Genomic DNA, 440,629 nt, shown 5'->3' on the forward strand with positions numbered 1-440,629 from the left:
ATGTCATATGATTTTAATAATTTGTTTGTAATTGTGAGATTGTTTTTGAGTTATGTTCGTTCATTACTAGAGTATTGTTCAGTGATTTGGAGTCCAAGTTATGAGAATCACAAATATCGAATTGAATCGATTCAAAATAAATTCGTTAGATATCTGCGGTATAGATTAGGTACTAGAGGAATGCAATTGAATTCCAGTCAGGTCATGCAGATGTTTCATTTGCACCGTCTAGAGGATCGCAGGCGATACTTTGACCTTAATTTCGTATTTAAGGTGTTAAATGGTATTATTGTTGCACCTAGCATTCTGGGTCGAATAGATTTTTATGTTCCAGCTAGGAATTTGAGAAGATGTCCCTTGCTATCCGCTAGATCGTGCAATACACGTCATGCAGAAAATATGCCTTTAAATAGAATTGTTTCTAGTGTAAATGAGTTTCCAAATATAGACTTTATGGGAGTCACACTAAATGCTTTTAAAAGGACTATTTCACGTGAATTATTTTAATTTGATTTTTATTTTTTGATGTCGTTAGTTTAATTGTAAGTAATGTAATTTAACTTGTGTTCAATGTTTAATTTTGACTTTTAATTTTAATTCTAAAATGGAGTTTTCCGTCAATAAATATTAATTTAATTTAATTTAAGAAAAAATGCAACATCCTGTATCTCGGAAACGAAGCATTTGCAGACATATGTTTATAAATCAAACGGTCATTATTTTTTCATACAGAATTACCCCTTAAAGTTTGTCGCACTTATTTAGAAACACCCTGTATTGATGAAGAACATGGCTAGGTGTCAAAGTACCTAACTTTTTCATTATCCAACATAAGTGAATGAGTCAAAAAGCAGACTGTTAAGAAAGGCTAAGGCTACAATTGAGTTTTAATTTCAATATTTTTTAAATGCTAGAATATTCCACAGGGTGTTACGAACTTTCAGGAAAAAACAGTATTATTGTTACACCCGGACACCCCGTATACAGTTACATTTACCTGTTCAGCAACACTATTACTACATCGATATTCTTAGAGAATAAGGCTACAAGATATTAAAAAAATGACTAAAATCGGACAACAGGTTTAGGAGATTCGCAACATCAAAAATGACCCATTTTTAAGGTGTCCCGATTTTTTTGGCCAGGAGTGTAGTTCGTTGAATGTAAAAAAAGGAGAATATAACAATAGATAGAAACCAGTTGCTAATCTATGATGACTATGATGCATCACTTTTTAATCTGGAGCCCACCTCTCCAAGATGACCAAGTATTTTTTTATTCAAGTTGTTCAGCCTTGTTTTTATTGATCTTTCTTTTAAGTAGGGACGGATTTCCTACGCCTTTCTTTAAGTAGGGAACATGTCACTGAGACCTCTCAAATCAGAAGTGAAGTCATTGATTGAGATTATGGGGTTTGATAAGCCAGCTATGTTTTGTAGGAGGAGGACTAATTGATCACTGTTCAGCGGAAATGGTGGTTCGTGATTATTGATGAAGGTTTTGACAGGATTTATCATGGAATATATGGATACATTTGAATGCGTTTTTTCAAGTTTAGATGTCTTTGGCTTCTTACGAGTTCCTGTAGATTTTGGTACTGTAAATAGGTTTTCTTGAAGTGCATTGTCGGTTTCTGGAGATGCGACTTCATTTATAGAGCGTTCTAAACGAGTTTCTTTGTTTTTTGTTACTTCTGTATTTACGTTTGGTAATTTTGACTCAGTATGTTCTGAAAAGGTACTTTGGTGTGATGATGTGGTTGGAGCTTGATTAGGTTGGGACGTTTCAGGTTGGTTAATCGTACAGGCAAGGGTTTGCGTAGGAATCGATGCTGTTTGCTGTTTGTGCAGCCGAATCAGCTACTGTTGTAGTATTTGAGGTTGTAGAGCTTAGTGGAATTTGTTGCAGTGGAATATGTCCCAGTAGTGGAATATGTCGCAGATATATTTGTAGGTTCGGTGCAGGTTGCTGCCATGTGTTCTGGTTTCTTGCATTTGAAGCAGACGTTTCCATCTTGAGAAAAGAATATTGTATAGTTTGTGTTTTCAAATGTTATTGTTACGGCGCTTGGGATGGTTAAAATGTGAGGGCTAACATATACTTGCCGTCGAAAGCTTAGGATATGGCTGTACTCGGGAAGATTTGCGCCAATTTTTAGAAATGTTATGAGAGATTATTTTTAAGAACATGGTGTGGAATGGTCGGGCATACATTTGACATGACAATTCTTTCGGCAGGTGTTGTTGTCTAGCCTTTAAAATTTCTCCTCGGATAGTGATTTGGCCATATTTATCTAAAAACTCATCTAGAATATTTTTATTCGAAAGGTACATGCAAACTCGGTTGTTGGAAAGGCGGGAGACGAAAATGATATTTTTAGGTTGAATAATGTTACCAAGAGGGATTAGATAGTCATGAAGTGGAGTATTCTCGATTGCACTAAAGACTAGTGCTTGTTCTTTTGAAGGGAATTTAAATTGATTTGTCACTGCTGAGTAGCTTTTTGGTGAATTTTTGTTGTGTTGAGATTGTTGATCCATGCTTGCTTCGGAGATCATTTTAGAAGAACAGGTATCACCCGCAAGAGTGAGTGCGGCCCTGTCCCCCTATTGGGAACCGACTCCAGTTGTTGTCAGTATAAACCTCAATAAGATTGAAAATGTGTTTAAAATGTTACTATGTTGTATATACAATAATTATTGTATATTATAATACAATAAAATATTTATTATTTCAAAAAAATTACGTGAAAAGTAGATAATATGCCGTATATCACTAAAGCCTTGGTTTCCTCGAAAGCGGCACCGACAAACTGCGACCGTAACACTGCGATGAATGACGTCAAATTACGGTGAAAAATTTTTCACTGCGGCAATGAAATGTGTAAACTCAGCAAGCGGTGGCTTCCAACGCATGCTTGGAAACCACTGCTATTTTTTTGCGTGGTACAGTTTTTTATGACGTCATTCATCGCAGTGTTACGGTCGCAGTTTGTCGGTGCCGCTTTCGAGGAAACCAAGGCTTTACTGCCTTTTTACTTGTTTGTACCACTTTCACAAAAAACTTAACTTATAAAGGGTGATTCATTTGGAGGTACTTTTTTAAAAAAGAAAAAACAATGAAAAAAAATGAATTTTGTTTGAAAATCTTTATTATCATAAAAAGGAACCATTCTTTACAATTACTTCTTAAAGATAATTTCTGTCAAATGTTGATCATGACTGCGGTTAAGATGGTCCATTCTGAAGATCTAATTCTCGATGACGCGCTCGAGCTTTTCGATTGGTATTTGACCAGTGACTCGAGTAATATTGACCTCCTATGCGTTAATCGTAGCCGGTTTATTCATGTAGACTTTGGACTTTAGGTAGCCCCAAAGAAAAACGACTAGGCGTGTGATATCACAGGATATAGGCGGCCAATTCACTGGTCCGAAGCGTGAAATAAATTGCCCAACGAATCGTTTTTGCAGTAAAGCCATGCTTTTGCCATGGGATATATGGCCGTTGGCGCCACATTTTTGGAACCAAATTTCTATTCAAGATTTATTTAAATGAAGCACTAAAACACTGGAGAAAATCTTGTTCAGGGATGGGGATCCAACTTGACGATGATACAACATTGTATACTCTACATTTTGCGGACGACCAACTCGTAGTGGCAACAGACAAGGAAGATTTAGAATTCGTGACGAGACAATTATTTCAAAGATAAAGAGTGGGGCGTTTCTGTAAATAGAAACAAATCAAAATACTGCATCGGGAATGAAGCAGAAGATCTAATGGTCAACGAACATGAAACAGTCAAGAACTGTGAGGAATATATTTATATATTTGGGAACAACAATCAACAAGAGTGGGCGAAAAAGAGATAGAGCAAAGGATCGTAAAAGGAAAAAGGGCTATTGGATGCCTAAATCCGATGTTATGGTCAAAATGAATGCAAAACATTGCAACTTACTAAATCCCTGGAACGACGCCTACTTGCATTGGAAATGGATTTCTGGAGAAGATCAGCTAGAAAATCAAGACTTAAATGAATACAAAATGACCAAACCAGACATATCATGGGAGTCAAGTCAATTATCATACATGAAATTCAAAGGAGACAACTGATCTGGTATGGTTATGTAGAAAGCATGGACGACGCCAGGCTGCCAATACAAATTTTATAATGGAGCCAAGGGAGAGAAGGAAGAGAGGAAGGCCGAAACAATCCTGGATAGGCGGCATTCAGAAGCCAATGTTGGAAAGGAACCTTCGCCCTGGCGAATGGAACGACCGACGAAGCTAGAAACTAGGAACGAGAAGGCGGAAAGCGCTATAAAAAACCAGGATAAAATAATAATAGAGACTTGACTAAACATGACCCAGAAATATTTCAAATCAGTCAAATCTTGTTAATCTATTTTAAATGTTACTTAAACACCAAGCAATGTAGACTTACAAGGGTTATTGTTAGGCTACACTAAAATAAACGCCATAACGAAAGAGGCAATGGAGTATAATTCGCAAATAGAGAACAATAATACTGTTCATGTAGTGATATAAATAGAACAAGTAGACAAACAATAATTTCGAATTTATTTATGTATGTAACTACATAAATGTCAACTATAACCTTAAAATAATTGATTAATCTTTTTAGGTATCCGAATTTGGACCACTTGTAGTATCAGTAGTCACAACAACTAGAAAATTCTTTACAGTTCTGGCTTCCGTCCTGCTTTTCGGCAATCCCATATCTAGTAGACAATGGATAGGTGCTGTGATAGTATTTAGTGCGCTCTTTTTGGACGCCTTCTACTCCAAGGGCGCCGCAAAGAAGAAATAACCTACAAATAAAGCATTCCTAGGCAATTTTAAGAGAAATGTTGCGTACTAATTTTGACATTGTTTTTATTTATAATAATTAAGTAATGAAATATGTTTATATTTATTGTATTTATTTTAATACAAGTTTATTGTGTATTAAAATGTATAATTGGTAAAAAAAATATCACCAGACTTTTCCTGTAATTATGTGATTTTTAAATCCTCATCATTTCTGTACATGGTCAAAGTAAGCTATGACTAATTAATTTTGGTAGCCTGCTTACATTCTGTTTTATTATTTATTTAGCATAGATCTTTATTTTTTTCATATAAATTTCAGGATAACTTAAAATTTGCCGTTCAGAAATAACTGCATGATGGTAAAATTAGATAATAGTTGAGATAATTCTTCTTTTTTAACCCATTCGCTGCCGATCGAAGAGGATGGAACTCGGACACTCGAACCAATGGACAATTCGATGTAAATATCAGGATCGAATTGTTTTCTAATGCCCCTTTGTCCGATTCTTCTCGATCGACGATGGTAAATAAATGTTGGAAGTGTGGAGTAAAAATATGGTTTTATTGACAGCTACTGAGTATTACACTATAGATGTAATTCAGGTAACTTTCTATAATAGACTGCCAAACTGGTAACCGTATCACTCGCTGGCACGTGAATGGCACCTGACTGAAGTAACCCATCATGCGCTGATGCGTGATCGGCAGCGAATGAGTTAAGAAGGAAATGGAAATTTCATTTGGCATCTGAAGCACGAGCAATGTTTTTGTTTTATTTTTTTTTTGTTTACTAGAGAAGAAGCAAGTCAATATAACTCTTCGTAACAGATTGCTGTGGATTTTTTTCTACTTTAACATGTTTATGCCTAGTTAAAATGATGCAACTCATTTATGTTATGTACTTTTGGGCAGCATTATTAATTAAGGTATTGGCCCTTTCTTGATTTTTTCCATCCATCAAATGGCACTACAGCCCAAACCGGGCCTTGGCCTCCTTTAGCAAGCTTCTCCAATCATCTCGATTTACTGCTATTCTTTACCATGAACGCGTTTTTAGGAGGTTTTTGGTATCCTCATCGACTTCGTCATCCCATCCCTTTTTTGGTCTTTATCAGGTCTTTTTCCTTGCATTTAGCCATTTTCTGAGGATTATGTTCTCATACATGCGGACCACGTGCCCTTCCCACCGTAGTCTCTGCAGTCTAGTGTATTGTGCTAGTGTTGGTTCGGTATATTGTTCCTATATTTCTTTATTACATCTAATTCGCCAGTTTTTATTTTCTCTTATTGGGCTCAGTATCCTACGTAATATTTTTCTTTCGAACAGATCTAATACATTGACATATTTCTGTGTTGACTAGTGTGACCAACTCCAATTCAGTCGAATTCGGGACAAGGCTGACAAAAATAGCTGAAATCCGGGACTTTTCAATGAAAATCGGACCATTTTTTCGGGCAGCTGATTCATGTGTATAGATGAATTGTTATTGAATCGTCTTTTCAGAAGACAATAATTAAAATACGCAAACGAAAAATAGCCCACAGTTTGAGTTTTCGTAGAACTATAATATGTACCACGAGATAAAATGCATGCGTTTTGGATGTGATATTAGTATTACACTCTAGAAATTGTCAACTTTCTTTGTCCCACCAATTCAATTTGATGTGAAATCTTAGAAGAATATCGTATTCAAAATTTCAAAACAGAATTTTACCAAAAACCAAAAAAACGTTGAAAATTCGGATGGCCCGGAAGCCTTGTCCGGGACACCGGGACACGACTTCGTAATTCGGGCCATGTCCCGGATTTTTCGGACTAGTTGGTCACACTAGTTATAACCCATGTTTCACACTCGTAACCTACTATGGGCCTGATTATTGTTTTCTAGACTCGGAGTTTTGTTTTCCGGTGTACGTCTTGCAATTTGAATATGTGGCCCATCGCGAAATAGGCTTTATTTTCCAGCATAATTAAGCTTTCTAATTATTTCCGGATCTTCATTGTTTGCAACCAGGTCCATTTTCTAAGTACGTGAATCTATTCACGAGTTCTATATCGTCTATAAAGTTTTGTTGCGCCTGTCTATTTGATCTGGTTTGTATGAGTAGTTTTGTCTTATTTGTATTTATTGTTAGCCCTATAACTTCTCTACGTAAACTCTGTTTCAACTCAACGTAGGTTTCTTCCGCCACATTCTTTGTTTTGCTAATTATGTTTATGTCATCTGCGTATGCAGCTATTTGGGTAGATTTGTTTGTATGTTATTTCCGCTCACCGTCAACCGTCTAATTACATAATCAAGAATAAGATTAAAAAGTGTTTGAGCCAGTCCGTCGCCTTGTTTCAGTCCTTGCGTTATCATAAACGCATCAGTAATATCAACGAATATAGTGCTGGATTACGGACCCGAACACTGCGTTTGAGCTCATACCATAGGCGCTCGATGGGATTCATATCCGGACTCAATGGAGTACAGTCCATTATTGTTATATTGGTGTTGCCAAGGTAATCTTTTGTAATCTGCACTGTGTGACATCTAGCGTCATCATACATTAGCATGAAGCCGTCGTAAGGAAGAGCATGGTCTTGGAGAATATCCGTAATGTAACGATCCGCTGTCAAACCCCTCTGCGACCACCGCCGGGCACGAATACAAGCTGTTTTTCCTTCTAAAGATATACCACCCCAAAACATACACGAACCACCTCCATAGCTTCCTGTTTTGCCACTTTCTGATAGACGCTTCGTCTTCTGTGATTGCTTTACAAGCAGATATGACTCGTCTTGTGGAGCTTGTTTCTGACGTGCGTTCAATTTGGGATCTGTGTTAGCTTATCTGGTAGTGAATGTGGCAGCCTTAAGTCTTCTCCTAACTATCCACTGAGTGACGGTTAAACCTACACCTCGAACACCTCAAGGATTTTTGAAGCTCAACTGTTGTCTCGCCTCTCTGACATTACAAGTCGCCGACCCGAACCTGGTCGTCGACTATAGCTACGCTACCGGTCTCTTGGTATCGATGGTAAGCCTTGAGACTGCAGAATGCGTCATAAGGAGGCGACAGTTCTCTGACTATGACTATGGCGCTCTCGTATTATACAATTACCTGGTCGTCTTCACTGGCGAAGTGAAGTATCCATTTATGAAATATTCTCTAACTGCTTTTCGGAGTGTACACCTACATCAACGTTTGAAAAGCGAGTGAGACGACCACCGGCAAATTCATAGAGGTCTAAATTAGGTAGGATGCCCGTTACAATGTTTGCTGCATTCTCTATACTCTATATACTCTATGCCATACAACACGATGCCAATTAGCATAAAACAATGATTTTTTAGAAGCTTTATAATAGACAATATTTTTTTATGTTAGTTGTTTTAATTCAATGAAGACATGAAATTACTATATAAGCATATATAATTACTAGATATAAGCATATACGTATATACAATTATTCATGGAATGAGTAGATTTTTTTGGTCGCAAGTGTAGTTCACATCATAATATGTACCGGGTGTCCCAATAAGAATGGCTCTCGGCCATATCTCAGGAACCGTTTATAGTACATCTTTGAAAAAAAAAAAAATTTTATAACAAAAGTTGCCTCAGGAAAAGCCTGGAAATTATTTTCATAATTGTAGGTTCACCGCTAGAGGGCGTAATTGAATATCAAAAATTAAAAAATCAAAATTTTGCAAAATTTGCCCAATGAAAGGGCACTGGAAATTCGATCATCGTATTCTTCATAAAATTCTGCGCATATTTGATTTAACAAGTTTTAAGTCTATCTTTGCTAATAAGAGGTGGGGGTGAGTGGGAACCTTGTTATGAAAAAATAGCTGTAAGTCCGGTTCTGCTAAATCGAATTTTGCAAACTTAGTCTTGTTGAAAATAGCTCTTTTTCGTCAATGTAAGAGTTATAATTTCGAAACAGCCTATTAAGTAGTATGCCAGCTAGGAGGCGTTATTTAATTATTTTCATAAATCTAGTTTTTTTGTAAAATATTAAATACAAGTATTCATTTTTAATCCTGTATTACAAAATTAGATCAAATTAGCCACAGAATAGCGAAAACTGCATGTAGATACCTTTTTTCTGTCTCGAGATATCTTAAGAAACGTGTAAATTTTAAACCTAACCGTTACTGTCACCGGTAAACGAAGTTAAGGAAAGGTAGTGTGCTGTGGAAAAAACAAAGAAACATTTTCCAGATCTCAACGTATATAATTTATTAAAACAGCAATAAGACAAACAACATTCTAAAATATAACAAAGAAATAAAAACAACTACTTAGTGACGACTTAAATGTTCAAATTATTGCCCATCATTTTTTATTCAAGCATATTTACTCTTTCAAGAGTAGATTGAACAGCAGTCTTAATTTCTGCTTTCGAAATGCTTTGAATGGGGTTTCGTATTCTCTGGGTTTTCTAGCTGCAAAAACAAGGTCTTTAATCCGTCCTCATACCTAAATAAAAGTGAAATACCCAACCGTCCCTACACCAAACAATTAAATCTGGTGATAGTCAGATAATTAGACCCTTTTTTTTTTCGATAATGCTATTATTGGTGAACACTATCTAATTTTTTTAAGGAATGAATTGCCCCTTCTTCTGGAAGATGTACCGCTAGCAGTTCGTTTCGTAGGTCCATGTTATTTCAGCACGATGGTTGTCTCGCGCATTTTTCCAGAGTTGTATCATCTAACATTCGCTGATAGATGGATAGGACATGGTAGCCTATTTTTTGGCTAGCCAGATCACCAGATTTGATTGTTTAAGACTTTTATTTATGGGGGCGGATTAAAGACCTTCCTTTTGCCGCCAGGCCCGCTACTCGAGAAAACATGATCCAGACAGTAGGAAACGCCATCCAAAGCATTGAGAGAGCAGATATTGAGACTGCTGTTCAATATACTCTTAAAGAGTAAATACTTGTATCGAAAATTATGGGTCATAACTTGAACGTTTAAGTCGTCACTAAGTAGTTGTTTTTATTTCTTTGTTATGTTTTATAGCGTTGTTTGTCCTATTGGTTTTTTAATTAATACACGTTGACATCTAAAGAATGTTTCTTTGTTTTTTCCACAGCACACTACCTTTCCTTAACTTAGTTTACCGGTGACAGTAAAAGTTATGTTTAAAATTTACACGTTTGTTAAGATATGTCGAGATATAAAAAAGGTATCGACATGCGGTTTTCGCTATTCTGTTGCTAATTTGATCTAATTTTCTAATACAGGATTAAAAATGCATACTTGTGTTTTCCAAAGAAAACTAAGATTTCTGAAAATGTATGTAGATAAGGACACACCATTAAACTTGCTAAAAATAATAAACTTAAAGATAAAACCCATAACTAAGTTAAAATTCATGGTGACGTTTCAATTATTACTTTAATCATCGTCAGAATAATAAGTTTCTTGAGCGGATGCTTTAAAATAATTTTAAAGGAACAAACAATAATTAATGAAAACGTAAAAAATGACATTGACAATCATTGGGTTAAGTCAATAATTTCAAACACGCCATGTCTTGTTGCGTGTTTAAGGGTGGCTTCACAAGAAATATGGATAATGCTTCCTTGATGCTGAGTTCCGTTGGAGAACTTGCATGACCAATGATTGAGAGGTCCTTACTACTAATAGGGTGGTCAGAATCAGTCATATGTTGGAATACCGCTGAATTTGGAACTGTTCTTGATCGTCTTCCTAAGTGAGGAGTGACACCTAAGTGTTCGCAACATCTGACATTAAAGTGACGTCGAGTCTTCCCGACGTACGTAGCTGCACAGCTACTACATTTGAATTGGTATATAATGTTAGATGCCAGATCACTAGGAATCATGTCTTTCACATGGAAACGAGATCCTATCCTTTCTAAAGTCGTGAAAGCAAATCTTAATTCTATAGAGGGAAATGCTTTTTTAATTGTTCTACGGATGTTGCGTCGGATTTGTAAGCTGTGGTAACTAGTATATGGAAGTTTGATATAGATCTTTTCTTTGATTTCTTCTACTTTGCTGTTTGGTTGAAATTTGTTATTGAAAAAACGTCTGATGTATCTTTCTAAGAATTTCAACGAAAAACTATTTTTACTTAAGATCACCTTTATGTTTTCTAACTCTTCATGTAGGAATTGGCAGGTTGAACAGATAGTGAAAACGCGGTGAACAAGTATATTGATTAAACTTGTTTTGTATTTGTTGGGAATGAAGCTATCTGCGTTTATATACAGGCTGGTGAAGGTTGGTTTTCTGTATATTGAAGTGGAAAAACCTGAAGGTGATCTGAAGATGTTAATTCCTAAGAAGGGCAGATTTCCATTGACTTCAATTTCACTAGTAAATTTCATATTGTGGTGTTTCTGGTTGAGATAATCTAAAAAATGTTGAATGTGGTCGGTATGTTTGAAGATGAGAAAAATATCTTCCATGTATCGTCTATAAAGAAGTGGCTTAAAATCAATTGGACAGTCAGCTAACCATGTTTTCTCATGGTGACATAGAAAAGTGTTCGCGAAAACTGGTCCTAAAGGAGAGCCCATTGCAATGCCATCTATTTGTCTATACACTTTTCCGTCAAAACTGAATAGACATTCTTTGGCAGCTAATGTCGGTAGATCTTTAAATTTTGACTGCTTCATTCCTAAAAAGCTTGAATTGGAACTTGGAAAAAGTGAATTTATTATTATGTTGATGGTTTCATCTAAGGGAACGTTTGTAAATAGACTTTCAACGTCGAAACTGACCATAATTCCATCTTTGTGTCTGTCTTGGTTGGTAATTTCCTTCGCAAATGAAAATGTATCTTTTACTGTGAATTCGTTTTCATTTCAAAAATGAACATTTTCATTTGCGAAGGAAATTACCAACCAAGACCGACACAAAGATGGAATTATGGTCAGTTTCGACGTTGAAAGTCTATTTACAAACGTTCCCTTAGATGAAACCATCAACATAATAATAAATTCACTTTTTCCAAGTTCCAATTCAAGCTTTTTAGGAATGAAGCAGTCAAAATTTAAAGATCTACTAACATTAGCTGCCAAAGAATGTCTATTCAGTTTTGACGGAAAAGTGTATAGACAAATAGATGGTGTTGCAATGGGCTCTCCTTTAGGACCAGTTTTCGCGAACACTTTTCTATGTCACCATGAGAAAACATGGTTAGCTGACTGTCCAATTGATTTTAAGCCACTTCTTTATAGACGATACGTGGATGATATTTTTCTCATCTTCAAACATACCGATCACATTCAACCTTTTTTAGATTATCTCAACCAGAAACACCACAATATGAAATTTACTAGTGAAATTGAAGTCAATGGAAATCTGCCCTTCTTAGGAATTAACATCTTCAGATCACCTTCAGGTTTTTCCACTTCAATATACAGAAAACCAACCTTCACCGGCCTGTATATAAACGCAGATAGCTTCATTCACAACAAATACAAAACAAGTTTAATCAATATACTTGTTCACCGCGCTTTCACTATCTGTTCAACCTGGCAATTCCTACATGAAGAGTTAGAAAACATAAAGGTGATCTTAAGTAAAAATGGTTTTTCGTTGAACTTCTTAGAAAGATACATCAGACGTTTTTTCAATAACAAATTCCAGCCAAACAGCAAAGTAGAAGAAATCAAAGAAAAGATCTATATCAAACTTCCATATACTGGTTACCACAGCTTACAAATCCGACGCAACATCCGTAGAACAATTAAAAAAGCATTTCCCTCTATAGAATTAAATTTGCTTTCACGACTTTAGAAAGGATAGGATCTCGTTTCCATGTGAAAGACATGATTCCTAGTGATCTCGCATCTAACATTATATACCAATTCAAATGTAGTAGCTGTGCAGCTACGTACGTCGGGAAGACTCGACGTCACTTTAATGTCAGATGTTGCGAACACTTACGTGTCACTCCTCACTTAGGAAGACGATAAAGAGCAGTTCCAAATTCAGCGGTATTCCAACATATGACTGATTCTGACCACCCTATTAGTCGTAAGGACTTCTCAATCATTGGTCATGCAAGTTCTCCAACGGAACTCAGCATCAAGGAAGCATTTTCCATATTTCTTGTGAAGCCACCCTTAAACACGCAACAAGACATGGCGTGTTTGAAATTATTGACTTAACCCAATGATTGTCAATGTCATTTTTTACGTTTTCATTAATTATTGTTTGTTCCTTTAAAATTATTTTAAAGCATCCGCTCAAGAAACTTATTATTCTGACGATGATTAAAGTAATAATTGAAACGTCACCATGAATTTTAATTTAGTTATGGGTTTTATGTTTTTTATTATTTCTGAAAATAATTAAATAACGCCTCCTAGCTGGCATATTGCGTAATAGGCTGTTTCGAAATTATAACTCTTATATTGACGAAAAAGACCTGTTTTCAACAAGACCAAGTTTGCAGAATTCGATTTAGCAGAACCGGAGTTATAGCCATTTTTTCATAACAAGATTCCCACTCACCCCCACCTCTTATTTGCAAAGGTAAACTTAAACTTGTGAAATTAAATATACGCAGAATTTTATGAAGAATACGATGATCGGATTTCCAGTGCTCTTTCGTTAGGCAAATTTTGTAAAATTTTGATTTTTAAATTTTTGATATTCAATTACGCCCTCTAGCGGTGAACCTACAATTATGAAAATAATTTCCAGGCTTTTCCCGAGGCAACTTTTGTTATAAATATTTTTTTCTCCTCAAAGTTGTACTATAAACGGTTCCTGGGATATCGCCGAGAGCCATTCTTATTGGGACACCCGGTACATATCATCATAATCGAGGTTTGTATACTTTAATTTTAACGGAAGTACTGACTCAGCTCTCCTGATAAAATTAAGAATGCAACCGTTGAAGCAACCAATCTTGAAGAGGATGAATCACTTTTACAAACGAAATCCAATACCCTGAACTGTTGAATTTCATATCAGCAAGTCGTTAATTTATTATTTTTTTGGGATTGAATTTATTTTATCTACTAGAAATTAATTCCATAGTAAAAAAATTGGTTTCTGAAAATTATAGTAGACTTAAGTATTATTGTAAAGGCATGATTGTACATAGTAAAAAGGAGTGGAATAATACTATAATTTTTATAGTATAGTTGCTGTAGAGGAGCAAAGTATGCTAAATGTGCAGTCACTCGAGCGCTTTGGGGACCTATTGGGTTGTGAAGAGTAGGTCCTAAAACCAAAAAAAGTTAAGTACATATAGTTTTCCATTTTAGTATTAGTGGGGACATCTCCATTTTTAATTTAATTTTCCATTTCCAACAATCGTTAATCCATAATTCGAAAAAATGTCTCGAATAAAAGTTACTTATTTTTACGTAAGGAATCCAAATCTGCAATAAAAATGGGGTCTCCCATTTAAGATTTTAAAGTAACCCCCACCCCACCTCCGTGGGGGGTCGTGTTTGGTGCCATTCAATAGATTTTTCAAAAATATTAAATGTGTATTTTTCAGTTTTTTGATCTAATGTTCATTTCGCGAAATATCGCGGGATTCGTATTTAAAATATTAAATTTACCCCCCACCCCTCTCCGTGGGAAGTCGTGTTTGGTATCATTCGATAGATTTTTGAAAAATATTGAGTATGTATTTTTTAGTTTTTCGATCTGTCATTCATTTCGCGAAATATTCGTTTTTTTCTTGTGAAACTTTGGGACTCACCCATTCCCTTACGCCCCGCTCAAATCGTCAGATTTTTTAAATATACCGTCAGTTACTTACTTAACTTACCTTATCTGAATCTGACGATTTCGAGTTTTTCTAAGGATAGATTTTTTTTCGACACCCCTTAACGAACTCCCCTTCATTAAGAGCCAATATATTATGGTAGAGGTACATTTTCAGGGTAGAAGGTTTCTCCCCATGTAATAATCGGACGAGCTCGAGTAACTGCAAAAATCCCCGCTTGGGCTCCCCTACCATATGCTATACTGGTCTGATGGGACTGAAAACGTTTTAAACTACCTATTGTAATCCGTTTGGATTTTTAAATTTTAATATTTGTTATGAAACAAAATGTACCAATTACATTATAAAGTTTTTACTGCACTGTAAAGTTTTTGACTATTATGGTATACAGACTAGTGATGTAACGAATATTCGTATTCGCATTCGCGAATATCCGCATGTATTTGCATATTCGCATTCGCCTTCGCATAATTTGTGCGAATATGAATATCAGAAAAAAACATAATTTGAAAATAACGTTAGATTAATAAAATCAAAATCTATTCTCTTTCTCATCTTTTTTTATTAAAAAAAGGTAACTTAACCTCGTATAATCAGATTATCAGCCTTCACGTTGTTTTATTATTTGGTATAATGTAATAAAGCTTAAGATTCAGATTGATTTATACTAAATGTCAATTAACTTCTCATTATAAATTTAGAAAATATTTCAAAAATAAAAACAAATTAAAAAAACTGAACATTCGCATTCGCGAATGTCGTTATTAGATATTCGCATTCGTATTCGCGAATGTTCAAAAAACGACATTCGTTACATCACTAATACAGACAACCACTGGGAAGTTTCCAATTTTAAGCATATGGCAATCTCTCCTATTAAAGAATAATGCATAATCTATAATGATTTCTATTTAGATGCAGCACTTTAACAAACGAAAGTCCACGCAAGGGAAACGGAGTAAAGCAGATTTACCATTTACTAAAGGTGATTCAATATACAGAGGACTATAATAAGTTTCTTTAATTATTCATTCCTCGTAAAATGCTCGAGTACAGAATCAAGAAGGGAGCAGTGAAAGTAGAAGCCATATGGGGCAGCCTATATTTTTGGAAAGGTTAATGAATCATATTAAATCTAATATAGAAGAGAATGGATTTCCTATGATATGGATGCATATGCTTGTTTTCAATTTTGCCAAAAAGTTGGACGGAGCACAAATCAGATTGGATCCAGGAATGGCCGTGAATTGTCATATTTTGAGACCTGCGCTCTCAGTTAGAGTGGCAGGGAGTGTACGAAGAGGTCTGTAAGTATGTTCAACCTTCTTGAGTCTATTAAAGCACCGGGTGCTCTTTGATAAACCTGCAGCTGTGTTCAATGTTGACGAAACTAGGCTTCAATTAAACAACAAGCCTGCTTATTCTAGAAAAAGGATTGAAGGCTGTATCTACAATTATTTCTGGAGAGTAAAGGGAAACTGTGACAGCTTTGCCATGTTTATTATTACTGAGGAATAATTTATTATTCCGTTTTTTTATCACGAAGGCAAATAAGAGAAGTGGATATGGGATGCTATTTGGTTTGTCCATAAGGATTTCTGAAAAATCAGCTTACGTTAGCGGTAATAGTTAGTACCAGTGTTTCTCAACTGGATTAACCATTAACCGATGCTTTGGGGTAATCAGTTAATCTGATTACACTGGCTTGGGGACATGGTTTGTTCGCAACTTCTTTAATTACCCTACTTTCTGAGACACCAGTTACTTGCTCTATTAGAGATAAAGGAGTTGTGCAATATTTAAAATCTTTGTCCTGTTTCATAAATAAATAAATGTAAAAGATAATTTGCCTCCTGTCATATTCTGGAATATAATGGTGTTTCATTGTAGCAATAGATGTTGTATAAAATAGTCTTCATATGGGAAAATCACCAAGAACTTTTGAGACCAAAATATATTGTATTAAGTATTTCATGAAGTAAACATTTTTCACCTTTTTTGCTGTCAGATATCCTAACAAGTTTTGTATAAAATAGCTTTTGAAACATTTTCTACGTAAGTTTCATTATCTATGAAAAATATCTATGTGTATGAAATTAACCTTCCAACGGGCGAGCATTGTATGTAGTAAATTTTATTCAAAAGCATGTGATCATACCCCCTACTCATAACATACGTTGAGTACATCAAATTTCTAGATTTATGAGATTCGGTGTGTTCCTAAACTAATAACCTATCAGATGTACTCACAGGTGTTTTGATAATTACAAAATTTCCGTTATTCTTAATAACGGAATATTAATTCTTAATAACGTTATATTAATAATATTCTTGCAACTTTTTTCCTATGACAATATATTGATTACAATGAAACCAAAGGCGGAGTGAATACTGTAGACAAGATGTGTGCTATTTACTCATCTTCTATAATAACAAAGAGATGACAGTGTATAGTTTTCTACAGTGTGATAAATATTAGCAGCATAAATGTTCAAATTTTGCTGATATTCCAAATCTATTTGCAGATTATTTTAAAACTGTTTACTCAACAAAAGATTGTCATTGCTGTTGAATCTTTATCCTTTAATGATATCAGTATAAATAATCTTCATATCAGTATATCAACAATTTATGAAGAGATTTGTAATCTAAAAACCAAAGAATACACTTCCACACAAGGTGTGGGTGTGTATTCGTTGCTAAAAACTAACAAGAATCTAGGGCCAGATGGAATACCTCCCATTATTCTAAAAGCATGTAGTTTCATACTTTCTCGTCCTCTCTATATAGGTAATACTCAACTCTTCTTTAAAGTCTGGTTATTTTCCTGAGTTTTGGAAGACTAGCTTCTTGACCCCCATATACAAATCAGGGAATAGAGCTGATGTGTGCAATTATAGGCCAGTTTGCAATTTAAATGTAGGGTCAGTCAGGGTAATTGGAAACAGGGGTGATTGGAAACAGTACTCCCTACGGCTAGAAATGAAATATTCCAACAATATCACATACACAGAATTACAATTCCATCTTTGCTTACTGTGTGTATGTCCATTCTGTGCAATTTAAATTTGATTGTTTTTAAACACATACATACATCGATTTAGAACAGTGCCAATATTTTACAAATTTTATCTCTCTGTATTAAGTAGGTATACTGATTACATAATTTATAGCTACTACAAGAATATTTATATTGCCTACAATGTTAATTTGAATGTTATTTACTACAAGAAGTCAGTACAGTAAGTGTTCACCAATTACCCCCTTAAATCTTGAGCATGGGGTAAATGAAAACACCTGTTAGGGGTAAATGGAAATCAATTTTCAATGTTAAGGTTACAGGTCTTGCCATTTTTAAAATGTTGAGAAAGTACATACGGAAGAGAGAACCAATTAAATACTCTTTGAATAATTTAAATATGAGGTGACAGATGTTAAAACAAAAAAAGTAACATATAGGGAGGCTGCTGGTTACTACAGTATTCCACATTGCGTTATTTACAACTGCATAAAGGGTAGAAACATACCAACTGATAACATGGAACTAGTGTGTCTACTGCATGCTTAGCCAAAATTGAAGACCATATTGTTACGTGTTTAAAAGCCTGAGATTGTTGTTTACTTTTACCCCATTTTTTAGTTTTTTTTTTTCAAATTTCTGGGTAAATGGAAACTTTGAATATTTTATTTTTTTAATAACTTTTTCTTGCTAGTTTTTAAGACATTCTACTGTAGACTTATTGTATAATAGCCAAAAGCTTTTATTTTATTGGTAATATAAAACAGTATATTTTTAAATACATTTCAAATGCTTAGATATCATGATTCATGATATTTCAAATAGTGTTTCCAATTACCCTGACTGACCCTAATTCCAAAACTATTAAAAAAAAATAGTAACATTTAACATCTTTATATAAATGACATGGTGCCCTGTCAAAAAAGCTCCGACATAATATCCTGCACACAAAATAGCCGCAGAATAATAGCTCGCCCACAAAAAAGCTCCCTTCAGAATTTATCATGAAATAATCCCTTAAAAATACATTTTTTTCGAAAATGGTAATTATCCTCTATTCAGGTGTTTATCAACCACATTAAGTAAATAAAAATGATCTTTTCAGAGAACTTAAACCCTGTTTTCTATTTCGATTAAATGTGTTCTACTTTTTGATTAAATTCAATGTTCAAGCCAGCTCCCGCCATTCATCTGCCTCTTGGAAGTTTGAACATTTAATTTAAGCGAAAATCAATGTTTATTTGTGATATAAACATTTTTGTCGGATTTCTGAAGCAGTAAAATGTATTTTGAATTAAATAAATTACATACATTTTTCTTTATTTTGTCAAATAATTTAAGTTAAAAAAAGTTTTTGGACACCTTGTATAAATACTTATTGTAGCAAACCGAGCCGGCCCTGTCTTTCCACACCACGGCATGATCGACGGTGTCGATTGTACCCGACCCCACTACCACATGGACTCGAGGTGGTGGTAGGTACTCGGAGAGAGGCCAGGGCATTTTCAGTCATTCGACAATTCAACATTCGAATCCAAGACGTTGAAAAGTGAAGACGTGTAATAAAGACTTTAACTCTCAACGTTTCTTTAAATTTCGATAACTTAATGTTTTTTTTGTATTAAGATTTTAGACTCAATAAAGTTTTAATCATAACAATTACAACTGGCGTCCAACGTAAAGCCTTTTTAAAATTAATATCGTCGTGTTAAGAAATAAGAATTGCAACGATTCTGCTTAACATTGAACACGTGCAGATTTACGGCAAAACATTCGCAAAGCAGGCTTTGTTTAGTTCACTTATCCGCATTGAAAAAAAATCCAATTGAAGACACCCGACAAAACATTCGCTTTATGGAGCTTTGTTTAGTAGTTGTTTTCATAGGAAATAATTAGCAAATTCTAAAATAAAGGTAATTGAAGACACCCGACAAAACATTCGCTATCTACGGCTTTGTTTAGTAGTTGTTTTCAATAATAATAACAAATAATATTCAAACTTGTAACTGAATAGTAAATTCAATTGAAGACACCCGACAAACATTCGCCTTTGTGGCTTTGTTAGTAGCTGTTTTTGGAAATTTTGAAATAATTTAATAAACGTGTTGAAGGCGACCAACAGAACATTCGCACTTGTGGCTTTGTTTAGTAGCGTTTTCAATACAAAAACGAACATTTCTACATATTACCTATTAACAAATATTTTAAACGTGTTGAAGACATCAGACGAAATATTCGCCTTTCGTGGCTTTGTTTAGTAGCTGTTCTCAACATACATTATATTATATTCACATTTTACTTTGGCTTGCAGATCGTGCAATAAAACATTCGCTAGCTTTTCATTGTTTTGTCAGTTCTGTACGTTTCAAACAAGCGTCGACAAGAATTCGCTTTGCGACGATTTGTATAATTGTGATAACCCGTAAGCGACGACTACACCAAACGTGGCCGATCCAAATCGAAACGCGACACTTAGAAGAAGTCCAAGATTTGCTGAAAAGATGACTACTATAACTATGTCTGCGGATCAATTTAATGAATTACTTAGAACAGTCGCAGCCAGTCCAGGCACCAACAATTCCAGCGGTAGTTTTAGTAAATGCACCGCACGTTTTAGCGGTAAACGATGTCATAATACAGTTGAAACATTCATAACAACGGTGTCAATTTATAAAGAAATTGAAAAGATTTCAGAAGCAGACGCACTGAAAGGGTTACCTTTACTGCTTACTGACAATGCAGCTGTATGGTGGCAAGACGTCCAGAACGAAGCCAAAACCTGGAACGACGCTACCCAATTACTTAGAACAGCATTCTCACCATCTAAACCTGCACACCAAGTTTATGTTGATATATTTAACAATAAGCAACAATCCAACGAAACCATTGATGAATTCGTTACGCAGAAGAGGGCGTTACTCGCTCAACTGCCCCTCAACAGACACGACGAACAGACCCAATTGGACTTAATATATGGATTGCTGAGTCTCCACATACGGAAAGAAGTAGCCCGAGATAAAATAACCACGTTCAGTGAGCTTTTAGATAAAGGCCGACAATGTGAGGAGATTCGCAAAGAAGCTATCCCAGATAAAGGAATAGACGAGAAACAAGGCACTTCAACAAAACGCAAGCCGGCACGATGTGGATTTTGCCACTTCAAAGGCCACACAACTGATGTGTGTAGAAAGCGGCAGACTAAAGAAAATGAAAAGCATCCCGGTACCGACAAAGCACCTGATACGCAGAATTCAATGAAAGAATTGCCCCAAACCAATAATGGTATCATATGCTATGGATGTGGCAAGGCCGGTTACTACAGAAGCAATTGTCCAGTATGTACAGCTTCGCGACCTAACGTAAACACCCAAGCTGTGAATTTTTACTCCTTCAATACACTACAAAGCTTAAGCACTCAAGTACCGACAATACCAATAACAGTACAAGGCATTCGAGGCATTGCGCATATAGACACTGCAGCCAGGACATCTCTCTATGAGTGCTTGAAGAAGACACCATCTGTTATTTTCAAGAAATCGGAAGCTACGGTAACCCTAGCCGATGGTTCTAACCAAATGCAAGAGCTGCTTAGCACCACAGTTGAAATAGATATTGAAACCAGAACTTTTCAAATAAACTTTATAGTTCTACCGAACGCTTCAGATAATCGAACACTTCTGGGAATCGATTTTCTCGAGAAGGCGGCCATGACCCTACACATACCACAAAGGTGCTGGTCTTTTGCTGATAAACCAGACCAATTTTTTGAGTTTTTGGAAACGACGGATCATACTCCGAATGACAGACAACAAGCACCCTCAAAGAAAACTGTATATGCTACAGGGGTTAGGCAAGTAAGGTCACCGTTTCTCGACATTTTTACATCGCCATTACCGGAAGAGCAAAGTTATAATCTATGCGAGCTAGAACTACCAAATGTACCAACACAGATACCATTAAAAGAAGTATTTCAACACAATGACTTATATTCGCCAGATGCTATTGATAAAATATTCAAAGACTCGATACCTCCCCTATATAGTAGTCCACCTCGTGATCCTCGAAAAAGAAGAAGGTTCGAAATATTTGGCATAGACGTTGTATTGAATACGGAAGAAGCCTCCGGGCTGACCGAAGGACAAAGGGACATTTTCAATACCACGCTGTTACGGTTCCAAGACATCTTCGCTGAAGAAGGTCCGCCAACGTGCTATGCTCAGCACCGGATCAACACAGCAGATCATGCTCTAATAGCCAGTGCACCTTACAGGCTGAATTCATCCCGCCAAGCGATCCTTCGCGACAAATTAGATGACATGCTAGCAAAAGGCATTATTGAAGAGAGTGACACCCCTTGGGTATCTCCAGTGGTTTTGGTTCCCAAAAAGAACAACGATCTTAGAGTATGTGTAGACTACAGACGCCTGAACAGTATTACGATCCCGGATCACTACCCGTTACCTAGAGTCGACGATCTATTACACGCCGCAAAAGGTTGCCCATATATGTCAAGCCTTGACCTTCAGTCAGGATATTGGCAGATCGAGATCCACGAAGAAGATAGAAACAAAACAGGATTCATAACTCCATTTGGAGTCTACCGCTTTAACCGAATGGCATTTGGTCTTTGCAATGCCCCTTCAACGTTCCAACGACTGATGGACCGTTTTACAGCCAGTCTGCACACAGTGTCACTACTAACATATTTAGACGATTTAATAATAAGATCTGTTAGCTTCGAGCAGCATATCTGCGACCTAGAATTAATTGGTCTTTGAACGTCTTAGACAATATAGACTTAGAGTAAACCGATTAAAATGCAACTTTAGTTGCGCTACTATCCCATACCTGGGACATATAATAACAAGAGATGGAATCAATATGGATCCAAGTAAAACGGAGGCGATCGTGTCGTTACCGGCACCAAAAACCGTTAAACAACTTCTTTCGTTTATACAAACATGCTCGTGGTATAGGAGATTTATACCGAACTTCGCTCATATAGCCCGACCATTAACCAATCTCACCAAAAGGAAATCCATCTGGAAGTGGGGTGAGCAAGAAGGGAGAGCCTTCGATAGTCTTAAGATGTGCCTGTCCACGTCACCTATTCTGAGACAAGCTGATGATGCTATCCCTTTTATAATTAAAACAGATGCTAGTGCCTACGCAATTGGAGCAGTTTTGGTCCAGGGGGAGAAGGAGGAAGAACATCCCATAGAATATGCAAGTCGCTTACTCACCAGTGCGGAAAGGAACTACTCGACGACGGAGCGAGAAGCCCTCGCTATCGTGTGGGCTGTAGCCAGGTTTAGGGGATATATAGAAGACGCAGAAACCATTCTCATAACCGATCACCAGCCGCTTAGATGGTTAATGACACTAAAGACTCCCAGCGGTCGATTAGCAAGATGGAGCTTGCAGCTACAATCCTACAATCTAAAGATTCAGTACTCGCCTGGTAGAACCAATACTGTTGCCGACTTTCTATCTAGGCCGCCATGTTCACAGCACACTGAAAACTGTAGCGTATGCAGCGTGCAGATCGACTTACCCGTACGAAGCGAAAAAGAGATCCGCGAGGAGCAATTGGCAGACGCCGAATTGAAAATCATAGTGAATGCATTAGAAAACATAGAGGATTTGGAGGCACACCAAAAATGGTTCAATCGAGGATACCTGTTGCATAGAGGCGTACTCTATCGATACAGTGAAGAACAGGAAGACGACGACGCCAGATTGGTAGTTCCCGAATCCCAGTGGAATAATATTTTACAAGCATACCATGACGATCCGATAGCAGGACATTATGGTGTTGAGAAGACCTTCCATAGAATCTCAAGACGGTACTACTGGCCGAAAATGAGGCAGTGTATTACCAAACATGTTGCCCACTGCCTAGACTGTCAAAGATATAAATTAGCCAACAGGAAACCCCCTGGACATCAAACATCCACAACTAACCAGAGATTTGAAGTACTAGCCATCGACTTATTCGGACCTCTGCCCACATCCAAAAGAGGCAAACGGTGGATTTTTATTGTAGAAGACACGGCAAGTTGCTGGGTGGAACTATTCTCGTTGACCGACGCAACCGCTGAAGCTTGTGCACAAGTCCCTTTGGAGGATATATTCCTGCGTTATGGTCTACCCCGCAGAATTTTAAGCGACAATGGGGTACAGTTCGTTTCGGCCGTAGTTCAGCAGCTTACATTTTGTTTGGGAATCAAACAGTCCTTTATTCCCATGTATCACGCCGAAGCTAATCCCGTTGAAAGAAAGAACCGAGACTTAAAGGTTCAACTTGGAATATTGGTTGGAAGAGAACACACAACATGGTGTGAACACATACCCGCCATACGTTTTGCCTTAAATACAGCAAACTGCCAGAGCACAGGCTATACTGCCGCCTACCTAACTTTCGGACGCGAGCTCCGAACTGTGCAAGAAGTAACTAATGACTTAAGTGTCATAGTACAAAACGAAAACTTCGTTGCAGAGATTACCCCCAGGGCCCGGATTCCGTGCACTGTAGATATCTACACCTCGCTTTCTATAGATGTCAATTTTCGTAAAAATATTTGAATTTTTAGCTTTAATTGAATTATTTTCTAGTTTTGCTAGGTTATACTCTAATTGATGCTGAAGTGACACTTAGTAAAACAAGAAAATATTTGAATTAAAACTAAAAATTCAAATATATTGACATTCATAGAAAGCGATCGGTGCGATGTCAATATATTTTAATTTTTAGTTTTAATTCAAATATTTTCTTGTTTCATTAAGTGTCACTTCAACATCAATTAGATTATAACCTAGTAAAACTAGAAAATAATTCAATTAAAGCTAAAAATTCAAATATTTTTACGAAAATTGACATCGATAGAAAGCGACATGTAGATATCTACAGTGCACGGAATCCAGGCCCAGGTTGCAGCAATTAGCAACCTCACTTAAGCTTGCACAGAGTATTACTGAAGAGCGTCAAGATCGTAATCAAGCATATGAAAATGCGAAACGACGGCCTGACCCAAAGTATAAACAAGGTGATAAGGTGTTACTACGCTGCCACTTCCTCAGCAATACGCAGCAGGGGTATTCTGCTAAACTTGCCCCTAGAAGGGACGGACCGTACGAAATCTTAAAGCAGCATGGGCCTACAAGTTATACAATCGTAGACCCCAGGGATAAGAGCACCCCACTAGGTGTATACCACTCTAGCGCCCTTGCTCCATTTCAGGAGGGCGACACTATTACGGCTGAGCCCGTAAGGACACTACGTAAGCGAGGACGACCCAAGAAACAGGGACCAGCTACCCATACTCCTACAGAGTCTTCTCGAGCTATTCCAACTACTGGCGACTCGTCGAGACGCCTTCCTCGCCAGAGGGGGAGACTGTAGCAAACCGAGCCGGCCCTGTCTTTCCACACCACGGCATGATCGACTGGTGTCGATTGTACCCGACCCCACTACCACATGGACTCGAGGTGGTGGTAGGTACTCAGAGAGAGGCCAGGGCATTTTCAGTCATTCGACAATTCAACATTCGAATCCAAGACATTGAAAAGTGAAGACGTGTAATAAAGACTTTAACTCTCAACGTTTCTTTAAATTTCGATAACTTAATGTTTTTTTTGTATTAAGATTTTAGACTCAATAAAGTTTTAATCATAACAATTACATTATGTAATTGTTTATATTACTGAATAGATAATTAAATAACCTTTCAAATGAGCTAGCACACGACCCCTATTCTCATTTAAAAAAATCATCGATTACGTCATCACGCCCAGATGGATGACGTCACTAGTATGACATATATACCAAAATATCGTAATTTAAAAATAAAAATCGACCTGTTTCAGGATTTATCCTAAACGTCGCGGGTTTACGAAATAACGAATTTATTCCTTTCATTTGCACCATACTGTATGTCTGAATTGCCGATATGAATGAGTCAGATTAAATTAAATTCTTAGAATTTTTTTACTAAGTAACAACATTTTTTAATTTATTAATATTTTGTATGACAACGACGTCTGAAGTGGGAGTCGAAACGTTAATAAAATAATTTTTTTAAGCTAAAATGTGGCTTATTTCCCAATTAGAATAGTGCTTTAAAATAAATGGTACTCCGTTAAAAGGAAAAACTTTTTATGGGGGGTGTTTTCGCCGGAGCTGTCTTGACCGGGCCTATTTTGTGTGCGATCTATTTTGACGGATCACAAAATGCTTCAAAACTGTCTCTTCTACTACTGATTGTATCAACTTGCAGTCAGATTTGTCCAGACTTGTGTGAAAGAAATTGCATGGATTTAGACCCAAACAAATGTCTTACTATGTATTTCTCTAAAAGGCGCTTCCTCTTGGCTTTTTCCTATGCAATTTCTAACACCATCCTGATCAATATGTCAGCTACTAAGGATCTTGGAGTCTTATTTGACAATGCTCTATCCTTCAAATTTCATATCTCACAGATTGTTTCTAGAGCCCTTAAAATGGTTAGTTTTGTCAGGAGATGTACAAGAGATTTCCCAAATCTCTCAGCAATCCGTCTATTGTATTGTTCATTGGTCAGGCCCCTTTCGGAATATGCTTCTTCAATCTGGAATCACCTCTATGCATGCCATGTACACAAGTTAGAACAAGTGCAAAGAAGATTTTTGCAGTACTTGGGCTTTAAGGCTGGAGTGGATCCCCTTGATAACTACCATTACAACTATGATTCACTTCACACGAGATTTTCTCTCCCTCTTCAGATTCGTAGACAATGTAGGGACTTGCAGAATCTTTACAAAATTTTTAATGGTATTGCTGATTGCCTATATCTACTGTACTCTATTGGCTTGGCAGTGTAGTTAAGGAATACTAGATTTCACCTAATGTTCCATCAACCTTTATGTAGAACTAATGTAAAGCATAATAGTTTTAGTTCAAGGTCTGTAAGGGCAGCCAACAACTTATCTCCAAACATTGATTTCAGTGTAACTCAAAGATGCTTTATGTGCTTTATTAAGGATTTAATGCTCAGGGCAGAACACCAATTTATAAGTATATATAGGTAGCTAGGTGATTTAATGTTAAGTGGCCAAATAATTGTCAATGTTTAATATTGTGTGTGATATGTTATCATTTTGTGATTTAACTAAGTGTAGTTACATATTTTTATAATTTATTTTGAGGTTATAATGTATATTTGAGCTTTTATATTATTTTGTAATAATGGGTAAGGCCCTTATATAAATTTTATTGAAATTTGCCTGTCCAGCCAAGGCTTCTAAAATATCGAAGAGTTTTCCTGAAAAATTTGCAGATAGTTACATCAAGATATAAGTGCCCTCAAGGTTGCTTATGGTCGGGAGGTTAAACCTATTGAAGAAAAAAATAGAAACCTTCCAAAGTGTGGTGTGTGCACAGATCCTTATGCTGGATTTACACTCAGTCTTTGCCACTGCTTCTGCCGCTGCCAGAAATACAATATTGACACGAGTGAAGTGTTCACATCAGTCCTCACAACTCATTTATCGAATGACCCCCAAGGATGGATGTGACGACAGCATCGTCCTGCTCACTTGCCGGTGGCAAGTGTGACTGAATATGATACACTCGCTCTGCATATCCTTTGTGCCTATCCTTTGACTTCTGTCCCAAAAAACTGACAATTGAGGGAGCGCCGTGCAGCATGAGCAGTTACAGTACGAGTGACCTATTTACAGACTCATGCTGCCCACCTCCATGTCCAACTGAACTGAGTGTAAATCCAGCATTAGGTTCAATGCAGTGTTGCCATTATAAATCATTTATGTGCAAGAAGCATTCTGTGATGGTGAGATGGTTTGCAATTATTGAAAGAACTATAATGTTGATTTTGAACAATAGTCAGATGCTTTTGTTGTTTGTTTTGTAAACAAAAATTAAAAAAAATTAGATTAATATACTGTAAAACATAATTTTTTTTATATCCTTACAATAATTTCCAAACATTTATTTAACGAAAACATCAGTTAAAAAAAGACATAAAATTTACGACAAGCATCTGCTAAAGAGAAATTGAAGGGCGTACCTACTGGAAGGTTAATAATACGACTAATATTAACAAGATTTTTAACACATTCAGCCCCAGCATGACATCTTTTTACTGGGGACTGGAAATTAATTTTACTTAAGATTATCAATTATGAGCCTTTAAATAACCCACAATATAATTTCCATTTAAATTTAGGCAATTGTGTTTCATTTATATAGCAATAAAGTGATAGACACAGATGGCTCACCTTGCCTGGAGTATAGATGTCATCAATGATTGTTGGTTCTTATTTGACTAAATCAAGGTGTTGAAGGTTAGTTGTGAATATTGCATTACTTTACAAGTAATTGTTGAACACATAATTTGAAAGTTGTATAAATAGCGTAGTACCTATATCTTTTTTTTAAGCCGAACAAGAGCTGGGATAAAAAAACTATACCATGAGGTGATGTTAGATGAAGATATTAATAGCCTGTTTGGGAGCAGTGATTTTTCAGATGCAGACGATTTTACAACAATTATAAAAGCAAACCTAAGCTTTATTTTTGTTTAGAATAAATATTTGTACAAATATAAATAAATATTGGTACAAATATTTGTACATAAATATAAACATAAAATATAAATAAATATTGGTACAAATATTTGGCACCAATTGATGCCAAAATGAGAGAGCATAGGTTAAGATGGTTTGGTCATGTTCAACGTCGAGACGTTAATCACCCAATACGAAGAATAGCTGAAGTGCAGATTCCTGGAAGGAGTAGGAGAGGAACAGCAAAGAAGACCTGGGGGGAGACGATAAGGCAGGACATGTTGGTAAAGGGGATCGACATTGATATGACCCAAGATAGAATTGTGTGGAGAAATGCAATTAGGGAAGCTGACCCTGCATAGGGATAAGGCAAAGAGAATGATGAATGATTTGTACAAGTCCATAAGGCTGTTTTTCATGATTCATAACTTGCACCTGCTCACGCAGTCTGATGTAAAATGTAGCTGTGAGACACACCCAGAAGCTCTCGCAGTCCAACAAGATCACAGCACCGTGAGACAGCATCAGTGACACACAGGTCTTAATGTGTTAACAATACTACTATTAAACATATTTTTAAGTAATATAGCAACTTGATACCTTTAGTTTTAAAACAATCAAATTAAAACATATATTGGTGAAACAGGAACAGGTTGGGATATGGATATAAAAATTACATGAAACGACAAAAATGAAATATAATACTAAGAGTCTGTAAGAAAGATAGTTTAATGTTTAGTTATTTTGGGTCCAGTTTGCATAATGAATCTAGTATAAATAATTATTTATCATATTAAGCAAATTTTTAAGTAAACATACAAAAGAAATACCTATTAACACATTTGTTGCCACTTATATTCAGTTACTTTTATATGGAGCCAATACGAAAAGAACTCTATTTAATTCCACAGGTTATGAATTTATGAACACCAAAAGGTGTTCAGTGGCACCTGACTATGCCTTTTGGCGACAGTGGCAGTGAATGTGTTAACAAATTTTAAATTCTACAGTCTTCTGAAATATGAAACGAGTTACAGAGGTTTACTTACTTAATATGATGTAAATAAGAATATCTGTTAGTCTCCTCCACCCAAAACAACTTTCAAGTCACTAAATGATACAAATTTTTTTAAAAAACACTACTTATTTATAGTCAATATGAAGAAACATCACATTAAAACAAAATATATTATTATAACATTTAACATGTTAATACATAGTATCACAGTCAGTCTTGTGACATTATTGGAGATTATTCCATAGCATACAGTCTTGTCCATTCCTTCGCTTTGAGCACTGCATCCTGTTCTCTACTTTTCCACATATTAGCAACATCGTTTGCAAGAGGATCATCAGGATTCGGGCTGCTTAGTAATGCTTGAACAGATAAGAGAACTGTTCTAACTTGAAGAGCTGGCGACCACTGGTCCTTTAAAATATCTAAACATATTCTTCCTAGCTTATCTATATTAGGGTGATATATTTTTGTCAGAAACCTCACATTTGGAGGGGACATTGGATAGTTCTCCGGTAAAAATAATTCCAACTTAAATAACCCACCTTCGTAAGGGGATCCAGAAGGGCCTGCCATGACTACATGAAAGTATCTGCAGTTTGATTCATCAGGTGTTGCACTAATACCGGGAGGAGGGTCTTTCGATAAATTTTTTGTTTCTACCATAATACGCTTTTTCGATCCAAGAGCCATTGTATCGACTAAAGATGCTTAAAATTTGGTACTCACTTTGTAATTTACCTTTATTAATTAAATCATCAAATGGTTTATCTTTACCGGAAATTGCACGAATGCACGGTCAAATGTCTTCAAATTTTATTATGTCAATTTTATAAAACCAGAAGAAGAAAAATTGACTTTTTACTATGGCTATTTAGCGACCTTCTACAAATACTATTTTTAAAGGGCCCCGTCCAATTCACCTAAAACCTTGAACTTGTCAAACGTCACGCGCATGTCCTATCCGCTGGGAGCGTTAACTTGACAATAGGTCACGTGGTACATTCTGAAATTTTGGGGGACGACCTTATGTGTATTCCTTATGGGTGATTTACAAAAACAAGAGATTTTTTAAAATTTAACTACTGATTTTGTGCTAATGTATCAATACATTAATAGAAATTTACTATAAATACTCTACCTATATGGTAGAAAATGTCTGATATACTACATAAATATAATTTCGATATTCAAATTTAGGAAGAGATTTTGAGGTTAACAGCCGAAATGTGAGGTTGCGACCGTTGCGACTGATCATTTTGTAAACAAAAGTTGAAAAGACAATGTTTGTCCTCCTAATCTTAAGTGTTTTTAATTCCTATAATGTTGAAATTTTGCTTTCTCTATTTAATTAGAGTATTTTTTAAGATATCACCGTAATTCGGTCTTAAATTTCGATGAAATATAGTTTTTTAGTGATATTCTCCAAGCAAAAGGGTGAACTTTTGTAAACCATTCTATTTTTTATAATAAAAATGATAATTTGCTTTGCCCCGGACTGTAAACACTATAATGAAAGATGGTTATGTAGATTCTTTATGTTTACAAAGGATCTAGTTGAAAAAAAGAGGTAGATTTCATTACTAAGTAAGAAAATATAGTGATAGTAAAGAACTGAATTTATCCCTTTATTACTATTGACTCACAGACGGAAAGATAGGGAACCATTCTTTAGTTTGCTGGTGCCACTTTGTGAATTCTGACCAACAAAATGACCAAACATTTTTAGAGCATATCAAGCCAAAGGTTTTTTTGATGGACAATTAACCTTTACATCTAAATTAAAAGAGTAAAGTAAGTAATTTTACTTGTGTTGAAATATCTATTTCAATGTTTTAGCATGCCAATCAGCTGTTCTCTAGAATTTATTTTCAGAGACCCTTTTATTTGCTGTGTTCATTTTCTTATTAATATGATATTTATTATTCAGTCAATTTATAATATGTTCTTTGTCCGCCCGGTATATAAATTTTCAATTTTATGATAATGTAGATAGTGATGCTAGATTCAAATTTCAAAAGTTATTTCCATTATCTCAAATAGTATTTATTGAGAAAATACTGTTAGTTTGCCATTTTCATTTTAAATTGTTATATTTACAGTAAAACAGTCATTCTTTTTAAATTATTGTAGCCTAAGTTTATTAGTCTTAACCCTCTAACTGGCAAGAGGTCACTGAGGGTCCCTTCACTTAATATTTATTTAAACTACAGGTAAAATTAATATAGCCACAAACTGTTTTGAATCTTCTTCTCTAGTTCTTCTAGAGACGTTTCAAACACATTCTAAATTCATTACGTCATATAATTACATTTCTGCCTCAGTTTTGTGCGACAGGTTGAGGTGAATGCAGAACAAATATCTCTCGTTAATTTTTTTTTTCGAAGTAAAATTTTGATACTGCAAGTACTCTGAATTTAGTGCAAACATTTTATTATGAATGGTTTACAGCTTCGAGTTTCACTATATATTGGAATTATTACAAAACAAATATTCTGAGTGTGGATAAATAACGAAAATAGAAAGGGTTCCTCAGGGACACCTTGCACGTTTATTTGAAGTTTCGTCTCAATTTATTGTGTGTGGTTGTGCTATTATTTTCCAACATTTGATCACTTATTTGTAGGTATATTTTGCTTCTTGAAATGGCATTCAATATCAACTTGAGAAAGAAACAGTTTGATTTGTTGGTAATGACCGAAGATGAAATCCAAGAACTTATGGATTCTGTTGAAACTGATTGGAAAAAAGCAAAACATCCCATTGATGACATTCGCAGTGACAGTATTGATCACTTTCCACTTTAGCTCAGCAAAGAGGATGGTAAAAAAATGTAAATTTTGCAATGTGTTGAAAATTCAATGTATGTGTAGCAAATGTGATATTCATTTATGTTGTTCTAATGCCAGAGACTGTTTTTATAATTGTCCCATAAAAATAGTTTACACCTATTCTGTTCTGTTTGTTTATTTTAGTAAAAACCGCTCAAATCAATGTTCCGTTCAACCTTTATATTTTTCACTTAAACCGGCAAGGGGCACCTGAGGACCCCTTTACTTGATTTTACCTGGGAGCCAAACAAAAATTGATAATTAAATTTTAATAGCATTTCTAGGTTTCTAAATACATTATTAAACTTGAAAAATATACCCAGCTAAATAGAATAATTTTTAGAATCTTGCCAGTTAGAGGGTTAATAAAAATACCTACCTAGTCATTGTCTGTTGTATATTGATCTTAGGTAAATTCTTTTGCTCATATAAATACCATGCTGGTCCCATTCAGGTTCATTTGTAGACTCAAAGTAGGTGAAACCTAAAGAGACCTAGTTAGTAAGTAGGTTTTCTGATTTTATTGATTAATTTTCGAATTAGGTAAAGAAAATATTTTTAGGGTATTTATTTTCCGTGAATGCTAATTCATTGATATATCAGCAGTTGTGTTAAACAATAATAATTATTTTCAAGTTTGATTTATTAGTTGGAAAATTTGTTAATTTTAAAGAAATATTTGGGATTCAATTAATTTAAAAGAGAATTGTTTTTTCTGATTAAGGGGTATTTAAGTTAAATCATTTTAGTTATAACTTTAGTTCAAAAGTAACTTGTAAATTTTTCTGTACTGTTGACAAGGAATATTATAGTTTTGTAGACTTGGGTGGTAGCGACCCTTCATAAATTTGTGCTGCAGGTTGTCTACATCTCTATTTCTCTTCTAGGCAGCCAGGAGAAGGGCATGGCTCTAACCCTCAACAATGAGCATTACAGAAAATTAACAGTTCCCTAGGTAACCATCCACTGAAAATCTTAGATTCATCAGGTAACCATATTGTCTTATTTGGACCTACCATCTGACCCCTACTGAAGATTGTAAAGAACTCAAGACAGCACCTTAAGAAGCCTTCAGACCATCAGCTAAGATCCTTAATAAAATATATAGCTGGCCTGTAAACATAGACTATTTTTATATAAAGTAACATCATAAATTCTAAAATGTAGATCTTGAATTGTGACCATAATAAAATGAGAAAATAAAGCATTTATACTGAAGTTCATTCCTTTTTACTGATGCAGAACAGAATACAAGGACCCTAAAAGTTTCATGCTCACTGTGTTGATGTTGGCAATGTTATGTTAAAGTTGTTTCTTGGCTCAATGTTGGCACTTGGAAATGAATTGAATATTTCATCATCAATATGATCACAACTATTGAAATTTTGCAGAAATCAAATTCAAAATGTGGAAAATGAAACATTAGTCAGTACTTTCCAGGAGTCCTTACCAAAACCCAGTACCTCTCGTTGCAAGTCCACCTACTTCCCCAGTGAGAAGTGAAGAAGAAAGTCACGACCAATGAAGCTACTCAGATTCCTGTGGTTGCAACTATGGAAGGTGAAAATTACTTTTTGAGGGACGTAGAATGTCAAAGAACCTCAGGAAGCAGTAGATAGTGCAAAGAAGTTGTCTTCTTGTTTTTCATTTTTATGCTTTATACTGGTTTGCCATGCAAAGATGTATTTACAAGTACCTATGTGTTTATAGGAGTTAATGGATTTATGCCAATTAAATTATTATCAATATTGGGCTGTGGTCAATATAAACTAAATCTTGTGAATGAATTTTCTACACCTGTTATCCACCCTACATGAAATATTATTTAAAAATATTATGAAGGAAAATCCCAGCAGGAATAAAAATAAACTATTTATGCCAACATGTTTCAAAAATTTTATAAGTTGTAAAATATTTTTAGACTGCACAGAAATCTATTGTAACCAACCAAAAAATAGGAAAAACTTATAGAAATATTTTAAAATGTCTAATTGGAGTGACTCCCAATGGAGTAGTTACTTATGCAAGTAAGATTCAGTGTTTGACAAGAAAATACTGAATTGAAGTAAAAAATTGTGGTATATTAGAGCAGATGGTATCAGGTGACTTAATAATTACTAATAAATGATTTTTAGTTTCCCATTTGCTTCCTCAATAAACAATAATTATATTGTTGTTTATATTACTGAATAGAGAATTGAATAACCTTTCAAATGAGCTAACATGTGACCTATAGTCTCATTTAAAAAATCATCAATTACGTCATCACGCCCAGTTGAGTTTAATATACAGTCGAACCCGCTTATTGGAATAGCCTTATGCAAGGCAAAAGTATTCATATGAGATATTCTAATAACCGATCACTGGTGGCTAGTAGAAACGTTTCGAGACCTCAAATTTCTATTCCTTAAACCGAGAAATTCTAATAAGCGGGTTCAACTGTACCACCTTTTTTAACAACTGCTCAATTTACACCACAACACTTGCTAAAACAAGAATACATGTAAGAAAAATCATAGCATGTGATTTGACTTTAAAACAACTACCACCAGCAATGATGAGAAGAAAATTCACATGTTTAGTGACCATAGTAAATCACGAGAAAAAACTCAACGTTGCTATCCCAGTATGGTAAGCATTTGATCCTACATTTAGTTTACTCTCAGAATTAACACCAAAATCTGATTTTATAATACATGTATGATATTTTAAAATATAAATGATGATCTATCCTTGATATGTTGTTTACTTACTAATCGTGGCATTTTCTTTCTATTTATTCCCTCTTTTAATTTGGATAATCACATCCTAATGCATTCTGCTGAGGAATTTGCAACGCAATTGGTTTCAGTAACATAATTAGAGCAGCTTCTTTGATTTTTCTGTTTTTACCATTCATATTATTGAAATAAATATTGTTGAATCAATGAGTGAATGAATTAGTTTCAAGTAACATTATAAAATTAAAACTTTAAAATTAAAAGTCTTTCTACACATATCTGCTAAATAAAGATATTAATATTCTCTTTTTGCTATCTTCAATACGTATAATGTTTAGATACACAAAATAAACAAAAAAATATTTTAAAGTGTTTTGTTTCCACATGAAAATGCTATAAATACAGTGGAACCTCGATTATCCGTCTCTCCATTAACCGTCACCTCTGTTAACCGTCAGGGTACATACAGACGTTGTATTGATTACATAAGCAAAAATTTTAATTTAAAAAAATAAAAAAAGTTAATTTGATTTGTGATGAGGACACAAACGGCTATTTATTGCTGACAGATAAAGGAATCATTGAAATGGCAACAAAGGCGGACCAAACAGATTCAGAAGCTGACACAGACTTGTAATTTGATTGTAGATATGTTGATGAACCTATTGTAACTGACAAAGATTTGCCTCAATAACCTAGAGAAGCTGCATTGCACAAGTGGTATTCTCAACAAGAAGAAGCCAATAAAGTAGATTGCATGTGATCTTACGCTGATTAAGAAATTCAGCCGTCGCAAAATGTGAAGCAACAGTAAAACAAACAAAAGACTTCAGAATATTTTAAATTGATTCGATTGTACAACACAAATCCCTCTTATATTGTCAAACAAAACATACAACTGAAATTTGAAAGTTGTACTATGAATTTTTAATTTTTTTTTAATGTTCTGTTAACCGTCTTTTCAATCATCCGTCATACCCTTGGTCCGGTGCCCTGACGGATAATCGAGGTTCTGCTGTATACTTATTTATTCAAATAAAATGTTTTTAATAATATTATATTGTTTTCCCAGAATCTTTCGACACTGACATCATACATGATCGATTCTGAAGGCATTAATATCACTAAGTGGCACACCTTCCTTTTTGTTAAATTTGCCTTGAATTTGGTTGTATTAACCGCACTTTGTGTTCAGTACTACTTGTATTTTTTTTTTCATTAACATATACGATATAGTTCCTATAATACATATCATTAACCAAAGATTTGTTGGACTCCCTCAACTTGTAAAGGCACTTGGTGTTGATGGTAGTCATCTTCACATAATCCATCAGGGCTGCCTCCAATAAATCCACACTTATCTAACCATATTCCTATAGAAATCTTTGAAGAGTTCATTTCAATAACTTTTTTAGCACTGCGTTCATTCAATCGATTAAACCTGCAATTAAAAAGAGTTTATTTCAATATTTTTTTTGCACTGTGTTCAATTAAACCTACAATAATTAAAATATTAAAAATAATAACAAATAACCTTAACTTTTTTCAAGAGTGTTGAAATTTAGTATTACAGTTAAACCTCTGTTAACCGAAACATCGTTTAACCGAAACGGCTGACAGTTTTAATAATTTCATCAATAAAAGTAAATTTTTATCGGAAACAATTTGATGTTAATTTGTCAACATTGCTTTCATACAACTAAAGATTGCAATTAATATTAAACATATTACAAAATCACCTCATAGTGTTTTTAATACCAACTTTGACCAAGAATATACTATGTAATTTGATACAAGAAGAATACAAAAAACAATGTTATTTTTAACCGAAATTTTTGTTATCCGAAACTGCCTCCTCCCCCCCCCCCCCATTAATAGGTTTTACTGTAATAATCAAAATTAGGTAATTAAAAATAGGAAAAAGTTTTTATAAAAAAAATACCTCCAAACTCCAAGGCTGAAAAAGAAAAATCGAGAAAATGGATTTTGTACGCAATATTCAACAACTTAATGGAGAAATGGACTGGCCAATGTGGAAAAGTAAAATGCACGAGACATTGAACTACCATGAAGGCTGCTTAGATGTGATAGATGGCAAGTTAGTGAAACCTGAACCTATTACAGGAACAGCAACTGAAGCTGAAAAAAAGTGTATGAAGCCAAAACTGATTTTTATAGAAAAGCAAATAGTAACGCAAAAAGTCTGATAACTAGTGGTATCAGTGACATTTATCAGATTTAGACGGTATCAGAATTATGGACAAAGAATTGACTTTTGATCCTTGGCTCTCTCTTAAGCAATAGTTTGAAGCCTCTTCCAAAAATCAGTTGTTTAAACTTTGCTGATATTTCTTTTCTTTATTGGGGAATGTTGGAGATGATGTGTTATGTGTCAACACACATTGCAAAGTTAAAACAAATTTTCAATGAGCTAAATAACAGACTTGAAATGAAGGAACTAAGTAAGAGACCAGATGTAATGATTACATGCAAAATTCTACATATTTTACCTAGTCAGTATGAAAGCTTCAAGTCTAGTTGGATGCTATTAACTAAAGATAAAGACAAAACTCTTGATGAACTAATTTCTCAACTATGTACAGCTGGTTCCTAAAAAAACTGATACGACTCTTAGTAAGATTTGATCATTTTGAGCAGTGTATGATTGGTTTGACATTATATTATATTTATTATGACAGACAAATAATAAAATAAACAAACAAACAGCCATTTTTATAACCCAATAAAGGAAGAAGAAGAAGAAGAACAGCCATTTTTTGAGGTTGAAGTTATCTGACAAATTTTAAGATTTGGCAGTGACAGTATGTAAATAATAAGTATTTATCCTTCAAAATATAATAAATTAAATATAATTAAACTCATATTCATTATATCACACCTCACCAAAAGCTTTTTACAAGAACATAGTCAGTGATTTTGATATGGCTTAGAGCCAGACTACATCAAGATCGTGCTGGTAATCGCCTTGCAGTAAGACCAAAAACAAAAAGAAGAAGAAAAAGAAAATACACTGCTCAATTTTCTACAAAATACGCTTTAAGAGTCGTATCAGTTTTTTTTTGGAACCAGCTGTACATTTGAAATAAATTTTACCAAAAATGATTGTAACTATAACAATTCAGAAGCTCTAGTGGTTGACGACAAACCAAACAAACCCATTACATCCAATCGTTTCTGCAATTACTGTAAAAATAAAATGCGTCAAACTTTGCAGAAAATGGATAGCAGATGGAAGACATTCAAAAACAAAGCCATAATTCTGCCAAGAAAATGCTAACAATATCAAGAAGCATATGCAGTTTCAGAAGAAGCATAGTCATAGTCATACTTTATTGATCCTTTAAGTCTTTAAGACATTCAAAATAAATGTATAGGATACGTCACTACAGAATTCAGTATAAAAAAATATTATTGTGTATAATACAATATTCAATATTACCATATGAGGTAAATGAAAATATTTTTATTAAATTAATCAAGATATTTGATAAATAAATAAATAAAATGTTATTTGGAGTTAGAGAAACGTGGATATGTCAGTTAATTGGTTGAATACCTTTATTCATTGAATAAACTACTATTTGTAGTTGGTAAAACCAGCCAATAGTTATTTTAGTGTGACATATAATAATTTTAACAAAAACATCATTATTATAATGTAATAAACAATAATGAAGAGATTTAATTTTCATTACCTGTTTAAAGTAGCATCTGGATTAATTATCTTTGGTTTGTAATCCTTTGGAAATATTGTTGGTACATAACTGGGATGAGATCATTTGATGTCATATTTCCAACAAAATGTGCACTGCATATTCTATCAGTATGTCTTGGAATCCAGTTCGCTCCATATAGACTAAAATAAATCCAATGTATTAATAAATATAAGGGTAAATAATAAAAATAAAGGTAATTTTACCCTCTGGTTGCCACATCCGTTTAAAGTAACATGAATGGACACACTGCAGTACCTAATGTCACATATATAAAAAACAAAAAATGCAATAGCTGCAGGTAGTATTTTAAAGATAGTCACTCACACATATCTAAATAGTTAGTGGTGTGTAGGAAAGAATATTAGTAAAACTTATTAAAATGCGGCACGGTGTACAGCAGTGTCGACATCCGAGGGTTAATAATAATTTAATATAATACAATTGTAATTTGATATAATTTAAATGATATACATGCAGTATACATAGATAAAAGTAAGGTTAACAACGTACTTTTGTTTCCGAATAGCTTTAATCCATTTATTTCTTTTGTCTATCCTCATTTGGGGTTTAGAGTTTAGGAAAACGAAAGAATTTCACTTCACTATTTCTCCATGTAAGCAAACAATCAATTACTGCACAGAACCGTGATGAGGCATTTTAAAAGAAAATAAGCCTACAAACTACTAATTAAGACTCTAATTAAAGCTAATTAGACTCTAATTACAGTCTAATGTATTTGCTACAAGTACATTAATTATAATAAAAAAATAATAAATAATTCACATATGACATTTGATGACATTTGTCATGTCAATGTCATGTGCGATTTTGGGGGACGTTTAGTTACAAATTCTGCCACCATGAGAAGGACGGTCGAGATGTGATATCCCCTCCATGTCAACCCTCCCAGCGGATACGCTCCAACTCGTATACAGTCACTTCATCGAGAGCCCCAACTCATATACTTAACATTTCACATACTCTGGTGAAATTGAAATTATTCGTTTTAGCTTCGTTCATTTCAAGCTTAATTCCTTAATCGGACTAGACCACTATTATTGACAGATGACAGCCTAGCTTGGAAAACAAATAATAAATAAATTTTTATTTTTAGTGTTTATTTATACATAATATTCATTCTACAACATAGAGAAATAAAAACAAGATTGTTTTTATTTCTTGTTTTTATTCCTTGTTTTATTTCTTGTTTTTATTCCTTGTCTTTATTTCTCTATGATTTTTGTAATAATCCAATATAATCCTAGGAAATAAAGGATAAATATGAAAGCAGCCTCTTTTATTAATTAGACTAGTTGATGATTGAAGTAAACAAAAGAAGCACAGCACCTAACCCGTTTTGCGATGCGTCTACTGAAACTACTGTCTCTATCATCCTTGATTGAAATATTGATATAGGTCAATCAAGGATATCATAAAATTGTAATACAGGTTTATTAATTAGAACTTGTCTTAATTTTTCAAAAGAAATTTCATGTTCATTTTCCCAAATGAATTCATTTTTTTTAAGTAATTGACGTAGTGGATATCGGATATGTTATGTCTGAGAAATTACCAATAAATTTACTTACATAAGTCAGCACAGTGACGGTTTAAGGCATCATGGGGCCCTAGGCGGCCATAAGAAGTAGGCCCCTTTATATCGACCATTTACTTAAAACAAATTTACAGATAGGTATTTGTTGTTTTGGGAAGTAGTTACTCCAAAAATAAATTACGACAATGTAAAAAGATCATTTTTCTTTTTTTTTACATTTCGCAACAACTGCTCATTAATATTCAATATATGCCAAAGAAAAAAAGGGATATTGTGTCGATATGTGATTTTGCCCTGGGTATGAGTGCCACCCCTTCGGGGGCAAAAAAACATACATTCAAAATAATGGATAACTGATTAATTCTAAGTAACTTTTGTTCTATCGAGTTTTTTCACTAAATTAATACTTTTTGAGTTATTTGCGAGTGAATATGTTCATTTTTCAACATAAAAAAACACCTTTTTAGACAGTTTTCCGCAAATAACTCCAAAATTAAGTATTTTATCGAAAAAGTATTCTTAGAAAACATATAGCCTATACAAAATTTAAAAAAATGGTGTATGCATGAAGTATGTAGACCCAGTATAAGCAGAACTGTAGCTAATGAAAAGTAGATTCTTATTCGACAAATTCCAGATCAAATATTTCAACGTAAATTACCAAAAAATGAACCACTTTTCGGTGAAAAATCATCATATTTTTTTTATAGTGTTAAAAAAAGTTTTATTTTTGTTTTTTTTTTAATAAAGTTTCAAGTATCAAAATTAAGTAAGTAAAGCTTAAAATAATTTTGATTTCCTTTTTTGACACAAAAATCTTGAAAATTTATGAAAATCTTGAAAAAACTTATAAGTATATTATGTATATATGATCTATAAGTTTCACCGGTTCACAGTGCTTATATTTTAAAACATTGGGATTTAAAGTAAAACAAATTTTTTGAAATTTTGAAAAATAAAATGTATTTTTTTTCAAAATAACTTTAAAGTTATTAGTGGTACCAAAAATCTTAAAGAGTAAAAAATATAGGTTTTGATTTTCTGAATATTTCAGATTTTTGCTTTTTTGGAAGATAAAAATTATTGGTTAAGATATGACTGTTCAAAATTTGCATACCCTGGGTACAGAATTTTTCATTTGTTAAAAATTAATAAATGAAAATAGTTTCTATCCTTGTGGGATCGGTACTCACCGGAGGGACCGCAAACGTTCGGATACAATTAGCGTCTGTTTGCAAGAACAATGACGACTTTGCTAAGTAACAAGACATTTACTCAACACACACACACTACTCACTACACTAGGTACCTGATTGGAAAAATCCACTGTACCATGCCAATGGCCATTAGTTGTCGAGGCATTAAGCTAAATAAAAAAAATTGCATACACTCGTGATTAGTGACTTGTTCAAGCCCTTTCTACTACAGCCCTTTTATAAATAAGCACTTTATACCGATGAAACTTACAGAGCATATAAACAATACACAAGTAAAGTAGCTTGTGAAGCGGTAAGGATTAATTTCATTTGGGATGCTAATTAGGGAGTTATTTTCACCAGTTTTTTTAACCCACAAAATGGGATAAACTTTATTCTGAGCGTATCTTGCTTACTTTTTATGATAGAAATTTTTTAAAAAACAAGAATCATGCTTTTTTAAAACATTTAAACAAGTTATGATGAGTTTCCCATGAAAAGTGCTTCATTTTTTGATTATTTCACGTTGAAATATTTGATTTGGAATTTGACGAATAAGAACCTACTTTTCATTAGCTACAACTCTGCTTCTACTGGGTCTACAGACTGCACACATACACCATTTTTTCAATTTTTTAAAAGCTATATTTTTGCTAAGAATATTTTTTCGATAAAATACTTACTTTTTGAGTTATTTGCGAAATACCGTCTAAAAACGTGTTATTTTTTGTTGAAAAATGAAGATATTCACTTGCAAATAACTCGAAATGTATTGACTTGATGAAAAAAACAGGGTAGGCAAAAACCAAAGGATTTTTCAAAAAAAAACCAAAATTATCAGGATTTTTTGTTTAAACCAGGTTTATTTGGTTTAAACCAGGTTTATTTAGTTTAAACCAGGTTTATTTGATACAAAGTATCATAAGTCTAAATACTTTAAAAATGAATAAATTATTTTATAAAATAATAGTAATAAACAATAAAAAAATGATTAAGACAACTTTTATTTTTATTTACACACACAAAAAATTAAAATAACAAAAGAAACGCATTCAAACGTATCAAAACATATTCAAAATAGCTAAGTTCGAAAGTAAAAAATAGAATTTATTTATTTTAATTTTCTTCATTTGCGACAGCTGTATAAAAAAAAACTTTAAATAAAAACACCAGTTTGGAGGTTCAGTAAAAAAACCAGGTTTTTTTCTTAAAAAAACCAGTTGATTTAAACCATGGTTAAACCAAGGTTTTAAGCATGTTGGTTTACCTACCAACCCTGGAAAAACTGTATTGAACAAAAGTTGATTAGAATTAGTTAGTTTATCCACTTCCGGACGTATTTTGACAATATATTTTTTCACCCCCGAGAAGGGGTGGACTCAACCGTAGAGCAAAAACACACATTGGCACAATATCACTTTTTTATTTGACATGTTAGCTATGCTTATACCAAATTTCATGTCAATCCAAGCTCTTGTTTCAAATCCAAAGATTCTTTCAAATCCGGAGGTTTTGCAATATTTTACCGTGAGTGAATGGACTATAAGGCCCATCAGTGGGTAGAAATTGAAAAACAAACGCAACATTTTAAATTTTTTTTTAAATAATTAAATATTAATTAACGCATTTGTGTGGGATGCGGGCCCCATCAAGTGCCTGGGCCCTTGGTTAATCCGGCAGTGAGTCAGCATACCTAACAGTCTCTGAACATCTTTTACAACCGATTCTAGAAATTAAATGTTACTGGATATGTTCAAATCATGATAAGCAGTTGAAACAGTCAAAACAAAAAGACACGCACTCATCAAAAAAGCATGTGAGATTAAACTTATATATTCTACATTTACTGAATCGTTCCAGGAATATTCAACTCAAACTAGTAAGAGTTGATTCTATTTTTCCTGCGATCTACTTTTACCAACAAGGGCTAGGAAGAGTCTACTTCAACTAGTAAAAGTTGAATTAAATTTTTCAAATCAACTCTTACTACTCGTTTTAGCTGACTTGAACCAGTGGTGTCACAGCAAAATTAGCAGGGTCGGAAGGCACTTTAAGTTTTTTACAAGTAAAATATTACTCTATGCTTTTTTAATACAAGTTACCTACATCTGCATATTTTAAAATGTATATATGTTTTCTATAATCCGTGTTTTATTTACAAAACCTAAATTCTCTATTTATTTTTTTTTCTTTTCTTAACCAGTGCCGGAACGGCGTTCCGGCACCATGACACCACCGACTTGAAGCAGAAATAGTCAACACTAACTGAGAATCAACTTGAACTGTAACATATAATATTTGTAAAAAATATGTAAAAATAAAAAATTAATATTACCTACTTGTTTCAAATGCATGTGCGCTTAGCGCTTGACATTGAAAACATCCTAAAAACTAGTTCAGCAAAAATCCACGGAAGGTCATCGTTGTGACTGACATCACAACTATAAGTACAACAAACATAGCGATTGTCATTTGTTTCGAGCTTCTCTCACATTTTGTATAATTCGAGTATATTAATATAGGGCTTTTCATTCACAGTCATTTGTTTCGAGCTTCTGTCATGTGTCACATAATATTAATATATCTATGCCATATGTTATTGGTATATAACAATGATACAAACCAAAGACGTATGACGTAGATATATTAATATTATGTGACACATGACAGAAGCTCGAAACAAATAACAATAGATGAAAAGCCCTATAATACACGGATTATACAACATATGATAGGAGCTCGAAACAAATGACAATCAATGAAAAGCCCTATAGGGCTTTTCATCGATTGTCAGTTGTTTCGAGCTTCCGTCTTATGTTGTATAATCTGTGTATAATATTAATATACCCGGATTATACAACATATGACAGAAGCTCGAAACAAATGACTGTGAATGAAAAGCCCTATTGTAACAGTCTGAAGCCATTGTTGCTTCTTTTATTTTCTCCATGTATACCTATTGCTTTGCCTGTTTCCTCATTCTTTATGATTAGTCTAGCATTTAAATACCCTATTACTATGAATAGGTAATTGTTTACAATCTCCATTACATACCATTAATTTTAAGAAAATGTTTTTCTGATGAATTTTCATTAAGATTTATTTATATAAAGGATTCACCTCCATGTTATAAATATTACAATGGTATACATACCTATATTTTCAGGGTATAAAATTGCAATTGTATTTACATAAATCGCACTGTCTTTAGAATATGTATATTATAGTACCTATAATCTATTATAATTAAAAATATTTATTGTGATTATTTACAAATTTAGATACAATTTGATCTAGATTTATTAGATTGTAAAAATGAATTGAATTATTGTAACTTAAATGATTACTGTCCATTTCAGAAGTTTCCAAACTACTGGCAATCTCCACTGCTCCCTCCAAGTCTAGATTCCTGGTGCCTGGTGCCCAATAGTCTTGCTTGTATTCTTTTGGAACATAATCCAAAAACAAATTGGTTCCTTATGGCAGACTTTAGATGTGCTTGAAAATTTCAATTTATATAGAAATTATTGCACTGATTCTCCTTCTACTTGCTGTCTGCATTTAAATCTGTAAGTTTCAGCAATTTCCAAAGGAACAGGATTGTAAAAATTGTTCATTTTTAACAACTTAGTCCTATATTTTATCTATCATCTGCTGGTTATACACATATTTTAGAAATATATACTCTACTTTTCCAAAAACTACTTTATATTTTATTTTTATGATCTATTTTTATTATATATCATTTTAATAGGTTAGGTAGGTACTTAAATCAAATCTTCTCTTTTTCTTCCCATTTGTAATACAAACTTATCCAACAAACACAAAAGTATAAAATACTGTTTATACTCTTATATTATATTTGTGGGATAATACATGTTCTATACTTTTTAATCGATATAATACATATAATAACGACATCATTAATTCAATTTTTAATTATATTATGTATAAATATTATTCTCAATATGTATGTGAGTTGGTGTGCATAGGGTTGTATCCAGTTGTATCCAACTTGGCGATTATGCGTTTTCGTGACTATTTCTGTGTTACCGACATTTCACAGTTTAGGCGAATTGGGGGCGACCCATTTTTAAAATGTATCTTTAGTTCCAGCACCGGTTCCAGTTCCCGCGATCTTATCAGTTTTAAACTTACTTTTTTTATTCGTTGTAAGTGTAATTTTTTTAAAATAAAATTCTCATAATATGTATCGCATATCATGTGGTTGGTTAACTTAAAAACATAAATTCTTCAAATATGTCAAATTGTCAATTATCAAATGAGAAGATGAAGATGTATTATTATATTATTTTGTAATGTAGGAAACACAGTACATGATGTACTGTGGCTACTATTCTGTCATGTACTGTGGTAGGAAATAGATTATTTAGATTAGATTTATAATCCAATTAATCTTGGTTGGCAAATTATTTTAAATAATTTAAATTTTAAAATATTATTAGACTTTTCATTTCAAACATTTTTATATTTTAAAGTATATTCCTTCCTAAAGTGCTAAACTTAAAACAAAACAAAGCCATCATATACCAGGGACTTCCCCCTTGATGTCATATTAATAATTTGAATTTGAGGCAAAGGCCCATTCCATTGGCTTTGATTTAACTATAAAGTGCAGTTATATTTATGATAATATATGGACAATAAAATGGGTAATCTCCTAGAAAACTTAAATAAACAATCAAGTAAGTATGATGATACAGAAGACTCATCTACATCTACAGCACATTCTTCTACAGAAGATTTAGAATATGGTGGCGAAGAAAGTAGTAAGTATTTTATTTCATATAATATTATACCAAACAAACATATCAATGGTATGAGGGGTAGACAGGTATTTCATTCGAAATTCTAATTTTCTAATAATTGTATGTTCAAATATATTGTATATTAATCACTGAAGAAGAATCCATTGATATAAATTTCAGGTTTGTAGAGATCCTACCTTTTTATTAGACTAGTACTAACAATTTTTGATGAGAAGCACAAAATCAGGTTAATTGGTTGTTTTTTGTTTTAGTTGACGATCAGAATGAAACTATTGATGCAGCTATACGTCCCTCTCTCTTTGTATCCCTCCCAAGCCCACAAGATATTCTAGATCTTGACAAAGTAAAGGAGATCGAAAGCCAGTTAGATTCGAATGAAATAGTAAGTAAAAACTTTTTGAAGTATTCTATGCTCACTTGTTTACACAACTACTTATCACAAATTTTAAGCAACTTTCCAATTCTTAATTGAAGAAATTGAACATTTTTGTTGGAAATTATATATAGATCCATAAGCATTTTTCTTGTTCATTTGAATGTGCATTGTAAAATTAAGAAGTGTAAATTATTAGGGTGGTTTACAGATACTTAACCTGTTCGCTACCAACCGACTCATATATGAGCCACATCGATTTTTCCCATAGATCAACGTCTTACCTGTGAGCCGTGGATCACACTGCAACCTGTGAGCCGTGGATCACACTGCATATAACGGCAATTTAAATAGCTGTAGTCTAGTTCTGTAGTTCTGTAGGAAGTTACTTAAATACCCCCATTGTTAGCGAAGGGGTTAAGTACCAAACAAACAGATAAAGTACAGAAAGCACAATCAATGTCAGTATCCTTGCAAATGCAAATATATGGTGGTATAATCTAAGTTTAGACTGTATACCTTCAACAAACAATTTAATACTATTAAGATTTTTAAGAGATGTAACATTGACATCTGATGTTTATAAATTTTATAAATTGTTCGAATTCGCGATTGCAATAAGTAAACAAAACAAAAGTAATAATTAGAATAATAACATAATTTTCATTCAATATCAAGCAATCTCATGATTTCAAAACAGAGATTCTTTTAGTGCTTGAAAAATGTATTAGTAGTTGAATTAAATTAACTACTTACTTATCCATGTTTTTATTTGGACCATTACTTCTTATCCATATTAAAGGGCCTAGCCGGGTAAGATGATGAAAAGTGCCCCCAACTCGATTCGAATTCCATATAGGTCACTGTTTAGCATATATAGTGAAACTAACTTTCTGAAATTTTTAGCCCCCTAGGTGGTCATGTGACCCACCTAGAGCCTAATTAGGCTTTTTAGGTTTTTATTTTTTATCTCAGCCGCATCGAGAACTAGAAAAAAACTTTAAATAAAAAATTTGTAAGATTTAAAAAATTCTGTGCGAAACAAATTTTTTTTTAATTTTTGGCGGGAAATTTAAATTTTAGAATGATTTTAAAATTTTAAATGAGTATAAAAAAAAAACTAAGACATTCGTTTTCACGAAAAAAATATATAACGTGTATTTTTGCATAATATTTCACCCTGAATTTTTTCAAATTTTTAAAATTGGTGAAACGCACCTTCAAAAATAAAAAACCGCATTTTTCGGTTTTTTTTTTCGTTTTTTGATACAATTTTAATACATATTTTTCAAAAAAGGTAACACCGTCACTGGAGCAGGTAAAAAATTTAAAAAGAATTGGGGTTTGCTTAATAAAAATTTTTTGTAACACCATCCATTTTCAAGATACAGGGCGTTGAAGAAAACAAAATTTTACACATTTTTTACGATTTTGCCGAAACTACTGGCAACATTGTAATAAAACTTGGAGGGTTTTAAGAGGTAGTTATTGTGCATGTTTTGACATACAATTAAGGATTTGATATTCATCATTGGCGCACTTAGGGGTAATGGTCTGAACTTTTCAAAGAAACAAAGATAGTACGCCACTGACATATTTCAAATTAACAATCATTTTTAAATTCCTCATTCAATTTGCGATAAAAAAACTATCTTAACATTTTTTTATACGAGGCGCTGTTTTGCTGCAAAAAATAAAATATCTTAACGCTTCCAAAGTATTCGAATTAGTTTTTATAATGGACGTACGAGTTTACTGTTGAGTCCGCGAGTCCTTACCCGTGCGTCATTAATACCTGGCGAGATAAAACACATACTTTTTATCTAGCATCATTCTCTTCCACGCATGAAACTCATGACAAACCAGCGGACGTTTGTTATTAAGTAAAAACACATGTTATTTTTATGAACCATCTAGACTCAGTGCATTGAAAAGAGATAGGTACAAAAAAGACGATTCGGTATGTTTTCATATTTTAAGCACAATTTGTTTGACGTTTCTGCTTTGTTTAATTTTGTGGCTGTCAGTCAGTTGAATTTTTTGCGGTTTTTGTCGAATTTTTGCGTTTTGAAGTTTCTTTATATTACACAAACAGTTGTTTTCACAACTAATTTTATATTGGGCTTTGAAATTTTAAGGTAAATAATTATATTTTGGCAATTAATATTTAAAACATACAAAGCTAACGTCATTCACACAGTAAAGAAATGACTGTGTTTAAATTTCCGTCAAAGTGAATAAAATAAAAATAAAATATGTTATTGAATTTTTTTATAAATTGTTTATTTATTTATTAATCAATAATAATAAAATAATTTATTAAGCTACTTCAAATGTAGCTGTAATTCTGCACAAAAATTTTGAAGCAAAACTTACATTTGACATTTGATAACATCAAATTTTATAATAAAACCCGTAATCGGAATAGTAGCCACTTTCTGTCAGTTGTTGTTGCGTGAAATAGATTTCCGACTTATTTCGTATGCTTTAAATGATGACGCACGGGTAAAGACTCGCGGACTCAACTGTATGTATGTAGATGTAGAAACTACTAATAGAAGTTCGAATACTTTGTAAGGGTTAAGATGTTTTATTTTTTGAATAAAAATGGCGCGTCGTATAAAAAATAGGAAGATAGTTTTTTTGTCACAAATTAAACGAGGAATTTAAAAAGGATTGTTAATTTGAAATATGTCAGTGGCGTACTATCTTTTTTCTTTAAAAAGTTCAGACTATTACCCGTATACGCGCCAATGATAAATATAAAATTCTTAATTGTATGTCAAAAAATGCACAACAACTACCTCTTAAAATTCGCCAAATTTTATCACAATGTTGCCAGTAGTTTCGGCAAAATCGTAAAAATTGTGTAAAATTTTGTTTTCTTCAACGTCCTGTATATTGAAAATGGATGGGATTACAAAAAATTTTTATTAAGCAAACCCCAATTATTTTTCAGTTTTTTACCTATTCTAGTGACGGTATTACCTTTTTTGAAAAACATGTATAAAATTGTATCAAAAAACGAAAAAAAAAACCGAAAAAATGCGGTTTTTTATTTTTAAAGGTGCGTTCCACCAATTTTAAAAATTTGAAAAAATTCAGGGTGAAATATTATGCAAAAATACACGTTATATATTTTTTTCGTGAAAACGAATGTCTTAGTTATTTTTTTATACTCATTTAAAATTTTAAAATCGTTCTAAAATTTAAATTTCCCGCCAAAAATTAAAAAGAAAAATTTTTTCGGACAGAACTTTTTAAAGCTTACAACTTTTTTATTTAAAGTTTTTTGTTAGTTCTCGATGCGGCTGAGATAAAAAATAAAAACTTAAAAAGCCTAATTAGGCTCTAGGTGGGTCTCATGACCACCTAGGGGGCTAAAAATTTCAGAAAGTTAGTTTCACTATATATGCTAAACGGTGACCTATATTGGAATTCGAATCGAGTTGGGGGCACTTTTCATCATCTTACCCGGCTAGGCCCTTTACCAGCATTTCTACACTTGACCGTTCTGTAGCTTAAGACTCGTCTATGTACCAGGTGTAACCACACAGCCTGGGTTGTATGTTTCCTCTGCCCCTCTGTAAACATTCTTAAGGCCTGTAGGTATGTATCATATTATGGTGAGAAGTCATCTATACTAGTATATGGTATCCATTGAAACAGTGCCGAAATCATTAATGTTTTATCTTTTATTTTTTTGGTTTTATGATATAATTTATAGTACGCCCCTGGCATCGATACATTTATCATTCCCAGTAAATTGGCAGATATAATGTTTTTTCGTTGAAGGACTGTTGAGTTAGATCATCTGTGATTCTTTCCGTTTCTCACAACATCGAATATTGTGCTGTTTATCTAACTTATGTTCTCTGGAATTTGGAGTAGGTATCATAAGTACCTGAAATTATTTATTATATTCTACAGAGGATGCGGTGTTAACTTCAAAGAGCTAATTCGTGAGAAGGTGCCAGGATGTCGCTGAAATGTTTATCTTATCGGATAAAGTGGTTCTAAGTTTGGTTGAGAGTCCAAGTGTCTTTTTCGTTGATTTGGCACTTTTTCTGTGGGAATCAGGAGAGCCTTAGCTGATGTGGTTCTATGATTTGGATTCATCAACAGAAGATTTACGAGTTTAGTGGGCTGTGACTTAGTAACATATCCTGGCTATTTTAGGTATTGGTAGAAGAAATACTTGATTTCTTTTAATTGGATAACTATCTGATGATTGCCAAAATGGGAGGCAATTTCTGTGTTTGAGAAGGAATCTTGTCTTGAATTAGGAGAGATCGAAAAATTAAGTTACGTTTGAGCTGTCAAGTAGTTACGTTTGAGCCATCAAGCAGTTACGTTTGAGCCATCAAGCAGTTACGTTGGAGCTGCAAGGAAGTCAAGTTTGAGTTAGCCTCGGAGGTCTGCAGGGTTACAGTACCTGAAAGGTTGAATTTCCATTTTAAGTTTGTGTAAGGTGAAGTTATTGTGCAATTTTATTGCAGAAGTCTTTGTGTTGGAGCTAAAGTGTTCCACTATGGTCTAAGCAAGTTAGACCACCTTTCACTGTTTCTAGGCGAAAGCGACTACTTATACATACCAGTGCGGTATATAATCTTTTCGAATGCAAGCAGGAGTTGCTTATATATTTTTTTTGATTCCCGTTTATTATACGAAAGGACTAATGAGTTCTTAAATATTTTTGTTCGAGCAGTGCCGATTTGTTTTAAGAAGTAAATGCTGAATTTTTCTATAAACTATGGAAACAACCACTCATTGATGTACTTTTAATGTATCTATTCCTTTGTAATGTGACATTTAGTGAAGTGAACTGTGCCTTGGACTTAAAACCAACCAAGAGAAGATACAGGAATTTATTATACAAGGTATTTTTTTGTAAACTTTTCATTTTCTTTTTGGTAAACATGATCTCTTTATGTAAAATCGCAAAAGATCACAGATTTTTTAATTTTATTTTATTTTGTTTCAATAAAAAAAGTTTGGTTCATTGCAAAATACTATTTATTATTGTCTTTTCCCTTTCTCTTGTTTCGTAAGTACATACAACAAAGATTTAGCTGAGTAAAGACATAGATAGGTAAGTGACGCCATAAGTATTTATACTCCATATTTAGTATTGACTAGGTTTTTGTTTAATTTTTGATGTAGCTATCTTTTCTTTTACGTTTCTATTTTTGTCTATTTATGGTTCCCACAAGCAGGAGCGTCATTTGAAATTTTGATAGGGGGGGGGCAAGCATTATATATACAAATTTTTGCATATTTGTTTGCATATTTATATGCAAACATAATACAAAATTGATCTATTTTTTGTAAATTTCAGTAATTTTCAGGGTCAGGGGGGGGGGGCAAATGCCCCCCTGCCCCCTATCAAATGACGCCCCTGCCCACAAGGAAACCAGTGGCGCCCAATATTTTATTTCTTTTTATTTGATATTCTTATTTGATTTTTCTATTTTTTTTCTAAGCTAATAAGAGAGTCTTAATAACATCCCGTTAAGAACAATCCCATATCTCTTCCGTTACTGAGCAACCGAGGACATGTTCTTCAAATTGTGTAACACGTTTGCATCCCCTTATATGAGATATCAACATCTTGTCAAATTATATTTTCCATTATTCCTACAGTGTGAATTTCTTCTGCACATATATTTTTGTCGCGGCAACGTGTCAATAGTGTTATACAAATAGCGCCCATTCGTGGGACTGCTATACCATTGGGTTTATTGAATAGTTTGTCTTAATCAAGGGTGAGAAAATATTTTTTTATGTTTTATGTAATGTTGAGTTTAAGTACCTACTTCAGAAAATGATTGGCTACCTTTTAACCTCTAAGTAGTGGCGTGTCTTAAGTGACTTAAGTACAGTCCGTCCAATATACTCACCATTGCACGTCATCCACGTCATAGCCCGTGACGTTACATGATACCAACACGAAATATTTAGGCGGTAGGTCTGTTCCTTTTTAGAATCATTTAGCCGAGTACACGGGAATTACAGCCACTAGACATATTTTATTATATGTATACGCGTAGAAATAATATTGGAAGATTTCTATTAATGTACATTTAAAGAACCATACCCTAACTTGTTTCATTTAATTTGTTTAAATGAAATATAAAGCGTTTTTATAAAGCACACTTGTTCGGATGACACTCTAACTGCGATCTAATATATATTGCTCCACAATATTGATATGATACGCAATTATTATATAAAGGCAAATTTAATTAATTGTATTTTGCTTGCAGTACTGCATTTTAATATAGTATTTTTACTACAAAAGCGATGTTACTTAGGTCAAAATTTTTGACGTAAGAGAACTGTCAAAACATTAGAATGTGACGTTTCATTATTGCCATGTTTATTAATAAACATGGCAATAATGAAAAGTCACATTCTAATGTTTTGACAGTTCTCTTACGTCAAAAATTTTGACCTAAGTAACATCGCTTTTGTAGTAAAAATACTATAACTAATTTTATTTACTACATACAATTGTTTACGTTTTAATAACATAACCTGAATCTTATTTTTTCTTATTCTTTTTTTGGGCTATGGCCTTGACAATTATCCAGTAACCAAACTAATATAATTGGTCAATTCGCAAAATTAAATTCCAACAGAGGGCGCTCAAAATTTCAAAGATGGACGACAATGCTAGGAAAACAATTCATTTTGTCATTTGAATTCACAGTTCTAAAACGTTAAATTAAAATCATTTACAGGAGTGTTTTGCCAAAGTAACCACTAAGTTTGGCAACTAAGACATCTTATAACTTAAAGACGACTCAAAATTATGTTTAATCTGTATGCATTCATTAAAATTTGATGCTAACTACTGATTTGTTTTTACCTTTTTTTCATAAAAAATCTGGCCCCCGATAATCACACAGCGTTCTAAAAATTATTAATCTATCTTAGGATTTCTAATTTTGTTTTTAATTTAATTAATAGGTTTACTACAGTTTATTTTACATCGACAGATAACAATTTTTAATTAAATAAAAACTGGAAACTAAGTAGGTGAATTTATTTTATAATAATTGTGTTCTGGAAATTACGAAGTGGTCGGGATATTGTTCATAACAATGTACATTCTATGTACAGAATATATACTACATTTTATTCATTTATTTAATTTTGAAGTCGCTTAAACATTAAAAAAATACTACGTTTAATACAAACGTTAAATTAACAAAATGTGTGATTTGGCATTGCTTAATTTAGGTCATTACGTAAAATATAATAGGAATGAATACTGAGGAACACTGAAATAGTTTTTTTAAGTCGAAATTATTGTTAATTACAACATAAACTGACCGCAAATATGTACACAAGTTAATGGCAAAGTCAATGTTTTCCTTGAGTTGATGCTTTTCAAATTCGCCACCAGGCGTCGCCCACTTTGCGGTTCCTCGCCAATATAATTAAAAGTGCGAATAAAGTTGCAGAGCTTAGAAATAGGTGTCGCTGTGCCGAACTTGCACGGTCCCAATAAGTATTTATTGTTGTATTATATTTACTGTTTTTTTATTTACTTTAATATAAGATTATAACTTAATTCTTGTTTTCTATTTCTAATGTTTTTATTTATTTACATTGAATATTAATTTGTTTTGTTGTACTTACATATAATCCACGTCGCAATAATTATCTTTGATTTAAAATGGATTCAAGAATGTTTTGTAATTGGGCAACAATGTCAACTTAGATCTCTTGACGTAAATAATGATTAATGATGTACAACGGTAAGTATATTGGATGGACTGTAGTTGTGTGCCGACGTTTGTTGCTAGTGTAATAAAGAGGCATTGTTTACGTCCTTTTAGTAATTATTTACAAGAATAAAAAACCGCTAAACGCCGTAAAAATGAGAGGCGCATACAATATTCCAGCTACAAAAGATCTGATATTAAAATTACGTGGCGCGAAAATGTATTTTCATTTTGATGCAAAACAAAATTCTAGTTTTATTTTAAAAGATTTTTCCATAATTGCTAAATTTGAAGTAAACGCGCCACAAAAGAGTAAATTTGATACAGTTTGAATTTTGAAACTCTTTTGTGGCGCGTTTAGTTCAAATTTATCAAATATTATGGAAAAATTTTTTAAAATAAAACTAGAATTTTGTTTTGCATCAAAATGAAAATACATTTTCGCGCCACGTAATTTTCATATCAGATCTTTTGTAGCTGGAATATTGTATGCGCCTCTCATTTTTACGGCGTTTAGCGGTTTTTTATTCTTGTATCAGGAGTTTTTCAAGGTATATACAATTTAAATGTATGAACTTGAATGCAATTTTTCTCGATTACACGTTAAGCTTTATAAATGGTCACCTTTGTCGCATTATCTCCCAAATGATCTAGTGTCCATCGAATGTACACTAGATTTTTTTTCTAGTCGAAATAGATTGAATAAAAATATTGGGATGGCCGGTAAATGAACTCGGATTGCCCGTTGCAGATCAAATTTAGCGTCGTAGCCACTACAACTACACAAACCATTTCGGGAATAATCGTTAATTGGATTATACTTTTGTAGCTTAATAAATTCTAAACGGCTTAACCGATTTTGATCACTAAACATGAGTTTGAAACATATTGACAAGTAGTATCTGATTCATCCAAGATCAAGTATGATAACTGAACGTATTACAGGAATTATTGAGCTTGAAAAACGGTTTTTCCCATAAGAAATAGATTTGATCATACTTATGAAGTCTATAACTAAAAAATTCGAATTTTCCCAGATATGAGATATACACCGTTAGACGCGTCCTGAGTCCTGCTACAAACGCTTAGTTATTGCCGCAATTCGTAGGTTGAAATTTTGAGTAATTGTCGAAAAACCAAAATTTTCAAAGTTTAATTTTTCAGTTTTTCGGCTATGGTGAGCAGTGTGTATGTCTCAGGTTGATCGCTTAAGCACCATTTGAAAGCTTTTTCTTCTCTTTTTTTAACTCTTTTTTTTTCTTCCTTATTGGCTTTGGAAGAAAAAAAAGCTTAACTCAACCCTATTGATTTGGTGTATTTGCGGTTTTCCTGTATCTCCTTGAACCTAAGATATTTACGCCCAAAAAATATGCTATTTTGTATCTACCTAGTCCTCTAGCTGGCTACGGGTAGTCAGAAGTCAAAAATTAGACCGGTTCTGAATCGGCCCTCACACCCTCTTGAAACACAGAAAAAAAATTCAGATCGGTGTAACTTTTCCACACACATACATACATACATACATTACATACATACATACATACAAACATTTTCCCTTTTTTAAATAAAAATTGAGACATACTTCTGAGCTCGATAACGTTTGAATGGTATAACCGATTTTCAAAATTAAACATGCGTTGGAAAGGTAATGATCTGTGCTATCAGAAGCCGCAAAGGTCGGGCTTAAGTTTTTAAAATTTTTGGGAGTTTTGGGGACGAGAACTAAAAACAGACTCTAAATGGGAAGGGCCGTAAAATCTACACCCTTGGACCAAAATAGAGATGTAACATATGGATGGACGAGTCTTTTCCTATACTTTAAGATGGGATTTGGCCCAATTTTCAATTCAGTCAGGTTTAGAAAATCGAAAATTTCGTGTATATATAGTGTCGCTTGTAGGGGTGTTGTGCACCACTGGTGAGAACTGCCGTTCTCTGTGGATTTCTTTTACACTATTATAATATTGTTTAATACATACTAGGCCTGGATCCCACGTACAAAAACAAAAGTTCATTATTAGCAAGCTGAAAATTTGTTAATAGCTTAACAGTGTGTAGTCGAACAAACTTTGATGTACGGGAACACTGAAATAGGGGAAGTTTTAAGTGTAGAACAGGTTACAGCTTTCGAATATCAGACTATGAGAATGTCCCGTGTATTTTGTCAGAAAGAACTTCCAATTGATTTGTTACCCTTTCATTAAACTCTCGCGCAAAAATCAGACTGCTATTTATAACAAACATATATAGTTCCTATCATTTGACATGTTCTAAGTGTCAGACTTATTAAAATGCTCAAAATTTGGTACGCGGGATCCAGGCCTATACAGTAATGCAGAATGGTTAAACAAAATGAAAATCTATATAAATAAAAAATGAATGTTTGTATGAATGTACCTTATAGACTCGCAAACTATGCATTTGATCACGTGGTGATCGTAAGCAAAGTTGTTGTGCATGAACCCGGGAAGGTTTCTGAGTTGGTACGACCAACCTAAGTGAAAAGGGGGGTTGCCCCCGACATGTTTAAATTTTTTTTGGATAAACTGTTTTTTCTTAATTTTATATGATGTAGAACCAAAATATACATTTAACCCTAAATTTTCATTTTTCTATCCCCAACCGTTATTTTTTAATGACCATCTAAATATTTGCCTCTTCTATATAATTAAAAATGAATGTTTGTATATGTATGTACCTTAATTATAGACTCGTAAACTATATGCATTTGATCACGTGATGATCTTAAGCAAAGTTGTTGTGCATGAACCCGGGAAGGTTTCTGAGTTGGTACGACCAACCTAAGTGAAAAGGGGGGTTGCTCCTCCGACATTTTTTAAAATTTTTTTGGACAAACTGTTTTTTCTTAATTTCATACGATGTAGAACCAAAATATACATTCAACCCTAAATTTCTTTTCTATCACCAACCGTTATTTTTTAATAGCCATCTAAATATTTGCCTCTTCTATATAAATAAAACGCTGTGTCTAGGTACACGCTAACGTGTACGCAAATAAAAAAGTTAGGTATTACCTACACGCGAGCTAAACGTCATCAAGTCAGTCACGTCACTATTTAGCGTGCACTGTTACTGGTTTTTGCATATACGCTAACTTGAGCCGCGTGTATGCTGTAATAAGTACTGCGAGTGTCAGAGTGAGGAAAGAATTTGTCTAATCACGTTGTGTTTACACTTTAATATTGATTAATAAAGATATTTTTCTATGGATGCTATACAATGCGCAACTTCTCTCACTACTTACATACATTCAAAACGAACAATTTCTTAGGAAGTGAGAAAAGTCGGCCATTGCAGTGAGAAATATTTTTTCTCACGAGTTCTCCGTCGGTTATCCTAAATATGATCGCCGTTTCCATGGTAACAGGCACAATACAAACACAATTGAAGTTGTCAAAGAAAAGGTATTGAAGCAAAACTTATCAGGAATTACCCTTCAAAACTGTTCAAAAATAACTGTTAATTAGAATTAAAAAAAAGGTATGTAAATTTTAAGAATATTAAATACCTACATACATGTATGTAGTTTATTTCAATTGATGCATATAATATACCAAAAAGCACCTAAATTATTTAATTTTGAAGTTTGAACTCTTGACAAAACCGCACCCATAGAAAAAGTACCTACAGTGTACAACACATGAGAAAATTACATATTTCTCCCTCGCTTGATTTGCGGCCCTCGCCTCGTGCCTCGACTCGTGCCAACAAACTTCTGCGCTCGTGAGAAATATGTCTTTTTTCTCACTTGTTGTACAATATACTATTCTTATTTTTTATTTGTTTAGTAGTTTAGTGTTTTGTTTTTAAATTAACTATGGATAGTGGACAATTATTTAGTTCCTTTATGAAAAGATAAGAGACTATAAATTAATATATATTTTTTTAGTTATAAGTGAAATAGTATAACCGTCCAAAATTAAAATAAAAGGAAGACCTAAAGTTTTCACAATAATAATTAACTTACATATAAAAATTATTTTAATGTCCGACTGGTATATTATTTGACAAATAATGACATGATTTCGAAGTCAGTTAAGTATGATATAATGCCCTAGGGCGTTATTTTGAAAAATAACGCTCTAGGGCATTAAATTTAAATAACTAGTTAAATACTGTCAAGTTGACAAATAACAACCTAAGTAAAACTATGGTTACCACAATTAGGTTACGACTAATTAATTCAAAATTCATTCAAATTTTTTGCATATACGCTGTGAGCTTCGCTGGTGTCGCTCCTAGCGGACTACTAATTCAACTTTCACCGGTAATTTTTAAATTTATTATTGAATTGTTATCGCTTAATATTTACAACGCAAAAAAGTAGTTAAATTGTAATCGATTTTTTTAAGATTTTGCTAATCATTTTGACGTTCTATTGACAAAATATGAATTTCTTACTTGGGATAGTTTCACAATTATCGTGTAGATGGCGCTAAGATTAGTAGATTAATAGATTAATAGAACATTAAAAAAACTTAAATTCAGTATTTAAAACGTAAGTATATTTAAGGTAAAAATATATACCACAACTTTGACCAACTAATATTTTTTATAATTAATGTTTTTAATTTTAATTTTAAATTAATCACTTTGACATTTATGTCAAATTTCCGGTAAAGGTTTACAGACTTGTCACTACTGGCGCTCGCGAATTTGTAAATATCCCCTTTACGTACCTAAAGGGGATATTTACAAATTCGCGAGCGCCAGTAGTGACAAGTCTGTAAACCTTTACCGGAAATTTGACATACCTAAATGTCAAAGTGATTAATTTAAAATTAAAATTAAAAACATTAATTATAAAAAATATTAGTTGGTCAAAGCTGTGGTATATTTTTACCTTAAATAGGTATACTTACGTTTTAAATACTGCATTTAAGTTTTTTTAATGTTCCGTAATATGTAATTATAAATTAATCTCTTAATCTTAGCGCCATCTACACGATAATTGTGAAAGTATCCGAAGTAAGAAATTCATATTTTATCAATTGAACGTCAAAATGATTAGCAAAATCTTAAAAAAATCGATTACAATTTAATTATTTTTTTGCGTTGTAAATATTAAGCGATAACAATTAAATAATAAATTTAAAAATTACCGGTGAAAGTTGAATTATTAGTCCGCTAGGAGCGACACCAGCGAAGCTCAGAGCGTATAAAGAATAATTTGGTCTGGCATTAAACGTGGAAGACACCACGGGTATTATAGATAATAACGCTTTCAGTCAACGTATATCCCTCGGGCCAAAAGCCTTCGGTATATACACCATTGACCTCAAGCGTTATTATCTTTATAATACCCTTGGTACCTTAATAACTATAACAATATTTTGTACATGTCATGCCAACTAAATACATATTTATTTTGCTAACATGAATATATATTTTTGTATACACATTGATTTATCACAATTAAGTTTGAAACATATGAATAGTTCTGCTTCCCTTCCCATTCCCTTAATAACAAGTATTTTTCTTTGTTTACCAAACTTTGGTCTTATGTGTATCATGTATAGGAAATTGTTTATTTCAGATTTCTCTGATATATTTATTGATTGAAGACAGAACGGAAATCGATGTTCATCTTCAGACTCTCATTTTATTAATGGAAGGTGGCAACCGAAATGTTTTGTTCCCATGGGCTGAATATCATTCACACAAGGGACATATGTGGCAGAATAAATTGATTGAGGCCCTGTGTATCATCAAACATTACAAAATTTTAAATGAATTAGGTAAGTTTGAGAATAACCAGAATAAGTAAAATATTTTTATATCATATTAGTTAATTCGCATGAATGGGCTAATTTTTAAAGATATATAAGTTATAATATACAATATTAGGATGTTTCCGCGGTTAATAGGTACAATGAAACTTACAGCTAATAATTATAATACCACGTTTTTATTATTTATAGGATACAATGTAAAATTATAGGTAAACTATTTTGTTGATTCAATTTCTACGTCATAAAAGAATTTTGTAATCGACTTTAAACTCATATAAATCAAAGAAAATGTTTTACACACAATTTTAAGGGGAACAGTGTGACACACAATGGGATCAACAGTGACGAATTTGACATACTTACTGGAGTCAGACAGGGAGGCGTTCTTTCTCCGTTTCTTTTTAACATAGCTTTAGACTATGTTCTCTCCAAACTAGACTCCGACACAAAAGGGATACAATGGACGTTAACCACACGCCTACGCGATCTAGAATACGCCGACGATATCTGCATGTTAGGACAAAGGTTCCAAGATGTAGCCGACCAATTGGAAACACTTTCCACTGAAGCCAGTAAAATAGGTTTGAAAATCAATATCAATATAACCAAATATATCAGAATAAATGCAAGGAACAACACGCTATTTACTATCGACAACATGCAGATTGAAAATGTGGAAAACTTCACGTATCTTGGAAGTGTCATAACATAAAACGGAGGTACAGAAGACGATATTGGTATGAGGATACGAAAATCTCAACAAGCATTCAGCATTCAGCATTGCTCAACCCTGTTTGGAGGTCCGGCGAATATAGGTACTACAGGGACAAAAATCCGAATATTCCAGTCAAATGTCATGTCTGTTCTACTCTATGGATGTGAAACCTGGAAAGTGACAAAAAATGATACTGTTAATTTTGAATAAGTACTTTAGTTTTGAACAGTTATTATCCTACTGTTTTGTTTTAATTTTTAGATACTTTCTTGATTTAAGTGATATATTTTTTATTGACACTTTATTATTTATTTATTATTTAAAGATGAATATTCGATGTAAACTATTTGTCACAAATAATAAAAAAACACTGAAATGTTAACATTTTACCAATTTAGATTAAATAATGGTATTAATTAAAATTAAGTCACATTTACCCGTGTTGAGCTGCCCCCCCCCTTACTTGCAAAAACCAAAAAACAAATAGCCCTGATTTATGAGCTATTTATGAGCTCTCATATTCCGCAAACTAAAAATTTTGAGCTCGTTCCACTGAGCAGAAATTTGATACATTAGTGGGAGGGGCTGAGTCAGCCCCCCCACTACTTAAAAATAGGAATATTGAATCGGTTTTTGCGGCAGAATTACGAGCTATTTATGAGCTCTTGAAATTATATAGTTTCGATTTTTGAGCTCATCCCCTTCACCCCCAAACAACCCTTAGTTGATTTAACTTAAGAGAAAAATGCTGAGAAACTTAAAATATATCGTATTGCGGATATAATTCCTATAGCTTATATACTCTAAGAATAAACTATTAAATCACGTGCATTTCGATTATTGAGCTACAACCCCTTCGCAATAAAACCACCCTATCTTCCCGGCTTAAGAGAAAGTTGTACTTAAAATGCATTAAACTAATTATTTGGCGACTACATATCATTGAATAATTTATAAGCTTCCAAATTACGCGCATTTACATCAGTAAATTACAATTTATTTTGTATAGTGCAGTCACTGAAGGTAAAAATCAACGATTACCTTCAATTTCGGTGAACCTTCATCGATTTTCACGAAAATTGGTCAGTGGTTAGAGGATACGTCAAGAAACAAAGGTGACATGGTACCACCTTGCGCCTTTACCCTGAGGGTGGATACCGCCCCTTCTCGGGGGTGAAAATTATTTTATTAAAAATAACTACACAAATCAATAAAAGAACAATATAAAAGCAAAATTTATTATATAAAGTTAATAAAATAAGTCAATACTTTTTAAGTTATTAAAGATCAAAGATTTTAATTATTCGTGAAAAAAATGCATGTTATGAAGCGGTTTTTCGTAAATCACTGAAAAACTGTAAGTTTTTACAAAAAAGTTAATAGTAGTTTAATTCGTATAGCTTATATTCTAAGAATAAACTCTTAAATCACGCGCCTTTCGATTATAGAGCTACAACCCCTTCGCAAGAAAACCATCCCATATTCCCGGCTTAAGAGAGAGTTGTACTTAAAATAATTTAAATTAATTATTTGGCGACTACATATCGTCTAATAATTTATGAGCTGGCAAAATATACGCATCTCAATTATTGAATTGCCATTTTCTTTCTATAGTGCAGTCAATGAAGGTAAAAATCAACTATGACCTTCGATTTCGTTAAATCTCCATTCATTTTCACGAAATAACAATAACAACTTGGGGTTTTAACCTGGGGTATATGTCACCCTTTCTCGGGGATGAAAATTACTTTATTAAAAATAACCCCACAAATCGAGAGAGGGACAAATTGTAAGCAAAATTTGTTATATAATGTGATTAAAATAAATCAATACTTTTTGAGTTATTAAAGATCAAATATTTTAATTTTTCTGAAAGAAAATGCATGCTTTAAAGCGATTTTTCATAAATAACTCAAAAACTGTAAGTTTTTACAAAAAAGTGATCATCACTAAAAGTGAAGCTAATAAAAAATATAATAAATTGATTACTTGAAAAACCCTTTAATGTTAATTTAATGTAAGTTATTGGTAATTAAATGTAGGTATATTTTTTTCTGCGACTGTTCAAATCTATGGATTCAAGCTTAAATAACGGGAAAGAGATTCATTTTATAACACTTAGGTACTAAATACTTGTCAAAATACTTAGAAATACCTATCAAAAATTAGCTCCAGAAAAAGTTGATAGCATCAAAATCCGCTCACCAATTTTCGTGAAAATGAATGGAGATTTACCGAAATCGAAGGTCATAGTTGATTTTTACCTTCAGTGACTGCACTATAGAAAAAAAATGGCAATTCAATAATTGAGATGCGTATATTTTGCGAGCTCATAAATTATTAAACGATATCTAGTCGCCAAATAATTAATTTAAATTATTTTAAGTACAACCCTTTCTTAAGCCGGGAATATGGGATGGTTTTCTTGCGAAGGGGTTGTAGCTCAATAATCGAAAGGGGCGTGATTTAAGAGTTTGTTCTTAGAATATAAGCTATACGAATTAAACTACTATTAACTTTTTTGTAAAAACTTACAGTTTTTCAGTGATTTACGAAAAACCGCTTCATAACATGCATTTTTTTCACGAATAATTAAAATCTTTGATCTTTAATAACTTAAAAAGTATTGACATATTTTATTAACTTTATATAATAAATTTTGCTTTTAATTTGTTCTTTTATTGATTTGTGTAGTTATTTTTAATAAAATAATTTTCACCCCCGAGAAGGGGCGGTATCCACCCTCAGGGTAAAGGCGCAAGGTGGTACCATGTCACCTTTGTTTCTTGACGTATCCTCTAACCACTGACCAATTTTCGTGAAAATCGATGAAGGTTCACCGAAATTGAAAGTAATCGTTGATTTTTACCTTCAGTGACTGCACTATACAAAATAAATTGTAATTTACTGATGTAAATGCGCGTAATTTGGAAGCTTATAAATTATTCAATGATATGTAGTCGCCAAATAATTAGTTTAATGCATTTTAAGTACAACTTTCTCTTAAGCCGGGAAGATAGGGTGGTTTTATTGCGAAGGGGTTGTAGCTCAATAATCGAAATGCACGTGATTTAATAGTTTATTCTTAGAGTATATAAGCTATAGGAATTATATCCGCAATACGATATATTTTAAGTTTTCTCAGCATTTTTCTCTTAAGTTAAATCAACTAATGGTTGTTTGGGGGTGAAGGGGATGAGCTCAAAAATCGAAACTATATAATTTCAAGAGCTCATAAATAGCTCGTAATTCTGCCGAAAAAACCGATTCAATATTCCTATTTTTAAGTAGTGGGGGGGGGGGCTGACTCAGCCCCCCCACTAAAGTATTAAATTCCTGCTCAGTGGAACGAGCTCAAAATTTTTAGTTTGCGGAATATGAAAGCTCATAAATAGCTCATAAATCAGGGCTATTTGTTTTTTAATTTTTGCAAGTGGGGGGGGGGGGGGCAGCTCAACACGGGTGTCACATTTTAATTTTCTACTTAGTGCTCGCGCATATCCCCTAATTTCAGAATTCAAATTCAGAATTTTACCAGAAAAATCATTTTGCCGAAAATTCAATATGCCACTAAATTTTGTTCTTCATACTCTTTTCAAGTGCAAAATCAATTAAAAAAATAATGTACAGGGTGTTTTTTTGGGTCAGAACATTTTTACAATGTTTTTAATCCGGACAGACATTTTTATAATAGTAAATAAATTAATTGATTGGACACCATAAGGGGCTATCCTAGTGTAAAAGTACTGAATTCATATACTTTTTTTGGGAATTTCTAAAATAAAAAGGATTGTACCAATTATTGTTTTAAAAATTTGCAGGAGCATTTATTATAAAAAGAAGTACATGTAAAAAAATATTCATAAAAAAATATTGAATATGAAACGATTTAAGCTCCATTTACTGGCACCGTGAAAATAAAAACATGGCCCCTCTGCTGCAGTGTTGGGAATAATAAAGATACTTAAACATAAAATTTTGAAGTGATTATAATCACTTAATCACTTGAAGTGATAATTATCGAAATATGAGTTATTGCCTATACCATCAACTAGGATTTTTGAAAAAGATTAAAATTTGGAAAAATGACTAAGTGTTTAATTTTCTTTTAAATTAGCTAAAATATTTTCAGTTTCAAAAACCGCCAAATTGGCATTTTTTATCCGATCAAAAAACCACTAGTTGATGGTATAGAAAATAACTTATATTTCAATAATATCTTGAAAATTTTATGTTTCAGGATCTCTATTAGTCCCAATCACTGCAGCATGGAGCTATGTTTTTATTTTCACGGTGCCAGTAGATGGCGCATAAGTCGTTTAATTTTCAATGCTTTTATGAAAATTGTTTTGCATGTACATACTTCTTTTTATAATAAATGCTCATGCAAATTTTCAAAACAATTGGTACTGTACTTTTATTTTAGAAATTCCCAAAAAAGTATATGAATTTCGTACTTTTACACTAGGATAGCCCCTTAAAGAATATTCGAGTGTTAAATACAAAATAAATATACAGTGTGGTTAAGAAGTTGTAAGTTGTATTTCAATTTTTTTCTACCTAGAGCTCTCGCAATTCACATAATTTCAGAATTCAAATTCAAAATTTTACCAGAAAAATCATTTTGCCGAAAATTCAAAGTATGTATACCACTAAATTTAGTTTGTCATCCTCTTTTCGAATGCAAGATCTATTTTTAAAAAATTTAATGTACGGAGTGTTGTTTTTGGGTCGGAATATTTTTCCAATATTTTTTAACTCGGACCTTAATTTTGTAAATAATTTAATTGAATGTACACCGTAAAGAATATTTGTTTGCCAAATATAAAATAAATATACAGTGTGGTAAAAAAGTTATTAACCGAATAAGAAAATTTCAAAATAGATAAAACACCCAGTGTCTTTGTTATTAATGAAGTAAGACCCATTAAGTATGGTATTTTTGAGACCGCCTTGTGTCCTCTTTCTACATTTAACGTATGTACTTTCACAATGAAACACCCTGTATATTTATTTTATCTCACTAAATACATGTTAAAATTGTTTTAGGATACAGTAAACAACTGGTTAAGGATCATTATTTACCAAATAACATCCAATCATTGCAAATAAATAAACTGAAGAAAGCAGTGTATCTAATTTGTGATAATTTTGATTCCGAAGCAACGAAAACATTTCTGAAGTATATGAGACAAAACTTCATGAATAGACAAGTACAATTTAATGAATTCGACGTAGACGACAATCTTGAACTTTATTTTTTGAATTGGGAGAGCAACAGACAGCTTAATTTTGAAGAAATCAAATCGATTTTAAAAAAGATGGAACAATATCGCCTGTATGATATGCTCTGCAGTGCTCTAGCTGAGGTAAAATATTTTTAAAATAATTTATTCATCTATTTTAATACTAGTGCAGTCACCAGGGGGAGAAAACGACATTCTTTATTTAGATGGACTTACCCAAATTTTTTTAGGTATGAGGTAAATGAGTGGCGGAAACAATAATTTCCAACTTCAAAAGAGCTGATATGAATATTACGTGGCGCAAAAGAGTCTCAAACTGCAAACTTTATCAAAGGTACTCTTTTGTGACGCGTTTTACTTCAAATATAGTAAATACTATGGAAAAATCTTTCAAATGCATAAAACTATAATTTTATTTTCCATCAAAATGAAAATACATTTTCGCGCCACGTAATATTCATATAAGATATTTTGTAGCTGGAATAATGTACGCGCCACTCATTTTTACGGCGTTTAGCGGTTTTTTATTCTCGTATCAGGAGTTTTTCAAAGTTTTTTATAAATTAAATTGAATGCAATGTTTCTCGATTACACGTTAAGCGTTTATTTTTTCAATGTTATTCTTTGTGTCCATCGAATAGATTTTTTCTATTCGGAATAGATTGAAAAAATATTGGGATAGCTGGAAAATGAACTCTGATTGCCGGATCAAGTTTTGCGTTCGTAAACACTATAACCTTATAGATAGATCATTTCGGTGATAATGATTAAATGGATTATACATTGGAGCTCGATAATTCTAAACGGTTTAACCGATTTTGATCACTAAATATGTGTTTGACAGGTATTTACAAGATTACAAGTAGTGTCTGATGCATCCAAGGTCAAATATGCTATCTGAAGGTATTGTAGGATTTAGTGAGCCTAAAAAACGGTTTTTCTCATCGGAAATGGATTTGATCATACTTACCGGTATGTTATACCTATAACATAGGATATATAATATTTATGTTATACCTGTATATTTCTTAAGTTATACCATCCTACCAAAAACCAAAATTTTCAAAGTTAAATTTTTCGGTTTTTCGACTATACGTCCGATCCTGACCACTTAGGCACCATTTGAAAGATAAACTCAAACGCTACTGATTTGGTGTATTTACGGTTTTCCTATCTCTCTTTGAATCTTAGATACATTCACCCGAAAAATATGCCCTGTTGTACCTACCCAGTGTTATAGCTTTCTTATGGATGGTCAAAGTATTCGCTCTTGGCAGTCGCGGACTCATCGTAGTCTACTTAGAAGTTCACAGTTTTTCAATAACCACAAGAAAAATTCAATAAAGAAATACTTTTTTGCCTCCTTCATAGTCAAATTTTTCAACAAATCTCTTAAAAATTTTATGTATAGTGAGCACTTGTTCTTCAATTATTATAATTGAAAAACAAGTACCCACTAAACATAAAATTCCTAACAGATTTGTTAAGAATTCGACTATAAAAGAAACAGAAAGTATGTTCACCTATTTCGGTCGGGGAGTAGATCTTATAGAAAATTTTATATACTGGCGTCACGTTGCTGCTTGGAAATATGAAAGAGGAGTTGAAAGGGTTAATAGGGTCGTTTAATTATACAACTAAATATCACAAATTAAGTAACGTGAGAGGTACCTTTGTTTTAATAATCAGCCGAGCACTTTCGTTTATTGTCTAGAACAGGGGTCGACAACCTTTTTCGGATGGCGGGCCATGTTCAAAATAAACATTTTTATGCGGGCTGCATATTCAAATGTAGCTTAAATAGTCTTCTTCTTCAGTCTGTTTGCATCCATCCCTGGACAAAGGTCTCTCCATGAGTTCTTCACTTCTCTCTGTTTTGTGCTATTTAGTGCCAGTATCTACCCATTTTTGCTTTGACGTCGTCTAGCCATCGTTTTTGTGGTTTGGCTTTAGTATGACCGGGCTCGTGTGGTCCCCAATGTACAATGTTTCGCGTCCACATTTCATTGCTTTGTCATGGCCAGTTCAATTTTATTTGCGCAATTTTTCCAATTGCATCTTCCACCTTCGTCCTGCTTCACACGTCCTTATTTTCGTTTATGTCCTTTCAGCTTAGTCCTAACATAGCTTGTTCGATGGACCTCTGTGTTGATATTAATCTATATTCATCTTTCATCTATTTTAAGGCATTTAAAACGTCCTCGTTAGTAATTTTGGTAGTTCAGATTTTAAATTTAATATTTCCATACCGCGGTTTTCTGGTTTTTCTATGTTGAACGAGTATAATTCTGTATAAATATATACATTCTGTATATATATTTTCTATGTTGAACGACTATAATTCTGTATAAATAGTAATATTCAATAATATTTATTAAATTATTTTTGTCATTTATAGTGATTCCATTTATATCTGTTATCAGGTGTATTTGTTGTCGGTCTTTCCTATTTGGCGTTTTTAACACTTTCATACTCTTGATTTTCCCTATAATATTTTCGATTTGTTCGGTATTTTAGTCCCTGATGTCTTGTCTTATCCTTTTTTTTATTGCCTTATTAAGTTCCTTATATTTTAGTGAATTTCGTTTCCATGCAACTGTTGTCTGCAACTGTTGATTTTTCCTAAAATTACATTAGTGCATTGACGGGCCGCGCAAAAAGTTTCAAAGGGCCGCATGCGGCCCGCGGGCCGCATGTTGCCGACCCCTGGTCTAGAATACACGAAAAATCAAAGTTGTTTGGTCCGCGACGTGTCCGCGTTCTTGTGTGTGCGGGTACTATACAGGGTGTTTGGTAAACAATGGGCCATAGCTTAACCTTTGATTCCTGAGCGTAAAATAGGCCGATTTAAGCTAACTTACCTTAGTACGAAAGTTGATAATAACTGAAATACAGGGTGTCAAAGTTAAACTTTTATTTTATTTATTCTTATATTTCCTGACAGGCATGGGACAACAACACGAAATTTGTTAAGTGGTGCTGGTATTGTACAATCTACTAAATTATGTTAAACAAACGTTTCTGGCTACTACTAGAGGCGTACGACGGGGGAACGTGAATGGTTGACCCTTCCCAAATTCTACGCCACTGGCGGAATTTCTATTTTAGTGCAATTTTTGAAGATATTCTTCTTTAGCGGCGAATCGATTGAGGGTAAAATTTGATTGACCCGCGCGCATGCGCACACCGACAGTATGGTATTAGTTGTTATACGGGCTCTGATTGGGTGTTGAAATTTTGAAATGATCTGTCAATAATTGTTCAATATGGAGGTTATCGGTAAACAAAAATATTGTATAATATTAGTTTTTATTGTTGTGAGGACAGAAATAAAATCAAATTTATAATTATAGTGACTTTTTAAATAGTTTTGAAAAGCCGCAGGTACGTAATTCTAAATGTTTCAGTTGGAAATACCTAATAGTTTCAATACCTATCTATTTGGAAAATGTAAACAAAATAATGTAGTTACCTATTAGTAGGCAATGCTTTAATTTACATAATCTGATTCTGATCATGATCATGATCTCATATATCGTTTTCTTACTCTATATTTTGTTGTATTTTATTTCGACAAAAATCAAACTAATAATTTTATTAAATTCATATAAATTTATGGTGTAAACGTTTAGTTTGTGTATATTCCCACATGACGTATACGAGAGTTTGGTGCAGTTTGAAATGGTGTCAACTTTCGTACGGCGCGGTAGACGTGAAGTGGGTTCAAGCCCCAAGCAAATTATTATTTTTTTTATAGATTTTATGATTGTAAGTATATTATTATATAATTTTTGAAGATATTCTTCTTTTTTGAAAGTGGTAGATAAGAAAGTTAGTTTGATTTTTAAATAAAATAAGTACAAATAACCTTTTAAGTATATTTACTTCGTTTAAATTACCTATTATATAATAGAAGAATATCTTCTTACGTGCGTACAAAGTACACACACATTATTTTTTTATTCTCCAATACGTTCTATGTAAATAACATACTCTTCATTCGTAACGATAAAGTCATTAGTAATGATAAAGTCATTAGTTTTCGAGATATTTGAATAGAAGGAGCATAATACATTAATCAAAATAAGTGTGCCTTTTCATTTTTAACTTCAAATGTCTCGAAAAATAATGACTTTATCGTTACGAATGAAGAGTATATTATTTGCATAGGAAGTATTGGAGAATCTAAAAATTATGCTAAAATAGCAGTTTCATCAGTGGCGTAGAATTTGGGAAGGGTCAACCATTCACTTTCCCCTGTCGTACGCCTCTGGTATTAACCACAAACGATTATTTAACATAATTTTGTAGGGTGTACAGTACCTACACTTTCTGCCAAGTATCATAAGGATATGTCAAATAGTTTTATAGTACCGGGCACACATAGTTCTTAAAGTTTTAAATAAAGAATAAATTATTTAAAAAAATAATACTTTAAAATAATTTGACATATCCATTTGATACTTGACAGAAAGTGTAGGCACTGTACACCCTACCAAATTATGTTAAATAATCGTTTCTGGCTACTAACAGAGGCGTACGACAGGGGAAAGTGGATGGTTGACCCTTCCCAAATTCTACGTCACTGATGAAACTGCTATTATAGCATAATTTTTAGATTCTCCAATACTTTCTATGCAAATAATATACTCTTCATTCGTAACGATAAAGTCATTAGTTTTCGAGATATTTGAAGTTAAAAATGAAAAAGCACACTTATTTTGATTAATGTATTATGCTCCTTCGTTTTTAGCTTCAAATATCTCAAAAACTAATGACTTAATCGTTACGAATGAAAAGTATTATGTTTTTTACATAGAAACTATTGGAGAATCAAAAAATTGCACTAAAATAGCAATTCCGCAAGTGGCGTAGAATTTGGGAATGGACAACCATTCACGTTCCCCCGTCGTACGCCTCTGGTAGTAGCCAGAAACGTTTGTTTAACATAATTTAGTAGATTGTACAATACCAGCACCACTTACCAAATTTCGTATTGTTGTCCCATGCCTGTCAGGAAATATTCAAAAATAAATAAAATGGCACCCTGTATTTTGGTTATTATCAACTTTTTTACTAAGGTAAGTTAGCTTAAATCGACCTATTTTAAGCTCAGGAATCTGAGGTTAAGCTATGGCCCACTCTTTACCAAACACCCTGTAGATTATAGAGTCGAGGGCTTGACAAAGCGCGACCGAGACTTATTGAGATTCTCATCAAAGAATGAATCTGAGCTAGACTAGTCTGCGACTCTTTAATATTGCGTTCTATGTTCTATTAATGCGTTATTCTGTATTTAATTTTTAGAAAACCCCTGTTCTGCCAATACAAAGCGGTCAGCTACAGAGGAGTATTTCCCCAGCAATAACTGCTAGTAGTTACGAGAGTACCCTAAACTCTGAATTACCAAGATACGAGGATGAAGCAGTTACACGTGTCCGAAAGCCATCATCTGTTACTAGTGTAGACAATCAACAACCACAATCATCTAGACAACGTATCGATGGAGATGATCCCTTACAAAAGATTGCTTTGGAAGATATTCTACGTCGCTCTACATCACCTCTGGAAATTGGCATCATGGATTACCAGAATATTTTCGTTCCAGATACTAAAGAAGCAGAAACAAGCGAAAAAGCAACTAGTGATAAAAGTTCTCTCGACAGATATGAAATTGATCTAAACCGACCAGGTGTAGTACTGATCATCAATCAAAGAGATTTTTTTACTGAGCCTAGAGATGAATACCATGTAAGTACAGTCCATCTAATTTACTTACCGTTGCACGTCATTATCTACGCCAGAGATCTAAGTTGACATAGTTGATAAAGTATAAAAAAATCCTGAAGCCATTTTAAATCAAATAGATCACATAATTATTGTAAACGTGGATTATACAACAAAACAAATTAATATTCAATGTAAATAAGTAAAAACTTAAGAAATAGAGAACCAGAATTAAGTTACAATCTTTTAAGATTTGCAGTGCAAGCGTTTTTGCACTGCATTGTTAATAATTAAAAAACGGCTCCGAACTCTTGGCATGAAGCCGGTAGGTTTCTTTGTATTTGTCTACAATAACAACTAAAAAAGTTGTCAGATACCTCGATTATTCCAAGTCGTGATAAAATTAGGTGAAATTTATATTTTTATACTAGAGGATCTTTTTATAGTAAAGTAAATAATGAAAACAGTAAATATAATAAAACAGATACTTATAGTAAAGAATATAAACAAATATGAAGTGTCATTACCGCAACTGTCAAATAAATGTTACCAATTTATTCTAAAATGTCACCTTCGTTCGATTACAGTTACAGGGTGTTCCGAACAAATCTGCTTCATAAAAACGCTTTATAATCCATTCATACAAATTCAATGAAACATATTATTGTGTATTTCTTTAGGTTAACATAAATATAAATCTTCAAATATTATTTCTACGCGTATATAATAAAATATGTCTAGTGGCTGTAATTCCAGTGTACTCGGCAAAGTGATTCTACAAAAGAACACACCTACCGCCTAAATATTTCGTGTTGGTATCATGCAACATCACAGGCTATGACGCGGATGACGTGCAACGGTTAGTAAATTAGACGAAGTATATACAACATTTGCCAGTGCGTTCTCTTCGTAATTCTTTAGAAATGAATAAATAGTGAATTTCGATCCATGCAGCTTCTGTGCTTAATCATCTGTTGTGTTTCTTTCTGTCTTTAATTTATTATTTTTTGGGTTCGGCGTCGTATCGGTTTTTTTACTTATACTCGTTTTTTATTTATTTTATATAGCGTATGGCCTACACCACAGAATAGATAATTATTTAGATTTATGCATTATACAATGCATCACAAACATATGTCCAGTTTTTTTATATATTCGATTGACCCATCGGTTGCCATTACAAAGTCTATAGGGTCGCCTGTGTATGCTCTGTGTGGGCAGTCCTGAACTATGTGTCTGATCGTCTGTCTCAAGAAGGCGAGGGAAGTTTACCCCATCTGTAGAGGGAGTCGGCGCATCTTCCACAGTTTGTTCTAATTCGAATAAGGGCTGCCCAAATGTTACGGGGACGTTCAAATTCGCCTGGTTTTTCTATGATGTCCAGTAGACTATGGTAATGCGGATCAGTCTTAATTTCCCAATCTTCTCTCTATCGGGTATTTAAGTCAAAGTTGGATTGCTGCAGCGCTTGAGCAGATTTTAGAGGGGGTAACCTGGTTCGGAGACGGTTTCCAAGAATATCTGGGATGTCGTTGTGGACTAGAAGCTGGCGACTGTCCATTATTCTGTTATATTCTTTAACCAATGCATGTAATGCAATGCAATGTAAGCCAAGGAAGACCCCTAACGCGGCCCTAAGAGAAGAAGGGAAACATCTGGAGGAGGCCTATGTTCAACAATGGACAAATCAGGGCTGATTGATGATGAACTAGCTTAAGTCGATATACAACACTGGTCTGAAACAGATTTAACAGAATGACAAATTCCTATGACCACACATTGTTATTTACCCCTCCCACATACTTAATAGGGAACTTGCATAAAATTTTAAATTCGAAAAAAATGGTATAAATCACAACAGAACATAATTTAGAACTTGTATCAAAAATAAAAAAGTTATAAAAAAGTTTGTCTTTCGTTTGGCCCCTAAAGACGACTAAAAATTCAACTTATACCAGCCACCCCAAAACGCGTCGTGACGTCACGGGGTTGTATGTTTACATTCTACACCAATTGTAAATATAATTTTAAATTAGACATTATAAACGTCAGTAGAAAATACAGTTAGGGTAGCAGCACCATTTTTGGCCATCTTAAGGAATTTCTTGGCCTTAATAAATCATTAAAAATCAAAAATTAGAGCTGCGGACTTGTAATTGAGCAAACGTATGACGTTAACTTTGTTTGATTTAATAGCCACTTACGTTTGAAGTTAAATTATAAGGACATTTTGTTAGGTATTTTTAATTCAGAAAGCATATAAAAACTAACTTTGTACCATTTGTGACCACTTTGCTCCTAATGTGGTTTATTCAGAAACCATTTGTGGCCATTTGTTTAATTCTACATAGATAAGGATGATAGTTTCTAGTATTTTTAGTTACCTAACACATTTTTTTACTAAAGGTAGAAAAATTATATTTAATTACTAGAAATGTTAATAAAATTACATGAAAAGGATAGTAGTTTTAATAAAAAAAATTGTTATTACAACAGTTTTAATCAACACGAATTACTAAAATTTATAATATTTATTGATCTCTTCAACAAAAAAGTAACCCCTTGAATTTTTTTTAAAGGTGGTTGAATTTCTTCCATTACCTCATCCTTTTCATACCAAATTTCATCCTTTTTTTGTGGCCACTTCCAATCATTCCCATAGTTTTCCATTGTGCTGATTAAAACCTTGCCATTTTTTTCGTCAGTAATTATTCCTGGGAAAAGCTTACTTTCGTACTGTACAATTACGTATGTATATACTTTGTCCGCAGTACATATGTCAAGAGGGTTCTCTTCAACTACATTCTGTATATTTTTGGCCTCCTCACAGACAGGTTCCTCCCCTGATTCTTGTGTGAGATTGGTCTTTTCTAACCCGTTTCCAATTACTTGTTTTACATCTTCAGGGGCCTTTACATTACTCACGGAAACTGTTTTGTTTATTAGTTCGGTTTTTTTTAGTCTCTTTAGATTTTATCTTAATTCCATTTTTCCTAGAAGTTTTTTTTAGATTCTCTTCTTTACAGGCTCTTTTCGCCTCTTTGTCTTGCTTCTTTTTTTCTTTTTTTCCATTTCAAGTTCTTTTTCTTTTTCTTTAGCCACCGCAAGTTCCAACCATGTATTACATGTTAGCACAGAAGGTAAGATTTCACGCTTTCTGGTTTTCTTGGAAATGTTTTCGTCACTGGGATAAATTAGAATATTACTTAATAGGTCTACAAGCCTTCTTTTCGGAGTATAGACAATGGTAGTACCAACAGATGAAGTCATTAAGTCAACATTTGAAGGTATAGGCGAGTCCGTCAATTTATTAATAACACTGCTATTTTCCAATAGATCCATCGATTCATTGTCCATAACCACATCAGAATTTTTTGCTAACTCTTTATCTATTAACATTTCTGTAGCATTGTCTATGAAACTGCTTTCTTTAAAGGAAGGATTATTATACTCTGGAAAGTCAAATTCTACAATATTAGAGACTGTTGGAGTTGATGTTAGTACATTATTATCTTCCACTTCAATTACAATGGAATTGTCTACCATATAATGGTTAGGAATTTCCTCAGCCGACAATTTGCTGACACTCTCAATAGGGTCTTGTAATAAATCTTCTTCGTTTTTAAACTGTACCCATATATTGTACAATGATTCATCAAAAGCATCGTATTTGGACTGTTTGAATTGTTTTAAAACGTCGGGATGAATTTTAGACTCCAAATATTTTAAATGTGTCAGACAAGTTTTCGTTTTGCTAGAGACTACTATGGGTTCTTTCTTTAATGTGATTTTAGAATAATCTACGTTATTAGCAGAAAACGGAAAAAGTCCACATGTTTTAAACCCATTTTGTAGAGATTTAGTAAAATCAGTTTCATCCATAATTTTTTGAAGGAGTTGTGGAAAGTCATGTTTTTTGACATCTCTGCCGTTGTGAAATCTGTACATTTTTACTTCAGTTTTCCACTTACTTTTTAACGGAAAAAAGAAACTGACATCCAACGGCTGAAGGATGTGTGTCGTATTTGGATGTAAACACACAACTATAATTTTATTCTCAATGCACAATCGACTTAAAGGCAAACTTAAATGCGAGGAATGTCCGTCCAAAAAAACTATAATCGGCAACGCAATATTACTTTCGTGAATAAAAGGAATAAACACATTTGAAAAGTATTCGTAAAAACACTTTGATGTCATCCATCCTTTGGGTGATTTTCCAACTCCCCAGTCTCTTGGAATATTTTTGCAGATCTTCTCAGGAAGCCGATCATATTTAAAAAGTGTAAGGGGTGGTGCCATTTTCCCTAAAGCATTTGCTGTTATTAAAGTGGTTATATTTTCTTTGTCCGAGGAGGATGAAGTATTGTAAACTGGAAGACCTTTCTCCGCTAAAATTAAACCGCCTTTTGGACATAAATAGAAAGACGTCTCATCCATATTCCAGATTCTTGCCGGATCATCCAAAACATGCTTATCATCTCCAAGTAAATCCAAAGTTTCTTTGAACCAGTTTCGGATTTTTTCTTCAGTAATTAATGATCTGGCTCTATTTATGTATTCAGACTGCTTTAATGAGAGTTCTGGAAATCTACGCATAAATAGATGAAACCACTTCCTCCCAGGAGTATTTGCTTTAAAAGGGGTTTTTAGTTGACTGTCTTCTACCAGTTTTTTTATTGAAAAATAAAGGCCTTCTCGACAAATAGGAAAACCCATTTTAGCTGTAGTTTTGATCCAGTGTACCAGCCGATCTTCTATGATCTTCCCTAAAACTGGACTTCTTCCGACTTTGCCTGATGTTTCTGGAGCTCTTCCACTTAACTTATTGCGTATTGTGGAACGGGGTACTTCATACAAATTACATGCTGTACTTACTTTCATTCCACCTCGAATAGCTTCCAATGCATTCTTTACTTGCTGAGGTTCGTATTGAAAAAATGTTCGTTTTGGTCGTTGTCGTACATTATTATTTTTTTTCTTGATTTCAATTTTCTTTTTACTCCGTGCCATTATCTGTAATAATAACAAACATTTATAAATAAATTATTAGTTATATTTTTATGTACATGATGTTTTACCGGTAACGGTATGGTTTCTTATTTGTTTTAAATAAATGTCAATGTATAGTAAATGCATACTCCAGGGTTCTCCATAAAAAAATTATATTTTTGTTTTACAACCCCATTTTGGGATACCTTGATTATTACAAAATATTTTTAAATCATTGTGTTAACGAACGGTCCGTTGCGAGTAAAACACCCTGTAGAGTATAACTGGCTACTATGGGAACACGCGTGTTTTTAAAGTAGTCAGTAAATTATGTCATATAACCAAAATTGGATTTAACTGTTCCATTAGTAGCCACTATTAAACAGTTGCTGTGGCCACAAATAGGTCAGAAGTGTTCTAATAGTAGCCAGCAAATGGCCATTAATGGTGTGAATACAAAAATAAGTGTTCCATTTGTGGCCACCCAATTTAATAATGTATCGAGATAAAATAAGGAGTTTAAAAACAGATGAAATCGTAAAGAAATCATACCCAAAACTTAAAATCATACGTTGATCACAAAATTTTAATATTTGGCTTAAATACAGCTTAAATAAACTTACCTGTTTTCTTACGTATATCGTTAACAGAAGGTCTAATACACAGTGTCACCTACTTCAAGAATAAGTAGAAACTAACCTGTAAATCAGAATAAGTCGCAAATTGTAGAGCCATCGTGTTAGAACGAATATAGTCGAAATTCTTCCGATTTCCGTAAAGGCGGTAAACTCGGACCTTATTATATTAGATTATTGGTTTAGGTGGCCACTAACGGTGAAATGGCCAAAAATGGTGCTGCTACCCTATGTGACGTTACAAATGTTTTTGATCGTTTGAACTATTCATAGAAAATTTGTACTTTTACAAAATGGTTTTATTTTCAATAGTAAACCTTCTTTCCTTTCCTTCAAAAACTGTATCAAACTGCAGTCTCAACAAACTGGTATATTTTATTACAATGACATACGATAAATGTCATTAGAATATAAATATTTTTCCTTTATTCCCCGACGACGATCTGGCTAGTAGGTGGAGGCCAATAAACTAAAGAAGAAGAAGAATATACGTAAATATAACCATAAACTGAACCACATAGTTAAACTCTGTGACGTCACGGGTCGTTTGAACTATTTTAAGATAAAGAAGACTTTAAATTTGTACTTTTAAGTTATTATGAGTTTTTGAAGCGTGAAATTTTGGAAATCTCATTTTTATACAAAACAACATTATTATGCAATAAAAAAATGTGCAAGTTCCCTATTGCTACCTTTACGCAGACGCTTGTAACACGTACTATAGGCTGACGAGCCTCCAATAATGTGGACAAATATTGTATCTTTGGACATCCAATAAAAGAGTCGTTTGGTTTGAATTTTGTGAATGGCACTAATATTGCATTGGACATACAACATTTGTGCACTAAGTTTATGGTGTTATTAATGGACATGTCTTTAATGCACTTTAGTAACTAGTAAACCGTTCTTAGAGGACATACAAGATTAGAGCACAATACAGATTTCATCTCGATTGGCATATACCAGGTCATATCTCATTTTATATAAACAAAAATTGACATACAATATATGTCCTCTTAACCATCGACATAAGAGTTTAAACTATTTATATTTTTAGAATTTGCTACCCCGTAACGGCGAAAGATTAGAAGTTAGAGAAGGTACTAACAAAGATCGGGATAATTTGATAAACACATTTATACGACGTGGGTTTAAAAATATTATCGTTGCAAACAATCTTAATCATATTGACATGTTAGAAAAAATTAAGGATACAGTAAATAAAACAACCAACGAAAGCAGCTTATTTGTCTGTATTCTGTCACACGGGAATGAAGGTAAGTAAATAATTATATTGAACATTTTTAACGTACCTATAAGGCTTTTTCTAAAAATACCCTACTTAATAAAGAACTTAAATTATTTAATAAAAATTTGTCAAAACCATCGTTCATTTCAGTATAAGATATGTAGAACTACCCCTTATAAACGTATACTTGTTACTATGAAAGTCCTAAATTAGCCCGATCAGGGAACACAAAATTTTACGAAAACCTCCAAAAAAATAAAGGAAGGATGAAAATTTGGGAATAGGTAGTTGAAATCGTCTATTATTATATAAGACAAATTTTACAATTCTACATCCCCTCAATTTTACAAAAATTGGGAAATACGGGGTGAAAAATATTTTCTCGGGGGTGAAAAAATATACGTTCAAAATAAGTCGGAAATAGTATCAAATGACTAATTCTAAGTAACTTTTGTTCTATAGAGTTTTTTCACTAAGTCAATACTTTTCCAGTTATTTGCGAGTGAATATGTTCATTTTTAACAAAAAAAACATTTTTTGGACGGTTTTTCGCAGATAACTCAAAAAGTAAGTAATTTTAGCGAAAAAATATTCTTAGCAAAAATATAGCTTATAACAAATTTAAAAAAAATGGTGTATGCATGAGGTCTGTAGACCAAGTAGAAGCAGATTTGTAGCCAATGAAAAGTAGGTTCTTCTTCGTCAAATTCCAAATCGAATATTTCAATTTGAAATAACCCAAAAACGGAGCTCTTTTCGGGGAAAATTCATTACAACTTTTTTAGTGTTTAAAAAGGTTTATTTCTGTTTTTTTTTTTAAATACTTCTAACATAAAAGTAAGTGAGTTACGCTCAAAATATTGCTGGTCTTTTTTTTATTTTTTTTATTCAAAAATCGCGAAAATCGCCCCCTAATTAGCTTCTTAAATAAAATTAATCGTTACTGCTTCACAAGTTCCTTTACTTATGTATTTTTTATATTATCTATAAGTTTCATTGGTTCAAAGTGCTTCTTTTTGAAAAAAAAAACTGGATTTAAAATAAACCATTGGAATTTTTTATGGAATTAACTTAAAAATTATTAGTAATAAAAAAAATCTCAAAGAGTAATAAAATGTTCGTTTTGCTTTTCTGAATATTTTTGATTTTTTGTTTTCTTGTTAGACAAAAATTGGTTATACTATGGCTGTTCAAAATTTTCCTAAACTCGTGATTAGTTACTCGTTCAAGCCATTTTAACTGCAGCTTTTTCAAAAATAAGCACTTTGAAAAGATGAAACTTACAGATCATATAAATAATACATAAGCAAAGTAACTTGTCAAGTGGTAATGATAAAATTTATTTTTGATGCTAATTAGGGGGTAATTTTCGCTATTTTTTTTTACGAAAAAATAAAAGGGATCCACAAAACACTTTAAAAAAGTTAAAATGAATTTTCCCCGAAAACTGCTCCGTTTTTGGGTTATTTCACATTGAAATATTCGATTTGGAATTTGACGAAGAAGACCCTACTTTTTATTAGCTACAACTCTGCTTCTACTCGGTCTACAGACCTCAGGCATACACAATTTTTTTCAATTTTTATAAGCTATATTTTTGTTAAGAATATTTTTTTCGATAAAATACTTACTTTTTAAGTTATCTCCGAAAAACCGTTCAAAGACATGTTTTTTTTTTATTAAAAATGAACATATTCACTCGCAAATAACTCGAAAAGTATGACTTAGCGAAAAACTCTATAGAGCAAAAGTTGTTTAGAATTAGTCATTTTATCCAATTCCTTGAATGTATATTTTTCACCTTCGAGGGGGTACAAAAATGGAGGGGATATAGAATTGTAAACTTTTTCTTATATAATAATAGACAATTTCAACTACCTATTCCCAAATTTTCATCCTTCCTTTTGGGGTCAGATTGTTCTTTGATCGGGCTAAATCCAGTGAATATGAGATACACCAGTGAATGTCAACATTCACCAAGTCGCTTGGCGTATGTCCGAATTATTGGTTAAATTTATAAATAATATTTATATTTCATTAATAATAAAAAAAAACAATAAACTCCTAACGCCGTCTTCTAACGCATGAATAAAGAATACCTTGTTCATTTTGACAGAACCGTCAAAATAAAACTAAATATTAATATAACATACACCTAATTTGTTTAAAATCAAACTAATAACTACATAATAAAATTTCTTTATTCAATTTTAAAAATATTATTTTAATATAACGTACCTATATAATTTGTTTAAAATATAAATAATAGAATTATCCGGTAAATAAAAAAATAAAATGACGTTTATTAAACATAGAATCACATAACACACATAATGATTGCACAAATACACAAAATAATCAGAATTTGATATATCAAAGCATAAAAAAAATCTCTCCTCATACCTCTTTAGCCTAGCGGGCTGTTGCCTACAACCAGCACAGGCAAAGTACAATATTTTCTCTTTTCTAGTTCTAATCTCTCTCTCTTGTCGTTTCCCCATTACTGAGTATCGTGATTTCTTCCAATATTCCTAACAATGTTTCTCCAGCTGAATGCTTTATTTGGTCAGACCATCTACATAGTTGGTGATTATCCTCTTGATCTTCTCCCCGGAACGTTTCCAGAAACAATTAATCTCTCCAAACTGTCGTCACCTCTGCGAACCACGTGACCAAAGAATTGCAGAATTCGTTGCAGACATATTGTGGACAGCCTTTTTTTAATATTGAGTTGGTTTAGAATGGAAACTTTTGTCCTATGAGCTGTCCAAGGTATGCGCAGCGTTCTTCTCCAGCACCACATCTCAAAGGCATCAATTTTTTGGCGCTCGCATGCGCGAAAAGTCCAAGTCTCTGCTCCGTATAGAAATATTGAGAATAGAAGGGCATTCACCAGTCACATCTTGATATTTTGAGAGATAGATCTGTCTTTCCAAACTTTAGTTAGGCGACCCATCGCATTTTTTGCCATACCAATACGTCTCCGAACTTCTGCTTCACAGTTACCAGCGTTAGTTATACTAGACCCGAGATAGATAAAGGAGTTTACTATCTGGTATTCCAGTAACATGTTAGTCAGTTGAATAGTGTCGAATCTGTCGACCACCATTATTTTTGTCGTAGCTTTATTGATTTTCAGACACTTTATTGCTTTCGTACTCAACTCTTCGCAGAAGATCAAGCATTTCTTGCTCATTTGCTGCTATAAGTGTAGTGTCATCAGCAAATCTTAAATTGGAGATTTTCCTACCACCTACTGTTACTCCACCGGCCCATCCTTCTAAAACCATCCTCATGACATGTTCACCATAAATGTTAAATAAGTCAGGTGACAACACGCATCCTTGTCTAACACCTCTCTCGGTCTTGAATTGGTTTGAGAACTTCTGATCTAGTCGTACTGTCGCTATATTAGACTGGTACAGATTTTTAATAAGTGTCACCAGGTGCATTGGTGCGCCCATTTCTATTAAAATTGACCACAGATTTATCCAGCTTACACAATCAAATGCCTTTTGGTACTCAATGAAGCATATAATCATAGGTATTTGAAATTCTCTAGACTTTTCAATGAGTTGTCTCAGGTTCAGGATTTGTTCCCTTGTACCTTTACCCTCTACAAACCCCGCTTGTTCCCGAGGTATTTGGTAATGTAGATAGGTTTTTAATCTGTTTTTGATGATATGCAACAATATTTTACTAGCATGTGTTATTAGTGACAATGTGCGGTAGTTTTCACATCTGGTAGTAGTTCCTTTTTTGTGTAGTGGGATATAAATTGAGGTACACCAACCACATGGCCATTTTCCTGAATTTCAAACAGCCACACAGATAGAATGGATGATATGTAACCCTTTGTCACCTAGTAACTGTAGTATTTCACATGGTATTGAATCAATGCCTAGGGATTTATTTCTCTTTAGTAATTTAATTGCATCTTTGACTTTTGCAGCGAGTAAGACAGTAGGTTCTCTAGGGTAGTCAAAAGGCCACTGATTTTCTGCTGATACCTCGTTATTTTTATATAGGTCGCCACAGTAGTTTCGCCATGTTTCCAATATTTCATCAGTATCGGTCTTTAAATTATCTTCCTTATCTATTACAGACCACGTTTGAGGTTTAAATTCTGTGGTAAGGAGTTTGATCTTCTGGAATAAGTCCCTCGGTTCATTTCGACAGCCATGTTCCTCTATCTCTCTGCATATTTGAGAGATGTAATCAGCTTTATCTTTGCGGTACTGTTTTCTGATTTCTCTCGATAACGCTCTTTATTAATCGTTTGTTCCGTATCTAGTTTTATGTTCTTTTCTGCGTTGAATCACAGTCCACGTATTATCGGATATCCACGGCTTACGGCCAGTGGAAACCGCTGCCTCACAGTCTTTTGCAGCCTCGATTACCTTATCTTTGAGATAGATCCAAGTACTCTCAGGGTCACTATCTACTTGGTCTAAAGAAAGAGCTTCTTCTAGGTTTTGTTGGAAGTCATTGATTTTTGATGGATTTAGAGACATGACTTTTCTCTCGGGTCTTCTTTTGGGGACTTTAAAATGAAGTCGAACGTTCAATACCAGGAGTTGATGATCGCTTCCACAGTCTACGCCAGGATATGTTTTACAGTTGATGGACGACGACTTCCATCTTGATCTTATTAGGATGTAGTCTATTTGATTCCTTGTTCGTCCATCTGGGCTGCGCCATGTGTATAATCTCCGTGGATGATGTTGATATAACGTGTTTGTAATTGTAAGATGTTCTACACAGAACTCCACTAGACGGTCGCCATTCTAGTTCTAGTTCTAATACTTAAACTAAATTTAAACTAACAACTTGCCTGTTATGTCCTGAATATTAGGTAAACGGGAAAATATTATTTACTCATACACTACTTTGATTATTACTTTTATTTAATTAGTTTATACATTTTAAATTATACGACATAACATGAGTTGTGACATAAGTCAAACTGGGGACCTGGCTGTCAGCTGCGTTGCCAGACGTCTTTGATGACCTTGATATATGACACGCCCCTTCTAAAAATAAAAATTAAATTTAGTATGAATACTATTACAAACAATATGATTATAAGTTTAATCTTTCTGGCTGCTTTATAGTACGTCCACTTCTTGTGAATCTTGCATTTTCTTCTCCTTTTTGGTCGTTTGGGTTTGATGTTAGTGCAGTTTGGTCCCTCACTTGAGAAGTGGGTTGGCTTGGCGAATGAATAGTGCAAATAGGGGAATTTTCCACATGGATTTGAGGGGTGTTATTGTTTTGGTCTTCAAGGTGATTTCTGATGTTTAGTGGCTTTAGAAACGATCGGTTTCTTCGATATTGGCCATCACCTGCCTGCACTATATAATCTCCATGGCTTGATTGGTGTTTAACAACGGCTGGTGTCCAGTCTCTGGTTCCTTTTTGAAGTAAAATTGGTTGATCAACTTCAAGGGTTGGGAGCCTTTTCGTTCCTTTGTTATAATATACCCTTTGTCTAGATTGTCTTTTTTCGAGTGCCTTCTTTACACCAACAGTTGAAAGTTAGGTTTAAGGACATCAGTTTTGACTGGTATTATTGATCTGAGCCTCCGACCCATTAGTAATTGGCATGGAGCAGGTAAATCAGACTTGGGAGTTATGTTGTACTGTAGGATGGCTAGAAATGGGTCTTCGCCTTCCTGATAAGCCTTAGTTAACAAAGCTTTTATTGTTTGTATGGCTCGTTCGACCATACCATTTGAGCGGGGATATTTGGGACTGGAAGTGTTTAGAAGAATGTCATATTTCTTTGCAAATTGTTGAAACTCGTACGAATTGAATGGAGGACCGTTGTCGGAAAAGATCTCTTGAGGAATTCCATTGATTGAAAAAATATTTTTTAGGGTTGACAAAACAGTTGATCCCCTTTTATTTGTTAACTTGTTGACAATAGTGAATTTGCTGTAGTAATCTACAAGGACAATGAAATCCTGCTGGCCTAAAGATTTAAAATCCATGTCTACTTTTTGCCAAGGTAATATTGGAATTTCATGAGGGGTCAGGGGTTCCCTAGGATTTGAGACTGCATACTTCTGACAAGTTAAACAATTTGACACAATGTTTTCAACATCTACTGATAGACCGGGCCAGTATACACAATCGTTTGCTAATTTTTTGGTGGAAACAATGCCCTGATGAGTGCGGCAGCTTGCCTGGAACATAGGATAATTCAAAATCGTATCTTAATAGTCGAAAAACTAGTCGTTGGATTCGGGGAGAGAGTTCATCTAATGGTTTTTTAAGTAATCCTACTAGCGGGCGGTGATCAGTTTCTACCTTGAACCTACGACCAAACAAATAATAATGGAATCGCTCACATCCATGTACTACAGCCAATAATTCTTTCTTGATATGATTATATCTTTGTTGACAGCTGGTTAGTGATACAGAGGCAAATTCAATAATATGGTCTTCTTGGCTTATCATGGCGCCTAGACCGTAAGGACTTGCATCAACAGAAAGTGTGACGGCTTTATTTGGATTGAAAAACGACAGGACTGGGGTTGACGTTATAAGTTTTTTAAGTCGTTCAAAACATCTTGTTTCATTAGCAGTCCACTGCCATACATTCTTTTTACTCAGAAGTTTTCTCAGCACTGCTGTTTCAGATGAGAGGTTAGGAATAAATTTTGCAAGGTATGTGATCATTCCCAGAAACCTTTGGAGTTCTTTACAATTTTTTGGAGCTTTCATATTTACAATGGAAGAAATCTTTTTTTCATCTGCTTCCACACCTTTTTCACTAAGCACATGTCCCAGGAAATTGAGACGACTAGCACAGAATTTTGATTTATCTAAATTTAAGGTCAAGCCAGATTCTGAAATTTTATTTAAGACAGCGTTTAAGTTTTTTTATGTTCCTCTAGAGGTCTTCCAAAAATTAAGATGTCATCAAAATATGCAATTACACCTGGAAGCCCATCCAAGGTTTCTTGAATAAATTTTTGGAATATTTCGGGTGCTGAAGAAATGCCATAGGGTAACCTCAAAAAACGATATCTGCCAAATGGGGTTGCTATTGTGCAAAGAAATGAGCTATCATCACTAAGCGGGATTTGCAAAAATGCAGAAGAAGCATCAAGTAATGAGAAATATTTGGCACCAGAGAGTTTGCTAAACAGAACATCTTGAGTGGGGATTGGAAAATTTTCCCGTCTAATATAAACATTTAAGGACCGAGGGTCCATGCACAACCTAATATCGCCGTTGGCCTTGGGTGCTATTACTATGGGGTGTACCCAGTCCGTTGGCTCACTTACAGGTACAATAATTTTTTCAGCCACCATTTCATCAAGTTTTTCCTTCACTTTGGAATTAAGAGCAGCAGGTATTTTTCTAGCACCAGAAATTCGGGGAATAGCATCATCCCTTAAGGCTATTTTGTAGCACCTATCAACAAGTCCTATACCTGAAAAAACTTTTGTATGTTTGCACAGAATGTTATTTACACTAGTTGGAATGGGAATGTGTTTGTCGGAGTCTATAATAGTTTCACAATTGTTGCCATTCAGGTTTAATATTTTTAAATCATTAGCAGCACTAAGTCCCAGAATAGAACTAGGGTAGGGGTCCCTTAGAACATAAAATAAAAGTTTTTTCTGGATATTATTATATTCACAATTTATATAAATCTGTCCGATAGTGTCTATTTTGTGACCAGAATATGATGAAAGTTTTACACGTGTTAATGAAAGTTTATTAGATGGAATATTTAAGTTTTTAAAATCACTAAAATTTAAAATGTTACATGACTGCCCGTATCAATTTTGAAATTAGTTTTAGTACCCATGAGAGATATCCTCTCAAACCACTCAATAGCATCAACTGAGTCTATTGTCCACACGACATTTTCGGAACAGTCAATAGAGTCTATACGCACTTCTAATTCCTCAGTACTGTCTTCCAGGTTTTCGGAAATTTCGTGTACTCTATTCATGCTGCGGCAAAATTTACGATAGTGACCCCTATGGTTACAGTGGCCACAAGTTCTATAAAAAGCAGGACACTTACCTCGTACATGTTGAAGACCGCAGTTCATACAGTTACCTCCAGCCGTTCTGCCACTCCTAATGTCAGCACTTTTACTGTTGCCGCTGTGCTCTGCTTTAGACCGAAACTGTTCATTTTTCTGAAAGTTGCTACTTGTTGCACTACGAGCACTATCACTATTTGGCATGTATTGTTTATTAATTGCACTTACGGATGCACTGTCTGCCGCTATTTGTCTCTGGGTTAAAACACTTGATTCCATTGACCTGGATATGTTTATAGCTTCAGCTAAACTAAGATCTGGCTTTTGTAATAATTTCTCCTGTATTCTTTTATCTATAACTCCAAGGACAATCCTATCCCGTATCAATACATCTTTTTCTTTAAAATCTCATGAATTTGCTAACTCTTTCAATGACATGACAAATTGTTCTATTGTTTCACCCTGTAACTGGTTTCGTTTGAAAAATTTGTAGTGCTCAAATACCTGATTTTTAAGTGGCTCACAGTATTGATCAAACTTTTCCAATACTACTGAAAATTTGTTTTTGTCTTCTCCTTCTTCATACTCAAAGGTATTATAGATACGGATGCCCTCATCTCCTAAATAGTTTAATAGTACTGCTATTTTTATGCTGTCTGGTTTAGTTGACTTCCCACTAGCCAATATGTAAATATGATATTTTTGCTTCCACAACTTCCAGTTTGCTGGGAGATTGTTACCCTTGAATTCGAATTGTTCAGGGGCTCTACACTGTTCAGATGACTCGGCCATTTTAAGAAAGTAAATTCTACAGCTAGCTAGGTATTATACCACCTTAATTGAATGTGTTTTTATCAGAAAAAACCGAAAATGTTTTTATGATTACCGCTAAATCACGCCGTTGACATAACCTTTTCACACAAAGTTATTTTAAACATTAGTTTTCCGTTTACCGCTGCCACCATGTTATGTCCTGAATATTAGGTAAACGGGAAAATATTATTTACTCATACACTACTTTGATTATTACTTTTATTTAATTAGTTTATACATTTTAAGTTATATGACATAACATGAGTTGTGACATAAGTCAAACTGGGGACCTGGCTTTCAGCTGCGTTGCCAGACGTCTTTGATGACCTTGATATATGATTTATGTTATTTCACAGCCTACCCTAATTACTATTTTTTCTATGACTATGGAACAACTTTTATATCTATTGATATTTTTAGGTGTTGTTTATGGCTGTAATAGTTGCCATGTTAAAGTGAGTAAGATACAAGAAATAATGTCAAACAAGAATTTTAACCAAAAACCGAAAGTTCTGATCCTACAATCGTGCCAAGGGAGGGAATGCCTTAAAGGTAAGCTTTTCTATAATCAGTTGATGTTTGTAACGATCCAAAAAACTTTTATTTTTTTTTAAATTGGATTTTCTTCAGAACGCAATTACTTTTATGTGACTCTGTATATAGTTCTTCCACTCTAAGTATTCCCATGCATGAAATTATTCACAAATTACTTTTTTCTACAACTATTCAAAGTGCACTTTTCTGCACAGTTTTTTGTTAACAAAATTGATATTTTATCACAGTATAAGATTTATGACATTAGTGTGCAGAAAAGTGACGTTTCTGTGCAGAAAAGAACTTTCCGACACAGAAACGTCACTTTTCTTCACACTAATGTCATCAATCTTATACTGTGAGAAAATATCACAGTACCATTACATTCCACAATAAAATCATAAATATAATTACATATATACCATATTTAGATGAAACGGTTTTATTTAAGATACATAGTAGATTTGATAGTGATTTTCAAAAAAGAACCGATTTAACTCATGTCGGAGAAATCTGCAAAATTCGCTACTTTATCACATTATTTGAACACATTCTTTGGTATTTTACAAATGACTACTTCATTCTGAGTAACGTTATATATTCTGTTTATATCTGTGGTTAAAGTGTAGACAAATATACAACCTGTAAGACAATTATTATACTTAATTATCGAATAGAAATTAAATTATGGATGTTACAACTGTTTTATTTTACAATTTTATTCTTTATAAACATGTTATAATTATCAATTAACCAATAAGGATTTAGCAACCTCAGCAAGATACGTCGAATGAAGTAGGTATGGTGTAAATCCGACAAGAATCTACAGGTCGAGCAAGTCTCGTAAATTTCACGATTGCGAGCCACGCTTCACGCAACCGTGTTTGCGTACTTGTGTTTCAAGTTGCGTGGTCGTACGGAGTTATATTTACCAAATTTAAATATAATCGTTTTCAAAATTAAATCAAAATGGCTACTGGGTGTAAAAGATAAATCTTATTCTATCTGTTCTTAATGAGTTTTAGATAATTTTAGTTGTATTTCTTTGTAATTTTGTGTTGTACAAAGATTAATTTAACATTTTCTCTGGAAGTATTCATTTAGAAAGATAATATGCTTCATTGGTGTTGTGTTTTGAAGTGTGAAATGTGATAAAGTCAAGATAAAGTTCACTTTTAAACTGAACTAAATAAGGTATCTGAGAGACAACAATGGTTAAATGCAATACAATGTACAGGTTTTACTAGCGAAATGAAAATTTTCCTGTCCTGTCTGCTGTAATCATTTTATATCTGGTAAGTTACAATTACAACAGTAACGATTTTTGAAGATGTTAACATTTTAATCTTATAGGAAAACCAGCCGACTTAATAGATAATAACAATCTCCAGATTGGGTTCCTTCAATAAATATGGTCTATAAACACAATGAAATAAGTTCCCCAAAATCTAAAATGGAGTGGTATCAAAGGAGAATTAAAGGGAAAAATATTCATATTGAAATTATTTATAAGGCACTGGACTGTCTTAAATTCTACAATAATACTAGGTGGGTAAATGATTTTAGACATTTTTCATTAAGAGTAGATTAAGATTAAGTAGATTTTCATTCAGTAGATTTAAGACTTGTTTACACGGGTAGAGTAATGATGCAAGTACTTGATAGAGTAGAGTAACTCTACCTGTAAAAATGCTCAGCACAGTAGAATAGCTGGTAGAGTGTATAGTTGGAGTTAAAGTAGAGTGACTAGCAACCTATGGCAAAGTAACTACTCTATGACCACCACTACTGCCAAAATGTCTACTCGGCTGCACACTCTACCCATGGAACACGCTCAATTATGGCAGAATAGAGTAGGTAGGAGAGTACATGGGGGCGCTGTCATTCTGGCTGGAATTGTGTTTTGTGTAAATAGTGAAAATGAAGTTCACCGAAGATGAAACTTTAAAACTTGTAGAGCTATAATACGGCGAATACCAGTGTTTATGGAATTTAGGTAGTGTATACTACAGAAATAAAAGTTTGCAGCAAGCTGCGGAGGATGAAATCGTCGAAAGAATGGCAAAGGGGGCTTTGGAGTAAACAAGCTTAAGCAAAAAATTAAGAATTTAAGGTGCACTTATAATCAAGAGTGTTTAAAAATACAAAAATCGGTTTCACTATACTAGCATCAGTACTATACTTGTACTCTCCTCACGTGAATGGTATCAAGCCATTTTTGGTAGAGTACTACCACTACTCTACTCTCCTCAAAACTCTACCCATGTAAACAAGTCTTTAGAAACAGTGGAAAATGAGGTAGCTAGTAGAGTAGTAGTAGAGTAAAATATACTGGTTTAGCAAATTGCAATGTTTTAAGGTAATACAGTAGCGATAAACAGGTAGCCAAAACGTGTTCTAAGATTGTCACTGTAATTTTGAATATTTTTTCGAGGCATTTGGCACACGTATTCGTAAAATAATAAAGAATGGCGGTACAGAGCCCAATTTGAAAAATATATTAATATGTGGAAATTACTCTGTAATTATACAATATTTAAAAAATGAGCCTGTACCGCCATTAAGAAGAACAAAAAAATACACTTTCTTCAAATAAACTTTTTTATCCGATGCCTAGATTTTGTGTAATTTTGGAACTACTAATGAAATAAAAAATTTTAGTAGTTCCAAAATAACACAAAATCGGATAAAAAAAGTTGTATTTGAAAAAAGTGTATTTTTTTGTTCTTCTTAATGGCGGTACAAGCTCGTTTTTTTTATATTGTATTTAATTACAGAGTAATTTCCACATATTAATATATTTTTCAAATTGGGCTCTGTACCGCCATTCTTTATTATATTACGAATATGTGTGCCAAATATCTTGAAAAAATATTCAAAATTACAGCCGCAATCTTGGAACACATTTTCGCTACCTGTTGATCTATACTGTTTCCTCTTAAGATAGTTTTAATAGTTATTTATGATATAAGTATTAAATTTTAAGACGCGCATGTGAAAGTTAACTTGAAAAAATAATTTTATTAATGTTTTGACTTCCACATCAGATGTCATTGTCAAAATACAAAATATTCATTATTATTAGGTTTGTTCTAGCAAACGGTCAAACTAGTCAAAAACCATCAGCAAACAGTTGGTCAGTAAAAGAACATAATACAGTCACCAGTGCGATCCCCTCTACTCGCGCTGGTCCACTATTCGCTGATGGTTTCAAACTGATGCTAGAACAAACCTATTATTATTATACATATCATTATCTGTAAATAATATTTCTTCTGATTGTTAATTGTAAAGGATAGAAAAATTACCATTTATTTTATTTTTTTTAGAATCAGCTGAGAGAAGTGGTCTACAAAAAAACCAGGAAGGAAACGGAATATGTGGCTACGAAAGGCAAAAGAAAGGTTTACAAAGCAAATGTGACACATTTTTTTGAAATATTTAGGAATATCAGTAAATTGCATTAAAAAAATGTATGAAAAGATTTTGTTCAATAAAAATGTTTATATTTATCAAGGATGTATTATTTGGTATGGCCACATATCGTCAGTGATGTAATAATACATCCTATCTGTTTTTTCATGAGTTTTGTAAGAGAGACTAAAAACTTGTCTTAGGGTCACCTCCTGTTTTCATATGATATTTTTTGACTTGTTTTGTAGTAAATTAAACTATCTATGAACTACAAAACAAGTCAAAACTTACATATGAACACAGGAGGTGACCTTAAAACATGTTTTTCCATCTCTCATACAAAACTCATGAAAAAACAGATAGGAGGTATTGTCACATCAGCAAGGATGTACAGTGATGAGTGCCCTAATAACCGGCAAAATATTTAGTTGTGAGATAAAAAGAAATGAAACTAGTCGAGCTGGGAAATTTAGCGAAATTAACCTTTAAATTTACGTTATATTGATCCCACCTTTACACATATCGGAGGAGTATGTCAACTAAAACTGTCACTGTGACAGTGGTAGTTTCCAAACTCGTCTGATACGTCTGAAGGTGGTACACAATCAATACAATCTAAATGTATAAGTTAATATCGCTAAATTTCCCAGCTCGACTAGTTTCATGTCTTTTTATCTCACTACTTAATACATCTTTTGTGCTATTTTGCCGGTTATTAGAGCGCTCATCACTGTATTTCTGGTATATCCAGGGAATGTCTACAAAATATATTTTGAATGTCCAGAGAACATTCGTGGACATTCATGGAATGTTCCAATAAGACATTCAGGTAATGTTTAAAATGCTGACACAGGATTTTCCTGGGATGTTCTCAGGGAACATGTTTTCGGGGATATTCCAGGAATTTTTCAATGTCTGTGTACCTTCTATGGACCTATATGGAATATTTTGGTGTTATTACCGCCGCACTCCACTTGCGATTTGTAATCAGGAAGATTGAACACATTGTTTCAAATACAAGTCAATCCATTTGTGACTAAATAATCATGGATTGACTTCTATTTGAAAGAATGTGTTCAATCTTCACAACTACAAATCGCAAGTGGAGTCCGGCGCTTAGGGCTACTTCCTCTTCGGTATTATGTATTATACTACAGAAATCAGGAACTTTCCTTCTAAATATATGTATGCATCTTGGCCATCAAACATATTCTTCCAAACATTTTTTTAAGGGGTCTTGTGGGTAAAAAAAGTGACTTTTTAAAAAAATTATATCTCGAAAACTAAAATTTATTTTTATTTATAATTGGAACATGTAAAAGTATAGTACTTAAGGTAGTCTCAAAAAAAGTTTCAGCCAAAAATATTCATTTTTGTAGAGTTTAAGTTTTTTTGCGTTGGCAGCATAACTAAGTCCAGTCTCATCTGAAATCAAAAAGTTTCTTGTAGTTTATACCTCTGGCTAGAATATGAACGAAGGAATTAAAAAAAAATGAAATTTGAAGATTTTACATAAGTTTAAACACATTTTTGACCCCAATTTTTCTCATTTTTAAAGTAGTTTTTTTTATAAAACAAAAATGACCTCATCTAATAAAAAATCCTTTGTTGATTCACTAGCCAGAGGTATAAACTACAAGAAACTTTGATTTCAGATGAGACTGGACTTGTTATGCTGCTCACGGCAAAAAAGGGCTGTTGTCGAAAAATTGCAGTCAACTCTACAAAAATGAATATTTTTGGCTGAAATTTTTTTGAGAGTACTATACTTTTACATGTTTCAATTATAAATAAAAATAATTTTTAGTTTCCAAGATATAATTTTTTAAAAAGTCACTTTTTTTACCTGCAAGCATTGATTATAAATATTCCTCTGCAAGACAACAACTTAACAAATTGTTGATTTCAAATTGTAACATTTGTTTTGCAAAGTATGCTGCCCTCTTGTATTTTCTGTGTTATCTTCATCATACAATTACTTCATCTAAAAACTTTCTGCGATATATTCGCAACAACAAAAACAAACAAAACAAAAAAAAATAAAACAAAAGTTTAACCACCTTCACACCACAGAATCAAGCAATCAAGTTACACAAATTTTCAAACACCTCACCTGACACAGCGTCTCAAGTACGATTGCGCGAATTGGTAAATATAACTCTGCACGACCACGCAACTCGAAACACAAGTACGCAAACACGGTTGCGTGAAGCGTGGCTCGCAATCGTGAAATTTACGAGACTTGCTCGACCTGTAGATTCTTGTGTAAATCCGTGACTGCATAAATATAACGTCAAATGTGACATTATTTTGTAATCATTATTTAAAATAGTTTAAATTCAAACAAATTAAGTCAGTGCATTAATTTTTTAACTGATTTCTGTGTAATTTGTTTGGGTATAAGGAATTTAAATTGATTAGTATTAATCAAATACAGTTTAAAATTTATAATTTATTATTATAATAAATCTTCGTTTGGAAATTGTGATTTTTATTTTTAGCAAAAACTGTGGTTGTAGAAAAAGTATAGTGTGTAACACGTACAGAAAGGTAATTTCTCACTCTTTTGAATTGCGGCACTCGCTTGTGCTCGTACCGCAACTTTTCAAACTCGTGAGAAATTAGTACCTTTCTGCACTTGTTGCACAATATACTATTTATACTAAGTATCTTTTTTACGCACAGAAACTAGTATCGCAAAGTTAAATTGCTTGTTCATAGGAACCACAATAAGTTAAAGCCATCGGTACATAATTCGCAAATATTTTACGGCCATCCCTACTTTTTCTCTTTTTACACGGCAAATTATGTTTAGTACGTTTAGTAAAATTCACACTGATATGGATATGTAAACATTACTAGAATGTCATTCTACTTGGCAATGTCATCATTAACTTTAAAGAGATGGCTTTTGAATGTTCTTGGATAACTGTTAAATTTGTATAATTGCAAATTATTAATTCAGTTAATAAATGTGATCATTTTTTCACTAACTATGTATTCAGTGATTGTAATAATTTATATGTACAACAAAAACTAATACTCAATCGAGAAAAGAGGAAAAGTGTTAAAGTGATTTTTTAATAATATATTGTTACTATGGAACCCTTACAATTTTGAAAATCTTTAACAAAAAATACTTGTATCACAGAATATATTGTATTCTTTGCTTGGATCTTCCATAAATAATACACAATAAATAACTTTTTATTAAGTTCACGTCTTAAATCAATTATTTATCAAATACACTATCAATAGTATTTAAAACAACTCAAAATATTCCCGATGTCATGTCAAATATTTAAAACTGCCAGTGTCTTGTCATCATATTCTATTTGATTCGATTTGGAAAATATGTTCGATATTTTCGATATAAGAATATGTTCCATATAAGATAGCGAATGTTCGATTTGGAAAATATCACCACGGACTTTTTTTTTCAAACCCTGAAAAAACTAATAATTTTTTTTTTTTTTTAATTTAAACGCTGAATGAGAACTAAATTATTATCGAGGGCCGAAAGTCCCTTAGAATAAATAAAAAGTTTCTTTTGAATGAAATATTTGAAATTAAAAATTACACTACATTTTCCCTTAGTTTTTCACCCCTGTAATTTATTAAAATAAACATTATAGAAGTTTTCAGGGACTTTCGGCCCTCGGTAAGAATGTAATCTTTTTCAAAAATACTTATTAGTTTTCTCAGGATTCGAAAAAAATTAATCTCTATTTGAATAGAATTGCAGCCGAAAATACGTAACCATCCCATCCCCTTAAACAAGGATATAAACAGCATGGCATATCCCTGATATCTTGTTTACTTTGAATTTTGACGTTTATGATTTTAAGTGACAGTGACATTAGCACATTTTGTCGTGTTTGGTTTATTTGCATTTATTGTTTATTTGGTTTTATAAGTCAATAAAGGTTTATTTATTTATCAGTAAAGTTTATTGGACTTCATATTTATGAAAAATAAATATAATATTTCAGTTAAATAAATGAAAAGTTGCAAATCTGACTTTTGGGTCCCCCAGACAAAGACGAGTATTATTATTATCGTAGTGTTGATAACTCAATTTGTAAAAAATTTGCATTTGTATCACTGTTTCCCCATAGGTTTGATATATTAAATAGTTATTTTCCTAACTAGTGCGGAAAGTGATACTTTCACGCACGAGACTGCCGTTGACCCGAACGACGCGGTAGCGGAGTTCGGGCAAGCAGTCGAGTGCGGGGAAGACACTTTCCGCATGAGTTAGGAACAATATTTTTTCTAGGGCCGTATGTTTGGAAAAAACCACAAAAAATAGAGTTATATCAATTTTTATTTAGAAGTGAAAATACACAAATTAATTCTTTGACAAGGTTGTCAAAACCAAACTTTCAATATAATGGGTTACCACGACGACGATATTGGTTTCCATGACGACGATTCAAAACCATTGTAATTGTCTACTGATCTGACTTTTAAATATCATGTCAAAACAATTTTATTTCATCGAATTATCGCGCTAATTTCATTAAAACATGAACATAATAAGATAAATTTGAAATAAATTAGTAAATAATATCTAAATATTAGTTTATTGCATCTGTTATAATATATTGTAATGTCGTATTACAAGGTATTTTACTTTCCCGCACGCCGTGCTGGAAAATTTACTTCAACGCACGCCGTGCGGGAAAGTGTAACTTTCGGAAACGAAATGCGTGCGTGTAAGTGGCTCTTTTAGCACGGCCGTAGAAAAAATATTAATTGTTTTTTATGTAATTCAATCGATAGTTTTGTGTTTCTCAACCATAGGTAATATTAAATCGTCGTAACAATATTATCTTTGTTGTGACTTTTTTAATTGATTCGTTCTATATTTATCTTTAATTCGTAATAGTCTGTATGGTGGCTAAGTAGTCCAAGTAATGAAGCTTAAAATAGGAAAAAACCTCGCAATTTTTACAGAATGGATCAAAATCTATATCATGTCAAAAGGCGCTTTTACAATGGGGTTGGTTGCCACCCCATCTCGGGGGTGCAAATTTTTTCTTATATTTTAATGACAAAAGTTGGTAAAAACGTTCATTCTAAGCAAAAAGCGTTCCATACATTTTTTTGATAAAATTGGTAGTTTTCGATTTATTCGCTATCGAAAGTATTAGTTTTATATCGAAAAAATCAATGTTTTTAATAAGTTTTCTGCTAATAACTACAAAAGTTTTCGTTTTATCAAAACAACTTTACTTAACAAAAATGTACCTTTTAAAAAATAAACAAAACCGTTTTTTTTTTAATTTTCTTTAAGGCCAATAGTAATCGAGCTATACTATATTATATGTTGGCTCTTTTTCGTCAAATGCTAAATATTGTAGTTTCAAAGTCAAAAGACGAGAAAGCTGTGCATTTTTCGAAGACAACTTGTTCAAACTAATTTAAAGTACTTAAAAATATCTATCTCCAGGAATAAAAAAAGTCTCTAGCTCAATAATTAAGTTACTTATAATGAAAAGAATGTCAGTCCCTATTTTTTTTTCAGCGAAAAAGTGATCGCAAGCAACCCCCTAATCACCACCCTAATTAAAATTAGTCATTGATCTTATTTAGTCTTTTTATTTATGTATTATTAATAGGTTCTAGAAGCTTGACCGGCATGGAATGATTAGTTAAAAAAAAATGGAGTTTAAATGAATAACGAATTTTTGTAGTTTGGAAAAAAATGGCCTTTTCTTCAGAATAGCAAGATTAGCATTAGAGATACGAAAAAATGTTTAATATTAAATTGTAGCTTATTTAAGAATCTGGTTTGCAAAAATTTTTTCTGCAGCAAAAAATGAGTGAGCTATTGATAATTAAAACTTGTAATAACATGCAAAAACCACCTTTACCAACCCTTTCAAAGTCACCTCTTTTTGCGACCGAGGATTTTAAAAAGATTTAATACTAATATTGACTTATAGATCTTGTAAAAACCTACAAAAATATTTTTTACCAAACTTTTTAAGATAAAAAATAAAAAAGTTATGGTTAAAAAATCAATATATTTTTTTGAAAAAAAAAAAAAAATGAGAAATGCAATTGAAAGCATAATAATGTAAGCTAGCGGTGTTTTTAGTCATTGGCCATATTTATTCTTATTTATTTATCTATTATTAATAGATTCTAGAAGTTTGGCTGGCTTAGAATGATTAGTTTTTAAAAAACTGAAGTTAAAAGCGAATATCGAATTTTTGTAGTTTGGTAAAAAAGGCCATTTTCTTCAGAATAGAAAGATTAGCATCAGAGATACAAAAAAATGCTTAAATATCAAATTGTAGGTCATTTAATGAGTAAGTATATCGAAAAACATTGATTTTTTCTATACAAAACTAACCCTTTCGATAGCGAATAAATCGAAAACTATTAATTTTATCAAAAAAATGTATAGGGCATTTTTGCTTAGAATGAACGTTTTTATCAACTTTTGTGGTCAAAATATAATAAAAAATTTCCACCCCCAAGACGGGGTGGTAACCACCCCCATGGTAAAAGCGCCTTTCGGAATCATATATATTTTGATCCTTGGACTATCCAGTACTTATTCTCCAATTTTCAAGCAAATAGATCCATTCTGTAAAAATTGCGAGGTGAAAAGCTTCGGTTCCTGGCCTAAAGCTGTTAGGCCATTAATCTCCTCAATAGTGAAAAAAGATACCTACTTCAATAAATTAACTTTATAAAATACGTTCACGTGATTCACGGGATAATAGTCATATCCTAATTATTACCCCTGACACTTTAACAGGGGTCTAGGACGTTTCGCCGCGAGCCCGTTTCGCCGCGGGTCCCTTTCTGCTCGAGAACCTTACTTGCTAATTGAAGAAACGACTACCTATGTAATGCTCACACATACAGGAAGGTTTGGTAGTTATAATTAATACATATACGGATTGATATGGAATTTTCACTTCTAATAATTTTCGAACATAACCACAAAGTTATACTTAATTTTATTTCCCTCTATTTAAACTTCCCTTCACACTTAACAAAAAGTACTTCGTCAACATACAACAATAATAAACTTCATTTTACTAGTTTACTTAGAAGCTATTTAAATCTAAAGTTTTCTACATCCTAAAAGTTTACATCATCCGCTGTTGGTCATTTACCGTTATTCAAGTAGGTACATGGTATTTTGTTTTTAATAGTATTAGAATAATGAAATGCCACAGTCGAAAGTAACCACCAGATTAGTACTTGATTAGTACTTAAATTTGGAGAATTATTTTATTCAAAGGTTAATATTTTTATAAACTGTGTAACAAACATCTTATAATCTTCGCGGTGTGCAAGTACTTGGAGGGAATACGAGAAACGATCGTGCGCGAATAGCGGATAAATATTGCAACTTTCTTAAATAATTCATATTGTCAATTGAAATTGTCAAATTGACGTATATTTTATACCTACTGTCATTGAAGAAGGAAAATTATATATTGCCTCACAATATTGATATGATATGCAATTATTATATATAGGTAAATTTAATTAATTGTATTTTGTTTGCAGTACTGCATTTTAATAACTAATTTTATTTACTACATACAATTGTTTACGTTTTAATAACATAACCTGAATCTTATTTTTTCTTCTTATTATTTTTTTTGGACTATGGCCTTGACAATTAATCCAACAACCAGCACCATATGATTGGCCAATATAATTAAAAGTGCGAATGAAGTTGGAGAGCGTAGAAACTAGGTGTCGCTTTTCCGAACTTGCACGGTCCCAATAAGATAATATTATACATAACAGAAATAAGAATCAGGTACTACTGCGAAGCCAAACTATAATATTAAGCGTGGAAAAATTATAAGTATTTTATGCAGAAAAGTAAGGGTTGAAAAAAAATGTTGGAACTTCTAACGGGACGCCATTTTTTAGGAAGAAACATTGAGTTTCTCAATTATTCTCTCAAAATTAGCTCGCGGCAACGTCCACGGCGAAACGTCCCATTCCCCTTTGACAGTATGTATCAATACTACACATCGACGACGTACGTTTCACTTTATTTTTTGATTTAACTTGTTTGGAAATGAATCGTGACGCATGGGAAAAGGAGTGGAAGAACTATATCATAAAAATCAATATATTCATCACTTATTCATCCAATACTTTCTTCTAGTTGACTCCAAAGATGATGATGATTCCAAGTCCCTAACAACCGATGGCGGAGGTACGACATATCGTGACATGTTAACATTTTGGGCCACCTTTCCCGGATATGCAGCCATACGGAACAAGCAAACGGGAACGTGGTTTATCCAAAATTTGTGTCAGGCAATACAGGAGGATGGCGATGAGTAAGTACCTATACATTTATAAAGTGTCTTTTCTATAAAAGATTTTTCGATATATTCGGTCCGTTTCATTATATTCACAATGTACCCCTCGGACCAATTTGCAGTAGCATGGATTCTCCTTGCAACATACTGTCAAAGTTCCTTCTAGACATAATTCTTCTAGCACATAACACTACCTCTTTTATCAAAAACTACCACTATTTAGAAAATATATTATAATTTTATATATGCTATTCAGTTTTGACATTACGAGCCTTTTCACCAATATACCACTGGAAATATCTTTAAAAATACTAAGAGGCAAACTAGAAAGGGATGATACATTGAAAACAAAAACCAAACTGAATGTATCAGCCATCGTAGAGAGAATAATACTGCACAGATAATACTTATTTTCAACTAGACAATAACTTCTATAAACAAAATTTTGAATTAGCTATGCGCTATTCCTTGTCTCCATTGGTAGCTAATATATTCATGGATAATTTTGAACACAACAAGTACACAAACAAGACAAACAACCTAGAGTATGGTGGAGATATGTAGATGATGTGTTCTCCATTTGGCCCCACGGACCAGAGGCGTTGAACAAATTTCTGATGGGCATCAACAATATAGACCAGCGGTTCCCAACCTTTTTTAGCTTGAGACACACTAACTTAAAAACTCATTCAGCCACGGCACACTTGGTAAATAATTTCTATAATGAGTATAATCATAATGTATTGTTATGTGATTTTATTATGTTACTTTCTTTAAAAATATAATTTAAAACATAATTCATTGAGTTAATGCTATATTCATTATGGAAACTAGTAAAATTAACAAAACAAGCGGTAATATGTTTAACTAACGCACATCTGCATACGATACTGCTATTACCGCATTCTGTTGGTCGAGTGTTGAACTATTGAAACAGCAGACAAACGCGGAACAGAAGATTTATTCAATGAAAAATAGTCGGTAAAAGTTATTATCACGGCGAATTAAAAAAGAAAATACTAGTAAAAAAGACAGTAAAATTTCGCGGCACACCTACAGGGACTTCAAGGCACACCAGTGTGCCGCGGGACACTGGTTGGGAACCTCTGATATAGACGAATCCATTAAACTCACCATAAAACAAGAAAACAATAATTCACTTTCTTTTCTGGTTCTGCTAATTACAAAAGAAGAAACAATATATGCAACCAAAGTCTACAGAAAACCAACCCACACCAACTTCTTCTTTTTCTTCTTCTTCTTCAAGTGCCATCTCCCAACGGAGGTCGGCAATCATTATGGTTATTCGGACTTTGGAGACGGCTGCGCTGAAAAGTTTATTTGTTGTACATCCGTACCATTCTCTCAGGTTGCGCAGCCACGATATTCTGCGTCTCCCTATGCTTCTTTTTTCCTTGAATCTTTCCCTGCATAATGAGTTGGAGCAAGTTGTATCTCTCTCCACGTGTAATATGTCGGATGTATTCCAATTTTCTGGTTTTGATTGTATCTAAGACTTCCATTTCTTTATTCACCTTTCTCAGAACCTCTTTGTTTGTGACGTGTTCTGTCCATGATATTTTTAGAATTCTTCACACACACCCACAACTCGAATGATTCCAGTTTTTAATTGATGTCGCATTCAAGGTCCAAGCTTCCACTCTGTAAAACAAGGTCGAGAAAAGATAGCACCTAGCCAACCTTACTCTTAGTTCTAACTTTAGATATCGTCGCTGATTTGCAAAAAGATGCCAAGTGACATTTTATTCAAAAGAGATAGGTAGGTACGAAGATTCTACCTATTCTGTAAAAAGTGGTCAAGTATATTACTTATTGATGTTGAGATAGTCTCATAATTTTTGGTGCCAAGTAACGTTTTTTGTAAACTGATTGTGTAAAAAGGAGCTAAGTTCCACTCAGTAAAAATATAAAAATGTTACTTGGCCCCTTTTTGCAAATCAGCGACGATATCTTGTGTAGAGCGCTTTTCTCATTTTATTAAAATTCGCTCTAACCTTTTCTATTCTAATTTTAATCTCCTGGAAGTAATCATTTGTGGAGTTGAGCATTGTTCCAAGATATGCATATTGGTCTACTCGTTCGACATTGGTTCCGTTTATGAGCAGATTCTGGTTATGTCTTTAAGTTTTAGATATTCTCATCAATTTTTTCTTCTTGATGTTCATTGTTAGACTGTATTCTTGGCTTAGACTGGATTCTCGTTATGACTTTCAGTTTTAGATATTCTCATAATTTTTTTCTTCTTGATGTTCATTGTTAGACTGTATTCTTGGCTTAGACTTAATTCTCGTTATTTCTTTGAGTTTTAGATGATCTCATAATTTTTTTCTTCTTGATGTTCATTGTTAGACTGTATTCTTGGCTATATATCTCTATTCTGTTCACCAGTCTCTGAAGATCTTCAATATTTTCGGCTGAGATGACAGTGTCATTCGCATACCTAATGCTAATGGGAACTCCGTTCACCTTTATTCCAGCTGTTTCACCTTCAAGAGGGATTTTTAGGATCTCTTCCGAGTAGGCATTAAAGAGAACTGGCGACAATACGCATCCATGTCTCACCCCGCGTCTATTGTCAATTTCATCTGACAGCTGTTCGTTAACACGTACTTTTGCTCGCTGCTTATAGTATAAATTAGATATGATTCTGAGGTCATTGTCGTCTATCTTCTTTAATTTCACGAAATTCATTAATTGTCCATGTCGTAGTTTATCGAAAGCTTTATCATAGTCAATAAAACAGATTTATTTAAATTATTTCTCCAACCACAACGTAAATATCAAGAAAGAAATGATCAAATCCCTATGTATGATAGAGCCCGAAGCACATGCTCCAATAAAAATGCATTCCAGGAAGAAAAAAACCTACTAACACAGGTTTTGACTAAAAATTACTACCCGTTGTTATTTATAAACAAGAAATTCCACACGATTGCAGAAAAGAAACAGCAAAACACTCCAGAGACATTCACAAGAAGCAAAGATCACAACAATACTATATGTAAAGGGTTTATCAGAAAAATTGAAAAGAATAAGAAATAAGTACAATATCATAACAACATTCAAAACAACCAACACTCTGGGATCTATCCTGTCCAAAACCAAACCCAACAACACACAAGAAAGATCCAAAAACTGCATCTACAAAATACCCTGTGTATGTAACAATTTCTACGTGGGAGAAACTGCAAGACCACTAAGTGTCAGGATAAACGAGCAAGAAACATAGATCAAGAACGAAGACTTCGAGAAATCCCCGATATGCAAACATACCTTGGACAACGAGCGAGGACAATAGAAATATGCATCAATAATCATAAAAGAAACAGAAATAAAGAAGAGAAAAGTCAAAGAAGCAGCCCTCATTCTACTTAACGATGAAAAATGGTAGCAAACAAATGCAGCAGGCTTTGGTTGCCAATGCTAAAAGAAGTGAATAACAGGCACATACTAACAATTTTTTTCTTTTTTTGTTTAATGTTTATTTTGCAATCTGTTACATCATATAATAACAATAAGCATATTATATGTTGATTGGTACAATGTCGTGAGAGAGAGAGTTTGTCCAATGATCCACTCTCTGTATGCACTTTTACATTCTTACATTTATGTTAAAAACAATAAAAATTTGTAACTTTACATTATTACATCGATATTAAAAAATAAAATAAAACTATCACAATTTAAAATTAATTTCATATGTACAATTATTGCTGTTAGAATGGTAGATCCAAGGGTGTTCTTATTTTCAGCCTTCGGGTTTCTTCACTGTTGTCAAACAGATTAATTGCCAGTGTGTTTGGATGTTGCTCTAAGCGTCTTGGTAGTTTGTGCTAAGCTGTTTACTCACTGCAGTAACCGTTGGCATCTCTAGATCATTATAAATGTCTCGGTTTGTTACGAACCAAGGAGCATCTACTATACTGCGCAGGGCTTTTGACTGGAATCTCTCGATGATAGCAATGTTCGATTTAGATGCTGTTCCCCATAACTGGATTGCATAGGTCCATACTGGTTTGAGAACTGTATTGTAAGCTAGTAATTTGTTCCGCAATGATAATTGTGATTTTCTGCCAAGGAGCCAGTATAGCTTTTTCCATTTAGTATCCAGCTGCTTTCTTTTTTCCATATGTGGGTACGCCATGTTAGATGTTTGTCCGGGTGTATCCCCAAATATTTTACGCTGTCTGTTTTAGGTATTCGTTCATTGTTGAATGTGATGCTTGGCGTTTCACCATGGCATTTTGTGAATGTTATGTGTGCAGATTTACTTTCATTTATTGTAATTCGCCATTTTCTTGCCCACGTTGCTATATTGTTGAGACTGGTTTGTAGTGTTGTCGCTGCTACTTCAGGATTTCTGTTTACTGCTAATATAGCTGTGTCATCAGCAAAGGACTGTGTCATCAGTACATGGCAGATCAGCCGTGAAGAGTAGGTATAAGACTGGACCTAAGACACTTCCTTGTGGGACCCCTGATTTGATGATGCGTAGTTTAGTTACTTCATTTTCATATCTGACTCTGAAGTATCGTTCTTATAAGTAGGATTTTAGAATCAAATATATTGTTGTTGGTAGCTGCGTTTTTAATTTGTAAAGGAGTCCCTCATACCACACCTTGTCAAAGGCTTTGCTGACATCTAAAAAAGCTGATTCACAGTAACTTTTATCTTCGAATGCTTTGATGATTGTGTTAACAACACGATGCACTTGTTCTACTGTCGAGTGTTTCTGACGAAACCCAAATTTATAGTCTGGGATTAAGCTTTTTGCTGCGACAGTTTCCATCAGTCTCTTCATCAGTAACTTTTCCATTATTTTTGACAAGACTGGTAGTAAACTGATTGATCGATAGGAGCTAGGTTCATTTGACTGTTTTCCCTGTTTATGAATTAATATGATTTCTGCTACCTTCCATTGTGCAGGGAAGTACTTCAGTCTTAGAACTGTGTTGAAGAGTTGCGTCAACATAACGACCGCTTTTCTAGAAAGTTCTTTTAATATTTGGCCGGTAACCAGGTCATAGCCAGGTGCCTTCTTGGGGTCTAAGTGATTTTTTATAACGTCGTAAGTTTCTTGTATTGTGAAGTTTTTAATAGGCTCCATTTGTTGCTCGTTTTCCTCAAGGAATGCATATATTTCGTCGTCTTTAATTCTGTTTGCAGGTGGTAACGGTTGAAATACTTCCTCCAAATATCTACCGAAAACTTCTACCTTTTCTCCATCTGTTTTGGCCCAGGCACCATCAGATTTTCTAATTGGTGGGATTTGATCTCGTGGCTGTTTTAGGTGTTTTGTGGCTTTCCAGAGACTATAGTTAGTATCGGCTGAGGGTGATAAGTTTTGTAGATATTCTGTGAATGATTTATTTTTAAGTCTTCTAAGTGTTTCTTTTAGCTGCCTTGCAGCTCGATTGTATTTTCGTCTATCATCTGGGTGCCTTGTTCTTTGCCAGGTGTTTCTTAGTCTTCTCTTTTCGTTAATAATCTCTCTCACATTTAAGGGGCAGTTTTCTTGTTTTTGCTTTGGTGTTGTGGTAGGAGTTGATTCCCATGCAGCCCTTTGGACCAGTGTTGTGAAGTACTCCACCGCATCTTCGCGTTCTTTTGCATTCTTTAAGGATCTAGCTAGGTTTAGCTTTTCTTCAATTTTATCCCGGAATAGATCCCAATTAGTTCTGTTATTGCATAAGGTTATTGGTTTTTCTTTTAATACTACCGAAGAGTTAATTGTAGCAATTACTGGTGTATGATCAGAGGCAATATCAAAATTTGACTGTATGTCTAGGTATCCTTGTGCAAAACCTTTTGTAATGAAGAAATCTAGGCAGTCAGGTATTTTTCGATGATCTGTTGGCCAGTAGGTTGGTCGATATGTAGATAAATGGTCTAATTTTAATTCCTGTTTTACTTGATGGAGTATTCTGCCTCTACCGGGTGCTGTAAGCCGAGATCCCCAGCTGGTATGTTTAGCATTGTACTCACCCCCTGCTAGGAATATATTGCCAAGACTTTTGAAGAGGTTGGTGAATGCTTCTTTGTTAGGTGGATAATTAGGAGGGCAGTAGGCAGCTGAAACCGCTATTGGCCCTATCCAATCCTCTATGACTAAGCTGACTGCTTGGAGGTATATTTCTTCTACTTTGTTAGCCAAATGGTGTTTAATGCCATCCTTTATTAGGACCATGGCTCCTGCTCTTGCTAGTCTAACAGCATCGGGGTGCGCTGTATTATAACTGGTATATCCATGTATCTTGAAACTAGTGTTAGAAGTTAGGTTGGACTCTGAAATTAGCATTATATCTATTTTATGAGACTCTAAAAATACCTGCAATTCATTTTTATGGTTCAATACACCATTAGCATTCCAGAGAGCAATTTTGAATAACTGTGTCATCTATACTCTAGTTTCCCTGTCTTGTTTTACCTCCAATCTTAGGTTTTTAACCTCTAGTATTAAGTCGTTGATTGAAGCTTGTTGTTTTTCAATAGTTAGCTGCAGTTGTCTGTTTTGTTGCTTCAGGTAATTGATACTAACAATAGCTGAATAAAGGAAGTCAAAAAACAAATCGTCGAGACACAATACATATGCAACACACAATACACGGTCACACAACCATGGACAAAGTTAAAAAAATAATTTCAACAATCACATCTACGGTACAGATTACACAAACAAATTAAGACACAAGAACACTCAAAAAACAGTCAGAATTTGATATTCCTAGTTCAATAATATTACTTTTAAACAATTCTTTCAGCCACACATTGCTGTGGCCAATAAGATCTAGGTAAATTTTGACAGATACAACAGATAAAGGAAAAGAAGACAATTTCACATTGGAAGTACATAGAAGGAAAAATACCTGCATGTTCAAAAGAGTTTCAAATTTACAAATCCACAAGGAAAAAAGTTTTCCTGTAGCTGGCTGTATACCATATATCACAAAAAATTAAATTAAAATCCTTTATAAAAGGTATATACAGTGGTACCTCGATATACGAGCGTCCTAATATACGAGTGTTTTGAGATACGAGCCGCCGAGCGAACGATGTTTTGCTTTGAGATGAGAGCAAAATTTGAGATACGAGGAAAAGCTTTTTATTAAAATTCTTGCCTCTTTTTGGCTACTTACTTGTAACTTTTATTATAAAATAAAAGGTAGTTTTACTAGTAATAGATCTTTACGGCCCCGCCATAAAGATCATTTTACGAGTCTGTACATGACTATTACTTGGACCGACAAATTAAATAGACATTGTAAATTAAATCCAACAAAAAATTTGTATTCCGTTATTAATAAGAATTATTGGTCAGGCCTGGCTAGGTGTTACAACAAGGACCTTAACCTCTGCAAGGACAAAGCTGTGGCCTGAGACTTTAGATGAAAACGTCTGCAAAGAATTTGAACCCGAAGTGTCAGTGGTAGATGAGATTGTTTCTCTTGGAAAATCCATGGGTTTGGAAGTGGATGAGAGAGATGTGAACGAACTTGTCGAGGATCAGTCACAGGAGCTGACAACCGAGGAGTTAAACGAACTACATTCGCAACAGCATACGGTGGTTCAACGAAAAAATAGTTTTGAAGAGGAGCCCGAGTTAGAAGAGGTTGTCTCTACAAGATATATAAAGGAGATCTTGGGAATGTGGGGGAAAGTTGCAGAATTCGTGGATAAAAATCACCCCGAAAAAGTTACAACTGGTCGTGCATCGGAGTTGTTCAACGAAACATGCCTAACACATTTCCGCAATATTCTGAAAGGGAGGAAGAAACCAATCTCTTTGGACAGTTTTTTTTTAAACGAGCTGCAGATGAAATGCGCAAAGTGTGACAAAAAAAGCGAAGACCACTGACGAATAAGCGCTTCCGTAAGCACCTCACTTTTTCTTACGTTTTTACAGAATATATATGTATTTTTTGTTATGTATAAATAAATGTTTATTCTTGTAAAAACATTTTTCTTGTTTAAAAACACTTAACAAAAACAACTAAGGTGATTTTTTGGGACTGGAACGGATTAATGGCATTTCAGTTAATTTCAATGGGGAACATTGCTTTGACATACGAGCAATTTGACATACGAGCAAGAACCAATTACCCTCGTATGTCGAGGCATCACTGTAATTTATTAAAACTCCCTTAAATGGCTACATTTTAGGTTCAGCACTGATTATGATCTCTAATATGATCGAAAACGTTCTGCATTTGTGATCTAGCCCTTTAAGGGAATTTTAATAAATTATATACCTTTGGGATTTAATTCAATTTTTGCAAATTTACTTACCTTGGTGTAAAATTAGATAAAAATGGGCATGAGGAACGAAAGATACAGGCAAGAATAGCAAAAGGAAACAAAAAGTATGGAGCATTGAACAAAATACTTTTATTGACAACTTATTACAAGAAGCCGTTTTCATACATATGTAAAACCAATTCTAAACATTTTTGTTTAATTTTCTCACTATTTTCATTTGGAACTTTTTCTTGGTCTTCTTCTGTTTTACTCATTTGAGCCATTTCTTCCTGATCCATATCCTCCGATAATTTGGTACGGATCAAAGACAAACCAAGTATGAAACCGAATTTGCTATACTCCTTCCACTCCGTTTTCAAATTTTCAAAAGATATGAAATCCTTACAATCAAATCTGGAACAGGTGTCAACCAGGCTTTCGTGGTAAATTCGCAGGTAACGATCTAAGTCGTCGAATATTTCTTTAGTTCCACCTGCATAAAGACAGTATGATAAATCATTCACTACTGTGCTGACATTAGACATTTGGAAATCGATCAGTTTCAGGTCTTCTAATTTACTGTTTTCCTAAAATTAGTAAAAAAATAAGAGCGTGGCACTTGCAGAGTGCCGACAGAAGTGAATGCTTCTTATAAATTCGATTATAGTTGATTAGATTCAAACTGTTCCGATTCGATTTAATACAATTCGATCCCATTAGATTTATTTTATTTAATTTTAATTTATATCATTTATCATTTTATCTAATTTTATTTAATCAACACCAATAGGGTTAAAACCGAACTCAGTCAATAATAGAAAGTTCTGATCTATATCTAATTTTACCATCGAAAAATGTTTCGCACTGTGTTTCGAAAAAACTGAACAAATCAACCCCTACTGGGTTAAAACCACCCCTAAGCTAGTCAAGAATTGAAAATTCCGTATCTATATTTAGTTTTAGTATAAAAACATGCGCCGCTCTATTTTTTTTTCGAAAAACTGAACAAATCAACCCCAATAGGGTTGAAACCACCCCAAACCCAGTTAATAATATAAAATTTAGGATTTATACTTGAAGTCACCCTGAAATTAGTCAAATAATAGATAATTCGGGATGTGTACAGTGCACAGATTCTAAAGGTGTCGGTGGGGGATGGCATCTATGCGCAGTATTATAGTCGGTGTATGAGACAGAAAGTATTCGAAATAATGAAATAACAAATAATATCAAATTTGTCATTTTATTATTTCAAATACCTAGACATTGGCATAGACGCCATCCCCCCACCGGTACCTTTAGAATCTGTTCACTGTACTTATTTTACTAAGTTAAAATAGGTATAGATAAAGGGGCCCACAAACTGCGTTATTCCTCGACATTTTTGTTCAACGAGCAAGTTGGTTCGAACTAAAATGACGAAAAACGGAAATGTTTGGGTTGAAAACTGTCGTTGTTGTTGGCGTGCAAAAATGATGGAATCGAACTGTCGAACTTGTTCGATAAGCACCTCAATTGACTGATCTTTGCCAGATGAGTAGAACGTTTTTATTAGAATTTACATATATGTTTTCCACTTTTTTGCCCATTTTGTTTGTTTACGTTTTGTGTTTGATTTTATGGCAAACGCCGCCGCTACTGCACACAATAAAATTTATTTCATATTCAGACAAACTACTAAACAAAACTGAAGTGTGTGTGCAACTCGTGTTGTCATTTTTGTTGGAACAGGCTTGCTTGTAGAACAAAACTGTCGAGCAATAACGCAATTTGTGGGTCCCTTTAGTATGTTACGGAATACCGCAAATTACGATTTACCACTCGCGTCACGATTTTTGAATGACGCCAAATACGATTTTAGTCCCGTCAAAATTCCATACCGACCGATAAGAAGTATTCATTTCAAAAAATACTTAAATAGATTAATACATAAGAAATGTATTAAATGAGACGTAGGACCTGTACAAGATTAACGAAGAAGCTGAATAAGGTCCTCAAATTTTTTATTTATTCGTTTCAGTAAAACTAGGTGGTAAGTAAGTAACCTCCTTTAAAATGGTTTTTCCAGAAAATTCTTTTATTTTATTCAATATGGTCTCCGTTTACCTCAATACAACGATCCCAGCTATTTTCCAACTTCTTTATGTCGCTCGAATAATATGATTCTGGAAGATCTGTTAAATAGGCATTTATTTCATCAATAATTCACGAGGAAAAAAGTTTTCCTGTAGTTGGCTGTATACCATATATTACAAAAAACAAGTAAAATCCTGTATAAAAGGTATACAGTAGAACCCCGCTGATCCGAATGTTCGGCAAATCCGAACCAACGGAAAGTAAAAAATATTAAAAAATTCAAGACAAAAACTTAAAAACATGTTTATTATACAGAGTAAAACCAGAAAATTGAACAATGTAGGATTAATAGGACTTTAGGACATTTAAAATTTCTTAAAAATAAATACGTACTTTAAAATATGTAGTGCTTATACAGGTTAAATATAAACTTACTTTGGTTCTCTCGTAGTCAACTTGAGTCCAGACTTATTGTCCACACTCTTGTGAGAACGTTTTGTGACTCAAAATCAACGACAATGAAAGCTTTAAATTACTAGTTAGGCTAACTTTCGGATAATCCGAACTTTTCGGAATCCGAACAGGCTGTCCCCCCAATTAGTTCGGATTTTCGGGGTTCCATTGTATTTATTAAAATTCCCTAAAAAGGGCTACATCGCACATGCAGAACGTTTTCAATCTGATAACAGATCCTCTTCAGTGCTGACAAGATGCTGACATGCTAACTACCAAAATACAAAAAAATTCGGTTAACAACCCTTTAAACTTGCTCTGTCATGGAGACATTGACTAAATTTGTGAAATTAAACATGGATGCACAAAATATCACATGTATTGTGCTCAGTGTACCATTTGACCCCAAATTGAGTTGGGCACATGTTGAATGGTTCGTGGCAACTCGAGTTTGGCATAATACATGTGATATTTTGTGCATCCATGTTTAATTTCACAATTATAGTCAATGTTTCCATGACTGATCAAGTTTAAAGGGATTTTACTTTAATATTTTTGTATTTTGGTGGTTAGCATGTCAGCACTGATGATGAACTGTTATTAGATTGAAAACTAGTTCTGTTTGTGATATAGCCCTTTTTAGGGAATTTTAATAAATATACCTTTTATACAGAATTTTACTTGTTTTTCATCAATAATAATTATCTCTTCGTTCCAACTCAATTTTTTTATTTATGAGCCATCTCCTCAGATTTATGAATACATATTAATCGGAGGGGGTCAACTCAGGAGGATAAGCGGGATGCGAAAGCATTTCGAAGCTTAACTCATGAATTATTGTTATTGTTATAACGCTTTCGTAAGCCGGTGAATTGTCTAAGGGCCGGTTGTTCGAACGCTAATCAAGAAGTTGATTATAATTAAGTCCCCTTAACAACCATCAAATAACAACACCCCTCATTCGTACGTCAATCAGTTGATTGTAATCAATTATGTTAATTATCATTATGATAATTAACATAATTGATTGATTAATTAATTATGAATTATTAATTAGCCTAATAGTTATTAACATTATTGATTAATAAATCTCATAGTAATTGTAATCAATTATGTTTTCAGCAACCGAAACAAAGTTGACATTGACAGTTGGTGACAGTAATTAAATATTTGATAATGATCAGTTGATTCCATTTTTCAGTTCTTCTGCATATGGGGCCGTTTATTACTGAGTTCCTGCTTCAATTTGACCAATAACATTCTTCATCTTCTTTTGGCATCATAATCCTGGATGGGCCTTTGCCTGTTTGGCCATATACTTTCATTCAGATTTTCAGGTCGTCTTACATGTGGCCTTACATCCAACCATCTCGTTCTGAGCCTTCAGTTTCTTCGTCTTCCTATCGGCTTCCACTGTAACATTTTCTTTGCTGCTTTTACATCTCCTTGTCTTTGAACATGTCCCAGACATGACAATCTTTGACTTTTCACAATCTTACAATTTCATACCCTTCATTCAATTCATTAACCTCGTCGTTTCTCCTAATTCTCCATGTGCCGTCTTCCTCTTGCACCAGGCCATATACTTTTCTCAGTATCTTTTTCTGGAATGTCCTGAGTTGGGCTTCACCTTTTTTTGTCATTACCCAGGTTTCACAACCATTGGTTACTACGGGTCTAATCAATATTCTGTATATCTAAAAAAGTTATACTTTCTAAAACTAACGTTTTTTTTTGAGATCGTAGCGCCCTAAACCTCGAAAGAGGTTTCTTATCAGACCACTAATGTCTGTCCCACCTTGACTTTACAGTACACGAACATATTATGGCAATGCAATCCTTATGGGAGTTTTTAGCGCGGCGATGCCGATTTTCTTTAAAAGAATTTTCAATCGAACATTACCAGGGTCCTAAAAATGTAGGGCGCTAAAAATGTTAAATTAAAACAACTCGTTACAGTCAATAGCATTGTAGCAAAACAATATTTTTCATTGTGTTTTGTGAGTGATAGTCATTTTCGAAAAGTAATCAGCAATTTTATAATCGATATGCGTAATATTTTTGGTTAAGAATGTTAGAATATCCAAGATTAAAAGTGGATGTTGTTCTATGGTTGTTAATAGGGCTTTTCATCGATTGTCATTTGTTTCGAGCTTCTGTCATGTGTGACATAATATTAATATATCTACGTCATACGTCTTTGGTTTGTATCATTGTAAAATACCAAAAATGGTAGGGGAGCAAAGTATGCTAAATGTGCAGTCACTCGAGCGCTTTGGGGACCTATTGAGTTGTGAAGAGTAGGTCCTAAAACCAAAAAAAGTTAGGTAAAGTTTTCCATTTTAGTGAGCGCTTGCCATTTTTTAATTTAATTTTTCATTTCTAACCATCGTTTTTTCCGATTATAGCGCCGCCATCTATCCATAGTTCGAAAAAATGTTTTGAATAAAAGTTGTTTATTTTTACGTAAAGAATCCAAATCTGGAATAAAAATTTGGGGCTCCTATTTAAGATTTTAAAGTAACCCCCCACCCCACCTCCGTGGGGGGTCGTGTTTGGTACCATTCGATAGATTTTTCAAAAATATCGAACACGGATTTTTTAGTTTTTCGATCTAACGTTTATTTCGCGAATTATTCACTTTTTTTTGTGAAACTTTTTAACTCGCCCATTTCCCTACGCCCCGCTCAAATCGTCAGATTTTTTAAATATACACTCTTTTGCATGTACTTAACTTACCTTATCTTAATCTGACAATTTCGAGTATTTTTAAGGATAGATTTTTTTTTCGGACCCCCCTTAACGAAGTGTTACGAGCCAATATATGGTAGAGGTACATCTGTAGGGCACCAGGTTTCTCCCCATATGATAATCTGACGCGCTCGAGTAACTGCAAAAATCCTCGCTTGGGCTTCCCTACCATAACGTATGACGTAGATATATTAATATTATGTGGCACATGACAGAAGCTCGAAACAAATGACTGAATGAAAAGCCCCTATTTATATATTGACAGTATGTATATGTATAGACAGTTCTGAAGTAATATAAAATAGATTGTCAGTCAAGTTTAACTAAAGTTTTATATTGTTCTACAGTTGAGAATAAATAAACTATTGTTGACGGTCAGTTCACCTAAATTAAATTATAACAAAGACTATCAAATAAGCTAATAATAATTATTACTGATAACATTGTATTGAGTAACTCATTGCTTATGTGGAAAATTTGGATCCTAATTGCAGTTTATCGTTATTCTTAACGACGTCATTTTAATGTGTTTACACCCTCATTAAATTTAGTATAAATTCTAAACTTGAAATTAATTTTAGTTAGTTCATTTTTAGTTAGTTCATTCGATTCGTTGAAGTTCATTTTGTAGTTAGTTCATTTGATTCGTTGAAGTTCATAGACCACGAAAACGATGGAACGACAACTTACTAGAGGCACATTGAAAAAACAGACAGAGTCATGTCGATACAAAAAGAAGAAGAAGAAGAAGTTCATATCGACTATAGTTATTATTGTGGTATTTTTGTGTTACAACGATTGAATTTATTAATGGAGAACAGTTACTCTGAAACATCCCCATGGGATATTTAATATTTATGCGCTTAAATACATTATGTATTATATAAATGTATACAAAATTATTTTTATTTTATTCACATAAAGGTATTTTTTGAAAAAAAATGTTTTAGAACCCCTGACAGCCACAAAATGTCAATAATATTAAAAATCCCCGAGGAAAATAAAATTCCTGTAGCTGGCTGTATGCCATAAATCACAAAAAATACAAGATCCTTTGTAAAAGGTATATTTAAAAAACCCCAATAAGGGTTACATCACAAAACAAAACGTTTTCAAATTAATAGGTAATCCATCATCAGTGTTAAGCCAATAGCATGCATACTATTGGCTTAACACTGATGATGGATTACGTATTAATCAATAATTACTTATTGGGGTATTTTATATATACCTTTTACAAAGGATCTTGTATTTTTTCAATAATATTAATTCCCAAGTTATTTATAGTTATCCTATAGAAAAAAGTATATTTGCTTAAAACCTGTTTCTGATAAAATTTGGCATCACTGTTGGTCATAAGAACCTGTACTGTAAAGTCAAGGTGGGACACACATTAGTAATACACGATTTTTCGATAGTTTCGACAAAATAGGAAAAACAAACATGATCTTAAAAACTGAAAATTCTAGGCTGTGACAGAAAATAGTGGGTAAAAAGATTGAAACTCTTAAATATGATGCATTCATAAAATAGAACAAAAGGATAAGAATAGTACCTACTTTGCATTTAAATAAAACATTGTTGCTCCAACAGTCTCCTTGCACGATTACTCCGTATTTCCCACGGTACGTTGTAGAGTTTTGAAATACCTGAACAACATTTTCTAAAATACCTTCCAATTTTGTAATGATGTTTCTTTGTTTTTTATAATCTAAGTATGTTAAGCAATCCTTCAAACCTTTTTCCATAACAAATTTAAACAACTCTGCCTCCGACATCATTTTCCAGCATGGTATTAGTTCTTTTGATAATGTTTGAAATTCCTCAAAATGTTTTGATTTATAAGCAAAGGAGAGTCCGTGAAATTGTCCGTATTTTTTCAATACACTTTCTACTTGATTTCTGTCAAAAAATTGATCCTTTTTTAAAACGAAGTAACCCATAGCATTCAGATTTTCTAATACAAAGCTTTCCTTTCCTTCATCTAGGTCAGTCTCGTAACACTTGGCTATGTTATTGAAGATTATACTTTGTAAATGATTCAATTGGAGCTCGACAAATTTAGGCCAGATTTGTTTGTAAAAGTAACTTTCATTAAAGCAAATCACCTTCACAGGAAAGTTTTTTCTGACATATTCCGAACTCGTAGACTGCTTTACAACTAGCTTCAAGTGTCTGCTACTGTTTTCGTCTGTTATATTTACATAAAAAACGTCTCCCATAAAACCTTGACCCTTGCCAATTTTCCCACTACACTCTATTTGTGGCTTTATAAAACCCTCTTGCTGAGAAATTTTTTGTAGTATATCTCGTACATTTTGATATAGGTGATTCTTTTCAGAGGTCATATTTGTTACTGACTTTGTTTTTTTTTCCTAAAACAAGATAATATCATTAGATTTCAAGTGGTTTGTATCATTTTTAGATAGCACTTATACGTAGGTAATCCGATAAATACTTGTAGACCAGGGCGGATCTGTGAAAAAACGGCTATTTTTGGATGTGCGAGGTGGCATTCGGATTTTTGCAGATAACGTTAGGTGACAACTTCAACAATAATAATTGACTTATGCTCCTTCTCAAATATGCCCGAAACATTAATAAAAAAATTAAAATATTTAAAAATTTCGAAAAACATCGATTTTTTTCTACTTTCTTTGCTTATAACTTTAAAACGATTCATTTTGGAACAAAGTCGTAGGGAAATAAAATAAAGATAAATGAATTTTGTATGATAAACGACTGGTTAAAAATGTCTTAAATTATTACCCTTTCTGCAAAATAGCAATAAATACCAAATAAGGGGGCAAAATCAGCCTGTTTTTATTCAATGTTTTTCAACCACTTTGGTTTTACTTAGAACTTTCTTAGTTCGCTTAGAAAATTCTAGCAACATACTTAAATCGTTCACCAAATTTCATTAAAGTCCACCTAATATATTTTGCAGAATAATTTTGCAATCTAAATTTTTTTTTAAAAAGTTCAAATTTTTTAAAAACTTTCTGAAGAAAAAGTAGACCATTTAGAAGTTTGCTAATTTTTTTACATATAAAGAGGTTCTCTACCTATCTAATACACTTTACAGAATTAAAATCGGATTATTTAACCGGCCTCAGTACTGTTCTAAAGGTATAAACAATTTTTTGGCTTATAAACAAATACAGTGAGGACGTTTAAGTTGGCATAAATTCATTTTCTCGAGAATAGGCGTCTCTGGAGATAAATCTCGAAACAGGTCGATTTTTATTTTTAAATTCTAATTTTTTGGTATATATATCATACTAGTGACGTCATACATCTGAGCGTGATGACGTAATCGATGATTTTTTTAAACGAGAATAGGTGCCGTGTGAGAGCTCAATCAAAAGGCTATTCAATTTTGTATTCACTAATATAAACATTAACATAATCCACAGAGAACGACAGTTCTCACCAGTGGCGCACAACACCCCTACAAGCGACACTATATATACACGAAATTTTCGATTTTCTAAACCTGACTGAATTGAAAATTGGGCCAAATCCCATCTTAAAGTTTAGGAGAAGACTCGTCCATCCATATGTTACCTCTCCATTTTGGTCCAAGGGTGTGGATTTTACGGCCCTTCCCATTTAAAGCCTGTATTTCGTTCTCGTCCCCAAAACTCACAAAAATTTCAAAAATTTAAGCCCAACCTTTGCGGCTTCTGATAGCACAGATCATTACCTTTCCAACGCATGTTTAATTTTGAAAATCGGTTATACCATTCAAAAGTTATCGAGCTCAGAAATATGACTCAATTTTTATTTAAAAAATGGAAAATGTTTGTGGATATGTATGTATGTATGTATGTATGTATGTGTGTGGAAAAGTTACACAGATCTGAATTTTTTTTCTGTGTTTCAAGAAGGTGTGAGGGCCGATTCAGAACCGGTCTAATTTTTGACTTCTGACTACCCGTAAGCCAGCTAGAGCACTAGGTAGATACAAAATAGCATATTTTTTGGACGTATATATCTTAGGTTCGAGGAAAGACAGGAAAACCGAAAATACACCAAATCAATAGGGTTGAGTTAGGCTTTCAAATGGCGTGTAAGCGATCAAGCTGAGACATACACACTGCTCACCATAGCCAAAAAACTGAAAAATTAAACTTTGAAAATTTTGGTTTTTCGACAATTACTAAAAATTTCAACCTACGAATTGCGCCAATAACTGAGCGTTTGTAGAAGGACTCAGGACGCGTCTAACGGTGTATACCTCATATCTGGGAAAATTCGAATTTTTAAGTTATAGGCTTCATAAGTATAATCAAATCTAATCAAATCCGTTCTCCGTATATCATAAACCTACCCATACTGACACAACTATACACAATTCATCATCACATCCTACACAACAGAAATTAGCAGCCTACCATAGCATGATACATAGACTGACAGAAATTCCCATGACAAAAAATAACTTCGAGATAGAACTAAATAAACATCATTAAACAAATAGCAGTAAACAACGGCTATAACGAACAAACAGTTAACAAAATTTTAAACCAAAAACTCCATAAGAAAGCCCTGAAAATAGTGTATCCACCACCACAGAAAGAACCCAGTACCTTCTGCTCTCTCACATATACTGGCAAGATAACAACAAAGATAGCCAGATACATAAAAAAGAAAGGAATAACACCAGCTTTCAGAACTAACAACAACTTAAGCAAATATATTAAGAACAATAAAAGCCGAAGGAGAAAGCAACTACAGAGTGGTGTGTACAAACTAACTTGTGGTGACTGTCCGAAAACGTACATCGGTCAAACTGGCAGAACTTTTGACAAACGGATAGCAGAACACAAAAGGGCATTCAACAATAGAAAAACAGACACTTCTACATACGCACTTCACCTTCTAGATCATAATCATTCTTTCAATGAAGAGTTTCAAATTCTGCATATTCAAAATAAAGGCCTTAAGCTATCTTTTTTAGAATCTATGGAAATTAATAAACTGAAAAATACAGATATAATTCTGAATGACCAACTCGAGACAAACAGCTCCCCACTCCTCAACCTCTTCAGTTGAAGACTTAAAAAGGCAAACACATTGTAAACTATATCACTTGAGAAAGGCACTCCGCCGAAACAGCTGTAGTCACTTAGTTATAATAAATTTTGTGGAAGTATAGAAAACAAACGTTTTCAGTGTTTTATTGTTAGATAATCAAATCTATTTCTTATGGGAAAAACGGTTTTTCAAGCTCAATAATTCCTGTAATACGTTCAGTTATCATACTCGATCTTGGATGCGTCAGATACTACTTGTCAATACGTTTCAAATTCATGTTTAGTGATCAACATCAGGTAAACCGTTCAGAAGTTATAGAGCTCCAAAAGTATAATTAGTCCAGGAACTGAAATTTTTCACTTCGCAATTTTTACAGAATGGATAGATTTGCTTGAAAATTTGACAATAAGTAGTGGATAGTCCAAGGATCCAAATCTATATGATGCCGAAAGACGCTTTTACCATGGGGTGGTTGCCACCTCATCTCGAGGGTGGAAATTTTTTATTATATTTTGACCGCAAATGCTGGTAAAAATATTAATTATAAGCAAAAAATGTTCATTATACATTTTTTTGATAAAATTAATAGTTTTCGATTTATTGGTTATCGAAGCTGTTAGTTTTATATCGAGAAAATTACCAGAGAACGGTAGTTCTCGCCAGTGGCGCAGAAATACACCTCCCTACACGCGACATTATTATATACACGAAATTTTCAATTTTCTAAATCTGACTGAATTGAAAATTGTGCCAACTCCCATCTTCAAGTTCAGAAAAAGACTCACACATTCATATGTCAACCATCCATTTTGGTCTAAGGGTGTCGATTTTACGGCCCTTCCTATTTAGGGTCTGTTTTTCGTTCTGGTCCCCAAAACTCCCAAAAACTTCGAAAATTAAGTCCGACCTTTGCGGCTTCTAACAGTACTGATCATTACCTTTCCAACGCATGTTTAATTTTGAACATTACCAGAGAACGGCAGTTCTCGCCAGTAGCGCACACCCACACCCCCCTACACGCGACACTATATATACACGAAATTGTCGATTTTCTAAATCTGACTGAATTGAAAATTGGGCCAACTCCCATCTTAAAGTTCAGAAAAAGAGTCACCCATTTATATGTCAACCATCGATTTTGGTTTAAGAGTGTAGATTTTACGGCCCTTCCTATTTAGGGTCTGTTTTTCGTTCTCGTCCCCACAACTCCCAAAAACTTTAAAAATTTAAGTCCAACCTTTGCGGCTTCTAATAAAACTGATCATTATCTTTCCAACGCATGTCTAATTTTGAAAATCGGTTATACCATTCAAAAGTTATAGAGCTTAGAAATGTGACTTAATTTTTATTTAAAAAAGGGAAAATGTTTGTGGATATATATGTATGTATGTTTGAAAGTTAAACCGATTTGATATTTTTCCTCTGTGTTTGAAGAGGGGGTCAGGGCCGATTTAGAACCGGTATAGTTTGTGACTTTTGACCACCCATAAGCCAGCTATAGGACTTGGTAGGTACAAAACGGCATATGTTTTGGGGGTATATATATTCAGATCAAGAAGAGCCAGGAGAACTGCAAATACACCAAATCAATAGTGTTGAGTTAAGCTTTCAAATGGTGTCTAAGCCGTCAGGATCAGACATACACACGGCTCAGTATAGCCGAAAAACTGAAAAACTAAACTTTGAAAATTTTGGTTTTTCGACAATTACTCAACATTTCAACCTACAAATTGCGCCAATAACTTAGCGTTTGTAGAAGGACTCAAGACGAATTTAACGGTGTATACTTCATATCCCGGAAAATGTGAATTTTTTAGGTTATAGGCTTCATAAGTATGATAAAATCTATTGCCTGTGGGAAAAACGGTTTCTCAAGCTCAATAATTCCTGTAATAGCTTCAGTTATCATACTTGGCCTTAGATCCATCAGATACTACTGGTCAATACGTTTCAAACTCGGTTACTGATCTACTACTCGGTTTCAAACTGATCAAAATCGGTTAAGCCGTTTAGAAGTTATTAAGCTACAAAAGTATAATCCAATTAACGCGAAATGGTTTATGTAGTTGTAGTGGTTACGACGCTAAATTTGATCTGGCAACGGGCAATCCGACTTCATTTATCGGCCATCTTAATATTTTTTTTTCAATCTATTTCGAATAAAAAAAAATCTAGTGTACATTCGATGGACACTAGATCATTTGGGAGATAATGCAACAAAGGTGACCATTTATAAAGCTTGACGTGTAATAGAGGAACATTGTATTCAACTTCATACATTTAATTTATAAATAACTTTGAAAAACTCCTGATACAAGAATAAAAAACCGCTAAACGCCGTAAAAATGAGTGGCGCATAAAATATTCCAGCTACAAAAGATCTGATATGAATATTACGTGGCGCGAAAATGGATTTTCATTTGATGCAAAACAAAATTCTAGTTTTATTTTAAAAGATTTTTCCATAATATTTGCTAACTTTGAAGTAAACGCGCCACAAAAGAGTTTCAAAATTCAAACTGTATCAAAGTTACTCTTTTGTGGCGCGTTTACTTCAAATTTAGCAAATATTATGGAAAAATCTTTTAAAATAAAACTAGAATTTTGTTTTGCATCAAATGAAAATCCATTTTCGCGCCACGTAATATTCATATCAGATCTTTTGTAGCTGGAATATTTTATGCGCCACTCATTTTTACGGCGTTTAGCGGTTTTTTATTCTTGTTATTTATACAGGGCTTGAATTAAAATTTTTTTTAATTAAATTAATTCCAATATTTACATTACATCATCACACCCAGATGGATGAAGTCAATAGCATGATATTTATGCCAAACAATTATAATTTAAAAACACAAATCAATCTGTTTCGGGATTTATCTCCAGAGTCACCCATTCTCAAGAAAATGAATTTATTCCTACTCAAACTTCCTCACTGTATTTGTTTATAAGCCAAAACATTGTTTATATGTAATTTTAAAACAGAGCTGAGGCCGCTTAAATAATTCGATTTTAATTCTGTAAAGTGTATTAGATAGACAGAGAACCTCTTTATGTGTAAAAAAAATTAGCAAACTTCTAAATCGTCTACTTTTTGTTCACAAAGCTTTTAAAAAATTTGAACTTTTTTTAAAAAAATTAGATTGCAAAATTATTATGCAAAATCTATTAGGTCGATTTTAGTGAAATTTGGTGGACGGTTTAAGTATGTCCTGGACTGGCACAAATGTCCACGGAAAGCGCAATAATACTTTCATTTAAAAAAAAATTGATAGGAAAAATATTATATCACATTCTGATAAATTAGCTTTTATCAAACTTACAAACTTTAGCATTTGTCCAAAATCCTCTTATGCTACGATAACGGAGTTAAAATTGTCTCCTTTTGAACATCTTTGTGTTGAATTGGATCGGAGAACAAAAAAAGGTTCACAACACAAGTGGTCTGCTTTGAATGACCTGGAGAAGGAAGACATGCAATGCCTGGAACAGTATTCCTCATTCTTATGATCAGCTGAAAAAGCTCACGTTTGCTGTTCTTTACCTTTTCGGTTCTACATATCAACATTTAAAAAAAAATTGGAAATTGCGCCAAAAATTTTGTAAAAAATACAGTGTTGTAGGAAATAAAACCCTACAAAACGAAAGAAAATAGAAGTTTCTTCGATGATTAGAATCGAAGATATCGGCAAAAAACGTAAAAACACGTTTTAATTTTTTTGGGGGTTATGAATGGGGCTAGAGGTTTAAAAATGTTTTTGGTCGAATACTTTTTGAAGGAGAACGTGTGGTCTTTTTTTATTTTTGGAATATCGTTGGAGGAGCATTTTTCACTAAGGGTGAAAAACCTTATCTTAACCGACTAGATCCTTTAGTTTTATTAAGTGTAATCAAAGTTTGCTGAACAAGCAGATTTGACTCCCAATTTTTTTTTTAATTATTATAATATTCATATTTTTTGCCTCTTTGGCTAAAAAGTTTGCCGACCACTGTTCTAAACGAATTATGAAGGTTCTATGTGCAACCAAAGTGGTTGAAAAACATTGAATAAAAACAGTATTTTTTGCCCCCTTATTTTCTATTTATTGCTATTCTGCAGAAAGGGTAATAATTTAAGACATTTTAAACCAGTCGTATATTATACAAAATTCAATTATCTTTATTTTCTTTCCCTAGGACTTTGTTCCAAAAATTATTCGTTTTAAAGTTATAAGCAATCATTTTAAAGTTATAAGCAATGAAAGTAGAAAAAAATCGATATTTTTCAAAATTTTTAAATATTTAAATTTTTTTATTAATGTTCCGGGCATATTTGAGAAGGAGCATAAGTCAATTATAATTATTAAAGTTGTCACCTAACTTTATCTGCAAAAATCCGAATGCCACCTCTCACATCCACCTCAAAACAGATCCGTTCTGGTCTATTAGCCTCTCCACCCGATGGCGCTACTATTTTAGTAAAAATACATATACTATAGTATAATACATTCTTGTAATCGGCCTGTCAAATGTCAAAATCTCAGCCAAATCCGACTCGTAGTTTTGTTTTGATCACATGTGGAAGCGGGCGTGTCTGGGGATTTTAGAAAAATGAAAAAAGAGCAATATCGGTCGGTGATTTGACTCCTGTTTTTGGAAGGGAAATCACTCAGTTTAATCAAAGAGCTCTTGAATACTGAGTACGTTGACTCTTCTCCTTCGATGGCGACCGACAAAAATTAGTTTAACCTTCCGATGACCAACCTTTTTTTGTTACACGGATGACCAACGGGGGTAAAAAATGACCCCAGGTCAAAAATGACCTGGAATGAATGTTTTCAGCATTTAAAAATTCATCTAACAATACATCCTCGTTTTCTGATACTATTTCGTCTTCTATATCATAAAAATCGCTAGCAGCCTGTAACTCAGTCTCAGTAAGATATTTGCGGGCCATATCTTATATGTACACAAAATACTAAGAAACTATAATAATATACGCCAGGAAATAATAATAATGACTAACTGTAGCAAACAGGAATGTCATGATTCGTACATAACAGGCACCACAGTCTAAAAATAGATTTTGATAACGCGCAGTGTAAAATTACTTGGAATTCCACATAATAGACGGTATTTTACTAGACATCAACTTCAGAATATATTTTTTATTCGTAAAATATAGGGAATTTTTTTATTTCAAAATATGAGGAAATCTAGAATGATATTAAAGTCAAATAAAAAATAATGAGTTAAAAATTGAAAATACTTTTGAATTTATTAAAGAAAACATACGCCGGGGTCCAAATTTACCCCCATGGTCATCCGAAGGTTAACTAGTTTCACCGTGATCGCACGTTGGTTTTTGATAAGTCACGCCCAAGTGCCCCGAAAACTGCTACCACGGAGGAGAACGTGAAAGAAATTCACGATCTCGTATTGGCAGACTGCTGACTGAAGGTTCGCGAGTTAGCTGACACAATATGCATATTAAAAGATCGCATGGATTATATCCTGCATGAAATTTTGGGTACACGATAATTAGACTGAAATCATTAGACCAAAAGTAGTAGACCGAACAGCATTAGACCGAAATGGTACATAAATTAAAAAATAGTGCAGTAAATTATGCTAAGATTTTGTATATCTGTCTTTTTGTTTATTGTATTATTAAAAACGAAAAACTAAACAAAAAACAAAACAAAAGAAACAACCTCTAAACTATTTTTAGTATTGTACATAATAAATAAAAAATAAACCCAAAACAAATAAAAAGAAAAAAAATAAACAAAAAACAAAGCAAAAAAACAAACTTTAAACTATTTTTAGTGTTTATTTTTTAGTATTGTACATAATATATAAAAAATAAAGCAAAAACAAATAAAAACAAAAAAATAAACAAAAAGCAAAGCAAAAAAAACAACCTCTAAACTCGCCAGTACTTTGTGCTGCCAGTCCTAAGCCTGGATAAAGGGTTAAGGGAGGCTGGTGTTACCCTTGCTCAGATTACAATCCTGTTTGAGCATCCTGTATTATGTACCTAATGCTTTTCGATCTCTTGCTTTTCGGTCTAATGAGTTCGGTCTACTGATTTCGGCCTCTTTACAGTAAACCGAAATTTTGGGCATGAGAAAGCTGTCGGCGCGATGGGTGCCGCGTTTTCTCACTCATCCCAACAAACGCAGCCATGAGATTAATTCAGAGAAGTGTTTGAGGCTGTTTAAGCGTAATTCGAAGGAGTTTCTATATTTCTTCATAACCGACGACGAAACATGGATCCACCCGTACTCATCAGAGACCACGGAACTGTCGATACAGTTGACGTCACCCCGCGAACGTGCTCCGAAGAAGGCGAAGACTGTTCTATCGGCCCGAAAGGTGATGCCCATCGTTTTTTGGGATTAACGAGGTGTGATCTATACCAACTTCCTGGAAAAGAGCAAAAGGTCACAGGGTTTTACTACGCCGCATTATTGGGCCTATTAGACGGCGAATTGCAGAAAAAGCAGCCACAATTGGGTAAGAAAAAAAAATGCTCTTACCATGACATTGCACCGGCTCACGAAATTGGGTAACTACTCTGGGCTAATTAGCAAGATACAAGGAAAAGTTATTTACCAGCAATTGAAAAATTGAATTACTGCGTAGGGATATTGGTCAAGTCACAGAATATATAAGAGGTGTAACAAGTAGAAAAGTCATTAAAAGAGCTGAAGAAATAATGCGGAGCACTGCAAGACACTCGAGATACGATCCAGAAAATAACACAGCCCAACAGTGTCTGGATACATTAAAACAAAAACTCTCCGTCTATTCAGGACGATTAAGAAGGTATAAAGTTAGTAACAACCGAAAATGTGACAATGCACTTTTTGAGAACTCTGAGAAGGCGTTCTACCGAAAACTCAATTCTACCGTAGAAAGTGTCGACAAGTCTTACCCAAGCCAAGAAGAAATTCATGAGTTTTGGGGAAATCAACTTTCCACACCAGCTGCTTTTAACAACAATGCTGGCTGGATAGAAGATACGACGCACAACTGTCACCACTACGTCACTGCTAACTACGAACCATTCACGACTGAAGAAGTCTCAAATGTCATCAAAGAGCTTCATAACTGGAAATCTCCTGGACCAGACGGAGTTCAGAACTCCTGGCTTAAAAAGTTTTGGAGTATTCATGAGTGCTTATCAACATTAATCAATCATGTTATTTCTAATCCGCAGGAATTACCGTCATTTCTAACTCAGGGAACTACTTATTTAATACCCAAGGATCAAAATAACACCCAAGATCCATCCAAGTACCGCCCAATTACTTGTCTTCCAACTTTGTATAAATTGGTCACATCCTGTGTAACCCGGCGTATCTACCAACACTGTGCTCTAAACAATATCATAGAGCCTCAACAGAAAGGATGCGCTAAGGGTTCCATGGGTTGCAAAGAACAGCTTATCATCGACTCAGTCATTTCTAACCAGGCATTCACTAAAAAAAGGAACCTTTTTACTGCTTTTATTGACTATAAAAAGGCCTTTGATTCAGTACCGCGTGAATGGCTAATAGATATATTGAAAATATACAAAGTAGATGATAACATAGTTACCTTTTTAAGGCATACAATGAGAGATTGGAAGACTAAAATTCACCTCCAAATACCTGGTGAAATCAATATCGAAACCGAAAATATCGCAATCAACCGGGGCCTATTTCAAGGAGACTCGTTGAGTCCATTGTGGTTCTGTTTAGCTTTGAATCCCCTTTCCCAGCTATTAAACTCCACCGACTCAGGTTTTAGCATTAAAAGCAATAATACTGTGCTAGCGAAGCTCAATCATCTGTTGTATATGGATGATTTGAAATTAATGGCTTCCACTCGAGAACACCTAGAAGAGATGCCAAAAACTGTAGAAACATTTTCTAATGATATTAGTATGCAGTTCGGTCTAGACAAGTGCCGTGTTTTGAATATAGTCAGAGGAAAGGTACAGCCCGGTGGATTCGATATGCAAAATGGCCAGAACATCGAGGCCATGGGCGACAACGATATGTACAAATATCTTGGAGTAAAGCAGGCGCGGAAAATTGACCATAAGCAAATGAAAACTGAGATAACTATTGAGTTTATAAGAAGGGTAAAACAGCTGCTTCGTTCACAGCTTAACAGTAAAAATGTGTTTAAGGCACTAAACACCTACGCTTGTTCCGCGCTTAGCTATTCATTTGGTATTGTTAAGTGGACAAAAACGGATATAGAGAATCTTCAGCGAAAAGTACGAACACACCTCACAAAGGCACAAAAACACCACCCTAAAAGTGCAGTAGAACGAACGACATTACCCCGGTATTTAGGAGGAAGAGGACTTATGGATATAGGATATAGGTGAGCAATTAGATAAACAAATTGCTAATTTAAGAACTTATTTTCAGATGCAGGCTGAGACATCTACTCTACATCGCGCTATCTGCGCAGTAGATGACACAACACCGATCAAACTGAGGGAAGCAGAACTGCGCATAAACCACCTTACTAAGGACGAAAAGGTGCGCGCCTGGATGGGTAAACCTTTGCACGGGCGACATCCCAATGAGGTCAGCCAAGATTATGTCGACAATATAGCGTCGAACTACTGGTTGACATCAGGAAAGATGTTCCCTGAAACGGAGGGTTCATTACTGGCCATTCAGGATCAGGTTATACCAACCAGAAACTACCTGAAATATATCATCAAAGACCCTCAGGTTCAAAACGACAGATGCCGATATGGATGTCAAGCCCAAGAAACCATCCAACATCTTACAGGGGGCTGCCAGGCATTTGCTGCAACTGAATACAAGGAACGGCATGACGCAGTGGGAAAAATCCATCATCAAGAGATAGCTATCAAGCTGGGACTTTTCCAAACGGACCATCTCCCGTATTATCAATACGTCCCTGAGAGTATGCTTGAGGATGGCAACTACAAGCTATACTGGGACCGCACTGTGCTCACAGACCAAACAGTGGCACATAATAGACCAGATCTCGTACTAGTTAATAAATTAACAAGACAAACAACACTAATTGATGTGGCGATACCTAACAACAATAATCTACGTAGTAAATTCACTGAAAAGATCGCCAAGTACAGAGATCTAGAAATTCAAATACGAAGGCAATGGAGAATGCAAAGTACCCAGACGATACCTATTGTTATGTCTACTACTGGAGTCATTCCGAAGAACCTCCTCGAAAGCATAAAAAGGCTGGGTCTAAATGAACATCTTTACAAGACCATGCAGAAAGCTGTACTACTCGCAACGGCCAGATGTGTACGAAAATTTTTGGGAGATACACCTGCATACCAAGTCACCTAGGGCTCGATAACACGGAAAGAGTCCCACCAGAGCTCAATCCTTTTGATACCGTAGGTATCTGGGATGAGTCAATTTTCCCCTTAGAGGGAGTGTGAGCCGTATGGCTAAATCTGGATAATAATAATAAACTCTTTATTACAGAGACAAAATAAAGAAGTACAAGTACCAAATCTAACAATATAGGAAAAAAAGACAATCTCTGTAAAAGGGACAAGAAAACAACATAGCACAACACGAATGCTGTGCCTGCTGATCAAAGCTCTGGCCCTTTTTTAACAATAAAAGAACATTTTCTGCTGGCATATATAAATCAAATATATAACAGTTATATTACAGTTAATTAAATTTAAATAATAGAAATAAAATAAAAAAGAAACAATACAGGTGATAGGACATGAAAAGTAATGTTTATAGGGTATTATGTGTTGACTCAAGAAGATGTAATTTCATTTTTCTTTTGAATTAGTTAATAGGTAGTTTTTCATTGATTCAGGGATACTATTATACAAGTTGTAAATATTATAAGAGTATGACTTACGGAATGTTGTTGTTTTGTACGTGGGTGGAGATATCAAACCTTTGGATCTGACATTAATATTGTGAACGTCTGTCCTGAACTTAATTCTGTCATATATATATGGCGGACATTTTGTTACTATTATACGATGATAGAGACAAAGAGCATGGAGTTTTCGTCGGTTCGCCATATCAAGCCATTTAGCATCCTTAAGCTTATAGGAGACACTTATATTTAATTGTTAATTAAAAATTTACGGTCTCTATAATAACGACAATAATTATGGTGCATAAGAATAACTATGATTTTTTCATAAAACGACACTATACCGATCTAATGTACTTTACAGAATTGAAATTGGAGTATTTAAGCGGCCTCAGGAATATTTTAAAATTATAAACAATTTTTTGGCTTATAAACAAATAGAATATCTCGGGAAATATTAAACTAAATTAAATTATGAAAACGGTATTCGAAAAAGAGCGGCAGGATGCTTCTTTTAAAAGAAAAAACGTTTAAATATGATGAGTGGTTCCTGAGATACAACCGGTCAAAGTTGACCGGAATTTACGGCAAAGATATAAAAAATAGGATCATAATTTTCAAACCGTCACCTTTTTATTTTTGTCCTCTTTCTCCTCACCTATTTTCATATCTTTAAAATGCTCATAACATATATTATTATAATAAAAACTATCGATAATACGTGTGAAAATTGCCAAAAATAGCAAAATTCCAATCAAAAATTAGGTTGGAGAAAATGTAACCCTCAAAGTTCAAAATCGATATACGTTAAAAAATGCATTTTCTCGGCTTCCCATGGAGCAATTTCCTTCATTATTTTTTTAATCCCTAATAACTCGAGTAGAGCCATCGAACTAACGCATTATTAAATGTCAAACTTGCTTTTGTTTTGTTATAATAGATTAATTTATTTATAAGAACAGAAAACTACATATTCTTTCCAGTTGTAGTCTTTTTTTTTTTAAATAAACTTACCTTTTAAAGTTAAAAACATAAATATTCTCATTTGAAAGCTGTATAATTATTTAAATAATTTTTATTTAAACAAATTAAAATTTTGTGTTACAATAAATAAATTAATTTATTATAACAAAACAAAAGCAAGTTTGACATTTAATAATGCGTTAGTTCGATGGCTCTACTCGAGTTACTTGGGAACAAAAAAAGAATGAAGGAAATTGCTCCATGGAAAGCCGAGAAAATGCATTTTTTTAACGTATACCGATTTTGAACTTTGAGGGTTACATTTTCTCCAACCTAATTTTTGATTGGAATTTTGCTATTTTTGGCAATTTTCACACGTATTATCGATAGTTTTTATTATAATAATATATGTTATAAGTACTTTAAGGATATGAAAATTGGTGTGGAGAAAGAGGACGAAAATAAAAAGGTGATGGTTTAAAAATTATGATCCTATTGTTTATATCTTTGCCGTAAATTCCGGTCAACTTTGACCGGTTGTATCTCAGGAACTACTCATCATAATTAAACGTTTTTTCTTTTAAAAGAAGCGTCCTGCCGCAGTTTTTCGAATACCGTTTTTACAATTTAATTTAGTTTAATATTTCCCGAGATATTCTATTTGTTTATAAGCCAAAAAATTCTTTATAATTTTAAAATATTCCCGAGGCCGCTTAAATAGTCCAATTTCAATTCTACAAGGTACATTAGATAGGTATGATGTCTTTTTATGAAAAAATCATAGTTATTCTTATGCATCTTAATTATTGTCGTTATTATAGCGACCGTAAATTTTTAATTAACAATTCAGTTGTTGCTAAACTGTTCATTCAATTTCCATCGGCTTCTGGAATTATAATCTATATGAAAAGGGCTTTTACATTACCAAGTTATTTAATTATTGATTAACAATTACTTATCTAAAAGTTTAGTTGAAAATTAAAGATTTTGTTGGAAAAACCCGCTTTTTCCGGGGAAAGTTTTCGTCAAAGTAAATCGGAAAAAACACGTCTCTATGCAGAATTTAATTGAGGTGAATTTTTATTTGAATATTTTTGGTGTAAAGTTAAAATCTTTGGAGTTATAGAGAAAAAATTGAAAAAAACACGATTTTCGGGCGCCATTTTGTTTATAAAAAAAGTAGCACACTATCTGCGGACTTTGCATACCTATATTATTAATACATACAATAATAAGATTCGATTCCAGAAATAAAATTGCTGGTAAATAACTTTTCCCCAAAATGGCCTATTCTCCGATAATCAGCCCAGACTAAACGAACTTCTGTTCGATCCACAGTATTTTTCAGATTTACCCCTATACGACTTCTTTTTGTTTCCTAACTTGAGAAAGTCACTCGCGGGGCAGAAATTTAAGTCGAATAAGGAATTCATAGCTGCCATGTAGGGATTGCAATCGCAGCATTTTCAATCTAGATGGATTTTTGCAAGATTGGCCTGAATCCAGCTGGATCCAGCAAAAGGTGGAATCAAAATAAAAACACGATTTTAATGTTTTTTTTGTCTGTATGCTAAATTTCTAAACAACAGAAACATTAAATATTTAGTTTTTTGAAAGTGATACATACCTTAAAAACATAGGCCTTACCTACTTCGCACAGAACTGCACATATAGCCGGTTGCGGAGAAAGCCCTTCCGGCCTCTGTGCTGGTCGGTTTTAAGGTCATCAAATAGTCATAGACCATTGACAAACGATCGCCTTTCACTCCTTTGGTCTCATAAACTGCCATTTTCTTTTCCAAAATCTTTTCGTAATCTTTTTGAGAACCAGTTTTTTTGGCTATAAATGTTTTGTCTTTCTCGTTTCAATTTAATCTCAAGTTCTTGTTCCAAAGTAAAATTCACGGGTTCCTGATTAGTTAGCCCATCTTCTTCCATTATCTCTTGCACTGGTTCCACAGTTACTTGTTTATTTATACGAATCAACAAATGTTTCATCTCTTATCGCATTGCATTCTTTTTCGGCATTAGGAAGTAACAAGGATTGTTTAGTTCTTCGTCATACTTTTTTTGATTTTGTAAATACACTAATGCACCTGTAATCTCATGGAGGCGCCGTTCCCTGATTCTGTTGTGTAGTGCTTCCGATAGATCGTCATTAAGGCTAGAGTCCTGGCTATTTAGTTTGTCTAAGACAAATTTCATGGTTGTGTCGGCCGTTATCAAAGTGGACTCGTATTCTGCAAAGCGCTTCTACAGCCGGTTAAAAGTGGCGATTAACTTATTGATTATTGACCACTCGCCAGCAGAGAATTTTATCGCAGAATCAATGTATTTCAACGGTTTATCGATGCAAACTTTTAAGCTGTAGAAACTTTCCAGCATATTGAGCTACTGCCACCGCGATAGAATGGCAAGTTGCCGACTCACGGCTTTGAATAAAGCGGCTAATGAAGACATTAAGTAACTTATTTTGAATTTGACACGTTTGCGGATCCGCGCTGCTGGATCCAGCACGGTTTGCTGGATCCAGCATGTAAGAAAAAGCGCTGGATCCAGCTGGATTGCTGGATGCTCGATCCAGCAATTGCAATCTCTACTGAAATGGAAACCTACTGTGCAGAATCCGAGAAAACTTATTTTTCAGACGGATTAAAGAAATTGGAGCATCGCTGGGTCAAGTGTATCGCGCTAAAAGGAGACTACGTTCAGAAATAAATCGCCACTTTTCAAAATTTTCTTTTTTCTTTTCGAGACTAAGTACTTATCGGACTGCCCTAGTAGTCCTATAAATAAATTTAAGATTGCAAAATTTTTTTATTACATTAAAAATAACTAGTGATAAAGTAGAGACAAGACAATTTACTATTTTGGTTGGGAATAAGCCACAATTTAGTTTAAAATGAAGGTTATTTGACGTTTTAATTTACACTTCGGAAATCGTTCTTATTAACATTTTTGTATTTCGTATTTTTGTTTTGTATTTTGAGAACGATTTCTTAAGTGGAAATCGAGACGTCAAATCAACCTATTTTTAAAGATAACTTGTGACTTTATTTCCAACAATGCATTAAGATGCCACAAAAAATAGCTTCAGAACTATACACAAATCAAAATAAGCGGTAGGCTACCTAGTGAGCATAGATGTAACTGAAGATATTGACATTGTTCTTCCATTTTGCTTTGAGTTTTTGTGTTTTTATAAAAATATTTACGTCTTAAAAGTAATTTGATACGTATGAGTCGTTCAAATCGGTATTGTTCTCTTCCTCCTGGGAAAAGAAAAGTTCAAATGCTACTTTACACTCTTTCCCCAAAACTCGGGACAAATATCCTGTACGGATAGAAGGAAAATTGGGAAGTAAAGTATTAAGGTACTAGTACACTTTAAAAGACCAAGAATAAGCATTTTTTCAAGATTTCTTTTCTCAGACTCAGAATCCTTATTAAAAATGAACATAAAACTTTTTACATATTAATATCTAACTCTTAGAGAATACAAAAATATATCTTTTTTCATTTATGCACGTACACTAATTTTGAAGAGGGCGCCAAAGTCGAGGCCTCGAAAAAAAGTAGTTCCGATGGCGGACAGTTAATCTCAGGATTGGGATCTCTGAAACAAAAAAATCATACGACATTTGAAAAAGGAAGGTCTCTAACGTGACAATTTACCACCGTCAGTCAAAAATTCCACAAAAAAAAGTTTTTACGGAAATTTGAAAAAAATTTGTGAAAAAATCGTCCTTTTTTCTTCAGTTTTTCATAATTAAAAATATTTATTTTTTATTTTTTGGTCAAATTGTGGTAAATTGTCCCGTAAGAAACCTTCCTTTTTTTTTTTCAAATGCAGTACTATTTTTTGTTTCAGATATCCCAATCCTGAGATTAACTGTCTGCCATCATTTTTCGAGGCCTCGATTTTTGCGCCCTCTACAATATTAGTGTACGTGCATAAATGAAAAAAGATATATTTTTTGTACTCTCTAAGAGTTAGATATTAATATGTAAAAAGTTTTCATTTATCAATATGTTCATTTTTAATACAGGTTCTAAGAAAAAAATTCTTGAAAAAAATGATTGTTTTGGTCTTCTAAAGTGTACTAGTACCTTAATGAATCGACAGGAAACTTGGAAATTCAAACTGAAAATTGGTAAACCAATTACAAAAAATATGAAAGTATGCTCACTGCATTTTACCGACAGTGATTATTTTTAATTTAAAATTTAAAAATAGTGTAGCCTTACCTCAAATTGTTTTAGCAGGGTTACACTGAATTGAGAAAAAATATAGGTTTTATCTTTCTAAGATATAAAATAAATACACAATACTGCACCCGTTCACGATAAAAGTCTTAATGGTAGGGGATCCCAAGCGGGGATTTTTGCAGTTACTCGAGCGCGTCAGATTATCATATGGGGAGAAGCCTGGTGCCCTGCAGATGTACCTCTACCATATATTGGCTCTTAACACAGGGGAGTTCGTTAAGGGGGGCACGAAAAAAAATCTATCCTTAAAAATACTCGAAATTGTCTGATTAAGATAAGGTAAGTTAAGTACATGCAAAAGAGTGTATATTTCAAAAATCTGACGATTTGAGAGGGGCGTAAAGAAATGGAGAGTTAAAAAGTTTCACAAAAAAAAAAACGAATAATTCGCGAAATGACTGCTAGATCGAAAAACTAAAAAATACGTGTTCAATATTTTTCAAAAATGTATCGAATGATACCAAACATGACCCCCCACGGAGAGAGGTAGGGGGTAATTTTAAATACAAATCCCGCGATATTTCGCAAAATAATCATTAGATCGAAAAACTGCAAAATACACTTAATCAATATTTTTGAAAAATCTATCGAATGGTACCAAACACGGCCCCCCACGGAGTTGGGGTGGGGGATTACTTTAAAATCTTAAATAGGAGCCCCAAATTTTTATTCCAGATTTGGATTCTTTACGTAAAAATAAGCAACTTTTATTAGAAACATTTTTTCCAATTATGGATAGATGGCGCTGGCGCTATAATCTGAAAAAAGATTGTTGGAAATGGAAAATTAAATTAAAAAATGCCAGCACCCACTAAAATGAAAAACTTTACTTAATTTTTTTTTAAGTTTTAGGACCTATTCTTCACAACCCAATAGGTCCCCAAAGTGCTCGAGTGACTGCACATTTAGCATATGTACTTTGCTTCCCTACTATAATATTACAAAATAAATTTATTATAACACAAACAATACTAATAATATTTTTTATTGATAAATATTTTTACATTAAAGAAAAATGTGTATGAACTTGAAATTAATATGTTCTAATTGTTTCAGATTGCACTTTGTTGACATATGCACTAAAGTGAATCAGAAAATTCACCAATTGACCTGGAAAAAACACGAAGAAATTATGATTATGACACCACTGATACATTCGACATTTAATCGTCAATTTTATTTACCTAAGACGAATTGAAATAATAATAATATGAGTTAATTTCTTTATATATATATACACGGTGACCGGACGACTACGAAACAGAGGCATTATCATCAACTACAACATTTTTGAAAAACCCAGCGATAAAATTTGTGATTAAAGTGGGTATTTTCGATTATTTTACTTACGCCCCTAAGCCAGAGTAAGAATCATCCCAAAATTTTTAATGGCAATGGGGCTGAAATAAGGTATCGTTTAAAAAACCACTGTAATCCTATTCATTACTCTTTAAATTTTTAAATCCGGTCCAGTACTTTATTTGATTTATTAAAAAAAAATCTTCTAACGATACGAGTGGTGTTCTATAGATTTTACTTTTTAGATGTCCCTACAAATACAATCCAGGGGCGACAAATCTGGTGACCCAGAAGGCCATTCGATGCTGCCTCTCCTCACAATCTAATGCCGTGGAAAATTTTGATCTAAATATTGACGAACAACTAAAGCATAATGCAGAGGAGCAAGGTCCCCTTGAAAGATTAAATGATCTTTGTAATAGTGTTGATCATTTTCAATAATATCAGTCAAGGCAGCATTAATCACATCTCCAGAAATTGTAAATACATTTCGCAAGTCAAATTGCCAGGTAAAAAAATGGTCATACCAGTCGATAACAAAAAATACCAGCCCCTACATTTAATATTTGCGGTTGCTGTGTGTGGAAAATCCTGGAGTTTTATCAGACCAATAACGGCAATTGTGACGATTTTTCGTTTAGTGCAGTCACTGAAGGTTTTCACCTCCGATTTCGTTGAACCTTCATCGATTTTCATGAAAATTGGTGAGTAGTTAGAAGATACCTCAAGGAACAAAGGTGACATGATGCCAACCTGCGCTTTTACCCTGGGGGTGGATGCCACCCCTTCTCGGGGGTGAAAATTATTTTATTAAAAATAATACCATAAGTCGATAGAGGGATAAATTCTAAGCAAAATTTGTTAGATAAAGTTATTAAATATAAATCAATACTTTTTGAGTTATTAAAGATCAAAGATTTTATTTTTTCGTTAAAAAATGCATATGTTAAAGCTGTTTTTCACTTATAACTAGTGTGACCAACTCCAATTCAGTCGAATTCGGGACAAGGCTGAAAAAAATGCCTAAAATCCGGGACTTTTGAATGAACATCGGGCTATTTTTTTATTTATAACTTTAATATCATCTTTTTATTGATTATGTAACATTTTTTATGTTTACAATGATATCTTAAATGGATTAAGACAGAATTGGTTGTAATCATAATTATTACATTTTTGTTAGTTTATGACGTTTCGACTTCCAATCCGGAAATAGTTCTCGACATAGACACGAAAAATTAGAAAATAAACTATTGTTTAATTTTCATGCAAATATAGCCTTAGGGTTATACAAAAATTTAATTATCATTACAACCAATTGTGGATTAATCCCTTCAAAAATATAATTGTCAAACATGCCATAAGAAAACAGCTTCAGAACATTTTTATGCTGATTACTTCTTACTATCTTATTTGTCGAACGATTGAATTTGCTTAAAAATGAAAAGAATTCGATTTGATGTGAATTCTTAGAGGAGTATCGTACCTATTCAAATTTAGAAATAGAATTTTGAGAAAACGTTGAAAATTCGGATGGCCCGGAAGCCTTATCCGGGACGCCGGGACACGACTTCGTAATTCGGGCCATGTCCCGGATTTTTCGGACTAGTTGTTCACACTACTTATAACTCAAAAACTATAAGCTTTTACAAAAAGTTATTATTGCCAAAATTGAAAATAATAAATAATTGAATACACTCCTCACTTAAAGTACTAAACTAATGTTAATTCAAAGTGAGTTATGGGTAATTGAATGTATATTTTTTTCGACGAATACTCAAATCTAAGTATTCAAGCTTAAATAACGGGAAAACGATGCATTTTATAAAATATACATTCTAATCATTTGTCAAGGTACTTTGGAATACCTATCAAATGAGTTCCAGAAGAAGTTAATAGCATCAAAATTCAGCAAGTTATGATGAAAATAAGAGAACCCTTTCGATTTTTTTAGGAAAAAGTGAAAAATAAAATATATGCCATTTCCACAAAAATTAAAATTTATGTAATCCTTACAAGAATTTCTTTATATTAGCATAAGTAATTATTTCAAGAATTTTCACCGGTTTGGAAAGCATATTTTTGAAAAATAGATATAATTTAAAAAAAATCAGAATTTTTAAAATCATCGTAATTTTTATATTCTTTTGATAATAATTCCAAAAATACTCAATATATGTAAAAAATGATACATAACCAAATTTTAGTTTTTTCTGTATCAAATATTTTACCTTTTTACTATTTCTGTAGGGTAAAAAATAACCGAGATAGAAACGTTTAAAGCTTAAATTTTGCTGCAAGAACCATGTATCCGGGACTATTTAACCTTTTATTGTCAAAAAAGTAAGGGGTTTAATGGAATTAACTTTCAAATGGTTTTTAGGTGAACCTGATATCGTAAGAATTAACGGACTTATAAAAAAACACCATATTTTGGAAAAAATTTTCGAGCATTTTAATGCTATTGACTCGTTCGGGAGCTCATGTGATAGATATTTCTAGGTACTTTGACAAATGTTTAATAAGTTTAAGTTGTAAAATGCATCATTTTCCCGTTATTTAAGCTTGAATGCTTAGATTTGGGTACTCGCCGAAAAAAATCTACATTCAATTATCTATAACTCACTTTAAGTTAACATTAAAAGGTTTTTCTAGTAAGGAGTTTATTTCGTTTTTTATTAGCTTCAATTTTGGTAATAATAACTTTTTTGTAAAAACTTATAGTTTTTGAGTTATTTGTGAAAATCGGTTAAAAACATGCATTTTTCTCACGAAAAATTAAAATCTTTGATCTTCAATAACTCAAAAAGTTTTGATTTATTTTAATAACTTTATATAACAAATTTTGCTTAGAATTTGTCCCTCTATCGAATTATGGGGTTATTCTTAATAAAATAATTTTCACCTCCGAGAAGGGGTGGCATCCACCCCCAGGGTAAAAGCGCAAGTTGTCGCAATGTCACCTTTGTTCCTTGAGATATCCTCTAACCACTCACCAGTTTTCATGCAAATCGATGGAGGTTCAACGAAATCGGAGGTAATAGCTCATATCCATCTCCAGTAATTGCACTAGTTCCATTTTTTATGAGAACAGTGTATTCACCGCAGAAAAAATATTAAAGCGCAACTGTGGATCACTCACTGCTCGCTCACTAATTATTTCACAAAACTGTAAACGTCGGTCATAATCATTCTCATTAAGTTTCTGTACTAGGTGTACATTTTATATGAATGGAATTTGTTCTTCAAAATGGCTTAAACGCTAATTATGTTGATTCCAGGTACAGCTTCTACTTGCCTCGTAGTTACCATACAGTGCGCTGGAATAATTGTTACCCCCCCCCCCTATTAACTTATTTATTTTTAGCACATAAGCAAAACGCTCGGACAGGTCGATTTTTAAAATGATCAAAGTGTATTATAACATCAATGTTTCGAACTTCATGCGATCCCTCTTCAGGTGACAGGCACAACTTTAATTTTTTTAAAATGGAAAAGTACATCATATGACAGCTGATTTAAAAGCAATTGAAATACTGATTACAAAAATGTATAATACTTTAACCTTTTTTGAGAGCGTAGGCGCAAAATTTCGATCGAATTATTTTTAAACGCATTCATGTTTTTCGAATCACCTGAAGAGGGATCGTGCAAAATTCGAAACATTGATGCTATAATATACTAACACCGAGCATTTTGTTTATGTGCTAAAATAAATAAGTTAGTAAGGGGCGGGGGGGGGGGGGGGGATAACACTTATTCCAGTGTACTGTATAATCTAGGTGAACATCTCATAATACTGCAACTTAATATGTTCATTAATCTCAGCTTCCTGAATTTTTTTTACCGAATCCAAAACATACTTTCTACTGTTGTGTTTATCTTGTCATTCAATAAATTGCTGAGCCGTCATATTGGCACATTATTGTTCATAGAATACAACTAAAAGATATCTACCCTTTCCGGAATGGAATAAACCATGGTAATAAATTTTCAAAGACAACAAATTAACGCTTACAACTGATATTTACAAGAGAATCCTCGAATTTCAGGTTCTTTATGTGTTTAAATCATATCCTTTACTTAGTGTGACAAATGTGACAAAATAAAACAAAAGCTGTGCGAAGAAATAAAATCTAAACCATTTGCGTACTATATCAACTAATTAGGTAGGTAAATACAATTGAAAGTATAAGTCTTTTTAAATAAATAAAATGAAGTTTTGATGTATCGAATTTAAAAAATTAAAGACAAAAACTATATCTTATTTGACCCCCATTGCCATTAAAAAATGTTGGGGTGATTTTTACCTTAGCTTAGTAGTGAAAGTAAATTTAAAAAACAATTAATGAAGAAATTTTTAAAAAAAGTATATTTATTTAAAAACCCTCAAAGAGGATTTAATAACCACCTGAGCCACCAAAAACACATCGGTACAAACTCTTTAAATGTTAAAACGTTATTATTGAACCAAATGATGGATAAAAATCACTTGGATTTTTCAATAATGTCATTGTAAACATTAATAACATTTAAAGGCTTAACATGTATTTTTGGTGGCTCAGCATGTGATTTGCCTGTAAAAGCACTGATGGTGATCTACTTAGATCGAAAAATTTCTGTGATAGATGTGGCCCTTGAAAGTTTTTTAAATAAATATCCCTTTTATAACGGATATTTTTCCTGATGGATTTTGAAAGTAAATTATCTGAAATTACCGTAAAAATGTGTCCACCTTTAATCAAAAATTGATCTGTCGCTGGGTTTTTTAAAAATGTTGTCTAGTTCCTGATAATGCCTCTGATTCGTTTTCGTCTGGCCACCATACATAAAACATAAGATAAAAAGTTATAGATTCTAAAAACAATAATTATTGAGAATGACAATATTATGTTATATAAATATTAATGTAAATTATATTAAAGGTTATTTTTAAACGAAATACCACATATTTTATTTTAAATTTGAAATTCGCTTCCTTCATGTTTTTATGCATGCACTCTACTTCCTGTTTTTATCAACTAGAATAGAAGTCAGTCGCTTTTTGAAGTTATAATTCTTTAGGCACGAGGGTAAATTTTTATTTTGCTGGGCGCATGCGCACACTGACAGTATGGTATGAAACGTTATGAGGGATCTGATTGGGTGTTAAAATCATCTGTCAATAATTGTTCAAATGGAGATTCTGGATAAACAAAATGTTGTGTATATTAGTTTTTATTGTTGTGAGGACAGTGACAAAAAGCAAGTTCATAATTGTAGTGGCTTTTTAAATAGTTTAAAAAAAAGGTACGTACCTTATTGTAAATGTTTCAGTATTGTAATAAAAAATTACAAATTAGATAAATACCTATTTGGAAAATGTACCTACCTAGCTAGTAGGTAATGCTTTGATTTACATAATTTGATTACCAACAAAAATCTCCATCTAATATATTGCTTTTTTAGTCTATATTTTTTCGTATTTTAATTCCACAAGAATCAAACTTATTTGATTAAACTAACAGAATAAGCAACTGTCAAAAAATTTTAAAACGTTTAGTTGCTAGGTATATCTTTCCACTTCATTCACATGTCTCGGTAGTTAAATTCTGCGTGAGATGAGTTCAAAATAATCAACCTGATAGACGCAGGTTCAATTCCCAATGCAAATTTTTATTTTTTTTTATAAATTTTATGATTGTAAGTATATTTATTATATTTTTTTTTTCAGAAAATACGTGTTTAGTTAAAATTTTCTCAACAATTGTTCAGAAATAATTTTTTTGGTTTCATTTTTCAATGTGTTTGCGTGTGTTTTATTTTTTTATTTTTCGTATTGTTTTAATAAAAATTTTTGGAAAGTAGTAAGTATTAAAATTAGTTTAATATTTAAATAAAATATAAATAAACTGTTATATTGATTTCGTTGAAATCATATAATTGAAGTATAACTTCTTACGTGCGTACAAAGTACACACACATTCTTTTTCTTGTATTGTTTTTTGTGATGTCATTTTATTCATACTTTAAATTTTGGCATTTATCATTACATACTTTACTGAACTGTAATCTACGGTTGAAGTCGTCTTCATTTAATTCTTGCATTATCTCAGTCTCATTAACAACTTTATTTTGAAGGGTTTAAATGAATTCTTATGTAATACACGCAATACTGAAGAATGACCTACATCATGTATATGTGCTGTTATGCGTGAGGGCGTATGTGAATCTTCAAGAAAACTCTGCATTAAATCTAATAGCTCAGTACCTGAATGACCGTTTTGGAGGATCCTATACCTTTGGAGGAGTAAGGTTCCTCTTAAGGCGGCTGCACAATTGACCGGGAACGGGAACGAGAACAGAAACGGGAACAAAAACGGAAACTGAAAGCATCAGCAGATTCACAATTAAATGGTAAACAGCTGTTTTATGTCACTCTCACTTATTGTGCTGGTAATTATTTTTCTTCTCAAAATAAATTGTGTGGAACGATCATTTTGTAATTTTATTAAAAAATGATGTCTGGTAACTCTGAAAATATGGATTTATTTGACGACGAGCTTTTAATATTTTCGTTTTTTATGATCTTGCAACTAATTTACACAATATGTGTGCAATCACAAAGAAGGTTTGTCAGCATACATATAAAAAGCATATCATTCAAATATTTATATTCTTCTTATTATGTATCTATCATACACTATGATCTGCATCGATCATACGGATGAGGACATTTTTTCCAATAAAGAAATCGATAGTTCATCATTCATTTTAATGTAAAATATATAAAAATTGTCACTAAAACTTAGTCACTCACACTGTTAACAAATTTTTATTGGGCATTTTCTGATTGGTTCGAGGAATACAACGGGAACGAGAAAGTTGAAACATGGGCACATAATAACTAACTACACGGAAGCGAATCTGACTGGCGTTTCCATTGATTTTGTTGGGACTGCTCAATTTTCACATGCAAAAAATATTCTTATATTTTTTACTGCATTAAATCTGCAATTACAACCCGTAACTTTAAATAATTACAGAGCCAACCCTGTTCAATAGTACTAGTTCATCCCCTACTAATTCCATCCCTTCCAATAGACAATATTTGGACACTTGCGAAATTGTGAATACAAAAATGACCTCTTTCTCATCAGCCGGTCGAACGGTCAACACGTACCACTCGCCACGAGGGTGCAACCTTTTTTCTCTACGACCTTTCGAAGGGTCAACTTGGGTACCGCTCATCTCTTTTCAACGGTCAACGGTACAGCCATTCTTTTGGGCTGAAACGAACAATCAAAAGTCGTGCACGAACAGTTAATTCGGGAGTGACGCCATACACGATTTCGCAGCAGTAAAAACGCGTGGCACGTGGAACGAGAACAGTCGACTCGTGTGTGTGACCGGCTCTAGTGTTCAACAAGGCTTCACAACTTGGTAAGACTCTTTATCTACATATCAATATTGTCTGTATAAAACCTTTATACTCCCACTTAAACCAGTAAACTAGCAATCCTAACTACAGTCCACAATCATACCCTCTGAGAGTATATTCATACTCTCACATATGTACAAGGACCGAAATATTTCACCTTGTGCACCACTTATAGAATAGAACTTGATGTTCTAAGGAATAGACCATTACAAATGATGTGATATTTTGACAAGTAGTTATTAATTAAATATGAAATAAAAAATTTAACTATAAAATATAAATAAAATATAAAATAAAACATATATAAATATAAAATTTAACTATGAACAACTGTCACTGACAGTGGCAAAAGTGAGGTTGCACCACTTATGTGACGCATGAGCATGAAAATTATGTCACCATTTTCTGCCTGAGTTTCGCTTGTGTAGTTAGTAATTCTGTGACACGGGCAACTTTCCCGTTCTCGTTACCGGACAGCTTCTCGTTCTCAGTTATTGTGCATCTAAACATTGATTTACGTAGAAATTAACTTTTTTCCTGTTTCCGTTCCCGTTCCCGGGCAATTGTGCAGACGTCTTTACTCTCTACTTCATTATTGGACTTGAACCCAGGATTCTTTTTACTTGGGGGGCGAAAGCCATCCCTTCTCGGGGGTGAAAAACATACGTTCAAGATAAGTCCGGAAATAGATAAGGACTTCAAAACGCAAAAATATACAGGGTGTTTCAATTGAAATACGAAAGTTCATTAGATTTCCAGAAAAACGAAAGATCTGACAACAATGTTAGTACCACTATAGTATCGGTGCATTTGAAGACGCTTATCCACCAAAATCTATAAAAACCGTGCAAGTCGTTTTTGAGATAATTGAGACGTTCCATACATAAAACTCACTCTGTAAGTCATTTTAAATATTGTCATAGATAATCATTATAACAGTAGAAAATAAAATGCAATTTATAATATAATACAATACTTACACTTGACAGCAACACAAAATCACATGTTTCTGAATTCTTATTAAAACCACAGATTTTACAGTAATCTTTATTGGACTACGTAACATCACAGCATTGGTGCGGCGCAACTCATCGAATCCAATTCAGCCAAAGACATGTCCTATACATCCAACTCATATACGGCCACTTCATCGGGAGCCCCAACTCATCAACTAGACATTTCATATACATTCACGCTTCGTTAATTTCTATTAAAAAAATAGCAGTGTTTTATTATTCTAGTTACCTACACATGACATACGCTATAAAAAGTGTGCTATTACACCCTAATGTTGATTTTTTAACCAAGAGGAGTAAACTAAAAAGACAGATTCACACCCAAGAAAGTTACTAGAAAAATGACCAAATTTATCTTCTTTTTTCGTTGATCATAATATCAGCTTTGGATGATAATCCATACATATTATATTATACTAACACATCGCTAAATACTTCTAAAAACAACTGTTTTTATATAAAAGTAGATTAAAATCTAAAAATTAAAGGATGAATAATGCAGAAAACACAAAAAATCGCCAATATACCTAATTAACCAATAAAATGACAGAAGTGCCAAAATTTCATAAATGTCATTAGTGTCAAAATTTAATAACAGGGGAGTAAACTTGCCTGCGGTTGGACCAATTAGAAACAAGCATTACGGCTCGGTAAATTTGAATCACTCCTCTTGGTTAAAAAACAATCATTAGTAGGAAAGGGAAACGGAAAACAAAACATCAATTTGCTACTAAGAATCTGTACGTCAAAAAAAATGTTTCAAACGAGTAATGTAGCCAAGATAATTTTGAACAAAAATTTTTACTAGAACTTTTTGCGTTAAATGAACCTTTCTCTCAGAAACAAAGTTTGAAGCGATCAGCGATTTTGAATGTCAGTTACGCTTGCGAAATAAATTTTTCAGATAAAATTTGTATCAACGGGACGGTAAAAATTCGATATCTTTTGATCAGAGTGTCTTATTGACAAAAAGCAAAATGAGTTTTAAAGGTGACGAGTATAGCTTTCGTCAATTTTGCCAACTTTTACGATTCTCGCGAGAGCAATAAAATTGATCACTTTCATTAATACTTCACTAGGGAATTTTCAATGTTAGAGCATAAACTTCAAAACAGATTTTAAGTACCTAGGATCGGTATAACAGAGTAATGGAGAAATATATGGAGCATGCAGTAGAATTAGGGCTGGATGGATGAAGTGGTACGAAGCGAGTGATGTGTGTTGTGTGACAGAAAAATTCCAATGAAGCTGAAGGGAAAATTCTATAAAATAGCAATAAGACCGGCTATGATGTACGGAACTGAATGTTGGGCAGTGAAAAAGAAACCTGCTATGTCAATGTTTAACTATTTTGTTTTGTTACCCTAAATTAAAGAGGCTGTATAAGTTTACTGTTTACAAGCTCCAATGTCGTCATTTCATTAATTGGCTTCTAGATATCCATATATAAAATAACGACATTGGATCTTGTAAACAGTAAAAATACATATTTCTCTTTAATTTAAGGGTAACAGAACAAAATATCCAAAAATTGACATAGGAGGTTGGGAACTTTCACCCTCGATAGGTTAAGACGGTTTGGTCATGTTCAACGTTGAGACGTTAATCACCCAATACAAAGAATAGCTGTGTTATTCCTGGTGCAGATTCCTGGAAGGAGTAGGAGAGGAAGACCAAAGAAGACCTGGGGGGAGACGATAAGACAGGACATGTTGGTAAAGAGGATTAACATTGATATGAACATATAACATTGACAACAAAGAGAATGATGATGAGAGCATAATCTTCAAAACCTATATAATGAAATTTCGATTTTAGGTTTTGGCGTTTTTGACAACAAATATGAGGCATTTGAGATAGAAGCATAGGAAGCGCTTAATTTAAACTTTCACATTACAAACGATCTCACATCACGGGATATGCTTCCACGAAGTTGATAGACTTAGTTAAAATTTGTAGCTGAGGATGTGCAGTTTCGAAAAACATAGGTACTTGTCCAATCGAAAAGAAGCAGTTTTCAATGTTTTAGATCGTCAGTAATGTGAAAGTTTAAATTCGTTTTTTAGCCATATTTAAAATGCCTCACATTTGTCGCCAAAATTCAAAGTCGAAATTTCATGTTAAAGGTTTTGAAGATGAGGCCCTAAAGATGCGAATTCCTCACCTACCGGTCAGTGGAAGTGATAAATTTTATTGAGCTCATGAGAATCGCAAAAAATGGCAAAAATTGCGCAACATTTTGATTTTTGTCGATGGAATAGTCTGATCAAAATATATCGAATTTCCAACGTCGAGGTGATACCAATGTTGATTAAAAAATTAATCTCGCGTGAGTAATAGACTTTCAAAATCGTCGGTTACTACAAGCGTGGTTTCTGAGAGAACGATTCATTCTACACAAAAAGTGCTAATAAATATTTTTATTCAGAATTATCTCAGCTATATTTCTTATTTACAGAAGATAAATATGCAGAAGATAAATTACGGTACATCAAACGGAAAGTGTTAAGAAAAATATATGGCCCACTAACTGATAAAGGCATACAAAGACACAGGATAAGAACAAATATAGAACTTAAGGAACTATACAAGCAACCTGACACTGCAAGAGAGCACAAGGCGCAGAGGTTAACTGCAGGTCTGGTGGTCTGGTCTGACCCAGAAGGAAGAAGACCACCAGGATCACCATGCACCAGATGTAGCGACAACATCGCTAAAGATCTCAATACCATGAGCTTAGAGATTAAAGACCTTTGGAATAAGATAGTAAACTCAGTCTGCAACCCACTACGGGTTGCAGAGCTACAGGGTAAGTAAAGAGGACTCGTTTCACTGATCTCAGTCCCAACTGTCTAGTTTTAGTAATTATTTTTTTGCTATATTGAACAAATTTTAACCACCCATCATTTCGAAGATGATCCTTTCCATCCATTTTCTGAAAACAATTCCAGATGCATTTTCCATCCATTGCGTATAAAAGAACAATAAATAAAACACTGTTTAGTTATGAGCAAATTTTAATTTCTTGTGCTATATAATAAAAAAATATTTCAACAAAATAATAATGAATTCATAATTCATTTCTAACCTTTGGTTCAAGTTAAAAGATTTTTAATATTCGAACGTTTATAGATCTTTGATCTTCTCGGCCGTTCAAAAATCTCAGAACCACCAAATAATCTCATTAAAGTAAAGTACTACCACATCAGTATAGTATTAATCGGAAAATATCGAGGATTCGATTTCGAAGAATTCGTGGTTTAAGAATCTTAAACAGTAGATTTACTTCTAATATTCTATTCAGATCAGCGGTCAATAAAGTTATCTGCACCAAGATGACACAAATCTTCATAGAGTGGAGGATAGGCACTGGAAGAAGAATACTGACCTATGCCATTATTTATCAACAATTTTCTAAAAGTTGCTGTTTTCATTATTATTAAACTGCTGCTATTGAATACGTACTATTACAATTTCACAGAGAGTTGATGCTAGTTTATACACTTTATTTTAAATTAATCGAAAAATCATCAAAACTGTGTCTCATTGACTCATAGTATCGCAAACGTCAATAATAGTCAGATCCAGTGAGATGTGGAATTAAAAAAAAATAAGAATGATACAAATTAGGTGAAACCTGATATACAGTAGAACCCCGCAAATCCGAACTAATTGGGGGGAGAGCCTGTTCGGATTCCGAAAAGTTCGGATTATCCGAAAGTTAGCCTTAACTAGTAGTTAAAAGCTTTCATTGTGATTTTGTGTAGCCAAACGTTCTCGCAAGAGTGTGGACAATATTTTTGGACTCAAGTTGACTACGAGAGAACCAAAGTAAGTTTGTGTTTAACCTTTATAAACACTTTATAAACCTACATATTAAAGTATAATATTTATTTTTAAGAAATTTTAAATGTCAAAGCCCTAGTAATCCTACATTGTCCAATTTTCTGGCTTTACTCTGTATAATAAACGTGTTTTTAAGTTTTTGTCTTGAATTTTTAAATTTTTTTCACTTTCCATTGGTTCGGATTTGCCGAAAGTTCGGATTCGCGGGGTTCGGATTTACGGGGTTCTACTGTAATATGAAATTTTAATAAGACTTAGATGATAAATATATCTACTTCTTCCAGCCTTAACAAAGTTTTGACTATTTAGGGCAAACCAGATTAGGTCAAACCGGCAAACAGGTGTATGTTCTCAAAAAAATTGATAGTGTGTAAAATTTCTTTTTATTAATCAGCTAAGTACTTTCAACACATTACGTGCCATCATCAGAGCTTCGTCCTATTATAAATCCTTCATAGAAGAGCAATTACCAAACAACACATTAAAAAACATAGATACTGGGCAAAGCCACAGATCTCGGGTATAAAAACCCCTTAAAATTAACAAATTCACATCTAAATTCTTTCTATTTTAAAAAAAGAATGTGTGTGTACTTTGTACGCACGTAAGAAGTTATACTTCTATTATATAATTTCAACGAAATAAATATACTTAACAGTTTATTTGTATTTTATTTAAATATTAAACTAACTTTCTTACCTACCACTTTCAAAAATTTTTTATTAAAACAATACCAAAAATAAAAAAAAAAGAATATGAATCGTCCGGGATTTATACCCGGGACCTCTCGATCTCTGGTCCAATGCTCTACCAACCAAGCTATCAAGCTCCGTCTACGTGACGTCTCGGATATAATTACACATCACGGTGACAAATAGATCAAGTGAAGTATAAAAATGAGGAAGACAAACCCAAAGACACAAAAATTATTATAAATAATACATTTACTAAAAACACTAATATATTTTTTTAATGACTTATTTGCGCTGATACATACATAACTTGAAAGATTAGCAACGAACTACATACTGTCTGTGTGCGCATGCGCCCAGAATTACAAAATTTCACTCTCAATCGTAAAGAAGTATAACTTCAAAAAGTTCACGTGAACTCACAATGGTTTGACGCAGCTATGTTGTCTTTTTTAAAATAGAAAGAATTTAAATGTGAATTTATTAATTTTAAGGGGTTCCTTCTAGGATTTATAATAGGACGAAGCTCTGATGATGGCACGTAATGTATTGAAACTACTTAGCTGATTAATAAAAAAATTTTTACACACTATCAATTTCTTTGGCAACATACACCTGTTTGCCGGTTTGACCTACTTAGAAGTGTGTACAAGTCATACAGTCTTTTTCAATTCAAAACAGATTAAACTAGTTTTAACCTACGCAGCCGTCAAGGTAGAATGCTTTAAGTAATTTAAAACTTATTTGAAAAAGTGTGAAATCTGACCATTTAAGAACTAATGAAAGGACACCGCACACATCTTATGGAAAATATAATGTCACTCAAATGCAATGACATTTACATGAATATACTAGTCTCGAAATTACAATCATTTCATATCATTACGCAAACTCCGAATTTTGGTTAATAACAGCGTAATTTGTAATTTAAAATTATGGAAATCACATTTTTGAAGACTATAAAACTGTCATTCATAAATACTATTACAGTGGCTATTGAAAACGGCTTAATCCAGCGTAAGCTAAGTCGATTGGAGAAACTATATACTTAGGTACGACTGACCAAATTATACCTACTTTATAATCTATAAGATAAGAGTAAGCCTCTGCCTTAATACCTGCAGAAAGATTTATGTACCGGCGATTCACAAAATCTATTTTCTCTCTATAACTCACGTACCTACCCATTTGATTTTAGATTTATTAATATCAATTTACGCCGTTGTTAATCAAAATTCAGAGTTGGCGCAATGATATGAAATTATTGTAATTTCGAGGCGAATTTATTATTCATGTAAATTTTATTGCATTTGAGATACATTATATTTTCCATAAGATGTGTGCGGTGGCCTCTGCTGAAGAAGACAGCTATTTCGAAAGTTTTTACTACACGATTGTAAAGATTTTTACTCCTTGTTTAGTGATTATTTGGTGGATACTGAACGTTCTACGGCTTTTTTTAATAAATAGTCTACACATATCCGTATATAATAGTTTGATTTACTATCAGGTATTTGTTACAATTTTTTGGCAGTATATTTACAGACTGTGACAAGGAAACGGCAAAAAATGCTTATTTTGGAATGTATTTTTTGCAAGGAAAATATTTTAAATACATTTTTGTCACATCCTGTGGATATAAGAGGGGTATCTAAGCGAAGAGTTAAGTATTTAGCTATATTCAATATGTTTCACAATGGTAACAATCTTAACAAAAGCAATGTTGATATATTTATCATGTGATGTTCTTTAATTTGAATTTGGAGGAGATAACAACTATTGACCCATAATAATAATAATAGCAGTACAAATACAGAAGTTTCTTAATTCTTTAACTGCCATAATCTATAATATCTTGAACATGACCTGCATGTACTTCTTCTTAAAGTACCCTCTTCTCAATGGAGGTTGGCTACTACAATTGCAAACTCTTCTCTATCTTCAGCTGTTCTTATTAGCTGTTCAAAATTTAGCCGTGTCCATTGTCGGATGTTTCTGAGCCAAGATAGTTTTTTTCTTCCTAGTCCTCTCCTTCCCTCGATATTTCCTTTCACTATAAGTTGAGCATATTGGTACTTACTATTTGTCAGTATTTACATAAGCCTAGTTATGATGTTTTTCTAACTTTGACTGTGTTGAAAAGTTTGAGGTATGCGAAATTTTGGGGATTCTCCGGTAGATCCACTTTTCAAAGACCTCCAATTTATTTACGGTTGCTGTTTTAAGGATCCACGTGTCAACTGCATGGAGAATGCATATGTATGTACAATAAATCTGCTTGTACAGAAAAATGAAATTCATGTTTATTAATAGGTTTGTTTCAACGGTTTCTGTTATCACAGATCCAGAACTAATGTATCACTTATAAACCATTTATTGTAATTTAGTGTATGCCAATACTTAAGCCATCGCTAATACACCCCAACGTTAAGGATATTTTCAAAAACTTATCCATGTTATTGATATTTTTACGTGGAACTGTAAATTTAAGCAAACTGCTATTTGAATCTATTAGGTGCTGTTAACAAGTTATTTAAATGGTTGCTCTAAATAGAAGGTATATCGTTATCTGGAAGTGTATTAGTAACAATATACTAATTGTAGAAAATAAATCAGCAAACTAACATTTTTCTTGAACACAAAGTATCATGACAAAGAAGTCATATTTATCCGATTGTTAACGAATTACAGAATTTCTTTAATGTATATGAAGTAGGGCTTTGGCAACTCCAGTTGACATTGAGTTTTTAATTTGCAATTTTTTGTTTGTTTAAACATGTTTTTAGCATTTTAAAATTTTAATATATTTTAATTTGAATGACTAGGAAAAGAAAAGTAATTTTGAAGTGTGTAAAATTTATTAATTCATAACTGAGCGCTTTCAGCTTACAAAGCCATCTTCATAGAAGTCCCGTCATTTGGAAAGGTACCTACTAATTTGCTTACTATTGCACTTGTATACAAGTCAAAATTTGAAGTTTCTTCCTAATCCACGCCTTAGCATTAAATAATTTCAATACTCAGTAGCAATTATAAGGAACTTCGTCTTTTTTATATTGATGCTAAGTCCCATGTTCTCGCTATGTTCTTCAATTTTATTAAGAAGGTTTTGGAGGTCTTCTATATTGTCTGCTATTAAGACCGAATCATCCGCATATCATATAGTATTGACCCAGGTACCATTTACTTTGATGCCGCTTTCGCATATCTCAAGAGCTTCCTGGAAGATACTTTCTGAATATAGATTGAACAGTAGTGGAGAGATAATGCATCCCTGTCTTACACCTCTGAGAATTTTTTGAGCTTGCGTTGTTTCATTATCCACCTTGACGACAGCTGTTTGATTCCAGTAAAGAGCTTCTATGCAGCGAATGTCTTTTTGATCTATGTCGAGTTGTTTTAGTATATATATATATATATATATATATATATATATATATATATATATATATATAATCGGTTCATAACGTTCTACAACGTCTTCCGATTCCCAATCGCCATTGCTCTCGATCGTAGCACATGTCTTCGTTCAAGCCTCTTTCTCTGATTTCCCTACGGATTCCTTCTATCCAGCTTTTCCTAGGTCTTCCTCTTTTCCGCCGTCCTTTTGGTGCCCATCGTAGCACTTGCTTGGGTAATCTGTCTTCTTCCATACGTTGTACGTGACCAAACCATCTTAGTTGCTTTGTTTTAGTATATGTACGAATTTATGATGTTGTACTCGATCGAAGGCTTTTTCATAATCTATAAAGCACATCATTACATCTTTCCTTTGATCGTAGCAGTTCTGAGCTAGCACTTGGGTTGCAACTAGTGCTTCCCTGGTACCCTGTATACACATCGACGTTCGTTTCACTTTATGTTTTGACTTAATTTGTTTGAAAATGAATCGTGACGCATGAGAAAAGTTATAGTGGAAGAACTATATATTTGAAAATTGTGAAAACTTAAAATACATCAAGAACAGCACATGGGACTTTCACAAAGACACATTAAAATTTTTGACTATGGTAAGGTTCAAGAACTCATCATCTTAAGTAGAGGCAACTGAGTTCTACCTACCATGATCAAAAATTTTAATGTGTCTTTTTAACCTTTAACAATTCTCAAATATAACAATTCAACATCCAAACAAGTTTTGCTAAAAACTGCATAACGAATTTTTTGTCAATAGTTACCAACAAGGAGATGCCTCTCCTTGTAGTGGTACTTAAAACATTTTAAAAACATTTGACCATAGCTCTGAAGATAAGCCGAAAGCGCTCAGCTCTTAATTAATAAATGTTACACATTTCAGTTGTCATAAGCGTCTAAAAAACATATCAGTCTTTACAATATTTTAATTTGCCTCATAAAATAAAAATAAATAAGTCATAATATAATTTTACTTCAATATAATAAAAAATATAATATCAGTATTGACATTACAACTATAAGATCAACCTGTTATCTGTAACTATAGAGTAGGAGGAATACGTTTTTGAAAATTCCTGCGATAAAGAACTGACAGCCCACAAAACAACAAACTTTCAAAATTATTGCAATCCTGCGTTTTCTGATTATCGTGAGTTATTTTCGCCAGTTATTGTACCTACTGTTATCTCTTGCGGCAGATCAGTTGGTATAATTGTAGAAAATAACTAATGTCAGTGTAAAAAAAGTTATGGTAAGAATAGAGATTGTTCTCACTCAAAATTATAACAAATGATTTCTAATATTCAATTATTTAGTAAATTATATTTTAGATTCGAAACTTTAAGCAGATCTGCTGAAATGAAATGTTCGACTTTGTAGCTTTTGAAAAGCTATAGAAAAGTACTCTGTTTGACTTTAATATCTTATCCACAACCTAACCTAAGTATCCCGCGTAATATCTTATAAAATTTAGACAAGATTATCCATATTATTGTCTTAATATAAAACAAAATACTTTTGAAGCCAAACTAAGTACAACGAGACAAAACGATAATGCCATCCTTATACTCTAACTTGCCCAACGCAACTTTTATTAAATGAGAATGCGAATGAGGAATAAAAGAGTCTTAAAATAAAGTAGAACTCGATACCGCGTTTTCAGTGAATCTCTATGCTCCATATAGGAGTTCAAGAACCTTAAGGTTGGCTATAACCCTTGCAAATTCGTCGTTATCATCTGCTTTCCTTAAAAGTGTCTATGTGTTTAATCCGGTCTAGTCGCGAACGTTTTTCAGCCAGGGCCCCTTTTTCCTTCGAATTTACGTTTCATAATCAGATGTAATAACTCGTACATATCGTTTCTAAATTGTGACGATGAGATAATTTTATCGTCAAGAGTACGCCAATGAATTAAGTAAAACGTGTTTTTGTACCGTCTTGGACGATATAAAAGTCGGATCGAACCCCTAGTTGATTTATTATTCTTGGAGCGTTGATCGAAGAATAATAAACAACAGCGAGGTATAAGAGGTGAGTTTATGTAGGTAGTAGTTCCCGACCATTCTCCGCTGTCGTTTTGGCGAGCTGAGCGAATCCGACAGTTTTCCTCTTACCTATCCTTTTATCTATCCTTATACGAGCGGTGATCGTATATCCCTAATATGTCTTTTCATCTGGCGAGCTGAGCGAGATTCCCTTTCTTCCCTTTCCTTATACATTTATGTCGTATTAATAAAAGCAGTTCCTATTTCACGCGATCGTCAAAATCATTTATTCATGTACAAAATATCGTCACATCGGCCCGAACAGAAAGCTCGATGCGTAGATTATAAATATATTTTATTAACGAAATTAACGAGTAATTAAGGCTAATTATCTTATCTGCTGTATGTTTTGATTCCAAATAAAAATGTCTTAAAAAAAGCGAACTCTTTTCTTCGACTGATTTAGTTACCTGGAGCAACAACGCAACAACCGCGTTACAAAATATGTGCCCCAAATTAGCTGTTTTTCTCCTTTTAATGGTGGCCAACGTTCTCTGTTTCTTCCCATTCTGTGCAACATCATTTCGTTCCTAATATGATCGGTCCGTGATATTTTCAAAATCTCCTAAAAAGCCACATCTCAAAATCTTCCAGCTTTCTCATTAAGTCAACATTAACAGTCCATCGGCACCGTAAAGAAGAATAGAGTGGATATAACATTTTACCATCCGATATCGGATTTGCAGATTGAGACTTTGGTTACTCAGAAATATCCTCATCTTCAAAATTGCTGCTCTTGATTGGTCTATTCTTGATCGAATTTTTGATTTCGGATTTAGGGTAGGTATTTCATTTTGTCCACTTGTTCAATATCTTCATTTTTATCTGGATCCTTGTTATCACTTTACCCCTTTTACTGATAACCATGGTTTTTGTTTTTTTATATTTATTGTTAAACTAAACTGTTCCCCAGTATCACAAATTGTGTTTAGTAGCGTCTGCAGGTCTTTTTCACTTTCAGCGGTAATGACTGTATCGTCGGCATCACGAATGCTATTTATATTTTCACCATTTATCTTGATCTCTTCAGTAGAGTTTTCAAGTGCTTGTGTAAATAACTGTTCGGAGTATATATTAAATAGTAATGGTGAAAGTACATAGCCCTGTCTCACTCCTCTATTTATCTGTTGCACATCCGTGCTATTTCCATCTAATGTTACCACAGCCTATTTGTTCCAATAGAGATTTTTCAGTATGTTATATCATTTTTGTAGAGTCCTTTTCAGTTTAGATATTTCATGAGAATATTACGTTTAACTTTGTCGAAAGCTTTCTCATAGTCTATAAATGCGATGAAAAGATCTATTTGTTGGTCTCGACATTTTTGGGTAAGAGTTGTAAAACTATATATAAAGAACCTTATAATAAAGTAAATTAGGGCTATTTCTAGCTAACGACTTCACAAAATGATTTATTTTCTGCTCCGGTTACCTGACTTCTCCTATCTGTTAAACGAATGGAAGTTCGGCATTCATTCAGTAGCGTATCAGCGAATGTTCGTTACTACTAAGTGCCACTAAGTGTTAGTCAGCCTTTTTTATCTGATATTATTGCGTCCGTCACTGTTCCATTGTGCAAAATTTAAAATCTGCGCAACCAAACTTAACTATAATTGGCGTTTGATATACTTAACATAAACAAAGTTTTATTTAGGTTATGTTTTACTGCTTTTCTTGACTTAAACATCCTCTATTTTTTATCTTAAAAATCTCACATCTCTATCTAATGTCAAATCTTGATAATCTGTTATATAACAAAGGTATACTGCAAAACACGCACCACGCTAGAACTATTTTAAACCACTGGTAAAAGGATAGCTCCAGAAAAAAGACTATTCAGAATTGATTACCTCATTAATACAAATTTTATAAATTTCGGCCCAGAAATTTGTTCTACAACAAATGCAAGAAATCGTTATCATTAGCACTTTTCTAAAGTCACTACCGATTCTGCTGATATCTCTTTTATATCTCAAAATTTCTATTAGATACAACTTATATAATCGTCTTATATCGTCTCATTTGTGGTCTTCAATATACAATGTACTTGTTTTTAACAGGACCATTTGTGGTCTTTCTGGCTTCATTCAGGCCACCTTTAATTTTAATGCATTAACTCTGTCACATTTATTGTCATTATCGGAACCACATTATGGCCCAATACTCTCCTTTTCATGCTGATTAATAGATAGTTTTTAAACTGATCTACTCGTATATTTATGTGCTACATAGGTTGACGGTTATTTTATTATTCTTCTTGTACTTGTAAGGAACTTCGGTTTTAGAAAGAAATACAAACTCTCTCTCTCTCTCTCTCTCTCTCCAGTGGATCGCTGGCAGGCCCGTTATCGCCGGCCCTGATAATGGGAAGAATAATCTAGCCAAACAGTGCCATGTATTAATAAAATAACGTACAAAACTGAAACCCATAAGGCATTCAGATACCCTGACAATGTTATCGTTTTGTCTCTTTGTTATTGATAAAGCAGAATTGTCGAAAATAACAAAAGAATTGTGTAATTCTTACAGAATATAGCGTGTCAAATCTTTTTTAGTATATATTTCTAAATAACTTTTTAAGTATTTGTTTATATCTCTCATCAAGTCGCTCACTTTCGATATCATCTTGGCGCCCAACTTTGGACTCTTTGTACATACTATTCCAAAACACCATTTTGTTTTGTGGGTATACTCAGTCATGTTAACGATTATTTTGAAACACCTAGTACATGAAACAAAAACATCACTTTACTTATTGTCTTAAAGCTTGAAATACTTTAAAAACGATCTAAGCATTTTCTGATAAATGGAAAGGAAATATGTGGCGAAAATCTTTTTCATCGTCGGGCGGTTATTTCTGTCTGACTGTCATCCTCGCTCTCCGTCAAAGCTGCCAGTTGAGTGTCTGGTAGTATTGTGAGATGGGTGGCATCGGACTGCAGTGTGCTGCATTCACCTTGACTATCACTGTTATCCTTTTTTTGAAGTTGCTGCACAAAATTCTAAAACAACAATAAATATATTTAGTACCTATTTCATATCAACAAAAGTAGATTTCTGTGAGTACTTTGGCTATTTATGGTTAAAGTGAAAAAAGTAAAAAAGCGTTAAAAGATTGCCATACCGTTAACTTTATTTAACACCTGTCATATTCTAAAGTCAGTTGACTAGTTCATTTCTTCCACATTGTGGTTGGAAACAAAATATAGCGTCACCTTTGAACTATGACCAATTAGACGTAAGTGGTGGCAATTTTCTGTCATTTTTTTTACCAAATATACATAGTGAAGAATACGAATTTGAAGTATGTAGGGGAAACTAGTGCAACGTAAGATAAAAGCAAAAATTAAAACCGGAAAGAAAAGCTGGATAAAAGATCGTTGCGAAGAAATGGAATCCTTAAAAGGAAATGGGGAGAGCTTTGGGCTACATAAAAAGACAGACTATGCCTAGAAAATCTAGACATACTAAGCTTTGTCCCCCTTCAGGATAATAGACCGAATCTTCCTATCTTATCCATGTAAAGTTTATCCGGTCCTCCTATTATTCTTGCCTTTAATTCGGGAACAACGCGAAATTAAAGAAAAAAATAGAAAATATACTGAAACAATTAAAAAGTGGCAAAGCTGCTGGAAGTGACAACCTACCGATAGATTTAATAAAGGCCGACGCAAAGTTCAGTAAGCTACACAAACTGTTTAACAAGATATGGACCGCTGAGGAGCTCCCAAAGGAATGGAATGAGGGTGTAATCATTAAGATACCAAAAAGGGCGATCTAAGTAAATGCGAGAATGGTCCAGTAATAATACAGCTAAGTGTCACATCCAAAATAATGTCCAAGATAGACTGAGAGATTGCATAGACTGAAGCCAAAGCTAGACTATGGTCTGTTTTTAAACCAGGAGGAGTAGTTCAAATTTAGCGCGCCGTAATGCTTGTTTGTAATTGGTCCAACCGCAGATAAATTTACTCCACTGTTATCCAATTTTGACACTACTGTCATTTCATAGGTTAATTAAGTTATATCGGCGATTTTTTGTGTTTTCTGCGTTATTCCTTTAATTTTTAGGTTTTTACCATTTTTTAGATTTTTAGGATTACCATCGAAGGCCGATATGATCAACCAAAAAAGAAGATGTATTTAATGATTTTTCTAGTGACTTTCTTGGGTGTGAATATGTCTTTTTAGTGTACCCCTCTTGGTTTAAAAACCAACCATAGAAGCAACCAAGCAGGCTTTGGCACTAAACGCTCCACTATGGACCACATTTGTACTCCAAGGATTATCTTGGAACAAACTAGTGAATGGCAAAAAAATAATATAATGTTTATTGATCAAAAATGAATAACCATTTTCAATTTCGTTGCAACACGAAACTACAGCCGCATCATTATTCCAGTTCAATCAGAGAGTGCAGCAAGCACCTCTACCGGTTTCGAAACTTATTAGTTTCTCATCAGGAGGCACATATGCTGCTCTCTCTAACCCAACTAGGATAAACCCCGGTGTGCAGTCACGGATTGCAACGAACGAAATGGCAGGGATGCCCTAGCGGCAACTGTTAGCAAAAACCTAAGTTTTCAATCTAATAGCACATAAAACAACATCCAAAAATGTTACTCTACATCCTACCAGACTGAAAGCAATGGGAACCTTCTCTGGTAACACCTCCGAGGCTTCTACAATTTGCAAGCCATAACGGATGCTGAGACTAAGGAAGATGAGGGAATTTTACAATTTATAATTCACGTCCCATCTGCTCAGCGCGGTAAAGTTTCAACGAGAATGGTTCCCTTCGTACTCCAATCAGAGTAAACATGTAAATCAAACTACAGCCGCATCATTATTCCAGTTCAATCAGAGAGTGCAGCAAGCAAGCACCTCTACCGGTTTCGAAACGTATTAGTCTCTCATCAGGAGGCACATTGAACTGGAATAGTGATGCGGCTATAGTTTCGTGTTGCAACGAAATTTAATATATAATAAAAACTTGGTATTTTTTTGAAATTTAATATGGTTATTCATTTTTGATTTACATGTTTACTCTGATTGGAGTACGAAGGGAATTATTCTCGTTGGAACTTTACCGCGCTGAGTAGATGGGACGTGAATTATAAATTGTAAAATTCCCTCATCTTCCTAAGTCTCAGTATCTGTTATGGCTTGCAAATTGTAGAAGCCTCGGAGGTGTTACCAGAGAAGGTTCCCATTGTTTTCGGTCTGGTAGGATGTAGAATAACATTTTTGGATGTTGTTTTATGTGCTATTAGATTGAAAACTTAGTTTTTTTATGTTTATTGACTTTGAAATGACCTTAACGGTATACACAGAGAACAAATGTGGAAGATTCTAAAACTATATGGACTACCGATGAAATACATTAACCTGATCTGAGTATTCTACAAGGAAAATAGAGCCAGAGTGGAACATGCGGAAGAAATGGTAGAAGATAAAGGTATACAAAGCGGAGTTTAACAAGGAATGATGTGTACTGTCCCCGACATTATTCCTAATAATAACGGATTGGATCATGAAGAAAGTAAGCGACAAAAAACAGGTATTATGCAAAAGAAGATCGACAAGCTTGCAAAACAATCCAACGTAATGGGACTGAAGATAAGTACAAAGAAACGAAACTCTAAAAAACAGCAACCAATAATCTCAAATCGAAATAAATGGAAGACAAATAGAGGAAGTAGATAAATTTACATATCTGGGATCAATCATGAAAAACAGGCGTCAGTAGATCAGTTATAGGAAAGGTACAATAGTAAAGGCACAACATGCATATAACTCCTTAAAGAAAATTTGTAACACAGCAAATTTTTGTTAACAGCTGTATTAAGAGTATATTATTGTATAACGGAGAATCTTGGAGACAGGAAGAAACAACTACCAAAATTACAAACCTTAATAAATAAGTCGTTGAGAAAAATCCTTAAAATATACTGGTCGGATAAAATAACAAACGTAAAACTATGGGGACGCCAAGTGCCTGAGACTAACGAGTCTTGCCTGAGCTAAGAAGCAGAAGAGACTATGAAAACGAACAAAATAAGAGAAAATAACAGTCACGATTAAAAGAAGGAAATGAAAATGGATTGGCCATACTTTAAGGAAAGACCAAAATAATATAACTAGACAGGCATCTGAATACTGTAACAAGAGATCATGAAATAATTATTAGACTGAGATCGAGAGAGGTCAAACAGAGAGCGAGAAATGTAGAGGAATGGAAAGGACTTAAAGAGGAAAATTCGAAAGAATAAAACAGAAGAAAATGCGCTGATCCAGCCGATCAGCCATCATTCACTTTTGGCTAAGAAACGCAAGAGCGCCCAATGGTAATTGAACAAAAATACCAGCATTAATCTGCCATTATGAGATTCATTTTATTTGATTCTCATTCGCCCCTTCCTGGAAAATGGACGGTAAACGGCATTTAGAAACTATATTTAGGTTAAATTGCATCTGGTACTATTTCCAATTATGGGTGATTTTTAATTATCTACCCAGATGTGATCCCTGTATCCTTTTGCCCTGCTTCCTGGCATCTTATCTGCCTCCCTATACAGAGAGGTGGAGCAGGACTCCATGAAGGCTGTTAGGATAATCGAAATTACTCCTGTTATGATTGCTTAATCGTTATAATGCTTGTCGTTGAAGCTTATTCAGCTTATGGGCGTTTCACTTAAGCCGCTTATTATACAGTATGCGGCAAAATAAACAGTACTGAAATGAATATTGAAATGTTTATGATTATTTATATATCTATAATACATGATATAGCCTTGCAAACATTATTAACGACGACGCACGTTCCCAATAAAACATATGTTAAAGATGCCCTCTGGCCAGTGGCGGATCTACGGGGAGGGAAAATGAGGAAATGTCCACCCTAACAAGGTCCAAAATTAAAGAAAAAAAATTGTTCAAACATAAAAGTCTATTAGCTTACATGAAACCGAAACCACAGAAAGACAAATTCAACCCAATAAACACGCTAGTTAGGAAAATTAAGGGAACTTAATGCCTATAAGTTATTATTTATGTCTTTTATGTAATCTGAGTTTATCTTTTTTATGTCTTTTGGTTGGTTTTTCATTGGAAATTCCCCCCTAAAGCAAATTTCCCCTCCCAAGGCAAATTTCTAGATCCACTGCCTCTGGCACGAAAAAAATCTTTAATGTACTGTTTATTTTGCCGCATAAATTATTACTACTCCTAGATATTTGACCTCATTTCCCTCTTTGATAGTTTCTGTATACAGAACCGATATCCAGATGTTATGTAGGTTCCGTCTCCTTGTGAAACTGACTAGTAGTATTGACTACAACATACTACTAAGATTGACAGAAAGTTTTTCCCTGTCGCACCACCTTTAAGGATATTTAATGTTCTTTTGAGTGTGCTGGATAGAACTATCTTTTTCTCTTACCATAAATTACTAGATCATATGCCTGCTCTTCTACCCCCTAAAACATTTTGTTAAATTTGTCAAGTCGTCTCCAGAGAAAATGTTGTTGAGATTGTTGAGAGTGTACCACTCAAAATGGATCTGACATATTAGAAAAACGACTTAAATTTGAAATTTTCAAGTAACATAAGGTTAAAGTTAAATAACACATAACAAGCAAAATTTAGACTCTAGAGACAGAGAAGTATGAAAAGAATATATCGAACTTGGGACGAAAGAAAGCATATTACTGTGACAATGTCATTACTGTGATAACCAGAAATTAAATGGTAGTAATATAAGTAGACACTGTACCTAATATCTCAAACTTACCTGACTTATCACATCACCATGAGCAGTACGGACTTGGTACAGGTATCTATACTTTTTCTGCTTCATTTCAGCCCTCTCAGCTCTGGTTAGAACCCTCGTGTTCACAGTTCTGGACTTCTTTCTTCCGGCTTTCACTACAAATAATTGTAAGTCAGAAATAACTAAAATATTTAGGTAATAATAAGTAATATAATATAAACAAATAGTATTTACCGGATATCCTTATTTTTTAACTTCTTCTTAAAAAGCCGTACCTAACTTAGGAGCATAGATATGTCCTCTTCATATATCAGTGATGTATATTGTAAGTGCTCTTCTTCTTTGAGTACCGTGCCCAAATTTTAAGTGTAGGTAGCTTCCATGCGGTGGCGCCCAAAATCCCGACAGCCAGAATCCCGACAGGCCAAAATGCCGACATGCAACAATTCTCGCATATGTAAAAAATTTCGACCACTACATTTTGAATATTTATTGTTTCCTTTTCAAATGCAATACCAAATCATATTATAGAGTATTGAAATTGAAAAATTATTACTTACTAATAAAAGTACGGGTACTAATTATTATGTATTTTAAAAGAAAAAATTATTTAAACACTTTATTTTATAATATAAAAGCTATATTTACTGAAATGGAAGGTTGTAAGTGACTAGATAATATCTATTATATGAAAGTAAACTTGAATTCAGGATTTGATTATACATAGGTAATATATTATTGGACTATACAAAAACAGATGGCCATAAACAAAAAACAAGAAATAAATGTAATTATATGTTAAAAAGAAACTTATCAAACATGTCGGGATTCTATCCTGTCGGGATTTTGTCTGTCGGGATTTTAGGGTAGACCCCTTCCATGACAATTTGCCGATATCGTTCTCGATCTTTCGCGGCAGGTAACAATTCACCTGCTGATAAGCCAGTCCATTGACGAAGGTCAATCATTAACCATAGATAAATAATATAGTATTGATCATTAACCTCATTAACCTTAATGATCTATGTTTCACATCTACATAGTAATACAGGATACACATAACATTTTATGAACTTGATTCTTAGTTGTAAGTTCAGCTGAGAATTACTCAGAATAGATCTAAGTTTCATAAATTCTCGTCTTGCAATAAAAATCTCGTCAAATCTCGAAAGTTGGAATACTTTGGAAACATTATGCGAAATGAATCCAGATATGCCCGCCTACAAGCCATCCTGCAAGGAAAAATATTTGGAAAGCGAGATCCAGGAAGAAGAAGAACATCCTGGTTATAGAACCTCAGAACCTGGTTCAACACAACATCTGTGCAGCTTTTCCGCGTTGCTGCAGATAAAGTGAAGATTGCCATGATGATCTTCAGCATTCCTCACGGATAGGCACATCAAGAAGAAGCAATAATTTCTATACGAGTTTTAATTTCTTAATCAGGATTTACTGTCTCGTTTATCCAACATCCTAGATATTTAAAACGGTTAACTTTTGTTAGGTATCGGTTCATTACTGACAATTAGTTGCATATGGCCGACGTCTTGTTTAGTAACCACAAGTAACTTTGTCTTTGTTACATTTAGGCCAAGTCTATTATTGGAGCATTCTCTAGTGACTCGATCTATAAGAAATTGAAGATCTTCGACACTTTCAGCCATGATGTGTTATTAATAGTTTCTCCCCCAACTCCACATTACCCTTCCAAGGCTCCTTTTAACGTTAAAAAAAGTTGTGGATAACACACAACCCTGTCTGACACCTCTTTGAATGCAAATTTTGTCTGTTTCTTTACCGTCTACCAGAATAGAAGCTTCTTGATTCCAATATAGATGTTGTAGAAGTCTCAGACATTTATCGTCTGTTCCAATCATTTCTAGATTTTCAAACAGCCCATTATTTTGAACCCTGATCAAACGCTCTGATAGATAGGCTCCAGAATTTTCTCTGTTTCTAGATAGACATCGCTAACGCGTCCGTACGCATTTAATATTTTTTTAATATACATAGTTCTACAGCCGGATTTAGTTCGCTTCGGGATACACCACAAGCCACTCTGAAGACACTGAAAGGTAGAAACCATGGTCAGCCGATGGTGGTGGGCCCCAAATCAAATAAAATCTAAAGCCGTCTTTCCCTACCAAACGCCTTTTCAAAATCTATAAAGCAGACGTAAATTGGTTTCTGTACTTTCCATGATCGTTGAAGTAATGTTAGCATTGAAAACAAAGCTTCCCTTGTTCCAAATCTTTCTCTGAAATCGAATTGTAAGTGTACATAGCACATAATTATATGCGGGTGGAGTTCGAATTGAAAAGAAATGCAATCGTCTATTTTCACTTTATCGTCTTTTCTATACGTCTTCTTCTTCTTCCTTCTTGTATGTAGGCTTTAAAGCCTGTTTCTTATTCAATATTAGCCTCCTAAATTGTTTAAGTTATCGGACCATCTTTTTCTTGGTCTGCCAATACTTCTTCGTCCATTTGGTGACTTATCTCGTGCTATTCGTACTATCCTATCCTCTGCCATTCTACTAATGTGTTCGTTCCACTCCTGTTTACGTTTTGTCACCCATCCATTTATGTCTTCTACATTGCATGATCTTCGTATGTTGTCGCTTCTCTCCCTATCCAACAAACTTTTCCCTGATATTCGTAGGAGTATTTTCATCTTTGTTGTTTCTAGTAGTCGTCTCGTTTTAGATGTGTCAGGTCTTGTCTCCTCCGTGTATCTAAAGGTAGAATTCCGGACCAAGCGACCGAGACAGGACACCGCGACAGGCGACAGATAGGTCGCGATAGACGATAGTTGGTCGCTGGTCTCGGTCGCGGGCTGCAGAACTACCCTGATATAATTGCATTGAGAGCAGTCGTGGGGAGACCTCGCCTATCTGTCGCCTGTCGCGGTCTCCTGTCTCGGTCGCTTGGTGCGGAAGTCTACCTTTAATATAGGTCTAATTGCTGCTTTATAGATTCTTGCTTTTGTATCTTGTCTTAGGTGTTTGTTCTTCCAGATTGTGTCATTAAGAGATCCCGCCGGCTTACTTACTTTTAAGCTTTGTTGTCGTACTTCCTCTTTAACATATACGTCAAGAGTACAAAATGTATAGTGTTTTAAATAGTAAACTGTAGATGTATTGTCGAAATAAAAGATTATTACTAACATCCTCCAATAGCTTCCACTAAAGCTTGGATTTGCGGTTCACCTAATTTACTATCGAAGAGAAGTCTCCTGACTTATTATTACTTCGTATAGAGGTCGCTGCTAGCGTACTCAGGCATGTTATGGTATTACAAAGCCCAAATAGATTGCATGTCAGTTCAGTTTGAACTACTACAAGTACTCCTGATGTTGATATTGTATCTTTTAGTACGCATATATTTACAGTAGTCACAACTTACCATCATCATGATGAATGCCCCTTCCAGTAATTCCGAACTGAATGATCAATCCAGCGAGCACGAACGAGGGCCAAGCTCCGAGAACTATCCAAGAGAACCAACATGGTGGAGGTTGAACAGGTCGCAGAGACACCCTTTGCCACAGCCAAGAAACCATCGACAACTTTTCAACGAAGTAATCAATAGATATAGATAATGTCGCTCCACCGTATAAACTTGAGCCAAGTATTGTGAGACCTGCAAACAGTTTAAATTTTGTAATCAAGTGTAGTTGATGAGTATACATATACATAGACAAATAAAAATAATGAATACAGCCTTCTTCGGTCCATCTTTGGACCTCCTTGGCCTCCCCAATCCTTTTCCATTATTCTCTGTCTGTCGCTACAGTTATCCACCTAGAGCCCACGTGCTTCTTGACATCATCGGCCCATCTCATCTGTGGCCTTCCTCTGCTTCGTTTATATTCCCACAGTCTCCAATTTATGAGAATTTTGTTCCATCGGTCTTCTTTTTGTCTTATAGTGTGTCCGGCAAATCTCCATTTCAACTTTGCAACTTCTTGTCTAATATCCCTAACTTTGGTTTTTCTCTTATCCACTCGTTTCTCTTTTTATCCATTAGTCTTATGTGAAACATTTGCCTTTCATTGCTCTTTGCGTTTTTATGATCTTGTCCATGTTTGCTTTGGTAAACGTACGTCCATGTTTAAAAACTGTAAGTGAGAACAGTGAGTAGGCATTAATTGTATACCTTGGTCTTAAGATGTTGTGGATATCTTTTGTTTTTAAGGATGTAGCTTAGTTTTACAAATGCCGTCCATGCCAGTCTAACTCGTCTTTTGATCTCTGCTGTTTGGTTTTCCTTGTTAAGTTTTATAATTTGACCCAGATATAATATATAATCGTGAATTTGTTCTATTTCATCTTGTCCTATCCTCATTGTGATGTCTTCATCTGTATTTGTTATGATTTTGGTCTTGCTGTAATTCATATTAAGGCCTATCTTTCTGGCTTCTATGTCCAGTTCTTTCATCATTTCAAACAATTCTTCTTTTTATCGGTTATCAATACGATGTCATCGGCGTACCTTGGGTGGTTCAAGCGTTGTCCACAAATTGTTATACCTTTTTTTTCATTCTAAACTTTTAAAGATATCTTCCAGAGCCTAATTGAAAAGTTTCGGTGATATTGTGTAACCCTGTCTTACCTGTCACCTACAATACAATATAGCAATCAATCAAATAACACCACCAGCCAAAAGATAGCAGAAACAATAATTTTAAGATAAGAATCATTGATAGCATTTAAAATAATTAACGAAAGCTCTTAAAAGAAGAGGTGTCCCTACCTTCATATGCGAGTGAACGAAGGCAGCCTTCACAAATAGGACCATCGTGTCCACGTTAGACGAAGCCTGTATCGAGGCGAGGGTAGGAAGTAGTTGCCAACAGGGAGGGATATTATCTCCACAGTTGCACTGTTGTGGGTAGCATTTTTAGAAAAGCTGACCAGGGAAGGCTTCTACTGCCTGGGATGTGCAGACGATCTGTCAATAGTAGTCAGAGGGTGTTTCCCAAGTTAGTCTCAGAAAGAACGCAGATAGCGAGGAAGGTTGATAAATGGTGTGGGGCTGAAGACCTAAGGGTTAACCCGCAAAAAATAGCAGAAAAAGGACACTACAAGGATTACATCTACCGGTGCTCAGGGGAGTGCATATTGAATTTGTATGTAAGTCAGGCTAATAAGTAATTAGGTGTAATATTTGATCAGAAGCTGATGTGGAATCCACGTCAAATAGGGACAAATCCAAAAATGAACCTTTGGTTATAGGTAATGGTTAAAAAGACCATGTTAAACTACGGTTCAATGGAATGGTGGACCAAGCTGCAACCGTTTGTGACGATTCGGCTAGTGGCACATAAAGGTATGCTTGCTTGAGTGTTACGGGAGCCATGAGAACCGCCCCTGAGGACGCGTTAGAAGTATTATTAAACCTACCACCTTTGCACATATTTGCACAAGGAAAGGACAGGTCAACAGTACATAGACTAATGCAGAATCAAGCTCTTATATTGTACCAATGGTCCAAAGCCAAAATAATATGGCTTTGACAAACATTTTAACACCATAGTAGCAAAAATATATGACTGTGAAGCTGATGGACTACCAATGGAAAATTCAAGTTGGTATACAGGTGGCACCAAAAACGATGATGGTACAGGGGCTGGTATATATGCAATAAATAGGATATAGTACCAAAGGAAGAAGTAAATAGCAGAACAAGAATAACTTATATTCGAGTATTAATGTTTTCTATTTCATCATTGGCTCTACAACCCAGGGTTGGTCTTGGCCTGTTCCATTCCTTCCTATCTTTCGCATTGGTTTTCCAATTTCGTATTCTTAATATTTAAGTCGTCTTCCACCTGGTTCTTAAATCATGTTCTGAGCCTGCGTCTTCTCCTCACTCCATCCAGTCTTTGGATATAAATGTGTTTCGACGGCTCTATCTCATTCATTCTCTATAAGTGGCCTAGCCTGTTTATGTTGATAGACCTACCAACACTACAGAGACTACCAGTTACCAGACACTACCAACAGTAGGCTCACTATAAAGACGGTAAAGCTCAAAATTATAGCGTCCACGCCATAATCCGTTTTCCTGCACGCCTTTTTAAACATGTCTGAGAATTTTACGTTCAAAACAGCCTAACCGTTCTTCATTACTTTTTGTTATCGTCCAAATTTCTGACGTGTGAGGGCGGGCGTGATAAGAGTTCTCTATATTAATATTTTTGTGCTTTTTTGTGACTATGTTTGATGTTGAAAGTTTCTTTCATCCATTGTTAGATATATACGTCTGCTAATTTTTGCAGTTACTGTATTACTTTGGTTGATTTGTGAGCCTGGATATATGAACTCTCATACTCTTTCGAAAGTATATGTTACAACCGTTAGATCTTCGGGTTTTGCTACTTTATTATTATATGACCTTCATGTACTTAGTTTTATTAGTAGGTATTAACGTGTAGCCCTATTATTTTTGAAAAAAATTGGAATAAATCCTTTGTAAAAGGTATAAAATTTTATTAAAATCCCTAAAGGGCTACATCAGAACAAAACGTTTTCGATTTTATTACAAAATCATCATCAGTGTAAGACCTAAAAGTAAGTATAACCTATTTTATTAATGTAAAATTGATATTTAAATTATGACTAAGGGTAAAAATAAGCGGTTATACTCACAGTCTGGATGCTAGCTGAGCCACCAAAGAAATATCGGGGTAATAACCCTTCAAATATAAAATTTATGCTTTATAGATGCATATTTACATAAAATGCCTTGTGATGGGCAAATGGCAACAGGAATAATGCCCTAAGGTAAGGTATTTAACTTCCCAACATGTGGGATACAAAAAATTGAGTTGTTTACATTTCGATGACTTTACGGCAACTGAATGAAAGTTGAGTGATGTTTCTGAAAGGTGTCAAAAATCAAACCGAACAATGTGACAATGTGACTTAGTAGTTACCATGTGTTACCTCAGCCAACTGATTGTGATAAGATATTTTTTTAAAAATTTCCAACAGTAATAACGAACATCAACAAAGATGTGGCTATAATAAAGTTTACCCCAATTATGTTTGATGTATTAGACTATAAAATGAATTTTATAGTGTGGATGGAGAATTAGCCAGATTGTATGCAACCATCTATACATAATGATAATGAAAATAAATTAATTAGCGAAAATGGATCCATTTATGTTGAGGAATATCTGGGACCTAGTAATTAAGTGGGAAAAATTTTTTTGCTACGATGTTTTAACCTCAACATAAATGGATCCATTTTCGCTAATTAATTTATTTTCATTATCATTATGTATAGATGGTTGCATACAATCTGGCTAATTCTCCATCCACTCTATAAAAATCATTTTATAGTCTAATACATCAAACATAATTGGGGTAAACTTTATTATAGTCACATCTTTGTTGATGTTCGTTATTACTGTTGGAAATTTTAAAAAAAATATCTTATCACAATCAGTTTGCTGAGGTAACACATGGTAACTACTACGTCACATTGTCACATTGTTCGGTTGGTTTTTTGACACCTTTCAGAAACATCACTCAACTTTCATTCAGTTGCCGTAAAGTCATCGAAATGTAAACAACTCAATTTTTTGTATCCCACATGTTGGGAAGTTAAATACCTTACCTTAGGGCATTATTCCTGTTGCCATTTGCCCATCACAAGGCATTTTATGTAAATATGCATCTATAAAGCATAAATTTTATATTTGAAGGGTTATTACCCCGATATTTCTTTGGTGGCTCAGCTAGCATCCATACTGTGAGTATAACTGCTTGTTTTTAACCTTAGTCATAATTTAGATATCAATTTTACATTAATAAAATAGGTTATACTTACTTTTAGGTCTTACACTGATGATGATTTTGTAATAAAATCGAAAACGTTTTGTTCTGATGTAGCCCTTCAGGGATTTTAATAAAATTTTATACCTTTTACAAAGGATTTATTCCAATTTTTGTGATTGATGGTATACAGCCAACTACAGAAAAAAAAATTTCTTTCCTTGTGGATTTTTTAATCTATTATTTTTGCTTCTGCTTCCAATGCCGTGAACGGTTGAACTAAGTCTGCGTTTCTTCTTGCTATGATATAAATGATTAATGTCGTCTGCAAACGCTAGTATTTGTACTCTCATATTAATAACGGTCCCTCTTGTTGTTTTTCCAGATTTTCTAATAGGTTTTTCTAGAGCAATATTGAATAGAAGGCACGACAGGCTATCTCCCTGTCGAAGTTCTGTTTGTGTCTGGAAAATTCTTGACACTCCGTTCTGCACTCTAACCTTACACTCAGCTGGTGAGAGAGTTGCTTTCACCAATTTCACTAAGTCTATTGAGACATTAAATTCTACCATGGCTTTGTATAGTGCGTTTCTGTCTACACTGTCATAGGCACATCCACAAACAGATGGTGGGTATCAATTCCACACTCTTATGTCTCTTCCAAAGCTTGTCTTAGAATATTTTTTATTTAGCATATCTTATTAGAGCTGTATTAAAACCTATCAAGATCAGAAAAAACGAGAATTTTCGACGAAGAGTGTAGACATATTAACCATCAAAAAAATGAAGCATATAAGAGACTCCAGCAGCGTAGAACGAGATCAACTCTCGAAGATTATGAAAATCTTAGAAGGGAAGAAAAGAGAATGTTCAGAAGAAAAAAGAAAGAACAATACGAACACGCTCTAAATGAAATTGTTAACTACCACAATGGAAAAGATATACGAAAATTCTACAACACATAAATAGCTGCAGAAAAGACTTCAAACCCAGAATAATAGCCTGTAAAGATAGGGACGGCTCTATAATTAGTAACAAGGAACAGATACTAAATAGTTGGGCGCAAGATTTTGAAGAACTGCTTAGCGGCAATTATGAAGATGGCGAGATGGAGGATCCCATGCTTCAAATTCATGAAGAAGATCGGCAGCCACTCCCCCCCGAAGAAGAAATTAGAGAAGCCATCTTAACACTTAAAAATAACAAAGCCTCCGGTTCGGATAATCCCCCTGCTGAACTCTTCAAAAACGGCGGCGACACCCTCTTGAAACACATGCATAAACTGATAACTGCAATTTGGCAACAGAAATAAACACCCACAGACTGAAAGTTGGGTGTACTGTGTCCTCTACACAAAAAGGGAGACGTGATGGTGTGTGATAATTATAGAGGCATCACTCTACTCAATATGGCATATAAAGTGTTGTCCAACGTATTGTACAAAAGACTCCTCCCTTACGCTGAAGAAATGGTAGGAGGATATCAGTGCGGTTTCCGTCCTAATAAATCAACAACGGACCAGATATTTACAGTGAGGCAGATCCTTGAAAAAACCCTAGAGTTCGGCGTCGACACCCACCACATATTCGTGGACTTCAAAGCCACATACGACTCAGTTAATAGAGGTAAACTTCTACCTGCTATGGTAGAATTTAAAATACCGCTTCATCTTGTCCAATTAACTGAACTTACGCTCACAGGAGCAGAGAGCGTGGTAAAGATCCAGAACGATTTCTCAAGACCCTTCCATTTCAAAAATGGACTAAGACAGGGTGATGGACTATCGTGTCTCTTATTTAACCTGGCATTAGAAAAAATAATTCGAGAGTCCCAAATTAATACGAATGGTACTATCTTTAACAAATCAGTACAAATTTGTTGGATACGCAGATGACATAGACATCATAAGTAGATCCAAAGAATCTCTGACTGAAGCATTTCGGTCGTTAAGAGCATCTACACAGAGAATGGGGCTAAATATAAATGTTCAAAAGACCAAATATATGTGTTGCACTAGGTCAAGCAACCCGACCGACACCTACAAGAATAATAATTGACGACCTAGATCTGGAAGGTGTCGACACCTTCATATACTCAGGCTCGCTGCTAACTACAGATAATAATATTAGTGAAGAAATTAAAAGAAAAATAGTGCTCGCCAATAAGTGCTACTATGGCTTAAGAAGACAGATGGCCTCAAAAATACATAGACAAATTAAATTGACTGTCTACAAAACACTAATACGACCAGTGCTAACATACGGCTCAGAAACTTGTGTCACTTACTCAGAATGACCAAGAACTGCTCAAACGTTTCGAGCGAAAAATTCTAAGACAATATGGTGGCATAAAAGAACAAGGTTTGTGGCGCAGGCGTTACAACTTTGAGTTGTATAGAAATTTTGGAGAACCTGACGTTGTACATTTCATTAAGGTAGCACGCCTTAGATGGATAGGTCATATAATCAGGCGAGAGGAAGATGCCATAGTCAGAAAAGTTTTTGACCGAAGAGGGCCGATAGGACAACGAGCAAGAGAAAGACCGAGACTTAGGTACCAAGACAACATAGAAACTGATTTAAAATCTTTCGGAATTAGAGCATGGCGAAGAGTTGCCAGAGACAGGGTCGAATGGAGGATTGTTCTGAAGAAGGCTTTGACTCATAAAGAGCTGTAACGCCACTGATGATGATGATGATGATATCTTATTAGAGCAGTCTAAATAACATAATATGTTATATAAACATTTTAAATTTCCGTTGCAACCCGAAAATGCAGCAGCATTATATTCTAGTTCAATCAGAGAGTACAGGAAGAGTCTATACCGGTTTCGGGGCTTTTTGTCCTTCATCAGTAGACACATATCCTCTTCTCTTTGATTGAACTAGGATACTTCGACGCGTGCGGTCACGGATTGCAACGAACGAAATGGCTGGGGTGTCGTAGCGACATCAGCTAAGAAACAAACTAAGTTATCAATCTAATAATACATAAAGCGACAATAAATATCGTTCTAGATACTACCAGATTGAAAACAGTGGGAAACCTCTCTGGTAACAACCAGGCTTTTAAAAATTATAAGCCATGCGGGTGCCAACACGATCAGAAGATGAGGGAATTTTAAAATTTGTAATTCACGTCCCATCTGCTCAGCGTGGTAAAGCTCCAACGAGAAGGTTTCCTAAGTACTCCAAAAAGAGTAAATAAATTAAACATTAAAAATGTATAAACATTTTCAATTTCGTTGCAACTCGAAAATGCAGCAGCATTATATTCTAGTTCAATCAGAGAGTACAGGAAGAGTCTATACCGGTTTCGGGGATTTTTTCCCTTCATCAATAGACATATATCCTCTTCTCTCTGATTGAACTAGGATACTTCGACGCTTCCGGATTGCAACGAACGAAATGGTTGGGGTGTCGTAGCGACATCTGCTAAGAAACAAACTAAGTTCTCAATCTAATAATATACAGGGTGAGTCATGAGAAACTGTACATACTCCTACCTCGTATAGAGGTCCCTATGGGGACTAACAAATGATCATTAAAAAGTGTCTGTTCCCATTGTTTAATAATATACAGGGAGAGTTTTGCATTTTGACAGAAATTTGTATTCGTCATAATTTTTGAACGGTCAGATCGATGTGTCTCTTATTTTGGTCAATTGCTACACTATTACCACCCAATCAACTGATTTATTCAACCTAGAAAAAATCAGGTCCGGCTTTAAAAAATTAGTTCGTTTGGGTCTTAGAAAAAATTTCACTCTGTATACGCTTTTTGAAAACTCTAATATGAATTTTACAAATTAGACAAATAGGCAATTAAAATGGCATACTTATTTTTTCCCCGCACGATTACTTAATTTTTTATAAAAAAATAAAATTTGACTATGAATTAAAAGTTTGGTAAAATGAGCCATAGATTTAAAAAAAATAAACTTTTATTACGAAAATTAATTTTTTTTCAACAAATATTTCATTTATTTTACCACCCAATCAACTGATTTATTCAAACTAGAAAAAAATCAGGTAGGCTTTTAAAAATTAGTTCATTTGGGTCTTAGAAAAAAATTCACCCTGTATACGCTTTTTGAAAACTCTAATATGAATTTTACAAATTAGACAAATAGGCAATTAAGATGGCATATTTATTTTTTCCCCACACGATTACCTAATTTTTTATTAAAAAATCAAATTTGTCAAATTCGCAATTTTACCATAAAAATAAAAAAATTAAACAACGTTTTTCTTAAAATTAAAAGTTTCACCATTGTTTTTCTATAAAACGTCTAGATCTAAAACTCCCCATAGCACTTCTCTTTGGACTCTATAGTTTAACATAGATGTGATCAAATAGATAAATTTTAAATTTTTTCACTTAATTTTTGCGATTTAACTTTGCAATTAACGAATCTGCACCTTTTATTTTTAAAAATTCATAACTGTTACAAGAAGACTGAAAGTCTACAACAATTTTCATAGTCTTCACAATGGTAAAGATATTATGGGCTATAAACATTTCATAAAAAAATATTAAAATGGAACAGAGCTGTAGCGAGTTAAACCGTGATTTCATTTTTTTTTTAATTTTTAGGTTAAAATTCCGATTTTGACAATTTTGATTTTTTAATAAAAAATTAGGTAATCGTGTGGGAAAAAAATAAATATACCATTTTAATTGCCTGTTTGTCTAATTTGTAAAATTCATATTAGAGTTTTCAAAAAGCGTATACAGGGTGAAATTTGTTCTAAGACCAAAACGAACTAGTTTTTTAGGGCCTGAATTTTTTTTTTAGTTTGAATAAATCAGTTGATTGGGTGGTAACATAAATTAAATATTTGTTTAAAAAAAATTAATTTTTGTAATAAAAGTTAATTTTTTTAAATCTATTGTTCACTTTACCAAACTTTTATTTATTCATAGTCAAATTTGATTTTTTTATAAAAAATTAAGTAATCGTGTGAGGAAAAAAATATGCCATTTTAATTGCCTATTTCTCCAATTTGTAAAATTCATATTAGAATTTTCAAAAAGCGTATACAGGGTAAAATTTTTTCTAAGACCCAAACGAACTAATTTTTTAAAGCCGGACCTGATTTTTTTCTAGTTTGAATAAATCGGTTGATTAGGTGGTAATAATGTAACGATTGACCAAAATAAGAGATAGATACATCGATCTGACCGTTCAAAAATTATGACGAATACAAATTTCTGTCAAAATGCGAAACTCGCCCTGTATATTATTAAACAATGGGAGCAGACACTTTTTAATGGTCATTTGTTATTCCCCATAGGAGCCTCTATACGAGGTAGGAGTATGTACAGTTCCTCATGACTCACCCTGTATAAACCGACAATAAATATCGTTCTACATACCACCAGACTGAAAACAGTGGGAAACCTCTCTGGTAACAACCTCCGAGGCTTTAAAAAATTATAAGCCATGCGTGTGCCAAGACGATCAGACGAACATAATATGTTTTTAAAAACTACTTACTTTTTCTAAAATATAAATTAAAAATAGCAACTGTCAGCGCCGAGCACAACAATACGCCTACACATAACCATACAGATCCTTTGGGTGATGTTTCCACGAAGTGGTCCGCCGTGAAGAGTCCTGCAAGTCCTAATAAGACGCCAGTGTGTAAACCGCTCATGAACAAACCCACGTATTGCACCAACATGGTGATTAGACCGAAGAGGACACCGGCCAGTAATGACACACCTAAAACAAACGTGTAAAATAATTTCATTAATCAGTATAAAAATAGATATTTATGTAGATAGATAGATCCAATGAGGTGGCATTTAGAGCCTATTCCAATGCGACATTTTCAGATCTATTGTGGTCCTTTAATCATATATTCTTCGGATCCGCTTACTTCGCTGCTACGTGTTCTTGGCCACACTTTATGGTGTCAAGTCTTGGACTGCGAATAAAAGCGATCTAAATCGTCTTTAGACTTTCGAAATGTGGTGCTATAGAAGAATTTTAAAAGTTTATTGGGTGGAGAAGATGCTAAACTCCACAATACTAGAACGTCTCAGCTACTCATCTAGAAGTCTTACTATCTCAGCTAGAAGACTACTGAGATTATAAAAAGCATCAATAAGAGAAATCAGGAGTACATCGGACATGTTAATGAGAGGTCTCAAATATAGATTGCTACAAAATATACTCAGTGACATTACTCGTAGAAGTCAATGTTTTATCTTTTATACTTTTTATAAACATGAAGTTTTATGTTGAATGGGTTGCATATATGTGAGTTCATTTTAAATGAAGTAAAGAAAGACGGACGTACTCACACTCACAATCTTTTAATTTCACTACGACGACCGGTTTCGATCTCTACAATATACAGATCATCTTCAGGTCAGCGTTACAAGTGAATTAAATGATGCCGTTGCAAGGAATGATTTGTAAGTTCATCAGTAACATGTTTTCACGTCCAGATTATGCTAGTAGGATAACTAGGTGAAGGACTGGATACTGCACTTTATTGCAGATTTGGATTGCCTACGTAAAAAATGTTTTTGAATTATGGATATATAGCGCTATAATCGGAAAAAATGATTTTTGGAAATGAAAAGTTAAATTAAAAATGGAAAATCCCAACTCAGATGAAAAACTTAACTTTTTTGGTTTTAGGACCTAATGTTCACAACCCAATATACGAGAGTCAATGGGAGCAAAAATAGGATATTACCTCCGAATTATATCCTACTGCATGGATTTTAATGAAATTTCGGGAATAGCCTCTACTTATCTCCTAATTCAAAGTCTACCCTATGCCCATGTGTGCTTTTATCTTGGGGGTGGTTCCCACCCCTTCTCGGCGGTAGAAAATTTCTTGGTTAAAATAACCACATAAGTGGCTAGAGAACTTAATTTTAATCAAAAACTGTTTTATAATTTTTTTTGAAAACTCAATATTTTTTGAGTTATTCGTGGTTGAAAATTGGCCATTTTCATTGAAACATAACACCTTTTCGAACGGTTTTTTGCAAATATCTTAAAAACAATACATCTAATAAAAAAACTATATAAAACATTTTTGTAGCTTATAAAAAACCAAAGAGACTAGTTCCTTCATAAATCTTCTAGTTATAATATAAAAAGAGATATGGTAGGTGAAAATTGTTTTTTTGGTGCATACTCAAATCGTTGTATTCAACTTGAAATAACAGACAAACGGTCGATTTTAGGTGTATAATGTTACCAACACCTTTTGTAGTGCTTAAAAAGATTTTTAAAATGAGCAATTAAAAGTATATTGTATTCAAACTAAGCCAGATATGCTGCAACAAAAATTGATTATTAGTGTATTTTAAGAAAAAATGAGAAGTATAATTTAACCTCTCATCCACCAGAATTTTAATGCATCATTTTACCTCTACAATACCTTTTGTTATAGTATTATGGACGGGTTCAAAATGTTGGACAGGTTTAAAATGAATGGTTTTTGAAAAAAAAAGATCAATTTATAGAGCGCATTTTTAGATTTCCTTAAAAATGTTCTTTTTCTACATGTAACTTGAAAATGATAAGAGATACAATAATGAAACATAAAACGAAATTTTTACTCAACAAAATCCTACATTTTTGTGTGGTACCTTTTTTTCGTATCTCTTATCATTTTCGAGTTACATGGAGAAAAAGAAGATTCTTAAGAACATTTTAAAATGCGCTCTATAATTTGATCTTATTTTTTTCAAAAACTATCCATTTTAAACCCGTCCAACTTTTTGAACATAGAAATAACACTATAATAAAAAGTATTGTAGAAGGAAAACGATGCATTTAACTTCTGATGGATGAGGGGTTAAATGTACTTCAAATTTTTTTTTAATTCCATTAGACATCAAATTTTTTGCAGCATATCTCGGTTACTTTGAATGTAATCGACATTTAATGTGGCTCATTCTGAAGGTCTTTTCAATCACTACAAAAGGTATTGGTAGCATTACACAACTAATATCGACTGTTCTTTTTTATTTCAAGTTGAATACACCGATTTCAGCATGCATCAAAAAAACAAACTCGTCTCACCTACCATATATTACCATATTTGTAATATAACTAGAAGATAATATATGAAGAAACGAATCTCTTTGTTTTTTTTATAAGCTACAAAAATGTTTTGTATAGTTTTTTTCGTTAGATGCATAGATTTTAAGCTATTCGCAAAAAACCGCCCGAAAAGGTGTCATTTTTCAATGAAAACCACGAAAATTTTCAACCACGAATAACTCAAAAGTTATTGAGCATTCAAAAAAAAATATTAAACAGTTTTTGCTTAGAATTAGGTTCTCTAGCCACTTCCGTGGTTATTTTAACCAAAAAATTTTACATCCCCGAGAAGGGGTGGGAACCACCCCGAAGATAAAAGTGCACATCGACATAGGGTAGACTTAGTTTCTTGAGCTATTCTCTACTTATTGTGAAAATATCAAGTAAATCGATGTAGTAGGATGGAATTCGGAGCCAAATAACCTCATTGACTGCCCTAACAGGTCTCCATGACCATGACGCATTAATAACTGAAAATGTTTCATAATCCTCTGCTACTAAACTATTGCTGTATATTCGATCAACTGTGGTATGATCGGCAAAAAATAGATAATCTAAAGCCTGAACTGTATAAATTCATAAATGAATAAAAATGTTATTCAATAAAAGAGATATTATATTTTTGCATTTTATGGAATATTTTGTTTGCAGTCTCTATTTAAAATGACAGCAGATGATTTAAATAAAGTAATATTTTATCATTTATGTTAGGTTCATTATATCCATCGTCTATTCACCATAGTTAAATTACCACAATTTTTCAATTGACGCTATTTATCAGGTTTATGGTTAATGTTTGTTGTTGGCTTTGTTATGAAAAAGTCAACAGCACATTACGTTTGAACCGAAGCCAAGGGGTCAGAAATGAGGTCGCTAAAAAGCGTTTATCTTGATATAGTGAGCTCGAAATTGTTACTCCTAAACGCATAAATTTTATTCATTTAACGGGTTGACTAAGGACAGAAATGCAACGTTTATACGGCAGTTTGCAGAGGTTTCCGAACATGGTACGGAAGTTTTTTATTAATGAGTCAAAATTTCACTATGAATGAATGTGCATGTAGATTTATTTATTCAAAGCGCTAATGCAGGCTGGTAATAATAAATTTACAGGGTGCGGCAAACTTTTAGTCTCTAACGATTGTCTCCGTGTGCGACGATAATACAATTTTATCGTCTAACTAGAGTCTAGAGTAGGTATGTCTATGCATTAAGCAAAACGTGTTTTCAAACCGTCTGACAGTATAGAAGACTGACTTGATCTTCCAAATAGTGAGTAGTCAACTAGAGCCGACGAACTGTGCGAGGTATTTAGGCATCGACCTGGAGAGAGGCCTAAGATACACGAAACACTTATTAAGAGTGGTTAAGAAGGCAGACGAACGGACGGCAGCTATCCAGAAAATAATACCTAACATTGGAGGGCCCAGCAGCAACAAGAGAAGTTTGTACCTCCAAGTGATGCAGTCGACCCTTCTATATAGAACCCCCGTCTGGATCAACGTACTAAAATACCAGAAGTACAAAGATATCACAACAAGAGTCCAAAGGAAGCCTCTTTTAAAAGTGGTGAGCGCGTACCGAAAACTTCTACGTTGGCCTTACAGGTGATTGCGGGCACGCTCCCTATTCACCTGTTAGAAAAAGAGAAACAAATGCTGTATGAAGCTCACGATGGCCACTTACCACAGGTGAGAAAGACCATACGAATAAACATGCTAATGGAATGGCAAAGGGAATGGGAGGTACAGACCACGAAGGCTCGCTGGACCAAAACGCTGATCCCCGATGTTGTAGCTTGGTACAACTGTAAATTGAAACCCTGATGGGTCATGGATCTTTTAGGTCTTACACATATGGCATCAAAAAACCCAACGATGACATATGCACCACGTGTCACGAGAGGGACGATGCGGAACATTGCATCTTCCGGTGTAATGTTTTCGTCGTAGAACAACAAAGGCTTGGGGGTAACAATAGGTTTGGGGCTATCTCGCCCAACAACATCATGCAGATTGCAATGACCAGCAAAGAGAATTTCGAGTGTATAATCGACCATATAACAAGCATCATGAAAAGGAAGTCTATAATGGAAAGAGTAGAACAAGCTGGGTGAGGGAGTCTACCTCCTTCATAGCGGTCAACTGTAAAAATAAAAAATAAATAAAAATTTCTTCTTTATTTCTTTCTTCTTTATTGTATAAAAATGTGTTGAGCTACCTTCTTTTTTTTTTCGATGTTCCCAAGTTCCTCAGCTTGGGAACTAGGTCTTTTTCCCTACACGCTCACCGCTGTTAGGTAAATGCTGTAGATATAATAAATAGCTCTAAGGGCACCTTTAATCCGGTCTGCGCGGAGTATCCCCATGTTTTGTTCGCTAATGAACTTGTCCAGGGATACCTCGGGTCGAAGAGGGGGTGGTTTTAGTTGGTAGGCAACCTGGCAGGGATGTACGAAGGGGGCCCTCTGTCACTTAGTTTGACACCGTGCCGTCGGCGTATGTCTCTGGTTTGGTTGAATCCAACAGTACTAGAGACACCTTCCCTAGTCGATTTACGAATCTTTCCACCTCATTCCAAAAAAAAGTATAGAAGACGGAACGGAAATCCATTTGATTATTCTCTGTGTGCTGAACGGAGAATAACCAACCAGGTATAATAGGTGAGTTAATCGTATCCCGACCATATTCCGAAACCTTCCGAACCCCGTCGTCTTGGCGAGTTGAGAGAATTCAACGAGTCACAACCCCACCCTAAGCTACGCGAGCTGAGCGAAGCGATCCTGCCATTTTCTTATAAATTCGATTCCTAATCCACTCGGTCGTCGTTTAGAATCATTATTCATGTATCAAATATCATCATATCGACCCGAAATTTACTAAAGTCCGATATGTAAATTGTAAATATATTTTGATCACGAAATTAAAAAGGAATTAACGCTAATTACCTTATTTTTCGTATGATTGGTTTTAAAATGTATACACTGGTATTTTAGGCGTTAACGCCCTTCCGGTAGGGATTTATGGGGGAGTATCACCGAGCCGCAAGCCCTTATCCCTTGCCGTACTGCTCCCTCATAGGCCGATCAGACGCCCTCATATTCCAGTCTAAGCGCCAGATTCATATTTAGAATTTTATACTGACGGGTTAGCCTTTTTGTTTTCTGATGACCTGGCTGGGATCGAACTCACATACCTCACGGAAGTGAAGTTGCGGTCAACCGCTAGTCCCACTGAGCTGTCCGATCGACAATATTTATGTCTTATAAAACGAATCCTGTCTTCGACTGAATTCGTTACGCGAGATCAGACAGGATTCGTAATTACTAAGACTAGGAATCGAATTTATTTATTAACGCGAGATAGATGTATTAGGAGAAAAAATCTCGCTCATTTCGCCAGAAGGAAAGAAAATGTCAGGTGTACAGTAAGGGAAAAAACCCTTACTGTATAATATAATATGTATCGAAAAAAATGTAGCTACATAATTTTAAGTAATTTAGGTTGTTACAAAAGATATTGTTTCTACATACACAAACAAAACGAAGGTTGATTGACGAAGTTTGTTTGTGTAACCTCGCAGAGACTCACGTATAGCTTACTTCCAAAGTCCGAGTTGAAAGAAGAGATAAATAGCCCATAGAGGGATTAAATTGAGTATTATAGTATTGTCATTATTCATAGTAAGATTAAGATCGTTACTATTCTAGTGAGCCGTCCTGCGAGAAGGGTGTCCTGAAGGACTACCCCGCGAAATAACATTTTAGTAACCTTATGTTGGAATAATGACAATACTATAATGCTCAATTTAATCCCTCTGTGGACTATTTATCTCTTTTTTCAACTCGGACGAAAGTAAGCTATACGTGAGTTTCTGCGAGGTTACACAAACGAACTTCGTCAATCAACCTTCGTTTTGTTTGTGTATGTAGAAACAATATCTTTTGTAACACCTAAATTACTTAAAATTATATACATTTTTTTTATACATATTATATTATACAGTAAGGATTCTTTCCCTTACTTTACACAGGATCACTTCGTTTAGCTCGCGTAGCCTAGGAAGGGGTTGTGACTCGTCGAATTCGCTCAGCTCGCCAAGACGACGGGGTTCAGAAGGTTTCGGAATATTGTCTGGATACGATTAACTCACCTATTATATCTGGTTGGTTATTCTTCGTTCAGCACACAGAGAATAATCAAATGGATTTCCGTTCAGTCTATTATACTGTCAGAAACGGTATAAAACACGTTTTGCTTAATACATAGGCGTACTCTAGACGATAAAATTATAATATCGTCACACGTGTCGTTGTGGAAATCAGAGTTATTATAACATTATACTATTTGACATGTCTCTAAATACTGGGTAGTACTAAATCAATACTATATTGTTTGAAATATATTTTTTTCTGCATAAATAACGCCACGAAAATAAAACTTTTGGTATGATTTATTAAATCGAAAGTACCATTTTACACAACTCGTACCGAAAACTAATTTTTTCACTTTCGGGGCGTTTTTTTTACTTTCTGGACGATTTTGGGTAGCTAGGTAACGGCTTTGACAATAGCATCAACTTTGTATTTTATTATGACAACGCTTGTCATTTAAGATTCGTGTGTGTTTTCGCCAACGAATTGTCAATACTGATGGAATGGGCATGAAGCAAATTTAATGCGGCCAGGATGAAATAGCGTAGTCAGGGAAGGATGGAAGATAATCGTCATCTTTCGTAAACAAAAAAATTGATAGTGGTAGAGTCAGGATTGCCAGACTGGGGTATTTTCCCACAATTTTGGAATAATTTCAAAGCGTCTATGGAATTTTTGAATGGATTTTAAGAAGTCATGGTAAATTAAACTTGCGAATATACATAGAGCTGTATATTATACTCTTATATAATCGAAGACGATAGGACCTATGAATTATTTCCAGGGCCCTCTGTTGATAAGTAGTATAATTTTGGTTTACTGTTCTCTACATTTCACTACTAATTTATTAAAATGCGTCACAAATTTAAATTTGGGGGATATGAGCTTCAATTTGAGTGAATTTTAGTTTCTAAGTGGGGAATTTATAAAATCACATCTGGCAGCTCTGGTGGTAGTTGTAGCAAATTTTCCCTGACATTCTCTGTCTCTCTCTCTCTCTCTCTCTCTCTCTCTCTCTCTCTCTCTCTCTCTCTCTCTCTCTCTCTCTCTCTCTCTCTAGGACCTCTCTCTTGTATGTTGGCCGCAATCTCGCTTCACTGTTTGAATGAGACGGAAAGATAGGAGGCTGCAGAGGCGTAGACAGGGCAGCAATGTCATGGCTTCGAAATAGCAGAGCTTGGAAAAGCTTTAATGTTGTTCAACAATTACTAAGAGCTGCGCACGATATGGAAGATTTTCATGTAGTGATCGCAAACATCCAGTAATGGAATGCATCAGAAAAAAAAAAGAATGTCCATACTTCCATTTTGTAGAATAACAGGAAGAACAGTAAGTATATAAACCCGATTATCAGAATATCATTTTTATGTTGTTGAATGCATTTTTTGATTGTTTTATCCTGGCCTTAATTTAATTTTAATCTTTTTGCCAGATATTTATACTTTTGGAATTTCTTTATTTGTTTTTTATACATATATATTGTATTCTTAAGATCATAGGCGTAACCAGGATGATCCTAAGGGGGGTTACAACTACTGGAAGGTCTCTGAGGGGTATGTTGTGTTAAGCGTATAGAGCTAAAAGTCCATCCCAATGGGGGGGGGGGGGTTATAACCCCCAAAACCCCCCTGGTTACGCCTATGCTTAAGATTTCTCGATGTTGTTGAGCTTTTGTGATTAACAAGACATACATTATTTTCCTCTCAAGTGTATATTACTCTGTGCACACTGCACACCATTGTAGACCGTAGACCTTTCAAACATTCAGCTATTAGGAAAGTATCTATCTTCTGAAAATCGGATATGATGGATGAGTCGACCATGCTATAGTATCAATTCTACGGAAGGCGGCTTTATTAAACTTCTGTTCATATTTTTATTAGACTTCTTTTAACTGAGTTCTTTTAACTTTTAGCTTTTCTTTCCGTTCCGTCTTGTTACGGCTGAAAATAACGGTCTATTTAAAAAATGTTTTGTTCCGTTGACCGAACCTTAATGATAAAGATTTTAATCGTAACATAATGTCAAGGTGGCGTCTAATGACAAGTAGAATACGATACATGCACTTTGCGTAATAAGCAATTGCTCAGTGTCCTAGATTTCAGTATGTACTGTTTATTTTGGCAGATAATTTAAGTTTGCCGACCGGAACATTTTAACAGGCGCGTATGTTTTAAAATATACAATAGACTACTTATGTGTTAGAAGACGTAAGTAGTGGTTAGTAAATTCATAAGAAAAAAATGTTACCTTCATTTCCATATGTCGGCATGAGATCTCCTTGTTGACAAATTAAATAAACTATACTGGATGCAAAAATAAATCCTGTCAGAAACATTACGGTTTTGAAGCATCGATATCCTGAAACAAAAAAAAAAAAAACAAAATAAATACCTAGATAAATCAATAATAGTTTTTCTCTCTGTTGTTATTAAAGTGTTTTAAACTATTTACTGTTTTACTATTTGTCATTTAGGGTCAAAACTTGATTCTCAGAATGTTCTAATGTTGTGGCTCCGCGAAAATTTTCTTCGTATTTTTTTTTCGCTACGGAAAACATTTATTATAAGTAAAAAGTTTTTGTATTTGCTGAACATAGTCGCAAGATCTAAAATATAGGTTGAGGAAATTTTTACAAAAATAGAATCACGAGCCACGCAGTTTGGATTGCACACATAGAATATAATGAAAACAATGTGCTGCGAGAAGGTTAACAAAGAGTATGTGAAAGCAACAGCAATGTACCTAATAAGATAGAAGGATTCACTAATCCCTATGTTACTCAATTAGTTCAATCATTCAAGCTTAAAATGGATCCAAACCTCGCAATTCTAATTGCCTTCATCGATCTTCTTTAAAATTTGGAATTAAGTTCATTTTACCCTCCTCTTCAAACCTGACTTGGTCGCAAAGTATGCTTTTTATTTTTAAGGGGTGAAAACTACCCCTTACTCCAATAAATTGAAAACTAATGAATTAAAGCGGTAATGGGCCATAATTATGTTGGAAAATTCAGTAAAGAGTATAAATAAATAATACAAAATAACCTTTTTAATGCTTATTTGGGTCAATATTATGCATTATACAAGCATTTACTATTATTGATTATTAAAGCAAAATTTCTCCTACGTAAACAGTAGGGTGATTTGAATGATCCAGTTAACATTCGATTTTATAAATCAGAATTAGCAAAAAATGAAAAAAAAACTGAATAAATCGTTAAGGAAAATATCTCGAACGAATCAAACTTTTAAGATTTTGTGTTTGTAATGGAAAAAGACTAGAAATAACGGGGTATAAATAGCGCATCATCATCATATGACGATACTGCCTTTCGTGAGTTGTGGCCTGCCTCAAAACATCCTTAGTCGAGGAAATGAAGCTGGAAAAATGGCAAAACCTCGCAATTTTTTCGTCCAGCATCGATTTGTACAAAAATTTGGGATTAGGCTCATTTTATGCTCTAGTTCAATTTCTATATTGAGCCGTTGTACGCTTTTGGTTTTTTAAGGGTGAAAACGACCCCTAAAAAACTACTTGTAAAAAATTATAAAACAACATTTTAAACTTTAATATTGTCAACATTTGGTTCTTATTAGTTACATAATGATTGTTTTATGCTTTAAGATATACTATCATAATATTTTAACCCTTAAAACCACCCTTGTTGGAGCTATATATAAAAAATTACTTATCCTAGAGGAATAATTTCGGCTTGCATCGATTTACATTAAAATTTATGATTAGGATAATCTCACCCTGTACTTCATATTCTATAACATGCTCAAGGGCGTTGATTATTTTTAGGGGTGTAAATTACCCCTTGTCAAAAATTATATAAAAACATTGTAAACTTTAATATGGGTAAAATTTGGTTTTGATAGGCTAAAAATAATGATTGTTTTATGCTTTAGGATATAATATCATAATATTTCAACCCTCAAAAACCACCCTTAAGAACATGATAATTTTTATAAGTAGATAATTTAATAGATCTATACAGAAAAAAAAGTAGAATTAAAGAATTACAAAAACATTTATTTACACAAAAATATGAACTTACAAATATGTAGAAGTACAAATACACATTGTTTTTAAGTCATCTTCCAGTATACTAACCAGTTCTGTGGCATTATACGTGCATTGAAAATGTTCCACAAGCGGACTATTCGAATATTTCGAAAAAAAAAAACGCGTTTTATAAGCATAGCTCTTTAATTTTTGGCGATCAAAAGTTTTTTCAAAAATGGTTTTGTAGAATTTTTGAAGAACTATAAGACTGTATAAATTAAATTCCGTTAGATCCCTTACTTTTTAATTGGGGTGGGTTTAAAGGGCTCGAATAAGGGGGTGTTTGCTCGTAAATAAAGGTTTTAAACAGCTATATCTAGCTAACTGTTTACTGTAATGAAAATCCATGCACAATATAATTTTAGTTATTAAAAGATCTATAATTTAGTAGTCTATCACTTTTTTCGTATCTCCAGTATTTTCGGAGATATTTGGAAGTAAAACGTGAAAAATACGAAAGTGCAAAAAATTAATTTTTCTTTAAACTCCAATTTTTCTAAAATTTGGCCTTTTAAATAGGTGAAACTTTTTGGGTGTATTGACAATACAAATACACAAGGAATTAGAGAAAGGTGAAGACCAATTTTTAATTAGGAGGGTAGTTAGGGGGTTATTTTCACTGATTTTTTCGTAGAGAAAAGCAGGTACCGACTTTTTTTTATCATAAATTGCTCTATTTCCATGTTAGAAATTTTTTATTATTATTCTTTGAAAGGATTAATTGTATACTTAAAAATAGATAATTTAAGTTTTCCTCGAAAATGCAAAGTTTTCCCGTTATTTGGCTTTGAATATTTCAAATTATGCATTTGACCAGAAAAGCTAACCTTTAACATGCCGTATCTCGGTTTGTATTGGTCTTAAAGATATTATAGAAAAAGAATTTAGTTTGTGCTACTAAAACATACAATTTTGTTATCTGCAGTTTTTTTGATTAAATGCATATTTTTCGAGGTATTCTCAAAAAATCCTCTAAAAAGTCGATTTTTTCGACGAAAAACCGTTACTTTCAAGCGCGAACAACTCGAAAAATATTAGTTTTACGAAGAAAATGTAAAAAACATTTTTTTCTTAGAATTACATTTTACATCGATTTACATGGTTAAAATGTAATAAAAAATTCCCACCCCCGAGATGGGGTGGCAACCACCCCCAAGGTTTTAGCGTACAGTGGCATGATATAGAAAATGATCCTTGGACTATTCCCTACCTTCTGTGAAAATTTCAAGTAAATCTATGCTGGACGAAAAAATTGCGAGCCAAAATGCTTCATTTCCTCGACTACCTACCGCCCTTCCCTGTTGAATGCATGTTTTCTTAATTCCATAACTACAATTTCATTCAAATCTACATCCACATCGTCCAGATATTTGAGCTTAGAGTGGCCCGGCAAGTTTTCACACGGAAGTGAGCACTGTGCGTATTATCATTTAGGAGCATAACTTAGAGAAACAATCTCGAAGCCAACTCTGTTGCAATGTCTACCGAAATCGCATATAAAGCACCAGAAAGAAATTTGTACATATACCCCATTCCACGAATATACGACCCTCTTGGATTATCGCGACAACGAATATTTTACTGTGCAAAATATGAAGAACGAAAGTAAATTACAAATTATATTGTTGTTTATTGGAGTAATTATTATAGCAAAATACATACTTTCGTACTTCTTATGTTGCACACTAAAATATGCGTTGTCGCGATAATCCAAAACAGTCGTATATTCGTGGAATACACCATACAATGTGTAAAATAGTTGGTCATAAAAAAATTAGGTGTATTTAATTTAAGATAATATTGGCAACATTGTTTGGTTGATACATATTATGGCGAATGCGCCAGGATGCTGGGAACAACACATTTTTGAAGTTGTACTGCTTTGGGCGCGATATGAGGGTGAATTTTAATATGATTAAAACCTTCAATCTGGGCGCAGTCGCATTATAACTTTGTTCTGATTGGATGTTCAAATGACATGTCAAAAATTATTCAATATGGCGGCTGTGGCATAGCTGTGGTTTGATTATTTATGGTTGTTGCGTTTTGAAATTTGTGGGAAAAGAAACAACAAACAAAAGCTAGGTAATAGTTATACTGCTTTTTTAAATAGTTTTCATATATATTTTTGGACTTTTGGACTATTTTGGACAAGGAAAACTCATTCTAATTTGGTAGGTAAGTAGTTTTTATTATAATCATATTTATACATTTGGATTAGGTTGGAATAAATTTATTTTCTCAAGAATGGGGATTTTAGAGAGAAATCCGAAATTAGGTCCGATTTTTATTTTTAAATTATGATCTTTTGGCGTAGATTTATTTATCTAGTAGGTATGTTTGATTTATATACTTAATTTGATTACCAACAAAAGTTCTACCAATATTCATCTAATATATTGTTTTCTTAATGTTTTGTTATATTTTAATATTTTCTTCCACAAAAATCAAACTACATACATCTAAATTCAGAACAACTGTAAAACAGTAAAACGTTCAGTTGCCCTATTTTCCACATGAAAAATAATGTGTAATTGGATGAGTGAGTCTAGGCTTCGATTACGAATCAAATCGCCCCCAAATTCGCGGGTTCGAATCCCAATGCAAGTTTTTATTTTTTTATTTTTTTATGCATTTTGTGATTGTAAGTATATTTGTTATATATTTTTTTTCAGAAAATGCGTATTTAAAATTTTTGCCAACAATTATTATCGTTTAGAAATCATTTTTTCTTTGTTGCATTTTTCAATGTGTTTGTGTGCGTTTTATTCTTTTATTTTTTTTAATTTTTGGTATTGTCTTAATGAACATTTTTGGAAAGTAGTAAGTATTAAAATTAGTTTAATATTTAAATAAAATATAAATAAACTGTTTAAAGTACATTATATCAATTTCGTTAAAATCACATAATATGTAATAGAAGTATAACTTCTTACGTGCGTACAAATTACACACACATTCTTTTTATCGTTAAAAATAAAATAAAAAAAATTAAGTACACACATGGGTAAAGTAGAGAAAACTCACTACATAATATGTCTGTTTTTATTGTGAATATTACAATAACAACTATTTTTTAAAGACCAAAACAGCTTTTGTCAGAAGACCTTAAGATGCTTATCCATTTAGTCGCTGTTATGAGGTCGCTCCCTTGTGAAATATTTTCTGAATCGGTTTCTTTGCAGATTCCTGTTCAAAAAGTGTTCCCTTTAAACATATCTGATGGGTGCCGGGTGAAATTTTTGGCAGAAATTGTTTATTGAAAAACAATTTTTTTAAACAAATTGAAAATATCATCTTTTTTGTTAATGAAAATATTTTTTAGGTTTTTTTTGGTTTAGGTATTTTAAATAAAAAATATCTCGTTTTATTTTTCCCAACGGTGGAGTTATAAACGATTAAAAATTTGAAAATGCGAAAATACGTTTTTCGACACTGTGAAAACACTATGTAAATAAAAAATCCACGAGGAAAAAATTTCCTGTAGTTGGCTGTATACCATTTATTACAAAAAACCATGAAATCCTTTATAAAAGGTATATTTGTTAGAATCCCTATACATGTATTATATCTTCAGATTTAATAACTAGGACATTTCGATAAATATATTTTGACAACTAATAAAATATGAACTGACATAACTATATACCGGGTGGTGAATTGGAAAACGGGCCATAGGAAACTCAATGTAAAATTCTAAATTGTTGAATTCTTGCTTCCCTAATTATTTTACATCAAAAGTCATGAGAAACTATTTGTAGATGATTAAAATCTGTATTAAAAACAAAAGTTAAAATTGTTCTACGATTTAAACACATTCCAAAATTTTGAAAAATATAATACATTTGCCATAGTAAGTAAGTGCATAAAAGTAAGGCCACACGTTACTATATTTGACAGTACGCACACTATTGTCTAAATAAAACATCTTTATTATTACTACTTTCTCCTCAACTGAGGACATCTTTTCAACTTTATTGTTTTTTAAACAATAAATGATAAAATAAAAATACTGACAGTTCAAAATATTGTTAATATAATAATTTCATTGTAACCGAACGCAACCTTATCCACACATTCTTGCACTGCGTGTGGCCTAAATTTGGCAAATACTTTGATAAAATTTATTATATTTTACAAAATTTTGGATTATGTTTAATTCGTAGAATAATTTTAACAATTGTTTTCAATAAAGATTTCAATCCTCTACAAATAGTTTCTCATGTCTTTTGATGTAGAATAATTAGGGAAGCAGGAATTCAACAGTTTAGAATTTTACATTGAGTTTTCTATGGCCCGTTTTCCAATTCACCACCCGGTATAACATAACATAACAACTACTATAAATAGAGGAGGATACTATATTCTCCCACGCTATTTTGAACTTAAAAAAATAAAAAAGAATTTAAAACCTAAATCTAAAGTCTTGATTTGAAAAGTCGAATCCGTTCAGATCTTCTTAACTGTGGAAGATCATTACGTTCTTCAACAGCAGGTTCATTAATGGGTACCGCAGCAGGTTCATTAATGGGTACCAGTTCATTATCAAGATGATCAGGTTCTATCATTGGATCTACATTTTCGTTGATAAGATTTGGATGTAAATGGACTGGTGGTTGGATAGATGGCAGAAGATGCAGGGGGGGTTCTTGATACTGTGGCTGATAATGAATTACTTCTGGTTCGTTTACAAAGGTTACATTCTTTTTAGGTACCATGGTTTTACGAATTTGGTCAATGTGACGTTTTAAACAATAGCCATCATCAAGTTGGACTTGGTAATGTAACAATCCATATTTTTCAACAATCGTGCCAAATTTTTAAAGTTCCTGGTTACCTTGGTAATACCGTACTTGTACTCTCTCCCCCAAATTTAATTGTCTTGCACCATTGAGTTGATTTTCTGATCTGCTAAGTTTTGGTGGACGTAGTGCGTCGAGTTTGATTCTTAAACATCTGTTCAGGTACATTTCAGCTGGTGATTTTACACAGGAAAGTGATGTCGCTCTATATTTTAAAATAATTTCTTTACTTTCTTACTCATGGGTAAACGATCAGTAGACATAGCTTTTAGTCTCATTTTTAGGATTTGAACGTTTCGTTCAGCTAAGCCGTTTGTAGCAGGATGGCCAGGAGCAATAAACTTTTGAAAAAGACCATGAGTTTTTGAAAATTTTTTAAATTGATCACTTACAAAAATTGTAGCGTTGTCTGACACTATAACTTGAGGATATCCGTGAGTAGAACATATCTCTAACAGAAGATCGATGTTTTTTTCTGATGTTGGCGCATCCCTAAGAACTTTGATTTCAGCCCATCGTGATTTAGCGTCAACCACAAAAAAATAAAAACCTTGGAATGGACCCGCATAATCAATATGGATACGGTCCCAATTTTCTGTTGGAATATCCCAGTGCTGTAGTGGAGCTTTTGAAGGTGATTTTCGAATTTCAGCGCGCAAGGTTGACATGACTTGACCATAATTTCAATGTCTTTGTCTATGTTTTTCCAATAGCAATACTTTCTTGCAAGTTGTTTCATCTTTGTAATGCCTATGTGAGTTCTGTGGAGTTCTGATAGGACCAGTCGTTGGAGTTGAGTTGGAATAACAATTCTCTGAACTTTAAAAAGGATCTCGTCTTCTAAAGTGAAATCATGTTCATTTTGATTTTGTGATTTTAAATCAGATTTAATTCTTGATAAAATGGGATCTTTGTCTGTGGCATCTTTGATATTTTGATAGGTTAGATCGTATGTTGAAATTTCTTTTATTGACTCATGACAGATAGATCTAATTTCTTCGTTGAAAATTTTTTCTAAAGAAGATGAAGGTTGATTGATAGAAGCTCTAGAAAAACAGTCGACGTTAACGTGATCAGAAGATTTTCTGTATTCGACTTCGTAATCAAATCCTGTTAAAAATGATGCATATCGAAGTAGTCTAGCAGAAGTCATTGAAGGTAATTTTGAATTTTGATGAAAAATTCTCGTTAGAGGGCTGTTATCAGTGATGAGTTTAAACTTACGCCCAAAAAGATACATGAAGAAGTGATTTACTGAAAACATAATTGCAAGTGCTTCTCTGTTTAACTGACTATAATTTTGTTCACATTTGGTAAGAGATCTTGAAGCAAATGCGATAGGCCTTTCGATTCCATCAATAACATGAGATATGGGCCATTCCACGAACATATGCCTGTCTTGGATTACTTCGACAACGAATATTTTACTGTGCAACATAAGAAGTACGAAAGTAAATGGCTCTAATAATTATTCCAATAAACAACAATGTAATTTGCAATTTACTTTCGTTCTTCTTATTTTGGACAGTAAAATATTCATTGTCGAAGTAATCCAAAACAGGCGTATGTTCGTGGAATAGGGTATAGTACCCCTGCAACACCGGTTGGACTTGCATCACAAGCTAATACTGCGGGCAAACTTGGACCATATGGAATTAAAACTTGATCACTCGCAATTATTTCCTCTTTTAATTTGTTGAAAGCTGTTTCACATGAATTATTCCAAATAAATTTTGCTCTTTTCTGTAAAAGTTTCCGTAGAGGGTACGTTTTAGTTGAAGCATTAGGAATGAATCGGGTATAATACATTACCATACAAAGAAACCTTCGAACTCCATCCACATCTATAGGTCGTGGCATGTCGAGAATAGCTTGAATCTTTTTTGGAGACTTTAAAATTTCGTTGTGCTTGATAAGATGACCAAGATATTCTGTACTAGTTTCGAAAAAAGCACACTTTTTGCGATTAAGGTGTAGATTGACCATTTTTAGTCGTTGAAGGCATGCGTCAAGATTTTGTCGACATTCTTTTTTACTGGATCCATGAACAATTATGTCATCAAAGTATGAGTGAGTTTTTGATAGACCGGATAGAATTTGATCAATAATTCGATTGATCTCTGAAGGGGCAGTTTTAATTCCAAAAGACAGTCGATGCATTCGATATGTTCCTCGATGTGTTGATTTAGTTTGGATAATACTGCACTCTTCGTCTACTGCTAGATGAAGATATGCTTTGAACAGATCCAATCGACAAAAAGATCGTGAATCTTTTAAGCTGTTTAATATATCTTCGATTTTTCTGATTGGATAGTTTGCGGACACAATTCTCTCATTAACACCAATTTTGTAATCTACACAAAGTCTCACACCTCCATCAGCTCTTGGAATAACAACCAGTGGTGAACCCCAATCACTATGGTTGACTTTCGATATAATTCCTTGAGCTTCTAAGTTGTCAAGTTCTTTCTCAACTTTCTCCCTAAGTGCATACGGTACATCTCGTTCTTTAAAATAGACTGGCTTGGCATTTTTACGCAGTTGCAAATTTACTTTAAAATTTGATATAAGTCCAATTGATTCTTCAAATATGTCTGAATATTTTTGAACAAATTCTTCTTCATTAGCCGGTACATTTTTAATTTGTCTGATTCTTGTTGAGCTATCGATGTCTTGAAGGTTAATGTTTAAATATCTTATCCACACACGCCCTAATAAGGAGTCTAATTCATCAGGAACTACGTAAAATTCTTCTGTTGCAATTTTATTTTGATATTGTATTGATGTTTTTGCTTTCCCTATAAAGACAATATCGGATTTTTGAAGTGGTAAATCAAGATCTAGTTCTTTAAATTTTGATTCTGAGATGAGTGTAAATCCTGCTCCAGAATCAACTTCAAATGTTGCCGGTTTGTTTTTAATAAAGACTGTCACATTAAACTCTTGAGCATCCGTGTAAGATTGATTTTCATTATTATCTACAATTTTATTAATGCCAAAAGTATCCTCTGGTTCTGTTTCGCTGGTTGATGGTTGATATTCATTAATTAGATGATGGGTCGAGTTAGTTTTATCTTTGTTTGCTAAAATCGTTGAAATACAGACTGAAATGACGTGACCATATTTTTTACAACCTTTGCAAAGAAGTCGTTTAGGATTGATTTTACAGTTTTTAAAAAGATGTTGCTGACCACATCGTAAACATCGATTGTCTATCCCCAACTCTTGAAAATTGATTCTTGATCTAGACTGGGAACGCTTCCTATTATAAGACGCTGAATTTGGTCCCTGTCTAGATTGATTGATTTGGTTGATATTTAATGAATTGTTACTTGATGAAATTTCTTTGACTGTCGATAATTGAAAATTCTAAGATTAAAGCCTTTTCTTCTAATTTTTCAAATGATTTTTCATTGGATTCCAGCAGACGTTCTCTAATTAAGTTATCTTTGATGCCTCGAATAAACTGAGCTCGTAAAAAATGTTCAGAAATGTTTGCCTGACATTTGCACGTAGAGATAAATTCACATTCAAGAGTAGTTTGCTTTAGAGCAGTAGTATATTCGGATATATACTGATTTTCTTGTTGATATAAGGAAAGAAATTTATGCTGCAACACAAGAATATTTTTCTTTGGATTCAGGCGATAATCAAAATTCTTTACAATGGTGTTGTAATCAAAATCTCTAATTTTGTGAGGTGCAACTAAGGATGAAATCATTGAAAAAGTTGTAGAGCCAATAGAATTCCATAGTAAGTCTAAAGCAAATTTCTTGTCATCGAAAACGTGTTTGATTTTAAGGTAGTTTTCGAAACGTTCTATGTACATTGTGAATTTTTCTTTTAGTTCATTAAAATTTTCGAATAAATGTATAAAATGATTAATAGTCGAATTTGAAGTACTTGCTAAACTTTTCTGCAGTTGATCTAAAATTTCCTGGTTTACCATCATAAATTGTTTGAATTGATCTGGATCCATGTTTAATATGTATTTTAAAAGTCTGGTTATTCAATGATTTACCCCGTCGCCAATTTATTATATCTTCAGATTGAATAAGTAGGACATTTCGATAAATATATTTTGACAACTAATAAAATATGAACTGACATAACTGTATATAACATAACATAACAACTACTATAAATAGAGGAGGATACTATAACAGGGCTACATCATAAAACAAACAGAACTAGTTTTCAATCGGTTGACCGATCATCATCAGTCTTTCTTGAATCAAACATGCTAACCACCAAAGTAAAAATATTAGGGTAAAACCTTTTAAAATTAATCCGTCATAGGAACATATAAAAATGATGTGACTTTACACATGTATGTACAAAATATCCAATGTTTCACGCTCGAGGTACCATTGAGCTAAATTTGACTTGTTCACATCATGGCTGTGTGGAAGCAGCTGTGTTCGCATCATTTTTATATGTTCCTATGACGGATTAATTTTAAAGGGTTTTTACTTTGGTGGTTAGCATGTTTGATTCAAGAAACACTGATGATGATCGGTCAACCGATTGAAAACTAGTTATGTTTGTTTTATGATGTAGCCCTGTATAGGAATTTTAACAAATATACCTTTTATAAAGGATATTATGGTTTCTTCATATGTAAATAATAATTATGGCTGCCACGAACCTAAATTGAAGTTTAAACATTGAAGATTAAGATTCTGGCAACTAGTCGGGGCTTATTTCAATTTAGACCGTTGTTTTGGAAATGTTAATTAGGCGCGTCCACTTGACTTTTAAGCCGCCGCACGTTGCACTATATGGTGCGTCTCTTTCGCACTATATGATTAGCGTTTAATATTTAATTAAATAAATAAATAAGTTATAAAAAAATGTTCATAATAAATATGTCAATAATAAATTATAAAATTTTAATAAATGTCAAATAGGTATTTGTTGCGAATTTTGACGGCTTAAATGTTGAGCGGACATTGTAAAGAACGGTCTATATTGAAATAAGCCCCGATTACTTCCCAAAATCTTGAAAATGAATGATTAAACTTCAATGAAGTAAAAAACAGACGTTCTCTCAATCATTTATTGTAACTTCCGTGGATCGGTTTCGCTCTCTAAAGTATGCAGAGCATCTTCAGGTCAACGGTTACAAGTCACTAAATGATTCGGTTACAAGGAGCTACTTCCTGAATATTCATTAACATGATATCTTGCTTAAGTTATGCTAACGGGATATGGTGGAATAGACGGAGAATGTTGTAAAGGTTAACAAGTTTATGGAAATTGGAAATTCTTGAGGGTGATGAGATAGTTGGTGAAAGATAAACAACAAATCTGCGCCAGTTATTTTGTTTGTGAAGTAGACTAAAGTGAATGTCATATATACAATTTTAATATGTGATGATTTTAAAGATTTTTATTTCTATTTATTAAAAGATTTTTATTTATATTTATTAAAAGACTTATTTATTAATGTATGTGTTAGTGTAAGGCTGACCACGTATCCACGATAGCGGATATTATCCATACGTCAAAACAAGTAATAGAGCAGAAAACATACGAGTACGACAGAGAAATACAGGATACTTTAAACAGGCGTTTGACAAACTAAACAGAAGAAGAATAATCCACGAGGGTCCTCGTGACGATCCCCAAGACTCACAGAGGGTAAAATACCAAATAAAATAATAAGAATGATCGAAATGACAGTGCGAGTTTCCTAAGCAACAATATAGACACCGAAAGAGAAAGAACAGAACTAATAAAAATAAAATATGGAGGAAGACAAGGAGATGCGCTCTCAACAAAGGTACTATTTATTTGATCACTAGACAAGATAAGAAAAAAGCTTTTAAATGCAGGAACTATAAGGAGTAAGGATGCAGTAAAAAATAATAGGATATGCGGATGGTGTAACTATAGTAACAACAGGTAAAAGGGCTTTAAAGAAAACGTTTTCAGAAATAGAAAACAAAGCCAAACTGAGAAGACTGAACGCAAGCAAGGAAAATGGCAGAGCTGACAATAAATGCACACAGCTTCGAAGAGGACGAAACGTTCAAATATTTTGAGTATTAGTCAACAGAAAAAATGAAAGTATAGATATGAAAAGAAGAATTCAAGCATTAAATAAGCGTTCCACAAAAATAAAAAAAATGTTTAGAGATAAGAAGATAAGCCGAAACACAAAAATGAAAATCTACAAAAAGACTCCACCAAAAAACACCAATAGTCGTATATTCTTTAGAGACATTTACATTAACGACAAGAGAAGAAGAACAACAGAAAGTTTTTGAGAGCAACATTATGAGAAAAATACTGGCACCAAAGAGGGAAATCGAAGTGGATGCAAGACAATGGATGAATCACGAAACACAAGAATAGATGTGCCAAGAGAACATAGTTAAAGCAATAAATCACAAAAAATCAGATGGTATGGACACATAACGAGAAGAAAGAATAGCAACCGTTAGCGGAATGGATACCACCAGGTAAAAGTACCAGAGGCAAACCTAAACTAAAATGGAGACAAGTAGAAGAAGACTTAAGAAGTATGAAAAATTAGAAATATAGGAAAGACGATCAAAGATAGAGAAGAATAGAGAAAAGTATGGGAGGTTTCCTCTCACAAAAAGGATCTTCAAATAAAAAGAGATTTAGCTTCCTCCTTCCTCGGGAGCTTATAGTTGTACTATTATCAATATTAGCAACGTTGCTTTATTGATGCATATTATGGCGAATGCGCCAGGATGCCAGGTACAGCACATTGATCCTTAAAAATATGTAACATAAAAAAATCAAGTATTGTAGTTACACACATGTAGTAAGTACATCCTTTCAAGGTTTTTGCTGTAAATTTTAAAGAACCGCGTGGATTGACATGAAATTTGGCGTACGCATAGCTAACATGTCAAAGAAAAAAAGTGATATGGTGCCGATGTGTGCTTTTGCCCTGGGGTGATTTTCATCCCATCTCGGGGTGAAAACATATATGTACAAGATAAGTCCCGAAATGGATAAACTGACTAATTTTAAGCAACTTTTGTTCTATAGAGTTCTTTCACCAAAACAATACATTTCGAATTATTTGCAAGTGAATATGTTCATTTTTGAACAAAATAACCACGTTTTTAGACGGTTTTCGCAAATAACTCAAAACGTAAGCATTTTGTCGAAAAAAATATTCTTAGAAAAACTATAGCCTATAAAAATGTGAAAAAAAAAACGGTGTATATATTAGGTCTCTATACCTAGCAAAAGCAGAGTTATAGCTAATGAAAAATAGGTTCATATTCGAAAAATTCGAAATAGAATACTTCAATGTGAAATATCCAAATAAGGAAACATTCTTGGGGAAAATATATTTCAACTTTTTTAAAGTGTTTAAAAAAAGATTTATTTCTTTTTTATAAAAAAAAAATTCAAGCATCAAATGTAAGCAAGTTACGCTCAAAACAAAGTTGGTCCCTTTTGTTTTGGCAAAAAAATAAGGAAGATCACCCCCCAATTAGCAACTTAAATGAAATTAATCGTTACCGCTTCACAAGTTACTTTACTTATGTTGTGTTTATATGATCTGTAAGTTTCATCGATTCAAAGTGCTTATTTTTGAAATAAATTGGTTTTAAAGTAAAATTTTTAAAAATTTTAATCTTGAAAAAAATGCTTTTTTTCAAAATAACTTAAAAATTGTTAGAGATACCAAAAATCTTAAACAATAAAAAAAGTCGGCTTTACTTTTCTGAATATTTTGTATTTTTTTGTTTTTCTGTAAGACAAAAATTGGTTAAGATTCGGTGTTTCTAAATTTGCATACACTCGTGATAAGTGAGTCGTTCAGGCCCTTTTAACTACAGCTCTTTCAAAAATAAGCACTTTGAACCGATGAAATTTAGAGATCATATGATCAATACACACGCGAGTAAAAAGCTTATGAAATGGTAACGATTAAGTTCATTTGAATGCTAATTAAGGGGTGATTTTACCGATTTCTTACCAAAAAAGGGACCAACTTTATTTTGAGCTTAACTTGCTTACTTTTGAAGCTAAATTTTTTTTTTAAAACAAAAATAAGAATTTTTTAAACACTTTAAAAAAGTTAAAATGAGTTTTCTCCAAATAAGTACTTCGTTTTTTGGTTATGGCACGTTAAAATATTCGATTTGGAATTTGACGAATATGAACCTATTTTTCATTAGCTATAACTATACTTCTACTAAGGTATAGTGACCTAATATACAGGGTGTCCCGAAAAGATTGGTCATAAATTTTACCACAGATTCTAGGGTCAAAAATAGGTTGATTGAACCTCACTTACCTATATACAATAGTGCACACAAAAAAAGTTACAGCCCTTTGAAGTTACAAAATGAAAATCATTTTTTTTCATATATCGAAAACTCTTAGAGATTTTTCATTGAAAATGGACATGTGGCATTCTTTTAGCAGCAGCATCTTAAATAAAAATTAAAGTGAAATTTATGTACCCCATAAAAAAATTTATGGAGCTTTTGTTCCCTTAAACCCCCCAAACTTTTGTGTACGTTCCAATTTAATTATTAGTGTGGCACCATTAGTTAAACACACTGTTTTTAAAACATTTTTGCCTCTTAGGACTTTTTCTATAAGCCAGTGTTTATCGAGATATTTTGAATATTTATCGAATCCACCACATATTTGTATATGGTTAAGTACGATTATAGAGACCTGTTAATAATCTGAAAATGTATTTGTAATTTAAATTTTTAGGTATATTTTGAAAAAGAAGCCACATCTCGATAAAAGGTGACCTAAAAAAGACTAAGAGGTAAAAAAGTTTTAAAAACACTGTGTTTAACTAATGGCACCACAATAATAGTTTAATTGGAACGTACACAAACATTTGGGGGGTTTAAAGGAACAAAACTCCCATAAAATTTTTATGTAAATATATTAAAAAAGAAGCCGCATCTCGATAAAAACTCGCTTATAGAAAAAATACTAAGAGGCAAAAAAGTTTTAAAAATGTTGTGTTTAACTAATTGTACCACAATATTGAATTAATTGGAACGTACACAAAAGTTTGGGGGGGGTTAAGGGATCAAAACCCCCATAAAATTATTATGGGGTGGACAAATCTCACTATAATTTTGTTTTAAGATGATCCTGCCATAAGAATAATACATGTCCATTTTCAATAAAAAATCTTCAATAGTTTTCGATATATTGAAAAAAAGTCGATTTTCATTTTGTAACTTCAAAGGGCTGTAACTTTTTTTATGAGCACATTTGTACTAAGGTAAGTTAGGTTTAATCGAACTATTTTTGACTCCAGAATGTGTGGTATAATTTATGACCAATCTTTTCGGGACACCCTGTATACACCATGTTTTTCACTTTTTTACGTGCTGTATTTTTGATAACAATTTTTTTTCGACCAAATACTTACTTTTTGAGTTATTTCGAAAAAACGTCTGAAAACGTGGTTGTTTTGTAGAAAAATCAACATATTCACTCGCAAATAACTCGAAAAATATTAACTTGGTGAAAACACTTTATAGAACAAAAGTTGCTTAGAATTAGTCATTTTATCTATTTCCGTACTTATTTCGAACATATATTTTTCACCCCCAAAAGGGGGTGAAAGTCACCCCTAGGGCAAAAGCACACATTGGCACAATATCACTTTTTTTCTTTGACTTGTTAGCTATGTGTATGCTAAATTTCATGTCAATCCAAGCAGTTCTTTAAAATTTAGAGGTTTTGCAATATTTTACCTTTAAAGAACGTACTAATGGATAAAGTACATATATAGAGAAAGATTAATACATAAAATCATTTTTTTTTCATTTTTTAAAGGTGAAAACATTTTTTGTCAGAAGACCCTTAGTCCATTCCCGTAAGAAAAAATTTCTGATTAGATTTCTTTGCACATTCCTGTTAAAAAATTCCACCTTTAAACAAATCAGAAGAGTGCCGGTCGAAATTTTTAGACAGACATTATTTAAACCATTTTTTAAATAAATTCAAAAGTTCACCTTTTTGCTCCGGAAAATCTATTTTCTCTTTTTTGTTGGGTCATTTTAGACAGAAGTTGATAGTTTTCGAGTTGTAAGGGAAAAAATCAAAAACATGTGAAAATACGCATTTTTGAGGCTTGAAAACTCATATCGTTGGTTTGGAAGAACACTGTTACATGTCGAAAAGTTCTAATTTTCAGGAGCGACGTTTTAAAATTTTAATGTGCTAGTTTTCATTATAATTTTGGTAAGGTAAAAAATAAGAGGTAAAATCTTTTACAATATTAAAGAGCCCATTATTATCATTTAAATATAAATAAAAAGACCTTTCTTGTTCTCACCTTTCTACCTGTAATTAGCATTTGTATACCCTATTCCACGAACATATGACTGTTGTGCATTATCTCGACAACGAATATTTTACTGTGCAAATTATGAAGAACGAAAGTAAATTGCAAAATACATTGTTGTTTACTGGAACAATTATTAGAGCCATTTACTTTTGCACTTCTTATGTTGCACACTAAAATATTCGTTGTCGCGATAATCCAAGACAGTCGTATACTCGTGGAATAGCCCATAACAGTTTTTCTCAAAATTTGAGAAAATATTGCTCCTGTTGCTCATAATAATTCTACATAAACGCACATATCCTGCAAGGAATACTTACCTAAGACGAAATGTAACTGTCTTGCATTAAATATTAAACACAAAATCCCAAAAAAATACGTTCTTTTTGAAGTTATACTTCTTTAGGCGCGATTGAGATTAAGGGTGAATTTATATTGATCTGCGCGCATGCGCACACCGACAGTTTGGTATTAGTCTTTATACGGGCTCTGATTGGGTGTTGAAATGATCTGTCAATAATTGTTCAATATGGAGGTTATCGGTAAACAAAAATGTTGTATAATATATTAGTTTTTATTGTTGTGAGGACAGAAATAAAATCAAATTTATAATTATAGTGACTTTTTAAATAGTTTTGAAAAGCCACAGGTACGTAATTCTAAATGTTTCAGTTGTATTCCAATAAAAAATTATCTTCATACCTATTTGGAAAATGTAAAAAAAAAATAATGTACTTACCTAGTATGTACTTGCTATGCTATACCCCTAGTAGGCAATGCTTTAATTTACATAATCTGATTACGAACAAACTTCCTACAAATTTTCATCTAATGTATCGTTTTCTTACTCTATATATTGTTGTATTTTAATTCGACAAAAATCAAACTAATAAAAATTCATATAAACAAAATGTCAAAAAGTTGTTCAGTTTGTGTATATTCCCACATGACGTATACGCGAAGGTGGTGCAGTTTGAAATCGCTTCGACTCTCGTACGGCGGGATGCACGGGAAGTAGGTTCAAGCCCAATGCAAGTTATATCATTTTTTTAATTTTTTTTTATAGATTTTATGATTGTAAGTATATTATTATATAATTTTTTTCAGAAAATACGTATTTAATTAAAATTTTTGGCAACAATTATTGTTCAGAAATCATTTGTGGCATTTTTCAATATGTTGGTGTGTGTTTTATTCTTTTATTTTTTTAATTTTTGGTAGTTTTAATAAAAATTTTTGGAGAGTAGTAGAGAAACTGTTTAAAGTATATTGATTTCGTTGAAATCATATAATAAAAGTATAACTTCTTACGTGCGTACAAAGTACACACATTCTTTTTTTAACTTGTAACACTGATCTCCAAAAAACAAGTGGTAAATTCCACAACAACTGAAACACAACTATATTGCGACCCTCTTCCGTAAAATGTAGCATGGGTTTGACAAAGTCAAACTGTTATAAGTCGCCATCTAGCGGTAATTATATGAGTGCAACTTCTGACAATTTTTCCCATAATAAAGTTTAACATTTAGAGTTTGTTAGAGGGTAAACATCAAAAATTGCAATTTTTGAGTTGTGACGTTCTTCTTCCAAACCAACGATAGAATGTAAATTATTATTTTTGAGGTTGGCAAATACCTAAATTGAAGTTTCAAAGATTCTGACGAGTAATTGGGACTTATTTCAATATAGAGTAAATAAATAAATTATTTAAAAAAACTTTCTTATACTGAATTCGCTCTATCGAGATTCACTTTGACACTGACGTTAGTAGTTTCTTTTTTGGGAAGTTCACATAAGTGACTGGAAATTACTACACAACCAACGCATCTGCTCATAGCAATATTATTAATAGTAAACAGAGCTAAACCTTACGCCAATCAATAATTATTTATTTACACCATTATAATATATTGATAACAAACGACAAAATGATTTATTGTACAAAATAAAAATAAATTGTAGAAATAAACTCCACAAAATATTATGAGATTAGTAGACACTCCCACTATTTCTAATAATTCTTCTTTTTTTAATGAAAGATTAAGTTGATTTTAGCAGTTAATAGTGTGAGGTAGGAATTTTTGTGTTATATGTTTTCTATTCCAAATGTGTCAAAGTGAATCTCGGTAGAGCGAATTCACTATAGATAATAACAAATTATGCTGTAGTATGAAGCATTAAGTAGATAATAAATTAATAAATACCAAGTAGTTGTTGAGAATTTTTCGCATAAATACGTATAACTTTCGTATTATATGTATAAGTGCGACAAAGACGCACCATATAGGTACTGTGACGCACATCAGCGCAGCGCAACAGCTTTAAAGTCGAATATACGCGCATAATTAACAATTAAAAGAACGGTCTAAATTGAAATCAGCCCCGATTGCTTGTCAGCTTCTTGAAATTGAGAATTTAAGTTTTTATTTAAAATGGCAAAAAAAACCTAAAGAAATATTTTTTGGAGTAAAACTGTTCAAAAATTTCGCCCGATAGGGAACATTTTTGGACAGGAATCCGCAAAGAAACCGAATCAGAAAATTTTTCATACGGGAGCGGGCTCACAACATGGACTATTAAGATGCTTATCCATTAAAATATTATAAGAATTCATTATTTGAACAGAATAATAAAGGAATACCTTTTAAATCAAAGGATTATACGAAATAAAAATGAACATCATCACTTCTCGTATCGTAGGTTGTAAACTTCAAACCAGACAGGTATGATGTTTACTGCTATACACTTAAACTCGTAAAATATTTTATTGCTTGGATAGGTATTTCCTTTTATTGCCGATAAATTGCATTCCGTTTTATGAATATCCTGATATCTCAAGTGGCAGTAATGCCAAGGATAGGGATATGGAAAAATACTTTTGAAGAAATATGTTACAACTATTGCGAGTAAGATAAGCACGAGGAAATACGATTAAAACCATAAACCAGCCTGGTTATTACCTACCGTTATTAAGTGAAGAGAACTGAGGAGACAAAAAAATTTATTTGAAATTATGAAAAAATTTTATTTGCAATTATTAAAAATACCTAATATTAACATAACTGATGTCTGATGATAATATCTTTCGTTGACAAACTTGCAATTTAGCCTGAAAATGTATACAGATAGCCTGAGAAAGAATTTCCAAAATGTTCATCAGAGGATACTAAGATCGTTCCGTTTGCATAACTCTTAAAAATTAAGAGTTATTGTTTCCGGTTGTTCATCATTTTCAAATTCTCAAGCTATTCTTGAGTGGCGCCCACATTCCGTTTTCTTAGGTAACTCCGTAGATCTACTTATAGTACTTTTTATACTATTATATTTCCCGTGGTCTTATCTAGTTGCATTAATTTTTGTATTAAAAAGTCTCATTTTCTCCCTTGTTTATATACGTTCATTATCCAATATCTATGTCTTTATATTTCAAAGCCAAACTGCAGTGTAGTAAAGCTAGCCGGAATCTTCACTTTAGATTTTGTGTTTTTCCGGCCGTTTAAATTTGTTGTTCTGAGCTAAGCCATTCTTTATTAGTATCTCCAATAACTTCTCTCCAAGTTTCTTGGAACTGTAAGTTCTTACTCTTTCCAAATCACAATACCCAGAGTATTATGTTACAAATTTAAAATCAAGTACATATTTCATTTCATAAAAAGCTTCTAGCCTTAATCTTCTTCTGCTTTTGGCATCATAACCCTGGATGGGTCTTTGCCTGTCTGGCAATGTCTTTCAATTCAGATCTTTCTTGTCTCCATTGTCTTATGTTCATAGTTTTCAGGTGATTTTCTACGTCATCCAACAATCTCTTTCTGGGCTTTCCATTTTTCGCCTTCCTATCGGCTTCCATTGTAATATTTTATTTGTCCTTTTTGAATCTTCTTATCTCTGGACATGTCCCAGCCATGATAGCCTTTGACTTTGCACAAATCTTATAATATCATACCCTTCATTCAATTCATTAACCTCGTCATTTCTCTTGATTCTCCATGTGCCGTGTTCCTCTTGCACTGGGCCATATACTTTTCTCAGTATCTTTCTCTTGAATGTCCTGAGTTGGGCTTCATCTTTTTCTTTCGGAAAAACATTTCTTTCTTTGCAATTCGGAAAGGCCCAAAGTATGATACGTGGAGAAATCGGAGAGAAGAGGATATGGGACTACTGATGAGGGGGAAAAGACCTCCAAAACCGGTATAGACTCTTCCTGCACTCTCCGATTTAACCAGAGTATTATGCAGCTGCTGCATTTTCGTGTTGCAAAGAAATTGAAAATGTTTATACATTTTTATCTTTTTTCATCATTACCCAGGTTCCACAACCATGGGTTACTACTGGTCTAGTCAATGGTCTGTAGATAGCCATTTTGGTTCTTTTGTCTAATAATTTCGATATCGTCAACCTTTTTCGATACTTACGGAATTCTTCTGGTTGATTTGTGTGCCCAGATATGTGAAGGCAACCACACGTTCAATTAGGGCTTACAATACCGAGCCAAAATCTCAATACCGGTATTTGGTATTTAAAATTTCAAATACCGGGATCCCGGTATTAAAACCGGTATTATGAATAAAAAATATACCCGTTATATTTATACTATCCTCAGTTGTTATATCGACTTGTTACTAAATAATATACGAAACCTATTAAATTTTGTTTTGAAATGAGTAGATGTTGTTTATAACATTACATAGAGAGTAGGAATAGATTTTTACATAGATAGATACAAAAAATTACATAGATACAAAACATACACATTACATAGATACAAAAAATGTGCAAATAGAAGAACTATATATTTGATTCTAGGATTTTTGCATATAATAGGATAGTAATTTTACTTATGAAATTTGCTATTTGTAAATTAATTTAACTTTAAAATATTTATATTAATACAAAGATTAACTCACTGTGACAAATATTTTATATGGATTACTTTGTATTTAGACCGCTATACAGGGTGTAACGAAAATACAGGTCATAAATTAAATCACATATTTTGAGACTAAAAATAGTTCGAATGAACCTAATTTACCTTAGTACAAATATGCACACAAAAAAAGTTACAGCCCTTTGAAGTTACAAAATAAAAATCGATTTTTTCGAATATATCGAAAACTATTAGAGATTTTTTATTGAAAATGAATATGTGGCATTCTTATGGTAGGAACATCTTAAAAAAGAATTATAGTGAAATTTAATTTGTGCACCCCATAAAAATTTTATGGGGGTTTTGTTCCCTTAAACCCCCCCCCCCCAAACTTTTGTGTACGTTCCAATGAAATTATTATTGTGGTACCATTAGTTAAATTCAATATTTCTAAAACTTTTTTGCCTCTTGATATTTTTTCGATAAGGCAGTTTTTATCGAGTTGCGGCTTCTTTTTTAATATGTTTACATAAAAATTTTAAGGGGTTTTTTTCCTTTAAACCCCCCAAATGTTTGTGTATGTTCCAATTAAACTTTTACTGCAGTACCATTAGTTAAACACAGTGTTTTTAAAACTTTTTTGTGTCTTTGTATTGTATATGTTGATCTAATTTATACACCACAATACACAAAAAAACAAAAAATAGATCTAAAAATGTAAATTTTGAAAAATGACAATTCTGATTAATAAATCTTAAGAATTTTTATATAACTCATTTTATGTATTTATATAGACGAGATTTAATAATTTGGTTGTAGAAGCTGATATAAACCTTCGCCTTAAATTAACGACATTCACGCTTTTAGAAATACTTGACTTGTATGTGTAATAAACGTGTTTAATAAATATTTTTACAATGATATTGATTGTTTGTCTTCAAAAATAATTTCTTGTAATAGCAAAAAATGTCTTAGAAGAAACTATATTGTGCATCAATTCACTTTTTATAAATTAAGCTAATACCGAAATACCGGTATTTTTATTATAAATACCGGTATCGAATACCAGACAAAAATCGTCCGGGATCCCGGTATTCGGGATCCCGGGATTCCGGTATTGTAAGCCCTACGTTCAATAGTATACATAGTTGTCTATTGCGATATTATTTTTATTGTCAGGTGTTCTTTTGATGATCAAGTACTTCGTTTTTGTTTCGTTTATTTTAAGCTCTCTTTTTCGTGCTTCGGGATCAATTTCATTGAACGCTTCCATTAATCGTGGCTTGCTCCTACTAATGATAGTACTACATCGTCTGCATATGCAGGAATTTGTACAGTTTTGTTATTTATGTATATTGCCGATTACATTGGTGTTTTTGATGACAGCCTCAAGAACTAGGTTGAACAGGGTGGTTGATACTGCGTCTCCTTGTCTCACTCCCATGTTGATCTCAAGAGAGAAGTCAATTTCACATCTACTCTATTATTATGAGGCTGATATATTTTTTTAAGTATATCTAGATTACGAAGGTATTCCAGCATTTTATCTCTTTTCACACTATCAAAAGCTTGTTTAAAGTCTATATAGATATCATAATATAGTTCTATGTGGTATTCATAAGCTTTTTCTTTTATTTCTTTTATTGCACTTGAAACTCGTAAAATATTTTATTGCTTGGATAGGTATTTCCTTATATTGCCGATAAATTGCATTCCGTTTTATGAATATCTTGATATCTCAATTGGCAGTAATGCCAAGGATGGGGATAAGGAAAAATACTCTTGAATATAAATGTAGAAGGAAAATGTTAAAAACTATTATGTAAGCAGAGGAATTACGATTAAATCAGGCCACTATTTTTAAGTAAAGAAAATTGAAGACATCAAAATATTGATTTAAAAGTATGAAAAAATTGCTTTCAAATTATTATACAGTAATGAGCGCGCTAATAACCGAAAATAGCCAAAATAATATATTTCCAAATAGTTACAAAATATTTCCAAAAGATGGAAAATCATATTATTAAGTTGTGAGAAAAAAAAATAAAACTAGTGAAGGTGGAAAATTTAGCGATAGAAACCTATAAATTTGCATTATAATTATTGTTTCCCATCTTTAGACGTATCGGACGAGTTTGGCAACTATCACTGTGACAGTGACAATTTTAGTTGTCATACTCCTCTGATATGTCTAAAGGGGAGAAACAATATATAGAATGTAAATTTATAGTTTTTTATCACTAATTTCCCTCCTCACTAATTTCTTTTTTTCTCACAACTTATACTGTTTTCCATCTTTTGCGCTATTTTGCCGGTTATTAGCACTCTTATCACTGTATATTCTACGGGGGTCCTACAGCCTTTGCCGCATCCCGCATTTCGGTCTCTACCTATTTTGGTTAGTCCATTGTTTGTACATTTCGGCCCTGTTCTATTTTCTGCTGGATGTCCCTTATGTTTCGATGTTGCTTCCTTTGCTATCACTGTCACTAGGTAGTTAAATTCTTCGCAATTTTTTAAATGTCTAACCGAGAGTTGCGTGTCGTGGATCTCTTCCTTTGTCCTTTATTCTAAGACATTCCGTTTTATTTATGTTGGTTGTGTGTCCCCAATTTTCGTATTCTTCGGTTAACTTTCGAATCATATAATATATGTCTTCCTCATAGTTTGCCATAATTACTTGATCATCTGGATCCTAAAGGATACTAAGTTAATGCAGTTCGCATAACTCTTAAAAATTGCTCTACTTCTTCTTGACGTGCCTATCCGTGACTAATGTTGGCCATCATTAAGCAATCTTTATCTTATTCACAGCAGCACGGAAAAGCTGCACATATGTTGTGTTGAAGCAGGTTCTAAGGTTCTATAACCAGGATGTTCTTCTTCCTGGACCTCGCTTTCCAAATATTTTTCCTTGCAGAATGGCTTCTAGAAGGGTATAGCTGGATTCACTTCACATAATGTGTCGGAAGTATTCTAATTTTTGAGATTTGATAGTGGTCAGTAGTACCTCTCAGTTATTAACCACTTCAACAAACATTTCAAGCAAATTACAAACGTGAGCTTTTGTTATTATTTCTCCTATCTCACTAGGTTGGTTCTTAACGAATGGTGTTTTATTTAATGCTTAACATATGGTGGAATATGTGATGCTGTTAGCTGTTAGCATCACTCAGCCTCTCTCACTCAGTTTTCCCACTCCCACATACTAGTGGTGCTCCCGGAAACCTGAGCAACCCTGTGAAAGATCGTAATAACCAACAATCCCAGTGGGAAGCAGAGTCAGAGAAGACGAGAGCTGAAGAAATTGTTCTCCGAGGAATAGGGGAATATGATGATGGGCCTGCTCCTCATGGAAAAAATTTTATTGCAAAAAATACTAAAAAGTATAGCTTACAGAAAATATTATCGAGAGTTTTGCAACGTGGGATGTGCAAGGTATTCAGACTAAGCTGTTAAGGGACCTGTAAAGGACAAACGAGTTTAAAGATTTTGTTTATTTCTATGGTGGAGTAGGAAAAGCCATAAGAGCAGAAGCAGGTGTAAATATACTGATAAAGAAAAGACTGACTCAAAATATTAAGAACTGGGAACAAATGAAAGAAAAACTATTTAAAGTTGACGTGGAACTAAAAGGGCATGACTTAGTATTAGTGATATGACGTACTTGGTAGAGAGTATTGGATCTCGGAAGAAAGTAATTTGATTGGATCTAAGAACAACGAAGAAAAATTATTTAAGTTTCTACGATCATTATGTATTTAAATATATGAACACTATCAGCACCAGGATATCCATAAATTCACGTGGGTTCAATCAACGAGAAATTAGAAATCAGTAATCGATTACTGTATCCCTCGTTTTACAGGCTAAAGGTTCACACGCACCGAATCGCCATAGAGCGATCGGCTCGGCTAAGAGCAATCGGCAGATTTTGCTATGCATGTAAATAAATGACCCACCGCGCACCGCTCGACAGTCGAACGTTCTTAAGCGGTGCGCGGTGGCTCATTTATTTACAGGCATAGCAAAATCTGCCGATTGCTCTTAGCCGAGCCGATCGCTCTATGCCGATTCGGTGCGTGGCCTGCTTAAAAATTTGAACGTGCGATGGCTTGAACGCACAATGACATTCTAATAGTGGCTCGAGCAATCATATTGGAACATTTCTCATTAAAACACTCTTCAAAATTTAAGATGCATATTTGTTTACATTTGAAAGAAAAGACTGCAAAATTTTTGGAATATGGAGAATATGAAGAGTGGTATTTGGTTGAATAACAGGTAAAACGGAAACCCCATTGTAAAAATTCGGTGGATCGATGGTGTAACTATTCCAGGGTAATAAGCTAGAAATAGACCATGTTCGGGACGCTCAAAGATCCAGGTAGCTGACTACTTTTTTAGTTATTGTAGACCTATAGGAAGAAAACCTACCTGTTTCCTGCCTAGAGTTCGCGTTCGTTTTTTAGTTATTAACAATTTAGTGAAAAAATCGCGATTTTTTCGATTTTTGCACTCCATTCAAAAGCTAAATAGTTGACATAAAATTACAAAATTTAATTTTTTAGAACATTAAAAAGCCTTCAAAATGCCGATTTTTGAAAGTTTAACAGTTAATTTGTTACTACGCAAACTGCAAAATAAGTGAAAATTGTTATTTGTTAATAACTATTACTAAAACTACCTTAGAACTTTAGCGTTTCACCCAAAATTGAGTGTTGGGGTACTTGACAAGCCCTCAAAATTTGAGACCGATCCATTAATTATTTTAAGAGTTATTCTAATTGTTTATCCCAGCGACCTTTATTTTGCAATAACATAAGACAGAAAAGAATAAAGATAGGGCAATTCTGCGTATGCAAAATGAAAGTAAAAAACTGATGTTATCAAAATGCACTAAAAAAAGATAAAAAATTATCTAATATAGACAAAAATCCTAATGCCAAATTTGTGAAATTTTGTAATTTATAAACATTTAGAATAACTTTAAATATTGTCCGTAGAAAAAATCATTTTACATATTAGAGAAGCTGGTATTTTACAGCAATTTTTAAAAATGTAGTTCAATTGGTGACTAGTCGTGATAATTGAAGGGGAAGCTGGGAGCCGACAAATGCACGAGTTCCAAAACTAAAAAAGGCAACTTAAAACTACCATCATTTTCAATATCTCGGGATCTATTGAACATATTTTGATCGTTCTTTTTTTAATTTGTATGTAATTTTTTTGTACATTACAAATATGCAATTTTTCTAGACATTTATTAATTAATAAACAGTCTAATTTGTTCAAACCATTTTTGAAAAAATAAATTTTTCCCAAAAATTCATGATATTAATCATACTATCGTCATTAATCATAGAAAAAGTTAAGGTATACTTGTAGGTCTGGATCCCGCGTAATAGCAAGCTGAAAATTTGTTAATAGCTTGAGGATTTTTTAGTCGGATAAACTTTGATATATGGGAACACTGGAACAGGGGCAGTTTTAATTGTGGAACAGGTTAAAAATTTGGAACGGTCAGACCACGAAAACGGCACATTTATTTTGTCCGACAGAATAGACTTAAACTCTCCTAACAGAGATTAAACTCTCATGCAAAAAATCAGACTGCTATTTATCACCTGTCATAATTCCTGTCATTTGACATATTCTACATGTTCCACTCATTAAAACGCCCATTTGGTGATAAATAGCAGTCTGATTTTTGCATGAGAGTTTAATCTCTGTTCGGAGAGTTTAAGTCTATTCTGTCGGACAAAATAAATGTGTCGTTTTCGTGGTCTGATCGTTCCAAATTTTTAACCTGTTCCACAATTAAAACTGCCCCTGTTCCAGTGTTCCCATATACACTAAGCGCCAAAATTAACGCAATTAACGCACCACCTTAAAAATGGGACATTTTTAATGTCTGATATTTCCTAAACCTGTTGTCCGATTTTAGTGATTTTTTAAATATTTTATAGCTTTATTCTTCAGGAATATTGATGTAATAATATTGTTGCTAAACAGATAAGTGTCATTGTATACCGGGTGTAACAATGATAGTGTGTTTTTTCCTCAAAGTTTGGAACACCCTGTGGAATATTCTAGCGTATATAAAATATTGAAATTAAAACTCAACTGGAACTTTAGGTTATCCTAACATTTTGATTTTTGACTCATTCGCTTATGTTGGATAATAAAAAAGTTAGGTACTTTAACAACTAGCAACGTTTTTCATCAATACAGGGTGTTTCTAAATAAGTACGACAAACTTTGAGGGGTAATTCTGCATGCAAAAATAATGACCGTTTACTTTATAAACACGTTTCCGCAAATGCTTCGTTTCCTAGATACGGGATGTTAAATTTTTTCTTACAAACTGACGATTTATTTATTGCTCTAAAACCGGTTGTGATATGCAAATGAAATTTAGTGGGTTTTAAGAGGTAGTTATTGCGCATTTTTTGACGTACAACTAAAAATTTTATATTCTCCATTGGCGTGCATACGGGTCATATTACCCGGTCATATTATCCGTATGCACGCCAATGCTGAATATAAAATTCTTAATTGTATGCCAAAAAATGCCCAATAACTACCTCTTAAAACCTACCAAATTTCATTTGCATATCTCAACCGGTTTTAGAGCAATAAATAAATCGTCAGTTTGTACGAAAAAATTCAACATCCCGTATCTCGGAAACGAAGCATTTGCAGACATATGTTTATAAAGCAAACGGTCATTATTTTTCATGGAGAATTACCCCTTAAAGTTTGTCGCACTTATTTAGAAACACCCTGTATTGATGAAAAACGTTGCTAGTTGTTAAGGTACCTAACTTTTTTATTATCCAACATAAGCGAATGAATCAAAAAGCAAAATGTTAAGATAACCTACGGTTCCAGCTGAGTTTTAATTTCAATATTTTATATACGCTAGAATATTCCACAAGGTGTTCCAAACTTTGAGGAAGAAACACACTATCATTGTTACACCCGGTATACAATGACACTTATCTGTTACACAATAACATACATATTATTACATAGATATTCTTGAAGAATAAAGCTATAACCTATTAAAAAAATCACTAAAATCGGACAACAGGTTTAGGAAATATGAGACATTAAAAATGTCCCATTTTTAAGGTGGTGCGTTAATTTTGGCGCTTAGTGTATAAAAGTTTATCCGACTAGACACCCTTAAGCTATTGACAAATTTTCGGCTTGCTATTAATCAACTTTTTTTTCATACGCGGGATCCAGACCTATTGAATAAATAAATTATCTTCAATAAATAATTATCTAATAAAAATCATTTATTTATTAAAGTGTACTTTAACTTTTTCTATGATCATTAATGATACTATGATTAAAAAATAGATATTTGTAAAAAAAATATTTTTTCAAGAATTGTTTAAACAAATTAGATTGTTTATTAATTAATAAATTTATAAACAAATTGCATATTTGTAATGTACGTAGAAATTACATACAAATTAAAAAAAGAAAGATCAAAATCCATTGAGTTGTTCCGGAGATACAGAAAATTATATTCGTTTGAAATTGCTTTTTCGGTATTTTAACTCGGTGGATTTGTAGGTTCCCCCTAGTAATCGTCTGAACTACATTTTTGAAAAATTGTAGAGGGTTCTGTGAAGGTACAATGTTTGTGCAAATTTTTTAAGAGAAAATACAAATCGCATTCCTTAAAATGGCATTAATGAGATTCCTTAATTATTATAAACAAATTATCTGTGAATTAAAAAAAACATATGGCTAACTTTTTCCCAAATGAACCCAGGCTAAATTTTTTTATTTGAAAATTCGTGTTAAAATACTATCTTTTCGAATATATAAAAATATTTTTTCTACGGACAACATTTTTAAGGCTATTCTAAATGTTTATGAACTACAAAATTTGAAAAATTTGGCATTAGGATTTTTGACTATATTAATTATTTTTTTTTTATTATTTTTAATATATTTTGATACTATCACTCTTCTACTTTCATTTGGCATACTCAGAATTGCTCTATCATCATTATTTTCTGTCGTATCTTATTGCAAAATAAAGGTCTCTGGGATAAACAAATAGAATAACTCTTAAACTAATTAATGGATCAGTCTCAAATTTTGAAATTTTGTTAAGTACGCCAATAACCAACTTTGGCTGAAACACTAAAGTTCTAAGTTAGTTTTAGTAAAAGTTATTAACAAATAACGATTTTCACTTATTTTGTAGTTTGCGTAGCAACAAATGAACTTTTTAACTTTCAAAAATCGTCATTTTGAAGGTTTTTCAATGTTCTAAAAAACTGAATTTTGTAATTTTATGTCAACTATTTAGGTTTTGAATGGAGTGCAAAAAATCGAAAAAATCGCGATTTTTGCACTAAATTGTTAATAATTAAAAAACGGACGCGAACTCTAGGCAGGAAACAGGTAGGTTTCCTTCCTATAGGTCTACAATAACTAAAAAAGTAGTCAGCTACCTGGATCTTTGAGTGTCCCGAGAAAATCCTTATTACTCTGGACTAAACATATGTAACTACAGTAAAACCTGCCATATTCGGATCAATGTGGCGACAGACCGATCCGGATATGAAAAAATCCGGATATGAAAAAATCCGGATATCAAGACCACTTATTTTTTACCTTGATCCATGAGCTAATAAAACATACATGGATTGCTGTCCTTTAAGAACTGTAGTAGCAAAAATTATGATATTGAAACTCACCTACAAAAGTATATAATATTCCAAAAATAATATAAAGGGCGAAAACGATAGCGACTTTGATGTCGTAGTGCGTATCGACATGTGTGCAGCTTTCGACGTGGGGACCATCGTGCACCGGAGGAAGGACCAAACCTGGGAAAGCCGTTCCGTTCACTCTGGGAGGTACCAGGGAGCCAGGCCGGGCTCCACTAGCCATCCTCTTCAATCTGAAACAATAAAATAAAATTTAATAATTTTTTTCATCAACTTAGAGGTTGAATTAAAAAAGTATTATAGCTGAATGTAAACTGTGTACAGAAAACTTCTAGTGACGTTTCTGTAGGTTAAAAGATGACTCTTAATTCACCAAAGCGGTTAAAAGCTAATCTACATAATTATATCTAGAGACACCTTCTTCTTCATGTGCCTCATCAGGAAATTGGCGATTATGATAGCTCATTTAACTCTGTCTGCATCGGTTCTGAACCAGGTCTGAACCTGGTCCAGGCTTCAACTCCATATAAAAGGACAGAGAATATGTAGCATCTGAATACTCTAGTTCTAATTTTTATTCCCAGTTTTCCATTGCATAATACAGTTTTCATCTGATTGAAAGCGCTTCTGGCCTTTTCAATGCGTTCAATTTAGTTCTATAACCTATTTTTAAGCTCCTGAGAGATGCGATGGAAGAAAATTTAATTTAATATTAATTCGTTTAAAATAATAAAAAATATCAGATGATTCCATATAAGTTTGGTTCAGTGTAAATAAGTTATTGAACAGTTACATTATTCTTGTGGTGTAATCTAGATTCTTCGGTTTGATAAAAATATATTGTTTATTCGACTAGGGGTTCAGCTATATTTGCATTTTTTCATTTAAATAGATACCTAATAGTCCATTAAAATGTTACATTTAGGTTGCATTTCTTAGAGGAGTCAATTTTATTTTTTTAATGTGTAGGGGGGTTCAGTAGAAGCTTAAGTTCAAGTTTTTGGGGTCGCCACCCTTGTCCCCCGGCCGCCTTATTGGAAAAAGGGGTGCAAAGGGTTTTTGCGCTGTATCTTCTAAACTATCAATCCTACAGAAAATTTAATTACGCATAAAATGTAGAAAATAAAATTTTCTACTATTTTATATCTATTACCTTTTATCGTCAAGTGACCAACAAAAAAGTTTTAAATAAAAATATGAGAAAATATTGTAAGAAATTTTCTTTTGGAGGTTATAACTTGTTTTCCGTTCATTTCACAATAAAATAACATCATAGCGATTTTGTAGAAGTTTTTTCAATGAACAATTTTCGCTATAAAGTTGTTTAATTTTATTTATTATCTAGGTTTTACAGCGCTTCAATCTTGACCAGATTCTCGAATTCTCATAGGAATACAATAAAAAAAAATACTTTTCTATCTATTTATAGGCTATTGATTATATTCAAAATAAGGTAGCTAAAAGGAACTACAACGTTAACGAGGTTTTATTATTTTATATGGTCAATGGACATCTATATATGAAAAAACCGCGGAGTGCTACCATTTAAAGGGGTGCGTTTTTGAGAAATGGGTGAATTAGTCCCTGGGCACAGGTTACATTAGGGTGAGTTCTATGCACTTTTGGTACAAACATATCTACATAAAAATTGTTCCTGGTTAAATTTCCTATCTAAATATCACTTTTTAAAGTCAATGATACTTTTTTTTACAAAAATATATTCAAAAGAAAAAGCACAAAGAAACCCAAAAGAAAGAAATTTTGTTTTTTGTCCCATAACTTTTGTCCACGAGGATATAGGTATAAACATTGCTTCACAGAAAAAAAACCTACATGTTTCTTCTTTAAAATGTTGTTTAGTAGAGGTAATTAGGATTTACAGTTTTCGAAATATGATTTTTCAAAGTTCGCCACTCATAGCAATTTTGGGCAATTTTCCTTGTTATTTCGCAAATATTGTTCTGTAACTTTTTTCTACGTAACTTTAGGTATATGCAATTGTGCACGTAATAGGAATAGAAATCAATTACTTTTAAAATGGTCTACTGTATAACGTTGTACGACTTTTTTTAAAGAGATTATGGTTTTTCAAGGTTTTATACTTTTAACGATTTTTTATAATATTATATAAAAATAAAATAATATTATTATATAATATATTATGTATATATTATATACTACCTAATATAAAAAAATATTATTTTTTACATTTTTTACGATTATTTTTGAATAAGATATTATTTTTCAAAATGTAATGTTGCAACGATTTTTGATTTTAGGATTATTTTTTAAGTATCTCATTATAATTTTTTTTTCTTGTACATGAATATACTATAATATAATATATTTTATTGCTCAATAAAGAGGGCTTACTTTCTGTTCTTTAAAATGGTGTATCATCTATATTTAAATACTGGAAACCGAGCGATTCTTTGATATTTTTTTACCTGTATTATTCAAAAGTATTTCTTTTACAAAAATTACATAAACATTAGTCTTAGAAAACATCACTTTAGTTAATATTATTTAAACGTTGACATTTAAAAAATTTTCAAAGTCAAAGTCCATCTCTTTGTTAGCATTAGCTTTAATATCTTCCTCTGACACCTCAGTTATCTTAGAGTTCCCACAATTAGTACCCATGCACATGCACCCTTTGCAGAATATTGAATAACTAATTCCTATCTTCCCACAACTGCAGTTTTTTGTACATCCTTTGGTACATTTTACATGCTATTTTTTCAAGCAAAGCTTGTGGTGTAGGGGCTTTGACAGTAAATATTGGAATTAATCCATATTTTGAAGTTTGCTCGGCCGAATCAAGTAGATCCAAAGTATTACCTATAAAAAATAAGATTCAATCATAACACACAATCATATAAAAAAGTTATAATGAGAAATTTAAAAAATAATCCTAAAATCAAAAATTGTTGCAAGTAAGTGTAGGTACTTATTACATTTAAAAAAAGCATACCTTATTCAAAAATAATCCTAGAATTTTTTGTAATACAGCATTTTAAAGTAAACAGAATAAGATTTCTTTTTTATTATACGAGTATAATATGTACCTAAATGTAGAAAAAAAAGTTATAATGGGAAATTTAAAAAATAATCGTAAAAAATATAAAAACTCGTTAAAAGTATAAAATCTTGAAAAAGATAACCTCTTTAAAAGAAGTCATACAACATTATACAGTAGAACATTTGAAAGGTAATTGATTTCTATTCCTCTTATATGTACCATCGCATATGCCTAAAGATACGTAGAAAAAAGTTACAGAACAATACTTGCGAAATAACAAGGAAAATTGCCCAAAATTGCTATGAGTGGCGAACTTTGAAAAATCATATTTCGAAAACTGTAAATCCTAATTACCTCTACTAAACAACATTTTAAAGAAGAAACATGTAGGTTTTTTTTCTGTGAAGCAATATTTATACCTATATCCTCGTGGACAAAAGTTATGGGACAAAAAACAAAATTTCTTTCTTTTGGGTTTCTTTGTGCTTTTTCTTTTGAATATATTTTTGTAAAAAAAAGTATCATTGACTTTAAAAAGTGATATTTAGATAGGAAATTTAACCAGGAACAATTTTTATGTAGATATGTTTGTACCAAAAGTGCATAGAACTCACCCTAATGTAACCTGTGCCCAGGGACTAATTCACCCATTTCTCAAAAACGCACCCCTTTAAATGGTAGCACTCCGCGGTTTTTTCATATATAGATGTCCATTGACCATATAAAATAATAAAACCTCGTTAACGTTGTAGTTCCTTTTAGCTACCTTATTTTGAATATAATCAATAGCCTATAAATAGATAGAAAAGTATTTTTTTTTATTGTATTCCTATGAGAATTCGAGAATCTGGTCAAGATTGAAGCGCTGTAAAACCTAGATAATAAATAAAATTAAACAACTTTATAGCGAAAATTGTTCATTGAAAAAACTTCTACAAAATCGCTATGATGTTATTTTATTGTGAAATGAACGGAAAACAAGTTATAACCTCCAAAAGAAAATTTCTTACAATATTTTCTCATATTTTTATTTAAAACTTTTTTGTTGGTCACTTGACGATAAAAGGTAATAGATATAAAATAGTAGAAAATTTTATTTTCTACATTTTATGCGTAATTAAATTTTCTGTAGGATTGATAGTTTAGAAGATACAGCGCAAAAACCCTTTGCACCCCTTTTTCCAATAAGGCGGCCGGGGGACAAGGGTGGCGACCCCAAAAACTTGAACTTAAGCTTCTACTGAACCCCCCTACACATTAAAAAAATAAAATTGACTCCTCTAAGAAATGCAACCAAAATATACAATAGGAAAAAAGTTATGTTATTTCATAAACAAGCGGCACACCCCAAAAAACGCTTATATCTCGAGATCCTGACCACGGTGTGGTGAATGGCTAATTTTGATCATACTTTATGATTTTGATAACAAAAATTCGTTTTTTGCTCTTCTTAAGAATTTTGCAATATGCGATTGCGTCATTCTTCTTCTGAACCGGCGAATTTGTCCTCATACCACTTCTTGGGCCGTTTCTATATGCTTCGGGTTATAAGTTTTATAGTGGGGAGAAAGGTCAAAAACAGATTAATAATAGCATAGGAATGTTAAAATCATAATAAATTGTATGAATAAAAAATATATACAGAGAGAGTCTGTAAAGTGGAATAAATTCAATATCTCAAATACTAATTGTTTTTTTGGAAAATGCTCAGACCCGTCGATTAGTATTTCAAATTGTCCTTTTTGACATTCAATAAAAATGTATACAGGGTGTCCCAATTTAGAGATATGACGTCATCGTCGATTTTCTTAAATGGCAACACTGTCATTTTGATAGCTAATTTGATAGGGTTTGTAAAGTTATACATAACTGCAAAATATCAAATTTTTATTCTCTACCATTTACAAGATAATAGAAAATAACAAAGTTATATCTGTAATTTGGAATATATTCAATAATTAAAATACTAACTGTTTTTTTGAAAAATGCTCAGACCCGTCGATTAGTATATCAAATTGTCATTTTTGACATATAATAATAATGTATACAGGGTGTCCCAATTTAGAGATATGACGTCATCGTTGATTTTCTTAAATGGCAACACTATCATTTTGATAGCTATTTTGATAGCGTGTGTAAAGTTATACACATCTGAAAAATTTCAAAATTTTATTCCCTACCATTTACAAGATAATAAAAAATAACAAAGTTATGAAGAACAAGAAGTAATCAAATAATAATTGAATTTATTTATTTCAATTAAGCAAGTGCTCATAACGTTGCCCATTGACAATTTGACAATAATTGAGGGCAACATTATGAGTTTTTGCTTAATTTATTGAAATAATTAAATTCAATTATTAGTTGATTACCTCTTTTTCATAACTTTGTTATTTTTTATTATCATCTAAATGGTAGAGAATACAAATTTGAAATTTTGCAGTTGTGTATAAGTTTACACACCCTATCAAAATAGCTATCAAAATGACAGTGTTGCCATTTAAGCAAATCAACGATGACGTCATATCTCTAAATTGGGACACCCTGTATACATTATTATTATATGTCAAAAAGGACAATTTGATATACTAATCGACGGGTCTGAGCATTTTTCAAAAAAACAGTTAGTATTTTAATTATTGAATATATTCCAAATTACAGATATAACTTTGTTATTTTCTATTATCTTGTAAATGGTAGAGAATAAAAATTTGATATTTTGCAGTTATGTATAACTTTACAAACCCTATCAAATTAGCTATCAAAATGACAGTGTTGCCATTTAAGAAAATCGACGATGACGTCATATCTCTAAATTGGGACACCCTGTATACATTATTATTGAATGTCAAAAAGGACAATTTGAAATACTAATCGACGGGTCTGAGCATTTTCCAAAAAAACAATTAGTATTTGAGATATTGAATTTATTCCACTTTACAGACTCTCTCTGTATAATGGAAAAGTAAGCCTAACTTTTGTTTTTATTATATCCCTATGAGCATTCGATCCCTGGTCAAGTTTGGAGCGCTGTAACACCTATATTAATAAATAGAATTAAACAAATTTATAGCGGAAATTGTTCGCAGAAAAACCCTCTACAAAATTGCTATAGTGTTATTTTATTTTAAAATGAACTGAAAAAAAGTTATAACCTCCAAAAGGAATCTTGTTAAAAATTTTTTACATATTTTTGTTTATATCTTTTTTGTTGATCACTTGACGATAAAAAGTAATAGAAATAAAAATGTAGAAAATTTAATTTGCTACATTTTATATTTAATTAAATTTTCCATTAGATAAAAAATATAACATTTTAATGGAGTATAACCCTTTATTTAAATTTTTTTATCTTGTAAATACGAACCATGCCAATGGCCTTAGTTGTTGAAGCATTTGCAAAAAAAATACGAAACGAAAGACGTTTACGTAGGACAATATTGCAACACCCTGTGATTATTTATTACGGCAATTGAATATCCATCCTATGCCTACTTGTGTATATTTGAAAAGCTAATTTAATCTTCTACAATAACGTCAACATTTTTCAATGTGCTCGTAGGCTTTTGTTCAGATAATTTTTATGAGTTTTCTTATTGTAGTGCTCGTGCCATGTGTTCATATTTTCCAAAGGAGTCTTTGATACCGATAAGATGCAATAAATTATAAACAATATCTTATAAACAGCAAATCTTTTAAGCAACGGCAAATTCAACTCAATAGAAATAACATGTTTTTCTGCATTTTTTGACTATGCAGTATTTGTTAATATTTCTTCCTAATATTCTGTTAGAATGATTATTTATCAGGTTAGTAATCTATGATCTTAGGGAATGAATTACCTTTTTTTATCTGCAATACATTGTATGTAATATTTATAATGTTTTTATTAGCATCACTTAACTGTTAAATCTGAACTAAAAGATTATATTGATTCATCCTCAATGGCATTACAACTCTTCGTGAGTCTTGGCCATGTTAACTATTGCCTTCCATGTTTGTAGGTCCTCTCCTCCTATTTTCCACTGTTTCACTCCCATTTTTGTCCAGATCCTCTGTGACTGTATCTTTCCGCCTTTTTCTAGACCATGCTACAGACTTTCTCCCATCTGGTTTTTCTCAAAACACATTGTTTATAAGGCGATTATCGTTACCCACATGCTTATCACATGTCCTGCCCATTTTAATCTATTGGACTTTATAGATCTCACTACATTTTCCTCTCCGTAAAATACGAGAAGCAAAGAGTCAACATCTAGCCAAACAGTGTCAAGACATGAAGAACTTGAAAACAAATATGACACGTTTAACATGTATAAAAAAGTAAAAAAAGCGGCTGGTATCTTCAATAAGAAACAAACTGCATTGCTATAAGATGCACATGGTAAAGTAATATTTGAAGTAGAGGACAAACTTAAAGAATGGGAAAATTACGTTACGAACCTATTCGAAGACGATAGGAGTAGTTAACCACCCGATATTACTAACTGCGACGGACCCCTAATAACACCCTCTGAGGTAATAAAAGCCATACAATCATCAAAAGATGACAGAGCGACTGGTCCTGATGAAATTTCAACTAAAATATACAAGCTAATAAATGATAGCAATGTTTTAGAGGCTATAACTTCGTTTTTCAATACCATTTATACCAGCGGACAACTTCCTAATGGCTGGTCTAATTCACTGTTTATAGCTCTACCTAAGAAGACATCAGTTTGTTAAACCATTTATTGAAAAATTTTCTGAAGGTAATACATGGTCGTATCTACAATAAATGCGAGGAATACCTGGATGACACACAGTTTGGTTTCCGTAACCGGTTTGGAACGAGAGAGGCATTGTTTGGAATGAACGTACTTGCTCAAAGATGTCGAGATATATCTGTAGACATATACTGTTGTTTTATTGACTTCCAAAAGGCATTTGATCGTGTTAAGCACTCTATATTGATCGAAGCTCTAAAAGACATAGGCTTGGACGGCAGAGATGTTCGAATAATTGCAAATTTATATTGGAATCAAACAACATCAGTTTTAGTAGATGGTGTGGAATCACAGGCTCTTAATATTAAAAGAGGAGTACGGTAGGGATGCCTCTTGTCACCACTGCTTTTCAACGTTTACTCCGAAAGAATTTTCAGAAAAGCTCTTTCTGAAAAACAAGAAGGAATACTTGTGAACGGTGAAGTCATCAATAATTTGCGATATGCGGACGATACAGTACTCCTAGCTTCTAGTCAAGAAGATCTGCAAACACTACTTGATAGTGTCGTTGAGAGTTGTAGGAAGGCAGGTGTGGATCTGAACATACGGAAAACCAAAATACTCGTAATAAGTAAACAGCAGCATATAAAACCGTCTATATATGTAAATAATACCAAACTTGAGCAAGTTGATAAAATCGTTTACCTTGGACAACAACTAAATTGTAACGCAGAAAGTCACGGCGAAATTAGATCTAGGATAGAGCAGGCTAGAGCCGCTTTTAAAAGGATGTCCAAGGTGTTATGTAACAGAGACCTAAAATTGGCATTGAGGATCCGCCTACTTCGCTGCTACGTGTTCTCGGTCTTACTTTATGGTGTCGAGTCCTGGACTGTGAATAAAATCGATCTAAATCGCCTTGAGGCTTTCGAAATGTGGTGCTATAGAAGAATTTTAAAAGTTTCCTGGGTGGAGAAGATTCGAAACTCCACAATACTAGAACGTCTTAGCAAGACTACTGAAATCATAAAAAGCATCAAGCAGAGAAAGCTGGAGTACTTCGGACATGTAATGAGAGGTCCCAAATATAGGTTGCTACAACATATTATGCAAGGAAAAATAGCAGGCAAACGCGGTCCAGGACGAAGAAGAACCTCATGGTTGAAGAACTTGCGAGATTGGTATGGTGTTGATACAAGCATGCTATTTAGGGTGGCAGTGAATAAAATTAGGAAATTAGGATAGCTATGATGGTAACCAACGTTCTGAAAGGACATGGTACATGAAGAAGAAGAAGAGAGACTCTAACTCGTTGTTGTGTCCGCGCCTCCATTCGTTTGACACGCTATTTCTGCAAGATCCATATATTACTCTTTTTTTGTTAGCGTCCACGTTTCCCTTACATACGCGACTGCTGGTCGTACTATGGTTTTGTATATCTTGATTTTTGCACCTCGTGATGGAAGTTTTGACTTCATTAGATGTTGCATCGCGCATCGCAAACAAAGATCTGTTTCCTGCTATTATTCACGTTTCAACTTGTCGTTCTACTTTGTTGTCATTGGTGATTGTTGCTTCTAGCTTATAGATATTTAAATTCTTTAACCGCCTCGAAGTTATGATCGTTTATAGTAAAATTTTGCCCTATTCGCCGTCGGCGCCGTTATTGTTTTGAAACGACCTTGTATTTTGTTTTGTCTTCATTTACTTTTTACTTTTAGAATTTAATACAGCTTCTTCAAAAATCGAGAAAATATCCTTACTTTTAATGTTGATTGTGCTACTGAATCAGAAAGAGGAAGATCTTTGCTCCACGACCAGCTATGCCTGGTTTGATTTTCGGATAAATTTTGGGCATGACATATTCTAATGCAAAATTTGGACATCGGATCTCCCTGTCTCAATCCAGAATGTCTGCTGAAGGCACTTGATGTTTTGCCTCCTATTCTAACTTGTGCAAATGAGCTACATACATTTGCGTTCATTAGCACGAGCTTATTAGGTATATCCAGCTCAACCATCGCATTCTATAGTCTTAGACGATTACCTGAATCATAAACCTAATTGAAATCTATAAAGATCTGATGTACGTCTTGATTATGCCTCAGGACTTTTCAAGCATTTGTCTTATAGTAAATATTTGATCAATAGTCGATCTTTCAGGCCTGAATCCAACTGTCTGGTCTATAAACTGCTTTGAAAACTTAAATTTTTGTATTCCGTGATATTCTTTTTTTGAATATAAATTTTTTGTTCATTGTGTGACACAGTTTTAGCGTATTCTATATTCTGCTCTTTATCCCTGTTTCTAGATTCCATTTCTTCTATTATTATTCCCGGAATGGGACGTTTCATCGCCGCCGGTTCATCGCCGCCGTTTCGATGCCGCCGGTTCATCGGCAGTTAGTCAGTTGATCTTGTATTATGGGAGATGACACGACACGACGTTAAATTCAGTTCAAAACTTATGACAAATAAATAGATAAAAAATATTATTAAATTAATTTACTGTTCTATTTCTACTTTACCTAAATTTGATACTAAACAGTATTAAATTTGTAGTGTTAAATTATATTTTATATTATAAAAGTTTAAAAGTCTATTAAAAGATTAAGTATGGGAACGGGAATGGTCATATCTCGCATTTCCTAGCATTCCTAATTAATACTAAAAATAAATAATAAATGTAACTGTCGAAAATTGGTCGAAAATTAGGAAATATATCAGTTAACGATTAACTGACTGACGATGAACCGGCGGCATCGAAACGGCCGGCGATGAATCGGCCGGCGATGAACTGGCGGCATCGAAACGGCGGCGATGAACTGGCGGCGATGAAACGTCCTAGACCCTATTATTCCTATAATTATTACTCCGTTTTCTTTTATTTGATTTACATTGTTCATAAGAGCCAAGGCTGACATCTACAAGTGAATCCGAGTATTATAGGTATGTAAAAGTTTTAACTTGTTCTATTTTTGTTCCTTAAATTTTTATATTAAGTTCTTCTCTTGTTTCTCCTATTCGCATAAATTTTGTTTTGGTAATATTTCTCTTCATTCCGTTTTCAGTGAATACTTCTTTCCATATTTTCAATATGTCTGAAATTCTTTTTCACTTTTTGTAGCTGGCACCAAATCGTCAGCATCTACTCCTTCCAAGATTTCTACCCTTTTAGTTTTTTATACCTTTAATTCATTTTTTTACTCGTTGTTGCGCATTTCTTAATAATATTGTCAATATATACTAGAAATGGGCAAAGTGCTCTTCCCTGTCTTAAACCTGATTTTGAATTATTACTAATTACGTCATTGTTGTTCTCATTGTATATTTTTTGTGTCATTTTTGAAACTTGTCAATTCCTTTTTCTCGTAGTATTTTCCATAGTTTCTGCCTTGGTACTTTATCGAAGATTTTTTTAGGTCAAGAAATGCTAAGAATATTTTCTATGTATTTCTCTTGCAGTGCTTTTTGTGTTATCTATTTTAAAGTAAATACAGTAGACTCGCTCTATAACGAGAACTGAAATGGCGAACTAATTACCTCGTTATAAGCGGATCTCGTTATATCAGACAACAATAATATTGTGCATACCACCACTGAAATGTATTGATGCCTCTTACGTAGTTTATTAGGTGTCGATGGTCGACCTCAACAATGAAATTTGGCCATCGTAAGTTGTAAATTTCCTACAATATTCAATATTGGTCGATAAATAAACAAGAAGGAAGAAGTTTATTACCGGCGGTGGAATTTATTACAGCACTGGTCTCAATAAGCACTCAGATGTTGGGCATTCCTGTATACAGGCAGTTATGGTATTTATTTATGACCATCACCACGCCAAAAACAGGTAAAGAAACATATTCTTTGATTTCATTTTTCCTCGTTATAACCAAATATGCCTCGTTGTAGAGGTGTTATAGTGCAATAAGAATTTCATGGGACATCTAGTGTACCTCGTTATAAGCGAAACCTCGTAATACCCGTGTTCGTTATAGAGAGATACTGTATATGATTTTATTACGTATACTCCTACCATTTCTAAATCCACTTTATGCTTCGTCGAATGTATGTTCTGTCATTATTATTAATCGTTTGTTTATTATTCTTTTAAAGAGTCTTTTCATACATGTATGAAACAACGTCAATCCTCGGTGGTGGTTACATTCCCTCCCATCTCTTTTTTTTTGTATATGGGTAGTATAAGTGACACTTTCGAATCTTCAGGGATGTCTTCATTTTTCCCTATTTTATTCATTATTTTTATTAATATTTGTTCTCCATTTTTTCTCATGTTTTTTTATAATTGCTGCTGTTATTTTATCCACTCCAGGAGCTTTTTTATACTTCAACGTTGTTATTGCTTCTTGCAATATATTATTTTCTTCTTCCGTAAAGTAGTCTAGGTTTATATCCGTAAATATTTCTTCAAAGCATTGTTTTCATCTTTTAACTATTTGTTTTGTTTCTGTTATTAATTCTCAACGTTTATCTTTAAAGCTGCACATTTCATATTTTGTTTGTGTTCTTGTTGTCTTCAGTGTTCTGTAGAATACCTTTTGGTTACTTTTACTAGTTTTTCCATTTTATATCTAAATTTTTCCAGATTATCTCTCTTTGCTTGAGTTACTAATATGTTTAACTTTTTTCGTTCAGTTTTATAGTTATTGTAATTCCCGTTTATTTTATCTTTCAGATATTTTTTCCATGCTTTTTTCTCCACTTTTACTTGCTTTTTTATTTCTTCAGACCACCACGCTGTCTGTTTCTTCATTAAGTATTTTTTACTTGTTCCACTCCTTAGCTGCATCCAATAGTAGATGCTTATAGTTGTTCAATAGGCTGTTAAGGATAATACATATAAACTTAATAGTAGCGGAGGCCAGTATGCTAAATGTGCAGTTACTCGAGCGTTATTGGGACCTATTGGGTTGTGAAGATTAGGTCCTAAAACCAAATAAAAGTTAAGTTAACTTTTCCATTATAGTGGGGACTATGCATTTTTAATCGAATTTTCCATTTCCAACAATCGATTTTTCCGATTATAGCGCCATCCATTCATAATTCGAAAAACTGCCTCAAATTTTTACGCAAGGAATCCAAATCTGTAATAAAAAATGGAGGCTTCTACAGTAGAACGTCGATAATCCGGACGTCAAAATCCGGACCGTCAATAATCCGGATTTGTATCTAGCAAAAATATCTGAATCTTTTAAAATAAATTAAGAACTTCGTTGCGAAAAAGGAACCTCTACCGCAGTTCAAAAATATTTTACACATTTTCTTAAAAGCCCAAATAGTGTCTGATGTTTTTACTGTACACATGGTGCTATTATAAATTAATTACAATACAGTGTTTAAACATAAAAAAATGTTTTGATTAATTTCACCTCTAGACACTTTACTGTACAAGAGAAAACATAAAATTTTATGTAATTTGATAATCCGGATGGGGTCCGGTCCCAATTAATCCGGATTATTGACGTTCTACTGTATTTAAGATTTTAAAGTAACCCTCACCCCACCTCCGTGGGTGGTCGGGTTTTTCACCATTCGATAGATTTTTAAAAAATATTGAACATGTATTTTTGAGTTTTGTGATCTGATATTCATTTCGCGAAATATCGCCTGGTTCCTATTTCAATTTTAAAGTTATCCCCACGCCCCCACCCCTCTCCGTGGGGGGTGTTTGGTATCATACGATAGATTTTTGAAAAATATTGAACACGTATTTTTCAGTTTCGATCTGACGCTAATTTTTTTGTGAAACTTTGTGACTCACCCATTTCCTTACATTTGTGGCTCAAATTGTCAGATTTTTGAAATACACACTGTTTTGCATGTACTTAACTTACTTTATCCTAATCTGATGATTTCGAGTTTTTCTAAGGATATATTTTTTCGGAGCCTCCTTAACAAACTCCCTTGTAGGTAAAAGTCCATATCGTCGGCTTAGTGACACAGAAATGTAACTACATTTTGTCTCGTTTTGAGATATTTACACCACTGAACTTTATGAGTTCTTTTGAGTGACACCTCTTTCTGAACACCTCGTACGAAAACTTCTCACTACGAAACTCACTAAGGTAAGTTCAATTTCGTAGATTGAACTTCAAAATGTGAAATGTAGTTAGATTTCTTTGTCTCTAAGCCGACGATATATGGTAGGGGTACATTTACAGTGTACGCAAGGTTTCTCCCCATGTGATTTTTTTACTCGCTCGAGTAACTGCAAAAATCCATGCTTGTGCTCCCCTACCATAACCAAAAAATAATCGGATAACATTTTTCACCATTTAAATAAAAAATAATAATTTGTTGCTCTATTTTTGTCTGACATTGTATATCATAAAATTTTTATTAAATATCTTCAGCTTGTAAAAAATTAATCAATTATTTTCGGTAGTCTGCCAGACGGATGGTTACCGATTACCTAACAAATCTGTAATGTCAGTAATTGAGATATAATATTACCTACTACACGTTTTAAAAGCAATCTAAAAATAAAAAATATGAAAAAAAATTTTAAGAAATGCTTTTCTTTAGTTACGAGTGACTAAAATTAAAAATATTATAAAAAAATCAACTAAAAAGCAAAAATAAAAAAATTCAAACTCGAAGGATTATTCGAAAAAAACTGTTAGACAGATTAAATATACAAAAAACTCACACATTCGTTAAAAAATTGAAAAAATGTAACACACTCGTTAAAGAAAAGCTTGGGGCGCGTCTTCATCGAATAAACGGTTTTTGTCCCACGCAGCGATTGTGTTAGATTTTTTTCAATTTTGTAACGAATGTGTGAGATTTTTGTATATTTAATCTGTCGTAACAGTTTTTTTCGAATAATCCTTCGAGTTTGAATTTTTTTATTTTTTGCTTTTTAGTTGATTTTTTTATATTTTTAATTTTAGTAACTCGTAACTAAAGAAAAGGGTTTCTTAAATTTTTTCTTATATTTTTTATTTTGTACTTTTTAGTCGTACACAGTGCCGGTTTATGCACTGGGCGCATGGGGCGGGCGCCCAGGGGCCCGGGCCCCGGAGGGGCCCGTAAGGCTCGTTCCTTTTACTAATAAAAAAGTAAAGTCCTCTAAATAATCTACGTATTTTCCATAATAGAAAAAAGAAGACGACGAAATACCTGCGATTTCGAACTGGTCTGATTTTAAGACTGATGACTTTATAAAAACTGTGAACTTTTAAACAAAAAAGTGATTGCTTAGAACAGAACATTGTAAAAAAACGTTTGAAGATGGAGAAAAAGCTTATTATAGCAGATTAAATAAAAGCAACTTTTATAGAGGAAACCCCAATGGAGGCAAAGAAAAGAGAGATTGGCTAATATATGACGCAAGTTTTAAAGCTGTTTATTGTTACCCTTGCAAATTATTTTCATTTGAAAAAATAGTTTAACTGAGCTTTGATGGACCCATTGGAAACATTTGAATATTTTGCTCAAATCTCACGAAGAAAGTAAATTTCATCTGAACTCTATAGTTACATTAATAACAAGATCATCATTGATTGGAGTTGTAAACGCTGCCTTGAAAGAGCAAGTAAAATGCGAAGCTGACTATTGGATAAACGTCCTAAGAAGAATTGTTGTCACTACTAAATAACTTGCTTCTCAAGGACTAGTTTTCCGTTGATGCAATGAGGATTTAACGAGTCATCATAAAGGAAATTACTTAAGTTGCCTTGTATACTAGGCTAAATTTGACTACTTCTTAGCTGAGCATTTACAGCGAAATGCGAATAAATGAAAAGGTTCAGTTAGCTATCTGTCTCACCAAATTTTGCAATAAATTCTTGGAAGTAATGATATCAAAGCTTGTAGAAACTTTTGACGCTGTAGATGCTTTAGTTAAGAACTAGGGATCCATCAAACCTAACTTTTTTTCAGTTAAGCAATAACAGAGACGAAAAATTAACAATTAAAAATGAAGCCAAGACACTGCTGAATAAAATCTTTGAGACAGCTCTATTGACACTGATATGGTCCAAAACTTTGGAATGAGTTAATGCAAAAAGCAATACGTGAAGTGAAGAAACTGTGGATTTAAACGTGTCAATTGGAGTAGAAATAATGACATCTATTTTGAGATTTGTTTGAGACGTAAGAAATATATAAGCGAAATTGAACTAGAAGCCAAAAATATTTTTTTGCGAAGACGGGGATATATGCTACAAAGATGTTACATCAGCTGTTAGATGATTTTCTACGCTAGATAAAGAAGCAATCAAGACGTCAATTAATACTCTATATGTGAAATATAAAAAATATGTTGATGAAACCAAAGAAAACTTGCATACCGAAATTACCCATTCTATAACATTATGCCAAAAGTTGAATAAACATTTATAAAATTTGGTGTCATCATGGATGTAAAGATTGTAAAGGCAACATTTTCCAATATTTTACCTTTACTTTACTGCAAGCTTATTTCACGATACCAACTTCTAATGCATCAGGCGAGCGGCCTTTTTCGGCTTTAAAAAGAATAAAAGTATATTTAACGCCAGATTTGGGTCAAGAAAATGTAGACGCATATCACTATTGTATTATCGAAATTGAAGACCTGGAGCAACTGAATTGTGATAGTATTATCTGACAGATTGCTAATGCCTAGTCAAGCAAAAAAGTGATATAATTTTTGTCATATGTATTTTTTATAATATATTTTTTTGTTTGTCATGTGTTGTTTTGTGTAATTTTCTGTTTTTTTATACATTTTTAAATGTATTTTTTGGAATATTTTTTACGTTTGCTATTCTTCTTGTTTGCTAAAAATTGTGTATGGATTTTATGGGTATAAATACATGGATGTATGTTCTTTTAAAAAAATCTGACTACGAATAGCAATTAAGAGGGCCCCTAAATATTCAGCGCCCAGGGCCCGAAGTTAGGTTAAACCGGGACTGAGTCGTACACTTTTCAAACATTAAAATATATCGTCATGTTTATTAAAATATATGTATAAAACATATGATGTACAAACATGAAAAGTAGTCGGAATCGGCAAATAATTTTAAACTTTATTGTTTATTTATGAAGCGTAACGTAAACAATTAACGTAAAAAGTGAAATTATGTATAGTTCATATCATTAGCTACAATCTGTAAAAGTTTTAAGTTTCTTCATTGTAAAAACAAGAGAATTTAAGCAATTTCCATTAAAATCGTTTTTTTTTATTTAAACAATTATTAATGAACCAAAAAAAATGTTTATTGACTATTCTTTTTCTCATGATCATCTTTCAGTGCGTCACAGTTTTTCGATTTCTTTCTAACGCATTAAATTGTATGTGACAGAAAAAAGCCATGTCCGTGATTACAGACATTTACAACAATTATTCTAGTTATTCTAGTTGTCGATAGATGGCGCCATAATAAAAAAATATTTTTTTTAATTAGATAATAATATTACAAATATAATCTGTATAATTTATAAGACTATACAAATCAAAGAAAATACCATTTTATAAATGCAAGAGACACATTTGATTTGTTTTTATTCCAAATTGAAAATAAAATGTGACAACTGTCAGATTTAACTAAAATGTCATGTTAGAATAAATGTCATAAATGTGTATTATCAGGGACTTACCCTTTTTCCTATCATTTGTTACGCACTGAAAAATGCTCATGAAAAGGACAATATTCGTGTATTGTTCCCGCGAATGCATATCTCTGCAAATTTTCATTCATTTGCATTGAAGAAAAGGCAGTCAAATTAACGTCTAAAGATTTGACCCAAACCATTGAACTAAAGAAAAGCGTTTAAAAATGGTAATTATTATCTCAATCAACCTTCAACTGAATAGATATAGTGTTAAAACTTCTAACTGTGGTTGTGTCAGGGTGAATATACTAAAGATAGAGCGTTACCAAAACAAAATACACTTCGCCTTATAAAAGTTCTTTGTCCTTCTGTTCTGTAAAAAGCGTCTCATTGTATAATAATTGTTGTATTTCCGGTATTACAACATTTCAGTTCAGGTTTCATTGCCTTCCCATTGCACCGCTTGATATCTACCATGTCCTGCTTAGAAGTGCATGCTTTTCGAATACCGTGTACGAGGAATCAACATTATCTCGATTACAGGGTATTCTCCTTTGTTCTATATTTACAGGTTTGTACGCAAGGCGAATCCATAGCAAATATGTAACAAAGTTTTCTTTTTTATTTTTCAAAATTCGCAATTTCGCAAAATAGATAGGCGCGAATTTTGTAGTTTGCTAAGTCATAATATATGTCTTAAAAGGTTACAATAATACGAATTTTAGAGTGGATAATTTATCTTATTGATCTAAGTGTTAATAAAAATTTACTGGTCGAGATCATTGACAATTTTATTTCCGAATTTTTTTAATACGATTTCCGAATAAAAAATCGACAATCGAAAAGCGAACTCCAAAGCAAGTATAAAATGTAATTCTCAATTCTCAATAATTATTATTGTGGCTTAATCCGATAAAACAATATCTAGATACATATATGCAAATTGGTATGATCGTATATTTTTCCTGCCTATAAAAAGTTTAAGTTCTTTTGTAAATAGTTTTTTAAATAATTCAGACCTAAATAATAGAAATAGTCAATCTATAACCTTCTTTGGTTGCTTTTTAGAATATTCAGAGCTTGATTTACATATGGGCTGAATGGGTTATTCAGCAAATTTTGGCAAAAGGCAAAAATTTGGCATAAATATATGGCAAATTTTGGCAAAAAAATAAAAAATATTTTCTAATTGTGTATCAAACTTTTGCTTTATCTTTATTAATTTTCGTTCATTTTCCTTCTTATTCCATCATGAATAATTAGTATGTTTGTCCTGTAACGATAAAAGCTATGGAACAAACGAAAGATGGGAATACCAGTTAAATTTTTGAACGCTTCCATCCAACAAGAAAAACCTAAATCTAATGTGAAAACTATTCAATAACAGATCGATAACGGTCAATTTCCATTGGACTACATAAACTTGCGTGCATAGAAATCGGCCCACTTAAAAATTTGGTCATTTTTGATGACTCGTATTTCCTAAACCTGTTGGCCGATTTAAGTGATTTCTTAAACATGTTATAGCCCGATTCTTTAACAATACCACTGTAATAATATTGTTGCTAAACAGATAAATTTTCATTGTATACCGGGTGTACCAATCAAGCTGTGTTTTTTCCTCAAAGTTCGCATCACCCTGTGGAATATTCTAGCATTTATAAAATACTGAAATTAAAACCCAACTATAGTTAACATTCTGTTTTCTTAACAATCTGTTTTTTTATTCATTCGTTTATGTTGGATAATAAAAAAGTTAGGTACTTTAACAACTAGACGTGTTCTTCATCAATACACGGTGTGTCTAAATAAGTGTGACAAACTTTAAGGGGTAATTCTACATGAAAAAATAATGACAGTTAACTTGATAAACGTTTGTCCGCAAATGTTTCGTTTCCGAGATACGGGATGTTGAATTTTTTCTTGCAAACTGACGATTTATTTATTGATTTAAAACCAGTTGAGATATGCAAATGAAATTTGGTAGATTTTAAGAGATAGTTATTGCTGATTTTTTGACATAAAATTAAGAATTTAATATTCACCATTGGCGCGCATACGGGTAATATAACCGATCATATTGACCGTATGTACGCCAATGGTGAATATTAAATTCTTCATTTTATGTCAAAGAATCCGCAATAACTATCTCTTAAAACCTACCAAATTTCATTTTCATATCTCAACTGGTTTTAAAGCAATAAATAAATCGTCAGTTTGTAAGAAAAAATTCAACATCCCGTATCTCGGAAACGAAACATTTGAATGAATCAAAAAACAGAATGTTAAGAAAACCTGAGGCTATAGTCGGGTTTTAATTTCAGTATTTTATAAATGCTACAATATTCCACAGGGTGATGCGAACTTTGAGAAAAAACACAGTTTGATTGGTACACCCGCTATACAATGAAAATTTACCTGTTTAGCAACAATATTATTACAGTGGTATTGCTATAGAATCGGGCTATAACATGTTCAAAAAATCACTTAAATCGGCCAACAGGTTTAGAAAATATGAGACATCAAAAATGACCAAATTTTTAAGTGGGCCGATTTCTATCCACGTAAGTTTAGTTAAAGTTTACGTTTGTGATATTTTCTAAGAAATAGAGTTAGTTCTATGACGTGCAGTGAATATCGTTGACTAAGTTTACTGATCCACACCTTAAGTTCTTGCGTATTATCCATACCAGAATTAAACAGTTAGAACAAAGCATAGTAGGTAAAACCAGTTCTGCTTTAGGTAAAGTTCTAAAACGCGACAGCCATCCTTTGCAATGCAAGTATTGGTTCAAAATTATTGCCTTCAAAATTGCCTGGATCAACAAAAAATGTTTACGGCTGGTTTATCGACTATGAGAAAGCATTTACCACCATCAAACATAACAAACTTATCGAACTATTACATCTGTCACAAGAGCCCACATTTTTTGTTTAAGTATTGACTATGAGCATGTATTCTTGCTTGTATAGTCATTTTCAGGAACTGCCGCTGGAACAAAATTTAACCAACGTAGCAAAAAATAATAACTAAAACGAGATGGGATTGGGATCAGAGAACCGAGAAACCGAGTACAATCCGCTTACAAGAGGGCCCTGCCCCGATGTGCTATGTCATAGCTTTTGTTTCTATCACGAAATAATCTATGCTACACTGATTTTTTATCATAGTTTTTCATTGTTTTATAGGCAAATTAAAAATACTAATTATTTTAGTACGATTCGCGATCTAGGTAACTATAACATAATATTGAACAGAATCGTAGTTTACATGTCATGTAATTACTGTTCGAAGTTGATTACCAATTTTAATGTACCTAATGTTAACATAAATTTTAGCCTTGTAAAGTCTTGTCGATGTATGTATATAAATATCTGTAATTACTTGGAAACATAGCCAACTATGTAATTTGTGTTTTTAATGACTAAACTGTTTTCAAGCAATATCTTGTTTATAATTTAGAAATGAATTTTTACCTTATGTCCCGATTATAATTTGTCCCTTAATAGTGGAGGCAATAAAGCACTGAACCTCCAAAAGAAAGGACAAGACGGATCTTAATAATTATTTTTGTATTCGATTCGTGAACGCGCCAGGAAACTTTGTGAACCGGAGCCATGATATAATATTGAAAAACTGCATACAAAAAATGCATTCTTAAAATGCATCTCAAACAGACAATAAAAAAATTCAGAACTCTGGGGTTTTTGGGGTCGCTGAAAACGAATATGACGTCAAAAGTGATCTCCGGAGTACCTGGTGCCCAGGGTACCTACTGTGTACCTCTTCTTGTGGAGTTTTCGTCAAATTCATTAAAAATTAGTCAAAAATTATTACTCGGGGGGTTTTGGGGCCACTAACGACGAATATGACATCGGAAGTAATTTCCGGAGTACCTGGTGCACAGGGTACCTACTGTTTACCTCGTCTTGTGGAGTTTTCGGCAAAAAATTTATTAAAAAATTAGTCAAAAATAATTACTTGGGTGTTTTTGGGGTCGCTAACGACGAATATGACATCGGAAGCGATCTCCGGAATACCTGGTGCCCAGGCACCAGGGTACCTACTTCTTCTGGAGTTTTCGGCAAATTCATTAAAAAAGTAGCCAAAAATCATTACTCGGGTTTTTTTGGGTCGCTGACGACGAATATGCTCTACGCGTACGGAAGTGCTCTACGGAGTACTTGGTACCCAGGGTACCTACTGTTTACCTCGTTTTCTTGAGTTTGTGGCAAATTCATTAAAAAATTCATTACTAAGGGGTTTTTGGGGTCTCTGACGACGAATATGACATCGGAAGATCTCCGGTGTACCTACTGATTATCTCGTAACTAACGATGTTTGACTAATTTTTTAATGAATTTGCCGAAAACTCCAAGAAGTAGGTAGCTACCCTGGGCACCAGGTATTCCGGAGATCGCTTCCGATGTCATATTCGTCGTTAGCGACCCGAAAAATCCCCGAGTAATTATTTTTGACTAATTTTTTAATAAATTTTTTGCCGAAAACTCCACAAGAGAGCTAAACAGTAGGTACCCTGTGCACCAAGTACTCCAAAAATCACTTCCGATATCATATTCGTCGTTATCGGCCCGAAAAACCCCCGAGTAATGATTTTTGACTGATTTTTTAATGAATTTTAATGACGAGGTAAACAGTAGGTACCCTTGGCAACAGGTACTCCGGAGATCACTTTTGACGTCATATTCGTTTTCAGCGACCCCAAAAACCCCCGAGTAACAAAATTGAACTCATTTCCGCCGATAATTGACGAGTTCTGAATTTTTTTTATTGTCAGTTTTAGATGCACTTTAAGAATGCATTTTTTGTATGCAGTTTTTCAATATCATATCATGGCTCCGGTTCACAAAGTTTCCTGGCGCATTCTCGAATCGAATGCAAAAAGAATTATTAAGAACCGTCTTGTCCTTGTTTTTTCGGAGGTAAGGCCGATTTTAGTGCTTTATTGCTTCGTCATAAGTTTTTTAAGTAATTTTTGAAATAATGAGTAGATACAACAGCCACATAGAGCAGAAACGTAACTATTAACGGTCTGTTAAGAGTAATTATGTCATCATCGTCCAAAGTTGAAGCAGATTCCAACGATTGTTTTGACGTCGTCTGTCCATCCTGTAGGTGGTCTATATCTGCTTCTTTTATCTGCTCTTGGTCTCATCACTGTAATATTATGAGTCCAGCGCTCGTTGTTCATTCAGGCCGCATGGCCGGCACAGTTCCACTTCAGTCATACTATGCATTCTATGACACATGTTCTTTTTAATTCTTGGTTTCTAGCTCTATCTCTGAGAGTCAGTCTAAATAACAACCCTTATATTCTCCTCTGGGTCATTCTAAGTTTGGTTGCTATGGACTTGGTTATGGAAAGTGTTTGGGCGCTGTAAGTCTGCTTTTTCAAATACTTTGGCATGTTGCTATTGAAGGTGTCTGGCTCCATATATGCCCCATACTAAAGTGATTCTTCTTTGTTTAACCAGTTTGATTGTCCCTGGAAATTTGGATTTCATGACTTAAGTATTTTTATATTTATGAACTCATGCCATTTCGTTGCAGTCGACTTTTGCATAGCTCCAATATTTTTTAAGTTATCTGTTATCAGTACTACGTCGTCCCTGAATCGACCTGAATTTCACCGTCGACATTTATTCATTTGGTATCCTAACTAGTAAAATTTTAATGTTCGCTATCAGTTTGGAGAACCGATAATCTATACCTACGACTTTCCTCCAACTTTCTCATTACGGTGTTAATTTCTATCCTATCAAATCCTATCAAATGCTTTACGAAAGTCTGTGAAAGCCAGGTTCCAATGGTCGGTTGTATTCGATGGATTTTTCTATAAATCCTTTTATGAATTGGAGGTGATCGTTAGTGCCACAGTAATTAGGTATTTAAAAATAATAATATATTTATCATTTACATCAAGCAATGAAGACATTTAGTCAAGCTGTCCTTCAAGATATTTATCCATATCTTTATTACAAAATTTAGTATTTCCATTTTGTTTTAACTTCAATATTACTACATAATAACTAATAATAAATTATCTTCGCTGTATGTATGTAATCATAGACTGAGATATTGTTAAAAATCGTTTACTTGGAGCCAATTTTTATATTCTGAAATATTTATTAGATATCCCCTCCTTTCTAGAGACATCTCGTTGCAAGATTAGAGTGAACATGAATTTCACAACTGCAATAAATCTAATGGATTAAAGTTTTATTCATCCACAAATCTGGATTTGTTAGTTTCCTTCTTTCTATGTTAAAACCTCGTTCTGGAAATTGTAATTTTTGAAATATACTTATCTTCCATGGCAAATGTAAATAGTTCGGTGGATATCGTCACTTTTTGTCATGTCATACTGCTCTGTTTATTTTTATTGTTTTAGAGTTTGTGAGTTTTGTGTTTTAATAGTACTTTTAGCTTCTCTCAACGGCGTAACCAGGATGATCCTAAGGTGGGGAAGGGGGGTTACAACTTCAAAATGGCTTGATTTGTCAACAACACATAATGGTGTTAAGCGTATAGAGCTCAAAGTAGATCCCAATGGGGGGATTAACCCCCCTGGTTACGCCTATGGCTTCTCTGTAAATGCTTTTTAAGAGATTCGAATATTCGTAACCTCACAAAGGGTAACGGACAATTCATAACGTCGTCAGTTTGAGAGAGTCTTTGATAGAGTATCACATGCATTACTATTTCAATGATTTGACTTAGTTGGTCTGTACACGTATGACGGAAACGGAAAAATCTTGAACAAAATAAGATTCGCAGACGACACCGCTATTTTTGCAGAAAGTCTAGATGCACTGCAACTATTAGTAAATAGATTACATCAAGTCAGTATGTACTATGGACTACAAATGTACGTTAAGAAAACCAAGTTCATGATTATTTCTAAGCAACATACAGTAGGAAGGTTGGATATCGAGGGAAAACAAGTAGAAATAGTGAATAACTACAAATATCTGGGAACCTGGGTAAATGAAAACAATGACCAGGGTAGAGAAATCAGGACACGCATTGAAATTGCAAGACAAGCATTTATAAAAATGAAAAAGATGTTTGTTAATCGAGACCTTCCTCTGGAGCTGACGATAAGAGTCTTAAGATGCTACGTGTTCTCGACTTTGTTGTATGGAGTGGAAAGCTAGACACTAAATGTAGAAAATATAAAGAAGTTGGAAGCCTTTGAGATGTGGTGCTGCAAGGCTGCAAAAGGATTGCGAGGTGATAAAGAACATCAAAACAAGAAAGCTAGAATATTTAGGCCACATTACTAGAGGTGCGAAATATGAGATATTACGGCTCATAATGCAGGACAAAATTAAGGGGAAAAGATCCATAGGTAGAAGAAGAATTTCCTGGCTGAGAAACTTAAGAGAGTGGTATAGTTGCAGCTCAGTAGATCTTTTCAGAGCAGCCGCCAATAAGGTACGGATAGCTGTGATGATAGCCAACCTCCGATAGGAGAAGGAACTACAAGAAGAAGAAGACACGTATGACATCAACTTGCTCAAAGATATTCACTACCTACTATAAGACATTAAGGTGGATTAGGAGGTTTCAGATAAAGATAAAGTTCTTATTTAGCGTGCCGTCACATGCCGAATGGAATGAACTCCATGCTTCAGATTCATCCTGAGTCATTGGATGTATTCTTAAATAATCTGTTCGATTTTAAGGTTCGAATTTGAGGGCCTTCAAAATTCTTTCTTTAAGTTTAGCTTCAGGAAGTGTAGGAAATTTTTCACGCAGGTATTTAAAGCTGTCACCTTGTTTATTTAAAGCTTTGCCACTGACACACTCCTAACTTTATTTGAAGTGCATTACGCTGCACATTTTTTGTCTTGGTACAAGTCTTTCTCTGAGTAGATGTTCTTTTTTAACGTAATTTAAATTTTGTGCTTGACTATCCCTTTCGCATAAAAACATGGATACTTTAAGAATCCAGACTGCTGACCTAAAAGCCAGGATATTATTTTGAGGTCTCCACTTAGTAACCAACAATATTCGCTATACTTATATTTTATCTAGGAAGAGCTCAAGATTTTCATACTTAAAAAGCACGGAGTGAGCAAAAGGTATAAGTATTACCATTCTGCAACAAGAAACACCTCAGATCTCTCTTAGAAGATTTATCAATAAATTTTTATTTTTCAGTCGTGATCCTATAAGATTTATGCAGTATTACAAGGTAAATCAGAACACTGAATTGTATGATTATTTTTCGAATTGAAATCCTTGACATCGTAGGAGCAAAAGTAATAGTCGTCTCCATGGTTTTTTGGATCCCTAAATACCATAAGAATGCCGAAGGGTAGAATAAAGAGCTATGTGTACCCTTTGTTCATTTTCTCAGTAGGTTCAACAACTGAAAACATACCTTGTGTGGAGTCCCAGGTGACCAAGATCTAAAGTTTTACACCAAAGGAAGCGTGATAAGCTTTCTAGATCAATTCTGTTTCGTTGATACTTTATATCAATATCTAATCTTATAAAATCCTAATGCAACAAGTCACGCAGTCTGTCCGGTACGGTTTCGATATGTAAACATTGAATGACCTTTAATAAAAGTCATTATATTTTGTTATATCTTTTTTATAACAGTTCCAGAATGACTGCACCGAATTAGCTAATTTTGATTTTAAAACATTTGTATAAGTCCAAGGAAGGTTTAAAAGGTGAGAAAATGTGATTATATTGTAAAGAAAATACTAAAAACAACAATGTTATTGTAATATGCACACAGTTATATTATATTCCTTTAGATTTATGTCACTAAAACTTAAGGTCTATTTACTTTTTTACGTTTCCCGTAAAATCGATGCTTTTGGCACTTTGTTTGATTTAAATATGGTATTTAGAATTGTTTCATTAAATTTATATTTATTAAAATGTATTGCACTCATGCACAAACTTGAATTTTCCACTTTATCGCAAAGAAAATGTTAAAAAAAAGTTTTGATTATTGTAAGTAAACAATGTTATAAAATTATTTAATTTTAAACATCTAATCAGCCCTAAACATCCATCCTTGGATATAGGCCTCCTCTTCCTTCCTCCATGTCTCTCTATCTTGGGCAATTTGCATCCATTTTGACCCAGTGTGTTTCTTCAGGTCATCTGACCATCGCATCTGTGGCCTTCCCCTTTTTCGTTTGTGGTTCCACGGTCTCCAATGTATAATCATCATCTTAGTCCATCTTTCATCCTTCTGCCGTAAGGTGTGTCCGGCAAACGTCCATTTAAGCTTTGCTACTTGGGTAGAGCAAGCAAGCAAGCAATTTGATTTAACCCGACCTGTGGGATTTGTTCACCCTCTCGAAGGAGTACATTCGGGTGTAACAAGTCATTGGGGCGAGGTGTTTTGACCCGAGTTATACAGGGATCACCCCACCTCGCTCCAATGCCCCAGGCCATCCCTTTCCCCCCCCATAGCACGCTGATGCGCGATGGAGGCACAACTATCGTAGCCAAATGCTCTTCACAATGGAACCCTGGGTAATAAGATTCCACTGTGGTACCCTAATCGAATGCAAAAAACTAGGCCCAGCGTGATGCGCTCTATGCCTTTATCTTCTTAATAACTTATCCGCGGTACTAAAAATTGCTTGCTTGGGCCCCGAGTCATCGTGCCGAGCCCCACTGAGCCCTGTTGGGCCCTGCTGGGCCCCGCCCGATGACTCGATGCTCTAATTTTTATGTGTTTTTGGTTTTTTTAATTTTTTTGGGGGCTTTCGCCATTTTTTATTTTATATAAATTTTTTTGGGGGCTTAAGGCCCTTCTAATTTTCTAATATTTGCTTACCTTGGAGGTGGTCGTGGTACTTGGACTTCGTGGGTAACGCTATCTTCGGCACTTGTTTCGAGCTACGAACACACTACTATCACTTATCACTTTTAGTTTATCCTATAATTTGTTGTTTCGGGCGTCTGTGCTTCCATCGGTGGAACTCGTCGTATCTTAGCGTCTCTCGCAGTATGTAATTTGGGTGATGTTCTAACTCTGCGAATTTGACCCTTGCCTTGTCTGTCATGGTTTCTGTGACTCTCACCTGTTGGAGTTCTCTGAACAGGAATCTTTCAGCTACATATCTTGGGACTCTGACGGCCTCCCTCAAGCTGTTGTTATGGACTGCTTGGATCTTCTTCTTGTGTGTATTACATACGTGTCCCCATGCGAGAGACGCATAAGTTAATACCGGTAGGATTATACTATTTATCAATCTTAACCTTGTTTTGAGTGTTAGTTTACTTTTTCTGCCTATGAGTCCTCTTAGATTCGCTCTTGCTATGTTGGCCTTCTGGACTGTGGCTTCTACGTGTTTTTGGAAGGTTAATCCTTTATCCATAATGACTCCTAGGTATTTGGCTTCGTTTTTCCACTCGATGGGCCTGTTCTGCACCCTCAATTGTTCCTCTGGCTGCTGTCTCCCTTTCTTGTATAGAACCGCTTGTGTTTTCTCTGAATTTATGGCTATCTTCCATTTGATACACCATGCTTCAATTTCTTCTAGTGCAGTTTGTAGGTTGGTCACTGCTATATCTGCGTTTCTATGCTTGGCCGCTATTGCTGTATCGTCGGCGTAGAGGCTCATGAGGGTACCTGGTGTTCTAGGTACATCTGCGGTGTATATCGTGTACAGCAGGGGTGACAGGACCGCTCCCTGTGGTACTCCAGCCTCCGGGATTCCGAGTTCGGACAGGACTTGTCCTATCCGAATCCTGAACCTCCGGCCGCCCAAGTACGACGAGATTAGCCTCGTCATCGCTCCGCTGTACCCGTAATCCCGCATTTTGAATAGGAGCCCCTTGTGCCAGACTCTGTCGAATGCCTTGCTTACATCCAGGAACGCTGCTCCAGTGTACTGCTTATCATTGAAACCGGCTGCTATGTACTCGGTTAGCCTGAGGACTTGTAGTTCGCTGGAGTGCTCTGCTCTAAATCCGAATTGAGCCTCTGGGATGATATTTAGTCGGGTTGTTTCCGCTTGCAGTCTGCTGAGGATGATTCTTTCCACTATCTTGCTGATCGCTGGAAGTAAGCTGATTGGCCTGTAGTTCTGTGGGAATGTGTGATTCTTGCCAGGTTTTGGAATCATGATGACACGGGCCTCTTTCCATCTGTTTGGGAATGTCTTGAATCTTAATATTGCGTTTATGATATTTGTGAAATACACTATAGCTTTTCTGGGCAAATATTTTAGGGCTCTGTTGGTTATTTCGTCGAGGCCAGGCGCTTTTCTCGGTGAACTATTTTTGATATGTTCATTGATTTCTTCCGGTGATGTTGGGAGGATGAAGTCCTCTGGGTCTTCTGGTCCTTCTTCTTGTTCTTCGACTTCTTCCAGGAAGTCGTCGTCTTCGTCTTGGTGGAAGTTCAGTCTGCATTCATCTTCGAGTGTAGTCCTCATCGCCTCTGCTTTGTCTTCTATGGTGTATACCATGCCGTATCTTCCATTTAGTGGGGGGATGGGTTTCCTGTCGCTTCTCAGCATTTTCTGGAGCTTCCAGACATTTCTCATGTTTGAGTCTTGTTCTTCCATCTCTTGTACGAAGTTGTCCCATTTTTCGCTACGGTGGAGTTTTAGGGCCGTTTGGACCTCCCTATTTAAAATATTTGCCCAGGATTTATCTACTCTGTTTCTTGTTCTTCTTGCTGTTTTCTTTGCTCTATTTTTTTCCCTTATCAACTCTTGTGTTTCTTGTGGTATGTCTTTGAACCTTCCCATGAATATCTCGACATCTTCCTCTGTTGTGCTGTTTCTAATTGCCTCTTGGATGATATTTTCGAACTCTAGGACTTTTCCTTCTATTTCTTCTGGATTGTTTATTACTGGCACTATGTTTATTCCTTCACTTACTAACCTTTTGTAGTTAGTCCACTTTATTTTCTTTTTTGTTCTTTTTGGCGGGTTTGTCTCTTCCCATGTTCCGATTTCTAGTAGGATGGGGTGGTGGTCAGTTGATCCTTCGTCCAGCGTGATTAATTCTGATTGCAGTCCTAGGTTTTTGGCTACAACTAAGTCGATGTGTGTCGGAAGTGCGTTTCCTGGGTAGTGGGTAGGTTCTTCTGGGCCCATTGCCATTGTGTCTTCGTTGTTTTCTATGTATCTGTTTAGTAGTCGTCCGTTTCTGTTCGTAGCTCTGTCGTTCCAGTTGGGGGATCTTGCATTCAGGTCTCCTATTATGATGGATGGTTCGGCGATGTTTAGGAACGCATCTAGGTCATCGTCCATTAAAGGGTCTTGTGGTCTTACGTAGGCTGATGTGATCCTTATTGCGCCTTGCCTCATGTTAACTTCTATTGTTGTGGCTTCCATGTTGACCAGTGGTGGAGTAGTGTAACTGGTGTGTCTAATACCCTTCTTTACTAGGATGGCCGTTCCTCCTGATCTTCTAGTGAGGTCGTTCCTATATACGTCGTATCCAGGAAACTTTAGGTTGAAGTTGTTGGTCAGTTTTGTTTCCTGAATTGCTACGATGTCCATCTCGTATCTGTTGGCGAGTTCATCTAGTATGTTCTGATTTGTGGTTATGCCGCCCGGGTTCCAGGAGCCTATCCTCAAGTATCCCCTCTCTGCCATTAGTTCTGTGCCTGCCTGGTGCTGATTATCACCTCTTGGACTACCTTAGTCACGATGTTTGTGACCATCCTGACTAGGTACTCTTCGTCTGGGAGGGTTGGTCGGTTGGACGGTGTGTTGTTCTGCGCTGGTTGGTCTCCCTGCGTGGCTTGCGCGTAGGATACCCCGGTTGCCTGCTGTCTTCGGTTTGGTGGTGGTCGCTGTTGTGACCTCTGTGGTGGAGGCCTCCCCCAGGTTGGGCACCTAGGACATCCTCTGTAGTTGGCTGGGTGGCTCCCATTGCAGTTGGCACACGTTGCCTTGACTTCTCTGGCTCTCTGGCACTGCTTTGAGTGGTGTTCTTCGCCGCACTTCACACATCTCGGGTCCTTGTGACACGAGTTCTGGGCGTGATGGTACCCTTGGCAGTTGAAGCACTGCGTCGGTCCTGCTGCCTTGCGTAGTTCCTCTACCACAACTTTCATGTGGCACAGGTTCGTTACCCGCTTTGCTTTTTCCACGTCTTCCTGATCCAGTGTCATGACAAACATGGGTAGTGGCCTCCTTTTCCCTACTCTCGTAGACATGTTACGTGCTGTGTGGCAGGTTATTCCATATTGGTTTGCCATGTCTTCTTGGATTGCCTTCTCGGTGGTATTCGTGGGCAATCCTCGTAACACTAATTTTGGTTTCCTGTCTTCGTCGAGTGGAAAGGCTATCCATTGTAGCCTCTTTTTCTCTTTGGCGGCGTATGCTTCTGCATATTCCTCCACTATCCTTGTCATCTTTCTGTAGTCATCCGGGCTTTTAGCCTGGATGAGCGTCTCTCTGCCACTTCTGGAGATTTTGTTTGTGGTGATGATGCCTTTGCCCTGGGCTATGGTAAGAATAGCCCCTGTCTCGCTGACACTCTGTAACTTAATTACAGGCGGTTTTCTGTATGGTGTTACCTGGTTTTCAGGTAACACGGCTTCTTCGGCGTCTTCTTCGTCTTGGTTTGTTTCCATTGACACTGTATCAGTCTGACTGGAAGCGGCAAGCGCGTCCCTATCTGTGCTCGTGGATGGCACTGGTTCCTCGGGGAGGGGTAGCTGTACCTGGGGAGCTAGTTTCATGGCGTTTTCTTGGTTGGACGTCCATGCGGCGTCTTCCTCGTCGGTTAGTGGAAGGTGTGTCACCAGGGGTGGAAACTCTTCCTTACTCTTTTTCCTCTGTTGGGTGGACGCTTCCTTCGTCGAGGTGGTAGCCTTCTGGCTGGGTGGTCGAGTCTGCTCGGTGGTCATCTTTTTGGTGGCAGGCTGCTCTACTGGTGGCTTTTTGTCCGTCTTTTCGGGGTTTTTCTTCTCCGATTTCTTTGCGAGTTGTTTCTGGAGAGCTATCAACTCGTCGAATCTGGCATCCATCTTTTCGCTCATTCGTCGAATCTCCGTATTCAGCTCTTTGATCTCTGCCTTCTGTTGTGCGATCACATCTTCGTATCTTTTGTTGTTTGCATCAACGTTTGCTGCAAATTCTTTCATCAGGGTTCTGAGTCGGTTGATTTCTGCGTTGGCCTTTGTCAGCTCGTCTTCGCTGGCGGCATCCTCTTCAAACCGCTGACGTTTGGTAGTGCCCCTGCCTTCGGCGCCTGGGACGTCTTCGTCCATGTCTTCGACTTCCTGGGTGGCCTCGATGTTCTGGGAATCCTCGACTTCCTGGGTGGCTTCGGTGACGTTCTCGGTGGTCTCGACGTTCTGCGTGGAGTCCTTGCCTTTTGACTTCTTCTTCTTTTTTCTTATTCTACGATTTTGGATCGTAAAACCGTCTTTGCCATCTTCCTGGTCGCTCGAGTGGTCATCGCTGCTCTCTTCAGGGTGCTGTAACAGGAGGGACTCTTTAGAGTCTGCATATCTTGGCGGGGAAAGCGCCTTGGATTTGGGGGGTGACCGAGATCTGACTCGTGTCATCTTTGGTTGGGAGCGGTAACCTAACTTTTAGAAGAAGCCTATTTTTCAGCCGATTGGCCCGACACCACATCGACTTCAGGGTTGGCTCCCTGCACAACAGCGCGGTAGTTCTCGTACCTAGACAGAACTAGGTACGGGATCCTCTTGATTTTCTCAACTCTCTGACCTTAGGGGCCGGGGCTGCAAGATGTATTCTAAATAACTACACCTTGCAGTGTCGAGGTACAGTGTTTTAAACTGTACCCATTCCTATCGGAGGCACAGAGAGTATCCCGTAGCGGGCTCACGTCGAGCCCGCTATTGCTTATTCTGCTTTCCAACCCTTGTTTGCAATGTCTCAGAAAATTCAATGAAATCAAACTTCCTGAGTTTCACCACATCCAAGAGGTTGGCTTTTGCCTCTGCTTCCACGTCTTTGCGTCTAGCGAGAGCGAGCGCTCTAGTGTTGCTGTGCTTACATTCACAGCCGTACTAAGAAGTACGTTACACTAAAGCACTTCCCTCTCCTCGATTTGTTGCGCTGCTACTGCTGCTCGTCCGCACTCTGCGCGTCTTGTCTCTTCGGCGGCTACCTAGAGACTTTACTCTGAGATGTACTTGGGTAGAGACATCTTTCACTTTTGTTTTGTTACGGATCCATTCGTTTCTTTTCCCGTCTGATAGTTTAATGTTCAGCATTTGTCTTTCCATGGCTCTTTCTGTCTTTGTTATTTTTTCCATATTCTCTTTTGTAAACGTCCATGTCTGAGCGCCATATATCAAAACAGGGAGAGGGAGTATACACTGATTGAAGACTCTTGTTTTTAGGTATTGCGGGTATTTTCTGTTCTTTAGAATATAAGACAGTTTTCCGAATGATACCCAGGCCAATCTTATTGTTCTCTTTATTTCTTCGGTCTGATTTTCTTTATTTAATCTAGTGATTTGTCCTAGATATATATACTCTTTTACTTGTTCTATTCTTGTTTGTGCCACTGTAATTACTAGTTCTTCTTGTTGATTGGTCATGGTTTTTGTTTTACTGTAATTCATTTTCAGTCCTATCTTTGTCGATTCTCTATCTAGTTCTTCCATCATTCTTTGTAATTCTTCACTTCTTTCTGCTATTAATACAATATCATCAGCATATCGTAAGTGATTCAGATATTGCCCGTTTATGTTTATACCCAAGCCATCCCAGTGCAGTTGTTTGAACACATCTTCTAGCGCTTGGTTGAACAGCTTGGGCGAGATGGTATCTCTAATTTTAAACATATTTTCTGTATATTAATTTTAGATATTGTCAAAAATAGAGATATTCTTCAGCAAGAAGCACATTTTTTACACACTTCCTATACAACTAGTATGTGATATCTGTGATATCCAGTGATATCGGATGGGATATTGTAAAGGTGTTTTTCCTTAGACTTTTACAAATCCTTTTACCAGTCCTTCTCGAGTTATAAAATAAAAAAATTAGAGTCAGAAAAAATGGAGGGTATCATATTTTCTGTATATTAATTTTAGATATTGTCAAAAATAGAGATATTCTTCAGCAAGAAGCACATTTTTTACACACTTCCTATACAACTAGTATGTGATATCTGTGATATCCAGTGATATCGGATGGGATATTGTAAAGGTGTTTTTCCTTAGACTTTTACAAATCCTTTTACCAGTCCTTCTCGAGTTATAAAATAAAAAAATTAGAGTCAGAAAAATGGAGGGTATCAGATAAAATTGGAGGATGCCAGAAAAAATTGAGGGAATCAGAAAAAAGTGGAGGGTCAGAAAAATTGGAAGCAGATACGATAAAAAAGGAGGATGTCACAAGAGTGCAGTGACTGTAGAAGGTAATTGACTGTATCCCCCGTCGCATGGCGACGGGCAAAATCACTATTCTTCAATAATATTCGTCTTGTCTCTAGTAAAAAATATCTCGCAAGTTTTTTTATTCATTTTGTGAAATATCTTGACGTATTCAGCTCAAACCATATTCACATTCAGCATCAATAGTCCAAGTAATGAAACTTAAATAGGACAAAACCCCGAAATTTTTACAGAATGGATCGATTTGCTTGAAAATTTGAGAATAAGTAGTGGATAGTCCAAGGATCAAAATCTATATCATGCCAAAAGGCGCTTTTACCATGGGGGTGGTTGCCACCCCATCTCGGGGCTGGAAATTTTTATTATATTTTGACCGCAAGAGTTGGTAACAACATTCATTATAAGCAAAAAACGTTCTATACATTTTTTTTTAATTAATAGTTTTCGATTTATTCGCAATCGAAAGTGTTAGTTTTATATCGAAAAAATCAATGTTTTTAATCAGTTTTCTGCTAATAACTCAAAAAGTTTTCGTTTTATCAAAACAACTTTAATTAACAAAAATGAACCTTTTGAAAAAATAAACAAAACAGTTTTTTTTTGTTTTCTTTAAGACCAATAGTAATCGAGCTATACCATATTATATGTTGGCTCTTCTTCGTCAAATGCTAAATATTGTAGTTTCAAAGTCAAAGGACAGGAAAACTATGCACTTTTCGAGGATAACTTGTTGAAACTATTTTAAAGTATTTAAAACTGTGTACCTCCAGAAATAAAAACAAATCTCTAGCTAAAAAAATTAAGTGACTTATAATGAAAAGAATGTCAGTCCCTATTTTTTTCAGTAAAAAAGTGATCGTAAACAACCCCCTAATCAACACCCTAATTAAAATTTGTCATTGACCTGATTTGGTTTTCTTGATTTATGTATTGTTAATAGGTTCTAGAAGTTTGATCGGTTTAAAGTGATTAGTTTTTCTTTAGAATATAAAGACTAGCATCAGAGATACGAAAAAATATTTAAATATGAAATTGTAGCTTATTTAATTTCCAAGAACATGGTTTGCAAAAAATTTTTTAACGGCAAAAATTGAGTGATATATTGACAATTAAAACTTATAATACATATCATGCAAAAACCACCTTTACCAACCCTTTCAATGCCACCTCTTTTTGTGACTGTGAATTTTCAAAGAATTTAACATTAATTGCCTTATAGATCTTTTAAAAACGTTCAAAATTATTTTTTAATGAACTTTCTAAGATAAAAAATAAAAAAGTTACGGTTAAAAAATCAATATAAAGTTTTTTGAAAAAAAAAGAGAAAGCCAATTGGAAGCATAACAATGTAAGTTAGAGGTGTTTTTAGTAATTAGACTTATTTATTCTTCTTTATTTATGTATTATTAATAGATTCTAGAAGTTTGACTGGCTTAGAATGATAAGTTTTTAAAAAACTGAAGTTTAAAGCGAATAACGAATGTGTGCAATTTGGTAAAAAATGCCATTTTCTTCAGAAAAGATAGATTAGCATCAGAGATACGAAAAAATGTTTAAATATCAAATTGTAGGTAATTTAATTCCTAAGAACTTGGTTTCATAAAATTTGTTCTATGGTAAAAATTGAGTGAATCGTAAATGAGTATACCATCGACAAACATTGATTTTTTAGATATAAAACTAACACTTTCGATAGCGAATAAATCAAAAACTATTATTTTATTAAAAAAATTTATACAACATTTTTTGCTTAGAATGAATGATTTTATTAACATTTGCGGTCAAAATATAATAAAAAATTTGAGATGGGGTGGCAACCACCCCCATAGTAAAGGCGCCTGTCGGCATCATATAGATCCATGGACTATCCACTACTTTTTCTCAAATTTTCAAGCAAATTGATCCATTCTGTAAAAATTGCGAGGTGACAAGCTTTGGTTCCTGGACTACAACGTCCCATATTAGCTAAGGACACTTATCAATCAAACTCAAAACACCGAAAATCATGTGGGCCTGTGTAATTAGATTAGATAATTAGTAAATCAATATGAAAATATGCTAAAACACTTTATATATTAATATTAAGTAACCAATTATGTACAACACACTCCTGAAACTAATTTTCAAAACGAGCTAAATATACCGTGTGGTGCATTGTCAAACTGTTCATAGGAAACTCAATGGGAAATTCTAAATTGTTGAATTCCTGCTTCCCTAATTATTTTATATCAGAAGTCATGAGAAACTACATATTTATAGAGGACTGAAATCTGTATTAAAAACAAATGTTAAAATTGTTCAACGAATTAAATCCGTTCCAAAATTTTGCAAAAATACAATACATATTTGTCAGAGTATTATTAATCCAATCGTTAGATATTTGACCTCAAAAAAATCATACAAGCTTCATTTTCTTGAGAACATTAATTTTGAAGTTTGCCACTCCTACCCCATGCTTCTCCCTTTAGCCTCCTCGAAATTGTTTCAAACAATGAGATAATTTTGATCAAAAATGTTTATAGATTACGAGTGTCCTATCGACAAAAATCAAAATGCGTTTTAGATGTGAAAAGGGCAGCTTTCGTATCCAATTTTTGATTTTGTCGCAAAGTCAATTTCTGTACAGCTGTTAAATAAATAAAAATTGCTCGATTTTTCCACTTTTTACGATTTTTATGGGGGATTTTAGGGAGAATGGGAGATGCCCGTTGGTAGAAGTGACAAACTTTTTTGCATCTTTCTGTTTCATTTTTGTTATTAATAGAGATTTAAGTCCTCTATAAATATTTTCTCTTGAATTTTGACGTTCCGAGGCATCCCGTTGGTTCTTTGAGCAGTGCTTCATTTTACGATAGGTAGGTTGCTAACCTCGCCTATTAACCCTCCACTATTAACCCTCCCTATTTTTGTGATAAGGTAAATAGCGGAGAAATCATTAGAATATAACAAACCAGCCTTTTTCTGTTTCATAGACCTAGAGAAAGCGTTTGATAGAATCCAATTAAAAGATGTGATACACCTACTATATGAGAAAAATTTACCACTAGATATCATAAAACTGAGAGAAAACATATGTAAGAAATTAAATAGAAATGAAAGTCAATGGAATAATAACAGAACCCATAGAAACAAACACAGGAATCAGGCAAGGACATTCACTAAGGCCTCTACTGTTTAACATAATATTGGATGCAATAATAAAACAAGTGAAGAAAAAAAGAGGGTACAAAATGGGCAATAGAGAGATAAAAAATACTCTGTTACTCTGATGGCACCGTGTTAGTAGCAGAGTGAGAAGACGACCTACAAAGATTATTGCACGAGTTCAACATTAACGCAAAAGAAATGAATATGAAAATATCAGCCCAAAAAACAAAAAGCTTAGTAATTGCCAAAGAACCAATAAGATGCAAATTGGAGTTAGACAATCAAATTATACAACAAGTAGTGACTTTCAAATATCTGGGAATTAATCTGTCAGCCGACAACAATATCGAAGAAGAGGTAAAAGACCAAATAATTAAAGCCAGTAGAACGGCCGGATGCCTAAACGACACAATTTGGAAAAACAAACACCTAAGATTGGAAACAAAGGCCCGAATATAATATGTCAGTTATTAGATCAGTTATGACTTACACGGCCGAAACAAGACCAGATACAAGCAAAACACGAAGACATCTGGAAACCAACGAAATGAAGATCTTAAGAAGGATTGCTGGAAAAGGACTACAGGATAGGGTAAGAAGTGAGGAAATCAGACGCATATGTGGGGTAGACAATATAAATACCTGGGTAAAGAACAGAAAAGAAGAGTGGAATATGCACATAAGCAGGATCAAGGATAGTAAGATTAGCCAGGGACAAGTCACCGTTAGGCAGGAGAAGTATAGGACGCCCAAGGAAAATATGGAATGACAACTTAGGGGCAGAATGAAAGGCACCGCTAAAGAAAAACAGGCAATACTGCCTATATAAAAGAAGAAGAAAAAGAAGAAGAAGAGAAGAAGAATTTTGACGTAAAATAATTAGGGAAGCAGGAATTTAACAATAATTTAGAATTTCTCATTGAGTTTCCTATGGCCCGTTTGACGATTCACCACCCAGTACATAAGAAATTAAATTGAATCAATATTTTTTCCAATTCATCATTTAGTTTTCCATTTTTTAGCATCAATTCCCAACTGGCACATTTATTCACCATCCACCCGCTTAGCTTCTTTCTAGCACGATCTTGTCAACAAGCAAATTTGTAGGATAATTTGGAGCAGCGCTGTTTTTTATCTAAATTGAAATCAGCCGATCAATATTTCGAGCGATACTATAAATAAGTTATGTAATAGTTTTAGATACAGCAACATGATGATGATGATGATGATGGACGCCTCTTTGGCCACTCCTTAGTTGCCTACAATATACGCGGTTATCACGCAATGCACCTATACGACTCAATAAACGCTTTTAACAGTAATTTTAATTTATTTCCTTTATTAACAGTTTTATAACACAGTTTTATAATAGTTTAATAACAGTTTCCTTTGTATTATGATAGGCGATCTGAAAAGTAACTTTGACATGAAAAACATGATTTTCCAGTATTCGACATGGTCTCCTTTTGTTCAAAACAAATAGTTCCAGCGGGCAGACACGAATTGAGGACCAAAATGAAATTCAAGCAAGCAATTTGATTCAACCCGACCTGTGGGAGATGTCCACCCTATCGAAAAGTACATTCGGGTGTAACAATTCATTGGGACAAGGTGTTTTGACCCGAGTAAAAACAGGGATCACCCCACCTCGCTCCAATGCCCCAGGCCATCCCTTTTCCCCCCATAGCACGCTGATGCGCGATGGGGGCACAACTATCGTAGCCAAATGCTCTTCACAATGGAATCCTGGGTAATAAGATTCCATGTGGTACCCTAATCGAATGCAAAAAACTAGGCCAGCGTGAAGCGCTCTATGCCTTTATCTTCTTAATTACTTATCCGCGGACCAAAATGAAATTTTAAGTAAGGGTTTACTTTTATACCTGAAAAAATCGCACGAATTGAGGACCAAGGCTTCTGATAATGAAATCATTATACTCAGGTATAAAATATTATTAAAAGTACGAATCCCAATAATCGTAGATATGTATTGCCTATTTAAGAAACAATATTTTAAACATAAACGCGTTACACATATTTACATTTAATATTTATAAAAATAGAAGAGCTACACATATTTACCTATAATATTTATACTTTATGAAAACATGATGCAAATCTTACAAAAACTATTCGTCTCAACAAACCGTTATTATATTCCGACATTTTAGAAGTTAACATGTTTCATCTTCGCCTAACAATTTTGTTCTTACATTTAACAGGCTCCTTAACGCTTTGAATACGAATGTAAGTATCTGTTTGAAAATTGTTCAAAACGTTTACAAATAACTACAACGAAGGGTGCATCGAATAGAAATTTGAATTAAATCGAGAGTGAAAGGACTCGCATGCATTTGTAGAATTTTCTGTAGTTACAGCTGCTTCAGCCCAAAGTGTTGGTGGAAATAAAGAATTTTCACCAACATAATTGTCTATTAAATAGTCCGCAAAATCTACCGCCGCTTTATGCAGATGATTTGGCTGAAATTCAGCCAAATCCAAAGCAAAACATTCTCCAACCTCCTCTGGTTTTAAAAAAGATAGTCCAAAAAGACACCTCAGCCACTTTCCACTTTCACGTTTTCCATCTTGATATTCTTTAGCCAAGCCTAAACTCTGTATTTTCCTGTACCAAGCTTGGCCAAGATGAAACCTGCATCCAACGATCTTTGTGGTGGGCCATTGTGAAATATTTTATTATTAAATATTTCCTTACTCATGAAAATCTCGTTAGAGAATCGGACCCTCATTAACCCTAATTACCTACCTTAATTATCTAATCTCTCGTACGGTCCGTAATTCGGTGCACTTATTTTGGCTGTTCAGGTAGCGGTCCTCAATTCTAGAACACCGGTTCCAGCGATTTTCTAACTTCTTTGCGCCCTTCCGAATAATTCTCTCTGATTATCTCTTCCTTCTCGCTTAATTTTTTTTAAAGTCATCAATGCAGATTTCGATCTATTTAGATTTGGAAACACATAATGATCGAAGGGTGTCAAATTAGGAGAATAAGCCGGATGATAAGGCAGGTCGACGTTCAACTGAATTTTTGCCTTCTTCATAACGCGCTTGAAATAACATTTTGTGGGACTTTTACTCCTTGAGTTCCTACTTCAATTTTTCCAATAATTCTCAATAATATTGGTAATTATTGTTCTGAAGCTATTTCCTTGTAGCATCTTAAAGCGCGTGATACACACGCAAACTTTAAGTACGCGGGTTTAAAGATCGCGGACTTACTCGGCTCGCCGTCGGTGATACACGGCAGATTTAAAGTACGCGGTTTTAAAGATCGCGGTCGCCGTCGGTGGTTTGTGCTACTTAGGAATTTTATCGTATTATATACTTCGTATCGTATCCTATCGGGTTATATATTTTTAATACTAATAAAAAAAGATGAAATCGAAAAGTGTGGGTAACAAACAAAATCATAGATAAGAGGGTAATATTTTCATCAGGATAAAACGGCCTATAAATAATTAGGTTTACTCAAAAACAAATAATCAAAAATAATTTAGTATAGCTTAAAATAGTGTTTTATGATTTTCTCAAAACTTATAAAATGTAACTTGTCTCCTTTCAACAATAAACGATTGAATTATTTCTAGCTTAACTTAAAACGCAATAACATGATGGCTCGAGGCTCGCGGCTCGTGGCAGTGATACACGTACGGGTTACCAGTAAGATTTCAAACTTGTTGGATCGACGGCGTACTTACTCGTCGGACTTAAAGTACGCGTACTTGCTGTGATACACGCGCGAAAAAGGTCGTCGAGTCATAAGTTCGCGTACTTACTCGCGTGTGTATCACCCCTTTAAAAATTTACCTTTTTTGTTTGGGAATAAAGCCACAATTTAAGTTTTAAATTAAATTTATTTTTATTTATTAGAAGAGTTGTTTTACCAAGCTACAAAATATAAATAGTATTGGTTATTGACAGATTTACCTTTTTTAATGTAGTCAATTACAATTATACATTTGCAATCCCAAAACTACAGTGGCCAAAAACTTTACGACCGATTTAGCAACTGTATTCTCTGATGTCTAGTAATGAATCCCAGTTTCATCAATGGCTACCAATATACGCCAAAAGTCAAACGGATTGCGCTATACAGTGATGAGCGCGCTAATAACCGGCAAAATAATGCAAAAGATGGAAAACATATTAAGTTGTGAGATAAAGAGAAATGAAACTAGTGGAGGTGGGAAATTTAGCGATAAAAAAACTATAAACTATTGTTTCCCACTTCTATTTATTGTTTCCCAACTTTAGACGTATCAGAGGAGTATGTCAACTAAAACTGTCACTGTCACAGTGGCAGTTGCCAAGCTCGTCCGATACGTCTAAAGGTGGGAAACAATAAGTAGAATGTAAATTTATAGGTTTTTATCGCTAAATCTCCCACCTCCACTAGTTTCATTTCTTTTTATCTCACAACTTAATGTGTTTTCCATCTTTTGCGTTATTTTGCCGGTTATTAGCGGGCTCATTACTGTATAAGGTTCAAAAATTGCTAAGAAGTAGGAACACCAAACACGGAAACCATCGCGCATCGCCAGGATAATTTTTTCATATTGAAAACTTCGTTCAAAGTATGACTTAAATGTTCGTACATGACTAAACGTATGACTTTTAGTGTGCGCTTTACTAATTCTTGCGGCCTCTGTTAGTTCACTCACCTTCACTTTACGATCATCTAGAATCATTTCGCAGACTTTCTTCACATTTTCCGTTACGTTACGAGTCATTAGTCAATTTTTAAAGTGATCGGAGAGTTTTTTTTGGCTTGGGTATTATTTACATAGAAACAGCAAAATTCGGTTTTCGTTGCATTAGGCCGTAGCCTCCATTTGCGGAAATACCTATTCTCTCACAAGGTAATCCGTTAGTAATGTTTCTTAACATCCATGTTATTATGTCTTGCTGCCATGGCCAAGTCGTCAGCGTAGCCAAATATTGAAGTTGTCATAGATAGATCAGCGATGTATAAATTAAACAGTAAGGGTGCCAAAACAGATCCCTGCGGCAGTCAATTACTGGGATTCATTTGGACACTCAAATTTGAACACTAACAATTATAGTAAAGGCTTTCACTTACTTCATGAAAGTATTGAAAAAAACTAAAGGGTACTCCCCGTTAAGATAGGCAAAATGCCCTCACTCTCAGAATTCAACTTTTTTAATTTTTTTACGTTCTATGCAATTAAAAAATGAGATAACGCGGATTTTTAGCTCTCCACCCCCCTTACCCCTCCCCCACAGCCAAAAACGTAAATTTTTAGATTTAATTTTTTTTAGTTGGGTTGCAATTGATATAAAAATTTCAAAAAATTCACAAGTGTAGCTGAGGCTTTTACAAAACATGTCCATTTTTTATGGACTCATAGGTCAAGTGTACATAACCTCACATTTTTTTTTTCCTTTTTTAAAGCTTATAACTTTTTTTCGGAGGGGGCTGCAGGTCCAATTTTTTTTTGCATTTTGTGTAATTTATCAAAAGTTATCTCTCTAATTTTTTTCAGGTTTTTCCGTCAGGTGCGCCATCTTGAAAAATCAAGAATACTGTTTTTTTTTTAGGGGGTTTTGGGGGATTTTCTCCATTTTATAGACTGCAACATAGGTCAACTCAAGGTTTTGTTAATAGATTATGTATAATTTAAAATAACTGAGTATATTATGGTATTCAAAAATTGGGCGAAACACTTTTAAACCCCCCAAAAACCATGTTTTTTTAAAGTTTTGTAAGGGTTTTGCGGGTCTAATTATATTTTTTGAGATCGATAGAGCCTGAATATTTTGTGTATTTTTTTACGTTCTATATGATTTTAAAAAAATGGGACTCACTGCAATTTTAGCCCACTTCCCCTATTCCCCCTCCCCCACCTCCTTTTCAATTCCTTTTTTAAGTTGGTTTGCAAATAAGTTATAAATGTTGTTCTGAAGCTATTTCTTTGTGGAATTTTTGTAATTAACTATTCTAAATGGGAAATAAGCCACAGTTTAACTAAAAAATGATTTTATTTTCCATCTGTAATGCGAAAGAGAGAATTCGATAATCTATTTTCGCACTGAAAAAAGTGTTTGGGACGATCTATATAAATAAGTCAGATTACATTAAATTATTAGAAGATTTTTTTACCAAGCAACAACATTTTTGTTTAATTTATTAATATTTTGTATTTTGACAACGACGTCCGTGGTGGACGTCGAAACGTTAATAAAATCATTTTTTAGTTAAATTATGGCTTATTTCCCATTTAGAATAGTTAATTATTTATTAAATTATAAATTACAAAAAATTCACACGCACAGCTGAGGCTTTTACAGAACACCTATTTTTATGGAACCGAAGGTCGAGTGTACATATTATAAACTCATTTTTTTTTGTTTTTTAATAGGTACGTATAACTTCTTTTAGTGATGGCTGCATGTCTAATTTTTTTGTGTTTTGTGTATTTTATCAAAAACTATATTTCTGACTTTTTTCAGATTTTTCCTTAAGCGCGCCATCTTCAAAAAATCCGCAAAACTGGTTTTTTCGATGGTTTTTAGGGATTTTCTCCATTTTATAGACTTTAAAATAGATTAACTCAAGGTTTTTTATAGGTTATGTAGGTATAATTTGAGATAACTGAGTTTTCAGTGATATTCAAAAATTGTGCAAAACACCTCTAAACCCCCCAAAAACTATGTTTTTAAAGGTTTTTGAGCGGTTACTCATACAGGCCTGGATACTGTGTATCAAAAACAAGTTTATTAATAGCAAACTGAAAATTTGTCAATAGCTTAACAGTGTCTTGTCGGACAAACTTTGATGTACCGAAACACTGAAACAGGGGAAGTTTTAATTGTTGAACAGGTTACAAGTTTCGAACGTCAGATTACGAAAACGTCCCATGTATTTTGTCGGACAGAACATCCAATTGATTTGTTAGCCTTTCATTAAACTCTCATGCAAAAATCAAACTACTATTTACCACCAATATATTCCTGTCATTTGACATGCGGACTTATTAAAATGCCCAACATATTTGTCGGAACAAACATTTTTTCATATATTATATAAAGTTTGCTATTGAATAAACTTAAAAACAACCTCCCTACCACATCACTGGCTTGTACCATCTACATAACCTATATCTCTGCCTATACTGTCATTTTGCTTCACATTTACTGCCACGTAAAACACCATAAAAAGAATAAGGAAAGTATTACCAAAGAATATATTTATAGCTCCGTATATACTCGTAGTGTATTCGGAGAGTATATTCGTTGGTATTACACTTTACAGTTCTAAAGTCTCATCGCTGTCTTCGTCTATTACAGGTACCTATAGGTATAACATCTGTATTGTGAAATAGTTTTGTAAGATATTCTGCTGGCTTGATGATTTTTTGTAAAATATCTTCCATGCGATAAATATTATATTATGGCAGCTACATGCGAACAACAGCCTATGGTTATGTTGCCGTTTGCGCAACTTGCATCTACAACAGTATCTATCGTTTAATGTTTTGTTTTCCAAACCATCTAAGTTTGGCTCATAATAATGCAAATAGTCCACGCTGTATGCTTGTCCTGTTAGGTAAATTATTCCGATTCATTTTTGTGCACAAACTTACTCAAAAACAGGTCCTTATAACAAATCTACAAGGTGCCAGGCAGTACCGCGGTCGGAAAATTGCTTAAACAATTTTTTAAACGAATTCAAAAAATGAATTTTTTTACTTTGGACAAATTTGTTTTAGCTTCTTTGGATCAACCTGAGCAAAAAAGGTCTCTTGTGATTTTTCTATAAAATTGACTGTTGTCGAGTTACATGTAATTTAAAATTTGAAAAACGCGAAAATGGTCATTTTCAAGGCTTAATACCTCGATTAAAAATTATTATTATGAAAGTCATAAAGTGACTAACTCAAAATTTAAAGCCCCCCCCCCCTGCAATAGCCTGAAGAAATTTTTGACATTGTTTTATTACTATTATTTTAATTAAAAATGAGCGCTAAGCACGTATTGAAGCGGCCGTCCGCGAGAGAGATGTACAATTCATTGGACGTTATAAAAAAATATCGATTGGAAGTCAAAAATACGGTTTAAAAAAATAAAAAAAAAAATTGAGGTTATATGTATTGTACACTCGACCAACGGGACTATAAAAAATAGATATATTTTGTAGAAGCCTCATAATTTTTTTAAATTAATTGCAACTTAACTAAACAAAAAAAAAACAGAACAATTTACGTTTTTGTGGGGGCAGGGGGAGGGGGGTGGTGGGGTGGGATGCTAAAATACTCAGTTATTTCAGTCTATTAATGAAGAAAATCCCCAAAAACCCCCTAAAAAAACAGTTTTCCTGATTTTTCAAGATGGCGCACCTGACGAAAAAATCTGAAAAAAATTGAAGAGATAGCTTTTGATAAATTACACAAAATGCAAAAAAAATGGACCTGCAGCCCCCTCTAAAAAAAAGTTATAAGCTTTAAAAAAGTTAAAAAATTTTTTGAGGTTATGTAGACTCGACCTATGGGTCCATAAAAAATGGACATGTTTTGTAAAAGCCTCAGCTATACGTGTGAATTTTTTGAAATTTTTATATCAATTGCAACCCAACTAAAAAAAATTAAATCTAATAATCTACGTTTTTGGCTGTGGGGGGAGGGGTAATGGGGGTGGCGAGCTAAAAATCCGCGTTATCTCATTTTTTAGTTGCATAGAACGTAAAAAAATTAAAAAAATTGAATTCTGGGAGTGAGGGCATTTTGCCTATCTTAACGGGGGGTACCCTTTGAGGCTGAGTGCCAACAATATGTATTGACAATATTGTTTTTTACTCAAAATCTTGTAATATCACGATATTTGTGATTTTATTATATATAGGGTGAGGCAGATAAAGGGCCTATTAGAAATATCTCGAGAACTGAAGGTAAGAGAATCATGAAAATTGGAATACAGGGGTTTTGAGGTATAAACTATTTAATGAAAATATTTTGGTCTCTTTGCTACTTCCGGTTATACCGGAAGTTGATTGTAACTTCTTTTTTTTAAATGGGACACCCTGTATATTTTTACATTCTTGGATTCTGCTCGATGTCTTCTTTCTTAAAATACGAAGTTTTGTAATATTATACAGGGTAGTTTAAAAGATAATTACGGTTTTTTTATAAATTTTGTAGCAAACTTCACACCCTGTAGAATTGTACTGATTTGATATCAAAAAGTCCATTTATGTTGAAGTGATTTTTAATATAGTCTATTATTATTAAAAATGATTAATATAGCAAAATGTTTAATTTTAGTATACAGGGTTGGTCGAAATTCGGAATGATCATTTTCTGAGTTTTCTTAAATACATATAATACATATATTTCTACAATACAAAGTAGGAGAGGAAATGGGCAATAAAATAAACTCAAACAAAACCAAATTTTTAGTTTTTCAGTCATAACTTATAACTCACAATAGGGCTTTTCATCGATTGTCATTTGTTTCGAGCTTCTGTCATATTTCGTATAATCCGTGTATATTAATATTATACACAGATTATACAACATATGACAGAAGCTCGAAACAAATGACTGTGAATGAAAAGCCCTACTGAGTCCAAGTTCAAGAAGTTCACAAAATGATATGTTTGGGAACTGTTATAACGGACCAACTAGATCCAGACATAGAAATAAAACTCAGAATAGCAGTGACTACTGAAGTCATTGCTTTGCAATAATCATTTCAATTTAGAGCTAAGAAGAAGAATAGTTAACTGCTATGTTTGGTCTGTACTTTTGTATGGTGCAGAAGTGTGGACGCTAAACATATCGACCATGAATAGAATTGGTGCATTTGAAATGTAGATTCATAGACGGATACTGAAGATACCTTGGACAGCAAGAAAAATTAATAAGAAAGTACTAAGGAGGGTCAACAAAGATAGAGATCTGCTAAAGACTGTTAAACATCGAAAAATGTCTTATCTAGGGAACATAGTGAGGAGAAATTTATATATAATACTACAAATCATCCTTAAAAGCAAAATAAAGGGCTGTAGACGTGTAGGAAGAAAAGAAGTTCCTTGGTTAAAACACATTCGTGAATGGACTCAGATATCAAATGCAGGACAATAATTCCACTTCGCAGAAGATCGAGAAACCGTCGTAATGGTGATCGCGAACATCGGATAATTTTGATATGGTACGCGAAGAAGAAGAAGAAGAAGAAGTGTATATCTACTTAATTCATTCAGACTAAATAGTAAAACATAATTTTTTGGAATATAGATATTAGAAGTATTATTAGTCGAGGAAATGAACCATTTTGGCTCGCAATTTTTTCGTCCAGCATGGATTTACTTGAAATTTTCACAGAAGGTAAGGAATAGTCCAAGGATCATTTTCTATATCATGCCGCTGTACGCTAAAACCTTGGGGTTGGTTGCCACCCCATCTCGGGGTGAGAATTTTTTATTACATTTTAACCATGCAAATCGATGTAAAAAGTAATTCTAAGAAAAAAATTTTTTTTTCCGCAAATCGCCAGGAAATTTTGACATTCCTGTCAAAATTTCTTGAAGAAAAAGTCAGGACTTCCTTACTGTAAGGAAATGTCATTTCCTTACTGTAAGGAAATGATATTTCCGTACAGTTGTTAGTGTTAAATTTATAAGCGTCAAGTTTGACAATTCAACCTCAATACGTTTCCATAGTAACCCAAGTAATTTTATTAGGAATTTCAAAGCACCATTTATTTGGGAATAAAATTATCGCGTTTTTTTTTAAATCAATCAATATCTGTCGAATTTTAAACGATTTGCGAAAAAATAGTATGTTTACCTCGTAGGAAAAGCCACATTCCTGGACTCTGTGTTGCTAAGTCTCGGCTTGCGCCTCGACTTAGCAATCTTCACAGTCGTCCAGGAATGTTAAGCTTTTCCTACCCGGTAAACAATGTACTATTACTTTTTGTTCGTAAAACTAATATTTTTCGAGTTATCCGCGCTTGAAAGTAACAGTTTTTCGACGAAAAAATCGACTTTTTTAGAGGGTTTTTTAAAAATACCTCGAAAAATATGCATTTAATCAAAAAAACTGTGGATATCAAAATTGTATTTTTTAGTAACACAAACCAAATTCTTTTTCTGTAATATCTTTAAGACCAATACAAACGGCATGTTAAAAGTTAGCTTTTTTCGTGAAATGCATAATTTGAAATATTCAAAGCCAAATAACCGAAAAACTTTGCATTTTTCGAGGAAAACTTAAGTAATCTTTTTTCAAGTATACAGTTATGCCTTTCATAAAATAATAATAAGAAGTTTCTAGTCTGAAAATTAAGCAACTTATGATCAAAAAAAGGTCGGTACCTGCTTGTCTCTATGAAAAAATCGGTGAAAACAACCCCCTAACTACCCTCCTAATGAAAAATTGGTCTTCACCTTTCGGTAATTCCTTTTATATGTGTATTATCAATACACCCAAGAAGTTTAACCTATTTAAAAGGCGTAATTTTAGAAAAATTGGGGTTTAAAGAAAAATTAATTTTTTGCAATTTCCCATTTTTCACCTTTTGCTTCAAAATATCTCCGAAAATACTGGAGATACGAAAAAAATGATAGGCTACTAAATTGTAGCTTTTTTAATAACTAAAATTCCCTTGTGCATAGATTTTCTTTACAGTGAACAGTTAGCGAGATATATCTGTTTAAAACCTCTATTTACGAGCAAACACCCCCCTATTCGGGCCCTTTAAACCCACCCTAATTAAAAACTAAGGTGTCTTACGCAACTTAGTTTACACAGTCTTATACCTCTTTAAATCCTACAAAGTCGCTTTTGAAAAAACTTTTTATCGCCAAAAAATGAAGGAGATATATCTTTATAAAACGAATTTTTTTCTTTCGAAACATTCGAATAGTCGGCTTATGGATCATTTTCAATGTATATTTTGTATATAATAACAATAACACAGAACCGGTTCGTATACTGGAATGTGACTAAAAAACTATTTGTATTTGTATTTGTACATATTTGTAAATTCGCATTTTTGTGTAAATAAATGTTTTTGTAATTCTTTAATTCTACTTTTTTTCTATATAGATCTATTAAAATATCTACTTATAAAAACTGTAATGGTAATAAGGGTGGTTTTAAGGGATGAAATATTATGATATTATATCCTAAAGTATAAAACAATCATTATTTAACCAATCAAAACCAAATTTTACCTATATTAAAGTTTACAATGTTTTTATATAATTTTTGACAATAAGGGGTAGTTTACACCCCTAAAAATAATCAGCGCCCTTAAGCATGATATAAAATATGAAGTACAGGGTGAGATGATCCTAATCCTAAATTTTTATGTAAATCGATGCAAGCCGAAATTATTATTTTAGGATAAGTAAATTTTTTATATATAGCTCCAACAAGGGTGGTTTTAAGGGTTGAAATATTATGATAGTATATCTTAAAGCATAAAGCAATCATTATGTAACTAATAAGAATCAAATGTTGACAATATTAAAGTTTAAAATATTGTTTTATAATTTTTACAATTAAGGGCAGTTTTCACCCTTAAAAAACCAAAAGCGTACAACGGCTCAATATAGAAAATGAACTAGAGGGTGTAATGAGCCTAATCCCAAATTTTTGTACAAATCGATGCTGGACGAAAAAATTGCGAGGTTTTGTCATTTTTTCAGCTTCATTTCCTCGACTATATGGAACTCTGATCACGAATCCATATTATTCACGAATATACTGAACTTTGCCGATTTTAAAAATCTTTCAATATTGTATGTTTATGTAACTCACTTGGCGCTTCAACTACCTTGTACCAAGCGATGAATGCGTATGTATACATAACCCAGTTAATTTCTGGGCCTACATAATTGCTGCTAAACAAACGATTCCAAGTGAATGATTTGTAGAAATTTGTTTATCACGGCTTAAATCATAAAAGCGATAGAGGTATTTAGGATTCCTGCCTTTTGTTTGTTATGTTGTCGGTTGATTTGTTGGCCCACTTAATTTATAATTCAGAATAGTTCATTTATCCGGTCTTAGCCTCTATAAAAAATATCTAACGCTCATATTCAGAGAGGCTAACACATAAAAAACTTATTTATGCCTACGACAGACCTTTCGCGCTTGAGCATAAATATTTTTTACGGACACCGGACACCTCTTTAAATAGGGGCACGCCAGATTTTCTCAAACGACTCTACCTTATCGGCAGAGTCTACGAGAAGTGTACAGTAAATTGAAGCTGTTATTACACAAAAATAAATATGTCTTTGTACTCACTTTATCACGCTTACCGAATAGGGCTTTTCATTCACAGTCATTTGTTTCGGGCTTCTGTCATGTGTCACATAATATTAATATATCTACGACATACGTTATTGGTATATACAATAATACAAACCAAAAACGTATGACGTAGGTATATTAATATTATGTGACACATGACAGAAGCTCGAAACAAATGACAATCGATGAACAGCCCTATTACGGGATCTGAATTTCAATGCATAGAGTTATATATTAGCATAGAGAGAGTGTCATTCAGAGCGAAGTGACGACACCATCTTTTTTATTTGGATTAGTGCTGTCTCACTCTTACGCATAGTAAAGCTGCTACAGTTGTCCTCCTCTTCCGTGCCTATCTTCACACTGAATGTCATCATAGATTTTCAATACAATGTGTTAGAAAGAGATGCAGCAAACCAGTCCATGAGATCTTGTCGTCAGGAAGCGCGGAAGATAGGCTCCCTCTATGTTAATATATACCTCTATGTTTCAATGCATATTTTTTTTTATAATTCTCGTATCAAAGTTACGCGTGAAGTTAGTCGTATTGATGACAGTTGATAAAACATGGGCGACCCTTTAAATAGGCGTGTCCGAAGATTATTCACTGGTTTTTTTTCTGAAAGTGAGTTAAAATTTTTCGGTTGGTGAATATCTTTCATCATCTGTTTCTGTCTGTTGTTGATTTTATCGTCTCACTTTAAGAAGTTTCTGGTTGCTGCTGACTTCGGATGTATTATCTAGGTGTTTGAAATTGTTGCATTTTTGTCATCTTTTTGGCGAATTCATAAACCGTTTTCCTGTTTCTTTGTATATTTTGTCAGTCGTTGTTGTAAGTTGTGACGTATTATCTAAAATGCTTTACGTTTGAAGTTTTTTATGAAGTTTTTGTAGGTGTTAAATATACCTATTGATAAAAATTATTATAACCCGTGGATCAGAGAAATGGCTCCTTTCAAAATATATGGAATGGTCACATTCGAAAGAAAAATACGTAAAAGATGCGTGTTACAATTTTGAATAATTGTACAATATGTACAAATAGTCCAATCAATGAAGGTAAAAGGGGTGCCACCCATTTTCGGGGGTATTTTTTTTATTAAAAATATAACCGGGAATGAACGTATTAACTAATTATTTTAAACTTGTGTTCTATTTTTCTGAAAGTCATTACTTTTCGACTTATACGCAAGAAAATATAACTTTTTTAACAAGAAAAAAACACATTTTTTGCGAGTTAACCAAAGTACCTATGTATTTTATTAAAAAATATCATTCTTATAGTAGAGGAGCGAAGTATGCTAAATGTGCAGTCACTTGAGCGCTTTGGGGACCTATTGGGTTGTGAAGAGTAGGTCCTAAAACCAAAAAAAGTTAAGTAAAATTTTATATTTTAGTGGGGACTTTCCATTTTTAATTTAATTTTCCATTTCCAACAATCGTTTTTTAGATTATAGCGCGATCTATCCATAATTCGAAAAAATGTTTCGAATAAAAGTTGCTTATTTTTACGTAAAGAATCCAAATCTGGAATACAAATTTTGGGCTCCTATTTAAGATTTTAGAGTAACCCCCCACCCCACCTCCGTGAGGGGTCGTGTTTGGTGTTGGTGCAAAACCTCGTGAACCTTGAAAATGCGTATGTATAACCGAAATAAAATGAAGCCTAAAAACATACGACTATTTTATTTGCTGCGAATTGTGCGACAGGGTCCCATCTGCACCCTGATATTTTCAGTAATGTCGGATTCAATCGTTTCGTTTGTATATTGACTTCACCAAATGAATGAATTCTGTTCACGAGATTTTGTAACAGCCTTACCATTCGATAGATTTTTCAAAAATATTGATTCAGTGTATTTTGCAGTTTTTCGATCTAATGTTTATTTTGCGAAATATCGCGGGATTTGTATTTAAAATTTTAGATTTACCCCTCACCCCTCTCCGTGGGGGTCATGTTTGGTATCATTCGATATATTTTTGAAAAGTATTGAACACGTATTTTTCAGTTTTTCGATTTAACGTTCATTTTTGGAATTATTCACTTTTCCTCGTGAAACTTTTTAACTCACCTATTCTCACCTATTCTATTAACTCACCTATATTTCCTTACGCACCGCTCAAATCGGCAGATTTTTGAACACTGTTTTGCATGTCCTTGACTTACCTTATTAGCCCAGTAAATGAACGGGAAATTCGGCGATATCGTGTAATTTTCAGGGGCAACTCCGAATTGCATGAAAATTTGGATTTAGGTTCTACTTACCCTCCACTTCAAAGTTGAAATTGTGCCGTTGCGTTGGTTGCTTTTACTTGGGGGGTGACAGTCACCCCTTCTCGGGGGTGAAAAAATATAAGTTCAAGATAAGACCGGAAATGGATAAATTGACTGATTTTAAGCAACTTTTGTTCTATAGAGTTTTTTACGTAAGTCAATACTTTTCGAGTTATTTGCCATTGAAAATGTTGATTTTTCGACAAAAAAAATACGTTTTCAGACGGTTTTTCGCAAATAACTCAAAAAGTAAATATTTTATCGAAAAAATATCCTTAGCAAAAGTGTAGCTTATAAAAAACCAAAAAAATGGTGTATCGGTAAAGTCTATCAATCAAATAAAAACAAAGTTGTAGCTCATGAAAAATACGTTCTTATTCGTCTAATTCCAAATCGAATATTTCAAGGTGAAATCACCGAAAAATTAAGCACTTTTCGGGAAAAACCCATTTAAAGTTTTTTAAAGTGTTTATAAAAAGCTTTGTTTTAATTGTTAACAAAAGTTTTAGCATTAAAAATAAGCGAGTTACGCTCAAAATAAAGTTGGCCCTCTTTTTTTTGTAAATAATCATGAAAATCTAGCCGTGTTTAGCTCCCCAAATGAAATTAATCGCTACCGCTTTACAAAAAATTTACTTACCTATTTATTTTTTATATGATCTGTCAGTCTCACCGGTTAAAAAGTGTTTATTTTTGAAAGGGTTATAATTGAGAAAGCTTGAATGGGTCACTAATCACGAGTGTATGCAAATTTTGAACAGCCATATCTTAACCAATTTTTGTCTTACGGAGAAACAAAATGAAACTAGCATATTTATAATAGCAAAACCTACATTTTTTTACTCTTAAGGTTTTTCTTATCACTAATACTTTTTAAGTTATTTTGAAAAAATTAAATTTTTCAAAATTTTTTAGAATTTTTTTTTACTATAAAACCAAATATTTTCAAAAATAAGCACTTCAAACCAATCAAACTTACAGATCATATAAACAATACACATAAAGTTAAAATAGATGGTAAAGCCAAACGATTAATTTCATTTAGGGTGCTAAATAAAGGGAGGTTTTCGCGATTTTTTTTTTTACCAAAAAAAAAGGGGCCAACTTTTTTTTTCAGTGTAACTCGTTTATTTTTGATGCTGTAAACTTTTGTAAAAAACAAATAATAAGCTTTTTTTCGATACTTTAAAAATGTTAATAAGGTTTTCCCGAAAAACGCTTCTTTCTTCGGTGATTTCGCGTTGAATTATTCGATTTGGAATAAGAACGTATATTTCATGAGCTACAACTTTGCTTCTACTCAATTTGTAGACTTTACTGGTACGCCATTTTTTTCGTTTTTTTATAGGCTACACTTTTGCTAAAAATATTTTTTTCGATAAAATATTTGCTTTTTGAGTTATTTGGGAAAAACGGTCTGAAAACGTAGTTTTTTTGTCGAAAAATCCAAATTTTAAATGGCGAATAACTCGAAAAGTATTGAATTACGTAAAAAACTTTATAGGACAAAAGGTGCTTAAAATAAGTCAATTTATCCATTTCCGGCCTTATTTTAAACACGCGTTTCTCACCCCCGAGAAGGGGTAAATGTCACCCCCCAAGTAAAAGCAACCAACGGCACAAATTCAACTTTGAAGTGGAGGGTAAGTAGAACCTGAATCCAAATTTTCATGCAATTCGGAGTTGCCCCTGGAAATTACACTCCAAAACGGTCATTTATTGGGCTATATCTTAATCTGACATTTTTGAGTATTTTTAAGGATAGATTTTTTTTTCGGGCCTCCTTAACGAACGCCCTTGTGTTAAGAGCCAACATATGGTAGAGGTACATCTGCAGGGCACCAGGTTTCTCCCCATATGATAATCTGACGCGCTCGAGTAACTGCAAAAATCCCCGCTGGGGCTCCCCTACCATATAAAAAATATAGCATTGTTCTGAAGCTACTTTCTTTTAATTTTCTATTTTATTTGGGAAATAAACCACCTTTTATATTTGAACTTAAATTTATTTGACGTTTCGACTTCCACTTCGGAGATCGTTATCAAAATCCCATATAAAATAATAAAAAATATAGCTTACAAAGAACGTACAAAGAATGTCCGAAGAACGACTCCCGAAACAAATCCTAACGTGGACCCCTCATGGTAGACGAAAAAGAGGAAGACCCCGCCTTAGTTGGAGAGAAGGCATAAATCGAGAAATGAGAGAAAGAGAATTGGATGAAGACCTTTGGATGGACCGAAGTGAATGGCGACTAGGCATCGGAAGACGTAGGAGAACGTTTTAAAACCGATATATATAAAAATATAGCTTATACTCTTATACAAAAACAAAAATAATGGTGGATTTCGTCAGCAATCGCAGCATCCATGGGCAGGATAATGTTTTCATATTTAAAACTTCGTTCAAAATATAACTAGTGCGCTCTTTACTAATTTTTGTGCTCACTGCTAATTCACGCACCTATTGATGCCAAAATGAGAGAGCATAGGTTAAGATGGTTTGGTCATGTTCAACGTCGAGACGTTAATCACCCAATACGAAGAATAGCTGAAGTGCAGATTCCTGGAAGGAGTAGGAGAGGAAGACCAAAGAAGACCTGGGGGAGACGATAACACAGGACATGTTGGTAAAGGGGATTAACATTGATATGACCCAAAATAGAATTGTGTGTAGAAATTCAATTAGGGAAGCCGACCCCGCATAGGAATAAGGCAAAGAGAATGATGATGACTGCTAACTCACGCACCTCTATTTTCGTGGATTTTATTCACATTTTCTGGTGTTAACTGCATCGGTAGGCTGTCCAGAACGTGGTTCATCCAATGTAGATATAAATACGGCCAGTATGAAATACACGGAACCAAAATTTGACAGTGGATTCTGAAGGAGCATGAGTCTCATAATATTTATCCAGATTTTCTTTTGCTTCCTTTGTCGTTTTATTTCTCAAATAATAATGTTTAATGAGAGATCAGATCCCCAATCGGCGGAGATTACTTATCAGACCACCAAATAGATCTGATGTATTTCTTTAGAAGTGTAGATCTATACGAAACAATTATTATAAACATTAATTCTTTTCAACATTTACCTTATTCTAAATCGTTCAACACGTCGTCCAGTTTTGTTTATCTCAGAAAAGAAAAATGGAGGTCTTAAACATACGGCAGCGATTTCCGGAAATATTCCAGGAATATGTTACTCGACGTCTGAATTTGTTTCTCACATTCAACGTGAAATCCACCGGCCATGCATTTTTCCGAGGTCGAACTTATGTTAACCGATCTGTATATGTAGAGTAGGGAGGGCGAGTCAAATCCACAATTGACCCATTGTGCGTCTTTCCGGGAACCTGTCGTCCTTATTCCATTGTCCATCCTGCTATTTCCAGGAAGGTAATCCCCCCTATATCGGCAGGTGTAAGGGCTAGCGGAAACGCATACTCTCGTATTGACGATAAGTTCGGACATGCTCCACAGTTTCGTCATCTCTTTCACACTTCCTGTATAGAGGTGCGTCTACTAGCCCCAGTGTGTGGAGGTGTTTGCGTAGTTGACACTGGCCAGTTAAAAAACCAACTGTCAAGCGTAGACTTTTCCTGGTCATTCCCAAGTACTTTTGTAAGTTCTCAAGGTTCCTTAGTGTTACCTTGGCAAGTCTACATCCTGGCCCTTCTTCCCCTATCTTCACGGTTTGCGTGTGGAAGTGACGTTTGGCAATTTCTATTAACCAGCTAAACAGATCACCATGTCCTAAGAGTCTTACGCCAGCTATTTTCCTAGCTAGGTGGTCAGCAAGGCGGTTTCCTTTATTTCCATTGTGTCACTTAACCCACCTCAGGATGATGTTGTTACCATCCTAAGCTTGGGCTAGTGACTCATGATTCTCCATTACTAACCCTAATGTGGCACGTGGTCTATTCAGTGCAGATTATTATGGTTTTACCGGCTAGACCTTTTTCCTTTTTGGAGCCATGATCGATGTGTATGCAATATGCATTTGCCACGTTTGACTCCCTATTATGTCTTGTTGCTCCCACTGAGCGCAATCGCATCATCGTCATATGTTCTCTCCTAAATATGTTGTATATGTGTTTACGAAACAATTAGAGAAACATTAATTATTTTCATTCTGGTGGGATATGTTATGTGCCATTAGAGTGAAAACTTAGTCTTTTGCTAGCAGTTGCCGCTAGGGCATCTATGCCATTTCGTTCGTTGCAATTCGGGACTGCACGCTGGGGTTTGTTTTGGTTGGATCAGGGAGAGCAGCATATGTGCCTCCTGATGAGAGACTAATAAGTTTCGAAACCGGTAGAGGTGCTTGCAGCACTCTCTGATTGGACTGGAATATGGTTCGGCTGTATTTTCGTTTTGCAATGAAATTGAAAATGGTTATTCATTTTTGATTTACATTTACTCTGTGTGGAGTATGAAGGGAACCAGTCTCGTTGGAACTTTACCGCGCTGAGCAGATGTGACGTGAATTGTAAATTGTAGAATTCCCTCATCTTCCTTAGTCTCAGCATCCGTATGGCTTGCAAATTGTAGAAGCCTCGGAGGTGTAACCAGAGAAGGTTCCCATTGTTTTCATTCTGGTGGGATATGTTATGTGCCATTAGAGTGAAAACTTAGTCTTTTTTTATTAATTATTTTGTTTAACATTTACTTTACACTAAATCGTTCATCATTTTTAGAGCAGTGCGTCCACTTTTGTTTATCGCAGAAAAGAAAAATGGAGGTCTTAAACATATGGCAGCGATCTCTGGAAATATTCCAGGAATATGTTACTCGACATCTGAATTTGTTTCAAATTCGAAGTGAAATCCACCGGCCATGCACTTTTGCGAGGTCGAAGTTGTGTTAACTGATCAAACGGGGATGCTGATATTCAAATTTTAAGCTGAATAAAACTGGGGCTGGCAGTTCTCCAGCTAGTGGCGGATGCTTTGGATGCCTTATCAATAAAGCGAGAATACAAAGATGCCGACGACATAAACAAATGATGGAATTAAAAAGCTTGTTCTATATATGTACAAGAAAAATATATAACTAGGTCCTTCACTACGAATCAATTTAAAAGTATTCTTTAATATGAAAATTAGAAATACACATTAGGGTGGAGCGAAATTTTTTTTTTCGTAATTCCCTAAAGCCTATGTGTGGAAAAGTTGCCTTTTACTACCAGTATTGACCAAAAAAAATCTCAGGTCAATCAACTTAAAACTTCTACTGCCCAAACCGCTTTGAAAATTGGAATTTTCCCTATATTTAAAAATATATATAGAATATCTTATTATTGTCACTAATATCTTATGAATAATTATTACTGGATAATTACGTCAAGAAGGTATTACAAAACATTCCTAGAACCAAATAGCAACTCAATATAATGACCTTGAAACAATACTACATGCTCTTTGACACCGCATTGCGCCGGCTTAGCGCCAACGAGGCTAACAGGATTCCACGAACTCCGTCGCAATAAATCGGTTGTGGTCGTAGACCTACGTATCGTCTGCCCCCGCTGATTTATGTTGTTGAAATATTTTAGTTGTTTGGAAGCATTAGAGCAGTTAACGTATGTAAAAAATGTCTTTTACGCGAAGTGATTCATTGTGCCCTGTGTTTGGTGTACCAAAACCATTTAAGAACAATGTGTTGCCGACCTACGCGGATATTATTAAATGTTACTTATATCGTCGACAAGAAATTGTTGTACAACAAAGTAAACAAAGACCTAGTTTCGCTGATGATGTCTGTTCCCGTTTAATAAAAGACTTGAAAAACTTGTGACAGAAAAGTTCCATTTGTGTTGTATCAGACCAACAAATATTACATAAAATTCGAGAATACCACGGTAAATATCGTAACATAATGAAACGGCTAAAAAAGGACGGTAAACTTAATAATTCAAAACAGGTTGTTTTATTTAGAGAATTGGCCGAAAAGAAACTCTTTGATATATCTTTATGCAAATGTAAAGACTTTTTAAGAACGTGAATTTCTAACCGACCAAAGAACTTCGTGTAAAATGGTAATCGGTAGAGTTGATCAAAAAACTACAAAAGTACTCGAAAAGAGATGGAAGCGTAAAAGTAAAACCGAGGAAAGGAGAATCAGGCATGATGAATATGATGATCAATACAAAGAATCTTTAATTGGCAGAGCATACCAGTCAGTGTCATCTAATCTAGAAGAAGAGACTTCAAACAACAGTTCATCAGAAGAAAATGTCATTAAATTAGAAGACAGGGTCGATACTCCTTCAACTTCTCAGATGAGAATAAAACTACCAAGTGTAGCACAGGCATGTGACAGAACGGGTGTTTCTGATAGGACGGCAGCAATTATTCTTGTTAGTGCAGCGTTAAAAGATATAGGAATAATTACTACAGAAGATTCATCAAAAATTGTCGACCGCAGCAAAATTCGTAAGCTCGATTTGAGCTCAAGAGAAAAGATAAAGAAGAAGGTTCTGAATTGGTATATGGAATATATTTTGATGGAAGAAAAGACCAAACGTTAGTTCAAACTAGTGAAGAAGTAAGTTTGTCCACGAAAACGAAGATTGAGGAGCATATAGTCCTAGCTTCAGAACCAGGATCCAAATATATTGGTCATTTAACTCCTGCATCTGGCAATTCGGAAAGTATAAAGAAGAGCATTCTAGAATTTTTGGAGCATAATTTTGACGTTTCAAATTTGCAGGCTATAGGTTCTGATGGTACAGCAGTAAATACTGGTAATAAGAATGAAATTATTAGACAGCTTGAGCTTTCGCTGAACGGTGAACAGCCGTTCGCTGTTCAGCCGAAAACAGTGAGAGAATTAGGCCTTAGAAGATTATTGAAGTGTAGGAAAACAGCAAACCAACAAGAAATACGGGAATTCAAATTGCCATCTTTAAATTTTTATGCTGAAGACTACATCGATATGATTGACTGGCAGTCGACAACAATAACAGAACCTCCCCTGACAAAATGTATTTCCAATGAAGAACTAGAAGAAATGATTTTAGATGTTCCAGCTGAAATTGAAATTCTAAAATATCCATGCCATACGCAAGCAGTGGAAAGGTGCATCAAATTAGTAACAGAAGCGTCAGTTGCTGTATGTGGAAATACAGCAAGGGATGGATTTTAAGGGCACGAATTGCTTCTAGAGCTAGTTTGCGAGTATTCGAGACAAAAAGTCAATATCTTCAAGTTTTTAATGAACATTAATCACAAAAGTACAAAAAAGGGGAGAGAGGGCGGTGGAACTCGATATGCAGCTACCTCCACGCACTGAGTTCTGGGTTATTTTCATCAAAGATTACTTTTTTATGGAAATAAGAGAAGAGCTGCATCACGGCTTTAAAAAATATTTATCTTTAATTTTTTACATTTCACGGTCAAATGGGCAGTAGAAGATGGCAATATTTTAAGCCACTTTTTTTTTCTACAATAGACCATTATATTAGGCAACTTTTCCACATATAGGTCAATTGATTTAAGGATATTTTTTTTTCGAGCCAGTTTTCACTCCACCCTAATACACATACAGGGTGGTGAATCGTAAAACGGGTCATAGGAAACTCAATGTAGAATTCTAAACTCTTAAATTCCTGCTTCCCTAATTATTTTACATCAAAAGTCATAAGACGCTATTTGTAGAGGATTAAAATCTGTATTAAAAATAAAAGTTAAAATTGCTCTATGATTTTAACACATTAGGTACAAAAATTTGAAAAATACCTACATTTGCCACAGTAGGTATGTGTGTAAAAGTTAGGCCCACGTTATTATTTAACTGACAGTGCGCACACTATTGACTGAATAAAACATCTTTATTATTAATACTTTCTTCTCAACTGAGGGTATCTTATAAATTTTATAATTTTTTAAACAAGAAATGATAAAATAACAGTTTTAACAGTTCAAATATGGTTGATCTTAATAACTTCATTGTGACCGAACGCAACAGATACACATTATAGCACTGTGTGTGGCCTAACTTTGGCGTAATTGTGTGAAAATCTTATTTATTTTAGCAACAATTTTATTTTTATTATTTTTATTTACAACAATTTTAACAGTTGTTTTCAATACAGATTTCAATCCTCTACAAATAGTTTCTCATGTGTTTTGATAAAATGTGTAAAATAATTAGGGAAGCAGGAAGCAGGGAGTAGCAATAAAATAATCACCACCCCGTATATGTGGCTCATAATTTGGGAAAAATCAGAATGTCAATAGAACTCACTTTCTAATTTTTTTTTAGATTTTTACTACGCATCAAGGTTTCATTAAGAATACTTTAGACAGAGTAAGACTCAAAGATGTAATCCATTTTCTGTAAAATAGAGAAATCTTCCAAAACAACAAAATGGAAGTCAGAATAGATGGACAACTTACCTATAGATGGAACCTATAGACAAATGTAGGCAGCGAAATAAGTAGGGAGACTCATTAAATCCTATGCTATTCAATTTAATCATGGATGAAATCATCAAAAGCGCAAATGAAGGAAGAAGATACAGAATGGGAAACAAAGAAGTAAAAATACTCTGTTACGCAGTCGACGCAATAATGATAGCCCGAGATGAAGATAGTCTGCACATATTAGTCCACAGATTTGACATTAGAGCAAAAGAATTCAAGATGACAATTTAATCTCGGAAAACTAAAACAATAGTAATTAGTAAAGAACCAATCACATTTAGAACCAAAGAACCAAAATAGAAATTAATGGTATAGGTATTGAACAAATAATGGAAATAAGGTACCTTGGAATTGCATTGTCAAGCTACGAACACCTTGACACAGAAATGACAAATCAAGTACAAAAAGGAAGTCTTAATAACAGTATATGGCGAGACCGACATTAACACTGAGATAAAGTCAAGAATTTATAAAGCCACTATAAGACCAATAATGACACATGCATCAGAAACAAGACCCGATACAGCCACAGCACAAAGACTACTGGAAATGGCAGGGATGAGAGTACTGTGAAGAATTACAGGAAATACGCTGAGAGATCGAAAGGGGAATGAAGACATTAGAAGACAATGTAACGTACAGTGTATAAATGAATTGACACTAAATTTAAAAAAGAATCCTTCTTCTTGTTGTACTGCCTATCCGTTTCAGATGTTGGCGACCATCATGGTAATCTTTAATTTGCACACTGCTGCTCTGAAAATATTTGTAGTGGTTGTGTTGAACCACGTACGTAGATTTTTCAGCCAGGAAATCTTTCGCCTTCTTGGTCCTCGCTTTCCTTCTACTTTTCCCTGCAAGATTAGTTGCAGTAGTCCATATCTTTCACTGTTCCTTATGATGTGACCAAGGTATTCGATTTTGGCTGTTTTTATTTTGATTAAAAGCTCTTTTTATTTTTGAATTCTCAACAAAACACCCTCATTAGTAACGTGGTCGGTAAAGATATCTTCAGGATTCGACGATACAGCCACATTTCAAAAGCCTCAATTTTCTTGCAGGTGGCGTCTGTGAGAGTCCACGACTCAAGTCCGTACAACAGTATAGGAAAGATATATAACATCGAAGTAATCTGACTTTTATGGTTATCGTCAAATCATGACATTTAAATAATTTTACCATTTTTTTAAATGCAGATCTTGCTTTCTCTATCCTACATATGATTTCTATGAAATGGTCCCAATTTTCATTGACATTCGTGCCAAGGTAGGTGTATGTTTTTACTCTTTCTATTTGTTGACCATTCACACATTCACACTGATTCGTGCAAATTGCTGTTCATTCTTAGAGATCATCATACATTTTGTTTTCTTAGTGTTTAGTGAAAGTCCGTATCTCTTACTGACTTCTGCGATTCTGTTCATTAATTCCTGGATGGATACAGAACTGTTAGCGAATACCACCGTGTCGTCTGCTTGTCTTATGTTATTGATACATTTTTCGTTAATTCGAATTCCGGCTTCAACATCATCCACTGCTTCTTGAAAGATTTCCTCAGAGTAGATGTTAAACAGCAGTGGGGATAGTATAGATCCCTGACGGACCCCACGTTTGATTTTGATATCGTCGAATTCTCCTGCCTCTGTCCGGATAGATGATGTTTGATGGGATAACCACATAAGCAGAAAGGAGGAGGCATGTGTGGTCAAAATATCAAGAGATAAATCACCAATCGGTAGAATAAGTATCGGCCGACCGCGATAAACATAGAGTGATGGGTTCCATAGGGATATGGGTCATTCCACGAATATACGACTCTCTTGGATTATCGCGACAGCGAATATTTTAGTGTACAACATAGGAAGTGCGAAAGTAAATGGCTCTAATTATTATTCCAATAAACAGCAATGTAATTTTCAATTTACTTTCATTATTCTTATTTTACACAGCAAAATATTCGTTGTCGAGATAATCCAAGAGGGTCATATATTCGTGGAATAGGGTATATCAATCCGCCAATGAACAAGCAGAATTGCTTATAAAGAAGAGGAGAAAGAAGAAGATATATGAATCTAATACTTAGCTCGATTTTCGGAGTAAGTCATATATTTTATCAATATGACAAAAGTCTCTACGAATTTGTATTTATATTATGATGTGTAATAAAAGCTCTACGAACTGGAAGAGGAAATTGGGAACATGAATTGAGACATAAAGGGACTATCAGAAATTAAAAAAGAGGTAAAGGAAATGTAGACTTACATGCAGGCAACAGGCGCTACTATAAAGGCAAGGAAGACCATATACAAGATGGAATAAGTTTCTTAATCAACAAAAAGAGAAAATCACAAATTCAAATAATTCATAACATCTCAGACAGGGTTAAAACTAAATTCACAAACCAGAATAAAGATTGTGCAAGTTTATGCTCCAACTGAAAAAGCAACTGATGATGAAACAAATACTGAAAAGTCAACTGATGATTGAAATAGGTAAATACTTTTACGAAGACCTTAAAAAAGCTATAGACAGCAACAAAGAATCTAAAAAAAATAATAATAATGGAAGATTTTAACGCCAAAATTGGAAGAAAGATCGAAGACTGAAAACAAAATTGGAAATTCGGCACAAGAAATACAAGAGGAGAAAAAGTTACGGAATACCTTGAACAAGAAAACATGTATGCTATGAACATATTTTACAAAAAGAAACACAACAAAAAGTGGACATGGATCGCACCTAATGTTACTACCAAAAATTAAATAGATTTTTTTCTCTCAAACAACAAATGAATGTTCGAAGACGTCATAACAATAAACAACGTAACAAGTGGTAGTAACCACCGTATAGTTAGAGCGAAATAAATATTAACATGAAAGAATAGAGAAAAAGTATCTTTAAAAAAAACAATGCGGATAGATGTCTTTAAACTAAGAACAAGTGAAGAGGAATTCACATAATTAATACCAAATTGACAACTTTTTATGGATAGATGCCAACATAGGGGCACTGTGCCCGTCCGTGCTTGATTATAATAATTATGAAGTGCATAATTAAAATTGATTTTTGTATTTTTTATAATTTAACCAAGTAATTTTGGCTTATAAATATTTATTATTTGTACGTATTTGTAATTCAATTATGCAGGGAAAGATTCAAGAAAGGCGCAGCATAGGTAGGAGAAAAATGTCCTGGCTGAGAAATCTCAGAGAATGGTTTGGATGCAGCTCAACTGAACTTTTTCGGGCTGTAGTGTCAAAAGTGAGAACAGCAATGATGATTGCCAACCTTCGTCGCGGAGATGGCACGTAAAGAAGAAGAATAATTCAATCGGATAATTTTAATTTAGAAAATATATTTCTCTCCGCCATTGGTAATTTGATGGACAATTTGATCTGACTTCGGTGGTTTTTAACATCAAATCGTTCAAAAAGGTGAAACGAACATTAAATAGGAAAATAGATAATTTTAGTATTATAAGAACAACAAGTAAAGCAAATTACAGAGAAAATGGAGAGACTAAGGCTAGCCCTCTAGGCCTAGACAAAAAAATCAATGTCAGAAAATCCAGAGGGTGCCTCCACTGCGATTTAAAAATCGCTGAATTATATCAGTTTTCCAATGTACAACATAAAAACAACTTTTGTATGTGATGCTTTTAAAGTTTTAGCAAATAAATGGCGCATTTTCACCGGGTACTAGAAGTGGAAACAAAATTAGCAGATGATATTGTTATGAGAGCCCTTTAAATGACATATCTCGCATTGGTTTGCGGTTTGACACTGGTGGTACGGAAGTAAAAGATCATTTTGCAGACTACTTTGTTTCACGTGAGAGCTCATTAGCTTGGCAATATGATAAAATATAGCCCATGTATTAAGTTAATATACAATTTTTTTTTAGTCAAAATGCATTAATTTTGTAATAAAAATTATTGACAATTACGATTTTTTTATTTACGCGCTGCATCCATTAAAAAAATCAGGGGAATTTGTGGAGAAATTTCGGATTGTCCGAAATACACTCTTTGGTCAATTGGAGTATGGAGTAGCAGGCGTACGTTCTCTCCGATGAGACTCCAACAAGAGTCGAAAATCGTCGATTCAGAGGGCTGAACTGCGCTCCGTATTCTAATTGAAAAATAAGATTGTTTTGCCTTCGCATTGCAACTGAATAAAAATGGAATTTTTATTTTATTTTTATATGGGTCGTTACTTCTTTGAGTAACTAGGTCCATTTTCTGTTGGAATTTACCAGCTGAACAGACGGGGTCGTGAATTGTAAGTTTTTGAATTCCCTCTTGTCTTCTTCGCTTCAGCATCCATCTGGCTTGCAAATTTTAGAAGCTATGGAGGTGTTACCAAGAGAATGGACCAATAAGTTTTCAATTTAAAAATCTTTTAGTAATATTTTAATATTTTTAAATATTATTAATATTGCTATTAGGATTGAAAACTACTTCATCTTTCAATTGCCAGATGATGCTAGTCACCTAGTCCATTCACGTCAGTTGCGGTGTGGGGGATAAACTCTCGGTGTTGGTCAATTGGAGTATGGAGTAGCAGGCCTACGTTCTCTCCTATGAGACTCCAATAAGAGTCGAAAATCGTCGATTCAGAGGGCTGGACTGCGCTCCGTATTCTAATTGAAAAATAAGATTGTTTTGCCTTCGCATTGCAACTGAATAAAAATGGAATTTTTATTTTATTTTTACTTATTTCTCTAATTTCAACGTTTTCTTCTATACAATTAGTTACCTATCTTCACATTATTAATACGAATGTGATGTAATAAATCCATGATAATATTTGAGATTAATATCAACGAGTGAAAAAAAAAAGTAAATAAATCAATATTCTGTGAAAATGATTCTATGATTAATTTTGGAAAATACTCTTACCTGTTTATTCACATGGCCCTTCGAATTCCCAGAAACATCGTCACAAATTGTACAGTAGTTACTCTAGGAAGCAGCTGATATGAAATTGGAGGTCAATTATGTCAGTGATAAGCAACTACCATATCGCGAGAACTGATTCACATTATCTGCAACAAGAATAAGAACAATGAATTGATATATTCCATTATCAATAACCAGTAATAAGTACTTAGTATATTGATCGTTTAATGAGGAGTTGTATTACAATTTTGTATTAATTATACCAACTTGAAGAGGATCTTAAATTGTATTTATAAATAAAAATTTATTTTTGAGAATAAATATTTATAGGCCTGGATCATGCGTACCAAAAACTTGATTAATTGCAAGATGAAAATTTGTTAATAGCTTAACGGTATCTAGTCAGACAAACTTTGATGTACGGGAACACTGGAACAGGGGAAGTTTTAATTGTGGAGCAGGTTACAGATTTTGGCCATCAGACTACGAAATCGTCGCATGTATTTTGTCGGACAGAACTTCCAATTGATTTGTTACTCTTTCATAAGGTAGTAGTACACTTTAGAAGACCGACAATAAGCATTTTTTAAAGATTTTTTTCCTCAGAACCTTTCTTAAAAATGAGCATAAAACTTTTTACACATTTAATATCTAACTCTTAGAGAATACAAAAAAATATATAGCTTTTCTATTATGCACGTACACTAATATTGTAGAGGGCGCCAAAGTCGAGGCCTCGAAAAAAAAGTAGTTACGATGGCGGACTCTCAATTGGATCCTCAATCTCAGGACTGGGACCTCTGAAAGAAAAAAATTGTACGGCTTTTGAAAAAGGAAGGTTTCTTACGTGACAATTTACCACCATTAGTAAAAAATTCCTCAAAAAAAGATTTTACGGAAATTTAATTTTTGTGAAAAAGTCGCCCGTTTTTCTTCAGTTTTCATGGTTAAAAAATATTTATTTTTAAACGCTTTTATTTAGTTCAATAGTTTGCGACAAATCTTCAGACGTTAATTTGACTGCCTTTTCTTCAATGCAAATGAATGAAAATTTGCAGACATATGCATTCGCGGGAACAATACACGAATAGTCAATAAAAACTTTTTTTCTTGTTTATTAATTGTTTAAATAAAAAAAAAACGATTTTAATGGAAAACGCTTCAATTCTCTTGTTTTTTACAATGTAAAAACTTGAAACTTTTAGGGATTGTATAGCTAATGATATGAACAATACATAATTTCCTTTTTACGTTAATTGTTTACGTTATGCCTCATTAATAAACAATAAAGTTTCAAATTTTTTGCCGATTCCAACTATTTTTCATGTTAGTACATCATATGTTTTATACATATTTTAATAAACTTGACGATATATTTTAATGTTTAAAAAGTGTAAGACTAAAAAGTAAAAAACAAAAAAATATGAAAAAAATTTTTTTAAGAAACGCTTTTCTTTAGTTACGATTGACTAAAATTAAAAATATTATAAAAAAATCAACCAAAAAGCAAAAAATAAAAAAAAAATTGAAAAAATCTAACACATTCGTTAAAGAAAAGCGTGGGGCGAAAACCGTTTATTCGATGAACACGCGCCACGCTTTTCTTTGATGGATGTGTTAGATTTTTTCATTTTTTTGTTATTTTTTGCTTTTTGGTTGATTTTTTTTTATAATATTTTTAATTTTAGTCAATCGTAACTAAAGAAAAGCGTTTCTTAAAAAATTTTTTTTTCATATTTTTTTATTTATTTTTTGATCAAATTGTGGTAAATTGTCACGTAAGAAACATTCCTCTACAATATTAGTGTACGTGCATAAATGAAAAAAGATATATTAGTCCAGGAACCGAAGCTTTTCACCCCGCAATTTTTACAGAATGGATCGATTTGCTTGAAAATTTGAGAATAAGTAGTGGATAGTCCACGGAACAAGATCTATATGATGCCGAAAGGCGCTTTTATTATGGGGGTGGTTGCCACCCCATCTCGGGGGTGGAAATTTTTTATTATATTTTGACAGCAAAAGTTGATAAAAACATTCATTCTAAGCAAAAAATGTTGTATACATTTTTTTGATAAAACTAATAGTTTTCTATTTATTCGCAATCGAAAGTGTTAGTTTTATATGGAAAAAATCAATGTTCTTCTATAGTATACTCATTTACTATTCACTCAATTTTTGTCGTAGAAAAAAAATTTTTACACCAAGTTCTTAAGAATGAAATAACCTACAATTTCATATTTAAACATTTTTTCTTATGTTTGATGCTAATCTTTCTATTCTGAAGAAAATGGCATTTTGTACAAAACTACAAAAATTCTTTATTCGCTTTTAACTTCAGTTTTTTAAAAACTAATCATTTTAAACCAGTCAAACTTCTAGAATCTATTAATAATACACAAATAAAGAAGAATGAATAAGGCCAGTGACTAAAAACACCGCTAACTTACATTATTATGCTTACAATTGGATTTCTCTTTTTTTTCTCAAAAAAAAAAATATATTGATTTTTTAACCGTAACTTTTTTATTTTGTATCTTAGAAAGTTTGGTATAAAATAATTTTGTAGGCCTTTACAAGATCTACAAGCCTATTAATATTAAATCTTATTAAAATTCTTAGTCACAAAAAGAGGTGACTTTGAAAGGGTTGGTAAAGGTGGTTTTTGCATGCTATTACAAGTTTTAATTGTCAATAGCTCACTTAATTTTTATCATAGAAAAATTTTTTTCGAACCAAATTCTTGGGAATTAAATTAGCTACAATTTAATATTTATACATTTTTTCACATCTCTGATGCTAATCTTTCTATTCAGAAGAAAAAGCCATTTTTTCCAAACTACAAAAATTCGTTAATCGCTGTTAACTTATTTTTTTTTTTTAAACGAATCATTCTAAGTCGGTCAAACTTCTCGAACCTATTAATAATACATAAATCAATAAGACCAAATCAGGTCAATCACTAGATTTAATTAGGGTGGTGATTACGGGGTTGCTTCCGACCACTTTTGCGCTGAAAAAAATAGGGACTGGCATTCTTTTCATTATAAGTCACTTAATTTTTGAGCTAGAGACTTCTTTTTATTTCTGGAGATACATATTTTTAAGTTCTTTAAATTAGTTTTAACTAGTTGTTCTCGAAAAATGCATATTTTTCCCGTCTTTTGACTTTGAAACTACAATATTTAGCATTTGACAAAGAAGAGCTAACATATAATAAAGTATATCTTGATTACTGTTGGTCTTCTGTTTTGTTTATTTTTTCAAATAGTACATTTTTGTTAAGTAAGTTTGTTTTCATAAAACGAAAACTTTTGGAGTTATTAGCAGAAAACTAATTAAAAACATTGATTTTTCGATATAATACTAACACTTTCGATGGCGAATAAATGGAAAACTATTAATTTTATCAAAAAAATGTATAGAAAATTTTTTGCTTAGAATGAACGTTTTTACCAACTTTTGCGGTCAAAATATAATAAAAAAATTTCCACCCCCAAGAGGGAGTGGCAACCACCCCCATGGTAAAAGCGCCTTTCGGCATCATATAGATTTTGATCCTTGGACTATCCACTACGTATTCTCAAATTTTTAAGCAAATCGATTCATTCTGTAAAAATTGCGAGGTTTTGTCCTATTTCAAGCTTCATTACTTGGACTATATTTTTTGTGCTTTCTAAGAGTTCTATTAATAAGTAAAAAGTTTTATGTTCATTTTTAATAAAGGTTCTGAGAAAAAAAATCTTTAAAAAAATTATTATTTTTGATCTTCTAAAGTGTACTAGTACCTGACACTCTTATTCAAAAATTAGACTGCTAATATTTATCATCAACATAGTTCCTGTCATTTGACTTGTTCTACGTGTCGAACTTATTAAAATGCCCAACATATTTGTGGGAAATATTTTTCATATATTTTATAAAGTTTGCTATTGAGTAAACTTCCTGCTAAAATTATCGATTTATTTTCCGAGCGAAACTTTGACAGATTTCACGACCCGAAAGGGAGTGAAATTATGTCAAAGTGGCACGAGGGCAACAAGTGGATAATAATTTTAGAGATCGAGGGTAATTCGTTGAAATTATTTCACGATTAAAATTGCCTTTTTAAATAATTTTAACTAATATTTTATTGATATCTTCACTCTAATTTTTATTTTTAATTTTTATTTCTATTGGTCAGAATCTCCTATGAATGAAATAATCACAGTCATAAACACTATGACTGTTCCACAATTAAAATCAAGTTTCACAATTAAAACTTCCCCTGTTACAGTGTTCCCATAGGTATTTTTTTACATCAAAGTTTGTCCGACTAAACACCGTTAAGCTATTAACATATTTTCAGCTTGCTCTCTATTAATAAACTTTTTAGAATAGAATAGAATAGAATAGAAATATGCTTTATTGTCACTGAAAATTTTTACAATTTTATGGACAAAGCTTACATACAGTCAAAAGAAAACATAATATCAATAACAAATAACAACAAGTACAATTTACTAAAATAAGATAAATCGTCAATATATGTACAGTATAATATAAGATATAAAAGCCAAGACAAAAACAATTTATTGCAATTTATTGCAAAGTTTATTTTTTTGGTAAGCGGGATCCAGCCCTATTATCTATTTTTGAAAATAATTGAATTGATTTAATTTTAAAATATGAATAAAACACTTTCGAACGGATTTGAACTCACTACTTTCAAAAGTTTTTTTTCACTTCGAATAATAAAAATTTTAGCTTAAACGCATTCGTTTTAAATTTATCAAATCTTCTCACGTCCAGAATTTTTGGATAAATACCACAATTTATTTTTGTCGTTGGTCGTTTTATTCTTTTCGGTGGTTATATGAAAAATGCATGGCTATATAGACAATACAAAGGCCACAAAGTTGTTTTAAATAAAACATAAACTAAACCTCCGTTTTGAATAAAACCTTTATCCAAAGAAATTATCCTTTAAATACCATGGCTATAAGTTCATTTAAATGGAGAGCTGTGACTGTTGTTTAGTGGTCATATTATGACCTTCGCTAACGCTACATGCTAACTAGTGATGAAAGATGATTTCGCCGCTAATTTAATTACGGTGATGTAGAAATCACCGGTAACTACCGATCTTTGCTTACTTCGATAACCATGACCAGTGACCGGTGCGTACTGAGCATTTTTCTCCGAATTGATGAACTGAGCCGATCATTTTGGGAGGAGTGTCGGTAACCGTTGAAAGATCAAAAGCCAGTATTTGTTCATTGATGCTCAGTGGGTAGGGTGTACTCCAGATTCTCTGCTACCATGGTCGGACGAACACCGATATAAAATGAGCACAACATGGGAACGCGGCGAATAGAACGAACATTTAGAATAACCTTAGCTTTTACTTATTTGTACGCGCTCGGCTCATTCGGTTCATTTGGTTCGTTCGGAAGAAAATGGTCGCTCAAGAGTATGTACGACTATTATTATGAAGAGTTGTTTGGAATTGAAACTATATTTAAATGTTCATTTACATCCTTCTAGTTGAAAAAAAAATCATTTTTTATTTTTTTTTTCAAATCACTGTACCCACTATCATTTTCATTTATTAAAAATATGCTAACTCTTTTATTATTAATTTGACGAAAAAAGTTATTCTTCATAAAAAGCTCTGCATGATCTAAAACCAAAGATACAACTATAACATATAAAATTTTATCAATTTTTTACGAGATAAATAAAAAAAAACATGGCGTAGAAAGCTTGAGAAGGTCGAGGCTCCTAAGGGCTGTAGCACCAAGATGATGAAGTAAAAAAATATAAATTTCGCACAAGAGTGAAGTACATTTATATTGTGAAATATAAAGGTACTTTACTCTTAAGCCAAATTCACATTTTTTGACACACATTGTACAAAATTGATAAAATTTGATGTCTGAGAGTTGCATGTTAGGTTTTAGACTATGCAGAGCATTTTATGAAGAATAACTTTTTCCGGAAAATGGATAATAAAAAAGTTTCCCATATGGTTCCAACTTGCGCAGACGCTCTGTATTGTGCTGTCTTGGTTTATTTACTGTTTTCCAGTTTCTCACCTTTCTTATTATTAACATAGAAATCCAAATAAAATTGCTACTTTTTGTTTTCACAGAGTGTAAAAAATGTGCCGCCCATGTCTGTTGCTAAACGATTTTCTTGTCGATATTAAAAAGCCACACAACACAATCAGATGAAATGGGTAAAAGGAATGCTACGTCACCTCGGATGCGGTTCGATTATTGCAGCCAGCGCGTCCCCTGATTGGACAACGATTAGGTCATAACTCTTAGTAGGTCAAATGAATTTAAATCCGAAAACAGACACAAAATTACTCCAATCTCGTCTCAGATCAAGGTCAGCATCGTTTCGTAATTCGGATGTATGTCTAACATTCGCTAGACATGGAGACATTACAAGTTCGGTATGCATACAAATGAGCACTTTCAATTTTCTCTATTGCACTATTTCCAGAATTGGTATTTTCTTAAAACCTAAGATACACCACTCTTCAACGGTATGTGTATTAAGTCATGTATACTATTTTGGATAATATTCCTATATATTTCGCAAATTATATTCAAAAAAAGTACTTTGGCACTTCTTCTTCTTCAAGTGCCATCTCCGCGACGGAGGTCGGCAATCATCATAGCTATTCGGACTTTGGAGACGGCTGCTCTGAAAAGTTCATTTGATGTACATCCGTACCATTCTCTCAGGTTGCGCAACCACGATATTCTGTGTCTCCCTAGGCTTCTTTTTTCTTGAATCTTTCACTGCACAATCAATTGCAGCAAGTTGTGTCTCTCTCGACATGTAATATGTCCGAGATATTCCAATTTTCTGGCTTTGATTGTATTTGAGACTTGCATTTCTTTATTCATCTTTCTCAGAACCTCTTTGCTTGTGACGTGTTCTGTATATGATATTTTCAGAATTCTTCTATATACCCACAACTCGAATCATTCCAGTTTTTTCATTGATTCCGCATTCAAGGTCCAAGCTTCCGTTCCGTAAAACAGAGTCAAGAAAACGTAGCACCTAGCCAACCTTACTCTTAACTCTAACTTTAGATCTTTTGTGCAGAGCACTTTTCTCATTTTGTTAAAATTCGCTCTAGCCTTTTCTGTTATAATTTTAATCTCCTAGAAGTAATCATTTGTGGAGTTGATCATTGTTCTAAGATAATATATGCATATTGGTCTACTTGTATGACATTGGTTCCGTTTATGAGGATATTCTCATGTCTTTCAGTTTTAGATATTCTCATAAATTTTGTCTTATTGATGTTCATTGTTAGACCGTATTATTGGCTATATCGCCTTGTGAGAACAATAGTGACGAAACTTCAAAATGAACATTTAGAGATAATCGTATTTGAAGTTTTGATGAAACTGCTAAACAGTATAACTGACTTATAGGTAATTATTTTGCAAAATTTTTCTAATAATGTGCTTTCTAGATATGTAAACCAATTAGTAGAAGTAATTTTATTTGAAGAAAAGATGGATATTGTATTTATTTTTGATATTTTTTCTGCGTTACGCCATTATTGCATTATCGAAGGTGTGTAATTTGATGTTTCGCCACTATACTTTAATACTACTATACTACAACAGTTTAGTTTCTGTTTTAAATAATTAAAAAATTTACTTTTAAAAATAAATTAAACGCATCAAATAAAATATTTTATTGTACACACCAGTTATGCGCAAAATGAAACTAAAGTACAATAGAAAAATAACAAAATAAGATCTTAAGTAATAATTATGAAAACGATAAACATGATACAAGATAAAAAGTAAGCAAAAGAACTATGAATAGTCAAATTTAATTCATCATTTCACTTACGTATGTTTCGTATTTCAAACTACTAAAGAAATGATTGTGGGTAGAAGGAATTGATTTATTTTGTAAGACTTCTTTTTAGAAATGAATATTGGTTCTCGATAGTGTGGAATTAATCAATACTGATCGAAAGTGGATAGACGCTTTCTTGATTTGCTATTTCTAAGTATCTAAGAACGATTGAAACTGAGTTTTTCTGTCAGAAGTTTTTTAAAAAGAACACAAAAGCAAAAACGACCACACAGACAAAAGTGCTTATTCGCCACTATTGCACATTGTACTACTATCTTTAATAAAATACCTAATATTTCAATTACATGTAGGCACGGCGTAATTACAGATTCGCCAGTATTGATATAAAGTTTGGTGTGCTTTCGTCGTTATTGCATCAAAATATTTGACAAATTCACAATACCATAAAGACTTGTAGGCGCCCTCTAGTAATAAGGAAATTAAATAATTGTTAGCCGATATTGCACATAAAAGAGGGCCTATTTAGATGTCGATTGATGGACTTAACTCAAAAACGTTAATTTTCGAGTTTCGCCACTATTGTTCTCACTAGGCGATATATCGCTATTATATTCACCGGTCTCTGAAGATTTTCAATATTTTCGGCTAAGACGACAGTGTCATCCGCATATCTAATGTTGTTAATGGGAACTCCGGAACTTTGGCACAACTGCAACTAAATTTATTCATTTATACTTTTGCACAAACTATAAATTATAAAATTACGTACCCACACCATGAAAATATGGGAAAGTATTCTGTAATTGGGGGCGGACTTTTGCTCAGCACATAATCAGTGGGAAATTGCATAAAAATCAGCTGATATGACTATAAATGAAAAATATATAGGAATAAAGAAACATTCAAATGGCATTAGTGAGTCCATATTTTTATTAGTATTGCAGATGAAGTAAGGGCGGATCCAGGACCGATTTTCGGGAGGGGCCATGCACTTTTTTTTGGAAGGGTGACCCGGGGGCATATTATACGTAAACTGCAGACGCACAAGGCATGGGCGAACGATTCGGCTTTTTCCGATTAGCGGGTAGTAGAGTGCAGACGTACTTAGCCTTTATACGTCTGCTGTTTACTACGATTGATAGTGATGCCAATATACGTCTACAATTATTTAAGGCTGTTTAAAAAATGTAAATAAAACACAGTATATATTCGTATTATCAACGTTTTTAATTATCTTTATGTACAAATATCGAATTTTACGAATTTGGAAAGGAGGAAGACCCAACCCTTCGGTCCTAACTTAACTTTCGGGTATTAGAGTGTAGCGCACTCTACCACCCGCTAATCGGAAAAAGCCGAATCGTTCGCCCATGCCTTGTGCGTCTGCAGTTTACGTATATGCGACCCTGGGGGTCTGGTGGTAATTTTTAAAAATTTGGGTTACAATGGTGAGTTTTAAGGTACTTTTCACACACTATTGAGTGCCATAAAGACATTCAAAACTTATCCTTTTTAAAGTATTATTAAAGTCAGTACCGATTCCTACACTCATTCTTGATTTTCACTAATCATTTTTATCTTCTCATAATCGTCAATGAACTTGACAGTCTTCACGAATGTTGTTATTGTGTATGTATCTCTTTAGAAAAAGCTGTTCCACGTAGCATACGTCGGCCGTTTCGTCAAATATGATAGGGTAAAAATTTGCACTTTTAAGATTCATTATTTATTCAATCATATATTCACCACAACATGTTATCAATTGACTTTGAAAGGTACTACTAATGTATGTTGCTCGGGAAGATGCTGTGGATACATGTTGTTTAAGAGTCTTATCTCCTGATGCTATTTGAAACCTTAACAATTCACTCATTGCTAGGTCCAGCATCTTCTTCCAGAAGCAGAAGGCCATCATCACGACGGCCTCTTAGAGGAATAATTTGTCGACATAAGAACACTATAGACTCTACTATTGGTTGTAGTTTTTCTCTATTTTTTTGTATCCGTCTAGACCTCTGAGAGTCTATCTGGTTAATATCTGACTTTTATTGCGGGTTGCGATATGGTTTTGTATGGTTCCGTCTTTGCCCATGAGTCTGGCGAAAGATGTTAAAGGTTGCTTGCTTGCTTGCTTGGTTATTGGCCTTGCTTTATGCAATTTGGCCAGCTCGATCAGGTTGGCGGTCTCGAAGTTGACTGGCTCATGACCATGTCGGGCCCACCGAATATGTCTACTTCTTGATTTTTTGAAGTAAATTGACTATTGTGATAACTTTGACTAAATATTTACTTTTTGTACAAGGTACAATAAGAAACATAATATATTAGTAATAATCATGAATTAGAAATAAGTTGTAGCTAGTGCATTATAATTTTATTCTGTTTATGCTAAGAAACTTCATAATTGCTCTGATTGATTCTTCATCTACGTTATGTAAAATTGAATATATTGTTATCGGGGTTGGAAGTCCTTTATTGGCGAAAAAATTGTAGATATCCCAGTTTGGAATGGAGTTAATAGGGCATTCAAAAAATATGTGATTAAGATTTTCTATGGACCCATATTCGCAATAGGGATTGTCTGTCAGGTTCATCCTATGCAAGTTTTCTTTTGTTAGACAGTGCCCTGTACGTAATCTAATAATTATAGTGATGTGTCTTCGATCTATGAATGGAAGAATGGCAAACCATTTATTTTTAGGAAAGGTAGGTTGTACTTTTCGGTACTGATAGTCTTTGATTCTGATTAGGTTGTTCCATTTATTTCTGAAATCATCATACACTTTAGATTTAAGGTTAAAGGTTTCGTGACAAGGCTTTGGCTGTCATCCCTTTATTGAAACCATATTTTTTATTGGAAAAATAAAACGCAATACTTGCAAAACAATCCCTTTTTTAATGTGCGAAACTACCAACCAACTCATTTTTTCTAAGTGCTGGTGACCCAAGTAACGCTAAATTTCTTTTTTATTCTTTGTGTGTACAGAATATGGAAATTGATACGATTGATGGCTGCCAAAGTCGTTTTAACAAATGTCACTTTGTAAAATTATCAACATTTTGATTTACAAAACATCCTGTCATTCTTGAAGCTTTTGTTACTGCTTTTGTTCAATTATAGTTCAGAAGACAGCAGCTGTATCCCATGTTTTGTACATATAAATATGTGTTTAAAACTACAAATATTTAAACTTCTATTTTTTACATTCTCGGAGGGGGCCATGGCCCCCTCCCTGGATCCGCCCTTGGATGAAGTAGAAAGGTAGGTACCTACCGGACATTCCAACTTACTAACCTAATCCAACCTAAACCAAACGTACATAAGTAAAACAAATTATCAATGAAAAGAAAAGTAGTAATCAGTTATAAATACGTAAAATAGTGGAATCTATACAACACAACATTACTAAAATATGCGCATATTATATTATGCATTAAGTACTTTTACTAAAAATACGCAGATAATTTTTTTAAATTTTCCCAAACATACAAATGCATATTAAAAACACTCATAAATAAAGCAAAATATTAAATATAAACATTTATCTTTAATACATATTTATTTTTCACATAAAAAACGAATGAAATGACACATAAAACTGATATTGTAATTAAGAATCTAAACCATTATAGTATATTGATTTACAGTTAAATATTTTTCAAAGTTTCCAACTAAAAAGTTTTGCCGCCTTCTATTACTAAAAATGTGTTTGGACATAAAAAAGTTGGTTTTACATCTACTGCCGTTATACGACAATATTTTAATTTATGCAATAAACTAATTTATCAAGTCGTAAGATCTTCAGAAAAGTTGCCTTCAAAAATACTTTCAACTTTTCTCAACAATAATCTAAGTCCTGATTTTTTCTGGCACATTTTTTAATTTATTTCTAATTTTAATCCCTGTATTTCCGGGAATTTTTGACGATAAGCAGAAAAACTGTAAACAAGATTAACTGAATCACTTAATTGTAAATCCTTTGTTATGCCTTTATTAAATCTGGTAGGAAACTAAAATTAATTTTTACGAACATAAGTACTTTAGAAATTTGTACGTTAAGGCCCCAATTCACGTTGAGGTCGGTATCGATGCATGTCGCAAGTATCAGTATCGCGATACAAATCTCATTGACTCCTGTTGAGTCCCCCCCCCCACTTGCAGAAATTAAAAAACAAATAGCCCTAATTTATGAACTATTTATGAGCTTTCATATCCCGCAAATTAAAAATTTTGAGTTCGTTGCACTGGGCAAGAATTTAATACTTTAGTGGGGGGAGGGGGCTGACTCAGCAAGGGTGGTCATAAGGGGGGCCATGGGGGCCATGCCCCCCCCAAAGGTGGCAATGCACCTTAAATAAACTTGTCTAGTAACACAGGATAATGTTATGTTAATATATTTTAAATTATTTACTCTGTAAATTAATTATTTTGAATGGATTCACATACGGATTTTGAAATACCTAGATACTGCAATCTGTAATAATGATAATTAATCATAATGCCTGTCTGTTCAACTCTGGTTACGCCAATGCAAGTGCATCGCCTCCCGCGCGAATCCCGACACCGGCGACGTCCAGTGTAGAAACAGAAACATAAGAATGCCTATGTACATATTTTTTATGGAGTTATATCGTTGTGTATTGTGTAGAAATTTGAACGTTCTGAAGTATCTATCGTCTACCCGATATACACTATCGTATCGTAGTTATAGAGGTGACATAGGTGCAGTGCACTATATATATTGCCGGATTGTAATCATCATTTTATTCCAGGGTGACAGGTGAGTAAAAATCCATAGATAGGTTAGGAATAATTTTCTGTTTGCTAACGGAACGAATACATCAGCAATGAGTAAATAATACTCTGCAGTTTTCTCTCGTCCAGCGCAGATGTTCGCTATATAGGATGCTATTTCGAAATACAAAAGTTAATAGATTCCGATTTGAACGAAAAGTGACTGCAAATTATTATTAGGCTCAAATTAAAAAACCTGGGCATATCCATCTCTCGTTTGGCCGGAATCACAAATGTTCTTTTTTTTTTCAGAAAATGAAGAGGGCAAACAATACGAATACGTTGAATTCGTATTTTTCTGTTGTTCCGAAGAAAGTAATTAAAGATGTGGGTGATAATGGGTCATCCCGATCATCTTCCTCATCGTCTTCTCAACAGAATCTCGTAGTGCCAGAACGACTTACAACAGTATCAACATTACAAACATCCAGCGGCGGCTCGTGGGTCAATCTTCAGGGGGGTCATTTTGGTTTGAAAACTTCAAACTGTTGATTTTTTAAAGTATTTAAAAGATCTTTTAGCATTTATATTTTAGATAAAAAATACAGACTTAGATAAAACTCAATACTATTTACCCTAGTTTTCCGAAAATTAAATTTGTCTTTTTTTAGAGTAAATCTTTTAAAAAATATAGGAAAAATGGTATGAACAGGTTATTGACTGATATATAGATAGGAATATTTATAGTATAATAAATTGTAAATTTATTAAAACGAAACTTACTTTAAATATTTTTATATTTTAAGTCAATTCTTCTATCCTTTAGTTCTGCAAAATAGTCTATGACCTTCTCATTGAAATTTGGAATGCTCTTGACAAGCGTTTTCTCGATGCTCAGCATAGACAAGGCACTAAGTCTAGGTTGTCCCATCGTATTACGCAGGAATGTTTTTACTCTTTTTAAAGTAGAAAAACATCTCTCACTTTCCACGGTTGTCATAGGGAGTGTGCACAAAATATTTAATAACTTCACTGCTTCAGAAAATGTTTCAGACAAATTCATGTTAATAAAAAGCTGAAGTATGGCTACTGCACCAGCACTATTGCGAAAATCCTCACGACAATATAAGACTTCAAGTTCCGATTTTAGTTTGGAAATATTCACTGTGGGATAATTAGCCGTCACCATTTTTAAAATATTTTGCGGAAAGTTGGTAGTGTATGCTTCAAATTTCTCTATGTAGAATAACTGTGAAATCATGAGATGATCATTGAAACTAAACCTGTGATTTATTTCAGATATAATAATATCACAAATTTCAAGTGCAGTTCGTCGCTTTGGATCCTCTGCAGTAGTTTTTCTTTTTTTTGCTGTTGATGTGCTTGGTACTTCTGATTCCAAAATAGTATTTCTAATTATTTGGATATTGTTGTTAAAAGACAGGATACAATTTTTGACAGATATAACATCAATGTCTCGCATTTGCAATTGTTTAAACAATATATCAACATGGGGCATTATTTTATGGAAAAAATTTAACCAAAATAAAAAATGCTCATCTTCCAAATGTCTTTTTAAACCAGTTGCTTGATTTATATTGTTACCATCTTGCTCCTCATCAATAATTTCCTCTAAGCAAGATTTTAAATCATCTTTATAAGTGTATACAATTTCAACACATTTTGTATTGAAAGCCCATCGAGTAGGCGCAGCTTTAGGTAGCCTTACTTTAACCACTCTATCCAGAACCATCGTACGTTTTGGAGATCGGCCGAAAAAGGACGAAAATCCGTGTAAATTTGCAAAAAATATTTTTATCGGTTTGTGTTGACTCGCCGCTTTTTGGAGGATAAGATTAAATTGATGGGCATAGCAGTGAATGAAGTGTGCATTTGGGTATATTTCTTTAATTTTTGTTTGTACTCCTCCCAGTTTACCGCTCATGACTGATGCACCATCGTAACTTTGGGCAATCAATTTTTCAGGTGCTTCATTAATTTTTAATAATTGAAGTTCTTCCAATATTACATTAGTTAAATGTTGTGCTGTAGTACCTAGGGGGTTAACAAATTTCCAAAATCTTTCATGTACAATACCAGTTAATACATATCGCAATATGATAATCATCTGCGTTTTATTGGAGCTGTCTGTGGTCTCATCTACTTGAATGGCCACAAAATTTGTCTGGCCAATCTCCTTCATGATATGAGTATGCACAATGGCTAACATTGATTCTAAAATATCGTTCTGAATTGTTTTCGATGTTCCTTTAAATACTGTACTTTTTTCAATGTGTTCTTTAAACATTAAATCCAGTTCAGAAACAAAATCGATAAGGCCCAGAAAAATTCCACGATTATTGGAGCTGTCACTTTCGTCATGACCGCGCAATGCAATTTCGAAAACTCCACAAAATTTTACACAGTCGATTAGTTTGTTTAAAATATACCTATTTTTAGATACCAATTCATTAAAGTCATGCACAGATTTACGATATACACTATCAAGTTGCTGTCTTATGTTAACACGTCCTAAACTTGCGTAACTCATTGATGAATTTATATGAGTAGTTGAAGAGGCATGTTTTGTAATTTTCACTTTTAAATGCTTAATGTCAGTTACTCCATTTTTCGCCCATACAGCGTCATTCGAAAACAGTAAACACGGATAGCAAAAAAATGCATTTCTCACACTGCAGCCACAAATCCAATCACACAAATTGTACATTGATTCTTTAAAATATCTTTGAATGTCCTTACCCCTATCCTTTGTTGTTTGTTTTAAATTCATGTTTGGTTTTGGTCGACCACTTTCTTTTTTCTCAAGCCGCCGTTCATAATTTAGTGTTCCAGCAGATTTTAAGGCAATTATTTCGTCAACAACACTCATCTTGTTTTTGTTACAATCACAAAAAAATCCAACAAAACAAAATAAATTACGCAAATACGCCGCGATCGATATAGACCTGCCGTGAAGTGCGGTCAGCAGACGGTAACTAACTAAACGTGAGGCCGTCGACTCTACTAGAGGTATACGACGGAAAGGTCACTCCCACTCTCGCCCACGAAATTGCTATCTGCCGTCTCTTTTCTATTTTACATGCATTTGTCCATAAGCCATAAGAACTGTATATAGACAATTTAAAATACGGCCCAGCCACGGGCTTGTGTATAGCGCGAGGCGCGACGTTATTATATCTATTATATTTGTTTTGCCAATGCAGACTGCTGAGAGAGAATTTTATATTTCAGAGTGAAGTTTTAGATAAAAGATATTTTTAATAAAATTGGTATTTTTATGAGATTATTTTAGGGGGGTCATTGACCAATTGACCCTAAGGAGGAGCCGCGCTTGCAAACATCAGTTAATAATGAAAATACTCTAAAGCAAGTCGCTGTAGAAAAGTCCAATGAAGTTAGTAACTACGACATTGGTCGAGTTGTTGATGGTTTGAGTGGTTTGGGAGACTTTCAAAAATATAATTATTTGAAAAATACGTGGGTTCCGGAAAAAAACTACTCATTTCCATTTTCTGAACATAACAAAAATAACAAGTTAGTTAAGCGGTACTTGAGATACGATTATCTCCAAAAATATAACTGGATTGCGTTTTCGGACTTGAAGAAAGGACTTTTTTGTAAGCACTGTGCTATCTTCGCAAATTCAGGTGGTAAAAATAAAGCAACAAGTTTGCAAAGTTTGGTTACCACACCAGTTACAAAATTTGCAAAATTATTTGGAATGGATGGTGTGCTAGATAAACATAATACAAATCGATATCACATTGAAGCGGTTTTATCGAGCGATAATTTTATAAAATGTTACGAAAACCGATCTTTAGATATAAGAAATTTGATAGATAGTGCTCGAGCCAGGCAGATAGAGGATAATCGAAATCGGCTCAAATCAATCATTCGATCTATAATTTTTTTAGCCAAACAATGTATACCTTTCCGTGGCCATAGAGATGACGGGCCATTGTTAGAAGAAAGCAATGTGACAAATAATGAGGGAAACTTCCGAGAGCTTCTTCGATTCAGAATCGAAGCAGGAGACAAAACTTTAGAAGAGCATTTAAGAAACACGTCGTCACGTGCCACATATATTAGCAAAAGAACGCAAAATGAGTTGATTGAATGTTGTAAAGACGAAATTTTGTCTGTTATCGTGAAAAAAATTAGTGATGCTAAATATTACAGCATTATGTTTGACGAAACTACTGACATAGCTACGGTGACCATATCTTTTTAAAGAAAAATAAGTACAAAAAACAAAAATGTATTAAAAACGCAAAATGTATCTTGTTATTGGACAAATATAACTTTTTGCATTAAAAATAAATAAACTATGTAGCTAGACATAAAAAAAATATCAATTAAACTAAACATAACACATTACATTAACTTTGAAAAAGTTACAAGCCTGTAATTACGAGTTTTTAGATGAAGGACCTGGAATAACCTCATCTTCTTCCGGTTTTTTGCATCATTCATATTTTTCTGAACTTAAAATTAATTTAAGAAGGTCCGGCTTCGACTGAAGTAAATGAAACATTTCATACAAGTCTCATCAAAATTTGCGTACACCATCATCGCTGCCTTGAGAGTGGATATGGACATTTGTGACTTTTCCGACGTCCAATAATAATTATTTATTACAGAAAATAAATGCTCGATAGCCGCACTAGTACCCGGAATACAAAAAATAAATTCGCATAATATTTGTAAGTTTTCAGTTTGAATTGATCTACACACTTAAAAACTTTAAGCCATCGATCCTGACTATTTTTTTCTTCTCTGTTCCACTCAGCAATTTTTTCACTTGTAGCCACGTCTTTCAAAATTCCCAGTTCGTCAAAGAGTTGATCTTCGTTTAACATGATTGCCTTGATATACAATTTAAAAGCTTCGAGATAATAACAAACATCGTTTCATGTTATTTCACTTCTTATGCGAGCTCCACACTCTCGCCAAAGTCGATCGAGCTTTAAACAAGTACGAGAGTGTAGACGGCCACCTTGTGTAACTTTGCCTCACTTCGTTCTACTTCCATTCTCTGTTGGTCTGGTCAAAGGGATCTTTGTCGGTATCGCACCGCTCTTTGTCGGTATCGCACTTCCTCGCGAAGTAGAACGAGTGTGTAGAGAGGGTACTTCGAACTTCGGTCAACTTTGGCGAAGTAACTTCGCCGAGAATGTGGAGCCCGCTTTAGATCTATGCTTTTGAATAGTTTAAATTCATGAAAATTTGTACTCCAGTTTTCTAGGTAGGTTACACATTTTGTGTAAAAATGTTTCACTTGCGCAGTGAAGTTTTGTGTGCGACCACCGCACCATAATCCTAACGTTTCACACACAAATGTTTTTAAAGATCATTCATAAATGCATTTACCAAACACTTGATATGGATATTGAAGAAACCCACTTTGGTTTTACACTACTAATCCAGAGATGCTTGGATGTGAACCAGGATATGTACGTCCGTTTCATAGATTACAACAAGGCTTTCGATAAAGTCCGCCACAAAGAGCTAATGGACGTCCTAAAAGCAAAACAATTACAATACAATGACCTTTGAATAATAACAAATCTCTATATACATAATTCAAATTGGGGCGTTTTTGTAGCTCCGGAAGTACGAGGTGGGGAGATTTGAGCTTTTCGGGTTAAGCTTTTTGAATTTTTCGATGATTTTTGGTGGGGATTTGGATTCGGTCAGGGGCGTGCTTTCGGATTTTTTAAGGGGTACGAGTTCTGCTTAGGTGTTGGGGGTGAGATTGTCTAATTCGAAAAAATTTCTTTGGGTTTTAAAGCCAAGGGTTGGGAATAAGTGTCACTTTTGACCCGGTGACGCTAGCTCGAACAGGGGCGTCACACAAAATTATCAAACTTGCGGGTTGAAGAAAAAAAGGGTAAAAAAGTTGAAAAAAAAATTCAGATGGACGTAAATCGGGTGGATTTAAAAGAAGAATGTTGTGTTTTTGAACTTAAGCTTTCTAAATTTTTTGCGATTTTTTGATGGAATATTTATCCCTCCCAGGGGCGTACTTTCCTTTTTTTTAAGGGGAGCGAGTTTTTTATAGGGGTGGGGGATGGGGTGGTCTAACGCGATAAAATTTTAGCGCGTTTTGACGCTAAGCATTAGGAATAAGTGTGATTTTAGACTGGAGCGGCTAGATTGAACAGGGGCGGCACAAAAAATTTGCAAAGGGGAAATTTTGATGAAATGACCAAAAATGACAAACTCATCCCTCGAAGTACCCGGAGTTTTTAAGTGTTTGCAAAATTTTCGAAATCACCAAAATATTCCACAGTTCTTACGTACCAGGCAACTGCGAATGACGTTCCCACCACTAAGGTAAGGGTGGGGGTGGCTACCAAAGGGGCGCCATTTTTTTGACTTCACGCCCCAGTAGCGCCCTTATGGCAAAACGTATCGATTCGAGCGAGGTATCAAAATTTGCGCGTCGACGAGGCGAAAAATGTGTGTTTTTCAAAATTTTTAATTTTTGACAGGAAATGTCAAAAAAATAAAAAATTAAAAAAAAATTAAAAAAAAAAGAAAAAATGACATAGCTCCGCTCCTATAGCTTCAATTTTGACCAAACTTTTATTGTTGTAAATGGTTTGATGTGGCGGATTCGAAAAACCTAGATTCAATCAGTGGCGCATCCATGGGGAGAAAAAAGGGGGGAAAATGGCGATATTTTCAACAAAACCTCAAAATGAGACTGGTGTTTTTGGACTTAAGATTTTTGAATTTTTTGCGAATTTTTCATGTCGAATTTAACTCTGTCAGTGGCGTGGTTGCGGATTTTTTTAGGGGTGCGAGTTTTGCATAGGCGTGAAATTAAAAAAAAAACATAAAATGAGATATAACAGCCTTTGGACAAGTTTTTTGAATTTTTTGCGAATTTTTCGTGCCAGTTTTAAATCTGTCAGTGGCGTCGTCTAGGTTTTTTAAGGGGAGCGAGTTTTGTATAGGTGTGTAAGTAGCAATATGAGGTAGGTGCTTTTGGAATTAGGCTTTTAAAAAATTTTGAAAATTTTTTGTGCTGATTTCAACCTTATCATGGGCGTACTTTCGTTTTTTTAAGGGGTGCGAGTTTTGAATAGATATGGGAATGGTAATATGAGGTTTGTGCTTTTGGACTTAAACTTTTTAAATTTTTTGCGAATTTTTCGTGTCCCTTCTAATCCTGTCAGTGGCGTCGTTTCGTATTTTTTAAGGGGTGCGGGTTTTGTATAGGTGTTTAAGTAGCAATATGAGGTCTGTGCTTCTGGACTTAGCCTTTTAAAAAATTTTAAGAATTTTTTGTGTCTATTCCAAGACTGTCATGGGCGTGCTTTCGAATTTTTTAAAGGGTGCGAGTCTTGTATACGTGTGTAAGTAGTAATATAAGGTTTGCGCTTCTGGACTTAAGCTTTTAAAAAATTTTGACAATTTTTTGTGCCGATTTTAGAATTTTCATGGGCGTACTTTCGTATTTTTTAAGGGGTGCGAGTTTTGAATAGGTGTGGGGATTGCAATGAGGTTTTTACTTTCGGTTTTAATCTTTTTCAATTTTTTATTTTTTGTGTCGATTTTAACCCTGACAGTGGCGTTGTTGTGGATTTTTTTAGGGGTGCGAGTTTTGCAAAGGCGTGTAAGTAGCAATATGAGGTACATGCTTCTGGAATTAAGCTTTTAAAAAATTTTGAGAATTTTTTGTGCCGATTTGAACCTTGTTATGGGCGTACTTTCGTTTTTTTAAGGGGTGCGAATTTTGAATAGATGTGGGGACGGTAATATGTAGTTTGTGCTGTTGGACTTAAGCTTTTCAATTTTTTGCGAATTTTTCGTGCCCGCTGTCAGTGGCGTCGTTTCGGATTTTTTAAGGGATGCGAGTTTTGTATAGGTGTGTAAGTAGCAATATTAGGTTTCTGCTTCTGGACTTAGGCTTTTAAAATTTTTTGTGCCGATTTTAACACTTGTCATGGGCGTACTTTCGTATTTTTTAAAGGGTGCGAGTTTTATATATGTGTGTAAGTAGTAATATGAGGTTTGTGCTGTTGGACTTAAGTTTTAAAAATTTTGGAGAATTTTTTGTGCCGATTTTAGCCTTTTCGTGGGCGTACTTTTGTATTTTTAAAGGGGTGCGAGTTTTGAATAGGTGTGGGGATGGCAATATGAGGTTTGTACTTTTGGCCTTAAGCTTTTTGAATTTTTTGCAAATCTTTTGTGTCGATTTTAACCCTGACAGTGGCGTGGTTTCGGATGTTTTAAGGGGTGCGAGTTTTGGATACGCGTGGGAGGGCAATATGAGGTTTGCACTTTTGGACTTAATCTTTATTTTTTTTGCGATTTTATTTTGGCGATTTCGACCCTGTCGGTGACGTATTTTCGTATTTTTTATAAGTGCAAGTTTGGTATAGGCGTGGGAGGGCGATATGAGCTTTGAGGTTTTTGAATTTTTTGCGATTTTTTTTTCCCGATTTCGAATCTGTCGGTGGCGTACATTCGTCCATCCATCCATATATCATAATTTCAATTGTGGTGTTTTTGTAGCTCCGGAAGTACGAGGCGGAGAGGTTTGTGCATTTTGGGTTAAGCTTTTTGAATTTTTTGATGATTTTTGGTGAGGACTTCGATTCGGTCAGGGGCGTGCTTTCGGATTTTTTAAGGGGTACGAGTTTTGCTTAGGGGAGGGGGGTGCGATTGTCAAAGGCGAAAAAATTTCATTGGGTTTTAAAGCTAAGGGTTAGGAATAAGTGTCACTTTTGACCCGGGAATACTAGCTCAAACAGGGGCGTCACAAAAAAATCACTAACTTGCGGGTTGAAGGAAAAAATTGAAAAAAAGGGCAAAAAAGTTGAAAAAAAATTTCAGATGGACGTAAATCGGGTGCTTTTCAGAGAAGAATGTTGTGCTTTTGGACTTAACCGTTCTTAATTTTTTGCGATTTTTTATTTGAATGTTTTTCCCTACCAGGAGCGTACTTTCCTTTTTTTTAAGGGGAGCGAGTTCTTCATAGGGGTTGGGGGTGGGTTGGTCAAACGCGATAAAATTTTAGCGTGTTTTGACGCTAAGGGTTAGAAATAAGTGTGATTTTCGACTGGAGCCGATAGATCGAACAGGGGCTGCACAAAAAATTTGCAAAGGGGAAATTTTGATGAAATGGCCAAAAATGACGATGTCGTCCCTCGTGTACCCAGAGTTTTCAAACTTTTGTAAAATTTCCACCATAGTCCAAATATCCCACAGTTCCCATACTCCACAAAACTTCGATTTTTTTTCCAACACCTACGGTAAGGGTGAGGGTGGCTACTAAAATGAGGTCAACTTTTTGAGTTCAGGGCCCAGTAGCACCCTTACGGCGAAACGTATCGGATCTCGCGAGACATCAGAATTTGCGCATCGACGAGACGAAAAATATACGTTTTTTGAAATTTTCAATTTTGTGATGGGAAATGTCAAAAAAAATTAAAAATAAAAAAAAAATAAGAAAAACAGAAAAAATGACATAGCTCCGCTCCCATAGCTGCGATTTTGGTCAATCTTTTATTGTTGTAAATGGTTTGACGTCGCGGATTCGAAAAACCAAGTTTCAATCAGTGGCGCATCCATGGGGAAAAAAAGGGGGGAAAAGGGCGATATTTTCAACAAAACTTCAAAATCAGATGGATGCTTTTGGACTTACGATTTTTGAATTGTTTGCGAATTTTTCGTGACAATTTGAATTCTGTCAGTGGCGTGGATGCGGATTTTTTAGGGGTGCGAATTTTGCATAGGCGTGAAATTTAAAAAAAAAAACCACAAAATGAGATTTATGCTTTTGGACAAGCTTTTTGAATTTTTTGCGGATTTTTCGTGCCGGTTTTAACCCTGTCAGTGGCGTCGTTTCGGATTTTTTAAGGGGTGAGGGTTTTGTATAGGTGTGTCAGTAGCAATACAAAGATTCGGCTTCCGGACTTAAGCTTTTAAAAATTTTTGGAGAATTTTTGTACCGATTTCAACTTTGCCATGGGCGTACTTTCGTATTTTTTAAGGGGTGCGAGTTTTTAATAGGGGTGGGGATGGCAATATGAAGTTTGTGCTTTTATACATAAGCTTCTAGAATTTCTGGCGATTTTTTGTGTCGATTTTAACCCTGTCAGTGGCGTGGTTTCGGATTTTTTTAAGGGGTGCGAGTTTGCCATAGGGCTTAAATTTAACAAACAAACACATCACGAGCATTGTACTTTTATACTTAAGCTTTTTGAATTATTAGAGATTTTTTCGTGCCGATTTTAATCCTATCAGGGGCGTCCTTTCTATCTTCTATCTATATACATAATTCAAATTGGGGAGTTTTGTAGTTTCGGAAGTAAGAGGCTTGGAGATTTGTGCCTTTTGAGTTAAGCTTTTTAAATTGTTTGATGAATTTTGGTGCGGATTTCGATTCGGTCAAAGGCGTGCTTTCGGATTTTTTAAGGGGTACGAGTTTTGCTTAGGGGAGGGGGTGCGATTGACAAGGGCGAAAAAATTTGAGCGCGTTTTAAAGCCAAGAGTTAGGAATTAGTGTCACTTCTGACCGGAGTGCGCTAGCTTGAACAGGGACGTCACAAAAAAATCGCAAACTTGCGGGTTGCAGGAAAAAATTGAAAAAAATGGCAAAAAAGGGGAAAAAATTTTCAGATGGACGTAAATCGGGTGCTTTTAAACGAAGAATGTTGTGCTTTTGGTTAAGCTTTCTGAATTTTTTGCGATTTTTTCGTGTCAACTTCGATCATGTCAGAGGCGTACTTTATTTTTTTTAAGGGGAGCGAGTTTTTCATAGGGGTGGGGGTGTGTTGGTCGAACGCGAAACAATTTTAGCGCGTTTTGACGCTAAGCGTTAGGAATAAGTGTGCTTTTTTGATTGGAACCGCTAGCTCGAACAGAGGCTGCGCAAAAAATTCGCAAAGGGGGAATTTTGAAGAAATGGCCAAAAATGACGAACTCACCCCTCGAAGTACCCGGAGTTTTTAAATGTTTGCAAAATTTTAGAAATGGCCAAAATATTTCACAGTTTTTATGTGCCAGGCAACTAAGAACCACGTTCCGATCCGTAAGATAAGGGTGGGGGTGGATACTGGCTACCAAATTGGGGTCAACTTTTTCATCAACTTTGTCAACTTATGGCGAAACGTTTCGAATCGCGCGAGGCATCAAAATTTGCGCATCGACGAGGCGAAAAATATACGTTTATCGAAATTTTCAATTTTTGATAGGAAATGTCAAAAAAAAATTAAAAGTAAAACAAATAAAAAAGAAACAGAAAAAATGACATAGCTCCGCCAGTATGGCTTCCATTATTTTGGCCAAACTTTTATCGTTGTTAATGGTTTGATGTGGATTTGAAAAACCAAGTATAAATCAGTGGCGTATCCATGGGGAGAAAAAAGGGGGGAAATGGGGACATTTTCAACAAAACCACAAAATGGGGTTGGTGCTTTTGGACTTAAGCTTTTTGAATTATTTGTGAATTTTTCGTGTCTATTTTAACCCTGTCAGTGGCGTCCCTTCGGATGTTTTAGGGTGTGAATTTTGCAGAGGTGTAAAATTTTCAAAAAACTCACGAAATAGTTTTGTGCTTTCGCACAAGCTTTTTGAATTTGTTGCGAATTTTTTGTGCTGGTTTTAACCTTGTCAGTGGCGTCGTTTTGGATTTTTTAAGGCGTGCGAATTTTGCATAGGGCTGAAATGTTAAAAAAAAAATACAAAATTAGCTTGGTGTTTTTGAATTTAAGCTTTTTGATTTTTTGCGATTTTTTCTTGCATATTTAAATCCTGTAAGGGGCGCACTTTTGAGTTTTTGAAGGGGTGCGAGTTTTGTATAGGTGTGGGGGGGGGGGTAATATGAGGTGTGTGCTTTTGGATATAAGCTTTTGAATTTTTTTGAGAATTTTTGTTCCGATTTTAACCCTCTCAGGGGAGTACTTTCGTATTTTTTATGGGGTACGGGTTTTGTTTAGATGTTGGTGGGCAATATGAGGTTTGTGCTTTTGGACTAAAGCTTTTTGAATTTATTTCGATTTGTTTGTGCTAATTTTGACCCTGCCCGTGGCGTACTTTCGTCTTTTTTTAACGGGTGCGAGTTTTGTATAGACATGGGGGTGGCAATATGAGGTATGTGCTTTTGGATATAACCTTTTTCAATTTTTTAAGGATTTTTGTGCCGATCTCAACCCTGTGAGGGGCGTACTTTTGTATTTTTTAAGGGGTGCGAGTTTTGTAAAGGTGTGGGGGGCAATATGCGGTTTCTGCTTTTGGATATAAGCTTTTAAATTTTTTAAGAATTTTTTGGGCCAATTTCAACCTGTTGGGGGCGTACTTTCGTATTTTTTCAGGGGTGCGAGTTTTGTATAGATGTGGGAGGGCAATATGAGGTTTAGGCTTTTTAAATTTTTTCCGAATTTTGTTTGTGCCGAGTTCAATCCTGTCAAGGGCGTACTTTCGTATTTTTTAAAAGGTGCGAGTTTAGGATACGCGTGGGAGGCAATATAAGGTTTGCACTTTTGAGCATGAGCTTTTTAAATTTTTTGCGATTTATTTTTACCGATTTCGACTCTTGTCAGTGGCGTACTTTCGTATTTGTTACGGGGTGCGAGTTTGTACTCAAAACGTGAGAATTTTGAGATCTCAAAAATAAGGTTTTTGAGTAGTAGATGGAAGTACCGTTTTAAAATCACTAAAATAGTATAAGCGATATATTATTCGACGTGCCTTAGAAAATTATTTCTGGTTAAAAAGTTCTAAACGAAAGTGCAATATTATAGTATAGTATAGTATATTAGAGTATAGTATATTATAAAATGATAGTATTCTATGGATTTAGTAAGGCCTAACTAGTCTATATTATAAACAGCAAGCACACATACGCATTAACGAACACACATCAGAAGAGTTCGAAATTAAAAGGAGTGCGACAGGGGTGTGTATTGTCACTACTACTATTAAATGCATACTCTGAAGAAATTATGAAAAAAGTTCTTGAGGGAGAAACAGCAGGAATAAAGGTACCTAAATGGAATGCCAATTAACAACATTAGATATGCGGACGACACTATCATAATAGCGGACAACCTCCAAGGCCTCCAAAAGCTAATGAACAAGATAGTTGAGTATGGAGAACAATATGGATTATCAAGAAAACTAAATTTATGAGGATATCAAAAACCCAAAATAATGATAAAAGCCTGACAATGAAAGGTAAAACTTTAGAACAAGTTGAAAACTACAACTATCTTGGCACAATAATTAATCACACAAACGATTACTCCAAAGAAATCAAAGTTCGAATAGAGAAGGCAAGAACCAACTTCAATAAAATGAGAAAGGTAGTTTGTGCAAGAGAACTGAAATAATTAATAAGACTTGAGAGTTAGGCTGGCAAGGTGTAATATTTTCTCGACTCTGCTTTACGGGATAGAAGCATGGTCAATTAACGCGTCGACTACTAAAAAGTTGGAAGCATTTGAACTGTGGGTGAAGGTACCTGAAGATAGCATGGACCGAGCCCTTTAACAAACAACGAAGTCACGAGAAGAGTCAACAAAAGAAAGGAAATATTGGAAACCATCAAGACAGAAAAGCTGCAATACCTGGAACAGTATACAAATAAATTTGTTTAAAAGTAGTAAAAGATAAAAATATTAATTTTTTAGAAAAATAAGGACATTCGCGTGCACTTAGAAAGGTTTTAAAGTACATTAGGACAATATTTAAAAATAAGTACTGTCCTACTTTAATAAGTACATATGGTCACCGTAGACATAGCACATGTTTCCCAAATGTCGATTGTTATTAGATACTTAGAAGGTAACAACGTGCGGGAGGATTTTGTGTCATTCATAGATTGTCATTCTGAGAACTATGAGCTCAGTCCCGATACGTTGGAACTGGTTTTGAATGGTACTATTTTAGGAAAATCAGTGATAAAACAAGTTCAAAAATTTCGTTTACCATTGGAAAATTGTGTAGGAATTTGTACAGACGGATGCAGCGTAATGACATCAAAACAACAAGGAGCCGTTCAAGAAATTCAAAAAGAAATGAATATAGCTGTACGATGTCCATGTTTCAATCATGCTTTAAATTTGAGTTTGTCGAAATCATCAAACGTTCAATGTGTGAGAAATGCTGTAGGGGTAATGAAGGAAATAATATCTTTTTTCAAAGCCTCTTCTAAACGCAATTATGTCCTCAAACAAACATTGGGTGATCAGCTCTCTGGATTGTGTGAAACGCGATGGGTAGAACGGCACGACTCCGTTCTGCAGTTTAAAGCATCGATTGAAAAAATTTTGCAAGCTTTGAATTTGATTTCCGAATGGAACGAAAGAGAATCTTCCAGTAAAGCTAGGACGCATATACTTGCGATCTCATCAAATTGCAGCTTTATTATCACTTTGTTTTGTCTAAATGAAGTACTCGCAATAACGTTACCTCTGAGCAAATTATTGCAAACAAAAAATTTGGCTATAAGCTCTACACAGAATGCTGTTCTAAATACGCTGCTTGTTTTGAAAGACAAACGCAACAATGCAGAAACAAATTTCAATGCTTTGATTAAAGAAATATGTAATGCCATGTCTAGAAAATTTGAATATAGATTTATGTATTCCAAGAGTGAATAAATTCATGAAAAATCGACCTAATCCAGATATTCATTCCGCCACAGAATACTTTCGAATAACGATATATATTCCTTTACTTGAAAGTATCATTTCCGACATTGAGTGTCGTTTCCAGCAAGAAACCATGGATGTATTTAATCTGCAAATATGTGTTCCTGCTATATTAATTCATTCAAATGAAGATGACATCCATTCCGCCGTAGAAATTTTGATTGCAAAATATGGAAGTTTGTTTGAGACAGTTAGAGACGTGCTGAAGTCAACTTTTATTGCAGAGCTACATTTATGGAAAATGAGATGGAAACACAGCAAAGAATCGGAAATTCCGAGCGATGATCTAAATGCTCTCATACAATGTGATGAAATGATGTATCCAATCATTAATAAAATTTTAAAAATATTGTGTACTCTTCCAGTAAGTGTTACATCTGCAGAGAGGAGTTTTTCAGGACTGAGAAGAGTTAAGAGTTGGCTGAGGGGCAATATGGGTGAAGAACGGTTAACTGGCCTTGCACTAATGCATGTCCACAAGGACATTGTTATTAACGAAGACAATTAATAGAACGTTTCGCTAAAAGTGGAGTGAGCCGAAACATAGAGTTCGTCATGTAGAGTATTAGTTTTTTGTTTATAATTTCATTTCATTCGAGTTATTGTTATTTTCTCTTTTCAATATATAAAACATCCCATTCTGCGTTTTGTGTCTGTATTGAAATTGAGAGCTAATATCTAATTGTACAAAATGGCCCCCCCTGAATTAAGATATATGACCGCCCTTGTGACTCAGGGTACTAAGAATATACGGAATGTGACTGCATATTGTAGAGTCCCTTTCGTCTCCTTCATTCGTCGTCTTCTTGCCTTATAAATTGTAAAATACACCAGGGAAATAAGGTAAAAATATACCATGTTCGGGACACTTGAGCAGCCAGGTTGCAAATGGGTTTTTTGGGTACTATATACCTAATACATTATAAATACAAAAATTCCCGTCACAGTTCGGACGAGAATTTTAGTTATTAACAAATAAGTGTCAAAAATGGCAGTTTTTTCGTTTAAATCGCCACAGGTAAAAATAATGTAATTAAATATCTTATTTATAGTATCATTCTGTTAAAAGATGAGCAAAAGTTTCAAATGGCAGTTTTTGAATTTTGGTCCGATCATTTGTTGCTTCATAAATTTCAAAATAAAACTAAAATTTCGAAAATAAAAAATTTGCTATAACTTTTGCGAAAATAACCTTAATACTTTCATATTACACGAAAAGTTGAGTCAAACAGTCCATATAATGCACAAAAAGTTTTAAGACATTCGGCAATTAGTTTAAATTTTATTCAATTTGTTTATCCCAAAGAGCAATGTTATTGTTCGGAAAATAATAAAGATATAGCAATTCTGTAAAAGCCACGTGAAACAAGAATAGTTATGTATTCAAAGTATATAAAAAAATCATTAAAAAGTTATTCATATCATTCCGAAAACATTTTACTAAAGTGGAGTCATTTTTGGCTTATAAACAATTTGAATAACTCTGTTAATATTGACTCTAAACTAAAATTACTTTGGGATTTGAAAAGCTGTTATTTTTACACGAATTTAAAAGAAAACTTTAGCCTAGGTTAATTATAGTCAAAGTTAGCCACTTTTTTTTATTTAATTCGCAGCTACTTTGTTTATAACAATTAAGCAACCTTACTAGCGCCACTATGAAGTTCAAGGTATATAGTTTACGTGTAAAAGTTTGAGTAAACTTTGAAATTATATGAAAAACAAAATTATTAATAAAGCTTTAAAAATGACGTCCTAACGGAATCGATTCGTGGTCGGTTGAGGGGAAATATTAAAATCCGTGCACTCAAAAAATGAAATTGATTCTTCAAAAATATGCTGCGGTTAACATCTCCGGAGCTTATTGATGAATTTTGATCATAATTTTTTTAATTTGTATATTCTCATAGTCTTGTAGAATACGTTATGTACACATATCCCCACCTAACATTACAAAATGTTAGGGGGAACCTCCCTTATCCCTCAGGGATATGAAAAATAGATTACGACCGATTCTAAGGCCTACCGAATATACATATAAAATTTCATAAAAATCGGTCAAGTGGTCTTGGAGGAGTACTGCAACTTACACTGTGACAGGAGAATTTTATAGATGTAAATATATAGATGGCTATTAAAAAATAGGTGTTGGTGATAGAAGAGTAAAAATTAAGGGTTGTATGTATTTTTTAATTCTACACCATATATAATTAAGGTAGATAATTTTGTCCAAAAAATAAAAAAAAATGTCAAGAGGGCAACTCTCCTTATAATTTATGGGTATGAAAAATAGATTAAAACCTATTCTCAATCATATAGGATATACGTGTAAAATTTCATAAATATCGGTCACGCCGTTTCGGAGGAGTATGGTAACTAATACTGTTATATGAGAATTTTATGTATATAGAAGTAACTGTGAATTAAATAATAAAAACGGATAACTTTGACCGCAATTAACCTAGGCAAAAAGTTTTTTTTTCAAATTCGTGTAAAAATACCAGCTTTTGAAATCCTGTATAGTCAATATTAATAAAGCTATTCAAATTGTTTTTAACCAAAAATGACTCTACTTTAGCAAAATGTTTTCGGGATGATAAAAATAACTTTTTATTAATTTTTTTAAATGCTTTGAAAATACAAGCGTTCTTGTTTTATGTGGTTTCCACATAATTGCTGTATCATTATTATTTTCTGAACAATAACATTGCAAAAAAGGCTCTTTGGGATAAACAAATTGAATAAAATTTAAACTAATTGACGAATCGACTTTACTAAAGTCGTCCCAGGAACGCAACTCTTCAATATTGGCAATATCATTTTAAAGTCGTCTACTTTAAAATGTATAATACGTGTCTGAATTGCCGATATAAATGAGTCAGATTAAATAAATTATTAGAAGAATTTTTTACTAAGCAACAACATTTTTGTTTATTTAGTATTATTTTGTATTTTGACGACACCCGACTTATGCGTCGAAACGTTAATAAAATCATTTTTAGGTAAAATTGTGGATTATTTCCCATTTGAATATACTTGATTATAAAAATGCCACAAGAAAATAGCTTCAGAACAACATTCTAAATTTTTGTTTTATTTTGCAATTAGCGAAGCAACAAATGATCATACCAAAATTCGAAAACTGCCATTTTGAACCTTTGCTTATTTACTAAAATGTGAATACTCTAAATACGTTATTTAATTACCCTATTTTTACCTGTAGCGATTTAAACTAAAAAACTGGCATTTTCGACACTTATTTGTTAATAACTAAACTTCTCGTCCGAACTGTGACGGGCATTTTTGTATTTATAATGTATTAGGTATATAGTACCCAAAAAACTCATTTGAAATCTGGCTGCTTAAGTGTCCCGACAAATATTATTTCTCTGGACTAAAAGGCAGAGATTAAGGATGTAATCAGAAAGTGGTTCCATGAGAGGTTTCAGATTTATTGTTTACATCTCGGACTTCTTATTTCTCTCATAAATATTTTCCATTTTGATATCAAAGTAAAATTAATCAATATTGTTATTTCTTTCATGCCACACAAACAGTTAAAACCGCAAAAAAGTCAACCAACCAACGATTTAAACCGAATTACCTTTCTTGAAAATCGTTTACTCTCAGTAATAGGAAGCAATTTTATTCAGTTGAAAATTAACCTTTTTGTAATGAAATTGTAAATTGGACATAAAGCGAACATATCCACTTGTAAGTTCCACTTACAGTTTGCAAGGTATTTAACGGAATTGCTTGTTAGGTGGCATCCTTTTCGATAATTGCAATAGGTTCTAAGATGCCGTCACTTTTGAGTGTTCTTTCGCTACTACTGCATATTTATACTTGATTTAAGGAAAATATACTTTTATACTATATGCATACAGTGATGAGTGCACTAAGAACCGGCCAAATAACGCAAAAGACGTAAAACATAATACGTTGTGTAATAAAAAAAGATGAAACTAGTACAGGTGGGAAATTATCAATAGAAACCTATAAATTTATATTATATTGATAGTTTCCCACCTTAAGACGTATGGTAGGAATTTGGAAACTGCCACTATGATAAAATCCTCCTGTAACAGTATGACTCCGGTACGTCTGAATGTGTCTGACACTTGTCACTCGTCCTGGATAAATGACACTATGTCAAAGTGTCTCGACGGCAAAACAAATCGGTAATATTTAGGAGTTCGAGAGTAATTCGGTAAGATTATTTCATGAATAAACTGTCTTTTTAAATCATTTTAACTAATATTTTATTGATATATTCGCCTGAATATTTGCTAGTTCTGTTCACGGTGTTCTCTTTGATAAGTTGAAAAGCATTAATTGTCGTTGAGGTCATTGAATGTTTATTTTTGCATTCATTCGACGTCATTAAGACCTCATACTGGACGACGGGAAATTATCGAAAAAAATTACCGCTTTAATTTTTATTTTTGTAGCTTTCTATTAGTCAGAATCTCTATAAATTAAATAATCAATATAATGCAAATTGATAGGTGTCTATTGACAATTTCCTAACTCTACTATCTTCACCCCTTTTTATATTTCACAACGTGTTATGTTTTTCATTTTTCCGTTATTGTTTCGGTTATTAGCGCACTTATAATTAATTGTATAGGTATAGACTATAGACTATTATACGATTTTATGATTCCGAGGATTTTTTCCTAATATAATTATGTCATTCGCTTTCTGCTGACTTAAAAAAATGTTTCAGTTGTTATATTTTATCCATCCTTTTATGACTACGGAAATTTCATATCCTGTCTTAAGTCCTACCATATAAGTCTAGCATATCAGTTCTAGCAGTTTTTGCATAGGCATATCTCTTCTAACTGTCTCCCACTATGAATTTTTTGGCATTTTTAAACACTTGACTTCCACTTTCCTTCTACTTGACATTAAGTAATACTTGGTAAGGGATTATTTTGGTATCAATCTGTGTGATATTAAGATGTACGAATATGTTCATTTTGAATTATATCTTGTAACTTATCATTATTCCACTCATCCACATCATTACCATTTCTGTAACGTGTATTCGTTGTCTTCTTCTTTATGACTGCCCAGTATTCATTGCCATATATTGCTGGTAATGTAGCCGTTTTATAAAATTTTACTTTTAGTTTCATTGGAATATTCCTATCACATAACTCATCACTTGTTTCTTTCCATTTTATTGGTCCCTTACTATATTTAGTAAATGCATCTCCATCTATCTCTTCGTTCCCCTGTAATATCAGTTTTTCTTCTAAGGTGCCGTCTTCTTTAAGTTGGAGAACATCATGATAATTGGAACTATGTTCACTGCTGCTCTAAAGATCTGGTTAGATGAGCAATTAAACCACTTTATGAGATTACTCTATATTCATCTCTTTTCAACGCTACGCTCTCCGAAAACCTTTCTCTGTTTGATATTCTGCAGAAGCTGGTATTTTGTTCCTCTCATTATATGACCAAGATATTACAATTTTCTTATTTTTATTTCATTATTCAGTTCTGTTTCTTTAGAAAGTCTTTACAAGACTTCTTCATTCGTGACTCTGTCTAAGTAAGATATTCTCACAATTATTCTGTAAAGACACACCTCAAAAATTTCCACGTTTCTCATGACTTTTCCACTTCAATTTTTATAAAAAAGAAGAAATGGTTAACATTACCAGAACCGTCTTTTTAATGATGCAGTACATATTATACAGGGTATCCCGAAAAGATTGGTCATAAATTATACCACAGATTCTGTGGTCAAAAATAGGTTGATTGAACCTCACTTACCTATGTACAATATTGCACACAAAAAAAGTTACAGCCCTTTGAAGTTACAAAATGAAAATCGATTTTTTTTCATATATCGAAAACTCTTAGAGATTTTTTATTGAAAATGGACATGTGGCATTCTTATTGCAGTAACATCTTTGTGCATCCCATAAAATTTTATGGGAGTTTTGTTTCCTTAAACCCCCCCAAACTTTTCTGTACGTCCCAATTAAATTATTATTGTAGCACCATTAGTTAAACACAATATTTTTAAGACTTTTTTGTTTCTTAGTACTTTTTCGATAAGTCAGTGTTTATCGAGATATTTTGAATATTTGTCGAATCCACAACATATATTTGTATATGGTTAAGTACGATTATAGAGACCTGTTAATAATCTGAAAATTTATTTATAATTTACATTATTAGGTATATTTTGAAAAAGAAACCACATCTCGATAAAAGGTGACTTCAAAAAAAGACTAAGAGGCAAAAAAGTTTTAAAAACACTCTATTTAACTAATGGTACTACAATACTAGTTTAATTGGAAGGTACTCAAACATTTGGGGGGTTTAAAGGAACAAAGCCCCCATAAAATTTTTATGTAGACGTATTAAAAAATAAGCCGCATCTTGATAAAAACTGGCTTATCCAAAAATTGGTAGGAGGCAAAAAAGTTTTAAAAACGTTGTGTTTAATGGTATCACAATATTGAATTAATTGGAACGTACACAAAAGTTCGGGGGGGGGGGGTTTAAGGGAACAAAACCCCCATAAAATTTTTATGGGGTGGACAAATTTCGCTATAATTTTGTTTTAAGATGTTCCTGCCATAAGAATACCACACGTCCATTTTCAATAAAAAATTTTTAATAGTTTTCGATATATTGAAGAACATCGATTTTCATTTTGTAATTTCAAACGGCTGTAACTTTTTTTATGAGCACATTTGTACTAAGGTAAGTTAGGTTTAATCGAACTATTTTTGACCCCACAATGTGTAGCATAATTTATGACTAATCTTTTCGGGACACCCTGTATATTCCCAGTTTTTCTCTGTGGAATAAGTTGTGTTTACAACAAGTAAGACGCTTAATAATGAAACAATAAAGAAATTACAATTTTTTGAGATTTGGGTGTCTCTATTTATATAATAATTAAAAATACGTCTATTTTGAACATCCCCTAAATTAAACGCATGAAATCCCTTTTTTAAACTCACACTAGTATTCTTATATTCTATTATTAATATTTCTTGCTAACTTGTTTTTGATGTGGATTGTACTGTATGTACTGTCGAACCACACCATTGCTAAATATTACGCAGCCATGAAAGCATATTTCGACCAAGCCATTACCTTCCCTTCACTGATTCTTTCATTATAAGGCGAAATAGATGTATTTAGGTCCTCTAATTATATGGCCGAAGTATTCTGTTTTCCTCCTCTTTATGGTGTTTATGAGCAGACGTTCTGAATTCATCATTAAGAACATCTTCATTGGAAGTGGGCGAAACAACCTATGATATTTTTAGGATCCGTCAATAGCACCAGAAGTCCCTTATGCATTGTGGTTTTTAATGTCCATGTCTCACAACCATATAATAGAATAATCCATACAAATAGAATAGACATTTCAAAACTTTCTTGCAAATATTTATCGATAGGTTTCTGTTACATAAAACTGGTTTCCAGTTTATAAAAGTCTTACGTGGTATTTTGATCCTGGTTATTATCTCTTCATCAAAGTCACAATTTACATTTAACCAGCTGCCAAGGTGTTTAAAAGGGTTTGCACGTTCTATCTCCTATACATTAAGAGAAATCAGACCTTGATCAAGCACCTTGAAAAAAAGCATCAAGCAGAGAAAGCTGGAGTATTTAGGACATGTAATGAGACGTCCCAAATAAAGGTTGCTACAAAATATTATGCAAGGAAAAATAGCAGGCAAACGCAGTCCAGGACAAAGAAGAACTTCATGGTTGAAGAACTTGCGAAATTGGTATTGTGTTGATACAAGCATGCTATTTAGGGTGACAGTGAATAAAATTAAGATAGCTATGATGCACGGGCGCCCATATAACAATTTTTAGGGGGGCCAGACGTGAAGATGTTGCACATTATATTTTGTATACTTGGGATAACTATATATAATTTAAATCACCCGAAAAGAGAGGGGGTACGCCCCCCTGCCTATGGGCGCCCATGCTATGATGGTAACCAACGTTCTGAAAGGACATGGTATATAAAGAAGAAGAAAACATTGATCTGTATTAATCTTTCCAACTGCCATTTCCAATATGTGTGCTTTTTTTCATTGTCATTATTTGTTTGTATAAATACAGGGTGTCCAGAAACTCTACCGACAAGCGAAGACAGGAGATTCGTCAGATAATTTTAAGACAATTTAACCCAATTCACCTAGTCCGAAAATGATTCTTAAGGGAGCTAGAGCTCTTTGAAGATGGCGTCATGAAATTAGTTTTTCTTAAATACCTCCAGAACGCTTCTATTTAGAAAAACGAAAATTGGTATGATTATTTACATTTCAGAGATAAATCTATTCGATATATTGCAAATTTCTAGTACCGGTCATAGGCGTCCGTTTTGGGTAGAGCAACGGGTATTTTATCGCATAACTTTTTTGTTCCTAACTTTTATGCATTTTTGACACCGGATTATTAAATTGTGAGCTATTCTAGTACTAAAAGGTACTCTTGCTTTAAGTCGGTAGGACACACCGTTTTCTAGAAAAATCGATTTGAAAGTTTTTCGTTTTTAGAATTTGAAAAAGAATTGAAAGAACTTTTCAACAAAAAATGAAGTATTTTACCAACATAAAGTAAGAGTAACTTTTAGTACTCGAATACCTCATAATTTAATAATCTAGTGTCAAAAATGCTCAAAAATTCAAGACAAAAAGTTATGCTATAAAATAACTTTTGACCTACCCAAAACGGACGCCTATGACCAGTAATAGAAATTTGCAATTAATGAAATCGATTTATCTCTGGAATATAAATAAATGTACCAGTTTTCGTCTTTCTAAACAGTTTATTTTTTATTTTTTTTTTTGAAATCTAAAACGAAAAATTTTCAAATCGATTTTTCTAGAAAACGGTGTGTCCTACCGATTTAAAACAAGAGTACCTTTTAGTAGTAGAATACTTCACAATTTAATAATCCAGTATCAGAAATGCATAAAAGTTAAACATAAAAAAGTTATGCGATAAAATAACCGTTGCCCTACCAAAAATGGACGCCTATGATCGGAACTAGAAATTTGCAATGGATTAATTAGATTTATATCTTGAAAATAAATACGCGTACCAATTTTTGTTTTTCTAAATAGAAGCGTTCTGGAGGTATTTAAGAAAAACTAATTACACGACGCCATCTTCAAAGAGCTCTAGCTCCCTTAGGACGCATTTTCGGACTAAGTGAATTAGGTTAAATTATCTTAAAAGTATCTGAAGAATCTCCTGTCTTCGTTTGTCGGTAGAGTTTCTGGACATCCTGTATATTTCCCGTTTAACAAGTCATCAATATGTTGTTTTCATCGTCTTAATATTTCTTGGTCATCAAATATCATGTTTCCTTCTTTACCTTTGTAATAAGTAGGGTGAGGTTTATATTCCCTTTTTTTATTTTTAAGGCCTTAATAAAAAATTTTTAATTCGATTATTTTTATAAATGTCTTTTATTTCTTTCAACTTATCTTCATAAAATTTGTTTGCTCTATGTAAATTGTTTGCTCTTTTTTTGTTTTTAACAATATTAAACTTTCCTTGGAAACAATAAGAGGAAACAGTAGCGATCAACAGGTAGCAAAAACGCGTTCCAAGATTGCGGCTGTAATTTTGAATATTTTTTCGATATATTTGGCACACTTATTCGTAATATAATAAAGAATAGCGGTACAGAGCCCAATTTGAAAAATATATTAATATGTGGAAATTACTCTGTAATTAAATACAATATTAAAAAAACGAGCATGTACCGCCATTAAGAAGAACAAAAAAAAATACACTTTCTTCAAATAAACTTTTTTATCCGATGCCTAGATTTTGTGTCATTTTGGAACTACTAAAATTTTTTATTTCATTAGTAGTTCCAAAATGACACAAAATCTAGGCATCGGATAAAAAAGTTTATTTGAAGAAAGTGTATTTTTTTTGTTCTTCTTAATGGCGGTAGAGGCTCGTTTTTTTAATATTGTATTTAATTACAGAGTAATTTCCACATATTAATATATTTTTCAAATTGGGCTCTGTACCGCCATCCTTTATTATATTACGAATCATCATCATCATCATTGGCTCGACAGCCCTTTCTGGGTCTTGGCCTGTTCCAGGATTCTTCTCCACTCTGATCTGTTTCGTGCTTTTTTTCTCCAGTTTTTTATTTTTAAGGTTTTTATATCATTTTTTATTTGTTCTAAATATCTCAGCTTCGGTCTTCCTCTTGTTCTTTTTCCTACTGGCATCTGTTTGAATATTTTGTTTGGTATTTCGCCTTCTTCCATTCTTTCTACATGTCCCATCCAACGCAGCCGTCCTATTTTAATGAATGTTATGATATCTGGATCCTGGTATATTTCGTATAGTTCAAAGTTGTACCTTCTTCGCCAAATTCCATTTTCTTTTGTGCCCTTATATATGTGTCGCAAGATTTTTCTTTCAAAGGTGGCTAGCAATGTTTCCTCTCTTTTAGTGAGTGTCCAGGTTTCTGAGCCGTATGTGAGTACCGGTCTTATTAGGGTTTTGTATATTTGGCATTTTGTTTTCCTTGCGACGTTGTCTGATCTTAGTTGCCGAATTAAGCCATGATAACTTTTATTGGCAATAAATATTCGCCTCTTCACTTCCTCTGCTACGTTATTATCAGATGTGACTAGGGATCCCAAGTATGTAAAGTTTTTTACCCCCTCAATGTTGTATTCTCCTATTGTTATATTTTGTGGCTGCCTTATTTCTGTGTTTTTACTTACCTGTATATATTTTGTTTTGTTCTGGTTGATTTTCAGGCCACTATTTTGTGCAGCTCGTTCTATTTGATTGAATGCCTCTATCATTTCTTTTCTTGATCTTGCGATTATGTCAACATCATCTGCAAATGCTAGTATTTGCACGCTTTTATTAATTATTGTTCCTCGAGTATTGACTGTTGTGTCCCTCATTATTTTCTCGAGTACAATGTCGAACAAAATGCATGATAGAGCGTCTCCCTGGCGTAGTCCCTTTTCACATCTATTGTTTCCGTTAGTTCGTTTTGTATCCGGATTTTACTTTCTACTTTTAGAGATTCTTTTATCAGTTCTATTAGTTGCGTTGGTATATTAAATTCTTTCATTGCTTTTATTAAGAATTCTCGGTTTATATTGTCATATGCGCTTTCGAAGTCTATGAAGAGATGATGTGTGTCGATGTTATGTTCACTTGTTTTTTCAAGGATCTGTCGCAGAACAAATATCTGGTCTATTGTTGACTTCTGTCTACAGAAGCCACTTTGGTACCTGCCAACTATTTTTTCAGCGTGTGGTCTAAGTCTTTCATAAATGACGTTGGACATTATTTTGTATGCTGCATTCAGCAGCGTGATTCCACGGTAGTTTCTACATTCTAACTGATTCCATTTTTTATGTAATGGTACAATAATACCACTATTCCACTCCGCTGGTAACTGTTTATTTGACCATATCTTTGTTATCAATACATGTATTGTTTTCTGTAGTGCGTCTCCTCCTTCCTTCAGTAATTCCGATGCTACTTGATCCGATCCCGGTGATTTATTGTTCTTTAATTTGTCTACTGCTGTTCTAATCTCGGCTATTGTTGGTGGACTCTTTTCTCTGTTGTCTGCTTGGTCTAATTATATTACGAATACGTGTGCCAAATATCTCGAAAAAATATTCAAAATTACAGCCTCAATCTTGGAACGCGTTTTGGCTACCTGTTGATCGCTAGTGTTTCCTTTTGATTCTATTTATTGTTTTGTAATATGATTAAACATGAATTTCCATCAAGTAATTTGATGATTCAAGTAATTCATAAAAATGATAATTTTGTTAAACTCTTGTCAGATTAAATCGACATTCGTTATAATAATATTTTATAAAAAAAATATCTTTTTGTTCACCTCACCCAATCATCGGTATTAGGTGTTATACATGGAAAATTGTCTAATTGTATATAAATAGTAGATGACTATGTAGGTGTGTCAGAATTAGGTACTTGAATTATTACCAACGCATTGCCTTTTTACAAGTAGGTATCTTAACAACCAATTATCCACCACTTCTATTGTAATAAAGGTCATATCAATTTTTATAGTTTTTCTTTACTTGACAACTTGAAAGTTATTATTGTGTTGATTGCTTTACTTGTTGATCAATTACGCAATAAAAATTATACTTTTATTAGGTAATACATAAGAATAGTATGGATGTTTACTGTTTATAGGTAATACATTTTTGTGAAAGTTTTGGAAACAAAAATTTGTCAGTGTTTTATTGTTACATACTTCCAGATTATAATAGATATTCAATTGTTTACGTAATCGCTTTTTCTAATAAAAATTATTTAAATTAATAAATACAACGATGAACACATCATGTTTGTGTCCAGTAGACACTACTCGAAATAGACAGAAGTGTAAGAAAAGTGTTATTAAAATCTGAGGCATTTATTAATAAACTACTATCGATCGGGCAATTATTTCTCAAATGTTAATGGAAATGTTAAGAAATCGGCACATATGATATTATTAAATTAAAACCTTGTAGCCCAGTTAATGAACGTGAAGTATTAATTCTATGCAACTCTTGGTTTATATAGATTTTTAACTAAGACAATATTTTGGAGTTATTTGCGAGTGAAAATGTTTATTTTTCAACAAAAAAATCACGTTTTCAGGCAGATTTACGCAGATAACTCAAAAAGTTAGTATTTTATCGAAAAAATATTCTTAGCAAAAAAGTGTAGTTTATAAAAAAATGAAAAAAGGTGTTTTCATGAAGTGTATAGATCCAGTAAAATCAAAGTTGTAACTCATAAAAAATACGTTCTTAGTCGTCAAATTCCAAATCGAATATTTCATCGTGAAATAACCAAAAAGTGAAGTTCTTTCGGGAAAAACTAATTAAATTTTTTTAACTGTTTAAAAACCTTTATTTTTATTTTTATACAAGTTTCTAGCATCAAAACTAAGCGAGTTCCGCTCAAAATAAAGTTGGGCTTTTTTTCTGTAAAAATAATCGTGAAAATCTCCCCCTATTTAGCACCCCAAATGAAATTAATCGTTACTGTTTTTCAAGTTACTTTACTTATGTATTTTTTTATACGATCTGTTAGTTGTACTGGTTCGAAGTGCTTATTTTTGAAAGGGTTGTAGTTGAAAAGTATGAACGAGTCACTAATCAAGAATGTACGCAAACTTTGAACAGCCATATCTTAACCAATTTTTTTCGTATATAGCAAAACAAAGCAAAACCAAAATATTTATTTATATAAAAGCAAAGCCTACATATTTTTACTTTTTGAGATTTTTTGTATAACTAATACTTTTTAAGTTATTTAAAAAAGGACATCTCTTCCAAAATAAAAAAATTACTATAATGTACAAATTATCTCAAAAATAAGCACTTCGAATCGGTCAAACTTACAGATCATACACCCACCGGCAAAATTAGTCGAACACCTTAAAAATGTACATGTTTGATGTCTTGAATTTCCTAAACCTGTTGTCCAATTTGAGTGATTCTTTTAGTATGTTATAGCCTTATTAGTTAAAAATATCGGTGTAATAATATTGTTGCTAGTCAGGTAAATGTCATTTTATACCGGGTGTTACAATCATACTGTGTTTTTTTTTTAAGTTCGGAACACCCTGTGGAATATTCTAGCTATATAAAATATTAAAATTAAAGCACGATTGTAGAGTTGGGCTTTCTTAACATTTTCTTTTTTGATTCATTTTCTTATGTTGGAAAATAAAAAAGTTATGTGCTTTAACAACTAGCCATGCTTTCTGTCAATAAATCCTCATAGTAGGGGAGGAAAGTATGCTAAATTTGCAGTTACTCGAGCGTTATGGGGACCTATTTGATTGTGAAGAGTGGGTGCACTCTCCATTTTTTAATTTATTTTTCCATTTCCACATTCCATTTTCCATAGCGCCATCTATCCATAATTGGAAAAAATGTTGCGAATAAAAGTTGCTTATTTTTACGTCAAGGATCCAAATTTTCAATAAAAATTGGAGGCTCCTATTTAAGATTTTAAAGTAACCCCCCACCCCACCTCCGTGGGGGGTCGTGTTTGGTGCCATTCGGTAGATTTTTGAAAACTACTGAATAAGTGTATTTTGCAGTTTTACGATCTGATGTTCATTTCGCGAAATATCGCAGGGTTCGTATTTAAAATTTTTAATTTAGCCCCCACCCCTCTCCGTGGGGTGTCACGACCCCCACAGAGGTGGGGTGGTGAATTTAATTTAAAATCTTAAATAGGAGCCCCAATTTTTTTGCAGATTTGGATTCTTTACGTAAAAATAAGCAACTTTTATTCGACACATTTTTTCGAATTATGGATAGATAGCGCAATAATCGGAGAAAAATGATTGTTTCAAATGGAAAATTAAATTAAAAAATGAAAAGTCCCTCACTTTATGGAAAACTTAACTTAACCTTTTTCTGATTTTAGCACATACTCTTCACAATCCAATAGGTCCCCATAACGCTCGAGTAACTGCAAATTTAGTATACTTTCCTCCCCTACTATGAGGATTTATTGATGAAAAACATGGATAGTTGTTAACGCACATAACTTTTTTATTATCTCACATAAGTAAATGAATAAAAAAGGAAAATGTTAAGAAAGCATAAATCTACAATCGAGTATTAATTTTAATATTTTACATATGCTAGAATATTCCACAGGGTGTTCCAAACTTTAAGAAAAAAACACAGTGTGATTGGTACACCCGGTATAAAATGATATTTACCTGTCTAGCAACAATATTATTACAAAGATATTCTTAAATAATAAGGCTATAACATACTAAAAGAATCACTCAAATCGGACCAGTGGTTTAGGAAATTCGAGACATCAAACATGTCCCATTTTTGGGAAAGGTGTTCGGCTAATTTTGCCGGTGTGTGTATAAACAATACATATAGGTATATAAAGTAAATGGTAAAGCTATAACGATTAATTTCATTTGGGGTGCTAAATAGGGGAAGATTTTCACGAATTTTTTTACCAAAAAAAGGACCAACTTTATTGTGAGCGTAACTCGCTTAGTTTTGGAGGTAGAACAGCTTTTTTAAACACTTGATTTGTTTACCACAAAAAAGGGACCAATTTTATTTTGAGCGTAACTGGCTTACTTTTGATGCTAGAGACATTTTTAAAAAACAAAAATAAAGCTTTTTTAAAACTTTAAAGAGTTTTAATGAGTTTTCCCTGAAAAATGCTTAATTTTTGGTTATTTCGCGTTGAAATATTCGACTTGGAATTTGAAGAATAAGAACGTATTTTTCATCAGCTACTACTACTTTTACTAGGTCTATAGACTTCATGAATACACAACTTTTTTTCATTTTTGTATAAGCTACATTTTTGCTAAGAATATTTTTTTCGATAATACTTTTTGAGTTATTTGCGAAAAATCGCCTGAAAACGTGGCTTTTTTGTTGAAAAAAAATTGTGACTAAGTTAAAAACTTTATACAGGGTGAGTCATGAGGAACTGTACATACTCCTACCTCGTAAAGAGGCCCCTATGGGGAATAACAAATAACCATTAAAAAGTGTCTGCTCCAATTGTTTAATAATATACAGGACGAGTTTCGCATTTTGACAGAAATTTATATTCGTCTTAATTTTTGAACGGTCAGATCGATGTGTCTCTTATTTTGGTCAATCGTTACACTATTACCACCTAATCAACTGATTTATTCAAACTAGAAAAAAATCAGGCCCGGCTTTAAAAAATTAGTTCGTTTGGATCTTAAAAAAAAATTCACCCTGTATACGCATTTTGAAAACTTTAATATGAATTATACAGATTAGACAAATAGGCAATTAAAATGGCATATTTATTTTTTTCCTCGCACGATTACTTAATTTTTTATTAAAAAATTAAATTTGTCAAAATCGCAATTTTACCATGAAAATAAAAAAAATTAAACGTTTTTCTTAAAATTAAAAGTTTCACCATTTTCTTTTTTATAACACGTCTAGATCTAAAACTCCCCATAACACTTCTCTTTGGACTCTATAGTTTAACATAGACGTGATCAAATAGATAAATTTTAAATTTTTTCACTTAATTTTTGCGATTTAACTTTGCAATTCACGAAGCTGCACCTTTTATTTTTTTAAATTCATAACTTTTACGAGAAGAAGACTGAAAGTCTACAATTGTCATAGTCTTCACAATGGTAAGAGATATGTGCTGTAAAATTTTCAAAAAAAAAATTTAAAATGGAACGTTGTAGCGAGTCGTGGTTTCATCTTTTTTTTTTTCATTTTTAGGTTAAAATTACGATTTTAACAAATTTAATTTTTTAATAAAAAAATAAAGTAACCGCGTGGGGAAAAAATAAATATGCCATTTTAATTGCCTATTTGTCTAATTTCTAAAATTAATATTAGAGTTTTCAAAAAGCGTATATAGGGTGAAATTTTTTCTAAGACCACAACGAAATAATTTTTTAAATCCGAGTCTGATTTTTTTCTAGTTTGAATAAATCAGTTGATTGGGTGGTAACATAAATTAAATATTGGTTCAAAAAAAATTAATTTTTGTAATAAAACTAAATTTTTATAAATCTATGGTCCACTTTACCACCAAACTTTTAATTATTATTCATAGACAAATTTGATTTTTTTATAAAAAAAATTAAGTAATCATGTGGGGATAAAAATAAATATGCCATTTTAATTGCCTATTTGTCCAATTTGTAAAATTCATATTAGAGTTTTCAAAAAGCGTATACAGGGTGAAATTTTTTCTAAGACCCAAACGAACTAATTTTTTAAAGCCGACCTGATTTTTTTCTAGTTTGAATAAATCAGTTGATTGGGTGGTAACATAAATCAAATATTTGTTAAAAAAATTAATTTTTGTAATAAAAGTTAATTTTTTTAAATCTATGGTTTACTTTTCCAAACTTTTAATAATTAAAAGTTTGGTAAAGTAAACCATAGATTTAAAAAAACTTTTAATAATTAAACGTTTGGTAAAGTAAACCATAGATTTAAAAAAATTAACTTTTATTACAAAAATTATGACAAAAATTACAAAAATGAATTATTCATAGTCAAATTTGATTTTTTTATAAAAAATTAAGTAATCGTGTGGGGAAAAAAATAAATATGCCATTTTAATTGCCTATTTGTCTAGTTTGTAAAATTCATATTAGAGTTTTCAAAAATCGTATACAGGGTGAAATTTTTTCTAAGACCCAAACGAACTAATTTTCTAAAGTCGGACCTGATTTTTTTCTTGTTTGAATAAATCATTTGATTAGGTGGTAATAGTGTAACGATTGACAAAAATAAGAGACACATCGATTTGACCGTTCAAAAATTATGACGAATATAAATTTCTGTCAAAAGGCGAAACTCGCCCTGTATATTATTAAACAAGGGGAGCAGACACTTTTTAATGGTCATTTGTTATTCCTTTATAGGAGCCTCTATACGAGGTAGGAGTAGGTACAGTTCCTCATGACTCACCCTGTAGAACGAAAGTTGCTGAGCATTAGTCAATTTATCCATTTCCGGACTTATTTTAAACATAATATGTCGTTTTACCCTCAAGAAGGGGTGGCTTTCACTCCCCAAGTAACCAACGCCACAACTCCAACTTTGAAGTGGAGGGTAAGTAGAACCTAAATCCAAATTCTCAAGCAAATCCGTGGTGACACTGAAAATTACACTCCAAAATTGTCATTTACTGGACTATGTAGCAAAGATCGAAAAGCTTCGATGTTATTTTTAAGTCAATTAGTTTTCATCGCAATCTTAATGAGTATGACCCCCTTATCTACCAACATTTACATGCAAATGGTCTATTTGTAACAATTTTTGCGTGAAGTTTGCTTTCTTTGTTTGTTTAATTTCTCACATTTTAAAATTCTGTAAGTCAACGGGTCAAAAAAAAGTGTTTGGGTACGTGTGAAAAGTAAACGAAAGTTTAAAAAGGCATTGGCATTTTACAGGTGTTCTAAATTTTAAATCAACAGCAATAAACGGCAGAGTTATTAATATTTCGTAATTATAGATTAATAATAATAATATCGTGAGTATTATGACCATCATAATAATTATGTCAGAAACAGTCAATAAATTGAATTTAAACATCACAACACCACAAAATCTGCAAAAAAAAGGAGGAATTAATAGTATATTACTTTATGAGGCGGAGAAGCATGACTTTTCTTGACGCGCCCGATATTACGCGCCGAACGAAGTGAGGCGCGTAATAGAGGGCAAGTCAAGAAAAGTCGCTTCTTTGCCGAATAAAGTATACTATTTTTTCTTCAAAAGTAGCAATTTTCAACCATAAATAGTACAATTCATACGCTATTTTTACTCGAAATTAACTGTGACAACTATCAAAGTCGTCTAGATGTTAGAAATTAAAATAATTACCGAAGCGTCATGGGAATACATTCGATCAGCGCAGTAGCCCAAAAAATAGCTAGTTATTTAAATTTAAACGATGCAAGCGCATACACGGGTCACTCTTTACGACGAACTTCAGCAACACTTTTAATTGATGGAGGCGGAAATCTAGAATGCCTCAAACGACATGGGGGCTGGAAATCAAGCACGGTTGCCGAAGGATATATTGAGGATTCAATAAGAAATAAGAACGATAATGCTCAAAAAATTTTAAACCCTCATGATTCGCCAACATCGGGAATAATTGCTGAAAGTTGTGCTCGACCATCAGTATCATCAACAATTACCAATGCGTATCAAGAGTCGGGAACATTTTTGCACGGTTCCAATTTTGAAAATGCCTCATTAACTAATTGTACTTTTAATATTACTATAAATAAAAATGATGTTTAATTGTTGTTAATGACATTTGTATTGTTGCTTTGTGACATGTTTCATATCGTTGCCATGACAACATTTTTCCCTCCGCCGTAAAGAAATGGGAAAAAAAACTGCTGCCGGCGGAGACATCAAACTTTGACAGGATCAAGTTAGATAAGTAATGTCATCATTATTTGACGTTTGAAGAAAAAAACATTTATTCAGGAGCGGACTAAGGAACAGGCAACCGCGGCACATGCCTATGGCTCGTAATTTTTGGGCCAGAATATTGGGATTTTAATTTTTATAATAATTAATTCTTATGTTTAGTTAACCCTTAAACAACGCGGTTCAATTTTGTTACGTAAAGTACTACGTGGGGCTACTTTAGAAATTCTTTAGGAGCCCCGTCCTTTTTTTATAGAGTAATTTTTTAAATTACACGCACTTTAAATTATAAGTAAATGTATGTTTTAAGGAGGAAATAAATAAAAAATGTATTTACATATACCTGGGAACTTTATTAAAATAAAAAAAAGAATGTGTGTATTTTGTACGCACGTAAGAAGTTTTACTTCTATTATTATGATGTCAACGAAATAATAAATATACTTTAAACAGTTTATTTATATTTTATTTAAATATTAAACTAATTTAAATACTTTCCAACAATTTTTATTACAACAAAAATGCCACAAATAGGGGAGTGCATAAAGATTTTCACTTCGGAAAAAATCAAACAAGATAGAACTTTTTGTAATTTCATTAAGAAATGTCTAATAAACAACATATCAAAAAGTTCTACTCGAGAAGTGGGTGCTTCATTTTTTTTTTAAACAAATGAACTACGAAGTTTGATGTTTTTTTTTAAATAACCCCGAAAATATAAATTCTAGAACAAAACTGATTTGACCATTGAAAAATTCAGAAAATTTTCCAAAAAAGCTTATACAAAGAATTTTCTAAAATTAAATCTGTATCTTCTATAATTTTTTATTTATAATGCTAAAGTCAACCTTCTCACAAACATTGGCGCACTGTAAACTAGCGTACGGCGAAGTGCATGGTTGAGTTATTTAAATGTAATTCTTTAACTAATTGATCAAATGAAATTTTACAAATTGAACCTAAAAGAAGTATAATTAAGCTATCTTATGGTTATAATAAAAATAAATAAAATTTATGGTCATAAGTACGGTGGGGGCGGAAAATGAGCTTTACACGAATTTTGTTTAAAAATGATTTAAAAATGGGTAACTAATACAATTTTTCTTATAAAACCCTCAATTTTGCACAACTTACCTTTCAAGCATCAAACTACATGATGTTTCATTCAAAAAAAAATCTCAAAAATTTAATTCAAATGATATGACGTCTTAAAAAAATTAAATTTTTGAAATCTTCGTAGTTTTATAGAATTACCACCACTTTAAGACGGTATTACTCAAGTTTGAACAGATATATTACAATTTAATAAGTGCTTTTTTAAAGCTTAGGATGTAATCTTTAAAATGCACTGAATTATTTTACTTTAGAAATGAAATACACTATTTCTTTTTGAGAAAATTAAGAAAGATAACAAAAATGTAATACAAAAACCGAAAATTACCAGCTAAAAAAATGTTTATATAAAGTGATCAAAACTTTGTTCTGTAAAACTTACTTAAAATACATTTAGTAATTAACTTCAACAATAATAAATGTTCAGCAAAAATTTTTTTTAGCTATTATACAGTATGTCTGCGTCACTTGGAACCTATTGATAACTTTTTTATTATCAGTTTTATGAAAAAAAGTTATTCTTTATAAAATACTCTGCATCGTATATAATCTAAGATTAAATCATCAAATATCAAATTTAATGAATTTTATACGAGGTATGTCAAAAAATATGAATTTCACTCAAGAGTAAAGTATCAACTCAAGAGTTAAATTTCACAATATCGAAAACTGTTATTAAGAAAAGTTGTTTGGAATTAAAAAATTTGTTTTAGTGTTCAATTACATCCTTCTAATTAAAATATTGTGAATAATAAAGGCACTTAACTCTTAAGAAAAATTCATATTTTTTACATACCTCGTATAAAATTAAAAATGTTTAATATCTGATGATTGTATCTTAGATTTTAGACCAGGGAGAGCATTTTATGAAGAATAACTTTTTTTCGTAAAATTGTAATAAAATGATGGGTATCGCGTAATTTGAGAAAAAATTGTTTTTTTTTCAATTAGAAGGATGTAATTGTATATTGAAACATAGTTTTTAATTCCAAATAACTTTTCATAATAACAATTTTTAATATTCTGGAATATAAAGGTACAGTGGAACCTCGATAACTCGGATTAATCGGGACTGCGGCCGATCTGGGTTATCGAAAATCCGGGTTAGTCGGAAAATATGGTAAAAATTAGTAAAATACATACTTACAAATAATAAACAAATACATATTATAATTGCAAAAACATGAAATACATATGCACAGCACATCTAAATTACGTACAGTTGTATACAGTATTATTTATTTCTTGGTAAAAAACTCAGTCAAAGTGAAAAAATGTTTGATTTGTCTGAGGAAAATCGGTCCGTGTTAGACGGACTTCCGGGTTATCGGGGGCCGACTTATCGGGGTTCCACTGTACCTACTTTACACTAACGAAATTCATATTTTTGACACACCTCGTATAAAATTGATAAAATTTGATATCTCATGGTTGAGTTTTAGATTTTACACTATGCAGTGCATTTTATGGAGAATAATTTTTTTTTCGTAAAATTGATAATAAAGAAGTTTCCCATATGGTTCCTAGCTACGCAGACATACTGTATAAGAGCTTCTTTATAAGAAGTTTCAAATTATTGTAATGCCGTATTCGGATTCAGCATAATCAAAAACAAAATAGAAACATATTTGGTCAAAGTAAAATGATGAATTCAACGATATTTTTAAAATTATTTATACAAAACAATTGTTATTGTTTAAACGATTAATTACATGATAATAACTAAGAAAACAAACATACAAACAAGCATACCTTTGGGAAATGTACCGATAGAAAGGGTTGATAAATACAAATACATAGGAACCTGGATTTCAGAGAAAAACGATCAAGCAACAGAAATAAGGACCAGGATAGAAATAGCAAGAAATGCGTTTGTAAAATTGAAAACAATTCTCTGCAACAAAGACCTTAGCTTAGAACTGAGAATAAGAGCTTTGGGATGCTTCGTGTTCTCGATACTGCAATATGACTTGAAAGTTTTACATTAAAGCAAGAACACATAAATAAGCTACAGTCATTTGAAATGTGGTGTTACAGAAGGATGCTTAGAATAGCATGGACACAGAAGAAAACGAACACGGAAGTATTGCGCGAAATGGGCAAAGAACGCGAAATAATAAACACAACAAAAATAAGAAAATTACAATATGTGACACGTAATGAGGGGGACAGCGATATGAAATGCTAAGACTGATAATACAGGGAAAGATAAGAGGCGGAAGGAGTATAGGAAGAAGGAGAGTGTCATGGTTGAAGAATTTAAGGGACTGGTTTAAATGCAGTTTTATAGAACTCTTCAAAGCAGCTTTTTTTTTTCATCTTTAAAGAGGGAGGGCCTGGAATCTTCAAAAGACACCTCAGTCCAGAACGCCGCCTGACTGACCTTAGTGCAGGATTCATTCTTCGTAGTACCAGCGATAGCTCCCGAGGTGCTTTAAAACGCTCTCTCGTCGCCGAGGCTACTCCGAATGCCTACCTGCTAAACCAGACCCTCCTCTGTCATCCAGCGCTCCGAAAGCGGAATGGCCGCTGCAAGGTCGACATCGCTTCCGAAGCACTTTACCTTCATTTATCCACAGACTGTAAGCAAGGAGGCCCTTCATTTTCCCCGTTCCCCCCTTTTTTTGGTCCCAAGATTGGGCTTTTTTTTTATTAGAGCTTCTTTCCCACAGTCTGTCTCATACAATATATCTCACTTATTCGCCTCTCGTCAAAACTTATTCCGTCTGCCTTCTACTCACAATATATTTCCCTCTCACCCCTATCGTTGGTACAGCTGTTTTTCCTCCTCTTCTTTCTTCTTGATCACTACACGGATATAGTTGTGTATGCTAGTCCAACCAGTTTTAATTTCAATCATTCTCTCAATCATTTCTCTCACTGTCACAAAATTCACACCTGTCTCTCTTTCCATTCTATTTCTTTCTACTATCCATGTGTTGCACTCTAGCATCGTATGTGTAACAGTGTCCGGGTGTCTGCTTCAAAGCAGCTGTAGATAGAGTAAAGATAGTGATGATGATATCCAACCTCCGATTAGGAGACGGCACTTAAAGAAGAAGAAGACACAATTAATAAACAATTAGCGGCAAAATCTGTGAGTAGAACTTTTTACTTCAACATGTATAATATAAACTGACAAAAACAGTTTCAGAAAAATATAAGCTTTTTGAATTATTCCGAAACAATGCATGTTTTCGTTCTATCTTGACTCCCCTATAAGGATTTATAACCTATATAGGATTTTTTAGCTGTTTTTTTTCTTTACTGAGCTACAACTACAAATAGAAAATACATAATTGATCAAGTGTATATTACTGACGTAAATATTTTAATTATTTAATAAATATATACAAACAACGACTAATGGCTCTGTTTATTAGTGATAAAGTAAAAATCACTAATTAGTATGTTAAAAAGGAAGTTCTACTTCGTAGAATTGTTGATAATTAGTTTTTTTAATAATCTACTTTATATATAAATATCTATTAAGTTTTATGTGTTGTTATAAATTAGATTTGACACATATTGAAATATTTATCAACTTTCTTTTGTTGGTAAACAACAAACGTGAATTGACTTTCTTTTTGTAGGCCTAACAAAAAAACGAAGATGTGTTTTAGATCTAATTCTATCCAATTTGGCGTGACGTAATGGATGTTTTTCATTAATCAAAATATCGTTATATCATGCGCTCCAGTAAATAAGTTTTTTATTGGTATTCCTTAGATGTTAGGAACTTTTATATTATAAGGTTTTCCTCCAAATTTTATTACAGGCCATTGATCATCTCTTCAATTTTGTGTAGCCACAATTGTACAGCCGTGCCTAATTTCCCGAATAGTGGGCGGTACGGGAACCTTAAAAATAATGAAAGGATAATGTTATTTCATGTTTGTACGCAGAAAATAGTATTTAGGCGAGGAAATAAAGCATTACACACCTCTAACTTTTTTAAAGTTCGATTCGGAAGAGCTTTAGGGAAAGCTTTCTTTTTAGATGCTTGACTACTTGGCATGAGGGACAAATGAAAATTGGATGGTTGTAGGCAGAAAATGCATTTTCCAAAGTACATCTCAAAGTGCACAAAAAATAAAAATTCATATCTCTGAAAATAATTATGGAAATGTTCGGGGGTTTTTGAGGTCGCTGGATAGGAATATCGGGTCGGCGAATGTTTGAAGAAGTATCTCGTGCCCGGTATCCCGGTATTCACGTCGTTTCCTCAAGTTTGATGGAAATTCATTACGAAAATTATTGAAATTTGTTATCCCGAGGTTCTTGAAGTCGCTGAACACGAATATTACTTTAGCGATTCTGTACAAGGTACCCGGCGCCCAGTATCTACGCCGTCTCGTGAGGTTTTATGAAAATTCGTTATGGCAATAGTTGAAATTTATTATCTCTGGGTTTTTTGGTCGCTGAATACGAATAGTGCATCGAAGATGCTGAACGAGGTACCTGTCGCCCGGTATCTACTTCGTCTCCTGGAGTTTTATGGAAATTATTTAAAAAATTCAACAGTGAGTATCAGTAACAGTAAGTTATTTTACTTCAGAACGTGTATTATAAACAAAATTCGAATTTTTTTTAGATTTAATAATATTTTTTTAGATATAAAGATGTCAGAACCTCAAGTATAAATATGGTTAAAACTCTCAGTAACCTTAAAAACCCCGGAATAACAAGTTTAAACAAATTTTGTTACGAATTTGTATAAAATTCCCAGAGACGATGTAGATACAGGGCCCAGGTACTTCGTACAGCATCTCTGATGCAATATTTGTGTTCAGCGATCTCAAAAATCCCGAGATAATAAACTTCAACTACATATTTTCAGAACATTTTTCATAAAACTACAGGAGATAACTTAGATACCGGACACCATGTACCTCGTACAGCATCTTGGATGAAATATTTGTGTTCAGTGACCTCAAAAACCCCAAGATGATAAATTTCAACTATTTTCATAACGAATTTATTTTCATAGAACTCCAGGAGATGACGTAAATACCGGACACCAGGTACCTCATATATCATCGCCGATCCGATATTCCTGAATCTCGATCTCAAAAACTCCCGAGTATGAAAATTGAAATTATTTCCATAATTATTTTCCGAGTTGTGAATTTTTATTTTTTGATCACTTTGAGATGCACTTTGGAAAATGCCTTTTCCGCCTGAAAAACCGCAATTTTTATTTGTTCCTCATTCCAAGTGGTCAAGAATTTTTCTGAAGCTCTTCCGAATCGAATGCAAAAGGTTTCATAACTATCCGTCTTACTTGAAGATAGTTAGAGCTTAAGGCGATTTTAGTGCTTTATATTCTCGTCTATATACAGACAAGGCGAAAAGCTATGGTTTGTTCAGAAAAATATTCCCATGAGATTTTTTTTGCATAATCACTTTCATGAGATACTCCAGGATAATCTTTTTATGAATATTTTCGGCTTATTGAAGTTATACTTCTTTAGGCGCGATTGAGAGTAAAATTTCATAATACTGCGCGCATGCGCACACAGACAGTATGGCGTTTAGTTGCTAAATCTTTCTAGTTATGTATAAATATATCAGTGCAAGAAAAGGTGTGAAAAGAATATATTAGTGTTTTTAGTAAATATATTTATTATATTTTTTTTAATTAATAAATGAAAAATAGTTTCTGTCCTTGTGGGATCGGTACTCACCGGAGGGACCGCAGACGTTCGGAAACAATTAGCGTCTCTTTGCAAAGACAATGACGTCAACTTTGCAAAGTAACAAGACACTTACTTAACACACACACTACACATTACTCCCCTGACTTAGTGATAAGTTATACAATTACGTGGCTAAAGGTTCTAGTTCTAAACCAAAGCCAAAATCAGAAAAAAAAATAAAAATATTTATTATAATTTTTGTTTCTTCGGATTTGTCTTCCTCAGGAGTAAGATGAGTATTATTAAAACATTTTATTGTATATTTATTATACTTCACCTTTTCTGTTTGCATTGCATTGTGCATTGTCATTAGGTACGACCGATACAGACACAGTCCTCGTAGCTTATTTGGTATAGAATTCGGCCAGAGATCGAGAGGTCTTGAGTTCGAATCCAGTGCAATCCTATACTTTTTTTTACTTTTTTGAAAGCGGTAAGCACAAAATTAGTTTGGTGTTTAAAAAAAATTAAAACAAACTGTTTAAAGTATATTTATTATTAAGAAATCATATAATAGAAGTATAACTTCTTACGTGCGTAAAAAGTACACACATTCTTTTTTTTATTTTAAAACACTGTTTTTAATTGTTTATCAAGCACTTAAGTATTAGGACGGGAAGCTCTGGTTAGTTCCATAAAATATTTCCTTGGCCCTTGAGATAATTTTGCATAATCACATTCGTGAGATACCTACCCCAAATTAAGGGTTAAGAAGTCACTCACGCAAAAAGTGGTTCCAGTTTTACTTAAACAATTGTTTAAAACAAATTATAAAAATCAACTTTTCTCCTATGTATTTTTGGATCCTTCTAAATTCTAAACAAAAAAGATCTGTTGCAATTTATTCTAAATTTGATATTTTTCGAGTTCAAAAAATTTAAAACCAAAGAAACGAACCATGACGATGTTCAAGGATATAAAAAATATTCAAAAAACCGATATGTTTTTGTACACACTTATGACAACTGAATGAATGGAAAAAAATATTTTTGAAGATAAGTACCCAACCAGTAAAAAATAAGCCCAAAATACTTATCGGCAGCCGATAGAACAAGGTTTGAACTTAAATATTATTTTTTTACATGTGCTTTTAGCCACGAAAATCATTATTTTTCGTTTTTTTTTTCAGTTTTAAAATGTTTATAACTCGAAAACAATCAACTTTAGAGAAAAATAACAAGAGATCGCGTTTGTTCACAATGATCCAAAAAAGCGTAAAAAAATTTTTACGGACAGAAAAAATTGATTTTTACCACTTGTTAAAAAAATGTTTCAATAAATTAGGACCACTTATCGCATGGGCGACTTCTTGAACCTTATCCTGGTTCAAAGTATCTCATACAAAGTATCTCACGAAACAAGTATCTCACTCAGGCTACAAAGTATCTCATGATACTTTGTCACGGCCAGCCTAATAAAATTTCACCTAATTGATGCAATTAATATTAGGCTCAAAGAATCACGAATTAAATCAATAAGGTATAGAGAATCCTTAAGAAAGAATAAAGTTTCATAAATAACATTTTATTACAATACTAAAATACAGGGTGTTCTACTTAAGAAAACTCTGAAAGAGTCCAAAAATTTAAAAATATATAGGGTATTCCATTAAAAAAGATTTTGGTGGAACCCTGTGAATATGGGAGACCCTGTATATAAAAAAATATTTTTAAAGTATGTCCTATCTAAGTAAGTCCTATCTATGCTCCAACTTTTACATACCTACTTACATTTTTTTTTCATATCTATTACGACAAATAAGTAATTGGACTTCCTCGTACTAATGCCGCACCCTGTATATAAAGTATAAATAAATAAGTCGTCAGTATCATCAATTTTGCGATCAATGTCTATGTAATACTAGTGATTAAATAAATCGACTTTTATTCTACTACTTACTAATATAAGTGAATAATAGTATTCTACTACTTATATTGTTTCACTTATAATATCCTTTTATTAATTATATATTATATTCTAGGTTGCACTTTAGTCCCTGCCCTTGAGATTAAATGAGCTTATTTCGTCTTTGATTAGAAGGAATAAAGGATAATATATTTTATTACCAGAAATGCAAAAATATTTAATTTCGTGCGCTAGGTTTTAACTAATTTCATTTGTACAACAAAATTGTTGCTAACGTTTTAACATTTTCTTTTTTAAATCCTGATGTAGTCTGGAATGGTTTTGTTAATAAGTTATAATCCAGAATTTACATAGATTCAACTACTGAGATATGTATTTTATTTTGTACGTTTCAATATAATATGCAATATGAATATGACTTATTTACGTTTAACTTGGCGGGAACGATAAATAACGAAAATGTCAACATACAGATAATCGTATAAACATTGATTTATGTTTCACAACATATCACAATCAATTCTTATTAAAAGTATGTAATGGTAGGGGAGCCCAAGCGGGGATTTTTGCAGTTACTCGAGCGCGTCAGATTATCACATGGGGAGAAACCTGGCAGCCTGCAGATGTACCTCTACCATATATTGACTCCTAACACAGGTAAGTTCGTTAAGGGGGTCCCGAGAAAAACAAATCCATCCTTAAAAATACTCAAAATTGTCAGATTAAGATAAGGTAAGTTAAGTAAATAAAATTAACATGAAGTAAAACTCCCTAGTGTAGTTGGTATATTTATTGAAAATTCTAAAAATTTTTAAAAATCCAAACGGATTACGTTCATAACTTTTCGGACTTATCAGTCCATCATCAGTGAACTCTGTCCTTGTTAAGTAGCCACAATGCCAAACACTGGTCAAGATGTATGTTCTAACTACATGGTGAAATTTGTAAAATAATTTGGCTTACATTGGATGCCAACGGATTACTATTAGGAACATGATGCTCTACTCCATTAATTAAGAGATTTTTTTTATGAATAGGTCTACATTGAACTACATCATGTTCCTAGTAGTAATCCGTTGGCATCCAATGTAAGCCAAATTATTTTACAAATTTCACCATGTAGTTAGAACATACATCTTGACCAGTGTTTGGCATTGTGGCTATTTAGCAAGGACAGAGTTCACTGATGATGGACTAATAAGTCCGAAAAGTTATGAACGTAATCCGTTTGGATTTTTAAAAATTTTTAGAATTTTTATTAAATATACCAACTACACTAGGGAGTTTTACTTCATGTTAATTTTATTTAACTAGATGGTATACAGCCAACCTTCGGGTATTATCCCGTTTTATTTATGTAAGTTAAGTACATGTAAAAGAGTGTATATTTCAAAAATCTGACGACTTGAGCGGAGCGTAAGGAAATGGGTGAGTCAAAAAGTTTCACAAAAAAAACCGAATAAACTAAAAAATACTTCAATATTTTTCAAAAATCTATCGAATGTTACTAAACATGACCCCCCACTGACATTGGTTGGGGTAAATTTAATATTTTAAATACAAACTCCGCGATATTTCGAAAAATGAACATCAGATCAAACAACTGCAAAATACACTTTCAAAATGTTTTTGAAAAATCCTTCGAATGGTACCAAACCCGACACCCACGGAGGTGAGGTGGGAGGTTACTTTAAAATCTTAAATGGGACCTCCAAATTTTTATTGCAGATTTGGATTCTTAACGTAAAAATAAGCAACTTTTATTTGAGACATTTTTTCGAATTATGGATAGATGGCGCTATAATCGGAAAGAACCATTGTTGGAAATGGAAAATTTAATTAAAAAGTGGAAAGCCCCCTACTAAAATGGAAAATTTTACTTAACTTTTTTTGGTTTTAGGACGTAATAATCACAACCTAATAGGTCCCCATAACGCTCGAGTGAATGCAAATTTAGCATACTTTGCTCCCCTATCATAACAGTTGAATACTAGTATGATAACTAGTAAATACACTGCGCGTATTTTGAAGTGTATCTATATTTTTTAATGATTTTAATTTCCAATTATGTAGTAAGATTTTTCATCACATGTTTAATTCTGTCCAATCAGATTATTATTATACTGGGAATAATCTACTTACATTATTATACTGAGAATATTTTTTAAGCATTTTGTTTCTGTTTAATTACAACGAGTTTTATAGTTTTGACAACTGTAACATTTAAGAAAATTAACCAAAATAAACTTTTAGTTCTGCATCTAATGTCAAATTGTCACGAGGGAAATACCGTCCAATTTTAAGCGCTCGAGTGTAATTCGGTAAGATTATTTCATGAATAAAACTGTATTTATTGTAATTTCAACAAATATTTTATTGATATCTTCGTCTGAATATTTGCTAAACCTGCTCATACTGTTCATTTTGATAAGTTGTAAAACATTAATTGTGATAAATGTCACTGAATGTTTATTTACAAAGACTTGAATTTATCATGTGAGTATTAAAATATAATCTTGCGAACATCACACGATAGTAAGAATAAATAAGAAAATAATGCTCCCGTTTTTTTCTCAAACTTGTTGCCGTTTGGCAATAGTCACTCGGGCCTTGTGGGCTCTCGTATCTCTTGCCAGGCAACAAGTTATTGAAAAACTGTCGCATTATTTTCAATTTATTCTCACTCTCTTTGGATATTAATGTTAAATATTTTTTATTATTTGTATATATTTTGTATTAACATATTAGTGTGTGTTTTTTTAGACAAAACTTCATGTTTCCTTATTGTCCAATACTTATTTGTTTTGCTGCCAAACTGCCAATTAACTTTAACATTGAATTTGAGTGAAAAGCAATGGTCATTTCCCAAATAATCATTTTCCTCTATTTTCTTACAGCAGTAAATGTATTTTGAATTAAATAAATTACATACATTGCATTTTTTGTGTAAATTAATTAAATTTAAAAAAATTTGGACACCCTATATAAATAATTATGTTAATGTTTATACTACTGAATAGAGAATTGAAATAACCTTTCAAATGTTGTTCTGAAGCTATTTGCTTGTGGCATTTTTATGATTAACTATTTAGTGGGAAATAAGCCACAATTAAATTGAAAAAATAATTTTATTAACGTTTCGAAACCCAAATCGGGTTTCGTTGTCAAAATACAAAATATGTACTATTAAAATAAACAAAAATGTTGTGGATAAGTAAAAAAATTCTTCTAATAATTTATTTAATCTGACTCATTTATATTGGCAATTCAGACGTATATTATACATTTTAAAGTAGAATACTTTAAAATGATATCGCCAATATTTATGAGTTGCGTTCCTGGGACGACTTTACTAAAAGATAGTTCATTCGATTACATGAAATCAATCCCAACTTAAGAATATCCGTCACAAAAAAATCATAACATGTGATCTGTCTTTAAAAAGACAAACATTTATAATCATTAAAATTAAAATCATTTAATAAAATCATTTTTTCAATTTAATTGTGGCTTATTTCCCACTAAATAGTTAACCTTTCAAATGAGCAAACACACGATCCCTATTTTCATTTGAAAAAATCATTGACTACGTCATCACTCCTAGATGAATGACGTCTCTAGTATGATATATGCCAAAAAATCCTAATTTAAAAATAAAAATCGACATGTTTCGGAATTTTTCCTAAGAAGTCGTCAGCTTACGAAATAATGAAATCATTCTATTTGGCTTTGTCACACTGTATATTTTCTATAATTTGTGTTTTTATTCTGCTATAATTGAACTGGAAAGAAATATTTTAATATATTTAGATAAAAATATCATTATAAAAAAATACGACTTAACATTAATATATTATTAACAATGCAATGCATTAAATAATGTAAGTATAATAAATAACCTGTATAATAATACGTCATCGTACCCTACTTGAAATTTGTTCAATTATAGAGTTAATTGGAAATGGACAATAGATCTGGTTTATGGTGATATTTACTACTAGATCTACAAAATAAACATTAAACTTCAAAGCATAAAATGAACGTAGCAGAACAAGATTGCATCCGTATTTTTTTAGATTTCCCTAGGATGGCAAATGCCAATAAAATAAAAAAGGAGAGTTTTAAGTGCAATATACAGGGTAACCGGACGAAAACGAAACAGAGGCATTTTCAGAAACTACGACAACGTTTTTGAAAAACCTAGCTACAGGTCAACTTTTGATTAAAGGTGAACACATTTTCCGGTATTTTTGATTATTTTATTTTCACCCCTAAGCCAAGGTGAGAATCACCCTAACATTTTCTAATGGCAATGGGGATAGGGGACAAATAAAATATCGCTTGAAAGCAATTCCCTATACATTAGTATTTCTTCTTCTTTAAGTGCCGTCTCCCATTCGGAGGTTTAATAACCATCATCACTATCTTTACTCTACTGCTGCTCTGAAGAGTTCTATAGAACTTCATTTAAACCAGTCCCTTAAATTTTTCATCCATGACACTCTCCTTCTTCCTATACTCCTTCCTACTCTTATATTTCCCTGTATTATCAGTCTTAGCATTTCATATCGCTGTCCCCTCATTACGTGTCCCAGATATTGTAACTTTCTTATTTTTATTGTGTTTATTATTTCGCGTTCTCTACCCATTTCACGCAATACTTCCGTGTTCGTTTTCTTCTGTGTCCATGCTATTCTAAGCATCCTTCAGTAACACCATATTTCAAATGGCCAGCCGTCAAGTCCATATTTCATTATCGAGAACACGTAGCATCTCAATGTTCTTACTCTCAGTTCTAATCCAATCAAAGATCTTTGTTGCAGAGAATTGTTTTCATTTTTACAAACGGATTTCTTGCTATTTCTATCATGGCCGTTATTTCTGTTGTTTGATCATTATTGTCTGAAATCTAGTTTGCTCGGTTTGCTATTTATCAACCCTTTCTATCGGTACATTTCGCAAATGTATGCTTGTTTGTATGTTTGTTTCTTAGTTATTATCAGGTACCTATTTGGTCTTTTTTATATTTATCTTTAGTCCATATTCTTCACAGAAACTGTTTGTTTTGTTTAGTGTTAGTGGTAATTGGAGTTGTTCAGCAGAGCTTGCCATAATCAAGTTTAGTCATTAGTCTTTAAAGTAAGAAGTAGTAAGTAATTAGTAGTAAAGACATCAGTCTATAAATTTTTTAATTTGGTCCAGTGCTTTATTTTATTTATTAATAAAACATTTTAAAATCAATACTTTTAGCTGGTTACTTATGTCTTGCTTCTGTTCTTATGTCTTAGTTGACGAAATGGTAAAACTAATGAACTCCGGTTTTTCGAAACGTTCTTCCGCAATCCGAAGCATTTGCGGAGTAGGGATCTTCTAATGACACAAGTGGTTTTCTGTAGATTCTACTTTTTAGGTATCCCCACAAAAAATCCAGGAGGATCAAATCTGGAGACCAAGGAGGCCATTTGATGCTGCCTTTCCTCCGAATCCAATGCTGTGGAAAATATTGACAAACAAGTAAAGTCCTGTTAAAAAAAATGATCTTCATAATATTATTGATTATTTTCAATAGTATTAGTGAAGGCAGCGGAATTAATGTCAATAATATCAGATACGCAGACGAGACAGTACTGATTGTCTTTAATGAAGAAGACTTGCAACGACTTATAAAAACAGGGTGACCCAATCGTGTGATGAATATGAGCTAAAACTTAATACTTCTAAGACAAAACTTATAGTCCATTTGGCGAGACCGCTCCCGTCTGGAAAAATTTCTGATTCAGTTTCTTTGTGGATTCCTATTCAAAAATGTCCCCTTTAAACAAATCTGAAGGGTGCCGGGCGGAATTTTTGGGCAGACATTGTTTAAACAATTTTTTTAAACAAATACAAAATATCACGTTTTTTTGCTCTGAAATGTATATTTTTAGGTTTTTTGGGTCATTCTAAACAAGAAAGGCATCTTGTAATTTTTTTTTAAATTGATAGTTTTCGAGTTATAAGCGATTTAAAATCTGAAAAATGCGAAAATACGCATTTTCTAGGCTTAAAAACTCATATTTAGATTAGCATTTTTGAGTATGCCGTATACTTTAATTGAAGTTTAAACATTCAGCTTCAAGATTCTGAAGAGTGATCGCGCCTAACCTTAATTTAAATCGTTGTTTTTTAATTGTTAAATATGCATGTTCATCCGATTTTTTGCCGGTGCGGCGCGCTCTATTCCAAAAATCTCCTATTTTCCTCCGAAAAATATTTTTTATAGATTCTTTGGGACATTCTAAATAAAAAAAGTTTCTTGACATTTTTCTCAAAAGTTAATAGTTTTAAAGTTATAAGCGATTTAAAAACCGAAAATACGTTTTTTTGTCATTTTTCGGATTTTAAATCGCTTATAACTTTAAAACTATTAAATTTTGAGAAAAATGTCAAGAAAATTATTTTATATATCCCAAAGAATCTAGAAAAAATATTTTTCGGGGGAAAATAGGAGATTTTTGAAATAGAGCGCGCCGCACCGGCAAAAAAATCGGATAAACATGCATATTTAACAATTAAAAAACAACGGTATAAATTAAAGTTAGACGCGATCACTCTTCAGAATCTTGAAGATAAATGTTTAACCTTCAAATTAAGTATCTGGTAACCTCAAAAATACTAATTTAAATATGAGTTTTTAAGCCTCAAAAATGAGTATTTTCGCATTTTTCAGATTTTAAATCGCTTATAACTCGAAAACTATCAATTCTTGAAAAAAATTACAAGATACCTTTCTTGTTTAGAATGACCCAAGAAACCTAAAAATATATACTTCAGAGCAAAAAAACGTGATCTTTTGTATTTATTTAAAAAAATTATTTAAATAATTTCTGCCCAAAAATTCCGCCGGCACCCTTCAGATTTGTTTAAGGGGGACATTTTTAAATAGGAATCCACAAATAAACCGAATCAGAAATTATTTCAGACGGGGGCGGTCTCACCACATGGACTATTATGATTTAGTATGGTATAGTTAGACCCAAACCCAGACATCCAAAGTGAAAGTTATCCTCCAACACCAAATTATTCTATATGGTCCACATAATGTTCAGAAAAAAGTCACACCATTTTGAGCGTCGGGTTTTGGGGGGGAGAGGGGGGAGAAATCTGCAAATTCCTAGTTTTTTAGGTTTTTCGTCAATATTTCTAAAACTAAGCGGTTTAGCATGAACAACCCTTTACACAAATTTGTTCCACATTAAATTTGAAATAAAAAAGGCCCTATGCATAACCCTTCTAAAATGAACGGTTCCAAAGTTACGGAGGTAGTATAGTATAATTGGTCCAAAAAAAAGGCCTAACCCAGACATCCAAAGTAAAAGTTTTCCTTCAACACCAAATTGTTCTATATGGTCCACATATTGTTCAGTAAAAAGTTACATCATTTTAAGCGTCCGGTTTGGGAGGGAGATGGGGGAGAAATCGGTAAATTAGTAGTTTTTTTTAAGTTTTTCGTCAATATTTCTAAAACTATGCTTTAGCGTAAGGAATGTTCTATAGAAAAATGTTCTACATAAAATTTAAAATAAAAAAGGTTGTATACATAATTGTTATAAAATCAACGGTTCCAGAGTTACGGAGGGTGAAAAGTGGAGGTTTTCGATACTTTTTATATTTACCGATTTCTCCCCCGTCTCCCCCCCCCCAAACACGACGCTCAAAATGGTATGACTTTTTTCTGAACATTATGTGGACCATATAGAACAATTTGGTGTAGGAGGATAACTTTCACTTTGGATGTCTGGGTTTTTGGTATAGTTATATCATAAATATTGCCCAAAAAATATAAAAAGTATCGAAAACCTCGACTTTTCACCCTCCGTAACTCTGGAACCGTTGATTTTATAACAATTATGTATAGAATATTTTTTGTTTTAAATTTCATGTAGAACATTTTGGTATATAACATTGTTTACGCTAAAGCATAGTTTTAGAAATATTGACGAAAAACTTAAAAAACTACTAATTTACCGGCTTCTCTCCCATCTCCCTCCCAAACCGGACGCTCAAAATGGTGTACCTTTTTACTGAACAATATGTGGACCATATAGAACATTTTGGTGTTGGAGGAAAACTTTTACTTTGGATGTTTGGGTTAGGCCTTTTTTTGGACCAGTTATACTATACTACCTCCGTAACTTTGGAACCATTCATTTTAGAAAGATTATGCATAGGGCCTTTTTTATTTCTAATTTAATGTAGAACAATTTTGTATAGAAGGTTGTTCATGCTAAACCGCATAGTTTTAGAAATATTGGCGAAAAACTTAAAAAACTACGAATTTACCGATTTCTCCCCCTCTCCCCCCCCCCCCAAACCAGACGCTCAAAATGGTGTGACTTTTTTCTGGACATTGTGTGGACCATATAGAACAATTTGGTGTTGAAGGATAACTTTCACTTTGGATGTCTGGGTTATGCCATCTTTTGGATCAACTATACTATACTAATTGTCAGCAAAACGGAGTTACAAAAAACGAATATCGTTAGAAAGAGTCCACAATATTAGAGAGATATTGTAGATTAATTTTTACACTTGCTGTATTACAGCACGCGTTATTTTGACCGTCCTCTATTAGGTCCTCTAATTATATGGCCGAAGTATTTTGTTTTCTCCTCTTTATGATGTTTATGAGCTGCTATTTGCCCCGTACTTAACATGAAATCTAGGTGAATATGTTGTAATACTGCAACTTCACTAGGTTCATTAACTAAAGGTCCTTCAGTTTCTCCTTTTTTGTTAGCTACATTTCCAGCTTCCTGAACTTTTTTACTAAAAAAGTCTTTCTAATGTCATGTTTATTTTGATGTCGTACATTCAGTTGCTGAGCTGTCATATTGGCACATTTACTGTTCATAAACTACAACAAAGAGAGAAATCTGCCATATTGATCGCCAACCTCAATAGAGAAGACACTTAGGAGGAGGAAAATACAACGAAAAAAGGTATCTACCCTTCCTTTTGGAATGGTAAAAAATCCTGGTAATACATTTTCAAAGGCTACAAGTAAATACTTACAACTGACATCTGACATTCACAAGATAATCCTCTAAGCAATTACTAGAGCAATTTACTTTCGTACCTACTTCTTCTGCCGTATGGTAGAGTGGATCATTCATTGGCTGTCGATACCAGATAATCCAAAACAGACGCAAATTATTGAAATGCAATATGCAAAAACTTTCTTAAGACCGACTTATTATCTTGGTTGATGGAAATCTAATTGTTCTAGTTAATAAGTTAATTATTTCTTTTGAAATATTAATAGCTAAGTATAATACTGATTAGTATATAATTTTAAATATTTTCTTTTATTTTTTATTTTTTTATTTATGTTTTTTATGACTAGGTAGGTATATTATCTGAAACCAAATATCTTTTTACCATTGTGATTAGTATGACTATATCGTTAATTTGCAGATTAAATTACCTATAAATTAAGAACATTTACAGCGATAAGGAAAGAGTATACTTTCTTAAGTAGATATCACCAAGTGATACTTTCGATATGATAGACACTTGCATGTATGCAGCATATGCTTTTAAAGTTTTTTCATGTGTTGAAAGCACGATTATACTCATATTGTGCGTGTTTGTATAATTTATGGATGCTTGTTTGTGTTGGTAATAACTAATATTTCTTTAAAAAATCAACAATTTTCTATGTGAATAGGTAACTACTTACTATGAAAGTATGCCAGTATCCTCAATACTTATCCGCTTACTTATTTTTACATCCGAAATCCGAAATCGCTAAGAAATTTAAAAATTATTGAATAAAAAAGATGTTTATAACGTTAAAAATATCTTCCGGTAGAAAATGACTATAGAAAGTTACCAAAAAGGTAAACATAGGTATAGTAACTGTAATAAACAGGGTGTCCAGAAACTCTACCGACAAACGAAGACAGGAGATTCCTCAGATAATTTTAAGACAATTTAACCCAATTCATCTAGTCCGAAAATGCTTCCTAAAGGAGCTAGAGCTATTTGAAGATGGCGTCTGGTAATTAGTTTTTCTTAAATATTTCCAGAACGCTTCTATTTAGAAAAACGAAAATGGGTACACATATTTATCTTCCAGAAATAAAGTCGATATGTTACACAGTTTTCTAGACAAATCCATTTGAAAATTTTTCATTTTTTGAATATCAAAAAAAAATTTCAAAAAAAACTATTTAGAAAAACGAAAACTGGTATCTTTATTTATATTCCGGAGATGAATAGATTTCATTAATTGCCCATTTCGAATACCCATATACATCCGTTTTGGGTAGGTCAACGGTTATTTTATCGCATAAATTTTTGTCTTTAATTGTTAAGAATTTTTGACACTAGATTATTAAATTATGAGGTATTTTAGTACTAAAAGTTACTCTTGCTTTAAGATGGTAAAATACACCGTTTTTTTTGAAAAAATTTTTCATTTTTTTTTTAAATTCAGGAAACGAACAATTTTCAAATCGTTTTTTTCTAGAAAACGGTGTGTCCTACCGACTTAAAACAAGAGTACCTTTCAGTACTAGAATACCTCACAATTTAATAATCCAGTAAGTATCAAAAATGCTTAACATTTAAAGACAAAAAAGTTATGCGATAAAATGACCGTTGCCCCACCAAAAACGGACGCCTATGACTGGTACTAGAAGTTCACAATGGATGGAATCGATTTACCCCTGAGATATCTCAAGATAAATACGTGTACCAATTCTCATTTTTCTAACAAAAAGCGTTCTGGAGGTATTTAAGAAAAACTAATTACAATACGCCATCTTCAAAGAGCTCTAGCTCCCTTAGGAAGCATTTTCGGACTAGGTGAATTTGGTTAAATTGTCTTAAAATTATCTGAGGAATCGCCTGTCTTCGTTTGTCGGTAGAGTTTCTGGAAACCCTGTATAACACTTACATTAATAAAGTTAAATGTTGGATGTTAAATTCATTTTCCTCGAAAGTAAATAAATTATAATATGTAATTGGTGTATAGGGCAGTGATCTCCTTAAGGGAAGCGTCCACAGGTCCGCATCGTACGCATCGGATTAATTTTTCATACTGCGTCCACTGTATCGGCAGCGATCGGATTGCCGATGCCACTACCTGCTAGGGTAGCAAAATTACTAAGGTAGACTTTAAAATTGGTTGTTTATTTAATTTAATAATTTATATATATAATATATATAATAAAATATATTTAATTTATGCATATTAACTATATTTATTAGTATGGTAAAATATATTTTAATGTATCTATTTAGTAATAAGAAATCCGCAAAAACGTAAAATATATAGCTCTTTTTTAAATATCTACAAAACGAAACATACTAGACCTGATATCAAAAGAAAGCCTGTAATATTTACTACAAAATGCAATACTAATATACAGGGTGTCCATTTAAAAAAATGAAAAAAAATTGTATTTGCAAATAGTGATCACATTGTATATTATATTGATATACTTATGTCAAATATATTAAATTATTTAAAAATGACACTATACTGGTAAAATTCTCATATGTCATTTTAAATATTTCGAAAATTGTTAACTTTAGACCTATAAAACCTTACACAAACTCTACATGTTTTTAAAAAATACATCCAAAAATGATTTGTAAACATTCTTTTTCGGCATAGTAATATTACAGCTTATACACCAATTCTCTCGGTAGACCGCAAGCTATAGCAGAAACACGACGGTAGACCGCATAGTAGCACCCATTTTCAATTAATTATACATTTGGATATAAAGGAATACACAAAAAGCTGTTACAATTTGATTTAAATGGAAAATAGTAACTACATCAGTAAAAGTTTCTTTAAAGATTAATTAAAGTTGCCTTTCTGAATTCGGTAAAATACTTTCTGTTGTTAAACTATGTATGCACTTGTAACACACTTTGTTTGCTTTTTCATCTTTTGTGAGGGACAATGAAATGTCTTGTATCAATTTTACACTTCTCTCAGGAACATCAATAACAAGTCTAACGAGAATAATTTTCATAGTTGGATACTCAAAATATCTTAAAAAAGACCAATAAACATAAAAAATGAGTAATATTTATGATATTTTAATCCCCATAATCAACTTATCATGGACTGTAATATTTTTACCTGAATATACCTATATATAAATTAAAATTTAAAACTGAGTTTACTTGTTTCATTACGAAGAAGACGATCGTCAAATGCAAATAGCCGAATATTAGCTCCCACTGGGCCAAGCGAAATTCCGAACAGAGCGCGTGGGGTGCGTCCACTGATCGGCATTCCGTATGATTCATCGACACGCATCGCAAAAGTTGCCTCTCGAAGCAACCCTTCGGCATTACCGATGATGCGATCCGTACGATGCGGATCAGTGGACGCAGTTACATAAGTTTTTGTACAAGGCAAACTAAAATCCGTTGCGTACGATGCGGATCTGTGGACGCTTGCCTTTAAGTGACATATCCTCAACTAAGGACGCCAATCATCATAGATATTCGGACTTTAGAGACGGGCTGCTCTGAAAAGTTCATGTGATGTACATCGGTACCATTCTCGTAGATTGAGCAGTCATGATATTTTACGTCTCGCTATGAGTCCCTATGCTTCTTTTCCTTAAAATTTTTCCTGCATAATCAATTGGAGCAAGTCGTATCTCTCGCCAAGTGTAATAAGTCCGAGATACTCAAATTTTCTTGATTTTATTGTATTCAACATTTCCATTTCTTTATTCTTCCTTTTCAGAACCTTTTTGTTGTTGACGTGTTCTGTCCAAGATATTTTCATAATTCTTCCATACACCTATAACTCGAATGATTCCAGTTTTTTCATTGATGTCGCATTCAAGCTCCAAGCTTCCATTCCATAAAACAATGTCGAGAAAACGTAGGACCTCTCCAACCCAACTCTTCTCCAACTTTAAAATCTCTTGTGCAGAGCACTCTTCCCATTTTGTTGAAATTTGCACTAGCCTTTTCTATTCTGATGTTGATTCCCTGAAAGTAACCATTTGTTGAGTTAATTCATTGTTCCAAAATATACATATTTACCTACTCGGTCGACATTGGTTCCGTCTACTACACTAGGTTCACTTTCAAGATGCAGTAGAAATAAACAAACCAAGACACGTTAAATGCTACTAGGAGCACTCCCGAATCATAATTTACAATGTATAAACTTTGGAAATCATGATTTGGGATTTACGGGTCTAAGACGTTTCTTCGCCGCCAGTTCATCGCCGCCGTTTCGATGCCGCCAGTTCATCGCCGGCCGATTCATCGACGGCCGATTCATCGCCAGTCAGTTAATTGCTAACTGATATATTTCCGAATTTTCGACAGTTACATTTATTATTTATTTTTAGTATTAATTAGAAATTCTAGGAAATGCGAGATATGACCATTCCCGTTGATATACTTAATATTTTAATAGACTTTTAAACTTTTATAATATAAAATATAATTTAACACTACAAATTTAATACTATTTAGTATCAAATTTAGGGGAAGTAGAAATAGAACAGTAAATTAATACAATAATATTTTTTATCTTTTTATTTGTCATAAGTTTTGAACTGAATTTAACGTCGTGTCGTGTCATCTCCCATAATACAAAATCAACTGACTAACTGGCGATGAAACGGCCGGCGATGAAACGGACGGCGATGAAATGGACTGGCGATGAACCGGCGGCATCGAAACGGCCCGATGAACCGGCGGCGATGAAACGTCATATTCCGGGGATTTACAATGTATATACATTGTAAATTATGAATCGGTTGTGCTCCTAGTGGCATTTAACGTGTCTTGGTTTGTTTATTTCTACTGCATCTTGAAAGCGAACCTAGTGTAGAAGATTCTCGTTATTTCTTTGAGTTTTAGATAATCTCATAATTTTTTTCTTTTTTATTTGTTCATTGTTAGACCGTTCTCTTTTCCAAACTCTGCTGTTCTGATCACCAGCCTCTGAAGTTCATCAATATTTTCGGCTAAGACGACGATCATGATATCTAATATTATTAATGAGAACTCCATTAACCTTCATTCCAGCTGTTTCCTCAACAGCCTTTTTCCACCATCAAGAGCTTTCTTTTTAACAGTTTTATTGTTAACCAATAACTGATCAAATCTACAATCGGCTTTGTAAACTGTTTTTCTTTGCCTATTTTGCCTATTTTAAACAGAGTTAAACAACCAAATGGCATGGAATTATGTACATTAAAGAAAAGCGATGTAAAGAAAATATAAACTTTTGAGCAATAAATCAAATCGATTCAAAATTTCAAAATTATTGAAAAAATTTTGATTTCTCGCTTCTAATAATATTTGCGTGTATGTAAATAGTTTTGTGGAATTTTTAAATGTTTTATTTTGTAGTATCTATAAATATAAAACTGTAGTTATACTCTGGGCTAATTAGCAAAATTCATGGAAAATTTATTTACCAGCAATTTTATTGCTGGAATCGAATTATAAGATCCTATATATTAATAATATAGGTATGCAAAGTCCGCAGATAGTGTGCTACTTTTTTAATAAACAAAATGGCGCCGAAAAATCGTAGTTTTTTCAATTATTGCTCTATAACTCCGAAGATTTTAACTTTACAACTAGAACACCTTAATAAAAAATTCACCGCAATTAAATTCTGCATAGAGATATGTTTTTCACGATTTGCTCCGACGAAAATTTTCCTCGGAAAATGCGGGTTTTCCTAACAAAAACTCTAATTTTCAAATAAAGTTTTAGGTAAGTAATTATTAATCAATAATTAAATAACTTAGTGACATCAAAGCTTTCTTGGTATAGATTGTAATTTCAGAAGCCGGTGAAAATTAAACGAATATTTTAGCAACAATTCAATTGTTAATTAACAAATTACGATCGCAATAATAACCAAAATAATCATGATACATTGATCAAACTTATAAAGATTATAAAGATGAGATGCTTATTTAATATTTTATCGACAAAATATAAATTTTTCTTTTTTTTTGCATAATCTTTAAATATTAAAAAAAAATAGTTATAATACGCTGGTCTAATTAGTAAAGTACAAAGAAAGGCAATTTACCAGCAATTTTATTGCTGGAATCGAATTATAAGATCCTATATATTATTAATATAGGTATTCAAAGTCCGCATATAGTGTGCTACTTTTTTTATAAACAAAATGGCGCCGACAAATCGTATTTTTTTCAATTATTGCTCTATAACTCCGAAGATTTTAACTTTACACCAAAAACACTCAAATAAAAATTCACCCCAATTTAATTCTGCATAGAGGCATGTTTTTCCCGATTTGCTCCGACGAAAATTTTCCTCGGAAAATGTGGGTTTTCCCAAGAAAATCTCGAATTTTCAAATAAATTTTTTGGGCCAGTAATTATTTATCAATAATTATATAGCTTGGTGAAATAAAAGTTTTCTTGTTATAGATTATAAATTCAGAAGCCGGTAAAAATGAACCGAATATTTTAGCAACAATTAAATTGTTAATTAACAATTTACAGTCGCAATAACAACCAAAATAATCATGAGATATTGATCAAACTTAGAAAGATTATAAACGTGTGATGCCTATTTAATATTTTGTCGACAAAATATAAATTTTTCATTTTTTTGCATAATCTTTAAATGTTTAAAAAAAATTGTTATAAACAAATTAACATTTCTCAGAAATTGTTTATTATATTCTAATTTAAAAAAATACTTAAAATGCGTATTTCATAGGTCTTGAAAATGAATGCTTTAAAAAATTTTTCCAACCATTTGCAAAAAAGTTATGAAGCAGCAAAGTAAATATACGAAATCTCCGTTGTTTATAATTTGTTTTAATTGTTTCAAAGCTTAAAAGTGAGTCTATGGTACAACCTAATTACTCACAAAGAATGTCAAAAATTAGTGCAATGGTTATATTTTAATCAAAGATTAAAAATACTTTTTTTTGTAATTTTTAGCGCAAACGTAGGCTTGATACAGAGTCGGAGCTAAAATGTTCACTCGAAGCGACTGACACGCAGCATGCATTATTTATTAAAAGTGTACATCACGCGGCTGGTCGTCGCTCAGAGTGAAAATTTTAGCTACAGTACTGTGTTACTCTACTTTCGCGCGTGTAAATTACAAAAAAAATGTATTTATAATCTTTAATTAATATATAACCATTAAACTGAGAATCGATATTTTTTGTAAATAATTAGCTTGTACTTTAAACTCACTTCTACGCTTTGAAAGAATTAAAAAAATTTATAAACACAGTAGTAATCGTATGTTTACTTTGCTGTTTCATAACTTTTTTACAAATGGTTGCAAAAAAGTTTTAAAGCATTCATTTTAAAGATATTTAAAATGCGCATTTTAGCTATTTTTTAAAATTATAATATAATAAAAACTTTCTGAGAAACGTTAATTTGTTTATAACTATTTTTTTTAAACATTTAAAGATTATGCAAAAAAATAAAAAATTCATATTTTGTCGACAAAATATTAAATAGACATCTCATCTTTATAAGATTTCAAAGATTGATTAGTGTATCATAATTATTTTGGTTATTATTGCGACCGTAAATTATTAATTAACAATTGAATTGTTGCTAAAATATTCGTTTAATTTTCATCAGCTTCTGGAACTATAATCTAAACCAAAAAGGCTTTTAAGTCACCAAATTATTTAATTATTGGTAGATAATTACTTATCTAAAACTTTATTTGAAAATTAAAGATTTTGTTGGGAAAACCCGCATTTTCCGAGGAAAATTTTCGTCGCAGCAGATCGGGAAAAACGCGTCTCTATGCAGAATTTAATCACGGTGAATTTTTATTTGAGTATTTTTGTTGTAAAGTTAAAATCTTCGGAGTTATAGAGCAATAATTGAAAAAAACACGATTTTCGTGCGCCATTTTGTTTATAAAAAAGTAGCACACTATCTGAGGACTTTGCATACCTATATTATTAATATATAGGATCTTATAGTTCGATTCCAGCAATAAAATTGCTGGTAAATAACTTTTCCCAAAAATGGCCTATTCTCCGGTAATCAGCCCAGACTATTATGAATATTCTGAATATCAGCAAATACAAACAAAATTTAATTCGCGTCTCATAGACCAGGTCATTTAGCGAAAGGCCACAGGGGCGATAATTTACGGCGCCGTAAGAGCAGTAAACCCATTGGTTGACTAACTCCTCCACCAATTGTAGATAAAATAGGGGTTCGTCAACCAATGCCTCGTCAGGTTTACTGCTCTTACGGCGCCGTAAATTATCGCCCGTGTGGCCTTAGCCTTAGGAACAAATAAATCGATTTTTAAATGCAGCACCTATCGACTTGCAACTTTTTACATTGTGTCCGGGGTGACGTCAGGAAAACAGTCTACAATAAAAAAATGGGAGGAAGTGCATAAATGCATTTACAGTGCATAACACACATCCAAAAGTGCATAAACATGTTAAAATCAGTATATTAAGGGCCAGATTTTGTTACTCGGGAGTTTTTGGGGTCTTTGAACTTTGAGTTTCGAGGGTTTTCAGCACTTCTTCTTCAAATGCCACCTCCGCGACGGAGGTCGGCAATCATCATAGCTATTCGGGCTTTACAGACGGCTGCTCTGAAAAGTTCATTTGATGTACATCCGTACCATTCTCTCAGGTTGCCCAACCTAAAGACGAAAAAAAAAAAAAAAAAAAAAAGGTTGCCCAACCACGATATTCTGCGTCTCCCTATGCTATTTTTTCCTTGTAGTAGAGGATCCGATATAAGGTCGATTTTCACCGTTCTCTTTAATGGATAAAAATTATTGGCTATGTAATTTAGCATGTTATCAATTACAAAAAACAAGGGTTGCCCGATCTAATCTTGTTCTTACTATAATTAACTAATAATTAAAAAATTACATTTTTTACGAATTCAAAAAAAAAATTCGACCCGGCAGATACTATATAAGATTTTTTGGATCATTCTAAACAAAAAAGGTCGTTTGTAATTTTTCTCTAAAGTTGATCGCTTTTGAGTTATAAACAATTTAAAACTGAAAAAAGAACGAAAGATGATAATTTTTAAGGCTCAAAAACACAAGTAAAAACTATCATTGTTGTAATCATCCAGTACATAAATTCAAGTTTTTTTGCCCTTTTCTATTAGGCCTCGATAAGAATTTTAGCCATGTTTTATTCTAAAACATATTTTTTTAATTGTTAATGAGGAAGGTTTCTTATGGGGAGACGGGCATTAACAACTAAAAAACAATGTTTCAGAATGAAATAAGTCCAAAAGACTTATCAATAACTGATAGAATGAGGTTTTAACTTGAATATAGGTACTTCGTAATTTCAAAAATAATATTTTATACTTATGTTTTTGAGTCTTGTTACTTTAAATTGTTTATAACTACAAAACGATCAAATTTAGAGAAAAATTACAAAAGGTCTTTTTTGTTTAGAATGACCTAAAAAATCTGTCATTTTTTAATTATTAATTAATTATAGTTAAAACAAGATTAGATCGGGCAACCCTTGTTTTTGTAATTGTTAACATGCTAAATTACACATCCAATAATTTTTATCAATTAAACAGATCGGTGCAAATCGACCTTATATCGTATCTTACACTATTGAATCTTTCTCTGCATAATGAGTTGGAACAAGTTGCATCTCTCTCCACGTGTAATATGTCCGAGATATTCCAATTTTCTGGTTTTGATTGTATTTAAGCCTTCCATTTCTTTATTCATCTTTCTCAGAACCTCTTGATTTGTGACGTGTTCTGTCCATGATATTTTCAGAATTCGTCTATACACCCACAACTCGAATAATTCCAGTTTTTTCATTGATGCCGCATTTAAGGTCCAAGCTTCCATTCCGTAAAACAGAGTCAAGAAAACGTAGCACCTAGCCAACATTAATCTTAGCTCTAACTTTAGATCTCTTGTGCAGAGCACTTTTCTCAATTTGTTAAAATTCGCTCTATTCCTCTATTCTAATTTTAATCTCCTCGAAGTAATCATTTGTGGAGTTGATCATTGTTCCAAGATATGCATATTGGTCTACTCGTTCGACATTGGTTCCGTTTATGAGGAGATTCTCGTTATGTCTTTGAGTTTTAGATATTCTCATTTTTGTCTTCTTGATGTTCATTGTTAGACCGTATTCTTGGCTATATATCGCTATTCAGCACTAAATTGACGCAAACAGATTAATCGGGAGTTTTTGGAGTCTACGCACGGCCCGGACACCAGGTGCCCGGGGGTCGGTTCTGACAACGTACTCGTGTTCAGCAACCCCAAAAACCCCCCGAGTAACAAAATATGGCCCTTACTATACTGCTTTTGATGCCCTTTTGAGTGCATTTTATGCACTGTAAATGTATTTATGCATTTCCACCCATTTTTCCATTGTTGACCTTTTTCCTTATGTTATCCCGAACGCGAATTTACAAAAGCTAGACTAATTCAGTCATGGGGGCGACTGAATTCGAGTAGGTTTTGTATGCAGAATATTAGTTACATATTCTATACCAGGGGTGGCCAAACTGTGGCTCGCGAGCCACATGTGGCTCTTTGAAGGATTATTTGCGGCTCTCAATAAATGTACTTGAATTATTTTTAATTCTTGTGTTTCAAAATGTCTTAAATTACTGACAACAAATATAAAGATTAACACCAGAACTTAGACAAGGAGACTCCTTATCGCCGTTGCTATTCAATTTGGCCTTAGAATATCTAATAAGTAAAATATCATCTGAGTTGACAGGGCGATTTGCAAATCGAGGATCAAAACTATTGTTGGCCTTTGCTGATGATCTAGGTGCAGCCGCTCATTCTACAAGAGACGGGAGAGAGAGGCGTTTTCACAACTTGAGGAAGAAACAATGAATGAAACAAAGAATAAATGAAAAGAAGACGAAATAGATGTTAGTAACCAGAAGTCCAAGATCAAGAGTTAGGCAGAACATAACTATGGATGACCCACAACTTCGAAGTAGCTACTAAAACGACAATCTAAATTAAGACTGTACATGGCAATTATTCACCCAATTCTTACATGGAAGTGAAACATGGATTATACATCAGTGGGAATTAAATGATAAGCTGCTGGTATTTGAACGGAAGGTTTTTAGAATGATATCTGGTCCTCAAAGAGATGGATAATTGACGGAGAGTTGAGAATGCGTCGCAAAGCTGAGTTGGTGACTGTGTATGATACTGAAAACATCATCAGACATATAAAAGCTAAGATAAGATGGTCAGCGTCATGTGGTAAGATCAGAGGAAGAGAGAGTGTTAAAGACAATATTTTTTGAAAGACGATAAATCAATAAGCCGTCCCAGAAAAAAATGTAAGGATGATGAAGAATCCTGAAAAAAATTCAAATGAAAAGTATCCTGAACTAGTAAAGGCTGCTTGTAGAATTATTTGCATATTTGAAATAACGATGTGAACCATTTTATTTCACTTTAAAATTAGTGAAATCCAAACACCGAGAGAAAAATTTGATACCTTTTTTACACTTTTTAAATAATAGTGTAATGCGGCTCGCGAGAAATTTAAAATTTTGAAAAATGGCTCGGACTATCAAGGAGTTTGGCCACCCCTGTTCTATACTATTACGGTCCACAAATTAACTGTATTGGTGTAGGATTTTTAAGCGAAATTTTTGATTATTATTGAGTAAATGTGTATACTGTTTCAGTCATATAAGTAAAACTAATCAAGTATTTACTTAAGTGGATTTATTATTACATATATCATAAAATTTAGATATTATGTATTTTGAAAATTAAAATGAACAATATATATTTGGATATGATTAAAAATTAAAAACAAATGAATAACTAGTAATGTACGAGTATATACAGTATATCCCTGTAAGTTGGAACAATATGGAAAACTTTTTTATTTTTGATTTTACGAAAAAAAGTTATTCTTCATAAAAAGTTCTGCGTGGTCTAAAACCTAAGATGTAATCATCGGATTTCAAGTTTTATCAATAAAATACGAGGAATGCCAAAAAATATGAATTTACCAATCTCAAGATTAAAGTACCTTTATATATTTCACAAGATTGAAAAATGTTATTACGAAAATTTGTTTGGACTTAAATATAATATTCTAATATGCAATTAAATTCTTCTAATTGAAAGAAAAATTGAAATTTTTACAGATACCCAACATCATTTTTATTTAAAATGACTCCGATATTATTAGTTTTACGAAAAAAGTTATTCTTTATAAAAAGTTTTGTATGGTCGAGAAACTAAGATACAACCATAATTTATCAAATTGTATCAATTTTATACGAGGTTTTTCAAAAAATATGAATATCGTTCAAGAGTAAAGTACCTCTATAGTTCACAACATTTCAATTTAAAAGATGTAGATAATTGTATACTCGAACATGTTTTTTAATTCTGAACAACTGTTTATAATAAAATTTTTTAATATTGTGCAAAATAAAGGTACTTTACTCTTGAGCGAAATTCATTTTTGACATACCCCGTATAAAATTGATAAAATGTGAAATATTATGATTGACGCTTATTTTGTAGAACGTGCAAAACTTTTTATAAAGAATATCTTTTTTGGTAAAATTAATAATATCGGAGTTATCATACTTAAATAAAATGATGTTTCGTATCTTCAAAAAAAAAAAAAAAAATTTCCAATTGGAAGAATGTAATTGCGCATTAGAACATAATTTTTAATTCCACTTTCGATAATAACAATTTTCAATATTGTGGAATATAAAGGTGCTTTACTCTTATGATAAAATCATATTTTTTGACATACCTCGTATACTATTAATACAATTTGATATCTGATGATTGTATCTTAGTCTTTGTATAGACGTATAAATCTTTATTTATACGTTCATGACTGAAACAGTATAGACATTTACTCAATAATAATCAAAAATTTCGCTTACAAACCCTACACCAATGTATTTAAAAACCGATTTATTCCGGTGTCTTTTGTTCTAAATGCCCTGGTCTATTAGAAGAGCCTAAGGCACAAACTGTAGACAAAATAATGGAAAAGGTAACTAAAGAAAGAGTTTATTAAATGAATTCCTTATTAAAACTATATGTAAATACATATCCGTAAGATATTATCAATGAAACAGTGTTGATACGTGCATATAATTACTATACAGGGAGACATGGCATATAAAACGGAAGCAGAGGAGCATTTGCTACCATATATTACTAACCAAACAATGACAACCTCCGTGACGGTTTTTAGTCGATAAGGCATGAATTTCGTTAACTGTTTACACAATACAGGGTGATTCATCACTAGCAAGTGAATCAATATTATGATAATCGTTTATTAAAAGAATACCTTGAAAATCGGCGCCGGATTTATCGATTGTACTGTCTCGCGGAATATTAAGGATGTGGGGGACCAACAGAAACCACACAACTAAAAATCGTCTTGAGACATTTATCACTATCTGCAGTCAGACTTCCAAAAATTCTATTATTAGAAATATTTCATGATATTTATTAATATTTCATTAAAAATTATTGTCACGTTTTTTTTTCTATTTTCTTTTTTATTTCTTTTTATCTCCTTACAGATGGATGATAACAATCTATGTAGGACAGACATGAGCAAACTATTTAAGCGGACGGCCATATAAAATAAAAACATTCTCTAGGCGGGCCCACAAAAAAATAATTAAAGAAGTTTTTATTAGTTATCAACTGTACAGGGTGAGGCAGATAAAGGGCCTATTAGAAATATCTTGAGAACTAGATTTAAGAGAATCATGAAAATTGGAATACAGGGGTTTTGAAGTATGAACTATTTAATGAAAATATTTTGGTCTCTTTGCTACTTCCGGTTATACCGGAAGTTGATTGTAACTTCGTTTTTTTTAAATAGGACACCCTGTATATTTATATATTTTTGGATTCTGCTCTATGTCTCACTTTCTTAAAATATGAGGTATTGTAATATTATACAGGATAGTTTAAAAGATAATTACGATTTGTCATAAATTTTGTAGCAAACCCTGTAGAATTGTACTGATTTGATATCAAAAACTCCATCTATGTTCAAGTAATTTTTAATATAGTCTATATAAAATAAACACAAATTAATCTCGACTTACCCTTAATTTATTAATATTGGTTGATATATCACAATACCTACGTAGTTAATACTGTTGGTGTGTTTAATATTAATAAAAACCTACAATATTCTATCTAGTTGGCTATGACTTTGACACTAAATATGCTTAAACATTTGCTTTGCTTAAACATTCTACTATTTTTGAAGTTCTAGTTGCTTTGCTACCATTACTAATATGAATTTTTCTAGTGAGGAACTGATTCAGATGTTTTTCTTTTGTTCTAGGAGAGTATAACGTGCTACTAGCTACTAGAGCAAAATGTGCTACTAGCAATAAGAATTTATCATCAGCAATTCTATGATACATGACAACCAAAAAGAGAAACTATTCAAAATTTACCAGAGCGGTTTCGACGAACTGGACATTTAAATTACGATAAATCTGATCGAACAAAAACTATTGTAAATGATTAAAATGAATAAATGTTAGTGTCACCGAGAATCTGCATATTCGTATGAACGTTTTCGTAATCTAAGTGTCTAGTATGTCGAAACTATTCTATTAGTAAACTTTGAAAAGTTTCTCTTCTTGGTTATCGTCTATCAGGGAGTTGCTGGTGATAAATTCTTATTGCTAGTATTACATTTTTGTTATATGTATTCTCCTAGAACAAAAACTTTACTAATCAGTTCCTCATTACAAAAATTTATATTAGTAATGATAACAAAGCAACTGGAACTATAAAAATAATATAATGTCTAATGTTTAATCAAGTTTAGTGTCAAAGCCATAGCCAACTAGTAGAATATGGTTTGTTTTTATAAATATTTTATGCACCAACAATCTTAACAACGCAACTTAGGCATTTTGGTATCTCATCCAATATTAATAAATTAAGGATCATTCTAGATTAACCTGTATTTACTTTCAAAAAATTATTTATGATTGAATATTTTCCCGGCAAACCTAATAAAATTTCACATAATTTTTGTTGCAATTAATGTTTGGCTTAAAGAAATACGAATAACTTACAAAATAAAGCAGTTAGGTATAGGGAATGCTTAAGAAATAAAAAAGTACTATAAAATATCATTTCATTACAATACTAAAATACAGGGTGTTTCATTTAAGAAAACTCAGAAAATACTCATTCCGAGTTTCGATCAACCCTGTATACTAAAATTAAACATTTCGCTGTATTAATAATTTTTAATAATAATAGACTATATTAAAATTACTTGTACATAAATGGAGTTTTTGATATCAAATCAGTACAATTCTACAGGGTGTGAAGTTTGCTACAAAATTTATAAAAAAACGTAATTATCTTTTAAAATAACCTGTATAATATTACAAAGTAATATGACGTTCTGATGCCAAACTGTGTAACTCCTATTTTCTATTCACACTTACGATATTATGTGCGCATAAATGATATAGACATAACTTTAATATAACTTATTTGTCATTAAACTAAATTAATCTATGAAGCTTTTAAAATATCTACTTAAAGCTACAGCAAATATTATTGAAATCATCATCATCATCATCACTGGCTCGACAACCCTTTCTGGGTCTTGGCCTGTTCCAGGATTCTTCTCCATTCTTATCTGCTTCGTGCTTTTTTTCTCCAGTTATTTATTTTTAAGGTTAATATATCATTTTCTATTTGTTCTAAATATCTCAGCTTCGGTCTTCCTTTTGTTCTTTTTCCTACTGGCATCTGTTTGAATATTTTGTTTGGTATTTCGCCTTCTTCCATTCTTTCTACATGTCCCATCCAACGCAGCCGTCCTATTTTAATGAATGTTATGATATCCGGACCCTGGTATATTCCGTATAGTTCAAAGTTGTACCTTCTTCGCCAAATTCCGTTTTCATTTGTGCCCTTATATATGTATGTGTCCAATATTATTGGAATATGTACCCAAAAATTTATCTGTGATATTTATTTACCATGTATACTGCGCTCTCTAACATCATATTTGGAACTTAAAAACGATCTCTATAAATTTGTCATGGTCGAGTCAGTTACCAATTTTCCCTGTCATTCTATCTGTTCTAAGTTTAAAAATATAGCCGAAAGAGCCTGTTGGGACATCCAATTTAACAACCTTTTGCAACGCTTAAATTTAAATTCTGGCGTACATCTAAAGAAAATAATCCGATTTCAACATTCGGTTGAAATTATCTTTTCTTCTTAGTTGCAGACAACTATTGTTTTAATTTCTTAATTTGTATTATCTTTATTTTATTTGTAGCTTTTGCTACATAATACTTAACAATGAAAATTAAAAATAGCTCTTATGTCTACTCTTTTATTGTTTAAATAATATATTCTTGTATTTAATTAAATTGCTATTTAATAGAACCACTAAAAACTAATGGTCTATTATTTTGGTCAAATACAAAATTAATCTTCCATAACTAACCACAACTATTATCCCACCTACTTGATCATATTTTTTGTAGTCATTATACCACTAAGATAATAATAATAATTGTATTCTTTAGTAATTGCCTAATTTTATAATAATTATACTTAATAGTATCATAAATATTACTATAAATATAAAATAAACAATGTTTTTTTATAAATGTTCTTTGATAAAAAAAATGAAGGTGATGAAATCAAGCTATAATATTCGATATATTTGATTTAAGTATGCAAACGTATACATACATGGTTTATCACAAAAGCATGTTTTAATACTACTTATCAAAAAGTATTTAAATATTTATTTTGTTAATGCGTGCTACTACACATTTATTTTTAATTTGGTCAAATACTTTATTTGATTTATGAAAAAAAATACATTTTAAAATTAATATTTTCAGCTAGTTACTTATTTTTTAGTTAACCAAATGGTGAAACTGATGGTCTCCAGTGTCCATAAAATTTTAAAGGTTTGTTAGAAACGTTCTTCCACATTCCGAAGCATTTACGGAGTGAATTGTAGGCATTCCAGTCCAGTCCAACATTGTTTGATTTGCTTGTCTAGATAATTGCTAAGAAGAAATGCGTTCAATGTGCGTCCCCGTTTAGGATTTTGTCCTCTTCAGGGTTTGTTGTGAATGTATTGTGTGGCAGTAAAAGCAAACAGTCCGAAAAACACACTGGGGCAAGTGTCGTATCCTGGTGTTTTTCCTTGGTTATGCCGGACGGTGGTGTCCAGAAGGCTAAAAGTCAACAGAGAAGAAAGTTTTGATGGATTGTTGTTGGTTCCATAGACATTTACGTGTACTGTCCGTGCTTTGCTCTCGACCAGTCTCCCTAGAAACTATTGTACAACGACAGGCGAACCTGCGTCCCTCGTGGGCGGTCAGGAGGTGGCTTTTGAGCGTAGCGTGGACAGTGAGCGTTCGAGTGGAGAAAATAGTTGCGGCTATTTTCTTGGGACGAACAGGTATAATTGTGCAATGAAGTTGGAAAACCGCAAAAAACCAACTTCTCCCTGTTCGGGGTAGGCATTCATTGACAATTCGTTGTGGTAAATCTACAGATATGGAAGGTGTTCTGTAGATTTTACTTTTTGGCGTCCTGACAAAAAAAATCCAGGGAGACAAATCTGGTGACCGAGGATGCCATTCGATGCTGTCTCTCCTCCCAGTCCAATGCCGTGAAAAAATTTGGTCTAAATATTGACGAACGCATAATGTGGAGGAGAACCGTCCTGTTAATAAGTCAAATGATCTTCATCATATTGTTAATCATTTCCAATAATATTAGTCAAGGCAGGATTAATCACAGCTTCCAGCAATTGTAAGTACATTTTACCAGTAAAATTGCCAGTCAAAAAAATGGTCCAAAAATGCCAGCCCATAGATACAGTTAATTTTTGTTTACATCTGATATTCACAAGAGAATCCTCAAATTTCACGTTCTTTATGTGATTATACATATTATGATGTATTATATTATTTATTTAGTATCACAAATGTGAAAAAGAAAAAACAAAAGCAATTAGCCATTGGCGAACTAAATTAAGTAATTAAAAATGTACGTAACATTTAAGATCCTATAGTAGTAGCTCGTCATCAATATAACTTCTGGAGACAGCATAATACCCTTTTTCGAAAGTTCTACGAAACTTTGGCAACAGTGGCAATATTTGACATTATCTAAGATCAATATTTTGACATAATACTCATAGGCGCGCTAAATGGAAGTAATAGAAAACAATTTTATTATTAGTATCTAAATAAATATTTATAAAAATTTAAAAATAAACCAAAATGGGTGAAAATTTTATGTTAACGTAGGTATTTGCACGAAATAATAATAAAACAATAATAAATAATCATTTCCTTGTGAAGCGAAACAAGAGCCGACTTATTTTATTTGGTTGATAGAGCGCCAAAAGCACTCTAATTAGTTTCAACCTTTTTTTTTTAATAGAACTTTAAATAAAGTTTTCCCATTTTTTTTAACTATTGATAATATTTTTAGAATAAAAAATCCTAAAACTTTAAATATTCGCTTTGGAATTCGAAATATTTTTACATAAATATAGGTACCTTGTGACGATAATATAATTTTATCGTCTAGAGTATGCCAATGAATTAAGTAAAACGTGTTTTTGTACCGTCTTGGACGATATAAAAGTCGGATCGAAAAGCCTAGTTGATTATTATTCTTGGAGCGTTGATCGAAGAATAATAAACAACAGCGAGGTATAAGAGGTGAGTTTATGTAGGTAGTATTTCCCGACCATTTTCCGCTGTCGTTTTGGCGAGCTGAGCGAATCTGACAGTTTTCCTCTTACCTATCCTTTAACGAGCGGTGATCGTATATCCCTAATATGTCTTTTCATCTGGCGAGCTGAGCGAGATTCCCTTTCTTCCTTTTCCTTATATATTCATGTCGTATTAATAAAAGCAATTCCTATTTCACGCGATCGTCAAAATCATTCATTCATGTACAAAATATCGTCACATCGGCCCAAAGAGAGAGCTCGATGCGTAGATTATAAATATATTTTATTAACGAAATTAACGAGTAATTAAGGCTAATTATCTTATGTTTTGTATGTTTTGATTCCAAATAAAAATGTCTTAAAAAGCGAACTCTTTTTCTTCGACTGATTTAGTTACCTAGAACAACAACGCAACGACCTCGTTAGAACTTACCTAGAAGTAAAACTCACAATTAACAATAATCTATTTTTTCAAATAGTCCAACAACTTAGTTCTATTACACAAAAATATAACAAAATAATTATAAAATTAACACTACTTCCCTGTGAATCAATACTAAACGAATTTTAAAAGCAATACATTACTGCACTGAACAGATTCGATACAGATAACATAAATGCTTCTTTTCATGAGCATTTTTCAGTGCGTCACAAATGATAGAAAAAAAGGTAAGTCCGTGATAATATACATTTTAGTGACATGACATTTTAGTTAAATCTGACAGTTGTCACATTTTATTTGCAATTTGGCATAAAATCAAATCAATTGTGTTTATTGCATTTTTATAAAATGGTATTTTCTTTGATTTGTATAGCCTTATAAATTGTACAGATTATATTCGTAGATATAAACTGCTCGTCAAAAGTTAGGGATATAGAAAATTCTGCTGAATTTTTATAGTAGATTTTTTCGTGAACAGATTAACGGATTCCGCTAATTTTTTTTTATTATTTTAGACTTTTCTTTAGTATTTATACAGTTATGCAAAGGTTTACTCGAACTTTTTTTTGTACTTATACCGGGTGGAAGAAAAGAAATGTTTTTCTTATGTTAAGTTTGAGACGCCCTGTACGGAGGACGAGGTACAAATGGGCGTATATATCGAAATCGTATTGTAGTCTTATGTTTTGTGAACATTTTGTTTTTTGAATGTCCCTGATATCTTTAGAAATAAAAAAAATAGACGGTTTTGTAATTTAACATGCTTTAACCGAAACAAAAGTTTGAGACACCTTGTAGGGAGAAAAATGCACAAAGGTGAGTATACCTCGATATTTTGTTGTAGTCTCATATTTTGTGAATATTTCATTTTTTTAATTTCTCTGATATCTTTAATAACAAAGAAACTAGACGATATTACTCTTTAATATGTGTTTTGACTGACGACATGCGTCACATCACACATGTGAAACATAGAAAAACATATTAAAGAGTAATACCATCTAGTTTCTTTGTTATTAAATATATCAGAGAAATTAAAAAAATAAAATATTCAAAAAATATGAGACTACAAAATAATATCGTGGTATACTCACCTTTGTGCCATTTTCTCAATACAAGGTGTCTCAAACTTTTGTTTCGGTTAAAACACATGTTAAATTACAAAACCGTCTATTTTTTTTTGTTTCTATTAGATATCAGGGACATTCAAACAACAGCATGTTCACAAAACATAAGACTACAATATTATTCTGATGTATACTCACATTTGTACCTCGTTCTCCCTACAGGGTGTCTCAAACTTAACACAACAAAAACATATTTTTTTCTTCCACCCGGTATAAGTACAAAAAATAAGTTGAGTAAACCTTTGCACAACTGTGTGAATACTAAAGAAAAGGCTTAAATTTAAAAAATGGCGGAATCCGTCTGTTGGCGAAAAAATCAACTATGAAAATCAGCAGAATTTTCTATATCCCTAACTTTTGAAGAGCAGTTTATTATATAATTGGTAAATAATTTTTTTTCGATTATAGCGCCATCTATTGACAACTAGACTAAATGTTATCGAAGAAATGTAATCACCGACGTGCGTTTTTTTCTATCACATGCAGTGTAATGCGTTAGAAAGAAATCGAAAAACTGTGACGCACTGAAAGATCCTCATGAGAAAAAGCATAAGAGAATCGTACTATTACACTTAAAAATCTGACGCAGGTTTGTCAAAATGACAGTAACTATTTCTCTATGTTGATTAATCAGTTATTTAGTTATAATATGTTCGATTTCTTGTTTCTTGAGATAAAAAATTTCAGTAGTTCCAATATGACACAAAATCTAGGCATGGGATAAAAAAGTTTATTTGAAGAAAGTGTAGTTTTTTGTTCTTCTTAATGCGGTACAGGCTCGTTTTTTTAATATTGTATTTAGTTATAGAGTAATTTCCACATACTAACATATTTCTCAAATTGGGCTCTGTACCGCTATTCTTTACTATATTACGAATATGTGTGCCAAATATATCGACAAAATATTCAAAATTAAAGCCGCAATCTTGGAACGCGTTTTCCGTGTTGATGACGCGCTACTTTGGCCTCTTAAAGTTTAAAAGTCTTTTTAAATAAATAAAATAAACTAGTGAACCGAATTTGACAATTTAAAGACTAGTGCATAGGTAATTTCAAGGCCTTTAAAACGATATCTTATTTGACCCCCATTACCATTAAAAAATGGGGTGATTTTTATCCTGCCTTAGGGGTCAGTGTAATCAAAAATACCGAAAAAATGTGTTTCTTCTTAATCAAAAATTTACGAGTCGCTGGGTTTTTCAAAAATGTTGTCGTAGATTCTGATAATACCTCTGTTTCGCTTTCGTCCGATCACTCTGTATAAAAAAGGAGAATAATCTTCTACACTACAGGATGTTCCTAATGATAAGTAATTCTAATTCCAAAGCGGTTATGTCCAAAATAGAATAGGGTAATAAATTTTAGATATTCTTTAAAATGCTTACTAAACCATAAATTAATAAGGGACTGTGGCGGAGGTTAAAATTATTTATTTTTTTAGTACTTATTAACACGTTCATCGTCACCTAAATTTTCTAGTTGACCTCAAATAGCCAGTAAAATTGTTTTCAAATTTATTTGAGAAACTGATTATAAATGTTACGGGGATAGGCGCAAAAATTAAAGATTACGTTATTACCGAGGGCCATAAGTCTCTGAAGACTTCTATAATGGTTATTTAAGTTACAGGGGTGAAAATAAAAAAGAGAAAGTTTATTGTGATTTTGAATTTCAAACATCTCATTCAAAAGAAACTTTTTGTTTACTCTAAGGGACATTCGGCCATCGGTAATAAGGTAATTTTTCGTTCTGCGTTCAAATTTTTCAAATATATAAATTAGTTTTCTCAGGATTCGAAAAGATGAATGCATTTAAAAAACACTGGAGCCGAAATATTGCGCCTACGCTTTGCGCCTACGACAAACTAGTTTTAATATATTTTTATTGCAAAAAATACTGCATTTTTTGAGATAAATACACTTATGGGTGTCTATTATCGGCTACTTCGTTGTAAATTTTATTAGAAGTGCCGAATACACCTAATTAATGTAGAGATGATCCCAAACCCTTTTTTCAATGCGTCATTAATTTTGACGTCATATAGGATTTTAAGAATGTCGCAAATCATTACATGACATTTTAGTTAAATCTGACAGTTGTCAGAATATTTATGTTTATATAAACATCAATATTTATACAAATATTTGCCAGAATAACATTTAAAATATTCTAACAAAAATAAATAAACATAAAATCAAATTTCACTATACAATATTCGAATATACCAGTGACATAAAATATTTATATTTACCATAGAGGTATATATTAACATAGAGGGAGCCTACCTTCCGCGCTTCCTGACGACAAGATCTCATGGACTGTTTCATAGAAAAAAGTGTTGTGTGATTTGGTAGAATGCGATCTTATCCTTCAAAAAATATGTCACGAATTTCAGCACCTGGAAAATTGGAAGGATACTACAAATCTGGCCTCCACATAAATGGTCTGTAGCTTCGACATGATAGGTGTGAAATTTTAAACGTTCTTGCTGTTGATTGGATAGGAAGGGTAGCGTTATCTAGCCTCCACGCTAGGTACACCATAGCCTCCATATGGTACTTCCAATATTTAATATTATTTTATTCAAGTGGACAATAAAGGTAAAACACAAACAACTTTTGTTTCTTAATTATTTATTTATACAATAATGTGACATTTTACATAGAAATATGAGTATTTAATTTCGATTAAATATATGTTTACTTGTTGAATTTATCGGCTGCACACAACAGCTGATCGGCCATTAGACCCAACAACAAAACGCGAAATAAAATGTGTATTTTAAAACTGTTGGATAAACAGTACCTACAATCAGAAAAACTTACCTTTAAAAAGGTACTCGATTATGAAATAACAAAAATATCAAAAAACACGACTGAATATCAGCTTTTTATGGTGACACAAACTAAACACAAACACCAAACACATCAACATCACATAACCGACCATATAAAATAAGTAAACGACAACGAACGAACGAACACGAACACAGATTCACAGATAGCGCAGGATTTGTCAAAAGTCATGTTCCACCAATCACAATGCCGACATCAGCGCCTCTGACTAAACGGAAGGAAAATAAATACGATTACATGTTTTTTATTAGAGTTAGCGGGGCATGGACTGTTTTGCTGCATCTCTTTCTAACACATTGTATCGAATATCTATGATGACATTCAGTGTGAATATTCGCGGTGTGCAAGTACTTGGAAAGGGAAACGAGAAACGACCGTGCGCGAGTCGCGGAGAAATATTGCAACTATCTTAAATAATTCATATTGTCAATTGAAATTGTCAAATTGACGTATATTTCATACCTTCTGTCATTGACGCAGAAAAATTATATATTGCTCCACAATATTGATATGATATGCAATTATTATATAAAGGTAAATTTAATTAATTGTATTTTGCTTGCAGTAGTGCATTTTAATAACTGATTTTATTTACTACATACAATTGTTTACGTTTGCTAAACATAACCTGCATCTTATTTTTTCTTCTTATTATTTTTTTGGACTATGGTCTTGACAATTATCCAGCAACCAGGACTAATATAATTGGCCAATATAATTAAAAGTGCGAATAAAAGTACAGAGCGTAGAAATAGAGGTCGCTTTGCCGAACTTGCACGGTCCCAATAGGCACGGAAGAGGAGGACAACTGTAGCAGCTTTACTATGCGTAAGAGTGAAACAGCACTAATCCAAATAAAAAAGATGGTGTCGTCACTTCGCTCTGAATGACACTCTCTCTATGCTAATATATATGATATTTTATATGCTAATATATATAATATAATCTCTATGATATTTACGTTGCTAAAAAATACTAACCTAGAAATTAAAATTGTCATTTTACCATATGATTTGTGATAATACTGTCACAATCGATTACTTTTGTATCAAATTATCTTTATTTGTATCATTGATTGGTTATCTATTTAGAGTATTGTAATCACCAACCACTTATACATCTTTAAGTATAAGTCGTTTTTATATGCAAATACCCGTCAAGAATACATAATTTTCTATTAAGTTCAATGTATAATAATCACAGAGGTACGTTTCTTTCTGTCACTTTCAACTGTAATGCGTTAGAGAGAATTCGATCATCTTTGACGCACTGAAAAAAGGGTGTGGGATGATCTGTATATTTAGTTTTGGTAAGTATTTTATTGGTGGTAATGGTAGGGGAGCCCAAGCGGGGATTTTTGCAGTTACTCGAGCCGAGCGCGTCAGATTATCACGTGGGGAGAAACCTTGTACCATGTAAATGTACCTCTACCATATATTGGCTCTTAATACAGGAGTGTTCGTCGAAAAAAACCCGTGTTCGTTAAGGGGGGACTGAAAAAAAAATCTATCCTTAGAAAAAATTCTATCCTTAGGATAGAAAAATCTATCCTTAGTAGACAAACTCGAAATCGTCAGATTAAGATAAGGTAAGTTAAGTACATGCAAAAGAGTGCATATTTAAAAAATATGACGATTTGAGCGGGGCGTAAGGAAATGGATGAGTCACAAAGATTCACAAAAAAAGCGAATATTTCGCGAAATGAATGTCAGATCGAAAAACTAAAAAATATGAGTTCAATATTTTTCAAAAATCTATCAAATGATACCAAACACAATCCCCCACGGAGAGGGGTGGGGAGCAAATTTAAAATTTAAAATACGAATCCCGCGATATTTTGCGAAATGTACATCAGATCGAAAAACTGCAAAATACACGTATTTAATATTTTTGAAAAATCTATCGAATGGCACCAAACACGACCCTCCATGGAGTTGGGTGGGGGTTACTTTAAAATCTTAAATAGGAGCCACCAATTTTTATTACAGATTTGGATTCTTTACGTAAAAATAAGCAACTTTTATTCGAGATATTTTTTCGAATTATGGATAGATGGCGCTATAATCGGAAAAAACGATTGTTGGAAATGGAAAATTAAATTAAAAAAATGGAAAGTCCCCACTTTATGGAAAACTTAACTTAACTTTTTTTGGCTTTAGCACCTACACTTCACAACCCAATGGGTCCCCATAACGCTCGAGTAACTGCAAATTTAGCATATTTTCCTCCCCTACTATAACTTAAACAATCTACACAAAACCAGCGTTTCTAGTGCAAGAATTGCACACATCGTGTATAGTGTTGCCTTTCTTTTCTTCTGACGTCTGCACACTTTACACTCTTTTCTAACAATTATTTTAATTATTTTGGAATCCTGATTAAGCGTCCGATATTTTTCTTCCACCTATTTTTATTTTTATAAGTTTGTGAAAATATGTTGAAAATGGTTTTCAGTCAACCTTTCTAATTACAATTCTTTTGCAACAGAATGAGTAAAATTATTATAATATAAATTGTTTTTTAGATGGCTTTGATTCCCCAAAATGCTTAATATTGTTCTAGAGCTATTTTCTTGTGGCATCTTGATGCAATTTAATATTTTACTTGGGAATAAGCCACAATTTTACTTTGAAATTAAGTTTATTTCACCTTTCTATTTTCTCTTCGAAAATATTTTATAGGCAAAAAATCATTCATTCAAAAATCAATTTTATCATTAAAAAAATAAAGCAAAATCAACTTTAAGTCTTTAAGGAATTGTCATCAGTTATCCCTCATATATCTTTTAAAATCTTCACAAAACTGTATAAGAGTTTTTCAGCAGTTTTTTTGTCTTAACTGGCCTATGCGGTAGTACGCAAAGAAGAGAAATTCCAAAAATTCCAAACCACGTAGAAAGTATTGTTTATTTCTTTCTCGAAAGAGTTACAAAACATTGGTCCTAATTGCAGCCGAAGCGAGTAGAAAAACCGTAATAATTTCGTATCGTGACTTCAAAATTTACAGCAGTGATGTTCAAAAAGCCATTTGAATATTTTAATAATGATATCGTACTCGTACTATATTATGGGCAACGGAACTTGGTTGGTCATCATCAAATAGTGTTAGAGCTAACGGTCGTTCACCTGCGATACAAAAACTATAACAAGAAATCACGATATCCACGTCTAGATGTATTCTACTTACGCACTCAGAAGCGAGTGTAATAATTATAGTTGTAATTATATCGGAAATTAGTATTCACCGTCGTTGACTCCTGCTTGATATCTGCTTCTCAAACAAACGAACTTCCGTCGATCAACATTATTTGATTTAACAACCAACGCGAAGCAGAAAGGAAAAAGACAATTTACGCAATTCTATGATTTTCATATTAATCTGTAGATTTAAATAAAGGAACAGTAAATAGTATTAGGACCACAGGGTAGCCCTGTTAATTAGCATTCTCAAAAGGATGAGAAAGGATATATAAAAAAGAGAAAGTATAACGTAAAGAAACCTTAGAAAATGTCCAGTGCGCATACTGACTTGTATATATGTTATAGTCAAAGCCCGAATTTCAAGCACCCTAGGTTTGACTAGGCAATCCTCAGGTCTGACTGACGGTCTTAGTCAAAGCCCGAAATAAATTACAGTTTCGGCCTTTGACTAGTCAAACCTAGGAGAGACTAAGTTGGTCAGGCAAAGGTCGAAATTTAATTTTATGAAATCGGGGTTTGACTAGTCAAACCCCGATCAGCTATTAAAATGTCATAATTTGTTAGATTAGGTTTAATAAAAAGTCATTTGTAATTTATATTATCGTAATTAAAATAAAAAAATTAGTGTTTATTCTCACATGTTGAGGCATTATGGCATTTAGAGTTGCACGATACGTTAGACCGTTTACACTTACATGGTTTTGAAGAGCACTCCTTATTGCAGTGGTATTTTATAAATCCTTGTCCTGCAAATTTAGAATCTTTTGTACTAATTTCTCTTAGAGATAGAGACAACTTAACGTCTGGAACATCTTCGAAATTAGGAAATTTCTCTTTGCATTCTCTTATTTGATTTCTTGAAACAAGTGTGTTTATTGTTCCGTATTTCGTACCAACTCTATATAAACAGTCAATTTTTATTTTGTATGCTACTCAAAATATTTCGAGCATCCTCTTTGGCTCTATCAAAGTTGGGGATAGGTATTGTTACAGTTTTTCCGATCGAAATTGGAGGAAAATTTTTTTCACTTAATTGTTTCATAGCATTAGTCTGGGCATGAAGAACTTCAATCGCATTTCCTTTATTTATTTTAATCTTTTCTGTCTGTGCACAACGCATGCTCGAACGTGTGCCAAGAAGATGCTCGAAATACTTTGGGTATCATAAAATACAAGATAAAACATTAATTGACGGTTTATATAGAGTTGATACGAAATACGGAACAATAAACACACGTTATTCAAGAAATCAAATAAGAGAATGCAAAGAGAATTTTCCGAATTTCGAAGATTTTCCAGACGTTAAGCTGTCTCTAAGAGAAACTAGTACAAAAGATTCTAAATTTGCATGACAAGGATTTATAAAATACCACTACAATAAGAAGTGCTATTCAAAACCATGTAAGTGTAAAAGGTCTAACGTATTGTGCAACTCTAAATGTCATAATGTCTCAACATGCGAGAATAAACACTAATTTTTTTATTGTAATTACAATATAAAAATAATAAACATTACAATTAAAAAATGACGTTCTATTAAACCTAATCTAACAAATTACGACATTTTAATAGTTGATCAGGGTTTGACTAGTCAAACCCCGATTTCATAAAATTAAATTTCGACCTTTGCCTGACCAACGTAGTCTCTCCTAGGTTTGACTAGTCAAAGGCCAAAACTGTAATTTATTTCGGGCTTTGACTAAGACCGTCAGTCAGACCTGAGGATTGCCCAGTCAAACCTAGGAGTGCCTGAAATTCGGGCTTTGACTATAACATATATACTACGTACGTAAATGACGATTAATTCATTCATCATGGCATCCACACACCCAGCGGAGTGATTGCTCCCCTCTTTGGGTTCTTCCGATTCATGTGTCTCGGGGAATCAGTCCGCATTAACGTTTTGGTTTTACAATTGGTTCTTAACGAAGCCTTGGAAGAGCAATGTGGAGTTCGAATTGGGCGAGAGACTATTAACAACATCATATATTCATATGACACCGATCATGGCAGAAAGTATTGAGGATCTTCGATTCCTTAAACATCGAGTCACTAGAGAATGCTCCAATAACGGACTTTGATATAAATACATCAAAGATAAAGTTATATACTTGTGGTTAGTAAACAAGACGTCGGCCCTATGCAGCCAATTGTTAAAAATTAACCGATTACAAAAGTTAACAATTTTAAATACCTAGGATGTTGGATAAACGAGACACTAAATCCTGTAACATCTGGGGCATATAATGAGAGGCAGCAGATACTGGATACTGCAGTTAATCAACATCATCATCATCATCAGTGGCGTTACAGCTCTTTATGAGCCAAAGCCTTCTTCAGAACAATCCTCCATTCGCCCCTGTCTCTGGCAACTCTTCTCCATGCTCTAATTCCAATAGATTTTAAATCATTCTCTAAGTTGTCTTGGTACCTAAGTCTCGGTCTTCCTCTTGCTCGTTGTCCTATCGGCCCTCTTCGGTCAAAAACTTTTCTGACTATGGCATCTTCCTCTCGCCTGATTACATGACCTATCCATCTAAGGCGTGCTACCTTAATGAATTGTACAACGTCAGGTTCTCCAAAATTTCTATACAACTCAAAGTTGTAACGCCTGCGCCACAAACCTTGTTCTTTTATGCCACCATATATTCGTCTTAGAATTTTTCGCTCGAAACGTTTGAGCAGTTCTTGGTCATTCTGAGTAAGTGACCAAGTTTCTGAGCCGTATGTTAGCACTGGTCTTATTAGTGTTTTGTAGACAGTCAATTTAATTTTTCTAGGTATTTTTGAGGCCATCTGTCTTCTTAAGCCATAGTAGCACTTATTGGCGAGCACTTCTTCTTTTAATTTCTTCACTGACATTGTTATCTTTAGTTAGCAGCGAGCCTAAGTATATGAAGGTGTCGACACCTTCTAGTTCTAGGTCGTCAATTATTATTCTTGTAGGCGTCGGGTTGCTTGACCTAGTGCAACACATATATTTTGTCTTTTGAACGTTTATATTTAGCCCCAAAGATTCTTTAAATCTACCTATGATGTCTATGTCATCTGCGTATCCGACAATTTGTACTGATTTGTTAAAGATAGTACCATTCGTATTAATTTGGGACTCTCGAATTATTTTTTCTAATGCCAGGTTAAATAAGAGACACGATAGTCCATCACCCTCTCTTAGTCCATTTTTGCAATGGAAGGGTCTTGAGAAATCGTTCTGGATCTTTACTACGCTCTCTGCTCCTATGAGCGTAAGTTCAGTTAATTGGACAAGATGAAGCGGTATTTTAAATTCTACCATAGCAAGTAGAAGTTTACCTCTATTAACTGAGTCGTATGCGGCTTTGAAGTCCACGAATATGTGGTAGGTGTCCACGCCGAACTCTAGGGTTTTTTCAAGGATCTGCCTCACTGTAAATATCTGGTACGTTGTTGATTTATTAGGACGGAAACCGCACTGATATCCTCCTACTATTTCTTCAGCGTAGGGGAGAAGTCTTTTGTACAATACGTTGGACAACACTTTATATTCCATATTGAGTAGAGTGATGCCTCTATAATTATCACACACCATCATGTCTCCCTTTTTGTGTAGAGGACACAGTACACCCAACTTCCAGTCTGTGGGTATTTCTTTCTGTTGCCAAATTGCAGTTATCAGTTTATGCATGTGTTTCAAGAGGGTGTCGCCGCCGTTTTTGAAGAGTTCAGCAGAGAGATTATCCAAACCGGGGGCTTTGTTATTTTTAAGTGTTAAGATGGCTTCTCTAATTTCTTCTTCGGTGGGGAGTGGCTGCCGATCATCTTCATTAATTTGAAGCATGGGATCCTCCATCTCGCCATCTTTTTAATTGCCACTAAGCAGTTCTTCAAAATGTTGCGCCCATCTGTTTAGTATCTGTTCCTTGTTACTAATTATAGAGCCGTCCCTATCTTTACAGGCTATTATTCTGGGTTTGAAGTCTTTTCTGTAGCTATTTATCTGTTGGTAGAATTTTCGTATGTCTTTTCCATTGTGGTAGTTAACAATTTCGTTTAGAGCGTGTTCGTATTGTTCTTTCTTTTTTCTTCTGAACATTCTCTTTTCTTCTCTTCTAAGATTTTCATAATCTTCGAGAGTTGATCTCGTTCTGCGCTGCTGGAGTCTCTTATATGCTTCATTTTTTTGTTGGTTAATATGTCTACACTCTTCGTCGAACCAGCAGTTAATACTCAACGGAAAGATCGACGGAAAAAGAGGAATTGGTAGAAAGAAATATTCATCGCTCCGAAACCTTCGTCAATGGACTGGCTTATCAGCAGATAAATTATTGTTACATGCCGCGCAAGATCGATAACGATATAGGCAAATTGTCATGGAAGCTATCCACGCCTAAAATTTGAGCACGGTACTAAAAGAAGAAAAATAAATTGGTTCTGTAACTTGGCATCTTTTACACAATTTTTATATTTATTCCTGTTGTTGCTTATGATTACCCATTCTCTAACTACCATCTTCTTAAGGCCCTTAACTATATTGTTCTCTCATCTGGTTTTCGACCTTCCTAGTGGTCTGCCTGATACTGGTTTCCATTTGGTGATTTTCTTGATATCTGCTTCTGGATTTCTCCTTTCTATATGTCTCATCCATCTGAGTCTCTGTGCCTTGATAAATCTGACGATGTCATCTCCTTTCAAAAGTTCTCTTACATCGTAGTTCATCAATTTTCTAAATTCATTATTACCTACCTTTAGTGAGCCTGCTAATCTCCGAATTAGTTTTATCTCTAGGATCCTCAATCTTTCTGTGTCAGACACATTACTTCAGCACCATGTGTGATTACTGGTATATTTGCTGCTCTGTAAATTTTCAGTTTAGCATTCTTCAGAGTAAGCTTCTTATCTTTTAGGACGTTGTTGTATTTCCAGTAGGTTCTGTTTCCTGCGATACAAAAACTATAACAAGAAATCATCCATATCTAGATGTATTCTACTTGGGCATTCAGAAGCGAGTAGGGCCTCCATATACGGACTACATAGAGCAGTTGACATCAAACTGCACGAGAACGGTCTTGTTGAGGTTGGACTCGACTGCAACCCGACTGTTCTATCTGTCCGGTTGAAGTCGTGTGCGACTGCAACACGACCACTCCTATTCTATCAGTTGCAACATGGATTCAGATGAAGAAAGACTAATTATCATTTTATTATTAAGTAAAGAAGGCGTAGAATCCGTAGTAGAACATGGGTGCACGCTATATTGCAATCTAAAAAGCAGAATGGAATATTTCATACCTTGTATCCTCAGCTCAGAGAAGGTGATAAAAAGTTTTTCAATTACTTTAGGATGTATGTGTCATCTTTTGATGAATTGGTCAATATTTTAAGTGATAAAATACAAAGAATTGATACAATCCTTTGTATTTTATCACTTAAAATAAAAGGATGGATGAGAAAAACCATTTGGACCATTTTGGAACGCTCGAGATAAAAGACGCAGTTTGCAGTTGGAGCAGACTGCAGAGTTCAGACTGCTCCATGCGATTCATGTAGGACGTGTCCAACAGCTTTTTACTGCCGGCAGCACGGTGAAACTCGACCGCAAGCAAACTGTATTTTTGGTTTAGACCGCACACGAACTGCATGAGCGATCCGTGTATTGCAATATGACAATTTTGTATTTGAAATTGCACATCGCCCAACGGCGACCGCTTGAAGCTGCTTACAGTCACTGTCCTTTGCAGTCCGTCTATGGAGGACGTTATAGTTGTAATTATATCGGAAATTAGTATTCACCGTCGTTGACTCCGTAGATATCTGCTTCTCAAACAAACGAACTTCCGTTGATCAACATTTGTTTTAACAACCAAAGCTAGGCAAAAAAGAAAAAAGACAGTTTACACACGCAATGTCATTATTTTCATATTAATATGTATATTTAAATGAAGACACAGTAAAGAATATTAGGACTATAAGGCATTTTCTGTAAATTAGCATCCTGGAAACAATGATAAAGGAAATATATAAAAAAGAAAAAGTAAAGAAACCTTAGAAAAAATCCAGTGCGCGTACTGACTATATACTCATCCAAACTTATATGGAATCATCTGATATTAGTTGGCCCATCTTCTTCCATTATCTCTTGCACTGGTTCCACAGTTACTTGTTTATTTATACGAATCAACAAATTTTTCACCTCTTGTCGCATTGCATTCTTTTTCGGCATGGGGAAGTAACCAGGATTGTTTAGTCCTTCGTCATACTTTTTTTGATTTTGTAAATACACTAATGTATGGTATGCTAAATAGTAAATGGTTAAGTTCAATTAGTTACCACTTAAAACAGCCCGGATTAACCGATAATAGTATAAAAGGCCCGGTTTCAGGTAAAATTTATTTTAGGCTTTATTATGGGAGTACCGTCTAGTCAGTGTTAATTGCAAAAGACCAACTCTGTCTACCTCGGTGGCTTATCGCTCCGGGTGGGTCTTAACAATGGGCCAGGTCAGATAAATTTAATAATATTTACGACCGCACTAATTGAACTCAAACCATTTACTGTTGAACAAACCATACCTATAATCTCATAGAGACGCCGTTCCGTGATTATGTTGCGTAGTGCTTCCGATAGATCGGCATTAAGGCTAAAGTCCTGGCTATTTAGTTTGTCTAAGACAAATTTCATGGTTGTGTCGACCGTCATCAAAGTGGACTCTATTCTGTAAAGAGCTTCTACAGCCGGTTAAAAGTGGCGATTAACTCATTGATTATTGACCACTCGCCAGCAGAGAATTTTATGGCAGAAACAATGTATATCAACGCTTTATCGATGCAAACTTTTAAGCTATAGAAACTTTCCAGCATACTGAGCTGCTGCCAGCGCGATAGAATGGCAAGTTGCCGACTCACGGCTTTGAATAAAGAGGCTAATGAAGAAATTAAGTAACTTATTTTGAATTTGACACGTTTGCAGATCCGCGCTGCTGGATCCAGCATGATTTACTGGATCCAGCATGTGAAAAAAGCGCTGGATCCAGCTGGATTCCTGGATGCTGGATCCAGCAATTGCAATCTCTCGTGCCAGTGTAGGTCTTAAAATAAACATCTCCAAAACAAAATTCGTGACAAGCCTAGTACCTAGCGGAAATATCAATATTGGAGACAACGAAGTAGAGCTAGTGGAAAAATACATATACCTTGGACACGAAATAAAGATTACAAGAGACAACCAAACATGCGAACTACGAAGAAGAATAAACCTAGCATGGGCAGCCTATGGAAAACTCAAAGACATCTTTAAAAGCGATATACCAATTTCTTTAAAACGTAAAACATTTGACCAATGTGTGTTGCCTGTGATGACTTATGGTGCCGAAACTTTGACATTGACAGCTACAACTTCTAAAATGCTGCAAATAGCCTAGAGGAAAATGGAAAGCTCAATGCTGAGTATATCGCTTCGTGACCGAGTTAGAAATGAAGACTTAAGGCGAAGAACAGGAGTTACCGATGTAATTTCCCGAATTGCCACCCTGAAATGGAACTGGGCCGGACACGTCGCCCGAATCAGTGATGGGAGCTGGACAAAGAGATTACTTGAGTGGAGGCCGAGATTAGACAAAAGAAGTAGAGGAAGACCACCTACTCATTGGACTGACGATCTCAAGAAAATGTCTAGAAATTGGATGCAAAGTGCTCAAAATAGAGCACAATGGACAAAAATAAGGGAGGCCTATGTCCAGCAGTGGACGCAAAGGGCTGGATGGTGATCATGAGTTTGATCATGGATGACGTGATCAATCTTGCTTGAGCTGCCTGGTTAACTCGGGATCCCGTAACTTCCTCCAGCTATATAGTCCTTAAGCACGGCAACTCTTCTTATCGTTCCAACTAAAATATTTACACCTATAGCTTCCAAAAGCCGCAGGTTTCAAATACATAGTGATTCCATATAAATTTGGTTGAGTATAGTACGTACGTAAATAACGATAGAAATATTAATTAATATAATAAAATTAAGGAGGCTATCGAGTAAAGCCAAAGTTGGGGAACTGAGAAAAATACAGAAAACTAAGTTAATTCAACAAACAGATCAGAAGGGCAAAAAAGTGAATCTTGGAGACGTTTGGCCATAGTATTTGAGATATTCCTGCCATCACTAGAATCCTCAAGATTACTAATCATAACAGGAGCGTTGTTGACTAGCCCAACCGATTCCATGGAGGACCCGATGACCTCCCTCCATTACATAACATGGATGGAAAATGAGGCGAAAGTTGAAGCATATAGAAGTTAGATAAGTTACCAGGAAGCAGGGTGAAAGGATACCGGGATCAAATCTGGAGAGATAATTAACAATCAGCCAGACTTGGAAATGGTACCAAATGCAATGCAACCTAAATACAATTTCGAAAAGCTGTTTACCCTCTTTCCTGGAATAAACCAATGAAAGTCAAATAAAATTAATCTCACAATGGCAGTTCGATACTGGTATGCAGACGGCTCGAAAACCAATGAAATTGGAGCTGGGGTGTACGGAGGGAAAAAGGCTAACCTTTAGTGAAAGCCTAGATAATCACTCTACTATCTACTTGATTGACTCCAAGTTAGTTTGGAATTGTCTTTATAATCTCATTCGGATCGGAAAAAGTAACAAAGTAAGTTTACTCTGGCCCCTCAATTTGAGTTCTCATCCTTCTTATTGGTTCAATTTCCTGACTGGGACGAGTGGGTAGAACGAGAACCTACACTAATCTGTCGGAATGAGGAGAAGGAAACCTCCTCACATGTCCTCTGTAGGGGTCGCCAACTTTCTGTAGGGGTCGCTCTCTGTAGGGGACGAAAATTTCAAGATCTTGTCTTGATCTTGTTTTGATTTCAAGACAAGATCAAGACAAGAAGTAATTTTAGATTTCAAGACAAGACAAGAAATTTTATGTCAATACCAAGATTTCTTGTCAAGAAAACAAGAAATCTTGAAATATCTTGACTACCTAATAATAAAAACTAGATTTTATTAAATGACAAATTTAGCCCATTTTTAAATCGGAATTGATAAACCATGAATTAAGGCAGATAACACTTCTTATGGAGTCAACGCCTAGCTGATTTCTTGGCTTTGTAGCCTTATTGTTAAAGTTGCTCTTGAAAATAGCTTTTCAGCAGGTACATAGGTTGCTGGCGTTCCGATAAAATCCTTGGCCATTTTCGATAATGACGGGTAGATATTTTCGTGTCTTCTCCACCAATCAAGTACGTATATTCTCAGAATCTTCTGACCTAGGCTCATTTAAGTATTTTTCAATTTCATACTTCCAAGATTGTAAGCTATCATTATCAGCGTTCATAAATAGGTAAGTAATATCTAAATCAAATTCGTTATCTTCTTTTTTCAGACTAAGTACTGTAGGAGCTCTAAGTGTCTGAAGGCTCACAAGTGGGCCCTGCCCCGATGTACCATACCATACCAAGTTTACTCTAGGTGCCTCGACATACTAGTATTGAAGGGAACAAAAAGCAGACCTTCTTTCCAGGAGAGGGGCAAAAGAAACATCATAGGCCCAGAACATTCGTTAACATACCAAGACGCACAATTAAAAGAACAATATCGGACTGGTTGGAACGAATGAACTTAACCAGTGGTACTAACAAACGGCTCTCAAACATTCGAAGGCTTTTATACAAGAACCTTTGAAGAAGATATCTAAAGATCTACTAGATATGGATATGAATGATCTACGAATTATCGTAGGTCTCTTAAGAGGACACTGTCACCTCAAGGGGCCTATGAACAAAATCAGGCTGACAGAAAGTGCGAATTGCAAATGTAGTTAAAATTCAATGATTCTGTCAGGCTGACGACGAAATACATTCTGTGCAACTACTCAGGCTGAATTGGAAAAGGCTCACATACTCTCTCTCGCATACATAAGCTCTTAGGTCGAGTAGTGGCATAACTTAAGGTATTATTAAAAAACTTTACTGAAACATTTCATGCATAATTACTGTTGCATTATTCCATATTTTCAACATCGGATTCTATATTTACAATATTAAAATCCCTGTATAGGGGAGTGCAATTAGAACGAAAATATGCATTGTTTCGGAAAAATTCAAACAAGCTTATATTTTTCTAAAACTTTTTTTGTTAGTTTATATACATGTTAAAGTAAAAAGTTCTACCCGCAGATTTGGCCGCTAATTGTTTATTAATTGTTTAAACAATAACAATTGTTTTGTATAAATAATTATAAAAATATCGTTAAATTCATCATTTTACTTTGATCAAATATGTTTCTATTTTGTTTTTGATTATGCTTAATCCGAATATGGTATTGCAATTTGAACATTCTTATACAGAAGCTCTTATACAGTATGTCTGCGTAGCTAGGAACCACATGGAAAACTTTTTTATTATCAATTTTACGAAAAAAAGTTATTCTTCATAAAATGCTCTGGGTAGTCAAAAATCTAAAACTCAACCATCAGATATCAAATGTTATCAAGTTTATACGAGTTATGTCAAAAATATGAATTTCGTTAAAGGGTAAAGTACCTTTATATTCCAGAATATCAAAAAATGCTATTATGAAAAGTTGTTTGAAATTAAAAACTATGTTTAAATATACAATTACATCATTCTAATCGAAACAAAATTTTAAATTTTTTCTCAAATTACGGATACTCATCATCATTTTATTACAATTATGATAACTATTTTATTATCACTTTTACGAAAAAAAGTTATTCTTCATAAAATGCTCTGCCTGGTCTAAAATCTAAGATACAACCATCAGATATTAAACTTTTTTAATTTTATACGAAGTATGTAAAAAATGAGGCATGAATTTTTTTTAGAGTTAAGTGCCTTTATTATTCACAATATTTTAATTAGAAGGATGTAACACTAAAACAAATTTTTTAATTCTAAACAACTTTTCTTAATAACAATTTTCGATATTGTGAAATGTAACGGTACTTTACTCTTGAGTGAAATTCATATTTTTTGACATACCTCGTATAAAATTAATTAAAATTGATATTTGATGATTGCATCTTAGATTATATACGATACAGAGTATTTTATAAAGAATAACTTTTTTTCGTAAAACTGATAATAAAAAAGTTAGCAATAGGTTCCAAATTACGCAGACATACTGTATGAGCTAAAAAAATTTTTTTGCTGAACATTTATTATTGTTAAAGTTTATTATTAAATGTATTTTAGGTAAGTTTTACAGAAAAAAGTTTTGATTACTTTGTATAAACATTTTTTTAGCTGGTAATTTTCGGTTTTTGTATTACATTTTTGTTATCTTTCTTAATTTTCTCAAAAAGAAATAGTCTATTTCATTTCTAAAGTAAAATAATTCAGTGCACTTCAAAGATTACATCCTAAGCTTTAAAAAGCACTTATAAAACTGTAATATATTTGTTCAAACTTAAGTAATACCGTCTTAAAGTGGTGGTAATTCTATAAAACTACGAAGATTTCAAAAATTACATTTTTTGAGACGTCATATCATTTGAATTAAATTTTTGAGATTTTTTTTTAATGAAACATCATTTTAGTAAGATTCTTGAAAGATAACTTGCGCAAAATTGAGGGTTTTATAAGAAAAATTGTATTAGTTACACATTTTTAAATCATTTTTAAACAAAATTCATGTAATGCTCACTTTCCGCCACCACCGTACTTATGCCCATAAATTTTATTTATTTTTATTATAACCATAAGATAGTTTAATTATTCTTCTTTCATGTTCAATTTGTAAAATTTCATTTGATCCATCAGTTAAAGAATTACATTAAAATAACTCAACCGTGCACTTCGCCGTACGCTAGTTTACAGTGCGCCAATGTTTGTGAGAAGGGTGACTTAGCGTTATAAATAAAAAATTATAGAAGATACAGATTTAATTTTAGAAAATTCTTTATATAAGGTTTTTTTTGTTAAATTTTCTGAATTTTTCAATGGCCAAGTCAGTTTTTTTCTAAAATTTATATTTTCGGAGTTATTTAAAAAAAACATCAAATTTCGTAGTTTATTTGTTTAATAAAAAATGAAGCACCCACTTCTCGAGTAGAACTTTTTGATATGTTGTTTATTAAACATTTCTTAATGAAATTACAAAAAGTTATAATATCTTGTTTGATTTTTTCCGAAGTGAAAATCTATATGCACTCCCCTAGTAAACGTTTTCATTTTAATTTCGATGTCTTTTATCTTTCCCGTAACCGCACAACAATTGCTATTAATGCCGAACTAAATAACGTTGATTAAACATTAATATCAGGAAACCTTCAGAATTTTTAATAAACCTTCCTTTGTATCCACTATGTTGCTTTGCAAATTCATTAAAGCCGTGTTCTAAAATCCCAAATCTATAAATAGTCCAGTAAATAACCGTTTTTCCCTAGTCACCAAAAAATGCATTTTTTTTTCAAAATAAAAGTAAGAAAATGTAGGTTTTGAATATTTTGGATGTTTTTGTTTTTCTGTGAGACAAAAATTAGTTATTTAAGATATGGCCGTTCAAAGTTTGCATACACTCGTGATTAGTGACTCATTTTAACTACAACCCTTTCAAAAATAAGTATTTAAAAAATAAATAATTTAAATGATCTTATTACTCTTAAAAAAACCTACAAAATGGTTTTTTAATCACTTCATAGATTAAAAACTAGCCGAGTTATGAGTAACAAACCAATAATACAGGCTGTAACAAAAATACAGGTCATAAATTTAGTCACATATTCTGGGACCAAAAATAGTTCGATTGAACCTAACTTACCTGAGTACAAATGTGCACATAAAGAAAGTTACAGCCCTTTGAAGTTACAAAATGAAAATCGATGTTTTCCAATATATCGAAAACTATTCGAGATCTTTTATTGAAAATAGACATGTGGCATTATTACGGTAGTAGTATCTTAAGAAAAAATTATAGTGAAATTTGGACACCCCATAAAAATTTTATGGGGGTTTTGTTCTTTTAAACCCCCCAAACTTTTGTGTACGTTCCAATTTAATTATTATTGTAGTACCTAGTACCATTAGTTAAACACAATATTTTAAAAACTTTTTTGCCTCTTAGTACTTTATCGAAAAGTCAGTATTTATCGAGATATTTTGAATATTTGTCAAATCCACCACATATTTGTATATGGCAAAGTACGATTATGGAGACTAAGTAATAATATGAAAATTTATTTATGATTTACATTTTTAGGTATATTTTGAACCATATTAAAAAAGAAGTAATATCTCGATAAAAAGTGCCTTCTCGAAAAAATACAAAGAGGCAAAAAAGTTTTAAAAACACTGTGTTTAACTAATGTTAAAAAAGTTTAATTGGAACATACACAATACACAAACATTTGGGGGGTTTAAAGGAACAAAACCCCCATAAAATTTTTATGTAAACATATTAAGAAAGAAGCCGCAACTCGATAAAAACTGTCTTATCGAAAAAATACTAAGAGACAAAAAAGTTTTATAAATATTGAATTTAACTAATGGTACCACAATAATAATTTAATTGGAACGTACACAAAAGTTGGGGGGGGGGGGTTTAAGGGAACCAAACCCCCAAAAAATTTTTATGGGGTGCACAAATTTCACTATAATTCTGTTTTAAGATGTTCCTGGCATAAGAATTATACGTGTCCATTGTCAATAAAAAATCTCTAATAGTTTTCGATATATTCAAAAAAATCCATTTTCATTTTGTAACTTCAAAGGGCTGTAACTTTCTTTATGTGCATATTTGTACTAAGGTAAATTAGGTTTATTCGAACTATTTTTGGTCTCAGAATATGCAATTAAATTTATGACCTGTATTTTCGTTACACCCTGTATATTTTAGGAGATATCAGAACGCGTACCTATAATACGTGCCTATACCTACTGGAGCATTTTTTTTATTTAGCTTAATGCCTCGACAACTTATGGCCATTGGCAGCATGGTACAGTGGATTTATGCAATCGGGTACCTAGTGTAAAGTGTAGTGTGTGTGTGTGTGTATAATGTTGAGTAAATGTCTTGTTACTTAGCAAAGTCTACGTCATTGTCTTTGTAAAGAAACGCTAATTGTATCGGAACGTCTGCGGTCACTCAGGTGAGTACCGATCCCACAAGGATAGAAACTATTTTCATCTATTAATTTTTAATAAATGAAAAATTCTCCACCCAGGTAAGATTTGAACTCACGAGATTTAGGTCCAAAGGTAGGCGCTCTTACCACTGAGCCACAGAGGGGGTTACATGAGCATTGTAAGATATAACTACATGATGTGCTATAGAACCAATTTTTAGAGCTACAACTCTGTTTCTACTGGGTCTATAGAATTTATAATATTTATTGGAAGATAGTTAATTCAATTACATGCCATTAACTTTAACTTAAGAAACGTCAAATAAATTGAATTTACAACTTATATTGTACCTACATATTTCCCAAGAAAACAAGTAAATTGCATAATATGCCACAAAGAAATTGCTCCAGTGTTTGTTTTTGTTGAAAAATGAACATTTTCATTCGAAAATAACTCGAACAAAAGTAAAAAACTCTGTAGAACGAAAGTTGGTTAGAATTAGTCGATTTATTCATTTCAGACTTCTTGAACATATGTTTTTTCACCCTCGAGAAGGGGTGACTTTCACCCCCCAAGTAAAAGCAACCCTAACAATTTCAGAACTCTGCTGGAATCAGACCGCATATATGCAAATTAACGGAGAAGAAACAGATCAATTAAAAATACTACGTGGAGTTAGACAGGGATGTATACTACCGCCGTTGATATTTTAATATATACCGGGTGTCCCAATAAGAATGGCTCTCGGCCATATCTCAGGAACCGTTTAGAGTACAACTTTGAGGAAAAAATATTTATAACAAAAGTTACCTCGGGAAAAGTCTGGAAATTATTTTCACAATTGTAGGTTCACCGCTAGAGCGTAATTGAATATCAAAAATTAAAAAATCAAAATTTTACAAAATTTGCCTAACGAACGGGCACTGGAAATCCGATCATCGTATTCTTCATAAAATTATACGCATATTTGATTTCACAAGTTTAAGTCTATCTTTGCAAATAAGAGGTGGGGGTGAGTGGGAACCTTGTTATGAAGAAATGGCTGTAAGTCCGGTTCTGCTAAATCGAATTTTGCAAACTTGGTCTTGTTTTAAACAGCTCTTTTTCATCAATGTAAAAGTTATAATTTCGAAACAGCCTATTAAGTAATATGCCAGCTAGGAGGCGTTCTTTAATTATTTTCAGAAATCTAGTTTTCTTTTGAAAATATTAAATACAAGTATGCATCTTTAATCCTGTATTACAAAATTAGATCAAATTAGCAACAGAATAGCGAAAACCGCATGTCGATACCTTTTTTCTATCTCGAGATATCTTAACAAACGTTTAAATTTTAAACATAACTGTTACTGTCACTGGTAAACGAAGTTAAAGAAAGGTAGTGTGCTGTGGAAAAAAACAAAGAAACATTTTTTAGATGTCAACGTGTATTAATTAAAACAACAATAGGACAAACAACACTATAAAATATATCAAAGAAATAAAAACAACTACTTAGTGACGACTTAAATGTCCAAATTATGGCCCATAATTTTCGATGCAAGTATTTACTCTTTAACACGTTGACGGATAGTGCGTCAAATGTTTAAGCAAGTGTTGTGACACTATATTATTATTGTGCAAAGTAGAATAGGGAAACTGCAACGTCTATAAACATTGTGTCACATTATATCAATGGAAATTAGACGTCTATAGACGTTCTGTCCGTCAACGTGTTAAGAGTATATTGAACAGCAGTCTCAATTTCTACTGTCGCAATGCTTTGCATGGCGTTTCCTACTGTCTGGATCATGTTTTCTCTAGTAGTGGGCCTAGCGGCAAAAACAAGGTCTTTAATCCGCTCCCATAAATAAAAGTCTAAAACAGTTAAATCTGGTGATCTGGCTAGCCAAAAAATAGGCTTCCACGTCCTATCCATCTATCAGCGAATGACTCATCTAAAAAATCTCTTACTACTCTGGAAAAACGCGCGGGACAACCATCGTGCTGAAACAACATGGACCTACAAACTGCTAGCGGTACATCTTCCAGAAGAAAAGGCAATTCATTCCTTAAAAAAATTAGATAGCGTTCACCAATAACAACATTATCGAAAAGAAAGGGTCCAATTATCTGACTATCACCATATTTAACTATTTGGTGTGGGGACGGTTTGATATTTCACTTTTATTTAGGTATGGGGACGGATTAAAGACCTTGTTTTTGCAGCTAGGCCTACTCGAGAAAAAAATGATCCAGAGAATACGAAACCCCTTTCAAAGCATTTCGAGAGCAAAAATTAAGACTGATGTTCAATCTACTTTTGAAAGAGTAAATGCTTGAATCAAAAATGAGGGACAATAATTGGAACATTTTGGTCCGTTAAATAATTGATGGATTCGACCGTTACTTAATGGAAGTTTATTTTATCTAACAATAAAACACTGAAAATGTCTGTTTTCTATACTTCCACAAAATTTATTACAACTATGCAACTACAGCGGTTTCGGCAGCAGTTTAGTTTCTCAACTTGAGAAAGGCACTCTGCCGAAACAGCTGTAGTTACATAGTTGTAATAAATTTTGTGGAAGTATAGAAAACAAACGTTTTCAGTGTTTTATTGTTAGATTTAGGTCCGTCACTAAGTAGTTGTTTTTATTTCTTTGTTATATTTTATAGTGTTGTTTGTCTTATTGTTGTTTTAATTAATTATATACCTTGAGATCTGGAAAATGTTTCTTTGTTTTTCCACAGCACACTACCTTTCCTTAACTTCCAAAGCTGTACTATAAACGGTTCCTGAGATATGGCCGAGAGCCATTCTTATTGGGACACCCGGTACACACAGAAAATTTTTAACGAGGCTCTATACGGAGTAGACGAAGGCATTCTTCTAAATGGAGAAAGAGTAAACAATATTAGATATGCCGACGACACCATGGTGATAGTAGATAGTTTAGAGGGACTTCAGAGGCTAATGGACAGAATCAACGAGTACAGTCAACAGTACGGACTAAACATTAATACCCAAAAAACCAAACAAATGATCATTAGCTAGGAGAATATAAACGGGGCTCATATATACATTAATGGAACGAAGATAGAACTCGTTAAACAGTATTGCTACCTGGGAACTATTATAAATGAGCAGTGGAGCAATGTACAGGAAATAAAGTGCCGCATAGGAAAGGCAAGAACGGTCTTTAACAAAATGAGCGCCATTTTCAAAAGCCACAACATATCCCTAGAAACAAAACGAGACATTTGGGATGTTATGTTGTACAGAGCGGAGGCCTGGACGCTTACAGACACGACTATTAAAAAACTAGAAGCATTTGAGATGTTGCTTTATAGAAGAGTGCTGAGAATATCATGGACAGCAAAGATCACAAACAAGGAAGTTATAAGAAGAATAAAGAAGGAACCGGTTGTGTTTACCATCAAACGCATAAAATTGCAGTATCTGGGACACGTTATGAGAAATCAGCCCCGTTACTCCCTGTTTCAGTCCATATTGCAAGGTAAAGTCAAAGGTAAGTGAGGACTTGGTAGAAGGAGAATTTCATGGCTGCGGAATTTGAGAACATGGTTTAAGAAAACCTCAACGGAACTGTTTCGAGCCGCAGCGAGCAAGGTTATAATTGCCAATATGATTTCCAACATCCGAAGGAACATCCGAAGAAGAAGAAAAGCAATTCTGGGCTCAATTCCAATAACGAAGAAGAGGGTGAGAGGAACCTAAATCCAAATTTTCATGCAATTCGGCGATGACACGGAAAATTACATGGTATCGCCGTATTTCAGTTTCGTTTACTGGCCTAAGAATGAGAGCATCAATTATGATACGTCAATAATGGAAGTGAACTTTTCCGGACTTTCGAGCGAAATGGCGCCATGGTAAACAGTAATCCTCCCTCACGTGAGCTTTGTTTCCAGGAGCTTTTCCTCATCGGAAAGGAAACTAATTAGAGTAGTACACAGCAGATTAAATATTTATAACGACGTGGGACTTGACAAAACTTACATCTTTTGTTTTTTACTAATTCTATTATTGAAAATTAACTTAAAATATGCAAATACCTACTTTATTTTACTTTAGGGCTATAGATCTAAAGCCGCTTTCAAAACTAAATCTTTAAAAATAAAATGAATTTTAACCAGTTTGAAGAAATAAATACAGACAATACGATAGGATACAACTGAGCAACGTAAGCATAGAAAAAATAAAAAACAACAACAAAAGTTATAAACGAAGAAAAAATAACATACAGATAGAATACCAAAGAAGAATAGGCCGGAGTAAATCTGACAAGATCATGTGGCAATAATAACGGAGGAAACGAAAGGAGGACGAAATTACAGAAAAAGATATAATTAAAGCACTAAAGAAAGCCCTCTCGGGGGAACCTGTAACCCCTAGAGAGCGCGTCCCCAAGGTGGCGGATAGGGGCATGTCCTCACCAGCCTAGTGCTGGCGGATAGGTAGGAAATAAAATACTACCCGCGGACCAACAGGTAGGGCGGAGGATGCTCTAAAGCTGTAGAGAAAGCAAATCCTCTAGGAGAAGGAATACTCCAAAATCAAACCCTGGTCCTCCAGGTCGGGGGTTGAGGCATCGGGTTAACTCCCCGTTACTCGGAAAAATTCAAACTGTTAAAAAACCTAGCGAAACGCCTCGGAATCGATTGATTATAAAACGACGACACATGCTACGGAAAAGGATGACGAATATTGGAACTTGGAACGTACAAGGGTTTAAACAAAAAATAAATGAAGTAATACACGAAATAAATAGACTGAACATAGACATCGCAGTGATTACCGAAACAAAACGAAAGGGTCAAGGATCAGAAAATATCGGAGAATATGATTACTTCTACAGCGGGGTACCAAAGGAGAAAAGAGCACAACAAGGTGTAGGTATACTTATACGCAAGAAACTAAGGAGATTCATAACTGCTTGGGAAGCCATCAGCGAAAGGCTCATAAAAATGAATCTAACTATCAAAGGAAAAAAGATTACGATTATTGGAGTATATGCAGTAAACGATGATGCACTGGTGAATATTAAGGACGACTTTTTTGAAAAGCTACATTCAGAAATTGCAAATATCGGCAGATCACGAGAAATTATAATCTTGGGGGACCTAAACAGTAGAACAGGCAAGAAACAGCACAATAAAGTCATAGGCCAATATGGTGAAGAAGCTATAAATGACAATGGTACTAGGCTAATAGCCTTATGCGAACAAAATGATATGAAAATCACAAACGGATTCTTCCAACACCGAGATATCCATAAATATACATGGACACAAAATACCCGAGGGCTGAAATCAATCATAGACTATACAATCATAAGACAAAAGACTAAATTGATTGTACAGGATGTGCGGGTATATAGAGGAGCCACTTGCGGCAGTGACCACCATCTATTAAAAACAAAGCTCACAATAGGAATAGATAGAGCAAGAGATTTAAAAGAAGCTGCAGAGGAAATATAAAAATTAACAAAAAAGAAATACAACCTAAACAGCTTAGAACAAGAAAGCGTGAGGGATTTATACAGGAGTAGATTAGATAAAAAGTTAGAAACCATGCAATTTACCAGCAATGAAGAGCATTATCATTATATAAAAACATGTCTTCAGGAAGCAGCAACAGAGGCCCTCGGACTCCAAATAAAAAACCACAGAAAAACTCCGTATTGGTGGGACGAAGAAATAGAACAAGAGATTAAAAATAAAAGAGAGAAGTATAAAAAATTTCTGAACACAAGGACCGACGCCGATAAGGTAGAATACAAGAGGGTCCAAGCTAAAGTGCGAAAAATGATATGCCAAAAGAAGAATGAGGCTTGGGAGCAAAAGTGTAACATGATTAACACACATTTATAAGGACGGAGAAGTACAGAAAGTTGGAAAGTATTAAAATCGCTACGACAGGAAAAGAAAAGAGATATAATATCAGCAATCACACCGGATCAATGGGACGAATATTTTGAAAAACTCCTAAATGAGGACAGAGCGGAATTTTTAAATAACAGTGATACCAGCAATGTAAATATCTTAGCCTCACCATTACGGGTAACAACAAAAGAAGTAGAAGAAATATGTAAGTTTTTAAAAAATAACAAAGCACCAGGACCAGGGAACAAACCAGCTGAACTAATAAAATATGGCACAACAAAATTATATGAAAACCTGGCTAAACTCTTTCAAAGATGCATCAACGGAGCGGAAATCCCAGAAGAATGGAAGACATCATGGATATCCACCATACATAAAAAAGGCAGACGGGATCAATGTGACAACTACAGAGGCATCGCTGTAACGAACTCGATCAGCCGAATATACGGAAAACTGATTAAAAATAAAATCGAAAACGAATATAAAGATATAGAAGCTGAAGAACAGGCAGGATTCAGGGCAGGGAGATCAACGGTTGACCATCTGTTTTGTATTACACAGATTATTGAGAAGAAACTGGCCGTCAACCAGGAGGTGCATCTGTTATATGTGGACTTAAGAAAAGCGTATGATAGCATCCCACAAAACAAACTATGGGAAGCATTAGAGAAAACCAATATAAGCGCAAATTTAATAACAGCGACGAAACAATTGTATACCAAAACTGCATCAAGGGTGAAAGTTGGAAGCAGGCTATCGAGAGGATTCCAAATTAGCAAAGGCCTAAAACAAGGGTGCTGCCTTTCACCGACATTATTTAAGATCTACCTCGAACAAACTCTAAAACTTTGGAAACGCAAATGCAAAAACATGGGATTACCGATCAGCAACAATACAATATACACTTTGTCATTTGCAGACGACCAACTTGTACTAGCGCAAGACTACGATGATATAGAATATATGACAAGGAAATTAATAGAGGAGTACAAAAAAGGTGGTTTGGAAATAAACATAAAGAAGACCGAATATATGTGTATCGGTGGGACACAGCAGGACCTTACACTGGGGAATGGCGAAATTATTAAACATTGCGACGCATATAAATACCTTGGTATGACCATCACACAAGAAGGAAGCGTAGACCGGACGATAGAAGAAAGAAACAACCAGGGAAGAAAAGCAATTACCCTTCTCAATAGCATCCTCTGGGACCAGTCAATATCAAACAACAACAAACATAGAATATACAATACAATTGTTAAGAGTATAATCACTTACAGCAGTGAAGTATGGCAAATAAAAGAAAGATACAAGAGAAAACTTGAAGCAACAGAAATGGATTTCTGGAGGCGCTCAGCAGGAAAATCAAGATTAGAAAGGGTAACCAACAACAGAATTAGGGAAATAATGAATGTGAAACACACAATAGTAGATGACATTAGTACCAAACAGCTTAGATGGTATGGACACGTACAAAGAATGTCCGAAGAACGACTCTCGAAACAAATCCTAACGTGGACCCCTCATGGTAGACGAAAAAGAGGAAGACCCCGCCTGAGTTGGAGAGAAGGCATAAATCGAGAAATGAGAGAAAGAGAATTGGATGAAGACCTTTGGATGGACCGAAGTGAATGGCGACTAGGCATCGGAAGACGTAGGAGAACGTTTTAAAACCGATATATATATATATATATATATATATATATATATATATACTAAAGAAAGCCAAAAACATCAAATCACCAGGAGCTGAGAACATAAAAATGGAACTGCTAAAATATTGTCATGGACCCAGGCCGGCCCTGTCAATTCGGGAACCTTCTGGCGCCGAACTGTCTGAGACCCTTTCTGTGGGCGGGAGAAACTTGTTTACGATCGGCGTATCTAGAAGAACATCGATACCCCTTTTTTTATTGCTCTGTAAATAATATGTACTTTTCGATGTTTCTGGAAATCAGTAGACTAATTGTATATAACTATATAAATAGACATTTTTGAGATTAGATTTCAATTGTGAATTAGAATACGTCGCTGTATTTTGATATGTATCGGGCGCGGATAAATTTGTAATTATGTAAATAAATTGTTAGTTTTGGTGCAATAAATAAATTAGATATCGTAGTTTGTAAAATAAAAGATATAAATTCAGTGTCTTTCATTTGTTTAGAAGTAAGTTATTAAAAATAAATAAAGTCAGCTAAAATTAAACTTAGTGCTAAAAGAACATAAACTAAATCAGAAAAGTCAAGTCAGTTTTATAACAATATGTAGGCTCAAGGATAGCATCCTTTAAACGAGTGTTGTTCAATAAAATTGAAGCAGGAGACGAGATTCCAGATCAGTGAACTCCAGAATAAATTGCAAAAATTCCCCAGTAATCTGCTTACATCAATTTAGTGCCGAAACTCGAGAAGAAGACGTACCTGAGCTGTAACACTGAGCGACAGGTACCCTGGGTGTTGATTTTGATAGCGTATCCGTGTTTAGCAATCCCAAAAACCCCCGAGTAATTTGTTTGCATCAATTTAGTACCGAAAACCCTCGTAACTCCAGAAGATGACGTGCTTTTTCAATGACTTTAGACACCAGGTGCTCCGGGGTCCGTTCTGTAAGCGTATTCATGTTCAGCGACCCCAAAAATCCCAGAGTAATTTGTTTGCATCAATTTACTGCCGAAAACCCTCGAAACTCCAGATGACGTGCCTTAGCAGTAACCCCGGACACCAGGTGCTTCAGGTATTGGTTATGTATTTCCACCCATTTTTCTATTGTAGACTTTTTTCCTGACGTCACCATAAGGTTCCAAATACCTAAAACGTGGTCATGAACCTATAAAAACGTATATTGTTCATACACTTCGGAATTATTTTCGTATCATACTTAAGGGTTTTGTAGCATCACTGATTACGAATCTGTCATTTTTTTTTAAACAAAATGGCGAATCCAATATGGCGGAAAGAGGTTGAAAATATCAATCAAAACGCAATATTTTCTCCAAATTTGTTAATTTAAGGTCGCTGATTACAAATCCGACATATTTTTTTTGTAAAACAAAATGGCGGATCCAATATGGCGGAGAAAATTAGGAAAAATTTTACTCTAAACGCATATTTTTTTGAAATTTCATAATATATTTGATATAGTCCAGGAACCAAAGCTTTTTATCTCGCAATTTTTACAGAATGGATCAATTTGCTTGAAAATTTGAGAATAAGTATCTATATGATGCCGACAGGCGCTTTTACCATGGGGGTGGTTGCCACCTCATCTCGGACGTGGAAATTTTTTGTTATATTTTGACCGCAAAAGTTAATAAAAACATTCATTCTAAGCAAAAAATGTTCTATACATTTTTTTGATAAAATTAATAGTTTTTGATTTATTCGCTATCGAAAGTGTTAGTTTTATATCTAAAAAATCAATGTTTTTCGATGGTGTACTCATTTACGATTCACTCAATTTTTGCCGTGGAACAAATTTTATCAAACCAAGTTCTTGGGAATTAAATTACCTACAATTTCATATTTAAACATTTTTTCGTATCTCTGAAGATCAGCTTTCTATTCTGAAGAAAATGGCATTTTTTACCAAATTGCAAACATTCGTTATTCGCTTCAAACTCCAGTTTTTTAAAAACTAATCTTTCCAAGCCAGTCAAACTTCTAGAATATATTATTAATACATAAAGAAAGAAGTATAAATAAGGCCAATGACTAAAAACACCGCTAATTTACATTATTATGCTTCCAATTGGATTTCTCCTTCTTTTTTCATAAAAATATATTAATTTTTTAAACTTAACTTTTTTATTTTTTATCTTAGAAAGTTCGTTAAAAAGAGTTTTGTAGGTTTTTACAAGATCTATAAGGCTGTTAATATTAAATCCTTTTAAAATTCTCAGTCACAAAAGAGGTGGAATTGAAAGGGTTGGTAAAGATGGTTTTTGCATGATATTACAAGTTTTAATTGTCAATAGCTCACCCGTATTTTTTACCAATCTACAAAAACTCGTTATTCGCTTTTAACTCCATTTTTTTTAAACTAATCATTCTAAGCTGATCAAACTTCTAGAACCTATTAACAATATATAAATCAAGAAAACTAAATCAGGTCAATGACAAATTTTAATTAATGTGGTGATTAGGGGGTTGTTTACGATCACTTTTTTGCTGAAAAAAATAGGGACTGACATTCTTTTCATTATAAGTTACTTAAGCTAGAGATTTTTTTTTATTTCTGGAAATACATATTTTTAAATACTTTAAATTAGCTTCAACAAGTTATCCTTGAAAAATGCATAGTTTTCCCGTCCTTTGACTTTGAAACTACAATATTTAGCATTTGACGAAGAAGAGCCAACATATAATAAAGTATAGCTCGATTACTATTGGTCTTAAAGAAAACAAAAGAAAACGGTTTTGTTTATTTTTTCAAAAGGTACATTTTTGTTAAGAAAAGTTGTTTTGATAAAACGAAAACTTTTTGAGATATTAGTAGAAAACTGATTAAAAATATTGATTTTTTCGATATAAAACTAACACTTTCGATAGCGAATAAATCGAAAACTATTAATTTTATCAAAAAAATGTATAGAACGTTTTTTGCTTATAATGAATGCTTTTACCAACTGTTGCGGTCAAATAATAAAAATTTCCACTCCCGAGATGGGGTGGCAACCACCCCCATGGTAAAAACGCCTTTTGGCATGATATAGATTTTGATCCTTGGACTATCCACTACTAATTCTCAAATTTTCAAGCAAATCGATCCATTCTATAAAAATTGCGAGGTTTTGTCCTATTTTGAGCTTCATTACTTGGTCTAATAGTATGATGTATCAAATTTCTTACTATCCTACATTATCAGTACAATATTTAGAGCTTATTACTTATGTACAACCGCCAATACATACTCTACAACCGCCAGAATCATCTAATATGCGTCATTTCACACTTTTGTATTCAAACAACTGCCAGCAATGCAAAGGCAGTTAAAGGCAGCTAAACGAATGTGATTATGTTTCTTCTTAATTTACTATACATTTTGAGATTAATAAACATTAATCGCAGAATTATGTACAATTATGTATGTACGTTTTGAAAACATTACTTCGAGTATATTTTTACTGTTTATTTATTAACAAATTTTATGCATTTGTTGTTATCAAATCTTAAGTCAATTTATATCTTGCATTAATAAATACTTGAAAAAGAAGAATCTACTTTACAGCGATAAAATTGATAAACTAAAAAAATGTTTTACAGCGTTTTCAATATACGCGTTCTTTTTCACTTTGGTGGCGTTCAAGTATTACGTAACGCAGTTAGGGGGAGGGGAGTCTTGTAAAACGTTACGGCGCGTTACATGGGTGAGAGAGGGGTTCGAACAGCGCGTTACGTACCATTGTTTTTTAACTTAAAAAAAACTACGGAATCAAAATCTCCCAATTTTCGTTTATGTTTTACGGTGAACCCCTGGATTGTACCTATATTGCCCCTTCATGCTCCGCTCATGTTTCAGACCTATAGGCCCGACAATAGGACAATAGTAGTATCTATTCAAGTAAAACACCTTAAAATTTGTAACCAGATCAAAAACATAACACGTGTTTGCAATAATTAGCTCGACCTTTTTGCAGAACAAAAGATGCAAAGATGCAGATGCTATATTTCAGAGTAAGAGGTTGTAACAGAGAGTCATAAATCAGATAACAGATAACAGTAGGTACTCCTACTGTTTAAAAATCTTCAAAAATTGCGTTACGTAATATTTGAACGCTCCCTTTCACTGCCGGCCAAAATATCGTCGTACTTAGCTCACTTGTCCCTGAGCTATGAATATGAATATATCCTGTCTGATCGTTATACCTGCGTAATACGACTCTACGATAGTATGAGAAAACAACTGTAACATGAAAATCCCTAGAGGGGGCCTTTCTTTTTTACAGTATGACCACTTTTTCAGCATTTGGAACAACTGTGCGTCATCCTGAACATAATGCAAAAAGTTGTAAGTCGATAGGTGCTGTATTTAAAAATCGATTTATTCCGGTTTTTTTTATCTAAATGCCCTAGTCTATGAGCATTCACGTTATTTTTGGAGCTAAAGAATTTACTGGAGTGGTTGCAATAACGTATAACGTATACACGTGTGCTTCAAATATTTAATCAAAAAATTCTAAAAAAATGCAGTATTTTGTATGCTAATCGAATCACAGTGAAATTCTTTCATTGATTGCCAATATTTTCTGTATGAACTTTTTTTAAAACATTGTTGTTTAATAATTATTACAATGTTATTTTTACTGTAAAATGGAATACTTTTATTTTTGGGTTACCTTTTTTAATTTGGTTGTAAACTAAAAATAAAATCAAAATGAAAAAAATGTTAAGAATTTTTATATGCTTGTTTATTTCTAACAAATCTTGAATATTAAAATTCGATGTTAGTCTAATAGCCAAACTGCACTAAAGTGTGTAAAATCTACAATTTGTGAGTTCGTAATGCAGTCACACTCAATACCTAATACGGTGGTCGCCTTGAGTCACTAATTTCCTTATATGGTTATCAGCTTGGGACAGAAGTCACACTCAATTCCTAATACGGTTGTCGGCTTGTGTCACTAATTTCCTTATACGGTCAACAGCTTGGGACAGAGTCGATACGGGTAGACTGGTGGTGCGGTAATGATATATAAACACAGCGGAAGGCGATAGATATTTTTTAATTGGTATCCTTAGTTCGTGGCGAAAAGTATTATAAGTTTTTGTGTGATTAATTTTGACCATTGTGAACGAGTTTACATAATTATTAAAATAAATATATTTTCGTAAATTCTTGTTTAAATATTTTAATAGACGATAGTAATAATTTGGAACTGCTAACAGTCTCTTAAACAATGGGCAAAGTACAACAATCTAGCTTTTTTGGGTACTAGGACATAAGAAAACTGCTGGTAATGAGATTGCTGATAGTATCGCCAAAGAAGGAGCTAGCTGGTACTCCTTCTCTGTAAGGAAAATATTCGTTGCGAAAGGTAAGCCAAAGGATTATTATAATCTGCCCGCTACGTCAAAATAGTCTTCGGGTTTTAGAAAACTGATCTCAGGATAATAAAAGTATTTTCGATCTCAAAAATGGGCAAAGTAGACCCAGGAACATTAGGATTTTGCGAATATGCCGAAGAAATGACCTAAAATATCTAACTATTCGGTAATTGTTCGCCAACGGCATAAATATTTGAAGTAGGTGTGTTTTTTTTTAGAACCTGATGAGGCAACAAATGTTGCTCCTAAACGGATAATTATTTGTTAGAAATCTAGATCTTTTGGGCTAAAATATAGATTAGGGTAATACACAAAGCATCTTTAAGGTTGCAGTGTAGAAATTTACATATTAGTATCGATCTTCTTTTCTATTTTTCTTATGTTTTATATACAGGGTTTTAGTAAATAAGTGCTTCAAGGAGTAATTCTGCATGAAAAAACAATGATAGTTTCATATATTTGTTCAACTTTATCTTTGCTCATAGTGCAGTTACTGAAGGTGGTGACTGGTTAGAGGATACCTCAAAGAACAAAGGTGATATGGTACCAACTTGCGATTTTACCCTGGGGATGGACGCCACCCCTTCTCGGAGGTGAAAATTATTTTATTAAGAATAGCCCCATAATTCGATAGACGGACAAATTCTAAGCAAAATTTGTTATATAAAGTTATTAAAATAAATCAAAACTTTGTGAGTTATTATTGTGCTACAATAAAGGAATTGTTGTAAGGATTACAATAAATTATAATTTTTGTGGAAATAGCATATGTGTTATTTTTCACTTTTTCCTAAAAAATTCAAAAGGGTTCTCTTATTTTTATCATAACTTGCTTAATTTTGAAGCTATTAACTTCTTCTGGTGCTCATTTGATAGGTATTCTGAAGTGCTTTGACAAGTGTTTAGCAGCTATATTTTATAAAATGGGAGCAAATGGGGCAAATATCTATTTGTATAACAAGGGAGGAAAGTGCTACTTTTCCTCCCGAGAATGAAGTTTACTGCACGACTCGTAGCGGAGGACAGCAATCATTCAAGGGAGGAAAAGACACTTTACTCCCATGTTATAAATATGATTTTTCCACCTTCCTCAAATAACAAGTCATTCTTTCATTTTTAAATAATTTATTTACGTATGTAACTAACACAATATATTATTAGAAAACTAAAACTAACAAGTAGGTACGGCAGAACTGTCAACTGTCAAATATAAGTCAAATTATTAATGTAAACATTGTTAAATCAAAATAACAACTTACTGTTTTTTCCATTCTGCAAAATACAGGGTGTTCTATAAATAAACGTTAAAATGTATAGATACTTACGTAATAGATAATAGAATATTGTATAGGGCCTCAATAAGTTATTTCATCAATGACATACCATGACGTCACTTTTACTTTTCCTTCCTAGGGAGGAAAAGTACGACTTTGCTCCCTACAATCTGGTCCGGAAAAGTATACTTTCGATAGAGGTAGGTGGAAATAGCTATTATCCGTGGACGTATTTTATAAAGCTATATTGTACATTTCTGGACCTCGGAGGTAAACTACACTATGTCATTTCGAGCAAATTTGGTTAGCGTCTGTTTGCAACAAAATTTGGAGCACTTAGGATGTTAATAAAAATCTGATGTATTCCATAATCGGTTAAAAGACAATATGACAATATTTTAATAATAATATATAACAAATTTGTATAATCCAACTAATAGAGTCTATTAAAAACACTGATTCAAAACAACACCATGTCGACATAGTGTAGTTTACCTCCGAGGTCCAGATTTATCTTTTACTATGTTATAATTTTATATTCATCATTGACACGCATATGGGTAATTGTTTAATTTTTTTAAAAGAAAAAAATAATACGCCACCGAAATATTTCAAACTAAAAATAATTTTTGAATTTCTCGTTCAATTTGTGACAAAAATTGTTTCTGTGTTTTAGAGATGTTTCCATCAGAAACTGCATTCCTAGAATCTGGGTCCATGTCGTATCTATGCATTTCATGGACGCAAATTACACCTTATGATCGGTTTTCTACATAGATGTGCGAGTATTTTTCTTTGTTTTTGTTGATAACCTCTAGGTTTATGGTGATCATTTTCCAAGATGGTTTTAACAAGAATCATGTTTTCTCATTTGGGAACGCTTCTGCTTTCTTTTTGAGACCGGTGGTTGAAGTTACGACGACACAGTACTCCTAGCTTCTACTCAAGAAGATCTGCAAACACTACTTGATAGGGTCGTTGAGAGCTGTATGGAAGCAGATCTGGATCTGAACATACTAAAAACCAAAATACTCGTAATAAATGAACAACAGCATATAAAACCCATCAATATACGTAAAAAATACCAAACTTGAGCAAGTTGGTCCCATTGTTTAGGTACTTTGGATATCAGTTAAATTGTAACGCAGCGAGTCACGGTGAAATTAGATCCAGGGTAAATCAGGACAGAGCCGTTTTATGGATGTCCAAAGTATTACGTAACAGAGACCTAAAATTGGCATTGAGAATTTGCCTACTTCGCTGCTACGTGTTCTCGGTCTTACTTTATGGTGTCGAGTCTTGGACTGTGAATAAAATCGACTTAAATTGCCTTGAGGTTTTCGAAATGTGGTGCTATAGAAGCATTTTAAAAGTTTTTTGGGTGGAGAACATTAGAAATTTTACAATACTGGAACGTCTCAGCAAGACAACTGAGATTATAAAAAGCATCAAGAACAGAAACCTGGAGTATTTCGGACATGTAATGAGAGGTCCCAAATATAGGTTGCTACAAAATATTATTCAAGGAAAAATAGTAGGCAAACGCAGTCCACGACGAAGAAGAACTCCGTGGTTGAAGAACTTGCGATATTGGTATGGTGTTGATACAAGCATGTTATTTAGGGTGGCAGTGAATAAAATTAAGATAGCTATGATGGTAACCAACGTTCTGAAAAGACATGGTACATGAAGAAGAAAGTGGAAGGATTAGCCATCTCACTACATTCAAACTACTTATACAGGATATATTGTATTGGAACACGAATAATGGGTGTAACAAAAATACAGGTCATAAATTAAATCACATATTCTGGGACCAAAAATAGTTCGATTGAACCTAACTTACCTTAGTCCAAATGAGCATACAAAAAAAGTTACAGCCCTTTGAAGTTACAAGATCAAAAACGATTTTTTCCGATATATCGAAAACTATTAGAGATTTTTTAATGAAAATGGACAAGTGGCATTCTTATGGTAGGAACATTTTAAAAATAAATTATAGTTAAATGTGTGCACCCCATAAAAATGTTATGGGGTTTTCTTCCCTTAAACCCCCCCCCCAAACTTTTTTGAACGTTTCAATTAAATTATTATTGTGGTATTAATACCATTAGTTAAACACAATGTTTTTAAAACTTTTTTGCCTCTTAGTACTTTTTGGAAAAGCTAGTTTTTATCGAGATATTTTGAATATTTGTCAAATCCACCACATATTTGTATACTGGTACGTACGATTGTACCGGGTGTCCCAATAAGAATGGCTCTCGGCCATATCTCAGGAACCGTTTATAGTAGAGCTTTGAAATAAAAAATTTTATAACAAAAGTTGCCTCAGGAAAAGCCTGGAAATTATTTTCATAATTGTGGGTCCACCGCTAGAGGGCGTAATTGAATATCAAAAATAAAAAAATCTAAATTTTACAAAATTTTCCTAATGAAGGGGCACTGGAAATCCGATTATTGTATTCTTCATAAAATTCTGCGCATATTTGATTTAACAAGTTTAACTCTACCTTTGCAAATAAAAGGTGGGGGTGAGTGGGAACCTTGTTATGAAAAAATGGCTGTAAGTCCGGTTCTGCTAAATCAAATTTTGAAAACTGGGTCTTGTTGAAGACAGATCTTTTTCTTCAATGTAAGCGTGATAATTTTGAACCATCCTAATAAGTAATAAGCCAGTTGGGAGGCGGTATTTAATTTTTTTCAGAAATCTAGTTTTCTTTGGAAAATATTAAATACAAGTATGCATTTTTAATCATACTTCATAAAATTAGATTAAATTAGCAATAGAATAGCGAAAACCGCATGTCGATACCTTTTTTCTATCTCAAGATATCTCGAGAAACGTGTAAATTTTATACACAACTGTTACTATCACCGGTAAACTAAGTTAATGAAAAGTAGTGTGCTGTGGAAAAAAAAACAAAATAACATTTTCCAAATGTCAACGTATAAAAATATAATTAATTAAAACAACAATATAAAGCGAAACAATACTATTAAAATTAAATATAACACAGAACAAAAAGAACTACTTAGTGACGAACTAAATATTCAAATTGTTGCCCATCATACACTACTCTAGAATACATTATCCAGAGAATACTAAACGCCATTCAAAGCATATCGAGAGCAGAAATTGAGACTGCTGTTCAATCTACTCTTGAAAGAGTAAATGTTTGCAACGAAAATGATGGGCAAAAATTTGAACGTTTATGTCATCACTAAATAGTTGTTTTTATTTCTTTGTAATAGGGCTTTTCAACGCTTCTCATTTGTTTCGAGCCTCTGTCATATGCCGTATAATCCGTGTACAATATTAATATACGAGATATGAACGAGGCTCGAAACAAATGAGAAGCGTTGAAAAGACCTAATATACGTTGACAGCTGGAAAATGTTTCTTTGTTGTTTCCATAGCACACTACTTTTAATGAATTTCGATTACCGGTGACAGTAACAGTTATGTTTTTAAATTTGCACGTTTTGTGTAATATTCTGTTGCTAATTTTGTCTAATTTTGTAATATGGTATTAAAAATGCATGTTTGTATTTAATATTTTCCAAGGAAAACTAGATTTCTGAAAAAAATTAAGTAACGCCTTCTAGCTGGCATATTACTCAGTAAGTTGGTTCGAAATCATAACTTTTACATTGACGAAAAAGATCTGTCTTCAACAAGACCAAGTTTGCAAAATTTGATTAAGCAGAACCGGACTCACAGCCAGTTTTTCATAACAAGGTTCCCACTCACCCCCACCTCTTATTTCCAAAGGTAGACCTAAACTTGTCAAATCAAATATGCGTAGAATTTTATGAAGAATACGACGATCGGATTTCCAGTGCCCCTTCATTAGGAAAATTTTGTAAAATTTAGATTTTTTAATTTTTGATATTCAATTACGCCCTCTAGCGGTGGTCCCACAATTATGAAAATAATTTCCAGGCTTTTCCTGAGGCAACTTTTGTTATAAATTTTTTTATTTCAAAGCTCTACTATAAACGGTTCCTGAGATATGGCCGAGAGCCATTCTTATTGGGACACCCGGTACCATAGAGACCTGGTAATAATATGAACATTTTTTTATAAATTACAGTTTGAGGTATATTTTGAACCATAATAGAAAAGAAGCCACATCTCGATAAAAGGTGCCTCATCGCAAAAATACTAAGAGGCAAAAAAGTTTTCAAAACATCCTGTTTAACTAATGGTACCGCAATAATAGTTTAATTGGAACGTACATAAACATTTGGGGGGTTTAAAGGCACAGAACCCCCATAAAATTTTTATGTAAACATATTAAAAAAGAAGCCGCATCTCGATTAAAACCGGTTAATCAAAAAAATATTAAGAGACAAAAAAGTTTTAAAACATTGTGTTTAACTAAGGGTACCACAATAATAATTTAATTGGAACGTACAAAAAAGTTTGGGGGGTTTAAGGGAACAAAACCCCCATAAAATTTTTATGGGGTGCACAAATTTAACTATAATTTATTTTTAAAATGTTCCTGTCATAAAAATGCCACGCGTCCATTTTCATTAAAAAATCTCTAATAGTTTTCGATATATCGGAAAAAATCGATTTTTATCGTGTAACTTCAAAGGGCTGTTCATTTTTTTGTGTGCATATTTGTACTAAGGTAAGTTAGGTTCAATCGAACTATTTTTGGTCCGAGAATATGTGATTTAATTTATGACCTGTATTTTTGTTACACCCTGTATATCCTGTAACAGGATTTTTAAAACAGATATTTGTTAGAGCACACGATATCTTTTGAACGAAAAGAGACTCAAGGTTCATATCGTGTTTTGTTTTGGAATACAAAGATCAGTTTCATCCGTCCAATGAAGTTTTAGAAAAAAAAAAGGTAATTTTTATTGTTTCCTGTTATAACATTTCCATCAAAAAAATCGGTCAAATCCATCAAAGTGTTGTTATTCTATTAAAGTAAGAGTTAAATTTAATTTCAGTTAAAATCCATAAAGATCTAAAAATGAAATTACTTTCACAAATAAGATAGGTAATTACACAGGTAGATACTTTCGATGGTAATTATAATCTTTAGTTTTACGAGATGTTATAAACGGACATAACAGTTTTTTTTATTATAGTTTACGTATTCATTAATGTCACGATTAAATTAGTTGTAAACGTATAGAATTATATTTAAAGGTAATTTACTAGATTTTTAATATGTTTAAAGATAGTCTTATTATCTACAGATAAATGGTAAGAGTGTAAAAGCTAGAGAAAGGGAGCACGAGAAATCTAGATGCAAAGAGATGTATAAGGAAGTACTTGGCCAACATTCGCTGAATTGAAAACTGACCAATATTTCCCAGTATATTTCGAGTATAATGTTGTTCTGAAGCTATTTCCTTATGGCATTTTTATGATCAACTATTTTCAATGGGAAATAAGCCAAAATTTTACCAAAAAAATGATTTTATTATCGTTTCGACGCCCAAGTCGGGTGTCGTTGTCAAAATACAAAATAATTCTAAATTAAACAAAAATGTTGTTGCTTAGTAAAAAATTCTTCTAATAATTTATTTAATCCGACATGTATTAATTCAGACATGTATTATACATTTTAAAGTAGAAGACTTTAAAATGATATCGCCAATATTTATGAGTTGCGTTCCTGGGACGACTTTACTAAAAGATAGTTCATTCGATTACATGGAATCAAATTAATATTTTATATTTTAGTATTACTTATTGTATATCTATGTATTATTAATATTATTTATAATTTAAACATATTAAAGTCAAAATTTGGTATTAGTTTTTTGAAAGTAAATTAAATGTAAGACCAAATACTTACGATGTCGGGATAGTATCACGAGGTTTTTTCCTGGTTTTCCCTCGTGATTTACTATTAGTCCAGTAAATGAACGGGAAATTCGGCGAAACCGTGTAATTTTCAGGGGCAACTCCGAATTGCATGAAAATTTGGATTTATATTCTACTTACTTTCCACTTCAAAGTTGAAATTGTGCCGTTGGTTGCTTTTACTTGGGGGGTGACAGTCATTTCTTCTCGGGGGTGAAAAAACATACGTTCAAGATAAGACCGGAAATGGATAAATTGACTGATTTTAAGCAACTTTTGTTCTATAGAGTTTTTTATGTAAGTCAATACTTTTCGAGTTATTTGCCATTGAAAATGTTGATTTTTCGACAAAAAACTACGTTTTCAGACGGTTTTTCGCAAATAACTCAAAAAGTAAATATTTTATCGAAAAAAATATCCTAAGCAAAACTGTAGCTTATAAAAAACCCAAAAAATGGTGTTTCAGTAAAGTCTATCAATCAAATAAAAACAAAGTTGTAGCTCATGAAAAATACGTTCTTATTCTTTTAATTACAAATCGAATATTTCAAGGTGAAATCACCGAAAAATTAAGCACTTTTCGGGAAAAACCCATTTAAACTTTTTTAAAGTGTTTATAAAGAGCTTTGTTTTAATTGTTAACAAGAGTTTTAGCATTAAAAATAAGCGAGTTACGCTCAAAATAAAGTTGGCCCTCTTTATTTTGTAAAAAATCATGAAAATTTCGCCGTGTTTAGCTCCCCAAATGAAATTAATCGCTACCGCTTTACATACAATTTACTTACCTATCTATTTTTTATATGATCTGTTAGTCTCACCGGTTTAAAGTGTTTATTTTTGAAAGGGTTATAATTGAGAAAGCTTGAATGGGTCACTAATCACGAGTGTATGCAAATTTTGAACAGCCATATCTTAACCAATTTTTGTCTTACCGAGAAACAAAATGAAACTAGCATATTTATAATAGCAAAACCTACATTTTTTTACTCTTGAAGATTTTTCTTATCACTAATACTTTTTAAGTTATTTTGAAAAAATGACATTTTCAAAAATTTTTAGAAATTTTTTTTTACTATAAAACCAAATGTTTTCCAAAATAAGCACTTCAAACCAATCAAACTTACAGATCATATAAATAATACACATACAGTTAAAATAGATGGTAAAGCCAAACGAATAATTTCATTTAGGGTGCTAAATAGAGGCAGGGTTTCACGATTTTTTTTTTACCAAAAAAAAAGGGGCCAACTTTTTTTTTCAGTGTAACTCGTTTATTTTTGATGCTGTAAACTTTTGTAAAAAACAAATAATTAGTTTTTAAACAAATAATTAGTAATTTTCGATACTTTAAAAATGGTAATAAGGTTTTCCCGAAAAACGCTTCTTTCTTCGGTGATTTGGCGTTGAATTATTCGATGTGGAATTAGACGAATAAGAACGTATTTTTCATGAGCTACAACTTTGCTTCTACTCAATTTGTAGACTTAACTGGTACACCATTTTTTTCGTTTTTTTATAGGCTACAATTTTGCTTTTACTTTTTGAGTTATTTGGGAAAAACTGTCTGAAAACGTAGTTTTTTGTCGAAAAATCAACATTTTAAATCGCGAATAACTCGAAAAGTATTGACTTACGTAAAAAACTTTATAGAACAAAAGGTGCTTAAAATAAGTCAATTTATCCATTTCCGGCCTTATTTTAAACACGCGCTTTTCACCCCCGAGAAGAGGTAAATGTCACCCCCCAAGTAAAAGCAACCAACGGCACAAATTCAACTTTGAAGTGGAGGGTAAGTAGAACCTAAATCCAAATTTTCATGCAATTCGGAGTTGCCCCTGGAAATTACACTCCAAAACTGTCATTTATTGGGCTATATGGGAATATAAAATCTCTAACGCGAGAACTTTTACTGTCATCGTTGCATTTGGTTGTCTTTTTAAAGACAGATCACATTCTATGATTTTTTTGTGACGGATATTCTTGAGTTGGGATTGATTTCATGTAATCGAATGAACTATCTTTTAGTAAAGTCGTCCCAGGAACGCAACTCATAAATATTGGCGATATCATTTTAAAGTCTTCTACTTTAAAATGTATAATATACGTCTGAATGGCCAATATAAATGAGTCAGATTAAATAAATTATTAGAAGAATTTTTTTTTGCTTAGCAACAACATTTTTGTTTATTTTAGTAGTATTTTGTATTTTGACAACGAAACCCGATTTGGGCTTCGAAACGTTAATAAAATCGTTTTTTTGATAAAATTGTGGCTTATTTCCCATTGAAAATAGTTGATTGTTTCGAATATAGGCTCGCTATTTATACGAACCTTTCTAATAAGTATACAGTGTGTCAATTTGAGAAGCTACCACCCTCTATAATTTGGTTCCTATAGAAAATCTAAAAATATGCAAAATCACGTCAAATATATTTGTGAGAGGAACATTTTGTAGATTAGTTTTCAACTAAATTACATCAACCCTTTAGCGGAGGCGTCAACAACCCACAAAATCTTAAATGGAAAGGGGGGTTGAGTGATACCTCATTTTAAAGGTCGTGCAACCACATTTTCGAAATTACCACATACATGATATTTCTTTTTAGGACTTTTGGAAAAATCAAGTGAAACCGTAAAGTTACTAAGTATCGAGTTCAGAACTCCAAATTTTTTTCTGGAGTATTGAACTACAAATTAATTTTTTTTGAGTATTGGAGTATTTTGAGTATTTTTGGAGTATTTCTTAGAAAAATCAAGTAAAACCGTAAATATATTAAGTATCGAGTTCATCATCATTATTCTCTTTGCCTTATCTCTATGCGGGGTCGGGTTCCCTAATTGCATTTCTCCACACAGTTCTATCTTGGGTCATATCAATATTAATCCCCTTTACCAACATGTCCTGCCTAATCGTCTCCCCCCCCACGTCTTCTTTGGCCTTCCTCTCCTACACCTTCCAGAAATCTGCACTTCAGCTATTCTTCGTATTGGGTGATTAACGTCTCGACGTTGAACATGACCAAACCATCTCAACCTATGCTCTCTCATTTTGGCATCAATTGGTGCGCCACCTAGACTTCCCCTAATATACTCATATTTAATTTTATCCTTTTTTGTCACTCCACTTATCCATCTAAGCATTCTCATTTCCGCCACATGCATTCGTTGTTCCTCTTTCTTTTTCACTGCCCAACATTCAGTTCCGTACATCATAGCCGGCCGTATGGCTGTTTTATAGAATTTTCCCTTCAACTTCATTGGAATTTTCCTGTCACACAGCACACCACTCGCTTCCTTCCACTTCATCCATCCAGCCCTAATTCTACTGCATGCATCTCATTCTATTTCTCCATTACTCTGTAATATTAAGTATCGAGTTCAGAACTCCAAAAATCTTTTGGAGTATTGGGTCCAAAATTTTTACAAAAGTACTGAAAAGAAATATAATGTACCTATGTGTTATTTTTGAAAAAGTAGTTGAAAGACCTTTAAAATGAGGTATCACTCAACCCCCTTTATTCATTAAAGATTTTGGGGGTTGTTTCCGCCCCCGGTAGAGGGTTGATATAATTCAGTTGAAAACTGCTCTGCAAAATCTCCTCACAAATAAATTTGGCGTGTTTTTGCATATTTTTAAATTTTCTATAGGGGCCAAATTAGAGAGCGTAATGGCTTTTAAAATTGACACACTGTATGTGTTCATCAATTAATTCGTTTTGAAACCATAGACCAGGGCCGAAATCTTAAAAAATGGTGAAAATTGAAAAAATAATAATAATCAGTTGAAACCAATTGTAAAAATAAGAAAATATAAGAAAAATTAAAGGAAAAATAATTTACGAGTGATCTGAGGTCAGGAAGTGAAATTAGATAAATTGTTAAGGTAAAACGGTTATCAGGATTTTCGGAAAAACTACTAGTTGTATGGAAAAAGTTAAAACAAATAACAAAATTGTAGGTAATAAAAAAATCTACAGCTTTTGTGTTTACACTTTTTACACATAGTGAAAAATTTATGTGAAAAATACAAGTAACCGAGTTTTTGGTTTTCTATTTTTATCTTCCACAGCAAAGTTTTTTCGCGAAATTAAAATGTTAACCATTCACATTGAACAGGTTATCCAGTTCAATGTTAATAATAAGGTCAAGATTATAATAAAATAACAAATATAAAAATTTAATGTTTTTAGTAATATTAAAAATAATATTATTCAGGGAAGAAACCGAAATATCCGATAATCAATTTGGCTTTATGCAGGGCAGATCAACAACAGATGCAATTTTCATTGTATGGCAACTGATGGAAAAATACAGGAATAGAGACCAACGCTCATATTATGGTATTCATTGATCTTGAGAAAGCATATGATAGAGTTCCTCGAGAGATTCTGTGGTGGCACTCAAAAAGAAAGGAGTCCCTGGCGAATATGTAAAGATTGTGAGAGATATGTATGAGGGAGTAATGACTAGTGTTAGGACAGGTGTGGGAGTGACTGATAAATTTCAGGTGAAAGTAGGATTGCACCAAGGCTCAGTGCTTAGTCTTTATTTATTCTCATTAGTTTTGGACCAGATAACAGCGAAACTACAGAGTAGCATTCCATGGTGCCTAATGTATGCTGATGATGTAGTGTTAGTAGGAAATAGTGAAAGAGACTTAGAACAAAAACTGGAACAGTGGAGACAGTCTCTGGAAGGTTTCTAAGGTTTAAAACTTAGTAGGACAAAAACAGAGTACATATTTGGAATGTTCTTTTAAAGGTGGAGATACTACAAATAAAATGGTATCTTTGGATGGTGAAATGAATGTGAAAAGTAAAAGTTGGAGACAACCTCTGGAAGGTTTCTAAGGTTTAAAACTTAGTAGGACAAAAACACAGTATTTGGAATGTTCATTTAAAGATGGAGATACTACAAATAAAATGGTATCTTTGGATGGTGAAATGAATGTGAAAAGCAATAGTTTTAAGTACCTTGGATCGGTATTACAGAGTAATGGAGAAATAGATGGAGATGCATGCAGTAGAATTAGGGCTGGATGGATGAAGGGGAAAGAAGCGAGTGGTGTGTTGTGTGACTGAAAAATTCCAATGAAGCTGAAGGGAAAATTCTATGAAACAGCCATAAGGCTGTAATGGGCAGTGAAAAAGAAATAGGAACAACGAATGCATGTTGCGGAAATGAGAATGCTTAGATGGATGAGTGGAGTGACAAAGAAGGATAAAATTAGAAATGAGTATATTAGGGAAGTCTAGGTGTGGCACCAATTGATGCCAAAATGAGAGAGCATAGGTTAAGATGGTTTGGTCATGTTCAACGTCGAGACGTTAATCACCCAATACGAAGAATAGCTGAAGTGCAGATTCCTGGTAGGAGTAGGAGAGGAAGACCAAAGAAGACCTGGGGGAGACGATAAGGCAGGGCATGTTGGTAAAGGGGATTAACATTGATATGACCCAAGATAGAATTGTGTGGAGAAATGCAATTAGGAAAGCCGACCCCGCATAGGGATAAGGCAAAGAGAATGATGATAATGAAAAATAATATTATTCACTACAAGTAGATTTCTCAAATAAAGTGTCCTAGAGAAATGGCTTAAAAATACAAACATTATTTTAAAATCTTCTTCTTTTTCTTAGCTTTCTATCGTCCATTTTTGGACATAGGCCTCCCCCAACTAATTCCGTGTCTAGCACTGTTGCCCGTGAGGCTCCATTTGAGTTCTTCAATTTTTGTTTGTTCTACTTTTTATCTGACAATCGTATATCTAACATGCACTTTCACTTGCTCTTTCTGTTGTGGCTAGTTATTTATATTGGCATTGGTTAGGATCCAGGTTTGCCATCCAGATAGATGCACTGGTTGAACACTTTGCTCCTTAAATGTTGAGGTATATTGCAGTTATTAAGTATCCTACTAAGATTTCCAACTCCTGTCCATGCCAGTCTTCATCTTCTAGTCATTTCCGCAATTTGGTTATCTTTGTTAAGAGCTTATATAGGGTATAAAAGCTTATTTTGTATCAGTAACATTAATATCAGCCTTAGCTGTGGTTTTTTGCATTGCTATGTATGGTCAATACTTCTGTATGGAACGGAGCCCTGGACGCTCAACATAACGCTGATGAATAAGTTAGAAGCATATGAACTCTGGCTTTATACAAGAATCTTGAAAAATACCTTGGATGGAAAAATAAAACGAAAATGTTCTGAGAAGAATAGGTACAGATAGAGAGCTGCTAAAGATCATCAGTTAGAAAATTTAGCTAACTGAGAATATAATGAGAAACTAAAAGTACCGCCTCGCGCTAGTGATCATCCAGGGAACGATTGAAGGAAAACGTGGTCCCGGTAGGCACCAGATTTCATGGCTTAAAAATATCAGAGACTGGACCGGCCTTGATTCAATATCTTTGTTAGAGCCGCATTCGACAGAGACAGATTTGCTAGTGTAGTTGCTAATTTCCACTAAAGGAGACAGTACCTCAAGAAGAAGAAGTATATGATAGGTTTCGTTTTATTAATGCCCAACCTAGGGAGCAAGTTTGTTTAATTTTAAAAATATGTTTTGAAAACGTTTTTCGATATAAAACTCAAAACGTCAAATAAAGCATTAATTTTTAAAGTGATTCAATTTATAACAATATTACTTTGTTATTTAATTAAATCCACAGACATACAGAAGGATCAGCGTTCAGCTAGCGCAAAAATATCCACACATTTTCAAATTAATCCGCAAGTTATTTTTAACCCGGTTCAAGCCCCTATTAACAGCAATACCGTCCTACCCTAATCTACGGTGTACATTTGTATGACACAACTCTCTCCACTATATTGCCAAAGCCCCGATAAATATAAACAAAAGCAATCGCGAACTACGAAAGTAGTCCCGTAAAAAAGCACGCTATCTTCTATTGACGATTTGCACCTGCCCTAGTTCAAAACTGCTTGGAAACAGACAATTGTACCACAATTAGACATAAAAATAAAAGAAATCGCTGCTATTAAATATGCAAAATATTGTTGTTGGTGTTCGAAAAGTAGAGTAGAAGAAGACAATAGAGTAGAAGAAGAAGGCAGCTGAGACGAGACGAAAAGCGAATATACTAAAAAGAAAGAAGGAGCATATAGAAAACCAACTGAGATAACTAGAGAAGTATAACATACAAATGGACACACAAAAATTCTACAAGAAAATTAACCCCAAACCAGAAAGGAATTCAAACCTAGACTATCAATAGTTAGAAACAGAATAGGAGAAATCATTGGTGATCAAAATCAGAAATTAGAAAAGTGGGCAGAAAATTTTGAGTGTAGATTAAAAAAGGTGAGGTTACAAGAAGCAAAAATCCAGCTCGAAGGCATGGACGACGAAAGAGAGAAATATAACATCCCAACTATTCCCAACAGAGGAAGACGTCATCAAAGCAATACAAAAATAATTGAAAGAAAACAAAGCTCCTGGAGCCCTTCTGAACTTTTAAATCATGGCGCAAAAAATATGGCCTATAGTCTAAGTAGGCTAGTAGAAAACTACCAGAAGACTGGAACTTAGGTATAATAATTGCACCTATTCACAAGAAAAGAGACCAAACAGTTTGTGATAGCTATAGAGGAATTACCCTCCTAAACGTGACTTACATTCTTTACGATCGACTATTAGACCGGGCAGTATCGTCGCCCCCGCTAGCGCAATTATTCCGATTCGATTTTTTTGCACAAACTTACTCAAAAAGAGGTTCTTATAACATATCCACAGGGTGCCGGGCGGTGCCGTGGTCGAAACATTTTTTAAACAATTTTTTTAAACAAATTCACAAAAATAATTTTTTATTTCCACCAATTTTTTTTTAGATAATTTGGGTTATTCTGAGCAAAAAAGATCTCCTGTCATTTTTGTCTAAAATTGACTGTTGTCGAGTTATAAGCGATTAAAAATTTGAAAAATGCGAAAATGGCCATTTTCAAGGCTTCATAACTCGATTAAAAATTATTATTATGAAATTCAAAAAGTGACAAAATCAAGAATAATAAAAGAGTTATCATATTAATTTGTAATAAATAAAAATGACGTTGGGTATTAATAAAGAGAAAAATTTGTAAAATATTTTTTTTTTCAATTAGAAGCATGTAATTACATATTTGATCTTGGTTTTTAATTCCAAACAACTTTTCATAATAAGAATTTTCGATATTCAGAGAAATAAAGGTACTTTACCCTTGAACGAAATTCATATTTTTTACATACCTCGTACAATATTGATAAAATTTGATATATGATGATTGAATCTTAGGTTTTAGAGCATGCAGAACTTTTTATGAAGAATAACTTTTTTTCGTAAAATTAATAATAAAAAAGTTTCCCATATGTTTCCAACTTAAGTAGACACGCTGTATAACAATAACAAATACAATTTGATAAATGATCAATAAAAATAATATAATATAATAGATAAATGGTCAATAAAAAAAATATAAACAAGTTACAAAAGTGAAGCAAAAACAAAACCAATATATTGCAAAATTACTATAAATTGCAAAATTCAACATACAACATCTAATAAAACACAAACACAGGAAATAATAAGTTTAAGCTGCTGTATGTGACACGCAAATATAGATAAATATACTTTAGTTACTTGTACATTTCTGTAATTTCTTAGTTAGTCATTAAGAAACTCTCCTACTAAATAATATGGTCTTTTAGCTAAATGAGCTTTTGTCATTTTACGGCACTTGAGGAAAGATGTTGCAGATTTAAGTTGTAAAGGGAGATGGTTGTATAGTTTTTTTGCGGAATATAGTATAGATTTCTTTACTAACTCAGAAGACGGGATCGGTAAATAAACATCAAAAGTTGAATTTCTGGTGGAGTAGTCATGATGAGGCCTTGCTGCAGGTGTTTACGAATTAAGCAAACAGTTTCTAAAATATACAAAGATGGAAGGGTTAAAATATCGTGATTTTTAAAGTAACTTCTGCAATGGGTTGTTCTTCTGAGGCCAAACAGAGATCTTATTGCTCTTTTTTGTAATTTGAAAATAACATCAAATTGGGCAGCTGTACTAGACCCCCAAAAAGTAAGACCATATCGAAGATGAGACTCGAACAAAGAAAAATATGTTATTTTAGAAGATGCTAAATTGAGTTCCTTCGAAACAGATCTTATGGCATAGCAGACTGAGGCGAGTTTCTTACTTAACAAATCGATATGAAGGGACCATTTGAGGTTGCTGTCTAAAAGAATACCAAGAAATTTTACAGAATCAACGGTAGATACCTGGCTGTTATTCACAACCAGGGGTGGAGAGCACCTTTATATGATAATGCTACCGTTTTATCCACGTTAAAGGAGAGTAAATTAGAGTCAGACCAGGTTTTTATCGTAAGAAGATCAGAAGTTATAGTTGCATGAAGAGTTGCAATAGTTGAGTTGCTCCAAGTGATACTGGTATCATCAGCAAAAAGAAAAATTTTTCCATCGATTTTTAAATTAGTGATGTCATTTATAAAGATAAGGAAAAGTAGAGGATCCAATACTGAATCTTGTGGTACTCCAGATACAATGTTTTTGAGACTAGAGTCAGTATCATTTACTCTAACCAGTTTTTTCCTATTATCTAAGTAAGATTTGAACCAATTCAAAAAAATACCTCGAATTCCCTAGAAATTTAGTTTTTTAATCAAAATGTCGTGATTTACACAATCAAAAGCTTTGGCATAGTCACAGAAAACAGTAGCAGTATAAAGATTATTGTTTAGTGCTTGGTAAACCTCGTGAAGTACAGAAAACATGGCATCAGTAGTACATTTATTAGTTAAAAAGCCGAACTGATTTTGTGATAAAATATTGTTATCAAAGAGAAAAGACATAAGTCGTGTTTTTATGAGACTCTCAATGATTTTTCGCCACCTTTGTGAAGAGGAATAATAATAGCTGTCTTTAGGCACTCTGGAAATTTACCATTTTCAAACGAATCATTTTCAAAGTCATTAATTAGTGAGACGAGGAGTTCTAACACATTATCTGTGAGATTTGAGATTTTTATGGTCCATCAGTACTACAAGATGATTTGCTTTTGATACTATTGATCGTTTGGATCAATTCAGATTTATAGATTGGTCTTATAAAGAATGAATTCGAGACAATTCCTGAATTAGGGAGATAGGAAATGGGATCTTGTTGAGACTGTATAGTTGATGTTTTGATGTTTTGTTGATTTTCAGGGTTTGGAAGGGCAAATGTTTGAGCTGCCTGGGTTTTATTTCGAAGATCGTTTATTATGAACCAAGTTTCTTTTGCAACACTTTTGGAGCTTCCCAGACGATTTTGATAGTAGGCTTTTTTAGCTGATTTGATGAGTTTTAGGTAGGTGACTCTGTAATTGGTGATATATTGAGTGACAGAGACGTTGGTAGTAAATTTCTCGATATAAAGTAGTGAACGCATATTTTTGGCTGATATGCAGATACCTTTGGTAGCCCAGGGTTTTGCGATGTTTTGGCTTAATCGTAATTAAAGGAAATGCCTTATTGAAGATACAGTATTATAGCTTCTCTAAAAAATCACTGAAATTATAGTCCATGTTCGTAGAAGGAAAATTCAGTCAGAAGTTAAACATAAATTTTGGAATTTATGAAAATTCCGAGCGGAAAAAATCCTACCTAAAGGTCGGGTTTTCGAGGAGGGTTTGCTAAAGATGTTAAATTTCGTATATACTGCTTCATGATCCGATAGTTCCGCATTAATAACTGTAGAGCAGATATCAAGGGGTGAGAAATCGGAGACAATATAATCGATTATGGTAGATGTAGTTTTTGTAATCCTTGTAGGAGACCATATGATTCAAATATGTTGACCAAGAACATTTGGGTAGGTAGCACAAGCAGCAGCATAATTTATGTTGAAGTCCCCGCATAGAATTTTTCTGCTTTTGTAAGGCAAGTCATCTAACAAATTTAGCAGGTTCTGAAAAAATAGTTCCACGGAAGAGTCAGGTGATCTATAGATGCAAATAATGTAAAGATTAAGATTTTTATTAAAAACTAAGGAAAACTCAAAGAAGGCTTCATTCAACAGAAAGTCATATTTTGTTATCAGAGAAAAATCATTGTTTGCAGAAAGAACTAGGGTGCCTCCATGAGCTGAGTTTGGACGATCATACCTAGCAATTGTGGTATATTTCTCTACAAAAAAGGCTCGTTGACTTCAAGCCAGTGTTCTGTAACCGCAACTATCTGGGGAAATCTAATTCCTCTAGAAACAAAAATAATTCGTCAGTTTTATAGAGAATAGGCGAAGGATAAGAAGGAATGGAAGGTGATTCTGGAGCAGATCAAGACCCACCATGGGTTTTTAAAACGTTTTTCGATATAAAACTCAAAACATCAAATAAAGCATTTAATTTTAAATTTGTAGGTTATTAAAAACAACGTTTCTTCATATTAATTATATTAAATTCTAGATTCCTACGCATTTCGTGCATCTAGCTGTATATTTTGTCTCCCCACAGACAAGGAGTAGCGTTCAGCTGGCGCAAAAATATCCAACCCTTTATCAACATATTTTCAATTTCAATTATTCGCAAGTTATTTTTAACCCGGTTCAAGCCCCTGTTAACGTCCTACCCTAATCGACGGTGTACATTTGTATGACTCAACTCTCTCCACCATATTGCCAAAGCCCCGATAAATATAAACAAAAGCAATCGCGAACTACGAAAGTAGTCCCGTAAAAACGCACGCTATCTTCTATTGACGATTTGCACCTGCCCTAGTTCAAAACTGCCTGGAAACAGACAATTGTACCACTTGACACAAAAAAACAAAGGGATCGCTGATATTAAATATGCAAAATATTGTTGTTGGTGGTCGAAAAGGGTGGGAAATTCCCACAGAGGTATTTTTAAATTTTTTGACAGAAAACATATGTTGAAACAAATAACGATCGCTATTTCTGTAAATATTTGGAATGACAAAATTGTAATATGCGAAAACCATAACAGGAAATGACAAAGATTTGCAGTATTTTTCAAAATATTTACATACACAACAATAACATTAACACTAAATTATAGAAGTATTGATTTTTAACAAAGATTATCCAGTATTGTTTTTTTACTGAAATAGCAAAACTGTTTTCGATATTATTTGGCAAATAGCATCAAAATCAAAAGATTATAGGCACTATGTAATTAAATGAATGAATAGATACAGCCGAAAGTTTTCTTTGAATCGTCGAAACATAACATTTTTACATACGAAAGACACTCACCATGACTTTAAAAACCACCAAATCCTCTTCCTGCTCACTTTACACTTGTACTCCAACGATTACTAATTAAACCGTTAAACTGTAGCGTAAAGAGAAAAGAATCGCGGTTGAAGAGTCTCTTCTCGTTGTCACTACTTGTTAAACACCACAGAGTTGTCGCGGAGCATCACAGAGCTACTAAGTGCCTGGAGTTGAAGTCGATGGCAAAGGTTGACGTTGCTGTGCGTTTGTTGATCGTGAATAATTTGTTGACGTGCAATGCACTACAGACTGCAACGCGGGCCAACGCGAATTATTTTGATGTAGTCGCGTTGATCGGAGGATAGTCGCGTCGAAAGCGATGGGACAACGTCGCGCGTTGTTGCCAACGTTTCTGAACGTAAATCCTAGAGACGAAAACAATGTGAAAGAACAAAGAAAGTGATGGAAAGTATATATATATATATATATATATATATATATATATATATATATATATATATATATATATATACAAACAAACAACTAGTTTATTAGGGTTGCAGTCAGAAGGTTGGCCAGGATGTTAAAGAAACACTCTTTTGACTTTTTGTCTAGCTTTCGGAATGGTTTTATTCCTTTTTCAAGACTCTGTAATATAGATAAAAAGAAATATGTAAATTTTTATAAAATATCACAATTCGTCAGTTCAACTTACTAGTCGTTGAGATTATTTAAAAGCTTTATGACCCTCAACAATACTAACACAAACATAGAATACAGAAAATAATGGACAAAATACATTCTAAAATTTGGTAAGGATGGTAAATTTTTATATTTATTCTATGACATCTTTTGATGGTGTTGTGTAAAACACACCATCAAAAGATGTCATAGAATAAATATAAAAATTTACCATCCTTACCAAATTTTAGAATGTATTTTGTCCATTATTTTCTGTATTCTATGTTTGTGTTAGTATTGTTGAGGGTCATAAAGCTTTTAAATAATCTCAACGACTAGTAAGTTGAACTGACGAATTGTGATATTTTATAAAAATTTACATATTTCTTTTTATCTATATTACAGAGTCTTGAAAAAGGAATAAAACCATTCCGAAAGCTAGACAAAAAGTCAAAAGAGTGTTTCTTTAACATCCTGGCCAACCTTCTGACTGCAACCCTAATAAACTAGTTGTTTGTTTATATCGACAGTCACTAATATCCAGTATTTCTTATATATATATATATATATATATATATATATATATATATATATATATATATATATATATATATATATATATATATTTTCTTAAAACTTTCTTTCGACATACCCTAAATTGTAAAAATAAATGCGTTATTTGACTGCGATATTTTTTTAAAAATATCTCGATTTTTGGCGTAATACTACCTAACAAACGGGAAAAGAAATACATCTTTTAGAATTGAAACAAAGAATAGAGTGTACTATGTTTAAAGACTGATGTTTACGCTTATTTCATACATTTTTGGACATAGCCAATCCCTCGACTGTATCTAATGCTGTTCGTTTTGTAACATCTTCTTCCTTTATGTAAGCAATTTTACTTGTCCATTGCAGTCGCGAAGCTTCCATGTAACCACTGTTACCATTGGTAACAGTTACAAATATTGCAAATAAATATTTTATGACTACTACGAAATAATTCCATTTATATTTTTTACCAACAGAAATACTTGTTATAGTACCTAATTCAGTAAATACCCAACTAGACACACGAAAATATTGGCGAGATATGTGAATCCATGATACGTTATCATATGCCGTTACCAATACTGGCACTGGTAACTGTAACGCAGGAGAAACCTCGCCATCGCTCGGGACTAGCTCTGAAAATTTTGAAGGACCGACGGGTCTAGAGACGGCGTGCGGGTATGCGGTGCATATCAGTATTGTTACCATTTTGAAGATTGGTAAAACGTTGGTTTATTAGTATGTTTAGTACCTATTACAGATTACAGTGTGCGTGCATTTAAACATGGAAGAGTGTTGCTACTATTGCGTAATTGATGAACTACTTGAAAAGTCATTCTACTTGTATATTTTTTTATATATTATTTTAAAGAAAAAAATGATATTATTGAAAATGGAAGAATTAAAATATAAACAATAGTTTTCAACATCTGTTCTTTTTCTTACTTGTTCATTTTTTTATGTTAATTTTATGGTAGAATAATATGTTTAGTTTGTTTATTATTTATTGTTGTACCTGTTACATGTACATAATTACATACATATAATTTGGGAATAGTGATTTGTTTAATTTTATCCCACAGGATTGAAAACAAAAACTTATACTTGGGAGGTTCAAAATATTTTTTTAAATAGGATTTTTTTACATCTGGTTTTGGTAACACTTTAGAAAAAGTCACGCGTCGCCACTGGTCCATTGGAGGGTTGTTGTCCCTATGGAAGATTTTCACTCCATCTCTCTCGAAATCATACATACAATTAAAGAACAATTACAAAATCAGATACATATTATGACAAATAATCATATCAGATGTATGGCTTGGTGCAACTCATTCTTCAGGGCAAGATGTATCGAAAATGGATGTCAGAGAGAAGCTGGTGGAACCACCTCATGAAATGACAATAATTCATTATTCTCGTGTAATAGATAAAAAGTAACGCTAATATAATATTATGATTATGAAACAAATCAATAAAGTTAAAATATTCTCATATGATGTCGATAATTTAAAACGTTTAATCATCATCATCCTCCTGCCTTCTGCGTCCAAAGTTGAACATAGACCTCCCCTAATTTCTTCCAGTTCTGTCGATCTTAAGGTTTCTGAACCTTTTGATGTCCTCTGCCCAACGTGAAGGCGGTCTGTCTCTAATTCTTGGGTCATTCACTTTGGTCATTAGGACTTCACACTGTCATTTTTTGGATCCTTCGTCCGTCGTTTATTCCGGCCATATGGCGTCATTTTTTGGATCCTCCGTCCGTCGTTTATTCTGGCCACATGGCACGCCCAATTCCACTTCTGCCATGCTATTCGCTCTATGACATCGGTGACGCCTGTCCTTCTTCTGATTATCTCGTTTCTAACGCTGTCTCTGAGAGTCAATCCAAGTAGTGACCGTTCCATTCTTCTTTGGGCCACTCTAAGTTTGGTTGCTGTGGCCTGGGTTAATGATAGTATTTCGGTGCCCTAAGTCATGACTGGAAGCAAACATTGATGGAACGTCTGCTTTTTCAGATAATTTGACATGTTGCTCTTGAAGATGTCTGACAGAGCTTCCATATGGGGCCCATGGAAAGGTGATTCTCCATTGCAGTTCTGCAGTTTGACTGTCCCTGGCAATTTGGATTTCATGGCCTAAATATTTATATTTATTAACCAATGCTATCTCGTTGCAGTCAACTTTTGAATTTTCACTTGGTACCAGGTTTGTCATGTTTTGTGTCTTTCCAAAAATTATGTTCAAACCAACTTTTTTAGAGGCAGCATATTAGTAAGCATAGTTCTAATATATTTTAAGTCTGTTATCGGAACCATGTCGTCCCTGAATCGTAGGTAGGAGAACCTTTCGCTGTCGACATTGATTCCTTTGGCGTCCCACTCCACTTGTTTGAAAGCATTTCCCAAGTACTGCCGTAAAGAGTTTGGGAGATAACTTGTCTCCCTGTCTAATTCCTCTTTTAATAGATTTGATAGATCTTTTGGTATCTTTGGTCATGGTTGCTTTATTGTATATGTTCGCGATCAGTTTGGAGTACCGATAATCTGTACGACTTTCCTTCAACGCTCTCATTACGCTGTTAATTTCTAACGTAGCAATATCTTTGAGAAAGTCTACGAAAGCTAAATTGTAGCGCAAAGAGAAAAGAATCGCGATTGAAGAGTCTCTTCTCGATGTCACTACTTGTTAAACACCACAGAGCTGTCGCGGAGCATCGGAGCTACTAAGTGCCTGAAGTTGAAGTCGATGGTAAAGGTTGACGTTGCTGTGCGTTTGTTTATCGTGAATAATTTGTTGACGTGCAATGCACTACAGACTGCAACGGGGGCCAACGCGAATTATTTTGATGTAGTCGCGTTGATCGGAGGATAGTCGCGTCGAAAGCGATGGGACAACGTCGCGCGTTGTTGCCAACATTTCCGAGGATAAATCCTAGGGAGAACAAAATTTAAAAGAACAAAAAAAGTGATGCTTCTTCAAACTTTCTTTCGACATAAAATTGTAAAATCAATTCTTTATTTGACCTTGACACATCGGTAGTTGTTTTCAAAAATATTTTTATTTTTGGCAAAATACTACTTAAGAAACGGGAAAAGAAATAAATAGCGATAATTTAAACAAAAAGTAGAGTCCTAGGTTTAAAGACTCATGCTTACGCTTATTTCATACATTTTTGGATGTAGCCAACCCCTGATCTCTATCCATTGTCGTTCTTTTTGTAACATCTTCTTCTTCCTTTATATAAGCAATTTTGCTTGTTCATTGGCGGGTTGTTGCCTCTATGGAAGATTGTCAATCCATATCTTGCGCGGTCGGTCGATACTTCTTCTACCACTTGGTGATTTGTCTACTGCTATTTTAACGACTCTTGTGTTTGCCATTCTACTGATGCGATTGTCTCCATTTTCTATTTAGTGTCCACTCATTTATACCCTGTACATTATATTTTGTTCTGATCTCGTCACTTCTTAGGCTGCACCAACATTGGATCCGTATTTCTCCGATCCGATCCGATATGGGCCGACGTTGAACTGAGTAGCTTCTCCTATCAATCGCCCGATATCGGATCAGGCTTCCCACTGCAGTGTAGGCACTGCGCTTATAGGGTCAATTTCTCATATCGAGTTCAACTCCAGTTTAACCTGAACTTTTAGTGAACGTCAGTTTAAAGTCAAAATCGTCTTTCTTAATTCACGTTCAACCGATGGCAGTTTAAACCATAGGCGTAACCAAGGGGGGTTTGGGGGTTATAACCCCCCAATTTGGATGTACTTTGAGATCTATACGCTCTGAGCTTCGCTGGTGGCGCTCCTAGCGGATTACTAATTCAACTTTCACCGGTAATTTTTAAATGTATTATTTGATTGTTAGCGCTTAATATTTACAACGCAAAAAAGTAATTAAATTGTAATCGATTTTTTTAAGATTTTGCTAATCATTTTGACGTTCTATTGATGAAATATTAATTTCTTACTTCGGATACTTTCACAATTATCGTGTAGATGGCGCTAAATCACATATTACGGAACATTAGAAAAACTTAAATTCAGTATTTAAAACGTAAGTATATTTAAGGTAAAAATATATACCACAGCTTTGACCAACTAATATTTTTTATAATTAATGTTTTTACTTTTAATTTTAAATTAATCACTTTGACATTTATGTCAAATTTCCGGTAAACGTTTACAGACTTGCCACTACTGGCGCTCGCGAATTTGTAAATATTCCCTCTACGTACGAGCTCACAGCGTATACGCTTAACACCATTACTATTTCATACCCCCAGAGACCATCAAGTAGTTGTAACCCCCCTTAGGATCATCCTGGTTACACCTCTGGTTTAAACTACGTTCAACTTGAACGGCCGTTCGAAGATTTCAGAACCCAGTTCAGATGATTTCATGGATTACGCATGCGTTGTATTAACACGCAACGCTGTCATAATATAAATATAACCTATTTTATCTACTCTATGTCATATTATGTACATAGATATATAATACTCATTATGTATAAGTTTTTAGTTTGTGAAAACTGTCATTATAGATAGCAGTGCGTGAAGGGTTTAAAGTGTGCGTGAAGTAACAATGTATTTTAAATGGGATTTACTTTTTCGCACACTTTCAATGGGTTTTTTGGCACACTTTCATATAATCAAATATCCTTAACTTCGCGTTGTCATGGTGATGACAATATGAGCAATGACTTACAACAAATTTTTTGACAGTTTTGTGGTTTGAAAGTAGTTAGGATTTTTAAATGTCAAAGTTCTAAAAATTGTAGAATAGAAATGAATTGCAGTGACGAAGAGTTACAGTTTTTTATTTGTTTATCGTAGATAAAATATTGTATGAAACTGTGCGTGAAGTACTTTTTGCGAACTTACGCGATGTATAGCACTCGCTCCGTTGTCGCTCGTGCTCTAATAATCGCGTGCGTTCCCAAAGAGCATACTTCACGAACTGTTTCATAAATAACTATTATCATATTAAGACTAACGATAAACGATAACATTATTTTTGTTTTTATTACATTTATTTATAATTATTATTAAAATGACTATTTGACTATATATACTTAAATTTAACTTTATTCAAAAACAGCATACCAAAGGTCGTACAAAATGGCGATAGTTTTTTACCTTTTGCCATCTATTGACATTTCTCGAAAGCTGTAGAACGTGCACGGACAATGAGAAATGCATTCCAAACAAAACCGAAGTTCACCGGTGAACCTCGATCAACTGAACCATAGATTACCACAGGTATGAGAAATCGACCCTTAGGCCCGCTTGCTCATTCGGCGTTCAACTCAAGTTCAGCGCCATTACAGAGTTCAAGGTATGAAGTACATACCACATACAACGCTCTTCATACCTTGAACTTGGTTATGGAGCTGAACTTGAGTTGAACTCGGAATGAGCAAGCGGGCCTTAATAGCTTGAGTTTGTTTTCAATCCGACGTCGAATTGGATCGGATCAAAGAAATACGGATCCAATGTAGGTGCAGCCTTATTCGTTCTCTCAGTATATTTCCTGTAATTCTTCAAAGTATTCTCATTCCTCTTGTTTCCAGAGTTTTCTGAGCTTTGGCTGTGCCGGGTCTTGCATTGGCCGGCGAGTGTATCTAATCATTAGATACGCTGACAAGGCAGTAGTTTTTGCAGACAATTTAAATGATTAGCAAACAATAATTTCACACATATCAGGGGTATGGACTGTATCTTATTAAAAAAACAAAATGATAGTCATGTATCGCGAAATTATCTTGGAAGGAAAATATACCTTGGTAATATGATACACAGCCAATAGGACCACTCCATCGAAATAAAACAACGCATAGGGAAAGCAGGATCAGCATTCATATAGATTAAATCTATCTTCAGGAATGATGACTTACCATATAGAACCAAAGTCTCTATCCTCAAATGTTACTATTTTCTACCTAACTGTACGGAGTAGAGATTGGACGCTTTTTGAAGATTATTTAAAAAGCTCTAAGCCTTCGAGATTTGGTGTTACAGGCGTATCTTAAGTTGTTTGTAGAATTGAGAAGGAAAGCTAGATCATTCATACAATCATTAAAGAACAACAATTAGAAAATTATGGACCATATTATGACAAATGCGCGGAAATACGGCTTGCTGCAACTCATTCTTCGGGGCAATGTGTATGAAAAAAGAATACCAGGCAGTAGTTGGTGGCACCACCTCCAGGAATGACACAATACAATAATAATCAAACAAATCAATAAAATTAAACAACGTAGAATGAACACTTCTGTTGTATGTAGGTATATGAACTTATTAAAAAATTCCTTAAAATTTATCCACAAGGTAGTAGAAAATTACAATGCACAAAATGTTTTCGGTCATAACTGACGATCATCAGTCTGAACGTCCAGTGTACAAGTATTTGAAACTGGCCACTTCAATAGGTGTAAAAACCTCTAAATTACATTATTGCTACATTTAACATTGAAAAGTGGTCGACATTAAGTCGATGTATTAAGATTTATGGAATCCATGTGGATGTACGTCATCCTTGCTCGAAATTGCATTACAGTGCTCTAGTGAGAGGTTAACGACCATCAACAACTGTCTTTAACATCTCACTTGTCGTTGTCTCAGTTGGTCGTTAACCTCTCACTAAATAGAGCACTATGGATGAAGTACATACCTACATCCACATGGTATTGCATAAATCTTAATACATCGACTTAATGTCGACTACTTTTCAACGTTAAATGTAGCAATAATGTAACTTACAGGTTTTTTCACCTATTGAAGTGGCTAGTTTCAAATACTTGTACACTGGACGTTCACACTGATGATGGTCAGTTTTGACCGAAAACGTTTTGTGCGTTGTAATTTTCCACTACCTTGTCATATACCTACATCTAACAGAAATGTTCATTCTAGATTGTTTAATTTTATTGATTCATTCTACGTTGTTTTATCGAAGGTATACAGCCAACTACAGGGTTTACCCTTTTTAAAGTTTTAATAAAACTTAAGTTCAAATATTCTCATATGATGTCGATAATTTAATTTTTTAATAAAATAGTGATAATGAAAAAATGATATGAGGAATGCAACGCTCAACGTTGGAAGTACGACAGGTAAAGGAAGAGAGTTCGCCAATTTCATACAGAGGACGAGGATTTTTGTACTTTGTGAACAATAAACTCATTGGATAGGCAATAAGTCGAGAGATCTAGGAGATGGATGCATGTTAATATATAATATTTCGAATGGTCATGGTAGAAATGGAGTAGATATTATGTTGAACAACGAGTGGAAGGAACATCTTGTAAGGGTAACCAGAAGAAGTGATGAGCGTCTAACTGAATACAGGCAATACCGACGTGAACATCATATACGTGCCTACGCCCCACAAGCAGGGTGTGAAAAACAGGAAAATGAAGAATTTTGGAGTGCCCTCGATTGCGAGATGCTCGAGATTCCTGTAAACGAAAAGTGTTTTAAAAAGACTAAGTTTTCACTCTAATGGCATATAAAACAACATAATGCTATTCTACACCCCACCAGAATGAAAACAATGGGAACCTTCTCTGGTTACACCTCCGAGGCTTCTACAATTTGCAAGCCATACGGATGCTGAGACTAAGGAAGATGAGGGAATTCTACAATTTGCAATTCACGTCCCATCTGCTCAGCGCGGTAAAGTTCCAACGAGAATGGTTCCCTTCATACTCCACACAGAGTAAATGTAAATCAAAAATGAATAACCATTTTCAATTTCGTTGCAAAACGAAAACACAGCCGAACCATATTCTAGTCCAATCAGAGAGTGCTGCAAGCACCCCTACCGGTTTCGAAACTTATTAGTCTCTCATCAGGAGGCACATATGCTGCTCTCCCCGATCCAATCAAAACAAACCCCAGCCTGCTGGTTGGTTTAACTTAACTGGAAGCGAATGAACGGGGAACTATGATCCAACAATCGAAAAAGGGCTGTAAGGAAAGATATACAAGAGTGTGGTGACACCTGCGTTGGTGTATGGACCTGTAAAGAAGATTCAGGAAAAGAAGATTCTTCTTCTTAAAGTTCCCTCTCTTATCGGAGGTTGGATATCATAATAGCTATGGTCACTTTGTTAGCTGCTGCTCTGAATAGTTGTAATGAACTACAGTTAAACCATTCTCTAAGGTTCCTCAGCCAGAAGATACGTCTTCTTCCTATGGTTCTTCTTCCTTGGATCCTTCCTTGCATAATAATTCTCAGCAACTCATATTTTTCTCCTCTGGTAATGTGACCCAAATATTCTAGTTTTCTAGTTTTTATACTTTTCATAATTTCTAACTCCTTATTTAAACGTCGTAGCACTTCAACATTGGTAATCCTTTGAACCCACTGAATTTTCAATATTCTTCTGTAACACCACATTTCGAACTCTTCTATTCTTTTTATGTGTTGTCTCTTCAATGTCCAAGCTTCCATTCCGTATAGCAATATAGAAAATATGTAGCATCTTAAAGCTCTCAATCTGAGAGGCAACTGAAGGTCTTTGTTTGTAAACAGAGTCTTCATTTTTATAAATGCGTGCCTTACACTTTCAATTCGGATTTTAATTTCTTTGCTTTGGCCATTTTTGTCATCAACCCAGGTTCCCAGATATTTGTATGTCTTAACTTTTTCTATTTGAGTTTGCTCGATCATTAACCTTTCATTTCCATGTTCTGTTTTTGAGACAAACATAAATTTAGTTTTTTTTTCTTGTTTATTTTTAGTCCGTATCGAATGCAATAATCGTTAATTCTATTTAGCAATTCTTGTAGCTATTCCAGGGTGTCTGCCATTATAACGGTGTAATCAGCGAATCTTATGTTATTTACTATTGTTCCGTTTATAGAGATTCCATCACTTAGCTCCGCTATCGCTTCCTGAAATATGGCTTCACTGTATAGGTTAAACAGTAGCGGCGACAGAACACAACCCTGTCTTACTCCTCTCTTTATATCAATATTCTCGGATTCTTGGTCTTCTATCTTTTTATTGGCCTTTTGATTCCAATACAGATTGATGATAATTCGTAAATCTCGTCTGTCTATATCTCTGTTTTTCAATAATTCTATTAGTTTTTCATGTCGGACCCTGTCGAACGCTTTTTAGAAGTCCATGAAACAGAAATAAAGATCCAGGTTCATATCTAAGCATCTCTGAGAGAGGACATTAAACCCAAACAATGCCTCTCTTGTTCCAAGTCCTTTGCTGAACCCAAATTGGGTATCATCCATATCATATTCTAGCTATCTGTCTAATCTTCCATGAATCACTTTTAGAAATATTTTGAGGGTATGGCTTATTAGAGATGTTGTCCTATATTTTGAACAATCTTTGGCATATATTGTTTTTGGTATTGTTACAAAAATGGATACCAAGCATTCCTGAGGGATTTTTCTGGTTTTATATACTTCATTAAACAGATCCAGTAGTACTGGTAGAGTTTCATCGTCTTTTAGACATTTCAGTAATTTCGCAGGTAGGTATTTCGTCTGGACCTACACTTTTTCCGTTTTTTGCGTTCCGTATTGCTTGTTCGATTTCCTCCATTATGATCTCTGGTCCCGTTTCGCTGTCGATTTCTTCCGGTTCTTGTCTATTATCCTCAAACAGATCTGTTATGTATGTCTTCCACTTTTTTAATTTCTCTTTGACTTCTATAATAATTTTTCCATTTATGTCTTTAAGAAGGCCATCTTTCTTTTTTCGCTGTGTATTTGTGATTTTCTTTATTTTCTTGTGCATGTTAAAGCTATCATAATTTTTAGAATATTCTTCTATTCCACTACATTGATTTGACAGCCAGGTGGATTTGGCCTTTTTTATTTTCTTTCCTATTAATCTCTGGGTTTCCTTGTATTTTACCTTACTTAATTTTGTAATAGGTAACATTATTATTGTTATCTTGGATGTAATAGAGTAAACCATAACTTTTGTCATGTTAGAGTCACTTATATTCAATTTGGTTTAACTCAGAGATTGTTAAAAATCTAGTAGTTATTTTTAATAAATATTTATTTATTTTGTATAACATTTCTTCTTATTCCTTTATATTTACATTTACTTATTGATTTAATATATACTTTACAGCAGTGTAAGATACCTGGGAAAGTGATCGGAGATCATTTCCTGGCGCCCATGATGTGTTTGTTTTTATTCAATTTGTTCATCATTAGCAATTATTCATCTTTATTCATGTTCAGTACCTTATTCTTATCTTAATATTTCTATTCTTAGTCATCATCACTATCACTATCTACTTTGAGCTACCGTCTTTGACAGGCATGCAAATTGGTCGTATCCATCCTTGAGTGTCAAGTAGTCGTTCTCTTGCATATATCGCTAGCCTAACTCCTTTCAGTTTGCCTCTGTCTATTCAGACTTTTATTATCAGTTCATCCCACTTTCTTCATATTATCATTTTCCCCCATATAATACTACCGCAAAAGTAGTATTTGTCTATTCTGTCTCTGTTTGTTACCTCGGCTTCTCAATGAAGAAGCCACACATTTTTGTCACTTTTTAGCTACATTAGCTGAGCTTAATTTCTTTTTCTTTGTCTACTTCTGTTGGAGTTTATCGTTCTCTTTACTTTCACTTCAACAGAAGTTCTCTATTTTGTTACATTGGAGATGGAAGAAAAGAAGATGGAGATGGCTAAAATGAAAATGTTACGGTGGATACTGGGTAAGACTAGAAAGGACAGGACCAGTAACGAATTGATTAGGAAAGAGCCCGAACTACAGTCTTAAAAAGGAATTCAAGAACACAGGCTGCAATGCTTTGGTCACGTTAGATGTATAAATTAAAACTATGTGGGATGAAGGATAGAGCTGTTAGAAGTTGATCGAAGGAGAGATTTAGGAAAACCGATGAGAAAATAAGAGGATTGTGTGGCAGGGTACTTTACACAGAAAAGTTTAGTTCAAGAAGACACGACGATGGACACAAATGAGTGCGAAGAAGAGTAAGTAAGCGACCCCTGAATAGGGAAAAGCTGAGGAAGAAGAAGCAGAAGGGAAGAACGAAAAAAGTGATATGAATATAATTCATTTAACCTAGCTGTAAAAGAGAACATACGAAGATCGTCATACCTTCGGTATTAATCTATCTATAGTAGGCGAGCGCCACACCCCTAATTTGAGATTAGAAATGGAAAAAGCGACCATGATTGGTGAATGGCAAATTTTGATCATTCTTTCTGTTTTCGAGGTCGCTGAAACCGAATATGAAGTTTATTTTTATCTAGAATTGTAGGTCTGGATCCCGCGTATGAAAAAAAAGTTGATTAATAGCAAGCTGAAAATTTGTTAATAGCTTAAGGTGATACAGTAGCGATCAACAGGTAGCAAAAACGCTTTCCAAGATTGCGGCTGTAATTTTGAATATTTTTTCGAGATATTTGGCACACATATTCGTAATACAATAAAGAATGGCGGTACAGAGCCCAATTTGAAAAATATATTAATATGTGGAAATTACTCTGTAATTAAATACAATATTAAAAAAATGAGCCTGTACCGCCATTAAGAAGAACAAAAAAATACACTTTCTTCAAATAAACTTTTTTATCTGATGCCTAGATTTTGTGTCATTTTGGAACTAGGGAAAATTTTTTATTTCATTAGTAGTTCCAAAATGACACAAAATCTAGGCATCGGATAAAAAAGTTTATTTGAAGAAAGTGTATTTTTTGTTCTTCTTAATGGCGGTACAGGCTCATTTTTTTAATATTGTATTTAATTACAGAGTAATTTCCACATATTAATATATTTTTTAAATTGGGCTCTGTACCGCCATTCTTTATTATGTTACGAATACGTGTGCCAAATATCTCGAAAAAATATTCAAAATTACAGCTGCAATCTTGGAACGCGTTTTCGCTACCTGTTGATCGCTACTGTTTCCTCTTAAGGGTGTCTAGTCGGATAAACTTTGATATATGGGAATACTGAAACAGGGGCAGTTTTAATTGTGGAACAGGTTAAAAATTTGGAACGGTCACACCCCGAAAACGACACATTTATTTTGTCCGACAGAATAGACTTAAACTCTCCTAACAGCCCACATAACAATGATGTTCGCATCATGTTCTAAGCATATCCTACCAACATTCGTCGAAGTATATCCTTTTTAGTATATGCGTAGTACAAGTATAGCATGTACCATAAAAAACATTCTAAATTTCATGTTCTTTGCATGTGCCTCAAAGAATATTCTTGCACCGAATATACTGAGCACATTCGGGTACGTAGTATCTCGGAATGTTCGTAAAAGTTTATTCTTAGAATATACCTTAATCGAATATTCTTAGTATATGCGTAAGTATATGCAAAAGTATATGCTTAACACATACTTGTATATACTTTTAAAATATCTTAAAAATAATATACTGTATGTACCTACCTATAGGAAGAAGAATAATGTTAGCCTATAGATTATCAACTTCGCGTTAAAAATAATTAATCAAATTTATGTATTTTGGTAGGTACTAGTGAACTATCTAATTCATTTTTTTAACCGTTTTAATTGTATGGTAAAAAGTTTAAAACTTAATTCTATTGAAGAAAAATGAGAAATTCTCGTTTCGTTTTCAGTTGAAATGAATATACCATTTTGATTTGAGTTTATACCATAAGTATTTTTACCTATAATTTTCGGGAATCCGGAAACGGCCATTCATTGTCATTCTGACCCTTGCAGTGCATTTTATACCTGCACAAGGGAAGGGGGTAGGTAACAAAAGAGCAAAATATGAAAATAGTTTCCAGTACAGTTCAGTGCTGCCGTTCTAGTACAATTGTACTATTTCTAGTACATTTTTAGCGAGTGAGTACGAAAGTACATTTTGTAAATTATCCACCCATTTCTAGTACATTTATTACACAATCTATTTTCTTCACTTTATACAGATACTAACCAATAAAGGAGATGTATTATGTATTTCGTGATTTTTCTAGTGACTTTTTTGGTTATTGTGTTGGTTGTGTGAACTGTCTTTTTAGTTATCGGCAACTCTGTTTTTAGTTTACACTTTATTACACCTGCCGTTGTGCCGTTTGCGTCTTGGCTCCTCCATGTTTATTGTGGTTTATGTTTATAAACAAAAAATAGTCTTCTTCTTCTTAACGTGCCCTATCAAGTCCCCTTGACGTTGGCGATTAACATGGCGAAACTGTCTCTGTCTCGAGCTATTCTAAATAGGTGTTCTGCTTTCTTTATTCCTGTCCACTCCCGGATATTCTTCAACCAAGAGGCCTGCTTTCTACCAATTCCTCTGCGTCCTTCGATTTTACCCATCATAATAAGTTGAAGAATATTATACCGGTCTCCCCTTACTACGTGTCCAAAATAGGCCATCTTTCTATATTTGATGTTATCAAGCAGCTCGCGGGTAGCATTTGCTCTCTTAAGGACTGCCACATTTGTCAGCATAGCCGTCCATGGTATTTTCAGAATACGTCTGTGCAGCCACATTTCAAAGGCCTCCAAACGGTTAATGGTGGATATTTTTAATGTCCATACTTCGACACCATACAAGAGGACTGACCAATTGTAGCATTTAATCATGCGCTTTCGAAGTTGAAGTTGCAAGGTATCATTACAGAAGAATGACCTCATTTTTAAAAATGTGGTGCGGGCTATCTCGATTCTACATTTTATCTCTTTATCTGGATCTAGTTGTTCAGTAATATGGCAACCAAGATATTTAAAACTGGGTACTCTTTGAATTATATGACCATCAACATATAAACGTGAATCTTGATGGGCCAAACGGCTAAATACCATGTATTTTGTTTTTGAACAGTTTATATTTAGGCCAAACTCTCTTCCCACTGTGTCAATGGCATTTAAAAGGTGTTGTAATCCATTCATATCATCACTTAAAATAACTGTATCGTCTGCATATCTGATTGTGTTTATCAGAATTCCATTAACATTCACACCCCATTCCAAATTATGCAGCGCTTCCTTAAATATTCTATCTGAATACAAATTGAACAACAGTGGGGACAGTATACAACCCTGTCTGACACCTCTTTGTATTTTGCATATTTCTGTTGATTTTCCATTTATGCAAGCTGTCGCTGTTTGACGCCAGTATAATTTTTCTATGATTCGCACATCTTGACTATCAACTCCTTTATCCTTTAATATTTTAATTAATTTGTGATGTTGTACTCGATCAAAGGCCTTCTCATAGTCAATAAATACAGCAAAGACGTCTTTCCTTTGATCTCGGCATTTCTGCAATAACACATTTAGTGCAAAGAGTGCGTCCCAAAAAATAGTCTAGCCTTGTTAATTAGTCAATATTCTACAAGAAATATTTTAAGTATTTGATTTAATACTCGACTGAAGAGTATTTGTTTCTTAACTTTCATCTAAAAATGTATATATTTTTTTATTAGAACTTACACTTCTTGTTTTCTATATTTTTAGAGTGAGAAGAAGTATTTAAAGTTTCAGTTATGTTGTTTTAATGTAAATATAAACTACAGTAAAACCTGTGTAAACCGGCCACCTGTACTAAAACGGCCAGTTAAAAAATTCCACAAACCAATTATATTATGTAGACAACAAAAACTGGCAATACCGGAAACAGTCCTTTCATTTTTAGTGGCCGTTACTGACAGGTTTTACGTTTTATTGTATATTATATAAATAAAAAATAAAACTAGTTTTTGTTGTTTTCTTTGTCTTTTATTTTGACATCTAACAAAATAACCTGTCATCTGTCATTTCTTCTTTTTTGGGTTGTTATCTGTCATTTTTTTTCTTTCCTGGGCTGTCAAGTGTCATTTTTCCGTCGTTGGCGACAGTGAGTACAATCTAGTACATTTTATGAAGAATTCTAGTACATTCCTAAATTTTTCAGCGGCAGCACTGGTACAGTTATGCATTTATGTCTACGCTGTTAGGTAGGACCAAGTATTTCTAGCTACAAGGACTAAAACATTTTTAAGAACATAAAAAGCAGTTTGAAAATAATAAATTGATATTGGTACTTCAATATTTCCTAAATACCTAGTAAGTAAAAGTATGTATAATGTATATAGATACCTATAAATTTTAGTAATTTACGTACATATTATATATATTTGACAAGTATATAATTATATAAGCAGCATTTTTATTTTGATGTGCACATAATAACTAAATATAACTTATATTTTATATATAGGCTACTTACCCATATAATATTTATTATACATAGGTACCTATATAACTAACTAAAGTTTATATATTTTATACTTACTTTTTACGTAATATTGTAGAATGTAATAACTACATTCTCATATGCAATTAGAATATGTAAATATAATATATTAGTAGAACCAAAGAATACTTAGTATTCTTTGGTAGAACCTATAGGATGAGATTGGGTGATGTTGAAAACATACTTCTGCGAAATACAGCACATCCTTGGAATATTCTTCCCATATACTAAAAATATGTGCGATAGTACATTCTAAGTATATACATAAAAGGTATATAGCACTTCCTTGGAATATTCTTCCCATATACTAAAAATATGTGCGATAGTACATTCTAAGTATATAACTAAAAGGTATATAGCACTTCCTTGGAATATTCTTCCCATATACTAAAAATATGTGCGATAGTACATTCTAAGTATATAAATAGAAGGTTTATAGCACCTCCTTAGAATCTTCTAAAAAGTATGTTCTTGGTATATACTGAAAAGAAGTGCGGTAGTACATTCTAAGTATATACATAGAACGTTTAAGTACTGTAATGTAGTATATACTCAGTATATGCTCTGCACATTCGCAATGGTAATTACGCATATTCTAAGTATATACTTTTTCTGAAAAGTATGTTCTATGAATCTACTAAGAACATGAAATTGTTATGTGGGAGAGATTAAACTCTCATGCAAAAATCAGACTGCTATTTATCATCTGTCATAATTCCTGTCATTTGGCATATTCTACATGTTCCACTAATTAAAACGCCCATTTGGTGTTAAATAGCAGTCTGATTTTTGCATGAGAGTTTAATCTCTGTTCGGAGAGTTTAAGTCTGTTCTGTTGGACAAAATAAATGTGCCGTTTTCGTGGTATGACCGTTCCAAAGTTTTAACCTGTTCCACAATTAAAACTGCCCCTGTTCCAGAGTTCCCATATATCAAAGTTTATCCGACTAGACACCCTTAAGCTATTAACAAATTTTCAGCTTGCTGTTATTCAACTTTTTTGTCATACGCGGGATCCAGACCTATTGGTGGAACATGTTAAAAAATAAAATTTTATGCAAAAATGCGAAAAATCAATTTTGATGATCTTTCATATTTACCTCTCTGTATCTTTGGTCGCTCGCTGTAAATATTTCCTTTTGAAAATTTTACTGTCATTTCTAAAGAATTTTAGATAACAATCAGATTTGTCCTAGGTATTTAAACAAATTAAAAGAGAAGTTGTTAGTTTTTAAACATTTTGTCGTCAAATTTCGTTAGTTTCATGTTTACTTAAAAAAGTTGGGTGACAAAAGTTTTTGTTTATAATTTTAATCAACACAGGATTAAAAAATAAGTCATGAAGAACTTTTATAGAAAATATCAAGTCAAAATAAGTAATAGGAAAAAAATTATGTGACTTTATAGACGAGTGGCACTCCCCCAAAAAACTTGTCTGTCTTCAAACTGATTGTGTCTTCGAAAAGGTGAGAAATATATACCATAAAAATTTCAAAAAAAAAATATTAAAATGGAACAGAGTTGTAGCGAGTTAAACGCAAAAAAGGTGATTTCATTTTTTTTTTACTTTTATGGTTTGCGATTTTGACAAAGTCCTTCCAAATAAAATTTAAAATAAACCTAATTTACGTTTTTAGCACCATCAAAAACATAAAGTGTTACCAAAATTAACCATTTGCCACACCGTGGTCAGTATCTCGAGAAATAAGCGTTTTTTGGGGTGTGCCGCTCGTCTATAAAGTCAAATAACTTTTTTCCTGTTGCATATTTTGACGTTTTATTTGAAATTTTCCAGAAAACTTCTTCATGAATTATATTTTATTGCTGTGTTGGTTAAAATTATAAACTAAAAAGTTTGTCACTTAACTTTTTTAAGTAAACATGAAACTATCTAAACCTGACGACAAAACGTTTAAAAATTAAGAACTCCTCTTTTAATTTGTTTACAAATTTTGGACAAATGTCATTGTTATCTAAATACCTCAATGATGACACACTAAAATTTCCAAAAGGAAATATTTACAGCGACCAAAGATACAGTGAGGTAAAATTGAAAAATTATCAAAATCGATTTTTCGCATTTTTGCATAAAATTTAATTTTTGAACATGTTCCACCAATTCTAGAAAAAAATAAACTACATATTCGGATTGACCGACCTCGAAAGTATAAAGAATGAGCAAAATTGGTCATTCACCTTAAAGTTGATTTTCGTGGTCGGTATAACGTAATTTTAAGAGTTGCTGCCGCTCGCATTTAGGTACATTATACATAATAATGTATAATTATGTATAATTTTAAAATAATTTATACCAATATAGGTAATAATAAATATAATTTTTCCATACCTGGTTTTTTATTCTCCCTTTTCTGATTGATCTTCTCGGCCATATTTTATCTTCTTTTTGGAAATATGTAATGATATTTTCTTTAAAATTTAGTAATCGACGTTAAATCTCGACGTATATTTAGGTATTTTCTCTTTGTTGATATGGAATTTTCACGTTCATATAATAATATAATATGTTTAGTGCTATACCCAAAGTAAGATTTTAGTATGTGGAAGACATATTTTGAAATCTAGCAACATTGCCGACGTTTGAAGCAGAGTCCACTGCGTGCCGCGGTTGCGCGTTTAATCTCCCAATAGAAACTGTGTCAATAATTGGTTATTGTTAGAAAAATCAGTACCTAGTTAAAATTTGAACGGAACCGACACAATAAAATCAAGGTTAATGGAAATGGTTGCGAAAAAAAGACAACAAACAATATTTTCATAGGTTCGTATCATCTAAGTGATGATAACTTCAATGCCTGGGCGTTTTAAAGTCAACAGGTTTTATCTGCTGAATGTCGCTTAACACAAATAAAAGGAGATGTTGTTAAAGTTGGTACATTTAAATACAAGCGGTACAATATTAGTAATTTATTAATTTTCTTCTGTCACCTTGGTAACACTGTTTTGACACATGATCCAATATGTCTGACTTGACTGATCTTTTTAATGTAATAATGGTTGTCATTTTTGTTAAGCTTTGTTTAATTTAATGTATAATAAATATCTTTCATACTAATAAAGTTGTACGCTAAAATATACTGTGTATAAGAAGAATATTTGGAATCCTCTGATTTAACATGGTAGCAGAGTGTAGGTTGTAAAGTGATAAACCTAATTTTTGTCATTCAGTTCCTACAAGCACACAGATATTTTTTATTAACTTGTTTTTGTTAATCAATATGACAACTCCAAGTAATTCAAATAATTCCACAACAATGGTAACTTCAGTTTCTTCAAACGTACCAAACATTGATAAACTTGAAGGACAGGTAAACTATGGTAGCTGGAAATTTGCCATGAGAATGAGTTTAATCTTGGAAGATATTTATGGGTATGCTGATGGTTCATTACCAATTGTATCAGATATTGACAAAGCAAGAGATCAAAGAGCATTAGCAAAAATATGTCTTTGCATCCAACCAAGTTGTTATGTTCATGTTCACAATGCTAAATGTAGCAAAGAAGCATGGGATAATCTTAAAAAAGCCTTTGAAGGTAATAGTATGGCGACGAAATATGAACTCACACGAAAATTCTTCAATATGCGCCAAAATTCATGTTCCTCAATGGAAGAATATTTAAACAATATTTTAGTAACAGTACAAAAGTTGGCAGACATAGGTGAGGCCATAGAAGATAAATGGATATCTTTTGTTATGAGGAACGGAGTGTCTGAGGAGTTCGAAAGTTTTATTGCTGCACTAAATCAGCAATTAAGTGACAAATCAACATCTGAAGATGTGAAAAATGCTTTACTTGGTGAAAGTGAGAGACGAAGAGTTAAGGAAGAATTACCACAAACGACAGCTCTTCTATTGCAAAATAAAACTTTTAAGAAGAAATATAATAAGCATAAAGTAACCAAGAAATTTGCATGTTATGAGTGTGGTGACCCTAATCATAAAAAATCTGATTGCCCAAAATTGTGTCAAGGTTCTACTTCAAATTTTTACCAAAAGAAGAAGGAAGAAAATAAAGACAGTTCAAACAAAAGTGTAAAGAATACTACTCTTTTAACTAGAGCAATGATGACATCAGTTTCCCCTTCATCTTGGATAATTGACAGTGGTGCTACTTCCCATATGGCCTGTGATGAGACTGTTTTCCATAATTTGAATTCCAGTACAACTACTTCTATTTGTGTTGCTGATAATTCTGAAGTCAAGTCAAAAGGTATTGGTGAGGCTGTCATTCAGTTTGAACAAGGTAACAATTTAATTAAAACCGCTACTAATGTTTTATATGTACCTAACTTGTCAGCTAACTTGTTGTCTGTTGGAAGAATGACAGAAAAAGGTTATGCTGTTGTTTTTGATAAAGATGCATGCACAGTATATGCTAGTTCTGATTTTTCAGTTAGGGGTGAAGTAGAATTTTCATGTAATAAAAAAGACGGTTTGTATGGTATTCATAATTTGAAACAAGAATCAATGATGGTAGTAAAAGAGGGATTTTTATCAGACCAAGAATTATGGCATAAAAGACTTGGTCACTTGAATCGTAAAGGGTTAAGATTGCTAAAAAATACAGCAGGTGGGATTAATTTTGTTGACGAACCAAACCAGGTATGTGTTACTTGTCTTGAAGGCAAGCAAACTGTGAAACCTTTTCCGAAAAGGGGTAAACGGGCAAAGGATCTTTTAGGTATCGTTCACAGTGACCTGCAAGGACCTTTTGAAGTGTTATCATGGGGAGGTGCTGCATATTGTCTTATATTTGTTGATGATTATTCTAGGAAGGTTTTTGGGTACATGCTAAAATATAAGAGTGAAGTTTTTTCAACATTTCGCTTATTTAAAAGTATGGTGGAAAATCAAACCGGGAAAACTATAAAATGTCTTAGGACAGATGGTGGTGGTGAGTATACTTCTAGGGAAATGGAAAATTTTCTTAAGGAAAATGGCATTATTCACCAGTTAACAGTATCCTATACACCTCAACAAAATGGGGTGGCAGAAAGGACTAATAGAACTATAACTGAAAAGACACGTTGTCTATTATTTGATTCTAATTTAGATAAGCGCTTTTGGGCGGAAGCTATGAATACAGCGATTTATCTCAAAAATCATTCACCAACAGCAGCTTTGCAGGGAGGTATTCCTGAAGAAGTATGGCGGAAAGAAAAAATAGATCTGTCGCATTTACGTATTTTTGGTTGCAAAGCACAGATACATGTTCCTGATGTAAAAAGACATAAACTTGATAAAAAATCCTCTACAATGATTTTTGTAGGCTATAGTGAAGAAACAAAAGGGTATAGGTTTGTATCTGAAAGCAATCCAAAACATGTAACTATTGCACGCGATGTAGTATTTCTTGAAAATGAAATTAAAAGTAACTTTTCTCCAAAATTATTAAATATTGATAGTAAAAATATTAATATTCATGAAAGTTGTAAAGATAATCCACATCGATCTGAAACTTTGGACCATTCAGATGGCCAAGGTTGTATATTATCTGAAATAAGTGGTCAAAAAGAGGAAAACGAAATATTTCCTGATTATACGAATGGTGATGTTAGTGAGGGTGAAGATTCAGTCACAGTCCATGATGTCAGTGAGGATGAACAGATAGCTCCCACATTTGGTGGTCGGTATCCTAATAGGATTAGAACAGCTAGAAGGGATGAAGATTTTGAGTATTCATTTCTTTCTGTTGGGCCTAATGACCCAAAGACCTATGCTGAAATCTGTGAAAGGTCAGATAAATCCTTATGGGAAAATGCTATGGCTGAGGAAATAGAATCTTTAAGTGAAAATAATACATGGGAACTTGTCGATAGACCAATAAATAGAAACGTTGTCAAGTGCAAGTGGGTATATAAATTGAAAAATGCAATAGATGGGTCTAAACGTTATAAGGCAAGGCTTGTAGCCAAAGGTTTTTCACAAATCCCTGGAAAAGACTATGATCAAACATTCGCACCAGTAGTGAGATTGTCCTCATTAAGAATGTTGTTTGCGTTGAGTGCGATAAATGATTACGAAATAGATCATGTAGATATAACTACTGCATTTTTGAATGGGGAATTAACAGAAACTATTTACATGGAGCAACCCGAAGGGTTCATAAAGGAAAATGAAAAAGTATGCAAATTGAAGAGGGCGTTGTATGGTCTTAAGCAATCTGCTAAGTCATGGAATGACAAAATTCATACATTTTTATTAGAAATAGGATTTGTAAGATCAAAAATGGATCCTTGTGTATATATAAAAGAGGATAATGGTATTTTCATAGTTATAGGTTTGCATGTTGATGATTTTTACATTTTTTCAAACTCTAAACATGAAATTAAAATTCTAAAAGGGAAATTATCAAGCTCTTTTAAAATTAAAGATTTAGGGGCAGTTAAGGAATGTCTTGGAATGAAAATTACTAGGGATAGAAAAAATAATTTTTTAAAAATGGATCAAGAGAACTATGCTTTAGACATAATAAAAAGATTTGGATTGGAGAATTGTAACTCAGTTTCAACTCCATTAGAATCAGGTATTAAACTTCAAAAACCTGAAAATAATGAAATGAACCCAGATTATCAAAAGCTCATAGGAGCATTAATGTATTTGGCAGTTGGGACTAGACCTGATATATGTTTCGCTGTTAGTTATCTCAGCCAATTTAACAATTCGAATAGCAAGGAGCATTTCAGTGCAGCTAAACGGGTTGTTAGGTACCTTAAAGGTACAGCCAGTTTAGGTATCACATATTCAAAGAAAGACAAAAATTTGGTTGGTTATGCCGATGCAGATTATGGTAGTTGTGTTGTAGATAGGCGATCATTTACTGGTTATGTTTCCATGCTAGGTGGAGGAGCCATTAGTTGGAAAGCTAGAAAGCAAACATCTGTAACAATAGCAGATAGTACTACGTTTGCAGAGTATGTGGCAATAAGCGAATGTGGAAAGGAATGCATGTTTCTTAAACAGCTGATGAAAGAACTGAAGTCACCTACAGGAACTGTCACTATTTATAATGACAATAGTAGTGCAAATCAACTTTGCAACAGTCATACGTCACATGCCAGGAGTAAACACATAGATGTTAAATATCACCAGATAAAGGAGTGGGTTAAAAGGGGTGAGATCGAAGTTAGTTACTTACCAGGTGAAGAAATGATAGCTGATTTCTTGACTAAAGTGCTGTCAAAGAAGAAACATTGGGCATGCGCAGTAGGATTGGGTTTAAAAAATTAATGAATTAAGTGAGGGTGTTAAAGTTGGTACATTTAAATACAAGCGGTACAATATTAGTAATTTATTAATTTTCTTCTGTCACCTTGGTAACACTGTTTTGACACATGATCCAATATGTCTGACTTGACTGATCTTTTTAATGTAATAATGGTTGTCATTTTTGTTAAGCTTTGTTTAATTTAATGTATAATAAATATCTTTCATACTAATAAAGTTGTACGCTAAAATATACTGTGTATAAGAAGAATATTTGGAATCCTCTGATTTAACAGATGTAAATAAGAAGATATTTTTAAATGTTTTTTGCCTTATAGATTAAGTATAAAAATAAGATTAAGTATAAAAATAAAAAGTTACATAAATATTGAATAAAAGTATTGTTAAACTGTGAGTTGTTCCTATAAAACTGTATTGATCAATAATTTCTTATTATACAGAAAACAGGATATCAATATTACAGAAGATATATCTTTCGTTGATTTCTAAAATAGTCTAAGAGCTAGAGGCGAGAAATCATCGCCATAAGTAATATGGAGTTTGGCATGTGAAATGTGTCTATTGTATGCTGATAATTGTGACCCCTTTCAGGCTGACACCTCAGTGGATACAGGGAGTAGCAATAAGGGATGAAAGGGGAAAGTTAACGCAGTCATTAAAGGTTTTCACCTTCTATTTTGTTAAACCTTCATCGATTTATATGAAAATGGGTGAGTAGTTAGAGCATACCTTAAGAAATAAAACTGATATGGTGTCAACGTGCGCTTTTACCCTGGGGGTGGAAGCCACCCCTTCTCAGAGGTGAAAACTATTTTATTAAAAATAACCCCACTAATCGATAGAGGGACAAATTTTAAGCAAAATTTATTACCTCTAATTATTAAAATGAATCAATACTTTTTGAGTTATTAAAGATCAAAGATTTGAATTTTTCGTGAAATAAATGCATGATGTAAAGCGGTTTTTCGTAAATAATTCAAAAACTGTAAGTTTTATCAAGATAGTTATGATTACCAAAATTGAAGATAATAAAAAATAAAAGAGATTTCTTATTCGAAAAACCTTTGAGAATTTATAA

General features: G+C 33.5%; 4 protein-coding genes and 2 long non-coding RNA genes across 7 annotated transcripts; 2 read left to right on the forward strand and 4 right to left on the reverse strand.

The window, feature by feature from the left end:
- Nucleotides 1-28,856: 28,856 nt before the first annotated feature.
- Nucleotides 28,857-30,056, reverse strand: LOC114326386 (ubiquitin-conjugating enzyme E2 N). The gene has a single exon (XM_028274746.2). It carries the CDS (start codon nucleotides 29,851-29,853, stop codon nucleotides 29,398-29,400), a length of 456 nt encoding a protein of 151 aa, XP_028130547.1. The 5' UTR covers nucleotides 29,854-30,056; the 3' UTR covers nucleotides 28,857-29,397.
- A 395-nt stretch (nucleotides 30,057-30,451) lies between these two features.
- Nucleotides 30,452-33,209, forward strand: LOC126879567 (uncharacterized). Its single transcript, XR_007696123.1, has 3 exons — nucleotides 30,452-30,954; nucleotides 31,787-31,993; nucleotides 32,879-33,209. It is a non-coding gene; the product is annotated as an uncharacterized LOC126879567 (long non-coding RNA).
- Nucleotides 33,210-35,071: 1,862 nt separating this feature from the next.
- Nucleotides 35,072-39,259, reverse strand: LOC126879568 (uncharacterized). The gene is made up of 3 exons (XR_007696124.1): nucleotides 38,959-39,259; nucleotides 38,428-38,588; nucleotides 35,072-36,152 (listed from the first exon to the last, which is right to left on the reverse strand). It is a non-coding gene; the product is annotated as an uncharacterized LOC126879568 (long non-coding RNA).
- Nucleotides 39,260-45,208: 5,949 nt separating this feature from the next.
- Nucleotides 45,209-139,382, forward strand: LOC114326387 (caspase-8). Of its 2 annotated transcripts, none has more exons than XM_050642732.1 (9): nucleotides 45,209-45,371; nucleotides 46,241-46,371; nucleotides 59,653-59,854; nucleotides 65,613-65,932; nucleotides 71,117-71,560; nucleotides 78,221-78,440; nucleotides 87,654-87,785; nucleotides 99,337-99,514; nucleotides 134,198-139,382. In XM_050642732.1, exons 1-9 carry the CDS (start codon nucleotides 45,224-45,226, stop codon nucleotides 134,337-134,339), a joined length of 1,917 nt encoding a protein of 638 aa, XP_050498689.1. In that variant the 5' UTR covers nucleotides 45,209-45,223; the 3' UTR covers nucleotides 134,340-139,382. The 2 variants fall into 2 exon arrangements, with proteins under 2 accessions (XP_050498689.1, XP_028130548.1); XM_028274747.2 differs by lacking the exon at nucleotides 45,209-45,371 and adding an exon at nucleotides 45,525-45,989.
- Nucleotides 107,879-142,924, reverse strand: LOC114326388 (uncharacterized). Its single transcript, XM_028274748.2, has 3 exons — nucleotides 142,841-142,924; nucleotides 114,592-115,407; nucleotides 107,879-108,339 (listed from the first exon to the last, which is right to left on the reverse strand). Exons 2-3 carry the CDS (start codon nucleotides 115,378-115,380, stop codon nucleotides 107,917-107,919), a joined length of 1,212 nt encoding a protein of 403 aa, XP_028130549.1. The 5' UTR covers nucleotides 115,381-115,407; nucleotides 142,841-142,924; the 3' UTR covers nucleotides 107,879-107,916.
- Nucleotides 142,925-145,875: 2,951 nt separating this feature from the next.
- Nucleotides 145,876-416,173, reverse strand: LOC114326389 (transmembrane protein 198). The gene is made up of 8 exons (XM_028274749.2): nucleotides 415,862-416,173; nucleotides 279,123-279,268; nucleotides 213,451-213,656; nucleotides 182,908-183,018; nucleotides 173,929-174,156; nucleotides 164,048-164,284; nucleotides 160,665-160,798; nucleotides 145,876-155,874 (listed from the first exon to the last, which is right to left on the reverse strand). The coding sequence occupies exons 3-8, from the start codon at nucleotides 213,644-213,646 to the stop codon at nucleotides 155,710-155,712; spliced, it is 1,071 nt and encodes a 356-aa protein (XP_028130550.1). The 5' UTR covers nucleotides 213,647-213,656; nucleotides 279,123-279,268; nucleotides 415,862-416,173; the 3' UTR covers nucleotides 145,876-155,709.
- Between the last annotated feature and the right edge of the window lie 24,456 nt (nucleotides 416,174-440,629).

This window comes from Diabrotica virgifera, chromosome 2 (genome assembly GCF_917563875.1).
Source record: "Diabrotica virgifera virgifera chromosome 2, PGI_DIABVI_V3a".
Classification (NCBI taxonomy): domain Eukaryota; kingdom Metazoa; phylum Arthropoda; class Insecta; order Coleoptera; family Chrysomelidae; genus Diabrotica; species Diabrotica virgifera.

What these genes read in the sequence shown, in the direction of transcription:
- LOC114326389 (XM_028274749.2), bottom strand. Translation starts at nt 213,646, where the DNA reads ATGGCTAGTGGAGCCCGGCCTGGCTCCCTGGTACCTCCCAGAGTGAAC. An exon ending in GGGCATTCATCATGATGATG is followed by an intron (nt 160,799 to 164,047) that starts GTAAGTTGTGAC and finishes AATTATTTGTAG; the next exon opens with TGAAAGCCGGAAGAAAGAAG. An exon ending in ATGGTGATGTGATAAGTCAG is followed by an intron (nt 155,875 to 160,664) that starts GTAAGTTTGAGA and finishes TTGTTGTTTTAG; the next exon opens with AATTTTGTGCAGCAACTTCA.
- LOC114326386 (XM_028274746.2), bottom strand. Translation starts at nt 29,853, where the DNA reads ATGGCTCTTGGATCGAAAAAGCGTATTATGGTAGAAACAAAAAATTTA.
- LOC114326388 (XM_028274748.2), bottom strand. Translation starts at nt 115,380, where the DNA reads ATGACCTCTGAAAAGAATCACCTATATCAAAATGTACGAGATATACTA. An exon ending in ATGTTTTATTTAAATGCAAA is followed by an intron (nt 108,340 to 114,591) that starts GTAGGTACTATT and finishes TACTAATTTTAG; the next exon opens with GAAAACAGTAAATTAGAAGA.
- LOC114326387 (XM_050642732.1), top strand. Translation starts at nt 45,224, where the DNA reads ATGCGTTTTCGTGACTATTTCTGTGTTACCGACATTTCACAGTTTAGG. An exon ending in AGTTAGATTCGAATGAAATA is followed by an intron (nt 46,372 to 59,652) that starts GTAAGTAAAAAC and finishes TGTTTATTTCAG; the next exon opens with ATTTCTCTGATATATTTATT. An exon ending in TCTGCAGTGCTCTAGCTGAG is followed by an intron (nt 65,933 to 71,116) that starts GTAAAATATTTT and finishes TTTAATTTTTAG; the next exon opens with AAAACCCCTGTTCTGCCAAT.